The sequence below is a fragment of the Urocitellus parryii genome, chromosome 2 (genome assembly GCF_045843805.1).
Source record: "Urocitellus parryii isolate mUroPar1 chromosome 2, mUroPar1.hap1, whole genome shotgun sequence".
Taxonomy (NCBI): domain Eukaryota; kingdom Metazoa; phylum Chordata; class Mammalia; order Rodentia; family Sciuridae; genus Urocitellus; species Urocitellus parryii.
In genome coordinates this window covers 11,803,806-12,275,117 of record NC_135532.1, presented here as the reverse complement: position 1 = coordinate 12,275,117, position 471,312 = coordinate 11,803,806, and the positions used below count along the sequence as shown (strand labels likewise).

At 40.7% G+C, this 471,312-nt stretch overlaps 2 protein-coding genes across 17 annotated transcripts; both read right to left on the bottom strand.

The window, feature by feature from the left end:
• Positions 1 to 28,219: 28,219 nt before the first annotated feature.
• On the bottom strand, positions 28,220 to 108,287 carry Slc15a1 (solute carrier family 15 member 1). Its single transcript, XM_077795335.1, has 28 exons — positions 108,125 to 108,287; positions 107,368 to 107,426; positions 106,173 to 106,292; positions 89,033 to 89,123; positions 80,731 to 81,257; positions 80,415 to 80,562; positions 66,695 to 66,711; positions 66,270 to 66,351; positions 66,026 to 66,167; positions 65,371 to 65,490; positions 62,675 to 62,774; positions 62,364 to 62,454; positions 59,613 to 59,696; positions 57,687 to 57,769; positions 55,238 to 55,324; positions 54,657 to 54,746; positions 52,899 to 52,943; positions 52,741 to 52,773; positions 52,572 to 52,660; positions 52,001 to 52,082; positions 50,501 to 50,620; positions 49,191 to 49,337; positions 48,303 to 48,352; positions 31,586 to 31,693; positions 31,376 to 31,484; positions 30,474 to 30,617; positions 29,298 to 29,405; positions 28,220 to 28,411 (listed from the first exon to the last, which is right to left on the bottom strand). Exons 1-28 carry the CDS (start codon positions 108,285 to 108,287, stop codon positions 28,220 to 28,222), a joined length of 3,231 nt encoding a protein of 1,076 aa, XP_077651461.1.
• Positions 108,288 to 120,776: 12,489 nt separating this feature from the next.
• Positions 120,777 to 397,115, bottom strand: Dock9 (dedicator of cytokinesis 9). Of its 16 annotated transcripts, none has more exons than XM_077795143.1 (55): positions 396,909 to 397,115; positions 270,634 to 270,750; positions 253,247 to 253,336; positions 249,041 to 249,123; positions 246,922 to 246,991; positions 245,045 to 245,140; positions 243,984 to 244,118; positions 238,002 to 238,176; positions 237,071 to 237,138; positions 230,187 to 230,261; positions 228,863 to 229,003; positions 228,185 to 228,385; positions 227,674 to 227,796; positions 223,723 to 223,805; positions 223,037 to 223,159; positions 213,132 to 213,211; positions 212,857 to 213,044; positions 212,464 to 212,529; positions 211,178 to 211,270; positions 209,725 to 209,848; positions 209,173 to 209,294; positions 208,313 to 208,399; positions 207,866 to 207,955; positions 206,313 to 206,428; positions 205,969 to 206,038; positions 204,973 to 205,098; positions 203,926 to 203,997; positions 194,059 to 194,205; positions 193,719 to 193,802; positions 192,745 to 192,856; positions 189,425 to 189,603; positions 189,076 to 189,189; positions 186,483 to 186,600; positions 181,771 to 181,904; positions 179,395 to 179,509; positions 175,963 to 176,029; positions 174,218 to 174,265; positions 171,601 to 171,668; positions 163,916 to 164,031; positions 157,071 to 157,208; positions 156,764 to 156,946; positions 154,590 to 154,703; positions 154,251 to 154,466; positions 151,466 to 151,523; positions 150,547 to 150,624; positions 149,031 to 149,137; positions 138,161 to 138,283; positions 137,449 to 137,562; positions 136,744 to 136,779; positions 135,781 to 135,927; positions 132,703 to 132,913; positions 126,401 to 126,591; positions 124,247 to 124,347; positions 123,989 to 124,127; positions 120,777 to 122,016 (listed from the first exon to the last, which is right to left on the bottom strand). In XM_077795143.1, exons 1-55 carry the CDS (start codon positions 397,035 to 397,037, stop codon positions 121,894 to 121,896), a joined length of 6,324 nt encoding a protein of 2,107 aa, XP_077651269.1. In that variant the 5' UTR covers positions 397,038 to 397,115; the 3' UTR covers positions 120,777 to 121,893. The 16 variants fall into 16 exon arrangements, with proteins under 16 accessions (XP_077651269.1, XP_077651267.1, XP_077651258.1 ...); XM_077795141.1 differs by lacking the exon at positions 396,909 to 397,115 and adding an exon at positions 290,396 to 290,699 and having other exon boundaries at positions 171,601 to 171,737; XM_077795132.1 differs by lacking the exons at positions 136,744 to 136,779; positions 150,547 to 150,624 and adding an exon at positions 180,497 to 180,670.
• Between the last annotated feature and the right edge of the window lie 74,197 nt (positions 397,116 to 471,312).

The following is a 471,312-nucleotide window of genomic DNA, read 5'->3' as shown; positions in this document are numbered from 1 at the left end:
CACCTCTAAACACAGGGGTGGCCCGTCCCCACCCTGCAGCCACCTTCCTCCCCCAAGCTCATCGCTGCTTTCCTTGTCGGGGTCTTGGCCACCGAGCTCCTTTCCCTCTACCCTCAGCTCTAGATAGAAGGCCTGTTAAGCATCTTATTATAATCATTAAAAACAGTAGAGACACAAAATTTTAGTGACTGAAAATACTCCAGCATGTTCAAATCAAAGCCTATCATTAGGTTTAGGTTGTTTCCAAAAGTTTGCCCTCACAAAAAATCAATCTGCCCCCCCCACCACCCACCTGCGTGGTCTGGGACAAGGCATTTCTGCTCTCTGGTGTTCCCTTTTCTCCTTCAGGAAGCCAACGCCATAATGCCCACGTTCTGATCTGTTCTGGAGGATAGAGACAATGACATGAATCACTAGCACGGCAGCGTGGTGGCTCCACCAGGCTGGTCATCCACACAGGTGACGATGTGGTTTGCATAGTGTGATTTCTACACAGCATACTTTTTAAGTGATAAAATTCCAGAAGTAGGGAATTAGTAGTTCAGAGGATGGAACATTTTTTACATTCTGAATACATACTTAGTCATGAGTGATTGACTCCTGGATTTTGTTCTTTTTTTTGTTTGTTTGTTTAGTTTGGTTTTTCCCAAATGAAGAAATGAAGGATCAAAGAAGTTAAGCCATTCATCTGGAGGTTTAGTGCTCATAAATGGTAGAGATCAGATTAAATCTACATTTTCTTACTTTGGGTCTGGGGCAATTTCTATTAAAAGTCACAGAACCAGAGCTCTAACCTTACAGCACAGGAAATGGAATTAAAATCCTTTGCAACAGGGCTGAGATGGTGGCTCAGCGGTAGAGCGCTTGCCTAGCAAGTGTGAGGCCCTGGGTTCGATCCTCAGTACCACATAAAATAAATAAATAAAATAAAGATGATATTGTGTCCAACTAAAAAATAAATATTAAAAAAATCCTTTGCAAAAATCAGCTCTTACATAAGCTTTCTATCTTAGTTCATTTTCTGGAGCTATGGGTAATTTACAATGGGAAAAAAAGTTATTTCTCACAGTTCTAGAGGCTGGGAAGTCCAATGTCAGGGTGCCAGAGTTTGGGGAGAGCCTTCTTGCTGTGTCATAATCTAGTGGAGGGTATCGCCTGACAAGAGTGAGAAAGCATGTGTGTCAGATCTCCCTTCTTCCTAAAAAAGCCACTAATGCCATCGTGGGAACCCCACACTCGTGACCTCTTCTAACCCCAAGTGCTTCCCAAAGGCCCTGCCTCTAAGTGCCATCAACACTCGCGTCTGGGGAGTAGATTTCCCACACTTGAACTTGAGGGGAACATTCAAACCACAGCACTTCCTCTGTGACACTGCTGTTTCGTTCTGGCGGGTTCTTCCTCGGGATGGTTTATGGACCCATGGTAAAGGGGCGTTGTAAAAGCCATCCGCTTCCGGGGCTCGGGAGGTTGGGATTTCTCCCCATACCTGTCATCTGTACTTCCTGTTATCTTCAGAGTTATCTGTAAAGTGAGAACTCTGGGTGATACTTAAGGCCACTTCTTGTTAAAGTCCCTTGATAAGTGGAGTGATGTGGACAGTTCCGAACACCGGAGTCAGAAACTGTCACCCCAGACACTCTCTGCTACCTTGCCACATCCAAAGATCTGTCGCCAACGTGGGCGTTCACGTTTCCTCTCCACACACCCCGGCACATCAAGAGAACGTCTGTGCTTTATCCCTTAAGTGTGTGTGGCGGGGGCGGGGGCTGGGGCTGGGGCTCAGCGGTAGAGCGCTTGCCTCTCATGTGCAAGGTCCTGGGTTTGATCCTCAGCACCACAAATAAATAAATAAAATGAAGTTATGGGTCCAACTTCAACTACAAAAAATAAATATTAAAAAAAATGTGTGTTGGAAGGTGGTGTTGAGAATTTGGGTCTATTTAAGAGGTTTTTTTTTTTTTGGTTTGAGAAAAATATGTATTTGTGCAGTGAAGACTGGGAGGAAGTGAAATAAAATGAAAATTACTTGATTTGGGAAGTTTGACCTAACAGTAGAAGTTTTTTTTTTTTTTTTTCCTAGTTATCCTTAATGTCATTTATGCAGTGACGACGTCAACAGCAGCAATACTTATTAAAATGCTGGTGACGAATCTTGGCATCGAGAACTTTAAAAGAGTAAAGTCTTATTCTTCTTAAAAAACTTCCAAATCCTGTTTAGTGTGAGTCAGAGCGAGCCAACCTTCAGGGGGTCCCTGGAATTGGCAGAATCTACCAACGGACAGAAAATCCTGCAGAAAGCACATTTAAGAATTTGCTGCACAAACAAGTTTTGGGGATGCCATGGCAGGGGGTGGTCTGAGCCCTGTTTCAGGATAGACCTGCTGGCGCCCACACTTCTCATACTCTGTCCTCACTCTCTGCACCCACTGGAAATCCCAGGTCCTGTGTCACCGCTTTCCTGTCCCCACCTCTTCTCTTCTAGATCTGTGGTTCTGCGCCATGGGTGGCTCCGCCTGCCTCGCTCTCCAGGGCCTCACTGTTGGGAGACATTTTTGCCTGTCCTAAGCAGGGGAGGTATTGGCTAATGGCATCTAGTGAGCAGAGGCCTGGGGTCTTGTTAAACAACCTGCAGGTCACACAGCAGCCCCCCAGTGAAGAACCATCCAGACCCAAGTGTCAACAGTGCCCAGGCTGAGAAACCATGCTCTGGAGACAAGAGAAGCCAAGTGGGGAGGGGACTGCCACTCCAGACCTCTGTTGTTTACAAAGGGCACAGAAACTAAGCTAGGGCATTGCCAGTTCTGCATCTCTGCCCAGCGATAGCAACTGCCCGCGAGCTTGGCTGGATGGAGACTGACCTCGCCGGAGTCCGCTCCACATGTGGACACAGGGGGTTGGACTTTATCCCAATTCGGTGCCTGACACGCATTCCTACCCTCGCAGGGCCTCTTCGTGCCAATCATCTCTCTATAAAGCCTCTTCTCACCGTAGCAGGCTTCCTGCGAAACCAGTGTCTCAGGCTTGCCATGGTGAGAGGTGTTTGCAGAGCCCCCACGTGTCCAGATCTCCTCTCCCCGATTACATGAACTCAGGTGCAGACCACAGTCTGGACCAGGAGCCAAGTCCTGGGGAGAGGGAATTGGCAGAAAGGCCTCAAGAGAGCAGCTGCCAGCAACGACCCTCAGGATGAGGAAGTGTTACTAAAGTTGGCACAGAGTCAACCCAGACAGCGACGGTAGAGTAAGGTTTCCATGGATGTCGTGCCGAGAGCTGGCTTGGCGCATTCATCGCGTAAAGGGACAGATGGAGAGAAAGGAATTGGTCAAAGACACGGGAATAGAGAGGAAAAGGGACAAGATACCATCCGTCTCTCAATAGTGGAGAATGGGAGCGTGCTAGCTGACCAGGGCGTGGCGAAAATCTTTCTTACAATATCTGGCTTTTTAACTTGGTATTCACCCTGAGGTTCTGCTCTTGATGTTTTTTTGTCTGTTTGTTTGTTTTGAGGTCATGTTTTCCTGGTGACCTACTGCAATGAAGACTTGACGGCTTTTATTGTAAATTGATAAGTGACGTGTTATTGAGACCTGACCATGGAAAAGGATGATTGGGTCATCAGAATTGTCGGAACCGTAATGCTAAGGATTCTGGAGACAGAGCTGGAGGCTTCTGGCAACTTCCATGACAACGAGATTGGGGGGGGGGGCATGTTGCTTCTGGGTGAGTCCTTCAGAAGCTGGCTGTTTAACATTGTTTAACATTTTTTCAGCCACAGACCCATGTGGGCAGATGGGCAGCCCAGTCCTGCTCCTAAAGCCAAGGCCCTGATCCCGTCCTCAGGGGTCAACAACGTGATGGAGAAAAGTGGGAAGACTTGGGACTCCCTGGTGTTTTGTGTCTCCTTCTACAGAGGGTTTTGTCCTCCCATCAGTCCATCTGAGGATGTGACCATCTTATTAATTATGGAAGACAATCAGTAACTGGTTGGGGGGAAAGAGAGGGTCTTGTGAGTCACAGGAGTGGGCCACACAGATGAGCCTGAGCAGATCCTTGATAGAAAGGCCTTTTCCAGGGAAAAACAGGCTACGTGAGATTCCAAAGCAGCACGTCCCGAGCGATCGTCAGGGCTGGTGTGGTTGCACAGTGGGACCAGGCCCCTGGGCACGGGCTCCAAGGAGGCTTGGTGGCCCCCTCTCTCCACTCGCTCACTCTCTCAGGGTCTTGCAGAGCAGGGCCTCCTGAGCTTTGGTGTACTTAGCACTCTCCTCAGCCTCCCCTCCCCTGTTGTTTGGGCCTTCCTCTTCCAGATGGTTCCAGAGGTTTCTGGAACACCTGACTTTTCAATCTTCTACTCCAGCATTTATTTGACTTTGCCTGGTGTTTTGAGCCTGCTCAGATCCTGGGTTCAATTTTCTACTCTGGATTTTCCCCACCACCCATTTGGCTTAGTCAAAGTAGGGCTTGCCTGAAGAAGACGAATTCACTTTCAAGGTTCCCACAGAGGACATGACTGTACATCCCCTTGATGGAATGCTGTGTTTCTTTCTCTGGATCCCACACCCTTTATCTGAGATCAATGAAACCAGAGAAAGAATACCAGCTGGTTTGTCTGGGAAAACACCACCTTGCTGTGACAAGTGAATATTAAGATTTGGAAGCACAGTGGAGGCCAAATTATAGTTGTGGAGCCAGTGTAGCAACTGGGAAAGGTGCTTATGGCAAAAGTCCCAGTGAAATAGGGTCACCACGCACAAATGCCAAGAGTACAGCCCTGTATGGGAATTCCAGTCAAGTATGATGTTATCAAAAGTGTCTAGTCTCCAGTCCCATGGTCCCCTCTGCTGAATCAGAATGTTTGAGGTTAGAGCCAGGAATCTGAACTTTAAATGAGTTTTCCAGGTGACGCTTCTGGACTCTAAAGAATTGGAATCATCATGCAAACAATTATATGCTGAGGACCTCATTCTGTGGCAAAGATTTTCAGGAAAGTCCGTCATACTTCACTAGATTCAGTGGGATTACTGGAGGTTCTGTCTTACCCTGTTTTCCTACTGCTGTTTCACCTTTACAAATAAAAATAAGGTAGTTTATTGTTTCGATCAAAAATAGAATGAGTGAGCTGGTGCAGGGGCACACATCTGTAATCCCAGCAGCTCTGGAGGCTGAGGCAGGAGGATCACAAGTTCAAAGCCAGCCTCAGCAACTTTAGCAAGATCCTGTCTCAAAATAAAAAGTTAAAAAAGGGCTGGTGATGTGGGTCAGTGGTTAAGTGTCCCTGGGTTCAATCCCTGGTACCAAAAAAAAAAAAAAAAAAAAACAAACCAAACCCCAAAAACCCAAAACAACAAAATATAAAAAATTAAAACTATATAAATAAAAAGGAGGAAAGATGAATGTCAAGAACTTGGAGATGAGGACACAGGCAGCAGCCACCTAATGGCCCAGGTGAGACATGCTGAAGACACCTTTGCAGTGGAGGTGTAGAAAGAGGGTTCTACCTAGACCCTAGGGAACTGGGTTCAATGCTAGCTCAGGGTTACTAGCTGTTAACTTTGGGTAAAATGTTGAGCCTTGGGATATTGCCAAGTCTGAATTTAAGTTACTGACATTATTAAGCACTTCCTATGTGCCAGTCCCTGGTCTTAGTGCTTCACACATCATACAATCCTCACAGAGACCCTTTGAGATAGATTCCATTTTATTATCCTAGTTGTTCAGAAGAGAAAAGTGAGAAACAGAGAGGTTGAGTAACTTACCCAGTAACATTCAGATAGGAAGTGGCAGAGCTGGGAAATAAGTGTGAACATGCTTTGTGAAGTGCGTCACCCTATCCAATGTCAGGGGGTAGCATTTTTCTTTTTAAAGTGGTAGAAGAAGCCCTTGAGTCAAAAGTAACCTTTGGATTCTTTCCTGTGACGTCATGTGTTCCCACCAGGTCACCCTTTTGGAGATCACACGCTGAGACAGAGATACCGAAAGTGGATCAACTAGGAAAATGCTATGCTCACTGTGACAAGCCAGTATTGTCACAAGGAGGCCCAGGAGAGGTCAGCCTCCTGTGCTACCTGGGCCTTGTGATTCAGAGGTGTCACCTGTCCTTTGAGCTCGTAAACTGGCTCTGTGAGCCGGAGCTAGGGTTTCCCTGTCAGCAGATCTGGCAAGTCCCAGCCCTGCCACCTGCCGGCTGTGGGGTCACTTGCAACTCATTCCACCCTCTGGTCCTCAGCCCTGGCTGCTGAGCTGGGGTTCCAGGACCCTGGGCCCTGAACAGGCCTGTGGTGATTCTAGCCTGCGGAGCCCTAAGAACTCCGACCAACCTCTCTGACCTCTCCGAGCTTTCTGTGGGCAAACTGTCCATGACAAAGCTTTGGGGGCAACTATCCCTAACAAAGACTTACTTATTAAGCATCTATATTGGTCATTTTCTCATTTTGCCACCAGAAAAAACCCAGGAGCCCAGAATTGTTCATGGTTGTTGCAGTTAGTTCGTGCCTAGCGCAGAGCCAACCCCAACCCTGCTCTGAGTCCAGGCCCAGCCTTTCCATCGCCCCAGCTCATTCCCATCAACAGATGTTTTACACACAAGAACTTCCTGAGGATCAACCAAGAAAATCCAAGTGCAGTCATGAGCCTGGCACCTGCCTCAGAGATGGAAACACTGAGTTATCACGGGAGGTGAGAATTCTCCTAACTGCTGGCTCCAGGTGCCCTGGGGCTCATTATACATGGGTCTTTATTTTCTTTGGTTTTTAAGACAAGGCAGTGTGTTCCTTTTCAGATCATAGGATGCATACAGATTGGAAATCCAGACCCTTACCTCCAGGCCTGTGTTTCCCGATCACCTTGACTCAGTGCACACCAGGGGATCCTCTGGGGTCTCTGCAGTGCAGTCTGTTTACCAGAGCAGAAGAGGACGAGGCTTCCCTGCTACCTGAGGAGGCTGGTTTGGTGATGCACAACAGCTGGAGCCGAGCCCTTTGTCTTCTCAAAGGCCCTCTTCCAGGAAACCCTCTACGTATTGCCCACTGGTGTCCAGATGACCTCCAGACACAATCCCCAAGTCCCAGGGCTGTCCTCAGGACCTGTCGGCCTGAGGGCCCAGCTGAGGGCTGTGTCTTCTAGGGTGACAGTCTGCACCTCGGGGCAGTATGAGAAGGGCACCACATGCCGGGGAAGCCTGCCCCTTTCCCTTGTGAGTCAGAATCACCTGTAGACTCCTCAAAGTGCAGGCAGCTCCTGGCTCAGGCCAGCCACAGGAAGCCTGGCAGGGGTGTTTCTAACTAGTTCCCAGAGGCTGCTGATTGGGAGCCGACAGGGCCATGCTCTGTAACATGGGGACTGGAGAGGCGTCTGTCCCCTCACCTGAGCCTTGTGGGGTTGCCTCTTGAGCCTTCCATGAAGCTCCCTGAGGCCTGGCCTGGCACAGGAACTCCTCCTCTTTGGTCACAGTGGAGGGACAGAGGAGCGTGGGGACAGGTAGGAAGCAGTAAGGTTTGGCAGGTGCGGGACTAGGTCTGGGATTCCACCTTGTTGGGTCAGGTGATAGTGTTTTAGTCAGCTTTCTGGCTGCTGTGACTAGAGGACCCGACCAGCACTACTGTAGAGGAGGAAGAGTTCATTTGAGGGCTCACGGTTTCCGAGGTCTTAGTCCATAGACGGCTGGCTCCCTTTCTTGGGGCTTGAGACGAAGCTGAACATCATGGCGGAGTGCGTGGCAGAGGGAAGCAGCTCACATCACGGTGATGGAGAAGCAGGGAGGCTCCGCTCTGCAGATACAGATATAAGCCCAAAGCCACGCCCCACTTCCCACCTCCTCCAGCCACACCCACCACTCCAGTGACCACTCAGCTAATCCCTATCAGGGATCAACCCTCTGATTGGGTTAAGACTCTCGCAGCTCAATCATCCCTCCTCTGAACCTTCTCTCACTGTGTCACACGTGAGCTTTTGGGGGACGCCTCACCTCCAAACCATAACTCCGAGGCTGGACAGGAATGGTCTAGAGTCAGGGCAGTCTTACACACTGGCAGTGGACACCAGAATCCAGGGAGAAACACAAGGCCCCAATGCCAAGAAAGTCCAGGTAACACAGACAAAGTCCAGAGCCAGCCCCATGACGGCGGGGATCATGAATGGGCGCTGGCACCAGGAGCAGGCTCAGCAGAAGGACTTGGTTTCTTGAAGGTTTTCACTTCTAGGTACAAAGGAGGGTGGGGTCCTGAGCTCAGGGGAATCACTGAAGCCCAAGGAAGAGTCGGAGGACTCCAGGTCATCCTGCACCCGAGGGGGGCCGCAGAGGAGCCCAGAATCCTGGGACGCAACCCTGGTGCAGTCGTATGAAAACATCAGTGTGCTGGACATAGATTTTTGCCATAGGAAAACTAAAAATAAACGTCTTTTATCATGCTTACTGAAGCAAGAAATTGAGCTTGAGAAACTGGGTAAAGAAGTCTGACGTCAGTGCTTTTGCACCCAGGTCTCTCTCCGGCTGCTCCAGAGGCAGCTACTGTGTTGTAACCGCTGCTTCTGTCCCCACCCTGGAAGCATCCTCTTCATTCATTTTGAAATTGCGCTGTATTCTTCTGCAGGATGATTAAGAGGCGGCAAGATGGCAAAGCCGAGGTCGGGCAGGGCTAACTGCCTTCCCTGCAGAACACCACGAAGTCCCGGCAGAGCCCTGCGCCTCTCCCAGCTCTGCCATTAATCATCCAGGTTCCTCTGACATTTCCAGAGTAAATGAGGACACAAGGATTTAAATGAGAAAAGAATCTGACCTAGCCTAAGAGGCTCATTTTTTATAATATAGGAAACAACAACAACTGTACCCTGACTCATCATAATAGAAAAGTGATTTCAATGAGCTGCTCTTCAACTGGTGAATCAATCGTCCTTGTTGAGCATCTTCATTTCCTTGGGCCACCAAGTGCTCTGGCAGTCCCTGGTGTGCGGGTCAAGGGAGGCCCATTCTCTTTATTAATGGAAAGAACCCAGGATCTGAATGCCCGGCCTCCTCCATTACCAGGCAGCCCTTAGCTCTGTCTTTCATGGGTTTCTGCCTGATGCGGTTTTAATTGCACTGGAAACCGTATGGGCTAAAATAAGGTTCAGTAATAGACAGGAAGGGTAGGATGAGTAAGCACAGAAGTGGAACAGGAAGTGAGAGACTCGCAGGCCAAAGCTGGCAGTGAAAAGGAGAGAGGCCGGGAGAGGCTCCCAGGGCTGACGATGGGCTTCACTGTCCTAATTATACTACAAGGGGCTTGGAGCACCAGGGGAGAGACGGGGACTTTGGGAAAGTCAGCACTTCTCCCCTGAGGAATTTCTTTTTTTTTTTTTTTTTTTTTTGCGGGGCTGGGGATTGAACCCAGGGCCTTGTGCATGCGAGGCAGGCACTCTACCAACTGAGCTATATCCCCAGTCCCCTTGAGGAATTTCTGAAAGCATTTTATTCTTGCTCATAAAAAAAGATCCATAAAGTGAAGTTCAGTGAGTGGGTTGAGTGTTCACGCGGGTGTTTTTCGGGGAACGTTCTCAGATAAGCCCATGTGTCTGTGGTCACCATCAGATGGGACAGCCCTGTGTCCACCATTGGCTTATTTCCCTGGTCAGTCTGAAGTGGGAGGAGAGGAGAATGACTAGGGAATCTGTCAGTTGCCAGTCCAGTCCTGCCATTTGGGGCCCACTGTTAGAGGCCACTGTTGAGCTTCCTTTTAGAGGTGGAGGACTGACTTCCTACAAGTCTCCCTCAGGCACAGAGGTGGCCTCCTGAGCCGGCTGCTGCACACTGTGGTTTTGCCACACATTATTGCCTTCACCTTGTTGCCCCAGGTGACCCTAAGAAAGGAGAACAGAGACTGGGGACCACAGACACCAAGCTGAAGAGAGGGTGGGGAGGAGGTCCTTATCCCCAAACCCAAAGGTGCTGCCGAAGACACTGGCACCTGTGTCAAGTCATACAGTCTCTGGAGATGAGTGACAGGCCAGTGTCAGCCAAGCAAGCACAGCCTGCTTTACCTTGAATGGTTGTCTCTGTCCCTACTGTTGGTGACCTTGCTTCATAATGCGTTGCCCACAGGGATCCAGGATACCCATTCCCCAAGGGCACCCTTTCCCTCTCCAGCTTTCTCTAGTCCTCAGCTTCTCCCCCAAAGCCCCCTTCTCAAGGTGTGTCCTCAGAGTGGGCGTGGCAAAAACCCGCTGACAGCCCCCAGTGCTTTCCCAGGTACTCTGCATCTCAAAACAGTATGCCTTGGAAGGTAACAGCTCCCCTTCAGACAGTTCTGGGCTGTCATTCAGGGAAAATTCCAGGCAGGATGGGAGGAGGTGCCTTGGCGGCAGGTCATCTGTGTTCCAAGCAGTGGGAGCTTGCTAGAGTGAGGGCACCCTGGGCTCAGGGATCTGATGCCACCTGGAGGGGCACAAGCCATAGGACTTTGTCCACCAGCCCTTGCAGGTTGGAGAGGCCATCCATCCAGCATTTGGCCAGCAACAGCCCTTCCAAAGTCCTGTGCCTGTGGATTTAGGCTCAGAGCTTCTCAGAGAAGCAGGCTCTTCCCACTGTGCAAAGTCTGCAAGTGGAAACACTTCGACCAGTAATCTGGCAGAGAAGACATGGAGCACAGAGTCTTTACAGCCTTTGTGAGTAGAAGGGATCCTGTGTCTCTGACCTTGACCTTGACATGCAGGTCAGGTGCCCAAGGCTGCCTAAGGTGTTTGGGGAAACAGAATTAAAAACAAAATCCACTCCCAACCCAGAAACCGTGCCACTAAGGTAGGAGGAAAGACAGTAATTTAATTACTGCTTACGTATTTAAACCAGGGTGTGATGAGCACCTGTAAAGACGAACACATCTGCTCCTCAGGCAGGGTGGCCATATGGGTCCTGTCTCTTCCCAGGACATTGGACTGATGTTCTTTCTGGATGGTTCCATTTCTAAGATGTGCTCCCAGCTCCTTGGAGAAGAATTCTTGAATTGTAAGACTAGCAAGTGGCTTATTTAACTACTAAAAAAGTTCACACATGTTTGAGAAGGACAGAAAAAGCAATTCTTCAACCAGAGGAATTTTGATTTGCCTGTACAGAAGCCTCACCTGACTTCAGAATCAGGGCTGGTTTAGGAGGATGCCGCGGGGACCTGTCAGACATCAAGCTTGGTGTGGCTGTCACATGGGTCAGTTCCCTCCTTTCAAATGACTTTGTATCATTGCCTCTGCCCGCTGCAGTCCGGGGTCCTTGTCCTCGCCACAGAAGCCAAGAGGGGGAAGAATGTGTGAGAGCCACTGTCACCCTGCCTTCTTCTCCCCACGAAGCCTAGTTCCCCCCACCCCCACTTCACCTCAGGTCCCGACTGGCCACACTAGGAACACCAAGCAAAACCAGGTGGTGAGTCAGAGCAGGACCGAGGCTACAGGAGCCTGCTCTCCAGGGACAAGGGCTGGCGGCGTTCCACAGAAGAACAAAAACCCTCAGGAGGGTCTGTGTTACACTCACAAGTTTTCTCCTCTCCCCCAAAGTAGTCTTTTCCCAATCTAGTCCTTTCTGGAAATCCAGCCCCTACCCTTCCTGCTGCTGCCGGGCACCGTGTGGAGTGGGTATCCTGCTATTTCTAAAACGGTCCCTGGAAGCCTCAGGCTTCTTCTAGATGGTGGGTTTCCAGCAACACTACCGAATATTGCAAAAAGATCTCAAATCAGTCATGACTTCAAACCCTCTGCCCCTCACCTGAGGCCGTCGCCAAATGTCTTCAAGGCAGGTAACTCCTGGCCTCGCCCCAAACAACGGCCACATTGCCACAGTCCACCCACAGTGCACTCACTGACTGCCTCAGTCCTCTCCTGATAGCCCACTCCCCGGGGATGTGCACGCAGGGCAGGTTCTGCCCGATCCCTCTAGAGAAACAAACGAATATCAAGTGTGTGTTGGAGCCTTCCATCCCCAAGGATGCTTAAGTGAGCCCAGGCAATGCCCAGTGACCCAGGAGTCACCTGGCCTGTGGCCTGAACCCTGCTGTACCTCATCTTCCCGAACTCTCCGTGGTGTCAGTCAGCTTTTTCATGGCTGCAACGAAAAGACCTGACCAGAATGTTTGTAGAGAAGGAAAAGTTTATTTGGGGGCTCACAGATTCAGAGTCTCAGTCCATAGACGGCTGGCTCCATTCCTCAGGGCTTGAGGTGAGGCAGAACATCATGGCAGGAGAGTGTGGCAGAGGGAAGCCGCTCACATGATGATTGGGAAGCAGAGAAAGAAATTCCACTCACCAGATACAAAATATATACCCCAAAGCCACGCCCCCCCAATGCACACCGCCTGCAGCCACACCCTACCCACCTTCAGCCACCATCCAGTTAACCCCATCAGAAAAAAAATATCAATTATGTGATGGGATTAAGGTTCTCACGGTCCCATCATTTCTCCTCTAAACCTTCTTGCATTGTCTCACACATGAGCTCTGGGGGATCCATGACTTATGGGGGATACGTCATCCAAATCATAACAAGTGGAGAGACCAGGGAGCCTTCTTGAATGACGTCTGCAGCACGCAAGCCTACAGGAGGTTCAGCTTGGCCCTGGAGTTGGTGAGGCCTGGGCATTAGCTTTGCTCACCTTCAAATATCCCAACAACCATTTCACTGTCTTTTTGGACACCCTTATCTCATACATCTGTAGGTTACCACTCACTCTAATCAGGGTAGTAACGCAGTCACATAAACAGGAATCCTGTTTGGATCTACTGTTATACCTGAATTTATATCTGAATAACTGAGTTCAAACACGAGTGACTATTCCAGATAGATGAACGTGTACTGAAAACAAAGAACATGTTGTTAATCAATGCATGGGTCTCAGTGTGCGATGGCTCAGTGCCCTTGCACCACTGCCACTGGTCAGCTCCTTAAGCTCAGGAGCTGAAGAGTGCACCAGTCTTTACCTTTGTCATTTGCCACCGGAGAGGGAGGGAAGGAACCTTCTTTCATTCCTCCTCTCTTTCCTTTGTGTGTGTCTAAAATAAGAACGAAGATATTCTTTTACCTAACTACAGCAGAAGTTGTGAAAGTCAGGAGATTTAATAAGAATAATGCCATTCTATTTTCCAACCACGTGTTAAGTCATGACCTTTATGGCATTTTTTGTTTTTAAATCCAGGACCTGGTCCAGGAATGGCTTGTGCTTAGTTGTCATGTTTTTTTATTTTGCTTTAATCAGGACCTGTTCCTCACCCTTTTTTTCTTTCATAGTATCTTTTTATTGTTTTTTTTTTTAATGACATTGGCATTATTTAAGAGTACAGGACATTTCTTTATAGAACGTTCTCCCATTTTAGCATCGATTGTTTCCTTGTGATTACAATCAGCTTTCCTCTTGATTAGAATTGGGTTCCTCATTTGGGGCAGGATTTCTGCTGAAATGATGCTGGATTCTTAGTACTTGGCATCGGGAGGCCGGTGACGTCACTGTGTCCCACTGTTACTGATTGCTCAGTGAAGGTAGTGCCCTGCCATTCTCTCTATTGTTCTCCTGCTGCAATTAGTAAACTAATTGTGGGGAGAGACTTTGAAAGACAGATTGCACCTGTTGTATTAGTCAGAGGGTGGGAGGAGAGAGAGGTTTTTAGGAATCGGGTCATGTGGTTGTGGAGACAGTGGAGCCCAAAGTGTGCAGGGCAGGCTGGAGGCTGGAGGCCAGGGACCAGCCGATGGCAGTCCAGGGCTGACTCAGCTGGGAGGAATTCTTTCTCTTTGCGGGCCGTGGACTTCCTCCTCTTAAGGCCTCTGTCTGGTTGGATGAGCACCTCTCTGCCATCATAAAGGCAAATCTACTTTAAAAATCTTCTGATTGAAGTTTGGACCTCATGTGAAAGATACTTTCACAGTGACATTCTGGTATTTCACCAAATATGTAGTCTTGCCAAGTGGACACACAGTGAGCCATGACACTGGTCAAACTTGCACCAGGGGCTTTAGCAGCTCTGGATCATTTCAGCCTTAACCAGTCATTACCGTGATGGCTCAAAATGGGAAAGTTTGTAACTGTCCTTCCTTCTCACCTATCAGTCTTCCAAAAATTAGGACATTATACATAAAGCTAAATCCCCATCACCACCACCACCATTTCCCAGTGGAACTGTACATAACAATTAATTAGTATTTTCATGTGTATAATTCCATATTGCTCCAATACATATTAGAAATCTTTGCTTATTAAATCTTTGTATTAAAGTATGTAAATCTTTCTTCATTTGGAACTTATTCTGTCCTCCATGTAACCACTCCACTTTCCTATCACTGTTTGCTGAGAATTCCGTGTTTTCTCCCACTGATCCGATGACAGCTTTTTCAAATGCTAAATGCCCATGTAATTTGGGTCTGTTTTGATCATCATGTTCCATTCTATTTGTCTTTTCACACACCCACCCACGTTCTCTGCCTCAGTGACGAGGTCCTACGACGTCCTGCGTCATCATCTCTTGGCAGACACTCGTCTTTGGGTCTCCCACATTCTGCACCTCTTGTGACTATCTTTCCAAGGATATTTGTGTAGCAAACAGCCTTAAAACAGAGATAGTGTCTCCCTGAAGCAAAGGGCAGATGTACATATGCCATTAAGAAAGATTGGGGGGCTGGGGGTATAGCTCATTTGGTAGAGTCCTTACCTCACATGCACAGGCCCTGGGTTCAATCTCCAGCATCACAAAAGAAAAAACAAAAAAGAAAGAAAGATTGGGGTTTCCTAAACCGGATTCCTCCCCCTTCGTGAAACTTGGAGGGTTTGTGGGGCTCTTCTATCAGGAAGCTTGCAAGAAGGATTCAACCCAGACTCCTCACCATCCTTGACATTATCTTATAGAGTAGCTCATCCCTGATGATCTTTTTTAGAGTTTTCCTGGTATTCTTACACGTTTATTTGTCAATGTAAATTTAGAATTGTCTAGTTCAAAACAAAAACAAATCAATTAAAAAACAAAAATGTCTAGTGTTCTTAAGTGCAGTGTGTAAACTTTATAAGTTAATTTAGGGAGAATCTACAACTTCATTGTCCAATGTTGCTCTTTTCCATTTTCAGGGTCAAGTTTGTGATCCAGGTCCTTGTCAATTTATGCTTGAGTTATGGCCCTTCTTAAAATCAAATCTTGGATTTTGTTTTAAATAGGTGGTGAGAAAACCCTTTGAGGACTTGGGATGAAAATCATAATGGCCAAAATATGGTCTGTCATTTAACTGAGCTTGAGCTCCAGCTGCACAATGGGGCAACAGAGCCAGTCAGGAATGTTGGAAAGAGTAAAAGAGTCAATGCATGTGGGTCAGGTGAGGCCAGCTCAGTACACAGTAGCTATTGTTATTGTAATTACCTCTCTCTGGTAATAGGATTGTTTCAGTCAGCTGTTAGTCACTGTGATCAAAATACCCTAGAGAATGATTTAGGGGAGGATAAATTTACTTTGGGATCACAATTTGAGAGACTCAGCCCATGGGTGGCCAACCATCGCTTTGGACTTGAGGTGAGGCAGAACATCATGGCGGAAGAGAGTAGTAGAGGAAATGCTCATTAATGGTAGCCAGGAAGCAGAGAGAGACAAAGAGGAGGCCGGGAGAGGGAGAGAGAACTAGGGACAAAATATGATCTCCAGGAGCACACCCCCAGAGACCTAGTTCCTCCTGTCAGGTTCCACCTACCTACAGTTACTTCCCAGTTAGTCCACTCCAGTGATTATTCTAGCAAATGGATCAACACACTGATTATGTTACAAACTCTCATAATCTAATAATTTCACTTTTGAACATTCCTGCATTGCCGCATGAGCTTTTTTGGGGACATCTCATATCCAAACCATAACAGTGATCTTTTACCTCATCCACTCTTAAAAATCCCACTTCTAACCATTTTAATATGTTCAAATCTGTACCGTGCAGAAACTCGGAATAATTCTTACAATATAGCACTATGATTTATTGCACCCCTATTGAATGTGGATTCATTAATTTGACCAATGTGGTTGTTATCAACTATAAATAAAGTCCTCTCCCTCACATTTATCTTTTAATTGAAAACCCCTTTACATTTCTTGTGGAAGCTACTATTTCATCATTTTTACACTGGAATGAGAATGAAAGCCCTGCTTATTCAGAAAGGGAGAGTAATGGATGGTTTTGTTCTGTGTCAGAACTACTATGATAATTCTGAGTCCTCTGTCCTTGGAAATGCTTGGTTCATAGATTAAAATTGATGGACAGCGGCACTGCACTTTTCAGACTTATGCTGGAATCTGGCTATTTGCTTTCTTCTAAGGTATATTTTTCAATTCTCTATATTTCATTTGGATTTAAAAGCCCTGCATTTTAAGTCATAACAGTGGCTGCATGATTTCCATGATAATATTTTTTAATCCTAAATCTGAAATGCAAGAGGAATCCTGAGCTGTTCAGAAGTTGCTGTGCACAGTAACCTGGTCCAGAGGCAAGAGAAAGGACCAGGCCATTTCCATCGGCTCAATCATTTACAGACCGGAAAAAGCCCTCTTCTGTTGGTGCTCCCTGCCACAGAAGCCCTGGCCTAAGCTGACCGAGGCAATGGGGACATTCTGGGGGTTGACATCACTGAGAGTCCAAAGGAAGATGGCCTTCAAAGCAGGTTGGCCCGGCGGTTCCGCAGTGGCATCTGTGACCCAGTTCTTCCGCCCCTCATTCTCTTTTGTCCTTCTTCATCCACATGATTCCTGTCTCTTTGGGAGACCAATCCCCTTCGTGGTTAGGGAAGCTCATGCCAGCAGCACTGCTTCCCTGATCAGACCCCTGTGAGTGTGAGGATGGGAGACAGCAGCCCCGAGATTCCCTTCACCCTGGGTGAGCGTCTGTCACCTACCCGCTGGTGTCTGAACTCACAAAGCTGTGAGCAGACGGCCACGTACAGCTGGCTCGGGTCTGGGACTCAGACAGTCAGGAGACCCAGCTGGAGAGGTGGCAATGGGACCAGGACCGAAAGGGTTTTCAGGGGGACACTGTGTGGAGTAATTGTGAAATAAGGAAGGAGAGAGCCTGATGATGGTGAGGGGGAGGAGGGCTGGAGGGAGAGCAGGCACTGTGTCCGTCAGGCCCTGAGGTGGGTAGAATCCTACTGCCACCCCCAACCCCCCAAAACCCCCGTTGAAGTCCTAACCCCTGGTTCTGTGGATGTGACTGAAGTAGGGCCTTTACAGGTGTAATCAAGTTAAGACGAGGTCACGTCAGGGCTGCCGTCCTTATAAAAAGAGGAGAGACACAGAGGCAGACGTGCACACGGGGAAGGAGGGCCACTCGATGTCGGAGGCAGAAAGCTCAGTGATGCGGCCATAGGTCAAGGACTGCTGGCGACACAGAAGCTTCCAGGAGTGATGGCCCGAATGTTCTCCCGAGCCCCTCAGCACAGCCCTGCAGGCACCTCAATCTTGACCTCCAGCCTCAGGACTTTAGGGAACACACTTCTGCTGCTTCAGGCCACCCAATTTGTGTTTATTTGTCACAGAAGCCTGAGGAAAGTAGCTGAGGCCCCAGCAGAAAACAGATCTTGAAAAGACCCTGCCAACCAAAGGCACCGAGCAAAGAGCTCCTCGATGCTGATCAAGGGCAGGCTAGACTTGGGGTGGGACTGGAAGGGCCATGTGAAGTGTCCAGCCAGGCGCTGGCAGGGAACCAGGTGTTGGCTGCAACCTCCTAGATGACCAGCAAGACCCAGGGTGCTTCACCTCCAAGGTAGGGAAGAAGTGAACAGGAGCAATATCGGGGTCCGGCCACTCCCACTTGTCTATTTCAGCAGGATTCTTCAGAAGAGAGTGGTGTCTGGTTCCCCAGGAGCACAGAACTGGGGTGAGCAGAGGGACAGGCAGTGATAAGGAGGAACGAGGGGACCACAGAGGTTACCCTGGATAAGGCTTGATGTCTCCCCAACTCTGATAACAAAGACAGTTATGAGTGTTCCTGTGGAGAAATGTGTTCTTCAGGTAGCTTATCACCGCTGACCAGCTGATGTTAACGAGCTGTTGGCTTCCCCACTTGGAACCACTCTTTCAGGAGCCATGCTAAGAACTGTCTTCCTCTGCCTGTTACACTCGGGAGAGAGGCTGGTTGGGGCCTGGGAGGCCATGCCTCAAATCCCACCGGATTCTCCATGAGGCTGGTGCCCGGAGCTCAGGTGCCCCATTGGCTAAAGGGATAGGAGTCCAATGATGCTGTTTTTTAGTTTTCTGCAGTCATCAGGTTCCCCACAGTGGAAGTGGCTCATCCAGGTTCCCCACAGTGAAGACCATGGCCAAGGGCACAAGGCTGCCATCTGCCCTCTGATCTCTACTCTTAAACCTGTGCTGACAGCTAAGGATCATAAGTTGTGGTAAAATCTGCTATGTGAAAAACCTACCTGCTAAGAAGCCAACAAATCAGAAAAGAAAGAAAAAGCAAACTACACAAGGGAAGACAATTTAAAATTATCCGTATCAAGAGTCTAAAAATTTTAAGAAAAGATACTGTCGGGCTGGGGACATGGCTCAAGCCGTAGCACGCTTGCCTGGCATGCATGCGGCCTGGGTTCGATCCTCAGCACCACATACAAACAAAGAGGTTGTGTCCGCTGAGAACTTAAAAAAAAAAAAATTAAAATTTTCTCTCTCTCTCTCTCTTTCTTTAAAAAAGAAGAAGAAGAAGAAGAAAAGATACTGTCATCATGAACCACAAGCTGGGTATTATAATACAGAACAATTCAGATAATGAAAAAAGTAATTTAGATTAAGGCAGGATGGTAGAAATAACAAATACACAAGAAAGTCTGAAACACAGTTGCAGTCATCTCAAAAGAAAATTGAACAGAGGAAGAGGGAGGAGGAAGGTGGAGACCCAGAATAAGAAAATGTGAAAGCAGGTCAAAGAGGATTAACATCTAAATAATAAGAGTTCTAGAGAGAGCAGAGGAAATGGAAAGGAGAAAATTAAAAATAAAATATTCATGAAAGTGTCCAACAATCAGAGGACATGAGTTCTCCATTTGGAAGGCCCCCCTGAGCACCCAGAGAAATGGGCAAAAAAGAACCCACACCAGACACATCATCATGAAATTCCTAATCACAGGTTGGACATCACTAATCCCAAAACCCCAAATCTGAAATGCTTCAAAATCTGAAACATTTTGAGCCCTGACATAAGTAGGAAATTATGCTACAAGTAGAACGTTCCACGCCTGACCTCTCAGAACAGGCTGCAGTCTAAACACAGGTGCATTAAAAGTGCTATATGAAATTACCTTCAGGGCACGAGTCATATATGAAACCTAAGTGAATCACAGATTTAGACTTGTGTCCCATCCCCAAGGGACCTCAATATGTACATGCAAATATTCCTCAAACCCCACAAAATCTGAAACCCTTCTGGTCCCAAGCATTTCCAGTTAGGGATACTGAACCTGTATTAGAATCCAAGGAATGATCTTACAAGTGTCTAGAGGGAAATGATTTTCATATAATCAAGAAAGATGATATGGGATACAGAACACAGGAGGTGATAGAGAGGTGAAGGAAATCCAAGGAGAGCATAAAAAGAATTTCTCTGAAATTCTGCTGTTTAACGGGCCTCCAGATTGGAGTCCTTGAAGAGGTGGCAGAAGAAACCTCTTCAGGATATCAAAGTGGAGCACTTATCATATTTGACTAAAATAGCAGCCTTCATTACTCTCTGTTCCGTTACTTTGTTTATTTTTGCTTTATAGCTTTTTATCAACACCTGGCCTTATATTCTATATTTTTTAGCTTGGCCTACAACAGTATCTGCAAAATAGCAATGCTTGATTAATGTTTGTTGAACAAAGAAATGAACAGATGAGGATATAAGTAAAACACTGTAGACTCGAACCCTTGGGAAGTGCTCAGTAATTGTGAATCTCTTCCCTGAATCCTCCCAATTCTATAGAGGCTGGTGACTGCCTCCTGAGCCTGGAGCTACCACCTGGAATCTTTGCCGGAGTCCAGGCAGGCCAAATCCACTATGGTCAGTTCTAATATAGAAACTTACAGAAATATAAATAATCAGTATCTGATGAGGCCTTCTGATATGCATATTTTTGTGTATGCACAAAAATTCCCAAATATGATATTTCTGACATTTACGAAAGCCTTGTGTCACATTTCTCAACAAATGTGCTCTTCTGCCATCTTGTGGCCAAACTGGGGAACTTTGAGACAAACATTTGCCATGGCTTCAGTCAGAAGTTCAGGGCAGCTGGGACATTTGGCAAAACACCTGTGGTCCTTTGATAGACCCTGGGGCTACCCGGCTTCTCAGGCTCCTACATTTTAGGAACAGGAAGACACCCAGGTGGCTGCTTTGTTTGGTGACTTCTGCTGGGGGACAGCTGAAATAAGTTGGAGGGCTCCCTCCCTATGGGACCTGTGTCCTGTTTAGACACAGCCCCTACCAGTCACCCAATCACAGGACCCGAGGACTTGGTCTGGGTGCTCAATCAGTGTCTTTAAATTCATGAAAGCAGGACTTTAACTCTTTGGTACCCTCAGTGTGTAAAACACATTTATTAAATGTTTGCTGTTGAAGAAATGAAAGAACTACTAGAATGTACAGTTGTGTGCCAAGCACACACCCTTTATATGTACTCTCACTAAATTAAAGCCACCCACTCACCCCAGTTTGCCCAGGGCTGTCTGGGAATCCCCTCAGTCCTGGACAAAGGAGGAGGTTGGTCCCCGTACCTTACATTTTGGTGACAGCTCTCTGAGGCTGACGTTACCATATTGCCCTATTTCTGATGAGAGAACAGGCCCGGGGTGTTAACGACGAGCCCATTGTCACACCAACTCCCAGGAAGCACCACGGGGACCTGGATGGAAGCCTCAGTTCCTCAGCCTGCGCTGGGACCTGGAAGTGACAAGCAGGGCACTGTGGGCCTGGCTCCTCCTGCAGGCCTGTCTCTCGGGGTCTTCTCTGTCCCGTGACTGCAGAGCTGTGAAGGGGACTGTCTCTGTCCTTTCTGAAGAGAACTCTGAAGATGGGCAGATAAGGTGCTCCAGACGAAGTCCCTCCCCAGGCCAGGGCCGCAGGAGGCGGCGAGCTCGCACTTCTTTCTTGGGCCACAGCTCCCCTGTCTGACTGCGGACTGGGCTGGTCACTTCTCTGTTGGGAACAAACACAGACTCTGGGTTTCTCTCAAGTCCAGGTGTGGGCCCTCCCAGGATCTGGGAAAACCGCGTCACCGTAAAGCCCCAGCCGGGCTTGGGTCTGCGTCTGTCCCTTGGGGGTGCTGGGTCCGGGCAGGTTTCACCGCAGATGTTCTGGTTGGCTCTGGATCTGGGGATGCCAGTGGCGCTTCCCCGCAGGCCGCAGCGAGTATAAAATGAGATAAAACACTCGACACCCTTGGGACAGGCCGTGCTGGCCGCAGACAGTCTGTCTCTTATCTCCAGTGCGCAGTCCACCAGAGGACGTGGGCTCTGTCACCTCCAGCACCCTTCCACTCCTCATCACCTCACTGCCCTCCCTGGGCTGAGCCACCTCTTAAAGGTTACCTGGGAGCCTGCTTCTATGCTTGGCCTCTTTCCATCTTTGGGGGGACAGCAGCTGGAGGGACCCTGCCACAGCATCAGTCAGTTTGCGGAACTTCTCTGCCCCAAACCCTTGGGGACTTCTTAGAAGCCAGTGTCCTTCCCACTGCCCATGAAGCCCAGCATGTGTGTGCACACACACCCTTCCGGTTCCGCCCTCAGCAGCCACTGGATGCTCCCATGCTCCTGGCCCTGTGAGCTGGCCTCCTGCAGCTTCTCCAAGACCCCAAACATGCTCCCCAGTGGGCCTTTGCACGACTGTCCCCCATGTCTTACACTCTCTGTCCTCATCTCAAGCAGAGATGGCTTCCCTCCCTCCTTGAAGTGGTCACCTCCAGCCACCCTTCTCCAAATGGCACACCCTCCCTATCCTGCTGGATTTTTAAAGTCCATAGCCCCCAGCGCTTTCTCCCAGGCTGCACCGTTTCCATCATTTCTTTATGGATCAAATTTGTTGTTTATGGTCCCTCTGCGGCTGCTAGAAGGTTTCAGATCTTTCTCTCTGATATATCTCAAGTGTCCTGGGTGGCGCCTGGCCCAGGTAGGTGATCCTAAGCAAGTGTTTAAAAATGGCACAGATTTGAGCTCCAGCAGGCTCAGTGCTGAGTGCCATAGATGCCTCAGGCCAGCCCTGGCAGGGGGCACTGTGGGTTCTCCCCTGGTCCAGCTTTCTAGCTGCTGACGCAGCCCAGGAGGCAGGGTTGCCCAGCTCCAGGAGCCCGCTGCCCCCAGCACTGTTACTGCCTCTGGCTCCTCCCGCCTGCGGCAGTTTGGCCCCAGTCACTTGCTCCTCTCTGAGTGCTCCATTTGCTTAGAGTACCTCTAGGGCCTCCCACAGAAAGCCCACACCTCCTCCGAGTCCCACGTGGGCTACTGCTTGGCTTTGGGGCCACCGATTCTGTACCTTGCTTACCTTTGCTAGTGGTTTCTTTTGCTTCTCATTTCAACTTTCCTGTGAGCTCTTCAGGAAAGACTCTCTCTCTCTCCTCTCTCTCTCTCTCTCTCTCTCTCTCTCTCTCTCTCTCTCTCTCTCTCCTTCATTCTCTCTCTGCGTGCTACAGGCCCTTAGAGAATAATTATTGGACAAACATGGGTTGTGACTTTTAGAAGCTGAGTGGGACCTATTATGAATGCTCTCCAGGTTTGCCAAGTGAGCCAAGGACCCAGGACACACTCATGGCTTACTGGAGTTTTGGTCTTACATAAAGGTCATTTCTCAAATCCATCTTACTGAAAGTTGGTTTCTGAAGGTCAGTCTCTCTAAAGGTCAGTCTCACTGAAGGTCAGTCTAAAGGTCAATCTTCCTGAAGGTCAGTCTCTCTAAAGGCCAGTTTCACTGAAAGTCGATCTTCCTTAAGGTCAGTCTTCCTGAAGGTTCATCTTATTGAAGACTAAAGTCCCAGCTGAACAGCAGGGGCTGCTAGAGGCTGAGGAGCCGATGCATAAACTGGAGACGAGGCTCTTGGTTCCACTTGGCCACTGTGCAGCTGGGGCTTGGCACCCATGGCCTGTGTTATGGGCCAGGCTGTGTGGGCAATGACCAGACAGACTCCATTTTGCCCTGAGACTCCACATCATGTAAGAAATGCTTCTCCTGTGGAAAGCCCAGCCTCTGCATCCATCAATAGCATGCTTGGCAACACGAAATGGCAATTCTTTCACAATGTAAAAGTGTTCTCTCTTTGGTTCCTGTTTTTCTTGGGCAATGTACCCTGTCAGAGACTGATGGTCTAGATGTTAGTAACCATCCTTTAACTTGTACTCATCTAGGGACATTGTGGCCCACTCCCTTTTTTGCTTATGACTTTAGATCTCATGACGTTCGTTTATAGCAATAGCCACTTATGCCTTAATATGGTTTGGGACTACAAAAGGTGTACTCAAGACCAGGAGGGGGTCAAAGGGTATAGACTTGCAGCCTACCCCTTGGCCCACCAGCTGGTGGATCCGGAATGACAACTGGTGAATGAGATTCCGTCTCTGTTAAAGTCCTTTAAGATCAACTTGGTGATTTATTGCAATCTCGCCTTAACATGTGCCTCATTCCTTCTTTCCTGTGGGGAGGCAGACTGGAATCTTTGAGGAGGAACCTAAAAAAACAATTTCTATGAGACAGAAACTGTTCAGGGGACTTGACTCATCCCCAAGGACACACAGTTCCCAAACAGGGGGCTGTCCTCTATTTAGATCAGTCCTCTGATTCTCACTAAGCAGACAGCCACCACCACCCCTCGCTTCACCCCCCGGCCTCCAGAACATTCAGCCCCGGGAAGTGTTGGCTCTTTGTCCCAGTGCACCAAAATAGCAACCTACCAGATTCAGTTCCTGTTCCTTTTGAGTCTTTAAACACAGCCAGAGAGAGAAGGAGTCTCATTAGAACAAGCCACACGTGACAGCAAATAAAAACCCAAGTGGTTCTGTACTGCCGGAGGGGAGCAGGGTGCTGGGAGGCCGGATGAAAGCCCCTTGTCCTGCTGCAGAGGCTGGTGGTGGCCGTGGCCTTGCTGATGGACCCGGGAGCCCCTAGGCCCTGGTCTTGTCCCCAGTCGCTGCCTTTGATCAGGGTTTGAGATGAAAGCCCCACAGAAGACACTCTCCAGAGAGCCCACATGCTGACATCACAGGACAGGGCAGGTGGCAAGAGAACTGCCATTTTGTCTTTCCTACTCTGGTGGCCTCTAGGAGGAAGACGGATGGGGACTATTAGATGGGGCAGAACTTCAGTTCTGCAAGATGAAGAGTCCTGGAGATGGAAGTGGAGATGGCTGTCCACCAACTGAACGTACTTCATGCTGCTGAGCTGCACACGTACAAATGACCATTTTTCTCTTCTGTATATTTTGCCAGATTTTAAGATTAAATAAATGGAAGAGGCGCCTCCTGTGGTCTCGCCCAGCCCTGCCTGCCAGCCCCTGCCCCTCTGCGTGGAGGCACAGAGCTGTCACCGTGGCCTCTCTGGGGGAGCTACTGCTGGGGCCTCCTTGGTGGCACTCAGCACTCAGGTCACAGGAGGTAGCCCCTGGCTCCCTCCAGGAGGGCAAAGGAGGTTGAGGTCTCCTGGTCTGTCCTTTGAGCCCAGCTGCGCAGCCTTGCCTCCCTTCACACAGGCCTCTAATCCTCTAGGCAGCCTGGTGTCCAGGACGGGTCTCGGTGGACAGTCGCCTCGGCGGCCTCTGGTGCCCACCTTGCCTTTCCCTTTTCCCCTCTCTGTGGCCACAGCCATCACAGGTTTGCTTTCTGTTATGGGAAAGGAGACATGTAGCCTTGGGTCCAACCCTGGCTCAGCAGTTTCTGGGCCGTTGCCTTGGCAGCCTGCGTGGAGCGATTGTTCTTCAGTTCCCATCCCTCTAAAGTGGGCCTCATAAAGTGTCCTTACCATTGTTCTAGGATTGAGTTGATCTGTACTCTAGACCAAACACGGACAGAGAGAGGCAGCAGTGTATGGCTGACACCTGGGCTCTGGAGCCAGATGATAGGGACAGCCTTGGGCAGGTGACTCCATTTCTCTGTGCCTATTTTCTCTTCTAAGGAATGGGGATAAGAGTACCCTACTATTGCAGGATTGCATGCTCTACACTTAATTCAGAAGACTGTGAGCACACTTTCTGCCTATGTTTAGGGTTCAATACACGTTATTCACTATTGTTTATCATTAAGAAAAATGAGAATACAACAAAATTCCCAGATAAAGAAATTGTGGTGTATATATATACAAAATGGATTATTACTCAGCCATAAAGAAGAATGAAAAAAAAAATATGGCATTTGCCAGAAAATGGATGAAACTGGAGACTATCACGCTAAGTGAAATTACCCAATCTCCAAAACTAAAGGCTGAATGTTCTCTCCGTTACGCAGATGCTGACTCACAATGGGAGGGGAGCCAGAACAGAAGTTCATTGGATTAGACAAAGGGGAATGAAGGGTGAGGAGGAGGGATGGGAATGCGAAACACAGTGGAATGAATCTGACATAACTTTCCTATGTTCTTATATGAATACACGACCAGTGAAACTCCACATCATGTACCACTACAAATGGGATCCTAATTAAATTCATTACACTCCATGAGTTTCTCATATGTCAAAATACACTGTCATCCTATCTAAAAAGAACAACAACAGAATAAGCTGACATGAAAAGTATTTATAGGCATATTGTAAACACTTTCGAAATTATTCTGGATTTGGATATGAACTAGGAGATCTGTCCTAGAGGCTTCCTCCCCACGTGATGCAGAACTGTACTTAAACAGTCCATGTTCAGATCAGTGTGCTAGCTTCTACAGTAATCATCACGGGACTTAAAGAAGATGTAAAGCGCACACACACACACACACACACACACACGCAGATGGACTGCCAGAAGGGAGCAGAAGAGCAGAGGATATGGATGTGTTCCCCCCAACACCATTACCCTGTGACAACTGCAATTGTCCAAGATCTTGCAAATAGAGCACCCATGTTGGCATCTCTCAGTCTTGATTATGCTTGAAAAAGTGGTCAAACAAGAGCCAGGACAGGATGTTTCTGAAAAGTCAACCCTAAAGGGCAAAGTGTACGAGCTTTTCTCTGTGCCCTCCTTGTGCCCTTCCAAGGCCAAAGAAAATCCTTTAGGTGTCATTTTTTTTTAATCCATACACAAAACATGAAAAGTGTCAGTGTCAGATTTGGTTCATTCAAATATTTGAAGCCCATTGTAGCCAGACACTTTCAAACATGTCTAAGGCCTCAGATTACGTGGTGTTTTCTTAATTGATAGAAGAAATGAGATCTAAAGATCAAGAGTCGCCCAACGTTACACAGCAGCTACACAACAAGCTGGGATTAGAACCTCTCGAGGATTTAGGGTCAGCTCTCCTTCAGTTATTGTCAAGAGTAGGACCATAGAAGTTGAGTGCTCCTCACTGCAACTTTTGGTTTCCCCCATGAAAGGTACAGTATGTAAACCAGGGGGTAGAAATCATCCAGGGGCAGAATTAGTGGTCCCTTACATCTAGTCTTCTCCACCGAGTTTGTGGTTAGGCTCATTCAAATCAGACTCTGATTAAATTCCAATAAATGTGTTAGGTCTCTGCCTCTTTCATCTCATTCTCACAGTGCAAGATTTTAAAACGTTTACTTAATAAATAGAAGAATGCCATGTTCTGAAGATGGGAGAACAGGATACATACAGAACTTCCAGTCTAGGGAAAGCGCGACAGTCACTCGACATGGAGGTCCAAGGATCTTAAGGTGCATCATGGGAGTTCAGAGCAGAAACTCAACCTGATATGACAGGGACGGGGTGGCAGGAAGAGGCCTGAAAATGGAAAGGGCTTAACCAGGAGGAGGGGGTGGTGAGAGTGTGCCTCAGAATCTGATTTTTTTTTCTTTGCCTTTGACTGAAAAGGAGAACTTGATGTGTTCTAGGAAGAAAAGAAGCTCAGTGTTGGCTGGATCCGAGTACACAGAGAGAGGGAAATGTGGTCAGAGGAAAAAGAGCCTCGTGGGCTCTTGTTAAGGAACGGGACTTGATCCCCAGGCTGGAAAAGCGCTGAGCAAGGTTTGCTAATCACATCTGCATTTCTCACTCTGGCCTTTGAGCCTCCCCTTCTGTGCAGCCTCCATGGTGCCCAATGAGCCTGTGTATGAAGCATCTTGAGGTCAAACATAGACTGTTCCTCCTAATCTGGGAGCCCGTTTCAGTCTTCAGGGGTGTGTTCAAGTTTGTTCAGGGGCTGTCCCTTGTTTGTTATAGGAATGCCAAAGTGAAATCGTTCTTAGTCTGATATCCGGGATGATTAAATGACCAGCATCTGTAGTATGAATTAGATTTTAATGTTAACAAATTTTTTGGAAGAATTTTTACTTCGAGCAGAAAATCACTATGAGATCTATACATACACGCACATAAAAAGATACAGAATTTCCCCCTGGGAAAAATAGGACAATGAAGAAATAAACCTTGATGTTTCATGTCCCTGGGGTTTATCCCATGTGGGCATGGTTCTTGTTAATGCTTTTATCAACTTCTGGTGAAATTTTAGTGGACATCCATTGCTTTTATAATTAGCCTGTTAAACAGTTGCCCTACCTAAAGACAGGAATCTATTTCATACCATAAAAACTTAAAAAATCATTACTGGCCTTCACTTGAGTGGTCTTTTGAGTTATACACAATTTAAAAAGAGGTAGGGACTGGAAAAACTAAACTAAAATCCAAAAGGTAAAGTTATCAGTTAATACCAGCTGGTGCTAACTCTACACCATTATGAAACCTGTGAATTCACTTTTGGCATTGGCCAAAAATTGGTCTCAGTTAACATTGTTTTTGTAAGAGTGTTGGAAAAAAACAATGGAACTCTGTCACTCTTTCAAAATTGTTAGTGCAAACTACATTCACCTGTCAGGAGAAGAGATAAATGCAATGTGTGCTCTCCGAGTTAAAAAAAAAAAAAAAAAAAAAAGGTGTGTTTTAAATAAGACTTTAAACAAAGACTTCTTTTAGAGTTTTAGATCCATTGCTGGCTGCTTAGAAAATAGCTTTCTTGGTTCAGTTCACAATTCTGAAGTCTTCCCCACCAAGGGCTATCCAAAGGAGTGTCCTGCCCTGGGGACAGAGGCCAGGGCGCAGGCTGGGCTGGGTCCATCCTCGGCTTGCTTCCTGATCTTCATATCTGTGTCTGTGAGACAGGCCCCAGTGTGGGGTACAGGTCATTCTTTTCTGCACCCTTTTTCTTTTCATCCTCATCAAACTGAGCCTCGACCTCTGCTGGATTGATGTAGGTGTAGAATCTAGCCATGATGGCAAATATCACACAGACGACCAGAAGCAGCGCAGCAAACAGAATGTACTCGGCCCACTGCGAAGGAATCAGAGTTGCAGCAAGACAAAACCAAACAAAACAAGTCATATTCACGTGCATATGGTGCGAACATTTTCTTGCTATGTCTACGTAGAAGTTGCTATGGATTAAGTTGTTATGGGAAGTTGGTAGGAACCAATACAGATTCAGATTGGCCAGCTTTTCTTGAATGCCTAAGTGACTGACAACATTTTTCTAACAGCATGGAGGTGCAGAAACACAGGATTTTGGAAAGATGAAAGAAAATTTCTAAAATACTCAGGCCTTAAGATACATGGCTGGTGCTGGAAGGATGTGGACCAAGAGAACAGCAAGCAGCACCCTTATGGGGAAAAGGATGTGCTGAGCTTTACCAAGGTGACACCCTGTGTTCTTCCTGGGTGCACCCTGTGCTTGCGAGCCCTCCCATCCACCCCGATGGGAGGACAGTGGGAAGAGACAGCTGTGATGCCCCAGTGCTGAAGACAGTGTTGCAGTGTCCAGAAAGCCCTCATTTTATTTTAGCTGAAAAAAATCAACCACTCAAAGATGGCTTTAACTTCAGGTATTAGAAACATTTCTAGATAATAGGTCTAGTTTAGGGCTATTGAGCGGTATTAACTGAGGCTTGGAAAGTTAGTTTCCAAGTAAACCCCACTAAGGTGGTTTGACTCAACCTGGTTATTTCGGTTGTCAACTTCCAAAGTGTGGCACCAGGTGAAAATAAGAATCAGTACACACTTTGCCAGAAGGCCATTGATAGCAACCCTAACTGGTCAGTCTGGCCATTTTATCCAGCCACCAACCCAGTGACCACGTACTTAGAGGTGGCTGGGAAGGGTCTTGGTGACGACCACTAAAAGATTAGGCAGAGGTACATCCTCTTTCCTTTCCCGTCCCATACCTGCTCGCTGAAGTGGCCTGCCCCTGCCACAATAAGCACAATGATGTTGCCGAAAGCCACCGTCAACAGCCATCCGGCTTGGAGCACCGACTTCATGTTGGAAGGAGCCTGGGGAGACAAAGGAAAGAGAGTCTCAACTGGATGTCAGCCTCGGAGCAGAACCCGGCTCACTGACTTCCTCCATGGGCGGTCTACTGCCCTAAGTGCATATTGGAGGCCAGCTCGCTTCATTTAACATGAAACGGGTAACCAGGCACCCCGCCTCCCCGCTGCAGGAGCACAAAGAATCCCCGGGCTTCCCTCTCCTCCCCGCACACTGAGCTCCTCTTGGTGAAAGGAGCAGAGCTCCAGGTGAACTGACTCAACCTCTGCAGGACAGTTTCCAGACCAAGCCACCCAGCGCACCCCTCCCCACAAATGGAGGCTGCTCTCTGGGATATAAGCGTGCTCTTTGCGGCTTCTTGGCCACGTCACCAAAACCTATCTCCCAAGTCTCATCACCTATGTTATGGTCACCCCCTCTGTTAGACTGTGAGGTCATCACAGAAAGGCATTATCCAGCTCACAGTTACCATCTTTACTACAAACATAGAAGGCACTAGAAATTGTGGGTTACACTGGCTGTAAGTGCAGTTTTAAAATAGTCTGGGACACTAAGCTCTGATGTGCATATCAACAAAATTTGCCTCATTTGGCTGCTGTGCTTAAAAGCAATATTTAAAACTTCTTAAAGCTAGGTCTTATTTGATGTTTTCACTGGTAGCCACAAAGAGATCTCAAATAAATCTAAAGTATGATGAGGACACAGAACTGTAAATGAACACTTTCATGAATAGTTAGTAGCATCAGCTTATTTCAAATTGTAGAATCTGCCACCATGGTCCTGGTAGCAGTCATGAATGTCGTTTTTTCCTACATAAGACTCGTAACTTCTAGGGTGACCACAGGAATTCAGACACACAATGGACACACGCTCAAAAGCTAACAGCGTGGTGTCCTTACTCAGTGATCCTGTCAACCCCAAAGACCTTGGTCTGGGGAAAACATCATAATGCTTTCTAGAATTTTTAAAAACTACAAACATACAGCTATTCCAGATTTAAATTAAGTTCCTGCAGCATTTTATGAATCTAGGGGTGGAGATGGGAGGGGTGGTAAAGACAATGAACAAGAAACCTGTGAATATGAGAATTCCAATCCTGTAATGGAGAAGACCACCTCGCCACAGGTGAGAAGAAAATACTGCGGGATTTGCAGAGCCATGTTAACTGTGTTGGGTGGAATGTCTTCAAACTCCTCCAGTTTGGGGCAGCCATTACCCTAAACCACGAAGGCAAAAGCAGGAAGCTGAAACTGAAGTCAGGTAGCTTCTAGAATGACAGTTGTTCCCACAGGCAAACTGGGCTCGACCTTCTAGGGGATTCAGTCAAGCGAATTATGAGTAAGTACGTGTCTTAAATGTGCAAGTGAAGCATTGCCTGTTATGTTTGTGTGGAAATGGAAAATATGTTCACTAGCATTTTCCTTTTAAATAAGACAGGAGATTAGAAACCAGGTTTGTTTAAAACACGGCCATCCCTTTGAACTGCACATTTCTCAAGTCCATGTTAAATAGTCTGTAAGGAGCTGGGTGTGGTGGCTCTTGTCTGTAATTCAGCTACTCTAGAGGCTAAAGCAGGAGGATCGTGAGTTCAAGGCCAGCCTGGGCAATATAGCAAGACTGTCTCAAAATGAAAAAAAAATAAAAAGAGCTGGGTATGTAGCTCAGTGGCAGAGAGCTTGCCTAGCATGTTTGAGACCCTGGGTTTGATTCCCAGGAAAACGTAGTAGTAATAGTAATAATGAGTCTATAAGTAAGCAATGGATACTGGCCAATGTGAACTTGTAATCAGTGTCACTCAGTCTGAGGATTCTCTTCTAATGGTTGTCTTAAGTCAATAATTAATTAGAGAAATAACTGTAAGCCCATTTACACTACAAATCCTACTATTCCTCTCATGAAATGGACGTCCTCACTGTGAAGAGTCAGATCAACACAAGTGAGTAGAACTTCTAAGACGATGCGATGAATCACTAACCTCCCTCTGGATCACATATGTATAAGCGCTACCAAATTCAAGGTTGGAAGATTCAAGATCTTGTGTACAGTTTTGTGAAATCTCTGTTGAGTTCACTATGATGGTTTTTCTATGAAAAGAAAGAATAACATTGTTAATGTTCTTGGTATTAAAGCTTCAAAAAATACTTGACACTCTTGTACCAGGAGCCAAGTGTCTAGTAGTACTTACTTGCCAGAAGGGAAAAACTGATATTCGCTGGCACTGTGACTGGTGATATTTTCAAAAACTCTCCCATCCATTGTAATGCTGATCATTTCATTAAAAGTATTTACAAATCTGAAACAGAAAACCGTGGTCTCATAACTGAACCAGATAGCAATTTTCCACAGTTCACAGGACACGCACCTGATATTGGTCCATGACCCTTTTTTGAAGAAATTGAAGATGCTTTCAGAAAATCCCTGGAGTCTAAAGACAGACAGTTTAGCACACTAGGTTGCCCCTGCTTGCCCAACAACCCGGAGAGAATTGATTTAACACTGTATTAATATAAGTCGGGTACTGTTCTAATTACTTTGTAGGTATTAACTAGTCTATGGACATTTGGGGATACTGAGGAGGCACCAAATAGGGACTGAGCTTTATGCTCCTTGCTTCAGAAGTGTTAAAGAAGTGAAGGAGGGTGTGATTATTCAGTGGTAGAGTGCTTATCCAGCATGCACGAGGCACTGGGTTTGATTCTCAGCACCACATATAAATGAATAAATAAAAAAAATATAAAGGTCCATCAACACTAAAAAAAAAAATTAAAAAAAAAAGAAGTGAAGGACCCCAAACAGAAGTTTCTCAGTACCTAGAACACAGCCTCCAAAAGGTTTTCTTCTGGAGGCAGGGAAGGAGACTTTTAATTTCAACTGCTAGGAGGCTGGCTGTGACAAGGAAGGGTCACAAGGTTTGGAGAGGAAGAAGTGGGACAACCCAGTAAACATTTCCCACGTGGCTCTGGAGAGACAGTTAGCACCCTGCAGGAGTGGAACAACTGATGAGCCTGGGCTGCCCCGAGTCTTCCAGCCTCAGCGAGTTCCCCTGCCTCAGCTTCATGCGGAGTCAGGTGAGTTGCCTGCCTTCCTGGGACCAGACAGGTGGTGAACAGCAAGGACAGGTGATTAGAGATCACTTCCTTAGATGTTCCAGGCTACAGAAGATCCCCAAATTCTTGTACCACTCTAGGAATGAGGTGGGTGCTAGGAATGAGCCCAAATAAGATCAGCTCATTTTTTTCCCAACAAATAGGTGAGTGAAGGTTTATAGCAGATTATCCAATTTGGAGGACAAAAAGTAATAATGATGTACATCTAAGTACTAAAAAGAATAATTCAAACTTTGTATTCCTAAAATACATAACCAAGTTTTATCAGCTTTGTGACACATATGGATTCAATACAGTAGTTTATATATGTAATTTATAAAGGATATAATATTCATATGTGGTGGTCTCATACTCAAAATATGTTTATTAAAAGTGATCAAGAGTTTAAAGATCACCGGCCTAGAGAAACTTCCTACATTTAAACAAAGAAACAGGTAAGAAGTAAATGTGAATAAATAAATTGTGGCATATCCATACAGTGGAATATTCTACAGTGGAAAAGTGAATGGATAAGAGATGTATACATCAATATGGCTAAATATTAAAATAATTTCATATTACATTTTATAATATTATAGAATAACATGCACAGGATATAACTTTTATATCACATTAAGCTTAAAAATATAGCAACAACATATTGTTTATGGACACTGGTATGGTTTAAATATTAGGTGTCTCCAAAAGCTCATGCGTAAGACAATGCAAGGGAGTTTAGAGGAGAAATGATTGAGTTGTGAGAGTCATAAGTTAAGTGAATTGATCCCCTGTGGGATTAACTGAGTGGTGATGGAAGGCAGGGAGGATGTGGCTGGAGGAAGGGGGAAGGGGGTCATGTCTTTATATTTTATATCTGGTGAGTGGAGTCTCTCTTTCTGCCACTTCCCTCGACCACATTTTTCTGCCATGATGTGCAGTTTCACCTGGAGCCCTGAAGAATGGAGTTGGCGGTCTATGGACTGAGACCTCTGAAACTGTGAGCCCCCAAGTAAACTTTTCCTCCTTTAAAATTGCTCTTGTCAGGTCTTTTAATCACAGCAGCAAAAAAGCTGACTAAAACAGAAATTGGTACTGAGAGGTGGGGTTGTTGCTATAACTGACCTGACCATGTGGTTTAGAAGCTTTTGGAGCTTTATAGAATTTGGGGGAGGAATTTTGAGATGTTTAGCACTGCAAGCTGGAAATGCTGTAAGTGGACCTTAATGGACAATTCTGGTGGGAGCTCAGAAGACCAGAATGCCAATGGGACCATGGACAGTAGAGACAGGGATCAAGAGGGTTTGGAGGAAAGGGAGGCTACTATTGGTAATTGGATTAGAGGACATTTGTGTTATGTTCTGGCTGATAAGTTGCCTGAATTTTGCCTATTTCCTGAAACTTCCTATGAGGCTGATTTAAAAAGCAATGGAATTCTTAACTGGTGGAAAAAATTTCTAGAGAGTACAGCATTCAGGTGGTGTCATGGACATTGCTGGTGGTTTTTAGCCAAATTTATTGTGCAGGAGCAGAAAGCAAAACAGAAAGATTTAAAAAACTTGGACTTGAAAGGTGGGAGTAAAACTGGGGTTAAGAAAGTTACAGTTTAAAAGAAATTCCTGTCAGTAAAGAAATGCTAAAGACTTTGCCAGAGACAGTAAGAAAAACGGCTTGAGGGCATCTCAGGAATTGGCAAGACCACATCCATCTCAGACTTAAGAAAGTACAAGTAAAAATTCTCTCGAGATGAGACCAGTGGGACACTCTTTTTGCATGAGGGAGCCAAGGAAGCTCTTTCAATGTGTTCACCCATCCAGGCACTCAGAGGCTGCTGCAGCTGTGGTCCCTGGAGGTTTGGCCACTGGTTAAGATGGCTGTAGACCTTGGCAGCAACCATTTTGTGCTGATTCTGCAGGATTGCAGGATGCTGGAGTTAGGGGGTCATGGAGACTTCTACCAAGATTTTAAAGGATGATCTGAAAGGACAGGCAAAGTGCAGCAGGTTCGGAGTCCCTGCGGGCACCCCTTGAGAGGGCAATGCATAGAGATGTGAGGGGGAAGCAGAATTGCAGTGGAGATGCCTGAGATGAAGAAATGGCAGTACCATGGAACGTCTGCTGACGAGGCTGAAGGAATCAAGCTGAGATCAGCCAACAGAAAGGCCATTTGGGCTGCAACCAACAAGGCCACAGGAGCAAAGTGACACCAGCCCTTTGGACAGAACCTCACAATGCCATGTGCTCCAGATGCTGGACGTGAAGCTACTGGAGTTGTTTGTTCATGTGGATTTCAGTCTTGTTTTGTTCCTTTTCCTTCTTTCTGTGCCCTTATTTTTGTGAATGGAAATATTTACTCTGTACCTTTATATGTTGGATACCTGGAAATCACTTTTGGTTTTTATAGGATCTCATGATGCAAATTTTCCCTGGGTCTCAAAGGAGATGAGATGGACTTGAACTTTTGGGCAATCTTGAACAACTGAGACGATGGGAACTCTTGGAAATGGACTGAATGTATTTTGCATTGTGAGATGAGCATGAGCTTTTCAGGGAGAGAGGTGGAATGTTATGGCTTAGAAATTAAGTGTCCCCTAAAAGCTCAAGTGTGAGACAATGAAGTAGGTTTAGAGGAGAAATGATTGTTTATGAGAGCCTTAACCCAATCAGTGTATTAATCCCCTAATGGATTAACTGAAGGCAGATAGGGTATGGCTGGAGGAGGTGGGCCTTGGGGTTGTGCCTTTGAGGGATATATTTTGTATCTAGCAAGTGGAGTCTCTCTCTGCTTTCTGATCATCATGTGAGCCACTTCCCTCCACCACACTCTTCGATCATGATTTACATCTCCCCTTGAGCCCTGAAGAAGATCTTGCTATTTATGGATTGAGACCTCTGAAACCTTGAGCCCCCAAATAAACTTTTCCTCCACTGCGATTGTTCTTGTCAGGTCTTTTAGTCACAGCAGCGAAAAAGCTGACTAAAACAGATGTATATAATATGTATCAATAGGTAATGTTAACAATGCATGAGAAGGATCAATATCAAACCCTCAACTAGTTTTGCCCAGAAGTATTATTATATTTTAAAGTTTCTATTTAAGGCAATCAATTAAGTCTTTCAACTTACTGATAACATGTGATCAAAAGGATTATATTTGCTTAAACTTTTATATGTTCTTCCTTTAATTCACTTTCCTCAGAAGTCTGACTTGCTGAAATTCTTGAAGTTATCAGTTATTTTCTCACATTGGGTTTCTAGAGCTTCCTGTTGTTTTTTCTTTTTATGTGTTGTCTCTGGGGCATTACTAAAATAATAAAACCCTTGATCCATTAAGAATTTTATATTTTCGGTTAATAGAAAAAGGTTTCTCTTTTACCACATGGGTGGAGGTGATAGTGGGTTCAATGTGTTACTGATCTCATGTGTCTCTCTTCATTTCCAAGATTTCATCAAAGACATTTTTTTTAAATAAGTTTTTATAGCATGGTACCAGATCAGGAAAGGACACCACAATCTAAATTTTCCAAAGTTTCCAAAATTAGGATGATTTTGAAGAAATCAAAGCAAGGAAAACCATGGTCTGAGGCAAAAATGAAAGCCCAGAGGTGCTTCTGGCTCAGAATCAAAAACAGAGCCCAGGAAAGCACCAGGGGACTGTCATCAGTTTATCTCCCTCCTGATCCAGGAGGGCCGCTATGTGTATGTGCATGTAGGTAGGACAGAAGGACGGCTCCAGAGATCTGATAGAAGGTGTTGTGTTCTGAGCTGTATCCCTCCCAAATTCCCATGTTGGAGTGTGAGATCTCAGTACCTCAAAATGGGAGTATTTAGGGAGAAGGTCCTGAAAGAGATAAGATTAGGTCACAGGGTGGCCTTAATCAAGTAGGACTGGTGTCCTTGCAGGAGCAGCAGAGCAGGACACAGGTATGCACAGAAGGAGGAACACATGAGGACACAAGGGCGGCCCTCTGCAGGCCAAGGAGGCAGGCCTCACAAGCACCCAACCCTTCTGGCACCACCACCTCGGACTTCCAGCCAGAGGAACGGCTAGAACCCAAATTCCTGTGTGAATAAGCCACCCAGCACGTGGGAGTTTGTCATGGCAGCCCTAGAAAATTCAAATAGAAGAGAACAAAGAAAATGAAGGAATAAACAAAGAACTGAAAGGGACTTGTGTTGGTAGATGAATGACATTATACCCATGCGAGGTAATACTGCGGGGAATTGTGGGAGCGCCAAGAGGAAGAAGGCACCAAGAGCCGGAGGGGAAGTTAAGTCAATTACAAGGACCAGCAGGTGCAAATTTTCTTTCTTTCTTTTTTTCTTTTCAGTATGAGCAAGTGCCAGTAGGTAAGAAGCCATAGAAGCCAGCCTCCAAAACTCTGGGAGGAAATGGCATCCAACCAAGGAGCCAAGTATGAGAAGAGAAAGACACTTCCAGTGAGCAGGGACTTGACTTCACCTTGGAGTTTCTGGTGGTGACATATTTGAGCATAGGCTGCAGCAAGACAAGAGCCCAAGAAAGGGACACAGAATCCAAGCAGGAATGTGTCCCCACCTGGTATATGGTGGAATAGCCGCTGAGGACCGCGCCTCAGAGGGACACAGAGCAAGGGCTTCCAGGAAAGAACAAAAGCTGTGCAAGACAGCATTCACCCGTCAGGGGACCTCAGGGTTTGGCCCAGGAAGGCTCTGCTCCCTGGCAGCAGTGAGCGGAGGACTGGCACGCCCTGCCCCATGACTGGATTTGGTGGGAGGCTCCAGAGAATCAGACTTGCAGAAGAGATTGGGTACTGCGTAGCCCTAGGGTCAATCTAGTCTTTCCACAGAAGGCCCCAACCAACAAAGCCCCCGAGGACCAACAGACTCCAGGGCCACCTCTGGACCTCTCCTCACAGATCACCGCAGAAACAGTACCCTGGGAGCGCACCCAGCTGGGCCGACTGACAGTGCAGCCCAACACAGCCCACCTCACACTGTGAGAAGGAAGCTGTCTTCTACCAACGGCTTCAATCCCAGGCCACTGCTACTGGCAGCTCAGAGAGCAACACACAAAAAGGCAGGGGTGACCACCCCACCCCTTGCTCTCTCTATGATTATGTAACACAAGAAGAATTGGAAGGAGACTGTTGGACATAGACAGTGACCACCCAAACTGGGGAACTATTTTGGCTACCTTAGTGGAGACGGTTCCTTCATTCTTCATTAAGATTTTTTTTTTATTCTTTCCGTGTGAGTGTGTGTGTGTGTATGCGTGTGCGTGAGTTCTTGCTGTGCTGATTGGTTCAGGAGCATATATAAATACACTTGTTATTTTTTCTCTCATTCTTTGCATTTTTTAAATATTTATTTTTAAGTTGTAGTTGGACACAATATCTTTATTTTATTTATTCTTATGTGGTGCTGAGGATAGAACCCAAGGCCTTGCTACCACTGAGCCACAATCCTGACTCCTCATTCTTAGCATTTTTTAAGGTAATTTTTTTTTCCTAGCATTGTCTTTTGAGGGTTCAGGAATTTTGGATTGTGTATTTTAGTTTGGTTTTGTATTATTTTTATTTGTTTATTTTTCTTGTTTCTCTTTCTTATTTTCTCCTGCTAATGACCAAATTCTATTGTTTTCTTTCCCAATACTTTGCTTCTTCTAATCCCCCCTCTTTTCATGTAAACATCACCTGCCACATCTCTTCTGCATTCTCTGTTCACTTTTTGAAATTATAAATGCTTTTCTAACTTTCTAACATATTTTATTTCCCCCTACCATCTTTTACCATCTTTCAGAACTAATTGGCTTATATAACTCCTACTCCCACTATTTTTTTCCGGGGGGGGGGTACTGGGGATTGATTCAGGTGCACTCTACCACTGAGCCACACCCCTAGCCCATCCTGCCCCCACCAATAAGACTGATACACACTTTACTGCTGTGAATGATAGAGTTGACACTTGCTGTTTGCTTTAAAGCCAGATCTAGTTTATGGTTATTATTTTTACTGTTGACAGTTGCTGAACCTGCCATTCCTGTTTATTGGTGATAATTAATGTTGAAGATGTCATCTTTGGAGCTGGGTATTTACTTTAATGCCATATATTGTTTGCAATGGATGTTTCTATTGTTTATTTCACTCCACTTCAGAAGACTTTGGGAACCTACATGGACACTAAAAGTTCACAGATTAGCGACTGCTGCTGCTGAGCTGAGCATTCCCTGACATCACTCCAACTCAGAAGTAAGGGGACAAAAGCCCCCAACAACAACAGGATCCAAGGAGGAACAGAAAGGAACTTCAGTTCCCACCCCTTGGAAAATACTCATACACAAAACAGAGAGAAGTTCCAGAACAAACAAGGTAATTACTCACAGAAGGACATGTGCCAAAAAGAGGTAACGGAATCCACCTTAATCAACATGCAAGTCCAAGACCTCAAAAAACATGAGAAAATAGGCAAAAAAAAATTTCCCCCAAAATTCACAATCCCCCAACAAAGGATCACACTGATAGAAAGCCCAGAGAAAGACTATAAAAAACTGATTATAAGCAGTATGAAGATTTCTTGGAAAACTTCAAATGGAACCACCATTTGACCCAGCTATCCTACTCCTCATTCTATACCCAAAGGACTAAAAAACAGCACACTACAAGGACACAGTCACAGCAATGTTTATAGCAGCACAATTCACAATAGCTAAACTGTGGAACCAACCTAGATGCCCTTCAATAGATGAATGGATAAAAAAATGTGGCATATATATACAATGGAATATTACTCAGCAATAAAAGAGAATAAAACTATGACATTTGCAGGTAAATGGATGGAGTTAGAGAAGATAATGCTAAGTGAAGTTAGCCAATCCCCAAAAACCAAATGCCAAATATTTTCTCTGTTATAAGAAGGCTGGGGCTGGGGATGTGGCTCAAGCGGTAGCGCACTCGCCTGGCATGCGTGCGGCCCGGGTTCGATCCACATACAAACAAAGATGTTGTGTCTGCTGATAACTAAAAAATAAAACATTAAAAAATTCTCTCTCTCTCTCTCCGTCTCTCTTTAAAAAAAAAAAAAAGGCTGATTCATAGTGGGGTAGGGAGTGGGAGCATAGGAGGAATAGATGAACTCTAGATAGGGCAGAGGGGTTAGAGGGGAAGGGAGGGAGCATGGGGTTATAAATGGTGGTGAAATGTGATGGACATTTTTATTCAAAGTACACGTATGAAGACACAAATTGATGTGAATACATTTTTATATACAACCAGAGATATGAAAAATTATGCACTATATATGTTTAATAAGAATTGTACTGCATTCCGCTGTCATATATAAATAAAAAAAATAAAAAATGAGAATAACAGTGAAATTTATTTCATGAGATTATTGTGAGGCTTTGATAACTCAATAAGTGTTAAGGGTGTGAAACAGACTGGTAGAGAATATCCAGTGGATGTGAGCTGCTGCCAGTATCATGACACCTCCTTCCTTTTCACCTTCCTACCTTCCTACCAAGTTGCTCTTCTCCAGAATAAATGCCCTTCACTTATTAGCTATAGCCGAGATGTGGTTTTGGCCTTCATGATTATGGACTCTCGTGTCTGTAAGGTCAGCAATTTAAAAATAATTGCTTTGTCCAAAAATAAATACAACTTTGGAAGTGTTGTCCAACTTAAAAAAAAGTGCTTAATCAGCTACAAGAAGGTCTAAGGAAGAAATTAGGACAGCATATACAGGATGTGAAAGACCATTTTAATAAAGAAATAGAATAGTAAAAAGAAACCAAACAGAGCTCCTAGAAATACATACATATAAAATAGTACCTCAGCTTCTCCAGGCCTTGAAGACAGGTTATGTGATCTTGAGTATACAGAATGTAAACTTATTACATTCAAGCCAGCCTCAGCAATTTAGCAAGGCCTGCAGCAACTCAGCAAGATTCTGTCTCTAAATAAAATAAAAAATGGGCTGGGGATGTGGCTCAGTGGTGGAGTGCCCCTGGGTTTAATCCCTGGTACCAAAAAAAAAAAAAAAAAAAAACCAAAAAAACTCCCACAAAAACCAAAAAACCAAGATCCAACTATATGCTGTTTACAAGAGACTTATCTTATAGGTAAAGACATGCACTAGCTGAAGGTAAAAGGATGGAAAAAAAAGTCCCATGCATACCGACCACAAAAACAAGCAGGAGTAGCTATTCTCATATCTAATGAAGCAGATTTGAAGCAAAAATTAATCAGAAGAGACAAAGAAGGTCATTATATACTAGTAGAGGTAAAACTCCAACAAGAATATATAACTATAGTAAACATTTATGCCCCAAATGTCAACGCACCCAATTACATGGAAAAAAATACTCCATGACATTAAATCCAATAGTCCCCAACATAATAATACTGAGTGATTTTAACACACCCTTATCACCAATAGACAGGTCACCAAAACATAAAATCAATGAAGATATCTCCAACCTAAATAACACTAGAAATCAAGTGAACCTAATGAACATCTACAGAATATTTTACCCCCAAACAACTGACTCTACCTTCTTCTTAGCTGTGCATGGAACTTTTCCCAAAATAGGTAATATTCTAGGCCAAAAAAACAAATCTTAGCAAATATAAAAAATTTTATATAATCCCATGTATCCTATCAGATTGTAGTGGAATAAAGCTAGAAATAATAGAAACCACATAAACACATGGAGATTGAATAATGCTCTTTTAAATAAAGTATGGATCAATGAAGAAATGGGAATAGAAATCAAGAAATTCTTAGAAATGAATAATAACAGAGTAAACATATCAAAATCTCTGAGATAGTGTGATAGCAATTGAAAGAGGAAAATTTATAGCCCTGGTGTTATAAAATTAGAGAGATTCAAAACAAGCAAGCTTATGTTCCACCTCATTGCTTTAGAAAAAGAACAAACACCCAAACCAGTAGAAAACAGGAAACAACTAAGATCAGAGCTGAAATCAATAAAATTGAGGATAATAAAACAATATACAGGATCAATGAAATGAAGAGTTGGTTCTTTAAAAGATAAATAGGATTTACAAACCCTTAGCCAAACTAACCAAAAGAAAGAGTGAGAAGACACAAATAGGCAAGATCAGAGATGAAAAAGGAGATATCACCACAGAACCTTTTGAAATCTAGAGGATTATCAGAACCTATTTTGAAAATTTATACTCCAGTAAACTAGAAAATATGGAAGACATTGCAAATTTCCAGACACACATGACCTACATAAATTGAATCAGAAAATATATAGAAAACCCAAACAGACCATTATCAAGTAATGAAATTAAAACAGTAATTAAAAGCCTTCCAAAAAAAAAAAGAAAAGCCCAAGACCTGACAGATTCTCAGCTGAGTTCTACCAGACCTTTACAGAAGAACTAACACCAGTCTTTCTTAGATTATTCTATGAAATTGGCTGGGAGGAAACACTCCCAAATACATTTTATGGAGCCAGTATAACCCTGATACTAAAACAAGACAAAGACAAATCAAGGAAAGAGAACTACAGATCAATATCCCTCATGGACATTGATGCAAAAATCCCTAATAAAATATCAGCAAACTGCATTCAAAAATACATCAAAATGATAGTATACCACAATCAAGTGGGTTTCATTCCAGGGATGCAAGGCTGGTTCAGTGTATGCAAATCAATAAACGTAATTCAGCACATAAAAGGAATTAAGGACAAAAGTCACACGATCATCTCTATAGATGCAGAAAAGACCTTTGGTAAAATGTTAGGGATCAAAGGGACTTACCTCAACATCACAAAGACTGTTATGATATATCAAAGCCAACATCATACTATATAGAGAAAAACTAATAAGAGAATTTCCTCCAAAATCAGGATCAAGACAGGAAGAGAAAATCAAAGGGATGCAAATAGGAAAAGAAGTCAAACTAAACTATCTCTGTCTGTTGACAATATGATCCTATATCTAGAAAACCCCCAAAATTCAACCAGAAGACTTGTAGAGTTTATACATGAGTTTAGCAGGATGGATACAACACCCATAAATCAATAGCCTTCCTGTACTCCAACAGAGATTCAGCTGGGAAAGAAATCAGGAAAAGCATTCCATTCATGATAACCTCAAAAATAAATAAATTAATTAAATAATTTGGAATTAATCCAACCAGAATTACCTTCTACAATGAAAATTATAGAACACCAAAGAAAGAAAATGAAGAAGACCTGAGACAGAAAGATAGAAAGACATACCATGTTCTTGGATAGGCAGAATCAATATTGTCAAAATGGCCTTATTATCAAAAGAAATACACAGATTCAATGCAATCCCATCAAAATACCAATGACATTCTTCACAGAATTAGAAAAAAACAACTCTTAAATTCATTTGGAAGAATGAGAGACTCAGAATAGACAAAGCAATACTAAGCAAGAAAAGCAAAGCAGGAGGCATCACAGCGCCTGATCTGAAATTATACTGTAGAGCTCTAGTAACAAAAACAGTGTGGTATTGACATCAAAATGGACATGAAGATCAATGGAGCACAAGAGAAGACAGAGACAAATCCACGTACTTAGAGCCTGCTGGTATTTGACAAGGTGCTAAAAATCTATTTTGGAGAAAAGACAGCCTTTTTAACAAATGGTGCTGGGGAAACTGGATCGCTATATGTAGAAAAATTAAACTAGACCCATGAATCTCACCCTGCACAAAACTCAAATTGAAATGGATCAAAGAGTTAGGAATTAGAACAGAAACCTTACAATTGTCAGAAGAAAACATAAGGTCAATACTCTATCATATAGGTGCTGGCATCGACTTCCTTAACAAGATCTTCAAAGCACAAGAAATAAAACTAAGAATCAATAAGCGGAATGCCATCAAATTAAAAAGCTTCTGTACAGCAAATGAAATGATTAAGAGTGTGAAGAGAGAGCCTATAGAATGGGAAAAAAATCTTGGTCAGCTGCTCCTCTGATAGAGAATTAACATCTAGACTATACAAAGAATTCAAAAAACTTAATACCAAAAAATCAAATAGCCCAATCAATAAATGGGCAAAATAACTAGAGAGAAACTTCTCAAAAAAAGAAACACAAATGGTCAATAAATATATGAAGAAATGTTCAACACCTCTAGCAATCAGGGAAATGCAAAACAAAGCTACACTAGGGTTTCACCTCACTCCAGTCAGAATGGCAAGGATCAAAACCACAAACAATAGTAAATGCTGGTGAGGCTGTGGGGGAAGAAAAGATACACTTGGACATTGTTGGTAGGACTGCAAACTAACACAACCACTTTGGAAAGCAGTATGGAGATTCCTCAAAAACCCTGGGATGGAACCACCGTATGACCCAGCTATCCCACTCCTTGATATTTTCCCAAAAGATCTAAAATCAGCATATGACAGCAACATGGCACATCAATGTTTATAGCAGCACAATTCACAATAGCTTAATTAAGGACTCAGTCCATTTATCTATTGACAAGCATCTAGGTTAAGAAACTGTGAGATATATATATGATATATACATACATGTATATCATATATATATATATATAAAATGGAGCTTACTCAGACATAAAAATAATAAAATTATGGCATTTGCTGATGGATGGAAATGGAGAATATCATGCTAAGTGAAATAAGGCAAACTCAGAAACTCAAAGATCAAAAGTTTTCTCTCATATGTGGAAAAATAAAGGAAAGAGGGAGGAAAGGATAGGATAACATTAGAACCACTCAAATACAAATCACTAGAGAAGCAAAAGGAAGTCTAGTAGAGTAGAAGAAGGAGAAAGGGAGGGGGAGGAGGGAAGGGAGGTGGAGGAAGAGGGAATCAAGAACAGAAACAGAGCTGAGCGGGGGTCAAGTGCAGTGGTGCAGTCCTGTAATCCCAGTGGCTCGGGAGGCTAAGGCAGGAGGATCATGAGTTCAAAGCCAGCCTCAGCAACTTGTGGCGAGGCACTTAGCAAATCAATGAGACCCTGTCTCTAAGTAAAATATAAAAAATGTCCAGGGATGTGCCTCAGTGGTTAGAAAGGTCACAGGACATAAAGACAACAACAACAAAAATTTCCATTACAAAATGAACAACTGGAAACTAAACTTTAAAACCATATCATGCCAAGTGAACCAACCTCTGGGTTCAATCCTCAGTATCAAAAAAAAAAAGGAACTGAAAATAGATTTCCATGCATGTATAAGTTTGTTGGGATGAACCCAACTACTATGTATAACTATGGAGCTCTAACAATAAACAAATAAATAAATTGGGCTTCACCAAAACTTTTTTTAATATTTATTTTTTAATTGTAGTTGGATACAATCTCTTTATTTCACTTATTTATTTTTATGTGGTGCTGAGGATTTACCCAGGGTCTTGCACATGAGAGTCAAGCGCTCTACCACTGAGCCACAACCCCAGCCCCACAAAAACTTTTTAAAAAGTTAGATTACAGAACATTTTTAGTTTCAATGAAGTCTAATTTATCAAATTTTTATTCTATGGATTTGCACTTCTGGTTTAATATCTAAGATTTTTAATGTTTCTTACATAAATTTTGTAGTTTGGCATTTTAATATGGATCCATAATCAATTTTGAGCTGACTTGCATATAAAATGCATAAAAATTTCTATGTAATTTCTCTACAAGAATTTTATGTAAGACATGAGATTTAGTTCATTTTTTTTTTTTAACATATGAATGTCCAACTGTTTCAGTTCCAGCAGTTGAAAGACTTTCTTTGCGCTTCTGACAAACAGCAGTTGGCTATACCTGTGTATATATTATATTATTTCTGGGCTATTCCATTGATCCATTAGTCTATTTCTTTGCCAATAACGTTTCGTTTTGACTTCTGTAACTTTAGGTGGTCTTAAAATTAGTAGTGATGAGAGCACTGCAACTTTATTCTTTTTGAAAACTATTTTGGCTATTCTAATTCCTTTGGCTTTCCATATTTATATATATATTTGTGCATGTGTGTGGTGTGCTGGGGATCAAACCCAAGCCTTGTGCCTGCAAGGCAAGCACTCTACCAGTTGAGCTATATCCCAGCCCTCCATATAAATTTTTAATCATTTTGTTTATATTTACATAAATAATGCCATGTTAGGGTTCACACCACACCCATAGCTCACTTCGGGGAGACCTGGCATCTTCACTGTCTTAAGTCTTCCCAGTTTGAATGTGGTGTTTCTCTCCATTTACTCTGCGGCTCCTGGTTTCTTTGAGTTAAGCAGTCTGTAGTTTCAGCACTCTGGGGAGGCCATCCTCGCATGTGATTGGAGTCACCTCCCTGGCTGGGCGAGAGGCGCTTAGGCACAGCTGTGTCAGAGCTTTCCCCACCCTTCTCCAGGTTCGAGGGCTTGTCCGTGCAGAGGTGTGTCTGGCCACTGCCCTGAAGTCCCAATCGTCGCCCCTGACCTCAGGATGCTGCCCCCCTTAATCTTCACTGGATGGGATTTTCCCCAGAATTTTTTGTTCCCCAATAAAAGCTCACTCCCATAGAATTTGGAGGGAAATGGATGGCATTAGAGCAGATTATGCTAAGTGAAGCTAGTCAATCTTTAAAAAACAAATACCAAATGACTCCTTTGATATAAGGGGAGTAAATAAGGACAGGGTAGGGACGAAGAGCTTGAGAAGAAGATTTACATTAAACAGGGATGAGAGGTGGGAGGGAAAGGGAGTGAGAAGGGAAATTGCATGGAAATGGAAGGCGATCCTCAGGGTTATACAAAATGTCATATAAGAGGAAAGGAGGGGTAAGACAAGCGTTTTCGTGTTCTCTCTCTCTCTCTCTCTCTCTCTCTCTCTCTCTCTCCTCTTCAGTAACCTCACCACTGCATTAGGTGGCTGGAGGCGGGAGCTCGGAGGAGCCATCCTGGAGCTGGTTTAAAGGTAATTAGAGTCTTGTCTCTTTAATTTAAAACTCCCTAGCGGTTTCTCAGGACTGGAACCTTCTTTAATGAAGCCACGCTGGTCGCTTGGCAGAGCACTCAAATGCTGTCCATGTTTTGTTAGACTTATACTTACGCATTTCATACTTTGAGGGGACATATTATAAATGATATGGTTTTAAAGTTCAGTTTCCAATTGTTCATTTTGAAATGGAAATTTTTGCTGCTGTTGTCTTTATGTCCTGTGACCATTCCTAAACTCATGAATTGATTTTATGAACTTTCTGGGTCAAGTTCTGAGGTCTTTCTATTATAGACAGTAGTCATCTGTGATAGCTTTACTTCTTCCTCTCCAATCTAGATGCTTTTACTTCTTTCTTTTTCTTGTCTCACTGCTCTAGCAACCAGAAGGACGTTGGATGGGAGGGGAGAGTGGACAACCACCCTTGTTCCTGGTCTTGGGGGGAGTAGTCAGACTTCTACTATGAAGTGCGACATACTTGAGTTTTTTGCAGGTGTCCTGTTTAAGGGTAAGAGAGTTGTCTCCTATTCCTAGTTAGCTGAATTTTTTAAAATCATGAATGGATTGTGAATTTTATCAAATGGTTTTTCTGCATTAATTAATAAGAAGGTATGGATTTTCCTCTTTAGGGGATAGATTATGTTGATTGATTTTTAAAACTTGTTCTTTTTAGATATATGACAGTAGAGTGTATTTCAACATAGTATATATGTACACAGAGTATAACTCATTCAAATTAGTACCCCATTCTATTTTGGGGGGGGCTATTGGGGGTTGAACTCAGGGACACTCAACTGAGTCACATCCTCAGCCTTATTTTGTATTTTATTTAGAGACAGGGTCTCACTGAGTTGCTTAGTGCCTTGCTGAGTTGCTGAGGCTGGATTTGAACTCACGATCCTCCTGCCTCAGCCTCTGGAGTCCCTGGGATTACAGGCGTGTGTCCTTGTGCCTGGCTAGGATCCCATTCTTGTGGTTGTACATGATATGGAGTTTCACTGGTGGTGTGGTCATTTGTGAACATAGGAAATTATGTCTGATTCATTCTACTGTCTTTCCTATTTTCATTCCCCCTCACTTCCCTTCATTCCCCTTTGTCTAATTCACTGAACTTCTATTCTTCCTTCCCCTCTTATTGTGTTTTAGCACCCTCAAATCAGAGAGAACATTGGCCATTAATTTTGGGGGATTGGCTTATTTTGCTTAGCACGATAGTCTCCAGATCCATCCATTTACTGCCAAAATTCATAAAGCCATTCTTTTTTATGGCTGAGTAAGATTCCATTGTGTATATATACCACATTTTCTTTATCCATTCATCTGCCAAAGGACACTAGGTTGGTTCCATAGCTTAGCTATTGTGAGTTGAACTGCTATAAACATTGAGGTGGTTGCCGTGTTGATTGATTTTTAAAACTGAATATTGAACTAGTCTTACATTCTTGGAAGAAATCCCATCCTCTCTCTTTCTATCCTGTCGCAGCTGGGTACACATTACTTCCATCAGAAGCTGCCAGAACTCAAAGTTTTAGAGAAAAACTCATACCAGTCCCCAAGAAAGCAGGATTATAATTTTTTTCTATCAAATTGAGTGGATGTAGTGTATTCTTGGTTATCAAAGATACTCATGTAGCTTTGGGATTTGAATTGGTGAATATTCATGACGTGGGCAAAAGCACGATACACACTACAATCCCAATCACACCAAATGTGATGCTGTGTGTCAGGCTTTTCCACGTGCATGGCCTGGAGGGACTATCCAACCAAGCTGCTGGTGCCTGGATAGCTTTGCTCTTTGCTTGTGTTTTTCTAGTTCCTATAATGTACATGGTAACTTTTATTTTAAAAATTAAAGTTATTTAAAAAAAAAAAGAAGAGAAGAAAGAAAGAAAGACTCATACCTGATTCCATTTTCTCCTTTTTCTGGCTTCTTGTTAAGCCCATCCTTTACCTGAGAGAGAGAAAAAAAATAGAAAAACACTTCCCATATCTCAACCTTCAGAATCAGTTCACGTGAACATTTCAGCCCCGAGGAGAAGGACACGGCCCTCATCCCGGGAGTTAAGGCATCCTGAGCACCGGGGGGCCTCCCTTCAGCCCTGCTCTTCTTCTAGGCTGACCTGTACCTTTAGGAGTCCTGATCCTCGCCTGCCCATGGTACCAAAGAACACGACTCCCAAGGATTTAGGACAAGCCACTCAACAGCTCCCTCACTAAGCCAGTGACCAAGGGAATCGGCTGCAGGTCGCAGTTTCAATGAGGCTCACTTACACCCCTGGACAGAGGGCCCGAGTCTCCCTCTTGAGTTTAGCGCATCCCTCCTTTATGTGCTCAATGGTATCATGTGTGTGTCTCCATGTTCTTATCAGATATTTTGTATGGATTTTATTGCTTGTATCTGAAATACTCTGTTTTTCTAGAGAATGCTCTAATTTGATGCAATTTTTTTAAAAAAAATGAAATTAAAGATATATTTAAAACTTTGTCTCAAAAAGACCCTGAGAACACCCCTATGTACTATGTGTGACACACACAAATGTGCATACACAGCGCACACACATGTGCACACACATGTGCACACACACACATCATACCATGCCCAGTTCTTTTTTAGAAAATTAATTAATATTAGCCCTTCCTACCCACCAAACTGTTACAGGAAGTCAACTGACTTGTGTTCTTGAAAAGGGTAGAATCTGAGGATTATCTGAGTTCAAACGAAGTCACACCAATAGCAAGCTGTGTGGCCAGTATCACAGTCGCTAACAGCATCAGTGTCAAGGACTCACCACTTGGTACTGACTAGGTGACCGCACTAGAAGGGTGTAGCGATGGCCCTTCTCAAAGTCCTGAGTTACTGTTGAGACTGGTGACCCGGTGGAAGAAATGTTGATGCTTGTCAGCTTGTTTACATCAAAAGGCATATATTCCTTGGTCTGAGGGTAGAGAGAGGAGTCAGAGTCAATACCAGGGTCCTGTTATGCAACGTGCATTTGACTTTTGCGATAGTATGTTATTTGACATACAAGTTTCCAAGTTCATGTTCACACATATCGAAAATGCCTTGTGGAGAACTGAAGTTTATTCCTCTTAGCCTCCCAATAACTTCATGAACTGTCATGAAGTTTTTTAGTATTCCACAAGATTCTACTTTTCATCAAGCATTTTACTTATTTTTTTAATATTTATTTTAGTTGTAGTTGGACACAATACCTTTATTTTATTTATTTTTATGTGGTGCTGAGAATTGAACCCAGGGCCTTGCATGTGCCAGGTGAGCGCTCTACTGCTGAGCCACAACCCCAGCCTCTTACTTACTGTATTATAAAAATAAGAGCTGTGGAAATGATTTCTACCATTGCGCAAACAATGGCATCAGGGGAGAAGCAAGAGCCCTGGTGGGACTCAATCCTGGCTATCCCAAGCATCTGGACTCAGACTCTTAACCTTCAAGGTTACTAGTTTGGCAGGGGCTAAGGTAATGGATCCAACCATGACTGATGAGGAATTAGAGCAGCTCATGTAATCTTGGGGTTAGGACCCAGGTATCAAAATTTTCAAAGCTCTCCATGTGATTGCAGTCTGGATTTAAGATTGAAAACCAGAACAATGCTGTCAAGAGCAGGGTTTTCTGACCTTGGCACTGCCGACCTTTGAGTGAGATAATTCTTTGTCATGGAGGACCATCTGTCAACATCACTGACTCCTACATATGAGATGCCAAGAGCATGTTCCTAGTCACAATGACCAAAAGTATCCGTAGAGGTTGCCAAATGTTCCCTAGGGGAAAGTCACCCCTTTAGAATGTGGACCTTCCCTGCTTTTTTGTAGCAACAGAAGCAGGACCCAAGAGCTTGTGGGCACCCAGCATTGCAGATGTGCTGACTTAGAAGTGCGTTCTCAAGAGCTCCCGGGCATCTGCACTTCCACAAAGCTGGAGGCCTGCTGGTCTAGGGTACACGACATCAAGAGATTTGGACATTTCCCTCCTGGGCTGGTCTCGGGTAGTACTCAAGGACCAAGAGAAACACCTTCTCCAAATCCTATTATAACTCAGGCCAGAAGACGAAAAAAGAAAGTGACATTTGCCTCCACTTACTTGAGACATTTGGCCAAGTGTCACCATCTCTCCAGGAAAAGATATATTCATGTTATCATTTCCTATATTCAAGACTTTAATTTGGACTTCGTTTCCTTGGGGGAAGACTGGAAGAGTTTTCTGAGGGGGGGGAAAAAGCGATAGAGAGTGAGGTCTTTCTTCAGGGATCACTGAAGATCATCCACATCCCCCTTCTGGGTCACTGAGGATCATCGACATCCCTTCAGCCCTTGAAAGCTGCACTGGCAGATACATGCCCCCACCCCACTACCCAAACTGATCATTCACTGGCCTCCTGGCAACCAGAGAAAAGGAGAATTTGGAAGTAACTGGCCTCATTTAGCCACCTCTAGGTCAGCAGATGCCAAGTTATGAAGCCTACTATTGGAGGGGGTCAGAGTAACTGCAGCCTTAAGGAACATGTCTCCATCAGGGCACCTGGGGTCTGCTCTCTCTGACTCCCGTGTCCTCTCTTACAGCTCTGGAAGCTCCATCCATGGCCTGGACATGGTTGGTACTTTGGCTGTCTTCTCACAAATGCTTTCTGTCCTTGTGCCTCCACGCCTGTGCTCATGATTTCTGGTCTTTTTTCTGCTCTGCTGTCTGTTAAATGCAGCGCCACTGGGGCGATGCATGTCCACATCAGGCCTCGCTTCATCTTCCACCAAGCTAGCTATGGGCACGAGAGCAGGAGTACACGCATGCTCACAGCAGCATCGTTCACAAGAGCCAAGGGGTGGAGGCACCCAGGCGTCCATGGATAGATGAACAGATAAAGCAAATGTGCAGCACCCACACGGTGGACTATCATTTAGCTTTAAAAGGAAGGAAATCCTGTTACAACCTGGATAAACCTGGAGGACATTATGCTAAGTAAAATAAGCCCATCCACAAAGGACAAATGCTCCGAGATCCCACTTAGAGGAGGTGCCTGGAGACAGGAAGTGGGACGTGGTTGCCAGGAGAGCTGCTGTTAATGAGTACAGAGGTTCATCTGGGAAGATGAAGTTCTGGAAGCAAATGGCAGGGATGGTGCTAATAGTGTGGATGTACTTAATGCCCCTTAAAAATGGATCAGATGATGTATTTCATGTTATGTATATTTACCACAATTAAATTAAAAAAAAAAAGAAATTTAAAGAGAAAGGTGGGGAGAGAGAATCAAAGTAAAGACACAGAGATAGAGAGCGAAGCCCTCTCACCTCTTGTTCTGGCACCACATGCCCCCCACTTCTAGAACCAACGTCTGATCCCTTCTAACGAAGCCCACCCATCGACCCCCTTCCCAGCTGCACCCTTGCAGGGGTGAGTCCACAGTGTTTACGGACTGACAGCGACTGTTCTGCCCCTTGCCTCTCACCATCTGCAGCTCCAGGGCTTAGACCTCCACACAGGGGGAGATCCTGGTCTCCCCTAATCTTCTAGACCCAGAAGGAGAAGATCTGAGTGCGCTGCCTGAGCCCAGCAGCAAAGGACGCTGGAGACTCAAGGGAAACTCACATCGATTTCCACCTGCACAATCGCAGCCACCACAAAGGCCATGGAAGCCAGGAACATCCCAACTGTCATCTTCTTCAAGGAGCTGATTGGGACAAGAAGAAAGTGAGCCTCAGCCAGTTCCACACAGATGCACTAAGGAGAGGCCCCGGGGGGAACGCTCCTCCAACAAGAATGGCTTCCTTATAGAGGCCCATGCGCTGGAAAGTGTCTCTCCCCTTATTCCTACTGAGACTACAGAGGGCCCATGAAATGCAGCTCTTCATTCACATTTTTACATTTAATTTCTAGAAACTACAGTTCAGGTGGTACTCGGAATCACAGTGAACATTTTGTCATCTACATACAAAGGAGAACCTTAATTAGAGGCCTTTTCAGGCTGCCATCAATACAATTTTGTTTTAAAAGATATTTTCAGAAATATCAGCATACAAATATCTGATTTATTCATTTCCTTTAAAACCCCGCCACTGAGGTGGCTGGTTGGAGGGACATCCTCCTAATGCGCTAGGGGGCAAAGAGGGTGCAGCCCCTGGAAGGTGTCTCAACCATCCCAAACCAACCAGGCACCTACGTGAAATTGAAGCCACATTTTGCAATCAGAGGGTACACCACAGCATCTACGATGGGGACCATGATGACAATCAAGATGGCATTCACAGTCTGCAGAGGAAGCAAGGAAAGATGTTGACACAGGCTTGAGGGCCACCTGGATCTCTGAAAGCAACATGTTTTCTGCTTACCTGCATCTGATCCGGCTGAATTTCAATAATTCCCTAAAGAGAGGTGTGAAGGGTCACATTAAAAAATGTCATGAAAGGGAAGGATGAAGAGGACAAAGGGACTAAGGCAGAAGAGCAGCGAGCAGGGAAGGTGAACCACCACACCGGCCCAGACTTACGATTCTCCCGTTCATGGTGGTTGCTTGCAGTGTCCACCGGGAGCCCTAAACACAAACACAGTCACCGCATCAACCGGGAAGGTGGCTTTGCACATTTTACTAGTCATGGTGGATCTTTCCTAAATCAGGAATGAGGTCTGAAACGTTTAAAGTTGTTTGAAACATCAAGCCTGCCTCCAAGCTCCACTATAACGCTAGGTACAAGGAAGCAAGAGCACGTCTGTTAACAAGGGACCCCACACACAGAGCTCCAGCTCCTCGTGAGGACGCAGCAAGCCCCACCCTGAGGTGAAGCCACCTGCAGCAGATGCCAGCGTACAGCACTGGGCTGGAGAGCGCGGCCCACGGCAGGGAGAGCAGCTTTGTGCGCTGGGCCAGTCCCCACTCTCTGGCATCAGCATTAACAATGCTGGGATTGTTAAAAGCCAGTTTTGACAGTCTGGAAGTAGACCCACAGCAAGACAGTGGTGGGTATAAATTTGGGCAGCTGAGTTATAATCCACCTATTCTATGACTGTTTTAAGACTGAACATGCAAATGTTTCAATATGAATCTCAATTCCACCAGCAGGGAATCATGGAAAGCTGGGAAACTTGTCTGTTTGAGCTCTTAACACATCAGCCACGGAGTACTTTATAGACAGTCTCTAATTTGATCACACTGCCTCGAGGTGGGCTCTTGTGACCTGTTCAGAGGGCTACAAGTTTTTACTGAGACTCCCAGCTACTGAAGTCTGATTCCAGGAGGCTCCTATCCAGCTGTGAGGCTGCTTCTCTACCCTCTATGGGGAGGGGGTCTAAACCTCATATTTACAAATAAGGAGATTAATGTGCATGTTCAATTTTTTTTCCAAGGGATGATTTACCCTTACAGTGATGCTTGCTGTACAATGAAAACATATATTCGCAATTTTGTTTTTAAACTTCAGTTTCTAAAAGAAACAACATTTTATTGCTTTGGCCGCTGAGCCCCATGCACTGGGCTGACATTACTGTGCCAGGTTCCCGTGTATGTCCCACAGCTGTGGGACCAAGAGCAGAGCAACAAGCCACCCATCTGGTCTGGGTCCCTGCTCTGGGGGATGACTCTGGTGTGGTCATTTCACATCACTGGTGGAACTTCTAGTTCAAGTGTTACATTTTAAAGTGGAAGATATCAGTCATCTCTCAGTTTAAATGTGCCATGGATCCTGTCAAAGGCCCTGCCTCTTTTTGCAAGCTGCATCAGTAGGAAAATAAGCTCTTTTTCCCCCCTCTCTTTCTTTCCCCATGGTACTGGGGATTAACCTAAGGATGCTCTACAACCGAACTGTATCTCTAGTCTTTTTTAAAAACTTTTTAAATTTTGAGACAGAGTCTCCATTGAGTTGCCCAGGCTGGCCTTGAACTTGTGACCCTCCTGCCTCAGCTTCCTGAGTTGCTGGGATCACCGGTGTGCACCAACACAATTAGCAGGAAAGCAAACTTTCTTAACCCTCAGTTTTGATTGGCCAGAGTGCTGGCTGCTCTGATGAAATCTTCCCCAAGGCTACTTTACTTGACTACACCTCATTTTCTTCATTGTTTTGCAAGAGAAATGTGGACAGAAGCTTCCAGAATTTTTTTAAACAAATAAACTCAATGTGATCTAACAACTAAATAAAATGATACAAAAAAGAAATTGGAAGAGAACGTTTTTAGGAACCAAATACTAAGTATGACTCAGTACATGGTAGTGCCCAAAGTATGTTTGCTAAACAAAGATAATTGGAAGCATTACCTGCTGATCAAACAGGGCCCAGAACATCGGGAGCGGAATATACAGGAACATCACCCTCGTAACCATCTTAATTTGAGAGATAAGCCGCTCCTGTAGGGAGGGACAGATCAGTGTCACTCAGAGTGTTCAGGCACAGCTTGGTTTCAGTGTTGAGATATTTGCATCTAGAGATGAGTGGGGAGGTGATTATTGTTCCAAAAAACACTAACACAAGTTTCGGGAAATTTCTAAGCTATTGAAAATATGAGAAAATATCTGTTTAGGAGGAAAACTCCAACTTGCTACATGTAAATCCACTCAATGTAAATCCCACCACTGCCATCACCACCACTTAACTTCTATATTCAGAGGTAGGGTACAGGATCACAATCACCTATAACTACTGGCAGACTACATCAAACGGAAAGCCAATACTGCTTCAGACAAATTATATCCATCGTTTACCAAATTGTTAATTTTTACAAAGTAGCGCTCATGCCTACTCTTACTTGATGCGCTAACAAGGTCAGGAGGCTTCATGCTCTGAACTGTGCTTCTCAACACCCCCTCTCTGGAGGGGCTGTAGCAAGGTGGTTACTTACATCATATTTCTCCTTAGCCCAGTCCAGCCAGTGCTCTCTCTTGGGAAATTCCTTACTTCGGTGCCGAAACCTGTTTTTGATAGAAAACTAAAGGAAGAAAAAAATCAAATTTCAGAACAGAACCAACTACTTCATCAGAGGAATACAGATCAATTAATCTCCCCCCTTTAAGGGAAAAATATGTGAGAAAATCAAAATATAAAATTGTATATAGCAGCATAATGAGCACGTTGAAGACACAACTGATGCATTTGTTTCTAGACTTTTTTTTTTTTTATTTTTTTTTGCCCTGGAGATTGAACCCAGGGGTGCTTTACCACTGAGCCACATCATCCACAGCCCTTTTTATTTTTTATTTTGAGACAGGGTCAAAGGTTGCTTAGGGCCTGCTGGAATTATAGGCATGCCCATTGCACCTGGCTGTGTCTAGACTCTTTGTGATTAAGATGTTGAGTTGGGGTCAGCAGAAGGACTGTCAGGGCTTCTCTCCAGATCCTCTATAGAGGCCTGTTCAGTAGGAATACAATGCAAGACTCATTTGCAACTTAAGTTTCCTAGTAGCCAAAGCAACAAGTCAAAGTCAAACAGGCAAAATTTGTTTAAAATATATTTTATTTAACTCAATAATCCCCAAGTATGATTTTAATATACAATATATTAAAAATTAATGAGAATTTTAAATTCTTTTTTCATACTAAGTCTTCAAAATTAGGGGAGTATTTTCTACCTATGGCATATCTCAATTTGGTTGCTAAATCTTTTTTATCAGAAATATGTCACCTATATTTAGATTTCATTAATTTTATGTTTGAAAAATTAGATTTACATACTAGGTTGTTCCAAACATACTTAAAAGCTTCCTGATAACTGAATTGAGCCTTGTTTTCAAATTTGAGTAAGAACCCACTACACAGAAATACATATGTAAGAAAATAAAGTAGGGTTGGGATGTGGTTCAGCGGTACAGTGGTTGCCTCACAAGTGATATAGTGCAAAGTCCTGGGTTCAATTCCCTGTACTAGGAAGATAAAAAAGTTATTGTCAAACATGTCTCATATTTATAGAGGGTAACAGATCATAAAAACATGCTGACCCATCATGAAATGAGAAGCCACTGAGATTCCTCACCAGTGTTTCTCAAGAGAGCTCTTGAGGGAAAGCAAAGTGCATCTACAAGACACAGCAGGGAGGGGGGTGTGTCGCGGCCAGGGACAGGTGTGTGACCAAATGCAACAATCCAGACCTGTGGGCTGATTTTAGGACACAGGGCAGTACAGTTCTCACGACTCTAAGCAGTTCAAAGTTGTTCTTTGGAGGTTTAAACCAAGCTGACAGTTACTTTCCTCTTTGCCTGGAAAAACCTTTTTGGTGGGAATAGATCAAATGCTAAAGGAAATGGGAAAGCTGCCCCTGAGGCATTGTTTTGTGTTTTTTTTTTTTTTTTGGCAAGGAGGGGGCACACGGCAAAATAGACCACATAATCTAATGCAATAAGGCCAGGCAAAAAGGAAGAGCATGATTTCAAGTTATCTTAAGGCCACCTTTTCATTCAAAAGATAATCCACATATTTAAAAAATAATAAGTGACACATTTCCCCCCAGTTATACAAAATATATGTTCACTAAAAAAGGAGGGTTCTATTGTGTAGATTCCTTTTCCCAGGACTGGGGATGTGGCTCAAGTGGTAGCATGCTCGCCTAACATGCATGAGGCACTGGGTTCAATTCTCAGCACCACATAAAAATAAAGTAAAGATTGTGTCCACCTAAAACTAAAAAATAAACATTTAAAAAAAAGATTCCTATTCTTAACATTTATTTCCTGCATATGAATGTACCTGAATGTATATATCTCATGTAGATGCATATGGAAGAAACCAAATTCTGCATATTCCCATCATTAAATATTCTTTGAAAACAAGACTTGTGATGACTACATAAGATGTCAAAGATACACTGTCAGGTGAGCACCCTTTTCCTCTTTTCAGCAATTTGTTGTATATAATATTACAATGATATCCTTTGTATATGAATCTGCATCCATTTAAAATTTTATTTTCTTAGCCTTATTTCCTGAAAGTAGCATCACAGACCCTTAGCACCTGAGCACTCTTGATACACATTGCAAAACTGAGCCCCAACTTTGTTTTACTGCTCCCGAAAAAACAGAAGGTATTGTCTGCCAATTTGATGAAGAGTCATTTTATTGGTTTTTCTTTGACAACTTTATTTTAAAAGCCATTTCCATTCCTCCCTTTTTGAGTTCTGTTTGTGTGCTTTTCCATTTGGTGAGTTTCATAAAAAGTTTATGATTTAAATTAAAACTTATCAAAATAGGGACACTTAAAATATGTTTAGAGAAAGTCAAAGTTTAATTGAATTTTAACGTAAAGGATGTAGAAGGTTTGGGGGTGATTAAAATGTCATGGAGAGGTACTGAAATACTCACACCAATGCATTTGACCACTTTACCCATGATGTTGCCCTGTGGCTGGAACTTCTTGTACATTCTACTGCCGATGACAAATACAACTGGACAGGGGAAAAAAATAAGAACAAACACCAAGGCTTAGTACCATCTATCAACCTCACAGAACCTGGGGCAGACTGTAGACATCCAGTATAGCTACCTGAGCCAGGCCCTGGCTGTTTAAAGGGAGAAAATATGTGCAAGGTGAATGCATTGCTCTCAAAGACAATGAACAGAGCTCTAATTTTCTGGCCATAATGGCAAGTGAGATTTTCTTCTTCTCATTATTTTTCTTTTTAATGTTAAGGAAAATAGAAATTAATGTGTTGAAACTTTTACTTAATCATATGTGGCAGTTTTCCCCCTGTATTCACTGTACAGAAACACAGTTATAATTAGGATCTGCAGTAAGTTTTACAAAAGTTGGAAACAGCCATTTTTCATGGATTTTCTTAACCAAGGCATAGTATGAAAATAATGTAGAAAAGAGCATCTCTACAAGAGATTCTGAAAACACAGTCCATGTGCTAGAATTTTTGATTATCTAATACATAATTCAATAATTAAAAACACCAATGGATTCTTTCTATTCTTGCCCAATGCCAACCTTCCTCAACACATGGATGGTGAAGATGTCCAATAGATTGTGTCTACATTTTCTTTTGCAAAGGAATATTTCAATTTCTTAATAAACTGAAGCCTAACTCAAGCACAGAAATTCTAGAGATTGTGCTCATATATAGTATTTGGTTGGTTCACAATTTTTCAATTAAAAAACAAGTATATTGGGGCTGGGGATGTGGCTCAAGCAGTGATGTGCTTGCCTGGCATGCGCGGGGCACTGGGTTCTATCCTCAGCACCACATAAAAATAAAATAAAGATGTTGTGTCCACCGAAAACTGAAAAATAATATTTAAAAAAATTCTCTCTCTCTCTCTTAAAAAAAAAAAACAACAAGGATAAACTTTACCTAAGAATGACCTATACAGACTCAATGAGAATTTACTCAAAGTGCTCAATACAACATCTGGTATAGTAGGATCTTTAAAATGCTCTCTCCTGCCCAGAATTAGAGAGGAGGAGCACAGACAAGCATTTTAGGGGAAGGTGGCAGTATTTGAAGATCATGGAAGAAAGAGCCATACTGAAGAGGGGGGAATTCTGAACTCACATAATTTTAATGACAAAGCAAAATTGCTACAGCACGAGCACAGGAGGTTAAAAAAAATTAACCTACTCAATTCTAGTAAGATCTGAAACAGAAATGGAAGAAAGCAACGCCAATGCCGGCAGCTCCCTTGCTAGAAAGGAGAAGGTGCCAGGAAGACCCAAGACAGCATCTGACTGTCCTGGCATCTTCCTAGCTAGATTGCCCCTTGTAGGAAACCTTCACGCTTCCTAAAACGCCAATGCCAAGAGCCGATCTAACTGTATCTAACATGTACACACCTTCCTTCCTGAGGGAAGGAATTCCAGGAGAAGCATTTTGGGAGGGTGGATTATGGAATGGAAGTATTTCAGTGGCCATTGAACCAGGTTGCCATTTCTTCAAGGGCAGGGGATGTGCACACGTAGACAGGAAGAAAAGCTTCCAGCCACAGGAACTGCCCATCTAGCAGATTCTACCACCTTCACCTTCCTCTTCCTAATTGGTATCAAACCTTTCATGTCCAACTCAGATGGTTCATTTCCCTGCAAACCCTTTTTTGATCCCATCCACTCTGAAAAGAGGCCAACTCTACTTCCTTCTCTCTGAGAGAGCACATGGAACACTGAATGGCAATGCTTCACACTGTTTTTTTTACAACTCATTACATGGACTTCAAAAATATTAGTCTCAATAATGAATACGGGGCCTGATCTGGTTGTAGGCTGGTGTGTTAACTCAAGTAATTTCCACTTACTTAGGGAGACGGCCATGAGAGCAGCAGGAACCCCAAATGCCAGTGGGTAACATGCTTGCTGACTGTGAATTCCACATTGTTGAACTGGGGAGAAAGTAGGAGATTAAAATTGATCATGGCATTGGTAATGCATGGATAGTTCCCATTTCTAAAAACCCCTCACTATTGTTACATAGTATTTTTTTTTTGAGAGAGAGAGAGAATTTTTTAATATTAATTTTTTAGTTTTCAGTGGACACACATCTTTATTTTATTTGTATATGGTGCTGAGGATCGAACCCAGCACCCCGAGCATGCCAGGTGAGCGCGCTATGGCTTGAGCCACCTCCCCAGCCTGCCCTGTTACATAGTATTTTCACTTAAGGTTCAAGACATCCATTTGCCTTACTGATGTCATTGCCAGCTGCATTGTAGAAAGAGCAGGAGATGGAGGCAGATTCTAAGCTTAGCCCCTAAATAGATGTGTGTTTGCTGTATGGGTTTTCTAAGTGGGGGAGATAAATATGATCTGGGTACAATGACTCCAACATAAGGGACACAGTCAATAAAAGCTATGTGCTCTGGAAAGTGAATATCGTATGCCCCTATATGTATGCCAAATAAGTAACAATCAGGTGATCTCAGGCAGGGGTTGACACTACTTTCTGTGATATCTTAAGCTAGGTATCTTAGGCTTTGGGGACCATTTGATCTTGGTCACAACTCTTCAGCTCCAGTTTTTTTTTTTTTTTTTTAATTTGGTACTGGGATTGAACCCGGGGACACTTAACTACCGAGCTACATCCCTATCCTTTCTTTTTGTTTTTATTTATTTTGTATTTTACTTAGAGATAGGGTCTCACTGAGTTGCTTAGGGTTTCACTGAACTGCTGAGTGCTGGCTTTGAACTTGTGATCCTCCTGCCTCTGCCTCCTGAGCCGCTGAGATTACAGTTGTGCGCCACTGTAGCAGGCTTCAGCTCTGCCTTTGCAGGAGGAAAGTAGTCAGAGCCAAACCTAAATGATGGTCTTGCCCAGATTTCTGGATCTGGCCCCAGGGCCATTGTGTTTGCCAGCCTCTGACTGAGGGTTATTTTAGCTCTGAAATCTTAGGATTGGTAAGGAAAACTATCAAGGCTTTGTAAGAAGCAAGAGAGATTACTAGAAATCCTTCCGTGGGAGGCTGTGGCCTCCACAGTGATCCAATCTTGTAGGGATTTTGACTCTGCCTAGCTATTTCACAATTCTTTTTTTTAAAAAATTGTTTTTAGTTGTTGATAGACCTTTATTTATTTTATTTATTTATTTATACGCGGTGCTGAGAATCGAACCCAGTGCCTCACACATGCCAGGCTAGTGTGCCACTGCTGAGCCCCAGCCCTAGCCCCAGCCCTAGCCCCAGCCCTAGTCCCACTATTTCACAATTTTGTAGAGAAAAAAAGTTAACCAGTAGAAAAGTTCTGGTTATGCCAATAATTCCTGTTTGTGGCAATGCAAAATAATTTCTCCCTATAAAGAATCAAAATCTGTTAGTCAAATCCTTATTTGAACAGATTGTAAGAAGTTCCCATTCCCTGATGAATTAATAAGTAATACAAAATCTCTGTCACATGCTCATTTTATATTTGTATGAGAATCATCACTTTATTTCAGAAAATCATCCTTTAACATATTCCATTATTCAAACATGCATGGCACCTACTCCAGAAGAACCCGGAAGTGGGAGATGTATGGGGACAGAGCTCAAAAATGAAAGCTATTAATTCTTTTTTAAGTTGTAGATGGACACAATACCGATATTGTTTTATTTTTATATGGTGCTGAGGATCAAACCCAGCGCCTCACACACGCAAGTCTACAACCCCAGCCCGAAGGCTGTTAAATCTTATACAAAACAAACTGGGGATGGGGCTTAAGTGCCTGTCATCTTCAAACTACTACTCTAGGCAGAAATACATGAATTCCTATAAAATATTTTATTTCATAACTTAATCTTATCCAAGTATGGACACCATGGTTTTGTTAATTTGCCCTAAATAACACTAAATACTCCTTTCCATGGGAGAAATTGGTGAACTTTCAATTGCCCATGAGCAAGCACAGAGATCTGAGTGGGGCTGGTGGTTATTGACACTGTCTTGTTCTTTCTCTGGGTAGTTCCTTTTGTTTTTTTTTTTTTTTTTTTTGGAAATACTCAAGATGTCAGGAAAGTAAAAGGCAAAGCTACATTCTTCCTGACTTACTGGGGAGCAAAGCCTGAAGGCTGTAATGCCGATCAGAGCCCACAGCAAACACCTTCTATATAAATATATATTTATTTGTTTATTTTAGTTGTAGATGGACACAATATCTTTATTTTTATTTATCCATTTTTATGTGGTGCTGAGGATCAAACCCAGGGCCTCACATGTGCGAGGCAAGCGCTCTACCACTGAGCCCCAGCCCCAGCCCGGCAAACACCTTCTTGATTAACCTCTCACCACGAATAAGGACGCCACATGAAGAGAACATTGAAAAGACTGATGCCTATGCTGGGGGTTTTAGTCTCTCCAGCGGTCACTGGAATACAGGAGGCAAATAAGATTAGGAAAAGAGAGAAACCTGAGAGAAAAGAAGCTCAGACTCTGGATTTTGATGTCCATCCCAGAATGAATTGCACTAGACTTTAAGGAGAGAAGAGACAACAGAACACCAAGAAAAGGCTCCCCTTTCTACCCGCCTTTCCCCCCGACAATCAGTGAAGGGAAGACGGGCCCCGTTCAGGTATTCTTACCCCTGAGTATGGGAGTGATGATGGTAGACAGCAGACTTCCAGCATTAATGGCCAAATAAAAGATGGAGAAAAATCTGTTTCTTTGCTTTTCCTGTCATAGAAAAGAGAGGTGAAACATGATGACCTGGGCTTGGGATCATCTGAGCAGATGGAGCTGTTATCTGACTTGACTTCTGACAGCTTTGGTCAGTGTCTTACTTTCAAGCATATTTGAAAATGATGGAGTGGAGAACAGACTGAGTGCCCGTGGGTTTGATCCCTGGAGGGTTATAACTCATTGACGTGCTTTCTGCGGAGATATGTGTTCTTACCTGGCCCTCTTCAAATTGATCACCGCCAAATGCAGACACACAGGGCTTGATTCCTCCTGTACCAAGAGCTATCAGGGCCAGGCCGATCATGGACAGCGCCCTGGAGAGAGGAGGGTTAGGGCTAAGGTGGCAGGACTTTAGAAGAGGGAGCCTGTCCCCTGATTCATATTTTATCTAATAACTTATCATCCAGAAAACTGAAAGCAATAGATTGATATTTGAGCAAAGACTTATGTGTGGAGTCTTGTAGCCTTATCTCTTCTAGCAAAAGAATGGGTAAATGAAAATTGCTAATACAGGGACTGGGAGGATGCTCAGGGGTAGAGTGCATGCTTAGCATCACAAGGCCCTGGGCTCAGTTTTCAGTGCATGTGCACACACAGAATGTTAACTGGACAAGTGTAAGCCCTGCATCTTATGCAATAAAAATGGACTCATAGTAGTCACTAAATGATGTTAGAAAACAGGATTTCATTACAAAGCAGAATATCAGTTTATAGAATGATCTTAATTTGCTTACAAAGTACAGAAGACTGAAAAGAAATTGAGCAAAAGATTGACTATGCCAAGATCCCTGCCTATCTCAAGACTAGCAAATATGCTATGTTCAGCTCCAGGGTCTGAACAGCAAGATGGTGCAGAAGACCCTATCTCAAAATAAAAATGAAAAGAGGCTGGGAGCCCAGTGCAGTGGCGCACACCTATAATCCCAGTGGCTGGGGAGGCTGAGGCAGGGGGATCATGAGTTCAAAGCCAGCCTCAGCAAAAATGAGGCACTAAGTAACTCAGTGAGACCCTGTCTCTCAATACAAAATAGGGTTGGGGGTGTGACTCAGTGGTCAAGTGCCTCTGAGTTCAATCCCTGGTACCAAAAAAAAAAGAAAGAAAGAAAGAAAAAAAGTCTGGAATGTAGCTCAGTGGTAGAGGGTTTGCCTAGCACAACAACACCTTGGGTTTAATCCCTCGCACTGCAAAAAACAGAAGTTTATTTTTATGTCCAAGTGGTAGAATTACAGATTATTTTATCTTAATTTACTTTTGTATTTTTCAGGTTATCTTAAGCATGTTGTTTCCCAAATTTAAAAAAATATCATGATATTTATCAGTTTCTTTGTAGTTTTATTAAATTTGCATTTGGGTATCACAAAAATCACATGACAAACATCAATCCTATATCTTCTTGTTGCTAATGTGGCTTAAAAACACTTTTTAAAAAGTCATGAAACAGATATGGCATGGTGGTGCACACCTATGATCCCAGCCACTTGGGAGGCTGAGGCAGGACGATTGCAAGTTCAAGGCCCACTTCAGCAATTTTTTTGAGGTCCTAAGCAATTACTGAGACCCTGTTTCAAAATAAAAAATAAAAAGGGCTGGGAATGTGGCTCAGTGGTGAGATATCCCTAGGTTAAACCCCTAGGACAAAAAAGAAAAAGAAAAAAGAAAGAAATAGATAAAGTGAAGGCAGATATTACACAGAGAAAGAATCCTTTAAAAGTCATGCATCCCTAATTATTCTTCCTGAGTTCACTAACCCAAGTTCCTCTTTGAATCTGTTTGCCTCTTAATATAACTTATGTTTGAAGTGGTCATTCAAAGCATTTTAAAGATAACAAAACCCTGGTCTGTTGAATATTAGATCCTATTTTTACTCTTGTGAGAACTTCAGGGGTGTTCTAACACTAACTGCAGGAAATAAAAAACACACAGCTAAGATCTCTTGAGCACCTGTCATCTCTAGGCAGTTCTGGGAGCTCTTCCTGGATTAAACCATGCGGCTCTAGCTGAGGTCAGTACTGATACCAGTGAGGAAACTGAGGCCTAGAGGACCAGACACCTACTGAACGCCACACAACTAGTAGGGCACCACCAGATCTGAACCCAGCCTGTCTCCAGTCTATGTTCTTAAAATGACAGTTTACTCAAGGTCATGCCCCTGCTCTGTGGGAGAGCTGGGCTCAGAACCCCGAAGTCTGAGCTGCCTACTGCGCTCATCGCCACTCTCCTCACCAACAACACTGTTCCTCCAGGCACAAGGGGAGGCTCCAGGGCCACTATCTGGTCTGGACAGCAACGATCAACTAAAGTCAGAGATGTGGGCACTGTGGATATGAACTTGAGTTTCAATTATATTTACCCAGCCCTGGAGATGGTTTACTCCTAGATCAAGGAGCTGAAGCGCAGGGCAGGAGACAATCTTCATAATTAGTCTCCAAGGCCAGGCAACAGAGAGGGGAATGAACCCCGGAGAGGAGCAATGTCCACACCACTTGCCTCAAGAGTCCAGAACAGAGAGCTGGGATAAATATTTATAAAACGGAATTACTAAAAAATAAGCAGATATGTGGTACAGGAGAGGTACCAGAGTCTCGAGGAGACCTGTGGTGTCAAGGACCAAGGCCTGTGAGAGCCACGTCCCTCTAGGGAAACCCAAGGGCAAACACAGGTACCCTGCCCACTGACCACACATCAAGTGGGTTGTCAGGACCCAAGAGAGCCAAGTCAAAACAAGCAACTGTTAGGATGGAGGCATACTGCAAACCCAGCTCTCCATCCAAAACACAGCTTTTCTACACCACCAGAGGGGAGAGCAGCCTCCCTGCTCTCGAGGGGACTTTGAGGAACAAGATGAAGCATCAGGACACTGACGAGCAGCCAGTGGGAGGGCAGGGAGGCAGCAGCGACCATCGACTCACACATGCACAGGGAGGGTGTCGACGGTCCCGTCGTGGTTGTAGTCTGTGAGGTCATTAATTGAGCTGACTGCGATGATTCCTTGTCCAATTGTGTAGACAATGGATAATGATATAATTGTCCTGTGTTTAGAAGGGTTAAGAGAAGCCTGGTTAATTGTATGACGGCTGTCCATTTCCCAGCCTCCTTCCTTCAAAGTTTATAACAGCCCAGTCATGGACTCCTGTTTCTCAACTTGGGTAAAACTAGTCACCTCTCAGAAAGGTGTAGAGCAAAGTTTTGGCTAGAGGACCAAGAGAAGGGGAAAGTCGCGTTGGCACACTCTCCGAACTCTTTCTGCAGGGCTGGGTAGGAGCTTGCCAAGGCTCCCTTATGTCATGGGTCAACTTAGCAGCCAGGGTGTGACCCAGGCAGGGTGATGTCTTCCCAGCCCTGAGCTCTGTGTCTCAGATCACTGATGACATACAGGATCCCTGCCTATCACAAGACGAGCAAAGACGCTGTGTTCGGCTCCAGGGATATGGCGTCGAGCAGAATCAAGATTGCGGATGCTTTCCCCAAAGTCTGGATTCCTCGATTCTTCATTCCCCGATTCCACCATCCCAAACCACATGACTTACATTTTGGCTTGTTAACAAGAAAGTTCCAATCACTTACTTGAACTTCCCCAGCCATGAGTCGGCGATAAGAGCTCCGAGAATCGGCGTCAGGTAGCACAGGGCGACAAATGTGTGGTAGATGGCCGTGGACAGGTTGTCATCCCAGCCAATGAAATTTGTGAAGTACAGAATCAGGATTGCTTTTTGCAGAGGACAGGAAGAAGAGGAGGGAGAAACAGAGTCAGGACTGGCTACCACCACTCACGTCCTTCACCAAAGGGCAAGAAATGGCTAAGAGTTACCTCTCATTCCATAGTAGGAGAATCTTTCACAGAACTCATTGACCACGATGAAGAAGATGCTCAAGGGGTAACCAAAGCAACTCTGACAAAAAGAAACACAGTGGAGGATCCAGGTGTGCTCTCCCAGGCACAAACTAGTGCCAGTGGCGAGGAAAGTGGCCAGTGCATATTCAGTAAATTATCAGCGACTGTCCAGAGGCAGAAACTTGAATTTTATCATTTTCATTCCCTTAGATTAGTTGTTCCAGATAGAAATAGCAATGAGCTAAAGCAGCAAGGTTTACTGTTAGGCCAGCTCTGCTTGATGCCGGACACGCGATACATACATGTTTAGGGAATGAAGCAAAGTAATGAAAAACTAGTAGTAAAATAGACTGTAAAACTAACAAAGTGAAGGCAGATGGAGAAGGAAAAAGCACACTCACCCATGGCTTGGACATTCCTAAAAGAAAAATGAAAGGCTGATATTAAATTTAAGTCAATACAATACTTTTTTCTGCAGCTTAACCCAGAGCCCTTGGCTTCTCGGGGCAGCCAGAAGAATGGTCCCCAACACAGCTGCAGCCCTCTCAGCCAACCCAGCCCCAGCCCCAGCCCTCATCTGGAGTCAGGCTGGGCCTCTGTCTGGTCTTTTAACCAGAGCCTCAGGCAATTCTCGTGTGTGGTTGGAAGAGAGACCAGAGCTCAAAGAATCCTGCCCAAACCATTTCCTCCCGAAAACACTTCAAAGAGCAACAGGGCAAAACGGAACCATTTTACTATGTTCCTTGGTATCTTACAAGGTCACCAGATACCTGTGAGGACAGTGTAGTGGAGGTGGAAAATGTTTTCAAGGGCCACCGTGAAGGTTCAGCCATTGCTCCCTGTCCCCAGCCCTGCCTTCCTTCCAGTGCCCTCGCCATGAGCGGACACTCCAATGACACTCCACTGAACCCATGCAGTGTACACTCAGCAAAGTCCTTGCCCTTCCTGCCCATGCTTGGGTCTAGCCTCTGAGGTCGTACATCACAGTGTGAAAATGGGCAGGTCACACTCTTGCCTCCATGTGGATTGAGTCCCTCACACCAGCGTTGCCACATCCCAGCCTTTTTCACAATACCTCCCACTAGTAGGGGCTGCTGTCAGGGGAATGAATTCAAGGATCAGGAGGAAAAACTGGAGAATACAAGCGAGTCCAGGCAAACCCATAGACTCAACTGCCTAAACCTGAGGCAGGTCCCCACGACCTCAGGAGAAGCACCAGAGCCCTGCTTCTCTCTCTCCCCCCCCCCCTGAGTTTTGACTAGTAGTGACCTGAACCCAGAGTAGTCCTGGCACCTCCATGCCCTGCTCCCTATACACATGTCGCCCTATATTTATCACTGCTAGTCACTGCTACGCCCTTCCCTGGGGGACCAGCCCCTTTCCCCTCCCATTGGTCTCATCTTAGAGTTCTGGAGCTGCTTCCATTAGGGATCTGTGGGTCTTAAACAAAAGTGGGTCTTAAACTTGGGTGAGCCTCAGAAACACCAGGTGACTTGTGAGAACCACTGCTGGGCTATGTCTTCACAGCTGCTAGCTCTGCAGGTCTGGGGTGGACATTTGAGTTTGCATTTCTAACTGTGAGCTCAGGCAGCACGCCGGGAAAACCACTGCACTGGAGAATTAAAAATAATCCTTAAATCCCTATAGTGCCCCACGAGTTGCACACTGCAACAGAGTTGCCCATTTGAAGAGCAGCTTCCTTGGAAACCAGTGCTGGCCACCGTGGCTTTTACCTGAGGAAACTGACTTTTCTCTGTACTTAAGGATTGGCATTTCTAATGAGTTCCAAGGAGAGGTGGGTGCTGCAGGTCCAGGGACCACACTTTGACTTTTTGTGTGTGTGTGTGGTGCTGGGGATTGAACCCATGGCTTTGTACATGTGAGGCAAGCACTCTACCAACTGAGCTATTTCCCCAGCCCTAGGGACCACACTTTGAGAAGCATGTGTAGGCTGTGTTGTCCTGTTGCTCCTGGATTTCCATAAGTCAATTTCATCACTTCTCCGGCTCTGAGCACCAGAGAGACCAGCTGCCCAGAGCAGAGAGCAAATATAAAAGAAGGACACAGCTCCCCACCTCAGTTTCTGCACTGTTCCCATTTGGGGCCCTTCCTTGAAGATTTGTGTTGTATTTTCATTATGTGTAACTCCAGAGCCCCATTCCACATAAACACAACCACAGCTTCTCTGGGCAGCTCCCTTCTTACCCACGTGGCTCCGCACAGCTTCCAGACTGGTACCCACCCACCTCCTGGGCAGGAGCATTGCTGCCTGCCCCCGTCACACTGTGCTGGAGTTATCTTTCTGTCTCCAGCTCAGCCTGGCCCCAGGGGCCTCACACCAGAGGGCCTTAGACTTTTGCCTACTTAGTATTGTAGATGCAATCTTACTCCTTACTCTAAGGAGGGAAATGCACTGTCCTGATCTCACAAAACCCTAATCCTCGACTTTTCCTGCTATTTAAGTTCTAGGTGGAGATTTCACATCACTACCAACCTGGTTTTCACCCTAGTTAGACTTCCTTGGGGGAAGGCGTCTTCCAGTGGCCACACATGAAGAATGAGGGCTGCGGACTCAGACCCGTGACTGACTCTCAGTTCTACTTGCCAGTTGTGGCCTTAGACCAGCCAGTCTTTCTTCTGAAGCCCAACAATCAAGGAGATCACACCGCCACCTTGTCGGGCTGCTTAAGAATTCAGAGCTTGGTGCATCAGAATTGGGAGATGCTACCATCTCAGAATCTTCCATAGAGTGGAAATTAAATGCTGTTGAATAGGCCTCCAAAGAATCCACTCTATCAGTTCCCAATCAAGGATCAGATTCTGGCTCTGCCACTCACTGGTTCCACTCCCCGGTTCCACTCCCCCCATAGGTCTAGCAGCTTCCCTCGCCCCTTGAGGCTGACCTGCCTGGATCACAGCAGTGTCCCCATGGCCCACCATGGCTTCCATTAGGTTTAGCAACAGAGAACCCTGGGCAGATCAGAAGGAGGGAGGAAAAATCAGAGTATTCATTTTTTTCTGGCACGCTCCTTACCAAGTCCCCTCAGACTGGCTATGTCCTCAAGTGACAGTCACTGCTACTCTGAGGCTGTCCACTGCACCATGACTCTCTCTCTCTCTTTCCAAGTTTTCATGACTTCCTTTCCCATCCCCCAGGTCTTGGGTGGTAACAGGGAGACCCACTATCATTTGTGGACCCTCACCCCACATTGTCCAAATGGCCTTCTTTAAACAAACCGTCCTTTTGATTTTGCCACACGATTCCCAAGGGGACCCTGGTGATGCGGTGTACCAGCTGCAGACTCTACCTGCTGCCGTCTTGCACTACGAGACAGGAAGGAGTCTCCCTTGCCAGGGAAATTGGAAGGACCCATTGTGCAAACAGTTTTTTTAAAAAGCTGAACCATGAACCAGGCTATTGGTATCACTCAGAGCCCTATTTTGGTGCATTGGTTTTGTGCTTTCTCAGGACACAGCCGTAGCCTTCAGCACCTGCCTACTTAGACTTCAGACACCCTGGCCTCACCATTGCCTCCAAGACAAACCAAGGGGCGAGGCCCACACAAAAGCCTGCTCTGTTCTCACACTGGGCCATCCATGGCAAAGCAGGAGGAGGGCTGAAACCCAGCCAGGAGACGGCCAAGCTTCATCGTAACATCCTCCTGTGCTCCTCAGAATTTTGGTTCACACAGAAAGACTTCATTTCTCTGGGGTGACCGTGCTTTCTTGCTAAATATCATGTATCACCTAATATCTGCTAAATAATATTTACTTCAAACATAAATTGGAGTACAGAAAAGAGACCAAATTGTTCAGGAAGCTTAGACTTTATGTGAACAATCATCACACCCAGAAACAAATCAGGAAAAAAATTCCTGAATTCACTCAAGCGTGAGCACTGGTCCTGGCGACCACTCAGGAAGTATTTTATGTTCTGAAAGGCAAGTATTCCGAGAACTACTTTTATTGTTCAGGGTGGAGGCTGCTGAGCTCATCTGTTATAGAATGCAGAGCTATCTGCTGGACCTCTGCTGCAGTCAGCGCTTCTTATCTACGAGACCTGGGACAACAAGGTTGCTATCTTGGAAAGGCCAAGTGCAGCACAGTGCACAAAATCCCAACTGTTTACCTGGGTGCGATTGTGCTTGTAGCTGGTATCCTGGCAGTAAATCAAGTGGTCCCATGTGTTTGGAATGGCTCTTAGATCACTCAGATTTCAGGACTGATTAGAGCCAAGCCTAGAATCCAGACGCCTTGTCTAGGGAGCTGAGCCGGCACCATGAACTCGGAACAAACGCTGGTCCTTACTGTTACTCTAAGCCTTGAAGTGGTTTTGCCTTTCTTTTGTTCAAAACAATTTCATAAGTGTATATTATACATTTCTAGATTATTGATTTGGGGGAGTGGTGTGCGGAGACAGAGAAAGCAGGAAGAAAATAAGAGATTCCACTGATCCCTACTACTTGGTAAAATCTCTCCATTAATATGAATATTTCCTGCTGTTTATAAAACAGCTTGTTTCATATTTTGAATCATTTAGGGACAGAATCTCCAGTTTTAGTGTTTTACTACCTGGAAATCATTGGTCACGAGTGGACTAACAGTGGGAAGGTGTTGTGCGCAGTCAGCTATCGTGTGAGGTTGGGGAGCGTATTTGCACAAACCAGGTGGGATAGCACCTAGGATCTAGGGACACCTTAGGGGAATATATGCTCTGACATTGCCCCGAATGTTATGTGGCACATGACTGAACTCCCTCAGCAGCACAAACAGCACAGACAGTGCGTTTCTAGGAGCTGGACTTATGGAAGTTGGAAGGAAGGGACGAGGCACTGTGCTGGGGCCTGAGAGTGCGCTCACCTTACCCTCAGGGGCAGGTGTCTCCTGTCCCTACCTAGCACCCAACTGAGGGAACAGCATCCGCTCTTCATGATTTAGGAATGGTTTTTTGAAGTTGTATGGTGGTGTAGACAGAAGAGTGTCCCAGAGATGTCCACATTCTTATCTTGGGAATTGGTTTCCTTCCAGGGCAAAAGGGACTTGGCAGAGGTGGCTAAGGACCTGGAGAGGCAAAGTTGATCCTGAGCTATTCAGTGAGCCCAATATAGTCACAAATGACCTATAAAGAGAGAACGTGAGGATGCAGGCAGGGGCGTGAGCAATTGCTGGGGGGCAGAATGAGCCACGGGATGTGGGCAGCCTGAGCATCTGGAAAAGGCAGGGAAATGGACTCCCGAGAGCCTTTCTAGGGCAGCCCCAGTGGCCTCTTGCTTTAGTCCAGTAAAACCCATATCAGACCTCCTGAGCTTTACAGGGCCATCGTCTGCCAAACCATACAGCTCAGCAGCACGATGGGAAGAAGTGGTTTTGGAGTTCAGGTGAGAACTTTCTCAATGTGCCCTGCATCAGGAGGTGGAAGGATGCCAACCGTTGGAACTGGGAAGTGGAACAGGAGTGCAGAGACGTTCTTCCTAGCAGCACAGCTTTGTTCCAAGTGCTTGACCCTGGGGTCTGCATTCCTTCACCCAAGGAAGGGACCACTTCTGCAAGTCACTTAACAAGACTGAATCCACACGAGTAAGACGAGGCTTGTTATTTATGGCACTCACGAAGATAACAGTGTAGAGTTTCACCAAGCCTGGACTGAGGTTCAGAATGGACTGACTTGGAATTAAAAACAGACAAGAATTCACTGGGGGGTGGCTCTCAAAGAAGAGGCAGCCCCCTCCAGGGTCACTCAAGTTGACCCAAAAGCAGAAGGGCCTGATGATGGCTCCCTGGGAAGTGAGGCCACAGGATGCTGTGCCAGGGAAAGCCAGTCTTCCCCAACGTGGGCCACCTGGCAACCCTGGCACTTTCTGCCGAGTTGATCTCCAAGTGGACCATGCTGGCGCGTCCGACACGTGGATTCTGACAGCTGAGAAACGCCGCATGGCTTCATATCGCATGACCTCTCTCCCTCTCTCTTTTAAAGAAAGTAAAGTGTGCAGCACCTCGAAGAGACCCTAAAGGACACAAACCAGGCTAAACTGTGACTGACTGGAGGAGGGGGAGGTGGGTAGAGCCTGAGGTCACTCACCACATTCAATTATTTTCCAAAGCACACAGGCTTCAGTCAAGTAATGGAAGATGCTTTTCTTTCCTTAGACGGGCTCTTCTACCACCACAGCCAGGTCTGCTTAAGAATAAACGTGCATGTGTGACCCAAGTGCTTGCCCTGGACTGGCTCTGTGGACACTGTTTCTTGATTTAATCCTTTTTTTCCATGTTGAATTTGAACGTGTTGCCACACTTCCCAGCCCCAGGGTCATTGCTAGTCCATACGGCATTTCTGTGTTTGGGAAGGCGTAACCTCTTAGGCTGATGCTGCCGGAGGTATGGCTTCACAAATGGACAGAGGCTCTGTCCTAGTAAGAAGAGGTGCCCCTTGGAGGCTGCGCTGCCTGGTGAATGGGGCAGGGGCTGTATCCACTCCCCTCCTAGCTCCGCCTGCTGGTACCTTCCTGTGGGGCAGGGCTTCCTGTGGGTTATATGTCCATTGTCCCTCCTGGAAGCACTGACCTCCATTCCCATTCGGGGCACCTGTATTCCCCTGCTAGCTCCTCACGTAGCCACTGAATGGCGCATGCAGACGTGCCATCTCCAGAGCACTACCTGCATCAAGCTGCCCTTGGCACCGCTGCTCAGTGCCTGTGGATCATCAGGCTTTGAGGACAGGGAAAGTCGACAGAACCCCCATGGCACAAAGTTACTTTTTAGAGCTACAGGGAAACCCATGCTAATGGAGGAGTGTGGGTCCTATTCAATGACCTTGGCATGATGCTACCAAGATCAGCTCAGCCCTGAGGACTCAGCACACGTCCACACATGCCACCAGGCGAAAGCTTGCCCATAGCTGATCTGAGTCTGGGTGGATGCCTGGTGGGTGAGAGGCCCTGGAGGGGCTCTGCCGACCCCTCACCAGCTGAGTCCTAACCAGGTGGGGCTTCCGCCAGCCCCAGAACTGCCAGAGAATGCAGAACACGCCACCACCTAGCTACCACTTTGCACCAGCTCCTTGGCAACACATTGCAGTGTGTCACTTACTGCTTTAGGTCTCTGAGCCTCAGCACCCAACCGGTTACCTTTGGACATGTTCAGAATCTCACAACCCACTCAGCAGCCCCTGTGAGGTTTTGGAGTCATCCTTTCCGTTATCTGGGGCAGGGACCTGGAGAGCTGGCATCTGGGGTCACTCCCCCTGCACCATGTGAGGGGTGGGCTAGCGCACTGTGTCTTTTTCATCCATCTGTCAGGACTCGCTTGGTCTCATGTGCTCGGCCTTTCTTTCAAACACTCCCTCCCTCAACTTGGGCTGTCTGCTGGGGGGGGGGGGGGAGCAGCTCTGGGTCAGTCGGTGCGTTTCCAAGGGCTGTCATGCAGAGTACCTCGAACTGGTGGCTTAAAACAGTGCAGGTTTTTGACTCACACTGCTTGAGGCTTGGAGTCTGGGAGCAAGGCGATGGCTTGGTTGGTTCTCTCTGTGGCCTTGGGAGAAGCTGTTCCAGGCCTCTCTCCCAGACCTGGTGGTAGCATTCAGTCTCCGGCATTCCTGAGTGGAGAAGCAGCGCCCCGCCTCTGCCTCATCTTCACGTGGCAACCTCCCTGTGCAAGCTTCCATGTCCAGATTTCCTCTTTCTTAAGGACATTAGTCACACGGGATTAGGGGCTGCTCCACTCCACTATGACCCATTTTAACTAAGTACACTTGCAACGATCCTATTCCCCAAAGAGGTCTCATTCTGAGGTTCTAGGGGGGCGTTCAGGCTTCAAAATGTGAATTTGAGGGAAACACAATTCAACCTGTGACAGTCAAAGGCCATTTGCAGTGTGCTACTTATTGCTTTAGGTCTCTGGGGCCTCAGCACCCAACCACCTTTGGACATGTTCAGAGATTGCTTAATTTCAACCGCTCCACTGCAGGAGAAGGTCAGTCAGGCCAGAAAGCACTCTGGAGTTAATATGTAGCAAAACAGAAGGACCTGGGCAATAGTCCCAAGTTCTGCCTGGGTCTAGGTGGGAACAGGCGCGCAGATGAGATGATTTTCCTGGACGTTAGAACAGTAACCCTTGCTCTCCCAGTTGGTTTCTTTATCTGCACTTGGGTATTTTAATTCTAGAACACCCTTAGCTCAGAACTTATAAACGCATGGCAGCAAAGAGCGAACGGACAACTATATTCTCAAGTTCAAGAGGACAGAGACCTTCCTCAGAGGAGCCCCCCAGAAGGAGACTGAGGGAAGAACAAGGTGGGCGGGAAGCAGCTGTTGGCCTCCTGACAACACCCTCCCTCCACACCAAGCTGCCCACACCCAACAGGCAGCAGAAACTCGCAGATTAGCATCAGTGTTGCACACTGATCCACCTGTACCACTGTACAGTATGACCCTGAAACAGTCAAGGAGAAAACAATGCCAACCACACAGTGTTGCTAAATCAAAAAGGAACCAATCTGCTGGTCTTTTGATTTTAGACACAATTAAGTTAGAGACCCTAACTTTTACACACCAAGACTTTTTACTCTTATATGATAAATCGTGTCTAGACAAAAATGTTTTATAATCACATTAAGTATGAAGTTAGGCTACAAAACTTGGCTCAGCATGCACTTTTTTTTTTTTTTTTTTTTTTGCCTAATTGATACTTAGGTTGAACATTCCCTATTGTTAACAGGAAAATATCTGTAAGAAAGCTCTAGAAGTAGAACTAATAACATTATGTGTATTTTAAATACTATTGGATATCATCTAATAGCCATCCATAGATATTTTGGGTAATTTTTTTCAGTTTTTTTCTTGTTTTTAAAATAATTCTGGAATGAGCAAACAGAAAGAAAGTTATATTGGAGGAAGAAAAGGGGAAAAGTGGTTAAACGTTATGTGTAAAGAAACATACACAGAAACTTTAACCACAGATCCAAAGCACAGGGTCAGCAGAGTATGACCACAATCTTTGGAATTAATCCGAGGTAAACCGTCTGTGTTTACTATGCTACTTCAAGTGTTTCTGATCTTACCTGATATTACACATGGGGGTTTTCTCCATACCACTTTTGTTACCAACTGGATTGTTTGGAATTGATTAGAATAAGACTCTAAATCCACCTGTCTTGCTGGGAGTCACTGGTCACCAAGCGCAGCACCTGAGCCTCAGCTTTGCGCACTAAGAATATTTCCACCCAAGCCCACATGGAAGGGGTGAGAACATCTCAGAACGTTTTCTCGGTACCATGTGGAGGGGGTTCATGCTGTCACCTCCAAATTCACGTCCTTCCCAGAATCTCAGAATGTGACCTTTGTTGGGAAACAAGGTGGCTGAGGATGCAATTAGTTAAGGTGAGTGGGGTCAGACTGGAGTAGGGGGCCCTAAATCCAGGGGAGTTAGAAGAGAGGAGAAGAGGCCAAGACAGATGTTCAGGAGGAAGATGGCCATGGGACAGTGAAGGCAGAGACTAAAGTGACCATCCACCAGCCAAGGAACAGCAAGGTCAGCCAGCATCCCAGAAGCCCAGAGAGGCCTGGAACAAGACTGAGAGCCTCCAGAGAGCATGGCCTGCTCACGCCTTGACTTTGGACTCCGAGCCTCCAGACCAATGGGAGAATACATTTCTGTTTGTGGTACTTTTGGTGCAGCAGGAAGCCAGAGCACTGTGTGAAAAATTTTTCCCCAAGAATATCTCCACTTCACAAGTGTACCTCTCATATATCCTAGAGCTTATCATAAAATCTTGTCACTGCAGACAGACTGTGGAAGGTTTAAGTGCTCCGGTTTGAGAACTTTGAATGGACCTTCTTATCTAAGCACATTCTGTGAATTTTCTAGTCTTCAATCTGACTCTTGAACCCAATTTTCCTTGTGGGTACATGCTCATGACCATTTACCCTGTGTAAAACTGGAGGGTTCAAACCCCCACTCCAAGGAGGGGCTCCTCCTGCTGCCTGGGGGGGCCTTGGGCATTTTCCGGCCTCCTCCCAGGAGGAACTAGATCTTCCTCCCTCTTGAGTCTCTGGGGAAGAGCTTGACCATCCTCCACTCAGATGTTGCACTTTCCAACTGCTGAGATGTCCTTTAACTCCGTCCTGCAGGCTAATGGCAGGTGTGCTTGTAAACCAAAGGACAAAGCCACAAAGCAGCGATTCCCGGGTCCTTCTGTTGCAACCCAGTGTTATGAGGCAGTGATTCTCACTCATCCCTGATGGCATTGCTGGCACTCTCCCACCAGGAAAGAATGTGCAGATGTTCCTCAGACCTCACCCTTGTTTTTATTTCCCTATCAGCTCACTTGGGATACCTTCCCACTTTCTCCTCTGCAAGGGATAGACTCCAGATGCAATTGTGACCAGAGGCTTCTCCCACCCTGAGACAGAGCTGGCTAGGAGATCTTAGCCCTGTGCATGGTTTCATGTCATTCCCCATCACTAGCCACTCTACGCTGGGAACAGAATGACTGTCCCTTCTGCCAGCAAAGTTTCCTGGGGGCTCCACTAGCCAATGGAGAGAGCCATCCATCCGCTCTTCTCTGTTCTTCATGGAATGGTTCAGTAACTCAGAGAGCTGTAGGAAATTACTAATCAAAAAAATCCAAGTAAACAAAAAATTGAGTAATTCTGCTCATCCTTTTTTTTTGGGGGGGGGGCGGTATCAGTGATTGAACTCAGGGGCACTGGGCCACTAAGCCACATCCCAGCCCTATTTTGTATTTTATTTAGAGACAGGGTCTCCCTGAGTTGCTTAGCACCTCACTGTGGCTGAGGTTGGCTTTGAACTTGTGATCCTCCTGTCTTAGCTTCCTGGGTCCTGGGATTATGATTACAGGCGTGTGCTACCGTGCCTGGCAGAGCCTCCATCTTTGACAAGTCACTGCTTGTTGCGTTCACAGGGGTCATTCACCTCTGCACAGCTCAGAGGGGGAAAGTTGTTTGTGGACTTAGATTCCTGCCCCCCAGGCTCTGATCTCTTCCAGGACAGATTATTTTATACCCTCGCTTGGGAAATAAACACCTGCATGAATACATGATTTAGGCCCACCCCTGCCGGCCCAGGCTGGGCCACGCTGATGGGGTACTGCTACCCATTGCTGTTCTGCCTGCACTCTTCAGGGAGCACCTACAGGCTCATTTTCTAATCCTACCATGGATTTACCCAAAGCCTCTTCACCACAGACAAGTACCCACATGGATAATCCAGGGGCGAGGCTGTGTACTACATCATACCACAATCTGATTTTTAGAGCATAGTAGTAATGTTTGGACAAAGGCAAGGGTCAGGAAGAAGAGACTCCTGTCATTTACAGTCACTTAGGGTCATTTGGGTTTTCAAAATGTGGTTCTGGGACCAGCAGCAAGAGCATCCTGGGAACTTGTCCAAATGTCCGTCCTTGAGCCACGCCCCAGTCCTCCTGAACCACAGACTCAGGCTGGGCAGAAATCGGTGAAAAGAACATGCCCTCGGGGTGAGTCTGGTGCATGCAAAGTTTGAAAAACACTGGCTTAGTGCGCTGTCAGCCCAGCATCAGAAGCTCTCTCCTCTTGACGCTGGCTGGAAGAGGTCAGCCCTGAGGTCACGAAACAAAGGTCCTCCAGTATGCAGCAACCTGGACTTCCAGCTGCACACTCCGAGCTTAGAGCAGGGACCCCGGCTTCACTGGCCCCTCAGCCTTCTCCTGGTTGACCCCTGAGCTCCTAGAGAGGGTGTGGGAGGACTTTCAAAGGGCCGGCTGTGAGTCACCTTCAAGGCTACTCCATCATCTAATACTCCAAAAAGAAGCTAACTTGGAAAACTCACTGGAAACACAGCCCGAGACCCGGGGCACAGGCATAGCAGAGTGTCCTTTGCTAAGTAAGAACTTCTCAAATAAGCTGAAGGTCTCGGCAGACTGAGGCAGGAACTTGATTCAGACTTGACCCTGGTACCTCACTTTCAGAGTCAAATAGGTGGCAAGTGACGTGGTAAGATCCACGGTTTTCCAAGACCAAAGTGTGAGAGCACCAAAGTCCACCAAGTTCCTGGCTGAATTTTGGATAGGGCAGGGGCGAGAGGAAAAATCTTCAGTGAAGTCATCACCAGCCTCTGAAGGCCTCAAGGCCTGCTCTTTCTTCTCTGAGGTTTCTCCCCAGTCTATGAAAAGCTCTCTGTCATTAGGAGACTTCACCCACCCAGATGGCCCTCAGGAGAAAAGACTTCTCCACACTGGTTCTGAGAAACACACAGGTACTTTAAGGTAAGGGTTAGAAAAAAACAGTGGCTCATGGGCCAAATCCAGTCCACTGCCTGCCTTTGTATAGTTTACAGATAAGATTGATTTTATGGTTTTAAATGATTAGGAGAAAAGAGACTATTTTGTGGTACATGAAAATTATATGAAATTCCACTGTCAGTGCCCATAAATACAGTCCTATTGGAACAGCTCCACCCTTGTGTTTACAGATTGTGGCTGTTTTCACAGTCCAAGGATAGAGCTGAGAAGTCATCGCAGACAATGTAGCCCACAAAGCTGAGAGTATCTATTACCTGGCCCTTTCCAGAAGAGACTACTGACTTCTGCTTTAAAACAGGGCTGGCAAAGCTAGGCACCTTGGTGCACACCTGTAATCTCAGTGGCTCAGGAGGCTGAGGGAGGAGAATTGTAAGTTTGAGGCCAGCCTCAGCAACTTTTGGGCAACTTAGTAAGACCCTGTCTCAAACTAAAAAATAAAAAGGCTGGTAAAGTGACTCAGTGGTTAAGCACACCTGGGTTCAACCTACGGTACAAAAAAATTTTAAAAAGTAAAACAAAACGGGGTCTATGGATCATGATGCCAACAAGATTCTGCAACCAGGTTTAGCGATGCATTGCCACATCCCAAGCAATAGTTTATCCTGTTTGTTGTTGTGGCTTCTCATTGCTTATGCTGAGTACTAATTCCTTAATGGTACAGTTCTGGATCTCACTGTGTCCCTCCCTTTCCTAGTCACTCATCACCTTTGCCCCTCGATTTCCAGGGGGAGTGCAAGAACCTGCTGAGTTCCAGTTGTACAGTGCTGAAGCCTAGCTCACAGTACAGGTTTCTCTAAGAACAGGTTCCTGCTCTGTTGCCTCATTTGCCAAGTATTCCAAACATCACCTTATGGCACCCAGCACCTGAAACAATTTTGGCATAATCTGTGTGCCAAAGATCTATTCTCAGAGGGCAAGTCACTACCACTTTGTTTCTTAATAATAATCTTTTAAACTTTTTTATTTTTTGGCATTTACTCACCCTTGATATTGAAAAGTTGGGACTTCGCTAAAAATCAAACTAGTGTCTGAATGTACAATTGTTGCTATTCACATGCTATGCCAATCTCATTTGCAAAAAACAAACAAACAAGCACCAAAACCCTTAAGGATCAATTTGCAAATTAGAAAATGTTGATTGATTTGGAACTATGCTTCAAAAGCCAACTCGAATCATCTGCTGCTACCTTTAACGATTATTCCCATTTGAGCTGTTATGAGTGCTAAACGCATCTCACAGCATTCTAATTCAACACAGATTTGATATCCAGAGTCCAAGAAAAACACTTCAGAGAACCTCCCTGTTAACAGGGAGCCGCAAGGGAACGGCGTTTGAGGATGGGACCCAGAACATCAGCCTAGGAATCCCCCCATGAAGCCGAGTGAGATAGGTCCTCAGGCTGGCAGTCTCCACCCAAGACCTCTTGAAGCAAGTTTCTGGAACAAGCACAATTAGCCACAATTAAATGTCCAAAGTGTGACCCACTCACCGCTTCTACTTCCAAACTCTATGTGGCCTTTGGCCTGGTGCAGTAGGAAGTGAGACCCCAAAGAGCTTACTTTATTGGGGCAAGAAGGCAGGGGCAGCAAATGGCAAGGTGGAGATCAGAGTCCCTTCTCTCCAGCATGTGGCCATGTCGTTTTAAAAGCAAGAGCCAGGGCAAGACTCTGGGGATCCGCTGCCCCATCTTTAAGGGAGCAGCGGGTTTCCACGGGTGCTCTGCTCTCTGTCACTTCAGGAGTGGCTCTTCTGTGGCCGGTGGCGGCCAGGTTACCCCCAAGCTCTGACCTCTCAAGGACCAGCCACTCTCTGTGCCTCTGCTTACCACCTGAGGACAGGGGCAGGATCTGAAGTCGGCCCCGGAGAGATGGCTCTAATGCCTCTAGGGCCAGCAGTCCCTCCAAAACTCCAGGGTCGCCTCCCCAGCCAGAGGGAAGAGAAGTGTAACCCAGCTTGCGGCCGTCACCAGCTTCCTGACATCACAGTGTTGTGTCAGCATAACCAGGTCCCCTTCGAGGCCACTGCCAGCGCAGAGTGGGCGCACAGGGATCTGAGTTCCACAGGTGGGCAGATCACGGTTACTGCATTCATTCTCCAAGCCTAGGAGTCTGCGGGACTGGGCGCCCCAGCTCTCAGCCCACCAGTGACCACCAGGAAGGGGACGTGGAGCCCCGCTCCCTCCCGCGCTTGGCAGTCCCGGGTTTGCCTTTTCCCGCGGTGCGCACTCGCACTCCCTCGCTCTCCCCGCCTTCGCCAGCCACCCCCATGACAGCGGGGGCAGGGGGGGCAGGGGGGGCAGCCCGCTCACGGCCACAGCGCTCTGTCGCTGCAGCAGGAGCAGGACTGCGTGGCACCAGTGGCACCCCGGGCTTCCCCGCTGCCAGGACGGATGTGTCCTCGCTCCCCGGGGATCCCGCCTCCGCCAGCAGACTTACCCATGGTGGCGGCGCTGAGGGCTCCCGGCGGTGACCGGAGAGTGAGAAGAGTCCAGCACCACTGACTGTGGCAGGCCCTGCCGGGCTAGCTACCTGTGCGGCTGCAGGTGTGCGAGGCGGGGCTGCCCCGGGCTCCACCCTTGGAGGTGCCTGAACCACGCTGCGGGCGGCAGAGGTTATCACCCTTGATCCCCTGCAGGTGTCCGCTTGGGCGGGCCGGTGCCCCAGGCAGTCTAGGCAGGAACAGACCCGAGTACCAGGGCAGCAGAAGGGCTGTGGGGCCACCGGCTCCCCCTGTGAGCCGTCATTAGTCACCTGGAGCGCTTGTTAAAATGAAGATTGCAGGTCCCACCCCAAGACCAGGATTGGGGCTGGAGCTGCATTTTTAACAAGCCTTAGGTGATGTGCGTGCTCCTGGCCGCGCCCACACTTCCAAACCACCTTCCAGGAAACATGCACTGCTTCTCTGTGGGGATGTGAAACTGGGTGGCACACTGGTCACTGTGTGTCTATGTCCTGTGTGTTTGTGCACATGCCAGGTATGTGCTTGTGATTGTTTTCAGAGAGAGAGAGAGAGAGAGAGAGAGAGAGAGAGAGTGTTTTAATATTTACTTTTTAGTTCTCGGCGCGGACACAACATCTTTGTTGGTATGTGGTGCTGAGGATCGAACTCGCGCCGCACGCATGCCAGGCGAGCGTGCGAACGCTTGAGCCACATCCCCAGCCCTCCACCTGCAGTTTGAACCAATGCAAGCATTTATGAAGGATTCTACATCTCCACACAGAAAACAAAAACAAAAATGATGACCTAGCAATCCTCTTGGGATGACTGTTCTGTTTTCCTGTCTGACTTGTATTCTGCAAACAGCAAGGAACAGGGAAAGGGAGGGCTGGGGTGGTGCTCAGTGGTAGAGCGCTCGCCTAGCACACGCGAGGCACTGGGCTCCATCCTCAGCACCACATTAAAAAAATGAAATAAAGATTGTGTGTCCACCTACAATCTAAAAATAAAATTTAAAAAAAAAGGGATATGGAGGTGAGTTTCCACTCTTTTCTTTAAACCCTCCTTTCCCTCCTGGAGCCTCTGGCAGGACTGCTCCACGTTCTGCCTCTGAATTTGACTCCTTCAGGAGCCTCTGAGGTGGTTTGTACAGTACTGTCCTTGGTGCCTGGCTTCCTTCCCTTTGCTAATGTCCTCAGGTGCATCCCCACTGTAGCTTGGGTAGGAGCTCCCTTCCTTTGTAAGCGTGAAGGACATTCCAGTGAATGGACACACCTCACCTTCCTTGTCCTCCCATCTGCCCCATTATTTTTGAGCTTTGGGAAGTCCCCAGCCACACGGTTGGGAGATGGTGGTGTGGAGGTGAAGCAGACGGAGACGCTGCACCTGCCCTCTCTGGGCTTCTTCACTGTGTGAGGAGGGAGACACCCCTTTCCGCCCTTGCCTAACTGATGCCCAGGGTAGCTGATGTTGGCTGCTGGGTCCTGCTGGGTCCTGTCAGGCAGGAAGATGAGCACTGACCACAGGGAAGCCTCGGGGGCCCTGCAAGACTTGGAAGCACTCTTCCCAGGTGTCACCTACTGTCAGCCAGGCTTGGCAGAGAGGGGAAGCTCCTGATAGCTCCTTTGGGTCCATTTTATCTGCAGGGTGGAATTTCTGTTGTTGAGTTTGTGAATCTTGGGATCCTGGGCCTGTGTAAATTCACTATTGTTCTGGACTAGAGGTTCTGGAAGTGTGGTCCCTGAACCAGCAGCATTAGTATCTCCCAGGAATGTGGGGGAAATGCAAGTTCTGGAAATGCAGCTCAGATCCTCTGAATCAGAAACCAGACTTCTCAGTGGTTGTGAGGGAAATGCTGTCTCTTCCATATGCCTATTGAATCCTCCATTCAAGTACTATTGATTTGTCACTTCAAGTGCTAACTACTGTGCTAGTGGCAGGTTTAGTGCCTTCTGTGTAAGCAGTGAAGGGACAGGCCTGCCACTACGCAGCCTGCATTCTTTACTACCCTTTAAGCCTGCCAGGAAGAGGCAAGATCCTCTAGAGAGGGATGCTTCAGGGAAGAACAAGAGCTAAAGGGGCAGAAGAAACAAGCTGTGCTGATCCTGAAGAGACCATCCAGTTACTGGAATCCACTAGAATTCCCAGGATAAAGTGGCCCTGGAGAACAGGCAGTTCCTACTGGGCTGCTCTTTGGTATGTGGTGTGGGGGACAGCAGATCTGGGAACTTCCACGTCATCTATACTCCCTTGGGGAGTCACACTGGGTCAGTTTCTCTTCAATTCAACCTTTCCCCTCATCCCTCTTGATGCTGCTATAACAAATCACCACAATATTGGAGTTTAAAAGAACAGAAATGTATTCTCTCACAACTCTGGAGACCAGAACCTGAAACCAAGGTAGGGGCAGTGTGGCCTCTGGAGGCTGTAGGGGAGAATCCTTCATTCTCTACTCCGGTTTCTGGTGACTCTAGGAAACACAGGCCTCTGTCTTCATACAGCCTTCTCCTCTGTGCCTTCTGTCCTTGTCACGGGATTCATGACCCCCCCACTCCAGGATACAGTCATTTTGAGGTGCTGAAGTCTACCTGCAGAGATCCTTTTTGCAAATAAGGCCACACGCACAGGTTCCAGGTCATCATATCATTAGGGGAGGGCACCCCTGAGTCTAGGACTGGAATACACAGAATTGACAATTGGTCCTGGATAAAGGGAACTGTCACTTGACCTCAAAGGATTGTTCTTATGAAAACCTTCGTGGGAGAAGCAAATGTCCCTAGTAATGGAGAGACCTGAGTCATGCGGACCTTGACCGTTCATTATTTTTGACTCCTAAAGCACTCAATGGCACAAAGTATCACAGTGTTCTGTTCCAAGAAGAGCACTGCCTTGGGAGGCGGCTTAAGAACTTTTTGGAGTAATTCTGCCTCAGGTTGCTTAGCTGTACAGACCTCTTAATTCCATCTCCGAGGGGAAACTGGACAGAAGTGAACTATAAAGCAACTGGTATGGAGAGGTTGATGGTTAGGGGTAGATCTTACGAGTAAACAAGAAGGGATCCTGCCGCCATCCATTGGAGGTGGAGAATCTGAGGGATGGAATGACTGGGGGTGGGGTGGGGGGGAAGGTATAAAGATATGAAGGTTATTTGGAAAATAGCAGAAGGAGAGGGAGGACCAGCAGCCAGCTCGTGTTCATTAAGTGCTACTTTGGAATCAAGAACTCGCAGGCAAATTTTACATGTCACCCACCAAGTTCTCAGAATATTAAGCAACTGAATCCAGGAAATGGTGGAGGACTCAATTCTGCCCCTGCCAGGCACTGGACTGTGCTGTCCTATTTATAGCCTCAAGATGACAAGGTGATAAATATATATGTTCATGTTTACCAGACTCACTTAAATTATAACTCATTTGGCAGATTTTGCTTTCAAATGTAGTTATCAACCGTAACTACCTCCAGTGTTGGGAGTGTCACAACTCGTGCTCTGCATTGTCCCTGAGACTCAGATGATCTCAGTGTACTCTGCTTGCACCCCACTCGTGCTCTACGGGCCCTGTGGTTAGACACTGCGCCACCATCTTGTGCAATTCCTTTCTCACCACAGTGCAGTGCGTCCTACCATCAGGAGCATGCCTTTGTTCTGTTTTTGTCACAGAGAGTTTCAAAGACACGCAAAGAGGGACTATAAAGAGCCCTTGTGTGTCCGGTGTGTCTGCCACTGGCTCAGCTCATCTTCGGCACGTCCTCAGTCTTTGATGGGGAGGAGAAACTGCAGCAGTGCATGCTGGCTAAATTGCCCAAGGTCATGCAGCTGGTGGATGGCAGGAGCAGGATTCTTCCCTCAGATGCCTGATTCTTAGCTATCAAGGGCTATCAAGCAATGGAATCAGATTATGTTTTTTTCTAGATAGTTCCAGGGTTACATTCCTACCTACGCCCTAAGGCCTATATTCTTGGTATTGCCGTGGAATGGATTCTTTTTCTAACTCTCTACCAGTTTGGGGCACGCATTAGTGTGCTTTATACAATGGTCACGTTGCTTTCTTCTTCTTTTCATAATTGGGCTTGCTTTCCTCTCTGATAGGATACATACATGCTTCCTTCTAACTCTGGGGGTCCTATGGCCTTCCATTGTCATCTGTCCCTGGAATCCCTTTCTCTCTTACCTCTTGGTCCCTCAGGGTTGGCTGCCCTGGCAGCCAGGCACAGCCCATGTCCTCGGTCGCCGATGCCTTGGATTCAGATTCCTGGTCAGTCCCCTGACCTCCCTCCTTCCTTCTTCCTGTTCCTTTCTTCTTTCCATGTCCCCCCTCCATCCCTGCTTCTTCTCTTTCTTGGAGCACATCCTCAATAACATCACTAGAAAGGGGCTTGGGAAGTAAAATTCCTATGTTCCTGAAAACAGCATCTTTATTTTGCCTTAAATCTTTTTTTTTCTAACTATGTTTTTTAGTTATAGATAGACACAATATTTTTACTTTATTTTATATTTATATTTACGTGGTGCTGAGGATGGAACCCAGGGCCTCGCATGTGCCAGGTGAGCGCTCTCCAGCTGAGCCCCAGGCCTAGCCCTGTCTTAAATCTTAAAGAATAAAATTCTTCATTGGAATTTGGTTTTCCGCAGGATGAAGATGTTACCTTTTGTCTCCAGCCTTAGTGTGGCTGGTGAATTTATTCCCAGTCTATTTAAAAATTGTGGGCTTTTTTTCTCTGTGGAAACTTGTGGATTTTTACCTTTTTTGTGTGTGTGTGAGAAGGTGTCCAGATGTGGGTCTTCGCCTTTCTCTTTCCTGAGTAGTTTTCATTTGATGTTTCGGGAGCTCTGGGCCACTTTCCTCTGTCATCTCTGTAGCAGGTCCTCCCTTCTATTTCTTGGTTCTTTTTCTTAGAAACCTGTTATCCAATGTGAGTCTCCTGGACTTCCTCTCCCTCTCTCTTCTCTCATGTCATGTTTTCTGTCTCTTGGTCTTACGGGAAACTTCTTTACCTTTATTTTTCATCCCTGAAAGTTTATTTAGCAAAAGTATTTTAAGTGAAAGGAGTATTTTTAATTTCTAAGAGATTTTTTCTTGTTTCCTGAAGATGTAATCTCTCTCCTTAAATCTCTCTGAGGTGAAGTTCAAAAGGAAAGTCCCTTCTCTTGCCAAATCATGTTTTCCTCCAGGGTCTTCTACACTTTTTCTAGGCCTTCTCTTTTAATTACTGGATTTCAGTTTGGAATGTTTTTGGGTTTGCCTTTTTGAAGAAGGACAGCATATATAAATTCTTGCAGGTGCTGGCCTGGGTCTCCCCTGCACGGGGCTTCCTTTTGGTCTCCTTCCCCAGTGGCCTTCCCCCTGACTGCAGAGGCTGATGGTGGCATTTGTGGTGCATGAGAAAGGAGCCGTGGCCGCCGGCTGCCTCACACTGACCCACAGAGGTGACCTTGCATACCTTTTCCCAACTCCCAACTCCAGGCTGGTGGCTTGGTATCAGCCACCAGGGGGGACTAATTACAGAAATTAGCACCTGATGCTTGTCAGCACCTTTCACGAGGGAGCTGCTTGCTACATATCTACCAGGACATCACTGGGAGGGTGACACGAAGGTCTCACTTGAGGATACGCGGGTGGGTTTCCAAATGACCGACACCACCGCGCACCTTTCCTGTCCACGACGGCTATTTGTATATCTTCTTCGGGGGAACACCTGCTGGAGCCTTTTGCCCATTTTTATTGATTTATCTTTATTTTGTTCTTTTTAGATATACATGACAATAGAGTGCACTCTGACATATAATACACACACGGAGTAGAACTTCCCATTCTTGTGGCTGTACATGACGTGGAGTTGCACTGGTCATGGATTCACGGATGAACACAGGAAAGTTATGTCCGACTCATTCCACTGTCTTTCCTATTCCCACTCCCCCTCCCTTCCCTCCGTTGCCCTTTGTCTAATCCTCTGAACTTCTATTCTCTCCCCCATTGTGTTTAGGAGAGAACATTTGGCCTTTGGTGTTTTGGAATTGGCTTATTTCATTTAGCACGATAATCTCCAGATCCATCCATTTACCAGTACAAGTCATAAAATCATTTTTTATGGCTGAGTAACAGTCCATTGTGTATAATACCACATTTTTTTTTTGCCCGTTTTTTAAATTTGGGCTCTTATTTAACCGTTTTTTACATATTCTGCACATAAGTCCTTTATTTGCAAACATTTCCCCCCAAGTCTGTTGCTTCTCTTTCTGTTCACTTAATGTGTCTTTTGAAATCCAGTTTATCAATTTTAAACAGAGCATGTTTTGTTGTCATAATGAAAAAGACTTTTCCTTTCTCAAGATCACAAACATATACTGCTGTGCATTTTTTTTTTTTTTGAGTACTAGAAATTGAACCCAGGGGTGCTACATCCCCAGCCCTATTATTTATTTAGAACCAGGGATTGAACCACTGAGCCACATTCCCAGCCTTTTTAGTATTTTTTATTTAGAAACAGAGTCTGCTAAGTTGCTGAGGCTGTCTTTGAACTTGCGATTCTCCTGCCTCAGCCTCCCAAACTGCTGGGATCACAGGCATACGCCACCACGCCCAGCTGCTGCTGTGTTTTCTTTAAGAGGCTTTATATAATTCTGACATTTAGGTTAATGATCCATTTGAGTTAATTTTAGTGTATGAGGTAAGGTAAACATCTAAGTTTGTTTTTTGCATATAGCAGATATCCTTACACCATTTGTTGAAAAGACTATTCTTTCTTTCATCAAATTGCAAGGGAACTTTTGTAATGAAATAATCTGTCATAAACATAAGGGTGATCTTGGAGCCTTTCCTTCTGTCCGTTGATCTGTATGTCTGTTCACCACATTCTCTCCAACTGTGTTCTCCACATACCAGATTGCTGTGGCTATTGTAGAGAAAGAGAGAAAAAAAAAGGCCTAACTGGCAAGAATATCATAAATACCAATAGCAATATTTACATTAGCCTCAGACTATGCATTTTTCTTTGTTTTTGTTTCAAAAAGTAAAATATATTATTCAAATTAAATTCTACCAATGTCTATGAAGACTGACTCATCTCTAGTATCTGCTCAGATAATTAGTCAAGTACATTTATTTCTTTGAAAAGAAAACACAGAATCAATTGTAGGAACCTCACAGGGTTAGGATCACTCTCGGGTGGGATGAGTCAGGCGCCTCAGATGCAAATCTAGGGAGTGGGCCAGGAGAGCCCGCAGGCAGCTGGCCCAAGGCCCAGGGAGCAGAACCAGGGCTATAAATGAGTAACACTGATAGGCAGCATGATTTTGTTACAAGGTTCACATACACGTTTCTCTCTGATGATTACATCAGGCCTACAATCACAAGTTATTTATAAAGAACATTTTTAAAAACATGTTCTTTGTAATCCCAGCGGCTCAGGAGGCTGAGGAAGGAGGATCGTGAGTTCAAAGCCAGCCTCAGCAAATGCAAGGCACTAAGCAACTCAGTGAGACCCTGTCTTTAATTAAAATACAAAATAGGGCTGGGGATGTGGCTCAGTGGTTGAGTGCCCCTGAGTTCAGTCCCTGGTATCCACACCCCGCCCCGCAGCCCCAAAGTGTTTTCTTTAAAAACAACAGCAGTTCTGTTCTTCCACAATATCAATGTGCTTTACAGAGTGATCTGAAGCTCTTGCAAGGGATGAGAAGCACATTCTACCAACTCGCAAGCTTTGGCTTTCTGGGGACTGGAGAGGTTTGAAAGGAAAAGGAACTTGAGGTGGCTTTATCTTTATCATGCCATTGCTTTCAAGATAAGCCATTGCTGACCCAGGGGATTAACACAAGTAGGACAGGGTAGGACAGGATTCCCTGGTTGGTGGTGTTCTAGAACATTGTTATTTTTTCTCTACATTCAAAGAAAATTCTGGTTGAAATGGAAAGCGTGGCCCCTGCTGGTTAGTTAACCCAGTCGCAGATGTCACACCCCTACCTTGTCCTCAGCCACCACCATCATGGGCCCACTCGGAGGCCCTGCAGACCGTGTGCCAGTGGGCAGCGAGGAATGGCGAAGGGCGTGCACCTGCTGACTCCTCTACTCACAAGCTGCTCCGGTGGCCCCTCAGACGTCACCTGCAAAACACAAACCCACAGGTCAACTTATTACGAATTCTAGGAAGGAGATGACAGAGCTTGGTGGAGTCCAGGGCTCTTCTGAGTGCCTGGTCCTGGGCGACGGCACAGGTTGCATGCCTGCCTGACCAGCTGGGTGGTATTTGTCATCTAAAAAAGTATTAAATTGGGGATATAGCTCAGCTGGTAGAATGCTTGCCTCCTATACACAAGGCCCTGGGTTCAATCTCCAGGAAAACAAACACACACATACACACACACACACACACACACGTATTAAATTGTATAAGGGTAAATGGTTAAATTTAAGTGTTCTTCTTTTTTTTTTTTTCCTGGTACTAGGTTGTTTTATTACTGCACTACATCCTTAGATCTGTCTTTTTTTTTTTTTTTTTTTGAGAGAGGGTCTTGCTACATCACTAAAGGTGGCCTTGAATTCGTGATCCTCCTGCCTCAGCCTCCTGAGTCACTGGTATTACAGGCAGATGCCACAGCACCCAGGAAGTTTTAGTGCTTTAAGTTTAAGTGCCTCCCTGTCCTAACCTTTGCTAACAGTATGGCTGGTGACACACTGGACACCCCCCAGGTTTTAGCCGCAGTCTTAACTGATCGAGGTCTCAGTTTTCTTACTTTGTGTGAAGCTGGACAAGACACTCAACCTTTCTGAGCCTCAATTTCCTCAAATGTAACAATGTAGGTAATGACCCTCAATTCATGGTGGCTGGGTGGGTTAAGAAAAAGATCTTCGCCCCCCCCTTCCTTACAGCAGTAAGGAGTTCCCAAATTAGAGGGGGGAATGAAGCCAGATTTAAAGTTAGGTAGTCAGTGTAGTTAGGTAAATCGGGTCTAATACCGGGTGAAATCTAAAATGAGGCCATGCTGACAATGATTCTGGGAAACTCATGGAATGTTAATGAAGTCCCGGAAAGGCCCTAGGCCAATCCACCCCAAAGAAATGTTAATAGAGTCCAGGAAACAGCCCCGAACAGATTTGGAGATAGCCCATCCCAAAGAAGTGATAATGAAGTCCTTCATGCCCAGATTACTTCTTTGGCCCACCTGTGTCCCACCCCTCGGGCCTTCCCACCTACATTCCATCTCCAAAACTATGAAAAAGGGAGACAACCGCCCTTCCACGGATTCCACCTCTTGGGTCCCCTTCTTCCTCCGGAAGAAGTCTTTTCTGCTGTCCTTTAATAAACTTCTAATTTCTACTCTGAAACAAACAAACAAACAAAAAAGAAATAATCTATGAAAGGTCTAGTTCTAGGAGTCCAACAGAATAGAGAAGTACTCAAAATGGCAGCAAGTTTTATCATGAAGAGAGAATGATTTGCAGAAGCCTCCCCCTGACTTGCTTGCTCAGGATTATTCCTGAGGGAGCAGTGTGGGAGACAGGGTAGGAGATAAGCAGGCCTGAAGACCTGAATCAGCTCCACCAGCACCAGCTGTGTGAACTTGGGTAAGTCACCTTCCTTGTCCACATATGAGTTTCCCAGCTGTAAAAACAGTAATACTGCCCACTCATCAAGTTACAAAGAGGTTTCATGAGATAGCATATATGAAAGTGCTCTGTAATACAGAGATGCTAAAAATACAGATGGAATAAGATTAACACACGTATCAGTCACTTTTTAATAAGAGACCATCAAATTTATTCAGCTGTGCTAGGCAAGATTGATTGATTGATTGAAAGACACTGGGGATTGAATCCAGGCACACTTAACCACTGAATCATACCCCCAGCCCTTTTTACTTTGATTCAGGGTCTTGCTAAATTTATTAGGGTCTTGCTAAGTTGCTGAAGCTGGCTTTGAACTTGCAATCCCCCTGCTTCAGCCTCCTGAATTGCTGGGATTATAGGCATGTGCCACTGCGCCCCTCTGGGCAAGAATCATTTAAAAGAAGTTGGACTTGAGAAAGACATTTTGCCCACCCTTTTCTTCCCGATCTTTCACAACTGCTTCTTGCTTTCCTTTGACGTGTCTCTTGCAAACAGCACGGCACTGATACCTGCTTTGTGAGCCCACAGGAAAGTTTTTGTGGTTTTTTTTAAACAGGTAAGTTCATTTAGAGATGTTTAATTTTAATTCAATTATATTCTTTTATATTTTATGTTTTCATAATTTTAAGAAAGCTTCTCATTATGTGATCATTTTTCCTTATATTTTAAAACAGTTTTAAAAAATATAATGTACATACTACAAAATTCACCCATGATAAGCAAGCATTTCCATGAGTTTTCGTTCTTTGTACTTTGGGGGACTTAGTTTTTCCTGATGGGGGAAGACCTGTATCCTTGTACTGGCGGTTACCTTACAAGTAACGCCCTTAGCCACCGACCTCTTGAGGTAGTCTCCGTCACTCCCTAGGATGTGAGGCGGAGAGTGGAGTCCTCCTTTTCAGTGTTTATGTGCCACCAACACATGTGCTTATGCAGCTGATTCTCCACATCTGTGGTTCCCCTTCTGTAGATTTAATCAACCATAGATTGACAATATTAGGAAAAAATTGAACGTACACAGGGATTTTCTTATCATTCCCCAAAGAACCCAGTATAACAACTACTTACAGAATATTTACATTGTTTCAGGTATTATAAATAATCTAGAGACATTTGAAGTATATGGATATATGTATATTATATACAAATATTATGCCATTTTATATATGAGATGTGAGTAGCTTCAGATTTGGTATTTGAAGAGGTCTTGGAACCACTTCCCCACAGTACTAAAGTGGTATTTTTGACTCCCAGCAAGTAGCAACCAACAAATGTACCCACCCTACCATCCATCTCCTTTCCCATGTCTGGGAAAGGTTTCCATCAGTGGTGTGATTTCTAGCATAAAACATTTACATTCTGATCTGTCACTTCTCCTTACATTTGTTGTAGTTGCAATTTTATTCTTAAAGACATTAGTTCTCACCACTGGTCTTTTTGCCGTAATTCCTCAGTTATCCTTTGGTGAATAAATTTCCTTCTTTTGTGGTTCCAGAAGTTTTCTTGGGAACTATAAATCTAACATTTTCTTTTGGATTTGAGAGTCCAAGACTAGAGAAGAAGAGTGGCTTTCACTACCTTAATATGTCACTGATCTCTGGAGACAAGTTTTTCTGGAACAAATCTTAGACCACTGTACCACTTTGGGAGTTCTACTTCCTGAATATCCTACAGATAAGCAGTAAAGCCAACACATGGACCATGACCCAATTAGTTTTACTTTTGATTTCACTGATCGATAAGTATAGAGTAAAAAAGAATTCTCTGGAAGTTTTCTTATCTGTAAAACAGACCAATACTAGTTTTTCATCTTTGGGGGAGATAATGTCCTAAGATCCCAATGTATTACCTTCAGTGACAATGAGCAGATCCTAATCGGGATTAGAGAGGTATTAACACCCCTCTCCTGGCCTATTTAGAAGGTAGTATTTGCTCTTGACAGGAAGTGCCTGGGAAATTCTCTTTTAAGCATATACACAGGTTCTCTAAGCCCAGTGACTGGGAAAAGCCAACATCCTTCCTGGAGATAAGATAGTCATCCCCACATTATCAGCAAAATCAAATGGACATTTTTAAAAAGGTATATTTTGCCCTCTGAATGTGAAAGTAATATATTTTCATTATAAAATTTTTTATGAAAACTCTGAAAAGTGTTAAGAAAAAAAATCTACATATAACTAACGTTGCCATTTTATTCTACTTCTTTGCAGAATTTTTCATCAAATAAATTAATAAACTGGGCAACATTGGCTCATACCACACATGTTCTGTGATCTTCCATTTTTATTCAGCTATATGTCATGAGCACTTCTCCACGTCTCAAAGTTGTCTTACAATTATTTTTCTAATGAGTGCAAGTATTTCATTGTTAATTCCTTTTATTTGGGCCTCTAAGTTGGTTTCTACTTTGGGACCTCATCAACAACAATGCAGTAAACATTCTGGTAAAGAAACATTTGTTTCTCCAGTGATTTCCCCAATATACATTCCTAGAATTGGATTTGCTTCATCAAAGGATATAAAAATGCTTTAGCCAGGCACAGTGAGGCAGGCCTACATCTCAGTGGCTTGGGAGGCGGAGTGAGGCGGGAGGTTCACAAGCTCAACGCCAGCCTCAGCAACTTAGCAGGACCCGAGGCAACTTAGTAAGACGCTGTCTCAAAATAAAAGATAAAAAGGATTGCAGATGTGGGGATGTGGCTCGATGGTCAGGTGCCCCTGGGTTCCATCCTGGTACCCCCCCAAAAAAAACCCCAAAAAACAAAAATCCATTCTCTTCATACACATTGCCAAATTACTTTCTAGAGAGATTTTTCTTGTACCCACAGTGTACAGAAGTAATGAGCCAAATGTATTGAACATGCAAACAAATCACATAAACCTAAGAATATCTAATGTCACCACTGCTTTAGAGGATCTATTTCCAAGACTAGTAGTGGTGTCTCTAATGGGGACCGTGGGGCAGCATTACGGGGCCCAGCCACAGATGAGACCTTCTGGACCTGAGCAAGAATCCCTCTGAGGCAGGTGCGGCTCCTCGGCCACCTGCCTTCCTCTTCCTTCATCCCCTGTCATCCTGGCGCCAATCTTGTTCCAGCTGGTGCTCCCGCTACCACAGAGGGTGCGGCCCACCCTGTACACTGCAGCTACACAGGCAGAGCACACAGCCACCGCCCAGCGCCCTCCAGCCGGAACTCCCAGGGCCACTGCTGAGCTTGTCAGCTGTGTCTGGGTAACAGAGCCCCTGGATGGAGAAAGGGAGGCTCCAGTTTGGAGGACTCACAAGGAATCCACGCACACCCTGGGGCTGGAGGGGTGGGTGCGGGGAGCAGAGGGGTGTTCCTATGAGGGGGAGGGGCAGAAGCCCACACATTTGGTCAACCGGGAGAGGCCTGGTGACTCTCTTGAACCCTCACTTTCTGTTCTCTGTAAACAGGGAAAATGATCTTTCGCGCTGTCAGGAAAGATGGTGTGTGTTCAGTGTGGCCATCTAACCAGCGGCCGTGTCGTGGCTGTATTTAAGAAGGTGTTAATGGCTGAGGGGCTCTAACACCCCGGGTAGAATCAAGTGGAGCCACCGTTCTCAGAAGCACTGAGCGACCCTGCCTGTCTGCTTGCCAGCTGTATTTCTCCATATCTAAGTTGCCAACCCTGGAGGGAAGCACCTTGGGTCCCCAGGAAAAGAACTCTCTACCATTAAGTGACAACGTGGATCTTCCCTTAGATGGGAAGGGAGTCTCAGAGTCGGTGTTGTAACAGGTCCTGGGACTTCTGGCCTCTCAGGAAAGGTGCCAGGGACGAGACCAGACAGAGGTCAAGGGGATGGACTGGGCGGTCTTGAACACGTTGCACACACGGGTGAACACCCCCCCACCCTGAGCTGCGTAGACGAGTGGACTCTTGCCAGTGACTCCCCTCCACGCGTGCTGTGTGCTCAGAGATGGCGAAAGACGTCTTTTTAGGAAGACCTTTTTTAAAACAGTGAAACATTTTATTTCAAGCAACTGGCAAACAAGTACAAATGCTATACATACCTTTATGAAATTCTTAAGTTTTCCCATGTTTGACTTTTAAATTTTTTTTTTTTTTAGTTGTAGATGGACAGGATACCTTTATTTATTTATTTTTATGTGGTGCTGAGGACTGTGCCTCACACTTGCTAGGCAAGCGCTGAGCCACAACCCCAGGCTCCATGTTTGATTTTTTTTAAAAGGATAATTTTATAGAAATAGCCTAAGTTCCATGTTTTCTGTCTTACTTAAAGAAGTTCCTCTCTTTCAGTCAGGCATGGTTGCATGTGCCTGTCATCCCAGATTCTCAAGAGTCTGGGCAGGATTTTGTGAGTTTGATGAGACCCTGTCTCAAAAGGAAAAAAAAAAAAGTTCATCTATTTTATTCATTTTCTAATTCCTGCTGTCTGTTTACCCTTTCCTTTTATGTTCTTTGAATTTACTCAAAAGTGGAAAATCTACTTTTTGGTGTACAATTTACAAAGATTTAAGTCATCAATCAGCTTTAAGTGCAATTAGGGGGAGGGGAGAGGGAGTGCTTAAATAATGAGCAGGAAAAATTAAAGAGGGACATTGCCCACCTTCCAAGTAGGTAATCTAAATGAAAAGCATAAATTCCTAGAAAGATACAAACTACTGAAACAGACTCAAGAGGAAATAGAAAATCTGAGTAGACAATAAATCCAGGAATTGAATTAGTCATCCAAGACTCCCTGAAACCGTGTGAGCACCCTAAAACCACAAAACAGAGACAAACAGAATGTTCCCGAAACAAAAGCCTAGGCTCAGATGACCTCATGGGTGATTCTACCAAACATTTAAAGAAGTAATACCAAAAAAAAAAAAAAAAAGAAAGAAAGAAAAGAAAAAGAAAAAGAAGAGGAAACACGTAAACTCTTCAGAGGCCCACCTTTCCTCAATATGAAAGCCAGGTAAAGAAGTCACCAGAAAAAATATTGCAGGCCACTATCCCATATGAAAATAGAAATTTCCTCAACAAAACATTGGGTCTAGCAAAATATACAAGGATTGCCTGACACATCCAGGTGGAATTTATCCCAGGAACGTAAGGTTTAACACACAAAAATCAATTTAACAAAGTAGAGTATAGGGACAGCTGACATCGTAATTTCAGTGGGCACAGAAGAAGCATTTGACGAAGTACATCTTCTCCTGTTAAACACACTCAACCACTGGGGAATAAAGGGAACTTTTCAACAGGGCCTTTCTTCCTAAGATCAGAGAAAACACAAGGATGTGCCATCCAGCTCTGCAGCCAGCACTTCCACTCCTGGGTGTGTCACTAGGGAACTGAAAACACAAAAACTTGAACAGGAACAGTCACAGTACCCTTGCTCATAGTAGCCAGGAAGTGAACGCTGCAAACATCCATCCGCTGATGAGCAGATAAGGCCTGGTCCTTCCACACGACAGAACATGATTCAGCCATTAAAGGAAGGACATGCGGACCCGTGCTGCAACCTGGACACTAGCTTAGTGACACATGCACACGAACCCGCCCACACAAATGCCCAGTTGGGCACAAGTGTAGAGACAGAGTAGACTAATGGCTGCCAGGATCTGGGGGAGGGATCGGGGGTGACTCAGTGGGTACAAGGTTTCTTTAGGGAACATGAAAAAAAATGTTTTGCAGTTAGTGGTGAGGGATGTACAAGTTGTGACTATGTTAAAAATGACAGAATTGTGCACCTAGGTAAATTTTATGGTTGTATCTCAATGTTTTTTAAAAAATCTCTGAGTTAGAAAAATTGGAGGTTTTAACTGAATCATAAGCATCACAGCTGGAGGGATTTTCACCCACCTGAGCCCATCCATCCACCCAGCCATCACATAAATTCCCAGAGCCCCGGAGACATGCCTCACACCCTTCCCAGTCACTAATGCCAAAGATGAGTTTGCCTGTTTCTGAACTTGATGTAAATGTGATCACACAGTGTGTAGCCTTTTAGCATCTGGTTTCTTTCATCAGAATGATGTGTGTGTTGTTTGTGCACATGGACAGGTGTGCTCTCATGGGACAGCTTCCATGTGCAAACACTCCACAGTGCACTGTTTCAATCAACCATGGATGGACATTTTGTGTTGTTTCTAGCTGTTGGTTATCAATGCTGTGAACATTGTAGATGTCTTTTTACAAACACCTGTAAAATATATTGTGCAGAATGCCAGGTTGTGAGATGATATGTATGACCAATTTCACTGTGTAATGCCCAATAGTTTCCCTACGTATCTGTAGCAATCTATACTTGGTGTAAAGTATAGGTATAGAACCATGATAGAGAGAGAGTGCTATAGGGAAATAATCTAAGTGGTAAAATTCACTGCTAGAGGTGTAGCTTCCAGTTTTAGCTGTCTGCTACGCAGTGGGTGAAGAAAAGAGATGCAGGATCAAAAGCATTCACATTGTTTGTCTGATTTTTTTTACTTGTTATATTTATTGTTAAATTTAACAGTACAAATGGGATACAGTGTTATGATTTGATACATGTATACAGCATGCAATAATCAAATTGGGTAATTAACATTCCCTTCTTTCTAAACATTTAAAACATTTTTGATTAACATGTAATATTGTACTTATTTAAAAGAACAAAAACAAAAGCCAAAAATAAAATCATGCTGATTCACCCAGGGCAGTCCAGGCTTTTCTGATGTTAAAATAAAAGGGCTGGAGGTGTCCCCTGAAGTCACTGAGCCCAGGGCACAATGGCCCTAAGTACAGCTCCTGAAGAGAAACAGGGAGAACAAAAAGTCACTTTGCACCCTAGGGCTGCAGTGGAGGACGGCTCAGGAGCACAGCACCCAGGGTTCCCTGTCTGTGCACCAATGTACACACCCGGCAGCAGAATATCAGAGCCCCAAGTAACAGGTACACACATAAAAACACGTGGACCTATGAGAGCAACTATGAACGGAGCAGGGAGGAAGAGCAGGAAGAAAAGATTAACATTAAACAGAGTCATGAGATGGGAGGGAAAGGGAGAGAAAAGGGAAATTGCATGGAAATGAAGGGAGACCCTCATTGCTATACAACATTACATATAAGAGGTTGTGAGGGGAATGGGAAAATAAACAAGGAGAGAAATGAATTACAGTAGATGGGGTAGAGAGAGAAGATGGGAGGGGAGGGGAGGGGGGATAGTGGGGGATAGGAAAGGCAGCAGAATACAACAGTCACTAATAGGGCATTATGTAAAAATGTGGATGTGTAACCGACGTGATTCTGCAATCTGCATTTGGGGTAAAAATTGGGAGTTCATAACCCACTTGAATCTAATGTATGAAATATGATATGTCAAGAGCTTTGTAATGTTGTGAACAACCAATAAAAAAAACAAAACACGTGGACCTCAATATGTCAAGAAAGGCAGGACTGCAGCTGTAGATTTTAACATGGAAGATAACAGAGGCAGGAGGAGAGGACCGCATCCCCTGGGGAAGGACAGGCAGTCACAGAGGCCCATCTGCAGGAAACCCACGTGCTCCCAACTTCTGTGATATATCCTCTCCTTGTGAAGATGCTGCCGATTCTCTCGAAAGGGAATTCCTTTGTGTTAGTGACCTGGGTTGCCCTAGAATTCATCTCGGGCAAATATTCCTGCTGTGTCCACTGAGCCCCCCGCTGGGTAGGGCCCCCTGTTCTGGTATCGGAACACGTTAGGAACAAGTGGTCCAGGAGGAGACTGGATGGCATTGAGGAATAGCAGAGTCAACAGAAATGAAACAAGCCCCCGCGTCCCATGACCTAGCCGGCAACATCCTACCTGACTCCCTGTGGGTTTCTCAGGCAATGAGACGGAGTATGGGTCATAAAAGGCCCCACGGAGCACAGTGTGCACAAGATGGGCCAGATTCCTAGGCAGAACCATCCCATTTCCCAAGGTGCCTGCCCCGGAGCAGTCTTAGAAAAGGTTCTTAGGGAGAAAATGTGTGTCTGTAAAGTCTCTGCGCCCAGTCAAGACGGTCTGCGAGTCCATGCTGGGCCAGGCGCCACGTCAGGTAGTGTCAGAGACACTGTCACACAATCTGTCCATGGGTAGGGATTGTCTCCGTTCTACAGTTCAGCAAATGGATAGGACAACTAGGTGGACAGTCATGGAGACACCTCAGAGGTGGACCTGGTTAGCATCCACACCCTCTCAGTTTTACTGAGGTGAAATTATTTTTGAGAACTCAGGGAAGGTCACATCCTTTATATCTCACCAGAAAGATAAAACCTCGCGGAGATCTCATTGGCCACAGGATAAGTCTCAAACTCTGCAAGGACACATAACACTCTCCACACTTCAATGTTAGCTGCATGTACAGCACCAGGTCCTGTCATCCAACACACCTTCTCCCCAAATAACCATGTTTTATATATATATATATATTTTTTCTAGTTATAGATGAACACAATAACTTTATTTATTTTTTAATGTGGTGCTGAGGGTTGAACTCAGTGCCTCACACGTGTTAGGCAAACACTTTACCACTGGGTTCCAGCTCCAGTCCAATAACCGTATTTTTGAGATCTTAGAAAGATGCAGAGGCTGCAACCTCTGCCAGGAATACCCTCCCCTATTTTGAAATGTCTGTCTTTGTTAAGTTGGTCTGACTCTCCTTGGTGCTATGTGTATTGTTCTGATTTGGACACTAATAATGTGGTATTGAAGCCAGATTTAAAGTTAGGTAGTCAGTGTAGTTAGATAAATTGGGTCTAATACTGAGTGAAATCTAAAATGGAGGCCATGCTGAGAATGATTCCAGGAAACACAGGACAACTCATGGAATGTTAATGAAGTCCCAAAAGGCCCTAGGCCAAAGTCCACCTCAAAGAAGTGTTAATGAAGTCCTTCCTGCTCAAACTACTTCTTTGGCCCACCTGTGTCCCACCCCTCGGGTCTTCCCACCTACATTCCATCACTGAAAGAACTATAAAAAGGGGAGACAACCGCACTTCCACGGATTCCACCTCTTGGGTCCCCTTCTTCCTCCGGGAGAAGTCTTTTCTGCTGTCCTTTAATAAACTTCTAATCTCTACTCTGGCCTTGCCTCGGCGTGCTTCTTTGGTGTTCTTCTTCAACATTGGGGAAGCAAGGACTCGTCACCGGTCAACAGCGGTAACGTATTGGAGGTCCCACCGAGATTCTACACCGAGGTAAGTGCACGCACCCCATGTCTGTTTGAGGTGCATCTGTCTCTTTCTTTCTGGAGGGTAAGGTGGGCACCCGACAGCTACTTAAACGCAATTAGTGCAGCCGCCACTCTTCAAGACTCGGGTGAGAGGTTTCCCGGCCTAGGCAGCTCTCAATCACCTGTTCAATACAGAACAGGCACGTTGGGTTCTGCCAAAGCCGCTTCCAACTTTTCTGTCTGGGCCCGGAGAGCAATTGGCGTGAGTACACAGTGTCCCGAATCCCGATCTGCCTCGGATGCGTGGAGGTGGAGGAAGGAGTTTAGAACAACTGTGGAATTCCGGTCTGGGCTACACTCAGAGGATTCCTAAGGTTCCTTTCTCTTGAGCCCCCTCCCGACAGCCCTCAGGGGTATCTAGGGTGATTGGTAGATGAATGGCACTGAGGGAAAGCCCCAATCACATTTGCCTCCGTATGGGCTACGCAACACTCCCAACCTCACCTCTGTTGGCCCCCAAATTTGGCCTTGGTGCCGGTGGGAGGGTGAGGTTCTTTGCCTCACCTCAGTTGGCCCCCAAAATTAGACCATCACTAGTAGAAGGGAGGAGGATACAGAAATGTCACGACATCAAGTCAATTGATGGCTCCTTAGGAAAAATAGTAACACTGGTGACACATCAGCTAAGATATTTCAGCACAGGTTCCCTAAGGTGCATAGGTAACTTTCAATAGTCTGTTTTACTGCCCAATGTTTAAAATGAGCTGTGTTCTCTTTAAGCTGCTAGAGAGGCATTTTTAGAATTAACTCCTCCGGTAATCTGCTACCTTACAACCAGTAGATATCCCTAAACACTTAGGCTGCTCCTTTAGTCTACAGAGCAAAGGCAACAATGGGTTTTTAGTGGCCGGGAGGAAAGCAGTAATGCCCTTAAGTCTGAATCCTCCCAGGGTCTCTGGCACAGGGCAAACTGAGACCCTAGCACTTTGCTAAAGGGGACCAGAAACCCCTTGGCAAAGCAAGGTGAGAGACGGGTTTTCTGGACCGTTTAGGAAGCTCAAGCTTAGGGAGACGTCCCTAATGAGAACAGTTTTCTCCGGCGCAGCGTGGGTGCCTGAGTCCTGTTTTCTTCTCACTTAGATGGGAGCTTCTCTCTCTCCAATATGCCAGGTGGACCACTAGCCTGCGTATTGAAAAATTGGGATAAATTTGAACCTCAGACGTTCAAGAAAAATTGCCTCATTTTCTTGGCCTGGCCTCAATACAAACCTGGCCACCAGAGGAAAATATCAATTTTAATACAATTTGATAAAATTTACAAAAAAAGGAAATGGTGTGAGGTGCTGTATGTTCAGATTTTCTTTGCTCTAAAGGAAAATCCTAAATTATGCCAACAGTGTAAAGTAGACTTAGCTATGATATCTGCCATGAAGAGAAAAAATCTTGGACTCATTGAGGAAAAAGAATCAAGAGAAAATTTGGGCCAATCAAAGTACATACCCCCTTCCCCCTTCAAGACCTAAGGCAGATAAAAACTGACTCTACTGGAAAGTTAGGAGATATGCAGATTGCCTGGGATTGGATCTAACCAAAGGAGCTAATCCTGTAAGTAAAGGAGAGACTGAGAAACTCCCAGCAGCTGCCAAAGCCATTTTTGCTTTGGGGAACTTCCTCATTTCTTCCCTGCACTGTAAGGATGGCTCCGTCTCTGTCTACTTAAAAGGAAGGGACACTGAATGCAGTAAAGTCAGTCACACTGAGACCCTTGATTTTACACTATAGTTGCCCCTATGTGAGAACATCTGGTCCACTCGTGGGGAAATCTAAGGTGCCACTGATGTAGAAGTCACAATTAAATGGAAGTGAAAAACCTGGAGAAATTTTTCTCTTATCTGGTCTGTTTTAAAGGTTATTATAGATTGTTTCTTGGGGATAATCTAGGCTAAATGTGTGTCTAAATATGATGTTTCATTGTAACAATCTGGTATCTAAATGAGTTTGAAGCATTGCATAATCTTGCAGTTAAAAGTTGGGGTTAGGTAATTGTTTAGTTTGTGATTTCAGATAATTCATGCCAGAGAACTTAAATATTTAGGATAGAAAATTAAAAGAACTCTACTTCCAAGTTGGCAAGTAACTCCCAATCATTCAGTTTTATTTTTTCATCAATTTCTGAACTGGGTAGCCTGAAAAGATTTCACTAGGTGTACCAGTACATTAACTTGGGCAAGGATAGTAAATTATGATTTGGTATCTGTTCCCCTCAGTGTGTAGGATTTAGAAAAAATTGCTAAATTGGAACGTTGGCCTGGCTTATTAAAATGACATTAAATAGCAACAGTCTTGGAAATTTTTAAAGCTTAATTTTAGATATACATTGTAGTATGTGGTTCTTTTTAAAAAAATTTTCAGGCGATTTAATGTAACTTAATACTACTTTTGGAACTTCAGAACAAAGAAAGTGGCTTAATGATCCTGAAAAATTTCTTCTGTGGTAGCTTTTATTATTAAGATCATATTTTCAGTTTTGTGTGAGCAAGTTTTTCTAGTGTAGGAAAATGTAAAGGTATGAAATTTTGTAAATTGTATCTTAAACTTGTATCATAATTTTCAACATCCAAACCTGAAAATTGTGACTTATGGTTAAAATGCCTTAGGCATGAGGTTTCTGCTCAGAATTCCAGTTTTCCCAGTTCCTTCCAGACCTCAGCCAGGACTTAAGTTGATATGCAAATAGAAAAAGCCTGGAGCACTCAGTAGGAGACAGATCTGAGGCCCAAGGGAAAAAAAAAGAGTAAAAGTGTCTTTTTATGGGAACTCAAACTAGATTAAACTAAAGAGTAAACTGTATGGCATTTACTAATTACTGGCCAGTCAATTTTTTCTAGGACTTTTGCTTTTTTCATAGATTCTGTATTTTTTTTGAGCTCATGATTTTGATCCTACAGACAAGTTAATGTTTTTCTGATAAGTTCTATTTTTGATCAACTGGAGTTTTTTTTTAAACACTGCAATGAGATTTCACCTGAAAAAGCTGCAAGGCCTTTACTATTGTGTTATGTGTTACACTTGTGTTACATGTTGTATGTCGGTATGTCTGTATGTGTGTATGTCCATATATCATGCAGTGATATGACAATTGATAGATATATGAGGAGCGCTCATAAAAAATTTTAAAAAATGGATCCAAATATCTTTGATTCACGTGATTCAAATGGCTCAATTTAAATTTGGTAAATAGATAAAAAAGGAGGTCTTAAATTAGGCTTATAAGTTTTTCTAGGTGTTCAAAAAAGGCCCTAATAAAATGTTAAATCTGCTTAAATTCAAAAATTTACAAGTATTGTTTCAAAATGTGAACAGAAGGAGGTTAACAGATAAAAAAGAGAAACTAGAAGGTTCTAGGTATGGATTTAATAGAGGGAAAATGTGTTTCCGGATAAGAGTCTATATGATTAAGTAATTAAGAGGGTTTAAGTAAATGATATAAAGGAGGTCTGTGTAAGTTGCTTATAAGTGTAAGTTTTTGAGCAAGTAATCTTAAAGAAATTAAACAGCTGGTTAAACAAGTGCTGTTTTTAGAGAATTGTGCTATGTTATTTCTTTAAAAGCTAAACTTGGTTAATATAAAAACATCAATGTAATTGGTGCTATTAATGTGTTCATATCTTCCAGGTATACAAGTCTGTAAGGTAGAAGCTTTAGAAAGAGCATTATATCAAGCTGGTGTTCTAAAATTGTATGGTAATTTTAGGCTTAAAAGAAAAACATGTTGGAAATTTATTTATATCATTTGTGTTCTATAACTGTACTTATTATCAATAAGTTATGTAAAGTTCCATGTTACTTTTTACACTGAGATACAATTTAAATGTATTTTTAAGTTAATGAGAGCCTAATCTATGTAAAGGTTTTATTGCAAAACACAAAAGTACTTTGCTACTTTTCTACAAAATGTTAAAAGCTTTCAGCCTTTCTTTAATTCATGTTTTAGATGTGATATTATGTTGTGTTAGCTAATACTCATGTGAACTTGAGCAACAATTTATGTAGGCTTTGTAAAATGATGTCTAAAAAGCAAAGATCAGCTTCAGACTATAGTATTTAAGATTTATGAAGAGCCCCGCCTTACTTGAGATAAGGCTCTATGTCCCATCTCACTACATGTGAGAATGACTATGAAAGAAGTAGACCAAATTTTAGTACATTTAAAGTTGTGTCCAAAAGTTGGTTTTTGTCACGATTGCCAGGATCTCAAACTGGGGATATACTCCACCAAAATTCAAGGTAGCTATTATATGAACTAAATGTTTTTACTCTTGATAATTTTATTTTGTAGTTTTCTTATAAATGATTTAAGATTGCCTGTTAGTTTTACAGAGGTACTGATTTAAGAACACACAACCTGGGTTAATTTAAGATAATGAGTTATCACCTACAGGATAGAGAGATAGACATTAAAGCCCAGTACTCTTAATATAAGGCTGTTGAAATTTATTTGCTAGATGTTTAAGATTAAGTTTTAAAATTAAAGTTAAATTAAAAGGGCCAAGAAAACCAATATTTGGCTCTTGCCCTCTGAGTCAGTCTGAGTCAGGGAATAGGGTCTTCTCCAAAGAGCTTTGCAACTCTGGGCCACATAACCTCCCGATCAGGGAGATTAATGAGACCAGTGGAGGACAGAAAGCCAATCAGTGCATTCGCTGTGAAGAGGAGGGTCATCAGAAAAGGGAGACATCCCTGATGCTTCCAAGTGAAGCCACATGGTCAAGCAAGGCCTGGAACCATCCTAGCGCAAATGGCACTAGCGGGACTGAGAAGCTGCTATAAGTTCCCCAAGGACTCCCAGGGAAACTCAGCTGACTGTTAACAATAGATAGAAACAAAAGTCAGTTTGACTTGCTTCATCTTAAACACTTAGCAAAGACAGTCAAAGCCAAGGCACAGCTATTCCTGGGCATTTTAAATGATAATAATAGTTAAATGTAACCTCCAAAAATAAGTAAACTGGAGGCTACAAAAGAGATTCTCAGACAGGAATGCCTGATAACTATCAAAAGGAACTGCCAGAGTAGTTTTTAGTTTAAGGCCTTTATTTCTAACCTACACAGGTAGGCATGATGTTTACTAGTATGATCATCCAGCCCTAATAACAGAATTAAGGTCTCTCTATTAGACACAGAGGTCATACTAATAAAAGGATTTTGCAAGATCAGATGACATTAAATTAGTTAAATGTTGTGTTTACATCCCTGACAATTCTGGCAATGTGACAAATATCCTTAAAGATTTACATGCTCAGATAGAAGCCATTGTCCTCAGGAACTTTGTCATGGAAACAATATCTTGGCTCCTGGTTCTTGGTACTTCCTGGTGGAAAACATTGTTAGTCTTTGTCTTTGCCATCATACTCATTGGCATATTCCTGTGCTATGGGATTTATTGCTGCATCAATCTGGTTCCAGTACTAATGAATTCTTGTTTCTCTTATAGACCACCTATCACTCAAATGGCCTTCCAGTCTATTACTTCTCAATTAGACTTCTGTCATGGACCACGTGATAGACCCAATTTTAAAGGGGGACTCCAAACTGCTTGCCCCACACCGTCCCTTTTCAGCCTGAAGAAGCCAGAAAGATCTTCTTCACCACCCCCCCCTTACAGCAGTAAGGAGTTCCCAAATTAGAGGGGGGAATGAAGCCAGATTTAAAGTTAGGTAGTCAGTGTAGTTAGGTAAATCGGGTCTAATACAGAGTGAAATCTAAAATGGAGGCCATGCTGAGAATGATTCCAGGAAACACAGGACAACTCATGGAATGTTAATGAAGTCCCAAAAGGCCCTAGGCCAAAGTCCACCTCAAAGAAGTGTTAATGAAGTCCTTCCTGCTCAGACTACTTCTTTGGCCCACCTGTGTCCCACCCCTCGGGCCTTCCCCCCTACATTCCATCACTGAAAGAACTATAAAAAGGGGAGACAACCGCACTTCCACGGATTCCACCTCTTGGGTCCCCTTCTTCCTCCGGGAGAAGTCTTTTCTGCTGTCCTTTAATAAACTTCTAATTTTCCCCTCTGACCTTGCCTTGGCGTGCTTCTTTGGTGATATTCTTCAACACTGGGGAAGCAAGGACTCATCACTGGTCAACAGCGGTAACAGTATTGTCCAGAGGGAGTCCCCCATTGCCATACAGGATATGGCACATGTAGTGGAACCAGAAAAAGGACTTGGGGAGATTGCTGATGTAATCATGTGATCAGTTTGTCACTGTGGTGGTGTGGGTGGCTCCATTTTACTATGACTCAGGTGGTTTGTTCTCCTGATTTCCTTGTTTGCTTTTGAGAGAGGGTGGCAAACAGGGAGAGCTGCCAGGCGGAGTGATTTTAAGAGTAGCTCCTCCGGCCTTGAGGACAGCATAGACTTTCCCAAATGATGGAAAATGGTGAAAATAGTTACTGAAAACAGTAGCATCTACGGTCATGACTGCAGGTTCTGTCTCATAGCCTCGGACGACTGTGCCCCGCTGAAACAGAACAAGTTAAAGTAAAACAGCTCACATCCAGTGTCACAAATTCATTGTCCATGGCCCAGAATTGTGAAAAAGGTTTTTACTGGGCTATGTGTTACTTTCCAAGACAGCAGGTCCCACACTTTGCCACGCGCATGATGGCAAAGTCAGGGTGGCCTGGGAGGGGTCCCAGGCCTGGGAGTCAGGAGTCTCCGCTTGGGGGAGAGTCCTGGGGGAGAGTCCCAGGTGAGGGGTGGCACAGGGGCCTCTAGGCGAAAGGGTCACATGGGGGTGGGAGAGAGCACAGGACCCCAGAGCTCCTGAGGTTCCCTCAGGCTGCAGGAAGAATTCGAGGCCATCAGGGTCCGGCATGAAGAGACAGGGAGCCTGGAGGGTAAGGAAGCTTGTTAGGGCACATCGCCTTAGGTTAATAGGGCTGCTTAAAAAAGAATCAAGACACTGCATGTCCTTCTGCCACCACAGAAAGGACCCTCAGCAGCGGCCGAAGAAGACACCCAGGGCAGCATCATGGCAGCAGGCACAGGCTGGAAACCATTGCAAGGCCTCAAGAAAGCAAGGGAGCCTCCACACTAAGGGAGAGAGGAGGAGAGGACGTGGGAGGGGTGGGACTGTGCACTGGAGGTTCAGGGAGAGCCACAGGAGACGCCCGGCTTTCTGGGTGATCCCTCTGCTTCCCAGAGAGACCAGGAGGAAGGCCACACTGAGTCTTACTAAACACTGGTCACCATTGCTGATCTTTTGGGCTGCAGGTCTCAGAAAACCCGGACGAAAAGTGGCTCAGCCTCTGTTGTCTCCCACCGAAAGGAGTGCAGCAGGGCTGGCCCTGGGTCCTCCCCTCCCTCGGCCCCTCGTGGCCCCGCAGCCGCCTGGGATGGCTTCCCTGCCGTCTGGAAGCAAGCACTGCGGTGATTCCAGATGAAGGGCTGTGCTTCTAGAACCCCCAGGGGCCTTTTCCTCAGGACTGGCCAAGTGCCCATTCCCAAGGCCCTCACTGGCCGGAAGCGTGAGGCCAAAGTGACCAGTGAAGTCAGTCATGACCTCAACCCCAACCAGCAAAGCCAGGGCTCACCGCCCACTTCCTGGAGGAGGAGAGATACTTGGATGCAGCCTGAATTCCACTGGCAGGGACTGAGGAGGAGGAAATGGATGTGGGGTGAGCTCCAACATGGCTGCTGGCCAGGGAGTGTCCGGGTCACTCCCCGGCACCGACACTGTGGGTCCGCACCATCGACGTCAGTATTTCTTGCTGGAATTATGTCTTCTTTGTGCTATCAGGATTACAAACTTTATGGGGGCATGAACTCATCCATACTCAAGTCTTACAGTGACACAGGGACCCAGCATGGTCTGGGTGGCCTGTAGGTCCTCCTTCATTACTTGACTGAACAAAGAAGAGTGTTTCTTGTCCACACCAAGAACTCATCAACAGCCTGGGAACAGCTGACATTAACTAGCCAGACGCCGTGTCACACACCACGGGAACAGAAGCTCCATGAGGAAGAGGCCAAGAGCCCCGCTGCACCCAGGGGCCTAGGACTAGGCCTGGCATGTCACAGGAGCTCAGGAAGCGTTGGCTGATGGACAGCACCATCTCGTCTACTCTTCACCTGAGAACGGGAGGTGGACACCACCGCCAGCCTGCACTTGCTGAGGTGGAGGTCACTCAATCGTCCCAGTCACACACTCAGCAAGTGGCAGAACCAGGATTGGAGCCCAGGCCCCTCAACTTCAGGGACAGCTTGCCTCTCATGGACAAATGCTTTGCTTCTGTCAGGGGCAGGGTGGGGAAGGAGGGACCCTGGAGCCCTGGATGATGGGAAGCTCACGGAGGAGTTGTTCCTGTGAGGTGGAGACTCGGAATCTTGGGCAACAGACTGGGGAGGAGGTTGCCAGCAGGTAGGAGATGGCCACGGTCAGACGTGGGCCTTTAACTGGTGATTCAGGTCGACCTTGGAACGGGCCAGACACACAGACAGGTGCCAGGATCATGGGGCAATCCCTCTTACAGGTGGCTTTATTGTGCTGCCCTTTAATAGGCTGCCTCTTGGCTCTTGTTGATGCACAAGGTCAACAGGAAGCTTGTTACTGGGGTCACCATTCCTGGGGCCCCTGAGGGGAAGTCCATGTCCTTAGGTTCAGGACCACTTCAGCTTTCCTCCAGAGATTGTCTCATTCCCCCACTGGCAGCTAAAAAGCCAAATGTGTGTCCTCTCCTGTGACAAGTGTGGGGTCTTAATTATGTGCACTGTCATCTCAGCCCACTCCTGCCTGTTTTCTGTCCCTGGCCTGGCTGTGATTTCTCCTCTCTGCCCACTTTCCACTTTAGACCTTACAACCTGCCCCAAATTATTTGTGAGGCAATGCGAAATGTGTGTGTGTGTGTGTGTGTGTGTGTGTGTGTGTAGCTGGGGATTGAACCCAGGCCATGTGCATGCAAGGCAAGCACTCTCCCCGCTGAGCCCTATCCCCAGCCCTCAATGTGAAATATTGTGTGAGACGCATTAGCTACAAATTACTAAGAAGGAAAGATCTTTCTTTCCTCCTCAGCCCTACAGAGCTGCTGGCATTTCTCCTGGTGAAGGGACCACAGGTTCAGGGGACTTGTGCTTTTGGTCGTCACTCTGCCAGGGGTTCAGCTGCAGCCCCGTTCCCGGTTCCTGCCCCACAGCTCACTGAGGTGGGAAGGGCAACAGGACGAGCCCAATACACCAAGCCAGTGTTCTGTCAGCATGGGGACGACTGCCCACTGTGGGCTTTGGGCTCAAGTGTCCCCAAGGAAGGGCATCCAGAGCAGGCAGACAGGCCAGGGACAGACTCAAGCTTGTGCTGGTTGATCACAGAAGTCATTATTCCAAAGGAGGAGTGCCGCTGTGGGCACAAAGGAGTCAAGCCCGCAGCCCACGACTTACAGACGGGCATTCAGAAGCAGTCCTGAGGCCGGAGAGGCAGTGGTGGGGGCTGCCCAGGGCTGCCCACATGCCCTTCCCTGTTACCCTCTGAGAGTGGGAATGACCATGTGGGTGTCACACTTTACGGGCCTTATTCTCTTGGACTCCAGGTTCTGTGGCCTGAATAACTGTTGGAGGTAGGTGGCCTGCCTGGCTTTAAAGTATGTATGTTCTGAGATGAATCCAAAACATTTCAAAAAGAGGTTTTTTCCATAGGAGTATTACGATTAGCTAGAGGGATAGCATAGAAGCTGGACCTCTTTCTGTGTCCCGCTTCCCAGGTGTGACTGACTTTGGAGCCCTGTGAATATTTTCCCATGTGCGGGAAGGACACTCCCCCCTTCCTCACCCTGGGTCCTTCTTTTCCACTAATTCAGCAGATGCCTGGTCTTTACTGGTTTCCAAGACTGTGCTGTGCTGGCCACTAAGAGAAACAGAATGATGACCAGGCCTCCTCTTTGCTCCTGTGCAGCCGGCTGCCAGCAGGTTATTCTGATACTCAGGACACAATCGTGGGCAGATGCACTGACCAAGGGCCACAGGGAGTCTCTGAACGTCGGCGCACTCCTGAAAGCCTTGTGGAAATCCTCCTGTCTTGAGATTCAAAATCAAAATGATGGTGGCCCTTGTCTTTACATAGAGTATGCGTAGAATTTCATGAGGTCAAGCCACTTCTTGAAATAAACATCTTGGTGCTATGAAAAGTATTTAGATAAAGAGCTTCTGTTGAGCACTGTGTTTAACTGGGATGCTGGACTTCTGTGCTGGGCCCCTCCTGGTGTGCCACACACACAGCTTCCCGCACCAGCTCAGAGCTGTGGAACCTGGGCCCACATGTCTTTTTCTCCGTTCCCCATCTGTGAAGTGAAGCTCACGGGCTAATGGCAGCACTGGGGCAGGCTCACTTTTGCTTCACCTTTGTAAAGTGCTTAACTAGCCTCTGTGCCATGGTGAGCACTCACTGCCATCAGCTTCCTGTTCTCTGCCACTGTTCCTGCAGTTCCTCACTCCAGCTAGAAGAACTGAGTGAACAAGCACTCATAAGAAGGCACAGAGCACTGAGTGAGGCTAACTCTTTGTGGGGAGGCCCAGGAGGCTGACCACGGCTGAGAAGAGGCAATAGCAAGGGGCTGTGGGGGAGCCAGGCTGGGGTCGCTGGGCTGATGCTTTTTTCATTAGAGATGCAGGACCCTGAAAGGTCCAGGGGTGGGGGCGGAAGCAATAGTGACACATTCATTGGAACACAGTGGGGACAAAGGGGTTTCACGAGTTCTTAGGATGTTTCTGAAACTGTACCCTCAGGACAGTGAAGGGGCAGGAATAATGTGACCGTCCTAAGGGCTGACTATGTGCCAGGCCCTACATGCACTTCATGTAACAGCCCTCTGGGGTTGGTGTGACCAGAGAGTGTGAGTCACCTGCCCAAAGTCACGTTGCTGGTAAATGGTGGAGCCGGTGTTTGAAAGCAAGGCTATCGGGGTTGAAGCCCTGCGGGAAGCTGACAGGCTTTTCCCAGATCCTCCCTGGCCTTGGGAAACACAAATACAGCAGGTCGTGCATCTGACTTTCTGACACGTACCTCATTTCCATGTAGTGATGTCACCAGTCGGCCCAGAAAGGCTCCTCTGGTGTGTTCTGACTGAACCCATTTCCAAGTGGAGTAGCCTGCACCAGGAACATAAATTTGGAAGTGGTCAGGCAGTTGGCATGTAGATGGCACAAGTCCTCACGTGGCAGGTCACGGCTGAGGGAGACAAGGTCAGTGGAGACCACAGAAGTGAATGAGGCCTGAGTCTCAGGCACTCTAGATGGAGTCAGGGGGCAGCAAGCTCCCCCCAGAGGAGGACCAGTGAGTGGGAGGAAGGGAGGAGGGTGTGTCCAGGATAAGGGACAGTGTTAGGTTCAGTGCTGCTGATGGTCAGGTGAGGAGAGAATCTGGCAAGGGACAGGCAGCTGTGCTTTGCACCTCCAGCGTCATGTGTGACAGCTCTGACTTGGCAGAAGAGCAAGCCAGAGAGAGCATCTCTGGAGAGCTTTATAGGACCCACTCTCTGTCAGCAGCCACGGGAGACACATTTCCCAAAATGCCCCACACGAGAGAGGCTGAGATTCCTGGTGCGTTGCCAGGCTGAGGGCCTTGCCTACCGTGTCCATTGCTCCTCCCTGGAGTGGAGCTGAAGACCCAGGAACAGGCTAGTTGTTGGGGAATGGAGGGTGAAGGGACCTGCAGCGCGCACCCGTTACCCTCTGCACCCACCATACCAAGGAGACCCTATCTCTCAGGGTGACTGTCTCTAAGAGTCCTAGGCAGGTGCCCCATGAAATTACATGGTGGCCCAGGAAGGGCAGCTGCCTTGTGGACATCTCAGGAGAAACAGGAGGCCAAGACCCTCCTCTCAGCATAAAGCAAAGGAGGGTGACCTTCAAAAGCAACCGGGAAAAGGAGGACAACTGCTGCACTTCCCTGAATAGGGGTCTCCACTGGCAACTGGGCAGAGCAGGCCAGGCCTTTAGCATCTCTCTCCATACTGTGTCCAGGGTCAGAGCCTCACTGAGGAGTCCTTCCTCCTTTCAGTTCCAAAGTGACTTCTCTTCTTTCCTTCAATAGGTCTTCTCCTGTGCAGTTCATAACTCATGTGAGGGGGAAGAACAGATTGACAAGATTCCTAGAAAGATCCATTGATCGGATTTGTCTCAAGGTGGGATTTTTAAAGGACATGTGTTTGCTTCTCTTGGTGGCAGAATTGCAAATGATGAAATAAGACAGGACAAGGAAATTCAGAGAGGTGAGCTGGCCTCTTTGTGGAGTGGGATGGCAAAGCCTTTCTCAAAGCCTATGCTACCTCCGTGGAAATGCCATGAAAGTAAGAATACATGTGAAAAAAGATTACAGGGGCTTAGAACAAGGTTTCTCATTAGCCCAGAGTCTCCTGAAATTTGTAGAGTAGAGCCCATTGTGGTGTGGGCATTGGCAGAAGTGGACGCTCATGGGTGAGCTGTCCAGAGCCTTGTCCCTGGGACTCACTTGGGCAGGCAGGGCAAAGATGGCAGGAGAGATGGTTGCTCAACTCCTACGTTAAGGAAAACGTGCTTCAAGACTGGGAGAGGTTGAAGAGCTGGTAATTTGAGATGCTTCTACACCACATTTACCTGGAGCAAAAAAATTCTTCAGTTGAGGCAAGCCAACATCCGTGGGTCAAGAAACAATGGGAGATTCAAAGGACACAGAAAAGTACCTGAAGGAAGTCAGTGGAAATGGTGATGGCTGGTGTCTGGAGGAAACTGGCAGGGAGGACTGCGGCATTTTTATTCTTACTCATAAGTATTTTTCAGTATTTTATTCTAGACTGCTTTTATAATTAGAAAAAAGTACAAAGGCTATTTTTTAATATCTTATTTTTTAATTGTAATTGGACACAATACCTTTATTTTATTTATTTTCATGTGATGGTGAGGATCAAACCCAGGACCTCACACATTCGAGGCGAGTGCTCTACCACTGAGCCCCAGCCCCAGCCCCACAAAGGCTATTTTTATGAAGAGAGGAGAAAAAAAAGTTGGCGGGTTTGCCTAGAACATGAGATTGTCTCTGGGAAGGGATGACAGTGATAAATTGATCTAGTCTCAGCTAAATAAGGCTGAGAAGTCTGGCACACCTAGAAATGTTAGGAAATTTAAACGTAGAACCTGGGTGTATTTTCTTCATATTTGGGATGTGCACATTGAAATAAAATTATCATTTTAAATATTGTATAATGTTTTACTTTATAATCTTCAGTTGCCTACTGCCTGATGTCAAAGTGTTCCACTTTTTTTCTCGGCTGCCAGGATGGTCAGAATGAAATTTTAATTTACAACCATCTCCTTGATCCTTTCATTAACTCCAATTATTTTATGGACGATTTTATTTAATATGTCTTTATCACAAACCTCCCATGGTCTTTTGGTGGACTAGATGAAAGCATAATAATAAATTACCTCATTTGAGGGAAAAACTGTGAAGTCAAGAAATACAGGGACTTTGCTCACAGATGTCAAAGGCGATGTGTGGAGATGGTGATGCCCAACCTTTCAGACTCCTCATCCAAGGCTTCTTTCACTATGCCAGGCTAAGCTGTGGGCACTCGGGTGGCTCTGACACCACTTGTCTGGGATGGTGACAGGAAGGGCTGTATTACCTTCCAGTCGCGGTCACTAGCCCATCTGGAAGGTGGAAAGTAGTTTACTATGCAACATGGAACATGGCTGGTCCTCACCCCAAGGAAACACACTATTATGAACCAGTCCAACAAGCCTGCCAGAGACAATGGTAGCAATTATTATTTCCCAATCTTGGTTTCACAGCAAGGGTTAGTTCCTCCAAAGATTTGTCCTCTTCCCTTTCCTGACACAGTGACATTTCTTTTCTAACATTTTGTCCCCTTGAGGGTCCTAAGTTGCCTGCATGTCTCTGGGGAAACTGTGGCTGATGGCCCTCCATGCTGGGAATTTTGCCACATTAGTTTGCTCAGGCTACATTGCAAGGCATCACAGATGGTGGTTTAACAAAAATATATCGTCTCATGATCTGGAGGCCAGAAGTCCAAGATAAGTGTATTGGTAGGATTGGTTCCTTAGGCGCCATGAGGGAAGGATTTGCTCTAGGTTGCTCTTTTTAGCTCATCAGTCACTGTTTTCTCTCTGTCTTACATGGTCTGCCCTCCATGTTCTACTCTCCTTTTTTTATAAGGACATTAGTCTTACTGGACTGGGGCCACTCTAATAATCTCAGGTGAATCAGCTCAGTAAAGACTATCTCAAAATACACTCATATCCTGAAGTATTAGGGGTTCATATTTCAACATATGAATTTTGGGGGAATACAGTTTATTCCAAGAGATGGAATAATGTGGAGGCAACAGCCTCCACATTACTATGTGGCCCTTAGCAACCTAGGCTGAGGCTAGAGAACACCCTTCCCTCTTGATCCAGCAGCTGAGTGGGTCCCCAGGTCAGTCAAATCCCAATGTAACCCCAGCTCCCACATTTACTATGTGACCTTTGGCAATTTCCTCCTTTTCTCTGGATTTGTTTTTTTCTTATGGAACCACTTCCTATCTGACAGGATTGTTTCAAAGACTAAGAGTAAAAATGACAGCAAAGTGCCAGTCCCTGGGAGGAACACAATAAGAAGCCATGACATGTTTACACAAATCCATCAGCTTATATAGAGGATGACCCCAAGCCTGCTCCCCTCTCAGTTGACAGGTCAGCCATACCTAGAACAAAGGTTTGCCCAGGACTATCTTGGGCCTGCTGAGTGACACACTAGTATCCACTGAGCATCTTTCAGAGCTCAGCTCAATGTCTCATTTCTCAACTTTTCTTGGCTTGGTTCCAGGCATTGATTTCAGGGGCAATGCTGCCCCAATTTCTAAGACCTAGCAAGTCAGTGCCATTTCTTCATCTGGGGCTTCCTTTACAAGGTTTCTGTAGATAAATCCCAGGTGCCAACCACCAACACACCTACAGATGCCACCACCCCCATCTCAACCAGAGGGACCACATTCCAGACAAATGTTAGCTGACTTTGACATCAAGGAACTGTTGTAACCATTGTTCTTACTTCTTCCAAACAAGAAGGCATGCTTCTCAGCCTTGATGATCCCATGGATTGGGTCCCCATGGGGAAGGAGGTGAGTGGCTTTCTCACTGACTCACAGAGGGATATGCAGAGAGAAAAATAAATTTGCTTATGTCATGTGTGGGACAAGGAAGGTGTCAGTTCAAAGCTTTCAAGTTGAGATGCTTGTTCAGTGTTTGTGCAACATGACAAGGTCAGACTCTCACCAGACACCAGGCTGCTCTGTGACAAAGTGCCTTGCATCAAAAGCACAGGCTTGGCCCAGTTGGTGGGAGATCCTCTCCCTCTTTAGTCACTGCATCTGGGCCAGGGAAGTAAGCAGATGACTCCAAGGTAGAGGAGAGCCCACTATCTCTGCTGTGGATTCTGGACCAGCATGGCAGAGCCTCCTCCATGCAGTACATGGTAGATCACATCTGATGTGGTCTGCAGGGGCATTTCTGTGGGACACTGGTTCTGGGATAGCTGCAGAGAAACAAGGGTGTCTCATCAATAAATGTGGGCAAATACCTCTTAGAAGAGACCTTTCTTGGGAGGCTCGGGGCTCAGAAGATGGCATCCCTAAACATCCTGCTATGGACTTCAAACTGAGCACACCTGCAAAGTAGTGGCTTTCTCTGAGGTTCTTTAATCTGCCTAAAGGCCAGATCTGCCACAGGGGAACAGAACTTCCATCTTCCCACGGGCTTACAGGGAGCCAGTCAATAGTACCCAACTCATTGCAGCCTGGAGACCACTAGGTGCTGGGGACCATCATTATCCCCATTTTACAGATGAGGAGACAGGGGAACAGGAAAAAAATAGTCTAAAGTCAAATAGCTAGCAAGGGTAGAGTGAATTAAGAGAGTCCAACTTTGGTGGCTTTATGTCCTCATTTCTCACTTTGCTCAAGACCAAATAATAGTGTCAAACCTCTACCAGGAGGATCCTGTAGATTGTAAATGCAAAGTGAATTGTATTTGGAGCATTTGTCAGAAAACATTCAAACATCACCACTAATCCAATAAGGAGGTGAAGTTTTAAAGTAGACAAGATAATTAGCTTTGCTTTTGCCTCCATGTTGTTTCTTGGAGAACAGCTTGGTGATGTTGGTCAAGTTTGATGTATGCATTATTCCCTTTGACCCAGTAGTTCCATCCCCAAGAGCATATCCCTTGGGGATAAAGAGACACATGCAAAAATGAAGATACAATTTGCACGTTCTTTCTCTAACCCAAAGCACATATCACTTCACTAAAGTCCTAAACTGCCTCCACTTTGACAAGTTCTATGGCCAGGCTCGGGCCTCATTTTAGTCTCATTGGGCTGAGCTGATTTTGTCCTCCTTGAGCTATTTTATTCACAGGGCTTCCATGACAGCACTCTCTCTTGATCCATCTACACCACTGGATTCTCTTTCTTGATCTTTGTTGGTTTCTCCTCATCTCTGTGTCCTCTTTACACTGGAGGGTGCTAAGGTTCAGTCCTTGGACCTCTTCTCTGTCCACTCACCCTGGAAGCTGGATAAGCCTCCACAACTTTAACTGTCATCTAAATAGTACTGTCTCCTCCAGCCCAGACTTTCCCCTGGATCCAATGGTTTCTCTGAAAGTACCATTTACAGAACCCTCTCAACACTGCCATATCCAGAGGGGAGCTGCTCAGTTGCTGCTCCACTGTCTTCTGAATTTCACCCCCTGTCCCTTTAGGGGCCGAGGCCCAAATTTTTTTAGTGGGTTTACTGGGATGTAACTCCATGAGAAGTTGAAAGGTATCTATATATTGCCATTGACAATAGTTACCATGTTATATAATAGATGTTGTCTTTTTAAATTCTTGACATGACCCCAGGTGACCTTGCCAACTCCGTAATGTGTGATTTGAAAAGATGCTCCACTCACTGGTGACATTTTCTGCCCTAAATATGAAATCAGCCATTCTCCAAGGGGCCCTGGTTCCTTTTGTGGGGGATGGTATGTAGAGGCCACACTTTGGGCACTAGGGGTGCTTATTTGCTATGGGGCTGGTCACTATTTTTAGGCTATCAACCTAGTTAGGAAGCTGTGTGTGTTTAAGATAAACTATATCATGAGTTCAAAGTGATATCTCCATATCAAATTCAGAACTAAAGGGTTTTAATTTAATCCCTTTGTTCTTATAGATCCATCTCTTTTTTTCTCCTGTCTCAAAAACTTGGTTCCCAATTTACTTTCTTCAGTAAAAAACACACAACAGTTTCAGAATAACAATGCAATTTCACAAAACAGTACAATGTTTCCACAAACAAAATAATACTAGCAATAGTTTTAGTTTATCAATTATTTATTTATTGTCACCCCTTTTATCCTTAGAGTACATGCCACTAAGAAGTTCCTGTATTTCAAAGTTGTTTGAAATAATTCCATTCTGTATTTATGTCACCAAATTGATATATGACTAGGGGTTCATTTATTTCATTGTGCTTTTGATTTTTAGGAATAAAAAATTCTATTTATTTATTTTCGCATTACAATTCTACTTTATATACAGTTCTGAAAAATTGTGCTGTGAATGGATAATTATGAATGTAACGCATTCCACTATTGTCATGAATGTAATAAATAAAAAATTCATCTTAATAATTATGTAATTATTAAATTAATAATTAAGTTGTCCCATGGGTCATTGGTTCTAGGAACCCCACCCCCAAATACCAAATCTGTGAATCCTTCAATACCTTACATAAAATGGTACCTTACACAAACACCCTATGACCAAAATACCTCACAAGAACAACTTAGAGCAGCAAAGTGTTTTTTGGAGATGGACACAATACCTTTATTTATTTATTTTTTATGTGGTGTCAGGGATAGAACCCAGTGCCTTACACATACTAGGCAAGTGTTCTACCACTGAGCCACAACCCTGACCCTCAAAGATTAGTTTTGGCTCACAGTTTCAGAGGTTTCAATCCATGGTTGGCTGGCTCCATTGCTTTGGGCTGTGGGGAGGCAGAACATGATGGTAATGGTCGCGGTGGAGGAAAGCTGCTCAGCTCCTGGCAGCTGGGAAGCAGAGAGTCTGCGAGTGAGCAAGAGGCCAGGGACAAGATAAACCCTTCCAGGACACACCCCCAGTGACCCACCTCCTCTAAATAAGTCCCCTCTCCTATAGTCTCCTGTACCTCTCATTGTCTATTCAGTCAAGATTAACTAACCCTTTGACAGGGTTAGTGCCCTCATAATCCAAACATTTCCTGAAATCCCACCTCTGAACATTGCTGCTTTGGAGACCAAGCCTTCAAATGAGACTTCAGGGACATTCCAGACCCAAACCATAACATTTATACCATTTTCAATCAGAAGCTGGTTGAATCTACTGGAGTAGAAATCCTGGATATGGAAGGTTGACTGTATTCACATGCTTCTAAAGCCAAATTATAAAACAAATTATATTGGACGTTTACCTTATAACCTTGTCCCCTATATATAATTTCCCCTTTAAATTTTAATGATGATGATTTTTTTTTTTTTGCCTATAGTTAACCACACAGTATTGTGCACTTAAAAATTTAAGAGGGTAGAGCTCATGTTAAGCATTCCTACCCTGAAAAAAAAAAAAAAAAAGGACACAAGGAAACTACTGGAGGTGATGGGTGTGTTTTATCATGTTTATTACCTTGAGCACAGGCTACCACAGGTGTGTGCTTATGTCTGAACTCATCAAATTGAATACCTTAAATGTCTGGTAGTTTTTAATAAGAATTATATATCAATAAAGCTGTTAGAGACTTTTTAACATTACGAGTATCACTCTATAGTAGTATAAAGAGATATTCTTAATTCTTTTTTATAGCTTACATAGTACTGCATGTGTGGTTGTACTGAAGTTTATATAAATAACCTCCTGATGGAAATCAAATTTTTAATGGACTTTCTACACTGAAGAACTCTGTTGTAAGATTAAACAATTCTCTGATTGTTTTTTTCTATCCATAAGTTACCTTTCAATTTTTCATATCTACTCTGAGCAGATGCCTGTCATGGCAGAGACTGGCTCTATCCACGTTAATACTCTGACAAGGCACTAACTAGGGTTTCAACTCCATAGTTACCTCAAAACAGTGTTCGAAAGGGTAAATATGAAGAAAGTGTTTAATGGGGACAGAGTTTCTGTTTCTGATGACAAATTTGTGGGAATGGATGGTGGTGACGGCTGCACATAATGCCCATATGTAGCCAGTGACATTGAGCTGTGGGGCTTACAGTGGTTCTGAAAAATTGAAAGGTAACTTATGGATGAGAAAAAAACAACCACAGGAAATTGTTTCATCATATAACAGAGTTATTCAGTGTAGAAACTCCATTAAAATTGATTCCATCAGGAGACCATTTATATAAACTATCATACACGGTAGAGTGCTAGGTAGCTATAAAAATATTCAAGAATATAAGTCTTTATATTACTAAAGAGTGATATTCAGAATACAAATTTGGTAATATTTATAAAGATTGTAAATTTCATGTACACTCTTTCAATTACAAAAATAATAGGTAGAGTCTATGTGAAAAACTCCAAAATGTACTGCTAGCCATATTATTTTTTCTAAGAAACTGCCATATTAATGTGTAACTTCATATGGAAACTAAAATTCTGTGCATGAACTGAGGTTTTTGATTGGTAAATGTGTCTCAGAGCAGGGTGACAGCGGGTGCCCCACCCCTCTGCACTCTCCTCTCTGCATGGCAGCAGCAGAGGAAGGCTGGCACTCCCCAGGCACACACACAGGCCTCTCCTTCCCCTCAGCTCTGCTGGGGCTTCCATGTTCACCATCGAGATGGTCCTTTTCTCTGCCTTCCAGACCTAATCTTATCTACCATGGACTCTTTCTAGACTGCCATTTAGCTTACTACAAGAAGACTTGAATTTTATGGCTCCTAAATAAGGTGTTTATGACTAGGAAATTCAGTTCAGTGACAGACTCTTAAACCCACTCCTGACAATGTTTGAGTCAAGGTTTATCACACTGGGCTGGGATGTCAAAGACTCAGCATAAACCTACACTGAGACTTTTCTGAATGAACTAATGAATGGGCTGTGGACTCTGATCAGGGGCCATGACCCTTTACCATCTCTTCTTCAAGACCTCTTCCCTGACCACTGATAAATGGAGACTGTTTCAGATGCCACTAGATCCTAGGTTATCAGATGCTCAGGAAGTACACAGCACCACAGGCTATCTTTCCTCAACTGGTTATATAGAAAGAGTCTTCTTAATCCTTTGGTAGAAAAATGACCATTTCATTCCTTGTGGAAAGTTTCCTTTCCATCACTGGAACTATAGGAGACTAAATAATAATGAATTGATTTGTCTACTGGGGCCACTGGGCACCCCAGAGGCAGGAGCAGCACCTGCAATCTGAGCCACTGATGACCCAGTGCAGTGGGATGATGGGGGGCCTAGTGTGCAGTATGCACATGTAGTTGCTATGAATCACTGGGATAAACAACCACCTCATTCCAGATCATTTGCCTCAAAAGCAAGTAAGGGAGAGGGTAAGATGGAAGCCTTGCTACGGGTGAAGAGGCAAGGCCACAGTAAAAGGTGTCCATGGGTACTTGAGAGTAACTGGTTCAATTTGGAGCCAGATGATGGGTCAACAAAGCATTCACCCAAGTCCTCTGAACCTGCTTCTTAGAATCTGAATCATGGAAACCTCCACAAAAGCAGAGAAAGTGGTGTTTTGATTTTCCATTCACCCAGATTCGGCACCAACAATTACCATCATTTTGTCAATCTTGTTTTATCTACCCATCCTCTAGTAATTTTCTTTAAAAATATTAAAGAAAATTTCAGATACCACGTTATTTCACACCCTGAAATATTTCAATATCCTGCTCCCCTTAGGACTGTCAAACAATAAATACCCAGTGTTCATTATTGGAAAATCAGCAATGTTATTTTTAATACAGATGTGGTACAGAATGTGTAATTACAGCAGGGCAGTGATCCAGTTAAATAAAACTAAAAACCTTTATTTTACCAAATATAAAATTACTAAATTAATGTCTTAAAAGAAAATATAACATGGTGAAAACTTTAAATTATACCCCCATTCACCACAGAATTTATGATTTACCAATCACATATTCCACCATTTTGGCAAAAGGATGACATTTTTAATAGTTTATAAACCTAATATAGCAAAGACTGTGTACATCTCCATATTGCACTTTTTTATATACAAGAATAAAACAGTAAAGTCAAATGTATTGCATATACTAAGAACAGTACAACTTTGTCACAATTAAACTTAATGCAGAAGCAGATGTATTAAAAATGTAGAAATGTAACACATATATGTACAGAATGCCGAGGCTGTATTAACAAATGTATGTACATAGTGATATGCTGTACTAGTTTTACTTTTTAGCATAGTTATGTTTGTTAGTACAGTCCTTTGGTTCTAAACTGTTTGACTAACTTTAAGCTCACATAGTTTCTTAAGCATTCACATGTTTTAAATGCAAGGAATAGTATAAAAGCACTAAATCTCCTTGTTCACTGGTACAAAAATGACAATGGTCAGTTTCCTTAGGTCATCAAAACTAGTCACAAAAATAGTTCTTGTATTCAACCTGAATGTGCCACAGGAAAAAATAGTATCTTCAAGATTTTCCAGTTCAGCCTAGAGACAGAAGGCCCCTGCCTCAGTTTCAGTGCTGCTGCCCCTGCCATCCACATTTCAGAACACTGTTTTTCTTTAGGACATTTATTTTAATACTACTCTGTACGGAAGAATAAAATTCAACTCCAGCTTAAGAGTGTCCACCACACATCTCTGTTAAGACAAAAGGAAAATTCTAAATATTGCCAGTGAGATTTAAAAAAATATGTGCACCCTTTTCCCACTCTTTAGAAAATCTGCTATGAAATACCATTCCCTTTCTCTACTGTTCCCCATGGCTTCTCCCTGTGCTCGGTCTTCCCAGTGATTAGCTTTGGAAATCATCCTGAGTTTGCAAATGACAAAGCAAGTCCCCAAATGTGGTCCATGAGCCGAAGTCACACAATTGAGGATGAGCTGGTCAACCCGTGAACCATTGTGCTTGTTGGAGTTCCGCTGATGGCGTTGAAGATGTGAAGGGAATTCGGCAAAACGCTTGTCTTCTCTTCCAGCGGGCAAATCTCAAGGCACAGAAATGACACAATCAAAAGGTGATCCCCAACATTTCTCAAAACTGCATTTCAGACCAACATGCAGAACTTGCCCCCCTACAGTCACTCCACTACTGTTAGTGGCTTTGGCAGTTTGCAGACAGACTGTTTGATCATATCTAGTAAGTGGTCATTTTCAGATCAAGATTTCAAAGAGAAAGACAAGAGCAACATGTTTTATTGTTTTTACCAGTGAGTAAATGAAGAGCACTCTAGACTCATCATATCTTAAGATGACTTGAGGTCTAGCTTACAACTTGATTGGGACATGACCTAACTTTGTTCCTTGACAGAGCCTTTTGAAATGAATTTTGAACCATTTATGCTTCTCTCCTATCTCCTTAAGGTCTTACAGATTTCCCTCTTGGGTAAGAGAGTGGCTGCCCTCTGACCAGAACACGCATCTTTTCACAGCCTTTGTCTCCAGGAAGGAAGCTGGGTGTAGGCCTCTAGCCAGGTGGGGACTCAATAACAGGCCCTCAGAGAGGCTCCTCTTGAGGCAACTGAAGTGACTGCTCCAGTCCACAACCCATTTGCTTAAGTGTTCCAAGGGTTTAATCTTCACAGTTGTTGACACAATGGGAAGTTCAAGGTACAGTGGAGAGCAATATCACTGCAACTAACGTCCATATGATCTTGGAGTTTAACAGTCTCAGCCTATAATTTCTTCCTATTTCCATCTTTTCTAGTACTGAAAGCTGGTACCCACTGATTGAGCTCTGCATTTTGTGGGAATCTAGAGATTCCATGAAAAGTTTTCTCCATAAACAGGTTCCCATTAGACCTCTCCTTCTATTTAATTATTTACATATCATTTACTTATTTCATTTTTTTTTCTTTTTTTGGTGCTGGGGATCTAACCCATAGCCTTGAGCATGCTGGGTAAGACTTCTACCACTGAGCTCCATCCCCTTGCATTTTTTCCACTTTTTAAAGTGCCCAGATGAGGGTGGCTTTCCTTTGCACATGCACTCTACAATGTCTGCAGCTGCTCAAACTCAGCAATAATCTTATGTGACTCAGGTTAAGTGAGTTAGTTTATCAGAAAAAAAAATTTAAAAGTGACATTACCATCCCATCTGAGGTGTTAGCATGGAGGAGAAAAAAAGCAAGTGAGTTAAAGTTCAAATCCCGAAATTAGTTTTCTACTAATTGCAGAAAGAGACACTGTTTGAGCATATCTAGTAAGTGGGAAATCATCATGTAATAGGATAACTGACTCAAAGGGCCCTGGCTTCTATTCTGCAAGACCCACAGACAATAAAGTAGGGAACAGACAAAACCACCTATGGGGCTCAAGAAGCTAACACTAAGTATAAAGACTAGGACAGTGGCACGTATGAATGTGGATGCTGCTCTCTGATGTTTGCTTGGTACTTGGATCAGATGTCTCCTCTGATGACCACTGGGACCACAAAAATAATTCATATAGGAAGGAGACAGAGCAATACAATCAGGAACGAGGCCCATGATGATAGGAACATACTGGGACACCAGGTCAGTGGTCAATAGACAAAAAAGGAATCACTATGTATTTTTAAGCGATGTAAGTAATTTAGTGCAATAGATAATTCCTTAAACCAGGCTGGTAAGTCCTGTTCTTTCAAAAGATTGAGTATGTAAAGATAGTTGTAAGGACAGCATGGATGTGAGTTCTCCAGGCTAGATTACTGTGGGGAGAGGCAAACTTCATGAAATGTGGCATCTCTAAAAACAAGAAGGAGGTGGGTGCTGCTCTCCCTGGTGGTTAGGTAATAACAGATGGGCAATCTGTTAGCTGTTTCCTAAGTAACCTAGGACCACAGGAGCAGGAGTGTGGTAGGTTACATTTTTCTTCAGATACTAAAACTCTGGGAAGATACTGGAAGGCTTAGCTCTTCACAGGATGCATCTGAGATCTCGTAAATACACATTCCCTCAATGAGAGCTCTGAGCCACTTACCTGCTCATGCATGATTTCAGAAAGCTCCTTTGCCATTTCCCTGTAGTTGGCCTTCATTTCTTCCTGATACTCTAACTGGTCTTCTTTAATCAGACGTTCATTTACTGCTAAGGCTTGGCCGCAAGCTTCCACAAATTGCCTGAAATGGGCAGAGAGGAAGGCAAAGCCATGTAGGGAACATAGGGTGGCAACTCTTTCTTCAGTGAGCACAGAAATGATCAATCCTCGAGAAGAAAAAGACATTTTTAGTATGCTTACCTGAAAACTTCCTTCAGCAACTTCACTTTATTGTCAGGGTATCGTTTTGTGTTTGTGTCATCTAAGAAGGCTCGTGCATATGCTAGTGGACCAGCATTGACCTAGAAAATAAGCAGAGAATTTAACTTATGTTAGGGGAAAAAAACTTACTATAACCACCTATTTAGCTTCAGGGGGCATGTGATAAAAAATAAGAGAGTTTGAGTGAGTTAATCATGATCCCTGTCTTTTAGGAAGTTATAACCCAAAAGGAAACCAAGAATAAAGTATACTTTCACATGTCACTTGCTTCATTACCTGGGCCATCCCTGGGCACTTGTGGTGAAGATTCTTTATGTAAGAAGGAACCAATGGCTGAAATTTAAGGACTTGGTCAAGTCTGAACATCCAACTAGCAAAACACCAGTGCCGAGGCTTCCAATGCAGGCCAGGGATTTTAAAAAATATTTTTAGTTGTAGATGGACAAAATACTTAATTTTATTCATTTATTTTTATGTGGTGATGAGAATTAATTCCAGTGCCTCACACATGCTAGGCAAGTGTTCTACCACTGAGCCATAGCCCCAGCCCCAGGCTAAGGATTTTTACCACCAAGGCTTGAGCCCTCAGAACTACCTACATTATACTAAAGGCAATTGGGCGAATTCAGGTAAAAATGAAAAAAAAAATACTTAAGTTATAAGCTAGTTTTAAAAAATCACCTATTCACTTTGCTGAACTGTATAGGCAGCCATTGGCAAAAGATTTGCTGTTCTCAGATGCAGTAACCACTTGAGGTGTGCTGCAAAGGCAACAAGAGTGTCCAGCAACATGGCAAGTGAGTCAGAACTCTGCATCTCTCTTCCAATTAGCTAAGAAGAGCTCTCTGAAGTTGGTAAGTCAGGAAATACAGAAATAAGGAGAAAAAGAAGGCTGGGAAACCTGGGATGGGAAGAATGTTCTAGTACCTCAGAGCTTGGGAAGGAACTGGGCCACGTGATCAATGCATAATTTTTCCAGGAAGGTTTGGCGATTGGAAAAGTGGGAGGTAGGGAGAGCCGTCTGTCTGTCTGAGGTTCTGATGCAGAACTTGTGTGGCAGGAAAACCGAGCCATGGGAATTCAAACCAGAGGTGGGGAGATAGGAGGAACGAGCCACAGTATCAGGGGTGGGGCCTGAGATGCGACAGCTAGCTCACCTCCTGTGATGACTAAATGTGTAGGGTAAGACTTGGCATTAGGCTTGCTGGGTGTGTGGGATCATGCTAATGGAGACCACCCTAATTACCAACTATCTATAAGACAGTCAATTTCACAAATACTAAGAGTAAAGCTGATGTAACTTTCAAAAACACATCTACTTGAAAGAGAAAACAATGATATATGAATCTGTATAGAAATAAACATGTGGGAATTACTTATACACACTTTAGCCTACCCAAAAAAGCAAGATGCACAATAGTCACTGGAGGGAGGTGATTGAATTTTCACAAATTGAACATATCTTTTAATCAGTTCCTAGATCAAAGATGATCTTTTCAATAAATGGTGCACATTACTTGGATGATCATATGGAAAAAAATGTACCTGGACCCTTGCCCTACATATACGAAAATCAATTCCAGATACATTGCAAATCTGAACATAAGTGCTGAACAAAAGAGGAAAACACAAGAGAACTTCTTTGAAGTCTTGGAAAGGGCATGAGTTTCTTTAAAAGGACACAAAAAAATGCTACCAGTAAAGGAGAAATTGATTGATTGGACTATATTAAAAAAATAATTTCTGTTAATCACAATATTATTGAGAGAGTGAAACTTCAGGTAGTTTTTCAGACACAATTTTCATAGAAACCAAGAAAACCTACTATTATCTGCCCTTCTTATATATAGAAGAGTCTTGGTGCTTCTAATAAGCAACCAAAACCCCACAAATTACTGGAAAATCAGGTGCTATAGAGTGATCTCTTGTCCTAGCAGACAGTGGAGTGAGGATGACATGGTGTAGGTGGGGTTGGGAGGGGCCACTACCTTTCCCTTTGATATTAGGAGAAGCTACATGGACACTGGGCAAAGTAACAGGGACTAAGCCAGACCCTGCTGGTATGAAGGACTTGACATTCACAAGGTGCAAGGGCTTTTGCCTCTCTGCCCTCAGCTGGCTTGCCTGGCTCACCTGGACGCTCACGCTGCCCTGGAGTTTGAGCTGCAGTTTGATCATGTCCACTTCAGCTGAGGAGCACAGCTGCCGGAGCTCAGCCACCTTCTTACTCATCTCATCAATGGCCACTTCAATGGGATTTAGGTCAGTGTGATGTTGGTACATGACAGGGATCCGCTTCTTTACATAAGGGAAGCAGTGTATTGCTGCAGAGGAATGAGGCCCAGGATTATTCCACAGTCGGCACCACCTTTACTGTTGTTGAGGTAGAAGTAATTATTATTCCTATTTTATAGACAAGGAATCCAAAGCTTGCCAAAGCTACATGCTAATACTTTAGCATGGAACCAGAATTTTTTTTCTTTATAATCTTGTTGTTTAATGGGTCGTATCACATGGAACCAAGAGAGCTGAATCCTTGTTATCCCTTTATGTGAGAAGCACATCTCTGAAAAAAATCATCTTATCATTCCCTGTTGAATTTTCTTATCCATAACTGTCTTACCTTCCTTGGAGGTGGTGAGATTTGTTATTTATTTATTTTGCTGGGGATCAAACACTTACATAATATGTGAGTGTTCTACCACTGAGCTACATTCTCAGCCAAGTGGTAAGACCTGAATGAGTTGGTAGGTATACGTGGCTTTGAAAACATAAAAAAGACCAAATGGTTTTGAGATGTTATGTAAAAGATTAAGTCTGAAATAGTTCCATAAGATAACCCTGAGAAAGTTCCTTTTTCTTCAAACAACAACTTTGAATCACATACTAAATTTGTACAAATCTGAGAAATCAATAAAAACTAATAAATAAGAATATATCTCTAAGCAAAGCTTTTATGAACCAGAAATTTGAAAACTGTTGTGAAACATACAGCAGCAAAAATATAAATATTTACTGTTTCGTATACTTTTTAGAAATAAAAACATCTGATTAATATTATTTTCACTTGTCATAAGATATCTGAACATATTAACATCAAAGAGTTAACCTAAAAATGAAAAGAGAAACGGCAGATTCTGATTTGGTCTGTTGCTTTCTATAATAATTGTATGAATAATTAATATTCTAATTTAATATATATTTACTAACAGACATGATATGCACTTAAAAGCTTATTTATTTTTTAATAAGCAAAAGCTGAAGAGTGGTTGTTTTGATTTCTTTACTCTTTAGTAAAGGGCTGAGGAGAGTTTATTCAGGAAGGACATACCACAAAATGTGTTTCCATTTTGGGAGAATCAGCTCCTATAAGTCAGAGGTTGTTCCAAGGGGCCCACCAATGTCTGAACAAAAATGTGCAGCCCAAGACAATCTCATTGATCACATTTATATGCCTGTTCTATTCTCAAAATGTCTTACCACTTGAAAGCCAAGGGTTCCTGCCTTGGGTTTGTATCCTTGCAGATATACAGTTTTTAGATTGCAGTACTGTGATTGATAAATTCTCTTTGAATGAAGTTCCCTTTACAGTGTAATAAGAACTGGGCATTGCTGTTTACCAGCTGGGGAAGTGGTGGTCTGACCAGAGGTATATTTGTATTTGGAAAGACTGATGTGCTAGATAGAGGAAAGCTAATATGTTCTCATTTTTACAGAAAAAGCACCTAAGACATGTTTCACAAGGCCAATAGTCATGTCACAACGAATGTAATCAGTGTAACAGAATTCTTGAGAGCCATGGTGTGGTAGCACCACTATTTCAGAGAAAAACAAAACAAAACAAAACAAAACAAGAGATGTGCATGGATCACACTGATTTTGCTTAGTGAAAATCCTGAGCCACTGCTGCTTGGGTTTGGAACTAGAGACTTGAAGAGAAGGAGAGGTACAGCAACACTACTCAGAGAAAACTTGAGGTCTATGCCCAAACTATTGGATCCATGTGATCCAGGATAGCCTGCCTTGTTGGCTCACGCCCACTCCTCTCCCTCTGGCTCCATGGACTCCAGTTACACCAGTCCCTCTGTTCCCTGAAAACCCTGGGCACAGGCACCCCAGGTGGTGACCTCTGTCCCAATGGCTTCTTCTCTCTCCATATGTTTGCATGGCCCACTTCTCACCTATCACTTTTTCAATGAGGCCTACCCTGGCCCCTCCATTTAAACTGCAATCCTCCCCCTCAATCTCACATTCCCAATCTTCTTTGCTTTTCTCCAGAACATGTGTTATGTTGTAATATTGATACATCTGCTCATCTTGTTGACTCTCTACTGCCTGTCTCTTCTTGCTGGGATGGAAGCCGCACAAGGCCACAAAAATTTGTTTTATGAGTTTGAGATGCAACAACGCCAGGGCCAAAGGTACCTTGTTAAATGAATGAAAGCATTACTGCCCTAAAGACTATATGGGAGGGCACACTGGCCCTAGAAGGTGGACAGTCAGGTGACCAACTGAGCAAGCCACTACATTACTGATAAACAATCACTATAGTGATCTGCAGCCCTGCAGGAAGAGGAGGAAGACACAGGGATATGTGTGGTGACTGTATGGATGGCTCACAGTGAACAGAAGTTGGAAGGTGAGTGGATATTTCTGACATGAGTGCAGTATGGGCATGGTATGGAAGACTTTGGAAAGTGGGCAGAAACCCCTTGGCATAAGACCCAGGAAAGAAGAAAGGCAGGATAATGCTTTGAGGCAGACTCAGATACTTTTGTTGGGGAGCAGTGGAATGCAAACCAATAACAGCAAGGTAACAGGTTTTCTTTAAATTACTTTTAAGGTTTTCTTTAAACTGCTTTTAAGGCAAAAGAATAATTGAATAACTAACAGAAAAATAACTAGTACATAAACCTTGAGAATAAACAGGTAGAAAAGGGAGCCAATTAAGAAATATATCAAAAAAGAATGATTAATGGGACTAACTCCTGACAGGGTTGACTGGGTCACTGTAAAGTTAGAATTTATGGTCATAGGTTTCTCAGTATATTTCAGAAGAGAAATTTCTTTAGTAGAGCAGGTGCATCAGGGTAAATTCTATCCAGCTATTGACTCCAATATCCACATCAACATAGGATTAGATGTAGATGAAGCCCCCTAAATAGGATGGCCACGACAGTTCAAGAGAGGACCAACTAAGGTCAGAAACTTCAACGCTGATGTGAGGGAGCAGTTGAATAACTGATTGGCAACTAGGAAAGATCAATACATTGGAAAAAACAATATTTCCTTTGTTGTTCTCTACTCAGAAATGATCCACACTCTCTTGAGAGTGCTTTTGGCTTGAGCCTTACTTTACTTTCACTTATAACAAAGTTCTCTTGCTTTGTTTTTCATGTCTCACTTTAAACTTTCTTTTGTTGGGACACAGAACCCAGGTTTGGAGCTGCAGCTCCCCACTCTCCTGTGAGACTTCCAACTAGGAAGGCTGGGAGTGACCATGAGGCTTTTCCATGATGACAATTGGGTGCTATCCAGGAGGGTGAGCCTTGGCTGGTATGGAGGACAGGGGAGGCCAGGGCTCCTCTACAACTGTCAAGGTCAAATGTCAGGTTTGAAGCAAAACAATGGAAGAGAAATTTAGGGCATCTGGGAGCTGAAGGGGAAACTCTCAAGCTAAAGTCTTCAGAAAGCCCACTGTCCACATCCTTGACTAAGGCCAGCACAGAGCACATGTGCTTTCTGTTGCATCTCTACATCTACATTACACCTCAGAACTACCCTTTCCACATTTTGAAAGATTTCAGGGCAAAAACCAATTTGTGTGTGTGTATGTGTGTGCACGCATGTGCCTTTTATTATACTATAATCTCCTCTGTTCATTATCAGCCCCAAAAGAGCAAGGAACTCAGTGGTGGATGAAATTTAGCAAAACAAAGTAAGTTTTTCCCCATCCTGGTTACAATTACATATTTATTTAATGTGAGAAAAATGTCAGAACTCTTCGGGCTGGGGTTGTGGCTCAGTGGTAGAGCACTTGCCTAGCACGTATGAGGCACTGGGTTTGATCCTCAGCACCACATAAAAATAAATAAGTAAAACAAAGGAATTATGTCCATCTACAACTGGAAAAAAAAAAGTTAGGACTCTCACTTTACAGATGAGGAAACTAAGTACAGAGAGGTTTGACAACCTGCTCAAGTTCACACAGGGAGGCTGTGACCAGGGTCTGCAGGAGTCCCAGGTCAGGCTTCCTGCTGCCCTGTCTTCTCAGTCCCACAGGTGTGGGAAGTGGTTAATCCCCGACCAACCAGGTTGTGTCTATTCTGCCCATCTGGGCAGTGCAGTTACTCTTTGTCCCCTCTGTTCTGGCACATACAGAGCTTTGCTTGCTTCTTTTATCTAATCTAAAATAGTTCTGTAACAAATTTAAACTGTAACCCTTAGGGCATTTGCTCAGGGAAAACACCCTATCTTATGAATCAGTATGCTACGTCAATAATAATCATGATAAAAAAAAAAAAAAACCCTGACTTGGACTCAGCAGTGAACTAGGTTTTCTGTAAAGCAGCAATTCTCAACTTGAAGATGACTCAGAACACCCTGGAGGGCTTGGACATAAACAGCTGGGCCCCGCCCCTAGAGTTTTTTGACTCAGCAAGTTTGGGGTCTGGATATTTGTATTTCTACCAAGTTCCCAGAGGTTGCTGATGTTGCTGGTTCTGGAATAACCTTTGATAACCTGATTTAAGGAACCAAAGTGACATCATCCTCACTGTATAGATAAACACTGTATGTGTTGCTAGTTCCCATAAATATTCCAACTAGATATAAAGTTATTTAATTTAATGATAATTTGCCAGGAACATGTACATTAGGAAATTAATGCATTTACATATGGGAGGGACTAACATCTGGGATGGTTTCCAAACGTCTGGGATGGTTTTCCTTTCTAGCAATTCTTTCCCCCTCCATTATCTCCTATCCCCTTGGGTCACCAGCCAAGGTTCTTACCAGCCCCTTTGGAATGAACAGCCAAGGACCTGTGTAGCATGGAAGGATGGGTTCTGGGGATGACTGGCATCCCCACCCCCTCTATTGTCTCCTACCACCCCACCTCCCTGATACTTCCACCTCCACTTCCATACCCCACTCCATCCTTCCACTATTATCCTAAATGTCTGTAAATGGCCCTTCCTTTCTCCACATCCACTATTTTCTTATGAGTTCCTCAGGAGTGCAGGAGGATCTATAGATTGCTATTAGTATCCATGTGGGCAGCTTGGTGTATATTATCTTCTATTATTTGAATGAAGCCAACTATTAAACGATCACTGAGGACTGGGGAAAGGGAAGTGTGTGGATTCTCTTCCTGTAATACACTGTCTTGAGTTTTTGATGATGACCCTTATTCTTATTTTGGTAACATCTCAACTAAGATATAATTCACAATGTAAAGCAAGAGCTGAGAACCACTTGAAATGAGGCATCTTAATAGTGCTCCTTTCTTTTATAACAATGTATAATTGTAACTTCCATTATTCTCCAGACGGAATGTCCACCAACATCAACCTTGAGGGAGACAGTGGGTCTTCCTAGTTCTACTTAATTAAGGCAGCTCATTGGAAACTGTGCACAAATGGTGGCTATGGAGACACCTGGCTTTCTAAATTGGCTTCTTACTGATTTTTTTTCCGTCAAGAAAAACATTTTGTTTTTTGGTTACCCTAATTATATCACTGATTCTAACCTAAGAATAAGTAGGTCAAGTGTCCCCTAAATCACCCAAAGAATGTAAAAATCACCCTGAGGGTGACTCTATACTTGTTAGGAACTGAGAAATGATACAAACCATATTTGTAAGAATGGGCTATCAATGGCTGAACAGTGCCAAAGAGTCAAGTAAAACTCCTTGAGCTGAAGAGGTGGCTTTTGAAATCAGCAGGCTTCATGGGACTGGGGACTTTAAGCTGAGGTTCAGCAGCCACTGTCGGCAGGGGTAGGAGAAACCCAGCTTTACCCACCATTTATTCTGTCAGCCTAAAATTAATGAGCAGGTCCATGCAGCAGAGGTTGGTGACGTGGACAAGGTCTCAATGTGCTTTCTTGACCAGGTGGCCATGGCCAGGAGGATTCCAGATGGGCTTCGGGGGGCATTCCTGTATCACTTGGAATTGTGTGTGAAAGCCTCTGAGAAGAAACAGGACCACTGTTTTCCTCAGATGCTAAAAAGGGTAAGTGATCTTACATGGATATGAACTTCTGGTTGGCAGAAGAAGAAATAGAAACAGACAAATGGAAAAATATGAGTGTTCAATGTTGAGCTGAAATGGGCATGGAGGACACTATTAAGGTGACTAAGGATGCGTCCAATTCTCAAGGCCTCTGCATCCCTAATAGAGAGCGTTGCACTTTGACAACATGCAAAACCATACCTGTTAAGATGGTGCGCCGTTTGCACTGCTCTTCAACACCACCCTGCCTTTTCCCAGCTTGGGTAAAGGGCATCTCAAACATGAAGCGACGAATGTTGTGCGATCTTTCAAACTCTGTTTTCCTTTCTTGCAATTCTTTCTCATCAAAGAAGGGGATCACATGAGTCACCTGGATATAGGCGTACTTGGAATCCAGGTCCTTAGGGTTGACCTATGAATGAGCAACATTGAAGACTGGTGCAATCTGGAGGAAGCTCTCAAGCTTTGCCTGAGCTGCATTTTCCAACTTTTTATTAGTAAATATTTTGAATAAAAATTCAGAAAAGTTGGAAAATATAGTACAAGGAACATCCACATACCCACTACTTAGATCAGTTGCTAACATTTTGCTTTATTGTTACACACACACACACACACACACACACACACACACATGCAGACTCCTTTCATTGGAATCATCTTAAAGTAAGCAATAACACATTTCAGCCAGTTTCTCCTCAAAAATGACATTCTCCGCTATAACTATTATATATTATCATACCTAACAACATTAATAATAATTCCCTAATATCCAAATACTCAGTCCATATTAAAATTTCCTTAAAGTGCCTAGACATCATTTATACCAATGATCACACTTTACATTCAGTTGTCTCTATTTATTTATTTATTTTTTTGCAGCAGTGGGGATTGAGCCGGGGGTACTGCGCAAGGTAGGCAAGTGCTCTATTACTGAGCCCCAGCCCCAGCCCTCTTTGTTCTTGATTTATCTAGAATTCCCAACTATTTCTTTTTCATGACATTGAAGTTTTTGGAAGAAACCCTGATAATTTTCTTGTTCAAACTCAGTATAGGTTTCTCTGATTGTTTCCTAAGATGCTTTTTCATATAGTTGGCTTAGAGAGAGAAATTTATTTAAGGAACAACAGCAAAAAGCCCCTGACATTATCATTAATCTGTAGACAGATCAGATGAGATACAAACAGCTGAAGACTATTAAATTTAATATAGTCACAGATTAAGAATAATTTAATGGCGAGTTAGTTTCTGCTTAACTCAGCACAGTATGAGAAGTGGAGTGTTCTCAAACACAGGCATTTTTCATCTAGAAAGAAAAGTTAATTCACTAGGGGGAAAAAAAACATTTTTTCACATTTCAGTTGTATCCAACCTTCTAGAACAATAAAAATGGATAGGAAGAAATGATTATGAAGAGTGTTGGGAAGATGACATTGGTTTAAGGACAGGCAAATGAGTGGGAACAAGAGGTTTCACTGTCTCCTAACAGATGTTTGTAAAGAAAATACAAAACATATATCAAAGTGCCCCAACCTTAGAAGGTGAGAGAATGTGTGAAATTGTCTGTATTTTAGAAAAGCCATCTGACCAGTCATTATCATCGTATTTGAACCTATTAAATTTGACTTTCTTTAGCAGAAACAATTTAAGGGTGGGGGGATGGAGCTCTGATGGCTGGTTTTGGGTGGCATTTCCCTATTCTTCCTGTTCCAAGGTACTTTTAGTAAGAATGGAGGATTGGTGCCTAGTGGAGGAGGGAACCCTGTAAGTCAGCTGCTGCATCAAGGGGCACACATTAAATGGGGCAAAAGAATAACTGAGAACCAGAAGAAAAGATTGTGTTGTTAATGTCACCACTTGACTGAGGCAAAAGTTTTAATATTAAGAGAAAAAGGCAAACTGGACCTGGATCATTTGGTCTTTGGAGTAAGTGGGTTTTAGTAAGGTTATATTGAGGTTTCCAGTTATAACATTTGTTGTTTCTTTTTCCTTTGTGCAACTTTGTTAATGACATCAAGAATTAACCCACAAGGAGCCAGGAAGGAGAACAGAAGATAGTAGTGGATACTTTAATGAATTTTGAATATGGAGGTGTGCCACCTGACTCAGCAGAGTGCAAATCTGTGGGCTAATGTGCATTGCTTAGAACCCATGGAGGACCAGCCACTAGGATTAGGGTGCCCACATAAGGTGTGAGGAAGAAAACAGGACAAGTGGCCACAAGTCTGCATCTGGGTTTGGGAATTCTGAGTTTCCTTCCCTAGTCCCCTACCCCAGAGACTGCAGAGGTCATTCTCTAAAGAAATTGGTCTAGAAATACTTGAAGTAGAGCTACTAGTCTCAGCAGAAAGCAGGGATAGGTACAGTGTGGAACAAGGGTGAGTAAACGAGAGGCTACTGGACAAATATGGGGCCTTCCCTCTTTCTCCTCTGCTGCATCCAGAATCTAGCAGTCAGACGTTCACCCCCTGCCTTCTTTGTTTCCTGCTAGTTCCCTAGTCACACAGGTAGGAAACTGGAAGAAAATGAAGGACCCCCAGATATAGATTCCAGACTATAGGTACTCCAAAGGAGGGCTCAGGAAAGAAAGGGGATTACAGACCACTCCAAAATGGTGTCTGCAGGAAGAAACAGGGCTTATCGCTGATGGAGAGCTGATGAGTGGAGCATTTTTAATGCAAAGAACAGGAAAGAGTGCTATCTCTGCTTGAGGTTCAGGAAGCAGAGGGGCACCCAATGTCCTGGAGCAGTTCTGAACAGGGTAGGACATATAACTGCATAGGACAAATATGTAGGTTCAAGAAGAGTCATTGTGAAAGTGGAACACTAGAGGGCACCTACACTAAACACAAAGATTTCATTAACTCAGCCATGGTAGCTGGAGAGTTCATTCCATGACTTGTCCATCTGTTTACCCATTTGTCTGTCCATCCATCTATACATCCAAGCATCAGTGGCAATGAAGTCACATGCACTGTCCCAAGTGCAGCAGAAAAGAGGAGTGAGGAACAGAGCCTTGGCCCTACACTTTTGAAATTCCGGAATACTGAAGTGAAAATAGCATGTTCTTTCACATGTTCATTATTTTGTAAAAGAAGCTTATAATGGAAAGCACAAAAAGGTAATTAGAAAAAAAAAGTATTCCTGCACTCAAGGCCAAGTGTCCTTAATTTTCCCAAGTGTTCTTTTCTGTACACATTTATGAATACATAACCAAATACATGTAGTCAATCAAAACAATACCACATTGTTACAAAACTTATCCAAGCATGGTCATACCTTGCCAGAGTCCTGTATCATTTTGACATTTTCAGAACCAAATTTATCTGAGTAAAGTTTAAGGAGTCTCTGAGAAATTTCTGACAGAGGTGTGAGTTTGGGTTCTTTGTAAATATACTCCTTTCCATCTTCATCTTCAAAGAATCCCTGTGACAGGAAGCATAATTAGTGTTGTCCCAAATATAAGCCCAAGGTTTACTACCAAGGAAGGGTTCTTTTGTTACAAGGGATGAGAGGATGATTCTAAAATAAAATCCTACACAGGCTGTCCAAACAGGGAGAAAAATTATAATAATGTGGAATTTAAGTGCAAAGATAAAGGAAAAACACAAAATTGCAAACTTGATTCAAGAACGCTGTCATTAAGTGTGGCGTGAAATGAAAGATCTGGGATTCAAGACTATTCTCTCAGTGAAGTCTAATGATTGGGACTCAAGCCTATTTCACATTCCCAGGAAGCAGAACTCCAAGAGGCAGGCCTCAGAAATACAATACATCCCTTCTTCTGACCTCTCCAATTCACATAGGATTTTTACAGCATGAAGTATGTAGGTCTGGAGTAGGTCTAACAAAAATTCTGTAAAGTTTGAGTAAATCTGATTTTGCTTTATTGATGAGAAAAAATATTAAAGACCTGTAGCATAATACCAAATATTTTCATTATCACCTGACATAATTTGTTTTAGCACCAATTATGTTTGACTACAAAGTTTAGAATTGCATGGGAAGTGAAAAAGGTTGAAAATTAAAGAGTCCAGATTGGGGTTAATATTTGCAATAAACTTAAATTTTTTTTCTCATCTAAAATAAAAAAAGAGAAAATGGCACAAAATCCACAAAATATGGAGAGAGAGAAAAAAAAAAGCAGGCTAACATGGAACAAAAAACATCCACATCAAACTGGGAGTTTAGATGCAGTAATTTCACTATATTACTTGCTTTTTAAGCATTTACTGTAATTACCTCCACATCTGTTTCACTGTCTGTAAACTGGTATTGCTATAAAGTTATAAAAGACAATAACAGAATAAAGTGAAGGTTATATAATGCTCACAGAAAATCACATACCCTAAATAAATATATGACAACTTATACCACTTAATAATGTTAGAGATTTGAAGGTTAAAATTTAAGTTTAATTTAAATAAACCCTCTCATTCAGGGTTTCTGAAATATTACAATGATAAATATACTCATGGAGATATTATATTACAAACAATAAAGATGCAAAGGTACAAAGAAAACCAGAAAGTCTTAATTTTGGTTTAAAACATGCAATACAAATGTATAAAGAAACAGATGATTTATTTCTGTGAATGAAAATGTTAATTTTTTTTGAGTTTGTAATGACTAGACAGATATACATACAGACTTGAAAAGGAAACTTGCAAATCACACGAAGAACCAAAGATGCTGCTAAGAATGCCTTATGGAGGAAGAACTTACCGCTGCCTTAAGAAAGTAATAAAGAAAGGATAGGAAGAAAAAAAAAAAAGCAGAAAGTTTACTATAGAGGAAGATCACCATACTAAATGATAAATTTTTCAAATTAGCATTTATAGAACACAGAAAATCTATAAGATATAACTTCATAAGAGTTTTCTTTTTTAAAAAAAATAATAATAAGAAAAGGACTCAGGACAGTCTACAGAATAAGGGGAGGCTCACCTGTCCAAAGAAGGCCACCCGGAAGTAGGTCCCCAGGAGCCTACGGCCCGAATGCATGACCTCAGTCACTTTGCTGTAGGCCCGGTGAAGTGTGTCATACAGATGAGCTAGCCTCTGGAAAGCAGAACAGAACCCATTTCTTGCAAATAGTAGAAACAATTTAAAAATAACAATTAATATGGTAGTGTAGGTATAAATTCCTATAAAGAATTCCTACCAAAAAATAAGAATATATTTTGACCATAAAACTCGCAGTATTTGTAAGTCTAAAAAGGGCCAAACTGCTCATGAGGACCCACTGACCTAATAGTAAGAGAAGGTCTTCTCACACCAGTTTTAGTTTCTACTTTTCCTATTTCATTTGATTTGCTAAGTAGTAGACTTCCTGCTTATGGAAGGATGGAAGGGTCACTATTTTCCCAAGCAGATGGGCCCAGGAAGAGTTCTAAGGAAAAGGGGACTTGGTGATTGGAAAATTCTGTTTGTGGCAACCTCCAAAAGTGGAGTGCTTGGGTGAAAATCCTGTAGTATGGGACACAGGGATCTGCACAGACTCTTGATTCTTGGGAGGTGGTAACTGATGACAACCTATGGCATAATGTGGAGGTGCTCATCAGTGAACCGAAGTCTGCTCTCTTTGTATAGAAGTAGGTCTGAGAATGTGTCACATCACTCTTCTCTCAAATAGGAAAAAACGAAAACAGCCAGATACCTCAAAATCCCTCCGCTTTTCATAAATTGGGATGATGAGTTTATAGATGTCTGCGATCAGCTCGTAGCGTTCTGCCTTCCAGAGTCCATCTGCACACTGCTCTAGAAGCTCCATCAGCACATCCTGATCAAAGAGAAGGTCACAGGCCAGAGAAGAGCGTTAGGGAGAGTATGAGAATGTATTCCTTCTGAAATGCACAGTCTAAGACTGCTAGAGGGAAATTTCAAAAAAGAAACAAAATTTTTAGATACTAATTCCATGTTTGTCTTGGGAAGCTATTTTTTCCAACCCTGTTCACATGCATAAATAAAAAAGGGTTTCACATTACTTGACTGCTTTATTAGTAACTTGCATGGAAAAACTGACATAGTTTTAAATGGGCTCTCAAATTTTGTTCTTAGTTCTCTTTTTACACATATAATTTAGAAATTTCTTTTTCCTTTTTTAAAGACCAATGACAAGGTTGAAACGTGGAGTTACTAGCATGACTTCAACCCCCAACTAAACATTTTGAAGGAGTGTGGTGATGCTGCATCTATTGAGATGTCAAATGGTTTTTATGAATTTATTCCATGGATATGATGAGTAACCTTGATTGATTTTTCCAATTTCAAACCTACCATTCTTCGTGGAATAAACCCCACTTAGTCATAATGCATTTCTCTTTTTTATATTTTGATAGATTAAATTTGCTAATATTTTGTTAAGGGATATATATAATTTTTTAAAGTATGCTTATATCCTCTGTAATATTGTAAATGAAAAGTAAGCTCTATGTTTTCCACAAGTGGTCTAATGTTTCATTAACGGTTTACAGAACCAAATAAAATAAGCATTTTTAAAGCAGTTGTGAATCAACTTACTGGAAAATACTACCTAAGCAAGATCATCTAACTCCTGTCCTATTTGTAATATACAAATAATAAAATTGTCGTCTGTGTGACTGACTTGACACCAATGCTTATAAAAGATATGTCATTTGCTTCAGGCTTTTATTATAGATCTCATTAAAGTCAGATATAGTGACCACTACCACAGCTATAGAAAAAGAAGAAATCAGAGAAGTTTCTAATGTTATCTTTTTGTCCTTTGCTTTTGTATTATGGAGAGGCATGCCTTTCTTACTTTTGTCTCAAATCTTTTCCAATAGACAACCTATGCACATTAAGTATGACAAATTCTGTGTTCTTTTTTTGTTGTTGTTCTTGTCAATGGACCTTTATTTTATTTATGTATATGTGGTGCTAAAAATTGAACCCAGTGCCTCAGACATGCTAGACAAGTGCTCTACCACTGAACCACAACCCCAGCTCAAATTCTGTATTCTTTTCATGCTCCTGCTTATAAAAGTTAGATAAAAGAAAAACCTATGAGGGCTGGGGATGTGGCTCAAGAGGTAGCGCGCTCGCCTGGCATGCGTGCGGCCCTGGGTTCGATCCTCAGCACCACATACCAACAAAGATGTTGTGTCCGCCGAGAACTAAAAAATAAATATTAAAAATTCTCTCTCTCTCTCTCCTCTCTCCACTCTCTAAAAAAAAAGAAAAACCTATGAAGAAAATTTTAATGCATTCTGTCATATATAAGTAAAAAATTAATTAAAAAAGAAAAACATGAGTACACTTGTATAATTTCAGTGACAGTATTCTTACTTCTCCACATTTGTTAAATGTATGAAATATATATAGGTATTACCTTTATTAGTATTTATAAAGACCAATAAAAATTTAACTATTGAAATGCTCTGATAAATAGTAAATTTTCTAAGGTAATTCATAGGTCAAATAAAGAAACCTCTCTTATTTTAATCATTGCTTTCTAGTTTGTTTTAATTTTTAAAATTATCTTATTTCTACTGGGTTATATAATATCCCACAGGGCCACATACATTTGGGTAGTTACATATTTCTGACTTGTTTCTATTTTTCTTAGTAATATTAGCCATATTGCTAGATAGAAATAACTGTCCTTGGCTATAGGGAAATGAGTTGACTAAGATGTCCTTTATTACAGAGTACTTTATTTCTTGCATATATTTGTTCAAACATACTGCTGGTGGCTATTAATTGAGCACTTTCATTCCCAGTGGTGGTACAGAATTGCAGCAGAGGTGGAAGAACTCAGAAAACTCAATTTCCCCCAGGGACGAGAATTGCACAATCAAGGTATTCTGATAACAAAACAATCAAGGTTATAGAATTTTTTCTTACTTTAAAACTATTCTTTTTCAGTGACTTCAATACTTATTGAAGTACTAAAATGAACAAGACTGGTACTTTGAAGTACTGATTGATTAATCACTTGATCCCATGTAAGAACAAAAGAGAATTTTTAAGGTTACTGTAAAATTTCAAAATACTAGAGATCTATCTTAAATTTATATTATTCCCCTCAAGTCTCATTTGAGTGTATCCATTTGTTTTTTAAAGGGGGGGGGTGTGTCTTTAGATGTTTTTTCTTTACTAAAACAGAATAATTTATTGAAAATATTCTAAGGTGCCAGGCACAGGAGCACAAGCCTGTAATCCGAGTGGCTAGGGAGGCTGAGGCAGGAGGATCACAAGTTCAAAGCCAGTTTAATGAGGTCATAAACAACTTAGCAAGACCCTGCCTCAAAATAAAAAATAAAAAAGGGTTGGAAATGTGACTTAGTGTTTAAGTGCCCCTATGTTCAATTCCTGGTACCCCCCCCAAAAAAAAAAATTCTAAGGTACAAAAAAGAAAACAGTCATCTGTCACTTCAACAAAATATTTAATTTGTAGGTCCCTAATAATGATCATTTTAGTGGCATTTATACAAGTTCTAAAATAGCAGCTTTTAAAATTAAGGCAGTGTTGTTTTATTCTTATCTATTTTTTTACTGACTACTCTGTTAAAGTTCACAAGAGTGGTTTCAAACTAACAAACCTTCAAAGGCCTTTTGTAATGCAATGTAAGAAGAGTTAACATGAACATTTTTCTTAATGTTTAAAAAATATAGAAAATGTTATTGTATTCAAAGTCAACAAATATCTTGCATTTTGGAGTTCTTAAAAATAATAATGGTGCTTGAAATTATAGATGCTATTATAATTAGAGTCAGTTTTAGACTATTAGCCCAAATTAGAGGGAAACATGAGAGAGAACCACAAATCATTTATATTTGATTTTTAAGTTTATTTTTATATTTTATCTTGAATATCAGTATGTCTTACATTCTTGGACTTTGTAACACTATTAAGTCACCAAGTGATTTAAATTGAAATGAGCCTAATATAAAAATGTGATTCCAGAGAAGAAAAATTTAATTTCTTCTTAAGTCTCAAAGCTAGTGGAGGGAAATTGGTGGTCTTGGTTTTTTAGGTTTATTGTTTCATGATTTTTTTTTAAAAAAATGATTTATTTTGTATAAAAAGCATATCCAGGTGGTTATTTTAGGATGTAGGACACATCTGCAGTCTCTTTCTTGAATTGTTTTCTTGATGTTCACGGTGTGATGAATGAGCATACTGCTGCCTTCAAGGACCCAACTGGAAACCTGTGGCCTTCTATCTGCTGCAACAAGCTTCCATTTGCTCAGTTTTGAGACAAATGGAAAAATCAAAACTCAAAGTACTATCTTTAGGCAAACACGAGTAATCAAAATGTGCCTTTTGAAGAGATATCTAAAAGAAAAAAGTTGTGATGTGGGTCTGACTTTCATAAAACAATATTTTAAGTATTTTGAGAATTGCTGTATTAATTTTATAATGGAGAACTTAGTAAGTTGCTACTGTTTATATCTTAAAATTAAAATAGTGTGAATATATTTTAAGATGTCTGACCACGCTATAAAAGTAGAGATATTTAAGATAAGATTATAAGTTAGGGTACCAGCTATGTTTTGTAAACTTTCATGAACTTAATTCTTATTCAAATATTTTTTTTCCTCAATGAGTATATTTATATTGTCAAACCTGGTAGACTAAAGGCAATAAAATTCATTGTCTTGAGGCTAAAAAAATTTTTTTTATAAGAAAAAAAATTATTCTTAGGTTTAACTTGTACACTAATCATCTGGTCCCTTCTGTTCTATTGGGCTTTTTCAAAGAGGAATACAATTTGTGTGTGTATGTGTGAAAAACTACAACTGATCCTGGCATGGCAAGGTCACACTGTAAATATAAACAAATGTTCAATGATCACATCCTATTTACTGACGATGGGATCAAAAAGCCCTGAAGATTCTTAATTCTATGCCATAGCAGAAAGTGGAATGATTTAAATGCAATTTCATAAAAAATTGAAAATTCTTCTCAGTTATAAAAGTTATAACTATGTACCATTAGTATCACAACACTGATTCATTCATTCATTTATTTGAATGTTTGTTCAAACATTTTACCAAGCATCTACAATGTGCAAGGCACCATGCTTGACTATTGGGTTAACCTTTAAAACTAAATCCATAAGTAAAATTAAGTCTGTGTAATTTATAAAAATTGCTTGATAGATTTTTATCAATTGTTACAGCATATTTTGGAAGGTCTATTCTAAACAAAATAGAAATTTGTTTAGAAAAGAAGCCTTTGAAAACACTCACAGCCATCCTTTCAGAGCAGCCAGAACTGATGTACTAGAGATGCATGAGCAACGGGAAGGATGTGACATGCATGTAAGACATCAAAGAGAGGAAAACAGTGATTTCAAATGTGAACCTGAGCTACAAGTCACAGGGCATAGACTCTGAAATGACTGCAGCAGGGACAGATGGATTTAATAATAGTGGGTCTCTGGGTACTAAGGAGGCCAAATATCCTTCTCTCACAGAGCTCAGCACTTCCTGCTCTCCCAGCATCCAGAGTCCAGTGTGGAAGATGGAGCCATAAAGAGATTACAAGGATGGTAGTAAGTGTACTGATAAAGAAACTGCAGGGCATCAGTATTTGTCCAGAAATGAGGGAAAGGGGAAGCATGGAAAGCTAGAGAAATGATGACCGAGTCTTAAAAGACATGAGAGTTTAGTGAGCAGAGGAAGAAAGTGGGAGTGGGGAAAAAGAGGGGACACACTCCATCCAGGTCCAGGGAACTGCCCAGGCAAAGGCAAGGGAGTGACAAGTAGTTTGTGGGTTGGTGAATAAAATCTGAATCAGAGTGTGGTAAGAGAAGAGGCTGGGGCTGGAGATGTGGCTCAGCGGTAGCGCGCTCGTCTGGCATGCGTGCGGCCCGGGTTCGATCCTCAGCACCACATACCAACAAAGATGTTGTGTCCGCCGAGAACTAAAAAATAAATATTAAAAAAAAATTCTCTCTCTCTCTCCTGTCTCACTCTCTCTTAAAAAAAAAAAAAAAAAAAAAAAAAAAAAAAAAAAAAGAGAAGAGGCTGGGAAGGGGGGAAGGAGTAGACACAATAAACTGGAACAAAGTTTTCAATGCAAAGATACAATTACTAACTATTATAACAATGAAGGTTTATATAAGGAAGACGTTACTTGATTCTCAAACAAGAGTCTGTCTATTCACATAAGTTATATGTGTACAACAACCTGTCAGATACATTTTAAATAGCCCTATATTCTGTCACTTCATAAATATATATCAAGAAGAGAGTATTGGTAGTCTCCTGAGTCAAATGATCCTAATTTGTAAATGAGATTTGAATACTTAGTTTTACTCTTATTTAGTTAAGCTAGAAACAGGTGGAAGGTTTAATAACAATAAACCTGTAGTCAAGCAGTTTATGAGCATTGATATCTGATGTATAAATGATAAGGATAAATAAGCTCATTATAGAAAAACCTGTAATATTATATTTGATATAGAAAGATGGACTTCAACCAGAGAGACTCACCAAAATGGTTGGGAAAATTCAATAAAGCAAATGGAGCTTAGTAAATATTATGAAATAAATATCACAATTCTTGATGGTATCAAGAATTCTGATTCAGAAAGCACTCAAGGTTTATAATTTATCAATTCAAATATCACTGATTATGCAAAGAAATGGTAATATGTACTATAAAAATGAACTGAGTACAGATTTTTCTAATAAAAAACTAAAAAATGGTTTTTACTAAAAAAGGTCAGTCCTCTCATAAAATCAGAGTATAGATTACTGAATACCAAAGCTTAATTTGGTAAGGTAAATTATTCAAGCTACTGTCAATTCTATATCTAGAAATTTACAGCTGGTGCATGAAGTAACAATTATCTGAATAGAAATAATAGACAGTAATCACAGAATTTGAGAGACCATATGTCAATACAAAATTATAATAAAAACAAGACAAAGTAACCAAACATTGGAGTATATATGAATTATATTCTCAGCACAAGTTCTACTTATTTTAGTTTGCTTTGTTTCTTAGCAATCACAGCACCTGAAAGCCAGAACTGATCCAGAAAATGGTTAGAAAGCGATAACCTTGAGTAGCAGTCATACAAAATGCTTTATGGTTAAATTGCCATGTTTAACATTTAAACACCCAGATTTTTTTTTTGTTGACATATGTAAAGAATTGGTTGAAAGGTGAGCTCAATTAACTATGCATACAGAAAGTATGCATTTTACTTTAGACTAGGCTTAAAAAGATCTAAGTGCACAAAGTTCATAAGCCATTGAAGAAACTTTTAAAAATGTAGTTAGTTCCTTTTATTAAGTGTGACATAGTGAAGGAGCTGAAGAAACAAACATCTATCTGTGGAAGTAGCATTTCTAGTGATGTGTGTGTGTGTGTGTGCGTGTGTGCGTGCACGCGCACACATGCACAAAAATACCCCTATGAACCTCTATCTGTGCAGGGTATTTAAATTTTTTAAAAAACTTAAATGCTATTTGCTCCATCCCAGGATTGATTAATTCAATTTGAACCTTACCTATAAAGCTAGATGCTATCTCAGAATCTACCATTTACAAGTATTTATAAACCTGTGAGCTGGCTTAGGCGATGGCTTAATGGCTTATACTATTCTTAATGGCTATTCTCATAGTATAACTCTAAATAGTAGAACAGTGTAACTTCTATTACATCCTTTCTCAAGACACAGTTGAGGACCACTTGCATCACTTTTTCCAACTAGGATCCTGGTGCTGTATCAGTCAAGAAGAGAGGAATCTCTCTTTTTTTTTTTTAAAGAGAGAGAGAGAGAGAGAGAGAGAGAGAGAGAGAGAGAGAGAGAGAGAGAGAATTTTTAATATTTATTTTTTAGTTCTCGGCGGACACAACATCTTTGTTTGTATGTGGTGCTGAGGATCGAACCCGGGCCGCACGCATGCCAGGCGAGCGCGCTACCGCTTGAGCCACATCCCCAGCCCAAGAAGAGAGGAATCTCAAAACTGCATGGACCAAGTAGAACTCTGGGACCACAGGGAACTCAGAATCCTTTGATCTATACAGGTCCAGACTGTGAAACAAAACTGTAATTAAGAACTGGAGGGGCTGTGGCTAGGGATCAGCAGTAGGGTGCTCGCATAGCATGTGTGAGGCACTGGGTTTGATCCTCAGCACCACATTAAAATAAATAAAATAAAGGCGTTGTGTCCGACTAAAAAAAACCCAAAAAACTGGATGTTTTACCTCAGGATGGTAGAATGAGACGGACATTATTATCCTATATACATGTATGATTACATGATTACACTATCTGCACCACGTACAACCAGAGGAATGAGAAGTTGTGTTCCATTTGTGTACAATGTATCAAAATGTATCCTATTGTAGAATGAAAAATAAATAAATAAATAAGGGTGGGGGAAGAACTGGATGTTTCTCTTTATCTAACCAAAAGCATATGGGAGGGAGTCCACTCTTGGGATCAGAGTCAGGGAAGGTAGACTTGGTACTAATAAAAACTCATCTGAGGCCTGCTACTAAGACGACTGTGCAGTTTTAGGTATCTCCCCTAAAAACATTACTTTAGGGGGCTGAGGATGTGGCTCAAGCGGTACTGTGCTTGCCTGTCATGCGCTGGGCGCTGGGTTTGATCCTCAGCACCACATAAAAATAAAATATAAAGATGTTGTGTCCACCGAAAACTAAAAAATAAATATTAAAAAATTCTCTCTCTCTTAAAACAAACAAAAAAAAGCAACAACATTTCTTTAGGAGAGCAGAGACATTTAATTATACTCACTAATGCAGATTAAAAAGGCAATGATTTTTTTTTTTACATTATGTTAGACACTCATTTTATTAGCTTTTCTCAAAACTTTGTTCTCCTGGCAGAGGACTTTGTCCTTGCTCTTTTTCTGAGCATCCAAGTAGCCAATAATGAACATGTACCTGGTAATCTGTTTTTTCATCTTTTAGAACACATTCTTCTTTCCCCTTCCTGTCAGTTTCAATTTTGATGACTTTATAACCCTGCTATGTCATATCCTAACTATACAGATTGTCATGTACTATGGACCTTGTTAAAGGTTTACCATCTTTATGCTTCAAGGACAGGGTGGCAAATTCATATTCTGAAACAGCTGATAAAGTGGTCCCTGTCACATGTTTAGCTCTTACTCAGAGAGGGTGCCATTCATAAATCTTCCCAACAGTGTCTGTGCTTGATTTCATAGGCTCATTCATTAGACTCTTATGATTACTTCAACCCATTAGTCAGGTGAGCACATACAGGGCTCACTTTATTGTCTCTCAAGGATAGTTTACAGAAACTGTTTACCTTCAAATTTGTGATTGTTCTTGGCATAATTGCTCTCCTTATCTAATTCAAAATAAAATGCTGAACTTGAGAGGTCTGACTTGGCACTGGGTGCAAGGGTGATTTCTCCAAGGAGACAATACAATCATGCCAATTTCAAAGAAAAATTCAGTCAAAATTTGCCTTGAAGAGAGGTGCTCAAGCCAAGAACACAAGAGCCTGTTCCTTTGGTGAAAGGTTTCACACTTGAGAGTAAAAAGTAAAATAGGTGAAAAAAATCACCATATGTCTGGGCATTTCAGGATGGAGACAGTGGAATGGTTAATGCCATGCAATAACCAACTTAATCACCTTCCCCAGGATAATCAGAGAACTTTGTATATTGTATCTATCTCTTGTAGTTTCTTTAAACTTCATGAAGTAGCCAGGCATGGTGGCACATGCCTATAATCCCAGCTACTTGAGAGGTTGAGGCAGGAGGAGCATAAACTCAAGGCTACTGGGCAACTTAGTGAGACCCTGTCTCAAATTAAAAAAAAAAAAAAAAAAAAAAAAAAAGGTTGGGATGTAGCTTAGTGGCAGAGTGTCCCTGGGTTCAATCCCTAGTACCACATATTATTTATGCATTTATTTCAATCCCTAGTACCACTTCATGAAGTACACTCAATATATTATACTTTTTATCCATATATAGTTTTTAATTTTGAGGATTAAGACTAGACAATTTACAACAGTGGTTCTTATACTTTTTGAGCTTAAGAGCTCTTTATATATCTCAAATTTACTGAGAACTTCAAAGAATTTTTTGTTTATGTTGATTTTTTCTTTCAAATTTTACAACAGTAGAACCCAAACTGAAACGGTGTAAAGTGTACAGATGAAAACTATAAACTAGAATATATTAACAAAAATAGCACTGTGAACATAAAATGGTATTTTAAAAAAGAAAAGTAGTATCCTTGTTTTACATTTTTTACAAATCTCTTTGATATTTGACTTTGTAGGAGAAACCTGGAGTCTCAAGCCTTCTACATTCAATTGTCTAATGTATAGCTTGGGTTGATGTAAACAAAGAAAATCCAGCCTCTCACTGAGTTGGAAAAGTAAGGGCCTCAAAGACTGAAAGGGTTCCAGGACTACCTTTGATAACCAAGTGACTTTTGGACTAGCTCATGTCATGGGAGAGGTTTGCTCAGGGGCCCTCCTTACTGGCATGAAAATGGTTAAAAGCTGTAGTATTAACTGTGCACTGCCACACTGTGGACCCCATGTCAAGAAAGAACATGAAAAACACAGGCAAGGTAAGTACTCCTTTCTCCATTGGTTCTTTCTTGCCACGTGAAGAACTGGAAAACTTTATTTTGCCTGGAAAGATGGGCAGGATTAAAAGCTTTCCCCTGAATGTTCCATTCTTCCCTGGGTGGGGAGAGGCAGATATGCCTGGAAAGCAGAAAATCAGCTCTTAAGAAAATTTCTAGCTTTATTTCAGAGCTCTCTGGTTATAGATAAGTGGTTACATGGATATGCTATTCTGTTTTGGCAAGAAGCTTCAGAATTGCTACTTTTATAATGTCAAACCTTCTGGTCTGCATGGGGTTGGGAGAGGGTGGTCCTGTTTCCTATCAGTCCTCAGAACCTGGGCTATAGCACCCAAGTAGAGACAGGAACTGGGCCCTACTTGGTGTCTCATGGTTTTGAGTGTCTGGGCCTGAAGAAAATGTCTACAGGTATAGACAATAATTGAAATAGTAATAAACTTCATGTGACACAGGAAATGTCAGAAAGACTGAGAAACTTTGTGGCCAACACACTGGGCCTCTGGGAGCAGTGCTCCAGCGCTCAGCCCCACTTCACTATGAACCAGACCTCAAGCCTCCAGAGAGGAGGAGGCATTTCACGGAAGGGACAACAGAGCAGTGGTCTCTGTTCAGCTGCCTGGGAGAATCACCTCAGTTAGGGCTTGGTGTGCAGGCAGCAGCTGTGGGAGGAGAGCTGGGGGTGATGCACTGGCAGGGGATTAGCAGGCTCCAGGTACCCAAGTATAGTCACCCATCACTCAACTAATGGGGAGTGTCCTGAGAAGTGCATGGCTAGGGCTCTCACCACCGTGAACATCGCAGACAGTGCTAAGATGGCTATGATGTCACTAGGTATAATAAGCTTACCGGACCATCGCTGCACATGGAGTCTGTCTGCTGACTGAGGTCATTGTTGGGTGGTGCATGATTGTACTGGCTCCCCCACCGGAGCCGCAGCACTCACCTCATTGAAATGGACATCCTGCATTCCGACGTCTTCCATCATGGAGGCCTCCTCGTCGATGTTGGGGGTGATGACCCTGAAGGCAGTGCATCCCTGCCTAAACATGCCTGGGGTTGAGAAAGCAGAGAAAGAGCGACAGCAGTTAACCTGGATATGGCTAGACTCCAGCATTCTTCCTGCCCTGTTTCTGTTACTCTGGAAGCTTTCATGTGTCAGACCAGCACTCGCATGGGAGGCTAGGACCACTGGGTGCTTTTCTTCTCCCTTTCCTCGCATTTACCCCTTACCTCCCATACTTCATTTCTCATCCTGTTTATTCCCTCCACCCACTGTTTTAAAAAATGCATTCGACCTTCAAATAAACTATAAATAAACTGAGAAATAGTTACTGAGTCAAATTAATGGTGGAAAAATATCAAGCAAATGAAAATTCGATTTGGTAAGATGACCCCTGCTCAGATATTGAGAAAAGTTAAGAAGCTGAAACCAAAGCCAATGAAAGAAACAGATGACTTCAAGGGTAGCTTTTCTTCAAGTAGTCAATCATCTTGCCCCTCTGGCTGGGAATAATCCATAACTGATAACTCAGATTACAACTGCCCCTTCCTCTCCCTGGGGCTGCCTATAACATGCAGATGGAACAGCTGCAGCTATGCACCAAGGGCTGCCTTAGCAGGCTCCCCACCAGCTTCCTGCGAAGAGGAGGGGCCTTCTCCAGGAAATGGACAGCAGGAATACTTCTGGGGCCTCAGCGTCTGCTCCCCTAAGGGGAGAAGGTTAAGGTTGAGGGGGGAATCAATGTCTCAGATAAGGATAAACTCTGAGCAAGAACAGCCCATCTGTGGTCCTTCCTCATCTTAAGACTCGCTGGGAAACATTTTAGTCAGCTGGACAATATGGACTGTGCAAAACACTCATGGGAAGAAGGACTTGAAATGTTCTGACAGGCTGTTTTCAGGTGCCTATTCACAATAAAACAAAAGTCAAAACTTTAACTGACCATCTCCTCTGTTTTGGGAAAAAGGAACACCGAGTATTTTGGAATCAAATCTTGAAAATGTAGAACCTAAAATCAGAGATTTTTCTGCTACATATTAGTCCAGGTTTCTATCCACTCCCAGGTTATCTAGCATCTCTATCAGGGTCCTAGGGTAGCCTTGCTTTGATTTGGTTATATGAAAAAAGCCCCCAGTGAAAAGATTAATCTAGGAGTTTGAGGTTACATTAATATACACAAAATAAAGTAAAAGTTAACCACCCATGTTTAGACTACAGGATACATGGAAAGTATGTATGTAACTCTACTCCACAGGAACAACAAAAATGATCGCCAAAGTGCTTTCCTTTCATTGCCCATAAGAATAGACTGCCAACAACCTGGAGAGCCCAGGAAAAGGGAAGGAAGGAGAGCAAAGACTGTCCATGCAGAGTTGAAACAGAAAATCACCACACCACTGGATGGCACATGAACAGAGCAGCTGGGGCCCCTGGGGAGCGGGGCAACCCTTAGGCTCACCTCCCCGGCTCCTCCTCTGGCAGGTGCTATGGCTGTAGGGGAAGAGAGGTGGCTCCCGCTGGAGTGCTAGTTCCGCTTCTAAACATGAGGAAATGTATCACCTGATCAAAGGCCTCAGCAGGAAACACTAAGTGAACATGGAACCTTCTTTAATTTCCTTCTCATTCAGGTTCTCATGTGTGACAAACCCAGACTCCCTTAAATCCCATTCCACATCGCCGGCCTTATCAGAAACAGACATTCCATAGCCTTGGCATCTGTGCCTTTTCAATGCTTCTCACTTTGTCAGTATACTCATTAGCCCAGATCTTGCATTGCTGTTCTCCAGTGTTACATGAGCAGACCACCAGCTTTTCTAAGAACCTCATTATCTCCAAAACAAATGCCACCCTGGGGCTGTGCTGATTTGGAAATGCTGTTTAACCATTTATTCTGGAAAAACCCATGGCCTGCTCATTTGGGAACAAATGCCTGATGCATAAATGAAGTCTCACTTGCCCCACTTCTTCCCCTGGGAAGCCTGGCTGCCTTCAACACAATAAAGCCAACTGGGCTGCATTCCAGAAAATCTGTCTGATAATCCATTACAACTGCCTTTTGATTGATACATAGCTCCAGTGAGAACTATCTTCAGCTCAGGATGGTCTCTCAGGGACAGCTAGATGCAAAGCTCATTAACTTTTTGCAGAATGGAGACACTAGTAAGAGGTCATATGATAACATGCCATCTAATTTTCTTAACACTGCCATTCCTGCTGTGCCCACCAAGTCAAGCAAATGTCCTGTCAGGGAATAAAATAGTGAGCATGCTTTCTATACACACAAACTTGCCACCTCCAGATCTGCCTGAACTGCTCTCACTGGTCTCTGCTACTTTGTACTGTTTTATTCTTTTAACAATTCAGGAATCATTCCTTACCCTTCCGTGTGAGATATTCTGCCACCAATGCTGTTACATGGACGTAGCACATTGCTGCCTGTAATAAAGACATATTTCAGAATCACTGTTTATAACAGGATGTCTAATGAACCTATGTACTTATACTAGGCACTAAACAGGGTTTCTTTCTTTTACTCAGGGCACTCAATCACCGAGCCACATCCCCAGCCCTATTATGTATTTTATTTAGAGACAGGGTCTCACTGAGTTGCTTAATGACTCACTTTTGCTGAGGCTGGCTTTAAACTCGCTATCTTCTTGCCTCAGTCTCCTATATGCCACTGCTCCTGGCCCAAACAGGGTTTCTAATAGCCAAACTTTTACCATGAAAAAGAGATAGCACTCACATTAATTAAAATTTTGAAATTAATTGGGAATTGAGACAAACAGCAATAAATTTACTAAGCTTTATTTTTATTTAGAATTATTACATTTTACTACATTAGATAAAAATGGCATTTTTCCCCCTGACACTTAAGGTTTCTGCATCTTTTCTTTTAAAGCAAAATGAGGACTGTTAAAAGAAAAGCATGCTTCTAATGGCATTCTGAATGTAGTAAGTTCAGTGTAGCTCAGTAGCACAGGACATACTCAGCATGCCTAGGTTCAATCCTCAGCATCAAGAACGAAAAATCTAATTCAACACAATAATTACTGTAAAAGAGGGGGGAAAATTCTTTCACCGAATTGCCATGTTGTTATAAAAATCAAAGATTTTTAATGGGACTGGTTTTGTGGTTCAGGGGTAGAGTGCTTGCCTAGCAAGTGTGAGACATTGGGGTTGATCCTCAGCACCACATAAAAATAAATAAATAAAATAAAGGAATTGTGTCCATCTACAACTAACTATTATTAAAAATCAAAGATAGCTGTTGAGAGTGAAGCCACAGACAGGTTCTAATGCATGGGGCCCTGTTCTTGTCAATCACTACGTGGTGCCCTAGTCCGGGATCTCAATCTATGATGGCCAACCCAGCCCTGCACAGACTCTATGTGAGCATGTGTGCAAATATCCATCATCAGTGTCACAGGCACTCTTATCTGTGCCTATTATGTGTGGAGGAAAGTCTGTTATACAGTTAAGAGTCATGACTCTGTCTAATCATGAGATACACCTGACATGGTGTATCCCTTCCTACACTGCACAGCAAGAGAGTGCACACAACAGGTGTGCAAATATGTGATGACTTACAGAGCAAGTACACAACACTAGACATGGTAGGAGCCACAAGAAATCCTGTGTATTAGCTGCATTAGTTCCTTATTACAGAGTGCAGTGGGTTGGATAGTTTCTTCCCCAAATTCATGACCTTCCTAGAACCTCAGAAAGTGTTGTCTTTTTTTAAAAAATATAATTATTGCAAATGTAACTAATTAAAATGAGGTCACACTTTTACTTGGGTGGGCCCTAAATTCCATGACTGTGTCTGTCATTAAAAGAAATACAAGAAAACAGATGTGTGAGGGAGGATGCCTCCTGACAGTAGAGGCAGAGTGAATGGCTGTGGGTCCAAGAGCATCAAGGAATCCAGCAACACAAGAGCCAGGAGAAAGGCAAGGAACAAATTCTCCCCTGGCATGCTCAGAGAGCGGTTCCCTAACTTCTTGCCTCTAGAACTTTGAGTGTGAACTTCGTTTGTTTTTAGTGACCCAGTTTGTGGTACTTTGTTATGGCAACAGGAGAAAAGTAATGCACAGAGGAACAACTCCAGCTCAGAGAATTCTTTTAAGAAGAGACTTGGGCCATACAAACCATTTTAAAAGTCTAAAATTCTGAAAATGGAATAAAAATTACTACTAATACCAATTTCCTTATATTATGGCTAACAGGTTAGGTCAATTTTATGGTCATATAGAACTGTCATGTTATATGTACATTTAGGACAATGGACTCCTTGAATAAATACACAAAAATAGGTATATAAATTTTTCAGTCTTCGAATCTAATTGAAATAGTTACAGAAATGTCAAGGTTAAAGCAAGTTATTTTGTAATACTGCTGACATGCCCAATGTCACAGGCACAGACTTGGGAATGCAGAACTTGTGTAGTCTTGTTTTTCTTAATTTCCCATTTTATAAATGATGTTGTTGAGGAATAGAGGGGTTTAAAAACTGGCTCAATGTCACTGAATTAGGCAACATCTTTTCTTAGATTAAAAGTCTGTTTCTCTCAGTAATGCTGTCTAAATGCTAAAATACGTCAACTCTGCACAGCAGGAACCCTTAAACATCTACTGCATCCAAAAGAGGAGAGTAATGCCCCATCATCACCTCACAACAAGAAAAGTTAGTTTTATCGTCAAATAGCTGAAACTTACAACTATGGAGGAGTTCTGATGCAGAGAAATTGGTTGTATTCTTTAATTAGCAAGCAACTATATGAATATGTATAATTCTAAGAGCTTTCAACATTCTTTTGTGATAGAAATAGCCCTTACAAATCTAGGGGTTTTTAAAATACTTTTTTTTTTTTAGTTGTAGATGGACATAATATCTTTGTTTTTTTTTTAAAATTTTTTTTTTTTTTTAATTTAGTACTGAGGATCAAACTCAGTGCCTCACACATGGTAAGCAAGCGCTCTACCACTGAGCTACAATCCCGGCCCAACAATCTGTTTTAAATTATCAATGTGCTCAGGTAAATATTAAGTCATCTTATTCTAATAAAGTATATATTTAAATTATTACAGTTTTAATTGGATTCTTTGAATGAACAGGGCACAACTAGAAAACCAAGTCAAGAGGCTTGTAGGGCTACTTACCTCAGAGAGGTCCCCATTTTTGACGTGGATCCTAGCCATGCTGTCAAGCCACGTCTTCCTGAGCTCAGGGGTGCTGGCGTAGGACTTGGCTAGGCTGTACTGGAGGTCCACCAGCATCTCCGGATCATTCTCATGCTCCTTCATCTGGGCTGTGGCCATCAGGACAGTGCGGATCCTCTTGGTCAAGTCTTTCACGTCAGAGGAGAAGCTGGTGTGCTGAAACAAGGTGGGCCAAGGAAGGGCACATAGCTTTCATCCACTTTCTGCCTATTGGCATGTATGTCAGACAAGGAGGCAATGTTCTGGGGCTGAAAGGTAAAAACTAGCCGGGCCACTCACCTTGATGAGCCGGTCACTGTTGGCACAGTTGTTGATGATGGACAAGGACTGCTGGAACCTGGTTCCGCCAATGCCAACCACATCTGCAATCAGCTGGCTGACAGAAATGATGACCTTAAGGACATAGAAACATGAGCAAATCAATTTTCCTTCAGACGATTGTCCAGGATAGGTTTTTATGTTCAGTTAGGATGAACATGAGGCCAGGGCAAGGGGTAGGTGTCACTCCAGTGAGGGAAATGAAGTGAGTCTTTTTTCCCCACTGGATAAACTTAAGAATTTCATTTGCAAAACAAAATGCTAATCAGAGGAGCACAGAAGAATGAGAAACAACCCCCCATCACTTGGATAGTTGCTTACCTATAAACTTTCTGGCAAAAAGGGAGAACTTATGATAATTCTTCTTAAAATTGGGAGCCATCTCATAACAAAGACATGAAAAGCTAATTTTGGTTTTACTATAAATTACTGCAAATTCTGAACTTGCTTGGAATGCCTGCCCGTGCCTTGAACTCACCCATGCCTGGGCTCTCTCTGAAACTTTAGTGACAACTCATAAATCTTGGCCTTCCCTGGCCAGATAACGACCCTCTCTGAGGCTCTAATGACCTTCATAAATTTTGATGTCGGGACCAGCAAAAATGTAAACTAGCCTTTGTGTTATGCTCATCAGAGTTTTGTTATCTGTAACCCCCGCCTCCCCGGCTTTGTGTAACTTTCTGGGCTATAAAGCTGGGTTGCAAGAAAGCTGCAGCACTGTCTTGTTCCCACGATTTTTGGTGGGAGAGGCAGCCCGGCCAGTCGAAATAATAAGCTTGCTTTAATTTGATTTTAATTGGAGTTAGTGGTCTTTTCTTTGCGTCCTGGTCTAATACTTATAATTTACCTCCCTGGGCTTTGGTTTGAGTTTATATGTATTCAAGAGGTGACCTGTCCCTTGCAATGTTTTTATTAGAACAGGTACACATTAACAGTGAAATGGTGGACCTGCCTTTTTGTGGTTTATGAACATTGCTGCCATCCCTCAGTTGCTTGAGCTCAAGCATATTTTCTCCTTTTTCTTCACCATACCAGGTATAACTAATCACTAAGTATTGTCAACTCAATCCATTCTTCCTTCCAATTTTACCTTCCCTCCTCCAGAATACCATCCTCTCCCTCCTAGATTTAACAATGGTTTCCCTAGTTGAGATCTAAATCCTCATGATTTGTTCTGAATGCTAGGGTCCAGAATATTCCTCCAAATATGCAAAGATTTGGATATGTAACAATGTATCCTTCTCAACCCATATTCTAAGCTCCATACAGAGGAACTTCTCCAGTTCCCCAGATAGGTGAGAAATTCCTATGGTACACCCATGGCTGGAACATGCTCCCTGTTCTTCAACTACTACTCCCATATATCCTTTACATCCTCTGGGAAGCTTCACCCTAGTTCTCAGGGTCCCCAGACAGATGCTCCTCCAGTGCACTCAAGCTTCTTCATAGCAGCATTGGCCACACTGCATTATAAGGTCTCAGTTTGCCTAGGACCTTCATCCAACTGAAGGCTCCCTGAAGGCCAGGAGATGGTTCTGTTTTGTTTGTAATTATATCTATAAATTCTAGCATGCAGTATGTATACAAAAAAGGAATAACTGAGAAATGGAGAAGGGACTCCTGCTCTGCTTATAGAAAAAGTATATAAAAATACTTAAGACTGATCTCAGTATCTTGCCTGGTTTTCAGAGAAATGTGTGCTTAATACTGGAGAGATAGCAGATGTTTTAGTAGATGGAAGACCGAAAAGAACCACTCTGGGTTTTTGTATCTTACTTAAGATGTTTACTACTAAGGTTCCTCACATAGGTGTGTCTGTGTGTGTGTATTGGTGCTAGGGACTGAACCCAGGGCCTTCTGCCAACTGGGCAAGTGCTCTACTACTGAGCTCTTCCCCAGCCCCTCACATAGATTCTAATCTAGATTCAGTGGAATTTCAGTAGTCCAATATTGATCCATATTTAAATATCAAGTCACCAACAAAAACACATCCTGGGCCAGGACCTTACTGCACAGTATGAAATAAACAATCCAGTAAATGTTACTTCCCAGTTTTCCACTTTGGGGCCAGATGAAGTAAATAGTTCAATAGAATAGTTCAAATAGAATCAACTGGGTAATTAAACCACACGCACTTGCAAGTGTGTCCGGACAAAGGACTTCTTTCCAGTGTAGTCGAAGTTGTTTCTCATTAAGAAGTAGAGCAGCTGGGAGGCCTCGGTCCGGATGGAGCTGAGTTTGGAGTTACAGCACTTGAGGATCTCATAGCACAGAGCAGCACACATATCTGCCCTCCCCTCGTAGAACGTCGAGGGAAACTAGACGGAACACAAAGAGCAGGCAGAGCACAGCACGGTTAGTCCTTGGGGAATGTTCCCTTCAACTCCTGGTCAAAGGAGGAAAACTTTGACCCTCAATTATGAGTATTTAGATTTATCTTACCTTATAAATTAATGACCTTAAGGCAGTGAAGACATTTTTTAAAGCTGTTTCAGACTGATGTTTTTGAAGAAAACACAGGTAGACGTCAAAAACTTTTTTCATGAGAGGATTATGTCCGTGATCTGCCAAGAGCTGGTTCTTAAAACACACATTGACAGGGGTATCAGTGAGACATACCGGTACCTCCAAGAGGTTTCATATAATTTTCAGGTTCAAAGACCCATTGTCCAAGAATCAAGACAACTTACTTATAATTTAAATTATCTCTATTATGGGTCTCCTAGGAAAGCATAGAATGCTCTTATGGGACAAATAACTCTATTAATAAATTTATGCTTTGAGGATAAACTTCCCAGCAAACTGTAATAAACTGTTGCTTAGTATTGATTTGGCTTCTATTTATTTATTTATTTTTATTGTACACTGGCAACTGAAACAAAGGCAATGTTTGTGATGTCTTAATTCCAACAGAGGAGTGTTACTACAGGTGCTAGCTAATGAGTGGGTGAAAGAATGCTAAAGTAAGAAATATGAAGAAGGTCTTCTAAAAGTGAGGCCCCCATCCAGCCAGGCTTCCCAGGCATTCTGTTGGGAAGAATCAGACAGTTTGGTAGGTGGAAAATGTACAGGCTTGGGGTTAGGTTCCACTTATCATGGGCATGGATTGCTCAGGTACACTGAATCCCAGCATTCTCATCTGTAAAACACTGACTCTAAGATTGACCTTACCCGGCTACTGTGAAAAGTAAATGTCAAAGGTGGAAAATATCTGACACATCCTTGCTCTAATTTAGTAAGAGGTAGCTGGGAGGATTTCAACACTTCACAGATTTTATCAAACAAAAAAAGAGGACCACAATTAATCGTTGCCAATCATTCTTTAAAATTTCCTCCCCTCAGTCAAAAATTCACACTAATTCAATACTCTGGACAACTGGTTAGCTAAATCTTCTATTGGCTACTGAATACACACAGCAGCAAGGTATAGCTCAGCAAGAAGCCAGCATGGAGTTTCAAATAAGACAAACCTGTATGTGTCTGGGTGCAATACATGTATACATTCTGCACACATAAGTAAACATGGTAGTAAAGAAAAAAATTCAAGAGACTGCTATCTCAAACCAACTACCATTTGGCAAAATGAACAGAAGTAACTTTTATCTAAATAATTTTACTGCATAGCAAATTATGAGTGGAGTCTTACTTTCAAATCAAGATCAACCTCATTTATTGTTGGAGGGAAATTTTGACTCAAAAAATCTGACTCAAGGAAAACAATAGTTTTTTTTTAAGGTAGGTCCAGTAGGTACAGATATATCACAATTGGTAAGATACTTGGCATTCACAGTGATCTTCATATCATAAAATTCTGAGGTATCATACTGAATTCTATCATGTGAAAGAGGAGCAATTTGCGTGCATGTGAGAGCGTGCATACACACATACATATACACACACAAATTATTCCAGTCCTTGGGGTATGCTTACATGTTGTGTCATCTATAAACACTATTTTCCCTGGGAGCCCTAGTTTGGAAATATTGCTTTTCCCATTGAGATTAGTTTCCTAACTATGGGTGTATTAAAGTTTGGGTGAATCTGGAAGTAAGTTTTCATTTTTCTCAGTAATCTTTGTTTGTAGCTTGGCAAAAAAAAAAAAAAAAAAAAAAAAAAAAAGAAAAAGAAAAGAAAGAAAGAAAGAAAAAGAAAAAAGAAAAAGAAAGAAAGAGGCCAAGACCCAGAGTCCTGCTTTCTGAATTGGTTCTTGTCACCAAGTTCTTACTACTTCAATTAAATTTCTCCCCCATCCACTCTCTGGTCAAGGTCTTTGCTTTCCATTTTCAGGATTTAATCCTTTTGGTTTCAAGAATGGTAAGAATGAAATTAGGGGGTTGGGGTTGTGGCTCAGCGGCTGAGTGCTCGCCTAGCACATTCGAGGCCCTGGGTTCAATCCTCAGCACCACATAAAAATAAATGAATAAAATAAAGATATTGTGTCAAACTAAAAAGTAAATATTTAAAAAAATAATGAAATTAAAATTAATCTACATTAAGATGCAAATAATCCCTCATATAAGGTAAAGAATCTTCATCCTCCCCAGTTTACCAGCTACCTTCCTTTATTTTCCAATCATCATCTTACCTCTTTTTCTCTCTATTGCTGTTCCCTTCATTAGAAAGTAATATACATTAAATGCAAACAAATCTTTGAACATTTGGAAAGGTCCACAGGGGGAAATGGAAAAACAAATGTCCCCATTAACTTCCCAATTCAGAAATTATCACAGACACCAATGTAGCGTATCACATTTTGACTCTTACTGAGGATGGAAAATTTCCATTTAGGATATTAAATGAGACAACAGGACAATATAATGCCAAGACTTATTTCTAGCAATAAGGTAGAGACGAATTCTCCAGGAATTGTCTGGTGGGTTCAGGTCTGACTTTTGTAACATAGTCCCTTATGGTGTTTGACCCAGGAAATGGCATTTTCAGGGAATAAATGCTCAATATCAGTAATTCTCAAGATCCAGGAACACAGAGAAAAACAAACTTAAGTCTTGGTTACCAAATTGAGATATGTGGAACAAAGTTAATTTAGACAAGTCCTTCCTAGGCATAGGGCATTACTGTTATTTAAACATTGATTTTTAAAATAACTTGTAAGAAATTCAGTTTGGAGAAGAGCTGTTTCAGTTGCAGAGGTCCCACAGTCACTGTGAAAACCTAAGCCTAGTCCATCTTTGTAGGTCAAGTTCAGGTTGTCTCAACCAGACTACTAACAACCCAGCAAGACTCCAAATATTTACATGGGCCTTGCTCTTAGTTTCTATTGCTCCTTATGCTTATGTATTAGCTCTCAATATGCAGTTCAAACTAAGAAAAGGTGCTAAATGGGATAACTAAAAATACATTTTTTTATATTAAATCTGTGAAAACACTAACAATATTGTAAAATATTTAAAGATCTACATTAGTTTGGGATTATGTTAATAAAAGACATTCTAAGACAGTCACAGAAGAACCATCTTTCTACATGTGACTACCTCAGTTTACAAAATGCACCCTTTTAGGATTAAATAAGATAACCTATGTGTAAGTGTTCCGTACTATACCTGGCACCTGGTAAGTACTTGGTACTTTTCTTCTTCTTTTCTCTGTATGAGAGATCTTTCAAACACTTTGATAGTCACTCTTCTCAATGCCCCCCCATCCCCCCAATACCTGGGTTGGTTGAGAATAAGGTCTTTGGACAGGCCAGCTGTGTAGTGGTCTTGGGTAAACTTCCTAACCTGTCTTAGCCTTAATTTCTTCACTATAAAATGAGGGATAATGACATCTACTAGGCAGGGCTATTGCGAAGATGATGTCTGAGGTGCAGGAGGCATTCAACAATTAGCAGGAAGCTAATATAATAATAACAACCAGAATTCAGAACTTAAATCTTTTAAAGCATTTAATCTTATTAAAAAATTGATTTCTGGGTTGTCTTTGGCAGTTCATTAGATGTGGTCAATTAAGAGAGACAGTTTAATAGGGCTTAATCTGTAGAAGATGATTTTCTTGCACATACTTATGTCAGCCAATTCAATGTTAAAATATGTTAAGGTTCTCCTAAAAAAACCAACTATATGACCCAACTATACCATTTCTTGGTATTTATCCTGAAGAATTAAATTTATCTTACTAACATGCATACCCATGTTTACAGCAACACAATTCACAATAGCCAAACTGTGGAATCAGTCTAGGTGTCCACCAATGAATGAATGGATAAATAAAATGTGATATGTATTCACAATGGAGTTTTATTCAACCATAAAGAAAAATGAAATAATGTCATTTGCAGGAAAATGGGTGGAACTTGAGACCAATATGTTAAACAAAATAAGTTGAACTCAGAAGGTTAAGGGTTGTATGTTTTCGCTCATGTGCAAAAGTTAGAGAGGAAAAAGGAAAACAAAAGTGGGGTGTATCTCCTAAAAATCAAAGGGAGATCAGTAGAGAAAAAGGATCAAGGAGTGGGAGGCAGGAAGCGGGGGGAGGGCTGGGGAGTGATACTGGCTAAATTAAATTGTTTTACTGTGTGCTGCATATAGATAAATCCCATCATTATGTACAACTATGATGCAACAAAAAAATGTGAGAAGAAAATCTGTTAAGGTTTGGATATAAGATAGCCCTCAAAAGCTCCTGTGTAACGCAACAGGCGAAATGATTAGGTTATAAAAGCTATAACCTAAGCAGGGAATTAATCCATTTGATGGACTAATAATTTGAAAGGACTACTGGCTGGATAGTAACCATGGGCAGAAGGAGTGTAGCTGGGGGATGTGGATCACTGGGGGTGTGCTCTTGGGATTGTATCTTGTCCCTTGGGCTCTCTGCTTCTAGTTGTCATGAACTGAGCAGGTTCCCTCTGCTAGGACTTCCTCTGTGATGCTCTGACTTACCTTAGGCCCAGAGCAAAGAAGTCTGTGACCATGTACTGAACCACTTAAATCATGAGCCAAACTAAACTTTCCTTTCTCTAAGTTGTTTTTGTGAGGTGTTTTGGTCACAGTAATGAAAACCTAACTAATACATGCTCTTTCTGAGATGCTGCGACATGTGCCTCAGCTGAGCAAATATGTGCCAAGGAAGATCCCAGTGGTTGCTGCATGTGGGCTTCACATTCCTGTGAGTTTGAGCCATGTGAGCTCAAAAGCCAATGCCAGACTGCACCAGACACTTGCTCATCTTCCCACTCTTGATGGGCATGCTGAGCTTCAGAGAGCACACATTTTTGCACATAGGCACATAAATGCTGGCAGAGATCCCCTCAGTTCTATATCTTAACCTTTCTGGGGCCTCTTAGGAATCAGGTCCATCACCATAGGGCAGGGAGGAGTGAAGCCACATGAGACTAGTGCTTACTGCCCAGCTAGAGCAAACACTTGCACTCCTGCTATGTTCTGGCCCCAGGATGGATGTTTTTGTAAACTTCACATTTGAACTGCAACCTTACAAAGTAGGTATAACTGCCATATTTCAGCTAATGAAATCAGGACTGAGATATCAAGTAGACCTAGCTCAAGGCTGAAAAACTGGGAGTGGCTGGGACTTAAGAACCCATGGTGTCTTTGTATCCATGCTCAAGTCAGCTGGACCTGGTATGTAGCAGTAATGTGAAAGGCTCTTTCAAGGGTCATCTCACTCAAAACTCACAACAGCTCTGTGAGGTAGATGCTATTTTTCAATCTTACACATGAGGAATTTTAGGTCTAGAGACATCAAGTATCTTTCTCAAAGACTGTTCAGTCAGGTAACAAATGTCATGACCAGCTTTCATCAGAAACTGTCAGATGCCATTTTTTTCTTGGGAGTCAGAACCTACCTGGTGACCAGACATTTGGAAATCTGGGAACCCTGGCAAATACCTTCCTAAATATTAAGCAGGCAACAGAAAAGAAGCTGGATAAGAATTACAGGCAGTCCATGAAGAAACTGTCACCACTTTCATGGGTGTCATGCACAATGCACTTGTGCTGCATGTGCCCTTCCTGCCTGTGTGCCCACTTCACCCCAGCCCTGACCTCCAAGGCTTCCTGCTTGTTGCAAGGTGGGCCAGGCAGAGGGTGCAATGACACACATGTGCATGGCTGAACATTCACATGTAGACCCTCTACTGTCTATATGACTAAGGCTTTTAAATTAAAACTATCCAAAAGAAAATAGAAGTTTCAAAACCTCTTCAATGGTTCTATTATGGTGGTAGTCCCTAAGCTGAGGGGTTTGGGTCTCATGCTCAGAGTTTCTGATACTGTAGGTCTGGGCTGGGGCCTGAGAATTTATATTTCCAACAATTTCTCAGGAGCTCAAGTTGCTGCCATCCTGGAGACCACATTTTGAGAGTTACTATAGCAGAGACTCCATATAAGAAGACACTGATCCCCCACATTCTCAGTTCCACAGTGCTCTGCGTTTGCTCATTTCTCAACTGAGTTCCCAGTAATGACATTTCATAGGGGACAGGAGTGAGAATAAAGAATAAGGGTATATAATAATGAAGTGACATGTCAAAAAAAAAAGTAGTTTTACTTTTCTTAGTATAGAAATGTGCTTTATAAGTAGAAAAGATAAGTAAAGCATGATAAAGACAACTTTGGTTATATTTCCCAAATACCCTTGTAATGAAATATACTGTTTTGGTATTCATAGGATATTAACACTAACTCAATTTCCTCTTCCTATGCTGGAAATGAAGTAATCAATTAGCAAGAATGGGAAGTGTTAGGTTCCTAAATATAAGAGAGTGGGTGAAAAGTCTATCTCCAACTACTTGAATATTATTTGCTAAAACTGAAAAACAAGAAAAAAAAAGATTTTCTATTCCTGGAATACTTTTAGCATTTAATTTAGAAATTAATAAAATATTTTAAAAAGATGAGTTTATATTTATTATTCCTCTCTATAAACATCTGATTTTAATTGCTATAACACTTGGATATATTGTGAAGACATTCATGATAGTAATGCCTACTGGGTTCTGTATTTATCATCCTGAAGGGCTAGGAGAGCCCAGTATCCTCGGGTAAATACTTGTTTCTGGCCAAGAATGAACTGCTTCACCCTCTCCAAGCACTTGGCACATGTGGACCAGTTAAGCTTTATTCCATTTCAGGTATTTCAAGCCATCCCACCATGGAACACTTTCATTAAAGGTACTTAAGGATTAAATGGCTGCCTTATAGCAGCAAAAGCTGAAGAATACAAAGCTGTAAGTTTGCACTGGTTGAGTTTAGGAAGCTGAATGGATTAAACAGGTAAAACTCTAACCTGGAATGCTGTTTAATACTAACCTTAAATGCCAGTGTAAAGAGAGAGAGTGTGTCCAGAGCTGTAAGGCAAACCTCAGTTGCAATGTTGGCTTCCAGCAGCGACTGATGGAGAACATCTGCATCCGAGTGGCCATAGCCTGAATGAATTACAACACAGGATTACTGCCCAGTGGTTAGACAGCAAGGCTGGCAGGAGGGCAGAGTCAGTCAACTTTTGATTATTTACAGAAGGTTCCCTGAAGGTGTTATTAATACCCCTTTAGGGAGTATTAACAATGTTCCTATTTAATTATAAGTCTTTTTTGATTCTGGAAGGGTAACAACATTCATTGTCTGCTTGCTATGTGCCAGCCACGAGTCAAGGAACTTTACACATATTATCCCATCTAACCCTTCAATAGCTATATAAAGTAAGTATATTATTAAACCCTTTTTGCAGGTAAGGAAATAGAGGCACAGAAAGGCTAAAGAACTTGTCTAAAGTCAAGCAGGTAGTAAAGAGTGGAGGCAGGATTTGCACCAGGACAGATGATGGTCATTTTGACTAAGTTGTCAGAATGGTGAAATTACTGATAGAGAGTGAGGTTTCCTGAGCTTCCTGTATAGACAGAGACAGCAGTACAGAAAATGAATATGAATATGAATATGAGCCCAGGATCAGGCTGCTGGTCAGAACCCATCTCCACCATTTACTAGCTGTGTAACCTTGGGCAAGTTATTTGACCTCTTTATACTTCAGTTTTCACATCTGTAGATTGGGATAATAAGCGCATCTACCTCAACAGGTTGTGGTAAGGATTAAACTTGTTAATATTTGTGCAGCTCTTAAAATAGTGCCTGGTACATAGTGAGGGCTATAAAAAAAAGTACTAAATCAATAACATCAAGGTCTGTATTAGCTAGATAATGATAATGCATGATAATCAAGAGTTGACTGTTCAGAGAACTGTTTTCTACTTGCTTTAATAAAAGCATAAAAGCCAATGTCTGAAAGAAATGTTTAAGAAAAGGAAAGAACTTGAAGAATTTATCATGTGAATTTAGCTTAATCATATATAAACACAAACTAGTGGTTGCAAAATCAATTTAGTACTGATATAAATGCAGTTGACATACAATTTGAGATATTAAATTATGAAATGGTATGCATTAGCAGAAATATATGTAGGGATACAAAGATGTTACAGTATTGACCTAGATTATAAAGAAAGATGACAGTATAATAAAACACAATGTAATGTCTTCCTCCAAGGAGTGAAAATAAATCCACACTTATTAATTGGCAATTTTCTTAAGACTCCAGAAAGGAGGACATTTTGTATATACAGATCAGGAAATGAATACAGAAAACCTAGGCAATGTCCTTGAGACCAGTAATGGGGATAAAACAACTCACACTCTGAATTCCTTATTAAGATCACCATATCATAGTACATATTATTAGGAGGAAAAAACTAGCATGATGTCATTTTAACTTAAACAAATGTTAGAATTACAGAATTATTTTTAAAAGCCTAAAAATAGTTTCTTTTAAAGCCACAGATGTGCTTTGTATCATATAATAAGAGCCTTTGACAGCCAGTGTTTTTCCTGGTGAGGATATGTAACACACTTGGCACCTTGCCAGTTCTGTTTCTTTTTCTTTTTGCTTTATGGGCATGAAATCTTTGGGCAAGAAAGGATAAAAAGATATTGGGGTGTGAATATTAACTGTACAGCCTTTATATAAACCAAGGCATTAGTTCATTCAGGGAAGTTTTTTTTTTTTTTTTTTTTTTTTGGGTAAGATACAGAGACAATGAAAACAAACAGATTGATGATTATTCTTAAAGTGATAATTAACCATAGTAAGAGGGACCAAAACCAAAACCAAAACCAAAAACACAACACCTGTTATTAGACCAACCAAAATTTCACAGAGATAAAAGGGACCCTTTATAGAGGGCTGCCATTTATCCCAAATGAGTTTTAGTTTGGGTTTAATTTTAACAAGGAACTTGCTTTAACAAGGAACTTGCTTTTATGACTGTTAAAATTTCTTTTTTTCTCTGCATAGAACTGTCTTTTTCTTTTTCTAGAATCTATTGGTTAGGTTTATCCAGGTGACCATTATAAATGAGATAGTACACACACTAAGGAATTTTCCTGCCTTTGTCTAAAAGCCTAGGAACAATTAAAAAATTAGAATTTGACAATGTGCAGGCTTTTTTTTTTTTTTTAAGTATAGGAATTGAACCCAGAAGGGCACTCTAAAACCGAGCTATATCCCTGGTTCTTTTTATTTTGTTTTAGAGACAGAGTCTCAGAAGCTGTCCAGGCTAGCTTCAAACTTGCAATCCTCCTGCCTCAGCCTCCCTCATCTGACCAGTGACAATATGCTGTTTTAAAAACATATGTAACCAATGTGCCATGCTAATTAAATCTACAATCATGTATATACATAGGGAAATGTAATGACAAATTTCTCTAAGCTATCACAATACCCATAAGCCAAAATACCATTTATCTAATCTCTTTTAGAATAAGAGATTCATATAGAAATCTATTGGTCTTATATGACTCTGTCTGAGTCATACAGAAATCTAAAATAACTAGTCCCTTTAGCCACAACATGTCATAACTTGATTTCCTTAAACTGTTCCATCTCAAAAATCAGCAGGATTCCTGAGCTAGCACTATTTATAAAACTCTGTAAAAATAAATGGCAGCATGGACTGCCTCAATCACTGAGACTGAAAACAGCATGCCCCAAGGTCCAGGTTAAAGTTACACACGAAGGAAGACATTCAACAGTCACCGTGTTAAAGATCAACACAGTAAAATGAAATGAATTAGGAAATCCAGGAAAGTGGTCTTAAGAGACAGAAATTTCTTAAATCAGGGGTGAGCAACTTTTTGAAAGTGGATTCTTGCCAGGGGAAGTAAGGAGTGTGGTGTGAAAGATACTGATTTCCACTAGGGGGCAGTGGTGCCTTGGAGCGCTATACAGAGTCCCACCACCCTGGCTGGTCAGGGCAGAAGGGCAGAACTTCTCTACAGATAAGACATCTTGGGTAAGAGTGCCACAGCTCCTTCTGAGTCTTTAGAATTCACTGCTTAAATTCACACAGTATTTATTCTGTTGTTACTGACAAAAGACTTATTCTAAAATCTTTTACCCCCTTTTGTCATCTGCTATGCTTAGATTTAATTAACCTTGTTCAACTTTATATATTCATCTTACCCAAATAGATCTACTTACTAATGGTGACTACATATGGAAACTTTTCCTTATTCCTCACCCTGACATCAGAGGTGATGTGGTGACCTGGACAGAGGCCCATTCCATAGTCAAAGGCCTATTCTGATAGTGAGAGGACGTTTGGGATAGCAGACTAAGGTCAGATCCAGAGTCTTACAGAATGTGCTTCTTTCCTGATAGCTGCCTTTCCTTTAAGAAATTTTGGACCAAAATACAAATCCAGAAAAAGGAAGAAGTTTTATGAGAAAACAAAATTAATGAATGATGAGAAATCTTGCTAAAAGAATTTCCCAAATGGGGAAGATCTACTGTCTTAGATATATTAATTCATGGCGTATGGCTTTACTGAATGTAAACATTTTTGCCAAATATCAAACTGATCAACTTCAACAAATCCATTATTCACCTCTCTCCCACTTTTATTGGTAAGGTTTTCTTCAGCAATTGATAGGAAAGGAGTAGAATGTAGAATAAGGAATGATACTCCAAGGCAAAAATTATGTGACTTGCTTTCTGCTCGATTCACACACAAGAAAACAAATATGCTCAGAACGATCTGCAGACAGTCTGCAATCTAGGAGTCTGTAGTTTAGAAGTAGGTGTCATGCCATCAGCTTTCTCTTCGCTATAGAACACTGTACCTAAAGCTCAGCTGTGTCTAAAATGGTGCCTAGCATGAATATAGACAGAAAACTGTAAGAACAGTTGGTTTAGACATATGATACTTTTAAATTTAAAGTGCTCTTTAAGGACACTAAGATGACTGACTTTAAACAAGCACTGTATCAGACTTTCTCAATTCTAAGACCCCTATCAACTACAAAAAACACCAATTAATGATAGACAAACTTATTAGATGTAAAATGAAGATACAGCTCAATTTCAGAAATGCTACAAAATGTGCAAAAATATGTCTCAGAATCAAGGAAATATGGCTTTACAAACAAACATTTAATTTGCTATCTCACATATATAAGTAAAAAGCATCTGAGTACATTTAACCAAATTTTAAAGATGTATTATATACACTTAAAAACTTTGGAAAGATTAATTTTAATTCAGAGATGCACACATTCTCTGTATTTTTCATATTAATCTACACCTAAATTCATTTTTTATAAGTAAATGAATTTAATTATCACCTATATTCATTTTCTTACTTGTGCTTCACAGATATCAAAGAACTTCAGAGCTAAATAAGGCCTCAGAAGCCATGTCCTCTCATTCCTCACACAATACTTAAATGACCAGGACAATGTCCCCATAGGGTCTCATTCCCTCTGTTTTCACACCCCAGCTTCAAGTGTTCACTCCAGCTTTATAGCTTTACAGGTAGCTCAGCACACACCACTCACCGGCAGTTTAGTTATAAAATGCTTTCTCATCCTGACCTGAAATCAAATTCTCTGTAATTTAACCCAGTGATTTTAATCGCCTCTTGTACTGGGTTACATGAAACACAAGTTTTCTTTACATGTCACTACCTCTTGGCTGCTTTCCCTCCTATTCTATCAGCAGGAAAAATGAATTATCATGCAAGTGAATTTTGTGGGTTTTTTTTTTTTTTTTTGGTAAATATATCACTTACTTACAAACACCTTTTCACCTAGCTTTCCCTTTCTTTGGGCGGTTACATATTTACAGGTAGCTATCACTCTCAATTTTTTCTTTGATACAAATTTCTTTTCTATTGCCAAACAATGAGTGCAAGTTACACTAAAATAGGTCAATAGTTAATTGGTTAATAGCTCATATACCCGGGCAAAGACCCAAACATTCTTTAAGAATGGTTTTCCAAATAATTAAGACTATTTGGCCATTGTGGGGTTTTTGCCATTTTCATGATTTCCTACCCATATTGAAAAATAAATTTAAGTTCCTGTGAGAATTACATGTGCAGCACATATGGTGTCTTCCCTGGTCCTACTCTCAATAGGTGTTGGGGATGGCAAGGGATGCTGCAAATGGCCAAACCTACAGATGACTAAGTTTTTCACAGGCCTCTGCTGCTCCCTGCTGGTCTAACTAAAGTCTAACAAACATTTCCTACTCAGAGAGGACACAATGACGTACAGGGGTTCTTACTATTTTTAGTCTTTTTAGACTCTGAGATACCCCTGACAGGTCTCTCACATAATGGATCTGTGTCATATGGTTGGCCCAACAGAAGGTATTGTATTTATTGGTAATAGGATTTTTAAAAAGATATCTCTACAAATTCCCCATAGGATACTTAGGTGAAGATGTAAATGAACGAGTATGAACATCTCCATACACATGTTCACACCCATACACGTGTATACATACATACAGTATACAGTCCCTTTTCTGTGGCTGTGGCTGAATTGATCATTCAGAGCTCAAAGAGCTACTGGAGGGAAAGGCTGAGGTCACTCAAGCACATACTCAGAATTAGAGATGGAAGGGAAGACTGAGTCCTAGGAGCAGATGAAATGCCTAAGGGGGCATCAGACCAACTCAGGGTGAGGAGGAACTGTGAAAACTCAGACAAAGGCTATGAGTCAGTGATACACTGTTTCCTGCCAAAGCAGAAGAAAACGTGATTGATGACAGCGTGCCACTGAAAACTGATGAAAGTGAAAACGTGAGACAGAGAGAAGGGAGCAGGGGAGATGAGGTTCTCTATGGGTGGCAGGAAGAGAGAATGAAAGTCGACCATGTTAACAACATGGCTCTTGGCAGCAGCACAATACCAGCTGTCTCTCTCCTCCAATTCAAGCTACCACCACAAAATCCATTTGCAGCAAAAGGAGCTTCTGCATACTGGAGTAGATTAAGACCATTTCTTCGTGGGTTGATCATTAATTAAATTTTTGCTTGTTTTTTGTGTTTCATAAATGATTATCACTGGAAGTGGATCCTTGATCTGCTTTTGATTAAAAAAAAAGGCTTTAAAATTAAAGCACTAATTTCAACTGACAGTGAATTAGTCTCTGTGTTATGTAAATTATCTGGGCAGAGGGAGTCTAGCAGGTCCAGCATATCACCAGGGACTGAAATGCTATTGCTAAATAGGAAATGAAAGTTACAAATAAAAAACTTCAGGTTTTGTTTCATCTCCTTGTCCAAAGTTTTAAAAAATCAAATATTGTAGCCTTAATTCTGTCAATAAATGTGCATTCTACAGCTAAGTGTAGAACTTAGAACTAGCATTTTAAGGCTCTCAATTCACTGTGTGGTAGATTGACACAATATTGATTTAAATGAAGCCTAGAATTTTACACAGAGAGACTATACCTACTACATTTAATTTTGTTGGGATGGAAGTGTGAAAAGTTACTGGATTTCCATTCCTCACTTGTTTTACTTTGAACTATTATCAATAATAGACAATGAGAATATTGTCTTTACTCTTAGCATGTATTAGAGAGAGGTATGAAAATCACAGTGAATGGACATTTGTGATTAGAAATGATGAAAAGATATTAACAATCACGTATTAAAGACAGTACTTGGAATGAGAACAAACAATACAAATACAAATAGTCCAGGTAAAACAGCAGATAGCTAGGTCATGCTTGGAGAAGAGATGGAACAATTCAGAGAACACAACACTAACAGAAATGGAACTTATAGTAGATGGTCATATTAATTTTTCATGTGCTGAACGGTTTGTTTTCTGCTTTGAGAAACCCTTAAGCAGATGAAACAGGAAATTTCTAGAAACAGCACATGATGCCACGACCCTTCTGTTGACTGATAAAAGTAAATTTAAAATAAGCTCCCATGTTTTGGCAGAATCTCTATTGTGAAGTTAGAAAAGCCCCAAAGTTAGGAAGGCAAGATGAATAAAAAGATCTTGGTTTGCAAGTGAAGCGGCCTCATAAGCAGACTTCAACCTGATTAAATCTTACCATTGTCTACAGAAATTCCAAGCACACTTGATATCTTTCTCACACTGAAAACACAGAAAAAGTCACTTTGTTATTGGATACTTTTCCACACCCTCGAAAATCGATTCGCGGACTTTATGTTTTCATAGCAGTGTAAGGATTAATAACGATTCAGAGCCAGAATGTCAGAATGTGGACGCTTGATCAATTACATGCACGAGATCAGGAGGGCAAAGGAATCTGTTCCAGATGCTCTTGGGAGTGCAGGGGAAAATCAATGATAAGCTGGCTACAGGCAACAAATTCAAGCATTATGTTTAAAGTACTGGGAATATTAGGCTATTGGGCCTACCAAATTTTGCTTTGGGGATGGGGCAAAGGGTCTAGCTTTTAGGACTGGTGCTGTAGTTGATCGTGTGCCACATTTTGTCACTCCCCAGGGCTCAGGATTCTCCTCCAATGAAGGGAACTGTGCCAAGAGCTCTTCATCCTATTTGCTTCGAGCTGGAATAAAAATCAAGTCGGTGATGTGGTACGGTGTGGCTGGGGATCTCCCCTCTGAGATGGCAGAGAGACGGCTGGCTGTTATGATGGTATGTCATGGGACTTACTGTGGTTAAAAGTGACAGAGTTATCCAGGCTGCCCAGCTGCTGCAATCTGGCATGCATCATTCCTGTTCTGTTACGGGAAACAGGCAATGTCTGAGATTTTCGATCATGAACTATGGGTCCCAACCCCTCCTGGTTCCTGCAACATGAGTGAAATGGGATAGAAGCAAAAGTTAGATGTGTTACACTGCAGCGAGAGGGGAGCATTAGTGAAGCCAGGACATGGCACAGAGGGGACAAGCCATGCACTGACAGTGCAGTTGAACAGCCACAGACACACAGGCAGCAGCTCTTACAGTGTTCACAGCAAAGCACCTGATGACAAAGAAGCAAAAATCAAGCCAAAGCAGAGAACTTCTCATTTTTAGGAAGTACTACAGAGACACAACTTTCAAAACGTGAGCAGCACTCCAATGTGTCCTAAAGGTCAGTGTTCTGACAACTGTCAAAACGCTGTGAACCTTTTGGGATAAGATGTTATGAAAGAGCAAAAAAACCTTGTTTCTAATTTAAAAAATGAACTGGAAGAAACAGAGAACATACATGCAATGGGAGGGTTATATGAGACTAAAAGTTTTAACACCTTTATTCTTACCCAAGCAGGAAGGAGAAGAGCCACACACTTTGTTAAACTTGTCAGCAGTCAAGTAGAGAAAACAGAAAAGTGATCTGGGTTAGCAGTCAAATAGCTGACTTCCTACTGTGTACCATCACCAGAGCAGATGGAAATGGGACCTGTCCCCCGTCCCAGAGCCAACCGTGCCCCTCACTGTGTTACTGTGTGTAGGAGAACAAGGACATGCATGGACTATCATCGACGGCATGCTGCTGGGTGATTTCCAAGTGACAGAAGAAGGCACAATGTTCATACAACTGGACCATCGAGGATGGGAAACACTGACAATGTTCACATTATGGTTCAGGATCTTTATTGCATGCAGCAGAAACCATGGCAATTTTATATAAAGCAGGACATATCTTTCCACAGTGCATGGAACAAAGTAACAACACCTCCACTTCTATCTTCCTCTGATCAGCTAATGTTAAGGCAGTCCATATCATATGCAAATATGTACAGGGGCTTATGAAATCAGATTTTCTTTAAAAAAATTAAATTTATGTCCACTGGAAAAAAAGTAGCCTCTTTGCAAAACCCAATTCTAAAATATTTTGTCAGGACAAAAATCTTCAGCTTTCCATATTTGCCATTTTAAGCTCTGAGGCATTTTAGTCTACTTGATAGAACATTCATTAAATGCCATCTTGTGATGTAAGTGACAGTATCTGCAAAGAGGGTGTGAAGATCACCCAGCACAGTGTTTTCTGGTTATAAAATACACTCCTTGCCCATATTTGTGGGACAAAGTCAAAGAGAATAAAAGTCAAGGTAAGAAATTATTGGTATTGAGACACCTTGTATATATTTGCATTTGGTACACAAAAACTCAAATATAAAAATTATTGTTGTGAATAAAAAATGAAAGTAAGATTAAAGTACTTTAAATGCTACATTTCAATTAAAAATAGAAAACATCCATAGAAGAAAAGTACAAAATAGTCTAAAATTTTCTTCTTTTAAAAAGAAAACACATGTTTTTATTTCTTAACATAAAACATAATATCTGAATATTTCTCAAGCATCCCTAAATGAGGACAATGCTAACATAAAAAGCACCACAGAATGAAGGCCAAGGACTAATACTTTATACTCCAATAGAAAGTCTATTAATGTCTGTTAAAGTTTATTGCTATAAAATAGAATTAGGAAAAACAGGTCTCCATTACAACTAAACTTTAAAGCTTTTCTTAAAACATAAATGTAATCTTACTTTAAATGGTTAAAAACAACAATAGAAAAATGTGCTAGGTAGAATAAGATCCCAGACCTGCACTAAGAGAATGGCCCACCACACAGACACTCCAAACGGCTACCGGCAGAGTAAGAGCCTGGAAGGACAAGACGTGCTGTGGGGAAATGCTGTGTGGATACCTCAGCAAGAGCCTCCAGCTCTCCTGGGGTCTAGGAGTATGGCGCCCCAGGGCACTAGGGAGCTAGGACACTGAAGAAGAGTTCCAGTCAGATACAACACAGGTACTAACTGCTGAGTCAGAATAGGAGGAGGGAGGCTCCATTTTAGAGAAGAATTGTGGCAATCCACACAATCTGAGACAGGCTAAAAAAATTCTTTCATTAAGAAAGGAGGGTGGTTACATGAGAACATAAGTTGGGAGAAACAATAAAAATGACCTTTGAATGTGAAACAGGAAGAGAAATCATTGAGAAAATAAACTACATGAAGAATGGGAGAAAAGTAAGAGAAGGAGACATAACAGAGCATGAGGGAGAATCTGGAATGAGGTGTAGAAGTTAGCAGTAGGCCACTGAAGACAATCCTTCCAAGAGAGGAGCATGAGACAAAACAAGACAGAAGGAATGTAGGAACACCAACAAAAGATGCTAACAGATTCTACGGTGGCAATCCAAGGCCTGCCACCTGTCTCCATGGCTGTTTATGTGAATCCCACCTGCCAATCACCACAGACGACCATTCCCACACATTCAGATCCAAGTAATATAGAAAGTGATGGGACATTTCAAACTAGAATGCCCCACAGTACCTGGCTATGTATCGCTTCCCCATGTACTGGAACTGGTGCAAGCAGACCCTGCAGATGGGATGAAAAATTATCAGGCAATGGGAAGATAAGACTATTATCAACACAATGTTTTATTTAAGCCCATTAATAATAATAAATTAAATATGTCTACCACTAATCCTGTACTTCTGGTTTTTAGAGATTCTCTGGAAGGTCCCTCTAAACCCAGAGAAATTATTACATTGTAAGAGGAGCCCACAGTTTAATAATTAGTTCTGTGGTAGCTGGTGGAGCACCACAGAATGAAGGCCAAGGACTAATGGGACTTCCTATCCACTTGGGGCTGGCAGATTTACTCCAAGGCAGTTTGCCTTAAGACTAGGTTGGAGGGGCTAGGGTTGTGGCTCAGTGGTTGCACGTGTGAGGCACTGGGTGTGATCCTCAGCACCACATTGAAAAAAAATAAACAACTACAATAAAGGTATTGTGTCCATCTATAATTAAAAATAATAATAATAAAAAAAGAGGGGCTGGGGCTCAGTGGTAGATTGCTCCAGTAGCACACGTGAGGCACTGGGTTCGGGCCTCAGCACCACATAAAAATGAAATAAAGATATTGTGTCCACCAACAACTAAAAAATAAATATTAAAAAAAAGAGTATGTTGGATACCCTAAACACTAAGTTGCTTATCCATCCTCATTCATAGTACTCATTCACATCTGTGAAAGGAACTCTGTTTTGGCTCAAGCGTATGGAGTAATAATACCTTACAGATATCAAGTATGTAGTTTTTTGTTTTATTTTACTGCACCTACAACACTTGACTCTTTTAAAAATCATGCAATAAGATAGTTAAAACAACAAATCCTTTGGAGCTGATTCTTCCCTACATGACAAGTCCCCTGTTTTACTCAGCAGAGGGAGTAGTCATGAGGCTTTGAAGGAAGCCCCTGCTAGCAGGTCAAGCCCACGGCCCTTTACTTATAATCCCCAAATACACAAAAGCTCTTGAAAACTGGGTTTCTGCTTGTTTTCATGCAAATACATTTGCTACCAAAATATGATCAAACTAACAGACATCAAGAGTTATGATTTATCCAATTATTGTGAATAATAATAGAACTTCAGTTTTTTTTAACTGCAGATATTTATGTGTTTGTGGAGTGCTGAGATGCTGCCACTCTCTATATAAATACACTCTCTATATAAACTTTTCAAAAAAATTTTAAAAATTCTAAATTTGAAAAATTATCTGCCCCTGGCAGTTTTAGAAGGCATTGTGAACTTGTGTTTCTAAAAAGAAAGAGCTTAAAAGTAATCAGAAACTCATACTAAGGAGATAAAATGAGACAATATAGTTATTAGATTTAACTTAGAGAAGCAGCATCAGCCCAATCCAGTGAGTAAATTTTGTATAATTTTATGAAAATGACTTAGTCACTTTTTATCTAGAACAATCACATATCTGCAATAATTTAAAGTTGGCTACAGTTTACTAGCTCATAAGCTCTGAAAACAGGTGCTGGGGTCAGGTCCAGGAGAAAGAGCTTAAGGAATAAGAGTATGTGACATAAAATTCATTCCTGGCTCAACTACACAGTGCTCTTCAGACCTCTTCTTCCTCTGGGAAGAATTATGAGGTAAAGCTTGAGAGTATATAGCTGAGGTGGAGCATATGTCTAACATATGCAAGGCCCTGGGTTTGATCCCCAGCACCATGGGGGCGGGGTAGAATTATGAGGCAACAAAGACAAAATTACTCACTCAGATATTGTAAAAAAATCCATAAGTTCAGATGTTGAAGCCTTGTTCCAATATGTAAACAAAGCATCTAGAAAATAAATATTTATTTTGTCAGAATTACAATATATTTCATTTACATTATGGAAAATCACCTACTGTGATAATGGAAAGAGATGTCAGATTGTAGGTCTCCAAACCCTTCCTGTGCCCCAAGTCATAGATAATCAAAGGACAAAAAAAAAAAAAAAAAGTGGGTAACATACATAACAGGCTTAAGTCAATTTATTTATGACAGCAAATTAACAGTATTTATTAAAGTAATAGAAAGAAAACAGAGTTCCTGTAGTGGGAGGGGCCCCAAGAGAGGGTTACTCCAGACTTATTCAATTTAAAGAAGCTACACTTGAAAACCTGAATTATAATCTTATCATAAATCACCTGGTACTATATTATAGCATAAGGATTATTTAATTTATACAGATTGTGCTCTTGAATAGTCAAGAAAATTAAAAACAAAACAAAACAAAACAAGTGGGCACACAATCCAAAGTTAGGTTTTCATTATTTCCTACTACAGAATCCCTCCCCAGCAGGGAATCTGCAGAAACTTTTTATGTGATATACATACTATTTTTTTGTCTTTTGAGTTTAACTGAACAACATAGCTTCATCTACCTCAAACTTTTCCAAGATGCACAACATTCCTCTTTATGGATGCACCATAATTGGGTTAACCAATCTCCTTATTGACAGACATTTACTGATCTTTTCCTATAACATTTTCTACTATAACTATGTCTTTATGAATGTGAGTTTTTGCATATACATCCAACTACATCTTATATGGAAAATTCCCAGAAGTGAAACAGTTTATTGCATGGTATGTATTTTTAAATTTATGTATGAACGCTTATCAATCTGGTATTGCACAAAGGTGCTGTCACTTCATAGTTAAGCATTTTTTGCCCTCTTAAATTTTAAAATGTTGGAAAACAGATGAAGAGATTTGGAGCCTTTGGAACCTGAAATGAATGGAAAAGATGGCTGCAAACAGGCTGATGGCTGCATGCCCACATGCTTCACACTTATGAGAAGCAGTGACTCAGGGAAGACATGGGAGCTATAGCAAGAATTTGTGCCAGGCACTGTGTTAGTGCTGTCCCAATTCTCCATATATTGTGTCATCTAATCCTCACTCTCATTCCCATGCAGAAGAGTGCTGCCATTTATAGATGCACCAACACAGCCCCCAGACATTAAGTAATTCTCCTATTTACCTGCCTAAAAATATATATCTGAATGGAGATGTAAATCAATTGTTCCTAATTCTAAAGGCATTTGGCTCATTAGACCAGTAATGAGGGTGGGTCAAGGTAGTTTCTATTTTGGGGAGATCTTGTGCACAGAATTCAGATGGAGAGACTGTTTACTTGTGGCTGGTTATCCTGGCGAGCCCTTGAGGAGGCAAGGAGAACCTGGCAGGTCCTCCATAGGCACCGTAGCTGCCCCCAGCATGCAGACACAGTAACCAGCAGCACACTTACTCCTCGATCTGGACACTAGCTATTGAGCCCTACAGCTCTAAAAAGAGGAAGCAGGCACAAGAAGACACAAATAGTGTGGGGCGCAGCATTCAAGTACTCATTAAATATGAAATAGATAGAAGGAACACACAGCTACAGAAATACACAATTGATTTTGGTTGTCTCATAAACTATCTCTGGAGTTAATTTTTCCTTCAATCTATACCACATACAAATATCGATTCTAGGTAGATTTTTAGATTTAAATGTAAAAATTGAAAAAAAGAATCTTCAAAGAAAATATAGGAGAAAACCTTTATGGCCCTGGGGATAAGAGATTTCTAAAGTGGGACACATACAAACTTTAATTATAATGGGGAAAATGATAACTTGAAGGCAATTGAGGGATAAAAAGATATTCTAAAATTGATTTTAAGGAGGGGCCCAGCATTGGTATCATACACATATTTTTCAAATGGCTGCATTTAAAAAATATGTGTATGACTTTCCAAAGGGTTGAATTTAAAGGATAACTTTTATTTGGATGCAAAAGTACTGGTATATTTGTCTTCAAAAAGAAGTTATGTTCTAATTATTTATCATATTCAATAGTTGAAGTTTAAAATATTTTAAAGAAAACTTTAAACCAAGAGGAAAAAGGATATAACCAAAACTACTAAAAAGCAGAATTTAGAACTTTTGACTTAAATTTCAATTTTATAACCCAAATATCAGAATAAGTATCCCCATTCTGGTGTATTTGGTCATCAATCAAGAAAAATCTTGCTCATTTTGTCTTTGTTTTTTAAATTGCTATTTTAAAGTAACAAAATCACCCACTCCTTAAGCACTTTAAGGACGAGTGGGTCATTCCTACCGCTTGTGTTATAGTCAGGCCACTAATGCTGCTGAAATGAAAGCTCAATAAATAAAAACAAAAACATGACGTTCAGGCAGAAAGACCTTCTTACCAGATTTGTAGCACTCATAACTATGGCCACCAGATACACATAGCACGAGTTCTCAAAAAATGGCATTTTGTTTTCAGAGAGTTTATCTTAATCCAGTGACTTTAAGGAAGCTCCTAACACATCTTCTAGTTTGTTGTTGGGAAAATAAGACCAGATTTTTGACCAGGATAAGAATTATGACATTGAATTCTGACATAATTTCCTGGGATTGGTTATATCACACCACCAGAGCTCAAACTGTGCTGTCACACATTTCTAAGCTTTACACAATATAGGTAAAACAGGAATAATTCTGCCTATTTCTATTAAAAAAATGTGGCTGTCACACTTTTAATCAGAAACATAATCTATGATAATACTATTAGAAAATAAAAACAACTTATCTCTCTCTTCTAGTTAAAGCCAGGAATATTATACAGATATTTCTAAATGGAAGGAATGCTTAGATCCATGAGCAACATATTTTTTAATTCAAAGACTGATCAATCAAACGTTATGCAAGTTGCCAATGTTTGTTTAGACAGATGAAATTTAAAAAAAAATCAAAAGCTATTTAATTTATCTGCTTTTGTCTCCTTTAGCCAAAGTTTAACATAAATGTTTAAAAAACAGGTCAATTCTAATTTTAGAATTCATTTTCTAGACTAAGATAATTAACAAAATTTTTTTCAAATTAAAGCTTTTATTTCTACTGCATTTAGTAAATTAACAAACATTTTAAGAAGAAATCCTTTTATATCCTTGAGTTTTTTTAAACTGATTACAAGTTTAATACAGCAATTTGTATACGGGGTAAAAGCGGGAGTTCATAATCCACTTGAATCAAACCGTGTAATATGATGTATTAAGAACTATGTAATGTTATGAACGACCAATAAAAAAAAAAAAAAAACAAGTTTAAAAAAACTAAATAGTGAAACAAGGAAAGCAAAACAGGAATCTTCATTTTTTTAACCTACCATCAGACATGCTTTTTAAGATGTACAGGAAACACATCAGCAGGCTCTTAATCTCCAATTGGTCAAGTTTGTCACAGCGAACCACAGAATTTCCCAAAGTGCTGCCTTGTTGGTGCTAAAAAAGGAAACATTGGTAATATTTTTTTAATTAATTTCATTATAGGAAAAATTCATTTACCTTTTCTTTCTTGAAAGACAAATATTCTTAGAACTAAGTTAAATCATAGAAACTGGAAAGTACAAGCAAACTACAGGCACAATTAAAAGACAGGCATACTTTCACCCAAATATAATACACACAAATGCTGTTTCTTAGAGTTCTGGCTGGTCTCCTTTGCACACTTGCCTAAGGCACAAGCCAGAAGGCACAAACCTGTCACAATGGATAGCCAGTCTAGAAATGCCAAATAAAACCTCAAGCAAAAAGTGTGTACACTGAGATCTTATGCAGAAGTGAGGCCTCAGAAGACACCACCCAGTCACCCAGCTCCTTCAGAGAACGGCATGGCTGCAACAGTAAGCAGAGCCTGAGGGGCTGCTGTGCGCCAGCCACCAAAGCCTGCGGCTGAGCTGCTGTCATTCAGGGTCACTGTAGGGCAGTCACCACTAAAACACCTGGCAGGCTCCAAGGGGACAAACAGGACACCTCAGTACAGCACTGCCAAAGACCTAAACCGATGTGGTTCCTCCATCATCAGCTTAGCAGAACACAGCACACGTGAGGAAGGTTGGGGCAGAGGGGAAGGCAGTTTTACCACTAGATAGCAGGTTCCCATTTAAACAAAACACAACAACAATCTCATCTCATGATTAAAAACAAAGGAGATTTACAAAAATTCCAAGTTATATTTCCAATTAAAATCAGGAACATTTTTTTTTGGCCAAATACCAAAGTAAAACCCAAAAACAGTGAAAGATGTTTCATTGAAGGTGTTGGTGGCCAATTGAAAAAAAATATATATCTATATAATAAACAGCCTTAATTACTAAGATATATGAATATTTTTATTTAAGGAAGAAATAAAGATGCTATTAGTGGCAAAACAGGTATGGATGCATCATCTTGCCCATTTGCTTAATCAGAGCCACTAGAAATCAGTACTTCTCGCAGAGGGAGGGAGGGAACAGCATGCATCATTTCCTCTTGCAAAGGTGGAATGGTTAGAAGGGAAAAGTCCACAGTGACCCGGTTTCTCCTGGCTGACTGGCAGCTCTCCTGCTCCTCTCCAGCACTGCGTATGACATAAGTAGAGTGCCTTCTAAGCAGCTTTTCCCTCTACACATGGAGGCAAGTTGGGATCAAAGAGAAAGTTCCACATGTCACAACTGAGATATCAAGCCTTGACACACTGTACTTAAAAACAATCACATCAATGCCATCCATATGACCAGATTACAAACCTGATGCTGTGGAATATGTTGGGGTCTGGACATTTTCTGATAATTAGGAATACATCCTTAAATAGTTCACCTGTGTATTGGTAGAAGCACTTCCCTATTGTAACTTTAAAGAGCTTAGGAACAAACAGTGCCCAGGGTGATACTAGTCTACCATGGTTCTGGATTTAAATTCAATCTCTATCCTTTCCCACAAAGTTCCAAATAGTCTGAGCCTTTAGCAACTTTAGGAAAAATGGTTACCTATAAGGAGGAAGTGTTGTTTTGGGGGTGGGCACAATGTGAATCAAGAGTGATTTCAAATCTCACCTGATTCCTGAATTGCCGATATAAACAATTCATCTTTTCTGGAGCTGGCTTGGATCTAATAAACATGTGTGTGGGTAGTTGTGTTATAAATGGTATATACTCCAGTGTAAAGACTGTGGGGATTCTAAAGAGGGCATTTTTTTAAATTTGGTAGTGGGGACTAAATCCTGGGGTGTTTTATCACTGAGCTCCATCCCCAGTCCTTTTTATTTTTTATTTTGAGACAAGGTCTCATTAAATTGGTTAGGACCTCACTAAGTTGCTGAGACTTGCCTCGAATTTGTGATCCCCCTGCCTCAGCCTTCTGAGTTGCTGCAATTACAGACATGTGCCACCATGCCCAGCTAAAGAGGGCATTTTAATTTAATTTTCTACCTGAACCACCTGCCAGAATTACCCAAGGCTCTCTATTGAAAGCATTGTCCTGATCTGAGATCCTGAAAAAGAAATCAGAGTTTAAGGAGGCTAAGGATGTAGCTCAATGGTAGAGTACTTGCTTAAGGTCCTAGATCCCCAGCACCACAAAAAAAAAAGGGGGGGGGGAATGAATCCCAACTTTAGACAAAAGCATCATCTGCTTCAGGTTTAATGAACTGTTTGAAAAAACAAAAGGTCACATCTAACAGACAGTAGAATATAAAGCATGTTTACTGTAGGAAAAGAAATCACCTTATCCAGGGAATTACTCTTCTCACTATTTCTTTCTGGAAGGCTGTTGCCCGAATCTGTGCTTATGAGAGATCCTCTTGAGTCAGCATTTCTCACACTGTTGATGTTGGGAGTTGATGCTGTATATGGAGAAGCTATATAGAAATTGACGAAGACCAAAGTTTTGGTAAAAGAGAACAAAATAAAGTATTACACTTTAAAAGAAACTGCTTTTTTGGCATTTTCCCCTCCATTTGGAGGTTGGCTCACTTTTAAAGAGCCAGGTCTGATTCTTTTAATCAGAATAAATGTCAACTCACTTATTGTCAACTCATTTATTTGGTTCTAAGTACCAAAAAAACAGACCTGCTAGTTATTTGATTGCTCAGACTACAGGGGCATACATTATTCAGAATGGAATAGAACAAATATTGGAAAATAAATACATCTACAACCATCCAAATAAGCCTCACAATAAGCCTATAATATGTAAGCTTTGTACTAAGGGACCCTACTCTGCATGGTTTCATGGTATATTTTAAATTTTCAGGAAAACACAATGATACTTGATACTGGCTGGAAACTGTGGTTTCAATACTGGATCATGCTATGTTGAATCTTGTTGAAGCTGAAGCTGAGTATTTGGTGGTTGCTATGACAAAAAGCAAGTACTAGAAAAAATCAATCAAAACAGGAAGTGAGAATGGTGGTAGAAAATCTGAGTCTGAAGTATGAGAAGCTATGAGCATCTATTAGGCAAACAAAACCCACTAGTAACATTATGGTTATTAAAAATGAAATACAAGCATTATTTTCTTTAAAATTTTAGGTGTATTGTTATTTTTACAAATGCCTATTAAGTTGTTAGATCATAAGTATTTATTAGTTTATTTGGTCCTAAGTACCAATAAACAGAATTGCTAGTTATTAATAAACAGAACTGCTAACAGATAAGTTCTAATAAACAGACTATTAGTTTTGGCCTAGGGATATCACAAAAAAATGACTGACAATAAGATCAACCCTTATTCTCTGTGAACTGAGAATATTTGGGAATCTCTGTTATAAACATTTACGGGTAGAAAGAATGCTCAAATTTGAAATAAAATCTGTGATGGCCCTTACAAATACATTGACTTCCTGCTTAGATAAGCTTTAAATGAATTATGTAATTTTAAAAAGACTCTTTGGACTTGTACATTCTGTGCTGAACCAAAAGCATGCCACCAGTAGAAAGGCCTGGCTGGTTTTGCAGATGGCACGAGGGGAGTTCTGGCACTGTGCTCAGCAGCTGTAAGCAGGCCTCACAGACCCAAACCAAAGATGCCATTATTGGCACCTCACAAAGGCAAGTTATTTTTCAGATTCAGCAGGCAAATTCACTGGCACGAAGTGAGATGCTTCTAAGTTAAAAAATAAAAATTAAATAATAGCCAGCTTGAGTTGCACCAAAAATATTTTTTCACTTTTAAATTTGGTAGCTAATGGCATAAATTTATGTCTTAGGTAATGTCATGATGTGCCCCTGCCCAAGTGCTGTGGATGGAACCCAGGGCCTCACAAATGCTAGACCAGCACCCTACCTATGAGCTACCTCCCAGCCCCTAAGATAGTCTTTAATGTTAGAAGGAAGACCCATGATACAGAGGTTGTAAGTCCTTTCCCCTCCCAAACACTCAGATTTACCCACTACTATCCCTGAAAATGATCCAATGTATTAAGGTCAAGAAAAGAAAATCCAGGGGAATTTGGAAAAATGAAGGCTGAAACAGGGGCCTTATTGTAAGCCCACAGGCTACATTTCTCTAGCAGAGAACTGTGTGATCAACTGTCACAGGAACAGAAAAAACCCTACGAAAACACAAAAACAATTTTTCTATAAGAAAAAAGAAACATATACAATGACCAATTAAAATTATCCAAATATAACTGTACTTCATGATTAAGGTAGAATAAACAACTCAGGATAAAGGCCCTCAATAAAGTAAAATTAGGTCTTAAATTCTGGGATTTTTAGGCTTGATTCCAAAACTAGAGTTCTAATTTAAGACAAACAGATGCAAGTGCAATAAATAAAAATCATCATGCTTAGTTTGTCGTGTGTGTGTGTGTGTGTGTGTGTGTGTTTGTTTAGTATCCTGGCCCAGGAAATTATCTTAAACATGTGAGCAAATAAAACATTTTGTTCATCCTTCTCTGCTTTGTACCAACAGCCCAATGTACTGTGTGTGGAAAATGGGACCCTCAACCCAAGAAGCCTTGCTTTTTTTAAAAAATATTTTTTGTTGTAGATGGACACAAAACCTTTATTTTATTTATGTGGTGCTAAGAATTGAACCCAGTGCCTCACACATGCTAGGCAAGTGCTCTACCACCGAACTACAACCCCATCCCCGGAAGTCTTGCTTTCTAAAATGAATGAATCTTGGAGTATTTTTTCCCCAGGCAATAAATCTATTTTATAAATTATCATGCACCACATTCCAGAAACATTTAAAAAATTGGTGAATGGGCTGGGATTGTAGCTCAGTGGTAGAGCACTTGCTTCACACCATGAGGCCCTGGATTTGATCCTCAGCACTACATATAAATAAATAAATAAATGAAGAAAGAAAGAAAGATATTGTGTTCATCTACAACTTAAAAAAAAAAAAAAGGTAAGTGAACATTTTTAATATGTGTGGAAATGGAATTTCTTTTAGACAAAGATGCAGGATAAAAGTCTGCTCTAAAAGATAAGCACCAGGACAAAAGTCAACTGGAAGCTGACAAACAAAAAAGAAATTGCTACAGCTATGAGGAAAAAACTAGCAAACCCAGGTCAAGGTGGGGATTTTCTAGAAGGTACTCCTAAAAGAGAATAAGAATTTAATCTTCAAGATGAAAGGAAACACAGACAAAGTCTGACAATAAATAAGATTGTTGTGTGGCAAATTCCTATAAAAAGTAGATTTGGGTCTTGAAATTCCATGAAGTGTGAAGAGGGAGTGCATCAGTCTCAATCTCTTTTCATAGCTACACCGTGAGTGCAGAGCAACCAAAGGCCATTACCACTGTTCAGGCCACGCTGAGGATGTCTGATGACTCATCTCCACGTGCTCAAGGAATCTCAAATCCTAATAAGGTGAATTCTGCACTGGACAGAGTCCACTGAGTTAGAACATTCCTTTACTGTGGTCTGATCATTTCCACAAAGTTTGGAATACTTCTCTTGTGGTATTACAGAGTACTGGTCACAGAGAACACAGCATTAAGATTTTCAACACATTTCTGAGCTTGTGGACTCATCTAGTTGCTACTAAGCGTGTATCAAAAAACATGAGTAACATAATATAATTGTGCTTGTTATACTGACAAAGAAGGTACTGAGTGTTTACCATGCCAAGCACTGTGCACACTGACAATGATTTTGTGTGGAAGTATGGATATGGAGGGTGCAGAGGGTGGACACCCTGCCCATGACACTAGTCAGCAGTCCAGATCCAAAGCCATGTGTCTGACATAAGCTAGTGCTATTAACTACTGCACATGAAACCCTCTAAAAAAGATCACCTCCTCATTACAGAGTGGCAGCTTGACATGTGGGTAGAGCAGGACAGAATGAAGGCCTCAGAAGAAAGGTAAATGGAAACTCAACAAGAGCAGCCAACATTTGCTGAGCATTTACTGTACACTAGACTCTGCTCCAAACATTTTTCATACATTAACTCTTGTTACAAGGGAAATCTAACTATGAAAACCATACATGACTATAAGGAAATTAAGGATTGGTATTGGTAATGTAGGAAAAATTGAGGCATTCAAGTGAGTTTTCTAATCTTATATTCTACCCTGTTTCATCATCTACCATGAAAAATGGCATTAACAATACAAAAGGTAAGAACATATATTCAAAGTGACGACAATCTGTAAGTTAGCTGAATAAATGGAATACACTTTTTTCTGCCATGAATTTATACCATTAATGGATAGTCTAACCACTAGCCATAGTAGGACATTTTATTTATTTAAAATGTGGTAAAGACAGGAAGAAATAAAGACAGAAAAAGACTAAGCATCTATGACAATCCCTTGAAGACAGATTACATAATATATATAATATATATATATTATGTAGATACATATATTGATATCCATTATCTTCATGAAGCTATGACTCAGTCATCAGAATATAAATAGGTACATTTTCTCCGGCACTTTCTTATGAAAAAACTAAATGAATCTTGATTTACACCATCTGTTTCCCTCCCCATGGGGGATACTCCTTTTCATTGTTTCATATAGAAAAATACTGTAGGACAGAAGATTTTTGAAAGCTGATTTTAGGATTGAATCCCAGCCACAAAATGTGACAGAATAATCCTTCAGGAATCACTCTCACATTTCCTCTAAATTGCCAATACTACAACTTTTATCCCCTGCCAATACCTGCAAAGATATTCCTTTTCTAAAAGCATGAACAATCTAAGATTTAAAATACTTCACAAGAATTTTACAAAAAGCAAACAGCACAAGCAAGTGATTAAATATACTATGTTTGGAATTCACAAGAATTCTGAAATCTTTATTACAGTGTATGGCTGAAGAATTTCAGTTGTGAAGTATCACACCATGAAAGAATACTCAAGGCAGAAACCCAGTCCTAATTCGTGAGTGTAATATGTTAAGAAACTGCTAAATCAATGACACCCAAGTGACATTGGAGAGAGATTGACAAGTGCATAGAGCATTACCAATGCCAGAGATGGCGCCTAAGAGGTCTTTGTGCAGGCTGTGGTCCAGTGTGTTTCCCTTCTGTGGTGTCACCAGCGGGTTCCCAGCTGGCAAAGCAAGGGGTTCCTCCTTCACAGTCTGTCAAAGAGGGAAGAGAAGAAGCAATCAGATAATAGAGTGAGTTACCAACTGTTCTCAACATGTGAAGGCACATGTAGGAATAAGCAGAGCAGCCTGACATGGTCAAGGGCCTAAGGGGGAGAAGCAACCACAGGGGGTGTTCTTCCCAAGTGAGCTGGAGTTTTAGCAGTAATGACAACAGACTCTGGATGGTTGGAGCTCCATGTTAACTTATCAGAGGAGAAATGACATCATATTTAAAGTTAAATCTCTTTTTAAGGGGATTTTACTTCAGTGAAATTCAAAGAAAGACCTCGAATTTGTGTTTTTCAGGGTTGAAACAGGACAGAGTGTCACATTCTGATCTGCATTACCTATTCTGCTTAGAAAAGCAGTTAGAGAATACACATATGGAAGGCAAAGTTGTAGAGGTGAGATCAGCAAGGGGCATTTAGGAAAGAAAGTTTATAAGAAAAAAAATTATAAACATGGATCACTTCAGGTAACAGTATTTAGAAAATATATGTGGAGGGGTAAAGAGGTAGTGTAATGGGGCTGGGGATGTGGCTCAAGTGGTAGCGCGCTCGCCTGGCATGCGTGCGGCCCGGGTTCGATCCTCAGCACCACATACCAACAAAGATATTGTGTCTGCCGAGAACTAAAAAATAAATATTAAAAATTCTCTCTCTCTCTCTCCTCTCTCTCTTCTCTCACTCTCTCTTTAAAAAAAAAAAAAAAAAAGAGGTAGTGTAATAAATGGGACCTTGCATTGCTCTTGGGAAAAAGGGAAAGAAACATGCATGGAAATGTCCCAAGTATGTGTTACAATGATGAAATGGCAAGATTAATTCTTCATCAGTTCATGGTATGAATAAAAGGGAAAGGGAACTGGTAATATCTGTTCATATTATTAGCAGATAAGCCCTGAGGCCAAGGAAAGAACTTTAGGAAGACAACAAATACAAGTTTTAGTTTGTAGAATTTTTATAAACTTTAATAATTAAAAATCATTATGGGTGAATAATTTAAAAGCCTTTTGCAACTGAAATGTGATAAGGAATTTGATTGTGTTAATGCTGAATTGTAAGATGCTACCAAGAATCTTTTTTTAAAATAAAAAGACAGGGGGCTGGAGATGTGGCTCAAGCGGTAGCGCGCTCGCCCGGCGTGCGTGCGGCCCGGGTTCGATCCTCAGCACCACATACCAACAAAGATGTTGTGTCTGCCGAGAACTAGAAAATAAATATTAAAAATTCTCTCTCTCTCTCTCTCTCTCTCCTCACTCACTCTCTCTTTAAAAAAAAAAAAATAAAAAAATAAAAAAATAAAAAATAAAAAGACAAATTGCCATGTATCAAAGACAGAGTATATAAACAAACCAATCTCTAGTCAAAAAGTTTTAAAATAATTTCTGGGATCATTCTTCAGTCTACTTAATTTCCCATGCCTCTTTAATTAGTTACAAATACAAACACAAATACAATATAAATTAAGATGGAAGGGGCTGGGATTGTAGCTCAATGGTAGAGCACTTGCCTTGCATGTATGAGGCACTGGGTTTGATCCCCAGCACCACATAAACATAAATAAACAAAATAAAGAGATATTATGTGTATACACACACACACACACACACACACACACACACACACACAGAGAGTGTGAGTGTGTGTGTGTGTGTGTGTGTGTGTGTGTGACTTCTTGAAGGCAGGGGCTTCTGGTCCCTCATCTTGGCATCCCTGACATTCAGTCTAAAGAAGAGAAATTATAGCCTAGAGAGATGGCTTTTCCAAGACTATAGCATATTACTATCAGAACTGGGGCAGGTCTGGGCTCTAAGGAACATGGGTTAAAATCATGCTCTTTAATTTTGCTCCTCCTCCCACCAGAAATTTGTGTTGAATATACAAATGAAAATTCCAAAGGCTTACAAGATATTAGGCCATTAGGAGAGCAAGAATTGAAGATTTACTGATTGACCCCATCTTAGCCAGAAATGTAATTTACCAAGAGTTATTACAAAGCAACTGCCAACTGTGGTGTTATTGCCAAAATAGAGGAGAGGGTGTGTACAGGTTTGAACTGTATCCCTTAAAACTCGCCTAGAACCTCAGGATGTAATATTATTTAGAAATATAATTTTTTCCAGATGTAATTAAAACATAAGTTAAGAATAAATCCCACCAATGGTGTTCTTATAAGAAAGGAGAGGACACACAAAGACTCAGACACACATCAGGGAAAAATACCATGTGAAGACAAAGGCAGAGATGGCAGTGATGCCACCATAGCCAAAGAAAAACTCCAAGGACTGCCAGCAACCACCAGAAGCTCAGAGAGAAGCACAGAACAGCCTCTTCCCCTGATGCCTCGATGCACCTTGATTTTGGACTTCTGGCCTCTCAAATTTCTGCTGTTCTACACCACATTCATGGCATTGTTACAGCAGCCTTAAGACAATATGGGCTATGTCCAGTAACTATGCTTACGTACAGTGCCTGGGTTCACAGGGAAAGGTGACACATCCCTCACATTGATCCGCTGGACATTTTCAATGAGCAAACCAAACAGAGGCAGGTAGAGTGTGGCTATTCTTGCCTGATGACTCTGAAACAAAGACACAAGTAAGTTTGTTCCATAGCTCTGAGAACAAATGACAGAGTAATTTGACACAGACTATCTTCTTTATTTAGATCCACCCTATAAGGACAAATATTAGATTTTATTCTGAAAACAGAGGAAAGTCTTGTACTAGTATCACGAATTTTCTAATTAGTGCTCTCTTTATATCACTTAAAGGATATTTATCACTGCGTATTTGCTTCCTTTGAGGGCCACTCACCCTTGAAGCATATCTGTCATCAAAAGAATGCTTTATCAGCAGGTTCTTGAGCACACTGATGGCGATCACACGGACCTCCCGAAATTCCTGGAGGGCAGTGCCCACTTCTCTTAGTAATAGTCCTACCAAGAAGTGGTTTCTGCAGAATTCATCTGTTAATGAGTAGTCAAGCTGGAGATCTGAAAGGAGGATAGAGACTACTTTAGTCAGGGAGGGTCCAATGCTCTCTGAACAAAATAAAAACTGAATCCATCCTCTGCTTTCAGCCTGCCCTGCATCTGCCAATGCATGATCAGACCTGTCTTCAAATAGAAAAGGGTTGAATCTAAAATGCTGCTCTACTCCTTTACACATCAAACTCCTATGTGAAAACCAAATTTAAATACAAATAAGTGCCCTGGATTTTGGAACACATAGCATCCTTCATGATTGAATATAAGTTTTAATACCAATTTTTAGAATATAGAACAGCATGTTACATTATAATTTTGTTACTGAAAAAGTTAAAAATAAGCTATTGTATTAATTAAAATAAGCATAGGAGTAATTTGTGCATAAAATTATGTAATTATAGAATAAATAAATACACATGCCTTATTAAAATGATTTACTTCCTTAGTTCAATATTTATTTCCTGATCATCAATGCCTGCAGAGTCCTAATAAAACCCAATGTGTTCAAAATGAATAAATTTGCACATAACCTATTTATTCTGCTATCACTAAAAGAAGAACTTATTTATTATAGTATTTTCTAAAATATCTGTTTAATACTTCCACACCTCTAAAAGCAAATAAATATAAACTAAAATTGGAAGGGACAAGCACCAAACCAAACTAGTAACTCACCAGCAAACTAAATGAAAAAGTTGAAAGCTGTTCTGGAAAAGAGCTAGAAGTAAACATGGACCTTCCTGAGGGAGGTAAAAGCAGCTGAACATCACTCCAAAGCTGCAACATTCCCTCTCGGGAAGCTTAAGACAGCACTTGATTTCTTACACTGACTCCATTATTAAAGGATGATCTACAGATACAGCCCCTCCTTTGACTTCAATCCATATCTGTTATTTATATTTAAATTTGCCCCAAATATTGACCTAGGTCCAGTAAAACCCTTTAGTAAAAGAGGAAGAATATTCATTTTCCCAGAATAATCTGTTCACTGTTTATGATTACTAACCCCAGTCTACCCAAACTGTAGTTCACAGTTTGAATTCACATGATTTGAATTCACATTTTCATTCACATGAAAATGATTATGGCTTAACTGTGTGTGCTCTTACATACCTGTGCTTGTGGCATATGCATGTTCATACACGCGCAGCTATGAGTTCATATGGGTAGGTGTGCATGGGAGAGAAGGTGAGGTGGGGCAAGTGAGAAGAAGGTAGAGAAGAAGAATACTAAAAGAGATTAATTCCTAACAGTGAGACAAGGCAAAGGATCCATATCTTAAAGATGCCCACTTGCCTAGGGAAGCCCCTCTTGCACCAAATACCCTAGAAACACTCTGAAGGTGTGAGTCTGCCAGACACCTGACAGATTTCCATTGGCTCAATTCTACAGGATAAACAACAGAGTCCTGCAGGCTTAAAGGGCAATATGGGCAGTAATACATTCCCTGCCCAACCACCAGACATAAACAGCTACCCTTAGCACTCTGACAGGGGAAATGAAGAAAAGAGGCCAGTGCCCAAGAACAGGTGACTGTGAGGTGAGGGAGGGCATGAATGAGGGTAGGGAGAGGAACTAACTCCACGAGGAGCTGGGAGAGAGTGAGGATCCTTCAAGGCCCCACCGGGACCTGTGGTATGGCTTCTGGGGAAGATGAGGACTTCTTCGGGAGGGACTATTAAAGAGGTGTTGGGGTAGGCATGCCATGTTTGGAAAGCTGGGAGTAAGCAGGGGTACATGGAATGTAGGGGACAGTGGGATGTGAAACAGAGGTTAGCCAGCCTGGGATAGACTGCATAGCTAAATTCCTGCTGCTCCTTGGCCAGGAAGCTCCCGCTCAGTCCTGCGGGTACTGGGCTCAACCCCTCACTTTCTCCCAAAACTCTTATCTAGCCACCCTATCTCCACTGTCACCACTTTTCATATCCTCCTTTCCAAGCTTTATTATTCCCCCTTAGCATTTATCAGTCTCCAACATTCTGTGTATTTCACATATATAAAACAGCCAAGGATTTTTATCCAGGTTGTCCACAACTGTATCCCAAAACTAGACTAGTTGGTGCAACATAGTTGGCTCAACCATTTGTTGAACAAATGATTGCCAACTCCAGGGCCACAATCTCCCTTCTTGTTCTTTATAAAGTGTTACAAATCTGTTTGGGGTGGGGGGAAAATATTTGTCTCTGCATGTTTCTCCAAATTTCAATGTGTCATTAATAGTTTGCTGGCTTTTTCCCACCTTTTCTGCTTTAGCACAAACAAACCTAAGCACATTATAAGGCACTAAACTTAATGAATATTGCTTGATAGACCTGTCATTCCACTTTATTCAAGTTGATTTACTTGATGAAGATAAGAAACCTTTTGACCTCATTCCCTTCAAACTTAAAGACGATACAGAACAGTTAATAAAAACTCAACATGCAAACATAAAAAGCATGTGAAAAAGCCATGTTGCTTGTGATTCAAGCTACTGCCACCACTGTGGATGAAGGCTATGGAAGTAGTGGAATGCAATTTTGGGGTGAAGTAGGACTATTTTGTTTGTTTGTTTGTTCTATTTGAAGAAACATCCCAGAAAATCTAGTAACCTTAGGAGCAAGATGCCTCCCTGGGATGTTACTGCAATGTCTTAGCTACAGTGAAAACAAATTCACCACTTCATCGTGAGTTTAAAAATGATTGAATGCCTAAACAAATAGTATAGGTAAACATTTGAATAGTCACTTGCATTCTTTTTCTTTTAAAGGAGGAAAATGCAAGAAAGCAGGCATCACATCCCACACCTACCTACAGGAGTGTCATTTGACTCCATAGTTGGTGAAAGAAAAGCTAATTCATAAGAAAAAAAGAAAAGTGAAACAAAAACTAGAGTAAATAAAATGGATTTCTATTTTTTTAAGCAAAGGAATTTTTCAATGAAAATGAGTCACATTGGCATGATCTGCAAGCTAATAAGTTTTATCAAAAAGTAAGTTTCCATGTTACACTTTATCAATACATTTGAAATGCAAATTTAACAAGAAAAAAGTTAATTCTTCAATGAAAATCAGAAAATACTAGTATCATATTTGAATCAATTCTCTTTTCTTATTAGAAAATGAATGGCTATCTCTGAAAAAATTAATGCATGTAAAGATAGGTTACCTTGGTATCTTTGAATCCTGCCTTTTCCAAATGGCATTGGTAAGTTCAAGGGAATATAATGTTCATGATTGCACACCACACGGAGAAATTCAAACTTGTATTCAAAGAGGGTCTGCAAGAAAAAATGTTTTGTCATTGCATTTTTTTTTTTTTTTAGAGAGAGAGAGAGAGAGAGAGAACTTTTAATATTTTATTTTTTAGTTTTCAGTGGACACAACATCTTTGTTTGTATGTGGTGCTGAGGATCGAACCCGGGCCGCACGCATGCCAGGTGAGCGCGCTACCGCTTGAGCCACATCCCCAGCCCAATGTTTTGTCATAAATTCAATGTTTCACTAGATATTTTACATGGGACACTAAAAAAGCTTATCAGAAACAACACACCCAGGCATCAGCAACAGGGACCTGTGGGAAATGCACGTTCCAATCCAGTTTACAGATTTTAAAATGGCTGCAGGGACTTCTTTGACAACTGAAAACACATTTCATTAAACAATGTCCTCAGGTGATGTTTAGAGCATTTATTATTTATGTTCCTACTTCCATAGAGGATTTCACCTTCCTTACAATTATAGACACAGATTCAATACAATAAAAAAGACTAGTATGCCAGAGCTTTAAAAAAAAAAAAGAAAAGAATGAGAACAGTCATAATTCCAGCAGATAAAGGTTACATGGTTACTTTTTTTCTTTTCCTTAAGTAAACTGTGACTCATAACATTTATACTTTTCATTTTGTGGTTGAAATGTCATTGCGGTACTATAAGAGTAAAATCTATGGGTATGTTTATCTCTCATTCTGAATTACTATGTCCCTAATATCTCATATTAGTATAAGCAAGTGACAATATTTTCAAGAGGGAAGTGAGCTGTCCCTCTGGGACTGAAAGATTCATATGAGAACTGAGAGGATAGGTGGATTTTCAGATGTGTATCAGAGAGACACAAGGAACCTCATGCAATAGTCACACTACCTTTGGGTCTCCAGGAGCAAAGCAGCTGATATAGTTGTTGATCTGTTTAAAGACAAAGCCCCTGTCCATGAAGGTGAAACATCTCTGTGGAGAAAAACAACCCACAAAGGTCAGTATTTCAGGCCTATACTTTTTGGAAACTTAGGCTAAAATCAACACTTGTTAAGGATAAAAATCAGTGCTTGTTTAATAAGTTATAAACTTGTTTAGTAAGTTTATTTTTCAGCATAAAACACATCACTGACATTGTCAGAGCACCTGCTCTATGCACTCTGCTCAGGAAAAACTTAAAAAGCACATCTTAGTTGCAGCTGACGCCCTCTCCCCTGGAGGTTCCCACCTTGATGAAGACCGCTAGGCTATGATTAGCGTTCTTGGATGCCTCCGGGTTATCTCGAAACTTCTGTGTGATGTGTGGCATCAGCATATTCACAACAGTTTCCACTGCATGATGGTAAGATGCAGGAAATCTCTGGTTTCGTAATAACTAAAAGGAATTTAAAGCAAACATTTACTATTTTTTTTAGTTGCAATTCTTTAGGGGAAAATATCTTAACTTGGAGTCCATTTTTTAAAACCCAGAGTTCTAATCTTATCTGTCTGAAATATTAGATAAAATGAATTAATCTTCTTTCTCTCAAAGTACTATATAAGTGTTCAAATATTTCAAACAAGTGCCATGGATACACTTCAGCATGATAAAGACCATCTATAAAAGTGGAGCTATAGTTTCTATTCCCAGAGATTCTGACCTAAGAGCTTGGCAGGGAGAAGGTATAGGAACCTGCATTTTTAGTTAACATCTTTGGGGATTCTAGTGTCTGCACCTCTTTTAGAAAACACTGGTCTAGGCTTATGCTCCAAGTACTCAAAATAAAAATACAAAGATTGATGACTATACATGACCAGTTTAAACTGCTTAAGAGGCAGCAGTCTGCTTCTAGTTAAATTTACATAATAATCTTTATCATTAATATTTACCTAAAAAATTATATTGACTACTTAGCAATTAACTACCATTTGTCATTGAGTATCTTTTACATTAGGTATGTTTTTATGCACTTTTTCATTCGAATCTTATGAGATCCCCATGAATTTAGTCCTCATTTTACAGAGGAACAGAGAGGTTAAGGAAATGTGTCCTCAGTCACACAACTAAAATGCTTCATACCCAGCTCTACCATGAGTTTAAAGCCTGTGCTCCTGCTAAGGGAGACCACACTGACTCCTCCCCTGGACACATAAATAGAACCATCTGCTGAGAATCTGAAACGGGGTGGTGGGGTGATATGAAATTACTTAAATGCTCCACTATATCTATCCATTGATGTGTTCAAAGAATTCTAACTGCCATGTGAGGGGAGTCTCATCATCCTCATTTTACAGATGAGAAAATTGAGGGTTAGAGTTCAGTAAACAGTACTAACCTCTAGTTTTAAAATTTCAAAGGAATTGTGTTCCAGTGTGTAACCAATAATTCTATATCCTGAGGTGTTAGCATTAATATATGAGTGACTTCCAGGACTCTGGAAAGGACAACTAACCACAAGGCATGACTGCTAGTCATCCAAGCTGGCTACTCCCAAAAAAGTGGTATCCCTATGGACTTTGGGAGGGGGCTGAGTCAATGAATGCTAAGGCCATGAAAAATGGATGAAGAACTCTATCATGTATACATTAAGTGAACAGAAGGCCAACCTATTAGCTAATGTTGTTACTATCACTGAAGGTAGGACAACCAGACATAGAGGCCTCCTGAGACCATGCAGTAATACCAGCTATGAAGTATCGTTACCAGAAAAAAAATAAAGCCTAAATCAAATCAGGCTTCAGACATAACCACAAATTTATAGGAAATTCAGGGATTAGAGAACCATGTCATGTAACACTATGAGATTCTAATCAGCCAAATCTAAAATGTGAGAAATTCTGATGGACCAATGACCCACTTGCTTTAACAAATATGTTCAGTCAAAAAGTGAAGAGGGAACAATTTGAGAATCAAAAAAATCTCAGATTCACATCAATAATATGCAATATGTGAACTTTATTTAGATCCTGATTCAGCCAAACCAACTGTAACATGACATTTTGGGGACACCTGGGGAGAACTGAATACAGACTGGGTGTGAGACTATGATAAAGAAATATTGCTAGTTTTAAAATGTAATGCTATAAGAGTTATATCTTTTTCAAAATCTGTTAGAAATGACACACTAAGCATTTCAGAGATAAGATGCTGGTAAGCTGTTTTTAAAATGCTGTAGGCAAAAAAAGTGTAGCTATGTAAAGCAAGAATGGCAGAATATTGCTAACTGCTGAAGCTGAACTACTGGATCATGTGAGAATCATTACACCACTCTCTAAACTTCTAGACTTAAATCTCCACTCTTAGTTTTTATTTTAAAAGATGTGAAGAATGATCGGTAATTTACATACTAGCCCGTAATTAATGCTGCTCAGTGATTAGAAAATGATAACTTAGGGCTGTAAAGGCTGAAAAGAAGTTTCCCAGCAGTGAAAAACAGCTATGGTAGTGGTAGAGCTCTTGCCTAGTATGCTTAAAGCCCTGGGTTTGATCTACACACACACACACACACACACACACAAAAAAAAAAAAAAATCCTAATTTAGCAATAAAACAAATTAAAGTCTTTTTACAAGGCAAGACATACACATCCAAAGATAATAAAGACTTAGGTAATTAAATATTTTTTTTTATAAAGATTACTAAGATTATTATAAGCTGAAATGGAAAGAAAACCTCTGGGACAATGGGCTGGTGCCCAGGGTGGTAAATATATAAGAGCAATCAAAGGAGAGGACCCAACTTCTGGCCATGGTTGCTGGAGGGTCTCCTGTCAGTGCCACTGCAGTGTCCCCATTGAGCCAGCACCACCATCTGCTCCTCCAATGGAAATTGCCAGTGCGGGGTCTGCAGCCCAGCCTATTCTCACAGGACCAGCCCCCTCCAGCCTACCTGCTGTGGAACACTATGTCTATCCTGCTGGCTGTGACTCCACTACATGGGATCTCCCTGAAGACCCACATCCAACCTGGCTGCTGAGGCCCCTGTGAGCACTGCTGTTAAAGCCAGGGGTTTGCAGAGACTCAGCAATGGGCTCCCCTGCATCCTACAGGTCTCTGCTCCTCCAATCACTGCTGTGCTGGTGAGCACTTGGGAACAGTCATCAAATGTTCACTTCTGTGTTCCTTACTGAGTCCTTCCACTCTCTAGTGGGGTTTAGAGACTTGTTTTCTATGAATTGTTTTACTACTCTATGAGACACAATAAATAAGACTTAATAAGTAAACATTTTGTTTAGGCTTTGTAAACAACAACAAAAGTAACAGGGCTAAGAACTTCATCAATGACTTTTGTCAGCAATCTGAGTTAACCTCTCCTTATTACAGTCCCTACATAACTACCTCTCCTTCCCAATTTTTCTACAACTTATTTTCTTCCACTTATCTCCTTGTAATTTTCTGCCACAATAATCATTCTCTGTAGATTCTCCATGTTCATGTCCCTCTCTACCCAGATGGTGCCATGAGAACTACGCTTCAGATCTCCAATTGCAGTGAACAGAGGTGCCTGATGGACCCCTCTACTATGCTCTGAAAGCTACTGCAGTGTCTGTGCCATCCATACCTTGTACTGTCTGCTCCCAGCCAATAACTGAGGGGGCAGAGATGCAAAGGCAGGTTTGTTACTGGGGGATATAGACTCTGGCAACTGGCTTTGGTTTCAGGACTCTCTTTCTTAAGACTCACACTGTGCTTTCAGAAGTTCCCTTCCCTTTCGCTCTCCTTAACCTGGAACAGACTGAACCCTCCTTTGATGGCTCCCCCACCATCTCTTGGGCTACTTCCTCACAGTCATTGCCTTAATAAATCTCCTTCATGGCTAAACTGATCTGTCAACTGAGACTAACACAATTCATTTTTCTCAGAGAAAAACTTAGGCTTACGATTTCAAGCAGACTAGCACTCACAAATCTATTTCCCTAGTTCTAAGCCTGAGTCTCCACCTGTGAACTGGAAATTGGTTCTCTGTGCCATTACCCCTTTTGACAGCTGCTGGCTGTCACCCAATATTGTTCCTCCCTCCCTCCCTCCCTCTCTCTCTAAAAAAGCAGTGTTAGAAACCAAAGCCAGCTCAACAAAACTGGATACATGGATATCCAGACTAAAGACTTCCATCCCTTGCAGCTAGGTGTGGCCATGTGACTAAGTCTGGACAATAGGGTAGCAGTGGCAGCAATGTTTTCAAGTTTAATCATATCCTAAAAGGAAAAGGTGTGTCTTTCCCTTCCTACTGGCTGCAATGTGTATGTGGTGGCAACAATATTAAATCAGCACTCCAGCGGGGCAAAGCAATGAGAGGGAAGGAGCTATATGCTCCTCCCATAAGTGCAAGCTATAAGTTTACACTTGAACACTCTTGCTCCTTGTTTAAGTTACTATTATGTCTTCATCACAGCACCTGAACATACAGCCCTAAGGTTTAAGTTATTCTAAGCAGAACTCATCACTGCCCATCTCCCCAGTAAGTCATATCCCCTGCTCCACTCAACTTTGACTTTACTATGTTCTGTGTGTTTTAGGTTAGGGTAATGATGTATAATTTATATACAATAAAATCCAGACTTTTAAAGTGTGAAGCTGGGCAAGTCTTGACAAATGAATACAGTGTGCAATCACCACAGACAAGAAGACAGTCTGCTTCTGTCACGTCCACTCACCATGCTGTTTTCTATCCCCATAGATCTTCCTTTCCTAGAATGTCACATCAATGAACTTACTCAGTGTGTAGTCATTTGTGTCTGACTTTTCTCACTTAACATAGCACTTCTGAGATTCATTCATTTTGTTGCAAGAATGAGTATTCTGCTCCTTTTTATTTCTAAGGGTATTCCATTATACAGGATTGCCACATTTGCTTATAAATCCAGCTGATGGACATTTGGGTTGTTTCTGGTTTTTGACTACTATGAATAAAACTTCTATGAAGTTTGCATATGAGCCTTTGTGTGGATACAGTCTTTCATTTCTCATTAATATATACCCAGCAGGGAACTTCTGGATTGAATTCATAATTCTGTCTCTTGTTCACTCATGATGCTATTCATTCTCAAATGGAATCCCACCTCATCTTTCCTAATGCTAGATTTTCATCAGCATCATCATAAAATGTCATTTCATGTTATTGCAGTTAATTAAAGAAAAGAGAGAGAAAAAAATATATATATGATATATATATGAATATGTACATATGTGTGTCCCACATAGGACACAACTCTAGATAGAAACTTGTGTATCAGTGAGTCTAAGTTACTTTGTTAACATTTATATCTTTTTTAACTTCATCATTCCTATTGAAGAACCTATTCTACCTCTCTCTGATCTCTCTACCAAACTGTCTGCTGCTTGGTTTCAAAGCTCCAGATAATCTAATCCTTATTTTTGAGTTAATCCTGTTTTTCACTCTCCACCCTCTAATCTCAATCTAGCCATCCTGAGCTCTGCCCCAGAGGCTTATAGCTGTCTAAGACTCATTCTTCTTTCCCTGAGTTGTGGCATCCTTCAAGGCCCAGGTTTCACACTAATCTCTTATCACTCCTGGAACTCACACATACACACACCTTCCTGAATTATGCTCTGTTTGTCTAAAGCTGAATGTCTTCTTTTTCCAGTAATCATGTCAGCTTCAAGGTTGAGGCTGTGTCCTCTACTCCATTTGCATTTCTCCTCTGTGCTCTGTGCCTATCAACTGTTCAAAATACTCATAGATGGAAGTGTGCATATTAACACTCTGTCACACAGGTACAGGTGTGCATAAATGTTGGTTTAGGGAAAGTCAAAACAATCCATTTAGGAGAAGAACCATATCATCCTTCTTGCACTTTACAAATAAAAGTTCTTTTCTTGTGCAATTAAGCTAGAGATTAGTTGTAGGATAAACAAGTAACTAACTTAAGGGTATATATGCACCCTTTTCCTATGCCAGTTTCTCAGCCTCCTTTCCTGAAGGACACTTGTGGAATGCTGGTACTTAGCTGGATTCAGTGTGGGAGGAAAGGACATCAAGTCTAATTAAAATATAGCTACTAAATATAAATGGTGTAAAGAAATACCTAAAAAATGTTGACCTTAGTAGCAGAGAGTTGGGGGAGAATTTCTCAGCAGCCTTGATGACATCTGTTTTATATTTTTTTCAAGAACTGTAAGTTCAAGTACCTGTCAACTATAAAGCTCTAGACTGGCTTAGTCATACATAACCAATCCAAACCCTGCAGGTCTATTGTTATAGTAAGGAAATTGCTTATATCAGATATTGGTTCAAAGAGAGGCTCTGATTTATATCCTTTTTCAGTGAATATAACCAAGTGTGGTTTGAATGATTGGGGATGAAAAGTTGGACACTGGTAGTCACCTCCACCTTTTGCCACAATGCAGCATTAGAAGCAAGCATAACAGTGTGCACATTTATTCTTCCATATAAGTTTGCAATGGATGGAGTTACCCCACTACCACTGGGAAGGTACATGAATGTACACTGAAGCCATCAGCTCAATATACACAACGTCCCTAAATGCCAATCAATGTTAAAGTATCCCTGGGTAGGGTACTTGAAGTAACAATAAAAGCTTTATCTGGCTCCTACTCCAATCCAGGGTATAGGTTTATACTTGGTCATGGCACTTTGAGAAAGACTCACTGATAAGAAGAAAAATAAGACCAGATCTGTGTTACAAATCAGAATAAAATAATCATCTTCAGTCTAAAAATAGACAGGCTTTGAGGGGATATGATCTAAGTTTTGGAAATCATAAATGATTTACAAAATTATTCTCTAAATTCAGAACAATGGAGTAGGGGACAAGGACACACAATTCTTAATGGAGTAGAGGACAAGGACATACAATCCTAACTTCCATGTGTAAATTCTCAATAACTACAAGACAAACATATAAACAAGTAACTTGAACATATAAAGCTCATCTCTCCTAAGATATGAGGCAAACTGCATGAAGGCTTTAAAAATATTAGAGGAGTCCCTGTATCAATCATGTGTGGGAAGAGCAGCTGGCATCTTCAGTGACAGAGGCAGAAGCCAAAGAAGTGGCCTAAAATGAAAACATGAAGTACTCCCAAGGGGAAAGGAGGTGTTTTAAAATTTTTTTTCAAAGTAAGTTATGTTGTGGTTAAAGCTTTCTCCTTTTGGATGCCAGAGCTCTCTTTCAGACACAACTGGATAATAATTTTTTTTTTTTTAAAAAACAGTGACTTCTAAAAACACTCTGAATATTATTTTAGGACCAAAATATAATTAAGTTACGGAAAAGGCTCTTCATGGTAGCATTCGAGTGGTTTGGACAAAGTCCCAAAGAAAAATAAGCCACTTCTCAGAGCAGAGGTGCTAGGGAATCAGTCATAAGGCTGGAAATGGCAGGACATGTGGGAGGGGTTGACCACGACCAGTCAGGTGATCCTGGGCAAGTCACTTTGTAGGTCTGCACTTCCTTCTCTGAGAAAGGAGTGGGGGTTGGATCAGAAGATACCCTTCAGGTCCCACCACTCCTAGAGGGCTGTGGTTTAATTTGGCATCTTGACAATAAAAACATGCAATTAAATCCCTTTACTAATCTCTTAACATAGTTCTAGGAAAAATAGCACTGAGGCTTGGGTTATTTTTTTGGGGGGAGGCACCAGGGATTAAACGCAGGGGCACTTGACCACTGAGGCACATCCCCAGCCCTATGTTGTATTTTATTTAGAGATAGACTCTCACTGAGTTGCTTAGTGCCTCGCTTTTGCTGAGGCTGGCTTTGAATGATGATCCTCCTGCCTCAGCCTCCCAAGCCATTGAGATTATAGGCATGTGCCACTGCGGCTAAGAATTCAAAGAAGTGTCCATTCCCTCCTGGACAATCATTGCCATCATAAGAAGGGAGCAGGCAGCTGTAGTGCTCTGATGGACTTGGTTCCCAGCTCTTTACCACCACAGTTCTTTTTCTCAGCCCAGTATTCATTCTCCTCCTTCAGACCTAGCCAACTCCTACCTATTGGTCAGAACTCTCTAGTTTCACTATCCCAGGCAGCTTCTTTGTATTTGCACTCCATGCCCATCTCTCATAGTTTCACCATGAGACCACTGAGGTATTTATATATGCTTTCCCACTAACTTCCTCAATGGCACAAACCATGCCACATTTAATTTTTTAACACTTGAGCCTCGCACAAATGAATGTTTGCTGAGTGAATCAGTTATATTTTTAAATACAGTCAAGTCACCACTTGCTCTGATTGCATTAATTTAGAAACAAAAATAACAAAAAACCCCCTGGGGCCTTGATACAGGCTGAATTGTCCCCCTACCCTTAAATTCATATGCTGAAGTTCTAACTCCTGAATTATCTCAGTAGGTGACTGTATTTGGAGATAGGATCCTTAAAGGAGTGATTAAGGTAAAGCAAGACCATTAGGGTGGCCTCAATCCAGAAGGACTCTTATCTTCAAGAGAAGAGAATATGACATAGACCTGCACAGGAGAAGGCAGCCATCCAAAAACAGAGAAGAGGCCTCCGAAGAACCCTCACATGCAGACATCTTGACCTAGGACTCTTCAGCATCTCGATTGCAAGAAAATAAATTTCTATTGTCTAAGTCACCTATTCCTTGGTTCTCTATTATAGCAACCCTAGAAAACTAATGCAGGTTATAATCTCATTCTGTACATGACAACATTTTTAACAGAAAAGTCATATATTCAAATATCTGCGCGCATGTGCGCAGCGCACACACACACACACACACACACACACACACACACACACAGGCATGTATACTGCCAAGGAGACAATCTGCTAGATTTTTTCCTTGGCAGGATGTTCTGGCATGATTTAGATGGTGCATTTCTCTGTGGAAGCAGGGCCCACTTCCATCTGGCATCTCCCTGTGCATTAAAAATCAGAATCTTTAAATTGGATTTAAAAGAAACATCTTCCTCCCACAAAATAATAATAACAACAACAACAACAACAACAACTACCCCACAATGGAGAGCCACCTGGTCAGACACCAGTGCCTGTTCTACTGGAACAAAGTACGGCTTTGGGTTCTGAATCACCAACCTTCTGTCCAATACAATACAGCAGCCTTTCCAAAGGCTTCCTTTGAGTCCAGACCTCTTGGGCAGAAGGCCTCAATCTGGACTTCCTGAATGTCCCTCCCTGTGAGTTCCCTCTCCTCCCTGTGAGAATCACAGCCCAGGAATTCACTGTGAGAGAGTGTGTGTGGCACTACACCCTCACCTCCACTCTCCGCACTGTTCCTCCTACTCCTAACCAGACCCCACATCCAGCTATCCTATGGCACAGTTCACTGTCCTGTCTCATAAGGAATTCTTCTAAAACTGAGAAAGTGACATTGCCAGCTGTATTTATGCATTGGAACATTATACAGATTTAACTCCCTTAAGCCTTAGATAGCCAGTGGGCCAATCACATATCAAGAGGCACCGGCCTAGAGACCAGGTCCATCATTCAGGGATGAACCCTATAGGAACAAAGGGGCAGCATGAGATGGTGGGAATCAGGGGACAGTGTCACAGGCACACACATTCAGACACCACCAATCAAAGGTATTAAGGGACAAGGCAAATTTGAGATTGTACATTTGTGCAGAGATGGATTCTCTAAAAAAGTTCATTAATTGGTTCTAGAGGACACAAGATCCATTAGATACTCCCATCTAAGCCCTATAGAAATGCCTACAAAGGACAAGACACTTAATACAACTACATAATTAAATTAAAATTAACACTTTAACTACTATTCTCATTTCAATAAACCTCAAGCCTTCTATGCTTGTCAAAGGAAAGACATATTTTTCTCTAGATTTAACTACACAGTGGTCAGAAATGAAGGCTGTGGAGCTGGACTATTTTCAAAACCTAGATTCCTCCACTCACTAGCAGCATGACCTTGGGCCTGTAACTCAAATGTTCTAGTTTTGTCATCTATAAAATGGGTAAGAACAGTACTTCTCTCACAGGGTTGTTTATGAAGCTAAAATAGTTTCTTATAAGATACTTAAAACAGTCCCATAACTGGCACATAGAAAGCATTAATCATTGTCAGCCACAAACATATCCTTAGGGACTTTACCCTAAGAATACAAACTTGCACATGGAATAACATACCTTCACTTTGGAGTTTTCTATCAAATGCTGAGCCATGGATTTTATCAGCACGTCAAAGAAAAACCAAGAATACTAAAAGAAAAAAAAATAGCACCCGAGTAAGAAAAACAACAAATTAACAGACAGGAGGTGAGCGCTTTTAGGCTGACAGTGTTATTAACCAGAAGCAGGTGTCACCCTGAAACACAGTTAACAAGTTATCATGAGACCCAAGAGGTGAGCAGAGATGTCCTCTGCCTCCAAGCCCACAATATGTAACTCTATTCCACCAGGAAGTTGGATACCTACCCAATAAGGGGTACTGCTGGATTATTTGTGGAGTCATTCCTCTTTACTGGTCTCCTAACTAGTGACAACTGCCTATTCAGTAGGTAAATCAGCATCCCTCCACTGATTTGAGCATAATGACTTATACTCAAGAGCCAATGAGATTTTGAATGTGGTAATTCTTTGCAGCTCTGATCTCAAGACACAATTAGCAAAGCTGGAATGGAGAACTAATTCTGTTCTCTTTTTTAAGGGGTGGTGATTATATCTAAAATCATACAAAAAGGGTAAACTGATCAGGCTGTGAAATCTGAATTTTTGTTCATTAGTTTTTAAAAATTAACTAATTAATTTTTATTTATTTATTTTTTTGAGATGAGGGTCTTGTTCTGTTGCCCCAGGCTAGTCTCAAACTTGTAAGCTCAAGTGGTCCTCCTCCCTCAGCCTCCTAAGAAGTAACAAAATCCTGGCCCTTAACTTATTTTTTAACTGATGAATTGTACATATGAATAGGGTACACCATGTAATGTTTCAATAAAGGCACATATTGTATAATATTTTAAAAAGGTTAATATATGTCTCTTTACTTTAAATCTCTTTGGAATACCTTAAAACCTTTTCTTCTAGTTTTTTGAAATGTACAGTTGTTTTCTGCCACCTTACTGTGCAACAGCACACCAGAATTTCTTGCTCTTAACTGTACTAAGCACCCACCAATCAATCTTTCCCTATTCCCTGCCCTCGTTACTGAAGAGAGCTAAACTGGTGATCCTGACATACCTTAAGTAGTTTGTTGCTGGTGAGGAAATCAGCAGAAGGCTTGAGAATGGTGGTCATGGATTTGGTCAGTTCTTCATGCACTGTCTTATATTCAGAAGCAATGTACGGCTCAGCCTTATAAGCATACTTTGAAGAAATGGGAAAGAGACATTAATGCATTGGTTTGCCAAGTTGGTTTGAAGGTTTGGGAGGCTCCATAGAATGGATATTAGGGACTGAGGTACAATTTCATGGGAAGAAGAGGAAGGAATGAAAAAGAAGGTGGGAAGGGTGATTGTTATGTGACAGAAAGAGGGAGCCCAGGATGTCTTCGGGGAACCCATCAAATACACAAATCATCTGACTTAGTCAGACCAGTGACCATCTATCCCATTACTCCATGAATAACAGAGACTGCAAGGAATGTACCACATGACACTGATAACTAATATCCTAAAGAATCCAATGTTATCTTTAAAACTATCACATAGCTCTAATTAATTCACAAAAGGGATCTTAAACTAAATAGAACATATGTAATTTTTTATAACAGTAACTGCCACCATATTTATTTAATGTTGTATTTACATAAAGCATCTGTTGATGTTTGTCCTAATGATATCTTTTGTTGTCCCACATAGTCATCTCATTTGATTGTGGCCAGAACTATCCTTCCTACCTTGGGAGAAACCCTTTTAGATGAAAATTTTACATGGAAAAAGATAAAATGAAGGTGACTAACTCTACCAGAGGCCTAGCCAAGAGCAACTTAAAATTCTTCAAACTTCTACACCATTTGAGTTACATACGTAGTTCAAAGGATGAAGTTAAAGGAGTGGTGCCTCTCCTCATACCTCCCCTTGCTTGGGTCTAAGTATTGAGGATAGAGACAGGAGAAAAGCATAGGCATAAATTTCAAGTACATCTGTAAGTAACCAGGCTTGTAAAAAGTAAGTCCTTAGAAGGAAAATTGGAGAGCCACAGATGTAAACAATTGGAACAGTTTGTTTTACCTACCTTAACATATGACCTCAAGTGGCTCTCCAATCCTTCCTCATGGCACTGGGCAACCACATGAATAATGACCCTACACATCACAGGAATGAATAAAGCAATGAACAGTAATGTGAAAAATGGAAACATTTCATTATTATCACAGTAGTAGTAGTAGAACAATGATGATGCCATTGGCACTTAAGAAACAAGAAGATGAGGATTTAGATGGGGTCCCTACATAGGGATCAAAAGACATTTCTTCAATAATGTTCAGCACATACTAGCATCCCAGATATGCATGACTATGCTCCAGATGTGGACAGACTAGAAGGGAAGAAGCGTATCCATCCATCCATCTCCCTTACCGAGTCACATTAACTGCCACTTCCTCCTGGGTGGCTCTGGTGAGGACTCGAAATAGCTGGTTCAGGATAGTGGGCAGGAAGGCGATCATCACGTGGCCTTCCATGGCATGCAGACTCTACACACAGGAAACGGCAGAGGTTATGTTAGTTTTTCAATGTAAATCGACCCCAGGTAATTTCCACTTAGCTTCAAATAAATTAGAAGAACTCCTTTTGGAAAGCCAAGTGGGAGGCACAGAATGGCCCCTCAAACATGTCCACGTCCCAATTCTCAGAAACTATGAATATGTCACATGGCAAAGGGGAATTAAGGTTGCCAATCAGTTGGCTCTAAGCTGAGGATTATTTAGGTGGGCCTTATAAGGTAAAAAGATCCTTGAAACTGGAAGAGGGAGGCAGGAGAGAAATGGGGAAGTGGGTAGGAGGAGAACTGTGACCAAGGAAGAATGTCAGAGATGCTGCACTATTGCCTTTGGGGTGGACGAATGGCCGTGAATCATCACATTTAAAAACAAAAACTTTAGTGACATATATTTATATATCCCCCCTTGCTTAAACCAAAGAAATCTCTATCCTATTACTCACATTTCTTATTTTGTCCCCTGCCTGGAATGTTTTAGCTACTCTCTCTCATCAAACTGCTTTGCCCCAATCATTCTAGATGACAGTCCCCTAGTGCTCTTGCTGCCCAGCCACACTAGAAACCTCCCTAACTCCTGCACAAAGCTAGGACCAGTTATATGTGTTATTTCCTTGTTTAATTTATCTTCCTAGCACACTGTCACCAAGTTTGCATTACCTCCTGCAATGGAACAGAAATTGCTTAAAGGTGAGGACTGCTTGGTTTGAGCATTTCCTGAAAGGCATGCATTGGAAACTTAATCACCAAAGCAACAGTGTTGGGAGGTGGGGTCCAAGAAGAGGTGATCAGGCCACAAGGGCTCTGCCTTTATAAGTGGATTAGTGTTCTTATTTATGGAGTGGATTCATTATGGTGGGACTGGGTCCCTTACAAAAGAATGAGCTTTTGTGCTCTCTCTCCCCTCTCTACTGCCCACTCTTACTTTTGCTACAAAATGACACAGCAAGAAGGCCTCACCAGGTGTTGGCACCTTGGCCTTAGAATTCCCAATCTCCAGTTCTGTGGGAAATAAGTTTGTTCTTTATAAATTACCCAGGCTTAGGTATTCTGTTAAAGCAGCACAGTATGGACTAAGACAAGGACTGCTTCTTCTGTGCCCACCACTGTGCTCAGTATTCAGTGAGCACTCACAGAGGCCTGGTCAAGTGAGTGGTTTTACATATATGAGAATAATATGCTTTAAGGTCCAGTTTTGAGAAAACATGGGACTGGCACAAAGGCAAGAGTGGTGCTATTTCCAAGTCCACTTCTCACCACTATTAAAAACCTCATGGAGACCACTGAGGTGATAGCATCCAGGTAACAGCATCCTTACAGAAGTGTAAGGACAAGAACAACAGTCACCACCAGAAAGAAGACCCTACTTACTTCAGACTCATTACAAGGGGCTACTAAGATAGTCATCTGATACCTTAAGGTATTTTACAAGTTCATTCCCTAAGGCTTGGGCTCCAGATTCAGTTTTCTGACAGTACTGGAAAAAATTATGCAAATGTTGATCCTAGGGTGAGGGGAAAAGAAAAGGAAAGTCTATTAATATATATACTATATAAATAGGAATATTTGCTTCTTACAAGCAAGCATGCATGGTTTTTACGATTATGAAACTGACCACATAAAAATGAGAACATCAAAAAGATCCTCCAGCATAAGAGGAAAACTGTTGAAAATATTACTTGTACTAGTCATTTATATCAGTACATATGAGTAGCTTCTATGTACTTTCTTTAAACAAAGATCCATAGAGTAAAAGAATATCTGTATAACATACTGCTGTTCTGTTTAAAAAAAAAAAAAAAAAGAAGTACAAACTCAATCACAGAGCAATCACTGCTAATTTTAATGGACCAGCACATACCTGAGTATACACTGTAGAAACCAAATGAGTTGAAACTTTCAGCAATGGCTTGCCTCCATCTACCCATTTAATTTCTGGACCATAATGCTGAAAAAATATGCAGGGGAAAATTACAAAACATTAACTATCTGAGCTTCCAATATGATCATCAGTGAGGATACTGATGAAGAAGTGAGGACTCAAATAGCTATGCCTGGCCAAAGCAAGAATGCAGCAGATACTAACTTCTGTCCTTTTCTAAGAACAACACTTTTCTTACTGGAAGAGTCAAGTATCTGTGTTGATTTTAACTTCTGAAACCTCCTTTTTTGGTCACGTTTCGGTTTAAAATTATAACTGAAAGTTATATGATTTACCCTTCTTTTGGCAGACCTTAACTATTTGTCCATAACTTATACTGAAATTTGGTATTATTTAAGTGCTGAGAAACACTGCTTTCATGAATCAGAAAAATTTCAGAATGGGCTTCTATGTGGAAAGAGATTTGCTTTTTGGATTCATAGTAAGCTGGAAGAAAATTCCTAATAATTTTCATGACCCTAAGAACTCCTCCTCGTTTGAGCATGACTGACTACTTTTCAGAGTCTGACTTCTACCTTCACCAATGTCTTCAAGTTTCTATTTCCCCACTGAGGCATTGCCAGTTCAAGGTTTATAAGATGGCCACACTATAATTCTCACACTGGGGTAAATATAAACTGAAATGGCTTCTAACTGCCAATATTTACATGATAATGAATAACAAAAATCAAAACGCTGGAAATGGTAAAAAGTTTGTGTGCTACTTTGTGTTGTTGTTTTAGATGTTCTTTAATGTTTTTTTTAAGGAACTGAGATAAATCAGTCTTCAAATCCCGTACCCTGCCCATCCCAAGCTCCTGGTAGCCAAGGTAGCCTGATGGAAGGTTAGCAGAAACAGGGATGTGCTGCTCATTGGTCACCACTCTTCCATCCTTCAAGAGAGGCAGCCAGGAATAGCCCACTGTTGAAAACAAAGAATAAAAACCCACTCTCAGTATGCAAAGCCTTATGAAAGAAAGCCAAAATAATTGATTTTTTTCATAACTGTTAATATCAATCAAAATAAGAAATTTAAAAGACTAACTATGATTGCAGAATATTTTCTAAAATGTACTTTGGCCTCAGAATTGTAAAATTCCTTTTATTCTGGCCACAGCAAAAATGCAGCCAATACTAGTTCTGCCCACTGCCCTTTTCTAAGTACAATACTTTATTGGCTGGGTTTTCTAAGTCATCTTTCAGTTTAGTTGCAGTTATGTTTAGTTGCATAAATTTATACATGCAACCCAGGAATGCTATTTTTGTGTTACCTGCAAATCTCATACAAAACAATGCAAGTTCAGAATCGAAATCAATTTAAGAATCTAGTGTGGAAATGATTAAACATCAACCTTGTGTTTCAACAACATCCTTCTTCTTTGTGCTTCCTTTACTTGAGTTATCACAGCTGACATGGAAGAATGTGAACAACAAGTGGTGCTTTTCATGTAGCTGGGTGGGCAATTCTATTTTAATCTGCAAGGAAGACAAAATAACAATCTTTCCAACATTATAAAGCATCAAAAATTCTCTGCAAAAGTGGAGATATGTGTACAATGTACATTTTGCTCTCCAAACTGTTATTAGTGATTGTATTCAAAGACAGCTGAGCTGTAAGCAGTGCCAAGACAGAAATGGATCCTGGATCCACTGCCCAGAAAAAGAAGAGATAGATGATGGACATTTAAATCTACAAGAACCGGAAAGCACAGGACTCTGACCATTATGCTAACTTAACACAACCAAAGCATATGAAAGACCAGGTTAGAACATTTCAAAGTAGATTTGAATAGCAGCTTTAATGAACTACCGTTGATCCTTGAATAACATGGATTTGAACTATGTGGGGCCAATTACATGTATAATTTTGTTTTCATTTTATAGTGCTAGAGGTTGAATTCAGGGCCAAGCACGTGCTCCACCAGTGAGCTACCCCCCCCTCCCCAAGCCCTATGCAGAATTTTTCTGGAGATTCTCAACAATTTGAAAAAACTTACAGACAAACCATATAGCCTAGAAATATTTTTAAAATTAAGGAAAACATTAGATATGTCGTGAATGCATAAAATATATATAATAGTTCATCTTATCCTTTACTACCATAAGATATACATAAATCTCTTACAAACATAAAGATGCAGTAAATCATAACTTCATAAAATTAACTGTGGTACATGGGTAGTTAATCTCATAGCCACTTCCTGTTGCTATTGCAGTGAGCTCAAATGTTGTATGTTATCTGCTTAAAACACTATGTGACACTCATCTCTGTAAGAGGTTTCTCTCTCCAGTAAATTGTGTAAGGTAGTAAAAAGTGGTTCTCATGCATTTTCCCAATGATAAAAAAGGAAGACTCTCAGGTCCAACAAATGCAATTATACTCAAATAAGAATTTGAAAGGAACTATGCCAGGATATTAACTGTGGTAGTAATGGTAGGACTATGATTTTTTTCTTTTCTATGTTACTTACATTTTCTAAGTATATATACATATGTAGGCATTTATGTATTTACTTATTTGTTTGTTTGTTACTGTGATGCTAGGGATCAAACCCATGGCCTCATGCATGCTAGGTAGGTGCTGTTCCACTGAGCTACATTCCCAACTCTAAATTTTTATTGTTTAACAGAGAAGACATTAATTATTAGGAAAAATATTTAAAACAAATATTTCAATATTCAGTTCTATTGCTATAATTTCATTATGGCATGCGGCTTCTCTTTACTTTTGCTATAGCAAGCAAATAAGTTGAAATATCCTTTAAAACTGTTGAATTGGGTTTTCCCCTTGAAAACATCACTTACCTCATCATAAAATTCTGGGTTCTGGTGATGGTGTAAAACCGCAGCAAAGGCGCTTCTTGTGAACACTGGGCTACCAGGTCTGCCATAAATGCACTGAAATAAGAGTTAGCAAGGGCAAACACCAGGGTTCAATTAGAGGAGTAAAAAATTAAACTCAGATGCATTGTTAAGAAAATGGTGTCCTACAACAAAAACAACACAACTTCCTCAGATAGATTTCTTCTGCCTAGGAGACTACTGGCTTGCAGGCCCTCCCAGACCACCCACCTGGGCATCTCCAGGACTATTTGCCTGCTCCCGTTCCCACTGCACCCCATAGGTTAAGGACTTGCTCACAGTTCCCTTTTATACCTCCACACCTTTCTTTAAACAATCTCCCTGCCCAAAAGACCTTTGCCCTTGTGTTGCACCAAGCAAACTCATGCATCCTTCGAAATCTGGTAACTCCTTCTTCTGTGTCCTCTCAGCATTTTTCCTCACTAATTATTCAGTTTTGTATAAAAATCTATTTCCATACCTTCTGTGTGCCTGGAGCTTTTTCTTCATGTTTGAGTTTCTCACTAAGCTGTAAATTTCTTGCAGGTAGATATTATATTCCTTTTTTTTGTCCTTTCTTTTTTGAAAGGTCATTTTAACACAGTAAAAAATTTGAGCTCTGTAGCTAGACTTCCTGGATTTAAATCTCATTTCTACTAATGTATGATATGAGCAATTCATTCGTATTCTGTGCATTACCCGTCTAAAAAAATATGGATCTGAATAATACCTAACTCAAAACACTGTTAGGAGAATTTAAAAAGTTTAGGTACACATAAGAGCAGTGCCCTAAGTACAAACAGTATTCAATAAATATTATCTAAAATCCACTACTATTGTACTGCTGTCCCATGATATGCATTTAATTAAAATAATTTGTTGATTATTAATTCCATATCAATATTACTAATATCATAATTCTTAATACCCGTATAATGCCTGCCTCATGACATGTACACAATATGGATTTACTGAATTGTTAAGAAAGTGGTGTCCTACAGCATAAACAACATACGTGTAAGAAATTTCATCCCTAAAGAGAATAACAAAATAGTCAATTAGGAGCAAGCATGTGTGTATTCCATATTCTACAAGGTTCAGCATATGTAGTTATATAATGTAACACCATATATTTTTGATTTATGTCAATTAAAATTGCTAAATTTGTTTAGTTATACAACAGCATGCAAATGCACTTTTAAAACGGAAAAATCAGAATATGCAGGTGAATATGCATAAAAAAATCAAACCTTTAGAGGCTGAGAGTCTTCCTCATCTGAATCTTTGAATTCAATGCAAATAGCAATATTTCTGGCCTGTGGCAATATTGAAAGAAAAGAAAATAACAAAAAATAACAACAAAAAGTTAGAATACGTAAATATAAAAGTACAAGGGAAGCCAAATCCTAAAGAAGAGTTTGATATCAAGAATGAAACTGCAGGGCTGGGGATGTGGCTCAAGCGGTAGCGCGCTCGCCTGGCATGCGTGCGACCCGGGTTCGATCCTCAGCACCACATACCAACAAAGATGTTGTGTCCCCCGAGAACTAAAAAATAAATATTAAAAATTCTCTCTCTCTCCTCTCTCACTCTCTCTTTAAAAAAAAAAAAAAAAAGAATGAAACTGCAATCTTCGCACTCACCTTGGCAAAAGACTTTTGACTATCATATTTCAAGTATTTAGGATAAACATAAAGATGATTGTTGTAGACAGTGTAAGGCTGAGTGTGTTTTGGTATGCAGGGCACAAATTCCTCTACTTCAAATGTGATTGGAGTTTTAGTACAGGCTTCAAATTGCTTCATGGGTATGTATGATGAATTCACATAATCTGAAAAGATATTCAGAACAATTCAACTAAAGTAAAAACCAATCAAACAAAAAACTTGTTTGTTTACTATACAGAACTTATACTTACTAGGGAAATCCGAGGAAACATTATCAATTGTAATGTCTAGATTGCCTAAAATCACTGGGAGTTTTGCCATCTTCTCAGGTCTACAAACAAAAGAAGAGCACATCAAACACTTATAACTTACGAACTATGAAACCTAAATTCGAGAGCAGCACTTCCAAGAGAAGTGCATTTATGAAGCAAGCCACAAAAGCAGTTATATTTTCTAGTAGTCACATAAAAAAACTGTAAAAAGAAACTGGCAAAATATTATTATTATTATTATTTTGCAGTATGGGGGTCGGACCCAGGTCCTTGGGTGTGCTGAGCAAGTGGTCTACCACTGAGCCACATCCCCAACCTTTGGTAAAATTAATTTTAATACTATATTTTATTTAATCTGACAGATCCAAAATATTACAATTTCAGTATATAATCAGTATAATAATGTGCAAAGTCTTCAAAACCAGGTGTGTGCTTCTCAGTTCAGACTATCTAAATTTCAAGTGCTCAACAACCAAATGTGTCATAAGCTATGGTGTTGAACAGCATGGGTCTAGATAAAGAACACCAACAAAACAGAAAGTATTATTTAGAACACTTATTTAGAACCATCAATATTCAGAATTAGAAATCATCAGGCCCCAATGGCTAAAAAAATGCTGGGTAGAAAGTAGACACTACTCAATGAAACAGTTGTTTGTCTTTGATCTGACTCAATCCAATACAGGCATTTCCTCTGATGTTCCTGACAAGGACTGCTGCTCTCCAACCCTTCCCAGTGGCAAGGAAACTTTCCATACAGCCATTCCCATGGCAGGCTGCTCTTCCTCTTATTATAGTGAAATTTACTTTCCCCAAGCATCTGCTCCTCAAGGGGGCTGGTTCTGTCCCTCTCTCTGTCAACCACCTAGAGCCCCACATTCTCAAGTCCTCCATTCTTAGCACTTCAGTGCCTTCTTTTAATGCCACTTCTCTCCCTGAAGAACATGCTATTAAATCATGGTGCAGAACTTCACAGATTAGGAGCTGTGTGGTCTGACCAGCTGGAGTAGAGCAATTGTCTGGTTTGAGCAATAACTCATTTACTAATGCAGCCCCAATGTCATTACTTTTGATAACCACATCACCCTAGTGACCCACATTAAATTATAAATCACCTAAAATCCCAACATCTGTTTTCACATGCTTTATTATCATGCTCATCTCTGTGCCCTGTATTTATACAATTATGATTTTAAACTTCAGAATAGGATTTTATTTTACCTAATGAAATTTCATCTTTTTACATTTGAGCCATTTCTAATTGATCTGAATCCAGAGTCTAAGATCTAATGTATTAGATATTCCTAAGAGCTTTAAGTAATGAAGACATTTAATCAGTACATTATATCCTCATAAACATTATTGATGAAGATACTGCACAGAATATTGCTAAGAACAGGCTCCTTCTCAAATCTCCAGAGGCCCCTTTCTAGATGAACACTAGTCTGTTAAACACCCTTCCTGGTGTCTGATTATTCCAGCAACTGAACAACGCCTACTCACAAGTGTAACACTTTTCTGATTTGTTCAAAGGATATAAACATGATAAATTCATTCTGCCAGGGCTTTGCATTTCTCTACTTCACCAGCTTAGCAACCTTTAAAATAGGGAAGAAATGAGGGAGGTAGGATAACTAGCTCAATATGACATGACCTATTCCTAGAAGACAGAATGCCACCACATGGCTCTTCATAAGCCACCTGTTTAACAATTTCTTTCAGAGTGTTGCCAAGGAACGTAAGAGCTTAGTGGCCAACAGACTCAGCATTTGGTTTTGATCCCATTTTTTAAAAGTTCCTACTTCTTATTTTTAAAGAATCCTCTGACATTACTGCTGTCCATTAAGCAGTCTCACATGAAAATTCTCAGTATATCTTGGAATCTTATTTATCTGAATTAGGACCTATAAAAATTTGAAATTCTTGCTTTCTTACAACCCGAGGCCATGTTGACTCGTTCCTTCTCAGCCCAACCCTTCCTGGTGCTAAGATGCAGAATTTCTTTCTCTGAAGGTCTCTCATTTCCACTTGTCTTATATTTGCACATGAGTTTAAATGTGCAATTCACTGAAATCCCAAGAGATACAATAATCAGGAAGGGTAGTCAATAATTTCTCATAAGTCAATAAATTCTTTCTTTGGTTAAAAAGAGTTCTAGCTAAGAGATCTCCAGGTACAGTGCAGCATCTCCCTGCATTTTGCCTCTATGCCCACTGTGAGAGATGTTTCACACAAACACATCGTCTGTCTTTTCCAACAGGAGAAGGGTTAGTGTTTCCTCTACAGTCACTTCCTGAGAGCTCCCAACTACATCCCAAGCGCTATGTATTACCACACTAGTATACATCACACAAAGTTCTTTAGCGGAATTGACCCTCAGATGCATGGGATTTTATGCAGGTGTAAATTTTCCTGGCACATATTGCCCCACTCCACCTCTTTATTTGAGCAATTTAGCATTGCAACATCCCAGAAAACACTGCAATCCACAAAATCTTATAAAAACCTATGACATTGAGTCTGCTTCCCTGAGCTAGAAATATTCCATTTATTTTTTTTAAATATTTTTTTTAGTTGTATATGTATACAACATCTTTATTGTTATGTGGTGCTGAGGATCAAACCCAGTGCCTCACACATATGAGGCAAGCACTCTACCATTGAGCTACAGCCCCAGCCCAAAATATTCCATTTATTATAAACAACAGTTTTAAAACTAAGTATCCAAGAGTAGTGTTTTTTCACTTGCTCCTTGTTATTTCCATCTAGGAATGATTAGGCATCTTCTTTATTTTAAAAAAATCACTCCAATATCATCCATATTTAAAGTTTTGAGAGAGCTAGACTTCTAAGCAAATTTTAAATAAACAATCTTCACTGGAAATATTTCTACAACTACAACATATTATGTACTTTATACCAAAATACATCTATTTCTTACTGTTTCCTCTCTGCTGAGATCTTTTACTTGCAGTGCTGCTTCTACGCAGGCAATATTTCCAAATGTTTCCAAGCACAGATCTGAGCTCAGTCTATACCACAAGGCTTTGTGAAAGCTGTTTACCAGCTTTAAGTTTTTAAAAACATGATCTTAAACCTATTTCAAAAGTTTATGGGTGTTGTTGAACCTGGCTTACTAAAAATCAAAATCTCTGCTGCCATTTTTTAATGTATTTCCAAGTGGTGCTGTGAATGTGTGTGTGCTACATGTGGTGAATTCTCTCATTACTGGAATCAGATTTTTTTTTTTTGTTTTTAGTGCTAAAAAGTCTATATTTTATGTAAAAATTTATAAAATAATGCTTGAACATGAATACCCATTTTAAAACTGAATCAATCAAGTAAATGTGTAATATGGATGTACTTAAGATATCTGGCACCTGGAAACTGCTCCTGTCAGTCTGTAGACTTAGGTGCTAGGATCAACCTTTTTCTTAGGAAAAGCTCTTTCTTCCAACAGCAAGAACATTCCTGCTGACTCAACAATTTTCACAGAGGGAAGGGGAGTAGAATCACAAACTAGCAGTCACCCTGTGTCCCTGGACTTAGGGTCCTTCCCTATGTATTTCTGCAGCTTGGACCTCTCTTTTCTACTTTCTGGATTGTTCCATTACAATGGTTAATTGGGCTACACAGGCATGCTTGCTGATGGTGAATTTAATCTAATGGCATTTTGTAAAAGGAAATAATCCCTAAAAGCTGTGGTATCATAAAACAAAAACAACAACAACAACAACAAAAAAAAAAACCCTTCTATTTCTGGTTGCTCTGGCTGGAAGGTTGAATATTGAGTGTCTGGAGAGGTCAGACTGCTGTCAGGGAAAGTATACCAGCACTTTTCCTGAGCAGGAGCCACCTCCTTCAGTGGAGGTTGATCTCTACCAAACTTAAGATTCACTTCAAATATAGAAAAAGTTCATGTGATCATATGTATTCAAAAGCATTAATTCAAAAGCATTTTAAAAGAATCATCTTTAAAAAGCATAATGGCCCCTTGGACATGGATGTGTACCTGAATATATTCATGGAAAACTGGAACTTCCAATTATAGACCACGGGGGATAGAAAGGACAACATTCGAAGTTTCACATTATATCAACATTCCAGGAGAAGCTGGCTACAAAAGGGCGCAGGGGTCCAGGGGACTGCAGTGAAGCTTGGAGACAAATGTTTGGCTTTGCACACAATGTTTCCTTTGTTGGTGCATTACTCACAGGACTCAAATGGGGATTTGCTGCTTTTGTGGTAGCTGTAGGGGCCAAATATTATCTGGAGTCCCAGAAAAAAGGATAAGAAGCCATCAATGATGATAGTGCCTGGAAATATCTTCGTGATTTCTTAACTCTTATAAAAATAAAATTTTTTCACTGTTGTCTGTTTGTTCTAAGTAAGAATGAGACTAAGCTTTTTAGATGTATGTTTATTTGTATATACTAGTAAGGTTTAATAAAGTTAGAAAAACATAAAAAATAAAAAGAAACATATGATTGAAAGAAATGACATGTTTTTGTTTAAACAAAAATCATTTATAAAGTTATATCTATCAGGAAATCCAATAAGCATTTATCAAGTGCTCAAGATGTGTTACAATGGACACTATACTCAGTACCTATGAGCAGAGTACAAGTGAGATATGCTTCCAGTCCTCAAAAGGCCAAAACCTCTTGATATTGTCAGCTACTTATGACAAAGGAGGATAATTACTCTCATGCAGCATGTACAAATCTCTACCAGAAGGTTTAGTGTCTAGCTCTACTTAGAAGCAACAAAGGAGATGAGACCAGCAGAGAAATAAATACCACTCTAACATGGCCTTTTATTCATTATCACCACTGCTCTAGGTGGCAGGGTTATTATGACCTACCCTTAAAAAGAAGACAAGACTTGGTCAAAGAAGCCAAGAAACTTGCTCCAGGTTTCCTCAAAAGGATATGAGCTATGGACTGAGTACTGAAAAATGAGGAGAGTTCTCTCCAAGAAACACAGATTGATGAGGGACATGCATGCTGTGTTTGTAATCTGTGTGCTACCAATGGGAAAGGATGGGGACACAATTTGGATGAGGAAGAGTATGGTAAAGTCAAGGTCCACAGTAGGTTTGAGAAAATCAAATAGTCCTACCTAGCTTGAGTACAGTGTCAACAGAGTGAAGCAGGGGTGAGAATGTAAAATGGGGATGCAAAGAAAATAAATGTCTGAATACAGACACCTAAAAACCCTAGTCACATTCTTACCTAAACAACCTGAGGTAGTAGCATTTAAAAAGGTCTACATTTTAACGAAAATACTCCATTTTAATACTTATGCCTTTGGATTTACAACAGAAGTTAAAGATAGCACCAGGATCATAAAAATGTAAAATTTAAAACCCCAAGTCTTTCTTCTAGATACAAATATTTTCAGGGCACATATGTCAGCTTTACTATCGGTCTGATAGAACTGTTTTGTTACTAATTCAGAACATATTCAGGGGTAATTACTACAAGGGAAAAGGGAAGAAAGGCTTAGGAACGTTGGCAGCAATTCTGTAAAAACTGGGGCAGTTTAAGAATTTTTTCTCATTTATATTATTAAATCACAGGAGCATAAACAATAGCTTGGATTTAAGCTGGTACTCAAGCTACTGACATGAGATATTTCCCACAAAGAAATAAAGTGGAAAGAAAAAGACCAATGCTAAAATTTTGGTATATATCCTATATGACTATTTTTATGCTTGTTCATCTTTCCTAGCTGTTTGCCTGTTCATTTCTTTATTTGTATACAAAAATATATATTTTCTTCTAAAAAATAAGGACATATAGGTACAATTTCTTCTTCTTAATCAATTATATTTACCTTCTTAAGTGAATTCATGTAGACCTACATCATGTTTATTAAGAGTTGCATGAGGGTCTAGGGTTGTAGCTCAGTGGTAGAGCGCTTGCCTAGAATGTGTGAGGCGCTGGGTTCGATCTTCAGCATCACATAAAAATAAATGAATAAAATAAAGGCAGTATGTCCATCCACAACTAAAAATCTTTTTAAAAAAGAAAAAAGATTTTCATAAAATCTAGTGAGATAAGATACTGTGATCTATTTAACTATAAGTAACTAGCTTTTCAAAAAATTAATTTATTATTTATAAGGAAGGTTAAAAACTTCCAGAAAAAAGTAAAAAAAAAAAAAAAAAAAAACCCAAAATGACAATAATTACTATATGACAATAAGGTATATATAATACATTTCCCATGATCATTATGATACTTTTTTTTTAAAAGATGCTAACTGTGGTTCATATTTATAAACCTGAAAAATCAGAAATATTCTATCAAAAATTGAGGTAAAGATCTAGTCTATGGTTCACCTGCTCAATAGGTTATTATAATATTCATTAATAGGCATTAAAATTATATTTATAAAAATTTATTAATCTTCAGGAAATGCTTGTTATTATAGAGAAAAACATATGCTTAAAACTATATAAATATATGTATCTAGCATGACTATAACTCCATAAAGTACATATAAAGAAAATACTCCTTCAAAGTTCAGCATGGGGGCTGGGGCTGTAGCTCAGCAGTAGAGCACTTGCCTAGCATGTAGGAGGCACTGGGTTTGATCCTCAGGACCACATAAAAATAAATAAATAAAATAAAGGTATTGTGTCCATCTACAACTAAAAATAAATATTTTTTAAAAATTCAGCATGGTCCTCTGTGAAAGGTAAAATTAGTAAACCATTTCTCCTCCTCTTACTCTTTTGCATTTCCCCAAATTTCTGTGATGATCATGTATAATATATGTTTATAAATGAAAGAACATCTTTTAAGTATAAAAATAAAGTGCTGTTCTTTCATTTCGTCTTCTAAGAATGGTAGCAGATTCATAGAAATCTAGAAGCACTCTCTGACTAAGCCTTATGTCCTTACCAGGGCACACTGCTGTTGGATGGTGACAGCAGCAAGGGCCACCCTGTGGCCCAGGAATCCTGGGAGGCTAACCTAGCAGTCTTCATTCTTTATCTACCTCCTTCTGGACCCCTGCTTCAGTGACCTAAATGTGGGGGTAAAGGTTCATTTAGAAGCAACCCAATGGGTGTGTACTGTACTGCTGAACTGGAAAACCTTACAGATACAGCAGAGATAACTACCTTAGTGATAGCAAACTGAGGTTTTATTTCTCATTAAAGTCCCAAATAAACAGAAAGGCAATCAAAAACTGTAGAATCACATAATCAAAGGACTTTAAGAATCCTTCATCAGTTTCAAAGAGACCTACCTGGATCCATCTAAGATTTCTACCTTTTGAATTCTCTGACAGAGACTGCACATCATGGAAGGCTGAAGCCACCTGCTGACATGGGTGTGCTTAAATTCTCATTAATAGTACATCTCTATGGTTTTGGAACTTACTGAGCCTCTTTCTAATATCTATGTCTCTTCTATTCTTCCAGTGAAGAAAGAGAAGAAAAAAGTTTAACTGAAGTTACAGAAAACTAAACAGCCATTCTTGATTTTCAGGCAAACTGATAATATTGGTATTTTGATATTTTATTTTAAAATAAAAATATGAGAGTCATTATTATTTATCTATGGCTATTATTTACCTATGAGTACACACTCTGGGCCATTCCTTTCATTTTATTTCATTGTTATTCTGAGAGCTCAGCCAGAACAACTCTAAAATCAATCTCCCCAGAAAAGAAATCAGTTTCACAGGTTCAGAAGTGAACTTATTAGGATGGAGCTACAAAAGAGCACAGGTTAAAAATACAGACCCTCATGTCAGATGCAGTGGTGCACACCTGTAATCTTAGCTACTTGAGAGGCTGAAGCAAGAGGATTACAAATTTGAGGCTGATGTCAGCAACTTAGCAAGATATTGTCTCAAAATAAAAAAATAAAAAGGCCTGGGTATACAATCAATCAACAAATATATGGAAAAATGTACATCATCTCTAGCAATTAGAGAAATACAAATCAAAACTACGCTAAGATATCATCTTACTCCAGTCAGAATGGCAGTGTTGGCGAGGATATGGGGAAAAGGTACACTCATACATTGCTGGTGGGACTGTAAATTGGTACAGCCAATATGGAAAGCAGTATGGAAATTCCTTGGAAAACTGGGAATGAAACTACCATTTGACCCAGCTATCCCTCTCCTCGGTCTATACCCAAAAGGACTTAAAAACAGCATTCTATAGGAACATAGCCACATCAATGTTTATAGCAGCACAATTCACAATAGCTAAACTGTGGAACCAATCTAGATACCTTTCAGTAGATGAATGATTAAAAAAATGTGGCATATATTCACAATGGAATATTACTCAGCAATAAAAGAGAATAAAATCATGGCATTTGCAGGTAAATGGATGGCATTGGAAAAGATAATGTTAATCCCCCAAAAAACAAATGCTGAATGTTTTCTCTGATATAAGGAGACTGACTCATAGTGGGGCAGGGAGGGGAAGCATGGGAGGAATAAATGAACTCTAGATAGGGCAGAGGGGTGGGAGGGGAAGGGAGGGGGCAGGGGGTTAGCAATGATGGTGGAATGTGATGGACAACTACATGTATGAAGACATGAACTGGTGTGAACAGACTTTATATACAGAGATATGAAAAACTGTGCTCTATATGTGTAATAAGAATTGTAATGTATTCCGCTGTCATGTATTTAAAAAATAAAATCGATTAAAAAAAAAAAAAGGCACGGGGATGTAGCTCAGCGGCAGAGCATCCCTCAGTTCGATCCCAAGTACTGCAAAAAAAAAAAGAGAGAGAGAGAGAGAGAGAGAGAGAGAGAGAACGCCCCTCAGGCACACTGACTTCCACCTACTACCAGCTGTGTGATGTGGTAATAATACCGCTTTATCTCTTCATGAATCACTGTTATAGATTGAAATGTATCCTCCAAAAAGATCTGGCAAATTCCTAATCCCTGAATGAATGTGGCCATATAAGGAAACAGGGTCTTTGCAGATGTAATCTGTTAACACAAGGTCTCTCTAGTTAACCTGCTCCAATGTGGCTAGTATTCCTCCTAAGAAGGAAATCCAGAGATAGGAACACAGTCACATGAAGCCAGAAGCAGAGACTGGAGGGCATTTGGCCATGAGCCAAAGAATGCCAGAGGCCACCAGAAGCTAGAAGGGACAAGGAAGGATCTTCCTCTAAAGACTTTTGAGGGTGTGGCCCTGCCAACATCTTGATTTCAGGCTGTAAGCCCTCAGCACTATGAATAAATATCTGTTTCTTGAAGTCATGCAGTTCACAGCATTATTGTTATAGAAATTCTATACGGAAAATGATACTCTCATTATTATTAAAAGAGCATTTAGAATAATTCGTGCAAAAAAGTAAATACTATGTAAGTTGTTATCTTTCCCCCAATTCCCCATCCCTTAATGGTACCATGTATCAATTCATCTCAAAAATCAGAAATCTAGGGATTGTTTATCTCAGACTACCCACCTCTCTCCGGCTCCTTCCACCCTAACACCCAATCAGGAAATCAAACCCAGTAATTGTGTCTTTCTGATGTCACTTGAATTAGCTCTCTTCTTCCTATTTCCTCTTTCGAGGGCTTTGCTGTGCCCCTTCTCAATTCTTGATAGAGTCCCTCAACAGATTTCTTTTTTAGGCACAACTCTACGCCCTAACCTATCCCTCTCAGCACCACCCCAAACATCCCATACAGAATTAAAATTAACCAGGTTACTCTGCTGGTTCCCAATCTTTTCTTCCTTCTGAAGGACTTGGGGAGATGTTCTGTGCCCACTCCCCATTCCCTCTGAAGTCTGAGGTGAGCAATTTATGTGACTGTTCCCATCTCTCTCCCCACACCATGCAACCTCTGTTTCTCAGGCGTGGAAACAGGTAAGAATTGAAACTCACTTCCGAAAGTCTGCAAGTAACTTGAGCATGTCATCATTCGATAGCTTATTACTGTCTTGCCTGTAGACTGCAGAAAATCTGGCATTTTTATCAAGGTTTCCAGATGCATCTTTAAACAATGTCCTGAAATAGTAAAACAAGATTCCTAAACTGGGTTTCCGAAACATCAAAATAAATTCATCATTTAACTCTGGTCCTCTGCAAAGCCTAATAACTATTCCAGTGGCTGTAGTCAACAGAAACCTCATTATCTAAAAATATGGAAAATACTAATGAGGATGAATGTAACTAATTCAATTTACACAGAAAACAGTTCCAGCAGACAGGCTTGTGCATAGGAAACAGCACACACATTCAAATGCATAAGAAGTAAAGACCACAAGCAGAGGCCACTGCAGTCCTCCCCAACTGCCCCCAGCTGCCTCCTACTCCTAGCTGGAAGCATGTGGCAGGGACCTGGAATCCCTCTTGAGCTGACCTCCTGCGCACCCTTTCAGTGCTAGATGTCTACGCTTTGTCCAACACCTTTCTTCTGTGTAAGTCCGCTACATGATTTTTCAGACTTAGGCTTGCTTACTCTCAGCTTTACACATTCAGATCCTCTTTGACTTGGATAACAAACCAAATAGGTCTATCTTCTTATCTACCTGTCTATCTATTTATGTTATAAAAGTTGTTCTCCTTACCTTGCTGCCCAAGCAAATGGCATTCTGTACTGTCCTAGTCTTTGGCATGCCTGCTTGGCATTCTTGAGCACCTTCTGGGCAACCTTGAAGACATCAGAATAAAGCCATGAGATGCTGAATCCTACTGACAGGAGAATTACCATCTAAAGAGCCATCATCACACATTCCTTAAATCAGCTCTCACTGTAGCATCAGATGCATGGAAAAGCACATCCTGTAGGAATGAATATGGCTTACCCACACTCAGCACAGACTTCTTTTTTTAATATACTCTATGATTTTCAAACAATGTTGAATGATTACTGTTTCCAAAATGCATGTCTTTGGTCTTTGGCAACAAACATGTTATTTCACAGATTTTCATTTGTATTTTTAACTAAGGGCTACTTTATAAGTCCCATGAGTTATTAATAACTACTAAAATATTTGGATTCATGCTGAAATATACTGCATTACCAGAATTAAAGGAGAACATCAACAAACACACTAAACTTTCTCAGATCCTAATGTCCACCAGTTGGAGCAGATTCTCACAATTTAGGGGTTATTTATTAGTAAGACATTATTAGGTACAGACTTAGGCTATGGCTTTCAATTGCTGTGTTTTTGCTTCCTACATTTAAATAACTGCTACTTTTACTTCCTAATGATCGATTTTGGTTTGTTGTGAATTGACTGATTAACCCTTGAGTACACAACAGGCATATTTGATTTTCGCCAAAGACATTCATGTCATATATATGGCAGGTCTATAAATGAGATGTTTGATTGATTCAGATAGGGTGGTGAGTTAAAAGAGTCCTTAACATTACTGAGGACATCAAAGTCAAACCAATTTTAGGAAATGTATTCTAGCATCTATGAACCAAAGTGGGTATGTCAAACTGCAGAGTCAGTGTTGTTGTTAGAAATGCAATCTCAGGTCCTGCCCCAACCATCCTGGATTAGAACCTCATCCTGAAGAAACCTGCAGTGACCTGTGTGCACCATCAGGTGTGAGAATCACTTGTTAGAACGCTTAGTAATAGAACAATAGAGTTAAGTCACCCTGAACCCAGCTGTATGTCTCCATAGGCCATTAAACCTGTCTGAGCTCACCTGAAAAATAAAGGGCTTGCATGATACTTTCATGATCCCTTCCAGTTACAAAACTTAATGATCCTCCCACAATCATGCTATGGGAAGAACTGCCTGCTTGAGTGAACTGGACTCAAGTCCAGTTAGTTAGTGAGCTCTGAGGCATATGCAGACCATGGATTAAAAAAAAAAAGTCTAACATTCCTGGAGAGTCAGTTTTACTTAAACATTTTAAGATTCAAGATTTTTAGATTCTAATAGTAACATATATTTACATTTATATAGTAAAACAGTGTTTGCATAAAATTTAAAGCTAGAATAAAGCTTTGATAAATTTCACTCTTCCCTGAAGCAAATAAGGCCATCTCCAAACTCCATTTCATTCAAACTCATTCAAACTAACCAAGGGTGCAAAGATTAAAAAAAAAAAAAAACATATGAAAGAGTGAAAAATAAGATTTTGCTGCTTTGTCTTTCTCCCACTCCTATCTTTTTTTAAACGGTAGATACTACAAAGACTTTTCATATAAACAAAAATTTATTCTAAGTGACATTCTAGACCATCTAGATGAAAAATAGGAAGAGACAAATTTGATAGAAGAAAATAATCTTCTCACTGTATCATCCCCACCAAAACTTCTAAGCTGATGTGAGATGGCTGAGTCTTAATTTCTGCTTTAATTTAAGGTAGGAAATGAATCCCTAGATGGGCTTTACATGGCATAAGTAATGAAAAAGCAGAGTTCAACAGATGCTCAATGGACATTGGGGAGTGTGCAGAGTAAGGTTTAGCCCAGTGATACTGAATTTTTCACCAACATGCCAAATTTCAAATTGTGCACATGGCAAGCAGTAGTAACAAGGCTGATGTGTATGGGCTTTGCAAATATACTGCAACCACAGTTGGAAAGTAGATGTTAACTGAGCCTTCATTGATTATTATTCAAAACATAGAAGAGCTGAAAGAGGTTCTTATCCAAGGTTTAACAGCCTTGTTTTTAAAAAAATAAAATGGCTTCTCTCCAGGGACCAAACTTTACTCAGCTTTTATCAGTCAAAAAGGCTTAATGTTTGAAGCAATGAGCCTGGTAAATGAGCTTTTAGTTGACTGGGGCCATTATAAATCACGATGCCTTGCATGCTTTCTGTGATTCATGGTGTCTCATACATTATCTTTTTGATCCTTACCCAGTCCCTGAGAGGAAGGCAGGGGCAAATAGTAACATCATCCTGCACCCACAGATGGGATATCTGGGTGCTAAAGAGGTGATCTGACCAAAGTATGCAGGATAGTTAGGCGTTCTGCACCCACCCAGGTCTTCTGACACTTGGAGCCTATTCTTTAATGACCATCCTGCATCTCGGTGGACACATGTGACGTATGATGGCCACAGTGATGAACAGAAGAACTGAATCAACTCGGTAAACCTCAGCTGGACTCCCTAGTGTGTTCATTCTTATTGCAGACCAGTCCTTGTCAGTGTATCTAGGCTCTCTCTCAGATGACTACTTACAGCATTAAAAAATAGAGCTGGGAACAGAGGCACGTGCCCATAACCCCAGCCACTCAGGAGACTGAGGCAGAAGGATCATTAGTTCAAGGTGAGCCTGGACAACATGGTGAGGCATCATTTCAAAAAATAAAGTAACTAAAAGTATTGTAAAACTAGTAAGGGCAGCAATACTCAACAGCTTATTTTAACCTGGTGGCACAATGTGCTACAAAGTGATAGGAACACGTTAGCCACTATAGCTGTGGGACATTAAACAGGTAACCACAGCTTTGCAGGCCTTAGTTTTCTGAAGAATGAAAGGAGATCTTATATAAGATGGTTTCTAACATTTAACAATGCTGTGGATGTCCATTCATAGGCACTTCCCAAGTAACAAACATCTCTTTGAAAATACAACAAACATATATATCTTTGATGTTTCCCTAAGGTCCTATCACTTCTGTCACAATGACCTTGATCCTCTAACAAAAAACAAGTGAACCTGAACCACTGGCACCACTGGCCAGACCATCTGAGCCAAGGCCATCTCCAAACTCCAGTCTCATTCAAGTATAACTGGACTAGTACAATTCCAGAACCCACAAAACATATCAACAAGTGGAATGAACTCTGTTTGGCTATTATACAAAGACATATCAACAAATGGAATGAACTCTGTTTGGCTATAATACAAGTACCTTCTAATGATAGAAAGTTTACAATCAAGCTGGCACTTCCTTTGTGAACTACTTTAGGACATAAGAAGAGACTAGTCAAACAAAGTATTTTATTTACATGCTGAACTACTAGCATTAAAAATTGGACACACAGGGTTGGGGTTATAATCAGTAGCAAAGTGTGAGTTTAGTATGTATGAGGCCCTGGGTTCAATCCCTACCACCAAAAAATAAAAAGTAAAAAAAAAGGAACACATAAAGTTAGAGAATAAATATATGCAGTATTCTACATGTTTTAGACTATAAGTATAGCTTACCTTTTGTTTTATTAAAAATCTAATATTTTGATTACAGTAGATGGGGTAGAGAGAGAGATGGGAGGGGAGGGGAGGGGAGGGGAGGGGGGATAGTAGAGGATAGGAAAGACAACAGAATACAACAGACACTAGTATGGCAGTATGTAAAAATGTGGATGTGTAACTGATGTGATTCTGCAATCTGTTTACAGGGTAAAAATGGGAGTTCATAATCCACTTGAATCAAATGTATGAAATACGATATGTCAAGAGCTATATAATGTTTTGAACAACTAATAATAATAATAAAAAGAATATAAAAAAAGACCTTAAAAATCTAATATTTTGAAATAAAGTCCTTTTCTCAGATTGCTTTTTATCTTCATAAAACATGAAAGTCATTCATACCTTAGAAGAGTCTGAACTTTTCATATATGGCTCAGCACAATGTGTGATGCTCCCTTGAAGGACTTTTTCAATTCTGGCCACAAGAAATATGTCTGGATGAGGGCATGTGACTGAAAATATCCCCTAGGAAAAAACCAGTTTTCCTCAGTAAGTAGAATTCACAGCTGCATTAAACAATATCATGACCATTAAAGCGGCAAAGCACAGTGAAACGGTACAAGTTGTAGGGGGCATCAGCGTCCAGGTGATAATCAATAGGTGATCATCTGTTCAAAATGTCTGTATGACAGGGGAGGCAGCTACAAAAAAGCTCAGAAAAAGAAATGAGAAACTAAAACCACTTCTCCCTCTATTTGCTTTTGCTGTCTAATTACATATTCTATCCATATAATTAACAGTCCAAGCTACCTCATTTGTGCATTACAAGGTTTCACTTTGGCATTTTCAATGTTTTTGTATATCATGTGCAAAATAATTCTGAGCATATGAGTGCAGGGCCCTTGTTCCCCACCTGCTTTGGATACTGCATGGCAGCTGCATGAAGGACGTCCTGAAAGGCAGGTGGACTCTGGCTGCCATTCATCAGAGGTGGGGATGTGGGAACCAGCATCTGCCGCACTGAGCAATGATTCAGGTCCACGTGGAAATCAGCAGAAATCTTTCTGTTGTACTTTATGTCAAACAGGGACAGGGTAACAAAAAAAGGCTCTACCTGAACAAAACAGAACAATCCAGATAATCATTGAGGTTCAAACGGTGGGAGAAAAAGAACACTGCTGTCAAAGAAGAAAATATGAGATCTATTTATGATTGTTGCCATAAATTACTACTATAGATAAACAGCCTTGTTTTTTGTCAGAGAATTAGGTTACAAAACACTTTAGGAAACAAAACAATTATTTTAACTTTCTATGTTTTGCTACTTAATGTATCCGCCACAGAAAACAGACAGTTGCTCTGGCTTAAGCATCTAAGATGAAATCTGCCTGCTTGAGACCTGAGCATACTACCATCCCTATCCTTTGTCACAAACATCCTGTCCCTGTAGGCTGCACAGCCTTCCAAAAGCATCTCATCTGCACATTGCACCTCTAGGACTTCACATCCAGGCTGCACTGTCCTGGGAAACCTGTCATATCTGAAATCTTTGAACATTAAAAAGATCTTTAATTTTAAAAAGGAAAATTACATTTGTAGTGGGTCCTTCTTCATTTTCAGCAACACAGCATTGCAAATTGAAAGATAAATCATTGCACTTGACAAGAATTCTTTTGCCAAACTTCTCTTCAAATGGCTTTACTTCTGGTTCAGCTGATGGGAAGTCAAGCTTCTTTAAAAGAAAATGTAAATATATGAATGCATTATTATCCTACTTTAAAAATCCATTATAAATGTATCCAAACAAAACTGCCTAAAAATATGGAAAAGTTATATACACTCATTTATTAACAACAGTGTTACAAATATATATATACACCTTCAAATGTGTATACACACCCACACACAAATAAAATGGGAATATTAATCAGTCATTAAAATGAAGAAAATTCTGACAATATGGATGGACCTTGAAAATACTGTGTTAACTGAAAGAAGCAAGACACAAAGGACAAATACTGTATGATTCCACTCTTATGAGATTCCTAAAATAGACAACTTCATAGACACAAGTAGTAGAACAGAGGTTACCAGGGGCCTGGGAGAAGGAGGAATGGGGAATTACCATCTGATAGAGTGCTTCAGTGTAGGAAGATGAAGAAACTCCAGAAATGGATGGAGACATGGTCGCACAACAATGAGAATGTATTTAATGCCACTAAACTGTATACTTAAAAATGGTAAATTTTATGTTATATATATATATTATATCACAATACTCAAAAATTGTCCAAAGTTAATGTGGAGGTGGGAGTGGGAGGGAGGTTAGGAGGTTCATGAAGAAACAGAAAAATACTTATTCAAGTTAAATAGAAGTTTTATTAAAAAAAAAAAAACACAAATGAAGAGGAAAAATACCCAGGTTGAAATAGAGCAGAACCTTTGTCCCTTCTGGACAGCTCTCTGTGGTGCTCACTATCCTGGGCAGCCCTGAAGGTCCTTACCACATGTGTTTGGATTTCACTAAGACACAGATGTGCATCACAGCACTGTCAGGTTTGTATCTGGGACTGAGTCTGGCTGCTCAGGAGTTATCACTGTCTCCTGGTGTCTGCAGTGATACTTGCTATTTTCTAATGGTTTCCTTAACAGGCAAATTATATGATCTTTGTGAACTTAAGAATGTCTTCAGCTAAATCTCAATATTAAACAATCTACTGAATATCAAACATTCACAATAATTATGCTATGATGATGAGAACATAGGTCATTTTAATTTTTCTTCTTTTCTCCAAATTTTCTACATTGTTACACTGCTTACCAACCCAAATAAATGAAGGAAACAAACAAGCATCAAAACTTTTCTCCTCCCCATCCACTTAGTTTTAAATCTTAAATATTAAAATGGTTCTTACCTGGGCATCTGGGTCTAAGTAAAAAAGTTTAACTCTGCTTTCACTTTTCAGTTTGATTTCTGCTTCTCTGGAACTCTGATAACAAGATAAATAAAGAAAGAATTAAACAATATCCAGAAGTATCCAAAAGTGTTTGAAAGCTTCCCCATCATTTAGATTCAGGCTATTAGACAACCATGCCCCACCTCTGAGAGAAAGCTGCATGTCAACAACAGATACGCTAAGATGCAAACGGCATATGATGCAAATGCTGGGGGGCTGGGGGTGAAGGTCATATGTGATCCCTGACCTTATGAGGCCAGCAACCAACTATGGAGTCAAAAGCAATCCAAAGAAAGTGCAAGAGAATAATTAAGCATCAAATTGTTAAGAAAGGCTGCATAAAGTAACAGATTTCTGGGATGGGTTTTGAACAAAGGCACAGAATTTAGATAGCTAGGGGAAAAACATGGACATTCCAGGCTGACTGCACAGACAGATGGACAGACAATGAGGATGGAAATAAACCCGGGCAATAGACAGGATTGAATAGGGTCCAGTCTAAGACTGAGGATACAAAAAGAGAAAGAAGAAAAGGAAGGAATATATTTTGAGTGGTAGAAGAAAATCATGATAGGTTTTGAAGGATAAGATGCAGCTTCATTCATTCAATATCCATTGAGCATCTACTTACTATGTGCCAGATGCTGGGGACAGAAACATGAATGAACAAAGTTCCTACTCAGAAGGAACACCAGTGGGGAGACAATAGATAAAGGAGTGAGAATGACAAAAGAAAGCATAAGGTACGGTGGGCGCTCACCTGGACTAGGAGTGGCAGTCAGAAAGGACCTCCCACAGAAGGAGACCCCTCCTGAAGGACAAGCACGTTTGGCCAGGAAAGGAAAGGAGAACATTCCAAGAGGAGGTACTACAGGTGCATAGGGACAAGTCACAAATGGTCAAGTTGTCCATAATAACTGAATGGTTGGGCATGGTGGGGAAAAGGAAAGAGAAATGAATCTGGGACTTGTTTGCTAAAGAAAATGGATTTCATTTAGAATTCAAAATATCCTACGAAAATTTAACAAGAATAAAATAATGACTTTTGCATTTTAGAATCCTTACTTGGGTAGGTCTGGAGCAATAGAATAAACAAAGTAAGGCTAGCAGGCCCCCAGGATCTTTCCTGGATTGTCACAATAGTCTCCTAGTCTTACACAACAATGCCTTTAACAAATCTCATGTTTTACCTTGGGTAGCCTGCTGAATGGTGATGCCACAAACTGAGAGAAAATTCAGACAAAAGAGCAAGTTTGTGGAAAAGGTGACTAAAAAAAATGGAGCGTGCCTGCAGGGTTTTCAAGTGGAAACATACAGTAGACATGGGACTTAAGCACAAGGCAGAGAACAAAGCTAGAGTTACAGACTCAGAGACATGAGCATGCAGGTGGAGAGGAAGTCTTGGGGGGGGGGGGATGATACTGCCAGGGGCTCCGACACTGAAGGGATGGCAGGAGATAAACCATTAAGGGAAACAGACCTATGGAGATGTGAGATGTGGGATAAAACAGATGAGACTTCCAAAGAGATTCACATGATAGAAGTCATCTCTAACCTTGCTTTTTATCAGGCTCGGAACCTCTAATCCATAGCCTATTCTTGGCAGCCATGGCTTTCTATTACTCTCAATCTCCATAATAACTTCTGTGGAGTGAGAAGAGATTGTCCTCTCCCATCCATTACTTTCCTGAGTCACCTCTCAGCACTTGGTAATGGGGCAATGACAGCCATAGCGGGGAAGATGTCCTATCCTCTCTGCTGGTAGCTGAGCAAAGTTGATTATTATATTTCTAATCAAGTCTATTGAGAAATTAAACATCAATCTTGATTTTCTCAGCTCTAAAATTGCTTTAATAGATCCTTAGCAATGACCCAAACTGTCATAACTATACTTAATTAACTCTCTATGTCCAAATGAAATGGCCACTAGAATACTAAGAAACTGGTTCTAGTTCTAATTCAGTTGTTAACCAAGCCCTGCAAGCTAATGAGACTCTCTAGATTGTTTTCATTTCTAAATAAAAAGGTTGAATGAAAAGATGGCTCAAGTCTCTTGGCCCAGCAAAGTTTATTCTGAGGCTCTCTGAAGGAACATGAAGGCTTCTGGAGGACAAGGGCATTCCTACAAATGTCCTGCTCATGTTTTCAGGGTACAGCATGGGGCTGGTGTAGCCCCTTCCATACAGGAGATGAGATTGCTTCGTCTTGCTTATAACTTTTCCTAATTTTTCACACAGAAAGAACCAGAACATACACAAGGGGAATCTACTGAACTGAACCAAAGAACTTGCTTTACATTGTACTATGTTTCCTAATAAGACCATCAGTACTAGGTGCTGCAAGCTACCACAAACAGTGTATTCTACTTCTGAATCCTCTACTTGAGTTCTTCGACAAAGGCAAAGACTATGATCTCAGATGCTACCATGGAACAATGGGTTCTTAATGCAGATGTAATTCCTGGTGCCTTTCTGAAAGATGCTCCTTGTATCAAGTTGACTGTGCTAGTTTAGGAGATGAGAAATTAATAAAGTAAGAAAAACTGCTATGGGCTCCATTGAATTAGAGGACAAGTAGGGATGCAGGCACCTACAAGAAACAGCAGCAGCAGCAACAACAAAACAACTAGTAGCCAAAATAGACACATAACATCCTAATGTTGCCACTAACATCCAATGAATTCATAGTCTTCATCAGAAACATGCCTTCTTGGGAAAGAAGGGACAGTTTTAGATGAATAATAACCTAAAAGCTCAATCTACTTTACATACATAGTTCTGCTGTGGGCTAGATAAAAAGCAAATTCAGCTTCTTTTAATGTTCCTTCCATCCCTCCCAAGGCTAAAGATGATGCATTGAACAGAGAAGAAGCCCAATAGGGGCTGAAGGAATTACCAAGGGAAGGAAGCATTTACTACAATTTAAAAATTCAGACAAGATGTCTGCTAAACTGTCTGGGTTCTGACAAGTTCTGCTAGTTTGGCACTATGGCCCTTACTCAACCCGAGTGAGACTATCAAGTTTGAGACACCATTCTCTTTTATTTAACTGTGGAAGATTTAACTGGAAACATAAGTTCATTCACTTAAAAAGAATTTAAGGATATAGGAAGAATAATTTTGGATTAAGAAAACTCTGCCTCTCTTTCAGAACCACAAAGGGAGACTAAATTAAGAGTGAGCTACTGTTCTTTTGAGTATAAAAAAAAGCTCAAAAACAGGAAAACATAAGGGCAAGCATGAAGGTTTTTCTTCAAACTATTTTTTACAAAATACAGTATATGTTTCAATGTAACTGAAGATGAATGCAAGCAGAGAGAAATTAAACAACTACTGGTGGAGTTTACAAACTGATCATGTTACCCCCTGATTTTCTAGGGAAGAAACCAATTGACTAACCATACAGTTTGTAAATGTAATGTAAATATTTAGAAGGCTGATGCTATACTTTCTATTATCCCCTGAAAACCTAAGTCCATTTCATTCGTGCCATATGCAGAAGGCCCCTCCACAATATTCTAGAATGGGACATGGGTTATTTTTGCACTAAAACAACTTCCTGTCAACCATATCCTGTTTGGCTATGTCTCAGTCACAATGGAAAACAAAAGCCGGGGCAACAGAATGAGTGAGGCAGAAAAGAGAAGCTGATCAGAGAGACACTGCCACTAAATTACACCTTCAGTCACCTTTAGCCTTCTTCCCTTATCTAGGGCTTTCTCTGAAATCATACTTAACTGTGGTCCTGCCTCCTCCTGACCCTTTCTAGCATTTTCCTTCCTTGATACTGACCTTTTTACCCCTTCATCCCCTGACTGAACTCTCCCTCTGTGCACAGCTGTGTGTCTCCTGCTCTCCAGCCCCTCACACCCCATACACACTTAAATCTCTGATTCTGTAGCCATGGAATCCATTGTTCCTAAAACAGGATGACCATCATCAGTCAACTCTTCTGCTTTCCCAACAGATGCAAATGATCTTCATCCCAGGAACACCATAGGGAGATGATAAACATCCAGGTTTTGGGTTCTGAGGGACCAAGCACAGGTTTCTAATTGGTGCCTGGGCCCCTCATGCCAGGCCATTAAAAGGCACAGGTGACAGATATCTCTTCCTACAGTCCTGATGGCAGCAAGCTAGGTCAATGACAATACACCTTAATTTTCTTCTTTCAATTTCCCTTCAAAAATATTACCTTCTGCCCTTTAATACTTTCTTAAATAAAAATATTTTAAAACCGCTGGGAGCTAGGGGGAAACACACAATAAAGACAGGACCCTGCTTCATTTGTCAGGCTTTGATCATAACCCAAAGTAAGGAATATATCATACATTACAATGCATGTGCCTCCCCCTCTCTCTTTGCACATATAGATAAATAGATAACAGTATCTATAATAATTAATGACAGTGTAGTTTATATTCTCTATTCAATTCTATTTAATTTTTTTAAAAAATGTTAGTCACATAAGATTGGGCCTGACACAACTAGTACAAACTGAATGGTTCTAAGCATAGGAAGGTCTAGAACAGCCAAAACAAATCTATGGTGATGATCAAAATAATGACTATCAGTTGGTAAGGGGTGCAAGAAAGTCTTCTGGGATGCTATAAATGTTCTCTATATTATTCTGGAAAGTGGTTATAACTGTGTACAAATGTGAATTCCATCAAGCTGTATACTCCATACTTGAGTATCTTACTTTATTTAAGTTGCACCTCAGTCAAAAACAAATAAAAATTAAAAGAAAAAGAAAGAAACGGGGGCTGGGGCTGTAGCTCAGTGGTAGAGCGTTTGCCTAGCACATGTCAGGCACTGGATTCAATCCTCAGCACCACATAAAAATAAATACATAAAATAAAGTTAATGTGCCCATCTATACTTTTTTTTAAGTAAGAAATAGGGGCTAAAATCAACTAAATTGATTTAACCAACAAAAATGGCTTCAGTTAACTCGGTGGTAAGACATAGTTTGAAAATAATGTTAAATGTTAATTTTTTTAAACAATATAAGAATATATACAAGTGTGTGCATTTCTATAACTTTCCCTTGGTCTTAGGATCAAGCAAAGCTGAATTTTGTTGCCCCAGTAGTAAGAGAAGAAAAGAGAGCATAACTCCTTTACGCCTTCATAGGAAAATATACAGATTTCTAATCATTCAACATTAGCCTCAAATAATAAATGTGTTTAGAGAAAAAGACTTTCATTCTGCTTCCCAGCAAGCATATAAAGCTATTTTATGAATTCTAGATTATAACACATATATTAACTGCTTTCAACAACTAAAACCCAAACAGGGTTTGCTTTGAGAAATTCTGAACACCCCAAAACAGGGAAACAAATCCCGAAATAAAATAGCAAATCTCAGTGCAAACTATGATCCTCAGAAGTTCCTAACACAATGGAGTGGAGAGCACAGCTCAGTAATACAGCACTTGCCTGGCATACACAGAGCCCTGGGTTTGATCCCTGGTACCGAAGGGAAAAAAAAAAAGGAAGTTCCTAACATGAAAACACAAACATACAAGCCAAAACTCTTCCCAGACTAGGAGGAGTTAGATGGTGGCTCTAAAGTTAGTTTTAATAGGCAGGTGCTAAAAAGATTCAGTGGAAACAGCCAAGTTCTAAAGAAAAACAATGTTCTCAAGTCCTAGCCAGGGAAGGAGATTTATATTTGAGAACAGCCATGTTGTCTTGAAATAAAGGTCAATGCTGAATGTCTGTCTATTTATAATCCTATATAGATAAACCATGTTTCTATTATAGTGTTTAAGATGTGGGCGTGTAGGGCTACCATTTCACTACATTATTAAAAAAAAGAATAGAAAGTAAGGGCAAGAACATACAGGGCTAGAGAAGACAAAGACAGTTCTCTCATTTAAAAAAGAATCATTCATACACAGGACACAAGTACAAGGATATTCATTGTAGCACTGTTCATAGTAGAAAAATGGCAATAACAGAAGAGCTAAAATAAAATGTTTAAACAGTACAATAAAGGGGATGAATCAGATCATATACCAGATAGGATGGATCTCAAAAAAAAAAAGGCTGAACTAAAAAGCAAGTACAGAATAAAATTCATAGTAATTAGCATTTATGTAACATTTTTAATCATATGAAACAATCATATAAAACATTAGGATAAATATATTTGTAAAGACATAATAGTGAGTGTCTATTGCTGGGGTTGTAGGGAAGAAGAAAATGGGAATAAGGACAGTGTTTAAAAAGAACTTCAACTGTAACTAATGTTTTATTTCTTCTAAAACTACACTAAAGACAATATAGTAACAGAGGGGAATCTGGGTGGTGGTGGTGGTACGGTAGTTTGTTTTCCTTTGTGCTTTTCAGTAACTTTTGAGATTCTCAAAATCACAATTTTTTCATTGACAGTGACCCCAGAAAAATTTCTATACCTTAGGCAACACCTCTTTAGGCTAAAGGAGAGATTAGCATGTCCACCCTCTAGAATTGTGTCTATTAATGTGAATAGAGGAAGCACAGGTGTGAACACAGTAAGTACCAGATTATTATGAGAACACGCATCTGTGCACCCTGGTTATTGCTTCAGTAGGTGTGCTGCAGTATTAGGTACTATGAGGTAAAAACACTTAAAGAATAATGAAAAGAAAGTACTTTGCAGGGTGCCCTCTGGAAAACAGACTGCCTTACTCAAGCCTGGAATGTATCCCACATCACCCCATATTCAGGTCAGACAGTGGCAGAGATTATAATGTTAACTGCCATTATTTCAAGAGATCCCATTCTGGATAAACCCACAAAATAAAAGCATATCAGTAGTGTTCAATGAAAAGCAGAAAACTTAAGATGATGTTACCTTTGCAAGTTCAGGCAGGTAGCTGTCTAAACCAGAACCAGAACCTTCCAATTTGCATTGTTCATCATCTGAAATGGCAAAACAGACTACCAGAGTTATTTGTAATTGAAAATATCTTATTTAAAGCAGAAAGAGGAAGACTGTTTCTTTTATATAACTTTGAGATTCTCAAAGTTACATGGTGGTTCATAATTCTGGTTGCATATTACAAACACTTAGGAGATTTTAAAATTGCTGGCGCCCAGGCCCAGTGGTGAGTCAGAGCATTGAATAGTTGGAACAGGCTAATTAGAACTGATGCCAAGTGTGAACAGACCCATGGCTATCCCAATTAGGATCTTTAGTGGGACCAAAGAAACATCATTTAAAAAAAAAAAATCTCCCAACCATTTCTAGGAGACAGTTAGGGCTAGGAATCATCTAAGAGCTTAAGATATAACATGAATTATCAAAATCACTACCAGATTTTTCCCATCAATTTAATCTGAGATACCTAGCAATTCTAACTTTGTCTTGAAAATTCCAAGGATATTAATGACAACAATAACTTTCAACATTTTAAGTGTAGATTCAACACAAGGGACTTGAGATGCTTCATTTGTATTCTCCCCTTACAGGTAAGTAAAATGAAGATAAGAGAACATAACAAGTATATCCAAGGTCACACATTAAAATATTGGTATTGCTGGGACTCAGGTCCAGGTCTTTTTCTGTACCTCCAAAGCTGTGGTTCTTCTACTATACAATTTCCATACATAAAATTTCAGAGTAGTAAACTTTAATCTTTGCTGACAAGCTACCTGTTCAAGGCTCACCTCTGTCCTACCTTCATGTACCTGTGCAATATTTCTCCTTACATCCACCTGGTTAAAAAAAAAAAAAAAAGATACACATAGAGTGTGTGTACCTGTGGAAAGACAGACCCGCCTACCTTCATGAGAGTCTCCATTTCTCTTTTCTTGCATTGCGGCTTCAAAGTTGAGCTGGAGAATCTTGTTTAGAATTGTGATCCATTCTTCCATTTCTACTTCACTGTCTGCTGCCAAAAGATAACTACTTTTGTCTTGCATCTTAAGCTCAAAAGCAAAACGTCTGACTTTGTTGTTCTGAAATGGAAAAAGGATAAAGAGACACATTTGGAACTATCTTAAAATAATATCTGTCTCATCTGCTGATGGGTGCTGATTGGTATTTCATACAACTATTTAAAACTATAAACTCTTCCCCATCACAGTGCAATCTCCCTGATTTATTTTCTCCATACCTTTACTTTTCCATCTGACTCATTACATTTCTTACATGTTTATCTTATTTCCTGTCTGTCCCCCAGTGGAATGGAAGCTCCTCAAGGGCAACAATTCCCATTCTTTTTATTTTTAAAAAAATTTTTTTATTGATTGTTCAAAACATTACAAAGCTATTGACATATCATATTTCATACAATTGATTCAAGTGGGTTATGAACTCCCATTTTTACCCCGTATACAGATTGCAGAATCACATCGGTTACACATCCACGTTTTTACATATTGCCATACTAGTGGCTGTTGTATTCTGCTATCTTTCCTATCCTCTACTATCCCCCCTCTCCTCCCCTCCCCTCCCATCTTCTATCTCTATCCCTTCTACTGTAATTCATTTCTCTCCCTTGATATTTTTTCCCCTTTCCCCTCACATCCTCTTATATGTAATTTTGAATAACAATGAGGGTCACCTTCCATTTCCATGCAATTTCCCTTCTCTCTCCCTTTCCCTCCCACCTCTCGTCCCTGTTTAATGTTAATCTTTTTCTCATGCTCTTCCTCCCTGCTCTGTTGTTCAATGCTATGGTCTTAATATTTACAACAATATCTGGTGGATAATTGGCACTTGAAAAATATTTGTTGAACAAATGAAAATTCATGTAAAAAATTCATATTTAATTAGCTCCTATTTTTTAAAAGAAAATGAAGTATGTGGTATTACATTTTTAAAAGCTAAAATTCAGCTAAACAGCTATTAATATGTTTGACTGGATTATCTGGACCTTTCTCATCATTTATGATTACCAAAGGTCTATAGCCTTGCCTCACATCTCTGGGTGTCATGCCCATAAGAGGGTGAATTACAGTAGTCCATCAAAGAATACAGGCTGTATTACACCAGGATTTGTAGGCCTTGGTACTACTGACATTTGGGTGGAAATTCTTTGTTGCAAGGGGCTGTCTGCACATTCTATGATTTTTTAGTGACCTCCCTGGCCTTGACCCACCAAATATCAAGAGCATAGTCCTGAGTTGTGACCATCAAAAATGTCTCCAGACATACTCTGGAGGGCAAATATACTCTGGAGGGCAAAATCATGCCAGGTTGATGGCACTAGACAGTTCAGCTCTGAGGAACATGGTACAAGCCACAGACTCAGCTGGGCACAGTGGCAAATGCCTGTAATCCCAGCAATTCAGGAGGCTGAGGCAGGAGGATTGCAAGTTCAAAGCCAGTCTCAGCAAAAGTGAGGTGCTAAGCAACTCAGTGAGACCCTGCCTCTAAATAAAATACAAAATAGGGCTGGGGATGTGGTTCACTGGTCAAGTGCCCCTGAATTCAATTCCTCGTACCCTCAAAAAAAAAAAAAATCACAAACTCCCCCCAAATCTGAGCCAGGCAGAATAACACCCCATATCCACGAAAATTCTAGTTGGTATCCACAGTCTGGTTGTAAAGTGTCAGTCACTTAATTTAGTTGCTGGGCCTCAGCATAGATCTCAGGCACCAGGTGACCCTGCCAAAGGTCCCTCTGTTTTCTGCAGCACAGTTCATAGAAATGTGAAGCCAACGATGCTCTTGGCAAAGTCTAACAAACTACTCCACACAGACTGTCTCTGTGGGCTCAGTAATTAGCACTTTGGATCTCACTTAAACATCAAGGCAAGAATCAAGGAAGGAGTCAAGGTTGGGAATGAAATCGGTTTTCGCTCCCCACTCTCCCACTCTTCACATATGATTCAGAAAATAAAATGTGAAAAATAGGGGAAAATTATTAGAACTTGATCAAAGATATTTCTCTTTCTGAGCCCCAGTTTCTTCATTTGCAATATAAATGTAATTCACTTAAAGAGTTCTTTAGAGTTTTTTTAGGCTTTTAGGGTTTAAGATTCTAAACAGTCTTTCTTTCAGATCTATCTAAACTATGTTTAGGCATTCCTTTCAAATCACCACACTAACCAACTAATTTTTTATAGCATTCAAATATAATCTTTTTTAAAACACTTAAATCATGACTTTGATGCTTAGTATACAGACATGGACAAAAACAAATTAATCTTTTGAAGACTTAGATACAATTCACTAAATGAAAAATACCATCAGCCACATCTGAGAACAGAACTTAAAGGAAGAGACCTCCACTGCAGTCAGATCCTCAGATTATGAAACGCACGAGAGGCCCAACAGCAGCTCATGGCTGCTGTTTCTAAAAACATCTGTGTACTCTGCGAAAGGCATGCAACAAAACTCTCTAATAAGACAAAAATAATTACTTCCTATTCAAAATGAGTTGCTTTAGTTTTGCTTTAAACTTTTTTAAGTCAATGCCAGAAAATTCAGCTAAACAAGAAACTTAAAGGTCTCTCAACTTGAGAATACAAATGCAACTCCTGCTTGGGAATCACTCACAAGAAGTTAATCAATTAATAATTCTCTGATATGACTTCTTTCCCATTGTCCATAAACCCACTTGATACAATTCAGATGTTTACAGTGGCACTTTCATCTGAGCTTGAGCTTCAAGCTGAGAAACATCTATGTGCTGATTAGCTGTTGATGGAAACTAATTTTTCCATCAACATGAACACAGAGTAGTAGTGTAGTCTGGATCTAGGGTCAAATACACTTTCGTGTATTCTACTATATTGTGCGGAGGCAAAGGGCAGGGTGTTGTTGCTACACAGAAGTTTTATTAGTATACAATAATTAAAGATGCCAAGATTTAACTACAATAATGTATTTCTGTTGTTTTGAAAAGCCAGACAATGTAGCAGCACTGAGCCAGTAGCATCACCTGGGGAGGACTTTGGTTTGTCATGGTCTTCAGCATTCCCTGACACTTTACAAGCAGATCTCTTCAGTCACTTAATTTAGTTGCTGGGCCTCTGAAGACATCTGATTTTGAAACTACGTTCTACTTCTGGTCAAAATGCAATAACAGGATCTGAACTTCTCTCCAGCCATACTTACTAGAAAACTAGACAAAAGTGATGAAACAACTGTTTCAGACAAGGGCAGGGGCCTATGACCCCTGCTAGAAGGGAAATGAATGATGTGAGTCCACCATCATCTCAGCTCTCTGCCTGGAGGCAGCATCCACATCTAGGCATGGGAAGGAAAACCCAAACAGAGTCTCTGCCATCTCCCAGAGTTAAACATACTGGCCAGAATTCAGAAAAAACCAAGCTGGCCAAAATATATAGTTTCCAAAATGAGACAAAAATAAAAGATGAAAGACGGTCAAACAATATTCTCCAAGTTGCACATAAAGTTTACTACTCTCTGCCAAAGGAAAAAAAAAATCAAAATCAAGACACACAACAACCTAAACTTCAGAAGATGACAAGCAAAGAGAAGATCACAAAGAATAAAGAATAAGAACACCACCAAATGCCCCAAACAACACCAGAATCTAGAAGACAATGCAACAGTTAACGTTTCCAGGTCAAACAACTTCACTTTGGATTTCTACAGTCAGTCAAAACTATGAGCCAAGAGTGAATGAAAAAACAAAACAAAAAAATCTTACAAATATGCTAACTAAAAAAATTACTACCAATTTCTCAGGAAGCCACTGAGGATGGACTCCTCCAATCAAGAAGAGAGAACAACAACAAGGCAAAGGGTCCTGAAAGCAGGGACTCCTACACAGGGAGGAAGACAGGAGAAGCTCTAGGATGGTAGCTGTGCAGGTCAGAGAAAGCAATCAGTCTAGATTAGGACAGGAAGGGGGAGGGGGGGTTGACAGGAGCTAAAATTCTACCTACCAGCAGAGGAAGTCATTCAATTAGAAGAAAGAATAGCGAACACTCATTATCTAGCGATATGAAGACAAATTCCATAATGAATAGTGAAAAATGTTGAGGGGCTGGGGTTGTCGCTCAGTGGTAGGGCACTCACCTAGCACGTGCGAGGCCCTGGGTTCGATCCTCAGCACCACATAAAAATAAATAAAAAAGGTATTATGTCCATCTACAACTAAAAAATAAATATTAAAAAAAAGAAAAATGTTGAAAATGATTGTTTCAGGGGAGTGGGAGTGAGATGGGGGAAATGAAACTATGCTAAATTATGCCCTTTAGCATAATTTCATAGTTACAATTAGATAAATGTATTCTTAGAATAAAAAAGCAACTTAGTTTTAGTTTTAGGTAAACATATAAATACATAAACAAGTACATCCATAGTCAAATCGGAGAGCTGTGTCTCTCTCTTTATTCACAATAGCCCCACTACACACTGTCCTGACAGAATCAATGTCATCAGCTACCATGGAGTCATTTTAAGGAAGAATCCTCTGAGAATGGTGACTGCATCTATTGTAAGGAGTTGTCAAGGAAACTGCTCATTTGTCACAGAGCCCTCTGTCTGAAGGCCTGAGAATATATGGGCAGTTTCTACTAACTAGACGGTCTGTATCTTGTGTGCAGTGCAAATTATGAGACTGAGCAGGTCTCCATGTTTAGAAAGCAAAGAGTTCAGTGGTGGCCCATCCAGAGCCCACCCTTTATACTTTAAATATACTTTAAATATATACTTTATACTTTATATATAAATATACTTTATACTTTAAATATACTTCTGTCTCAATTTACTTTGTCTCACCCCTACCCCAACCCCTCATTCATCTTTCTGCTTTCAGTCCCACTTTAAATGTATGCTACCCTAGATTTTACAACTCCTTGTAAGCTGCTTCCTTAAATCCTCCCAGAAAATCGCAAGGGGATGGCATGCATTGATAGATGGATGGGAAAAGCAGCAACATGTTTTTTAGGAACAATTCCAAAAAGGTATGGAAGGATGCATACTAAACCAGTAACAGGTCTCTAGGAAAAGGCAGAGATAAGAGGAGAAAACAGGGAGCCTAGGGAAATTTTCACTTTATTTGTATTGTCTTTTTTTTTTTTTTACAATAAGAATAAACTCTTGCACTATATTCAGTTAAAAATAATTTTTAAGAATAGTTCTACAATTGTAATAGCACCAAACCACAAAACTACCTAATGTTCACTAAAGGCTTACCATTTGCCAGCACTGTTTTAAGCTCTTTAAATGTATAAATTAATATTAACAGTAACCATATTTGATACTATCATTATCCCTGTTCAACAAATGACAAAACTGGGGAACAGAGAGGTTAAATATCATATATCGTCATCAAGGTTTGCAAAGCTGATAAGTGGGATTTGAACTCAGTGTGCATCGAAAATCCAATCTGTTGACCAGTGTGCTTGTCTCACCCCCACTGGTGCCATGATGGTAGCGATGAAAGTCATCACTGAGATGCTAACTAAATATTGCCATGTGTTACTCCTCCAGTCTTCTCATTTACCTACCAAAGGAATATTATTACTACCCCTGTTTTGCAGATGAAGAAATTTTAAGTAGCCTGTCCAAGGTCACGCAGCTAAGTAGTAGCCAAGAGAAGTTTTGGTCATAAGAACTCATATATCGGAGCACTCATGCCTACCACAACATAGTCCCTGTTATCTTCTGAAATGATAAAAATAATCACAAGATTATGATTTATTTTAAAAGTTAGATACTCATTTCTACCATGAATGTTGCCATTTTTGGAAGTCTTCACTTGTATCTGCATAATGGTACACACAGTACCATTACTGACAAAAAAAAAAAAAAACCCTGATATAACTATTTTCATATTTACCTGAATCACACCCATGCAGGAATCCAGAAATATTGATCCTTTAGGTTCCTTGGAGATCTTTTCATCTTTATAAAAATTCAAATTATAGGATCCATCACCAAGTTGAATCAGGTGGAAAAACCGTCTCTTAAACGACTGGGAGAAAAATACATGTACAACAATTTTTCAAAATGAAAAGAGTCATAATCTCTACCAATAACTCACAATTACACACATCCATAAAAACAGTTTCAGTTTTCTCCCAAACTAATCTAATCCTAGCTGGCACTCTAGGTATCTGTACTGGTGAAGATTTCTCATCACATCAAATGGGCTCATTCTAAGGAGGTGATTCACTTAATATCCACCAGTCAGTTTTCTCATCCAGAATTTGAGAGTTTACATAACCACCCAAAAGCAGGGTTGAGAGTTCCAATTTGGGACACAGCACAGAAGATGGAAACTTTCTCTCAAACCCCCAGGGCTTCTTGCTCACACAGAATAGGAACTCCTTTCTACCCTGTGATGTTCAATGGCTTTCCAGCCTCAGGAATAGGACAGTCAGCTTTCTCCTGATTTGTCACCTCCTGTTGGTACTACCTCCCTTCCATTGTTCCTTTTCTCTTTATTATCCTGATCTTCTCTCCTGAATAGCTTATTACTCTAGTTTTACTCTTCACTTTGCAAACTTCTTCCAATTTAATCACCTTCCTTGTCAGTCCTCCATTTTTACAGTGCATCCCCTCATGGCAGTGTAGCTACACAGGGGTGCTTAGTTAGGGCATTTAATGTAGCCCCTCCATGATGCTCTGAGGTACCAAGAAACACTGTGTAACTGCTATAAAGAAAGTCCATGTCAGTAAGCGTTCTATACTGCTGTCTACATTGGCGGTCAGAGGGCAGTGAAGACAAGGGGGTGGACAGGGCTATAGCAATGTGGGTGCTATCACCAGGAAAGCATCGAAGTAACCAGACACTATCTCTTTTGTGGAGAACAGCATGCCCATTCATACTGAGCATTATTCTCAAGACCAACAGCAGAAAGGTTTCAAGAGGGGAAAAGCAGTGATGAGCCTCCTCACCCTCATGGTCACACTGATGGCACTGTTCATATTGCCTTTGTACAGCCATCCGTGCTTGGTGATCCCACCCTTCTGAGAACCAAGGGAGGCAGCATCCTAGGAGAAAAGGAAAACAACACCACAGTCAATCTCCTGCTGTTATCTAGATTATTAGTTTGAATCTGTTCAACAAGAAAATTCCACTTGTACCATACTGGCCAACTATCTCTTTATTGGAACAAGTTCTGATATTAATATCTATAAGTCACATTAATGTCCACTTAGCAGTAAGACAGAAACTAGCCTACATTTTTGAAAACCCTATTCCATTAAAATCAAAATTAACTTCCATCCAAAATTTTATTTTTAAGTGTTTAATGAGCCACAGAAAGCACATACCATACTTGACCACTCAGTTGTGAGGTCCTGCCTGGATTCATGCAAAATGTTTTCAAATTACACTCCCCTATAGTTGGAGGACAAAAGAAAATTCCTGGAAAACTTCCCAGAGGCTTAGTTCAGGGAAAGGTGAATTTTAAAAAAGAGAGGAAATATGAGACAATGCAGAAAGAAGATAAAATGATGGAGCAAAGAAAAAAAAAGATGGAAAGAGAGGCAAGAATGCAAGCAGAATTAGAGGAAAAAAGAAGTTACAAAAGTGAGGAGAGATAGCCACCAATATAGAAAAATGTTTCTTCAAGTTCAGACCCCACAGTGAGATGCTGATTTAAGGAGGTAAGCATGGAGTTGCCAGCTATTGCTAAAAACATGTTAGGCATATATCAGTACAGATCATAACCAGACAGAAGAAATACATACATGTACAAACAATCTGGCAAATTTTTTGGTAATCAAATAGGCAATTAGAGAAAGATCCATCCTCTGCTTTGTTTTGAACCTTCTCAATATTAATCTTGGTGGTTTTATTACTATTGTTATTATTGAAACTAACAGAAATAATTAACTGTCAAGGATTTTATAGGTCATTATGTGCTTTTAGATGCATAATTTCAATTGGTTCTCCTGTCCCTATTTATTAGTACCAAGTTCATTTTAGGTGACCACTTACTTTTCTCAGAATTATTTTAGAAGTGGTTTCTAAAATAATTTGCTGTGTGCTTATTACTGAAGTTCATAAATGGCTGGCGTTATAGGCCAATTAGCAATTAAAAAAAGGAAAAAACTAAACTCACAATGGGCATTCAATATTTAGTGGGAGAATGAGAAATGTAGAATGCAGAAATAGGTAGCACTATTTTTTTGTTTTAGGTGTCCCCTGCTCAGTGGACACACTTATCTTTATGTACTACGTTCTGTATGTGCTTTTCTTTTAAACATTTTTTAGTTGTTGATGGACCTTTATTTTATTTATTTATATGTGGTGCTGAGAATTGAACCCAGTGCCTCACACATACCAGGCAAGTGGGCTACCACTGAGCCCCAGTCCCAGCCCTCTGTATGTGCTTTTCTAGCCATAATCTTTTCTCTAAGAGCAGGGGGCAGTGAGCATGTAAACAGACTAAAAGCAATCATTGATGAAATAGCTACTTTAAATCTACTGGCTGACAATTTAAAAGAACTTGCTTAAAAATAAGTTAAATTTAAGGTCAAAGTAGTCTTGATATCCTTTAACAATGTAGCCAAATCTGATCCAAGTCTTTGAAAATGATCTCAGAACAAATAAACATGACCCAAAGAACATTAGATGCTAAGCAGTCAAGATGAAACAGAGCTTATTTCAATCAGCCCAACAATATATTTTTAAAAACTTCTCCTGCTTCAAGAAACATTTCAATTCCTGTTTTGGCTAAATGTTGATAATTTTTAAAATAATCTTCAAAGCTTCTAAAATCAATGTTTAAAGTAAAAAGAGAAACAATAGCAAGCAAGTATCCCACCTCATCTTTGTCGACCTCCTCATCAACTTCATAGACATGAACTGGAAGTTTATCCAACTTGGCCATTTTGCTTTAAAAATAATAAAGAAAACTTGTTTTAGAACTGCCTAATCAATAGTCTGCATTTCTTCCTCCACTAGAGGAACCAGGCTAAGTAAACCCCAAGCTGGCCCTGTCAGATAAGGAATGCGCAAACCCACGCGGTTGCTTTGCAGTGAGTGAGCCCAAGACACAAGTCATGAAGCTCCACAGTGTGTGAGGAAAAGCCTACACAGCTTGCTGGGAGCCAGAGGTATATCAAAAATAGGAAAGTGGGTAAGGCATTAATAAATAAAAACTTGGTAGGATAATTTTTAATACAAAATTTATGAGAGAAAATGGATATGGGGGTCATTGCATTAAAGTAATTAGTGGCAATGGTATTAATAATAGCAGTGGCCAGCATTTATCAAACAGTTATTATGTGCTAGGCCCTGTGCTGTGTAGCTTATATTTGTCATCTTGTTTACTCCTTTAGATGGTGGAGGCTGTTGTTAAGGCCACTTAATAAATAGAAAAATGAGCTTACAGAGGGTGGAGTTGACCCAAGGAGAATAAACAATCGGAATCCTTACCAAGTTATATACAATTCTCCCTTTCTTTCTCTTCATACATTTGAAGATTCTTATTAATGCCAAAAGGAAAAATCTACCATCAGTAAAAGTCTACCATAAAGTAAGTATACTATATGTCACAGTCTGTTATCTTTCAACCACAAGAATAGTAGTGAACAAGAATCAATGAAGATGGGTCAATCCAATCAAATGGGAAATGCTCAGAAACCTCCAAGTGAGTACTGGACAAATACAGAACTAAAGAGCATACCCATCTGGAGAAGATAATGCTAGGAGGGATTGTTCTCTGCAGAGGTTTTAAAAGAAGCAATCAGGAAGTTGGCTGAACACTCTTAAGGAGTGGCTGAGCCACACAGATAGGAAAAACAAACAGCTAGGTCTACTGAGAATAGTATAAAAAGATTCAAATTCATAGATGCAACAACAAAAAAAAAAGATATATACATTAACTGGTTCTCAAGTGAGATTTTCGTGGGTAATTATTACTTTTAAAACACAATCTCTGGGGCTGGGGATATAGTTCAGTTGGCAGAGTGCTTGCCATGTAAGCACAAGGCCCTAGGTTCAATCCCCAGCACCACACACATACACACACAAAACAAACAAACAAACAAACAAACAAAAAACCCCCACAATCTTTCACTATTTGCTTTCAATTTTCTAATCAATTATACTTCAATGTGCCAACTTTATCATTTCAGGACACACCATTTTATTCTATATATATATATATATTTTTTGGTACCAGGGATTAAACTCAGGGTGCTTAACCACTGAGCCCCACAGTTGCTTTAAAGATTTTTTTTTAATTTTGAGACATGGTCTTGCTAAGTTGCTTAGGGCCTTGCTAAATGGCAGAGGCTGGCTTTGAACTTGTAATCCTCCTACCCCAGCTATCTGACCTGCTGGGATTACAGGCATGTGCCACTGTGCCCAGTTGGATGCACCATTTTATAACAGTCTCTTAAGGCAAAACCTATTTACTCTTGGTTCACTTAAACTACCACTACCTATGTTTATATGTATACTTTTGGTATATTCTAGAATGAGTGATTACTTCAAAGGAGGTAAAGAACTTATATGGGAAAATACTTGTTCCTTGATTTACTTTTCTTCAAGTTTACTCAATATAAAATACAAATCTTTTGTTCAAATATTCTTTTTTAGAAAAATAACGTACTTATATTCTCTTTGTTCTATATTTCTCAGTGTAAACTGCACCTATTTATGTTTTTTATCAGTGGTACTCTGAATAGAATCCCAGGACATAATTAAACTATCCATGTGATTTTGTTACCATCTACCAATACCAAAGTACCATATTTGAGTCTTATAATCAAAGGTCCTGTACACAATAGCTACATCACATACACACAAACTCTAGAAGTAATTTCTGTAATTATTCTGACTGCATATGAAGTTACATACTTCCCTGAGCATTTCAAGTACAAAAACTTTTCCCCATGTGGATAATCCCATCTTGTGTGGTCTGATAGTTTACTCACTTTGGAAGCTGTCGAAACTCTCCTGAGTAATCTTCATATTTATAGGTCACAAGATGCCAGTCAGAGTTGTAGGTTTTGATGCACTATTAGTAGGGAGAATAAAAAAATGTAAGAGGAGAACAGAAACAGGTGATGACTTCTGGAGAACATTCAGGAAGGCACACCCATACAGACATCAAAACAATGTTTCCCATCAACCAGCTAATGCCTGAAATTCCTCCACCAGAGGATCCTGTGAAGCTTGAGTCTTTGGACCACTGGGAGACATATCACTTTAAGTTATCATCATTAATGATCTGAGGACTGATTTTGCAAAAATACTAATCTTTGCCTAATCTTGTACATTTAAATAAAAACGTACTGTTTCTGACTTAAAAAGTACTTGATTCTCAAGAAGCCATATGTTCCCCACTGGCACAAAAAGTGAACACAAAGGGTAAACCTAAGATACTTTCATGATACTTAATATTAGAACTATCACCATTACTTAGTATTATCATACAAATATCTGCCCTCAGTTTTTTCTTTCCATTCACCAAGAACAGAGTGAAATTATTAGGAGGAAAGATTTAGATTTTAATCCATAGTGGTACCTGACATTTTTGTGAGTATGCATGTGTGTACACAAAATATATAGTGTACACAGTACTCTGCTGACAATGATTCTTCTAGTGACACTACCCTACACAGATTGCATTCAAACCACGTCACTACATATTAGGGTCAAGGGGTCAACACAGTTTCTTTCATGTGTCTACTCCTTAGGATCCATCCAGTGTTGTACAGGATCTTAAGATAATAAGACCACATCCACCTCATCTTCAAATATGAATGAGTCAAAATCAATAAAAAAGTTTCAGTTACCATTATCTTAATTCAAATTATGTTCTCCATTGTTAGCTCTTGACTATACAGATGCAGACTTGGATGTAGCAAAAAAAAATTGAAATAGATGAAAACACTAGGGAAGTAAATCCATTTATGTTTTACCTAGTTTATTTGACTCTGGTGAAACAAACATCATAACAAAGTCTCTATTCTGCTGATTTCACTTCAGAATTTAAACTGCCAACCTTCTTCCCCTGCACCCCACCTTGGTACGGTGGATTGAACTCAGGGGCACTTGGCCATTAAGCCACATCCCCAGCCCTATTTTGTATTTTATTTGGAGACAGAGTCTCACTGAGTTGCTTATAGCCTCACTTTTGCTGAGGCTGGCTTCGAACTCATGATCCTCCTGCTCATCATCCCAAGCTACTGAATTACAGGCATGAGCCACTGTGCCTGGATAAACTGCCAACCATCTTATCTTAGTCATGGCCTACACCTACAGACCTTCTGAAGCAAACTCTCTTCCACTCACAAACTCCTGAAAACAATATCAGCAACAGTAGCAAGTGCTTATTTTGCACAGGGCTCTTTGATAAGCACTTTAATTGAAAGGATGCAAAGGGAAGTAGGGTAAGTATTTTATATTATCGTTCTGAGAGGTAGAATGAATAGCAGAGAAGAGCTAAGAGCAGAGTCAAGTATGGGAGCTCAGCAATTTTTCAATTTTTTGACTATGTACTTACAAACATTTTAAAATAACTATTTTATTCTTGTAAATGCTTTGTAAAATTTCTCAAATTTTCACATTTAGAAAATTAGATATTCACATTCAAAATTACATTCTAAAAACAGGAAATATGATTTCAAAATTAGGACTGGGAATAGCTCAGTTGGTAGAGTGCTTGCCTCACATGAGCAAGGCCCTGGGTTTAATCCCCAGCACCACAAAAACAAAACAAAACATGATTTCAAAATTATCTGCAGCTTTGGGCTTTCCCACTATGCTCCTAGGCCTACCAACATGGCTGAGGCAGCCCTCATTCTGTGACATGCTCCTGTTCTCTTTGTTAGGCCATCATGGTTTTCATCAAGCACTATAACTAAAATACCACCAAGTCCCTTGCAGGCCCATCCTGAGTACAGAATGCACTGCCAAATTAAAAACTAAGAAAATAAGCATACATTTGCATATGATGAATGCTTTTATGAAATAAACATCTGAGTATAAAGATTTTTAATGTCTTAGGAAAAGTGGGAATGATTAGAATGCTTAAATATTTAAAATTATAAGGAATTGCAAAAAAAAAAAAATCGTCAAGACAATTAAGTACCTAGAGAATCATTCAACATGTCCTTGCTCACTGCTCACACACCAGGCACTCACTGAATTCCATGGAAGAGGCAGAGAATCAGACAAGCAAACTCCACCCCATTGGAGTTTGAGACAGTCTGGGGGATAATAAGTTCCATCAGAAATTATATTCAGAGAACTGTCCCTCCAAAAAGACACAGATATGATTAACTACATGATTACCTTTCAAACTTGGGAAATTCAATAATATTTTAAAACTACACTGAAAATTTTATGAAGTTAAGTTTTTGTTTTGTTTTGTTTTAAGTCATTAGATCATTCTCCTCCAGACTAGAGAATGGAGAGGAAGTGATATTTCACTCCACCCAGTGGAACAGTCCTCAAAGGGTTCGGTTGTATTGGTTCCAGCAGCACAGGGTGAAGCACTGATTGCTCAACCTGCGGTGATTCAAGGACTTACTAGCAAGTTAGGCCCCCAAAACATATTTTTAAAATTAATTGGTAGAACTAAACAATCAATAATTTTGCTGCATGTTTTAAAACAGAAGTCAAAAAATTTCCTGCAAAAGGCAGAACAGTAAACATTTTTATCTTTGCAGTTCATATTATTTCTGCTGCACCACTCAACTAGTTGTATTGCAGCAGCAGCCATAGACAATATGTCAACAAATGGGATGGCTTTATCACAATAAAACTGTATTTACAAAAACAGATTCCAAGCCAGTTTGTGCCTGAAGTCATAGGTTGCCTACCTCTTGTGTGTGTGTGCGCATGCATGTACTGGGGATTGAACCCAAGGGTACTTTCCACTGAGCTACATCCCCAATCCTTTTTCTTTTTTATTTCAAGTCAGAGTCTCACTTAGTTTGATTAGGGTCTCACTAAATTGCCAAAGCTGGACTTGAACTTGCAATACTCCTGTCTCAGCCTCCTGAGTTGCTGGGATTACAGGCATATGCCACCATATCTGGTTCTTTAGCTTTGAAACAAATATGTTTGCCTACATAAATATAATATGACTTTACTTTTCTGTAATTAACTTTACTAAATAGTGCAAACCACACTTGAAAAATTTTAAATACATATTTTATTTTTCACAAATCTCAAGGAAAACTAAATATCATTAATTAACTGGTTTTCCCTTAAAATGCATAGTTTCCTTGTAGTGGGCAACATTGTTGAAGGGCCTATTTTTCATCTAAATACCAACTAGAAAAATTGGGTTAAAAACTCTTTGTTGGGGGGGGCAGTACTTAGGATTGAACTCAGGAGTGTTCTACCACTGATATATCCCCAGCCCTTTTTGTTTTTCATTTTGAAAAAGGGTCTAAGTTGCTGGGCCTAGTCCTGCCTCAGCCAACTAAGTAGCTTGGATTACAGGTATGAGCCATCTTATTGGCAAAACTCATAATTTTTAAGTGAAGGAGAACTTTGAGAAATAACATTAAGGCACCGAATTAGTTGGCCCTACTCCAAGGAAAACAAAAAAATAAGCAACCTGAATTACAATAATTACTTTCCTCTGTAACAAATAGATTACTTATATGTTCAAACAAGAGTAACAATAATCACACAATGATCAGGGATAGTCAAGTCAGGCTTTGCTCACGATCATCTGGCAGTTCTTGAAAATCATTTGCAAATATAAACATGTATGTAAAATAAATGAATACATAAATGTATATGCTGAGTCAAACCATTAAACATTAAACCATTAAAACAGTATCAAGACAAAGCTTTCAACAGAGTCTTCAAGTAAATTCATTCACAAGTTATTATGGCCTTATTCTAAGACCATGAGACAAATGCTGTGGAGATGATTTTTTTGGAGTCAGAAATGAAACTTGGGGACATTTCTGTCCATTTCAGATTCTGAAAACTTTATCTATTTTGACTTCCATGATAAAACTATAATGACCTCTTTGGAACTTTTTTGAAAATACTGAAATTAAGGAAAAGTGCAAAAGTGCATTAGAGGAAAATGACTTTAAAATATAAATAAATGTAGGAAAAAAACAAACAAACAACAACAACAAAAAAAAAACAAAACAAAGAAGTCTTACCTCTGTTACAAATAAGCTCTGAGCTTCTTCCTCTGCATTTGTAGGAACTGTGGAACATATGTAGCGACCCTGCCGCCTCAGGATGGCCGTCTGTGAACAAAAGCACGAGGAAGAAACTTGGTTAAGATGGAAGGCTGGTCCTCAGGATGCAAGTGAACACCCTGCAATAGGGTACCCACACAGACCCAATCAGTCCCTCTGATTTCTACCAGCAGGTGGGTGCAGCTGCCTCTTCATGTGGCACACAACACATTCCATTTGGCATCCCAACATTCCAGAGCCAGGCAGGGAAATAGCTCCTGCTTCCTTCTGAATGGGGCCCTGATACTCCCTCCCAGACCCTCCCTGGTCCCCTAATGCAGGGTAGAGGCTCATTTTCCTAGTCCCAAACAACACACCCCCAAGAGCTTGAGACAGTTTCATTATACAGCCTTTTATTTATCTTAATTGGCTTTTTTCCATTGTGGCAAATATATATAACACAAATTTACCACTTGAAGCATTTTTTAAGTGTGCAGTTCAGTGATACTATACATTCACAGGGTTGCACAATCATCACTTCTCATTTCATTTCTTAATTATTATACTCATTGTTCACTGCCTCATCCCTACTGCCTAAGAGCAAAGAACACGGATAACTTACATACATAAAGGTCCTCAGTCAATAACTGTTAAATGAACCCATGAATGCTACTGCTTCTCCTATGAACATCAGAATTGTTCTTATTTCAATGCCTTTTTTTTTTTTTTTTTTTTGGCAGTGGAGGTGGTGGTGGTGGTAGTACTGGGGATTAAATCCAGAAGCACTTAACCACTGAGTCACATCCCCAGCCCTTTTTAATTTTTTATTTGGAGATAAGGTCTCACTAAGTTACTTAGAGTCTCACTAAGTTGTGGCTGGCTTTGAACTCACAATCCTCCTGCCTCAGCCTCCCAAGCTGCTGGGATTACCACCCCAGCTTCAGTGCTTATTTTAAATAATTAAATAACTTCAGACAGCTTCACATGTATCCAGTAACTGCACTTTAGTTTTGGAAACTAATGTTCTAAATTTTTTTTTCTCGCACAGATTGGAATTCTTTGGTATTATTAGTAGATCATGATTATAAAAACAGCATACACTGAAATATTTAACTAACAGAATCTAATTACTAAGCTGGGCTCACAGCATCTGTCCTGCTATTTTCCTTTTTCCCTGGTTGGAGGCAGTTTTTGACGAAATCTATGATTCTTTCCCCTTTCCACGCCATGGAGAACTTCAAGGGCATGAATTTGTGTGTAACTTAATTTTATTTCCTCCCTACATTTTCTCTGTTGTACCTGCTTTGCCTATATTTATTCTTTTTGTGCACTGTGTCCATCTTTGACAAAAAGTATAAAGTCTATTTTTAGAATATGGCTTCCTTATTCTAAACAAAGGGAAGGAAGCAACTTTGTCTTCCACCAAAGTCCTCTGCAGGTGAATTATTCATTCAGTGTCTCCAGAAAGGCTTTCAACACTGTGGGTCTTGGTTTCCTCACAAATATCACTAATGGTTACCTTTATTACACACCTGTTCTCATGGAATGCCACAGAGAAAGGGACCACAGGCATGGAAAAGAGGCCCAAACTATTCAAAAAGCTGCAGAACAAAATATTTATTATAGACTGTCAAAACTACTAAATATCAGGAATGAGATCAGTAAGGGGACTTATTTATGAAATCCTGCATACTTCAAAGGAGACATTCTATATCCCCACTTACTGTATCATATCTTGATTTATCTTTTTCAAGACTTTCAAAACTAATTATCATACTTTGAAAACATTCATGAAACGCTCATCTAAATACACCTATTAGAGTTATTTCTAGCCCATTTCTTACTGTAGCACTAGGAAAAAAGAAAATTTTTTACCAAATTTTCCCTGTGGAATTGCCAACTCTAGTAGTTGTAATTATGAGATAATATTCTAAACACTCCCTCCTCTAAGGTGAGAAAAAAAAAACAGTAAGTAGTTCTTTTTGATTCTCATGTATCAAAGTGCTATCATGTTCTCACTTGAAAAAGAAAGCAATTTTAAATCATTAAAGAGACTTGAGTGTTAACAGATAAGATGGCATAAGGTTTCTCCTGTTTAACTTAGATTTACACATCAATCATAACTGATCAATTCCTAACTCCAATTTGACAAAGCAGAGTTTTCTAACCAGGTAGAGCATGCTTGCTCCCCCAGAGACTTTATCCAAATAAACTAAATTAGATGTACTTCTTTAGTATGTATCTAGTTCAAGTGCTATTTTTTTTCTTGAACTACATAACATTAGGTCTGTTTTAGATAATCTCCAAGGATAGCTGCTATTCTTCCCCACATATGCACGTTGCTCCTCATGACAAAAAATGTTAGTTTATTTTCCCTCCTCTTGAATCTGGGCTGGCAGTGACCAATAAAACAAGACAGAAGGGACTTGGGTCAGCTCCAAACACAGCCTTCAGAAAAAGTCAGCTTCTTCTCCTTAAAATCCAATTGCCATATAAAAAGTTCTACTATTTTGAGGCTCCATGGTGAAAGGAAATATACGCTTTCATGTGGAAGAATCCATATATACAGAGAAGAAGCCACACTCAGCTCCAGGAGGTTCCAGGCATCCCAGGTGGGAGAGTACTGCGTGAATGGAGAAGCCATCCTGGACCTCCCAGCCCCACAGACATTTAACTCCAGCAGAAGAACTACCTACCTGACCCCGAAAGAGAATTAGGAATGAAGAAGTAATAAATTATTGTCTTAAGTTACTAGGCTTTGGGATACTCAACAACAGACAGATGAGACAAGGCTATAAGAAACTAGAAACATCTCCAAATTGCAGTACTGAGGAATGCTGCCATTTTCATGAAATACTACCATAGTACGGATAGGATGGGGCCGTGAAGAGACACACTATGCTGCAATCTGAGTTTCCTTCCTTTCAACTTCTGCTTAGAGCCCTGAAAGAGGTCAAGCATATACTATAGTATCTTCCCTTCCTGAAAAACACTCATCATTTAAGGGCTCAGCATAAATATCTCTTCCTCCATGCATCCAAGCTTTTACTGGCTCTCTCCCTCCCACAAGACACTGAACTAGTGGCTGAAGACACAACATTTGATCAAATGTAGTTACTATTCTTATCTACCATGAAGTTTAACAAAAGAGAAAGATGAGAAAATAAATTATGAGTTCATGGTAAGTACTACAGAAGGGTACATATATAGAAAAGGGCACAGAAGACAGGATACCATGAGAGAAGATGGTAGGAGAATCTGATAAAACAGGGAAAAGAGGACATTAAGAAAAGGCATATGAAGGGAAAAATGCTTAAGCAAATTTTAAAGGATGAATCTAAGGTGTATTCAAACAAAAGAAAGAGGAACTTGGAAATATGCTTTAAAAACTAAAATCAAGATATAATAAATGAGATTAACTCTACTAAAAAATCCATTAAACCCTAGAACTAAAACTATACCTATGTCAAAAATTTCTAGATCTCCATTTGGCCTTAAATTAACAATAAAACCCCACCAACTTAGTCAATCAGCATAAACAACAGGCCAGCAGAAAGAACAGGGCTTACCAGTTTGGAGCAACTTCTCTAACACTACTTAAAAGGAAAGCCTGGGATCCATCAAGGGCCCCAGGGGGGCTGAGTGCAACTGGCACCAAGCAGGCAAACACTGTAGATGCCAACAGCTGCCAAGGTCTTCCCATTCACTGCTCCACTCTAAGTCCAGCCTCACCATGCCACTGTTTATAACTCATGTCCCATTTAGACTTGCCTACCAGGAGAAGATGCACAGCCAATAAAGGTATTCTGATCCTATTTTCATCCTAGTTCTCAATGCACATTAACAAAATGGTATTCTGATTTATTTTCTTGTGGGGCTGGTTGCTGTAAATCAGTTCCCCAGAGTCTGACCAACTCTGGTCATACTGATCAAATTCAGTCCATAGACTTTCAAAACTGAGATCTGCCCCTGTACCATGGTGACCTTAAAACCTCAACCCTGAGACCTCTTCGAATAGCTGATTCCATTATCCAAACTCTCCTGCAGGCATAAACCCTCTTTCCTCTACCAGATTTCAGATTCTTTTGAGGATAGGAAGGAGATATGCTGTAACTGATCTAATTGTATCTTTGTACTAAGTACCTGATAAATGTTTCAAGAATGAATGAATAAAACAGCCAATGGAGACAGAAATAGGAACCTACCATTACTTGCATATAAGGATTTTTTTTTTCCTATTACAAAAAGTTCTTTGGCCCATTATAGAAATTGACAAGGGAAGACCAAGTGAATGTTCTATTTTAATTTCTCTGCAGATTTTACATGTTAAAAGTCACATTCAGAAATTCTACTTTATGCCAAACCAATTCACATTAAATTTCTGTAGTTTTACTTCTCTGGCTTATAACAGAGTCCAAGTCAACACCAAGAGATTTATACTTAATGAGCACTAAAGCCCTTCTCAGCAATGAACTAAATTTCCTTTTTCACGGTTATGGTACTCTGTTCTATTTTTCTTTCAGTTACAACTATATTCCACAAAATATGCATCCAAGATAATATCCAAGATATGTAAATCAGTATGAAGATGAGCATTCAAAGAATATCAGACTCATTCTTCGCCGTATTTGGGAGACTGGTTCTAGGATCCCCATCCCCAACCCCCGCATAGATAACAAAAATCCAAGGATATTCAAGTCCCTATATAAAATGGTACAGTATTTGCATATAACCTATTCATGGTCTCCTGTATACTTTCAACCATCTCTAGATTACTTATAGTACCTAATAAACTGTAAATGATTCACAAATAGTTGCGGTACTGTGCTATATAAGGAATAATGACAAGGAAATGTCTATACATGTTCAGTACAACTTTTTCTCCCAGATCTTTATGATCTGCAGTTTTTTGAACTCACAGATATGAACCTAAGGAAATGGAGAGCCAACTGTATTTATTCTACTAAGAAAGCTTTCGATTTGAAAGGTGAAGGGGAAAAACATTTCATACCATGAAATGTGAAAAGCACCTAAAATTAAGCCTAAGCATAATAAGCAGATATTTTAAACAACCACTGGGATGGAAATCTCATAGTACAAAACACACACATAAAAGCCTTCCAGCTACTATAATAAATTATTTTCAGTCAGTACCACGACTGAGTTAAACACTGGTAGTCTCTGACACACAGAAATCCTTATTTACCTTGGCCAGGAACGGATAGGAGTCTTAGAAGAAGTTCCACAAAAGAGCCTGGGGCAAGTGCTCTCCAAAAGTGGCACTTAAGGATGCAAGGATGCCTGACAGCCAGGTCAATCTCCATGGAAATTTTTTATTTTAAAGGAGAGAAGTGGAAAAAGTGCAGCACTGCCCCCAGATCCAAATAGGAAGACTAAAACAACCTCATAAATAAAATTTCATTAAACTTCCTATGAATCATTTGAGAAGTGACACTTCAAAGAGTTTTGAATGGAGAGCCAGGAAACCTGATTCCCTGTCCGAGCTCTGCTTGTTTCAAACAGATCCTTTTATAGAAGATTTCTTTTTCTCTTGATTAAAATTATTCCCCCCAAAGATGAGGGCCTCTTTGATGACTCGGAGCTACACACAGAAAGTGTAGAATTGTAAGCTGTTTATAGAATTGTGAGCTCCCAAGGAGGCAGGGCAGAGGCCACCTAGAGAAACACACAGAGGTGCCAGACTTCTCCCAACACCGGGGCTCCTGGCAAGTCCTTGCCCCTATCAGCACCTTTTGGTCCTCACTGCTTGCTCTCCTATCCTGCTGCAACCTATTTCTTCAGATTAAACTCATTCCCCTAACTCAATTCCTGATCCCAGCAGGGTCAGATTCTGTCAACCCCACCCCAACCCCCCCAACCCTGCACATGACCTTGATCTCCCTGAGGCTGGGATACTGAGAAGTTCATGTTTCTAACCAAAAGTAATGTGAAGCGAATCATTTCATTAAACTTCCTATGGAATCATTTGAGAAATGACACTGGAAAGAGTTTTGAATGGAGAGCCAGGAAACCTGATTCCCTGTCGGAGCTCTGCCTCTCATTAGCTGTGTGAGCTTGGGGAAAGCTTGAACTTTCCACATCCCATAAAAGAGTCTTCTAGGATCTCCAGGTTTCCTTTGTGGTTGAAAAAATTCCACAGTGCTGTGAACATGGAATTCTAAGTCTCATCCCTTTCAAATGGTTTATCTAAGTGTTAGGAATTGCTTTGTTAGAAACTAAAACACAAGAGGCATCCAGAAAAAAGAGAAAAAATGAATACTGTATTTGCTTTGACTTGTATTACCCTACTTATTTTTCTTCATGGGAGGAACTGCTAGAATAAAAGGAGAAAAGATTTGCTACATAGATTTCAATAATATGAGTCTTAACAAAAGGCATGCTGTTGTAGTATTTATTTATTTTTCAACCCTCTCAGTGCACACAGCACTGGATATTTTTTGAAATCACTCTATAATGGGCATTAAACTATTAAAAACCAATGCTCTTTAATTCCTGGTGGGAAGTGTGCATATCCACTGGGTATTTAAAACATCATATTTTGTGACTTTTAAATTAAATACACTGAAACAAAAGGTCCACCTTCCCCTGGGACCAGGTGAACAATAAGCTAAAAACAATAGCCTAGAGAAGTGGGTGGGCTGAAACATGAGCCAGCTGCATACATCAGTGACAAAGTACCCTCTCTTCTGTCTTCACAGTTCAAAGGAGAAGAGAGCTGGGAATGTCCTCCCTGGGACAGAAAAACAAACATCAAGGACAGCCCACAGAGGGAGTGTGGGCTCTGAAGCAAGACGTTTGGGAGGTGCTAAGCAGTCAACTCCAAGGAAAGACAGCATCACTGAGACACTGAGCCAGAAGAGCGGAAGGCCCTTCTCTTCAGGAGCACAGAGCTGTTAGTAAGAGCAGGACTGCGGCCATGGAGAGCCTGAGGGGGAATCTTTAAGTGCCTGGTTTTACCTCTAAAATGTCCTAGAAAGAAGAGGGCCCAAGGCCCATAGCGACCATCTGTTAGCCAGAGGAGCCCACCAGGCCTCAGAGCCCAAATCTACCCTGTCTTGGGGCTGAGATGTGGACTTACGTTGTTGAGCACTGATCCTCCCCTCTCATAAGGCATGCCATATTTGTGTTTATTTTCATTTATTTAGTAGAACTATTCCTTCAAACCTCTGAGGACTCTACACATTTGGCAGAGAAATAGTACTAGAAGGACAACTCTCTGGTGGACTCCAGGTAGTGGGGGAGGGGAGAGAAGTGGATGCAGTCCAAGAGCAAAGCCCAGTAGATCCAGTGGGGAGTGGGCTCTTCAGGCCATTGCCTAGCTCAGCCCATCTTCTTCACTATATAATAAATCCTTGCTTGAACTTTATGTGCTCAACTGGATCAAAGGATACTAAAGCCAAAATTAGGCAGATAGGCAAGGGTCAGATCCAGAGAATGGAGGGATTGAAATTTAATTCCTTCAGAGCCCTTCCTCCACCCTTATCAAGAAAACTGCCCCTGCTCTAACCTGTTGCTAAGGTAACCTGTCCCAGGGACTGTTCCTCCCTTCCTGCCCAGATCACTCCACTTTGACCCTTCCAGACTGCTTCTCACCTTTTGGCCTCTCCTGGGCCTAGTCACATTCTCAGGAAGGAGGGAGATAAAGGGAAGAGAACAAAGGAAGAACAAAGGAGAATAAAGGAAGCCTTAGGACATATGAAAAGGCAGAACACTCTCACTTCTTAGGATATCAGCTATGGCCCCCTTCTCCCTCTTGGGAGAAGTCTATGTGACCCCTTTTAAAATAAACCCTGCTTTATATGCTTGCCTTGGCGTGCTTCTCTAATGTTATACTTCAACATGTCAGGGAGCAGAACTCAGCACATAACCAATGGCATCAATAAAATACCTTATCAATGTTTTAAAGTATCTCCAGTTTCAAACTACTCCCTATTGGGTGGATGGCTCCCAAAGTATAGCTCCTTCCCTTCCTCTCTAGGCTTGAGCCAAACTCTTTGCTGAGTCACCTGTCTGCTGAGTTCTGCCCCTCTGATGTCTGCTGGAAACCCATCAGGCTGCACTGGGTCTGTACATTAAATGTTTTGTATCCACACAGTATCACACTGTACTGAAACAACTCTGGAACTTTACTGTGACTTATTGATAACATCAGTGATGGAGCCTTTCCAAATATCTGGCAGATGAATTTCTTTCAGAGCACATGACTTGTTTTTTTTTTGAGAGGATTCAGTACCAAGGTAGGCTAGAAACAAAAATTCACACAGGGCGTTCCCACAATTCACCTCGCAGTTCATGTCTTGGTTATTGGCAGCTAACCCACAGCATCTATTAACATCAGACAATTCCATTTTCAGGGAAGCAGTGGCCTGAGGATTCTCAATGTTTAACTCACTAATAATTAAGAAAATTAATGAAGTATAGTAGAAGGCAAGTGTCTAGAGAAGGAATTCCATTTAAGTTTCTGGAGGAATTTAATTAAATAAAACTACCAAGAGACAAATTAAAACAATAATACAAAGGCTGAACAGATACGGGCAGAGCAAAGTATATTTCTCATGGACTTTCTGAGCCTTATATCACCTAACAAGCTTTCTACAAACCTGCCCTTGAAGAGTGTGGGTATTTCTCACCCTAAACGCTCCTCTTTATTGGCTATTGAAGGCCCCAAGTGTCCACCTTTAACTGTCTTTCTCTGTTCAACTTAGCGGTGCCACCCTTCGCCTTATGTGACATACTACAATGCACCAATTCATGGAACTCTCCTAAAAACCACAGTGTAGCACCCTAAGGGCAAGGCCACCTTCCAGCTCTCATCTCTTAGCAATTCTCAGCACAGCTGCCAACTTAGTTACCTTTCTAAAGCTTTCATTTAGGCATCAGGCCTCTCCTTACATTCTTTCCGTGACTCCTCACTGTCATCACAATAAAGTCCAAAGGCAGCATGACCTCAGATCTTTCATGACCAACTACATAGACTGTTCTGGACTCTCTGCTCTTTTCAATATTCAGCAACATGAAGGATTTCTGAATCCCTAATACACTGTGACTGCAGTGCTCTGCAGCATGCCAGCCTCAATTAGTGTACAATCCATGTTACTGAAATTACCAAAAGACATATCCTACAAGACCAGAGAATACAGCTAGTTGTTCACCTTTGCTTCTCCAACACGCAACACAACACTTAGCATAAGATAAATGCTGGATGATTGAATGGGCAATCAGTTCAAAATGGGACTGAACTACAATCACAAAGGGTTCTAAATGAAATGGTTTTATGGTTTGGGTCTGGGTTAAGTGTATCCCTCAAAGGTTCATGCGTGGAAGCCTGGTCCTCAGTGTGGCAGTGTTGGGAGATGGAAATGTCCTTCTGTCACCAGGAAGGGGTTTCCTGAGGAGGCCACAAAAGTGAGGTGGAACTCAACTCAGGACACTTGAACTCAAATCAGGATCCTTGAGCTGTTTCAGATAGGAATTTAAGGACTGGCCAAACCAAGGCAGAGATTGATTTTAACAGAAATCAAGGTGCAGAAGGTGGGTGTTGGAGAGGAATGGACGGCTTCTCCTTAGCAAGACAGAATTACATGTGTAAAAAAGCTATAGTAGAGATGTGATCTAGGAGGGAATTTTTAGTTCTCCTTTGTGTTCTTTTCTTTTTTTAGTTCTCCTTTATGTTCTTTTCTTTTTTTTTTAATAGAGATTTGATGACAAATCTCTATTAATTTCCCTGTCAGGGTTTTGCATCATTCTACTTTGAGAATTTAAAAAGTACTACACTTGCGAGTATTGAGGGTTTCATCAAGGAGAGTGACATATGGATCGAGTAATTGAATCCTAAAAATATAAATAAAAGAAAAATCTATTTGTTGAGCAAAAGCATTCTCTGAACTGTTTTTCTTTAGGCCCAGGTCAAGAGCAAGGTTATTTACGGACTGTGGTTAAATAAGGTCTGGTAATTAATTTAATAGTGTTGTATGTGATCAAAGTATGTGGAAGATGAGTTTTAATCTGGAATTTTAAGTCATGATGTAAAAGTGAACTTTAAACCTGGACTGTGAGACACGGCCACTCTGTTTTGTCCCTTTCTACCTGCTCTATCTTCTATCCTAACTTGCTTCTTCCCCTCCTTAGATCTATGTTTTTCCAATTCTACCAACTAAAAAACTTTAATCCCTTTGATCTATTTAAGATGGGAGCTAAATGTCATTTTTTAGAAGAAAGAAGAAAAATGGTAGAAAAATAAAGAATATGACCTGACATAGAGAATACAAAAATACTGGATTCATCTAGTGCCCTTCATTCTACAAAAGAGAATAAAATCCTAGATTTCCTTCATTTGTACATGTAACATTTTATTTATTTGTGTTCTATTGTATCTAGTTATTTATACAGTCAATCTCAACTTCCTGCTTGATCTTGAAGTTTCCCAAGTATTTCATGGAACAAAAATTATGTCACATGGCGTCTGCTACAATAAAAAGGGGGGAAGGGAAGTTACCTTACCTTAGCACAGTGAGGAAAATGATGAAATGCTTTGTAAACAGAAAAAAATAACAGCCTTTTACTCTGTTGTTTTAGCAGGAGTCACCACAGTTATCCCACTCCTCAGGGCAATGCCTGTGGCATTTGGTGTGAATCCCCAGCCTCCTAACTTGACATGGTCAGTCACATCACCTAGAGCTGTGTGCCAGGGGGCACCGAGACACAGGTATCCACATACCCTCCCTGATAAATGGGCTCCCCTGCCTGTAAAGAGCACGAGTCTCCAGATGGAAATCCTTAGGTCAGTGAGCAAGATGTAGTCCCCGCCTGGGGTGCTAGGTTTGCTGAACCTCACTAGATGGCAGGGCTCACTGCCAGATTCCCCTCTTGTCCTATGTGGCTACCGCCCTCATTTAGAAAGGAGGGCCCAGATTAAAAGTTAATTATAGTTCCTCAATGCATTTTTGCAGTTGCTGATCTGGACTCTGATACAAAAGTTGCTTTCCAGAAGCAATTTTCAACTTCATCCAACATTTGTTTCTTAAATTGAGGAAAATAATGCTGAACTGGCACAGTTCCAATTTTGCTGAGCAAAGCAAGATGTTTAACAAATAATTAAGGGGCTGGGGTTGTGGCTCAGTGGTAGAGTGTTTGTCTAGCTTGTGTGAGGTACTGGGTTTGAACCTCGGCACCACATATAAATAAATGAATAAAATAAAAAAGTTCAGCAACAACTAAAAAATTTTTTTTAAAAAAGAAAGAATTAATATAAATAATTAAATCAAACAGTCAAGGTAACAGTGATTAGAAATGTTCCTAAATTACTCTTTTCCTGGCGTCCATACAACCTTCATTCCCATTCCCAACATCCCCACAGGCCTTGTACTCTACTGCTGAGCCACCTGCCCCTGTCTGGTTTCCTGGTTCTTAACCTATCTTTCTCTCTGCACCTCCCGCCCATCTTCTTAAGTGAGGGGGCACCCCAAGCTTCAATCCCCATGGAATACTCTCATATTTCCATGAATAAACCAGATCTTCTCCTTTAACCCTGACCTCTCTCTCAGGCTACACTTCTGCATTTCCAACCTCTTAAAGGGATGTACCATTGAACTCTCAAACTGACAATCTTAGGATAGATTCCCACAGGACTTGATTTATGTCATGACATTGCACTTGATTTTAAGTCTCCTGCTTATTATTAATGGTATTACATGCCTTTATGTTCTCTCCTAAGTTTTGAGCAATATGAAAACAGGGACTCTGTCTTATATTCATGGTCTCAGCAACATATAAATCTGCACAAGTACAACTATTAATATAAATTAAATAAATAGATTCTTCAACTTAGCTGATCAGTGCTATCTGAAAAGTAAATTTTACTTTTGAAGGCATATTTAACGATTAAAAAAATCAGTCACTTTTCTGTAAGGCATAATTTTCTGTAAGGCATTATAGAATTAAAATTATTATCTCCTGAAAGTCTGACCAACATCAATTCAGTAATATTATTTATCTGGATTTTTCAGGTATTTCCAATACTGGACATAAACTATAATCTCAGAAACCACAATGTTCACAGAAAACTACATTGTTGGCTACTACATTCCAACTGACAGAAATTTTGGGGAATTTATAAAAAGAGCACTTTTCAATAGAAAACCAAAAACAAAGTATTGAGAGATTTTTTTTTTGGCAGCATATATAAAAAAGCAAGGCAAAACACCATAAAAAAATATTTTCTTTTCAAAAGGACAGATGGGAAATGAGATCAGGGACTTCCAGGCCTTTGTAAGTAGTGGGGTTTGGCTTCCTCTCCAGGTCAGTGGTTTGTAGATCATTATCAGTCTCATGTAAGTAGAATAGGAAAAGAACCAGAGGAAAAATAAAAATCAGGATGTTATTGAAGGGCAAATGGACTAACCACATTTTTCTATACAATGCTGAGAACCCTCTAGGATTCTCTTGCATCTAAACATTTCCAGAAGGGAAAATTTCTAGGACTGTCAATTAGTAACAGTCTTTGCTCTGTATTCCCATCTTTCATTTTAAATTCTCTTCCTAAGATGGCTACTGATAATACATCATGAATGTCAGTAGGAAATGCACCTGAGCAACCTTTCCTGGTTCTGACATTGCACGGTTCCAGGGATGTGAGTTCACCCCCATCCCAGAAACCCTATACCTGCATGCTCTTTTTTTAAAACTTTACGGCAAAACACATCAAACATAAAATTTACCATTTTTAAGTACACAGTTCAGTGCTGTTAAGCATATTCTTCTTGTTGTACAATCTTTTTTTTTATTCAGCATTAATTCTTTTTTTTAAATTATGTTTTATACCTTCATTTATTTATTTTTATGTGGTGCTGAGGCTCAAACCCAGTGCCTCACACATGCTAGGCAAGCACTCAACCACTGAGCTACAGCCCCAGCTCTTCTTGTACAATTTTTACCACTATCAGTCCACAAAACTTCATCTTCCCAAAGACAATCTATGGACTCATCAGTGTCTCATGCCCTTGTCCCTGCACACTGGCAACCACTGTTATGTTCCTGTGATGACTCTAAGTAGCTCCTGAAGTAGAGTCTTAAAGTGTTTGTCCTTTGGTGGCTGGCTTATTTCTCCTAGCATAATGTCCTCAAGGTTTATCTACAATGAAACATAACAGGATTTCCTTTCCTTTTAAGGCTGAATGATATTTCACTGCATGTAAACACCATATTTTGTTTATCCATTCATCCAAGGATGGATACATGAGTTGCTTCTACCTTTCGGTTATTGTGACTACCACGGAGTCATGGTGTAAAGTATCTCTGTGTCCTTGCTTTTGAGTCTTTTGGAAGTATATTCGGAAGCGAAATATAACCTGTTGTTTTTATCCTTTCATACAAACACTATTATGGTTTGGATCTTTAATGTCCCCTGAAAAGCTTATGTATTAGGCAATTCAAGAATATTCAGGAGCTGGGGATGTGGCTCAAGTGGTAGCGTGCTTGCCTGGCATGCGCGGGGCACTGGGTTCGATCCTCAACACCACATAAAAATAAAAATACTGTGTCCACCTAAAACTAAAAAAATAAATAAATAAAAATAAATAAATATTAAAAAAAAGAACATTCAAGGATAAGATGTTTAGATTAGAGTACTGTAACCACATCAGTGGAATCTATTTGATGGATTAATAATCTGAATCAACTACTAGGTGGCGACCATAGGCAGGTGGGGCAAGGATGAAGAAAGTAGGTCACTGAGGGAGTGCCCTTAGACTATATTTTGTTCCTGGCTCTTCTCCCTCTCTCTGTTTCCTATCTGCCCTGAGCTGAGCAGCTTTCTTCTGCCACACACTTCTGTCATGATGTTCTGCCTCACCTCAGGCCTGGAGCAATGGAGTCACCTGATCTCTGCTAAAACAACCCCAAATAAACTTTTCCTCCTCTAGGTCAGTGATTTTTGGTCACGGCAACAAAAAGCTAACACAAACACTATTCCTTGTTTCTTTATACCAAAGTTTAATTTTATGAATATGAATGGCAACCACAGGAGTCTAAAACCCAGATATATGGTCAGTGGATTGATACCAACAGCGAAGAATGCACAAATGTTAGTAAATGTTAGCACACCAGGATTTGATTCTGAAAAAAGATTAGCCATGGCACCCTGTCCCTGGCCACAGCAGATGACACTTCATTCATAACCATCTGACAATTGAGAACTATTCTTTTGATTACTTAAAATCCACATTTACTTCATGTCTCTCAGGTTTTTTGTTTTAACACCTTTCCTCCATCCTTAGGCAAATATATCTGACAATCTTTTCCCCACACAATTCATTTTCAGAGAACACCTAGATGTCCTTGGGATCTGACCAACAGGGCTCAGTATCAACATGTGCACCCTTGTAAAATGTTCAAAAGCGGGCTAGGGTTGTGGCTCAATAGTAGAACACTTGCCTCAGACACTGAGACACTGGGTTTGATCCTCAGCACTACAGAAAAATAAACAAAGATATTGAGTCCATCTACAACTAAAAAAAAAATTTTTTAAATGTTCAAAAAGCATCATCGTCACTCACATTTCCATTTTGGTAAATTATCATTTTGAATGTATTTGGCAGAAATTTATGCCAAATTCTATTATTTTAGTAGTTATTTACCAATGTTCATTTCAGTGTATTATTGCAAATTACTCCTCAATAAGCACTTTGCTCAATATTTGACTCATTTCCTAATCTATATGTCATCCTTTTTCTGTATGAAATAAGATATTTGCCCCTGATCTGATTTGTTCCCTCAGGCTCTAACAATATACTGACAATGCTGTGCTCCTATTTTGATTAAGAAAACAGAGACACACAGAGGAATCTTAGCATTCTGTGACACTGCTAAGACATTTTACTCATCCAGATTAAGAGGCAGTTATTAACATTACTAAGACAATTAGCAAGAAAACACAGTGTAAATAGCCTTGCTTGATGACAAAGTAAGAAAACAAATAATAATAATGCCCAAACTTAAGTGGGGTCCAAAACAATTACTACACTAGGAGTCACAGCTGAAATTCAAGCTCCTCTATCTTTGTAAAAACTTTCCCCAAACAGAAAATAAAACCTGTTCATTCACCCTCAGCCAACTATGCTGTGAGTTCTTTGCCATTCCTAGAATACCTGCCTGGTATCACAGGAGAAGTTACATGTGAGAGGGACAGTTTTTTCAAAGTTTCACTGGTCTGATTCTGTAACTGCTTAACTATTCAGGTTCCTTGGCCCTGGGAGAAAGGATGAAACTAAATCAACTCTATGTGGGAGGTTTTTTGTTTCTGTTTTGGGTTTCCTAGGTAATTTTATCTCAAGCCTGCAAATAAAACTTTGCATTCTTGGTAGCAAAATTCAAAAAGTTTTGCTAATTAGCTAATACCATGAAGAACACATATTCTTATGCTCAGAGAACTCGAGATAACCTTTTGATTCCTCAAAGAATGCTACAGGAAAAATTTGTCAATAGAGAGTATAACTTGTAATCATTAGATTTTGCTTTGCATTTGTTGACAACTCCCAGGCAAAAAGAGTCATTCTAGAATGCCCTTTTATTTGCCCTTCAGCTGTGTAGCCCTATTCATGAAATTAAATTTTCAAAGCATGGTATTTTTTGGCATGTTCTGAACCCATTTACCAATGGAACACATTTTGGCAGCAACATCGCACAAATGGTTGATTTAATTCCCATGGTATTCCTTTTATTTTATTTTTTTCAGGAATGAACTAAATAACAGTCATTTTTAAGTGCGTGTATCTTTAGCAAGTTAGAAAGAGAAAACATTTGAGAAAATTCTCATGTTTGTTGTAAGTTTGAGTCTCTTAAATTTAGTAGAGGAAAAAAAACAAACTTCAGAGTCAGGCACAGTGGTACACACCTGTAATCCAAGCAGCTCAGGAGGCTGAGACAGGAGAATTATGAGTTCAAAGCCAGCCTCAGCAAAAAATGAGTCACTACAGAACTCAGTGACATCCTATGTCTAAATAAAATACAAAATAAGGCTGGGGATGTGGCTCAGGGTTGAGTGCCCCCGAGTTCAATCTCTGGTACCATCCTCCAAAAAAAAAAAAAAACACTTCAGGATTATAATTTAACAATTGTCATTAAATGGAAGGTTCTACAGACAATTCACTATGAAAACACTGGTTATGATGAAGTGATGAAGTGAGTTATAAGAGTAAGATTATGTTCTGGGAATGGCATTGCAAAGAAGGTTGGGGGAGGTTTTTAATGTCAATTATTTCTATAGTTCCCTGTTTCACTTATTTATTTTTATGTATGGAAAGCATTTTTAAAACTAAATAAAAAAGAATGAAGTTTGAAAGATAAGGCAACTCAGTTCATAAAGACAAGGTTTGCATGGTAACAGCACCAGGTAAAGAAGCATCCGGGTGGGCTGAGGCTTAGCTCAGTGGCAGAGTGCTTGCCTAGAATGTGTGAGGCACTGGGTTTGATCCTTAGCACCATATACAAATAAAATAAAGGCATTCCATCCATCTACAACTACAAAAAAAAAAAATTAAACAAGAAGAAGAATCCTCCTCCTCCTCCTCCTCTTCCTCTAGGTAAGAATATGGAGGTAGAGAAGGAGGAAGTGCCAAAACCAGGTCTCAGAAGAGGAAGTCCAGTAACTAGAACCTCTGAACAGTTTGAGGAGGCTCTGTGTTGCTGGGTACCTAACACCATGGGGTTTGCTGGAGGAAGGCTTGTTGTCCTTGCCCCTAAGCTGCCTCAAAGCTTTCAGTGGGTCATTCTGCACAGGCCACAGGCAGAAAGACTTTACACATGAACCCAGATGGCAACTCACAGCAGGAGCCGCCAAGTCCTCCACATTTCCTCCCAGGAACAGCACCCATATTACACAGAGTACAGACTTCATGACATTCCTGCTAGCCCCAAGTCCTTCTCTGGGAGCCCATACACAGTTCAGGGCTTCTCAGGGCAAGCTCCCTAAGTGTCACCCTAAAAGGAAAAGTGACATAAATCTCCAGTGTACTTGAGATTTTGACTGATGTACTTGGTCAAAAATCTGAATCTAAAACAATCTCATAAGACTTGAGAGAGACTTGTGCACACTAAATCAACCCAGAGTCTTAACACTTTTATTCAAGATCACACAGGATACACTCCTTTTTGCATATTATGAATATATATGCAAAAATATAATCACTCAAAATATGACTATATGAAGGAAGTATATAATAACTTTTCTCTCGAATAACATCTTTTTACCTTTTAAAAACCACTAATTAACTAACCAAAGAATAAATCAAGAGATGGAAAAGTTTGTAAAGATCAGTACATGATTCTGCTGACAGAAACCCAAGTCTTACCTGAAAGTCATCATAAGGGAAGAGTAGCATCTCCCTCAAACAGTCGTTCAGGATCTGAGTTTTCTTCTGGACAATGACATTTTCATAATCAAGTGGCTCAATTAGCTTTGGCTTGGCCTGAAAGACAAAAAATAAATCAAATAAACATTTTATAGATAAACTCAATTTCTCAAGATTAAAAATCTTTATACATTATACACCATATGTTTTCCAACTTTTCTTCAATTTATGTATTAGTTTTGCTATTGGAAGAAACAAACGAGAAAAGTTGTTTTCAAAGGGAAAACAAGACCCCTTACATTGTAATTGTACCCTGTCTTTAAGAATGACACTTATTCAGTTACTTGAGCACAAAGGAGGTTTGCATTCTTCAAGACTTCCAATTATTTCTTGGGTCACCAATGGCTAGACTGGTCCCCTTCCAAGTCTTCAGGTCTGCCAGAGCTGCCCTGATTAGGGAAACCAGCCAAGGCCTGCCAATGAAGGCTCATCCCTCCTGGCAAAAAACCTAAATATGGCCACAAGATTATTTCATGCAAAGCTCCATGGAACCCTGAGTCTCCAAATATCCCTACTGAAGGATCTCTATACTTACATATATAATGCCTGAACACAGAAAAATATGAGCTTGATCAAAACCAGGCAAGCATATACCCAGGCAAGCATAAACCCTAAGGGACATGAATATTCATCTCCGGCATGCACTGAATAGAAAACAAATTGGGAAGGAAGAGATAATATACCTTTTCTAGCTATTTCCAAAATTTATTTCTCAATAAAAACAATCTCTTTTCTACAGTATCACTGTCACCATATTTATGGTCACTTTCATTGTGCAAAGCACTGATCGAGCTAATTTAGGGGTGGAAATACATACTCAACTATAGTACCATATGTCAAATGTTAAAATAGGCACACACACACACACACACACACACACACACACACGGTCAGAAGTAACAATCTATTTTATCAATAGTTATTGCAAGATTATTCTTCGAAATTTAATTAAAAAATCATCTGATATACATGATCTCAATAAATGCTATCTATACTAGAGTGACAATTCAAATATAGGAAATACATTAAAGACATCTGGGCCAGGCACGGCAGCACAAGCCTGTAATCCCAGTGGCTCAGGAAGCTGAGACAGGAGAATCACAAGTTCAAAGCCAGCCTCAGCAACTTAGCAAGGCCCTAAGCAATTCAGTGAGACTCTGTTTCTAAACAAAATATAAATGTGGAGATGTGGCTCAGCGGTTATGCACCCTTGGTATCAAACAAAAACCAAAAAAACAAACATGCATCTGGTATGTGGCATTTACTTTGAGAACTGTGATTGAGACTGCTATGTGTTCTCCAAACCTGTATCCTTTCCTTTCCAATATACCTAATCTCCCTGTGGTTAGCTATGGTCAAATGATGGTTTTCTGGCCAGTGGCATGCAAGTAGAAGGGACATGGCCACCTTGGCCCATAAGATTCCCACATGACCCCCTCCCATCCCCACTTTCCACAGCCAGCCACACACACAGGATCCAACAGTGGCCTTGAAGCCCAAGCAGGGGTGGGGGTGTGTGCAGCCCTAAAATGGAAGGCCTCTGGATTCTGAATTGCCCTGTAGAAGGCTGCCAGCTTAAACAGGCACTGAAATACCCATAAGCAAAAATGAAACTATCTGCTATGTTCAGTCCTTGAGATTCTGGATTACTCTGAGGCAACAGTCAGCTTGCTCTGCCTAAGATACAGATAAATGCTCATATTTAACTTCAATTACTTGACTTAAGCAGACTCTACCAAGAGTTTTGACATTCTAAGAAAAAAATGCCATGCCCAAACAATTGCACAATTATAATTAGGCAAAATATGTGTGATGGACAGAAACTAATTTATATACAGTGAAAGTCTAGGTAATTTGTAATAATGTAAGTGTAGGTTAATTCCTACAAAATATAACATCACGTTGTCTTTACTTTCAAAAAAACTTTTACAAAGAAATTATTTTTAAAATAAGAATTGTAACAGGAAAAAAGTATTCTTCAAAATATATGAATTCAATTTAAGAATAAAATTCATCCCTTTATTTTTGTTTGCTGTACTGCATTTAGTAATCAGTCAGTTAAGGCTAGCTGGCAAAATGAATGGATGCCATAATTAACAAGATTTCCTTAGGAACTATTTCCATATTCCTAATAAAACCCAAATAAGCACACGGCAAAAAAGCAACAGGGATAATAAAGAAACCAATGGAGGTGGAAGTGTTATTTACAAAAAATAGGCAATAGCCACATTTGGCCCAATGGCATAGTTTGCTGACTCACGCTTTGGAGTTATCTTTACTTACTAGTAGTAAATAACCTTTCACCAATTTAATAACTCTTTATATTAAGTTTCCATGTTGAACTACTAATATGTTTTCCTTCCTATAGACAAATAAAGATATCATGCTTACAACTCTTAAGGGTATTTAATGATTGTTTCTCACCTATCTGACTAAACTTGGGTTGCTTACAAGGTTTAATGACTTTAAAATATTCATAATTATACAAATCATTGTTTTCCCCTAAATGTACCTTAGGGATATTCAATGACTGGATGCAAAGTTATTAGTAATACCTTGCTTTTGTGTGCCAGAGTCTCTCTTTCAAGGGCTTTTCAGTCAGATCACAATCGACTCAACAAGTGAGGCTCATCACAAAATCAGCTAATTTTCCAAAGCATCCCACCAAGTTTCCAGGGGGGCTGAATTAGGACATAGCCCTTTGTCAAACAAAACCCTCTTTTCCCACACTGGACTGCCTTTTAACCCTCTGTGCTCACTAGTGAATGATCAGAGTAAACGTGGAAGAGAGTTCATAAGCCACTATTTCTGTGAAAGACAGAGGATGCTCATCAAGCTGATATCAACAATCAGGAAATATCATGGAGCAATAACCTGTATCAAGGAATGTAAAAATTCAAACTTAAAAAAAAAACCTAAGGTCACTTTTATGAATTGACTCCTAATGACCTGATTGGGTAGAGATCTTCGGTAACTGCAGGGAGCAAGGTCCACAGCAGAATGACTGATTTCAGAGAAAAGGGCCTATTGACAGTGACCCACCTGTCTCCTACGTTAAGAAAGCAAAAAACTCCTGCTTCAACTACAAAACTGTCACAGCATCTGCCTTCTACAGAAGGCCTTGAGTGGGGCGGGGGAGGAGGGAACTTTCAGAGGAGAAAGGCTGGGAATCAAAAGTGGTGAGGGAAGGAAAGGAAAAGGGACCAGACACAGCCACAGGGGTGGGGGTGGGGTGGCAGATAGGCCCCTTAGGGTGCATAGGCAGAGATGAGGGAAGAGGAGGAGGAAGATAAAGAGAGAAAAAGAAGAAACATAAAGAAATGGCAGAAGACAGACTTGGACTTAGAGATGGATCCTTGGGAAGTCATGCTGCTCTTTTCAACCATGGGATAAGAGGATAGTGGCCTATTTTCTATTCTTCTTTAAATGGATGATTCACTGCCACAGCTGTTCACTGCTCTTCAGTGCCACTAAGCTTTTCCCCCACGCTCACAGGAGCAGGAGGGGACAGCCCACTGGGATAGAGAACTGATTGCTCCCATTAAGATTGAGGGCAAGAACATCTCACTAGCAGCAAAATGAAGACTGGCTAATTATCAGACTAGCAATCCCCAACTCCTGGTCTAGAGGAAAGGCTTAACACAGATCTGACACATGGTCCTGGCTTTAAAGCCCATGCTCAGGTTCAGTTATTCCACTGATAACAAAGCTCCAAGGGCAAAGTTCTTAACTTTTTATCTTCAAAAGAAACCCAGAATTACCCAAATCAATGACACTCGTGCATGAACCTACGCAGAGGTCCTCATACCACCATGTTTTGAAGCCCTGAGAATTCATCAGTTTGATTTTTAATACTCCAGGGTGCTGTGTTTCCCTAGGCACTGCGGCGGATGGCCAACACCAAGAACTTATACTGGGTTAACTGCTACTTTTATAGTGTATGAAGAATGTAACTCAAGCTATATACAAGTCCTTCACCTTAAAAGATAGGAAGTTCTTGACTATGAACATTCATTTATCTTGCCACTTACGAAATCAAAAAGGGAGAGATACCATGTGACTTTGGGTCCACAAAATGTCTATAACAGAGGTTCTAGAAGTGGGTTCCAGCTGATTCAGCATCTCCTACAAACTAGTTACAAATATAAATTCTGAGGTCTCACACCAGAGCTGAATCAGAAAATCCAGGAGGGGTACCAGATCTCCAGGGATGTTTGAACAAACTCTCCAGGGATGCTACGGAACTCACATCTATGATGAACCAGGAATGGTATAAGAATTTTTAAATTCACTGAGGAACAACAAACAAACCCAATGCTAAGCTTCATAATCTCCTCAAGGTTACAGACCCCTTGGAGAGCCTAGGCTTGATCTCTCATTCCCCATAAAATGTGGATACGACTTGCTCTCCAAACTTACATTAAGTTTTGTGGGGTGGCTGTAATGTTCTGGAGAATGACTATATGAAACTGAGTTTAAGAAGCCCTAGACTAGTAGGAGAGGCAGGCTTGTAAACATCCAACCCAAGACCAGGAGAGGTGCTGAGTTAAGGGAGGAGGGTGAGCCAACTGCCATTTGTGAGTCCTGAAGTTTCCTCACTTTACTAAGGAAGTGGTGCTTCACAAGTGTGAATGAAGAATGAGAATCATGGGGGAACAAAGGTCTGAACCCCTAACTTGACAATGGAGCCCACCTTAGTCAGGTATGAGCCTCTAAGCCCTGGGCCCAGGAAGCAGGCAATGCTGCATCCATTGTTTCTGACATGAGCCTCCTCCTGGCATCCCTCTCCTGGAATCACCTCCCTCCCACCTCCAAACTATTACAATCCTCAAGCCCCTACAGCCAGTGGTCTACAAACATCATTGTAGCATCAGAGTTCTTCCTCTAAAAATAAATCTTACACAGAGAGTAAATATGGTGAAAAAGTTAAAGTAGACTTGCCCCAGACCCTTTTCAACCACCTCCCTCAACCCAAGGAGAGACAGCTTACCTTTCCCCTATTGCTACTTGGATAGCTGCAATCCTAGGAATGCATCTCTTTGGACCATGGGGTACAACAACCTTCGAACAGCTCATCACCTCCGCTATCAGTGACTTGGGGCAGGGCTGGACCTTGTTATTTCTGTGCAACCTCACCACCCAAGCCAGGACCCAGAGACATAGTTATTGTGAGGCTAATTAGTGCTCCTTACTTGTGTGGCACTCTCTCTAGGGGGTCCCAGTATAGTTTAATGGTTGCTGGGCATCTTGGCTTAGAGCAACTTCTGGGAACATGTACGCTGTCCAGCCAACATCATGACACAGAAGTGCAGGAGGAAAGATTTATGGAGATAAGGACACTTCCTAAGGTGCTTACCAGAGAACTACTTGGTGGTGTATATATATAAGATTAGTTAACTGAAAATGCCCCCCAAATCATATGGCTCACTAAGTTAGGAAGAAACTTAATAAAGATTTTTCCAATTCTAAAAATTCCTATGACATTACCAAATGTGAAGCTGGAAGAAACTTTCCTAAACTCTCAAGGATGCCATATGAATCTTGACTAATCACACCAAGGGAAACACTGAATCATCTGTCCTTGCAATAAAGAATGACAACACAAAATAATAATCATATGAAGAGGTGATCAAAGAACATGAAGCCAAAAATATGTAGGGAAGAAAGTATTACAGAGGTATGTCCAGATTTCATTGATAAAACATGTTGCTTTTCCTGAACTGCTGGGTTAGGTTAGCTTTTTTAAAATTTGTAGTTTGCAGGGGTTTCTTTTCAAATTCTAAATAAATATTTAGCCTTATTTCAATTTTCAAATTTTATTTAGATTTCAAATCTTTTATTTTTCTTAAAGAGGTTTCTAGAATTTTTTTTTAAATTATGGTTTCTCACAAAACCTGGATCTGCCCTGGTTAGGCAGATACCTGATAGCGAAGATAACACAAATTGATTTGTTGGTCAAATCAAAGGCAAGACAGTTCAGTGAGTTGGGGAGCTGAGCTTTGCAGTCATAAGGGGCTGCTATTGGGTCAGCGGAGTTAATGCATATTAAAGGCAGAGCCTGACAAATTGTAGATACATAATAAATGTAGCTTACTGTTATTATTATTAAATATACTGCTTGCATGACAAGGTATTTTCCCTTTATATTTTTAGGTTAATGAGTCACATATATTCAATTATATCAATTGTTTACAAAAACTTTCCTCTACTATCCAGGAACATACGAAATAAAAACAGACAACAATAGTGGGGAGATGCACCAAAAAAAAAAAAAAAAAGCCCTAACATAGAGAAAACTGTACAATAGAGATGACACTGAAATTCAAGGGCTGAGCCCAAAGAAAACATAAATAGATGCTTACATTAAAAGTTGAATTGAGTATTGATGCACTCTGTGTCAGGAGGGACTGAGAAGAACAGCTGGAGGGTAGGAGTCGAGGTATACACAGCAATACTTTAGACCCAACCCAGTATGGCAGCTCCAGTGTCCAGGATTCAGAAGTGCTGCTCACGTAGGGTTATGTGGCACTTAATCAGGAGAAAGATGGAGTCAAGCTTTGCTATAGAGTCAGGGAGGCCCAGGGCCTGCAGACAGTTCTCCTATCAAAGAATCAAAACCCTGGCTCTAAGAAGGAGACCAGCAGGAACGGCCTGAGGCAAGAGTCAGAGGTTACCCACAGATAAACCATGCCTTCCCCATGCCCATCTACCAAGCATAGCAGCTGGAAGCATGGAAACCTCCAGTAATTTTGCTTTCCTCCCACTCACCAATGCTAAAGAGCATGCTCCCATGAGGCTCTGACACCAATGGCTCTTCTAGACCTTTTGAATTCCCTCCCTCCCACAGACATGTGCTGTTTGGGGTGAGGTGGCCCACTTTCTTGCAAACTGAAGTTCCAGATGGAAAAAATAATTTGAAGTAGGGAGTCTCAGCACCAGAAAAATGAGATTCCACAAAATTAATTCACATGTATGAAGCTTTGGAATCATGCTAAAAGCTAAGCTCACATGAACAGAAAATAATAAGGATATTAGGCAAGAGAGCTGCTTATGAACTTTCCAGACTTTCTTGCCTATTTGTCTCTGGTTATTGAATGTTAACATAGCTGAAATCCTGAATGCTACTTCTTGAAATAGCACACTAAGGAAATGGCAGTTCTTGAGGCATTCTATTTTAAGAAATGAGAAATTCATCGTTCCCGCTTATAAAGAATTTAAGACTTCCATGATTTCTCTGCATAACATTACAAGCTACTTGATGGGCTGTGACAAAAATTCTTCATGAAACTTTTCCCATTTACAAAGTGTTTCTCAATGTTGCCAACAGGCACCAGCACTGTTGCTGGGGAAGGGGATATGGCAGGTTGCAATCAAAGATGGGCTTCTGAAGACAAGTGCAGAAGTTTATGGTGCTAATGTTACTGATCCTGCTGCACATTTTAAAAAAGCATGCTTCCAAACAGCTTCTAGATCATTCTCCCTATACATACAAATGAGCAGTCCAGATTAGAATATACGAAATAAAAACAGACAACAATAGTGGGGTGCACTATTGGAAATAGAACAGACAACAACAGGCAGGTAGCCTGGAGTGCACAAACCTTTCTGCACTCCAGGCTACCACCAATGCATAACTCTCACTACAAACTCCACCAAGAATGTTTTCTTCTTTTTTGTGATACTGGGGCTTGAATCTGGGAGCTTTTTTCTTTTCTTTTTTAAAATTTTGAGACAGGGTCTCACTAAGTTGCTGAGACTGGCCTTGAACTTGTGATCCTCTTACCTTAGCCTCCTGAGTCTCTGGATTACAGGTGTGTGCCACTGAACCCAGCAAGAACTTCTGAAGTTGTCAGATTTGAAGAAAGAATCCTCATTTTCCCCTAACTACGGTGGGCACAGGAAATTAACAGCTGCTTCCCCACAAAATATCATGTGTGGTTCTGTGTTCCTTCTCTCCACAGATATTTACTGAGCCTGTCCATGTGCACTTTTGCCTGTCTTTGATACCACTAAAAAGTTTGCAGGCCCTGCCAAAAAGAGCTCACAGTCAAAAGTAAGACATGTAAAAAAGTAGAGCAGAATGAGTGACAACAGTGGGAACCCAAGAGTGGCGTCTGAACAGCTAGAACAAATGTGACCTCCAGCAGCTAAATTATAAACTCCATGAAGGCAAAGCCTTCTCTGTTTGATATGCTGCTTTCTCCAGCACCTAGAACTGCATCTAACAAGGTGTGGTACTCAGTCACTATGTGCTGGACAAATGAAGGAACCCAACAACGTGGGGTGCTTCCCAAAGGGAGCTGCTAGAGTAGAACAACTCGGCCAGGATTCAGGTGGATGAGAAATTCAGGGACTGAAGTTTCAGGATTGCAGAGAAATAGGAGATTGCAGCCCCCAGTCTTTCGTTGAAAATGGAAGCAAATATCTGAAGAGAATTCATTTGAGGGGGTGCCATTGATTAGCTCACCATGGGGCGCTCACCCCTAGACTACAAACTACAGGAAAAGATGAGGCCAGAATGGCAAGTATGCCCAGTAAGAAAGGCACAGATATTCAACAATGTCCCCGCTCCATCTTCCAGCCAGAGTAAGACAACCTCCCATCATCTCCTAATAGATATGCTCCTCTGCCCTTAACCGAGGACTTCAAAACTAGGAGATCACAGCAATCAAGATAAAATCCCATTCTCATTTGGTAATGCAGGTTCTTCTCTGGACTGCTCATTTGTAAGTATAGGGAGAATGATTTAGAAGCTGTTTGGAAGCATGCTTTTTTAAAATGTGCAGGAGGATCAGTAACATTAGCACCATAAGTTTGTGCAAACCCACCCTGAGATTACCCAGTATAGGCCTCTGGTTTTACAGATGAGGCGACTCTGCAGCATGAAAGGGAAGGGACTGTCCTGAAGCCCTGGGAGGACTCTCTCTTGCCCTGGCTCAGGCTCTCCCCTCAGCCTCTACAGAAACATTGTCTGCATTTTGATATTTTTACTTTCACTGACAACATGCATCAATACATGACAGAACAGGAGGAAAGCGAAGTTACCTAAGCTTATTTTTAGAGGAAAGCTCCACCTGAGCATTAAGCCACACAGTTAATGACTTGGAGACTGATGAAAGATGTATAAGGAACACTAAACTCTCAGACATCTAAATATATTTCTCAACCTACAATGTGGTGTTATCCTCAGAAAGACTAACACCAATGATGAAATACTTGCAAATTCAGTTTTATATTATAAATACTAATAAGATGTTGATTTCTCCCTTTGAACAGCACTTTAAAAGCATTGTAATTTAAAAAGTTGTCACTGAATGAAGATTTTATTTCATAAGGCATGTCCATATTAGTAAACCTTGTACACTCAAAATCAATTTGAGAGAAGGAAAAGATTCTCACTTCTGCCTGGCACAGTGGCACATGCCTGTAATCTCAGAGACTTGAGAAACTAAGGTAGGAGGATGGAAAGTTTGAGGCCAGCCTCAGCGACTTAGTGATACTGTGACTCAAAGTAAAATAAAATAAAAAGGGCTGGGGATATGCCTCAGTAGTTAAGGGTCCCTGGGTTTAATTTCCGGAACCAAAAAAACAAAAAAAAAAGACTAAGTTTTGTATTTGTCATTTTTATAAGTACCCATGGCTTTCCAAAATTATTAGCCTATTATAAAGACTAAAAAACTGTCAAATCAACAGCATATGGAAAACGTATAAGAGAAACATAATGGAAATTGAAGTAATTAAAGATAGTAATAATGTTAATACCAATCCACTAGAACTCATTCCTTTGCTCCCATTTAGTCAGCTTTAGTCAGCTGTGCTCAAATGGGGATGCTCCTGAGAATGTTAATGAAGACAGGAAGACAAGGCAGGAATTTAGGGGACTTACTCCACGTTCCATGCCCAAGGAGCCACAAGGAGAGGAAGAGGGACAGCTCTCTTATAGTGCTTAAAACGTCTTTCTTCAGACACAGGGCATGGGTCAAAATATGTCAAGGAAGTGTATAAGAAAAACAGAGAGGTAACAAAGCAGAGAGCCTGAGGGCAAGCCCAGCATCTCTCACGTACATGTTCTCCTAGACACTAATCTGTCTGCCATTTTTATATAGGTGAGAAGCGATAATGAAAGCAATAAAGAAAAAGATGAAACATGAAAGCTGCATAAACAATTCTTAAAATTTATAGTACAGATTCTTTTTTATCCAATATTTTTTTAAGCATATGGCCGAAAATTCTCAGTTCTTCCTAGATCAATGAAAGGTATTTTTGAAACTTTAAAATTGCCAAGAAATTAAACTAAAGCAAAAGCCAGATTCAGTCAGATTTCAAAACAACTGACTTTAAGCTACTTATTTTAAGTTGCTGGATAAGGTGTGGGATGTTCATACACATAACTAACTCCCAAAAGAGTTTCTGCAGACTTTGATAGAAAGGCAGCACAGAGACCAGAGAAGGCAGGTGCTGAGAGAATTTAAATCCTGGTTCCCAATATGTCTACCATTATTGGAGAGGGTACATAGAGGTTCATTATACCAGTCCAGTGGGTCTCAAAGCTCAGTTCCAAACCACAGAATCAGCAGTATCTAGAACTCGTTAAAAATGCAAATTCACCCCAGGACCCTAGAATCAGCAGCTCTGAGTGGAGCCCAGCTCAACAGAAGATTCCGATGCCCACTCAGTGTGACAATTATTCTACTTGCTCATACACTTTTGTGTATGTTCATATGTAGTTCAAATTCAATCTAATGTTAGCCCCAGTGACATACATGCTTTTACCAGATTACACACATCTTATCTCATTAAACTTCCCCCAAAATCTGTGTGGTGACATCATCACTATTTCTCAGATGAGGAAACTGAAGCTCAGGAGCAAGATGATTTAATAAAAGTCACACAGATGGTGAACCTTGGGTCTCCTGGCCCCCAGCCCAGGACCTTCCCCACCACACAGGAGCAATGGGCATGATGTAATTCCAGATTTCTAGAACCAGAAACACCTGCCCAGCACCTCGTTTCCTCCTGCTCTACCCTGGGATGCTTCCACCTCCACACCACCAGAGTCAGAAGCCCGGGGCTTTCTGCCTAGCTCCAAGCTGGTTAGGCTTCAGTCTCACCAATGCGGAGATAAAAGACAAAAAAGACCCTGCTTGAATGACTCTCATTTCCCTCTTCAAGAATATTAAAAATCTTACTCCAAAATACTAAATCTCCCCACCAAAGAACAGGTTTGAACGCTTGGACAAACATTAATGCCAATAGGTAACAGATCATTTATGATTCAATCAAATTCTTCAGGGCACGATCTTTGCAAGGAAAATTTAACCCTACTCTTAAAATCTTTTCTCCCCCTACTGATTTGCAAATATGTTACCTCATCCAGAAATGAGGTAACTCAACTCCCAAAATGACAACTTCCTATTTTGAGACTTTTAAGCTACTAAATGTGTAAATTTATAGAAGTGTACTGCTAAGTTGGGCAGATACTAGCCACGTGTGACTGCTGAGTACTTAAAATGTGGTGAGTCTTAATTCAGATGTGCTATGCCTAAAACACACACTAAATATCGATGACGTAGTGTAATTAAAAGAATGTAAAATACCTTAACATTTTTATAAGCATTTATATTTTAAATGCTGAAACAATTACCATTTTGGAAATACTAGGTTAAAAATCACGTCATTAAAATGAATTAAACCTGTTTCTTTTTACTTTAACATGGTTACTAGAAAATCTAAAATTATATATGTAGGTCATGTTATTATTTCTATAAATTATTACTGACTTGTGAAATTTTAATACACAGATATTTTTAAAAACTTCATGGCAAAACAATGGACAATCCAGTTCCTTAAGTTTTTACTCAGGCAGGTGAGGCCAACAGGCAAATTCAGAGGCAACCTCTGAGAAGCAAGGAATCCATTGCTTTCTCTTCTCTGCAAAGGAGAATCCGAGAAAGGCATTAAGCAAGAGATTAACAATGATCCCCATGCTTAGAAAAAAATGGAGTAAGGAAAGACCAGGCGATTGAGCCTTCAGAGAGGAGAGGTCTGAGGGCGATCATCATTCCTTCCTCCATCTGAACAGTCTTGGATTTGAAGTGGCAAGTGGGTCTCCTAAAAGTGAGCACTAGGGCTCTTGGATATCTTTCCTTTGGGAGGAAACTCAACAGCAGGGGAATCCCCAGCACCTCCCCAGGAAGCTGGCAGGGCCCTGAGAGATCAGACCCACTAGTAAGTGACATGTATATCTGTCAGGAAAGAGAGCACTTAAAACTTCCAAAGCCTCAAAATGTCACTTTAAGAGAAACTGTACCCTGGTTATATCACATTACAGGGCATTTCAAACTTGTGGTAAGTTGAGGAAAAACTATAATTTGTAAGTCTTCTTGATTCTAAAATTATTCTCCATCAGTCATCTGCCATCTGTAGGCTCCTGTCTAGTGTTCCCTAACTCCAATTTCTGTTGCCCTTTTACTCATTTCCAAGTGGCCACCCCTTTCACCAGTCTTAATGGGACATCCCATTTTGCAGCTCCAATGGCCAAAACCCCAAATGATTTTGAATACATAAGCTTAAAACCTGAAAGTAAAACTCTGGGATCCTGAAGGTGACTCCATCATAGGTTATCCTGGGATCAGACACTAACATTGAAACTCAGAACTCAGGCCCCAGAAGATACCTGAGAGAGTATTTACTGGGTGCTTCTCATTTTACACATGAGAAAACTGAAGCCCAGGAGGGTAGGGGGATGGGAGTGGTGATCTGCAGAGACTTCCAGGCAGACAGGGATGAAGGTTAGGTCTCTGCTCTCCAAAGTGCTCTCTACTGGGCCACCCTGGACACAGCTGCCTGGTGGGCAGCCACCACCTTGCACCACTAGCACACACCGAAGTGAAAAACAGCCCCTTCTAAACACTTTGGGGACAACAGTGCTCATTTTACTGATTAAGGAATAAACATTTCAGGATCATGCTGCAATATTTTTTTTAAAAAGAAAGGGAAAAAAAAAAAAAGAACCAGAAAGGAAAGCAACATGCCTCTGGACTCTCAGATACTCCATCAATTGATGCTGCTTCCTGCAAACACTTCCATTCATGCTTCCAACTTCCACTCCCTTTCTCTGTATTTCTGTTGTTTGTAAACTGGATTTTAATCATTTAAATTTTTTTACTTTGCTTGTTCATCTTTACATTCCCAGTGCCAAGCCCAAACAAATAGACTCCTTTTTGTTAACATGTCCAAGCGTAGATCTTAGAAAACCTGACCAGAAGTCTACAATCCTGGCTCTGCCACTCATTAAATGCATTACTCTGAGCAAGTTACCTAACTTCTCTGTGCTCAGTTCCCTAATCATCAAGAGAAGAGTAAAGGGGCTGGGATGTGGCTCAAGCGGTAGCGCGCTCGCCTGGCATGCGTGCGGCCCGGGTTCGATCCTCAGCACCACATACCAACAAAGATGTTGTGTCCGCCGAGAACTAGAAAATAAATATTAAAAATTCTCTCTCTCTCTCTCTCTCTCTCTCTCTCTCTCTCCTCTCTCACTCTCTCTTTAAAAAAAAAAAAAAAAAAAGAGAAGAGTAAAGACAGCAACTGCCTCTCAGAGCTGCAAGGGTTAATTGAAATAATGTACTTAGTGGGCATAAAACAATGTTTGGCCAGAGCAAGGCATTATGTTTTTGTTATTACACCCAAATAAAAGACAACAGGCACACCCTTGCTATTTAAAAAAAGAAAAGAAAAAAAGAAAGAAAGAAAAACCAGCCACAAGCCTTTTTGCCTCCACACTGATGACAAAACATCAAAAAAGAAACACATTAGCATAAGTAAGATTTTAGTTTTCTACATAAACAAGAACCCCTAAAGAGTGGCTCCACATTACAATGAGGTGGGAACACAAGTTATGGAAGCTCCTTCTCTGGGATGGTTTTGCAAGCCAGGCACAGTTAATAAATTTACTCCCACCACTATCTTAGCATACACTCCCCAAAGATTCCTTCCACTGACCACTCCACAATATGATTGTGTGACAGTGGGAATCCCGATCATGCAAACTGTTCCTAGGAAATGTGGGGGTCGCTATACTGACTGCAAAGACAGCAATCCCTGCTTTAAGTGCTAAAAAATCCAAGAGCATTTCATTCCTGAAGCTGATATTATTTCAGTATTACCTTTCTGGGAATTTGGAAAGAATGGGTCTGATTAACACTCATTAGGCCTAAAAATCATCACACAAAAGCTTTTCTTTTCTTTAATTTTGTTGTAGTTGTAGATGGACAGAATGCCTTTCTTTTTTATTTATTTATTTTTTAAAAAATTTTTATATGGTGCTGAGGATCAAACCCAGGGCCTCACACATGCTAGGCAAGTGCTCTGCCAATGAGCCCACAGCCCCAGCCCTGCGAAAGCATTTCTAAGGAACAAATCCCTTGCCTGGGGACAGGAAGGCTTCTGAATCCTCATTATGTGATCCTAAAAGTCTAGGAAATCTCAGGACTTAAAAATATGAATGGAATGAACTAATAATGAATAAGCAAATGAAAGGGATTCACCAAGAGCACAGTGTGAAGGCTCCTGGTTCTGAATAAGTCAAATTCCTGCTTTTGTCACATGGAAATGTGTCTACATAAGGCTTACAGGATCTTCCTTCCTACACCTGCCAGTATTTTAAAACAAAGAAACTACTTATTAAATATCATGGATATAATTAATGAAGTTCTTCTAAAGTAGTTTATGCAAATACAAGAAAACCTATAAAGCAGAACAGTTTCCTAATTTAATCAAGTTAATTTAAAGTCTTACAGGATATTAACAACATGATCATCACCCATCAGGGTTGGTGTCTTCCTTCACTTAGTCTACTATTTCTAAAGCAAATAAAACTTTAGGGACAAAAAAGACTCTCATCTCATTCTTCCCCTCTTTGGGAGAGAGGCTTTCCCAGAAATGGGCTGCTTTGTCCAATCAAAACCCAAGTGCTTTCTGGTCCACTCTACATTGGGCACATGCGCGCGGACATCTCAAGTAGTCATTTTGAAAAGACCCCCGTTTCCCTGTCCAAGGAGAATCACACGAAACACTGGCTGCAAAAAGCAAGAGGGATTTATTGGGACACAGGCGCCTGCGGGTGCCCAGCAGAACCTCAGCCGGAGCTTTGGTGAGCTGGCACACCGGGCTTGGGGATACAGAGATTTTTATAGGGTAAAGGGGCAGTTTTCGAGCGGGGGAAACAATAGGTTTCTTATTAGTTAATTTTAAACCCAGCATATAGGCTACCTAAAGGGCAAAGTTGTTTTTCACTTTATGTTACTGGAAAAGCCACATAAAAGTTACATGTTAGCACTCTGGTCCTCCTGTTGCTGCTCATTCAGGCATGCCTTAGGACCTGGTCCTTTGTGCTTTCTCACCCAGTTACACCTAACTGATTGTCTGAAAAACACCTCTGGTGCCTGCGTAGGTTTGTGACATGCCTCGGTGGTTTTGCAACTAGGCCTGAGGTTGTTGGGCTGGGGTCTTTCAATTTAGCTAGAGTGGCAGTGTGTTTATTGAAACACTAAAGAACTGAAGTTCCATTTTTAACACTTGATGATCCCAGAAAAACAAGAAAAACCCAAAAGATGTCTCTCAAAAGATACTTTTCAAACAATATTGGAGTACACCTTACATGTGAAAACTCAACTCCTCTCTAGTTTCTATTTTGTGTACATACCTCTCAACCCTCAAAATTCCCAAAAGACCTGCACTGAGTCCCTACCTGCCTAGGAAAGAAATCCTATGAAGTGGCCACATTAATAATTTAGAACCCAGCCACTTTTGACTCTGAGGTCCCACCCTTTTCCTCTAAATGACTGGGCAATAACAATTAGAATAAATTATTTCCAGGAACTACTTTACAGAATTTGGAGTCAGAAATAGTTGTTCAAATGTAAGCACAATAACTAACATGTAGACATCGAGAGTATTCTGATTGTTCCTGTTAGTCATCCACAGCCCACAGCCATTTTTCAATGGGTTTGGCAGCAAGCCTGGATAGGAACAGCAAAGTTTCCCCATGCACTTCCTGCATGGCTTACTGTCACAATGCAGGGGACAAGACCCACTTACACAGGTGCCTGTTTAGCCTCTGGAATTTTATAATGTTCAAGTTGAAACATTTGACTTTACCAGCCTTGAACAAGCAGCCAGTGCTAAGGACAAACCCTAAATGTACACCTAGCAGAAGGAGAAACATTATTTCCAGAGGAAACTTCTAATAGAATGTTTATAGAAAAAAGTACAGCTTCTGGTTTGCATAAGTGCTTTAAGATATATTTACCAGTACATTCACTGTTACATGGTTACTAACTGTAAAGAATTTGTAACAAATTGAATAACCACTAAATTGTGGTAGAGACATAAAATGGAATACTATATAGCCATTGAAAATAATAGCATAAAACCACATAGAGTGACAAAGAAAGATGTTCTTTATGTGTTCTGGAGAAAATTAATGCAGAAATCTATTGTACATTCTCAAACACACAAAAACAGCTATGCTTTCATATGCATAAGAGAAAGTCTGGAAATATAAAGAGCAAAGTATTAAGAATGGAGAAAAAGGTTAAAAGTGCTTCTCCCTGCATATGAAAATTCAAGTGAGAGCCTTCTTATCTATTAGTGTAAATATATTGGAATAAGAATATTTTGGGTTTGTGTTTTTAATGAATTCATATTTACTTGATTATAGAAAATTATGCTTTTATCATGTGACGGGGAATATCATGGAATTTTATAAATAGATAAAATATTATCTAATTGAGGCCTTTGATTTTGCAAATGAAAAAGTAGGCCTAGAGTGGTGGCATGTTTTGCTAGTTATACAGCTAGTTGCAGAAAGGGCTTGAAATAGTATTCAGAGTTAGCGAAATCCCAAGAATCTGGCAGTGATACCATAACAACTGAGAAGCTAATTTAAATCTGCACTGCTTACTGGTTGATACATGTGGTTCTGATATTAATAAAAAAAAATAAAATAGCATACATAGTGATTACAATAAAATACAAAAAATGTATTGATTTCTAGCTGTTTGAGATAATAAAAGTGAAACAAAGCCTATAAAATCATTGGAAGACTTGGAAAGTCATTTTTTTTATTTTTTATTTTTTGAGAGAGAGAGAGAGAGAGAGAGAATTTTAATATTTATTTATTTTTTTAGTTATCGGCAGACACAACATCTTTGTTTGTATGTGGTGCTGAGGATCGAACCCAGGCCGCACGCATGCCAGGCGAGCGCGCCACCGCTTGAGCCACATCCCCAGCCCTAAGGAAAGTCATTTTAAATAAAAAATCACATATAATTAAGCATCAAAAAAAAAAAAGTGCTTCTCCCCGCCACTTCTACCCTCTTTTCATTTCTCACTATATGCATTAAGTATTGCTCTCCTTTCCAGACTAGGTAATATTTTCTCCCAAAGGCTATTTTGTGTACATAACTAAAACAAGCAAAACTAGATTTCAAAATGCTACTTCCTGAATAAAGTATGTTACCTATATTTAAATGTCTCTTGGTATAACTCACTCAAATTATAGACTTGGTGATTCTTGCTAAGCACAGGGGCCACTGACATTATACATGAATAGAATTTCAACAAACATCTCAGGGCTGTGTCTGCAGAGTTTAAAAAGTCATCTTGAGAAACAAGTGGCATTCCCAGAAGCTTGCTGAATTCACATTTGCAGTGGGCAGCAGTACACGCAGGTAAGGAACAGGGCTTTGGGCAGAGGCTCTGTTTACTTACTCTGACTTCTCTTATCTGACAGAAGTTCTTTTTATCTTTGTTCCCTGCTAGAAGAAGGGAAACAGGAGCGGGTAAAAAAGGTGTCTTGTATCTCTGTTTCCTTGCCTCTCCTTCACATCTCTGTGGGTGCACAGAGCTGAAGGCTCCATACCACCAGAAGCTTCTGAACCCTGGAGACAGTTCCCACCAGGTACAGTCTTGCACTGCAAGGGAACAGGACCTCCATGGAACTGCCTGCAGTGAGATTTGACCTAACAAGGAACTGAAACATAAGCACAGGAAAAAAAAAATGGGGGGGGGGTACTAGGGAGTGAATCCAGGGGTGCTTAAACACTGAGCCATATCCCCAGCTCTTTTTTGTATTTTATTTAGAGACAGGGTCTCATCAAGTTACTTAGGGCTTCCCTAAATATTGCTGAGGCTGGCTTTGAATTCGCAATCCTCCTGCCTCAGCCTCCAGGTGAATGCACTACCACGCCTGGCTAAACACAGCTATATTATATATATATATATATATATATATCACTAGAAGGAGAAGCAAAATATTTAAAAAGTAACTTAAGTGATTAAAAACAAAATCACATGACATCTCTTTACATGTATTCAATCCTCTAGACAAACATTCCTCCACATCTGGAGAATCATTGAGAGAGATATTTAAGACTATTCACAAGGGAACTGAAACCACACAACTTCCTCCAAGAAAGTCTAAGCTACACTGGTTGGGAGCTTTGAGCAGTTAAATCTACATAGCATGTAAGCAGCTCAGGCAACTCAATAGGTGAAAGAACTTAGACCAGCAGGAAGGAATCCAAGATAACAAATAACATTTCCCAGCAACATATACCAGAGGGTGAAGAAAGAGAAACCTAAATCTCTAAGATGAAAATCTGCAGGGAAAAGACATATTTTATGATTTCCTCAATTCAGGTTAGCAACATAATTTTGAAGGCAATACAACAGAAGGCAGCCTCACCTGTTGCAGAGGAAAGCACTTCGGTTCAAATCAAGTTTGTTTTAGGAAATTTAAGTTCAGATTCTTAGAGATGTTAATTGAAAATTAAGTAAACTAGTAACCACATACTTTATAGTAACAGCAACTGATCCTCTGTGTTTACAAAAAATAAAATAAAACACTATATAAAAGGAGTAAGTACTAGTTTAACAATCCCTTTAACAGATCATTTGAAAGGCTCAATTGTCCCCTTTGCAGTGCATGCTGGTGCTTTTTGCAGCTTGCTTAAAAAATTATGTGCCTTTATTGTACTAAAGAAATTCCGGGAGAGAAGCACAACCTACTCATTGATGATAACAACACAACCGTTTTTCACATTCCTCCCTTACAAAGTCCACCAAAGCACTTGACTTCATCCAAACTGCTAAGACTTAGCAAATGTTAAGAACAGAAACTTCTCTGTCAGCTCGCTCACAGTTTAGGTTCTTTTCTATTTTGTTTAAGGCAAACCTGCTAAAAACAAGTGAGAAAGAGCACATGGAATTTCAACAGTTGTGTTTCTTTAAAACCCCCAATGGTATGTTTTCTCAAAGACATAAATAATGTAGAAAAGGTTTTAATTTTGCAAAGCAGACCTTTTCTAAACCCTACAGTTGGAATTAGAAAGCACCTCCCTGAGTTTACATTTGGAAGCAGCCAGGTAGGACATAATTTTGAACAATACATAACTTCTATACAAAGAAGCCTCCTGGAAACCACGTTTACCCACAAAATGTTAACATTTCTTTCTTTACAAAGAGGAATCAAAGTGGAGCCTAAATCCATCTAAAGAGAAAGAGAGAAGAGGTCCCAAGAAGCAAGCACAGCAAGTTTTAAACTTGAACAGAGGTAAGAGGTGTTAACCTCACATACACAGCACAGTTAAGAGACAGCAATGGTCTACACAAGACCTCTCACAAGCAAAGCCCCTCTTACCAGCACAGGGCCTGGGCTCTCTGCTTCCACCTCTCCTTGAGCAGCATCCTTGTACTGCAGGGGGGACTCGATCACCAGTTCCTTTTTGACACTTCTACTGTTTGTCCTGCATTTATCAGCCTGCATTCTCACTGAAAACACAAGTCAGAAAGCCTGCACCGAGGACAGCTGCGAGTCCCTGGCTGTGCACGCATGCCAGTGGCCTGAGGAAGGAAAGGAAACTGGCTTCCCAGGCACGAGGGTCAGCAGCATCGGCTGGATCTGTGGAGCCTGCGGGGAGGGAAGGCATGACAGCAAAGGCCAGCCTCCAGGGGTGTTACTACTGCTCGGAAAATGGGAGGCTCCTGCTAGCTGGCCAAAGAAAAACAAACCCCAAACTGAACAATACACAGTGTACTGACTCTTGGATAAAGACCGCCCTTATTGTGTCTGTTCCACACGGTGTGGGCCAAATCAATCCGAATCCAAATAGTGCAGTGTTTAAAAGAAAACCAGTCACAGTGAGATTCCTTCATAATTACTTCCAATCTCAAGCTTACAGAGCTTGGAAGCCAGCTAGGTCCTCTGGCAGTTCCAAAGCCTTATAGTTTCAGAATTCTTTCATTTGTGTTATGGCTAAACACCAACTGCTTGGCTGATGATCAAAGAAGGAACCAGCAACCAGCAAGGGTGTTCCCACGAGGTACAGGAGTAGGAAGAGCTTCTCCCTGAACAACAGACTCCCAAATCTGACATAGCTACAGTTTACACATGCCAGGAAGATGACACTATGTTTAATAAATTCATGTTCTGTTCAGGAAAACATGTACGTGATGATGGGCACTTTCATTAAACAGAATATTCCTTTAAATATACCAACAAAGGTGCAGGAACCTGAGGGTAAATATGCCCAGTATTAGGTACTGAGAAGACCACAGAAAACATAGGGAGCTTGGGCCAGCTGGGAAGGCAGGGTGAAAAGACATCATCAATGACAAAAGAATAGAATTAATAGGGACACACATAAAACCCAGAACAGTAGCTGAGTCATCATTCCATGGTTCAATGCTAATAGCATCCAAAATATGTCCTACCCAAAAGTCTGCTATTTTTATTATTTCACATATTGATGGTAATTTTTTTTTTTTTTTTTTGGTACCAGGGATTGAACTCAGGACCCTTAACCACAAAGCCCCATCTACAACCCTTTTCTATTTTTTATTTAGAGATAGGGTCTGTCTTTGAATTTTCAATCCTCCAGCCTCAGCTACTGGGATTATAGGTGTGCACCACCACACCTGGCATGTAGATTGATTTTTTTTTTTAAGAGAGAGAGAGAGAGAGAGAGAGAGAGAGAGAGAGAGAGAGAGAATTTTAATATTTATTTTTTAGTTATTGGCGGACACAACATCTTTGTTTGTATGTGGTGCTGAGGATCGAACCCGGGCCGCACACATGCCAGGCGAGCGCGCTACCGCTTGAGCCACATCCCCAGCCCCAAGATTGATTTTTTTTTATAAAAATCATCTCCTAGGAAAAATTAAACACAGGTATTAAAGTATGTATTAAGAAGTTACATGGAAAATCAGCACTAATGATGAGATTCAGTATTACTCTGGGATATTCCTGGGACACTATCGAGCTTCTCCCATTTAATTTTGCTTTTTATTTCCTTGACCGGAGGAAGCATTTAGTAACAGTAGGCAACAGTAGTAGTGGCAAGGAAACAATGAATCTAGTTGTCATACAACAACAATAGTTGCCTTAGGTACCCTGCCCTGGAGGAAAGAAAGCAACTAGTAAGTATTTGAGATCAGGCAGAGGGTCCCACTTTCCAGGTAAAATAGCTGAGGCCAGAAGGACTCAGTGCAGTCTGTGCAGAAGCTGAGAAGCCACCCTGTGCCTACACAGCCTCTTCCTTCCCACAGGGCCGGCATTGGCTGTTTCCCTTCAACAGCCAAGCTTGATCACTTAAATAGCGGAGATCTTCTGAGTGTGGATATTAATTTTTTAACAAATCACAAGAGATTAATAAATCTCTTATAAAAATAGTAGTGGGCTGGGGCTGTAGCTCAGTGTTAAAAATCTACCTTTATAAAGTCACAAGAGGACAGAAAAAACAACAGAGTTTCAGTTACATATACACAGTTTGAAAGATCAGTTAAATCAAAATTCAGAGATGTTCTCGACACCCTAAGAAAGGACGATGCCACAAACGCAACACCCACTGGGCCTCAGTAGCGCTCGGCATGGCCAACAACTTCAAGACCTCCTCCAGGTGATTCAAGAGTCCCACATAGTCCAGTTCTTCCTCAAATACCTGTCGACATTAAGCTACTAGGATTTCGCACTTTGAGAAATGCTCTCCTATTTGTTGAGTCAAAACACCCTGCTATCTGTAAAAAATGGGAAGGAACTTAAAAAAGGTCATTTGACAAAGATGATTAGTGCTCACAGTGCCCAAGTCCTGTTCAAGCCCTGCATAGATGGCCATTTGTTTGATCTTCACACCTCTTTGCAACAGCATCCCCATTTTACAGAAGAGGAAACTCATGCAGAGTTTACACACAGACAGAAGGCTGCATAACCAGCGTTGGGGACAGGGATTCAGTGTGCACACTGAAAATCATGGCATGATGCTGAGCCAGTATTTTATTCCAATTGTGCTAAACTACTAAAAAGCACAGTACCTACCGATTGCCAGCCAACCAGAATTGATAACCACAGCATCTGGCTTCAATCCCCACAAACAGAATTTAGTGAAGGGGTTAAAAAGTCTTTAAATGGTCTTTAAGTGCCTGGTACATAGTAGGCATTCATTTAATGGTAACTCCCATTGTTGTTGTTGTTATTCCAACCTGAAGAAATTAACCTTGGTCTTAAATTCAGGACTCTGGCTGTCTGGTCTAATATGACAATTCTACCAATTGTGTTGCTGCAACACATTACCATATCAGCAATGAAAAATCAACTGTTCTTCCCTCTTTGCTACTTGATTATAAAAGATGTCTTCAAATATTCTTCTAGAACCTCACTTGTTCACTACATGAGCCAAACACCTTCTTCTTGACGATTTTCTGTGTTTTCAAAAATGTTCAACAATGACTCTACATTTCTTTTGTAATTAAGGAAAAACCTTTTAATTGGCTCTGAGCTTCTAAGCAGCCACAACAAAAAGACAAACATCAGTTCCATAATTTATATTATCAAAAGGGGAAAACATGCCAATATGTAAAGCACATAGTTTTTTAAAAGTTTCTCACAGGGAGATTTATGTAGAGGGGTCTGATTAATGTAGACAGGGTTCTCAACATGTTTGTAGGAAACATGGCAGTAAAATTCACACAGCCATTCTTACTCCATCTCAGAGCATTATACTTAAAACCCAGATGAAGGAAAGCAATTTTGAGAGCAAAGTTCTAGTCTGTCGCCTTCAAGAAGGCCCAACTTATGAAAAAAGGAAATTCTGAGGGCTAGAGGAACAGATCCTCTTGTCAGCTGTTCCTCTAGGTGACTTCTCAGGTCATTTGCAGTGCTGGCAATCTATCTTGCTCATAAGACTGATCGCTGAACAAGTCTGACCGTCCCAGAGAGTCCTGCGTGGCACAGCATCCCACCTCAGACCCCGACCTCCGACTAGGATGTGGTTTCTCTACAGACTCATGAGATCAATGTCTGAGGGCATGAGGATGACATCTGGTCAGCACAGCCACCAGAGGAAATGCCACTGTAGAAGAACAGGAAGTATGCGGTCAAGTTTTCCTTTACAATCCTTCTAAGAACAAGGTATGTGTTGGGCCTCTGGATTCAAACTCTAATATGACTGAACACCTACTATCTTCTATTGAGTTTTCACACAATAATTTATTCAACCCTTACAATACTAAACACAACTAGGAGCATGTATTAAGGGTACAAAGTTGTACTCTTACAATAGACCACAGTGAGCCCTGTGAGAAAACAGGAACACTTCAAAGCAGGGTGGAATAAATGCTTCTATAAAAGGGTTTTAGTTCTCAAATTTTAATGTGCATACAAATTACCATATAGGCTGGGCACTCAAAACCATGAAAACTTTAGAGGAATTTAAGAAATTTTCCAAGGGCAATTTTTGAGTCTAAGGAAACTAACTTCAGACCTTGCAATCCCATCTTTCTCTCCCTGTGGTAGGAACTTCAATCACACTCAGAGAAGCTAAAGCTTCCTACTCATGTCCAGCACCCAGTTTTAATGCCCCTTCCTCAGGAAACCTCCCTTGATCCTACCAGCCAAGATAAATCAGCTCCTCCTCTGTTAACCTCTAGGCACTACTTGTACCTCTGTTAAGAAGTCTTTCAGAATCTACCTTTTATTGTATTTGTTCTTGTTAAGTCTTTAGTGGTTCTGGACATTCACTGAGGACAAGGACTGTATCCTATCCATCTTAGAGTCTCCACCATCTCAGAGACTGAAAGCACTCAAAATGCATTGCTGAATTGAATGCCATGTCAGTTTGGGCACACTGGTCACTTTTAGCCCTAGAGTGAAAATACATATTTGTAAAATATGCACACATCTTCATTTGTTAAAGGCCTGAATTAAAGCAGCAATTTTCAACTGCTCATAAATCAAAACTCAACTATTTACTAACAATTAAAATATTCCTTTCTTCCAGCTAAGGGCAAAAGAAAAAAACACACACATACACATATACATGTTTATATGTATTTTACATCTCTACTCCAAATGATCATTCCTTTTTTCTTGTTCTGGGTAACCAACTGTATACAAAAGTTTTTTAAAAACTGCAAAAGGGGCTGGGGAGTGGCTCAAGCCATAGAGTGCTTGCCTGGCATGCGCAGGGCCCTGGGTTCTATCCTCAACACCACATAAAAATAAAAATAAAGATATTGTGTCCACCTAAAACTAAAAAATAAATATTTTAAAAAACTGCAAAAGGGAGCAAATGACTAAAGATTATCCACAGTCTATTGTTATTGGTCAGCCTGCTGGCCAAAGAAAAGGTGTCAGGAAAATGATTTGCTCTGCTGAGAAAAACAAAAACATAGTAGATAGAAGGGACAAGGAGCAGCCAAACAGAAGAACAGCACTGAGGGCAGATTCAGGGGGGAAGGCAGTAAGTACACAGTGAACTACAGCAGAGGAAGAGAAAGTCACAAAAGGACAGCACAGACACGGGGTAGGCAGAGATGAGAGGAGGAGAGTGAGTTCCTACCAAAAGTTGTGAGGGCCTATTAGGAGAGTTGATAAATGAAGAACACATTCTGATATAAAATCTGAAGCTTGCCTCAATTATCTTTATCATTAGAGATTTAATCAAATAAACACAAAGATTTAATCCACATTATCACCTACTTTATAGTGTTTTTTAGCCTGGAAAACAAGGCTGAACTTGAGGGAAAGGGGGTCTCCAAGCCCTCTAAAATGACACACAAAATTTTGTGTTCCTGTGAATTCTCTGAGGAGAGGTCCACAGACTTCACCTAGACCTCAGAGAAGGCACCCATGGAGGAGGTTTGACTCACAGAATGAGGAACATGAGATCTGCAGAGATGAGCTAGAGAGTCAACCACACTTCCGGTGACAGGTTCAAATTTTCAATAGTTTTCATGTTGGCAAGTTCAAACTCTATTTAAGTAGGGATAACAATAGCAATTTAAACAACCATTAGATGGCAATCAGCAGTGTCAATGTGTGCACAGTATAATTTATTGCCTGAAGGCTAAGTCAGCAAATGAATGGATCATAGGAAACTAAAGATTGGTAGACAACTCAAGACCAATATTTTTCTCTCCAAAACAAGGCCAAAAATATAACCAATAAAAATTGTTATCTGAGCTGGGGTTGTGGCTCAGTGGCAGAGCACTTGCCTTGCACACTTGAAGCACTGGGTTTGATCCTCAGCACCACATAAAAATAAAATAAAACAATTATGTCCATCTATAACTAAAAAACTTTTAAAAAATTGTTTTCTAAGAACTTTTAATGATATTGAGAAAATGTTTACCACATCATACATATGTAAGATTTAAAAAATAATAATCTGATTATTGATTACCTCTGGTATACAGGACTATTTGTGATTATTTTTCTATAAAGTCTTCTATATTTTGAAAATTTTCTTCAAAAGCATTCACCACTTCTTTAGTCAGAAAATAAATTAATGAGTTGGATTATGAGATAACGGAATAGAGGAAGCTCACACTGGGATTCTGACCCCACTACGCCACTCCACAGTCATGTGACATTATAAAAGTCACTTCACCTTTCTGAGCCCCATAAACTTCACCTATAAAAGGTAAAATGAAGGACTTACACCAAAAGATATTTCTAGCTGTATATATTTATAATAGTAACTATTAAAACTTCCATTATTATTGATATTTGGGGGAAAAGAAACTATCCAAAGGAATGCTAAATGTTTAAAAGTCTTGTTATACTACTACATACCAAAAAAGAAAAAAAAAAAGACTGGGCTGGGGATGTGGCTCAAGCGGTAACGTGCTCGCCTGGCATGCGCGGGGCGCTGGGTTCGATCCTCAGCACCACATAAAATAAAGATGTTGTGTCCACCAAAAACTGAAAAATAAATATTTCTCTCTCCTCTCTTCAAAAAAAAAAAAAAAGACTAAGAGGTGGGTATATTTCTAAGTATGTCAGATTCCACATCTAACAGAGCAGGGAGGAGCCAAGAGGCTAGCAGACATAAAAACTAAAGCGCATCTGTGAAGAAGGGTTGTAGGGGAGACAGGCTACCCTTCCCTTTACCAGCTCTCAGGTAAGCCCACAGTGCTGGGACTGCAGGGGACACTGGGGGACTGGCCCTTAAGAAGTCCTTGTTTCTAGATGAGGAAACTAAGATGGGGAGAGTCAGGTTGACACTGGATGTGTCCCACTGCGTCCAGAAGGTTTTGCCTGCTGCTGAAGAATATTCAGAAGGCTTCTCCATATTGAGAGCCCCAACTGTAACACTATCCCCGACTTTCCCTACATTATTTTTCTGTAGCCTCTGTCACCATCTAGCATTCTATATTCTATTTTTTTTTTATTTGCTTAATACTCCTGGAAAAAGCAGCTCTGTTAAGTCTGTAAAGGCAATGACTCTTGCCCATTATGTCCAATGCCCTATCTCCAAGTCCTAAAGCAAAGTAGGTGCTAAACAACAACAACAACAACAACAAAGGTCAAATGAGTTTACTGAAGGCTCAAGATCTCCTTGGTTGAGAAATAAGAGGACTCTTTTTTTTTTCCTTTTTTTTTCCCTCTTCTTCTTTGCAGTAATGGAAATTAGATCAGGGCCTCATGCATGCTAGGCAAGCACTCTACCACTAGGCTAAATCTCTGGACACCAAGATTTTTTCTGTAAACTATCAATGTATTTTGATCATGATAATACTAATTTGGCCAGCAGAGTCAATCACTTATTTTAGAGACAGGTTTCTACAAAGCTAAGGAATATATAATGTGCATGGAATGTTTCTCCAAAATAAGCTCCCAGGACAGGTTACTGAAACCCAGCCTCAACCATGTTTGGAATTACATGCCACCCTTTGGCAGCTTTAAGCACTAGAAAAGGAGGGTGGGGGCTTTGTCCCGTACTATGTGCACAGTAGGCAATGCCTAAATGTTTACTTACAGAACAAATGATAAAGCTTCATCACCTTGTTATAACTTATCAAAGACCCAAACCTCAGAGGAGTTCACATTAGCTTGAATTTTCTAATTTTATTCTATATCACAAATACTGAGGTTAAGGGTTACAGACATGTTCTTGATGGGAAAAAAAAATCAAAAAATTTTTTAAAACACTCAAGGTTTCCTTCCTTTAAAAAGTGTATCATTCACATATAAATGGAAGACAAATGTTCATTATTTTACTCCTTCCCATGTCCACCTCCCAAGGCACCATAATGAAAAGCACATATTGCCAGCCTTTAAGTTTATTGGCTTTGTAAAATCTCTATTTGTGTCTGTTAAATTTACCTAAGGCAAGTTCCATCGGGTGTTACAAGGGGCAAAGCTGGAAGACTGATTTATAAGTGACAGGAATGGAATAAGCTGGCAGGGGTCACATGATTCTGATTACTCCCAGGAGACACAGGCCATGGCAATCAGCTATTGCATTGGAGGAGCAGAGAGGACAGGCCTCCAGGGGAACTCTGGGCACCTACTTCTGCACAAAGGAAAAGGGGGAGGGCTAAAGGGGAAAGTCCACTGCATGGAAACTTTGCATAAGGGACTGTAACATTTCCTTTACACTTTTGGTTCAATTTAGCTTGCATTTAGAAGACAATGACTGTGGGCAGTAATACCAGTTCCCTAACAATAATTGGGAAGTCCCCTCATTTTAAAAGCATCTCCATAAGGAAATATCATCAGCAGCAAAGATGATGCATCTCTTCTCATTCTGTTGCCTAAAGGAGGGCCTGCCATTTCCTCCACACTCATTGTAACCGGTTTCCTGTAAGAGACTGCCCAGGAACAGAAATCAGAGCTAGTCTGAAGGGGCTCACATGCTGTTATTCCTGGGCAACATGTCCTGAGAAGTTATACTCCCTTGTATCCCAGAGCCTATAAAAATAGGTAAATACACTAAATGAATTTCTTCACTGATAGGCTGCAAATAAAGGTGACTGGAGTTGAACATATAAATGCAGCTTAAGGGGAAGGTGAGTTCAAGAGAGGTCATTATGCAAAGTTTCCCTTATGCAAAGTTTCCATGCAGTGGACTTTCCCCTTTAGCCTTCCCCCTTTTCCTTTGTGTAGAAGTAGATGCCCAGAGTTCCCCTGGAGGCCTGTCCTCTCTGCTCCTCCTATGCAATAGCTGATTGCCATGACCTGTGCCTCCTGGGAATAATCAGAATCATGTGACCCCTGCCAGCTTATTCCATTCCTGTCACTTAAAGGTTCCCTTCTGATAGCTGCCAAATCAAAATATACACTATATACCCTAGAAACCAATGATGAGGAGGAGGATGGTGGTGGTGGTGGTGGTGGTGATGGTGATGGTGATGATGGTGATGGTGATGATGGTGGTGATGGTGGTAATGGGGCTGCAACAATCTTTATTCATTTACTAAAGCTATTAACATTTCTAGATTATTTCAAAATTCCTTGGAGTTTAGATTTTAAATGTTGTCTTGCCACAAAGAAATATTAATAGAAATATGAGGTGATGGGTATGCTAATTATTTTTGTTTGGTCATTCCACAATATAAACATGTATCAAAACATCACATTGGAGCTGGGGTTGTGGCTCAGCGGCAGAGTGCTCACCTAGCACGTTCGAGGCCCTGGGTTCAATCCTCAGCACCAAATAAAAATAAATAAATAAAATGAAGGTATTGTGTCCAACTACAACTAAAAAATAAATTTAAAAAATCACATTGGACCCTATATATATAATTATTATTTGTCGTTTGAAATAAATGTTTAAAAAACTAATACATACAACAGAATGGGCTTCATCTTTCCCCCCTTAATAAGGAGGTGGGGGTATTCAGGAAAATTCAGGAAAAGTATGATTAAAAAAGAAAGTGAGGTGATTATCAAACTCTGTAAAATCAGTGGATTATAACTATTCCATTGGTCTTTCCACATGAAGTACCATGTCTTAAAGCCTTTCTATTATTTCAAAAGTAGCAAGTTAAATACAAAATAAATGGGGCTTCTACTGTTACATAAGGCCTTGAGGAACTCTCTAGACAAATGCTTTCATTTATGTTCTGGCAAGACCTAAAGCAGGAAATCGGTCAATACTTATTATTTTACTATAACCATAGAAGAGATGAGTAAAGACAACATTTACCAAGCCCCAGGCATTTGACACACATTCTCATTTAATTCAATTTAACCCTTGCAATATAACACTAGGTGTTACTGTTTACAGAAACTGGTACTTGTATAAATTAAATAGCTTACCCTAAGTTCATTATGTTTCAGAATTAACCTTAAACTTGGTAGTTAAACAGATCTGAATATTTTAAGTTTGGGATCAAATACAATCTTTTCTCCCTTCTAAGCATACTTTACCTTAAGGGAGCCATAAGGAATATTGGCAAGTTTTCTAGGGCCTGAAAATATGAGGAGATAACAGGATATAATAACTGAAATTGAATGCTAATAATGATAGAAAAATAAGTCATTTGTTCCATATTTCTTTCTACTTATCTGTATTTTAAAAACATTCCTTAATAAGCATGAATTACTTTAAACACATTTTTTTTTAATTTCAAAGCCATTTATATCATTTGGGAAATACCTGAAAATAATGCATGAAAGTAGTTAATGCTTACATGGTGCTTCCTCCAGGGCTGGGTGAGCAATGTACTCACTTAAGGAACAAAATTTATAAGAGCATTAAAAAATTCAGCAATCAAAATAATAATACTTTAATTGATTTCTAAGTAAAATATCAAAATTAGCATTCACAAAAGCCACGATAACAAATCAAACTTGAGATAAAGTAGGAGAGGTGTGACTAGATGTTTTCCTTTTGCTCAGGTCCCACTAGGGCTTGCTGTCTGTCAGGTGAGGGGTAAGCATTCTATTCCTCCAAGGACCCTGAAATAAGTGTTTTATTTTACAAATGATAATTCTGATGCACAGAAGATAAAGAACTAGTTGACCCAGTCAAGAGCTCTTATGTGACAAAATCATTCTAAACATATTATTGAGAGGTAATTTTTACTTTCCTCGGCTATGAAGATAAAATCAACCAATCTTTGAAGCTACAAATGACCAGATCTTCAGATAGCTCCAACAACTTGAAAAACTTAAAACTAAAACTCAACATAAGTGCTTCTCCCTTAGAAGGAATGTAATATCTCTGGGACAATCTGGGCAAACAACTCAAACCCCACTCTATTGAAACCTTTTTATTTTCTGGTCCACAGACAGGTGAACTTCCTAATGGCTGAAGTAGGGAATGCTATAAGGGAAAGGGGTCTTGAAGAGTAAGAGCAGAAAGACCTTCCTTTTCAGCTAACTTCCCAAAAGAAGAAAGGAAGAACAAGACAGTACATCAGGGGTCCAGCTCTCTGGGCAGGACACTTCTCCAAGTGCCCAGCTACTCATATACATCACTGGCAGGGCCAGCCCTTCACCCACGGCCTCAGGGGCAAGGAGGCTGGACTGTGGGCAGTCTCCCCTGGATCTCCACAGCACTCCCTACACCAAGGACACTGCATGTGTTGCCTCCTCATGCCTCACCTTCCTGTCTCCAGAAATGCTGTCATTCTGGAATATTCCCCTGTCTCTTCAGAAGCCTGCTCACCTCTTAAGGCTCAGCTTGAAGGCTTTTCTTCGCAAGGCCCTGAAGAATGTCTTCCTGCTGTGTAGTTCAGTTGAAATGAGGTCAGGCAAGATCCTGTCCTAAAGAGGTGTCAAGCCCAACTGTGCAGCTAGTCATTACAAGAGATTTAAAATAATAATAATGATATAGATTTCAAGATCCCACCTGGACCTTCTGAAGTGGAATCTTGAATTGAGGCCCATTTTTCATAGCTCCCCAAAATGTAGGAGAGAAGAAATTTAAAAATAAGTAAAAGGAAATAAAAGAAGGATAAGGAAATAGAATTTTAATTTAAAGCTTCACATCCCTTTCCAGAACTCTTACTCCCCATCCAAATTCTCTCCCAGGCCTGTCATTCCCAAATTCCTGGGAAATCTGTATATCTTAAAGTTACTGCCAATTTACCCTCTTACAAAAATTACCATGTGCACTATTAATTAGCACCAATAAAAAGATTAGGCAAAAAATGATGCAATATTTTAAGAAACTTATAATTTAGGAGATGTTCCAAAATTACCTACTGGTCAGATCATGGAGAACACATCATCCTAAGGATCCTGAGAATAACCAGACTACCAAAAACTGTCCTGTGATCAACAGACTGATGTCATCTCCACATAGCTCACTATACCCACACCTCACCAAGTTTCCTTTAAAGAGGAGTCTGGAACCCCAAAAGCATGTCTCCCACTCAAGATAGGCAGCATTCTCCCTTAAATAAGTATCCCTTGCTTTACCTCAAAAAGCATGTCTCTTTAGAGATAGCCCAGATCCTCCCTTAAATATGTATCTGTTTTCTTAAATGTATCTCTGTGTGACTGGCACATGCTGAAAATCTTCTGTCACCTACACTAAAGACACCACCTGTCCTGAGTGGAACCCATTCCTTCCCCAGAAACTCCTTGGACTGCTTCTAGGGACACCCAGGTGACAAGTATGATGCAGGCTTTTACTACCCTATGTTTCAGAACCACTGATCTTAAGATAACTTATGGTTTAAAAAAAAAAATACCCACACAATATTACTGCACAGGTCTAACACAAATGATGGTATTTGGCTGAAAATGGGCAGACTGGGCTGGAGATTAAAGCCAGAAGTTTAATCTCCTCCCCAGGATGGATCACACATCTTAGCCTGCTTATTTAAATGTCATAGAAGATTTCTACTCACTCATGAGTGATCATTTTCTATTCAGCAAACCTCTCTGGAAAGAAGAGAACTTTGTGGAGGTTTCTTCTACCAAAATCACCAATCTCCCACCTCCCCATTATTCCACCATCCCCAAGATAAAACACTTTTCGTTTTCAACCTATAATAAAGGACCCACAGAACAGTACAAGCATCACATATCCCTCACATATTTTCAATACCTGGAAATACCTGTTTAGCAGTATACTTTTCGGAAGAGGGTCTAGAGCAAAACCAACCCTCACATTTTGTTGTCTGCAATCCTGTCACAAATACCTTTCTTGCAAGGAAGAGTTACAAGCTTTCAGTCAAGTTCAAATTTATGACCAATCCTGACTAAAAGCAATGAAGCAATCTATTTGGAGAAAAGCTAAGGATTTCCTTTCTCCCCACCATAAGAGGAATAAAATGCCAAAGTCACATCCTCCATATGCATCCTCCTTCATTCATTGCAATTAGGTCTGTAATGAAAAAATAAATGTACCATCCGATGTTACAAGCTTAATGTACTATTATTTTCCTTTCAACAGAATCTGTTACTCAGATTTTATCCATATAAAATCCATATAACTTTATGTTTTATCCATATAACTTTAATGAACTTGTCTGTTCCCTGGCATAACACTCAAAAATAAGATAGTAAAATAAAAACTTTTAAATAAGTTTTATTTGGCAGCATTTTAAAACTGAGATAATGTTAAAACAACATTTTCCCCAGCATTTCATTATGAAATAACTGTAGCATCACTACCATAGGTAGTCATTGGAGGGGGAGGACCAAAAATTTTAGCCAATCAGGCACCCCCAAGCTAGTGCACCACCCCCCAGGTTGCCTCTTATCTCTGTGACACATGTCCACAAAAAGAAAAAAACAGATCATCTGATCAAGCTCTTTTCCAAACTCTGCAGTTCAATGACACACGTTAGTCCCAATGTTAATAGGGCTCATTTTATCCTCCGCCATGACAATAATTTTTCCATATTCTGTAAAACCAACACTATTACAAAATAGAATCCTTATGCATTTTCACCAAAGTAATCTAAGAACTAAAATGAATGCTCTCCTGTATTTAATGATTAATTCATTCATGTTTTCAACACTTGATGCTCAAATCAGTCAGCAAGCATTCCTTAACCACAGAGCACTGTGCTCTATGAGACACAAGAGACATAAGGAACACACAACTTAGTGGGGGAGAAAGTGTCTAAAGTTAGTCTAAAAGGAACACAAATAGACAATCTCAATACCAACTGTGGCAGGAATTGGCTGGACCTGCGGGGTCCATTATGGTAGCTACTAGCTACATACAGCCACTCAGTATTAAGCTAGCAAATCTTGAGGTGCTATACACTCTGGAATTCAAAGATTATATGACAAACAATGTAAAATATCTTATTAATTTACAAGTTGAATAGCATTTTGAATTTACTAGGTTTAACAAAATATATTATTAAAATCCATACCATCTTTTTAAAATTTTTTTTGTATGTACCTATTAGGAAATATATAATTACAAATGTAATTATAAATATAGGTATAAATATATATACAATTTTACATGTACAATCACACATGTAAAAATATTAAATTTTATTGGACAGTGCTACACTACAAGGTCCCCAGTTCTGTTGCTTTTTCTTAGGCAAAAAGAAAACATTTTCTAATTTCCTTGGCAATTAGGTTGAAATTATATAATTAGGCTCCAGCCAAAAGAAATGCAAAAAAAACTAGGATAGCAAAGTACAGGTGTGGTCATAAAACATGCTGCTAAGTCAACCTTGCTCTCCCACCCTCCATCTGGGGGCACTGAATGCAAGGAATCCAGAGGAGGCCTTCATGGAGGGCCTAACAGTGGAACAACACAGATATAAGGAAACTACTTTCTTGAATCATCACAAGGAAGGCCACCCAATGGATACCTCATGGGGTCTTAGAGCCAGTGAGAAAAACAGTGAGAGTGTGAAGTTACTGTAATTTGGTTATAGCAGTTAGCCTTCCTTGCCCAATTACTACCTTACAAAAGTGGAGATGAGGGATCATTTGAACAGTTATTAAAGTGGTGTTTCCAAGCTCCATCATGTCAGAATCACTGAATGAACCTTTAAAATAGACTGTTGAGCCCTCTTCTAATCCTCTGTAGGGTGATTGAGCTATGGAGGTCTACATGGGAGCACTGACCTCTAAGGGGACCCAGGTTTCCCCCAACCCTTCCTCTGAGCTGCCATCCACCTCCCTCCCATGCTACTCAGTGCATCTGATTCAAAGATGTGGAATGCAGCTGAGAATCCTTCTAATTAGCTACCTGGGTGCTGATGCTATTGGTCCTTTAAATGTGCTGGGGCACACTTGAAAAGCAAAACCTTAAAGGATAGGCAAGATTTTGCCAAGCAATGAAAAGAATAAAAGGCACTCAAGGGAAAAAGAACTACCTATCCAGAAAGGCCTGGAGGGTTAGAGGAGCACAGTGTGATTGGCAAGACTTTGGGTGAAGTAGCACCCCAAGCATAGGAAAGGAGAAGAGGGAAGGGAAAGTCAGAAAGGTAGATGGAGTTAAAATAAAGAAAGCTGTATTCTGTGGTCAGGAGTCTGGGTTCTACCAGCTTTAAAGGAACTTCAAAGCAGGCCTTTCTTCCATAGCAGATGTAGTAATAAAGATAATTTTGCTAAAATAACCAGGAATATCAATCTTTTGGTTATCTACAAAAACAGTAGGGGATAACTCAATCATTATGGACCAAGTATGAGACTGCAAAATCATAATTCTTGAATCAACCATCCCTACCTATATTATTATTATCTCACTGTGTGCCCTGAGAAACAATCCACCTGCCCTATGATGCTGCGCCTGTGCTCCTAAGCACAATAATACTTGCCTTTGATCTATGTCACAGAAATCTTTGGGGGATTAGACATGGAAGTTTTTTGTTGTTTTTTTTTTAAACTGGTCCTAGAAAGAGGAATTATTTACTTTACAAATCTTATTATTTTAACAAGAATTACTCAAACCTGAAAAGGTATGAATGGCTTATCATCTTGGAGAAAAGCAAACAGCATGGACAAACCATGAGAAAAGCAGGCAAGTGGGCCTTTCAGGTGCGCCTTCAAGCATGCTGCAGCACACTTGAAAAGCAAGGCCTTATATAGGGTAGGCAAGATTTTGTCAAACAATGAAGAGTAAAAGGAACTCTCTCAGGAAGACAGTGACTTTCCAATAGTTCAGTTCTGTGTGGCCTCCTTCCCACTACTCAGAGACTAAGACAAAACAACATGAATGTGTCCCAACCCACCAAGCTGGATTAAAAGCCAGATGTTAGTGCCCTCCAAGTATCAGTAAAATATGGCAGTAGAATAGATAACCTCTCAGTTTACTGTGACATCATTCTACAAAATCACAGCTTAAGTTTATGACTAGTCCCAATTTTGACCTTCACAAGAGTTTGCACATACAGGTAACATAACAATTGTGTGGTGAAAAGGGACTGCTACGCACACGGCGCTGGACTAGGCCTACTCTGAGCACTGTACCCTGATGAATGCCGGGGGAGAGATTTTAGTGGTTTCTAATAATGAAGAAGAAATCTGTGAGCCAAAAATATTCTTTTCTCTATATAGAATCCAATAGTCTCCTTGTCCTTTGTCCAGCAGTTAAATGGGACCAGGGCTTTGTCATTGGTTTCTAATAGTAATTTTGCCCAACAATACCAAAATACAAAACCAAACCATAACATTAACCTTTAACTAACACTGCTTCATGAAGAAAAGCTATTAACACACACACCACACACACACACACACACACACACACACACACACACACACACTTTTAAAAGTAGAAATGGCATTTTTAAGAACTCACTAGGAGGGAGACAATCAAATGACCAAAGAAGCAAATGGGTGATCAAAGGAAGAGCTCCTTGCAAAGTTGGTTCTTAGAGAATAAATAATAATTATATTGGCGTCAAGTGGCCCTAAAAGAATAAAAATTAAATTGATGCTTTAAAAATTTTTAAAAATCAATGAAGCAACTTTTACTTTAAAAAAAAAAAAAAAAGTCCAGAATGGAATGCCCACTGCTGGTGGGAGGCCATGCACAAAAGGACCAACAGATGCTGGGACTCCCACAACCTCTCCTAGGATGGAGACTGATGTAGAAGGGCTCCAGATTCTGCCTACCTTGGCAGAATACATAATGGTACATAATGATGGGATTTGTTGTTACATATTCACAACACAATATAACAATATAATTTTGTCAATATCACTCGCCAGTACTTTCTCCCTCCCTTCCAACATCCCACCTTCTGGTCCTTTCCCCCTACTGATCTCACTTTGACTTTCATGAGATCCTCCCACTTTTCTTTTCCTATTTACTCTACAGCTTCCAAATATGAGAGAAAACATACAACTCTTGACCCAGCTTATTTCACTTAATATAATGGCCTCAAGTTCCATCCATTTTCCTGCAAATGACATAATTTCATTTTTCTTTATGGTTGAATAAAATTACATTGCGTACATTTACCTCATCTTCTTTATCCATTAATTTGTTGGTGAATACCTAGGCTGGTTCTATAGCATGTCTATTGTGAATTGTGCTGCTATAAGCACGGCTATGCTTGTATCACTATAGTATGATGACTTTAATTGTTTAGGATAAATACCAAGCAATGAAGGGTATAGCAGGGTCTTATGGTGGTTCCATGTCTTCTGCAGAAGTGGTTATACTAATTATAATAATTAGTTATAATAATAAGTGGTTATACTAATTTACAATCCCACCAATAGTCCACACATTCTTTTGTATAACTTCTGGAGAAAAAAAAAAAACTAGGAACATGTTCAGAAAAAATCTAGGTCCTATATATGGTAATTAATTTTTGTGTCAAAAATATATTTTGCAATAGTACATTCTAGAAGTTCAACAACATTAAACACTGAGATTTTCATTTCTTTTCACATTAAGTTTTAAACAAGTAAAAACATATAAGAAGTTAATGAGGTGTAGCCATTAACATTTTACAAAAAGGATATTGTGTAAATGATCCAAGTGGTCTAAAGAAAGGTACACATGGGGGAAAGTCACTAAAATGTGAATCCTGTGACTGCTAGAAGGACAACAGCTCCCAACTATTGGGGTCTACTTGCTCTAAGTCATAACAAGACAAAAACAAAACATCTTTGACAGGAAGACCTTCTTCGTGGATACTCTATTAATTTATTTCACTTATGTAAAACTCATGTTGGGTATTTTTTTTTTCTTTTAGAACATTCTTTTTTTATTTTGATGTTTTTTTTTTTATTGGTCGTTCATAACATTACATAGTTCTTAATACATCATATTACACGGTTTGATTCAAGTGGATTATGAACTCCCGCTTTTACCCCGTATACAAATTGCTGTATCACATCAGTTACCCTTCCATTGATTGACATATTGCCTTTCTAGTGTCTGATGTATTCTGCTGTCTGTCCTATTGTCTACTATCCCCCCTCCCCTCCCCTCCCCTCCCCTCCCCTTTTCTCTCTCTACTCATGTTGGGTATTTATTGTCTGAAATAATAATACTATGGTGGATAAGCATGTACACCAATGGGGGGCTGGAAGAAAGGAGTGTTGGGAGATACACTGACTGTCCAGCGTTTCTACAAGCATGCCTAGATCATTCAATAAGCGGCTAGGAACACAATTACTAGTTTATTTACAATTGTGATAAGTTCAATGAAAGAAAAGTAGAAGAAGATGCTTAACTAGCCATATAAGCCTTCTTGGAGGAAGATACAAGCATGGTTAGAAGGAAGGGTAAGACTAAGCTAGTGCAAGTTGAAGGGTGTGGGGACATAAACATGCAAAGGTCTTGAGTCTGCCCTGTCTGAGGAACTGAAAGGTGGTCCATGAGGTTTCACTGTGGTGGTTCAGAGGAGTATAGCACACAATGGGCCTGATTAAGCAGGGTACAGATCATACAAGCCTTGTTGGTTGTGATAGGCAACTAGGTTTTGTATTTCAACCTGAATTAAATGAAAAGCCATTAAAAGGCTTTACACAAAAAACTACATAAGGCCACACATGCATTGGGATAAGATACAGGGTTTCAGAGGCAGATACAGAAGACAATATATAGGCAGGTGATGGCTAAAACAATAAAAATGAATGACATCACCAAGAGGATGCTGGTCAGTGATGGAGAGCTCAGTAACTCATGGTAATTATGAAATCCTTCCTTATTCACATTGTGTCCATGGAACAATTCAGAACCCAAGGATGAAAGGAGTCACATATCATGAGTACATATAGAATGAATTACTAACTTCTGCTACAGTCATCTTGAGCTAAGAACAATACTATATTAGATAGCTATTTAACTCTGCCCATATTATATTTCAGACACCAAGTGGACTATGCCTTATAGGTGCTTGCATTACCATATATCCTAGGCTGCAGACATAGCTCAGTGGTAGAGTATAGGATGAACAAGGCTCTGGGTTCACTCCCCAGTAAGAAGGAAGGAAGGAAGGAAGAAAGGAAGGGAGGGAGGGAGGGAGGGAGGAAAAGAGGGAGGGAGGAGGGAAAGACATATCCAAGCATTATCTCTATATCCTAATAATTGATTTCAAAATAAAAGTTCTAAGCTGGAGGGGTAATCTAATCCTTTACCTCCCTTTGTCTTATTGTTTATATTTTAATATCATATGACTTAGAACTAAATTGTTCTACAAATAGCAAGGCTCATAGCTTTCCACAAAAAAGTGGCTCTTCTGAAATCCAAAGAAATTCCACATGTGCAGTTCAATCCGTATGCATTATCCACTGCCTAACAGAAATAAAACAAAATGTGTGTGTCCCCTTCCACAACCTACAAAGGGGGAAAGAGACCTCCCTGAATGTGTGGTCAATGTGTGCAACAGACAGCACAGGCACTTATTCTAGAACACACCACTTCACAGGGTGCCTGTCTGTGCTGCCCAGGGGTCCATCTGAGGAACTTCAGGAACACGGAGAAATCACACTTTCCACTTGTTATTCAGGCACGGTTCCTTACCCCTCAGTCCAAACATGAATAATATGAAAACTTGGGGTAAAAAAAGAGCTCATTTGGTTCAAATTTCTTAAAAAAAAAAAAAGCTTTTTTTTGACCACCTCAGTCCTACTGGGCCCCCCAAATCAGAATTTCTTTGCCTAAAAATCTCTGTAAAGAAGACACCTCTACATGGCTGTGATAACACATCTCCTGGTTCACCACTAGATTGCTGCTTGCCACATCTGAAATCAAAGCAGCAGTAATGAGGTGAAATAAGGTTTGTCTGCAAAACCACCAACTTGACTCTGTCCTTCTTGTTCTCTACCTTCTCACCCGCCCTTCCTCCATATCAGACTATTTCCCAGGGATCTGCCATGCACAGCCTTCACTGTTTCTGGGTGGGAATTCTTTTCTCCTCGCCTGTGCACTACAGATTCACAGCTCATGAGGACAAAACATCCAAGCTGGGTGGTAAGGAATACTCTGGTCACCCCCTGATTTTGTACATTTTTGTTATATAATAGAAAACATTTCCATGTGAGGATCATAGGAGAACAATTCAGAAGTATGCTGCTTTCCAACCTCGTGGTTAGGGAGGGATTTGCTCTGCCTAAATGTGGTACAGGCCAGCCACACCCTTTACCAATACAAGAAATCCCAAGGATCTGAGGCAGAGGCCATCCAGCTTTTCCAAGATGTACTGCAAACTCCAGGAATATAAGCAGGACAGTGGCAAAAGTGACAACACACTGCACACCAGATACTTTCCTCAGCTTTTCCCCTGTACTTGATGGACCTCTATGGGTGAATCACATATGAAAACAGCTCATGTGGGACCTGGATAGGCAATGAAGCCTTAGGGTAAGGCGATGGATGGTGACTGATTGGCACTACCAGAGAAAAGACAATGGTGCAATAAGGCCTGGACATACCCATATGCATAGCTCATCTCATTAAATGAAACAGAAGCCCCCTGAAGGTAGGAACTACCCAATCTTTGTGTTTCAGATCATGCTCACTCTCTGGGTATCAAGTGAAGCTAACTGTTTGTCTAGGCAGACAGACAAATGGAAAATGCCTGTCACCAATTACATGATGAACACTTGAAGTCCCTTTTTAACCTCAAGTGCACTTACAACATTCCTGGCTTTGGTTTCCATCTGAATCATACAGGCACAGAGTCCCAAGCCCAGCTGCCAAAACTCTTTTAAAAAAGAATTTTTGACCCAGAGACTTGGTAAAATACATTAAAGAGGAAGACCTGTGGTAACAGGAAGTATGGTTTTGGTCAGCACCTCTTCCTCTGACCAACCTCCCTACCTGCCAATCCAACCAAGCCACTCCATCTACCTGCTACCCAACATTATAAGCATAGCACTCTCAAAAGGGAGGTCACAATTGGGCACATGCCTGTAATCCCAGCAAGCTGTGAGACTGAGGCAGGAGGATTGCAATTTTGAAGTCAGCTTAGGTAACTTAGCAAGACCCTGTCTCAAAATAAAAAATGAAAGGGGTAGAGCACCCCTGAGTTAAATTCTCCAATGCCAAAAAAAAAAAAAATAGTTGGGGGTGGGGGTAGGTCACATACCTGCTGATAACCCAACTGCTTAAACTCAAGGCGCACAAAGCTACTCTCCATTACAGTCCAAGCTGCCTATCATAGACAACCCGACAACATCAAGATTTGCCTATGAATCTCAGCAACCGAATTTATCTTCCTATTAACGTTTCACTTTGAGCTATTATCAAAATCAGTTTATGATCCCAAACACCCAGTGAGTGGGTGTGTAAGGGGGGGTCCGGCGGAGCATCGGAGGGAGAGACCACACAAGAGACTTACTCCATGCAATTGGCAAAAGGGGATTTATTGGGGATCCATTCCAGCGTGCTGGGGCTCCGTGCTTACTCAATAAGGGAGAGCAGCCCAGAGCCCAGAGCAAAGGTCAAGCAGAGCTTAAGTACACTTTTTGGGGAGGGTGGGAGGCTTTGCATACATCAGAACAAATCATCATGAGGCGCAGGGAAATTGAACAACAACTCTGAGACGTGATTGGCACATTCATTGGTGGGAACAGATCGGGCGGGGGTGATTGGTCATTTGTAAGCGGGTTACACATTCAAACTGATTGGTCCGGGCCCTGTGAGGAACTGCACAGGGCCCTAGGCTAAATGGCCAGTAGGGTGTTGTCTTAACTATCTCAGGAATCTGGGTGTAACAGAGGAACTTAATAATACCTAATCTTTTACATTCAAGCTTTCCAGCTTAGAAACTTTACCCTTTCAGGTGGTAGAGAACCCAGCCGTCACGTCCCTGGGACAGAAGGAAAGGGAAAAAAGCTTAGAATCACAGTTTTGGTGCATAAATCACTTGTCCATAGCTAAAAGGTGAATAGGAAATCAAGGAGATGTATCAACACCCCCTTTTACTTTAGTGATAAATAGACTGAACCCAAATTAAAAGAGCCATAGGCTCAGAAAGCTCAGACAATACACAGTTTGGAAATAAAAACCTATTGTGGCAATTCCTTGAGTTCCTTCAACAGTCTTTCCAACTAATTAATCTTGTTCACATGCTCAGAGGGTGGTTGGCCGGCCCAGAACATGTGTCATAGGAGCAGCTTATGAACATGAACAAACACACACATGTGACCAAGGAAAGGATAACTTAACTCTTTCTTAAGAAGGAAAGCAAAAATAATTTTAAGCTATTCTTTTAAATTCATTTCCTTAGAAGAAGAAATTCTTAAATAAATTCTCTTACTTGTTTCAATATCATCTTTTCTCATTTCAGGAAAATTCAGGCCTTTTCCCGAATTCTCTAATTGCCTCCTTCAAGCCAGTCCTACATGTCCAGGGCTGCAAGATAGACTAAAACTTACCCTCAATGTTTCTTTATTTTTCAGTTGTTTTTTTTTTTTTAAACAGAAAGGGTGATTATAATTTATAAAAATGATTAAGGTTTTAAATTTCTGATGCAGCTAGAGATTGTTTTTAAAATTAAGACCATTGCCACATACTTTACCTTTGGACTGTATCCAGTATTTTTTAGGTAAACATGCACCTGCACAAACTATCAGAGTTTCCACTTGTTTTACAACATAGGTCACAAGAGAGTATGGTTTGGACAGCAGCCTGCATCCTCTGTAACACAACAGACAGTTTAAGAGGTGGCTAAATACAGAGGATGAAAAGTGAAAACAGACACTCAGCATCAACTCTATTGCATCAAATTTCCCAGGCACCTTCAACATAGCTTTGTTTATTATTTGGCAAAGAAGAATGGATGAAATCCCACCCAGGACAGTGGCAAAGAAGAACCCAAAATAAGACAATGAAACCGATTTGGGGGAAAAAGCTAAAATATTAAAGGCTCTACCTGCCTTCAAAGTCCCACACCACCAGACCCCCAAATCAGATCTATAAGCACAAGATGGTCTGGTCTGACTGAGGGGTTTGGGAGAAAACACGTACAGAAGGAGATGCTTCCCACTAACTTCCTTTCCTCTCAATTTTCTCCTGTACTTTCTGTACTGCCCTGTCAGGTCCTCATGAAGACGGAGCACTTGGTTCTGAACAGAGAATCCAGAGCACCAGCGGTCATGGATTTCAATTAAAAAACAACATCTTAGTGCTCTCTCTTACAAAACCCCCAGGATTTTAGGCTCCGTTTTGTAATCTGTAGGTATTTTCACTTCAGAAGAACAGCAGCCGATTTTCCCAAAGCAAGGTGCTAGGTTTCCAAAGTCATCTTTCTGAGAGTTTGGTAGAGAAGTATGGTAGAGGACAAGTTTTCAGGGAACAAGACACGATGGGGAGGCCACTCACTAAAAGCCCAATGACTTCCCCAAACATTTGCAATTTGCTCCAGAAAAATCAAATGCAAAAACTGTTACCTATTTAGAGAAGCAGGAAATAAAATGAGATAACATTTTCCTTCAGTAATTAGAATAAAATCCCACAGTCACACAAAGAGGCTCACTGGCATACAGACTCCATTCATTCTGCAGTTTGAAAATGAATGACAAAATGCTCCAAAGCCTCCCAGAATCACCTCCAGTGCCACCCTTAGTTAACAAACTCCCTTAGGCAGATATCAGTCTGTTAGCTATATATACAACAGTGTGACTTCATAAAATCAGACCAGAGCCTAACATCTAGCTGAGATCATTCACACACAGAACTGTTAAGTTCTGAGAGTGAAGAGAAAGGAGGGCAGGTGGAGCCTGTGAGCACCTAGGGTGGGAGGTGGCTACCAGAAAGATGAGGCACTGATGGAGGAGGGAGATCCCTAAGTTATTAGTGGAATAATTACCTATATGTACTGCCTCTCTTTTGCTGGCTAAAATGCAGCCAATGTTTTGTTCTAGGTGAGAGGATTTTGACAAAATATCTCCTCAGAAGTCTTTAATAAAGGAAACATGAGAAGTGCTACATTGCCTAGGTACAAAGCCCCCAATTCCTATAGATGGTTTAAATAGAGAAGAGTGTATTTCCATCCACTTTCCAGAGGGGATAGTGATAATAGAGCCCTCATCCCACAACATGAGCCTTTGTGGCTCTTCCTTTTGGTTTCTCTTGTGCGTTCGGAAGAGGAAGAGGGTACTTTTTGTAGAAAAATCAGAAGACACACCAAAGGCACCATGGAGTAACCTGAACTGATTCAAGGTCTAAATAGGATGACAACCAGCAGATGGCTGCGATAGAAGAACCTGGGGCCTTCCTGACATCACACAAGATATGGCATTGAGCCACGAGGGGAGAGCCCCAGGAGACTGAGATATCTGCTATGAGACAGTGGCCAAGTGAGGGAAGCTTCAGGATCTCCTTTGCAGGGCCTCCACCCAAGGTCCTGTATCTCACTTGGCAATTGTCATTTTGTATTATTTTCTTAAAGACAGACTCCAACTTGGAAAAACATCACAGCCCTTCAAAAGCTGAACCTGCTGTATCTGATCTGAAGGCTCCTCGGGCATTCAAACACAGGGAGCCTGACAGTAACTCGGGAATTCTCTCCACTCACCACCTATTCTTGGATCTGCCCCTCTTGTGTCTGCATCTAATTAATGGGTCGGAGGACTGGGCAATGTCATGCCCTGCTCCCTGGTCTACTTTCAGGGTGCAACAGTCAAGTAAATTCTAGCTCCAGAAAGTATCTTGACCTTCCATTTGACCCTTTCCCTCCACCCCTCAATGTTAGGGTGTGAAGGGTCATGGGGCTCAGAGCTTTCATCCCTGGCCCCCCAGCCCTAGTCTATGCCTTTCTGATCCTGATCCTACTCCAATATGACAAAAGGGTCTAAAAACACCCTGAGGAGCCCCTGCAGCCTTCCAGGCTAGAACACAAACTGCTTAGTCTACAAAACAGGGAGCTCATCCTGACCCCAGGCTCTGAACTCCTCAGCCTTCCTTGAACACCAGAGAACATGCTCCCCACTTCAGGTGCAACATCTCCCATCCACACCCACACCCTAACCTCCCAGACACTGTTGTTTAACCTTAAAACCCAGCTCAAACATCACCTTCTCCTTAATGTTGCTCTGCCACTCCTGGTAAGCAGGTTCACACAAACCTTTTCTCTCTCACAGAATATAGCATTTTTTCCCCTATCAATGTTCATTTTTTTGTTTCCCAAGCTAGACCAGGCTCCCTATTCATCTGTATATGTCTTTTTCTTACTCTTTGGCTGTTGCAGGGTTCATTCATTTCTGAATGCTTCTCAGCGCAACCTGACTCAGCCTTTAAACTGCATATGCAATCTGACAAGCAGGACTATGTATAGAGGTTAAGAACACACCATTCTGGAATTAAATGACTGGTTCCAACCCTGACCCTCTTACTAACTGCACAACTTTAAGCATGTTTGCCCTTTTCTTCCTTCCTTGGTATCCTCATCTATAAAATAAAGGTTAAGAAACCACAGTATCCACCTCACTGCTTGTCACAAGGATTAAATGAGTAGGAAGATATAAAGAGTTTAGGACAGTGAGTGATAGCTAGTTAACACCAATAAATGAGAGCTACCTTGATGGAGGGATGGGAAAGAAGGAGTAAGAGGCAAAAAGATGGCTTTATTCAATAATCAGTTATTTCCCCCAGTCTCCTACATAAGCTCCTTCTGAAGGGCAGAGGGGATACTTAGGAATTCTGTGGCATCTAGAAGGGCATATAACATATTTTGTTAAAGGATTCAATGAACAATAAAGATGATGGTGTTGGCAAATTAGAGGCAAGAGGCTTAAACATTCTCCAGCAAACTTCTTCAAGCTCTGAGTAATTCATTCACTATAATTCAGTTTCTAAATGCAAAGCAGGCTGTCCTGGGCCTAACAGACCACACAACTCCACACACCTTTTCCAATTCCTTTTCCTTCCCAGGGTCCTGGGCATTTTTATATCTGAGCCCCTTTCCAGCAGACCTCCGCTCCTGTGCCTTCCTTACCAGATATCCATCTCTGCTGAGATCCTCAAGTCATCCCCCACTGACTCGGATATGCCTCCATTTCAATATGCAAAACCTCACACATAGCATGTCTGCAGATGGAATCCTCTCCATCCCAACTTCCCTCAACCCATTCCTTCATGTCCCCAGTTCAGCCATGGCACCCTAGGAATGTCCAAGACAGAAATGCAAATACTCTCAACTCCTTCCTTTCTGCTTTAATTGCCAGATCTCATTATATTCCCTCTTAAATCCTGGTACTTCTCTCCATCTCCATGACCACTTTAATTCAGGCCACCTGTCACCTGTCACCCTGTTAGAACAAGCTCCTCATTAGTGGTTCTATTTTCAGACTTCCCCTGTCCCTAATCTACTATTCATACAGCAGTCTAAATGATCTTTTAAAAAATGAATCTGACCATGTCTTTCCTTGTTTAAACCTTCAGTGTGTGGCTCCCCTCTGATACAGGAATGAAGTTTCAATAAGACCCATGGTGATCTGGTACCTGCTCCTCTCTCCAGTCTTTGTGCACCTTGCTACCTGCCCCCCAGTTGTTCTCCAGTCCAATAAGTCCTCTCCAGCACTGTGGAATTACTAGTAACTCTAAGAAGGCCTCAGTTCTGCTCCCTGGGACTTTGCTCCTCTGCAGAACTGTCTCTCTACTACCCCTTCATCTGGTTAAATTCTCCTGTCATGAGTTCTTGTGGGTTCTACTGGTACCTGTGCTTACCTCCATCACAACCACATCCTTCTTGCAAATTTTACGGAATCTCTGAGACCAGAATTGTGGCTTATTCATATTGTATCATCTTGTGATTACCAGGAACTAGGTGGTTATTTGATAAATGCAGAAATAGGGGGTAAAGTTTGATTCTAACCCAATTGCTCTTCAACAATAAAGCACAGAGAAATAAAAATAACCTCTAAGATTGATTCCTATTTCATAAGCCTAGAAAAGGCACAAGGAAAACCAAACATGCCTAATGGTAAAACTATTTAGCACACAAGACTGCCACCAAGCCCACATCTGAGAATCCTATAAACAAACTCTCACCATGGAGACACTGACAAGACAGAATCTACTCAAGAAGAGAAAAGGAAACCTCAGTTGGCAAATAGCTCCAAGCTATTTCCTCTGCTTAGGTTAACAAGTCACATATATTTGTGTTTTCTAAAATATGTGCCTTTCCTTGACCGGGATTGAAATGCATCCTCAGATTGATTATTCATGGACAATTGAAAACCAGTAAAATGCCCCTTCATCCAATATTCTAGAATTTAACTGACAGCAAAACTATACAGACACAAACACACGGTCATATGTGCTTTCACATACTCACATACTCACACAGAAACCTTCACATATGCATGTAAAATCTAAGTAAAAAGGGATATTAATTATATTTAGAATTTGTAGAATGTATAAAAGACTAAACTCTATGCTTCATCTATAAAGATACAGACAGAGCTCATGCAGACACATGTGCACTTTGTCTGGAAACTCTAGTAGCTCCCCCTGCTCTTATCTTGCTGAGACCGTCTGTTAGTAAAGACCAGATTACAATAAAGCATAGAATCAAGGTTATTGTAGAATCCAGCTGCCATGATGGAATTCTTTCATCAAAATGCACCAGAGTCCATATAAAAACATCTTGATCTGCTTTTTGAACAGGCTATTTCCCAAGGAAATGAATTTACAAATATATTTAACTCTGCACTCAAACCTTAACCCTTAGCTTCTAAATCTTAGCCAACATATGCTTTATAAGACTACTTAATTCACAATCTTTTTTTAAATTTTTTTTTAATATTTATTCATTTATTTATTTTTTGGCGGACACAACATCTTTGTTTGTATGTGGTGCTGAGGATCGAACCCGGGCCACACGCATGCCAGTCAGGCGCGCTACCGCTTGAGCCACATCCCCAGCCCCTTAATTCACAATCTTGTACAGTACATTCCTATCTTTAAAATGTAGATTTTATGTCTTCCTCTTTAAATTTGTTTCCATTTTTCTTGAACTGCTATTAAACTGACAACTGGATAAGAACTTTACTTTTTTAAAACACACAGAATAGTACTCAAGCAAAGCGTACTAGATAAAAGAATATAAAATATCATAAATGTAGAATCACAGACCAATGAGTAAAGAATGAGTTATTCAACAGATAGGATTAGGAAAAATAAGTATCAAATTAGGACCTCAGTTAAACTATACACCCAAATAAATTCTAAATCAACTAAGGCAGTGGTCAGCAAACTTTCTGTAAAGAGATAGCTAGCAAATATTTTAAGTTATCTAGTAAATATGATAGCTCTCTGTCATAATGATTCAACTTTCCACTGTATGAGCACACAAAGACAATATATAAATAAATAAGTATAACTATATGCCAATAAAACTAAATTTACAAAAATAAGTGGCAGGCCAGATTTGTCCCACACACTATAGTTTGCTGACCTTGGAGAGAGTGAAGGGGTGTGGCAGGGGGGAGGAAAAATAAACTACAAAAGAAAATGCTGGTGAATATCTCAGCTCAGACAGGAAATTCTCAGCATAAATGTCCCAGAAGAAATCACACAGGACAAGTGTCTATGTATTACATATACATTTAAACTTCTTATAGTAAAACAAATTAAACAAAACAGAATATCTTAAATGAATATAACAAAGGATTTAAAGTATAACAAAGAATTGAGTTTAAAAAGTATATCTTCTGTCTCTTAAACTGGCCCAAATGTTAGCAATGACTATATATAAAACAAACATTTATAGTCACTGCTAGGAATATAACTTGGATCAATCATCACACAAATAAAACAATATGCCTTAAATGGTCTTTTAAAAATTCCTTCCTGCCTTAACAACAACTTTACCTTTAAAATCTAACCTACAAAAATTAGAGAGACACACATGTATTTTGGGGTCAAAATGCCCTCTAGGATCCTAATTTACAACAACTAAATGCCTAAAAACAGGATTTTTATTTTTTAACTTCTAGTACATACATACATTATAATGGACATAACATGTGTATATTAAATTATGTTTTAGCAGAACATTATAGGCATAAGAAAATGTCCATAATAAAGAGTAAATTAAAAAGGCATCAGGAATTATTTATGGGATATTATCCCATTTCTAATATTTGCATATACAAAGAAAAAATATCAGAAAACATACACCACATATGAAGCAGCAATGATTTCTGAGTTGTGGGGTCACAGGTAATTTTTGGTTTTCCTTTTATTCTGCTCTGTAGTGTCTGGATTTTCTATAATAAAGATGTATTTTAAATATGAAAAACAATAAATGTTAACTTCTAAAAAGCAAAAAAAGTTGTTACTTCTCACTAAGGCCATCGGAGAAATACAAATTGACAGCTCTAACTATAGAAAAAGTCAAATTTGAGCAAAGTAGCAACAGCTTCACTTAGGTTCCTCCTACTCAGTACTTCTGCTCTTTTTCCCTTTGAATTTCCCTGAAATAGCAATAACAAGTCTAAAAGGGCGAAGACCTCCCAAATGCATTCCAGCCCCACAATGGAACATTTCAGAATTCTCCTGGGACACTCCGTGGCAGTGGTCTTGCTTCCAGGAACAGAGGCAAAATGGGTACTAATTCGAACCTAAATATGGTGATGCTACTTGCTTACATGTATAGCAATCTAAGTCACTACACTCTGTTCAATAGCTAACCCCATCATAGCTTCATAAAGAGCAAAAATGAAAACACAAGGACACAAGGGAAAAACAAACTTATTTAAGTTTTTAAAAACTTTAACACAGCCTTTCCTAGAGGATCATGCCATCCATATAGGATATACTAAAATACTTTGTAAAGTAAATATACTTTGATCTAGCTGTCCTAGGTCCAAAAATCTGCCAAGAAAACAATCTGATAAGTGTTTAAAATGCATATGCATAGACATTTATCATGCCATTTACAATCATAAAGAAATGGAATAGTAAGTATAAATTTAAAAAAAATGTTACATCCACAAAGGAAACTATACCATTAATAATAAGATACAAATGTATACTTATTGACATGGAAAGATGAGTTAATAATACAGTCTCATTAAGGCAAAATATAAGAGTATATGCCATAATAACATTCTTATTATACTTGTGTATTAGCACAGGCTGCCATAAAAAAAGTGTTAACTGTTCGCCTGTAATCCCAATGACTTGGGAAAAAGAGGTTCAAAGCCAGCCTCAACAATTTAGCAGGGCCCTAAGCAACTCAGCAAGAACCTGTCTCAAAACAAAAAGGGCTGGGGATCTGGCTCAATAATTAGGCACCCCTGGATTCAATCCTCAGTACTAAAATAAAATAAAATAAAATAAATCATAGACCAAATGGCTTAAACAATAGACATTTATTTTCTCACACTCAGGACTTTGGAAGTCTGAGATCAGAGTGCTAGCACGGTCAGATTCTGGTGAGGGACCCATGTCTTGGCTTCTCTAGGTGTTCAGAGACAGAATGAAGCAGAAGACCAAGGTCTTCCTCTTTTAAGAAGGCCACAGTCCTATTAGATTAAGGGCCCACTCTTTCACTTTACTTAATCTTAATGATCTCCTAAAGACCATCTCCGAATTGAATTAGTCACATTAGAGAATAGAGCTTCAAAATATGAATCTGGTAGGAGGAAGACACAGTTCAAACCACAGCCACTTGTTATACATTTTCTATGAATAGAGATGTTTGGTTTTTTTGTTGTTGTTGTTGTTTAGTTGTATGTAGACACAATGCCTTTACTTTATTTATTTGTGGTGCTGAGGATCAAACCCAGCACCTCATCTGTGCTAGGCAAGTGCTCTACTACTGAGCTACAACTCTAGCCCCCAGAGGGGTTTTTTTGCTCTTGCTCTTTTTGTTTTGTTTTTGTAGTATTGGGGATTGAAGGCACAGGCGTTCTACCATTGAGCTATATACATCCCCAGCCCTTTTTATTTTTTGGAGACAGGTTCTTGTTAAATTGCCCAAGCTGGCCTCAAACTTGTGATCCTCCTGCCTGAGCCTCCTGAGTTGCTGGGATTATAGGCATGGGATACTATGCCCAGCTGAACAGAGCTTTACAAGGACAAAATTTAGGATGGTTTTTCCTGAAAATATTTAAATCACTAGTTATCTCTGTTTAATGGATGTGAGATTGCTCAGTTTCTATGAAAAACATTTATTACTTGTTTAAAATTTAATAAATATTAAAATAAATTAATCCCGCTGATAAATAAGATGGTGAATTTTAACAAAGTTTTGGGGGAAGGCCCTATCCTCTACTGCACTAGGTCATGTTGGCTACAGTCAAAAAAAAAAGCAGCAAATTGAGAGCAGGGCAACCTCAATTGTAATGCAGGAAATGTATCTAGGAATCAGAGTAGATTGTTCCTTGAAACATCAGCTTGATTTACTGTTGTGATCAAAACAGACAGCAGAATCTACCAGCCACCATTAGGATGATATTGGAAGTAAAAGAAAAAAGATAACTTACCCAACACCAAGGTCCCACAATCAGACCTGGAACACAGTGTTGTTGGTCCTAGTGACTGGCATTGAAGGGCAGGATCCTGCCCTCCTTACACCACAAGTCATGTAGAACAGGGCAAGAGGACATGAAAGAACACCTAAAACAATCAAAACCTAGTCTTTACTTTCCCCAACTGCCTCAAGCTGAAAGGCATTCTGCCATCTTTCAGATACCACTCATCATTGACAATATCACTTTCCTCTGTCCCCATTCCAAACACCCCCACCACCACCATTACACACAGACACAAGACAAGGGTCCTGCTGGCTGGAGATCAAACTGCCTTCAATTCTGTTCTCTTTTCTCACTGTACATATTCAATAAACAACTATTAAATAAGTGCATGCTAAGTCAAAGGATTTTCATAGCCAATAAATTTTTTAAATTAGGAAGAACTGTTTGGCCCAGGGAAACTAAAGTAGTTTGATAAAATTCTACATGGTAATAAAGTCCGAAGGCATCCTGAAGAGATTTGGCAAATTCTTAATAGCAGAATCGTGAAAACCTTGAGAGCTCTGAGGCAATAAGAACAAAAAAGATTAAATATTAACTCACAATGGATAAAATTAGAGCTGCATTATCCCTACATACCACAAAAGAAATTGAAGACAAGTAAGTTCGTTTATTGCCCTTGTGACTTCAAGCAGTTTGCCTTCATTATTGTTCTTTATTAAGCAGGTGATAGGGTTTCTAGGGTTCTAGAGGCTGTCAAGGTTACAACTAAGCAACTTATTCCACTTCAGTTAGAATGGTAAAAAAAAAAAAAAAAAAGAACATGTCACAGAATAACCTCATCTATATTCACTTCTTCCAGAGTCACAATAAGGTAGTAGAATATGACCTTGCTGGCTATGAGTAAAAATAGGTCAATTCTTAGTTGATAAGGCAAGGTCCATCACAAACCTTCCCAGACGTGGAAAAAACGCAACAAGCGCCCCCTCATGAAAGGACACAGGCTGAGCCACAGATTCCTGTCCATGGATAATAACTGTGTATCCTACAGGTCAGTGCCACGACAATCAGGATGCCAGCACCCCATCATTTCTGTATGCTCAGCACAAATAAGCCATAGGTAATTTCCTGAATGAGCTGAACTAATACACTCAATTACTTAGAAAAGAAAAAATACTTTAGGAAAAAAATCTATACTTGGGAATAAAATCTATCCCAATTTAAATCTTCCTCCTCATTATGGTAGAATTACTACTGGTCAAAGGCTGGGGTTGTGGTTTGCCTAGCATATGCAAGGCCCTGGGTTCAATCCTCAGTACCACATAAAAATAAATAAATAAATAAATAAATAAAAGTATTGTGTCCAATTACTTATAAAAAATAAATATTTAAAAAAAGATAAATTTTAAGTGCACTAAATTTGAAATTCAGTCATTCCACACCTGTCAAAGAAGTCCATTTCCCAGTATACCACCCATCATAGGGCTGATTCATTTGTTTAAACACAAAAAGAACCTTCCTGCAGGAGACTGTATGGTCCCCGCCTTTGAAGCTGAAGTCTGCCCTCCAAGCATGGTTTTTATTTCAGAGCCATCCTCAGTGATGGTAAAGGGGCTTTTCCTTTGCTATGTGCTTCCCTATTAGCTTATTAATTTATACTGGCTCATGCCAAAACGATTCAAAGTGATTTAAAGATTTATACATACCAAGTAAGATAAGGAGAACTTCAAGAAGCAAATAAAAGAAAGCAGATAATGATAAAATGATAACACAGGAAAACAGGAAGCAAAGTGTAAGGGCATTCTGAAAAATTCATTTTGGTATTTCCAACTACTCAGGATTTGGGAGACTAAGCTGGGAGGATCCCAAGCCCAGGAATCAAACTAGCCTGGGTGGACAGCGAGACCTTGTCTCCAGGGGTGTGGGGAGGAATCATTCTTAAAGAGCCTACGTATCTTGTAGAGCTGGGTCCTATATTGGGAGCTAAGCTTTCTTTTAACAGTTAACTGAAGGCTAAATTCAGTTACAAGAATCAATATAGATACAGATATAAATGTATAGAGATAGATACACATACACATATATGAAAAACAAAGGAAAAAAGCAGTCTCTCAGGAAAAACAAAATGATTCAGAATAGGGAGAAAAAAAAGATTTCTTTCAGGGCTCACCATAAAGGAAATACTAAAAAATAAAGATAATAATAGCTTACAATTAGCACTTATGTCCAAGACACTGACCTAAGAGCTTTAGGCATATTCACTCATTTAATATTCTGTTGAAGTAAGTACTATTATCCTCCTTTAGCAAATAAGGAAGGTGTGGAACAGAGTAGTTAAGCAGATTACCCAAAGTGACACAGCTATTAAGTTGTGGATGTGGGCCTCACACATCAAAGACTAGCTCAAGTCCATACTCTTAATCTCTATACTACAGTGCTTCTTAGTGCTCTGAAAGCAAGTAAGCAATGTCCTCAAGATCCTTCCATAGAATCTTTCTTATAATGTACTTCAGTACAGGCCAAACAAAAACACAAAGCTTTGTTCAAAAGCAGAAATTCAGCTGAGATCAAAATGAGGCAGTCCAGGCATGCAGCTTTCTGCCTGATGGCAGAGGATGGGGATATTTAAGAGTCTCTGGAAGAATGGGTGCCTCAAGTCCTTCAGGCTATCCTTCACACATGGTACATTCCCTCCACCAAGGCTGCACTGAGGGCATGAGGGGAGCTTGTTCTTTCTGAGGCTCTTACCCACTGATACTTTAGGCAGAACCACAGGCGAGAGTCACCACCCAGCTGCAGGTGGGATAGACACCTTCCCAACCAAGGCAAAGGACCCTGATAAGTACCAATGTCTGCCTGAAGATAAGGTTAGCCTACCCTGGGCATAGAGGTAAACCAAAAGAGTGGCAATGAGCAGGGCTCCCTTAAGAATGAATTTGGATGTCTCAAAACGAAGGACAATAAGGTTCCCAAATGCCTGTACCATGGAAGAGGTCTCAACAGAGGTAGCCTGAATTATATGGAAAGACTGCATAATAAAATACCAAATCATGATCATCGTAAACCCAGGGAATATTCAACCTTGAACCAGCTCCAGGATAAAAGGGTTGGCAAATATAACCTTAAGGAGTTGGAAGGCCAACAAACTAGAAAAGATTTTTAAAGGTAAGCCAGTTATTATTTGAGAAAAGATATGATTTAAAAAAAAAAACTGGGTATAGTGGCACATGCCTGTAACCACAGCTGCTTGGGTGATTAAGGTGGGGGAAATCCTAAATTCAAGGCTAGCCTCAGCAATTTAGAGAAACCCTGTCTTGAAAAAATTTTAACAAAAGAGCTGGGAACTTAGCTTGACAACAGAGCACCCTGCTTTCAAACCCTAGGTCAAACAAACAAACAAAAAACTTTAGTTTTAGAGTAATTGTAACCAAACTTCTTAGCAGCTTCTCCAAGTTCAGGACCATAAAAATCCGAACTTACTCATTAATTGAGTTCTTACAACAAGATAGCTACTAGGAACAGAACTGTGACAAGACAGACAAAAATCCCAGCCACCATGAATCTTGTTCTTCAGTGTACTCTAAGTAACACTAATTACTATAAGTAGACATATGCTATTATTCTGGATGAGGAATATGTCAGGTAGAGATCTGTTACCAGGACACAGGGAAAAGGCACTGTAGGTGTTGCAGTGTTACACAGTGTGCCTCACTGAGAAAGGGGATCTGAGCAAAGATCTGGAGGAGCTCAGGTAAGGGTCAGGCAATGCCTAGGTGAAGATGCCTCACCAAGAGAGGACAGTAAGGCAGCCTAAGAGGCCAGAGCAAGGTGAAGAATGAGGAGAAGGAAAGTGAAAGAAGCAAATGGGTGGAGAGAAGGAAGCTTGGTGGATGATGCCAAAGACGAACTTAGACCCTGAGGTACCAAAGGATCCTGCTCAGAGAAGTAATGTGGCCTTACATTCCTTTCCAAAGGACCATTCTGCCTGCTTCATGGAGCATAGGCCCTTGGGAACAAGGACAGAAGCAGGAGACCAGTTAGGATCTTTCCGTCCAGCAGCATCTTGGCACACATACAGGTACAGGTGAGGGTGAAGAACAGAGAGCAGCCAACCCACTGCAAAGCAGCGGCGTCCGTACTCTGATAAAGCCCATGGCAGGCTACAGTTCTCTCTTGCAATAATGAGGGAGGGGGATGGAGTTTTCCTAAAGTCAGTATGGCCAAAGAAGCACAAGCCTGTGGCATGGGAGGGACATCACCATAACTGACCCAAATAGGTCTTCAGCTGTGGTACACTATGGAACACTACAGTGTACACTGTGGGTACATTATGGAACAAAGCACTATAATGAGCTACTCTTCCTAATCAGATACCAGCTATTCTCCACAGTATATTCCAAAATACATCAGAGCTTAAAATATTTAACAGTTAATATAGCACCACTTAAATTCCATACCACAAACACATAACATGACTTCCAAAATGCATCTGGCACCTCAAATAATGCTCTCCTTTCTTCCTCCCAAGTATTTGGAGTGCTGACATCACATAAGCTTCCTCACAAAATGCATCCTCTCTCCCAGATCCTGCAGTCTGTGACAACCAGATCTGATCCTAAGGTACACATGGCACACCCTGTGCTCAGGCTTCAATGACAGCTTCACAACAGAAAGGGTTTCTGTGTTTCTGCACACCTCGCCCTGCCTTACGATTGCGACCAACACTCACTTACTCACTAAAACACATGTATTTGTCCCCACTCATTTTGACAAAACTGTGATAAGAACAGAAGGAAAAATGGCAAGGCATCCAGAGGGAAGAAGAGACCAACTTGTGGCTTCCTCAGGCCTGTAATACGAAGGCCATCGAGGGGCACACCCATCTGTGACTTGACACCTCTTGGAACTAAAGGGAGAATAGAACACAGACCTGTGGTGTCAAACTAAGTTTCCTGTTACTCTCATAAATCTTCACGCAAAAAATCACAGTTTGGTTTTTTAAAAAATGAAACTATAATTATTCTTCTCACACCCATTACAGTTTTCTTTCATGCTCCCTTTAAAAATTCCACCTGAACCAAAGGACTGACCACAAGCCATTAGTAAGAAAAACCTAGCCAAGTAAGAGGCTAAGATAAAGGGACTGAGTAATGCACTATCACTGGAAAAGGGTCACATATATAATACCCTGAATATACACTCTGCCAAGTATTATTTCTGGGACTGTATCAATAACACGCAAGCTCACAAAGCTACCTCAGAAACTACTCCAACATAAAATACCTTCCTCATGCTCCTCTCTGTATGGATTTAGCTTTGATCAATACATGACATTCTCAAACATATAGGCATCTCAAAATTTAAATACAAGGTCACTAATTACCCATTTATACAGAGCTATAATACATAAACATATTAAAATAAATATATTTGCTTTACAAATAAAGACTAGTTTATCCTATCATCATTAAGCTCCTTGTTAATTAAGCAAAACAGCATTTACCAGACAGGAAGAAATCAATAGTTCTGAATCTTCTTTTGTCCAATTGTATGCTGTATAATCAAGGGCATTATTCTCTCCTTGCTGTTTGCACATATAAGCACAGTTTCTTTCAAAAACGGTGCGGATGCCTTTGAACAGAATCACACTAGTAGTGCAACCCATCCCCAAGGTGTGGATGCTCAGATTTCTAGCAATCTCTACTCCATTTCCACATCATCTTCCTTGGCTCTTCAGACACGGTCTCCCACTGTACCATCTTCATGACAAGCAGTTACCGGCACCGGAACAGAAGGGAAGCTCCAAGCTGTCACACTAGAATCTGCTCCTGCCCAACAGCCTGACAAAAAAAATCCAGACTCCGGGTATCAAACAGGAGGGGTGGGTGGTGCAAAAATAAGAATGACACACCTCAGACGCACCAAGACCTTGAATGTATCATTTTCCAGTGCACTGCTTCACTGTTAATACGAAGAACAAATATGCAAAAGGTTTACATGGAATTATTGAAAAACTGCCGGCTCCTGTGATTTGCTTGGGATTGTTCTGAATCTCAGAACCTGCCCAAAATGAAAAAGACAGTGCCAGACAGCCACACTGCTGCAGATGCTGCTGGAAGGCACAAAGAATGTTCATCTGCTGCAAGAAATCACTCTCCCAGAATGCTTAGCCTAGCATCTATATTAGCAAACATCTCTTTCCTTGACCTAAATGTGCTGTTTGTTTAATCCTGCATCAGCAAGGAAAAGAGAGCAAAAGAGAAAAAAGTCCAAAACGAGTGAAATTGCTAAGATGACTGCTGCTATGGAAACACACGTAAGTGCACTTCAAACAACCGTTTGCATGTATGGGTAACAGCCTGCTGACAGCAAACCGCAAGGGAACACAACATTGCCGTGGGGATCTTGACTTCTACCTACCTTCACTCTTTGCTAAAAAGGAGTAGCAAGTTAACACTGCTTAAAGTAGTCTGCCACCTCTGATACCAAAAGATGTAAATGAGAACATGGATAAAGGAATACCCCATCTGGCTGCACAGGTGCCTCTGAAGCAGTGCTCCAGAATGCAATGGCAAAAACATGCTGAAGTCTCAAAGTCAGCATGGCTATTATTTTTGGTGCCTAATCAGTTCCTTCCATTGCAAACTGAACCTAGTAACACTACACTATCTCATGTGAATCCTCGGGAGTGGCTCATAGGAAAGTTTGTCATTAATACATCATATTGCCTGTTGCTATTTTCCTTCCTAAAAAATAAAAAGCCAACTATATAAAAACAGCATGATGCACACACAGGGAAACCCTGTCACTCACAACATGAATCTAGGGGGAAAAAAAAGGCATCATTCTTTTTTAAGATCTGCTCTGATAGTATTTCTTATTTCACAAGGCAACAGTTTTCATTTTCTACCTATAGATTTCCAAGTGAAAGTGAACCTGAACAACTGAGAACTGAGGAAGGTAAGAGAAACCCAGGCCATGTAGTAAAAGCAGAACATTAAATCATATGATTTCAAAATGTATATTTAGCCACAAGGAAAAGCAAAAATCTAGGCTTATTATCACTCCTGCATTCTTATGCAAAGTGTATCTAACAGCCACACAAGATCAAAGGGGTGGAGATACTGGCCACATGCACAAAACAATAACTCTATAGGGCCTAGAACATTCCAATTCCAAGTGGTGATTCTATTAAATGAAAACTGAAAGACTCAAGATTACTCCCTCATCTGTTACCAGGAAATACAAATCTTCACAAGATATTGCAATACAGGCAGATAAACAATGGAAACTCATTGATACAGAAACAAAACTAGAGGCTATAAAACACTAAACACATGGGTTAAATTGTCTCTCTTGAGAACTCAGAAATATCCATGAATTAACCTCACTTCCATACTTCAAGGAACACCTTAAATGGCAAGTTTGTTCAGTATAAAGATGATACCTAGAAATTTAAAAGTAATTTAATATTGTTACTTATTTCACACATCCTGGGTATAGAAGCTAAAGAATATTATTTGAGAACCAAAAGACAACATTTGAACTTTACAAAGGATTATAAATGATAAGCAAGCAAATTTGAAACTGGTGATAAGTTCTATTTGATTTATTTTTAAAACTCTAAATTAGTATTTAATGGTCTTAAGTGTCCTCACCACTAAAAATAAAAGGTTAAGTGATACATGTGTTAACTAACTTGACTCTGGTAATTATTTTGACAGATGAAATCATCACAATGTATACTTTAAAGTTACACAATTTAGGGACTGGGGTTATGGCTCAAGTGGTAGAGCACTCGCCTTGCATGTGCAAGGCCCTGGGTTCGATTCTCAGCACCACATATAAATAAATAAAGTTATTGTGTCCAACTACAACTACAAAAAAATAAATATTTTGAAAAATTAAAATAAAGTTACACAATTTTATTTATCAGACCTCACTTAAGCAATTTGTATGGATTTTAAATATTTATCTTTTTTTCAAGCAAAAAATTAGTGGGCAAGATAAAACAAACAGAGTCAAAAGGTCAAAAAGTGGGTTTCAAGCTAATAGAAGCAAGTTGAAACAAATAATTCAAGAGGTGTGTTATCTTTATTTGGTTTCACTGATTTTTCTGCATCAGAATGATTCTGGGTTGCTGAAATGATAATTACTATGAATTTCATCAAAGAACATGAAGACATAGATGGTATCTATTGGCAACGAATGCAGCCACCTGAAGAGTACATGTTCCAATTTGGAGCTCACATTTACTCTTATATATTTAAATATCACATCTAATTTACAGAGCTCCCAAGACTGGATGTCTGTCTTTCACTCCCTTTTGAGATCCAAACACCCTCTTCCCACTAATAATGAGACTCTCCCATCATCACATCAGCTGCAAATCAATCACCTTTCAACAAGACAAACTCAAATGGCATATCCATACAGTGGAGTATCATTCAGTCATAAAAGAAACAAAGCACCAGTAATCCCAGCACATTGGGAGGCTGAGACAGGAGGATCACAAATTCAAAGTCAGCCTCAGCAAAATCAAAGCGCTAAAGCAACTCAGCGAGATCCTGTGTCTAAATAAAATTCAAAATAGGGCTGGGGGGCTGGGGATGTGGCTCAAGCGGTAGCGCAATCGCCTGGCATGCGTGCGGCCCGGGTTCGATCCTCAGCACCACATACCAACAAAGATGTTGTGTCCGCCAAAAACTAAAAAAAAAATAAATATTAAATATTCTGTCTCTCTCTTTCTCTCACCTCTCTCTTAAAAAAAAAAAAAAATAGGGCTGGGGATGTGGCTCAGTGGTGAAGTGCCCCTGAGTTCAATCCCCGGTACCAAAAAAAAAAAAAGGAACAAAGTACCAATGCATGCTATAACACAAATACATTTGAAAAACATCAAGGTAAGTGAAAGTACCAGTCACAAACTCAATTGTATGACTGCATTCAAATGAAATGTCCAGAATATGAAATCATACAGAAAGAAAATGGATTAGTGCTTACCTAGGAAATGGGAGAGAGAATATGGGGATGACTGCTAATGGGGAATGTTGCTTTAGATAATTAAAATGTTCAGAAACCAGCATTTCTAATATATAGAATTTGTATTGATTTTAAATATTAATCAATCTGTATTGATTTAAATATTAACCTGTGGCAATATATGTACACTTTTTTTTTTTGTACCAGTGATTGAACTAGGGGCACTTAACCACTGAGCCACATCCCAGCCCTTTTTTTTTGTATGTTATTTAGAGACAGGGTCTCACTGAGTTGCTTAGCACCTCACTAAATTGCTGAGGCTGGCTTTGAACTGATGATCATTCTGCCTCAGCCTCCTGAGCCACTGGGATTACAGGTACATGCCACCACACCCAGCTGTATACACTATCTATACAAAACATACGATCTATAACTATACTAACAAAACTACTGAATTGAACACCTTAATAGAGTGACTTACATGAAAGGTGAATGTGATAAAGGCCTTCATTCCATTTTTGATGTTTGATGCAGGTAGCTTTGAAGCCTTACCCCTTCTGTGGCACATCTGGACACGTGGATAAGAAAATCCAGGTGCTGCCTCCTTTTGGCACCAGAAGGAAATTCAAAACACTCAGGAGAACCCTCACCCCCATACCACCCTACAGATGATTACAAAATCCCCAAGCCAGTCTCTTTTCCATGTCCACCCAAGCCACTCATTCCAGGGACCTACTTGGGATCTGCACTGTTGTCCCCAGAAACCATTTCATGGAGGTATATATGATGTCATTAGGCTCAACATTCAAAAAAAATTTGGTGGTAGAAAACATAGTTCCCACCCTGTCTGCAGAATGGTCTCAACAGTGTATTATATTAACTATTACACTTAGGGAAGGGAGAGGAATGATACCTTCTCTCCTGACCCCATAGGTTACCAGGTTCAGATCAGATAATAGGTAGAATACAAGTGAGACATAGCAAGGACCTACTGTTTTATGCTTCGCAAGGATTTTCTGTAAAACTTAAAACAACTACCTTGCTTGAAGAATTTAACAATTCCTGGATGTTGCTTTGTCCCCAGTTCTCAGGAATATACTAAGATGGCTGGGGCTGCCCTCAGGGTATGTATTACAGACCTGGGTGAGGGGCTATATGCTATATAAACCACCAGAAAGCCTGTATGGTTAAGATCTGCTGGCCTCCCCAGGGGTCACAACAAACTTAGCCATGCAGCCACAGACCACAATAAACAGGTCCCAAGCTTTGAGCCCTCTCAAAATGGAACCATCTGGAGCTTCTGCTCCCATCTGCAGCTCTCTCCTTGCCAACTGTCACTCTGTTTTAAATGTCTTCTAAAAGTCAAATTAATTTGATTGGTGGATTTACTTACTACTTCCCCAAAAATATATGGATAAAGAGAAATGCAAAATAACACCTAGAAAAGCTAGAACTACAAACTGAAATTAACATTGTATTTCAAACAGAGATGTCTTCTACTAGGTCAGACCTTGGTTCTACCTTGAAGACTGGGAGGAAAGTGAAACTTTCTCCATTCTGCAGTGGCTGAAATGAAGATCTCACATACTGATAACATATCATACATGATAAAGCCACATATCACAAAACCTAACTAAATGGAGTATGGGTAGAACTCAAGATGTCATTCATTCTACTTAAATCTCATTCTGATAGCCTATCCACAGGAAGAGCTTGTTTTCATCCTTGACAGTCCATATTTCTTTTCTTTTTTTTTTTTTAAAGAGAGAGTGTGAGAGTGAGAGACAGAGAGAGAGAATTTTTTAATATTTATTTATTTTTTTTTTTCAGTTTTCAGCGGACACAACATCTTTGTTTGTATGTGGTGCTGAGGATCGAACCCAAGCCGCACGCATGCCAGGCGAGCTCGCTACCCCCAGCCCAACAGTCCATATTTCTTACAGCAGTGCAGTGATGAGCAAAGAAATCTTAGGTAAGTTGGCTTCCCACGGCCTTATTCATTTGATACTCAAACAACACCATCAAATATAAATAGAGTGCATGGCACATGACCTAGTATATACACATGCTAAAGAAGTGTTTTATCTTCCCTTTCTGTCCCAAGTTAATTTTCTTTCCTCAGTGCTGGGGATTGAACCCAGGGCCTCATGCCTAAGAAGCAAGGGTTCTATTACTGAGCTATACGTCCAACCCCCAGAGATAAAGTGTTTTGGTTTTGTTTTGTTTTTATTCCTTGATATTAAGACTAAAATCAGGGTAATTCCTCTAAAACTACAAATATCTCTCACACAAAATTCAAAGATATCAGAATTTAAGATTTAATAAACTCAAACTACAAATTAATTCTCTTGATAAAAAATTATTAAAAGAGAAAAATGGGGCTAAAACATGAAAAAAGAGTTAGGAGTTAGGAGAGGTTGTGGAAAAAAGGAATTAAATTTTCAGCAATTTTTTTTAAATAGGGAAAATTAAAGAATGTTATTAAAAACAAAGAGTTGGGCGTGGTGGCACACGCCTGTAATCCCAGGGCTCAGGAGGCTGAGGCAGGAGGATCACAAGTTCTAGGCCAGGATCATCAACTAAATAAGGACCTAAGCAACTTTGCAAGATCTTGTCTCAAAATTTAAAAAAATAAAAAGGACTGGAGATTTGGCTCAGTGGTTAAGTGCCCTGGGTTCAATCCCTGGCACCAAAAATAAATAAATAATCTTATTTATTTGTTGTGTTTTTTTTTTTTTAAACAGTGAACTACCTTACCATTGTGTATTTCAAGGACATAAAACTAAAAATTTAGCCTCACAGCATATCTAACTGTATCCATCATCAATTATCCCCATCTCAAAACAATCGCAGAATCAGAGCATTTTTAAAATGCCAGTAGTGACAGTTACCTTTAGGTGAACAGAGAGAATAGGCAGACCCGAAAGTCAGGAGTGTAGATGGGAGCCTGAGACTCCCTGAGAGCCTCAGATCTGCCCTCTCCACCTGTATCACTGCTGTGAAACAAATTATTTTTTCTAAAAATGTATTCTTGAAGAGGCATGACCACATAAAATATTGGAGTGAGATCTGTTGCTAAAATAGTAATTAAATGTTCTCAAAAGCACAGAGCACAAAGCAACATAGGTTTCTTCTTGCTGGTGTGAAATGCTAGGGAGGAGAACAGTCTCTTTTGGATACTGAGCACCCAGCAAGCCGAGTGGCCATGTGAAAAGAAGTTAAAGCAACCCAACTTGACTCCATGGACAAAAGGTAAAGGGAAGTGTTCTTCCAGGGTTGGCCAGAATCTCTCAAAAGAAATGAGTGAGTGAGTTTGTTTGTTTGTTTGTTTGTTTGTTTGTTTAGACAAGAGACCAAGTTAAAGTTTTTTAAAATAAGAAAAATCTCCAAAAGAAAAAAAGTGTGGGTTAAGAAAATCAACTTATTTTCAGATAAGAATGTAAAATGGTACAACCCCTGTGGAAAATAATATAGCAACTCCTCAAAAAACAGAATTATCACAAGCTCCAGTGCTAGGAGCCACAGCAAAAGTATTATGATACATGGCACCTTTGGTTTAGGTGACTGCCAGCTAGCCATTGAGATGATATGATTATGTTAAGATTTACATTCATATGGAAATTGGACTCCTGCTGTTCACCTGGGGGGGGGCCTGTTACGGGACTCATGTTACGGGACTCCCGGAGAATTCCCATTGGTTGGGGAAGGATAGTAGGAGGGAATTTCTGGGGGAGGTCCGGGCCCCGGTTCCAGTAGAGACACACACGTGTGTGGACCAGCTTGCTAGCAGGGCGCACACGGGGCACTGGCGGCCTTTTTAAAAATAAAGCTTTGTTCCTGCTTGAGTGGCTTGTGTTTCTGTGCCCAGCCGGTTGCGGCACTCCAGTGATTCCACTTCTAGGCATATACACACAAAAAATAAAATAAAAATAAAGACTTAAAAAGATATGTACACACCCATGCTCACTGCAGCATATTCACAACAGCCAAAGGTAGGAAAAACTCAAGTGTTCATTGAGCAATAATTGAATGAACAAAACGTGGTATGTTCATACAATGAAATATTATTCAGTCTTAAAAATGAAAGAAATTCTGAAATATGTGATAACATGGATGAAATTTGAAAACAGTATTCGAAGTAAAATAAGCCAGACACAAAAGATAAATATATATGTACTTATATCAGGTGTCTAGAATAGTCACATTCTTAGAGACGGAGTATAGAATAGTGGTTGCCAGGGGTTGGGTGAGGGGAAACGGGGAGTTGTTTAATGGGTAGAGTTTCAGTTTGGGAATTTGAAAAAGTTCTGGAGATTGAGGGGTGGGGATGGTTATACAAGAATAATGCACACAATGCCACCGAACTATACACTTAAAAATGGCTAAGATGATAACTTTTATATTAGATATACCTTTCTATAATTTTTTTGTAGTTGTAGATGGACAGCATGTCTTTATTTGTTTATTTTTATGTGGTACTGAGGATCGAACCCAGTGTCTCACATGTGCAAAGCAAGAGCTCTGCCAATGAGCTACAGCCCCAGCCCTATAATTTTTTTTTTTTAAAGAAAAAAACCCAACTTACTGAGTACTGTTTTCCTATCACTTCAGGAAACAGGCGAGGTAAAAAAACAAAGCTGGGAGGGCCCCCTCAGCCCCTCACAAGGGCAGAGAAGCTAGAGGAACAGGTTTCATAATTTTATTTTCTATTTCCTCATTCAATTTGTTACTGACCTTCTTGGAAAAGTCCTCCTAACTATGCACATCATAGAAAAAAGACAGCTATTTAAATTTCTAATTTGTAGACAACTTCTACCATTTTCTTTGAGAGCTATAAAGAACAAACTAACTCAGCCATGTGGATTGACCTCTCAGCTTGGGAAGCTGCAAGCAGGGGCTGAACTTCAATTACTGTTATGGGAGTTCATGGAGGAAAATCATGGCTTCTATAGGAGCTCAGCTCTGTGAAGAAAAACCAATAAACCCCTATATGCTGATTCAGTGTCAAATATGAGAAGCTGCCAAAGGAGCTCACCTATTGGTCTAAGCACCTCCCTGAACACCTCTGCAGGAGGTTGCTGATGGAGGGAGACTGATGGCACAAAGGATCACAGTAAGTACAGGAAGCACCAAGAAACGCACCAGCTGTAAATGAGACTAAATGAAGAACAAGGAAGCAGAGCAAACTCACAATAGCATAATGAAATCAGAATTTCACAGTGACCTCATCTTGGCCTCCATCAGCCTCTTCCCAGGAAATTCTATTTTAGGCAGTCATCTGAACAGATCACATAATATCCAGCTATAATAAATTTAAACAATAAAAAATGTGTATGTGTGCAGCACAATGACTATACAAATGCACCCCTGAAGCAGTATGTTCTTCAAATATGGAACTTTGGCTGACATGTAAAGAGACTAAAATTTAGATTCTACCTACTTAAATTACTGTATTTTACATTTTTAGCAGTTATCTTAATTCTTTTATTGTCACTGTGACATAATAGAAATATTGTCTCAACATAAATATTTCTTGGGGACAAACAGGAAAATATAAAACAGATTTGAGTTTCACATTTTTCAAAATTATTGAAATTCAGTCAGATTTTCAATTAGTTTAATCAAAAAAAGTAGTAAGAAATATAGTGATTATCTCTCTAAACATTAGGAGAATAATAATGTTTCAAAATAGTCTTATGTTTTTTAAAAGCGAAGGGGAAAAATCCACAAAGTATATATTCCCTTGTCCATGCTTCTAGTCATGTAAAAAGAAATTAGATGTATCCTATACCTCTTCTTACAGACACTCATTAAACCTCATTCTTATCTGAATCTTTCAAATTCTTAATTTCTTTTTCACAAAAATACAAAATTCAGAACCTTCATTAGATTCTCTTATAATACAACCAGCTAAGTTATGGTTTAATTTTGCCTGTATTTTAAAAGAGTGCTACTTTGATCAAATACTCTCTGATGCTTAAGTGGATTTAAATAAGTCAGAGAAATGAATAATTTAAGGCAAAAAAAAAAAAAGCCCTGAACATAAGAACTGAACAGATTCCAGAATTTGCCATCCCTCCTTTATAACTAAAAACAGGAACCAAGAAAAAAAAAACAATAAAAAAGTAAAAAGTCTTTGAGGAAACACAAGTCAAAACAAGGAAATGCTACTTCGTAACCAATAGATGGTTAAAATCAGAAAGGCAGCTATAAGCATTGGTGAGAATGTGGAGAAACTGAACCTTCATGTACTACTGGTGGAAGTGTAAAATAGATCAACCATTTTAGAAAATAATCCAGTAGTTCTTTAAGTGGTTAAAAGAGTTATATTCTATTCAATGAAAGAAAGAAAGAAGATATTGGCATAATACCAAGTATCCTTGAAAATATCATGCTGAGTGAAAGAAATCAGTAGTGAAAGATCACAGGGTCCTTCGTAAGAAAGTCATATATAAAATGTCCAGAGCAGGCAAACCTATAGAGGCAGGAAGTAGATTTGTGGTTACCTAGAACTACAGAGCTGAATGGTTGGGGGTGATGGCTCAGAGGTCCAGAGTTTCTTTGGGGGATAATAAAAATGTTCTAAAATTGACTATGGTAATGGATGCACAACCCTGAATGATACTGAAAATCTTCGAATTTTTTACTTTAAATGGGTAAATTACATGTGAATCATATTCTGATAAAGATAGTTTTTAAAGAAACAGGACATATAAGGGGGTACATCCTTACAAAACTGCATTTCTCTTGAAGGGAATCTATGCTTGATACAGTTATCTTTCCAAAACACATCACTACATCTAACACAGTGAATTCCCAAGAGCATTCCTGGCACTGTGTATGCAAAGGAGAGTACAGAAGAAAAGGGTAAGATGATTTCTTCATCCAGAGCCAGTTAAAACTATTGTGTTTTAAATTCATAGAACACTTTTAAAAATTCATAGAACGTTTAACAGAACCCTTTTGTCTGGTCAATAACTTCAGTTCATTCATTATGTAAGGCAAGGTCTGAGTCTGAGGGCCAAGTCATCTATCCAAATTCATTCAAAGAAATTTGTTTTGCAGATATTTTCTCACAGATTTTTTTCATCTGTACTTGAACCACAGGCTCTCAAGATCCAAGAAAAAATAACATTCAGAGAAAAAAAAAATCAGAGAAGGAATAGGAAGAGATTAACAGAGGATATAAATTTTATTTAAGTCAGAAACTTAGTTTCATTTAGGCCAGTCTAGTCACCTGACCTATACAAGAATTTTAAACCTTAAATATAAATTTTAATGTAAAATTTAAAGATTAAAAATTATATAAAGAACATATATAATTGCTGGGAACATATAAGTGCTGGGAACATCTGTTTAATAGTGTCGCATATGGGATATTCCTGCTACATGCCAGATATTGAGCACAGAATTCAGTTTCATGTTCCCAATCTTTTAAACAACTTGAAAAGTTGCTTTATAGGTGATCCATCTTTCAGGGTAGCCATCCTTAGATTTTGTTCCAAACAACTAAAATTTTCAGAGAAGCCCATCCTCATGTACAGGCCCACTGAAGGACTGTGGCCAACACTGACACCATGTGGAGCAAGACTGAGAAATAAACACAGGTTAAACCAACGGGGATTGGGGAAAAAGAAATCAGAAGTTCAAAAGTCTCTTTAGACCAGTAACTTTCAAGTATTGTCACCATGGATCATCTCAAAAAATGCCTTTTAAATTATGATGCAGTAGCTGGGTACAGTGGCACACCCCTGTATCCCAGCAGCTGGGGAAGCTGAGACACGAGGATTACAAATCCAAAACCAGCCTCAGCAAAATCGAGGCTATAAGCAACTCAATGAGACCCTGTCTCTAAATAAAATACAAAATAGGGCAGGGGATGTGGCTCAGTGTGGAGTGCCTTAGGGTTCGATCTCTGGTATACCCTCCCCCCCAAAAAAAGAAAAAACTATGATGCAGCAAATATGTATAAAAATATTTACCTTGACAACCAAGTGTTAACCCTCTTGCTTGCTATTCTGGCTTCCCTAGTCTATTACAGTTCACTGGAAAAGAGAGGGGAAACAGTTCAGAGCCCACAAACCTATTTTCAGGACCACAGAGGGCTCATGGCCTGAAATTTAAAACCCACTATAGGTACTAGCTATTAAGGAGCATCTCTCAGCACTTGGAATTTCCAGCCTTGTCATATAACCCATCACCTGTAACAGCTGGCCCAGAAGAAAGGCATGGCCTATTGAACATGGAGCTATAAGAAAACATTCTAAAGAGTGAAGTTTATCTCACGTGATGCAGTATTTGCTCTGAATTAGTTATTTCCCCAAAGTCAAAGACCTGATCTAGGAATCAATGGATCAGTCCCTCTCACTATTACCCTAATAAACCACTCAAAGAATTTCCGTTTCCCATCCCTAGTGGTATAAAGCTCCTAGCTGTAAAGGGGAAAATGCTCCCATTAAAAGCAAACAACAACATTTTCAGTGAGACTGTCACTTGATCGTTTGGAACTCCTTAAGCTACTAAACCAAGAGGCAAAAAGGAGGACACCCTGCCAGATGGGTAAGAGGAAACCGGGTTGCTGCCTCCCAAAGGATCAGGAAGGACTTATGGCTTCCTTCTTCAGGAAAGTTTGGTACTTCCAACCCCAATTTAAAAAGTTCATTAGAAACTTTAGCAATTTAAACAAGTTCAGAATTCAGACCTTCAGCAGACCTCAAATAAAAAACCCTAAGAAGTTGAAGTCCTGGCTGGGGGCAAAGGAAACATGGGGTGAACAAGAGGAAGAAAGATATAAATATTAACTACCGCCAGGTGGGCAGCTATGCATGTCCTCCTTGCTTGGGGGGACTGGAGGCAGGGGTTTAACGCCAAATTCTCTGCTTCTTCCTCTCGTACTGTTTTATACAAGCATTGTTAAGACTCTACAATTTAGACTTTGTATAACACAATATTGAAGGAGAATTGCAACTACATTTAAGGACTAATTAATAAAGCCCAGAAATGGATAACATGACTCTCTCCCAGAGACAGATAAAATGACTAAGAGACTGTGACGCCACATTTTGAGGAGTTGGTGAGAACATTTTTACTGTGTAAAGGATATTCTAATTAGGCTGAAACACAGTAGTTTTTGTTCTGTACAAGTTCAAGTATGTTTAGAAGGGTGGGTCTAGAGGCTGAGAATCCAAGGGGGTGAGTGCCAGATATTAAGTTTCTCTTAGCTCTGACCCCACCCTTCCAAACTCAGATTTGTGGTGCTGGGCTGGGACTCTGGCTCCATTATGCTCAGCCACCAGGAGACACTAGGGAGAGACTGCAAGGCCTAATCCTTCCCTGATGCTGCTGCTTCCTGCTCGTTTTTGGCTCCCAGTGTCACCCCAGCAGCACTTCTTCACCCAGGCAGCAGCAGTTACTTCCTGTAACAGGTGAACCAGATTTGGGGGTCTGCAGGTTTGCAGCACTGGAGAGAATAAGCCTCATTGAACCCCCTTCAAAAACACCATCACTGGCTGCCCATCACCCACATTGAGGCCTGGGCTTCAGATTTTTAAGATTTAATAAAACAGTAATAGCCCTATAGTTGACAGCTGTTTGTGCAGCCATTACCCCTAACATCTTAATGGTTTTGACCTTTATATTTAATAACACTTTTCTATATTTAATTCTGGGGTGATTTATGTTTTCTGAATGGACCTAAGTGGTGTATTACACTAGACTATAAAGTTTTTAAAGACTCCTAGTCGCCAAAGAAGTTATGCAAATAACCACATAAAAAAAGATGTTCAATGTCACTAGTCATTAGGGAAATGAAAATTAAAACTACAGTGATGTCCTACTACATACCTATTAAGATGGCCACAATTTTCAAAGATTGGTCATACTTATTGGCAAGGATATTGAACAGGAAGAACCTTCTTCACACACTGCTGATGAAGCTACTTTGGGACAGTTTGACAGTGCATCAAAATATGAAATAGAGCTACCAAAAGACGTAGTAATTCCACTCCTGGATTTTATTCAAGAAAAATGAAAATATGTGTCCATACAAAGACTTATATACAAATATTCATATCAGCACTGTTCCTGATACCCAAAAAATATAAAGAACCCAAATGTCCATCAAATGATCAATGAATAAATAAAATGTGATTCATGAAAACAATAGAATGGAATATTATTTGGCAGTAAAAAATGAAGTACTGAACCATGCTAGAGCATGAAGGAATCTCAAAAATATTAAGGTAAGAGAAACGAGTCAGATGCAAAGACCACATATTGAATGATTCCTCTATATACAACATTCAGAAACGGTGTAGCTACAGAGACAGAAAATAGATTTGTGATAGAAGAGTATCTGCTAAGAAGCATGAGATTTCTTTTGAGATTAACAGAAATGTTGTAAACGTAGATCCTGGTGATGACTGCATAAATCTACAAATTTACTAGAATTCAAATTGTACATTTAAAATTTAGAATGCACTGTGGGGTATATAAATTCTACTTCATAAAGCTGTGAAATAAAAAATGAGGAATAATACTTGAAGAAAACCTTTGTCATAGACAAGTGAAATAAATGAAATTATACTGCACTGACAGGTGAACTTGCATCTGCACATACATACAATCTTATGTGATAAATACAGCATGCCTAAGAACTAAACTATTTTTGTTTTTCTTGCAAATGCTTAAGAATAAATTTTGTATGAGACATTAAAAATTTGTCCAGCTTCAGTGAAAGATGGTATGCTTGCTTCAAAACACAACAGATGGGACAGTTTAAACATTCAGATCTAGCTGACATGGTGAAAGAGAAAAACAACATTTTGAAGTTGAGAAAATTCTCCCTTGCATAGAGATAGCTTCCCCCCCTCCCACTTTAGGAATGTGTATTGACAAACAGGGACATCGATAAGGAAGATAGACTGATGATAACCTCACTATAAGCAAAGCCTGACTGGCCATGGGCATCAAATACATCATGTACATCCTAAAATTGTTCTTGACCTTGAAAGCAAACTTGAATTTGAACTCAAGTATCATTACAATGTAAAAGTAAGAGATCCCTGAAGATGGAACCACTTCTTCTACCAGACTAATCATTCAAAAAGACAGGCTTGAGCTGGGGTTGTGGCTCAGTGATTGAGCAGTTGCCTAGCATGTGTGAGGCACTGGGTTCCATCCTCAGCACCACATAAAAATAAATAAAATAAAGGTATTTTGTCTGTCTACAACTAAAAAAAATTTTTTAAAAAAGACAGGCAAATCCTTTATTTATTTATTTATTTATTAATGACTGACCCAAATTTGGAACTCGTTTGTTTATTTCTGGATTATGAAAAAAGTCTATGCTTACTATGGAGAGTTTAACAGGAAAAGAACTAAAATTTAGCCAAAAGTTCAGTGCATATTTTGAAAGCTCTTCCCCCAAAATTCATATAAAATATCTCCAAAGGGAATATTAATAATATAGATTGTACAATAAATATCTTGTTTCTCTTAACTAATATTTTTAAGGTATTATGATTTTTTAAGATTAATTTTTGGGTGGTTTGTGCTACCAATTTTCTGCAACAGAATCCAAATTTGTAACATTGTGCCTAAAGAAAATGCAAATTTAGAAGAATCACTTCAAATGTTATCAAGAAATTAAAAATTAGGCCATGAGACATGAGGTTGCCTGAATACTCTCCCATCACAGAACACAAACCAGGTTCAAAGAAGAAAACTAACTTGACCAACATCATGGTGCTTGTATGTGGGATATGAGCCAGTGTTCTCCAGCTCCAAAGTCACTGTTCTTTCTGGCATGTTCTTTAAATCCTGTAAATAATACTGATGATAGTAGAAAGAGAAATTAAAAATTATAAAGTATTTATACATATAAGATTCTGAAGGTAAACATGAACTTATAGTTCTTTATTCATATTAGTTCTTTAAAACAGATGTGGCTCTGTATTTGAGAAATTGAAGGGGGAGGTTAAGTCTCCTTTATCAACTGAAAGAGCAGGTAGAAACCAGAATCAAAAGCACATCAGTGAAAATGTTCAGTCAGTGGTCAGGTATCTCTTTTATCATCCTAGGCTCTTATCAAAACTTCTAAAAGAGCAAACATGCATAGCCAATGTAAAACTTCTATATTATGGACCTGCTTAATGTTGTGTTCATTTCCATGAAAGGTGAGGAACTGTTCCTCCTGTTCCTGATGAGAACCACAATTCAAAGGCTGGTATCACAGCTACCTGCTTAGAACACTGTAAAACACACCACTGATGGGAGAGAAATCCTCCAACTTCCAGAAATAAACTCAAGGTCACTGCTGGAAAGATATACTTCTTAATTTCATAATAATCTCTAGATAAATCTAATACAACCCAAGAAATACCTTGATGAAGGGTTGTGGCTCAGCGGTAGAGCGCTTGTCTAGCATGCATGAGGCCCTAGGTTCGATCCTCAGCACCACATAAAAATAAATAAATAGATAGATAGATAGATAGATAGATAGATAGATAGATAGATAGATAGATAGATAAATTGTTTCCAACTACAACTAAAAAATAAATATTTAAAAAAAAAAGAAATACCTTGATGATCCAATATTTCCTGGGAAAAACTAATGAGGATAGTCTTCTCTTAACCCATGAGAGTCACCAACAGCAGGTCATTAGCAGACAGTACCAGGAAATTAAGGTATGTCTTTGTGCTAAGCAGCTTCAGTCCAAGGTGTGACCATAAAATTACATACTATTAAAATTAAAATCCATTCAGATATATGAACCCCTAAATTCCTCTATTTGAAAAAAGATAAGACTATAGATAGGCCTTTATCCTCAACTGAAAGGGGAGATACTATAAATGTTTAAGTTTATATGCTATAAAGTAGGGTTAGTCTTCTTTTACCTTTCCATTGATGATACCAAATCTGTGAAATTTTAAAGGAATTCTAGAGAGTCTGTTTCCACATATTACAAACTCTTCTGTCCTTGGTAACCAATAAAAATGTTAACTTATGTAAAAGTCTTCAATTCAGCAGATGTCTATTTAATTAAAAATTAACAGGGCTGGGGATGTGGCTCAAGCGGTAGCGCGCTCGCCTGGCATGCGTGCGGCCCGGGTTCGATCCTCAGCACCACATACAATCAAAGATGTTGTGTCTGCCGAGAAATAAATATTAAAAAAAAAAAATTCTCTCTCCCTCTCTCTCTCCTCTCTCACTCTCTCTTTAAAAAAAAAATTAACAGAAAGTAGGAATGGTGAAATTACAAATTCCCATGGAAAGTCAAAATCTACCTAAAAATGAAAGTTTAATTTTATTTCATTAAACACTTAATTGCAGATTCTAGTTTTCTTAGATATCAAAGGCTTTTAAGAACAAATAAGTCAACAGCTGTCAAAGAATAGCTATTTACTATGAAAGTTAAAAAATTCAGGGCATATGATATCTTAATATAGCTGAGAATAGATGACAGACTTAATTTTAAGTATACACAATCACCTTCCTAGCCACTGAGAGAAAACTAAAAACTGAAAAGCACTTTGATGATATTTTCTATTCCTCCTAGATCATTTTAATCAGCCAGGCCCAGCAGCAGAGAAGGAAAAGACAAACATTCAATCTTGGTTACAAAACAGAAAATCTAAACATGGAAGACAGATTACATTATAAGGAGCAAGCTTCTCCAGAAGGGACAACCAGGACCAAAATGGAAAATTCTATTAATAAGTAGTATCGTCCTTAAGTTGGATGGGCTGTTTGGAAGGTGTTTTAGTCAGCTTTTTTTTGCTCCTGACCAGAAGATCTGACCAGAACAATTTTAGGGAAGAAAAGTTTAATTGAGGGATCATGGTTTCAGAGGTCTTAGTCCACAGCAGGCCAGCTCCATTCCTTGGAGCGCAAGGTGAGGCAGGACATCATGGTGGAAGAGTGTGGCAGAGGGGGAGCTGGGGTTGTGGCTCAGCAGTAGAGCACTCACCTAGCACATGTGAGCCTCTCGGTTCCATCCTCAGCACCACATAAAAATAAATAAAATAAAGGCATTGTGTCCAACTACAAATAAAAAGAAAACATATTTAAAAAAAAAAAAAAAAGAGTGTGGCAGAGAGAACCAGCTCACATGATGATCAGGAAGCAGAGAGAGAAAGAGAGACTCCACCTGCCAGATACAAACATATGCCCCCAAAGCCATGCCCCAATTCCCACCTCCTGCAGCCAAACCCTACCACTTCAATGACCACTCAGTTAATCCCTTTGGGGGATTAATTCACTGAGTGGGTTAAAACTCTCAACCCATCATTTCTCCTCTTAATCTTCTTGAGTAGTCTAACATGTGAGCTTTTGGGGGACACTGCACATACAAACCATGACAGGAGGAATTGAAACTCTCTCACACAAGTGAGAATGCCAGTGCATGAGGGAACTATTGTAACAGCAACTGAATTAATGCAACCAAAGGCCCCTTCAGGCCTGCAATGTGATGGATTCTCCACTTTATAGGTGTTGGCAATGATTTCCTTCAGGCAAAATGGGAACTGATGCATCTCTGGTCCCCTAGGTAACCTGAAAGGACAGCATGGACGGCCCAACATACCTGCCATGTATGGGCTACATCTCATATACTGCCTAGTATAGCAATGCTGCAAGTGGGAACACTGAGGCTCCAAGGTGGTTAATAATGACATGACCAAAGTCACAGGGTACTGAGTATCTGCACCAGGACATCTAGTCTCACATCCAGACTTCCACCTCACACACAGATGTGCTGACAAAAAGTTTTATATTCACAAAGAAAAAAAAAAGTAAATGCCAGGTCAATTTGAGGGGTCTACAATAGGTCTCTTGTGTGAAGACCCAACTCTTCCAACTTCTAATCATACAATATATTCAAACCAGGTGCTCCATCTAGTGGATTAATGGATGAGAGTGCACGTTTTTAACACTGTTCAGTTCACATAACCCTGAAGCATTCACTTTCATTCCCATACTTCATAGCCAAAATAACAGCACTAAAAAGGAGATAAGAACGATTATAAGTTTTGTACTCCATACTTTATATCCATGGTGAAAATAGTGACAGTAAAAAAGAGATGACAAAGATTACAGACTTCCTGGAGTCGGGAACGAGTTTATTCCAACTTGTTAAAAGTGTATTACAAATTTGCTTCCTCCCCCATTTCCCCCAATTTAAGTAAAAAAAGAGTCAGCAATGCAGTCACTTCATATATAATAAAGTAAAAGCTCTCTGTGGGCACACACCCAACAGGTGAAACTCAAACCTGACTTTGAAGCTCACGGAGATTCCACAGCCCCTTGATATCCTGTTACTAATGCTCACTGTAATTTGAGGAGCAGACCTTCCTCTCAAAGGAAGAACATTAGGTAGGAAAAACTCAAGCTAAGAAGTCAGCCCAAATCCTTGGCTCTGCCAGTTTCAACTGTTGTAAACTTGAGTAAGCTTTTAAACTTCTCCTCAGTCCCTCACTTGCAAAACAGGGACAAAGCTATGGGAAGCCATTCTTGCATGTTCTCGCATGTGATTGGGCTACCTCCCTGACTGGGTGTGAGGCACTTGGACCAGCTGTGTCAGAGTTTTTTCCCTACACAGCTTGTCCGTGTGGGGGTGTGACTGACCATTGACCTGGAAACCAATCACTGACCCTGACCTTGGAATGCTGTCCCCCTCAACCTTCATTGGATGGAATTTTCCCCTGAATTTTTTTGTTCCCCAATAAAAGCCCACTCTCTGGCATGCTTCTTCCTCTCTCCTGCTGGTCTCTTGTGTAAACCTCACTACCGCCAAGTGGCTAGAGGCAGGAGCAGGGACAAGCCATCTCTTAGCTGGGCAAGAAAAAAGGTAAATTGAGTTTTATGTGTCTTTAATTTGATCTCACTAGTTAACTTCTATGTTTCGAACCTCTAGTACAAAGCTAGCGTGTGATCGCGCGGCAGATTTGGCGCCCACAAGGGGACATATTAGATTAACAAAATTGAGTGGAAGCCCGTTATAGAAATAAGGAATTGGTGACAATTTTGGGGTCACAAAGCTGTGAGGCAGTAAAGGGATAACAGATGGGAAACGCCTAGGGCACCTCCTAGAGCACCGCAGTGTTCAGTGAATGGCTGAGGTCCACCTCGCTAGGTTCACTCCTCCAATTGGGGGGCCCGTTTTGTTTTCACCTACAAATTTCTTTCTTTTTCTTCTCCCCATTCAATGCTGGGGATTGAAACTTGAGCTGGGGAAACTTTACCACTGAGCTATACCCCCGGCCCCTTTTTATTTTATTTCAAGACAGGGTTTCACTAAATTGCCTAGGCTGGCCTCAACTTGGTATCCTCCTAGCTTGGCCTCCCTAGTTGTTGGAATTACAGGTATGCACCACCACACCCTGGCTCCAAATTTCCATCTCAAAAGGGTGATACAAATGGCAAGCAAAGTTGCTAGAAGTTATGGAGGTACATAATCATAAGAACAGTCAAGGAACTAACATTCATTCAGTGTGGCTAGAATATGCAATAAGGGCAAATGCTGGGGGTGAGGTGAGGTGAAGCAATAGGGTAGGTCCTTGTAAGCCATATCAATGTGGAATGAACCTAGCAGTCCATGTGGAGCCACCAGATCATCTACTACCCCAATCTGTCACATTTCAACCCCATTCCAAAACTTTCAGTTAACCCATTTCCTAAAGAATGAAGTAAAATACTCTTAAGATGGGTTTCTCCATCTGTGTTTCTTTCTTCTGCCTCAGCTTCCCACTTGATATGTCAACTTTCATGTACATGTTCACCTAAGGATTGTGTGTTGAGTGCTGGAGAAATATCAAATTCAATAACATCAAAGATGATCCTTATGTTGTGTCATGACTTCCAAACTTTAAATGAGCATATTTAATACAAGCAGGAGACACCCTTAATTCCAACTAAACTATGAACTGCAATTTAACACAAAATATGAATCAAGATAGCAGAAAGTGCTGAATGCTTCCCTCACTCCAACATCTATACTACCTTTTTGAGAGAGTAACAGAAGTATTAGTGGGCTTTGGTTTCCCAGTCACACGCTATGCCTCTCAGCCTCTCTTGCACTGAAGTGTGTACACACAAGTAGGCCCCAGCAACTGGAGATAGTCAGAGGTGAGGTAAGATGACCCCACCATTCTATTATAGATACGTACTCTAAAACAAATTTAAACATTTATCTATACAAAAACTTGTCCACAAATATTCATGGCAACTCTGTTTGCAATAACCAAAAACTGGAAACATGACTGAAATATTATAGTGTGTATCCAGATAATCAAATTAATTCATCAAAAAGGGAATGAACTATTGACACATATAGATCTCAAAAAGAACTACACTGAATGACAGAAGACAAAGAGTTCATACTGTATGATTCCATTTTTATAAAAACTAATTTTTAGTAACAGTAGATCTATAATTATCTAGAGATGAAGGAAGAGGACGAAGGATGGATTATAAAAGGGCACAAGGACATTTTGAGGTGTGATGTATATTTATATATATGTTCATTATCTTGAATGTGTGATGGTTCATTATCTTGAATATGTGTCAAAACAAATTAAACAGTGTAAATATTTGCAGTTTGTTGTAGATCAATTATGCTCAATAAAGCTATTTAAGGACAAATGGCCTTTATGGGAGAATTTTCACAATAAATTATCAGATGTTTATTCACTTGTTTTAATTTTAATTAATTCACACTTTGATATTATCTTCATAATGAACTAGCAATAGTTATTAAGCAGAAAAACTGACTTTATACAACTTTTAATTAAAAATAAAACTGGCTTCTGAAAAAATGTAAGAAAAACACATTTCACACTCTGTCCCTTGCAAAACTAGAGGTTTCAGTTTTCCCATTTGGGGTATCCCCATGGGAAAGTACATTTATACTCAGCCCATGCACATGTTTATTCTTTAAAGAAGGATTAAGAAAGGAAAGGTTAAGTACTTCTTAAAAATTACTGAGCATTAATGGATGGACCAAGGTTCTCCTAATTCTAACCCAAAACACAATGAAAAACTTGAAAGCTATGCACATTTGCAGCATGACATTATTATTCTATGTCATCCTCTGAGTGATTATAAAACAAAGAATAAGTTCTTAATCTATTTGATTTATATTCACTTACTATCCTAGATAATTTCTAAACAAAAATTTGTGCTATATTGCATTTTACTATAACCATCATGGACTACAAAAGCTTTCAGGAAACCTCTTGCATAGATTAATTTGAATGGCTTTTTTTCCCCAGTACTAGGGATTGAACCCAGAGCCTAATAGGCTAGATAAGTGCTCTACTACTGAGCTACATCCCCAGCTAGCTAGCTTGCTTGCTTCCTTCCTTCCTTCCAACAGGATCCTGCTAAGTTATACAGATTGGCCTCAAACTTGCTATCTAACTGCCTCCATCTCCCAAGTAACTGGGATTAGTCATGCCCAACTGCATCTAGCTAAAAGTTGTTTTGTTTTTAACTACTAAAATAAAATTGTGGGAAAATGTTACAAAGAAGAAAGCAAATTATAGGAAGTCATATATCCATATAAGACTTTGACTATCAATGGTAACAATATAGCACAGTAGCTATTCTCAGTAAAATGATGCCATCAGGTTACCATTATTTCAACAAGCACTATGCTTATATTCAATGATATAGGAGACCTTCAGGGTCTCTGTCAGTATGGAAGTTTTCTATACAGGTGGTGACAATGAGCCCATTCTTGATAATAGACTCTGAGTGCGTCCCCCTGCTCAACCTTCAGCTCTCCATCTTTAAGCACCACCAAACCTTAATTCCTTGATTACCAAATCTGTCTGGATCTCCTCTTGGAGTAACACACTAACACACTTTTGAGTACTGAGGGGAGCTCAAAATCTGCAGTGCACCAGGTGTGATGGCACACACCTGAACCCAGTGGCTTAAGAGTATGAGGCAAGAAAATCGACAGTTCAAAACAGCCTCAGCAACTCAGCAAGACCCTAAGCAACTCAACAAGACTCTGTCTCTAAATAAAATGCAAAAACAAACAAAAAAAAAGGGCTGGCAATGTGGCTTAGTGGTTAAGTGGCCCTGAATTCAATCCCCAATACCCCCCCAAAAAAAAAATCTGAAGTAAGTTTGGAGTCTGGTGGCCCTGGCTTGAGATACTCCAGTTCTACTTCTTACTGGCATGTAACACTAAACAAGTGACTGTTAAGTGGGAACAATAATAGTACTTACCTCTACTTACCTCAAGCACATTAACTACTCCATAAATGTGAACTACAACTACACAGTTCTGTTATGGACTGAATGCCTATATCCTCCCAAAATTTACATGAGACCTGATCACCAATGTGATGGTATGTGGAGATGGGATCTGGAAAGGCTATGAGGGTGGAGACCTCATGATAAGATTAATGCCCTTATAAGAGGAGAGAGGAGAGTGGTTGCTTAATCTCTGTCTCTCCCTTCCATGTGAGGATATAATGAGAAGCCCTCTGGAAGTCAGGGAGAGGGCCCTCCCCAGACACATGCAGGTGTCTTGAATTGGACTTCTAGCCACCAGAACCATGAGAAATAAATGTTTACTGCCACTCAGACTATGGTATTAATTTGCTTCAGCAGCCCAACTAAGACAAGTTCTTTTTACCTCACAGTTAGCAGGAACATTATTCTGTGAGTATTACTGAGATCTTAATGTGAAAATGGGGGGGGGGAGGAATTGTCACAGACTCTTTGAGAAACTAAAGATCTCATAGAAATACACAAATTTCAGGAAAAAGTGCACACAGTGATTATGTAAATAAAATGTTCCACTTCAAAAGTCAAACCAAATACCAGAGATTTATTGGGAGCATAAATCGCTTGTGAATCCCACAGAACTCAAGTAGTCATTCGCCAAACATTTACGAAGAGCTCCTATTCTTCAGAGGAGGAAGAATCCTCACAGAGGTAAGGCCTGCCCTGCCCTAAAGGAGCCCAGAACAATGGGGTGGAGGGGTCAGGGGACAGAAGGAGGTCACAAATCATAACAGAATATGTCTGATCAACCCCTTCCAGATGTGGGCTATACCCAGGACCTTCAAAACATGGCTGGGTGAAGACTATATTCACTAAGTCAGCAATGTAACCAAAAATGGGTTTATCCCTCTAAATCAAATAAAATGAAAACTGGTTTGGTGGTCTGCACGTGTTCTGGTTGCTAGTCATTCTATTAATGCCCAGGATGGGTTCTGGAGGCTCCTTTGTCCAGTGGTATCTACAAGTTATTGGTGAACAGTGTAGGGCTCTGGTGTGGGGCACTATGCGTCTGTGGCCAGAGTATCTTAGAAAGGAGTACAGAAAGCATGAAGATGGTCAAGCAGGAGAACAGGTAGAAACAAGCCATGTTCTGCTCCTGCTCTGCTAGAGAGAACAGATACTGGTAAACAGATATGCTTTTCCCAATTAAGAATGAACTTACGGGCTGGGGTTGTAGCTCAGTGGTAGAGCGTTCTCCTAGCATGTGTAAGGCACTGGGTTGGATCCTCAATACCACGTGAAAATAAAATGAATAAAATAAGAGTTAAATTCTTAAAAGAATGAACTTACATCATCCAAAAGCCAGGTGTTCCCCAGAAGTGAACACCTAGTGCAGGCCACAGAGTGCCTGTAGTATACTTTCTATGTGTCAGGACAGATGGAGACACTGTTAGGTTGGACAGTGTCCCCCAAATAGATTCATCCATGCCTTAACCCCCAGGACATGTGAATATGACCTTATTTAAAAACAAGGGTCTTTGCAGATATATGAAGAATCTTGAGATAAAATGATATCCAGGTAGGTCCTAAATCCAATGACACATGTCCTAAGAAAAGAAGCTGGGCTTGTGGGTCAGTGGTAGAATGTTTGCCTAGTAAGCACAAGGTCCTAGTCTGATCCCCAGCACCAGAAAAGAGAGAGAAAGAGAAGGCCCAGACACAGAAGAGATGGCTATGTAGGGACAGAGGCAGAGACTGAAGTGATAAAACTACAAGGAACAACACCAGAAGCTGGAAAAGACCCAGAGGGAGCACAGCCCTGACAGACTTGATATTTCTGGCTCCAAGAATCCAGAAAAGATAAATTTCTATTGTTTTAAACTACCAGTTAATGATAATTTGTTTTAGCAACCCTAGGAAATGAATATAGGGACCAACCTGTGGTTGTAAGAATTTTCTGGAAGTCTTTCATTGGCAGCCTACCCTAAAGTCAGACATAATTTCTGTTAACCAGAGTGAATGAGTAATTCTTACAGCTACAAGGTAAGTATTATCTCCTTCCTACAGATACACTAAAAGTTAACTTGCTTGAGATCAGGCAGCAAGATGCTATGGGGTAGCATTTCCAGAGATGCTCCAAGTGTGGTCTTTATTCTACACCTCAATATCTTCCAGCCAAAAACTGCATAGGCTGAATACACTGCCACACCTCCTCTTCTGCACAGCACCTGCCTCCCCTTGTTCCTGCTGGGCAGCATGATCCTTCTCATTCTTCTAGACAGAAGCACAGAGTCCCATTGGACTTGAGTATCTGGGAAGATCATATTGCTACCAACTGACACAAGGCAGGTGTAGGGGGCGATGACTAAGTTTAGGACATGTATTGGAAGTACCTAAGGGATATCTGGCATCCTGGGGCCAGTTATTCCCTGTCAAAAGAAGGAACTAAGCTGGGCTTGGTGGCACACACTTGTAATCCCAGCTACTCAAGAGCCTGAGGAAATAAGATCACAAGCTAAAGGCCAGCCTGGGCAACTTTTCAAGATCCTATCTCAAAATAAACTAAAATTAAATTAAAAGCGCTGGAGATATAGGTCAGTGATAGAGCTTCCTTTGGATCAATCCCCTGTAGTGGGGATGGGGGAGGATGGAGGAGGATGAAGAAGAGGAAGCGGAAGCAGAAGAGAGGAGAGAAAATATTTTTAAACTCCAACTGAAATACCTTATCATAAATGAGTTACTATTCCCTGTGCATTTACACTTTTAGACATTTTACTTTAAACTGTAGTACAGAAAGATTAGTCACTGTTATATAAAAGGGCCAAAGATAGTTTGTGGGCCTAGGTATTTCTTAACTGCAGGCTGAGACCAGTTAGCTCAAAAGTCTTCTGGCATCAAATTCAAATCTTTACACATCTAATCACTTAAAAAAATAACCCAAACAAGCATATTTATATCCATTTATACATAGTCCCATGAACCTCACCTGACAGTCATTACTCACTCATTACATAGGGCCCTATATAAGCCCCAAGCAGCTATGACCCTTCTGCATCCTCTAAACTGGAGACTCATCAACAAGGCACACGACACCATCTGAATGATGCCCCTTATCCCTGGGAGCTCTCTTGCCCACCACCCATCCTGACTGGTGGCCCCTATGCTATAAGACCTCTGCATAGTCTAAGGCCACGAGGGATAACCCCTCCTGTACAACCCTGTCCCAGGACATAGAGCTTATGTGTCATTGCCTCTCATGGTCACTTCTTTTCCCCTGGTCAACACCAAATTCCTCAAACTCCTATAGTTACCTCAACAGACTTTTAGGCAAAAGAAAGAAAACAGGAGTTATAATGGATTTTCCTTGAAAATATCCTGGGTCTTGTCCTTGACTTAGAAATCAAACTTCCCTTGGGCTGGCGTGGAGACAGCGGGTCCTGAGGGAGCAGCTGCAGGCTATCTGAATCTGCACAGGTTTCACAAGGCTCCCTGGCAGCACCTTGCTCCAGGCCAGCAGTCCCACTCAGGCCCTCTTCTCGCCACCTTCAGAAGGTGCAGCCCATCCTGTTTCTCTACAGTTTCCTTTCCTAGGATGTCACCCCACTGCTTTTCCATTACTTAAGGACATGGAGACTAAAAGCAGGGCACTCAAGGGCTTTCTTGTATGCAGGAGAATGGAAGAAGGCAGCCAGTCAGGTACACCAAGACCCCAGGAAAAATATGGGATTGTCTACATTTCTTCTTATCTACCAAAGTAAGGAAAAGGAGCCAAGGACATCCCAGAATGAATATGGTGGTTATAGAGGAGACTGATTCCTTCACCTTGTATCATCTTATCCATAGCCCTTCCACACTGGGCCCATTCCCTTTGGAACCCTCCACAACAGGATTCAAGTGACTTTGGTATTTGCCTATCCCTGCCCCACAGCCTTCTATATATACCATTACTGTAGCTAGGACAGTACTGGTGTGACCATCTCTCCCCAAAGGCCTCAGAAGAGCACCTCATACACTCACTGCCTGGCGCCAGAGGCCTCCAATAAATGGTTGTTCAGTGAATGACTGTGAGCCACTTACCATTTACATTTAATTATTGTGTAACCCAACTGCGATTTTTATTTATAAGTCAGATTAACGCTATAAAGTTATCTGCTAACAATAGCTCAAGGAGGCTAAGTCATGGTTTGCTGGTCACAAAGCATGTTCAACTGCTCAAACAACATTGCTAAACTTTCACAACTAGAAAGGCAGGGCCAACCCCAACTGCTTACTGCCCTGAGTTTTATTAAACAAATTGATCCTAGACACTGAGCAAAGCCACCAGCAGTCCCCCTGTAATTGATTATGCTGGTCTCTAAATCAAGAACCTTGCAGGCAACTCAGCAGCAAACAGAGGGTTTTATTTATGTTTGTTCCACAAGCAGTCAGCAGGATACCTGGTATGCAGTAGGACATCAATAAATGCTTACTGTGAAGTTTCCTGAAGCAGCAGATGCTTCCTACAGCTGAGGTATTTGGATCTCTGGAGATCACAAGTTCCCCTAAATGGCTAAGAGCCCCAGCTGGATTCACAACATTCAGGACTACTATATGATGGTAACTAAAAAGAAACAATAGACCATTATTTATGAAAGCCTGGATTGCTGCCTAGATCTTATTTTAAAGTGATAATAGATTAACTACTCACTAACACTTCATGAATGTATAAATTCTGCCACCAAAAAAAGAATTTTGAAATGCAAAATCTTAGAACAAAAAGCAACTGAGTTAACCTAAAAGACACATATCATGGGCTCCCTTGGACATCATTTCCACATTGACAATGGGTTGAAGATAAGAGCAATCCAAATTACAGTACGTGTTTAAAATCATGAATAGAATCATGAATAGAGGTAAACACAAAAGGATGAAATAAAGCTGCCACATCTCACATACCTCCTTCATTGATTACTCCTTGTTTCTCAGGAACAGGATGAGAATTTATCATCTTGAGAACAAAAGGGGGGAAACCTCTACCTTAATTCCATTCTATAAAAATATCCACCCATAAAACATATAGTAGCAACCAGGAAGACAGACCCCTCAAGAACTGCTTCAGTATGAGGATACTGGTAGGAAGGTAAATTGGTACAGCCTGGAAAACAATATGAAGGGTCTTCAAATAAATTAAAAATACAACTACCATATGATCCAGTAATCTCACTCCTGGGCCTATATCCAAAGGAAGTGAAATCAGTGTGCCAAAAAGATATCTGCATCCCTATGTTCACTGCAGCACTATTCACAATAGCCAGGATCTAGCATCAACCTAAGTGTCTATGGTTGGAAAAAGAAAATGTAATTCACACAATACGTGTATATACGGACTCAAAAAAAAAAAAAAGGAAAAAAATCTTGTCATTTACATCAGCATGGAAAAACCTGGTGAATATTATGGTATGTGAAATAACGCAGGCACAGAGGAAAAAAATATCATATGATCTCACTCTTAATCAACATCTTAAAAATTCAAACTCATAGAAGCATAGAGTAGAAATAGAGTTACCAGGGGCTAAAAAGATATTGGTGAAAAGTCACAAATTTTCAACTAGGTAGGAGAAATATGTTCAAGAAATATAATGTACTCTATCGTAACTACAGTAAACAACAATGTACTCTATTTTGAAAATAGCTAAGAAGGTAAATTCTAAGAATTCTCCATACAAAAAAAATGAGATGGAAAATAATACATATTAATTAGCTCAACTGAGTCATTTTGCAATGCATACATCTCTCAAAACATCCAATTGTCTTTAATAAATATATTGAATTTTTGACTATATATTTGTCAATAAATATATAGTGTTTGTATATATATGTACACATATATACATATATGCCAGAGATGCCTCACAATGTTAACAATCACTTCTTTTTTTTAAATATTTTTTTAGTTGTCAATGGACCTTTATTTATTTATTTATTTATATGTGGTGCTGAGGATCGAACCCACTGCCTCACACATTCCAAACAAGCACTCTACCGCTGAGCCACAGCCTCAGCCCCTCATCACTTCTTTAAACAATGTTATATCTCTGTCTAACAAAACTACAAGAAATATCTGAAGCAAAGTCAGGAAAGGCGGGAGCCCTGGCCTCAACACTGGGCCACCTGTTGCTCAGCAGACAGAACAGGGCAGAAACCAGCTAAGTGGCTCTCTCAGCTGACAAATCTTCACTGTGGAGGTGGGGGCTCACCAAAAGGTTTTGCTGGATTGATGCCCATCTGATGATCCTCTGAGTGGAGGATCCCGGCCTCCAAGGCCATAACACATTACCTAACTAAAGGCTTGGCCTTGTCACCTGCTCATCAAAGTTTAACAGAGGAAGTAGTTTGTTAATTTTGAGGCTTTCAAAAGGAGGAAGGATTCTACACCCAGTGTGCTAACCCTTTTAGCTTCATCCTGGCAAATAGCAATTAAAGAGTTGCCCAACTTTTGGGACTTGTCTTGGCGGTAAACATCCCACAGAACTTGCCTGGTTACTAGGAGGTATACCTGACAGGAACCAAGGGCTCACAGATGGTCCTAAAGAGTGCTCTGAATCATATATACCCTCAAAAACTATTTCACTCTGGATACTAGCTCAAATATAGATATCTGTCTCTATTTGAACCTACCATTTAGTTTTCATATTTATATTCAACTCCTGACTCACCAGCTCTCCTGAAGATAAATGAAAATGGAGCTTTGGGTATGTTTCTCAAAGGTTCCTCTTTAGGTTACACTCCACATGAAAATCCAACTTGAAATGTCCTCTCCAATAAGGATGAATATGAAGACAGCAAAAGTTGAGTGAGTGGAAGTTTAATCTCTTATATCCCTAATAATTAATATTCAAAATATTTATCTAAAATAATGTCAAAGAGTCTCAGAAATCATTGCTGTTCCTGGTCGCTGTGGTGAACATACATATAGGGGCCAAATAAACAAAATAAGTCTATTAATAAACTTTTCTCAGTGATAAAACTTCCAAAGGTGACATGCTAATTAAAATATACTAATTAAAATCCTGGAGATAAAGCAGTCTATTTACCCTCCACCAAAATTTTACACACACACATGCTTGCTCACACACGCACTCAATATTTTTTTTCTTGGAGTGATAGGGAGAGATGAGTCAGAGTTATATATGGTCTTGATTTCTTCAGAAAATGCAGCTTTGCTATGGGGCCACCTTGAGGTAAATGACTGTACAGATTCAGGCCCTCCCTGAGTGGAGCTAAGAGCCACCAACTGAGAAATAAGGGGCTGAATAGAGCCTCTTATCATCCCATGGGTTTCAAATGAGCATTTTTGTCACTGCAGCTTCAGTGAACTAGAAAAGAGGTAATAGAACTAGGGAATATCTTCTTTGTCCCACTGTAAAAATATCTTCTTTGTCCCATTGTTTTTCTCTCCTACAGTGATGACTAGAGTAATCAAACAAAAAATTTGAATTCCACAAACTTCTTAGAATCAGTGGTTCTAAGTACCACCACTTGAAAGTATCCACCTTTCCTGAATAGTGTCCTTGGATGCCAACTCAACATTTCTCTCTCGTTTGCCTTTTGCAATTGAATTCTTGCTTTTCTATATAGCACCCACCAACAACAGAGCTCATACTAGTCAAATAATCAATTAGCTTGTACATAAATTTTTAGCCTGGCAAGGCCATTCTCCAGTGGGCAGCACCAGGAACGAGGGCAGCAAAATCATTAAACACTGATGTTGGGTGACAGTTTTCGCTAACAACATATTCTGTGTCAAGGTTCTGAAAAAACTTCATGCAGTGTTAAAAAGTATTCACTTTCCATTTCTTGGTTTATAGTTTTTTGTATTTTGTTTTCTCCTGGCTCGGAGTCCTGACAGGATTTTCACCAACTTTATAAGTTTTGGAAAAAAAGAGACAGCCTGAGATGGCCCAGATGCTAAGCTTCTCCAACCATCATTCTCCTACTGTTCAACTTTTCACCACTTTGCTGCTATATGGTCCCTACCCTAGAAAATAAATAACAGGGAATTCTGACTAATGAATGTTTCATATTTATCAAAGCAACACACGTACATAACTAAAAGTGTGAGTATAACAAAAAGGCTGTAATGGAAAGCAAGTGTGGCCCAGCTCCCAACCACTCCCAGCCCTGCTCTCCAAGGTAAGTCTTTTCAATGACTTCATTATATCTATTAGTAGACCCCACACACACACCATTTCTTAGTTTTATTCTTTTCAAACATTTTCAATCAATTTTCTACTGTAATAGATGAAGACAGCTCACATACAACCCTCCCATCCTCACAATGCCTCTATTTTTAGCTCTCTAGAGTTCTCTAAGTTTAAGAAGTAATATACTCGTACCTTTATTATTCCATTACTGATAGTTCCCATGACTGTCTACCTTGGAAAGTAAAGGTGTCAGTAAAAATTTAATCACTGAAATTTTGCTTTGCTACTAATAGCAGTTGATAAATGGATGAAAAGGGAAGAAAATAAGTAGTTAAGAATTAAGTTTTGTGGGGCTAGGGTTGTAGCTTACTGGTAGAGCACTTGCCTAGCATGTGTGAGGCACTGAGTTTGATCTTCAGCAACACATAAAAATAAACAAACAAAAATAAAGGTATTAAAAAAAAGAAGTTTTGGCACTGCACGGACTTTACTGTGTTTCTCATACCTCTGGCAATATCACCTATGGCTCTCCTTACTCTCTCTTATTACTTAAGATTTGGGAGTTGAAACACTACTGTGAAGCACAAACTCATAAATTGTACTCATGTTCATTCAAGTATGCTCACAGTACCTCAGGACTCACAAACCCTGTTCACACCCACCCCTTCCAGCCTCAGAATACTGGTTAGAAGGTTGCTATTCCTCAGAGTAGTGCTGAGCTTGGTCAGCCTGGTTCTTCAGAAGCGTGTAGTGGCCATAGAGTAAGAACATGCTGGAAAAAGGAAAATCTGATTTGAAGGGGCCTACTAAAGTCTGCTAGTATATAAATTTTTGAAAGTATGACATATACCATATTGCCAAGTAATGATCCCTAACACATAAAATTAAAATTCATTAGGAAATTATTGATTTTTTTTCCAATGATCAATGATGCAGGTATTCTCCCAGGCCAACATTTTCAGTATATCTAAAAATATAAGAAACAGTTATGTTATAGATTTTTTAAAAAGTTAAATATGTGAGTGTATTTAAAGCTATGAAGCTATCAGTCTATAGAAGATACTTAGGTTTCCAAATGTAAGATGACACCTGCTTACATGTTGTATCTTGTCTAATATTTTCAAACAGTAGATTACAAATTTTTAAAAAATCAAAGACAGGTAGAATGTGCAGTTTACATATGTCATAGAGCAAAAAATTAATGTCAGTAATACTTTGATTATAGGTAGGTAACTATAGTTCATTCCATATTTTCAGTCCTATAGGAGAAAAGCAAAGAATACCATTTCTCTTGTAGTGACATACTAGTAGAAATATGTGGAGACTAGAAACTGAAATCACGTTTTCTCCCAGTCATTCAATGAACTTGAAATAAGCACCCATTATGCAGCAGACACCATGGACAAGTTCCACAGCCTTGATGCATCTAGCACCTGGAGTCCAGCAGCCCAGGCACTTTAAGGTGTTTTGCTGTAAAAGGAGATTCTACTTCATATGCAGGACCACCCCAAATGCTAGTAACCCTTTGACCCAAATTTGCCAGGCTCTCAAAACTGAAGGCCAAAACTTTTCAGAGATGGCTGCCAGTTCCTATGGCCAAACATACCAGCTCATCTCCCAGAAGTGGACATAAGAAAGGTGGAGAGCCAAGAAGGAGACTGCCAGCCAGCCCCCTGCCCTTCTTCGAGGTCTGCTTCATCCTGAAATACAGAGCTGTGTGAGCCACTGTGTTCTATGTGACTTCCCTTCTCCCGGTATCTCTTAAAGAAACAGGGGAGGAAGAATGACCTTGAAATGCTAAAGAGAAACCCCCCAATGTCTCCTTTGCCTAGGAGACAACAGCCATATGCCAAAACTAGACACTTCCTTTGCTAGCTGTGAGCTGGCAACTGGAACTACAGACTCTCCAGGTCTCCAGGTCTCCTATTTCCCCAAAGTTCAACTATTGCACCTTAGCTTACTAAGGGCCACATGAACTAATGTTCCTGCACAAAATACTTGCAATTCCTCCATGTCCTAAAGTAGACAAAACCTAAGGATATGTATCTTCACCCAGAGTTTGGGGTCAAGATCTTAAGGATTAATCTTGCATTTCCCACACCCAGCCCACTTCTAACCTTGTTAACAGGAATCTGAGATCTGCAACTTTCATATTAAAAAATATGAAATATATACATACACATATACATATCACCCAAACAAGAAAAGTATGTCTTTTCACACCCAGAACTTTGAGCTGGTCAAATACTTTATAGCCATTCATAGATATAAACATAAATGTTCTAAGCAGCCTGGGGTGGTGGCCCATGCCCATAATCCCAGCAGCTCAGGAGGATGAGACTAGAGAAATAAGTTTGAGGCCAGCCTCAGCAATTTGGTGAGACCCTATCTCAAAAAAAAAAAAAAAAAAGAGGGCCTGGGGATGTAGCTCAGTAGCAAGGCACTCCAAGATTCAATCACCCATACCAAAAAAAGAAAATAAATATACTGGACTGGGGTTGTGGCTTAGTGGTAGAGCTTGCCTGGCATATGACAGGCACTGGGTTCAATCCTCAGCACCACATAATAATAATAAATAAAGGTATTGTGTCCAACAACAACAAAAAAATTAAAAAGAAAAGAAATATCCTGAACAAATCAAAGAAAGCAGAAATGTGAATGAAGAACACCATCTACAGAGGACTTGACTCCACTGCAGGATGAGTCCTTCATGTCACCACACTCATCCTCTCCACCTTCGGCCACCTCACCCCTTACACATAGTGGGCCCAGTCCAGTTGCTCAGGTTAACCCTCTCAGAACTGAATAAAGAAAAACTATGCTTACAGTCTAAAGATAGAGAACATGTTTCACTTCACCAGTCGCTTTAAAAAAAAAAAAAAACGGAACTCACAATCTACTGAATTTCCTCATAATAAATTTGCCCACAAGAACCACAGGAAGGGGCTGGGGTTGTGGCTGGCTCAGTGGTAGAGCACTTGCCTAGTACATGTGAGGTCATGGGTTCAATTCTCAGCACCACAAATAAATAAATAACAGTCTATTGATAACTAAAAAAAAAAAATTAATTGATTTTAAAAAAATAATTACAGGAAGGAAACATCTCATAGGAAAAAGAAACAAGCTGGATTTTTGAAAATAAAAAAATTCAAGGATGAACAAAAACCAAACTGATACTCAGCCAAGTATTATTCCTGCTTAAAGATTCAAAAAATCCCTAATAAGTAATTAGCTCTGGCATGACCATTTTTTCTCCATGGAAATGCTTGACTACAGCTGACCTGGGGCTTCTGGTGGAGGTGAGAAAACGGATCCACAGTTCTAAGCCCATGCAGAAACAACAAGGGACTTGCAGGGAGCCGTGGAGGTGCTCCACAAGTGGGTGTATGCGCTGCCTGGTGTCAGTGTCCTCCTCCTGCTTGGGATTCCCAGGCCTGGACCACCATCCACTACCTGCACATGGAGCAGGATGGAAGCAGCTCAGAGTAAACAGAAGCCAGCGCACAGCTTATTTCCCCTGCCTGAACTTAGCCCCTATCTCCCCAGATTCCTCAAAGGCTCAAGAGTCAACACACAAAATATTCTTCTAGCCTGAGCAATTTCAGAGGATTTATTTCTCCCATTACAAGCTTGCTACCATCTTCAAGGAAGAAAGACTACAGGTTTTATTGTAACAATTTTTTTATTTCTTTTTTTAAAATTTTACTTAGTTCTACATGACAGTAGAATTTATTTTGACACATTGCACACAAATGGAGCATAACTTCTCATTCATCTGGCTATACATGGTGCTGAGTCACACCAGCAGTATAATCATACATGTATATAGGGTAATAATGTCTGTCTCATTCTACTCTCCTTCCCATCCCCATCTCCCCCCCTCCCCTCTTTTCCCTCTGCATAATCCAAAGTTCCTTCATTCTTCCTTACCTCCCCCTAACTATGGATCAACAACCGCTTATCAGAGAAAACATTTGGCCTTTGGTTTTTGGGGATTGGCTTATTTCACTTAGTATGATATTCTCTAGTTCCATCCATTTACCTGAAAATGCCATAATTTCATTCTTCTTGAAGGCTGATTAATATTCCATTGTGTATATGTACAAACATTTTCTTTACTCATTCATCTATTGAAGAGCATCTAGGTTGGCTTGGCTTTTTGGCTAAGATCAATTGTTATTGTAACATTTTTACCAAGAGGTCTTTGCCTTTCATTCCAAAGATTGTTAGAGAGTAAAACTATATTATTTGTCACTGATAACTACCAAAAATGTATTATTTTTAGGGGGCTGCATAAGTTCTATACCTACCATATGTCAAAGCTTAAATCAGTTACTTCATATATACCAGTTTCCATCACCCCAGTTTAGAGCATAAAGTCAGTATGGATGAAAAGTTGCCCTGCACTCTTGCCAGAAACAGCTGCCTTGAGAGTAAAGTTCCAATCTTTTCTCTCACTCAGCCATCAACTGAGGAGAAACCATAAAGTTTATGAAGTGGTGTTCCTATCCCTATTCACCATCTTGGAGGAGAGTCATGCCTTAGATAATATAATCAGAAATTCTCATAGAAAAATTAATTCACACTAAGACATTAGTGAGTTAAGATAGTATTAGAAGAAAAAGGAAGAGAAATTAAACTGGGCACAGTAGCATGCACCTGTAATCCCAGCACTTGGGAGGCTGAGGTGAGGGAATCACTTGAGCTCACAAGCTTGAGACCATCTAGGCAGCAAAACAAAAATACATTTTTGGAGGGATGATACCAGAGATTGAACTCAGGGGCACTCAACCATTGAGCCACATCTCAGCCCTATTTTGTATTTTATTTAGAGACAGGATCTCACTGAGTTGCTTAGCGCCTCACTGTAGCTGAGACTGGCTTTGAACTCACAATCCTCCTTCCTGTCTCAGCCTCCCGAGTGGCATGTGTCACTGCGTCTGCCAAAAAGGTCATTTTTGTTCCCAAAGACATATACTCAATAAAAGCAGATCACAGGAAGGCAGCTCAACTTATCACAAATGAATTTTTTTTAACTCCTCCTATTTAAGATTTTGTGTCCTTTGACCAACATCCCAGTCTCCCCACCTCCCACCACTGGTGACCACCATCTGTTTCTATGAATTTGACTTTTTCAGATTCCAAATATAAGTAAGATCATGCAGTATTTATCTTTCTGTGTCTGGCTTATTTCATTTAATATAAATTTCTCCAGGTTTATCCATGCTGTCAGAAATGACAGGATTTCTTTCCTTTTTGAGTCTGGAAAGTAGTCATGTTTTCTTAATCCATTCATTTGTTGATTCCAGATCTTGGTTACTATAAATAGTGCTATAATGAACACAGGAATACAGGTATGTCCTCAACATACTGACTGCTTAGCCTCTTAATAAATATCCAGTAGAGGCATTGCTGGATTATACAATAGTTCTATTTTGAATATCCTGAAGAACCACGATCAATTTTCCATATTGGCTGTGTTAACTTATGTTCCTACCTACAGTGTACAAGTTTCTCCTTTCCTCCTCATACTCCCCAACATTTATCTTCCCATTTTTTTTAAAGATAGATAGATAGAGAGAGAGAGAGAGAGAGAGAGAGAGAGAGAGAGAGAGAGTTTTTTAATATTTATTTTTTTAGTTCTTGGCGGACACAACATCTTTGTTGGTATGTGGTGCTGAGGATCAAACCCAGGCCGCACGCATGCCAGGCGAGCGCGCTACCTCTTCAGCCACATCCCCAGCCCTATCTTCCCATTTTTGATAAGGTCATTCCTTAGAGGTATGAAGTAATATCTCATTAAAGTTTTAATTTGTATTTTCCTAATGATTACTGATGTTGAGCATTTTTTCATATACTTGTTGACCATTTGTAAATCTTCTTTTAAAAAATGTCTATTTAGGTCCTTCACTTTTTTGGAAGATGGGCAATACTGGGAATTAAATTCATATCCTCAAGCATGTTAGACAAACGTTGTACTACACACCCCTAGCCCTTCTTTTTTATTTTTATTTTATTTTTGAGATATGGGGTCTCACTAAGTTGTCCAGGTTGGCTGGCCTTGAAGTTGCAACCCTCATGCCTCAGCCTCCAGAATAGATTACATAATGTGCTGTTATGCTCATTTTTAAATTGGATTGTTTGTTTTCTTATGAGTGAGTTGTTGGAGTCCCTTATGTATTTTGGATATTAACCCCTTATCAGATGTAAGACTACAAATACATCCTTCCATTCCATTGGATGTATTTTCACTCTGTTGATACAAATAAATCTTTAATAATAGATATTTAAGGCCTCAATAAAGATTGCACAATGGGGCCAAGTCTTTTCCATTGCCTCTTCAGTCAAAACACTCTCCCTAACCCATGCCTTGCTTGTCTCCAGGATCCTAGTTCTTCAACAGTATTAAAAATATCACCTCTGACCAGGCACCACCTTCCTTCACCATTAGCAGGCCCCTTGGTTCTCTGAGCAGAAGGATGAATCTTGAACAAACCAAACCAATAAAACTAGGGTCTACAATTGCAAAAAAAAGAGAACACCTGTGAGCAATGTCCTCTCCACTGTCCCCACAAACAGATTACTATTGACATCACTCCTACTCCCTCTCCCAGCTGCTGTGTTCACTTTCTTACTACCCTTTTTTATTGGCATCGAGTAAGAATAATATTCATGATAACTTAACCATGAAGATTTCAAGGACTTTGTTAAATAGGAAAGGTAAAAATTTTACAAACCTACAAAAATCTGCAGGATAGCTAAGGAAGATAAATTTTGTCATTCATATATTATTCAAAACTGCAGCAGTAGCTACAAATCACATTTGTTTAAAAAAAAACAGCAATTCTGATAAATATTCCCAAAATATCACATTACACTTTAAGAAAAACTTTAAAATATCAATATAATTATTCAAATTTGACAAATTTAATTAAATGCAATTAATAGAATTATTTAATTATTTTCAAATATATTCTTTCTGTAACCATTGGACTGAAAAATAAATAAATAAAAGCCACATGATTTTATTTAAGGCCAACAGTAAGGACTTTCTGAGACAAAAGAAAACCTCTATAACTCAGACACTTGTACAAAGAAATAAGGAAATTAAAATGAGGTCCGGGTTTCAGTAACTACTGGAAGATTCTGCTTCCTACCATGGCCTGGAGTGAGGATCAGTTACTGTAACTAAAAAACCCAGAATGCTACCTGCCCCCAGTAATAGTACAACATGAGGCGTGGGCCCATCAGATAGCACAAACTCAGAGGGTTATTATAAAGGGAAGCAGAGCACCCCACACCCTCCTCCACTCCCCACCTCTTGCTCCCCCCCAAAAAAAAAACATCAGTTTTGGGGACAAGGTTAATTCTGCACTGAAAAAACACAAAACAGATGGAGCTGAGGTGGTCTGAATACCATACCTCAAAGATTATCTGCCTAACACAATAACAAGGAAGGGGAAATCAGGAACAGGTAAAAGTCAAAATCTAGGGGGAATTTCTATGTAGATCATTTTGTACCTTCTTCTTTTTCCACTAAAAAAAGACTCTGTGATGCTCTGCCACATCTCAAAGGATGTTCTGGTGGCTCACCCTCAAATCTAGTTCATGGGATTACCCAGGACTGTTAAAACCAAAGCTCTCGCCTAGAAAAAAGGCAGCCTCAGTTTTAATCATAACTAAAATGATACCCTCCATTCTCTGAGACCCTTAAAATAAGTTAATTTCTGACCTGGCTGAAAATGTGAGAGGTGGACCCACAGAGCCCACTATAACCTCTAGCTCCAGGCCAAGACAGCCTCACATAAAATATTAGTATATCCTCAAGACCAGGCACAGTAAATTCGTAACAGCAGAAATAGCACATATAAAGCAGGTTTTACCAACTAGCTGGAGAATCCACACAAATCCACATAAAACAATTAGATTTCCAACTACAATAAATCTAAAAACCTGGCTTTTTCTTTGTTTACTGGCTTATTTGGCAAGGCTTAAGGGTAAAAGGGAAGACACAGACACCAAATAACAGCTAATTAATTTTACTGCTATTGTTTTACCCCAGGAAGAAAGCATAGAGGCTTGATAAAAACCTGCTTCTCTTTCTACCCTTGCTACTTATGTTCTCTCTCCTCTGCTGGGAGATGTGTAACTACACCAGTATCACCCACAGAACAAGTGCTATCAAAGATACCCTATCTTGAAGTTAGGGGATGAGACTGAAAGAGAGAGGATGGAAAGATCAAATCGCTTTTCATCTGAGCTTGTCTTTAATATAAGCCATTTTTAAAACCAGAATCCCACAGAGAAGACAAATAAGATGATACTTCAGTACCCATAAATACCTTCTCTACATTAATTTCCTAACCCAAGAGAGAGGTTTTCATCAATCATTTAAAACTAAGAAACTAAACCTCAGTCATGACTTGTTATTAATAGATATGAAGCAGAGAAAGATTCTCATCTGGTTTTTTATACAAAAGGTTCTGCTATGAAAATTACTTGAATGAAAATATGAATAAATAAATGAATAAATGAACCATTACTCGACCAACTGGGATTTAAGTGATTTCAGTGACTCTGTTAAACTTACACAGACACATGGCAAAGTTGGAGGATGAACAATTCCATTCACAGGTTTATACCCAAAGAAAATGGAAGCAAGGATTTGGATAGAGACCTGTACAATATTCAGTGCATTATTCACAGTAGCCGAAAGGTGGAAATAGCCTGAATTGTCTGTGGACAAATGAATAGATATAGAAAATGTGTCTATATACAACAGAATAATAATTAGTCTTAAAAAAGAAGAAAATTCTGACACATGCTATGACACAGATGAAACTTGAAGACATTACACTGAATAAAATAAGTCAGTTAAAAAAGGTCAACTATTGTATGATCCACTTATATAAGGTCCCTAGAACAGTGAAATCCATAGAGACAGAAAGTAGAATGGTGGTTAGCAGGAACTAAGATAAGGGGGCGTTAGTATTTAATGGAGACAGAGTTTCAGTTCTGCAAGATGAAGAGAATTCTGGAGATGGATGGTGGGGACAGCTGCACAACAACGTGAATGTACTTAGTGCCACATAGCTGCTGGGCAGAATGCAAAGCACAAACTGGGGTTGCTTCACTTATTTACTTCTGGGTCCCTTCCTTTCTTCCCTTTTTATGACCCCAGCCACACAAGTAAGAGAAACACCGTGAGCCACCCTACCACCATAGTCCAATTATTTTTGCAACCTGATACACAAAGATGAATGGGAGAAAATAAATTTCACAATAAAATCATAATTGTATTCAGCTACTTAGTAAAGTTCTTATTAGCTCTGCACTAGGAGTTCCAAAGGATGCATCATTAAGTACTACTTGACATAAGTACACAAATACACACTAGATCAAATTAAGATCAGGGCTGGGGTCGGGGTGGGGCCTAGAAGAATCAAGAAAACAAGGGACTTGAGAATGAAGGAAAAGATCATATATGGTTCGCACCTTTTCCATGTACTTTTAGGAAGATGATCAATAACACTTTGCCTTCATGTAAACTGGGATATCTGAGTAAAGGGCACAGTGGGACTTCCTTGCACTATTCTTGCTTTTTTGTAATAAAAGTTCCAAAAAACAGAATAGGTACAAAGTATCTATTAATTTGCTGGGAAGGGTTCACTGGAGACCAATGCCAAAGGACCTTCCAGAAACTTTGGAAAAAAAAAAACAAAATTTGTGTCCCTGTGTAGAAGCAGGAATTGGAAAGGAAAGAGGGAATAGGAAACGGGAATGTTTGTGTTGGCTGGGGATACCCTGGCAAGTGGCGGAAGGCATGGCCTGATAAGAGAAACTGGGCTCAGGGTGCTGAGATGAATGGCAGGGATCAGAAGAGAAAGCAGTGATGCAAGCACTGCGACACTGCAGCTGTCAAAAACACAAGGCAGAGCTGCAAGTGAGGCAACAGGAACCTGGATGGGGTTTTGATGGAAACCCATATACAATTACGTGTGACATAAACTGTATGTAAGTAATCCCATTAATTACAACTATGCATATGGTTCTTAACTTTTCTACAAGCTTCTAGCAACGCTGCCTAATAAGCTGCATGGCTCTTCCAGTCTCAAAGGAAGACAGATACTAGATCCCAGCACAAACAGCTCATAACATACACTGGAAGCCTGAGTGACTAGACCAGGATGGGAGGTATGTTGTAAATTCCTAGCCCACGATATATGGGCTTTTTCTGAAATAAGTCAAGCTTTCTGAAAGCCCAGACAGCACCAAGTATCAGCTGCTCTGGCATCACAGGGACATGGAATCTTAATAACAAGAGTGCCTTTGTAGCTGAATGAAACAGAACCTGGTCTGGTTACTGTATTCCACACCAAATGCTTTGAGGATGACAAATTCAAATTCCAGAAGGTCGTCTTCTAGTTTAGCAAACACAAAGTATTTTCCTGGAAAACTTTTTTGTCCTACAGAGAGCACCAAGTATACTTTTCATCATTTTTAGAAAATATGCATAAAAACTATTTTTGAAAATGTAGTTGCAAGATGTTTTGCGGCACAAACTAATAAGAGGCAATTCAGCTGCCCTAGGCATCCAATTATTCTCGTTTGACAGCTTTAGCACATTGAAGTCTGCTGATAAAGTTGTTTTACAGCTTGTCTTTCAAAATAACAAATCTTAACAGAAAATATTATCAAAAGATTTACATACTAAATATTCAAAAGTATTATAATGATACATTAGTGTCTTTATAAAGGACAACTAATATTTTATGTAATTTAACTCTGTGGAGGAAAAAAGATGTTCTATCTATAATGATTCAACTAGCTGTGGTGCAGGCTTTGCTATGAGTAAAAGCTAGCTCCCAATCATTCAAGACCAAAAAATGTGCAATTCAAAAGTCATTTATGAATGTATTTATGTTTGTGGGCAACAACCCCTCCTGGCCCCTGCTCTGTTTTTCTAAGCAAAAAATAAGTTTCAAGGTGGGAATGTGGTTCAGTGATACAGTACTTGCTTAGCATGTATGAGGCCCTTAGTTCCCCAGCATTGCACCAAAAAAAAAAAAAAAAATTGTGGGCTAGGGATGTGGCTCAGTGGTAGAGCACATGCCAAGCATGTGGGTTTAATCTCTAGCACTTCAACAACAAAAAAAAAAGTTTCATGATAAACATCTATTGGAGTGGCTGCCTGACACTTCCCTTTCCCAAAACACACCTTTTTTTCTAAGATGCCCTTGTCCCTAATCCCCTCTATGAAGTGGGGATTATTCATGCAAGACAAGGTGAAAGGCTAACCAAGAGGAGCCTTTTCTGGAAAGACAGAGCCTCTAGAGGACCCTGGGTATAGCAGTGGGGCTCCCAGAAGCCACATTCCTACAAACAACCCTACAGTCCAGACCACAATGGAGGGCTCTAAGGGTGGACATCAGATCCAATGTGGATCTTCAACTAGAGGGGTTAGAGCTGGGCCTGAGAGATGAACCTGTTTCTTGCCAACCAGCTGGTCTCTCAGAGAGTCATTTCCCACCAAAGCAAAGACTAAATCTCCAGTAGAGAGAAGGGCCTCAAAATTTAAGGACAGCAAAAAAGGGAGGCAGACTGAGGTTTAGGAAAGCCCTCATTAAATTCAGCTCGACCCTGCCTTGGAGTTCTGGCAGACATTCTGTGTACCTATAACACACATCCCTCTTTTGCTTAAATTACTTGGTTTGAGTTTTTGCAACCAACAGTTCTCACTAATACATATAATTCCTAACATACACACTAGAAACAATAAGAAATGGTCTCAAAAATTAGGATTGATATGTTGGGCATGAAATTTTACAGCACAAAACAGAACCATGAAATAAAAAAGGAAAAAAAGGGGGAGAGTGAGCAGGAAAGAGAGAGGGGGAGAGGAGAAGGAGGGAGGTAAGGGGGGAGGAAGGAAGAGAGGAAAAAGAGAGGAGAGAATAAGAGAAGAAACAGATTTTAAATCCTAACTTTTAAACAACCATCCTGCCACTCAGATAGGAAAAGTCCTGGCAGAGCTGACGACAGAACCTTCATTTCCCCGATTTCTTTACTAAACCACTGACTTAAAGGCAACTTTGCATGTGGGGGATTTCCACAACTTGCTGTGGCACCATATTCCCCAAATAAAATATATATTTTAGCACTTAAAAGTTTCCATAATACTAATATGATACCTTAACTAAAGAAAGAATAACTACAACTTGTAAAACAAAGGTTAAAAATGCAAAATTATACATTTATAGGTGAAACAGCTTCAAAGCTCTTTGAAACAGTAACTACCTTCTTCTTAAAGAACAGCAATTTTGAAAACAAAGATAAGCAGTTCTAGAGTTCAATGCAGGCTTACAACACACTAAATGATGAGCAGGCACTCTACTTAGACACTCAGCTAATTGCCATACATTTAACTAAATTTGAAGACAGTGCCATTCACATTGATTTTTCTTACACTAATAATAACTATAATTGTGTTACAATGAAAACTTATGAGACCTAAAATCATGAGAATTATACAACTTTTATTAGACAATATTTCAAAGGGAAAAACACTATGCCAAAACAGAAGGAATGTGAGAATTACTTCCAAATATTTGTACAATATCTCTCTCAAAGTTGAATATGACCAATAAATCAAGAAAAGTAAGAAATATCCCAACTTAAAAGACCTGGAGCTCAGTGATTCAGACCCACAACATAAGAGCACTTGGTATCTTGACACAGACAGTATGGGGGCCTTGAAGCACTGTGCTGAGCTCGATCAGGCTCAGTGAAGGACAAGAGGGGCCATCTGCTTGTGTTAGTGGAGCCCAGGATACTTTCTAAGCCAGTTCTCTGTGCCCCACAGACCCAGGCCAGCTCACTAAGGGTTCTTCTCACTCACCCTTACACTACAGAAACCCTAGAAGCACCTGCAGTGCTCAAATGAAGCCACCAAGGGAATAGAGCAGAGCCAAGAAAAGCAGGCTAGGAGGTGCTGCCTTCCAGCACAGCAAAGAACCCACCTCTTGGAGGACCCACAGACCACACGTGGCAACCACACACCAGCCTTGCTCTGGGGATGTCTCTTGTCCCCATGGCCCTTACCAAATTCACGACTATATTAGTAAATCCAGTGCACATTTTGCATCTCTTACTCAACCTCACAGAAGCTGATGATACCCAAGGACTATTCCTTGCTTTGAAACTCTTTTTCCCTGGCCTCCCTATTGCCCTGTCTCCCAGGGGACTTTTTTCTCTACCTCGATCCATATTCCTATGTCTCCCCTTCCACTACTTGGATCCATAAGTGGTGATAGAACCACTTCTCATCTGTTCTATACACTCCATTAGAAATCATATCCACTACTGTGGTTTCAAGGCATGTCCACAGTAGGCCTCAAATTTTAGGTTGATTCACTAAAATCAGAAGTTCTTGGCACAGGTCTGGGGTAAAGCCCAAGAATCAGTACTTACAACCCCATGAGATTTCCAGGTTCTTGAGCTCTATGTCAGCTACCTACTCAATACATCTGTGTGCCGGGTAAAGGGACATCGCAATAGGTCTGGTTTCAGACATGATGACATCATCTTTCCACCCTATCCTGCTTCATCTCCACCTGTGGTTTAAGTAGGCCTACGGGCACTGTCCTCAATTCCTCCCTCCTATATCTAATCAATCATCAAAATCTGTTCAGGGGCTGAGGTTGTGGCTCAGTGATAGAGTCCTTGCCTAGCATGTGTGAGGCACTGGCTTGACACAACACATAAAAGTCCATCAACAACTAAATACACACACACACACACACACACACACACATATATATATGTATATATATTTAAACCTTTTATATATATATAAATATATATATATAAAATATATATATATATATATATATTTAAACCTCTTCAGTCTTTTTATTTTGGACTTGATTACTTCCTGTCATTCCCATGGCCATTTCTATAGTTAAAACCACTCAGTCTCTCATCTGTATTACTCCTAACAACCTCTTATTACTCTATTATGCAAACCATGGGAGAGGAGAACTTCTGGGTCATAGAACAGCTCCATATTTAACTTGTCGAAGAACTTCCAAACTGTTTTCCAAAGTGGCCACACCATTTTATTTACAATCCCACTAGCAACCTATGAGAGTTTAAATTTCTCCACATCCTTACCAGCAGGACAATAATAGATTGGGGTTATTGCTTGTCTTTATATTTTAGCTATCCTAGTAGATGTGAAGTGGTATCTCAGAAATGAGGATTTGATTTGCATTTCCCTAAATGGCTAATGATGTTGAGTTTGTTTCACATGCTTATCTATCATTTGTATATCTTCTTTAGAAAAATGTTTAAATTCCTTTACTTGTTTCCTGCAACTTTGCTGAATATGTTTATCAGCTCTAGAAGTCTTCCGTGAAGTTTTTGGGGTCTTCTAGATATAGGATCATGTGATCTGCAAATATATATCATTCGACTTCTTTTCCTATTTGATCCCTTTAATTTCCTTCTGTTGTCTGATTGCTCTGGGTAGAGTTTTAAGAACTATATGAATAAGAATGGTGACAGTGGACATCTTTATCTTGTTCTGATTTTAGAGGAAATGCTTTCAGTTCTCCATTCAGTATGATGTTGGCTTTTAGTTGTCATATATAGTCTTTAAAATGTTGAGGTAAATTCCTTCTACCCCTAGCTTCTCCAGAATTTTTAATTTTAATGAAAGGGTGCTGGATTTTCTCAAAGGTTTTTTCTGCATCTATTGAGATGATCACGTGATTCTTATCCTTAATTCTATTTCTGTGGTGAATTACACTTATTGATTTGAATCATCCTTGCATCCCTGAGATGAAACCCACCTGATCATGGTGTACTATCTTCAGAATGTGTTGTTGAATGCAGTTTGCTAATATTTTATGAAGGATTTTTGTGTCTTTCATCAGAGATATTTGGTCCATAGTTTTCCTGATTTTTTTTTTTTTCCTGGTTTTGGTAACAGAGTGATACTGTCTTCATAGAATGAATATCTGTTCCTATTTCATAGAATAATTTGAGGAAAATCTGCATTAGTTCTTTAAGAGTTTGGTACAACTTGGCTAAGAATCCCTCTGGCCTGAGCTTTTCTTTGATGGAAGGCTTTCAATTGCTGTTTTATTCTCATTACTTGATATTGATCTGTTTAGGTTTCCTATGTCCTTATGGTTCAGTCTGGATTGGTCAAATGTTTCTAGATTTTACCTCACTCTAGTCAGAATGGCAATAATCAAGAATACAAATAACAATAAATGGTGGCAAGGATGTGGATAAAAAGATACGTTCATACATTGTTGGTGGAACTGCAAATCAGTATAACCACTGGGAAAGCACTATGGAAATTCTCAAAAGACTATGAGTGAAACCATCATATGACCCAGCTATCCCAGTTTTTGGTATTTATCCAAAAGAACCAAAATCAACATAATATAATGATATAGGTACATTGATGTTTACAGCAGCACAATTCACAATAACCAAGGTGTGGAATCAGCCCAGATGCCCGTCAATGGATAAATGGATAAATAAAATATTGTATATATACACAATGGAGTTTGACTCAGCTATAAATAAGAATGAAAGTATGATATTTGCTAGCAAATGAATGGAACTGGAGAATATCATGCTAAGTGAAATTAGCCAGACTCAAAAAAAAGTCAGGGGTAGAATGTTTTCACTCACATGCAGAAGCTAGAGCAAAATAAGAGGGGATAAGAGGTAGGCACACCATGAAAATGGAAGGGAGATCAGTGGAGTAGAGGAGCAGGGTTGAGGAGAAGGACAGGAAGGAGAAGGAAGATCGGAATGAGGCAGACCAAATTATGCTGTGTGCATTTGTGAATGTACCATGGTGAATTCCACCTTTATTCATACCTATAAAGTACCATTTTATAAAAACAATAATTAGATGAAGGGAAGGCCAATGGAGTAATAAGGAGGATGGGGGTGGCGGGAAAAGGGAAGAGGTACTGGGGACTGAAATGGAACAAATTATATTTCATGCATGTGTAATTATGTCAAAATGAACCTATTATGTACTAATAAAAACATTTAAAAGTAAATAATTCCTTCAGTTGGGTTAGTTATCTTTTTATTAATAAGTTATAAGAGTTCTTCATATGTTCTAGCTATGTCCCTTATCAAATATATGATTTGTAAATACCTTCTCCCGTTATATGAGTTATCTTTTTCATTTTTTGATAGTGTCCTTGGAAGTATGAAAGGTTTTCATTTTTATGATATCCAATTTATCTGTTTTTTCTTGTGTTGCTTATACTTTTGGAGTCTAAGAAATCACCACCCAATCTAAAGTCAAGAAGATTTAAACCTACTTTCTTAAAGAGTTTCATAGTTTTGGGTCTCACATTAAGGGATGTGCTCAATTTTGAGGTACTTTTCAGATATGGTACAACAAAAGGATCCAACTTCTTTCTTTTGCACAGAGTTGTCATAGCACCACTTGATGAAAGACTATTCCATCTCCATGAAATGTTCTTGACTCTCTTGTTAGAATGGCAATTATAGCTCCAATTCTTTAGTTTCTTATAATTTTTGGTAAACAAATCTTACACTTATTTTCTTAAATTTGTTCTTCACTACTTTATTACTCTTGATGTTATTGTGAATGTAATTATTTTAATGTCATTTCCAGTTTGTGATTACTAGTGTATAGAAATAGAATTGAGTTCTGTATGTTGCTTTTAGGTCCTGCATCTTCACTGAACTCTTCAACTCACACTTCTTAAAATGTTCTACAATGAGGCTGGGGTTGTGGCTCAGTGGCAGAGCACTTGCCTGGCATGTGCAAGGCACTGGGTTTGCTCCTCAGCACCACATAAAAATAAATAAATAAAATAATAAAATAATAATTTTTCTAAAAAAGTCCTACAAAGCCCTTCATGTTGGGCTTCCATTACCTGTTCAGAGCTCTTCTTCATCATACAGGTATAGGCCATATTGACCAATTTTTAGTTCCTATATGATTCCATAATTTTTTTTTTGCCTCTAGGCCCTTGAGCATGCTGCTTCCTTTGGCTAAAATAAAATAAACCTTTTAGTATTCTCATTTCTTCTTATCCTTCAGGTCTCAGCCTGTCACTCCCTCTGGTCCAAAGGTGCCTCTCTCTCATGCCATCAAAAAATTCTCCATGTGCCTGTTTCTGAAGCCCTTATCCTACTATATTGGAAATGTCTGATAACCTATGTTTGTCCAGACCAAGCTATAAGGTCTTCAAGGTCAGAGACTATGTCTGTCCTATTTACAGCTCTATCCCCAGGGTCTGACCAAGTGGCTGATGTGTAACAATACTCAATGACTATTTTGTTAAATAAATGGTAACACCAAAGTCAACAGATTATCTAGTCTAAGCCTCCCCATTGTATATATGTTAATCCTACATTACCTATAATAAAATAATTAGTGGATTTGTTGGTAAATTTATTTTCACAGACCAAAAAAAAAAAAAAACTCACAACTCCAAGGCAGCTTAATCCCATGCCTTACAAGGATCTCTCACTCTCTTATAAGCTAAAACTGACTGAAGTATGCTCTGTTGACAGCTGCTCTATAAATATTTACTGAGATAAAACAGTGGAGCCCAAGATTCTTCACCCCATACAGCACCTAAGCATTTGTCAATACAGCAAGACACTGGGGGAATTGGAAGGTCAAGAAGACAATCAACAATGATAGAGGCTGTTGTACATTTCCTCCTTCCCGAAAAAAAAAATTATTTTATTCTTCCACAACTTCTCTTTTATATTCTCTTTATCTACCTTACATCCAGGGTTCTCAAAGATACATACACACACAAACCACTCACTCTGTTCAGAGAATTCATGCCCATTGTTCCTCCTTGACTGACAAGATGCAAAATGCAGTCAATTAATGGACCTTTTGACTTGTCATGCACAGCTTTTCTAGTCTCAAGCAAACCTAGAAAGCTCAGATCTAGACCTTGTCAGACCAGGAGGCAGCTTCAAAGGGTTTTAAGTCATAATAGACGGTATGGCATACGGGCTATTCATCTTCCCTAGGATCCAAGGAGGTCTTCCTGACTCTCTCCCCAGCCCTGCTGCTCCCAGAAGACCCTGCTTTTCCTCCTATCACACTGCTCCAATTTTCCACTAGTAAACACGTATTGCTCTTGTAATAAAAGGGAAAAAAAAATTTAAGTACCAAAGGATGGTCCCCTAAGAGCATATGAAAAATCATCTTCTTATAAACCTAATTTGGCAAAAATTTTGCCACAAAATTTTAAGTGATTTTAAACTTAAAAATAAATAGAACTTGTATAAAGTTTACATGAGTTTTATAGTTCATTGCCCCTACCAGGCAAAGTTAGAATGACCTCATGAAGAAAAACAGGGAAAAAAATTGTTTCATTGTTCTAACTTGTCATTTTATATTCTGACAAGTTTTTAAATCACAAAGCATACACTTATAACCTCATTATTAAGCATCATAAATAAAAAGGAAAACCATTTGGACTCAGTCTGCAGAGACTGATTTCCTTCCCATACCCTCGTTTTCCTAAAGACACGGAAAGAATGAGGTACGCTGTCTGCATTTGCCCAGCAAGCCTTCTTCAACAGGATATTGCCATCGCTGCCTGCTTTTCTGCTTTTTGTTCACTGCTTGGAACAGGAAAACTTGCTTTCCTGCTTTCTCAATACCAAATGGGTAGTCCTATGAGGGAAAACATCCCCTCAGAATCCACCCTCGACTGCATAGAAGGCAAGAGAAACAAAAGCTGGTCCATTCTCTCCCCAAATATTCCCTTGGCAGGCAGCCGAGGACTGCACCAGTTCAGTGGTTTGATATCCTGTCTCCCTGGCAGAAAAGAGAGGAAGAATTATGAAGTTACAGGCTCAGAATCTCAGAGTCTGCTCCACTGGTATGAAGATCTGCTGGGCATCCATCATGACTCCATGTTTCTCAGAAAGACAAACCAGCCACTGGTGAGACAAGGGGCAGAATTAGGAAAAGGCCTATGTGAAGGTGCCCAACCTAGAACACCAGAGATCCACAGAACTCACTCTACATAACAGAACTGTAAAGAAGGGACTGCGGAACAAAAGGAAGAACCAACACTGAGACTTGTGCAAGGGCCGGAGATGTAACACATATGAAGCCATGGGTGCCATCCCTACGTCCTAGAACCAAAAAAAAAAAAAAATTGTGCAACATGTCTACTTAGGCAGAGTCAAGGTATGAAAGGTAGGAAAGAACAGGGACAAATAAAAGATGAAAAGCATATTTAGGGGTCACCAAAAAATGTGATTCCCTATTCATGTCTAATAAGCCAAACCCAAACAATACTACTTGGTGGGGACCCAATTGCCCTGGCTCAAACTGTGGGGAACTCCTTCCCAGCCCAGAAGGCCTCACCCAGCAGGGAAGACACACATTACTAGCAATGCTTGTGCTTGGCCTCACCTGTATGGGTGCCTACATGTCCACACACTTTCCCGGACCCTGAAACTCCCTCAAGTCATAAGATTCCATGTGGTTAGGGTTTCCTTCCTGTCAGGTACTAAGATGAGCATACACCTGCCTCCCAACCTGTCGACTTCTCATTCCTGCTGCCCAAACCAACCACTTAAAACACATAAACCACAGAAAACAACCTTCAACTACCTTCTCCACAAGGCTTCTCTTCTGATCTGCTAGAGACCAATACTTTTATAAAATACAAATAGTAACAATTAATAAATGAAATAACTGAAGGCATACAAAAATATAAGCCCTGATTTTATTAGATTCAACATATTTAGAATTACCCCACCAATTACTGTCCCTATCTCTTCACAGGTCAGTTACAAACAGTTCACAGAACAATCCATGTCTGCAGATCTCACAATAAGGAGCACACCTTAAACATGAAATGGAAGTTCAACACCTTCACTTCCTTAATTCCTGTTATGCTTCTCCACAATGACCTTCGGCTCTTCTTCCATTTGTGGTAAACTCTCATTTATCCTCCTCCTTTTTCATTTATCAGCTCCCTTCACTAAGTAGCTCCCCATTAACCCTCAAAAATATCTTGGTAAAGACTAGATATAAAGACTTGGGAATACATCATTGACAAAACTCTGAAAGGTAAGAGAAGAGGAGGCTCTTGTACAGGACAGCTCCAGAAGGAAATAAGACATGAAAACACAGTAATCATTCTAACCTCTGTCACCAAATTAACTAATAACCAAGTAGTAATATCAGTACTTAGATATCAAAGGTCGATGGGATTTCAAAGAGGAGATATCTATCGTTCTATGAAGCAAAAGAATCCAAGAGAAGCACTTTTACATATATAATTTAACAATCTATGCAGTGACTTTGCTTATATTTGAAAATGCCAAAGAAGTTCATGTGCAAACATGAATTAGACCCCTGTTGCACAAAAAAAATCATGTATTTTATCTTATCTAGAATAAGTAAACCATAAAAACATGCATGAAAAAGGTAACCAATGACCTAACTACATATCCTATCTCTAAATAATATTTTATGAACCTATCATTTTTTAAACCCTCCTTAATTTTTCCCTTAGAATGGGATAGTAGAAAGGACATTCTAGAAACTGATATGAAGTCAGAACATCAGCTCTGAAGACCTAAGGGTAGAAAAGACAGCTGTTAAGGGACTTCATAGTTAAGCACACACTGATTATGACTGGGTATTTTAAAAAGGACTAGATACATGGGTTTTAAAGCACTCTCTAAAAACTGAAGGCCCCTGATAGCTCATTGCTAACCATTTTCTGTGGTGATGGTTTATAACAGGAGATGAGATTCTCATCTATCGGCAATGGTTTATCCTAAAGCATCTGAAAGTGAAGAACCTGATAAATTCTACACTCTCCTCAAGGCCTGTGTGACAGGGGTGTGTGTTCTCAGATTTCTACCTCACTGGTCATGGTGAGGCACAGCTGAAATCAAAGATTACATTCAATATCTCCTGCCTCCTACCCTCACCTTGCCAGGGAGTGCCCAGCTCACCATGGTCTGGGGGTTGAAAAGATTAGTATTTATCAAATAATTATATACTCTAATAAATTCAAATGCCCACTGGCTTCATCCCAAAATATTTTTTACACATAATTTACACACTTTCAGACCTCCCTCATTACCTCTTCCTTCATCAGAGGGGAAAAAGTCCATCTGTTCAATGTATGTGAGAAATAGTTTTCAAACATTGATAAAATACATATATTCATTACCAATCAAATACCTGCTCATTTCTTTTTTAAAAAAAAAAAGGGGGGCATTCAGTTTCTTTTCTTAGGTTCTTTTTTTTTAAGTTGTAGATGAACACAATACCTATATTTTTATGTGGTGCTTAAGATAGAACCTAGTAGCGCATCACACGTGCTAGGGCAAGCACTCTACCACTGAGATACAACCCCAGCCCCCTTGCTCATTTCCTTACCCAGAGAATTAGCATAATCCACACATGTCCTGGTTGGTAGAAAGGAAAATAAAGAAATAAAGCCAAACAAAGCTCAAGTCTAACCTAACTAACATCTAAATCCAAGCTCTCTGGCCCCATCCATGTCTAAATCACTCAATTCCAAGGACACTTGTCACTATACTCCCACAGCTAAGTTCTGATTACTTACGGCCTTCCAATTCAAAAGTCCACATCAAAGAATAAAATCAACTCTTCACACCTGGCCCTTGTTCACCCTCCTCAATCCCTGAGTTACCCAAATTTGTTTACCCCTAAATCTCCCTATACTTCATCAGACTCTACTATTCACTGTTTCACAAATATTCCATTATTTCCTTTCTCAAATCCTTCACTCCTACAAGTCTCTCTATCTAGAATAATTTTCATTTCAAATCTACTTTCAGCTCCAAATGTCATCTCCTTTGTTAGGCTCTTTCTGATTCCCCACTTATAATTTCCCAATGATACAATCCCCTACTTAGATATGTATAAAACTTATTTTGTAATCTTGTCTCCCATATTTGTCTGCCAACAAGGTGGGACATGAATCATCCATCCTGATTCTTCAAAGTACCTGGCACAGTGCTGGGCACGTAACAAGATTGTGCATGGCACATAGGAGGGACTTGACAAATGTGCTCACTTAATTGACATGCATGTAAAATTAAAAGTCTACCCATTCAGGGTCAGGCGCAGTGATGCACACCTTAATCCTAGCAACTTAGGAGGCTGAGGCAAGAAGATCATAAGTTCGGGGCCAGCCTTAGCAACTTAACAAGATCCTGTTTCAAAATAAAGAGAGCTGGGATACTATAGTGATACATGCATACCCATGTTTATAGCAGCACAATTCAGAAGCACCAAACTATGGAACCAGCCTAAGTATCCATCAGTAGATGAATGGATAAATCAAATGTGGTATATATACACAATGGCTGAATAGCCATAAAGAAAAATGAAATTGTGTCATTTGCAGGAAAATGGATAGAACTTGAGACCATTATGTTAAGTGAAATAAGTAACACTCAGAAGGTTAAAGGTCATATTTTCTCTCATATGTAGAAACTAGAGAGGAAGAAAGAAAAGAAAGGTGAGGGTTGATCACATAAAAAGCACAGGAAGATCAGTGGAATAGAGCAAAGAGACCAACAAATGGGATATAGGCCAAATCATATTGTTATATTATGTGCATGTATGAATACATAACAACAAATCCCATCATTACGTACAACTATAATGTACCAATTTTAAAATGTGGAGGAAAAAAAATGGCACCGATAAATAAAAAGGGCTGGTGATATCCTCAGTGGTAAAGTGCCCCTGGGCTCAATCCCTAATACCAGAAAAAAAATGTCTATTCAGATTATGTGAGAAACAGTTTTCAAACATCTATAACATACTTGTTCATGTTTATTCATTTACCAAATACTTGCTCATTTCTTTACCTAGGGAATTAGCATGATCCACACATGTCCTGAATGGCAGAAAGGAAAATTTTAAAAAATATAAAGATTAAAAAAAGCTCAAGTCTAACCCAACTACCTGCATCTTTACATAAAAACAATCTTATTATTTTATGAATAAAGATGTTTCTTATCATTTATCTAGAAACAATGACCAGTAGTTCTCTTACTAGTTATACTATTACCCCAACTGCTTCCAAAAGCCCCTAGGCTAAATATTCTTATCTATCAAAATATTACTATCTTTTAAAACCCCAAGCAATAGTACCATGCAAATCTATGTTCCATGGAGCTTAAAGTCACTGATTATTTATATACAAAACGGAATTTTTTCATGCCCCATTCTTACAATTCGGATTATTTTTAATCTTGAGCTCCACAAAAAAAAGTTTCAGTTTCAAGTCTAAAGAAAGCAGAGGTTTTACAGTTCTGCACCTTCATACAGTATGTAAAGAACTACAATATTATAGTACTTTTAATTCATGTAACAAATTTAATGTCAATATATTGTATTGTTGAAGTTTAATATGGCTTTTGGGGTTAATTAAGGACATAGTCAAGATTCAAATTCCTCCATATTTGGGAGATCTTTACACCTAGGGAACATGTTCTAGATGCCAACAGAAAGAGATCTATTAAGTGCCATTTTCCCTAGTAAGCTTAAAAGAAAATTACCTGTGTCCAGCTTTAAAAAAAAAAAAAAAAAAAGCTCTTAATTTTAGGACTCCTTAGGATGTTAACAGCTACATTACCATAAAATTAAAAGCCTCCAGTCCCACCTTTCTAGCCTGTTCCTCCGCTGTTCTGACCCTCAATTCTCAACGAACTCTTATCATTGATGGCAGTTTCCTTTGTCCCTATACAATACCTTCACAAGACAGTCCACCACTACTCCCACCAGTAACATATCAATAGCTCCATATTTTCTGGACCTCAAGAAAACTGAGTAACTGATGTAGGTCTCAGCATGCTTCTGCTTCCCAGAAAGCTGACTTCAGACTCAGTACCTTCTTACAAATTCCATCCAGCTGGTGACAAAACTCCCTTCTTTCTTCCAAGATAGAGGCAGAGAACTCTTAAAGGGAATATCAACACAAAAGCTTCCAGGGCCCCATCACTGTTCCTTTCCTTTTCTGGAATCCTCACTCCTTGGGGACAAGGTCAGTGTCTTTAGCAAATGTTTATCCTTTAATGTCTGTTAAGTGAATAAATGATCAATAACAACCAGAAATCACCTGAATACTAAAGAACTAGAGCCTTAAAAAACTATAATAGTGTTGCATTTTTCTCAGCTAATGTCATCCTTCAAACTTAAAAATTACTCAGAATCTGCTAAGATCCTCACAAGGCTTCAGGGCAAGATGTCCTGGCCTAATAATGTAGAAAATACCACAAGGGAAACATGGAGCCGAAAAGACTAACTTCCATCTAGCTCTGCCATCTCTTCTCCCAGAGGTCACTGAAGATGGACATAGGCTGCAAGCCTGCACCACACCAGGCTCAAAACCCAATGACTTGGTCAGAAAGGAACCAACTCTGGGCTGGTTAGTGTCTTCCCATTATATAAGTGACATGAGTAGGCACCAGGCCAAGACCACAAAGAAGTACAATGGGCAGCACCAGTCTTCCTGACCTGAAATGCAATGCCAGTTCTCAAAGCGAGGTGATGGGGAGATGGGAGATGGTGATGGGAGATGGGGAGGGCGAGTTTGGAGCTTGTTAGAGGATATCCAAAATACCTAGTCTTCATGTTATAAAGACAAAAGTCAGCATTTTTTTTTTAAATTCTAACAACTAAAGTCAAGGGGGAAAAAATATCTCTGATTCTCTCAAATTATGGGAGCTATTCCAAATCCCCTCCCTCAAATAGAGTCCTCTACACCTACCAAAGGAGCCCATCTCCACCACCCCAAAGGGTCTCCAAAGTCTACCATCTTCAACCCTTCTCATCTTCAGCACTGAAATTCTAGCCCATGATATAGAATTTATCAAATGTAACTGTCCCAATTCAAGAAACCATCTACTGTTGGTGATCTCTCCTTCCTCATGCCACCTCTTACATATTACAGAAAGTTCAACATCAATGGGTTTAAGCTGCCCATTACTAACTCTTCCAGAAAAAAACAATGTTGATCAAGAATCTGAGTTTTCAGTGGCAAACTATTAAAAATTAATAACTTTTAATACCTTCATTGGTTTTTCACAAAATCACCTCCAGACAAGACAAAAAAAGCACACACATTCTTCAGTCTCAAAAAAAATCATATAATAGCAATTTTCTAAAAAAAAAAAAAACATTCTCTCATCACACATATCAGAAGGTTCTTAAAAGAATAAAGAAAATAAAAATGGAAAATGAGCATAATAAAAGCCTGGGAAGAAAAACGTTAACTTTAAGAGATTTAATATTCTGTAAATTGTAGGTAACATAATAGTTTATAAATGAATCTAATAAACTATAAATATTATGGCCTTCTGCTATCACCATAGGAACTCTGCTTTCTACTGAAGAAAGCAGCACTGTGAGAATGACAGAATAAATAAGTCCTCCGGCTGATCTTAGAAAAGCAACTCTTTCTGTAATAAAACTTGAACCAAAATTGCCATTTATAACTGGTTTTGTTTGTTTGTTTGTTTTAGAGAAGGCAAAGCAGCCTGAAATATAAATGCCCTAGATCAACACGCCTTATTCTACAGTAACAAATTTTAGGTTAACAATGCACAGGGAGGTATTTTTCCTCAGGTCACTTAATTATTGGAATGAAAGTACATGTAAAACTATGATCTTTCATCCTTAAATAACATTATTTGATTACAAAATTAATTCTTTCTTCTTGAATAAGTTATTGTCAAGATCTCTTTTAGATTAACTTTGTAATTCTTGATTTTATTTTTTTGTCTATTTCATCCTAATACCTTTTAAACACAAATGCAATACTTCTTTCATGGTTGGTGGAAATATGAATGTCATTTTCACTACAAACTGGTCTGGGATCAATGAAATGTAGAAGCAAGGAGGAGATCCATCATACAAACAGATGTTTCATATTCTGCTATTGTCTCATTACCCTAGTCAGTAAAGACACTTGATGAAATGAGGAATAAACAAAATAAATTAAAGTCTTTCTTATACTCAGGGGAAAATCCACTGGATCATGAGTCAGCAAACTAGATTTTGTTCTTGTCTCCACTGCTAACTAGCTATTACCACAGACAAGTCAGTTGCCATGATGGGCCTCATCTCCTCTATAAAATTAGGGAGCTAGACAAGAAAAGCTCGAAAAAACGCCTTTCATCCCCAAAACAGTATGACCTCATCTTCATATCACACGTTTCCATCAACCCTGAGAACTCATGGTACTTTCCAAAAAGACTGGTGTTACCCAATTACTAGTTTTCAAGAAACTCTGATTTTTAAATTATATCTTAAAATATTCTTTTAGACAATCCCTGCCTTTTTGTCAGGGGGCGGGATGATGGGGGCGCTATGTTGAGTGACCTTAAATAAATTATTTCATTTCTCTGTTCTTCAGTTACCCCACCAAAAAACAAAATAATAAAACTATCCATGTCTGGAGTTGGAATTGTAGCTCAGTGGTAGAGCATTTGCCTAGCACATGGGAGGCACTAGTTCAAGCCTCAGCATCATATAAAAATAAATAAATAAAGGTATCTGTCCATCCACAACCAAAAAAATTTAACAACAAAAAAAAAAACTATCATGTCTACCAATCAGATTTTCCAGAGGCACAGACAAGAATGGTTTTCAAATAAATAAATAAATAATGATGAAATTGTCAAATACAAACCAGGTATGGTGGTGCACAATGGTAACCCCAGCTCCTCAGGAAGCTAAGGCAAGAGGACTGCAAATTCACAGCCAGCCTGGGCAATTTAGCAACATCCTGATTCAAATTAAAAAATAAAAAGGGTTAAGGATGCAACTCAGTGGTAGTGTCCCTAAAATCAATCCCTACTACCAAAAAAAAAAAAAAAAACTTTCAAATGAAAATGTTCATTATTTCACATGAGCCTCTTTCTTCTACTAGCATTGAATGCAAAGCTCTTAACTGATCAGTGATATTTTTGTTACCAAAACATATGTGTGTGTCCTTGCTTCAGGAAGTATGCAGCATTGCCATGCATACCTGCATAGACACTAAGATATACAAGAGTAATTTTCAAAGAATACCAATTTTAACGTCTAAGTGTAGTACCAAACTTTCCTTACTATATTCATTGCATTTGCTTTTTTCTTGATAGATCATCTACTCATTTATGAAAGTAAAGCAACTGCAAAACATTAGAATATATAAAGAAAAAGTCACATTCCTATGTTTTTGTGTATTTCCTCCCAACTTTTTTCTTATACAGAAGTTATATTTTACACGATTGTGACCATACATATTTCTATACACTACTACTTTTTTTTACTACTTTTTGTCCCATGGTAGAAATTCTCCATCAGCAGCACTTTCAAGGGTTAAATGATATTCTTTCAGATTGCCCTCCTAAGTAATAACAGCATGCACTTAGTGGGGATTTCCTGTGCGCCAGGCTGTATTCTAAGTGCTTAATGTGCTATTGTGTGCTTCATCACAAAGATCTCTGGGATAAATGTTATTAAGATGCTCATTCTCTGGATGAAGAAACAGAAAGTAGAACAAGGAAATGCAAGAGCTGGGACAGGAGTCTCCTGAGCCCAGATCATACCCACTGTGTCCTACTGCCATCCCTAGCAAGAACACGCAGGAACTGTGCTCTACCACCATATTCTATTTATACTCTACTCATATTCTATTTATATTCTACTCATATTCTATTCATATTCTACCACCATATTGCTATTTAATTTATTCCTGAAACAAAACAAAAAGGTTTACTAAAGCATCTGTAAGATCATAAAACCTTTTCATGAACAAAATACTGCTTTTTTTAAAAAAAAAAAAGTGAACCATTGCTATATGACACTACTTATAATTGTTTTTAACTTAGCATGATTAACTTTAACATTTCTATATCCACATCCCTGAACATCTATTTTCTATTACTCTATTTTCTATGAAAACAGAGTATATGGATCTATATTACATACATTCAGAGTTTCAGAATAAAGTTCAAAGGGTCAATAAACTTCTGGATAGTTCATGGCCAACAGCTTCAGATACACTTTCAGTTTAATATTCCATAAATGAGAGAAATCTCTTGTCACACCCTCACACTGCCTTAATTGCATTCATCCCTGTCAATTTCAAAGAGAAGGAACGGGAGATTCAAAGTTCTAATCGGATTATAAGTCTCCTTGCTATCAACTAACTCTGAGTCAAAAAAAAAAAACAGAAAATAAAATAAATGCATGAATAAGGAGCCAGAAAAGAAATAGAAAATAAAAGTGTAAAAAAAAAAAACAAATAACTTTACCATCCAAGTGTTTCTTGAGGGTTTTTAAAACTCATTGTTCAATGAATTAACAATACTTCCAGTGGTTTTTATCAGTTGTATTTTTGCTTTATTTTGTTTTTATCTTCTGAGAAATAAGTTTCTAAACACCTAACCAAGAGTTAGATCAGTGTGTTCTTTTACATCTGGGGGCTCTAAGAGCCACTGGTAAAAATGAATGGTTCCCAAAAAGGAAATTCTTTAGAACACTATGCAAAGATCATATGGAGATACTGATAATCTGACCAGCTTTTTCTACACTAAAGCAAACCAGGGCCAGCCTCAAAGTGTAATAAAATTCTTAAGTATAGGGAATATCACTGAATTTACCACAGGTGGCAATGAGAAACTCATAAGATGAAACCTGTGCATTGGGAAAGTATTGGGAAAGTGGAATGATTGAAAGGGACAAAGGGAGAGAAATTAGGGGCACTGGGGCCTCAAAAAAAAAAAAAAAAAGGATGAAATAATGAGGTATATAATCTTTGGGATTTGTTTATTCATCAAACAAAAAAAATTGAGCCACTGCTATATGCCGGGCACTGGTGAACCCATGGTGAGATGTTAGTAAGGGAAGTCTTATTACAAAAAAACTGAACATAAATAGTGCTGAGCCGTACAAAGAAAAGACAAGACAGGCAGACAGGTTTTAGTTTGGGTGAACAAGCTAAGACTGTGAGTACAGTTCCCAGAGACCAAGGGGAGTGGCTTGGCAGCTGAGGAAGGGTGTAGGGGGTGATTACTGACCCTGGCAGAGGAAAGTGCTTCTGCTAAGGCCCTGGGGCTTAAGAGAGGCTGGCACATAGGACCATTTAAAAGCCCGGCCAGTAAGGAATGGGAGGATAGTGCCTCGTAAGGACAGCACCTACAAATCAAAGACAGTTGGCAAGCACTGCTTCAGTATTCAGAACTACCCTTATGGATGGAGTAAGAATGGCAACACAGAGAACAGACAGGAAGGACCCTGCTATTGAAGGGACCAGGACAGAGCAGGAGATGGAGAGAAGGGGATGCCAGGCTGCAGAATACCTTAGTGTTGCTCACTTAAGATCCAAGTTCTCCTTGCAAATCATACAGAAAGGACTGTCCTTCCCTGCCCTCTGAAATTAGATGTGGCCTTTGGGCTTGCTTTAATCAATGAAATGGGAGTCACCACATTTTGGTTGTCCCTACAAAAACATGCCATGTTCAAGATGATGGCTGTCTCACCAATCCAGGTCCAGGACAATATGGAAGTTGGTCTCCAGACCACCCTTCAGGGATAGTGGCGGGTAGAAGTAAACTTTGATGGTAGTGTAGGGGAGAAATAAACTTTGCTACTTTAAGCCACTGACAGCTGAGAGTCCTTAGCCAATAATGAATGACTCATGATATAACAGAACATAATGGAGATAACAATGCTTGGGTGGCAAAAGCAAAAGGAGATGAACAGCTGGGCACAGTGGTGCACAACTATAGATCTCAGTGACTCGGAAGGCTGAGGCAGGAGGAATGCAAGTTCGAGGCCAGCCTCAGCAACTTAGCAAAGCCCTAAACAATGTAGGGTGACCCTGTCTCAAAATTAATAAATAAATAAAAAGGGCTGGTATGTGGCTCAGTGGTAAAGTGTCTCTGCGTTCAATCCCCAATACCAAAAAAAAAAAAAAAAAAGGAGATGAAAAAAATAAACAATGAAGGAAACAGAGAATTCACAGTTGGTGATGATAAAATGTTGTTTCTCATTAAAGAAAAACAGAAAGCAAAAAGGATCATGAGGTTAGGAATGAAAAGTGACAACTTATGTTTCATAGATGCTGAACTTAAGGGGCCGATAAGAGAAACACGTACAGGTATCAGGAAGGATAAAAGAAAAGCAGGGCTGTGCTGGGGAACTAAATTATGAAAATCACAATGACATTCTGGTGCTCCCTTCAGAGTGAAATTAAACACTTTGAGAAGGTGAAGACGACTGCCTTTAGGAACAACCCTGTGTGGTGAATGCAGCAAGGGGAGAGAGTGAAGAGTCAAAGGTAGAGATATCAGGAGGAAGGAGGAGACTCAAGATAACCTTGTTTCACAGAAGGGGACCAAGGGGTTCAAAGTGAAATTAGGGACACTAAGGATAGAAGTAGGTCACAGGGGCCAGGGAGCTGTGTATATAGAGGCAGATCCAACAACAACAAAAAAATAAAGGATGAAATAATGAGGTATAAGAAGAGAGTGGGGTCACAGGATCAGAGGAAGGAGCCACGGCCAGGAATGACAAGGGGCAGGGGGAGCAGACAGAGTCTGACAGCCCCGGGAGTGTTAATAGACTCTCAGGTTCTCATCTCTTCCTCACTTACCAAAATCTGAGCAACTTTTTTTCAGATGAAATAAAATTGCAAGACAAATATACAACAGAAATTAAATTAACTATCTTGTAAAAATAAGTGGCCTTCCTCTGAGGACTATAAGAAATGTGGTCTGTGATAATAATCCATTTATCATAGCACATTTTCAAAATCATTTCTCCTGTCAATCTTTTTCAAGTAGTAAAAGTAATGCATGCCAATTGTAGAAATCTGAAAAGAACAGAAAATCAAAAAGACAAACTGTGAACTTCTCCATAACCCGTATCAAGGGATAAACACTGGTAACATGCTGCATTCTGGTTGGTGCAGAAGGCTACACATGCGTCATGCAGATGGCTAGTCAACAGATGTGCAGATGGATTTATGCTAAAGAAAAATGATTTTATGACAGGCACAGTTTTTAAACTTCATTCTTTTTTTTTTTAATTTATTTATTTATTTATTTTAGTTTTCGGCGGACACAACATCTTTATTTGTATGTGGTGCTGAGGATTGAACCCGGGCCGCACGCATGCCAGACGAGCACGCTACCGCTTGAGCCACAACCCCAGCCCATAAACTTCATTCTTACCAAAGCTACATTCCGTATCACATAGAATGTCTTATGTCCGAAAACCAAAAATGTTTTTTCAATCTTTGAGTTTTGTGGGAATTAATACGCCTGATCAGATACTGTGGCTAAACAATTTTGTTTTGTTTATTTCTTTACATCCCTCCCAGTCTTTTTTTTCTACACATACACTTTGTAAAAACACAACCTGATTCATATTGTGCTTATAATTTTGTAACCTGGGCTTTACTCCCTTTAGAGTAATTTTAAATATAACCAGCCACATTTATTGCCAGAGTTAACAATTCATTTGTTTAATCCTAACAACAACCCTATGAAAAGGTACTATTATCATCACCATTTTTCTGACAAGAAAAACAGGTGGGGGAAGTTTAGCACCTTGCCCCAGGTCATACACCTTTAGTAGCAAAACAAAGGGGACCTGGAAACTAAGCAGCCTGAATCTAACACACACACACACACACACACACACACACACACACACACACTGCTTTCCAGTGCCATCATGTAAGAATTTTCTCAAGTCATTATTCTTCTAATACAAAAATCTGATGGCTTTATAAATGGTCCACATTCCAATTTATTTAAACCACTATTAGGACCTTCAGATAGTTTGCAGTTCATCAGTAGTTCACATTTTCTGCCCTGAACATTTCATAGTGCTTGAAGCCACATTTTCAACACAGTGATTTCAGGCACTATGCTCTGTGTACTGGCCATGGCAGGGGAACCCCTTAAGGTTCTTGATACATATATATAGCCTCACTGCAAAAAGGTTACACCACCCATCCATCATGTTATACACTTCCAAGAGCCATAGTTCTCAAAAAATGCCATATGAGTTGCCCTGGAGTTGGAATGGGGGGGGGGGGGGCTGGAAACAAAAGTGCTCAATTCACCCCATCATTAAAAATATATTTTCTATCTTTGCAAATCTCTTTACCAAGAATGGCAGGTTATTTTACTTAATAAGTTTATTTAATCATTAGCAAGAGTAAATACTTTTTCTCTGCTCTTTATTGGCTAACTATATTCCTTTCTTTGAGGAATTGCCTATTATTGTCGTTTCCTATTTTTCTTTTTTTCAACAATTTTTTAAAATATTTATTTTTTAAGTTTTAGGTGGACACAATCTTTATTTTACATTTATGTGGTGCTGAGGATTGAACCCAGTGCCTCCCGCATACTAGGTGAGCATTCTACCACTGAGCCACAACCCCAGCCTCCGATTCCTATTTTTCTACTACAGTGTTTCTCCTTTTAAAATTGATTTGTAAGATTTTTTTTAATTTAACTTTAAGCAAGAGATTGAGTGCTGGATAAATAACCAGAAGGCAAATGCTGCTTCTAAGCTTACTGATTGATTTTAACTGTACGGTACTGATGACATACAGAACAGACTTCTGTTAATATGGGAGGCAGGAAGCTAAAAACCTAGGGCACGAAGTCACCATGCCTGCATTCAACACCCAGGTCCTCCACCTATAGTCATTACCTTGAGGTGACTCCATCTCCCTTATGTGAAGCTCTCACCCACATTCTAGGACATTATATGTGCTCAATAAATGCAGTTCCCAGGGACAATCAAGATAATCAATATTTTCCTTTATGAACATAATAAAAGTTTACATTTATTAAGTTCTTACTACTAAGTACTTTACATGCATTACCTTATTTACTATTTATTTTTTAAAACTCCTTAAGATAAAAACATCTAACAACCCCAATTCTCAAATAAGCAAACTGAGGTTTAGGTAGAGTTAGTTTCTCAAAATCCTTTGCTCAACAGTGCAAAAACCAAGACTCACTTCCAAAGCCTAGGCCAAATTGGTTTTCTCCTGTATCCTCAAGCTTTAAAAATACCTCCACACTTATATGATTATTGGTTCTTTTTATGCTGTTTCTTTTACATTTATTTATTTAGGTGTGTGATGTAAGGTGGGGCTCTGACATTTTTTCAACACTCTTTAATGAATGGTGCACCCACCATATTTGACTACTGTTCCCCCAAGGCATCCTAAAATGCTTACACATGCATAGTCTGTTTCTGGGTTATTCTCACAGGTCTCTTCTCATTCCTAGGCCTGCATAATACAAACAGTCACATTATTGACTTCCAGGATTACACTTAAGGGAAGATCTCTCTAAGAAGCATATGTTCACGGGCTGGTTTAAACCTCTGTCCTAAAACAGGTTTCAAAGACAAGAAAAAAAATCTGTTTTGTGATGTGTCCTCAGCCAATACTTGAATCTATACCCAAATTTAGCAACTATATTTCTCAAAGCTTCTCTCCCTTCCTCTTAAAACTTGCTCATCTTTTTTTTTCTTTTTTGACAGGAGCGGGTATTGGGGATTGAACTAAAGGGCACTCAACCACTGGGCCACATCCCAGCCCTATTTTGTATTTTATTTAGAAACAGGGTCTCACTGAGTTGTTAAGTGAGGCTGGCTTTGAACTCACGTTCCTCCACCTCAGCCTCCTGAGCCACTGAGATTATAGGTATGTGCCACCACACCCAGCAAAACTTGCCCATTTTTGCCCAAGTTGCCCAAGTAGGCTTTCTGGCCTACCTGGGCATTCTAACCATTTGATCAATTTCTTTTTTAAAAAATATTTATTCTTAAGTTTTAGGTGGATACAATATCTTTATTTTACATTTACGTGGTGCTGAGGATCAAACCCAGTGCCTCGTGCATGCTAGGCGAGCACTCTACCTCTGAGCCACAACCCTAGCCCCTCAATTTCTTATTCTTTCCCAGAAAATAAAAACTTTTAAATCTCCCTTATCTCTGTATTTTCCAGGTCCAATTCAATTCTTCATAAAACCATTGCACAAGTACATGATTTCTCTGTGAGTTCACCTTCCTATTCTCTGAACCACATATTTTATTCTTTCAATGATGCTACTTTGTACAGTTACCATATTTTTGTTGATGTCCACCTGTGTAGATTATAAATCCTTCATGAGCAAGGGCCCACTGACTGATACATCATATTCTCAGCACCCAGCAGCAAGTCCTAACTTACAGCAGGCCTTCAGATATGTGGATAAAGATTTCACAATTCTGTCCCTCCTAGTTCGAATGCCCTCTTGTCTAATATTCATTGTACTAGGAACCAAAGAAATAGAACCTGTTGTTGATTATCTTGTTGGAGATGGGCCTCCACCCAGCTTCCTGTATTTTAGAACATTTCTGTTTGTTAGGACTCTCCGAGAGGGTGGAGAAACAGTGAGTTTCAGTTGTCAGCTTACTAACATATCTGATTTTAAATTACAGCCAAAATGAGGTTTTACCTTAGCTGGGGATTTCAAAGAACACCCCTACTAAGGGTCTCACATTACCTCAGATAACACTGGAATCTTGAGTTCATGGAGTGGAGCGGGGCAAGGGAGGCCTCAAGAAGAGTGCAGTATATTATCTTCCTGCCTTCTATCCACACTCCTTCAGTAACACAAAGAAATATTCAGCAATGACCTGAATTGGTGTCATTTCATTTCATATTGCTGGATCTCAAAGGGGTGTGAAATGGTACCCTTGGCAAGGGACTGACATAGAAGGAAAGTCTGAAGCTGAACACACCAAGATAAGATCAGTAAGGAAGATGAGCAGCCAGATAACTTGCATATTAATACCCAAGTGCAAGATAGTCTAAGCACCCATGCAAAGTGTCACAATATTTACACAAATCTTTCAGGGGAAGGATATTTTTAGGCCTTGGGTGATATATTCTCTTAGATCTACATCATCATGATGTTGCCTTTAATATATCTGAAAGACCTGAGCTAAAATTCCTTCAGGAATTCTAAAAGAAATCACAACTCAATCCTTGTCAGGGAATTGTGGGGGGAGACTGGAGAATGAATTCAGGGTCACTCCATTACTGAGCCACAACTCCAACCATTTGTATTTTCAAATAGGGTCTCACTAAGTTATTGAGGCCACCCTGGAACTTAAGATCCTCCTGCCTCAGTCTCCAAGTTGCTGGTATTATAGGAGAACACCCCTGCATCTGACTATTTCTAGCTTTTCTATTTGGGTCACAGACATTTTGAACATCCACCCTTTCTGACTACTGTAAATTTGTGGGAAGCTAATTCTGAATTTGTGAATATTCTTATTCATTGCCAAAAAAATCATAAATTACTTTTCCTACAGCTAGTTATGGTACTAGTAGTACTTCTACTACTCTTACATAAGTAGCTTAGAATGAAAGTCTGTTGATAGGATAAAAGCCTCAATAAACAACTTGTACAGCTCCTTATTTAACAGAACAGGAACTCTGAGGTTCTAAGAAGTAAATGTAACTATTCCAAGAGAATTAAATAGCTGGCAGCATGTATGCTTCATCTGTACTGCTCATTTAATCCTCCCAACAACTCTATAAGGTAAATACAATTATCATCTCTACTTTAGATGAGAAAACTGAGATCCTATAAGGTTAAGATATAATATCAGAGACAGCACAGGTGGAAAGGGCAGAACTGGAATTATAATCCCTGCCCTGAACTACTATCTAAAGGATTAAAACCCAGAACTTCTAACCTCATGAACGCTCTCTCAGTCATAAGTCATCTAAGACTCACAAATGAGCAAACCACATTTGAAAAGGGCTGCAAAATTTTTCTGGATCTTAATTAGAACAAACTAACAATCAAAGATATTATTTTAAAATCTGGGAAATCAGAATAACACATCAATGAACTATTATTACTTGTATCATATGACATTATATAAGAAAATATTCCTGGTTTTTTAATAATATATACTAAGTGTACAGGGTAAAATGTTATAAGGCTTAGAACTCAAGATCACAACAACAACAACAACAAAGGAAAACTGGGACAGATTGAGCAAGTGTGACAAAATCCTTATAATCAGTGAATCTCAATTATGGAACATGAAGGTTCATATTATTCTTTCTACTTTTTTGTATGCTTATTTTCAAGTTTGTCATATATATTAATGCAAAATAATTTATAAAGGCACATAAACCTGAGTCCAAGAAAAATGAAGCTATCAAAAATGATAATTATATGAACACATCACTCATATTTTAATGTTTATTCTTTAATGGCAGTCTTTATTACCCATTGAACTATTTAATTTCATCGTTTCTGATCTGATCTCACAATGGTCCACTCATCAATATTTGAAGTGTGGGAAGATATAATTAAACCCACACATTGTTAATTTCTTTTTAGGCCATCTGCAGAACTACTTTATTAGTCAGCTAGTTAAGAATATTCATTGAGCATTTATTATGCTATGGGTATTGTATTAGTGCTGACCCAAGTTATCAAAGAGACAGAGCAGAGTAATAATACTTCTATCCAAGGTAGAAGGTAAGGCTTGGTTTGAAGCACTGTCTCCAGAGAAGAGCAGGGTTACTTTCTTAGATCCTTATTCAACAGAGGCAGGCCAGAATTTATGTGGCAGGTATACCTGCTGTGACTTCCTGGCACACTGAGCAGCAAGAAGCAGCAAGAAGTGGCAGAATACCAGGTAGGAGGCGAGGGGCAGGAGGTTTATGGATAATTCTGAGTGTCTGTAAGCTCTCCCAGATTTCTCCTTCTGCAATGCAGAACCACTATAATGCATTTTCCACTCAGCCAGGGAGCCCCTCATGCACCTGAGTAGGCCCACTGCTTTCCTGCATTTTATAATTGTTTCATCACAGGTTCCATCAGACAAGTGATCACAGGCAGATAAGACTAAGAATTGAGACACCAGCCAGGCAACTGGTCATGCTTAAGGGCGTCCAGGGAGAAGGGATGTTCTACTAAAATGTCATGAGGTAATAGCAGAAGTGTATGGATATGGGAATGGACGATACTAGGTCACTATCGGTAGGCCATCCATTGTCAGAAAGGACATATATTCAAGGACTGCTGTATATCAGTAATAAGAGGTGTAGTACCTGTGTAGGCACATCTATGCTCTATCTAAATGTCTTATTAAACTCATTCCTCCTCTTCAGCTGGGTCTGTTATGGCACAGCAAAATGTCCTATGGACTCTTCTTTTGCCTCAAAACCCTTATGAGCACAACAGGCCCCAGTTTAAAAAGTTCCAGGTGAGGGACTGGGGTAGTGGCTCCCTGATAGAGCACGAACGAGGCACTGGGTTCCATCCTCAGCACCACATAAAAATAAACAAAAAATTTATTTAAAAAAATAAATATATATTTGTTAAAGTTCCAGGTGAGAAAAGAAAAGATGCCACAGAGGTTGTGGGCTTTATCATTAACATGCTCTCATTGGCAAGTCAGAAAGATGCAGGCAGTCATACTTAGGCCAAAGCAACAGATGTTAGCTGAGGTTTTGGAAGATATGGCCAGGTTCTGCTCTACTCCTTACCATCAACTAATCAGCTTCACTATGTTTAGAGACCCAGAATGTCTGGACAACCCCTCACACACAGCACCACAGAAGCCAGAGAATCGTTTTGAAGGCCCATCTTCTCTAGCAACGTTCCAACAAACAGCACAAGTCACCTACCCACAAACAAGTCCCTTAAGAAAACAAATGACTGGGACAATGAACGCAAGGAGCGGCTAAAAGTTTCCAGCTGCCCCACAGAGCTCGCTCCTGCTCATACACAGCTACACTCCCGCACCATCCAGCCATGAGTGTGCTGCTTTTCCAAATACAGCAGGACCAGCTCTAGCTGTGGAAGAGTTGATTTAAAACTTCATCTTCCTCACGTCCTGAGGCCTATTCGTTTAAGGCATTCCACCACGGCCAGATTCGTCTTGGGCTGCTTGCTTTGCCTGCCTCAAATCTCCAAACTTTACAGTAATTTGCACGAATGCTGAAATACTACGAGTTCCTATGGGCCCCCTAAGCCTTCATAAGAGGGGGGCCAAACCCCAAGATGCCAGCTTAAGGCACCAGGCGGAGGAGAGAATGTTGAACCCCTTACATCCCGAAGTTCAGCCCACCCTAGGATCCGCGGGGGCTATCGCCCACTCTTGGCGGACTGGTACAGGAAGACCCCACCTCCACTCTCCGCGCCGGTCCCCTCCACAGGTGCCGTCCCCTCCGTAACACGCCAAGAGTGGCAGGCTGCGGGAAGGACGCGGGTAGGGGATAAGCGAAGTAATTTCCCAGGCGGACGAGCAGATAAAGCGGGGAGGAGAGTTGAGGCAGCGGGCGATCTCACTCGGAGGAAAATCCCCAGGGGGGAAGGGGCAGCAATGGGGAGCGGGCACGCGGACTTGGGAAGGGTCTGCGAGTTGCTGCCCCTCCAGGATCTTCTCTTCTCCCCAGTCCAACCCCCTCTTCTTCTTTCCCCACAACCTCTAAACCCCGCGGATCCAGCGCAGCCGATTTAGAGGCGCCCGGCCCCGGCGCGCCCGGCTACCTGCGCCGCCTCCCGCCTCCCTCCTCCCTCGGTCGGTCCCCGGTCGCCCCGCACTCACCAGGAGCACCGAGCCGCGTACCACCTCCGACACGCTCTGCCGCAGCTCGGCCGCCGTGCCCGGCTTACTCAGCGCCCGGGTGAACTTCCGAGTCTCCGCCGAGGCGGGCAACAGCGGCGGCTGCGACATCCTCCTGCCGCTGCTGCCTGCTCCTGCTCCCGCGGTCGGGCCCGGCCGCGCCGCAGCCAGGTGCGCCCTCGCCGCCCGGGCGGCTCCGCACACAGCTCCCGGCGCCGCCGCCCGCCCGCCCCCCCCCGCTGCAGCCGCCGCCGCCGCAGCCGGGGCCGCGCCCTCCGCTCCGTGTCACTCCCGGAGGCGCCCTCCGAGGCGCCCGCGGCCCTCAGTGTTCTGAGCAGCGCCCGGGCTCGCTCGGGACGACCGTGTGTGTGGAGACGGCTCCCCCATGCCACCAGCCTCCCTCAGCGGCCGCTCGCCGGGCCGCCTCCTCGGGGCGGGGTGTCCGGCGCGGCGCGGGGCGGGGCGGCCGGCGGGCGGAGGAGGGGCCGGCGCGGCAAGACGGCGGGCTCGCAGGTCCGCGCGGCCCGGAGCAGTAGCGAGGCGGCGGGACTGGCGCGGGCAGCGCGGGACCCCTATCCCAGGAGGTGCGGGGCACACGTCCGAAGACCCCTGACCAGGGTCGCGCATACCGCCCGCGGGTCGCACAGCTTTCAGAGCCCCGCCGCGCTCGTGGGGACCGCGAGGTCCCAGTGGGGTCGGGGCTTGGTGACACCACACCCAGCTGACTGTCCCGGCCGAAGCCCGGGACGGAGGTCTAAGGAAAGTGGCCTTCATGCAGCACCGAGAGCACAGAGCCCTGCTGAGACCACGGCGGGGGGACCTGGACGGAGCGCTCTGGCTCCGGACCAGAATCCGCCGGGTCGCCCCGGAGGCAGCGGTAGGACCGAGATGACGAGGACGGGACGGGCGTGTGAGACTCGCAGACCCGGGCCCGCCTGCTGCGTCACCTTGGACGTGGGCAAACTTCTGGGCCTCACTTATCGCGTCTGTAGCCTGAGAACAACTGCCTGCGGGGTCGGAGTGACCCGGCGGCACCGACTGGTGCCCCTCCGCAGCCCGACGACCGGGCTCGGTGCCGGGAAACCCGGGATGCGCCCGCCTGCGAGCCCACCGTGACCCCGAGGGCCAGCACTGCTTGTAACCGCCTTCCCTTGCGAGGAACTTCTCACACAGCCTGTCCCGCTTCCCATCCCTAAGGGGCCCCCGCGCCTCCTATTCCTTTTTCCCTCTTTACTGAGGAAACCCTGCGCAGCCTCAGCCTGTCCGCGCCGCTGAGAAGGCGCGCGGGCAGATTTGCACTTGGTCTGCTGCGCATGCTCGGTAGTCTGGGTTCGGGCGGGTTATGGGGCGGGGAGCCTATCATAAGGGGGTTCTTCTGATTGGTCGGGCTGCTTAGGCCACGCCTGTCGGCTCGATGGACAGCTAGTTACCTGCTGGATTGGCTTCCGCAGTGCCCTATGGCCTTGAAAACCCGATCTTGGGGTATTCCTAGGCTCACCTCCTGCGCAAATTCCCTGAAGCTTCGTAACTCGCGTCCCTGCGTTAAAAGAAACTGCCCCATTGCGTCCCATTCCACCAGAGAACCAAACAGCCGCCTTAAACGTAATCTTAAAGCGGTAGGGGAAAATACCACATACTGCAGAAAGCAAAACACCACCGTTGTGGACTTAATGAGCAGGTCTGGCACATAATAAGACTGGAGATTAGGCATGCAGTAAGCACTCAATAAATGCTTACTAGATAGGATTGTTTTCTTAGTGGGTTGGTAACCCTGAGTGAGCCTGACAGGTTGGAAGATAAACAGAACAAGGGATGAGTGATAAAAACACTAGTGACACATACCAACCCATTTCTTCCTGGTGAAATGAAGTAATGGCTAACACATGCCCAGGCCTCTGAGAAGTATAGTGGCCCCCAACACAGCTGGTGGCAGGTAGAGCAGTCTGCAGGCCAGCCTCCCACTGCCTTCTACAGGGAAACTGATACTGTTTCGTATAATCATGCAGAGCTGGCATTTACACCTCTGAGCTGCTCTGGGATATGTCAACCCTGTTCTTTTCTGAACTGTTAGATACTAGTCTGAATCATGAATTAAGTTTTTCTCTTTGAACTTCTGACTCCTTTAAATGTCCTAAACAATATGAACTTTTCCCCAGTTTTGTTACTTTGTTCTCTAAACCACATCTTCTTTCATAGAAGGCAAACAGATTTTATATATATATATATATATATATATATATATATATATATATATATATATATTAAACTCTTTTTTGAATATTTATTTTTTAGGTGTAGATGGACACAACATAATGCCTTTATTTTTGTGTGGTGCTGAGGATCGAACCCAGGTCCCCCCAGTGCTAGGCGAGCGATCTACTGCTGAACCACAATCCCAGCCCCAGATTTTATATTTTAATTAAAAAAAAATCCACTCTGACTCATAGAATTCTAGAGGAATCAGTCCACAACCTTAAGTGGAAAGTCCTTTTTTCTGTCCATTGTCAGTGTTTTGATGATGGCGTTCAGCTTGCCAAATGTCACTGATAAAAAAAGAAAAGAAGCAGCCAAGTCACCCTATGTTCTAGGGTTTTGTTTTCTTTATTCTTTCCTTTTGTTTAAGGGCAATATTATAAAAGAAAAGAATATCTATTTCATCCATGATCCTACAACTTCTGAATTCTGTACTTCTGTACTTGCTTGCTGGTTCAGTAAATCCTGAATTCATAATTTTTCTTTTCTTACTGTTAATGTGCTAACAGTAACTACTGACAATGTCTAACCAAGTACAGGTTCTTGCAGTCATGGAAATGTGAACTAAGCCCAGGAAGGCAGATTTGCTTAGCCTTTTCTTCCTGGTTAAGAAGTGAAGTGCAGGGCTGGGAATGTGGCTCAAGCGGTAGCGCGCTGGCCTGACATGCTTGCGGCCGGGGTTCAATCCTCAGCACCACATACAAACAAAAAATGTTGTGTCCGCCGAAAACTAAAAAAATAAATATTAAAAGAAGTGAAGTGCATTGGTGACAAATAGAGCATTCCTCATGTTTATGCTTCAGCAGAAACACTGTATGAGTTGAATTGTCCTCTCCCTGCAAGGAAGTCCTAACGCTGGCACCTGTAAATGTGGCCTTGTTTGGGAATATGTCTTTATGGATGCAATCAAGTTAAATGAGGTCCTATGAAATTGAGTACAAATGGCCTCCTTATTAGAAGAGGCACAGATAGCAACACTGGGGAGGGACACGTGAGACCACAAAGGTAGGGATTGGAGTGATGTATCTACAAGCCAGTGAATGCCATGAAGCTGGAGAAGCCAGGAAGTTTTCTTCCCTAGTGCCCTCAGGGAGCGTGGCACTAGTGACACCTTGATTTCAAACTTCTAGCCTCCAGATTTGTGAGAAAACAGATTTCTGTTCTAAAGTACCCAGTTTTTGGTACTTTGTTACCAAAACCAATATATCTTAAATGCATTTTTTAAAATTCCCACCAGAATGGGGTCATAATTATATGAGTTCTTCTGACATTGACTCTTCCCTGGGGAGAGAGGCCACATGATAGGAGGAGATGTATCAGCTCAGGTAAGTACCTGCCTGGAATGAAGTTGACATCTAGGCAGACCAGATGTAGGTTGTTTAAGGTGTGGCAGAAGATACAGCCATCTCCATTGGCTTGAGGGAGGAACCTAGACTTTGTTTTTCCAGAACTACAGGAAGCAAGCTTTCCTTTCTGTTAGGGTGAGACCAGTAAGTTGTGGAGATGAAATATAATTGTAGCCAGACTTGAAATTTCAACAACTGTTCAACACCCAAATATTTATAATCCAAGCATTGCCCAGCTTTTAATGATAACCTCTTACTACGTCACTTCCTTGTTAAGTTTGCTTTAAGATTTACATGTCTTAAAATAAAAACAATAAAATAAAAGATTTACATGTCTTAATGACACATAATTAGTTTAAAATCATTTCAAAATATATCTTGAAAAAGCATATCTGGTTTTATCAAAAACAAACAGTAACCTGTAAAGTAGGTACTCCTGAGGATTGTAGCATCTAGGGAAGGGGACTTGCATTACTTTGTCCATGAATTAATTGAGTTTCATAAATAAACATCTACTATTTTTATACTTAGTAAAAAGCATAGTGAACAGACAGCTTTAGCTACTAGCTCTTATCCAGGTCTACCACAGCTACAAAAAGGATCATTCATACACTTGCCAAGGAAGCTCACATTAGGTGAATTAATGAAGTAGGAGCAGAAAAGCTTGGGCAGTCAGGCTAATAATGGGAACATTCTCATAGAACATATTTCTTCCAAATCTTTCTGTTGGTTTGGCAAAGCATCACTGGTCCATTTCTTCCTCTACCCACAACTATACCTTTACCTTCCCCTCACAGGTATTGATCCCTAGTAAACATCTCCCCAAACTTGCACCCCAAACTTCATCTCAGTATCTGCTTATAGAGAACTCTGTCTGCAGCAATCAAGATTGCAGTGTAGAGAATCAGATGGAAGTATGAGGAAAAGGTAGAGTAGGAAAAAAATCTAACATGAAATAGAAGGAGGAGAGAAAAAGAAATCCACACCTAGACACATCATATTGAAACTGCAGAACAATGCAAAGAGAATCAACCAGAATGAAAAGACGGACTACTCACAAAGATAAATGACAATTCAACAATAACAATGAAAGCTAGAAAACAATGGAATAATAACACCAGTATGCTGACACAAAATACATGCCAACTGAGAATTCTATGCTGAATGAAACTACTTTTTCAAGGCAAAATGCAAAGAACCAAGATGATATCAAAGAGAAACAAAAAATCTAAATAGGCCTATTACCTTAGTGGTTGAATTAGTATTATAAAACTTTCTATAAAAACATGATGTGGTTTTATAATAATAGAGCTAAAGGAAGTCACAAAAAAAGTAAGAGCTAATAAACCAGTTCAGCATTGTTGTAAGATGCGAGATTAATATATAAAAATCATTTTTAATTTTATACACTAGAAGAGAACAATTCAAAAATGAAATTAGAAAAACAGTGTTAATTACAATAGCATCAAAATAATAAAATTTTTAGGACTAAATTTGACAAAATGAATTTAAGAATTGTAAACTGAAAACTAGAAAGCATAAAATAAGTAAGACCTAAATAAATGGAAAGACATACCATCATATTAGACTGCAAAACTTAACACTGATAAAATGAAAATATTCCCCAAATTAATATACAGTTTCAGTACAACTTCTATTAGATCTCAATTGGCTTTTTGCAGTTTCAGCTGACAAACTGATCCTAAAATTTATGTGGAATTGCAAGGAACTAACCAACACCATCCTGAAAATAAAACAGAATTAAAGGTTTCACAAAACTTACTGTAAAGCTACAGTAAACTGGACTGTATAATTTTGGCATAAGGATAGAAATGCAGATCAATAAATATTATAGTCCAGAAATAAACTGATACATTATGTGCAAGAGTGTCATGGACATCCAATGGGCAACAAATGGTGATATTCTTTTACATCCATATGTTAAAGAATAAAGTCAGGCCTCTGTATCACACCATAGGCAAAAATTAACTCAAAATGGACCAAAACCTAAATGCATGAGCTAACACTATGAAACACTTAAAAGAAAATAGAGGGATTAATCTTTGTGAACTTGGATTAGGCAATGCCTTCTGAGATATAACACCAAAAGCACAAGTAGCCAAAGAAAATAGATAAATTGAACTTAATCAAAATTAAAAAAAAAAAAAACAAAAAACTTTTATGCTTTTCAAAGGACACTATCAAGAAAGTGAAAGGATAGAGCTAGGGTTGTGGCTCAGTGCCCATATATAAATAATAAAATAAAGGTCCATCAACAACTAAAAAAATTTTTTTAATATTTATTTTTTAGTTTTCAGCAGACACAACATCTTTATTTGTATGTGGTGCTGAGGATCGAACCCAGGCCACACGCATGCCAGGCAAGCACGCTACTGCTTGAGCCACATCCCCAGCCCTAAAAAAAATTTTTTTAAAAAGAAAGTACAAAGAATAAAACCTTTTATAAATCACGTTATTTGATAAGGGTCCAGTTTCCAGACTATATAAAGAAATATACACAATAAAAAGAAAAATAATTCGATTTAAAACTAGATAAACGAACTTGCTATGGTAGCATAAACCTGTAATCCCAGTGACTCAGAAGGCTGAAACAGGAGGATTGCAAGTTTGAGGCCAGCCTTAGCAATTTAGTGAGGCCCTAAGTAACTTATCAAGACCCTGTCTCAAAATTAAATTTTTAAAAAATAAATAAAGTGAAAAGGGCTGGGGATGTGGCTCAGTGGGTAAGCACCATTTAATCCTTGTTACTCTCCCCAAAATAGACAAATGATCTGAGCATATGTTTTCCAAGATAAGCAAATTAGCAATAACATGTGAAAAGATACTGAACATCATTAGCCATCAGAAAAATGCAAATCAAAACTACAATAAGATACCATTTCACATGCTCTAGGATGACCATAATAAAAGACAGACAATGACAAGTATGAGTGAGGATGTGGAAAAACTGGAACCCTCAAACATTGTGGGTGGTATTTTAAAATAGAGCAGCCACCATGGACAACAGTTTAACAATTCCTCTAATTTTTAAGCATACAGTTACCACATGACTGAGCAATCTACTCCTAGCCATATACACCAGAGGACTGAAAACATATGTCCACACAAAATCTTGTACACAAATGTTTGTAGCAGTATTATTCATAATAGCCAAAAAGTGGAAATGACCCAATGTCCATCTACTGATAAATGAATAAACAAAATGTGATATCCCCATACAATAGAATATTATTATCTATAAAAAGAGACATGTACTGCTTTATGCCATAATTTATGTGAACCTTGAAAGCATTATGTTAAGTGAAAGCAGCCAGATACAAAAGACCATATACCATGAGGTTATATTTAAATTAAATGTCCAGAATGAACAAATCCATAGAAATAGAAAGTAAGTTTGTGGTTGCCAGAGGCTGGGAGAAGGGGCACATGGGGAACACCTGCTATTGAGCATGGATTTCCTTATTCAGGTAAGGAAATGTTCTGGAATTAGGCAGTAGCGCTGTTTGCACAACTTTGTGAATAGACTAAAGCCCACTGATTGTACATTTTAATGAATGAATATTAGAATATATGAATTATATCTCATTGAAATAAAAAGGAACTGAAGGCAAGAATCAAGTGACCCCAAGATGAAAGATCTGAAATGCAAGAAATAATGGTGAACAAATAAATTAATAAATGCTGAGAGCCATAGCCGAGTAGGCATTTTTGGTTGAGACATGACGCCAGCAAGCTATTGATTGATAATGGTTATGTTAAGATGTGTATTCAATTGGAGATTAGACCCCTGCCGACAGCCTTGGAGCTCTCCCCAAAATAGACAAATGATCTGAGCATAGACAGAGAGTTCCCATTGGTTGGGGAAGTGCGGGAGGAGGGATTTCCAGAGGAGGGATTTCCGGTTGGTGTGGTGTGTCCCGGAAGAAGGCTGCGTGCATGGCGTTCGTGGGAGTTTTGGAAATAAAGTTTGTTCCTGCTTGAGTGGCTCGTGATTTTGTGCCCAGCCAGACTGCTGCAAATAAATCCGTGAGAAGATCTAAATCTAAACAAATATTTACCATACCAAACAAAAATAGTTGTGGGACTTAAATCAACAAAGAAAACTAAACAGCAGTGTATAAATAAGGATGGTGTTTGAATGTCTTCATGAGGAAGAGATTGATTCTAGAATTTGTTAAATGTAAATAATAAAATGTCTATGGTGTTCATAACATAGGCATGGATTGTTCCACAAGTAATATGGAAAAAACAGAATGAAAACTGAAAAAAAATTCAGTATGAAAGGAAAGAAGAAAGAGAAGAAGTGAAAATCCAGGAAAGCACAACATATGGGAAGCATAAAATAAGCTGATAAAGGGAACATAAATATATCAGTTACCAAATAAATATGAATTAATTTAATGCTATCATTAAAGACCAAAATTGCCAGTGCAATAAATAAATAAAAGCCACATATGTGCTATTTGTAAGAAATACACCTAAATTGTAAAGATCATAAAAGATCCAGTTGTGGTGAAGTACACCTGTACCTCCAGCTACTCAGGAGGCTGAGACAGGAGGATCACAAATTTAAAGCCAGCCTCAGTAACTTAGTGAGACCTTGTCTCAAAATTAAAAGAATTGGAAGTGCAGCCTAGTGGTTAAGCACCCCTGGTTTTAATTGCAGGTACTTCAAAAAGAAGGAAGAAAGGAAGGAATCAGGAAGCAGAATGATGGAAAAATTTATACTAGCCAAATACAAGCCAAATAAAGCTTAGCACAGCTAGATTATTGTAGAGTAAAGAGATTTAGGGTAAAAAAGCATTACAGAGTTAAAGATATTTGCTAAAGGATGATAATAGGAGAAGTTCAATGCTTCAATTCCCTGGCAGGATTTAAGAATTCTAAACTCATGTGCATCCAATATTTGCCTCAAATATGTAAAGGACATTTTGGAAAGCATGACATTTCCCCCAAATTATCAAATGTGCTTTTCCCCTGAGGCTTTCCATTCAGACTATACTTTAAAATCTCTTGGCAAGATCCAAGGGTTAATAAAAAAAAACTTCAAAATATTATCAAATTTATTCTCTAAAATGATTTATAAAGTGTTTCAGTGTACTCTGAAAGTGGATTCAACAAAAACAGAACTTATTAAATCATAAAAGACCCTCAAAAGGAAATCATTCAATATTCTTTAAAAATGTAGTCATTATGACCACATGCAGTGGTCATATATATCTATATTTCTTATAATTGTTAATGTTTGTAATTCATCTGCATTAATTTGGGTTTGAGCTATCCTTTTCATAGAAAATAGTTGCTTTGCTCCAATTTTTTGCTTAATTATTTAGAGTGGCAGGATTAATCAGACTAAGTTTTGGCAGTTCATATGGAACTGCTAACTGGAGAATGGAGTTAGCTTTGAGCATTTTCAAAATGCTGTAGGTTTGGGGCTGGGGTTGTGGCTCAGCAGTAGAGCGTTTGCCCAGCACATGCAAGGCCCTGGGTTCGATCCTCAGCACATAAAAATAAATGAATAAAGATATTGTGTCCAACTAAAAAATAAATATTTTTAAAAATGCTATAGTTTTGATGATAGGATTTTTAAATCATGATATTTGCCTAAACTTGTCTAAATACACATATCCTAAGTCATAATAGTTTGTTTTTCCTTAATTAAGATGAAGTGAGTATCTCAGAGAAAGTGAAAGTATGTGATGTTAATCAAATTTAAGTATTTAAAAACTAAATCAATGTAATACATTAACGGAATAAAGACCGGAATCCTATGATCATCTCAACATGAAAAAGGATTTGTGAGGATTTGACACCTTTCATGATAACAGACCCTCCACAAAAGGGGAAGAACTGGGGTATGAAGTTGACCAAATTGTGCTACACCCATGAATGAATAGATCATGGTGCATCCCAATTTAACACCTAACTATTAAAAATAAATTAGGGGAGGGAAGACCAATAGAGTAGAGGAAGGGGATCATGGAGATGAAGGAGGGGAGAGAAAGAGAAATTGCTGGGGATTGAAATGAAGCAAGCTACTTTTTTACATTTATGAACATGTGAAAATAAACCCCACTATTATATATAGCTATAATACCTTAATTTAAAATAACTTTTAAAACTCTCAACAAATTATGTACAGAGGGAAGGTACCTCAACAAAGTAAAGTCCATATATGACAATCCCACAGCTAACTTCACACTCAGTGGTGAGAAGCTAAAAAGTTTTCTTCTAAAATCAAAGTCAAGGGCTGGAGATGTGGCTCAGTGGTAGCGCGCTCGCCTGGCATGCGTGCGGCCCGGGTTCGATCCTCAGCACCACATACCAACAAAAATGTTGTGTCCGCCGAGAACTAAAAAAAAAAAAAAATAAATATTAAAAATTCTCTCTCTCTCTCCCCTCTCTCACTCTCTCTTTAAAAAAAAAATAAAATAAAATAAATAAATAAATAAATAAATAAATAAATAAATAAATAAATAAAATCAAAGTCAAGGCAAAGATGCCTGCTTTTGTTACTTCTATTCAACATAGCACTAGAAATCCTAGCCAGAGAAATTAGGCAAGAAAAGGCAACCAGAACCATCCAAAGAGTAAATGAAGAAGTAAAATTTTCTCTTCATGAATGGCATGATCATATATATATATATATATATATATATATATATATATATATATATAGCATTTCTTACCAGCCAGATTAATTCTATACCTCTTTCTTTCAAAAGCAGCACCAATAGTTTGAGGGTTTTTGTTTGTTTGTTTGTTTGTTTTTTAAGGAAATACATTTTGCATTAAAAAATGGAGTAAGAGAAAGGTACTGTTTGATTTTAATCTACATCCCTAAAATACTCTGTAATATACTTCAAAGAATAATATATCAAAATATAGATCTTCCAAAGTATTACCTTGGGACTGCGATTAAAGTTGCAGATCCTCCTCTCCACCCTCATAATGAACAACCAGAAATTAATCCAGAGCTGGTCCAGTGTTCTTCTGGCCCAGGCTAAATATTGGGAGAGGGGACAATTCTGATGCTTCCAGACAGAATTAGAAATTTCCTTCATAAGTCTGTAGAGCATCCTTTCCTCTCTAAAAATAAGCTAATCCCAGCTCTGGGCAGGCAAGTGCACTCAGATGAAAAGAAGGGTTGGAATTCATGATCAACTCTTCCAAATGTACTAAACATGTTCCTGGAAGTGGTGGACAGTTCAGAACTCCAAGGGAATGGACTTGTATCATTTCTGAACTTCTGGGGCTAAGGCTGGCCAAGGAAGTCTCACAGCATAGGAGTTCCTGAAGGTACTCCTAGCCTGTGCCTCAGAATTCCAGTTTGGGAGAGCTCTGTAGACCGAAAACAGCAGAAATTTACTACCATGCCCCTTTGTCACAATTTCTTGGGTACCTTATATACAATGAAACATGGGAGAATAATGGTTCTTTGAAAACTAATAACTAGAGTTATGGATTTGGGTCGATTTTGTCCAATAATGCAAAGGATAAAACATGGGAAAACACTCAGGAAGAAGGAAAAGATAGAGAAAGAGAAAAGAAATAACCATATATTAATGGAAAAATACAGATACTTTAACTGGGCACAGTGGCTCACGCCTATCATCCCAGCAACTGGGGAGGCTGAGACAGGAGGATGGCAAGTTCAAAGCCAGCCTCAGCAATGGTGAGGTGCTAAGCAACTCAGTGAGACCCCGTCTCTAAATAAAATAAAAAATAGGGCTGAGGATGTGGCTCAGTGGTTGAGTGCTCCTGAGTTCAATCCCAGATACCTCCCCGCCCCCGCCAAAAAAAGAAAAATACACATATATTACATAAGAGACAGGGAAAAGAATCTTGCATAAACCAGTTTGATTACTAGAGTCATAGTTGTCAAACTTCCCAAACAGTGTCCATTTGCAACCAAATATTTATATAAAGACAGCTGCATTGAGTGACCTCAGTTACTATAGTAAGCACAGAGGGTGTTACTCTGAGAAAATATGTGATCAAATATTCTGGTCATATGGCCTGTACTTCTTGATATTTTAAACCACATTTATTATAAATATTTTCATTCAACAAAATAATTTACCCAACAGAAAACCTAATGACAGCTCTGGCATCTACTGTAGTTTCTATCTTGATAAAATTCCAAGTCACAGATTCCTCCCTTGTTATGCTACATCCTGAGGATACAGGAGAAATAAAACAGCTACTGAGCTCCCAAGATCAAAACCGTCCTAACCTGTTCTCTTCCTGCCTACCTACGGGCACATGGAATCTGTTACCCAGCACCTTTTCCTCACTTGGCCTGACACTCCAATGTCATTACTTCTACCATCCAATAAGCAAGGGAAAAAAAATCCAACTGCCTCAACAGCCCACTCTGAATAGATGAAAATGTATCATAAAGCTGAAGGGACAGGTAAGCTGCAAAATACAAACGGAATGTGAGGAATTGGTAGTGAAATGTTTCTATTAACTTGTAAAGGTTTATTTTTTAAGTAAGTTATCTGGAGTTAGAGAAAGAGGCAATCAGATGGGATTTCCTGATTCATTTTTTTCCCCTTTTATTTTAACACTTTACTCTTTTCTCATTGAAAACTTCTTGGGTTGTTAGAATGATCTGTAATTTTCTAACATAAATCAAAATATAAATGTATTGTTTTTCTATTGTCTATCATATATGGAATATTTTTAAATGATAACTAGCAGTGGGAAATGCCTATCTCTATAATCGACATTAAGTTTATCCTCATCTTTTATAAGCCTACACTAATTCGTTCATTTGCTAAACATATATTGAGCACCTACTCTGTGCTAAGAAAATTCTAAGCACTTGAGATATAATGTAGTTTTTAAAAGATCAAAATCCCTGCCCTTTGTGTAGCTTACATCCTAGTGCAGGAGACCTCAATACCCAATTCCAAACGACAAAAAAAGGCAGAGAATTCTGACCAAGGTTAAGTGCTAAGATAACAAAGCGAGAGGGGGTCTGTGATGTTTTGGGGTTGAGCTAGGTTGAAATTCAAGTAGTGAGGCCAAGGAAGGTCTCAATGAGAAAGGACTATTGGATAAATAAAGGCAGGGAAGGAGTGAGCCGCGTGGGTGTCTGGGAAGAACACATGGGACAAGGGAAGAAGGCAGGAAGGCACCGAGGCAGGCCAGACCTGGAGTATAGAGGGCAGCCACAGCCAATGGGACTGGGGTAAAGGGGGGTGAAAAAGTAGAAAGGTAGAGGACCCCAAACCAGAGCCCTAAGGTTTAGAGAGTAAGGCCGCATCTCATAAGCCACCGTGGTGACTTGAACTTCTGAGTGAGCTGGGAAGCCACAGTAGGGTTCTGAGCAGAGGAGTGATGTCACATCTCCCTGGGCACACAGGCACAAGACTGCATTTCCCACCCCTCCTCGCTGTGAGTCGGGCTGTGCAAGTGGGGTCTTGTCAATGGAAGTGGATCAAAAGGCTGCACACCACTTCCATCCTAGCCATAAAGAGCCCTGTGTGGTCCTTCACGCCCTCTCCTCCTTGAGCTCCAGTAACCATGGGAACCACACATTGCAGATGGGGCAGGGCGGAGGGTGGGGGTACTCACAGTGGAAGGATCCTGGGCCTCTGAGTTATTACTTAGAGCAGAGCACCTCAGGAGCGCTTCCTGGCCAGGAACATCCAGATTGGGTTTGTATGATCCAAACAGAAACTGACTGTGACTCTCGTGCTGTTTGTTACAGCTGCATTCAGAATAGATTAGGGTTGGGGAAGGAGAATGCATGCAGGAAAACCAGGTAAGGGATGACAGTACAGCCAAGGGATAGAGTGTCTATGACTATTTTTTAATTGGTTCATAAAATCTAACATCCCATGCTTCTGAAAAGCTGTTCACAGTCTAGGGCAAAAGGGAGACCCAACCTGTGGTACAATGGGCCGGAAGATGAGCCTACAGAGGAGGGGCAGCTAACTTTATGTGGATGAGCCAGGTGGTTTCACAGAGAGGGTGAAGTTAGAGGTGGACCTTTTACTGGACACTGTCCTGCAACTCGCATTGACAATGGCATGGCATGTGCAACCTGAAGTGTGACAGGTTTGTGTGATGATACTTGTAAAACATGAAGATGGGGTCTCTCACAGGAAAGGATCAATAATTATTATCTTTTTTTTAAAAATTTTTTTTAATATTTATTTTTTAGTTCTCGGCAGACACAACATCTTTGTTGGTATGTGGTGCTGAGGATCGAACCCGGGCCGCACGCATGCCAGGCGAGCGCGCTACCGCTGAGCCACATCTCCAGCCCAGGATCAATAATTATTAACTTAACAGCTAATAAACGATAAAGTGTTTCAAGAAATTATCAGCAGAGCTGTTTACTAAACATATAGAGAGGGTCCAGACGCTGAAATGAAACTCCCTACCCCATGAATAGGAGATCTCTTTATCAACTTTTCTCTTTTTAGATTTATGTTCTTGCTCCACCACTTATAACTAGCAGTTTTGTTCTCATTTGCTCATATTCTATATAAATTGGGTGACCAAAAAGAAAATGGTATTGCTTGATTTATTTTTTGATCTGTAATGTGTACTGCAGAACAGTATTAATAGTCTTTGCAGCAGTGTGCATTACAAAGTCTAACCTTGACATGTCATCATGTAATAGAAGGGTTGGTGACTGATGTTGAGTGACAATTGGTCTTTAATACCACTGAATGTCAGTACCTTGTTATCATTTCTGTATTATATATAATCACATAATGATCATATATAATATAATAACAGTGCATGCATAATCATAATAATTTGGTTTATAACATGCTGTATGTAAACCATTTTTACTTTATCAAATGAATTCTCACAATATTCTTGAAAGATAAGTAAGTTAAAGTTCATGTCACAAATGAAGTACACAAACAGAAATAGAGATTTGTTCCTAAGTAACTCAATGTTTCTTAGACAAGCGAAATGGGACTTGGATATTATATTAGCATTTTTCAGAGAAACAGAAGTGTGTGTGTGTATGTGCACACACACACACACACGTAATGAAAATTATTAGGCTTACATGATTTTGGAGGCTGTCTATTGTCTGCAAACTGGAGACCCAGAGAAGCTGGTATCATAGTTTGAAGGCCTGAGGGATGGAGAGCCAATAGTGTAGATTCCAGTCCAAGCTGGAAGGCCTGAGAATCAGAAGCACTGAGAGCAGAAGATAAATGTTCAAGCTCCAACAGACAAGTTTTCAGCCCTTTTGTTTTACACACACCCTCAACAGAATGAATGAGTCCACTCATACTGGGGAGGGAGGGCATCTGCTTTACTCATTCCCCCAAATCAAATGCTAATCTTTTCCAGAGACACCCTCAGAGACATACCCAGAAACAGTTTCATCTGCTATCATGGCATCCCATGATAGTATTTAAAACAAAATTTCATGGCTATGAAGGTCATATCCTAGGAAGTCATTAAGTTTCTTCCTTAATCATTTCCACTGTAGATAAGGCTCTTCAATGAGTAGACACAGCAGAGATTAAGTAGCAATTCTGCATGATTTTAAAGCAAACATCTATATCTGTGTTAACCAGTTAAAATAGGACCCAAAGCCAGTTTCCTTTGGAAAAGATCTATTTAGCAAAATTTGCATATTTTTTCCTAGAGAATAGAGTAAAAATATAGACTTTTAAAGGGGTGAGAATCAGGAAAAAAAATCGAGCTTAGAAAAAGGTTATGCCTCTTAAAATACACTACTTCTCATATAGCAGAAAAATGTTGATCTCTAAATGTTTTTTTCCAGGCATGGTTTCTAGAAGAATGTTGGCCAGGAAAAATGCAGAGGATCAGGGCCAAAGGGAATCCGTGGTTATGGTGTGGCATCCCCTGCATCATTCCCTGGAGGCAGAATCCCTTTTCCACTTGGGGAAAAACTCCCGGGTCTGGAAGGACAATGATTCCAAGACTTGCCACGTCATTTATAGAGCTTACTGCACAAGGAGAATGTGGAGCCTCTTAATCAAAAGTATGCCAGATTTCCAGAGCACAGAGTCCCCTTGAAGCATGACCCCCCCTTCTCCATCAGCCATTAACCCTGTTGATACCGAATCACGGAGGATCCTGATGGAACAATCCCCAGGTGGTAGGGAAGCCTCAAGTTTCGAGGAAGTAACTATTTACTAACCAGTAAGTACACAGTCTAGTGCTTTAACAACAGATCCTGGGTACCAATTAACATCAGCCAGCCACAGAAAGAGCATCACCATTGAGTATACATGGGAATGGTACTTGAAATTTTCAGACAGATAGTGAAATGGACAAGGATGCAGAATAGATCCTTTGGCTTGATAGAACAGAAATGTGTATATGTATAGTAAACTCTAAAACAGAAATAAATAGTAAACCCACAGGCTGAGATCTGGAATATCACTGAAAATCAAATAAGAATGAGCTGCCCCCAAGGACTGCAAGTCAGGGGAAAAGGAGAACAATACAAGTACTGAGCAACAATGCTGAAAGGCTCTGTAGAGTGGTGTTCTAAGTGTGACCACAGAGGTGGCCATGAACACAAAACCAATACAACTAAGTCAGTGATACTGTGTAAATGCTCGCTCAGCAAAACCAACCCCAGCCACGACTTAAAAAATATATATATTAAGGGGACTGGGAATGTGGCTCAGTGGTAAAGTGCTTGTCTAGCATGCATGGGGCCCTGGGTTTGATCCCTAGTACTGCCAAAAATAAAAATAAATTAAAAATTAAAAGTCCACATAGCCATATGACCATTAGGATGGCTACTATAACAACAAAAATATTGGTGAGGCTGTGGTGAAATTGAAACCCTGTGCACTGTGGTTTGAAATATAAAATGGTGCAACCCTATAGAAAACAGTGTGATGGTTCCTCAAAAAATTAAAAATAGAATTACCACATGATCTGGCAATTCCACTTCTGAGTATATATATCCAAAGAATTAAAAGCAAAGACTTGAAGAGATATTTATACACCATGTTCATAGCAGCACCAGTCACAAGAGCCAAAATGTGAAAGCAAACCATGTCCATCAATAGATGGATAGATACACATATATAATGTATCCATACTATGCATTTTATTGGGCCATAAAAAGGAAGAAAATTGTGGCATATGCTGCAACATGGATGGACCTAGAGGACGTCACACTAAATGAAACAGCCTTTCCCAAAAAGACAACATACCTAGTAATAGTCGAATTCATAGAGTCAGAAAGTAGGAGGGTGGCGGCAAGGGGGCTGGTAGGGAGAATAAGGACTTCCTGTTTAATGGGTACAGAGCTTCTGTTTTGCAAAATGAACAGAATTCTGTGGATGGATGGTGGAGATGGTTGCATAACAGTATGAATGCTCTTAATGCCACTGAACTACACACTTAACATGGTAAATTTTATTATATTTTACACAATTAAAAGTTACATATGTAGGTGTGTATGTACACATCTACATGTAGTTATGCATCACTTAATGACAGGGATATGTTGTGATCAGTAAGTCACTAGACAATTTCATTGTTGTGTCAACATCACAGTGTACTTAGACAAACTAAGACAGCTATGATGTCACTAAGTGATATAATCTTATGAGATTTGGACCATCATTGTTGATGCAGTCCTTTGTTGACTGAAACATTTTTATGTGGTGCATGGCTGTAATTATGTGTGTATATGTACTTGTTATTGCATTTACGCTTTATCTATCTCCAAGAAGGGAGCAGCAGTCAAACAGAAAAGTTGGGAGTATGAAGTTGTTGTCCAGTGTATCTGAGGGGGACTGTTCTTGAGATAGTACATCTAGAAATTTATGGGAAGGGACAAATCCCCTTGTGTGGGATCTGAAGCATAAAAAAAGGAGCCCTCTTTTTTTTCCTTTTTCTTTACAGTACTGGAGCCTGAACCCAGGGGTGCTTTGCCACTGAGCTACACCCCCAGCCCTTTTTATTTTTTATCTTGAGGCAGGATTTCATGAAGTTGCCTAAGTTGACCTTGAACTTGCAATCCTCTTATTTCAGACAATGGAATTGCTAGGATTATAGCCTGTGCCACTGCACCCAGCTACTAGCATCCTTCTTTTAGAAATAGAATGCACTATTTTAAATAACCAGTTGATTACTAACTGGATACTTAGGTCAAGAAAAACCACACAAGTTACAACTTTTTTTCAGATTTTTTATTGGTGCATCATGGTTGTACATAATGGTGGGATTTGTTGTTACATATTCATATGTGCACACAATATAACAATATAATTTGTACAATGTCACTCCCCCTGCACTTCGCCCTTCCCTCCCCACATCTCACCCCCAGACCCTATCCTCTGTTCTACTGATCTCCCTTTGATTTTCATGAGATTCTCTCCCAAAACACACACACACACATGCCTTTCTTTTCTTTTTACCTCTATAGCCTCCATGAGAGAAATCATATGACCCTTGACCTTCTGAGTTTGGCTTTATTCACTTAACATACTGGTCTTGCATTCCATTCACTTTCCTGGAAATGACATTATTTCATTTTTTTATGCTGAATAAAACTCCTTTATGTATACATATCACATTTTCTTTGTCCATTTATCTGTTGATGGACACCTAGGCTGGTTCTGTAGTTCATCTATTGAGAATTGTGCTACAATAAACTTGGGTATGCATGTATCACTATAGTATGCTGACTTTTAATTCTTTAGGATAAATACTGAAGAATGGTATAGCTGGTCATATGGGGGTCCATTCTTAATCTTTTAAGGAACCTCCAAACTAATTTTCATAAGTGGTTGTATTAATTTACAATCCCATAACAGACAAGGACCACAAACATCACAAAATAATTTAAAAAATAGGTGTTTTTATTAATTAATTTTCTCACACATCTTGAAAATGCTTTTTTTCCCCTGTAATTTTTGTCTGATACTCTCTGAAAGCCTTCTTTGAAAGATGGTTATTTTATAACATTTTCTGTAGTGAGAACAGAAAGGAAATTCAGTCTTTTCTTAAGCATGGTGAAAATTTTAGAACTATTGGTAGTGTAGAAAAACTTTTTTCAGGATGGGGACATAGCTCAGTGGTACAGTGCTTGCCTAGCATGTGTGAGCCCCTGGGTTTCATGCCCAATACCACAAAGGGGAAGAAAACTTCTTTGAAATAAACCAGTGGTCAGTAATATCTTAAACAAAATTTGAACAAAATTTAAACAAATTTGATTTAATCAAATTTGGGAAGTCCAGTTTATTTTATAAATATGAAGCTACAAAGTTTTCAGAATGCTTTGTTTTTGTGTGTGAGTCAATGTCCTGAATTGATATTAGATTGTGGTCAAAGTCCTCATTCTATGGGAATATTAAGAGTTTTATGTTCTCCTTATCAGTGTTGATGTTTCATGTTTAACCTATTACCTTCTTTTTCAATGAGTTAATATAATTCATAACTCTCGATTAATCAGATTTCTAAATAATCCAGATACCATCCATTTCTTCTAATAGAATATTCCTTCCTTGGAATAAATGATTGATTTAGGTAGATCTGAGAGGTATTATACTTTCCTTCTTGATAAAATAACTTTGGTCGACAATCACTCATCTAAACTGCTTTGTTTTATAAATAATTATTTTTACCCAAATTTTCTCTCAGACTTTTAATAAATGTGAAGAATGTAAAATAAACTGCCCTTCATATAATTTAAGTAGGACTTTACAGCTTCTCATGTGTGTTTATTAAATGTTTTGAAACAACTTTCTAAAGTGCAGTTAATATGGTCTATTCCTAACTCCATCTCCCCTTAGCAAATACCAAAGCTGTCCATGAGGCAAGTCAGGAGGAAGGACACAGTGGGCTTAACTGACTGCAGCTAAAATATTTGACATTCTCTAACTTTGTAAAAACTGAAGACCATCTGAACAGGTTTTTAGGCCCTTCCCAGAAAAGTGCAGTGCAGGGGCACTCTGAGGCTTAAGCCAGCCCACCTCTGCCAAGAGCCCCAACAGAAGCTGCTCCCAAGAAGCAGTGTTCAGAGAACAGTGTGCAGTTTGCCAGTTGTACCACACTCTCATTGTTTTCTTTTGTTTCATGACCATCTCTTGCCAAACGCCTCCTATTCCTGCTGTAATTTGGTATAATTAGGAATTCTTTGCTTCTTCCTACTCCCCACCTCTCTCCTTCTCTGTTGGCTGCTTTTCCTGCTCCTCTGGCATCCTGGGAGAATATGCCCTGGGTCCCCTGCTGTTGCTGACAGGTTTCATTAGCCTGATGGAAATGCCTCTCCTCAGCCCCTCCTTTGGCAAAGTCTCAGCTCAGGTCAACCCCAACCTGAGCAGAGCTGTCGCAGCTGACGTTGTGCACGTGACGGGTTAGCAGGTGGCAGGCAGTCAGTGGAAATCCAAATGTGGATCTCCCTTTAATTCACATGAAGAAAGAATATATTTTGACCAGAGAAAACAAGAACACAGCTTCTAATGTCCCACACCTGGGCTCTGTTTCTTGACCACTCTGCCTTTTTACATGTCTGTCATGGTGCCTAAGGGAACTGAAGATTCAGGGCACTGCAGGCTTTAAAATAAGGTGATATCCAACTGTCAGGGGCCTTTTCAGTCCACAATCACAGTTTTCAACATATGTGAAAGAGAATTCCACTCTCAGTGCCAGGAAGAAAAGGTTTCTGTGGGGAGCAGGCTGTGCCCTCTCTGAGTTACTCCACAACGTTCAGAACAGCAGTTTTCAGGCTGTGCCTAGATCAGAGTTACTCCACTTTGTGCAGCGGAGTTTGCCATAAGCAGTTCCAACTGGAGGTGTAAGTGCTGAGGTAGCATGACTCCACACCTGTTTGCACAAGTGGTCAACGGAGGCAGGAGAAAGGGTTAAAATGGAAAGGCAGGAAACCTGGGCTCCTTTGAGGTCAGGTATCTGTGTTGCAGGGCTGAGAAACTGCAGACACAAGCGAAATCTAGTCAAGGTCAGGCAGATGCCTATGTAAGCAGGGAGAAAAAGAACTGATAGTGAGACATCTACCGCCTGGTACCCTGACCCCCACCAAAAAAAAAAAAAAAAAGGTACAGTAACCTGATTGGACCAAGAGCATGGAAAGAACTAGTGGATACTGAGTGCTTTACCCAGGATTGGGCAGGGGCTAACTTCCTGAACCCTGTAGATCCAAATAAACCCCCAGTCAATAGCCACTCTCCAGTATCCCTGTCTAGGGACCCCTCCCCTTTGGGATCTCTACTTGCTTTCTTTCTATCACTCTAATAAATCCTGTCACTTTGCTCACATCCTTGTGTCCATGGATTTCATTCTCAGAATTTGCAAGACAAAGAACTCCATCCCATGCCCCATGCTACATACACAACCACCATCTACCTGACACAGCCATAAAGCACAAACCGATAAATTAATCTTGCTTAGAAAAATGACCTCCTGCCAACTTACCAAATTAATCAGAAGCACAGTGGATGCATGACAAACCAAACTCATATTGGAAAAACCAGGTCCATGGGTTTATCAAACACACCAGACCACCAAATGATGCAAGCCCCTCACTTGAGACCCATAAAAGGGGGAGCACTCTAAGACTGGGTACATTGGCACCCTGACCCCGTTACCTGGTCACTTGTCATGAACCTTGCCCCAAACCTCCAAATCTCCCTCCACAGGCTTTAGCAGAATGCAGTTTCTCCTGCCCTTGATGACCACACAAGTCCCGCTCCAAGTGATACCTGAAACGTCCATCAATTTTAACCTTGACCCAGAATAAGTTCCTGCACCTTAACAGCCCTGTGCCCTGAAGAAGTTCTTTGGTTCTAGTTGGTGATGTTACCTATCTACCTACAGTGATTCTTTTTATTCATATCTGCTCCCTGGTTTTGCTCTCATTTCAGACTCCAGACTCCTGAACCCCTGCGGCCACTTGAACCCTTGCCTTGCCTTTCTGTAATGTGTGTGTGCGTTTGTGTAAAGTATGACTTGAATATCACAGATATTAGAAATTAAGGTTGAAATAAAAGAGCCTGTGATTGCCTAGCTTATGACTCCAGGTGACCGACAAATACTCAGGAAACAACCACTAATAAAAGTGGTATAACCTATAAATTTATTGTTATTCAATAAATTATTAATAACACAGCATTCTCACAAAGGTTTCAAAAGGCAGTCTAGGGCTGGGGGTGTAGTTCAGTGCTAGAACTTCATAGACACTAAATAAATAGTGAGTAAAATTCAGTTTCTGGATGGATGCATTGTGGCATGCCAATCCTCCCAATGGCTTGGGAGGCTGAGGCAGGAGGATCACAAGTTTGAGACCAGCCTTAGCAATCTAGCAAGGTCCTAAACAACTTGGCAAGACCTTGCCTCAAAATAAAAAATAAAAAGGACTGGGGATGTGGCTCAGTGGTTAGTTGCCCCAGAGTTCAATCTCCATCACCAAAAACAAAAACAGTTTCTATTCATAGAAAAACTCCCAATTTTCTTGTTAGGCTTCAATTTAAGTGTCCTGAGTAAAGCACAGGAGCGGTCTAAACAGAGACAAACAAGCTGCAAATGGGACTCTAGGAAGTCATAAAACAGCATCCACCGAGTATGCCTGTCTATCTGACATAACTGTCTTAAGGCAGGTAAGATCCATGTTTGTGCATCTTGGAAGTGAGCCCAGGAGTTTATGGACTTCCCAAGGTGTTTCCTTCCTGTGGCATTTCTGGTACTTTCCTCTGCCCTCGGTTTGGTGTGTGTGTGTGTCTATTGTGGTGACAGTGATCTTGGTGTGGAGTGGGTGTTGCTCTTTGGGATTGTCCATCTAGAAAGCAGGGCCGTTAGTTGTCCCACCTTTGCATACTTGTCAGAACAGTGTCCTGAGAAGGGCGGAGAAAGAAAAGGCAATGGGAATGTATCCAGCCCTGGATCAGGGCTCCTCTAGCCCTGGCTCCATTGCCCCAGAGCTTTGGACACCCGAAGGCTCCCACCACTGCTACTATGGCCGGGATTGCCCAAGGTCAATGGTTCAAAAGACTGGAGAAAAGAAGACAAAAATTAAAAATTAATAAGAATTTCACCCCAAACTCTCTTAAGAGCTATAGCTATAGTTGTTATAGCCAAAACTCAGAGATTTTCCTGGAGCTCTTCCTCTCCATGGGTTGGGCATACTTCTGCTTTAAGACTACCCCAAGTCCAGGTATGGGGGCTACTGAAGGGGCAAAAACAGGAAACTCATCTCTAGTTGGTAGCTCAGATTCTGGTCTTTTCCCTCAATCTATCTGCTACCATTTACTTTTCAGAGTCCCCAAATAGCTGCTTCGTGCAGATTTTACAGCTACAGTCAGGGAGAGATGCTGGGCAGGACATGCTTTCTCCATCCTACCTAGGTCCAGAACTTCTGAACAAAGGACATCATATACAGTGTTTTAGTATAGAGTACTGTTCCCAGAAATGCACCATGTAAAATCAGGAGATAGTATACTTGATTTTGTTTGGAACTGTACAAAAATGTGTTTAGCATCTTTGAAAGTCACACCGAAGGCAATACCACCCACAGTACTTGGATTGCTAGCACACACACCCACTGGGGCCTGCAGTTGTAGTTTTGTATCATCCAGGATTATAAACACGCACGCACTCTTCCTTATGTCTACACTTTGTGCTTTGTCTAAGAAATCAAAATATTGAAATACCTGTAATTTTATTATAAGTTACTTAACTTTTATTTTCCTTTCTATTATAGATTGGGCATCATCTTGATGTTTTTGAAATGGTGTGTTTCGTCAGATTTAAGATGGCTTTCAATCTTTGGACACTGCCCCTTGTCAAGAGGTATTTTGGGGACTGAGCAGGCATCTCCATCTTCATGTAATTTCAGGGACTCTCTCTGTGTTCTCTTAGCATGGTGGTCTTGGGGTGGCTAGACTACCTGGCACCTCAGAGCTCCATGAGTTCTAGAAAGTTGCTGCAAGAATTCTTTTTTTTTTTTTTAATTATTTTTTAGTTGTCAATGGACCTTTATTTTATTTATTTATATGCAGTGCTGAGAATCGAACCTAGTGCCTCACATATGGTTGGCAAGCACTCTGACACTGAGCCACCACCCCAGCCCCTGCTGCAAGAATTCTAAGGCCTGGCACTGGAAGTCCTCAAAGCAGTGTGTGTGTGTGTGTGTGTGTGTGTGTGTGTGTGTGTGTGTGTTGCTAGGAGTTGAACCAAGGGCCTTGTGCATGCATGCGAGGCAAGCGCTCTACTAAGCTATATCCCCAGTGCCTCCAAGCATATTCTTTTAATCAAAAAGGTCACTAAGGAGCAGCCTAGACTCAGGAGAAGATGAAGGAATGCCCAGGAATGGCTGGTGGATAAGATAGTGTCCTGGAAGGCCAAGACTCCCTGAACTCCAGTCAGTGAACAAACCACTTAGCACTGACTCATCTTGATAAGTCATAAAACAAATAGAGAGGAAATTCCCTTTTGTTGGGTGAACTTGTGCATATTGTCCTTGATCAGAGCTGCTCAGGATGTGCTTCGAAAGCCATACACACAAAGCAAGTATTTATTTATTCAATAGCACAGCACAAAGCACTGTGGGTGATAAAGTCAATTTCTGGTGTTTGCTCTTTAAGGTTACAATGCTGCAGATATTTATAAATAAAGCACTATATAAAACTGCAGTCAGGGAGGGTTGAAGAGCTTTATGAACTCAGAGAAAAATAAGTATTTTCATCTCCATTTGTGACTTCACCTTTGCTTTTCATTGGAATCACCTGGCTTTGTTTGTTTGTTTGATACTAGGGATTACACCTGGGGGCACTTTACTACTGAGCTATATCCCCAGCCCTTTTTCTTTTCTTTTTTTGAGACAGGTCTTTCTTAGATGCTTAGAGCCTTGCTAGGTTGATCCTCCTGCCTCAGCCTTCCAAGTCACTGGGATTACAGGCATACACAATGGCCTGCAGGGCAACTGGGGGAACTTTTTAAACAGAATTCTGATTTAAATGAATTGACTTAATCCATCAGTATTTATAACAAGCTCTCTGATGATTCTAACAGGAAGCCAGCTTTGTGGCCACTGCCTAGGATTTCCCTACTTTATTGATAATCTGACTCAACTGGATTCCATTGTAAATAGTGTAGTTCCCTGGGAGACAGGGATGTAGCAGGTCTTAGAAGGGCCAGGAGTTTGACATTTTAACAATTACCCAGGTGAGTCTTATCAGTAGGGATATTTGCTTAACACTGCCTTGTTCCAGTTGCTTCCTAGGACTTAATGCAAACTGCACTCTGAATCTAAACTCTATCCTAATCTCAGATATGGAGGTATTCCCCACCCCAATGAAATGCTAATTCTAATGCCAGCCATAGACTGAGACTTAACACAAGATTTATTTCAATTCCCACCCTAAGAAAAATTCCCAACTATTTGGGAATTTTAATTTGGGAATTTTAATTCCCAAATCCATTCACCTACATCTCCAGGAAAATAGCCCATTTTTAGTCTTATTTCTTCTACTCTTTCCTCTCTATCAGCTCATTTAGCCCAACATGGAAGTCTTTTGGTACTTTAGCTTTAGAGACGGGCAGCCCTCTGCTTGAATCCTAGTTCCAATTTCAGCAAATTGTTTAATTTCTCTAAGACTTCCCTTTCCTATCTGTAAAATGGGGACTAAAATACCTGTTTGGAAGAACTGAGAGAGTAACGTCTGGAGGGCATTTGGGGTTAGTAGGTGCAACGAACATTCTTAGAACTCCTATGAGGTCCGTGCCAGCCTTCAATCACAGAAGCCACCATCTACATTCCACTTCAGAAAACCTGAATAAGATACACGTGGCAGTACGAAGGTGACAGAGAAATCTTACCTTACTCACAAAGAATGGGAACAATTATGAGACAAGGACAGTTTGTTGAGATTTCTGCTCTCTTTCCCTTTTACCTATTAATGAAAACTTAGAAAGTAAGCTTTAAAAATTTAGGTCCACTTAATTTGGAAATTCTTACTACAACATAAGCACTGGATGCCTAATATCAAAAAATGTTTCATATTATTTCTCTTTTGACCTCATAAATTTACCATAGTTTGTTCTGTTTGTTTATTTATTTTGAAGAATTTGTTTTTCCTTTTGTCTTTATCTTTTCTCTTTAGGTTTCATGAATTCACATTTCCCTATTCTAGAAGAAACAAAAAAATCATGTGATGGATGATTTCAGCTTCACTATTTCCAATATTTTAGAAAATAGAGAATGATGATTTTTTTTTTTTACAATAGCCCCTTTCATATATTCCTTGGCTTGCACAGGATCTCCTCTGGAAGTAGGACATAACCTACTTTTATGTCCATTATTAACAAGAATTAAAGGAAAGTGGGGAAATGCTCCTAACCTAGTTTTAAGATGCTTGCTTCTCTAGTGGAATGGGATTGATGGGAAAGAGCCATCGATGAAAGCAGGAATGAGGAACCACCGCATGCGGAAGGAACACACCTGCACAGACCATGAGCACTAGGTACATGTTAGTCAGATTCAGGGCAGTAGCATTAAGGAAAAGAAAATGCTTTATCAAGACTGACATCCTGTAGAACGTGTGTGTGTGTGTGTGTGTGTGTGTGTGTGTGTGTGTGTGTACATTCTCCAGATTTAAGCTTTTAAACTACATTGTTAATGGAACTGTGATTAAAATTTTATGACTGCGAGATCTTACATTATTCAAACTCCAGTAACACGAATGAGAGGTGAGGACAGCCACGTGGGAATTGAGAAAGAAGAGGCCAAAACCCCACGTCTCCTGACTCTTTTTTTGGTAGGAAAGAAAAATAATCCCATCCCCCTCTACACACCTCCGTGTGTGTGTGTGTGTGTGTGTGTGCGCACACGTGTGCCTGATATGTGTGTGTGTGTGTGTGTGCGCGAGCGCGCGCGCCTGATTTTCTTTCCCACTCGTTTTCTCTTTTTGTGTGAGTGGCTGCCCTAACCAGAATACAGCATTTTTAATTCTTCAGTAACCTGTAAGCATACAACTAAAATGAAGTAGAAAAATATTTAAAAGGCACATACTCTTTCAGCCAAACTTTTCAATTCCTGTTTATAACTTCTAGGTTAATGACATCGGCCATCACCTGTCTGTTTTTGTGTCTGGATGTTAGGGTGACACCAAAAAGCAGATCAAACAACAAAAGGCTGATTTTGTAATCCCAGCAAGTCAGGAGGATGAGGCAGGAGGATGGCAGGCTTGAGGACAACCTGGGCAACTTAGTGAGAATCTGTCTCAAAATTCTTTTAAAAAAGTGTGTGTTGGTGGGGGGTGGGGGGTGGTGTGGGGGATGTAGTTCAGTGGTAGAGTGCCTCTGGGTTCAATCACCAGTATCACAAAAAAAGGAAAAGAAAGGGAGGAGGGGGAGGGGAGGAGCAAATTTTCAAATCTTAATTTATACACATTTGCAAAGAAGAACCATAGGGCCTGCTTAAGTGTGTGCATCATGTTATTCATTCTTAAATATGCTGTTTGGGCTCAAATAATGGTAGAAGTTTTGGTTTCTCTTCCTTTTGGCTGCACAGAACGAGAGGGCAGCATTGGACTTCAATCTGGTGCTTTATCACCTAACATGCAGAGCGTTTCTGCTTAAAGATTCCTTATGCCTTAAACTCCAGATAACAAAATGAAAGAAAGCCCTTCTTTGTCGATAGGACAGCCTGTATTTGTATTTGTGTCTCGATCTTAGCGTGGTACCAAAGAGCAGAGCAAAGCACATTTTTTTCAACAAGAGGAACCCGAGCAAACGTGGAGCACATTTAAAATTCTGTAAGAATGGCCACGGCTGAAGAGGGAGATCCCAGTGGGGCGTGCAGTGGCAGACCAAAGGAAGGAGGAAACGTTTCTGTTGGGGCCAGTGCCTGGCACTGTGAGCCTGAGATGGGAAGCAGAAGGTCAGGGGTGAAGCGTTTGGCAGGAAAGCACTCCAGACACTACCTGAGTCCATTGCATTCCCAGAAACATACGGAAGAGAAGAGTCTAGCTAAAACCAGGGAGGGGACGTTAGTCATAATTTTGTCATGAGCTTCCTCATTTCCATAAGGCACGAATACCCAAAAGGAAGTTTGGTTTTTTTTTTTTTTTTTTTTCAGCCATGATCCAGGCACTGCATTGACAAAAACCTTTTGGGACAGGTAAAGGAATTCCACAGGGCAGCAGCAGGAGGTGAATTTCAGTGCAGCTCAGAAGAGGGCATCCTAACAGCTGGAACAATGGGCTCCAGCTGCCTTGCTGTGGAGAGTCACCTCCTGTTGCCCTAGCAGCCGGCAGCTCCCCCCCTGACTCTGCCTTTTCCCAGCTTGGCCCAGCCAGGTCTCATACCCAGATTAACCCACAGCAGCTGGTTGTCAGTGAACCCTCCCTGCAAGCAAGCAGGCTCAGGCCAGTCTGGGCGTTCCTTGCTCTGGCCCATGTGCCGCAGAATCTGGGGAAATCACTGCCATGAAGCCTCTCTGGCTCCCCCTAGCCCTGGGCCTCGCCTGCCCCGCTGGCCTCCTGGCAGGTTGAACTAGTTCTCCCCAGGGAGGGGCAGCAACTGGAGGCCCTGACCAGCCCAAGGTTTGGCCCTGCATACCAGGGTTTTTCACCCCCGGGGAACAGCCATCTACTCAGCTAGCCAGGACTGGGAGGCTGGTGTTTTCCTGTCATTCCCCACAGTTGTGTTATGTGGCACCGATGACAAGTCATGGCATGATGCCATCTAGAGCTGTCGGTCTCCTCACTGCTCATCTGCATCCCAAGGTGACTCAGGGTTTGCCCATGTGCTCTCGGACTCGTCACCTCCCTTGCCCCAGTGTCGTATACCCCTCCCTACCCTGGACACGTCTGGTGTGAATGTCCTTACTTTCCCCTTCAGATTGAAAGCAGGGGGGGAGCATAATTCTTTCTGTCTTCCTGTATATAGAGGGGCTGTCACTGCCCCCTCCCAAGGGCTCTACCCCCCATATCTCCACTCGATGGCTTTTTTTCTGGCCCTGGGAATACACTATACCTGTGCACAGGAACAGGTTGTTCCCCTGAAAGCATTTTAAACCTGTGACAGATGGAGAACTGGCAGATAAACATGCCAGTTCCCTGACCCTCGGGTTGGGTTAATTCCAAGTCCCAGTTTTCAGAATTTCCTAATAGAGGCTGGGCACAGTGGAGCAGGCCTGTAGTCTCAGCTACTGGGAAGCAGTAGGACCTGCAGTAGCTGAAGCAGGAGCCCAGGAGTTTGAGGATAGTCTGGGCAATATAATCCCCATCTCAGAGGGAGAGGGAGGAAGGGGGGGGAGCGAGAGAGAGAGAGAGAGAGAGAGAGAGAGAGAGAGAGAGAGAGAGAGAGAAGAGAGAGAGAGAGAGAGAGAGAGAGAGAGAGAGAGAGAGAGAGAGAGAGAGAATGTGAATGAATGAGTTCCCTAAAGGGATTGAGCTCTAGTTGTCCACAGTGGTCACTTGCTGGCTTGATAATGTATCCTTTATTGGCTTCCTCCCTTTCCCTCTCAGGACTGCCACTGCCAGTGCTTCCTAAGATCCTCTCTTAAATCAATGTGCTGCACTTTGTGTCTTTTTCTTAGAATCTTCCATGAGATATGTGTCTAGCACATTGTAGGCGCTCAAGTAATTGATCAATCAGTCCTCAGTAGGTCATCTGACCATATGGCAGATGGGATTTTGTCACTGAGAGAGAGTCGGTCACCTTAAGATCACAAAGGATTCTGTCAAGAGCAATAATCTTCCTCTGCAGAAATAAATGGTCTTCCAGCGAGGAGTCCTGAAAAAGGAGCTTGAGAAGGAAATGTGAAAAACAAGGTGATTTTCTCCCCTCTGTGCCCATGTGCTTTCAGATGTGAAGGGAAGTGAGGCTCCCAGGTTGGCTCTGAAATCATTCAATCCCTCCAGCCAACATGTTGCCTTTTATGGATGCTGCAGCCTAGACTGCTGTGCAGGGAGTGATTTTCCATCACGTTCTATATAGTTCACAGCAGAGCCAAAAATAATATAAGATATTCAAATCCTGGAGTGTGATATTATAAATACATCTGATCAAAATCATATACGAGATAAAACTGTAAATACCCTGTGACCGGCGTTCTCCTAACACTCTTTCCTGGTCGGTTGGCACTGCTTCAGTGTTTCTGTGTTTCAAATGAGGAAATGAGTCACAGAAAGGACGGGCTGAAGACTCCGCAGCTGCTGTCTGAGAAGAGCTGGAAGAGAATGTTCCTGACCACTCAGATGCTCAGGTTGATGCCAGTTTCAGACTCTCAAATCTTTCTGATATGTTCTTACAAGACTTGTGGCTACTGGGCTATAGAAGGACTATTTGTGAAGGGGAATTTGATGCAAGTATATATGCTGAGGTCAAATGAGAATGTGAAAATTTGATTTTTTTATAACAACTGAGTATAAAATAGGATTGAGCAAAACCAGATTTTTTGGGGGGAACAACTAAGATTTCAATATGGTTGAACATGTGCAAAAATGAGGTCCCCACCTCCTAGAAGCTGCCCCACTTCGAAGTCTCTGAATTCCACATCTTATGTATCCAAATGGGAACCTATGGATGGAGTTGATGAGGCAGGACAGCCCAGGAGGGGTCAGTACCTGGAGTCTAGCTATGCTCATGGGACAAAAGCAGTCGCTTGTGGCAGAGGACTCACGTGCAGGCAGCACATCACCCGAGAGGACCATGGCTGGCAGTGGACTGGGCAGTGTCCAGCACTTTAGAAGTTCAGTAATATGTAGGTGTTGTGTAGCCCGAGGCATGGCAGCAGGAGGGCATAATATGTGTTCTCCAAAGAGACAAGCAATAAAGGTCTGGCAGCCAGAGGACGGACTGAAAGGAACAGTCACTTGTCAGATTAGAGAAGTGAGTTTGCAAGTCAAGAAACACCAGGACTGAGGGCTAAGAGAGGGAAAGGAGCTTAGTCACCAGAACCAGAGCAAGATTCAAGAAAACCCAGCAGCCTAGCAGGCTTGGCCAAGACTCCCTCCAGCTACTGAATAAGCTTTGGACGTTCCCGGAAGCTAAAGGCAAGCTGGCCCCAAAGCCAAGGGGGGAAGTGGGAGTTGTTCACCCTGCTGGGGCCCATGTTAGGTCATTAAGAGATGCGAGGGCAGGTACAGAGGCAAAGAGATCTGTCAGGTCACACTACAATGAATCCCCAAGAAAGAAAACATCCGTTTCTGAGAAGTAAAGGTAGAGAGGTTCCTCTCTCTTTAAAACTGAGGCCCAGGAAGAAAGCGTCACCAAGGTTCCTAAAGCCAAAGGAGAACAAAAGTCAACTTAAACTGGGCGCAGTGGGGCATACCTGCAGTCCCAGCAACCATGGCGCTGGGGGGAGGTTGGTAATGGCCCAGGTTGTGCGTAAGTAGGGGTGGGGCATATATAGGAAATGTTGGTTCTCTCACCTTTCCTGTCAACCTAAATTGCTCTAAAAAATAAAGTCTATTTTCTAAAAGAATGCTGATACGAACTTTGGGGAAACAATATCTTAAATATGCACTACTCTGCTCCCCTCCCAACTCCAGCCAATACCAAGGAAGCCAAGAAGACAGAAAGAAGGTTTTCAGCTTGATACAGCTGGCCAGGACCTCCCCACGCCTAGAACAGAGAGGTGCTAAGGGACCAGAAGCACAGCCTTGGGGTGAAAGCAGACAAGACTTCTTGGGGAAGGTTTGGCCCATGGAGATCCATGAATCCTGAATCACTCAGCGGTTTCTAGAAAAATAGATTGAATAGCATGATATTCTCTCTCTCTCTCTCTCTCTCTCTCTCTTCTCTCTCTCTCTCTCTCTCGGAGGAAGCCTCGAGGACCCTGTCATTATATTTAGGGCCCATATGGCTAATTCAGAATAATCTCCCATCCCAAGAGCCTTCACTTAATCACATCTTCAAAGTCCCTTTTGACATGAAAAATACTATATTTGTAGGTTTCAGAGATTGGGATGTGGATATCTTTGCTGGAAGAGGGTATTGTCACTCTAACCACAATACTTAAACAGAGGCCATCTAAACCCCAATGTGAGACATAGTCTCCGACAAGAATGTTTGAAAAAGGGTCATCCATGGAAACTTGGGACCTCTGAGGGGTTTCAACCTTGACACTATACACACTTTGGGCCAGGCAATTCTTTGTTTTGGGAAATGCTGCCCTGCATATTGGAAAGTGTTTCCCTTGATTCTCCTCTCCTTCACCTGCCTGTTTTACTTCAGTCATCCCCAGGGTCAGATCTGTAGAGGCCCTGCACTTGTAATTTTTGTTTTGTTGTTTGTTTGTTTGTTGTTGTGCTGGGGATTGAAGCCAGGGTCTCCGACATGCTAGGCAAATGCTCTACCATGGAGCTACCTCCCAGCCCTCTCCAATTTTTTTTTTTTTTTAATGATTTCATCTGATCTCATGACTACTCCTTCAAAGTACCTAATTCCCCATGTACCTAATTCCCAACATGATATTGGAAAGAGTTGGCTCCTGGAACAGTACAGGGATTCGGAGTGCAGCCATACATGGAGCTGACCATCCATTTGCAGATGATCTTCTTTGTCCCTGAACTCACCTCTGAACTTCACACCCACACCTCTAAACAAGATCTTGCTCAGCATATCCACATGGATTTCCCTCTGGGGCTGTAAGATCAAAATGTCCAGGAATGACTTCTCTCCCTCCTCCAGAATGTGCTCCTTCTTTGTTGATGGGTTCACCATCTTTACGGTGTCTAGAGTTACAAAACTCTGGAGCACCTCTGACTTTTTCCCTACACAGGCTTTTGGTGCTCACTGGGTCATTCTGTCTGTGGTGAGCTCATCTGATCCTACATCTGCAGCTGGCTCCATGTCCACGCCTTCCTTCCCACCCACCAGTACTGGTCAGATCCTCTTCTTCTCCTAAGCGGATGCCTTTCTCTCCACTTCCATTTTCTCTCAAAACTCATCCTTCCTACATATTGGTATCAGTCCATCCTCCAGTTTGACCCACCAATGCTCAGAGGTAGCTTCTCTTTATTTTGGTGTCCAGGGCTCTCTATACTTGCACTTTATGGCCTTGGGTGCTGCTGGTGTTTATGCTCTGTATGTTCCCCTCGGCATGATAGAGGGTGGGACCTGTAATTTCCCTCCAAAGGACAGAATATGCCAAAAGTGAGGGTAGCACTCCTGTGAATTTTCTATACACCCCCATTTCCCAAAATAATTATACAATGGCTCTGTCTTGCTATAACACCTGGAGAGACTCTGTCTTCATTGCTGGTTTAGGAGGAGCACCTGCCGTGTTGTGAGACGCACGTGGTTGCAGAAGGCTGCTGACAGAAACCACTGGTGGTCTGTGGGGGCCGGAAGCAATGCTTGAGCAACATCTAGCTGGAAAGCCAGGACCTAAGTTCATTGGAGAAGGACTCCATGAGGAGATAAAGCTTCCAACAACCTGAGGGACCCAGAAGTGGATCTTTTCTCAGTCACTACCAGCACCTGAATTTCAGCCTGGTGGGAACTTCAACAAGGATCCATTCAGCTGTGCCTAGAAGCTAGAGATAATAAATCTGTGATGTTTCAAGCAGCTTAGTTTATAGTAACGTGCTACACAGCAATGGAAAACTAATATGGACCTTACTTCCTCTCAAATCTGTGTTCCTAAATTTGTAACAAGTGGGAAAAAAATGAATGAATGAAAAGTGGCCTGGGGTCAGTGATATATTCTAGAAGTTATAGAACACACACAGGCTATAGGAGGACACCTGAGAACCAAAAAATTTCAGAGGTTTGGGAACTAATGCAAAGTCAGCTGACTTAGAAAGCCCATTTCAATGGGCCGTGTCCTACATTACGTTGGCAGGGATGAGAGGCAGGCTGGAAAGGGAGATCTTGCAAGATTGCCACACAAGATACCTGTGTCAGCAACCCTGAATGACACAGGTGCCAGGTACGTAAGGAAGGCACAAAGCCATCTGGAATATGGTGCAAGGCTTAGGAAAAGACTAAAGCAGACGCAGAAGAAAGGCATGTGTTGAGGTCAGAAGGGTAGATCCAAAGATGTGACCACGTCAGCACCCCAGGCAAGGAGGAAGACAGGAGGGCCGCAAGGTCTCCCGGGAGCCTGCCACAGGCATGCCTGCTCTAGCACTGGCAAAACAAACTGCATTCCTCAACCAATTGCTCACTGTTTTATTCAGCCAGCCAACTGGAGTTTTCGAGTGCTTTTTGAATACCAGGCACTTCCTAGTGTTACAGGTGAAAGCCACATGGAACCCTGTGGTGTTTTGAAAGCAGCTCACAGGCACTAAACGCCTGTGGTTTTTGATGATATATCATTAAGTGATTGAGGGGACAGAGGCACAATTTAGAAGGGCTCAAAGAATCGAGGGACAAAGCTATAGCAAAATTCCTTCCTTTCCCATCGACTTAATTACAATGAATGTTTTCTCATGCTTAACATTTTAAGAAAAGGAGAATTGGCATGAAATTGATGGTTAATCTAAACACTAATGCTAGCAAGATTAGCAAGAATTAATTGGTTGAAGAAATTCTCACCTGAGAAAAACATTTCAATAGTTTTTTCCAATGTTTTATTATGAAAAATTTCAAACATACAGAAAAGTTGAAAAAAATTGCAATGAGCACATATAGCCATTATCCAGATTCTGCAATTTTTCTATTGCAATTCTATTGCTTTTTCATATATCTGTTTATATGTTCTTCCCTTTTGTCAATCCAGGTAAGTTTCAAAGCAATTTCATATTTTCAGCATATTAAATTTTTGAGATAAAACTGACATATGGTCAAATGTTTGCATCTTAAGTAGACATTTAAGGTTGCTTAAGTGCAGACACATGTAGAACCCAACTGCTGGTTACACAGTTATGATACCATCACCCAAAAAAGATGCCAGAAGGAACCCGCCCTGTCAATACCTTAATCTTGTACTTCTAGACTGCAGAACTGTAGGAGAATGCAATTTTGTTATTTTAAGCCATTTCATTTGTGACAAATAGTAAGCAGACCTAGAAAACAGATAAAGGAACTCTCTTGAGTTTCGCAGGGGGTCTAGACCCTACCTGTTCATGAAAGCACTGTCAGAGAGTTGAAACTTCCACAGTCACCGTGGGAGTAAACAAGTGACTGAATTTCAAGCATTTATTATAATGGTAATCAATAGATAGGTCATAATTAAAGTGTAGGAGAAAACAAATCTTTTGCACATAATATAATTGCAATGCTCATACAGAATTTCAGAAATTCAGAAAAATACAAGTCTTGTCCCTGATGCCTGTTACCAATTATCCTAACTCGAGTTCTGGCTCTCATTCATCACTCCCTAGCTGTGACGCTGTGGGTCTCTGAGTGCCTTGAGAACACTAACAATTAGGCAATCATCCTGGGGAGGCTTGGGTCATATTTTATATCTTAGAAAACTGAAACTGAAGTGAGCACTGTGGGGGCCAATTGCAACCCAGATGGCCCATCGATGCGGTTTCATTAAAATGCCCTTGTAGCCTTGGTCTGTGGTCCAGCTCTGACCCCAAAGTGGAGCTGAATTTACATTTCAAAGCCTTGGCAGGGAAGATCGCTGGTCTCCCATCATCCTCTTTTTCCTGTTTCTACCAGTGTGGCTTGGATTGCGCCTAAGGAAATGGTAAGTGTCCTATCATTGGTCATTCCTTTTTCCTCTGAGAGAGCCTCTTTTTGCTGGACCTGAACATGCCACAGATTGTGCTACAGAAAATAGAGATTACAGGATTTTGCAGGTTCCTGGCAGATTATGAAAAGAGCTCATTCATTTCTGAAAAAAAAAAAAATACTGTAAACGTGGTGAGAACTGCATTAACAAAACCACTGACTTTTTAATTTGAACATCCCAGAGCCTCACTGAAACTTACCAGTCACAGTTGAAATTGTAGAATCTGGGCAATGGCTATATGTGCTCATTGCAATTTTTTCAATTTTTTTTTTTTTTTTTTGCAATTATTCTTCTGGGAATGTTCACATTTTACATGTCAAGATTTCCGATTTAGTGCATACTTATTCATAATCATTGAATCTGTGTCTGTTTCCTCCTCAAAGTGGCTTCCTGAAGGCAGCCACTGCCCAGCCTCTTTTCTGTTGCTCACAGTTACAATCACTGGACCAGGCAGGCAGCAGATGTGGAATCTGGGGCTGACGGTCAAAATCTTTCACAGCTGGCCAGTTAGAAAAAATATGGCCACAGCAATGGAGAGCCGCCAGCTAGGCCAGTACAGTGTTGTTAGAAGGTAGGAAAGTCCAGAGAGGGACCAGGGAAGAGACCTAAGCAGACGGTGGTACTAGGGGCACTAGGGGAATGGCTGTACCACCCACAACAACTTAAGTACATAGCAATCAATGTGTAAAGGTACCCACAACTACCAGCTCAATATCAGCCCAGGAGAGTAGACGTCCAGGAAAATAAATAAATAAATAAAGCCAATGTCATTATCTTCTATTAAGGGAAGGGTCACCTGAGGCCCCAGAGGCAAAGCTATATTCCAAAGTTAGACAAGTTAATAGCAGGACCAGCAATCGGCAGCCAGTTCCTTCCTTCTTTCTTTCTTTCCTTCCTTCCTTCCCCCCTTTCTTTCTTTGCATGTGTGATATGTGAGTGAGTGAGATTGGGATTGAATCAGGGGTGCTTGACCACTGAGCCACATCCAAAGCCCTTTTTATTTTTTGTTTTGTGCTAAGTGCCCAGACTGACCTCCATCTTAGGATCCTCCTGTCTCTGTGCCTGAGTCGGTTAGGATCATAGGCATGCACCACTGCACTCAGCCGGTTTTCTTGACTAAATTTCACAGACCAAATAATTTGATCTATTGAGTGACCTTGCTCTGCTCCTATCCTCTCAAGTCCCTTTTTGTCATTTTCTTCTCATTGGCCCTGGGGGTGCTCTTGATTTTAAGCATATACTATTGCTCTTTGATGCAGAATTACTGTTGGGGGGATAGGGTTTCCATCACTGTAACAAATACCTGAGATAATCAACTTATAAAGAGAAAAGGGTGACGTCGCCTCACAGTTTGGAGGTTCTGGTTTGTGATCCATTGGCCTTCTTGCTTTTGAGCCTGTGATGAGGCAGCACATCATGGAAGGGAGCAGAGCAAACTGCTTGCCTCATGGCCAAAATGCAAAAGAGGTCCCAAGGTCCCATAATCCCCTTTAGGGCACACCCCTTATGAGACCTAAAGACCTCCCACAAGGTCCCTCCTCTTGAAGGTTATACCACCTCCCAGTAGCACTGTGCTGGGGACCAAGCCTTTAATATATGGGTCTTTGTGGGTCACTTACAATCCAAACTATAGCAACTACCTTCCAGTTACTGGGTGATCCCACTTGCCTGCAGATGAAGTCTTAGGAGGCGGTCTGTATTCTGATGGGGAGCTTCGGTAAGAAGTCCAGCCCTTCACCTGGGGCACCCACTCAGCGTCCCTGGGTCAGGGATGGCTCTGGGGATTGGCATAGTTGGCACCCTTCCAGGGATTACTTTCCTTCTCTGTCTACTTCCCCAAGCCCTTAATGATTTCACTTGTGGGCGCTTCCTTGCCCAGTGACTCCCACACCAATCGAATTCTGCAAAATCAACTGTATTTGCTTCCTAGGACTACTGTAATAAGGTACCACCAATGGTGGCTTAAAGCAAATTTATTCTGGGGACTTGAAGTCCTAAGTCAAGGTGTTGGGCAGGCTCTCAGGGGGAGAGTACTCCACGTCTTTCTCTTAGCCTCTGATGGTGGCAGCAGTGCTGGGTGTTCCTTGGCCTGTAGACACACTGCAGCCTCTTCCTCTGCTTTACAGGGTGCTTTTGGGTGCAGTTCTCCCCATCTTATAAGGACAACCAGTAATATTGGATTAGGGCCCATCCTCATGACCTCACTTTAATTCAATCATTCTATAAAGACATTTCTAAATTAGGTCACATTTGAGGTGCTGGGGGTTAGGAGTTCAACATATGAGTGGGGGTGGGGAGAACATTCAACCCACAACACCAAACTTAGACATTTTATGTATTACTTCGATACCTCATGAAGTTTAAGAATATAAATAACAAAAAATAGTATGTACTATATAGATAACACAGTACTCATATTCACCAATTGTTATTCAAATATCTTAAAATACTATTTAATTGTTGTCTGAATCATTGGCTATAAAATCAAGAACAGTAGTATGACTTTATTTATGAGACCTATGAATTTATGACATACGTGTTTTTATTTCCTATAGTTAAGGTTGGATTGTTTTTCTAAGTACCTGACTTGAAATGGAAATTATGTGCCCTAAAGTATTGTTTTGTGAGAAACAAATGAGTCATTAATAACACAATAAATATGCCATGCAGTGGTTAAGATGTGGGCTGTGACGTCAAAGCACTGAGACTGCATCCTGGCCCCATAACTCATAGCCACGCGATCTTAGCCAAGTTAATTAAATTCTGTGAGCTTTCTTTCATCCCTTAGCCCATAATGGGGGAGGTGAGACAGTGCTGGCATTTCGAAGCACTTTGTAAAGTGTTTATTTAAAAGTCAACACTAACTAAATAGTAGCTATTCTTTTGTCTGAAGTATTAGTTCATATACAACAATTTTTTTAATGAAAACATGTAATAAACTATTTTTTATGATCTATTTAGCAAATATTCTCACTTTTCCAGAAAAGTATTACTAATATTTTCCTTTCAAATGACAGATCAGGGTCCCAGGTATATCTGCAAGGCCCTGGGCACATCAAGAACAACAATACAAAGACAAAATATATAACTAATTCTTTTCTCTTTGTCTTAATGGTTTTACAAAAAAATAGGTAATTCTTGGATATGATACAAATGCAAACATCTCAACAGGAAATAAAAGAGTAAATCTCTTCTCCTTTATACAAAGTACCACCGTGGGTATTTGTTCTGTTACACAGTATATAGTTGTATATTTATATTCATAAGCAAATATCAGTAAGATAAATTCATAGATGTGGAATTGTTAAGTCAAAAGAGAGTGGACAGGCTGCTTTCCCAACAACAATGGAATCAGACCCCCTTATAATCATGAGAGAATGATTAAACTTTTTGAATTTTTAAAAAATATTTATTTTTTAAGTGTGGATAGACACAACACAGTGTCTCTTTATTTTTATGTGGTGCTGAGGACTGAATCCGGGTCCTGCCTGTGCTAAGCGAGCGCTCTACCGCTGAGTCACAATCCCAGCCCCCTTGAATTTTTAATCTTGTATCTATATCTTATTAAACTTTGAATTTGTATTTCTCTTATTAGACTGAGATTGACCATCTTTTTATTTATGAATTCAAAATAATTCCTTTATTAGAAACTGTTTAAATAATTTTCTCATTATCTACTTAAGTGTTTATTTTCATAACAATCTGTATTAGCTATTTACTTATTAAGTAGTCTAAACTTGATTATGGGTTTTGTCATTTGTTATTAATTTTTTAAAATATATTTTTAGATGTTGATGGACCGTTATTTTTTTAATTTATTTACATGCGGTGCTGAGAATCCAACCCAGTGCCTCACAATATGCTAGGCAAGCACTCGACCACTGAGCCACAACCCCAGCCCCTTTTTATTGATTTTGTTATGGTAATTTTTTGTCTTACACAAATGTCTAATTCTTCCTTTTTCTCTGGCTAAATTTGTTAGTAAGGTTGAGGCTATTGTGCAATGCTCTGCAGATAGGAGGTCAACTGGCTTGGGTTAGAGGGTGCTGTGGACACAGCATGAAGTGGTAGGTCAAGGGGGAATATTAGGAGGCTAGAGCTGTTGAGCTTGGCTGATGTTTAAAATATGGTGAGGCAGGGAGGCGAGGCAAAGAGAGGCTGACTGCAGCTTCTGTCCTGACCAGCCAAGTGGACAACGGTGTTGCTGACGCAGGGGCAAGTCTCTGGGAGGAGCCAGTCTCCAACCTGTCTCGGCAACAGGCTTCCACTTGCCTGGTTGCATGAAGCGATGCGTATCGAGCCTGCCCATTCATTGTCTGCTGAGGTTCTTTCCATCATAGTAAAATGTTAAGTCAGACAAAACTTCTGGCACGTCTGGAATAGTCATCATTACGCTGCGTGTATTCCTAGGTGATGACTCAGATACTGGAGAGCTAGCACCGTCCTGTCCTATAGGGCGGCACCTTGTGTCTACTTTTGATCTTTTCTGAGGACTTTAGCACGCTCTGAAATAATTGGGGACATACTGACCCCTCTCTGTGTCTGGGATCTATTTAAATCAGTTTGACTTGTTTTTCCTGAATTTGCAGGTATTTAACTGACAAGTTATGTTGGTTTAGCAACTTGGCCCAGTAAACCAAAAACAAAAAAGAAAAGGAAAAAACCAGACTGGTTTATACAAGTCCACAGGGCCATGATCTTTGAGCTCAGTTGGTGGAGGCAGGGGTGAAGGTTGATTTTTAAGAGGCTAAAAATATGAAATTCCATAAGGATGATTAATACTTCTGTGCAGCATAATGGGTATTGGCACACAATATGAAGAAAATCTTATTGAAATCGAAAAAAACAACAACAACAATGTTATGGAACAATCTCCTCTGAGAATTTCATGGAAATATTTGAAAGTCTCTTTTAACTCCTATCTTTTCATGAATCCCTTTGGCAGTCAATTTAGTGCATAGCATTATTGGACATGCTTATGGCTAACTAAAAACGTGGTTTAACTGCTGGAGTGATTATCAACTCTTTATTTGTGATCATTTTGCTTGGTCTCTGGTTGCTCCCATGCAATCTGTTTTATTTCCTGACATGCTGAAAGATTTATTTATTTATTTATTTGGCAGTACCAGGATCAAACCCTAGGTATTACATATGTCCATATCTGCAGGGTCCCCATCTACAGATTCAACCAACCACAAATGCAAAATATTGCCATCTGTACTGAGCATGTATAGACTTTTTCTTGTCATTATTCCCTACATAGTATTTACATTGTACTCATTATTATAAACATCAAGAGATTACTTGAAGTATATGGATGTGCATAAGTTACAGGCAAGATGTCTGCTATGGACATGCTTGTTTTAACTTGGAGATTAGGAAGACCTGGTAAGTCACATATCCACATAAATGATTGACTAGAATTGACTCTCACCTTGCCAAATAGGTGTATCGGACACCAGGAGTCCCAGGACATATAGAAGACCAGTTCCAAGTGGAGAGTACTGGATAGCCAGTGTCACTGGCAGGCTCTAAAAACCCCCAAGGAGAGAAGCCTTGAGTGCATTGTCCACAGCAGTACCTTGAGAACCCAAGCCACACAGGAACACACCAGTGGCCCTTCTCCAGCATTAGTTGAGTGAAGAAATGTACACTGGGCAAAGGGAGGAGAGCGAGTATCCATAAAGGGGCAGAGAGCACAAGGGCCTGCTCTGTCCCAGCACTCCCTACTCCACACTTCCCTGTGACCTGGCTCTGGAAGCAATCTGCTTGGGTTAGAGAAAATTAAAAAAAAAAAAAAAAAAGAAGAAAAGAAAAGGGTGTGATGACAGCTTCTCGGAAAATGAGAAGAAACAAAATGACATCTGTAAAGAAAATCAGAAAAAAAATCATCTGTAGGGAAAAATTGGTAACAATCTTGAAAATTTTTTTTACTATTAGAGTGAGAAAATATGCATAAAGTATATTAATCTTAAGGGAATGGCTCTAGGAAGACTGTTTAAAATGACAGTTTTAGACAGGCTGTAGGCTTGCTTTCTTGCTTGCTGGATTTCACAAAAGTTCAAGTGAAATACTTAGTTTTACAGTCTGGCAAGATGTGCCTATTCCCCTCCTGGGGCTTTAAGTACATTGTCATGGTCTACGTTTCTTTATGTCTCCTTTCAACAGATATTTTTTGTTTGTTTGTTTGCTTACTTATCTGTTTTATTGAGTCAGAGTCTCAATATGTTGCCCAGGCTGGTCTTGAATTCCGAGGCTAACGTGACTCTCCTGCCTCAGCCTCTTGTTGGTTGGATTACAGGTGTATGCCTCTGCACCTGGCTCAACAAGTACTTGTAAAGGAGCTTTTATGAGCTAAGAATTATGCTCAATACTGGGGATGAAGGGCTGAGTGAGACAGACCTTGTCCCTGGGGAACTTGCATTCAGGATCTCATGAAAGAGAGACGCTGGGAAGTAGGAGCCATGCAGAGGTAACTAGAAACAAGAGGGTAACAAGAAATGAAGGATCTAGAAAGAGGTCATCAAGAGCCTGTGGAACTTGAAGCTCAGGAAAAGGTTACTCGTGGCAGAGGGCAAGGATTGCCTAAGCCAAATTCAGATCCCCACCTCCCAAACCCTTGACCTCTCTGTTATTTTCCACCCAACAATGAAAAGCCTCCCCATCCACTCCTCACATTGTCAGAATCCCAGGAGCCATCCTGACCATTCACTCCACACATCCAATCCCAAGTCCTACATAGCTTTCCACCCAATCCTCTTCTTCACTGTTCTGTGAGCCGTCCTGTGCCATCCCCACCTAGGACAAGATATTGAACATCCCCAGCACCCCTGTCATGTTCTCTAAGTGAGGGAAAAGAAGAATATCATTATTTAAAGAGTGGGTAGTTTAGTTACGATGTTTCAGTCTTTTTCTGCTGCTGAGACTAAAAGGACTTGACCAGAACAACTGTAAGGAGGAAAGGTTTATTCAGGGGCTCACTGAAGGGAAAGCGAGGAACAAGAGACCGGTAAACAAGAAATGAAAGACGGAGACGAGGCAGAGATACAAGAGATACGAGGCAGAGAGTTTTATTTGTCAGAGCTGACCAATAAAGGCCATCTCTACAGGAGAGAGGCAAAACTGGCTTGAGTTCTGGGACTTTTATGGGGCAGGCTCAGGAATCAGAGCTGGGCAGGTCCTAATGCAGGTGGTCAGGGGTTGGGTTGGTATGAGGGAGTGGTGAGCCTTTCTCAGAAAGGCCCTTGGGTAAGAAAGTGGAATTTTTTTCTTAAAATGGTGGCTGTCACTTAAGATGGCTGCCCGATGCTAAACAAGGACCTTATACTCACAGTTTCAGAGGTCTCAGTCCATAGAGGCAGGCTCCATTCCTTGGCACTTGAGTTGCGGCAGGACATCATGGCGGAAGAGTGTGGCAAAGGGAAGCAGCTTACAAGGTGATCAGAAAGGAGAGAGAGAGAGAGAGAGAGACTCCACTTGCCAGATTCAAATATACGAATATATACCCCCAAGCCATGCCCCAATTCCCACCTCCTCTAGCCACACCCAACCACTTCAGTTACCACTCAGTTAATCCTATCAAGGGATTAATCCACTGATTTGGTTAGGACTCTCACAACCCAATCATTTCTCCTTGAACCTTCTTGCATTGTCTTACACTTGAGCTTTTGAGGGAGACCTCACATCCAAACCATAACATATGATACTTGCTTTTCTATTGTGTTGGTTCTGAGCTACCAAATGTTCTCTGCTCTCATCACCAGTTGGCTTTTCTAACAGTGTTCCAGATGCCAAGCGGGTAGAACAGATATATCTACCGAGGAAGCCTAAATTCCTCACCAGGTAAGTTAGAGGTTAGTGTCACCCTAGAGTGAGGATGTACATATTACCTGCCTTAGACAATTGCATTTCTCCCAGTAGGTTTCATACCTTGTGCTCCTCTGTAGTGCCATTTTGTCACTCTCCCATCAAGAGTTGGGGTTATGTTCCCTTCCTTCCAAAACTGGACCAGGCTTAGTGACTTGCTTGTCTAAAAAATATGGTAAACATGATATTCTGGGACTTCTGAGGATAGGTCTTAATAAGCCTTGCAGCTTCTCCTTGGGAGTCTTGGATCCCTGTCTCTTGGAATGTTCCTCATTGAACCCAGCTGTTAGGCTGTGAGGACATGTTTGGGTGATCTTGTCAACAGACCCAGCTGAGCTCTGGGCCAATAGCCAGCTTCAACTGCATTTCATGAGAGTGAGAGAACTTGGGTGTTCATTCCAATTCAGTCTTTGGAGGACTGAATCCCCAGCTGACATCTAATTGCATGACAGACCCCAAGTGAGAACTTTCCAGTTGAGCTCAGTCAACCCAAAGGATGGTTAATGGCTTGTCAAGTAATAATATAGAACAGAAACACCTGCCATTGTGGATGCAGTAGGGGATGGGGAAAAAATTGACAAAAATATATTAAGCATATGACTTCCTGGAAGATGCAAACATGTATGTAGCTGAGATGGGAAGAAGGGATATTTACATAAACGAGTAACAGACAAGTCAAGGTAGCATATGATACTTAAATAGAGACAGGTCTAGAGATTAAAAGACAAGCAAAGGCTAGAAAGTCTTCATGGGGGAAGAGGGACTTGAAGTGCAAATTAGTGGGTCCGGGACAGCATTCAGGCTGAAAAGCATGTGGCATGGGTACAACATGGATATATACATATGGTTTTAGAAATGTGTCTTAGCTCAAAGATCAAATAGATTCACTTGCTAGAACACAGAATTTTTGAACTCACATAGCAGATGATAAAGTTGGATGGGTCTTGAATAACAAGCAAACCACTTATCAAAAGAAAGTTTAGAGCAAGAGTTGTAGATTGAAAAGCCATCTGTGTATCAGTGAGACACAAGGCCATGAAAATGAAGGTCTCCAAAGAGAGAACCCCAGGATAATTTCAGTTGTTTGTGGGGTCTGCATAATCCAGTAAGCTGACCATTTGCTTTCTGTAGAGACTAATTTCCAAAAGCAACTCCATATTGTTCAGAGGAGGAAGGAAGCTCTTTCAAGGAAGGAGAAGAACTCAATTTATCATCCTTAAGGATAAAGAAGATGGTCATGAGTGGGTCCATACCCAAAAGGAAAAAATTGGGGGTCAAAATTAATCTTTATTTCATTTTTTTATAATGTGGTACTGAGAATCAAACCCAGTGCCTCATGCATGCTAGGCGAGCGCACTACCACTTGAGCCACAGCCCCTGCCCTCAAAAGTAATCTAACTGGAGCTAAGGCCACTGATACCAGATGATGATAACAGACCAATCTAACTATTTCAGTTTCTGGATAATTTATAAAGGAAAGAAGTTTATTTGGACTCATGGTTTGGAGGCCAGGAAGCTAAAAGGCATAATGCTAGCATCTGTTTGGCTTCTGAGGGCCTTTGTGCTGCATCATAACATGGCAGAAGGGAGAAAGGGCTGGCAAGTGGACTCCTGCAAAAGCAAAAGCATGAGAAGCAGACTTGCTTCCTAACAATCCAATCTTAGAATAACCCACCCACTCTATTAATATTAATCCTCATGACCCAAGACCCTATCATATGCCCCACCTCTCCATACTGTTGATGTGAGAATTAAGGTTCCAACACATGAATTACTCAAATCACAGTTAAGACTGACGTCTTAAATTCACCTCATTATAAATCTGCCACAGTCTGGCTGGGCAAAATAACCGGGGGGGGGGGGGGGGGGGGGCGGTGACAAGCAACTTGTGAAGGTTGATACAGCGGGAGCCACTTTATTATGGGACAGAGAAGTATATATACCCAACTAATTACACACAGCTTAACTTAATTAACATAAACTAGATACAGCAGTCAACCAATAAGGAATCCTCATCATCTTAATGATTACACACAGCTTAACTTAATTGACATAATCTAGATACAGCAGTCAGTCATTAAGGAATCTCTATCATCTTAACGGCTTGCTGGCATTACTTCTCAAACCACTCCTCTTGGCAAAGTGCCAGGCGCCATCTTGACTTGTTTATGGACCCTAACATCTCCCCCTTTTGTTTAATTTAAATAACAAGTATGTGGCTTAGGGACCGTGCCTGTTTTAGGTTGTCCAATACTACATAAATCCATGAAATATGTAATAAATAGCATATAAAGTCATCTTGCTGTATGGGTAACAGAAAGTTGAATGCAATGCTGTATTAATTAGAGTTCTCCAGTGAAACAAAATTGATAGGATGTATGCCTCTTTGTGTCTTTATATGAATGAGAACTAAACACATATTTTATTTATGAATACATATATATTTATATTCATTTATTATAGGAATTGGCTCACATGATTATGAAGGCTGAGAAGTCCACCATCTACAAACTGGGCAACTAGGAAAGCCACTTTTGTGAAGGAGAAGATGGATGCCCCAGTTCAGGGACAAACCCTTCAAGCCTTCTCTCAGTATCTCCATGTTCTGTCCCCCAATCAGTCTTCCTGGGCTGAACTCCAAGAGCTCCCTTGCCACTATTTGTGCTGCAGACAGACTGGATCATCCTTGTTCCTGCACTCAGTCCTCACTCTCCTCTGATTTGGTGCTCTTCCCCTCCCTCCACCTGGAATGGGTCTCAACCTCCTCTTTGTATTTGCCAGTTGAAATCCCATCCATAGAATGGGCTGAGAGAAAGGGTGAATCCACCTTCCTGTTTTCTTTATGTTTTTTTCAGGCCCTAAACAGATTAGATGATGCCCTCCCACATTGGGAAGAACCATCTGCTTTACCTGTTCATGAATTCAATTGACAATCTCTTCTGGAAACACCTTTGCAGACACACCCAGAAGTAGTGTCTTATCAGCAATCTGGCAGTCCTTGGCACATTAAGTGAGCCATCCCATATATTCATCATTGAGGGGAACATCAATTCTCCTAGGGATAGGAGACGTCAATTAAGTCAATAGCAAAATACTCCACAGAGGAGGTTGGACCAAGTGTTAAGGAGATTGAGATAGATCTGGGGAGACCTCGAAGAGGAAGAACCATTTATCCTGGACTCTGAAGAATGAGTGGGATTTCAACTGCAAATGTGAGAGAGGGGGGTGAGGCTCATTCCAGGTGGAGGAAGTGGAGAGTGCAGAATCAGAGGAGAGTGAGGACTGAGTGCAGGAACAGGATGATCCAGTCTGTCTGCAGCACAAATAGAGGCGAGAGAGTTGCTGGAGCTCAGCCTAGGAAGGCTGGCTGGGGATAGAACACAGAAACCTTAGCCACTGAGAGAAGGCTTGAGGGGTTTATCCCTGAAAGAACACGATTAGAGGAGTTTCAGGACGATTGATCTGAAAGCATTATGCTTCTGCAGTATTGAAATACAGAAGACATTTCCTTCACATGGGAAGATAGCTAGTTGTTATTTCACAGATAAGCTTACTACTTGCCTTGGGCTAGAGCCAACTCAGACGCAAATTCCATCTCAGTATCATTTTGAAAGATCTCTCTGCCACTCATGATGTTTTCTGGAAAGTATAGGAAACCTGAAAACCAATGTCATCTTCTAAAAACGTTGTGTATTTGAGTGTCTTTAACTTCAGTTGTAGCATCTGTAGTCACAGGTAGCAACTTGAATTTGGCAGTTGCCTATATAGTGACAGATATCAACAGAGCTCTTAAAAATATTAACTCACATGATTATCATAACAATCCCTTGTAGGGAACTGGGCCGTCAGATAGGGAAAGGCCAGTTATGTGCTCAAGGCCTCACAGCTAGTAAGTAGTGGGGCAGGAGTTGGACTTCAGCATCTGATTCCAGAGCCCATACTATGGGTCCCTGTGGGACCCACTGGGAACTTGGGGAGGTGATCAGGAAACCAAACGTTAGCTAGAAAGAGCTGCTTTCGTTTTCTTGCAGAAGGAGGCTAATAGGAGGGGCACACTTTGACCTATTGTGTTTTCCAGAGTCTAGAGGGTCAAGACCTTGTGACTGTCACACCCTACCGGCAGCGTTCTCTCTCCCAAATCCCTCCCCAACTCACCTAGAACTTCTATTTAAGATGGATTCAGATAGGATGGTTCCCCTCTAAAGAACGAGAACACCCCTGAGAAGTTTAAGTTACCTTAACTATTGTTCATATTTTGAAGAGACATTTTATTTACACTTTATTTTATTTTATTTTACTACTTTTTAATGGACCTTTATTTTTATTTACTAATATGCAGTGCTGAGAATCGAACATAGTGCCTCACACATGCTAGGCAGGTGCTTTACCACTGAGTCCCAGCTCCAGCCCTATTTATACTTTCTGATCATGTAAAATCCATGGAACCCAGGGCATTTTCTTCAGAATTTATCAAATGATGGATAAAGTCATCCTTTGAGGGCAGGCTTAAACTAAGTGACTACAAAGAAATGAACTCTATTTTGTCTCCAAGAGAAGTTTGAGGAGGGAAGTTCCAAAGAACACTTTGGCATCAGACTGCCCTACATGAATGACATATATGTTTGCTTTCAGTGCCTGCTTTGATATGCTTGATTTTAAGAAGGTGCTAGTGTTCTGTATTAAGCTCGCCTCTCCTTGCTCATACAATCCAACTGTACTTCCTGAGCTTCTGCTGTCCAGGTGAGGTCATATAGCTAGTCTTGGACAAAGGAGTATGGAAGTGCAGTGTTTGCCTTCTTTGATTTCTCCATGTGTTTGTCTTCCCCTGACAGTTGGTTAGAAAATCTTCCAAGGATGCCTGGGTTTTCTTCTAGAAGAAGCAGCCTGGGACCTTGAATGACCGTGTGGAGCAGAGCCCCTTGTTGCCCACCAATGCATGTTGAATTGTGACTCCTTTTTGATTGAGCCCATCAGATTTGAGCATTGTATGTTAAGGAGTGAGTTTCTCCTGACAAATCCACACCATTCCTCATAGATTCTGAAGATATTGTGAATGGTGCTATAGGAGATACCTACTTTGTGTCTGAACCCTACGTCTGTGAGCACTGGACTCAAAAGCTGTTGTTCTTGGATTTATCTAACACTTGTGCTATCCCTTTTAGTCCCCAGGGTAAGTTCTTCCCAATTCAGGCTGTATTTCCCTGGTAACTACTGACAATCAGACCACTGCCTTAGCAGTTGTGAAGACAGTAAACTGTGTTTCTGGTAAGAGGCTCTATCCAGGGTTCCATTTTACCAGTTTGTTATAGTTCAGCCACTTCAAGTGGCAGTCACAAGTAGTAACGCACAGAACTGGAAAAAAAAGATAAAGGTTTCTAAGTAAAAAATTTTAAAACACCTCCAGATAAGTTATTGGTGTGATATTCACAAATGTAGGCAAGTTTATGTCTCTACAATTCTGGTTAAGTTTCACTCTCCCTAAAATGTGTCCTGAATCTTTCCCATGTTTTCTTGAATGTGTGCTTTGAGATTACCAACTATCAGTACATAGTAGAGTCTAACCCAAAGTGCCAGAACTTCCCATAACATTACCAGGCCACAGATTTCCCAGAGAATTAGAAATCTATTTTCACGTCACTTTTACATTCTCTTCTTGTGTCCTCAGGGAGAGATGTACACAAATTCATTCTATGCTTGTTGGGTAATGAGGCAGAGTGCAGACCAGTCATTTGAACACAAATGAGTAAATTCTCATGTATTAAGCTCAAATCCAGTAAATGAGTGGATTTCTCTGGCAGCTCAAATTTCCCAAATGCCTATCTTTATCTATAGCCAGGTAGATTTCACTGGTGTAGGGAAAACTTAAGGCAGATAGAAGTCTGTACATTGTGGTCTACAGGTCTCCTAAAAGATTCTGAAGCAAAACATAAATAATCTTGTATATAAATGCAGGCTATGATTCTGCAAATTAGCTGCTGACCATCATGATGAATAAGAATGCTTTGTGGTATTTTGTTTGGTGGTATCAAAATCAGAGTGAGCTCAGGGGCATATACTCTCACTCAAAACAATTGAGAACGGTTTATCTGCTTAGCTCTGGATTAACTGAGACTCTAGTGTTCCATGTTAGTCAGCTTTTTGTCACTGTGACCAAAATACTTGACAAAAACATCTTAGTAGAAGCAAAGTTTATTTGAGGCTCATGGTGTTAGAGGTTCATTTCTAAATGGGTCCAGCTGGGTCCATTTCTCTGGGTCCAAGATGAGGCGGAATATCATGGTGGAGGGGCATGGAGGAAGAAAACCAGGAAGCAGAGCGCGAGCAAGCCATCAGGGACAGAATATCAACTTCAGAGGCACACTCACAGTGCCCTCTTCCCTCCAGGCACACACTACCTGACTAGGTGACCACCCCGTGTGGTAGTCCTTTCGAATCATTTATCCACCAAATGGATTACTTCACCAATTAGGTTCCAGTTCTCATAATCTAATCATTTCACCTATGAACATTCTGGACATTTCTGCATTGCCCATAAATGAGCTTATTGGGGGCACCTCATCTCCAAAACCACACAGTCAAACACCTTTGTGTATTTATTAATTTCAATTGCTTATCACTTTATCTGAACTGCATTCTTTTTATGTGAATACTGTGATATAGCCTGAAATTATCTTAGAGACGCTGTAGTTCAATCTCTTCAAGTGACAATCATACACCTAATAATGCATGGAACTGGGAATAATTCAGGGAATATGAGTCAAAACTCCAAAGGAGATGTTATTTCTCCAATATTCACAAATATAGGCAAATTCCTGCCTCTGAGGATTTAAATGGGCTCTAGGAGGGATATGATTGCATATAAAAGAGGTCCAAAAGCTATGGAGCATTATATTAAATAGTTATAATTTATTCTTTTATTATAAACATTGATTGAGCATCTACAGTACGCCAGGTACTGCTCTTAGTCACTTAGATTCCCCAGCAGACAAATCAGAGTCCGTGAAGCACATATCCTAGTGCTGGACAGATAATACATAATAGATTTCTAATGTAAGGTCAGGAGGTAACTGATGAGGCTGTGATATAAAATAAAATGTGGAAAGTAATAGGGAGGGATAGGTGTTGCTCTCTTAAGTAGTGGTCAGGCAAGACCTCACTGAGCAGATGCACTTGACCAGAGGCCTGAGAAGGGAGGGAGTGAGCCATGAGTCTACATGAAGGAAGAGGGCCAAGCTAGAAATGTGGGGAGTTCAGCATAGGGTTGTCATTCGTAACCATGGACTTGAATGATGCTATCTAGAAAGAGCTGTTGTTGCAAGCATCTAGAGAGACAGGAGAAGCGCTCTGAGGCATTCTATCACTTAGAAGATGCAAGGGGAAGAAGAGCCATCAGTGGAGACCAGGAAGAAACAAGTCAGACGGGAGGAAAACCTGGAGCCCCCGGTGTCCCTGAAGTCAAGTGAAGAAAATGTCTCGGGAGAGTTGAGCAAGTGTATCCACACAGAAACAGGCATAATTAGTTCCCCACTTTCCCTTACATGTAAAAACAGATCTCACTTGGATTAAACACCCGAATGTGAAGGGTAAAATTCACCAAAATTTTTAGGAGGCACTGTAAGCAGATATCTTTGTGACCTCAATGAATAAAAGTATGTCTCTAAAAAGACATAAATAGCACACACCACAATGGGGAAAAACTAATAATTAAAAAGTTGTATTCATCAAAAACACTTTTAAAAGTGTAAAAAGACAAAGCACAACTGGGAAAAGATATCACCAGAAGCTTCTTAGAAATCCCGACTATGTGAAGAATTCCTGAGCTGGGGTGTGGCTCAGTGGCAGAGCGCTTGCCTAGCATGTGTGAGGCACGGGGTTAGATCCTCAGTCCCCATAAATAAATAAATAAATAAATAAATGTATTGTGTCCATCTACAACTAAAAAAAAAAAAAAGAATGAAAAGAATTCCTGCAAGTTCATAGGACAAAGACATGAAGCCCAATAGAAAAGCAAGTAGATGACAAAATTAGGCGTTTCTCTTTAGGGAAAACATAAATGGGCAAATAAACGTATGTAAACATGTTCTACCTCGTTAGTGATTCAGAAAAATGCAAATTTAAATCCTCAGAGGTTATACAACATTGACAAGGACATAGAGCATGTGGGAGACATCATTCACTGTGGGTGATCGTACAAATTGGTACAACCACTTTGGGGAGCAATTTTGGTATTTTCTCATAAATTTGAAGTTGCACATACTCTATGGCCTGGTAATATTCCTCTAGAGAAACTCTTGCCCATTTACATCAGGAATCCTGAGCAAAAATGATCTTGATCATAACAGCACCATATATAATAGCAAAAAAAAAAAAACAAAAACAACAAAAAAGTAAATGTCATCAAGAGAATGAATAAATTATGATGTAGTCAGGGCAGTATCCAGCCTCCAAGGTGCCTCCAACATCACTTCCTGATTTCCGTGTGCTTATATAGTCCCCTCCCACACAGAGTAGAGCTGACCTGGATAACCAATAAGATATTCCAAGGTAAGGTCATAAAAGTCATTGTGACTTCTGCCTTCCTCTCCTGCATCTCTCTGACTGGAGGAAACCAGCTACCATGTTGTAAGGATATTCAACCAGTCCACGTAGAAATAGCCACATGGAAAGGAACTGAGTTTTTTTTCCCAGCACCCAGAAGCAACTTTCAGTCACATGAATAAGCCATCTCAGAAAAGAATCCTCCACCCTAATCAAGCCTTCAAGTGACTGCAAACCTAGCCTATATCATGATGATCACTTCGTATGAGACTCTGAGTTACAACAACTCAGTTAAGTCTCCCCTAAGTTTTTGACTTATGGAAGCATTTTATTGTTATTTTGAGCTGCTGAATTTTGGAGTAATGTGTTGAAGAGCAAAAGATAACTCATTCAAGCATGTAATGGAATATTGCACAGCAGTGAAAACAAGCTAGTCACAAATAAAAAATAATGTTCAGAATAAAATTAAATTAAAAGATATGCACAATTGCTGCCACTTGTATAATAAAGTTCATAATACTGTTAGAGATATACATATGTATAGTACAATTATGTAGGATGACAAGGGAATAAAAAGCCCCAAATTCAGGAGAGTACAACCACCTGTGAGGGAGTAGGAAGGGACAAGCAATCAGAGAGATTCATGAAGGTTTCTAGTAGAAATATTCTACTTTTTAAGCTTCCTGGTGGGCTCAGTGATATTTATGATATTAATCTTTATAACTTTGGAGTCTATGAAAAAAATGTCATAATAACTTTTTTTTAAAAGGTGGGAATGATCAACTATGTCCAAAGTTTCTGAGAAACCAATGACATTAAGGACAAAGGACTGACCATTGGATCTGGTAAGACCTCAGCCTTACCTTAATGAGCAGGAGTTAGTGAATCGTAGGTCAAGGCCTGCCTGGAGTCAGATGAAGAGAGAATGTGTGTGAGGAGGTAAAAAAGGCAAGTACCAGCAAATGCTATGAGACTCTGCAAAGAAAGGCAGAAAAATAGGGTGAAAGCAAGAGTAGAACAAAGGATATACATTTTGCATAGGAGATTTTACAGGGCCCAACAGAAAGTAAAAAAAAAAAAAAAAAAAAAAAAAAAAAAAGGATGTTTCAGAAAGACACACGAGATCATATCTGTTCTTGAATGGTTGCAAGATGATAAGACATGATTCCAAAATGAGAGATGGAGCCCACTTTGGATAAGAGCACAAGTATTGTACATTGATATTATTAATGAATTCATGGTAGTGCCAAGGCTGAGCAGCAGTTTTCATGCCAGGAACAGAGCCCAGACTCAGACGATCTTAATTAAGGCAAGACAATGGGTGATGAGGAAGACATCAAAACCATCCCTATTATTGTAGAACAGGAATGAAGACAAAATCATGAAGCAGATACTTTGTTTGCAGAAGCCACCAATGATCTTTCCTTTGTCCTTGCTGGCCTCCCTCCTTTTCAGATTCTTTTGGCAGACTCAACCTCTCACAACCTGATCTAAGTTGAGAAAGTCACACTAAGGTATAAGAAGTAAGCAAGTTCACATGGTTGCCTTTCTAGGGAGCGTGGACTCTTGAATTCTGTTCCATAGTTGAAGGTCAAATTTGGAATCTTTAGGTCTCTCTTTCCTCTAATATGTGATTCCATGAATTTGAAATCCTAAGCAGACATCATCTCAACACAATTCAAATCACCTGGAGGGCAGGTGTTAATATACAATTTAAAGGACGAGATGTGAGACCCATTTATGAGGAAGCCACCCTTCTTCTTTGTATAGGTGTAGTTGAATGGATATGTCATGAACATCATAGAACTCAGACATTACACAACTGGACCAGGGCTAAAGATGGCACCAAACCATCTCTATGCTCAGGGATCATACCTGAGAAGGGAAGGCAGGGTCACTTGAAAGGTGAATGGTTTCCTGATGTCAAATGCCTGGGAGAAGATAAATTCTTGTTAGCTCGAGTCCATCTCAGTGATATTAGAGTCTAATTTTACTAAGCACATACAGTGTTCAGGCACTATTCTGATTTGCAGATATAAAGCCATTTGACAAGGTAAGAGACATCCTACCGTAGGCCAGGGACACTCAGGAGACGCAGAAGCCCTTAGACCAGTCACTCCGTGCACTATACTCTAATTCTGGGACTAATCTTCAGAGGCCCTGGTATGTCCTTACCAAGGGCCTGTGAGATCCACATAGGAAAACCTGAGAGCTAAGAGGGACAACTGAGGCCAGAACGAGGAAACACCGGAGAGAAAAGGAAGGTTCAAGAAAACGTATTCAAAGACAGACCATGACAACTGCTGTGTCCCCAAAGTTCATGTCTTGGAAAGTGGTTCCTAGAGGCGGGACCTAATAACAGTTGGTAGGGTCATGGGGGCTCTGCCCTCAGTGGAGCATTAACGCTGTTATCCCAGGAGTGGGTCCCTTATCTCTGGACAAGAACCTCTCTTACTCTCTTGCCCTCTCTTTGTCTTTCCACCCTGGATGATAAGTCGAAGGTCCTCAGAAGATGCTGGCTCCTTGATCTTGGATTTGCCAGTCTCCAGAACTATGAGCCAATATATTTCTTTTTCATTATCAACTACCTAGTGTGTGGTATTCTGTTTTGGCAGGACTAAGACCGTGTTGATAAAACTACAGTAACAAAGAGCCTAGAGAGGATATTCAAGAAGGCAGTGCATTACATTTAAGTAAAAAAGGAATTATTTTCCTAACAATATTAGAGGTTTGAAATCAAATATTGGTAGGCCAAATCTTATATTTTTCGTGTTTAATACCCTGCACTTAAATCTAGTTTGGAAATGAGTAGCTAGCTCTTCTCCTACATCAAGAACCACTACATAACCACTCACAGAGTGTTCTACATTCCCCAAACCAGTTTCGGAATCCTAGAAATATTTCACTGATTCTACAGGCTTTTAAAAGGGCTTTCTCATCAAGGTCCTCACACTTTGATCTTTCAGCTCTGCTGCTTCAAATTCATTTGACTAGAATCCGTCCTCGTGTCCTAGACAGAAATAAGGTCAGTCCATGTGAAGTTTTGTTCTAAAAATTTCAGTTTCTATTCTTGTTCCAACAGTAGGCTGATCCAAGTAGGGGGATCTGTGGGCTTTTTCTTTTTTTCAGTCTTTTCTTCTTTCCATGTCATAGGTCGAAAGCTGTAGCATTTTTTTTTTCCCCTCTGAGCCAGTGAGAAGAAAGAAAATTGTGACTGTGACAGCCGCCTCCAGTGAGGGAAGGGGTCATTTCTTGGTCCCAAAGTGTATCTGGCTATGCTCCTACAAAGCATCATCTGGTCGTTATTTTTTTTGGAAATAGAGAAGCAAAAACTGTGGATGGGGGCGAGAGTGGTAATGACATTCCACAGCAGAGCAGAGAGGACTGTGGGAGCAGAAGTCCAGGACCGGCCACCCCTTGCTGCAGGCTGCATTCAGCAGGGCGAACACGCTTCTGTGTGAATCCAGGTTAATTGCTGCTAAAATTATACTGGATTTTTTTTTCACTCTTTATTGTCAAAAGAGGAAAAAAAATCTATGAAATTCTGCAATTAATTGCTTAATGAACAAGAATAAAATCAGGAAATCTTCAGCACTTGTCCTTAACAAACCCTGGAAAAGAGTTTTCTTCACGGACAGGCTCAGGCCTGCCTGGTTTGGGGAATCAGTGTTTACGAGGGCAAGAGTACGTCTGGATAGCTCTACTCATTTCTAATACCATTGATGCCAGCTTGGGTCAAGAATCTGTTGTGCTGTTGAAGACCTGTTATGTCCTGCGTGGGGAACCGTGTCTCCTGTTACATCCCGTGTGGGCTGAATTGTGTCTCTTCAAAATCCATATATTGATGTCCTAACTGCTTTTTCAAATAGGGTAGTTAAAGAGGTAATTAAGGTCAGACGGGGTCATTAGAGTGGCCCTAATCCAACATGACTGGTCTCCCTGTGAGAAGAGATCGGGACACAGGTACACACAGTGAGACTAAGTGAAGCTACCATAAGAGGGGCTGTTCGAAAGCTAGGGAGAGAGACCTCAAGGGAAACCAGCCCTGCCACACCTTGATCTCACTCCTTGACCTCTTGCCTCTTAGGGTCAGTCTCTGTCCTGAACCCATCCCTTAAACTGGAGGCCAATAGATTTTTTTTCTCTAGAGAACCAGTTAGTAAACGTTTTAGTCTTTGAATAACAGAGGGAAAAGAAAGAATATTTTATGTAGGCGCTATGTAACAATAGCACTATTCACAACAGCTAAAAGGAACAGAATCCAAAAGTCCATTAATGGATGAATGGATAAACAAAATATGGCACATCTGTACAATGAAATGCTATTCAGCCTTGAAAGAGAAGGAAACTCACAATGGATTTTATTACTCAGCAATAAAAGAGAATAAAATCATGGCATTTGCAGGAAAATGGATGGCATTGGAGAAGATAATGCTAAGTGAAGTTAGCCAATCCCCCCAAAAAACAAATGGTGAATGTTTTCTCTGATATAAGGTAACTGACTCATAGTGGGGTAGGGAGAGGGAACATGGGAGGAATAGACGAACTTTAGATAGGGAAGAGGGGTGAGAGGGGAAGGGAGGGGGCAGGGGGTTAGCAAGGATGCTGGAATGTGATGGTCATCATTATCCAAAGTACATGTATGAAGACATGAATTGGTGTGAACATACTTTATATACAAAAGAGTTATGAAAAATTGTGTTCTATATGTGTAATAAGAATTATAGTGCATTCCACTGTCATGTATTTAAAAAATAAAAGCAATTTAAAAAAAAAAAAGAAGGAAACTCTGACTCAGGCTGAAACACAGGTGAAGATATTATGGTAAGTGAAATAAGTATCATGTGATCCCACTTGCATTAGGTTTCTAGAGTAGGCTGATTTTTAGAGACAGAAACTAGAATAGTTATCAGAAATAGTTATCAGTTATCAGTGGTTATCAGAAACCGGGCGGAAGGGGGAATGGGAAGTCATGATTTAATGAATACAGAGTTGAAACTCTATGGGACAAGGGAATAGATTTGGAAATAGTGGTGGCTGTCGCTCAGTGTTGTGAATGTACTTAATTGCACTCTTAAAAATGGGTAAATGATAAGTTTTATGTTATAGATAGTTTACCACAACTTTTAAAAGTCTATTAAGAAACATGAAAGCGAAGGCAGGGGGCAGGGGGCTGGGAGAAGAAGCAAGTGCGGTCCATTGACTGCAGCTGTTAGAGTCCCTCTTCTATTCAAGCAAGACACCTGTTCTAAAACAGGCAGATCACCTGTAACGATCAGCACCTGTCATCCAGTGTAGTAACTAATGTCTGGAAGGTCCTCATATTTGTCCTCTGGCATGGCCTAAATTCCTCACATTCCTTCTTGGTTGCTCACTTCTGGGAACAACTCTGTGCTTGGTGGTTCTCAAACTCAAGCCTCCGGGGATTTGTTTTGTCTCCTTCCCTATCGTCCTGCACTGCAGAGGTCTCTGAGGGCTTTGAAGCCCATCCATCAGGGCTACGGATGGAGATGCCTGAGGGGAATGCTTGGGGAATGACTTATCCATGAGAGATATGAACAAGTTAGAGAAGATGATTCTAGTTCCGTTGCAACAGGACCACTACTTAATTCTTGAAATAAGAAAACAAAACCGAATCTATTGCTTACCATAGCAAAGGAGAGCTCTGCTGGTTGGGCTCAGTCTCTCCAAGCCAAATGGAGTGCTGAACGCATTCCCATGTTTACCGCAGCACAACTTTACCATCCGTCAGGACGAAAGGTAAAGAAAATGTGGTGTAGATACACAATGGAGTTCTGTTCAGCCATTCAGAAAAATGAAATTATGTCATTTGCAGATAAATGGATGGAACCTGAGACCATTATGTTAAGTGAGATCACCCAAACTAAGAAATTCAAGGATTGTATGTTTCTTTTCTTATGTGAAAGAGGTGGGTGGGTGGAATATCACAAAAATAGAGGGGAGACCAGTAAATAGAGGAAGAGGACCAGGGAAGGGGTGAGGGGAGGAAAAGGATGAATAATGGAAACCAAAATCAACCAAATCATATCATTATATTTGTGTGTATATTTGAATATGGAACTATGAATTCCACTATTATGTAAAATTATAATCCACCAATAAGAATTAAGAATGAAGCTGAAAGAAATATATATATATATATTTGTATTTATTTATGTATGTATATATTTGTATTTATTTATGTATGTATATATATTTTGTATATACATATATATGTATATATGTATATTATATATAAATATATGTATAAAAGAAGAGGATTACACACACACACACACACACAGGGTGGGGGAGGGGGAGAGAGGGAGAACCGTCTTACAGGGTTTGGAAAACAGCCGCTCAGAGGCATAAGTGGGTTGTCCTCCTCTGTGGAGGAGTGGCTTCCACCAGAGCTGTTGTTCATTGATTGACACTCAGAGGTGTGTTTCTTTAAGGCCTGCAGACCACGGATTGGTCAGCTGTTGCAAGTACGCTCACTGAGGTAAGTGGTCATTGATTTATTGACCAGATGTAAAACCAGTTCTGGTGGTGACTTCTTGCCATGCTACGGGACAGTCAGTCCTTTTATGGCTTGCAGGAATTCTAATTCTAAGACATAATCTGTGCAGTTGGCTCCCTAGCTGCCTTCTCTTTTTTTGTGGTCCCCTAGAGGTGACAACCACTTCAGGATGAACCTGCACATCTCCTTGTTAGTCACTGGCTTCCAGAAACTTACCAACATGGGTGGTGAAGGCAAACTTCAGACCCTTTTTAAGAAACACACGACCACAGAAGTTAATGCTGACAATCTGGGAGAGGAAAGGAAGGGTTATATGGCCAACTCACTAATGGGAATAATGAACAAGGGTTTTCCAAGAACCAGGTGTTTTGATCCATGGCTATGTCTGCCTGCTATTGAGTAAGAGGCTTTCCAAGGAGAAGTGGAGAAAGAAAGCACAAATCTGGTTGGATTTCCATTGTGGATGCCCATGAAAGTACTCTCAGTTTGGTTATTGTAAAAAAGGGAGAGGATAATCTTAGACAACTGATACCACTGTGCCTGGTTGCCCAAGGCCCAAAAAACCTGGCCAAATCCAAACTTTTGGACCTCTCTGGAGAAGATTATATCTGCCAATATGTGGTTAGAAAACTCTTAGAGAAGGTAAGAAACCCAGGACCAAAGGGCCTAAGGTTGGGCTTCTTGGTACTCCATACATTTGTATTGCTCTAAAGATAGAGCAAACTAAGAGAAACAGAGTCCTCAGAATATGCTGAACTTTGAACCAAGAGAAAGAAGGAAGCTAAAGAAAAACACCAGGAACAAATTGCCAGGAAACAGAGGTAGTCTCTCTAAGGGCTTCTGCCTCCAAGTCTCAGTCCAGTTGAAAAAGAAGATTTGCTAAAAGTAACAGATAAATATGACCAAACCCCCCCCCAAAAAAAATCCATGGAGCTGAGGTTGTAGCTCAGAGGTAGAGCGCTTGCCTAGCATGTGTGAGGCACTGGGTTCCATCCTCAGCACCACATAAAAAAATAAATAAATAGACAACAACAAAAACAACAACAAAAATTTTTTTAAAAATATCCAAAGCAAAATAGTAAAATAAAACCCTACCCACTCCACCTATCCTCATGGCAAGGACTCAGATCAAAGGGAACATTTGGAAAGCCGTTTACTCCAAAAACACTCTGGATAGCCAGGGTGTAGAAATCTTGGAGATTTCCAGAATATAGAGATCCTGGTAACCTGTTCCAAGAATCTCCACAGCAAGAAAGATGTAAGAAGATTCTTAAGTCTGTGACAAATGTGACCAACACCTCAGAATCCTGCAGGAACCTCGAAGCCACCAGCGATGCTCCTGGGGGCTGAGAACCATGAGCACCTCGCTAGATATGCAGCAGAACTCAGCCCCTGATGCCACCTGTCACAACGCAGCCAGTGTGGCACCAGAGCAAGGGAAGGAAGCCTGGTGTGGAGCAGAAAATGATGGGACATTACTTCTTACTGAGGAAAGGCTGGGGATCCTATCTGGGTCTGAACTATAGGTGAGACAATGCAAGACCAGGTGGACCACTAGGGGGTGATAGAGTCCCATGACTAAGAACAGGCTCTGGGACACAGCCTGCTTCAACTTGGCAGAAAGGTGACCCTGAAATGAGTCACAACCTGTCTGAACTTTAGGCTCCTCATCTGTAAGATGAAAATGATCATAGTATGGACAACACAGGTGAATTGTGGGTAGTACAGCTGTGGCTCTGGCATATTTGTAAATACTCCATAGTAGATATTCTTATCTGCAGAAATAGCTTATCATTCATCGGAGTAATGGAGGGGAATGCTGCCTTCGCACACATACACTGGGGGTAGGTGTGCAGTGGGGCTGATCAGCACATAGCACTAGGTACTTGCTCAGCAAAGCCTGGAAAATGTTGCTCACCAAGATGAGCTGGGGAATGAATTACTGTGGGAAGATGGGGGCATGTGTCATACATCAGGCTGGGGGCTGCCCACCCATATCCTCTTTAACCTTTGTCTAGTTTTTTTTGTTTTTGTTTTTGTTTTTTTTTTTCCGGTACCAGCAATTGAACTTAGAGGCACTCAACCACTGAGCCACATCCCCAGCCCTTTTTTAATTTTTTTTTTTTTGAAACAGCGTCTTGCTAAGTTGCTTAGGGCCTCAATAAGTTGCTGATGCTTTTGAACTTGTGATCCTCCTGCTTCAGTCTCCCTAGTTGTTGGTATTACAGGCATGCACCACTGTGTTTCTAGTTCATTTTTAAAAATATTTAATTGTGGGCTTGGATCATGGCACAGTGGTAGAGCACTTGTCTAGCAGGTATTAGGTACTGGGTTTGAGTCTCAGCACTGCATATAAATAAATTTTAAAAAAAGGTCCATTGACAACTAAGAACATTTTTTAAGAGCCATTCAAATATTTAATTGTTGTCGAATACACATAAAACTTGCCATCAACCTTCTTCTTTTTCCATGTGACAAAGTTTCATGGGTTCTGAGTAGTAGCCTCCTAAAGCCTCTTCTAATCATGATGGAAAAGAGAACCAAGATCTCTACTATAACTGCTAGCACTGTCTTCATCACACAGAGTGAGAAGAATTGGACTTGGTAGTAGAGGTGCTATGGTGACTTGAATTCAATGAAAGGCCAGAATCCAAGTCTGGTTCCTCAAAAAGCTGAAAAATTTCCATTGGATCAAAACTTTCCTTGGTGGCCAATGACAATAAGTTTATCTCATCAAATATGTTTTCTTCAAGGTTTTACAGAAAGCCTTAGCTTGTTAGGTTCCTCATCTGGTTGTCAACAGGTGGCAGAACTCCTGTTTCTGGAAGGGTTTGCTCAGGATTGGAATGAAAACTCAACTGCAATAATGGTGGCTGTGTCTGTGAAGTCCTTGCTACTGGAACTCTTCTTACGTGGTGTTGGGATACAGCAATATGGCCTCATGAAGACTGACATCATGACTTACAGCCTGGGTAAAATTCACATTTGCAATGTGCTGAAGAATTCATGCCATCATGGATACTGCCTGGGCCATCCACCATTTATTCCCAAGTGAACAGATGAGTGGCATTTATTACATTCCCATTATTGTGCAACTATGACCACTATCCATCCAGAGGACATTTCTCATTTTGCAAAAGTGAAAATCTGGATTCCTTAAACAGTAACTCCTCTTTCTCCTCCCTCCTACCTCTAGCAACCACCAATCAACCTTCTGTCTCTAAACTCCACATAAATGGTATCACCAAATATCTTTCCTATTGTGTCTGGCTTCTTTCACTGAGCATAATGTCAAGATTCAGCCATGTTGTCGAGGGTGTCAGAATCACTTTTCTTTTTAAGACTGAATAACATTTTATTGTATGTATAAACTATCTGATGTTTACCCATTATTCATTGATAGACACTTGTTCAGTTGCTTTTGAACCAGGAGACCTATCAGGAATTTTCTGGAGAAGGGTAAGTAACGAAGGGAACCAGGGACTGGCCCTTGGAATAAGAAGGAACCTCCAATATGTCAAGGGCTTAGGAAGGCAAGATGTAATTGACAGACATCAGAGAAGAGAAAGTCAGCCAGTATACAGATTCAAGTGCAGGGGTAGTTCCTAAATGTCATGTGTGGCTTTGTATATTTTCCATGACAGTTCTTGAATTGATGCCTCTCAGCTCCAAACCAAGGCTTCTCTGCCTGGCTTTGTGATGGGCTGAGACTGTACAAGCTACCAGAGCTGCGTAGGAAGGAGGGACCTGTGACCTTCCTGCTTGAGGCCCCTCTGAGTAAACAACACCCTGGCCACACTCTTCATCAGCAGGGGCACTTCCTGCCTGTGGCAGTAGCTGATTCCAGTTGCCAGAGTTTCCAACCCTTACAGAGGACTCTCCACTCATCACTAGTAATTGGACACCCCTCCTTAGAGATCCTGTTTCAGTCCCAGAGGACCGCAACTCTGTTTCAAGGCTTTAATAATTCTAACTGCTTCTCTTTGTTCACCCAGCCCATCCCAAGAGGTGGTAATTGCTTATTCTGTGATATCTTGGTTTTTTTTCTTCCTTTTTTCTTACCCTCCCAGTTACCTAGTTAGCGTTATAGGTTGTTAGTGATTATTTTAATAGTAACTTATATTAATTACTCATAGAAAAAAAAAAGTCACATGCTGCATAAGGATGTTATGGTCAATGGCAGGTCACACATGATAGGAGTCCCGAGAGATAAAGAGGGAGCTGGACAATTCCTATCACCGAATGACAGGGTCACTGGTGTATTGTCAGAGCACAGTGCATTCCTCACACATTGGTGGTGACGCTGCTGTAGACAGCTACCGTGTTGTCAGTCATATAATCTATAGCATATACACCTGTGTGCAGTACCTAACACTCGATGCTAAATGACTACTCTGGCTTATGTCTTTACTATACTTTTTATCCTGATTTTAGAGTGTATTCCTTCGAAAAGCTCCCTATAAAACCTTATGGGGTGATGCAGTAGCAGCTTCATGTATCTCCTCTCTACAGTGAGCCTTGATTCCAGGGAGAGGCTATGTGAGTGACTCACCTGTACCATCTGGGTTTGGTTAGCACCCTTTGGTGTTTTTACAATGAAATCTCCTAATGACACAGCTCCCAGCCCACATCCCCATTGTTACACTTAAAGATGTGGGACTCTCCACTCATCACTAGTAGTTGGACACCCCTCCTTTTCCGTTTTTGCTGTGCTGCTGGTCCCCTGATACAACCCCCACTATGGGCTGAATGTGTCCCCTCAAATTCATGTGTTGTAAATTGAATCCCCAGTGCAACTGTGTTGGGAGGTGTTTGGCAGAGCCTTTGTGATTAGATTAAGACTGCTATAAAAAGGGCTTGCAGAGCGGGTTTGCTCTCTCCCACTCTTCTGCCACAGGAGGACATAGCAAAAAGCTCCTCATAGATACTGGCTGGCATTGACCTTGGACTTCCCAGCCTCCAGAACTGTGATAAATAAAGTTCTGTTCTTTATAAATTATTCAGTGTCAGGTACTCTGTTACAGCAAGACAAACCCTCACCACCATCTCAAACCTTCAGTGCCCTCCCCAGGCATCTAGGAAGGATGAGCTGGTCTCCTGCTTTACTCAGAATATCAAAACCATTATAAGTGATCTTAAACCCCCTTCCCTACTCTGACACCACCATCCATAAACATTCCTGAAGTCAGTTTCCTTTCCTTCAATGTCAAAAGATAAAGAATTTTTTTCTAGTTCAATGCCAAATCTTCCACAGATGCTTTTGAGTCCAGCCCCTTCCCGTGCATGTCCTCTGGGATCTTTCTCTGACCTCAGATCTTAACAGGGGCTTTCTATTGTCTCCAGGAGGAACAGCTAAGGACAGGTGAAAAGATTGGTGGGTATTTCTCTTCCTGTTTCCTATGAATTGCACCCACATTTTCTCCCTCTGCACACCACATGCAAGATCTGAATCTCATCATCTAGCATCATCCCTAACGGAGTGGAAGCAGGGAGATCATACCTGGTAAGTGTTTGCTGAATGAATAAGATCACAGAGGAGTTACTCCCTTATCCACCTGCTGAAGAAATCCCTGACTGGGCAGCGTCCCACAGTGTGGCCTGGGACCACCTCCATCCGAATAACGGAGGAGCTCATCACAGAGGCAGGCCGAAAACCCACATGGATGGAGGATTATCCAAGGGACACAGGAGATCACAGAAAGAACTTTCAGTGGCCAACGTTGGAACAATTTGAGAAATAAAACAAAGTAGTATTGGATTTTTATCCAAAGTATAAGATAAATATACATGAGTCCATACTGATATAAACAAGAGGGGGAAAGGAAGAGACAAATCTGTGCAGAGGAATTCTTAGTAATTTATGTAGATTCTCTGTCCTCAAAGAATCAAACTCACTCTGTAAGTGTGGCCGTGCATTTTGACTTTTAAGGACTGCCACGTGGAATGCAGAGTGTTTTTTCAATAGAGAAACTGGACAAACACCACCTCAGGGAGGCAATCAAGGTCAATGTCAACAGTGATAAGCCAGGTTGATAGTGTGTATCCTTGACAAGCCAGGAGGAGCCCAAGGTGACACAACTACAAGGATAATGTGGAAACCTGGATGGTTCTGGAATGGGAAAAGAACATTAAGCAAAGAGAAACCCTGAATAACATATGGACTTTAATAATGAAAGTATGGGCTTTAGTTAATAATGTATCAGGACTGGTTCATTGTCATACTAACATAAGGTGTTAACAAAAGGGGAGAAATTGAGTTTATGGGAACTCTTTTGCTCAAGTTTCTTTTTTATAAATCTAAAACTGTTGTAGAAAATAAAGTCTATTAGAATTTTTTTTTTTTTAGATATAGACTCCAAGGCTCTCCCTCAGAATATCAGATAGTGAGTCTCAGGACAATTATTATAGAGGGTTCTTGTACACACTAAAGTTTAAACAGTGTCTTGGAGAACTCTGCTCAGAGACATAAAGAATCATTGCTTACTGTGGCTGATGGAATCTGGGTCACCATGCTGCACCAGCTGGGGTAACCATGGACACTATGTTCAATTGCAATGTTTGTGGTGTCCTCTGAGGCTATGGAGTGGGCATCATGGATGCTCATCTGCTGCAGGTCTGCCTGTGGCATTAGTCTGGTTGACCTACATATATATTGATGTGAGTCAACATTTAACACTTGGAAGATTCTTCATTAAAGTCTAAACTCTGAGCTGCAGTTTGGATCCCCCATTCCCTTGTGGCATTCCCACATAGAGCTTAGGAGTGGCTCAACTCTTCAGAAGGGACATGTGTCAATCAGTTCAACACGGTCTCCACCACTCCCCATTGCTCCCAATGCTTTAAGGGAGGTTTTGACATGTCTGGGTTGTTAACTTTTAAACTGGGGAAAATAAGAATTCTCTTTTTCTGTGTTACTATCAAAAGTGGAAAAAATAAAAGTGAAGCGCTTAAGCCTGTGTTTTTAAATGCTGGGAGAGAGCATTTTTAGTTGTGTAAATGGAGGCTATTACTATATAATTGACATACAAGAGAAATATATGTGCTGATTGTTCATACCACCTGTGCTCCTTGTTTATAGCACCCGTGGCCACCTGGGTGTGCCAGGCTCCATTTGGACCTCAGGCTGGTGAGGGATGCTGGAGCCATAAACAGACCCAAGGTGGAGGGCAGAGGAAGAAGGAGGAGGGAGAATGAATCTTCTGTCTCCTGTTTTATCACAGCTTGGGAACACTTCAGGAAGAGGAGCCTGACTTGCCAGAGAATCAGGATCCCTGGGAGCTGTGTTCTCAGGTTCTTCTTCAAATGGAAGGATCATTCTGTTCTAGATCTTCATTTCTAATTACCACTTTAGGAACAAACAGTCTCATGAGCATTCTGGCAGAAATGGACTTGATTTTCAGATCTAATTCAGCATCCTTGCCAATGTTCAGAGCATGATTACTAAAATGACATAATGGTAATAATAAGAGCAAGCACTTGCTGTGGGAAGGACCTGTCCTGAGTGTGTTTTAAATGTTTTTCTTAGTGTGTTTAATGCTCGGAAACTCCTAGAGACAAGCATCATTATTATCATTATTCCCTGTTTACAGATGAGGAAACCAAGGTGCAAGGGGAGCCAAGTAGCACTACCCAAGCATCTAGCTAGTGAGTGTGGAGCTGGGATTCGAACCAGGCTATGATCCCAGCTATCTAAGGGACTGAAGAGGTGTCTAGACTATTCACTCCGACAGTGTATCTAGGGCATGAACAACATAGGTGGCACCATTGCCTGTTTATATTTTATGAACATTGGGAATGGGGATGTAGCTCAGTGGTAGAGCCCTTGCCTAGCATGTATATGGCCTTTTGACCTTGATCCTCAGCAAGGTCAAAAAATAAAAATAATTAATTAAATATGAATTTTATATTTATGATATACACTTGTGTCCACATTTAAGATGATATATACTATATAACATATGGCATCAGAATATGAATAATTTTTTCCTGATTGGAGGTTATTTCATTTTTTAGTTTTTTCCACATTTTTTGGTGCATTACAGTTGTGCACAATGGTGGGATTTGCTGTTACACCTTCACACATGCACACAATAAAACAGTATAATTTCATTACTATTCCTCCCCAACACTTCCCACTGTCTCCCATCCCCTGGTCCCTTTCCTCTATTCTGCTGATCTCCCTTTGATTTTCATGAGATCTTTCTTTTCCTTTTCCATCTCTAGCTTCTACGTATGAGAGAAAACATACACATCCCTTGACCTTCTGAGTTTGGCTTATTTCACTTAACATAATGATCTCAAGTTCCATCCATTTTCCTGCAAATGACATAATTTCATTTTTCTTTATGGCTACATAAAACTCTTTCGTGTATATGTACCACATTTTTTTTTATCCATCATCTGTTGATGGACATCTAGACCCATCCATAGTGTGGCTATTGTGAATTGTGCTTCTATAAATGTGGGTATGCATGGATCACTGTAGTAGAATGACTTTAATTCTTTAGGATAAATACTGAAGAGTGGCATAGCTGCGTTATATGGTGTTTTCATGCCTAATCTTTTGAGGAATCTCCATACTTATAAATTGTTGGGGTTTTGATAAAGGCCCTGACATTTTCAGACTTGGTGTGATGGACTCTTGGCTGGAATTTCTGTAAACTACAATGAAAGGTTCTGCTGGGAATTTGCTTGGAATAGTTTGTTTTAAATAGCAACTGTTGTCTTAAAAATTCAAGTATATTCTTTCCCTTACCAATTCAAACTTTGGATTTCTTAGCAAATTGAGGCAGAGTCTCTTTCTTTCCCTTAGGAAATCTGGAGTAAGGATAGAACTTGCCAGTTACCATCATAAATGTGTCATGATCGGTGACATCTTACGGGTCTAGTTTATGAGTAGAGTCTCATGCACCATTTAAATGCTCTGACGTAAGAATAATAAGGAAAATTGGAGAGGATTCAAATAAAAATGAACATGATCAAAGGGTTGAAAGTCAATGTTTAGTCTGGAGAAGAGAAGGCTGAAAGCAGTTTGAAAAGCTCACTTCAAATAGATGAACAGATGAGTCAAAAGGATATTGAACACAAGCTTTAGTCATCTCTGGCTGGTGGAGCAGGTTTGGTCAAGGGCACTACATAGAGCAACTGCAAGGGAATAAAACTTGATGCCAGAAATGAAGGCATATTGTAAATGGAAGAGTAGTCAAAGCACATAGGCAGTGGTTTGTCAAGGGTACTTAGCCAGGTGGACACACAGACATCAGGACCAGCTAAGGTTCTCTGTCCTTGAAATCAGACTCCTTCACACAGGTTCCATCTGAGTCCCACTCTATCCACCTGGTATGTTGCACAGGGCAAACCCTCTTTAACATGCATTTGGAGGCTGGGGGTGCAGCTCATGGTTGAGCACTTGCTTAACATGCATGAGGCCCCAGATTCCACCCTCAGTACTGCAAACACTAAAACAAAACCAAAACCCAGTCAGCTGGCTCGGAAAGCCCAAGCTGCTATTCTTTTGTATTTTGGGGGCTTGATGAGGTACTCAGTGATGTATCATTTCCTTATAAACAAGTACTGGAATACTAGCAGGACTAAGGAACATATTTGGCAAATTAGAGCAACCATTTCACTTTAACGTTTTTAAGCAACTCCAGCACCTACACATACATGACATCACTACAACAACAGAAAAGGCGACCAGCCATAGACTCCTAGATACTCCTGCAACATAATTCATCTTCCAATAGTTCTGGAAATCCGTTAGCCATACTGTGGGGGAGAGCTGGAGGGTCCAGGATCCTGGGATTCATATTTGAGTCACCTGCATGACAAGATGAGGACAAGTCCAGTCAGTCTCCACACACAATCCGGGGAGGGGTATGACTGTCCACAGGCAGTACCTGTCAGCACACAATGAAAAGGGTGTTGGCCCATCAGAGTGCAGCAGAGGGAACACAGGAGCATACTGTATTTGGAGAGCCAAGCAGATGGAGATCCCCTGTTAGCTAGGAAGCCCACAAGACTGGCACTCCCAGTTATTCCTGCAACATATGCATTTTGAGAACCTACGGAGTGCCAATCAGTAAGCTAAACCTTGGGGAATAAAAATAAAAGCATTCACTGATCACAGTTGAGCAGAAAAGATACAATCACATGATGACCACTGGAAAATATGTCCTTACTTTGATTAAGAAATATAGAAGGCACAAAAGGCATGAAATCCAGCAGAAATGGCAGAACAGTGGGTGGGATTTTCTCTACCTTCCTTGCCTGGGACCAGAATTGGTCCTGGTGCCTAGACTGCAGACTCACCAGCAGAGGGAGAGGTCATTGCCAGCGGGCTGGAGCCAGGTGACTCAGTGACCGAAAGTCTTTCCTAGACACTGGATAGATCAAGAAAAAAACAGCTTTTACTTAAATCAATTTTGGATTTTTTAAAAATCTTGGGCAAAAAGATTTACCTGCACAGCTTTTTGTTCCATGATTTTATCATAAAAATGGCATATGAGTTGGCACACTGTGTCACCTCTGGGATGATGGGGTTGCTATGAAGAGCATGGTGAGCTGTGCCTTGTGGTTGCTGGACAGAAGGGAAGTGTCAACATAGCTTTTACTTAGGTAGAAATAAGGGAGAGGAAAGGGGATAAAGATAAGGAGCAGACAGAATAAGACATTTAAAAATAAGAATTAAAGGCAAAGCTGTCTGCATTACTTTCCTAGGACTGACATAAAAAGCTCCATAAACTGAGTGACTTAAAACAATAGGAATTTGTTCTTTCACAATTGCAGAGGCTGGATGTTCAAAATCTAGGCTGTTTCCCCTGAATCCTGTTGAGAAGAACCCTTCCATATCTCTTTCCAGTTTCTGATTGTGATCTGCAATTCTTGGAGTTCTTGGCTTGTGGCTGCATCATTTGGACCTCTGCTGTCACCACATAGCCTTCTCCCCTTGTGGGTCTGTATCTCTTCACAGAAGGACACCAGTCATATTGGATTAAGGGCCACCCTACTCCAGTCCAACCTCATCTTAACTAATTACACGCGCAACAACCCTATTTCCACAGAAGATCACTTTCTGAGGTACTTTAATGTGTCTTTGAGGGGAAATAATTCAACTCATCACACACAGAGAATTGAAGCTGTAGATGAAAGAAAGGCCTGAGCTTAACTCTCCATTAAAAAAAAATAGAAAGTCTGAAATTAATAAGCAAAATTAACTGGGCAGTTAATTATGGGAAGTTTTTAGTATTTCATTTTCAACTTATTTTCTGAAATTTAGAAAATATTTTTTCTAAATGTGTCTTTTTAAATTTGTTGCTGTGGTAATGATGCTATCTTTATGTATATTATGAATGTATATTTTGATTGCATTTCTATGGATTTACAGTAATCAATATTGTTAAAATTGGCACAAAAAGTTCTGAAGGATTTCCTATATAATATTTTTATGATTTCCTATATAATATTTTTATTTAACCTTGGGAAGAAGAGAAATAAAAATTAAAATGCATTTTGCTTTTGAATGTTAAGTAATTGAATTTGAATCAGTGTGCTGATTAGCATGAATTGGTCACAGACATGCATAGCAAGATTAAGCATTTGAGCTAATAATGACCCTTGCATCTCTGAGTAGACCTTAAAAGTAAATCAAGGAGAGACCAGCTCGTACTTCTGTTGAAACCACCTGGGGGAGGTTTATCTTCAGTGTTGTTCTTGCTGTGATGGACAGGTGGCTGGGCAGTTCTGTAAGAGGATACATCCTGCTCAGGGATGAGATTGCTATGTTTGGCATATCTTTTCTGTTTTGATGATTCTCTGAAATCCAACTTGCACCTTGGCAAGGATCCAAGGCAGCCTCATCGTGGTCCAAGAGGAGTCAGTTACATAGCACCTATCAGTAGCCATCAAGAAGAAAATGTTGGCCCCACAAAGATGTCCTGCCTGGGACCAGAGGGAAAATGGGAGAATATGCAATTTGAACGTACTTCTTTCTTTTTACTTGTAGGAGATGCTGCTGGTGTCACAATCATGACCTCTTGCCTGTTCTGGCAGTCAGCTAGAGCTTCCATGCACAGTTTTCGTACAGCATTTCTTCCCGAGGGCTTTCTCTGGACCTGGGAGTGTGCTCAGCCCATGCATGAAGCAGGCTGAAAGTGTAGAGGGGTTATAATCCCCAGAGCCCTTCAATCAATGAAGGAAGTGTTATGGTTTGAATAGGAAGTGTTCCTCAAAAGCACATGCGACAATGTAGCCACGTTCAGAAGTGAAATGATTAGATTATGAGAACGTTCACCTAATCCATGCACAAATCCATTTGTTGTATTAAAATTTTGAATGGATTACTGGATAGTAATGGTAGGCAGGTGGGATGTGACTGAAGGAAGTAGGTCACCAGGGAGGTGCCCTTTGGAATTATATTTTGTCCCTGGCTCCTTACTTTCTCTGTTTCCTGGCTGTCGTGAGCTGAGCAGCTTCCTTCTACCATGATGTCTGCCTCAATTCAGACCCAAAGCAATGGACTCAGCCAACATGGACTGAACTTCTGAGACTATGAGCCCCCAAATACACTTTTTTCTTCTAAGTTGTTCTTGTCACATACTTTGGTCACAGAGATGAAAAGTTGACTTACACAGGAAGGAGCTGGCAAGTAGTCCAGCCTCTCTGTGCACTGGTAAGACAGTTTTGGGATGTGTTCTACCTCTCTCAGAGGGTCCTTAATAGGACTTACTTCCAGGTGACCACAGATGATAGTCCCTGTCCCCCTTCCCTAGTACATCACTAGACTTCTTAGAACCTATTAGAGAGGTGGAGTTTACATCCAAATCCTTGTCTCAAGAGCAGCTTTTGGGAGAACCCCATGGCATTATATCACATTCCCCTTTATGTACAGTATTCAATTTGTTCAGTATGGATGGCTTAGGAAACGAGCCGGTGGTATCAACGATGATGCAGGGGAGGCAGGTATCATTCCCCCCTTCATCACTGCAGCATGACTGTGAGCACGTGTTAATTGAGTTTCTATTGCTGTGACAAAAGACCTCAGGTAATCAACATAAAAGGGAAGAAAGGTTTATTTTGGCTCATGGTTTCAGGGCTTCCAGTCCATGACCACTTGGCCCTGCTGCTTTTGTGCTTGTGTATGTATGATGGCTGTGGAAGGCTTTTCACCTCATGAGGGGGGAGGGGGCAGGAGAGACAGGAGGAGCCTGGGTCTCAATAGCCCCTTCAGGAGCAAGCCCCCCAATGACCTAACTTCCCTTTATGAGGCCTGACCTCCTAGAAGTTCCACCATCTCCCTGTAGTGCCAGGGTGGGCAGTCACCCTTTCACATACGAAAGTGATATGTGAGAGGAGGGATATTTAAGAGCCAAACCATAGCAAGCAAGATCTCCTCCACTAGAGCAAAATGATACTAGGGAAAGAAAAATACACAAGGAACAGGATAATCTTATATTTGTATATAAAATATAAATAATATAACTAATGGTTGGTATTATGGGATATGGCTAGGTGGCCATATTAAGAGAAGTAAAAGCTCCTGGGTCCCCTATTTGTATGTCATACCTCTAAAAACAAGGTCTAAGAAAATGTCTTATGTAACTGATTTGTAATTTTGAATATTATCTACAGTTGTATTGCCTTTATATTGTGTTAGGCTGTTCAGAACTCAATTACATTGTGCCCTAGTTGGGCCATCTCGTCCAACAATATCCAATCATAGGAAATCCAACTCTGCCTTTTATAACAAATATTCTTTTGTTCTGCTTTTAATATCTTAAATATGCAATATATAATTTTGATAATCAACAGAGCATCCTTGTTTTGATATAAAGAAGAGACAAATGAAAATTTATAATAAAATTATACATCTTTTGATTTGTAGTTCTTTGGGTGTGATGATGTAGAAGAAAATGCCTGCTCCCACCTATAAATATGTTAGTTTATATATAAAATGTAAGAAGATCAGAAGCCTCCGCACCACGAATAGAAAGAGGAAAGAGCCAAGGTATGATGCATAGCAGAATTAAAAACTAGTGTAAGATGAGTGAACACACATCTGGTGCCAACAGATGAGACATGCCTGCCTATGGGGTGATAAAGGGAAATCACTTATCTCCAGCAAAAAGCAGACTGTAGATTGAGATGAGGAAGTACAGTAGTCTCACACATGTGATGGACTCTGTACAAGTGGCTTGAAAATGTTTCCCTGTTCTTAAGGGATAGTGATAAAGTGACTCCTGTTGTGAAATCTCACCATCTGTGAGGGCATCTGTTCATTTCCTGAATTTAAAAGACCCTGCAGACCACATCCTTTGCAAAGGATGGGGAAAAAAAGAATTGGAAAGAGGAAAGGCTCTCGAGACAAAGTGGTGGATTCTAAGATGTGTGCTTCAGGAAGACTGGGTGAGGAGTTGGACAACCCCCTCCCTCTTCTTCAAATCCCCACACCATAACTTCCATATTTAAGTTTCTCAGCATGTCTTTCCTATCACTGTAGTAGAAAACCACGAGGAGCCCAGGCAGCTTGGTGCAGGAGGTACTGTGGGGCCCCACTACATCCCCAAGTCTTTGTCACCTCTGAGCACCCTTCTCAAGTGTACCTCTTAGCCACCTTTCTGCTTACTCACATGTCTGTAGGAAAGACCCAAACTGAAACTTGTAGCACTAATATGAAATATTTTAATTTTATTGGTGGAATTTAATGAGGTGCTAAAAACTGTTAAAAGAATGCCAAATGTTCTGTTACATTTTGTTGCTTTTGCCCTAATGGCTGCACTGCATTGAAACCCTTTTCACCTAAATGTGTGGCTGGAAATACTATCCTAAATAATGTTGCTCTCATTTTAAAGGACAGATGAAAGTTTTAGCTGAATTCGATACTTTTTGTAATTAAGTAATTCCTTTGTGCCCTAAATAATTTTTTAGCTTAATTAACATTTCCTGCAAGCTTGGCTTACTATGTTGCATTACTTTCAAGTGGATTAATCATATCACCTGGTATCACAAATTCATATTGTTCTAGATTTAATCATTATACATGTTAAAAATAGCAATATAGTGCCAACCCAGTGGCCTTAGAACTAGTCTTACCTGCTGCAGACAATAGAACTGTGAAAATTAGGGGCAACTTTCTCTTAAAATAATTGATTGAAAAATCTTTTTTTATAACTCTTTTCTCCTCAATAATATTAATCTCACTTGCTTGTAGCTTAACTAAATGTGTGTGTATTACGATTCTTAGGGCTTGAATCTGAGCTGTCCCCCAAAAGTTCCTGTGTTAACGCAGGAATATTCCAAAGTGAAATGATTGGATTGTGAGCTGTAATCTAATCAGCTTTAGATCTAGTCTGATGAATTTGAGTGTGGTGACTGTAGGAATGTGGGGCGTGGCTGGAGGAGGTGGGTCACTGGGGGTGTGCTCTAGAAGGGTGCAAATGCCCTTGGCACTCCTCTTTCTTTCTCTGCTTCTGGGCTGCCAGGAGCTGAGCAAATTTCCTCCACCTCACCCTTCTGATTCACCTTGGGCCCAGAGCAATGGAATTGGCAGACTATAAATGAAATCTCTGAATCCATGAGCCCAAAATAAAAGTTTTTCTCCTCTAAGAAGTTCTTGTAGGTATTTTGGTCATAATGATAAAAAGGTAACTGATTGTTTAATATTATTTTGATATCACTATTCAATTTCTCATTTATTGAGAAAGAAATTGTACATGTTAAAGAATATTTAAAAACAGTTTTCTATGGAAAGTTATCTATTTTTTCTATTTAAGACAAGACAAACTCTTCATAGTCATCACAAACATTACAAAATGATCTTTTAATGAAAATATTGGAATTAATTTTATTAGTAGCACTAATAACATTCGTTAATTTGTGGGTCTTTAGGTTTTTTGGTGACTGAAGTTGTCAATGAATAATTCATTGGCTTGCTTGGTAACTGTTACTACTTTTCAGTTAGTTCATAGACCCACTATATCAGTTGATCATAACTGCTGCTCCATCTGTTGCACAATGATATTGAAAAAGGAAGAAAGTTTTCCTGTGGAATAATTTTTAAGAGTTTCACTTTTTGGCAACTCAGTATCCATTGTCTGTACAGTTGGAAATAAATTTTCCACTTAATGTTTTCATTTTCCACAAACCATACATTAGTTGTCAGCAAAACTTCATTGTTATTCAGATTACTTAAATTCACTTGTAACAAAAACT

Coding starts and splice junctions, on each gene's coding strand:
- Slc15a1 (XM_077795335.1), bottom strand. CDS start 108,287: ATGATCCTGGCACCTGTCTGTGTGTCTGGCCCGTTCCAAGGTCGACCT. Junction 57,770..59,612: donor TCTCATGGCCGTCTCCCTAA/GTAAGTGGAAAT, acceptor TCCCCTGTCCAG/TTGTATTTGTCATCGGCAGT. Junction 29,406..30,473: donor TGGAATTCTCATATTCACAG/GTTTCTTGTTCA, acceptor TTGTCTCCCCAG/GCTCCTTCCAACATGAAGTC.
- Dock9 (XM_077795141.1), bottom strand. CDS start 290,521: ATGCAGGCTGATAAATGCAGGACAAACAGTAGAAGTGTCAAAAAGGAA. Junction 135,928..136,743: donor ACAGTGAAACAGATGTGGAG/GTAATTACAGTA, acceptor TTCCTGTCACAG/GGATTCTTTGAAGATGAAGA. Junction 122,017..123,988: donor CTGAAATCATGCATGAGCAG/GTAAGTGGCTCA, acceptor CTGTGCCTTGAG/ATTTGCCCGCTGGAAGAGAA.